The sequence below is a fragment of the Polyodon spathula genome, chromosome 15 (genome assembly GCF_017654505.1).
Source record: "Polyodon spathula isolate WHYD16114869_AA chromosome 15, ASM1765450v1, whole genome shotgun sequence".
Classification (NCBI taxonomy): Eukaryota; Metazoa; Chordata; class Actinopteri; order Acipenseriformes; family Polyodontidae; genus Polyodon; species Polyodon spathula.
This window is the reverse complement of record NC_054548.1, coordinates 11290934-11834596: the sequence shown is the minus strand read 5'-3', so window position 1 is coordinate 11834596 and position 543663 is coordinate 11290934. Positions and strand designations below refer to the sequence as shown.

At 37.3% G+C, this 543663-nt stretch overlaps 9 protein-coding genes and 2 long non-coding RNA genes across 18 annotated transcripts; 5 read left to right on the top strand and 6 right to left on the bottom strand.

Annotated features, from left to right (window-relative positions):
* Positions 1-53856: 53856 nt before the first annotated feature.
* LOC121327771 (insulin receptor substrate 2-like) lies at positions 53857-65538 on the bottom strand. The gene is made up of 2 exons (XM_041271966.1): positions 62159-65538; positions 53857-53937 (listed from the first exon to the last, which is right to left on the bottom strand). The coding sequence occupies exons 1-2, from the start codon at positions 65328-65330 to the stop codon at positions 53933-53935; spliced, it is 3177 nt and encodes a 1058-aa protein (XP_041127900.1). The 5' UTR covers positions 65331-65538; the 3' UTR covers positions 53857-53932.
* A 176-nt stretch (positions 65539-65714) lies between these two features.
* Positions 65715-82810, top strand: LOC121327772. Its single transcript, XR_005951611.1, has 3 exons — positions 65715-65955; positions 69212-69837; positions 78494-82810. It is a non-coding gene; the product is annotated as an uncharacterized LOC121327772 (long non-coding RNA).
* Positions 82811-120721: 37911 nt separating this feature from the next.
* On the bottom strand, positions 120722-200555 carry LOC121328090 (collagen alpha-1(IV) chain-like). The gene is made up of 52 exons (XM_041272574.1): positions 200312-200555; positions 168314-168364; positions 161883-161972; positions 161150-161194; positions 160824-160868; positions 160656-160718; positions 160458-160511; positions 158847-158873; positions 158071-158145; positions 157819-157881; positions 156438-156473; positions 156282-156320; positions 155122-155205; positions 154555-154590; positions 154160-154210; positions 153154-153198; positions 152298-152351; positions 151828-151869; positions 150382-150478; positions 148528-148563; positions 147617-147772; positions 146656-146718; positions 144831-144914; positions 144417-144487; positions 144141-144332; positions 142949-143117; positions 142489-142581; positions 142014-142118; positions 141428-141525; positions 140830-140980; positions 139934-140047; positions 138741-138908; positions 137852-137941; positions 136988-137140; positions 136498-136596; positions 135687-135776; positions 134519-134658; positions 133949-134075; positions 133052-133132; positions 132425-132523; positions 132126-132176; positions 131621-131806; positions 130749-130882; positions 130164-130236; positions 128146-128217; positions 126442-126570; positions 126230-126328; positions 125884-126096; positions 125212-125389; positions 124644-124758; positions 123185-123357; positions 120722-122230 (listed from the first exon to the last, which is right to left on the bottom strand). Exons 1-52 carry the CDS (start codon positions 200384-200386, stop codon positions 122149-122151), a joined length of 4956 nt encoding a protein of 1651 aa, XP_041128508.1. The 5' UTR covers positions 200387-200555; the 3' UTR covers positions 120722-122148.
* A 120-nt stretch (positions 200556-200675) lies between these two features.
* LOC121328089 (collagen alpha-2(IV) chain-like) lies at positions 200676-275856 on the top strand. 2 transcript variants are annotated; one of them, XM_041272572.1, is made up of 48 exons: positions 200676-200882; positions 201180-201292; positions 201386-201440; positions 221464-221544; positions 244741-244875; positions 245186-245230; positions 247211-247327; positions 247641-247709; positions 248343-248378; positions 248468-248521; positions 248890-248925; positions 249313-249354; positions 250308-250379; positions 251326-251361; positions 251867-251929; positions 252038-252082; positions 253279-253332; positions 253917-253986; positions 256302-256412; positions 256851-256994; positions 257448-257522; positions 258369-258520; positions 259029-259101; positions 259271-259377; positions 259928-260111; positions 260759-260824; positions 262453-262524; positions 262812-262919; positions 263227-263448; positions 263614-263775; positions 264074-264244; positions 264703-264846; positions 265663-265788; positions 266165-266346; positions 267528-267591; positions 268314-268388; positions 268917-269024; positions 269333-269440; positions 270673-270744; positions 270924-271049; positions 271357-271473; positions 271882-272043; positions 272329-272427; positions 272735-272881; positions 273141-273257; positions 273491-273682; positions 273891-274177; positions 275192-275856. In XM_041272572.1, the coding sequence occupies exons 2-48, from the start codon at positions 201249-201251 to the stop codon at positions 275444-275446; spliced, it is 5082 nt and encodes a 1693-aa protein (XP_041128506.1). In that variant the 5' UTR covers positions 200676-200882; positions 201180-201248; the 3' UTR covers positions 275447-275856. The 2 variants fall into 2 exon arrangements, with proteins under 2 accessions (XP_041128506.1, XP_041128507.1); XM_041272573.1 differs by lacking the exon at positions 260759-260824.
* Positions 275857-277452: 1596 nt separating this feature from the next.
* Positions 277453-282012, bottom strand: LOC121327626 (ras-related protein Rab-20-like). 2 transcript variants are annotated; one of them, XM_041271739.1, is made up of 3 exons: positions 281671-282012; positions 281254-281354; positions 277453-278417 (listed from the first exon to the last, which is right to left on the bottom strand). In XM_041271739.1, exons 1-3 carry the CDS (start codon positions 281694-281696, stop codon positions 277894-277896), a joined length of 651 nt encoding a protein of 216 aa, XP_041127673.1. In that variant the 5' UTR covers positions 281697-282012; the 3' UTR covers positions 277453-277893. The 2 variants fall into 2 exon arrangements, with proteins under 2 accessions (XP_041127673.1, XP_041127672.1); XM_041271738.1 differs by having other exon boundaries at positions 277456-278417; positions 281254-281995.
* Positions 282013-286494: 4482 nt separating this feature from the next.
* LOC121328157 (ATP-dependent (S)-NAD(P)H-hydrate dehydratase-like) lies at positions 286495-296387 on the top strand. The gene is made up of 11 exons (XM_041272681.1): positions 286495-287314; positions 288193-288570; positions 291558-291708; positions 292307-292352; positions 292464-292552; positions 293412-293520; positions 294207-294257; positions 294360-294464; positions 294886-295006; positions 295359-295479; positions 295915-296387. The coding sequence occupies exons 1-11, from the start codon at positions 286813-286815 to the stop codon at positions 296063-296065; spliced, it is 1824 nt and encodes a 607-aa protein (XP_041128615.1). The 5' UTR covers positions 286495-286812; the 3' UTR covers positions 296066-296387.
* A 75-nt stretch (positions 296388-296462) lies between these two features.
* On the bottom strand, positions 296463-308889 carry cars2 (cysteinyl-tRNA synthetase 2, mitochondrial). 2 transcript variants are annotated; one of them, XM_041272213.1, is made up of 15 exons: positions 307710-308889; positions 307138-307188; positions 306623-306740; positions 306364-306435; positions 306156-306261; positions 304745-304828; positions 304089-304227; positions 303851-303984; positions 302083-302150; positions 300908-300974; positions 300681-300819; positions 300160-300283; positions 299672-299770; positions 298395-298652; positions 296463-297874 (listed from the first exon to the last, which is right to left on the bottom strand). In XM_041272213.1, exons 1-15 carry the CDS (start codon positions 307976-307978, stop codon positions 297803-297805), a joined length of 1800 nt encoding a protein of 599 aa, XP_041128147.1. In that variant the 5' UTR covers positions 307979-308889; the 3' UTR covers positions 296463-297802. The 2 variants fall into 2 exon arrangements, with proteins under 2 accessions (XP_041128147.1, XP_041128148.1); XM_041272214.1 differs by lacking the exons at positions 306623-306740; positions 307710-308889 and having other exon boundaries at positions 307138-307172.
* A 1054-nt stretch (positions 308890-309943) lies between these two features.
* Positions 309944-314411, top strand: LOC121327897 (inhibitor of growth protein 1-like). Its single transcript, XM_041272215.1, has 2 exons — positions 309944-310408; positions 312741-314411. Exons 1-2 carry the CDS (start codon positions 310273-310275, stop codon positions 313445-313447), a joined length of 843 nt encoding a protein of 280 aa, XP_041128149.1. The 5' UTR covers positions 309944-310272; the 3' UTR covers positions 313448-314411.
* Positions 314412-315874: 1463 nt separating this feature from the next.
* Positions 315875-322585, bottom strand: LOC121327608. 2 transcript variants are annotated; one of them, XR_005951583.1, is made up of 4 exons: positions 321966-322585; positions 321134-321158; positions 317226-317313; positions 315875-316566 (listed from the first exon to the last, which is right to left on the bottom strand). It is a non-coding gene; the product is annotated as an uncharacterized LOC121327608 (long non-coding RNA). The 2 variants fall into 2 exon arrangements; XR_005951584.1 differs by lacking the exon at positions 321134-321158.
* Positions 322586-325455: 2870 nt separating this feature from the next.
* LOC121327850 (ankyrin repeat domain-containing protein 10-like) lies at positions 325456-350548 on the bottom strand. Of its 2 annotated transcripts, XM_041272116.1 has the most exons (6): positions 350193-350548; positions 343460-343612; positions 341020-341111; positions 333270-333511; positions 332452-332538; positions 325456-326621 (listed from the first exon to the last, which is right to left on the bottom strand). In XM_041272116.1, the coding sequence occupies exons 1-6, from the start codon at positions 350388-350390 to the stop codon at positions 326176-326178; spliced, it is 1218 nt and encodes a 405-aa protein (XP_041128050.1). In that variant the 5' UTR covers positions 350391-350548; the 3' UTR covers positions 325456-326175. The 2 variants fall into 2 exon arrangements, with proteins under 2 accessions (XP_041128050.1, XP_041128051.1); XM_041272117.1 differs by lacking the exon at positions 332452-332538.
* An 8773-nt stretch (positions 350549-359321) lies between these two features.
* Positions 359322-399624, top strand: LOC121327884 (rho guanine nucleotide exchange factor 7). 3 transcript variants are annotated; one of them, XM_041272189.1, is made up of 22 exons: positions 359322-359708; positions 360783-360866; positions 367054-367138; positions 368113-368243; positions 370964-371165; positions 372923-373011; positions 376335-376429; positions 376798-376893; positions 379675-379797; positions 381981-382119; positions 383101-383160; positions 384601-384747; positions 385581-385667; positions 385785-385863; positions 386219-386358; positions 387002-387226; positions 388223-388316; positions 388850-388939; positions 391493-391669; positions 397167-397266; positions 397775-397829; positions 398255-399624. In XM_041272189.1, exons 1-22 carry the CDS (start codon positions 359544-359546, stop codon positions 398375-398377), a joined length of 2586 nt encoding a protein of 861 aa, XP_041128123.1. In that variant the 5' UTR covers positions 359322-359543; the 3' UTR covers positions 398378-399624. The 3 variants fall into 3 exon arrangements, with proteins under 3 accessions (XP_041128123.1, XP_041128124.1, XP_041128125.1); XM_041272190.1 differs by lacking the exon at positions 391493-391669 and having other exon boundaries at positions 359324-359708; XM_041272191.1 differs by lacking the exons at positions 359322-359708; positions 360783-360866; positions 367054-367138; ... (1 more) ...; positions 370964-371165; positions 372923-373011 and adding an exon at positions 373058-374229.
* Positions 399625-543663: the final 144039 nt, after the last annotated feature.

Genomic DNA, 543663 nt, shown 5'->3' with positions numbered 1-543663 from the left:
TCTGGATGTATTAATCTTTCAGCTCTAAATCCTACTGCTCACAGAAAAGGACCCCAAGAACTAAAGAAAATATAGAATAACAGCATGTGGTCGGATCATTTTTTCCCTCAAATCACAGAGCTCTACAAAGATCCACTTCACTTAAACATTATAGAAAAAATGATATAATCATTGTAATACCAGTTTACCTTTAAGAAACAATTGAGAAACAACATATATCAGAACGGCACAGTTAATGAATGTGATCACAATGCTGGGAGTCAGTATACTTAGAGTAGCTCAGAGCACACTTGGTTGAGAAAAGAATTTCAAAGGACAGTGTCAGAACCATTATTCTAATTGATCTCTAATCACGCTGACTGCTGAAAATATCATAGCAGTCTGTGAACGCTTTCCTGCTCTGTGTGATTTCATCAAGCAGGGGAAAAAAAAAAAAAACCCAGGGTAGCGAACTGATACGGTATCATGATCTCAAATAAACAGTTTGTATTGATTCACACCAATGTGTCAAAAACCGAGTGTCCAGTGCGAGACCACTCTACTGCTAATGCAGTGTTTTGTAGCCTTCTGCTGTTCCCCCTTAATACAAAACTTTGACATTACAATTGTAGTGCCACTTCAATACCACTGGCCATGCTACTGGGTATAGACAGCTAATTTAGTGTACAATGCTATTTACACAATTGTTTAGGCAATTTTCTCATCGTTTTGTGGCAGTTTTTTTTAAATGGCAAAAAAATGACATCATTACAAAATTAGAACCTGCTTTTGCCACTAACAGGGAGAGAGTTGTACTGTAAGTTGTGTTACATGTTTGTAAGACTTAAGGAATTCACCTTCTATTACTGTTTGTTGCCTTACCTTCATAAATGCCACTATGTTCCTGGTATGCAAAGAATTATGAATTTAACGTTTAGAGAGCCCACACTACAATGGAGTGAGTACAAATAGCAACTGTAATGTGCAGCGCTTGACTCACAAGAAGCACGTGATGTGGAACATGCTCTCGCTATTAAAAAAAGACATGATATCCTGAACTCTTACGCACCTATTTTCTTGATACGCAGTGTTGTGTGAGATTTTTATTCTACTGCATAATAATGTATAAACCTTGTTCATTTTTATCAAAGAATGTGTTACAAAATGGTCACTTCCTTTGCCATGACTGAAATCATTGCTGCCGGTACCAAGGGCTTAATGCCATTACTGGATGAAGAACAGCCGGCCTGCTGATAGAAATGGAGGAAGTAGGTAGTAATAACCATCCGTTCATTTTAGCTATGCATTTGAATCATTATAGGCACATGCCACATGTCTGAATAAAGTGAATGAGGAATGGGATTAAGGCTTAACAGATGCATAATATGGAATTTAACCCAGCGTAACACCAAGAGGGAGCGGGATAGGGTAAATGAATTACCGTAGCTCAGCTCTCAATTGGATTCCAGGTCATGATATTAACATGGCTAAAGATAAATTCTTCAAAAGGATTTTCAAATGCAACAGCATGCTTTATGAGAGGGGTGCCCCAAATGCATACCATTCAATCTTCTTTCAAGCCCTCACTTTACTAAATCAAATCAATTACAAGATCTGTCATACAAATAAACAGCACCACACTGGCTGTAAATGCAGATACCATAAAATTTGCATTTCACACATATTTCCCCTACTTTAAACTCCCCATTAAAAACCCATGCATGATATATGAGCTGCAGTATTATCATATTCAACATAAAGTGAATCCTTTTTCAGCAGTTTCTGGACTGGGACTCAACTGACATGGCTTGTCTTTGAAATGTTGAATAGGCAAAATTCATTTCACCCCTCGCCTTAGGAAAGAGAATCATTTAAAATCACCAAATTGACAGTCATTATCCATTCGAGGTTCAAATTACGTTGCTATTTGAGTACCGGTGTATAGTAATAATTTCTCACTCCCTTGAAGAAAAGGGAAAATGTAAGCAGAGGTCAAGAACTAATATTAAAGAAGGTGGTAGTCTCTTTTTTTCAGAAATAGGTCAAAGAAAGCACAAAAACAACTATTTAGAGTAAGAAAAGGGTTTGGGCTATTTGAAACCAACCATATTACAATTTATATGATATGCCTTACAAACAGCCTCCCATGTATAATAATGTTTCCAGATTAAAACAAAACATCTACATAATCTGAATGTAAAGTAGGCTGTTTTCATCAATTGCTGGAGTCTATTAGCGGTGAAATGCTTGTTGAGAACACCTAAGCAGTAAAATGTTCTAAAGCCAATTTTCAGTCACCTTTTTTGGAATTAAGAAAAAAGACAAGCTAACATACGATACTTAAAATCCTACAACGTAACTTGTCAGCTATCTTTGTCTCAATTTAAGAGTACTTGCTCATGCTGAATTCATATTGATTGCTTACTGTATTCCATTGAGACAAAAAACCATAAGTGTGAAATTAGATTGTGTTAAACTGTCCATCTGGTTCTTAGAGAGCTCCTTTTTGACTATATGCAATCTGGTTGATATTTACACCGGCTTTGACATTACCCTGAATTAAAAATGTAAATTAGGCTGCTCATGCGAGGTTGCGTGGGATCCCTTCAGCACAATAAAGCTGATCAGGTCTACAACGCTGCATTTGTACTGTGATGCCGATGGCTACTTTCAGATGAGACAGAATTGTTTGAGAAACATGACCATGATTGGGATGAACTTGAACGATTCATCATCACAATTATCTGCCTACCACTCTGCACCGATTAAGTGAAACATCAATGGCTGGAAGATTAACTTCCTTTGTTACACCTTCCAGCACCTTGCGGACGCCATGTGGTGTCAAGGCTGTGATCAGGGCAAAGGAGTGGCCCAACATGATATAGGTCATAATGCCAGACAGTGTATGTGCTTTTTTTTTTTTTTTGTCTGAATGCTTCAGTAATAGGGACCAACTGAGCTCTCTGAGTGACTGAAGAGGATTCAAAGAAATGGAATTTAATTTTATAATCAGGAAAATATATATATATATATATATATATATATATATATATATATATATATATATATATTTTTTTTTTTTTTTTTTTTTTTTTTTTTTGGGGGGGGGGTCACAAATACGTTTTTGACATCTGAAAAATTTGAAAACTTTGAAAACAATATGGGATGTGTTCTATAGACCCTAATTAGCATAAATCTTAATCTGGCAAATGTCACCTTAGGTGTAGTCCAAGATTAGTACCAATTGGGGTCCATCCGTAAGTATAAGAACACTAGCACTGGGGCAAAATCATTTGCTATTGATTGCAATATCCTTTCAAATAATCTCTTCACTGCCTATGTTTAATCTTTGGCAGACAATTAGTTAGAGGTGTTTTCTGGTGAATTAAAAAAATTGAGTTAATTATATGTGTTATTTTGAAGCAAGAAAATTAAATTATTTAAAACAATAATCGAAAAAAGATTAAGTAGACTGTCACTTGTGAGGTTCATAAACTAGAACTCTGGTGCACGTGGGAAATCATGTTCAATAAAGAACAGGTCTAATCATTCGGCTAATACCACCTTAGGGAAGACATTTAATTATCTAATCTCTAAATTAGATAATTAAATGACTCTATTGTTGCAGAATATAATGTTACAAAACTTATTTTTGAGAGTCTCTTAATAGTTTCAATTTGTGGCTTTGGATTCAATTAAAAATATATATTAACCAGTAAAAGTAACAAAGTCAACAGTTCAGTCTTCCATTCAGGAAGATTACATTCCTAATAACTTGTGTCAAAATCAAATGGGAAATGGCAGACACTAAACTTTAAGCTAATCAGATGTTTTCCTAGCAGCTTGCATTATACCTGTGAAATAATTTGTTACTTGGCTTCAATATTTGCAATTTCATTTGTTTTAGTTTTTTGTTTCGTCCTTTTTCAAAATCAATATTTTTTTTTTTACTTTAATATTATTTAATATTAATTTGAGTATTTCCTGATAGCAAAAAAATCCCATGATGCTAGTCCCACGTGGGCTATAATGATATTATAAAGCTGGTGGGGTCAGCAGAGATGAGAGGGCACTGCAACATGTCATTTCTTTGGAACCAGGAAATACTCAGCAACTGCAATGTACCAGGCTCAGATAATGTCAGGTGTTTTATAAACAATCATCCAATTTAATAATGGAACAACTCAGAAAACAACTCAGAAAGAGGGAATCTTTAGTAAACTTTGTGTCTATAGAAAACAGCACCATTTAATTTTAACTACTTTTGGATTTATAGTACTCTACATTGTATGTTTTAGATTTTTGTTCATGTTTTTTGTCCATTTTCATGTAATATGAAATAAAATCGTATATTTTCTTTTTTTTTAATTTTCTTTTTTAAGGTAGTACAATTACATTCATACAGTACCAGCCTATTTAGTTTCCAGTATATGGATCAAGTGAATTTTAGAGAAAAGGGGTTAATGGCCTCACATAAAACAATCTTTCAGTTTAGACTCCTGACTTTTAAAATCAATTTTTATGACAAGCTTTTGTGTGTGTGTGTGTGTGTGTGTGTGTGTGTGTGTGTATATATATATATATATATATATATATATATATATATATATATATATATATATATATATATATATATATATATCACGTGAATTTTTACAGAACTATTGATCGTGAGGTATATATCTTGACATAATTGTGAAGAATAATGTAGAGCTTTTAAAAAACAATTAATCTTACTCTGGCTGTTATATGTTATGCTTTCATACATTAAAAAAAAGTTAGATAAGCTTTTTTAAAGTTAGTTTAAAAGCTCAGGCTGAGTTGTTATTGCATGTTACAATGACTTCAGATTTAACATTCAAGATTACATATAACTGTGTTCAGTGTACATGTAAAGAATGAAATCAGTTCTGGTGTAATTATGCAGTTATTGCTTCTGGTACATAAATGTGCCACTTTATATGCACGTGTGTAAGTGCCAGTGTAGGATTTATTAACTCATCAATCTCCAAACAAATATCTAAAGGATCATTAAGTTTCTTATGCAATAAAGATTTGTAGTTCACGATCAACATTGTACATCACAGATTGAACTTTAATAAATAATGACAGTCATTATGGTTAACTGAAAAACATGATCCTTCAAGCAGGACATTAAACTAAAACAACACAGAACTGTGCCCTGGTGTTCAAGGGTGTTTCACTATGTGAAAAGACAGAACACCATGGTACATTGTGTGAAAGGCATGGTTAACGTGGCTGCATTTGTTTCTTATAATGACTTTGAAAAGGTCTATCACGATTACTGAAATAAACCAGACATTTCTGGACATTTAAGGTGTAGATTTGTAGGTGTTGCAGAGAAGTTAAATGATGGAGGCATCCTACAGAAAGTATTCATTGTGTAGGGGTCCTCATTCAGGGTCTTGATTCAAGATAAAGCTGACGTTAAGTAGTAAGTGTTACAGTCAAAGTAACCCCAAGCACCTACCAGCAGTATACATATAAATAACTGTGTCCCTCAGCCTGGGTAATGATAGGCATTTTTTGATAGGCATCTGGGCCATTTGAAGGATCCTATATATTTTGTCCTTTTGTCTTTCTTTTTCAGTTTAAATGAATGCTCAACTGGGGTAACTGGCCACGTTATAAAGAAGCCGGTCAACAAGGAGAGTAAAATGCATTTAAAGCTAAGATGATAGCATAGAAGACACCAATAAAATATGCTTATGTACAGCTGTTGCTCTTTCTGTGATCAAAAGGAGGTTCCTGGGTCTTTGTTTCAGTAAGTAAACCCTTGCTGGGAGACACCCCTGCAATCTTTCACAAGCCTAGCCAAGCAAGCATGTTTTGAAAATAACTCTAGACCACTTTACATGAAGCTAATATGATCCAGCATGGTGAATATATAACACATGTTTTTATAGATGTATTTGTTTACCACCATCTTGAACTAGAGTCCCATTTCTGTATGGGAGCTAATTGGAAGCTGAGCATTCTGTAATGTTCTCTGTAACCACAAGGCTTTGCTATAGAGACTATTTATGAACGGAATGACAATACATCTTACAACATATGTCTATATACATATGGTAGCTTGTAAATGAACAGATAATGCTAATGTGGCAAAGAGCATTAGATGATGACCAAGGTCTCTGTCACTCTATAGTGTTTTAGGAATAGTTAAAGTCTCTGCTGGCATAAGTCGCAGCCAGATACTGTACGCTACAGTAGAACCTCAGAGTTACAAATGCTAAACTTACGACCAAATGCCCCACTTTCAGCGGGAAGTATGCAACCACAGCCATGTGAACAATGCAATCAGATAGACACTCTTATAAGCAGCGAACTTGTCATGAAGGAGGCAAAATTAATGTATCAACAAATGTATAAAGGCAGATTTCAAAGCAAAGTGAGGCAGATTTCAAAGAAAGTATAGGCAATTTTATTAGGAACATTTTAGTTTTAAATAAGGCACAGGCTTCAAACCAAAGGAGGCTGAATGACTGAGCAAGCGGCATGCATGCATTTTGTTTAAAATAAAATAATAACAAGCACTATATTAACCCTGGACGTTTACATCTGTATTTTTACTACAGTTATGATTTCAGTGGTAACTTAAATGCAGCCTTTTTCCATTTTAGTAGCATTTTAAAGAACTATAACAATATAAAACATTGAAAACTGATTTTCAGAGTTACAGACATGTCAGACTTAAAACGAGCTCCATTCCCAAGGTGTTCGTAACTCTGTACTTTCTCAACACCATAGAGAGACAAGCAATTTCAGTGGCTAGCAATCTCCCAAAGAAGGATGAAAAGGAGTTGGTTGGAACTGGGTTTGACTCCAGCCTGGACCACCTACAGCATGTGAAAGTAGTTTTGATGTTACCAGCCTACCTCCCAGATTATGAATTTTCTTCCACTTTCCATAAAATGTACCAGAAATACTGTAATAATGAATGGGGGGAGGGGGAATCCTTTGTGTATCACATACTGGCTGATACACTTCAGTAGTTCATTCAGCTGTACTGTTATTTTTGTGTGAATAAATAAGACACTATATACATTTAGGTGCAACTCATTCTACAATTGTATTTGACTTTAATGCCTAACATTTGGTCATAGGTTTTCGGTATGTTGCTTTTCACATTATTGACCTGAATTTATGCTTATTTAAGTGAAGAATACAGTACAGTTGCAAAAAAAAAAAGCAACTCGGCAACTCTATTTGTAATGTACATTTTCAATATGAAAAGACTAAATTATTGATGATAACAATGGTATTATTTCATACATGCTTTATTGTCACAATAGGCCCAGTAATGCAATAACTGTCTTTTGCTTCATTCCGACCAATAATAAACACATTTAGAACTGATGCACACTAGTCTCACGGAATACATTGATTAACACAAAAATAAATGATTAGTATATATATATATATTATATATATATATATATATATATATATATATATATATAATATTTATTCTTGTGTTAATCAATGTATTCCATGAGACTAGTGTGCATTTATATTTCAAGTCTGAAATGTCCGGTTTAAATTGTATTCATTTTTTACTTAATTCTCCCATTTTAAGTGTGCACTGCATTGTGAAATATGCTAAACTATTGTGCAAATTTACCATGGTAAACTTTCATAGGGGTACAGTCAAGGAAATTGATTATCATTTTATTTATATACAATCTATTAATTTTTTTGTTCGTGTTTGAAAATCCAAAATGCCAATTACAGTTTGCAGATCCTTACATAGCCTTACCCATTATTACAAATGAATGCAAACCATGCCGTTAAACCCAACACTGGCTACTGAAATGAATTGGAGGACACATTTAACCTGTCATATCATAATGTGCATTAATAAACATTGAATTCAATGTAGGTAGATGTTAGTCCAAGTGTAGTTTCCAACTTACATGGCAGCTGGTGTGTAATTAGCTGTTTAAAAACAATGATCAAGATTCTAACACACATAAGGTCATTAAACATATCCCTCATGGGTCAACCAGGTACAAAGGAGCAAAACTACCTCCTCAGGGAGCGAGATCTGCTTTTAGTGGTGGTAGAGGGTCGGTGGAGGTTGTTTAGGACTGTAAGACAAAGACAATGCACTGTAGGAGGTAAGGTAAATATAGCACTAAAACAATTATAATAATAACTTTGAAACCTGCTTTCCTTTGTTAAATGTCATTTATTTTCTGTCGCCGAAGTAACATTTCTGCATGTCCTTATTTTCAGCCCTTCAACGAGTTTAATAAACAGTTTCATTTTAAATGAGTGGGTGGTTTATTTCAGTCGAAGGGGCGGTTCTCACTCCAGCAGCGTGTGCACTTGTTTACTACCCCGACTGTCAAACACTCTGCAGTCCCTGCTATGCTTTGCTGGCTGTCTGAGCTTCTCTCATTCATTATTTCCTCTTTTCTTATTCTGTGGCGTTTCTCAGCTTCCCTCTGGGACCATGAAAATCACAGTAATGCCCTGTGTATCTTATCAGAGGAGATGAGACATGTACTCCAGAGGCAATCTACTTCAGTCAACTTGAACAAGAAACAATTTGGGGAAAAAATACAAAAACAGCAGATCGGTTTACAGACCTGCATTTTGCAGCTACCTCAGTTAACAATAATAGCAATACACATGTGGAATATACAGTATAGATAGAATGATTTTGCCTTTGCTATGAAATACTGTATAAATCAATTCTGTACTATATTCGTTACATTTATGTCCTAAGTCCTGCCACCTTCGATAATTAAGCAGCTCATCTATGAAAAAAGGCCTGCTGGCAATGAAAGCATGAATATGTTAAAATCAGCCTTCAATGAAATTGGAAGCAATGTCTGTATGCCGCCATATTTCCGAAAAACAACAAAAACAAAGGTATTGGGACAATAAATACAGGACGTAGATTCAAGTCTTATTTAAAAAGTCTTTATTAAACGTTCCATAGCATCATATATTAAGTATTTTGATATATTTTGTGATTTTTACGATTGCCACCAATGACGTGAAGATTATTGAAGAAATATTGTATAGTTCTCATTTCTTTTTTGTTGAGTTCCAGTTTGGATGAAGTCAAGTTCACACAAAGACAGAAATTTGGAATTCCCTGAATTCCCGTTTGGAAGACTGGGGGTTAAAGCAGGCAGTGTGGAACCAATGTTGCATGTGGAGCGAGGGGAATGTCCGGGCTGAGATGCTAGTCATTACCTGCATAAATCTTTTTAATGCATTATTTAAAAGCTCAGATGTCATCCGGTCGAGAGGTGGACTCTGGAGTATTAGCAGCAATTAGATTTAGGCTACTTACTTTCAAAGTGCTTTATCTTTTTATAACAGTTTCCTCTGTTTACTTTGGATTATATGACTTCCTCCTGTAAGCTTTCATATTAGCAAGTACACTAAGCAAATGTGTGGAGGAGGTTAAAGCTGTTGTTTAATTATTTATTAATTTACAATGTACTGAAAAATATGAATTTTAACTAAAACATACAAGACACAAATGCATGAAAGCAGCTGAGTTATTAATCTATTCATCTTTTTATTATTATTATTATTATTATTATTATTATTATTATTATTATTATTATTATTATTATTATTATTATTAAAAAAAAAAAAAAACAAACCCTGCTCAATTTGAATGACATTTCTTTCCACTACTCCCCCTCCCCCCACTTTCTAAAAAAAACAAACCCTGCTCAATTTGAATGACATTTTTTCCAGTAGTCATCAAAATAATAATTTGAGCCAGACATTCCTTGGTTAAAAATATTGTAGGACAAATTCATTAACTTCAGGTTTTCCATGACCTTTATTCGTTAAAATTAAGAACTATTTTCAGCTCAGCTTTTATTTATGCATACTATTTTTTTTAATACGTTTTCTTGTTTGGAGGTTTTGTTTCAATGCCTTGTTAAATTGATCTCCAGATTTATATACAGCTTCATAATGATGCTGGAACAAAACACAGTTGTCGATTGTTATAATAAATAGTTCCAAAAACCCTAAAAAATCAACATTGGCAATTAATAGACCTATGAGCATAATTATCTGCAGGCACACATTGGTGGGATTTTCCAAGTTAAACTACATCTGAGTTATTATACATATACTTCAGGAGGAGTGGTCTCATTAAACAACTGGGCACAAAGAGACAGGAAACTCTGTGTAAAATCAATAACCATTATAATTTCACCCTAACAGATGGAACAACATGCACTTAAAAGCAGCAGGAAAATCTGACTAGCAATTTCCGTACATGACTGTGACCCATGGATGTCCTTTCACCTCTGTTTGACCATCATAATCCCAACTGAACTGCCATCCTAATTTCCCACAACAGGGTACCCCATATATAAACTCATAATGCAATACCTATTGTAACTGATTTGCACTGGCTTGCCTTATACCAGCTTCAGAAGAGGTTTCCAGTACATAACCAATAGAGCTAACAAACCGTATACTGCGCTTGTGGTTACACTCTGACACACCCCTCGAAATGAAAGAGGTACTTATTTGTTATGCAAATGAGACTCCAGAATGTACGCCATTCTGATTGGCTTAAGTCCACAATAGATTTCCACTGTAGAACTATAGTATGACATTCTCTTCTGTCCTTTTGTTGGACTTACTGTGTAATAACAGGTTCAAGTTTAATAACAGCTTTAGATTAGCTTTCTCAATATGCATTATACATATGTTTAAACATATCTCTCTCAATATGCAGTACAGTAGCTTTGCTACATTACCCCCTTCTTTAAAAGACCAGGACGACGGATGCGGGGTACATAGCCTTCATGCCAGTCTGGACAATTAACTAATTTCTGGGGTATACCCAAAACAAATGAGTCCCCAAGTGTAGCTGACACCGAGAGGGATCAACACTGTCATTAGTATTACCTTGATTACAAGACACATATACAGTCTCACTCTCATTGATTACATTAAGACATTCTCCTACATGTTGTAAAACAAAATTCAGTTACATTTTTTGGCCAACCACTACTCTATAAGGAGCAAACCTAGTTGAAGCATGTATGCTACTTTGGTAGGCCATCATTTTGTTACTTTGATATGGCTCAACAATCGTAGCTAACATTCCAGTGAGGGTTCTATTGAGTCTCCCAACCAGGCCATCTGATTGAGGGTGGTATGGGGTTATCCTAGTTTTAGTAATCTGCAACAGATTGTCAGTATGTAGGTACCTCAAGCCTACAAATAAACTCATTAACAAAAACCTTTGACACAGTAAGCTACCTGCTTCTTGGTTTGGTAAGGGGGACACTTCTGGCCACTGTGTAAAGTGATCAGCAAGTAGAGGTCACAGGTTCCACAATATCCAAAGCTATTCTGTCTCGTGTCCTGTACATCATGATAGGTACTCTAGAAGTTGGACTTGTGTTTTTGTGCAAGACATGTACAGCATTGTTTTACTTACCTTTGCCAACCAGGCCATAAAAGCAAAACTGGGATATACGGCTAGTTGTTTTAAGGGCTCTCTAAACTGTCTCAGCAGTTTCAGAGTGCTTTCCCTCTAAGTATTCCGTAAACCTCAATTGCAGTGAATCCCACATATTTTTATGTTTGTATTTACTTCATCGGGGGTGAATCCTGCCCTGCCAATTTCCAAATTTTAAGCCCCGCTAACAAAAGATCTGTATCTGCATCTTTATGCAACGTACCAGACCATATGATATTCAGACTGGGCTAACGGTTCCTTCCATCTGGCTAAATGATCTTCAAGATGCTTTAAGTTACTTAACCACACTCATGTAACATAATTTGTTTTGAAAAGCTTACAAAAACTCAATGGTTAACACCATATTAACTACATAAATAACATCATCAACAACAACAACAACAATAATAATTATATTATGTAATGTCATTATGATTTGTGTAGGTAACTGATGTGAAACATTCAGTTCTTGTAAGCTTTTCAAAACAAATTATGTTACACAAGTGTAATATTGATAATATTGATCAGCAAGATACAGTTCAGGTGACGCACCAGGAGTTTGAATGTAATGCTTGGCTATAGCCAAGTGCAATCTGAAACATCAATAGGAGTGTATGATAAGTTGGTGGTTTTATTGTGTTCACCATGTGAAGTGTGACACACAGAAAAAACAGAAGGGTAACAATTTTTTTTAAATGAGGGAAAAACATGGGTAAAATAAAGTAATTTTAGTACTGTAAATCCCTTTTCCTCAGCCCCTCTGGGACCATGAAAATCACAATAATGCCTGTATCTTATCAGAGGATAGGCAATCTATTCCAGTCAACTTGAACAGGAAGCAATTTGGGAAAAAATACAAAAACAGCAAATTGGTTTAAAAACCTGCTTTCTGCAGTTACCTCAGTTAATATGAGCAATAGGCATGGCATATACACTATAGGTAGAATGTTTTTGCTCTTGCTGTGATACATTATAAATCAATTCTGCACTATATCGTTTACATATATGTCCCAAGTCCTGCCACCTATAATTATTAAGAAGCTCATCGTGACTGAAAAAGGTCTGCTAGCAATGAAAGCATGTGTGGGATATTGAGGTACCAATTCATGAAATAAACATGAATGTGTTAAAATCAACTTTAAATGAAATTGGAAGCAAGTCTATGATTGGTGAGATACTCTGGGTGTCATTACATGGGCATCAGAATTCTCAACGAAAGAATTATCTTTGAAGCATTTTGCAGAAAACAAATGAAATAGGTACTGGGACAATCAATATAGGACTTACAGTAATGCAAGTATGAACCAAAAACAGCAGGTTTCTTTACAAACCTGCTTTTTGCAGCTGCCTCAGTTAACAATAATAGCACTACACATATGGAATATACAGTAGAGGTAGAATGTTTTTTGCCCTTGCTATGAAATACAATATAAATCAGTTCTCTACTATATTCTTTGCATATATGTCCTAAGTCCTACAATGTATTGTTTTTTGAGTGTTAAAGCCGTTTGAGTAAGACTGATGTTCTGATTCAATATCTCATTCATTCATTATATATAGACAGTCAAAACTGAAAACTTGTGTGTCTTTCAGTGAGACAATTATATTTAAAATTAATTTCTTCCATACTAAGCGAAAATGAAACTGTTTACGATGTGTTGAGCAAGCTGAACACAATCTGAATGTTAAGTGCTGTGTGATCTGGGAATAGATATTGATCATTAGCTACCAGTTTCTGTCTACAATAATAGCAGATCACAAGACTTCTGGTTATTGAAGAATAACAAACCAACATGGGTGTTGGAGGTATTAATCTTCATAACATCATATGCTGGGATACCACACCCTGGGGTAAACAAGATAGCAGTGAACCAGGAAACCAAAGTAAACATGTTGTGTTTGTTTGCTTGTTGTTTTCTTTGATTCTCTTATGTATGCTAATAAACAACAATAATGTCATCAGTGCAGTTTATTGAAACAAGACCCCTTTAGCCTTTTTATCCAGGAATAATATGGAAAAAAAAAAAAAGATTAAAGAAATCAATACTTTAATTTGGTCATCTCTACACTAGAAATGCTTTGTATATGCTTTATGTGTGTAAATGTCTTGATTTAAAGTAATTGTAGCTTGTAGCAATGTACAAATACAATTAACACAGATGCTTTTAATATAAGGAAATACAGTTTTCTGCATTTCGTAATCACCATTAGTTCTCTGTAATTAGTTCTATTAGCACTTGGACTACCTTACCTATGATAACAATAGGTAGTGCAAGTTTAGTGTTTATCAAAAGTGCATTTTTCTGTAATTTTTCTGTACATAAATGTAGTTTGAAATCCTTCAAAAATGACCCAATAAGTTTAATGTAACCATGTACATGTATGTTTCCTTGGCAACTGTGATCAATCAATGTAGCACTTACACTGTTGAAACTATATTTTATCCCACTCATCTAATCAGCTTGGAAGGTTGGACATACATTTGACAACTGTGTATAGTGTGTGTTTCCTCATGCCTTAATAAAACTGTTAAAAATGATTGGTCAACAGCCAGACAGTGCATTGACTTGAACGGAAGTGAGAATCAACTTGTACTGTAATAGATGCCACAACTTTATTATTATTACAAAAAAGTTTTTTTTTTTTTTTTTTTTTTTTTTTTTTTTTACATACCAGTTTTCTGTTTGTATTTATTGATTGGTTGATTTTTGGCTTTACATAACTTTTTTTTAAGAAATTGAAAACAAGCAAATACTTACAATGTTTAAAATAAAATATTTATTTTAATACACACCCAACCAATGGAGGTAGACCTTTCAGTCGTTCAATATGAGTGTCACAAAAACTGCATAAATCATGTTTTGATGTCTTTTCTATTCCCCAAAACCTTGGCAGGTATGAACTCTGGAACCCATTGCTATAGCTTTCTATATAGTATTATTCACATTTCCCCCAGATAACTAGCTAACCTGCCTCAGTATACAGGCAAGAATGACATCTAGGTAACTCAAATCCACAACCTCCTGTTCCAAAGGCACCAGCACTATAAGTTAATGTGAACAGCTGACCTCTTCCCTGGAGGTAGCTGAGTGTAATGAAGGGTAAACAAGTATAATGGCAAAGACACACTAGAGCAGACCAGCTTATCAAATACATTGTTACTGTGGGAGGTTATTTCCTAGAACTATATAAATGGACAGTAGATTGCATTACCACTTTCTAAGAATAACAAACGGTATTTCACTACAGGAATCCATTAGCAAACAACATATTCTGAAAAAAATACAATTAGGCAAAAGTTCATTAAAAAATCATGAACAGACAAACTTTAATTGGTAAAGCACTAAAAGCAGCCATTGAACATGAAGTGAGAGAATAATTATTAATTTGTTGAACACATTTAGTAGGTTAATTTCTCAATTTAATTGAATGTTCTAATTACTAGATGCTTGATAATGGTTGCTCAGTGAGTTGCTCAAAAATTGAAAGCAGCTACAAACTTTTTTTTTAATTAAATGTCTAAAAGCAGAAGTCATCAATTTATTGAGAATAAAGCATGTTAAAAAGTAACTATTGTATGGTTGAAGTAATGAATTGAGTTTCTTTGTGATAACTTGTGGTAAAATGTGCATTCTGATTGGCTGAAAGATCATATTGTGTAATATTTAACAGATAATAGCAGATTTGTTGCAGTACATTAATGATGAATTCAATTAAATACAATTTCAGAACCCAATTTAAAGGAGTGTTAAAGAAAAAAAAAAAATATATATATATATATATATATATATATATATATATATATATATATATATATATATATATATATATAATGTAGGTATATGCCTCAGGATTTACAAACAGGTGATATTAAAGATTTCAACAAATACAATTTATATATGACATTTAAGGTTAGCCAGCCAAGCCTTTTACAAATATTGGCAATGGTGTGTCATAAAAAGGTGCATTGTAAACAAATCTAGCTAATTTATTATATTACACATCAAGTCATTATTTACAGTTTAGTATATGTGTTTATGTTATTAATCTGTACTAAGCATAAGAAATCACTATAAGTTGTGCACTGATAATATAATACATTTATGGGTGATTATAAGGCTTAATAAAAAATACAGCGACATCAGGTTTTACTGATATGAAAATATATGAAACATCCAGTGTTAAATGTCCAGGATTTTGTTGTTGTTCAATTGAATAAAGACCCCTGATTTCTGTGTTTTCACGATTTTTGTCGTCAGTCTAGACTATGACCTACACATGTCCTGTTGTCCAAGGATAAGGTGTCTGTCCATCAATTAGCTGTTTGGCTTGATGAATTGTACCATGCGGAAGAACCCTATGGTGCTAAATCCTGGATGTGATGGATCAGTGTGTGATTCTCATGAGAAGAGGACAGCATCTATAAGACAAATATTCATACAAAGTCATAACAATAATACCACAGTTTCTTGCATGGATGTGCAGTGATTATTCGTGTTATTGCATTCAAGGGTCCCTTATTGTGATACTGCTTTAGCACACTTAATTGTTACTGGAGCCTAAACATAACATGTATCACCTTTATATCATGCATTGTGTCCCTAATTTGACTCCAGTTGGTCAGCACCAGTTATTAATATACACTTGTGTTCAATTTTATAATTTTCTGTAAGAGTATCAACCAACCACATGTCAGTGCAGCATAACACACCACTAGCTATAAAGAAACCATAGAATTTGCTTTCAAAACATGAACAACAAAGGCAAGATATTTTGCCATTTAAATCAACAGCTGGGAAAAAAAAGATTTGCTAAACACAAGAGACCGATAAACCAAATGGTCCATAAAATCTTTTAACTAAGAACTAACAAAATAACTACAGATGTTAAGTCACAAATTGTGCAGTCTGTATTTTTCCAAACTGGTGCTGCTACATCTCACATAACAAAAGTGAAGTAGTTAATGTTAAACCTAGAGAATGATCCTTTGGTATTTACAGTAACACTACATGCTGGAATTTTTAATTCAATCTCATTTCTCTTGTGTTAGTATATTCATGCAGACCCAAAAATATATGATGCTCCTCATTTGCAAGCTGCTCAGGTATTAACAATTATTGTTTCTATTTACACCACTGCAAATGATAGACAGATCAAGATACATGTACAAACTGGTGCCTTTTTTATTATTACGCCACTGGTGCAATGCATTTTTCATGCAAGTAATCTGTATAATTTTCTACTTAGAATCCACAGAACCATGCATATTATTTAGTACTTCATCTTATGATATGAAAATGAATCACACACCTCTCTCCCGTCATCCTTTGATAAACTACATTTTTGAGTCTGGCAATACAGGATACAGAGGAATGTTAAAATACATCACTGCATAGAATTGTGTTACATTGTAATCTTCTCCACTCCTCAAGATCTGGAAGGAAGGTTTCTCTGCATAGCAATACCGTCTGACCATGAAAATGTATTTGGACGTCAAGGTTAGTGAAAAAGAGATATCTTACGAATGTCTATTGATGTACAGCTTTAACATTTAAAAAAAAAAAAAAAACTGTGAAAAGGCTTTTATTTCACAATTACAAAAGAAATACTTCTCTAAAGCCCTCCTCAACAATTGTGTGTTATAAATAAAATGCAGGTTTTCTAAAACACAAATTGGTCTCAAGGCAACTTGCCCTCTTAAACTGGCAGAAGGGCTGTATAAACATCCACTTGTTTTCTAGCTGAACCTATTGCTAACCACTGGTGCTTCTACAGCATCATTTGTCTCTATTAACAGCCGATGGAAGATTTACAGAAAAGCTACCCAGCTAGAAGGCTTTGCAAGGAATTTCTGGAAGGTTTATCTATTCAAATTAAACTGGATCCTTGCAATTAAATCTTGTAGGCTGACCACTGCATCCTCAACTTTTGCTAGCAATCAATATTGTCTATATGATGAGGTCCCTGAGTGACTCATCCAGTTAAAGTGCTGCCATGGGGAGAGAAGGATGAGCCACACAGCTTGGATGGTGCCAGTTCGTGTCCAGGCTATTCAAAGAGGCCAAATCTTGCTGAGAACCCGAGGGAGGGCGTCACATTGGCTCTGACGCTCCCAGGGTGGGGGATGGGAAAACGGCAGGGTCTTATTCTCCTCATTGCAAAACAGTGAACCCTACCAGACACTGAGCATATTCAGAGTGGAACAGAAGCAGGGCTGATCTCTTCTGGGATCGGTAGCCTACTCTGGATTGCACGGCATAAAAGCAATTCTGGCTTTAGGCTTGTGAGATCGGAGGACACTCATACGCCCTAAGAACGTTTGTGCTGTGTGTGGACTTGCTGCGGTGAGGAGAAAAAACATAACTGGACAACTGCATGATGTCGACAGGCATTGTCATCAATCAAGTAAAGTTTGGCTTGGCTATACCAGCATAAGCTCACACTATTGGAATTAGACTCTCATTTCTGTACCTACTGTAACAGCAGGCAGGGTGCTGTTCTGCATGAAATGAATATCTGTCCTTAACTGTATGCTGATTCCAGTCCAAACCCTAACAGAACCCTCTCCTCCATATCAGTCGTGTTCTGAAGTCGTCATTGGCATTCCATCTGATGTCATCCCTTGTCCATCTCAAATGTTCCTGGATGTGTCGGGGTGTCAGAGGTAGCCAGGAGACTGTTCAGACCAGTCACCAATCCCTACATACAACATATGCTGCTTATGAATATGTTTCTGTCCAGTGGAATTAACTCATAGTCTTGTACTGGCATTGTCATAATACAGGGACTAGATTGTCAAAGCTCTTTTCATGTGCATTTTTTCACAAACTAAAAACATCACAATGAAGTTACAAAACCTGAAATAGACAACTCAAACGTTTAATTTGGGGCATATAAACGCTCTCAGGTCGTTTTAAATTTGTTTTAGAATTGTATCTGGCATCCTTTTTAGGAAAAAATGAGGCTGATGGTTTGGAGCAAAATAATTAGCCTAGTTGTGTGGTTCATAAAGCAAACATATTTTAAATGTCTTTCTCAAAGCAATGGCTTCAGTTGGCAAAAGTAATTTCCATCAATGTATTTTCATTTGTGTTTAACATTATGCCTTCACTCACGTGTCTTACAGTCAGGAGGCTGTTCTTATTGGCATTATTTCAAGGACCCAGATGATTGAGGTGTCTATAATAACTGATTTTAGACAGTGCACCAATTTGGATTGCTTAGAGAGTAGTGTTGCTCTGTGACTTATTGCTTGGCTGATTCAGAGGTTGCATTTGTTAATGACAGTGCCCAAGAGGGGTGGATAAACGTTGACAGCTTGGCTCACATCTTTACGGGCAGTGCAACTGTAAAACTGTCCCGGCAGGGAAGTGGATATATGGTGGCTGTTGCCTAATGGTTCTGTCGGATCTAGTTGTCAGTACGGTGAGCTAGATTTATGCTGGCTATAGCTTACGACCTACATCTGACAAGCTGATGTGCGATAGTTGAACAGCTGCTTTAAAACCTTCTGGTTCCCTAAATGGAGCTCCTGATCCCTGTTAAAAGATTGCCTCCGGTGCTATCTGTAGGGGTTTTGTTGAGAAATCATATGTTGCACCACTTACATTCATCTATGTCAGCAAAAAAGACAAAAGCGAGTGATATCTATAAGATATATGTGCAAAATTGTGTAAAATCTATATACTTTGTATTTATATATTTAATTCTATTTTGTGTAAATGTTCCGGGAAAACTAGATGTGGTGCAGTATGAGTTATCATATAACAGTCTTTATATGTATTGTTTTATAAAATGGCTTGACTAAAATAAACACTGTGATTGGCTGGTCAAGAACACATGACTGTGCCTCACAACGCACTTGAGGCGGTACAACAATACAATAATATTAAAATGTATTTAACTAATTTGCTACCAAGCGGATATTATTTGTTGTTTGAAAATTCTTTCCTTGAAGCACTTTAGAGAGGATTTTGTTGTTGTGCGGAGAATGTGACTTGAATTCATTTATTAATCCTAGGAATCTGCAATGTAAATGTATACAGTGCAAGGTCATTTCCTACAGTATTTGATGTCATAGTATTTGGTTAAATATAGAAATATTGTAGTGCCTTTGCTGGCAACGAGTTTGAAGCACAAGTTACTGGTAGTACAATTAAAGGCACACCGGTGAATTCCAGAGTCAACCAAAAGTGAAAACAAATAACACATATTAATGGCTGAGTATCAAATGTAACAACAACAGATGGATACATAAAAAAGATATGTTTATACAGCAATCCCTCGCTATACGAGCTACTAATATACGAGATTTCAATTATACGAGACACAGAAAATAATACTTGTTTTTCAATTAAACAAGCATATTTTTGCTCTTACGAGAAGGGAGCTTGCAAAGTGGCCAATCGTATTGCATCTGTACGTCACAGCATTCGCCACCACCGCCGTCCCAGCATGCGCTGTCAGCCTTCTTTGTCTTTGTACCATTCTCGTGTTGTTTCATGTGTGTAGCGGTTGTTAGTTGCTTCTGCTATCTCTTCTTTAATTATTAAGTGCTTTTTTTTTTTATTTCTGTTTTATATTTAATATTCTCTTTTAATTTTCTTTATCACAACTGTGCGTTATTTATTGTTAGCGTTTTTACAACTTCATTAATATTTACTATAACGTACGTTTTCTAACACTATGATAAGCGCATGAAAGAAAATTGTGTCAGCCCAGGTCTTTATTTGTGGGGGATTCATGCATAACACAAGAGATTGTTTATTTGTCATTTACTTAACAACTTTAGGCTAATTTCTTTAATAACTGATAAAGAATTTCAGTGATTTCATATTAAGATACCGTTCTGTCCTTTATTAAGGGGAATTTTGGATGTTGAAGAGGAAATTTTGGGGGTTCTGGAACCAATCGAAGATTATAACATGGGAACCAATGGGGATTTCATTTCTGTTGTATGAGATTTTGCCTAAGAAGCAGTTTTCAAGGAACGAATTACACTCATATAACAAGGGATTACTGTATTCCTTTTAATTGTAACGCTGAATAAAGCGCAAAATATATGTCTACTTGAGTTGACCAATGTATTGCCTGCCAGGATAAGGCACCCCTGTCTTGTAATAAAGAACTTTACAGTACTGTGAAATCACCCTGGATTTCATTAACCACCTATTTTCGGGGGTAACCATCAGAGGGATTCCACAGTGCTGTAATCATCTCTATTAAAATCCAGCTGCAGAACAAATGTCTTAGTTTACGTAGTAAGTCCTCATAACAATGCTGCACTTGCTGACGGCTAAATAAGATGACAATGCCACCGTCCGCAGTGCCAGAATTGTGCGTGAATGATTTGAGGACCGTCACAGAAACTTCAGGCAGCTTCCATGGCCACTACAATCCCAGGATCTCAATTAAGCATGTCTGGGATAGTGACAGGGTAGTGTTGCAGGCCCAGGTGGTATCAGCAGGAAAGGAGACTCAGAGGATAAGAAGCTGCAGTTTAAGCACGGCTGCGCATTTTTAATAAAGAGAATAAAGTGCAAACAAAAAGGCAAAAAACAAAAAACAATTCAGACTGTCCTCCACCAAACAAAGGGTTTCCTCCCCTTTTTATACCATGTGCATAGAGCCTAATTATCATCAATTATTGTGGCAGAGCAAAGCGCTGCCGTTTTTAAATTGGCAAGGATGGGGTTAATTTCCCTTACCTGCCTGGGTTTATTATGTTCAGGTGGCTGGGGTTGATTAGGTTAATTAATAATCAATCAGCACCCAGCCACCTGACATAAAAGGAGGCCTCTGCTTCTCATTTGGGAGGAGGGAGCTGAGGAAGCAGGTTGGTGTTTGTTGGTTTTGGTTTGGTAAATTTGAATCCAGTGAATGCATTGCTCAGCCTGGAAACCTTTATTTTGTACATTTTGCTTTTTGTCTTTGTTTTTGTGTTTCAATCTCTTCGTTTTGGCCCTTGTGCCTTTTTATTTTATTTTTATCTATTTATAAAAAAAATATATACTTTTATTATAAATAGATAAAAAAAAAACTAAAAAGGCACAAGGGCCAAAACAAAGGGATTGAAACACAAAAACAAAAAGCAAAATGTACAAAATAAAGGTTTCCAGGCTGGGCAATGCCTTCACTGGATTCAAATTTACCAAACCAAAACCAACAAACACCAACCTGCTTCCTCAGTTCCCTCCTCCCAAATGAGAAGCAGAGGTCTCCTTTTATGTCAGGTGGCTGGGCTCTGATTGATCGTTAATTAACCTAATCAACCCCAGCCACCTGAACATAATAAACCCAGGCAGGTAGGGGAAATTAACCCCATCCTTGCTAATTTAAAAAGGGCAGAGCTTTGCTCTGCCACAATTATTCAATTAGCTACAGCCACATTCTCACATGTATTTTGGCAGGGATAGTAAATTAACTAACCCCTTCTTTGCCAACCACCACAAAAACACCACAAAACAATATTATTTACAGGCAGGGCCCTGTCCTGCCACAGAAATGAACAGCTTTTTTTCACCCTAATTTTTTGCCTACCTCTCTGCACCAGTTACGTGAAATATTAATGAGTCAATGGATTAACATCCCTTGAGACACTTTTCAGCACCTAGTGGAGCCTGTGCTAAAGATGTGATCAGGGCAAACAGTGGCCAAACCCAATATTATATAAGCCATAAATGGATATTTAATTTGCACAATCAAAGGCGGAATTTTAGGATTATATAATTAAGTTGTCTTCTATAAATAAGCAGAGGATGATAAACTTCTCAGAACCACAAATTGCAGAACCGGTATGTGTTCTGTGAACAGACTTTATGCAATATCCATGTGTTGCAGTTCTGTCACTTTTAATTTATTCAGAAGACAAAATCATTTTGCAAATAATTTTGGATAATGACTTTCTTGTGAGTGAATTCAATATTTGTTTGCAATATAAAACCAGGATTCACAGCGTCATTTGACCATCATAAGTCTTAATTCAAGAAAACACTAAGAAAGCAGATCAATGCGATACCTTCTTCCTTAGCAAGAGTATGTGTTTGTGTTATTATTGCAGTTCTCTGATAGTGATGTTCAGTTTTCTTTCACTGCAGAAACTGCTACCAAAGCCAATTAGTGGAGTGCTAGGGTATCATGTGGCCACTGCAGTTGTTTTCATTGTTTTTCTCTGTGTCAGTGCCACCGCTATGAGCTCTCAGCAGTGTGATAGTGCATGAATAGGCTGGCCCTTGGGAGCCTTGCTGTCTGGGACAGTACCATTCGTTCTAGACAGGGAGATGAGGTTTTTTTTATCTTCCCTTAGTAAAAGGCGAATTTTCTAAATACACCCCGTAGATCAAAATCACTCTGCAAGAATTTGTATTCAGACTGCAAACACAAAATAACTTGTGGCATCCATCGTCGCAGACAGAGCCAGATGGCTGTTCAATAAAGCCTCTGCTCATCCACTATTTAGTTTTTGCTACAAATTATCATTTAAAATAAAAAATAAAGCCTGATTGTGTTACAAGCAAATACAATGCTTTTTTCTTTCAAAATGGCACTTAAGCTTGTATGTTTTATATATATATATATATATATATATATATATATATATATATATATATATATATATATACATTTGAAATATGTCTACTCGGTGTGTAACAATAAACTTGATTTATTTACCTCTTTAGCCGCAATAGGAAAGAGTATGAGACAAATGGAAATGGTTTGACCTTTCTACCTTCTCTTAATGCTTTATACGTGTAGAAGAACCTGAATTTAGAATCTGAAAGCCCACACCGTTTTTGTATTTAACTGACAGAATGTCTCTGTAAAAAGCAGATGTGATTAAACAAAAATAAAAACTCCTAGATATCAAGATTGATTTAGTTTGTCATTATTTCAATATACTGACAAAATGTATTGATTATGGGAAACAGTTTACCCCTCTGTTGCATGCAGGTGAAGTATACAGAAGCCCCTATAAAGACAAACATACAATACCATGTTGAAAATTAAAATAATGCAAGAACATTATAAACTATAGTGGCTGAGTACAGTGGGAAAAAAATGAATAGAAATGTGTTAAGGCGAGATAAATGATGTGGTGATCTCAAATGAGCATATTTTATTTTCCATGTCCTCAATAAGCCACCGTAATAAACTGATAAAAAATAAATCCACCTTACTTAGGGGTCGGTGACCTTGACTCTTCGAGTCTATTCCAGTGCAGGACTTTGTTTCAACTAGTTCCTCTAAGGGGACATTGCAATGGGATAGAAACAAGGGAGACCGCCTTGGTGAGAATCTGTGTGAACTGTGACCAAAGTGATTTGTTTAAACTAATTTAGTTAATGAATTCAGTCGATGTCAGGCCCTGTTCATGGTCACTAAGTGTGTATTCAGTGTTTTCATTATAGGCTAGAGCAAGCCGTTATTTACGCATCTTACAGAAGAGATTAATTCAATTTTGTTCAGTAACCCTCTCTCAAATTCGGCCTGTGGTCTGTCCACGGTTGGATTCAATGTACTGTGTTCATATTAGGTGAACTCTTTCCCAATAAGATTCATGGGAAGAAGATGCAAGCAGATGCGATCTTAACTGTTACCAGTTATCTGGGGGAGCATAAATCAGGTAAAACAAATATAATCAGACTTAGACTTTCCCCTTAAAAATTACAGTTATACTGCTGATAATAAATTAAACAATTAAGGAACTGGTTGTAACAAATGGAACAGCCTGGAAGAGTCAAGCCCAACAACCTGAGCAATTGAAATGTCGTAGATGTAATGCAGTGTAGTGTTGAGCTTGGTTAAAATGCCAAGCTTATTATTTAGTTTTGGTTAAGTAGGTTGGGTCCTATTGGAGCCTGCTAAGAGCTGCAAGTAAAGTAAAGAACAACAATTATCACGGTACTGGTCATATGTATAAAAGCATTAACCTGAATAAACATAAACAGAGCTACAGAAATGTGTAGTGGTGATAGTGATGTCCAAGTTAAATCAAGAGCAAACAAGCGTTTCTTAGCAACTCCACTTAGAGATTGTGAAATGCCACGTATTTAATACACAGAAGCCACGTAAATTTACACTGAAGGAAGAACTGTAAGTAATTATTTAAACGACATACCTACTGGTGATATGTTAAAGTTGTTGTCAAATAAATTCTTGCTTCATATCAAAGTCATAAATCCAATAGGAAATCATGTCCAAGTTTATACACTGCATTTCTATTATTGACATATTACATATTACAGCAGTGGTACTCCACACTGACAGCTCCTTCAATCCAGTCCAGCCCAGGATCTTGTTCCAGCCATGCCCTTAATTATTAAATTGAACAGTCCAGAGACTGAAAGAGCTGCAAGTGATTTTCACTGTATTAAAGGGAATAATTGCATTTCCAAAGGCCAGTAGATGTAATCCATCTGCATTGGACTAATACTGTCCATTTACATGTCTGTCTACATTTTTTTTTTACTTAAACTGTAGAGGATCAGACTGCCTGTATTAAGGATCATTCAAGTGACACTAAAAACGGGATACAATGTTGAAATAGCATTTACTGTATATAATTTGGGATTCACCTCTACTGAAGATTTCATTCAAACTCAATTTCTATAGTTCAGGATGACATATTTTAGATCTGTAATGCATTATGGCTTGTACTTTATCAAGCTTAAAATTTAATTGATTATTAAGCCACTGTGCCAACACTGAAAAAACTGTAACCTTGCATGAGTATTCAGACATTTCATTGAATTCTTCCAATAGAATTAATTTATTCCCACACTATATTGTTACTATGTTTTATATCATACAACCTACAAAAACGCTTTCTGATTGTATGCTTTATTGAGAAATCTTGTAATGACCTTGAGTCTACAGAAACAAAACCTTTATTTGTGATTGTATGCATGGGTGTGAGAGAAAGGCTTTCTTTTACAATTAAATAATTGGTGACAGGGGGCTCCCAAGTGGTGCATCCGGTAAAGGCGCTCCATGTGGAGTGCAGGATGCGCCGTTTAGCCTGCAGGTCACAGGTTCAAGTCCAGGCTATTTCACTGCCAATGATGAACAGGAACTCCCAGGGGACAACATACAATTGGCTGAGCGCCATCTGGGGGGGGCGGGGTGGCTTAGGTCAGCCTGGGTGTCCTCAGCTCAGCACGCACCAGTGAATGGCTGGGCACCTGCAGGCTTACCTGTAAGCTGCCCAGAGCTGCATTGTCCTCCAACACTGTATCTCTGGGTTGGCCACATGGCAGGCCTGCAGAGTGAAAAGTAGTGGTCAGCTGTCAGCACAAGTTTCAGAGGACAGCATGTGTTCGTCCTCACCACTCCCAAGTCAGCACAATTGGATATTTCAAACTGGGAGAAAAACGGGGTAAAATTAATTGCCAACTACTAAATTTAAACCAAAAAAAAAAACAATAGGTGACATATATGGGCAATGGGGTAAAAAAGAAAACCCTAAAACAAAACTACACTCAAGTACTGCATTAGCTTTTCCTTTCACCGCGGATGTGAAACTTCATCATAGAAATCCATTTAAAATGCTACCCTTCATAATTGCAAGACAGATATCCACCTAATTCTCTGAATGCTTTCAGCAATCCAAGGTCAAAGAAGTATTTAGTACAGAGTCTGTCTTATGAAATCATAAGTGAAGACAGTCATTTACACATGCAGGATAGTTAGGGTATGTCACTTGTACCTATATGATACAGTACATGGTTAGAACAAACATTTGAAACACCTGCCGTACACCTGATTTTAAATTGTTCTATAGTGCTATGTGAACATTGGATATCGAATCCTGTTAGATTTGTAGTCTTGTCCAGTGTGACAGAAACAGACTAGCAAAAGAGAAGTGCAATTTTATAACTTACAGAGCACATGCTATTGAATGACACTAGTGCTGAGAGACAAATTTAAACATGTACATGTCTCTGTTTAGTTTACTGATAATCTTTATGGAAAAGGTATTTACTTTGATAAGGTGTCATTACATGATATTTAATTAGCCATGTGTTTTTCCTAAAGCTACTCTACTAAGCATGTGTACAAATATGTTTTACTCATGTACATTTGTTTGTTACTGTTTAAGGTTTAGTCATGCAATTCCTAATGGTTTTATTTTTTGTATTAATATATATTTGTTACTTGAGATTGACGTAAGCATTGCCATTCTGTTTACTGCAGTTGGTTTGTAGGTTTACATGTTTGGCTTAGCTGCATCTCACAGTAGGTGATTCTTATTTTTTGCCTACTGTATATTGTACAGTTGTTTGGATCTGTGCCAATGTTAATATGATAATGACTCAGACCATATCTTTTTTATAGACCTCAATCAAAAAATGGGGCCCCTTATTGGTTTATCATGTCCATCTGACCTTTCGGATTGTATTTAGCTATAATCCTATAAACTCTTAATGTCATACACATATTTTTTAACTTTCAGGTGCTGTGCAATTATTAAGTGATTATGGGGACCCTGTTCATGTGTGTTTTTTTCAATGCCCTGGTATACAATTAAAAAAAAAATAATATATATATATATATATATATATAGAGAGAGAGAGAGAGAGAGAGAGAGAGAGAGAGAGAGAGAGAGAGAGAGAGAGAGAGAGAGAGAGAATAATAGATGGGCTTCAGTGAGTTACAGGAAAATAATTCCATCTAGGATTTCTTTAAGATTATTCTGTGTATACACTGTCACAGAAACCCGAGATGGAATTGTTTTCCTGTATTTACATATATCAGTTTGTTTTAACATATTCTCAGTTTGTTGATCATTAATGAACATTTCTGTAATGTGGTTGCTGAGTGATTGACCCATTCGACTCCTCGAGACCATCACTTTCAATTCAAACACAAAATGTCTCATTTTCAAAGTTCCGGTATATTTTCCTCTAGAGGAACTTGTTGACGTCACTACTGTGGTATTATGCCTTTTTTTTCGAATGGCTCAGGATGCAAATATAGCCTTCATCCATGTATATATACTATTTACTATTCTATTAAGATTCTATTAAACAGTAAAGTAGATCTAAGCCCTACCTCTTAGACAGCAAGGTTTATTACCCTTGAGTCCTAAAATAAAATACTGTTGAAAATGAATTGTTAATTTATTTCCGATCACCACACAATGTTAACTGTTTTTATAAAAAGAAAAAAAAAAGGAAAAGAAAAGACAGTGTTATAGGATATTATATTACACCTCCAGATTATTTATTAACTATTTCTTTAGACTTGAGGTGCATTCTATACAATCCAACAGGACAACCAACAATAACCAGGACACTAGGTAGCTGTAAAACATTCTAGGGTTGATAGATTTAAAACATAAGCAATAATGTTGCCTGTTACTTTAACTTTATGCTGTAGTTTGAGAACAATACCTGTCAACCTGATTACCATGCTCTTATAAGGAGGATTCTAATGAGGAGTGAGCCTGAGGATATGGAGTGTCTTTGGCATTAAGATAATGTACTCCTATCATCTTCCGGTAAACTTTTGCAATATAATTTTGTAGTTTCTTTGATTACATAATGTAAATACAAGATCTAAATTATGTTCATATAGGTTTGTTTTTTTCCTAAAATTCTAGGTGATGCAAAACTTTTGGCCATAGCTGTATATTTAACTGTTAGTACTGCACTGTATAGCTTTCATGTAAAGCTGCTACTATAAAATGTCAGGCTATATTATACAGTCGCAGTTTGTTGAGAAAGAATGAGAAAGTACAGAAAAAATAAAAAAGAAATGTAAAATGTCTTTTTTTTTTTTTTTTTTTTTTGATGCCAATTTTATTCATGTGATCAGTGGGTATTTTCACGGGCTGTTTTCTGGTGCAAAAGGTAAAAAAAAAAAAAAAAAAAAAAAAAAAGCACAAATATTTACCAGGTGTTTTTTTTTTTCTTCTGGCTTTAACTGAAATCAAGTAATTTTTCCTAGATTTCACCAAAAAATGTACATTTATACATAAATGTTAGCAAAAAATAGTTACAAGTTTTGAAATGTGTACTTTCAGATATAATTTATAAATATTGAAAACGCGTAAAACAAATTCAATATTTAAAATGAACATACCTATTGCTTCAGTCTTTAAATCTTTTTTTTTTTTTTTACATTTGGCGAGTCAACATTCGGTAAATTAAATCTGGGTTTCTAACAAATAAATCTGTGAATTTAAATATTTTTTCACCCAAAAGACAGAGCACAATCAGGTTAAATGACTTGCTCAGGGTCACATGATGAGTGAGGGAGCTAGGATTTGAACAGGGGACCTCTGCCTATAAGGTCCTGTTCTTTAACCACTGGACCACATTGCCTACAAGTAGAAGTTACAAATTGAACAGTTTGAGCAGATAGTTTGAGCCTCTGGTCATAACCAGGATATCTCTCATACAATAAGAGACACCCCTTATGTGAGACATCGTTTATTTCTTAGTGATTTGTTAGATTGCAAGCACTATATTGTACAACTACACAATATGTGACCAGAACAATTTAATCTGCATACAGTTGTCATGGCAACACAAAGCTGTGCTTTTTCTATTTATGGTAGGATGACAGGAAATATGTTTGAATGCATGTTAGAATGTTAATAGAGTAGGGAAAAACAGACAGATAAATACGTGTTTGTACTCAAATAATTAAATACAAATACACCTGCAAGGATCTATGTATATAGCTACCCAGGATATGACTTCACTACACTATATTTATACACTATCCTTAAATGAAAAGTAATCAATAAACATAACATTTTAATAATCAGCTAAATATCATATTTTATATGAACAGTCGATTCCTTAAATAGTGCAATATGCTCTAGACGGGCTCAGTTGCTTCCTTAATAGTGATTGCCTGCAGAAAGTGAGAAAAAGTGGTGAGAAAGACAGACACAGCTCTCAGACAAAAAAAAACATGCATTTCCTTTCCTCTTCTTTTATATTGTTCATTTTCTTTAGCCTTCTCGTTCTATCTGTGGCATTGAGTTGCATTCGGTTCTCTGTATTAACACTGTATTTTGCACCATTGTAAACAAAATGCCACCTTAACTTTCAATACATACTTACTGTACAGCTTCAGACTTCACAGAACTAAAAGTGAAAGCTGGTTACCACAGCAACAATTATACCACCTTCATAAAGCCAGTAATACTGATCAAATACTTTCAGCCTATACCACCACCTAATCAACAAAATCACTATCAAAAAAAAGGAAAGCAACTGTTACTTACCCTAAGGGCAACCTAGCAAGGAGAGAATGGGGAAATGGAAAAGAGTTATGATAGATTTGGGTTAGGGGTCCCCTCTGGGTCGTGGAGAACCTACTGGAGGAGGATGAGGCCAGCACAGATGGGACTCTAAGCTTGGGAAGTGAGCATCCCTTTCCTCCAGACCCGAAACCATACAAAGGTGGAGCAGAATAGTGGAGGGAGGAAGAGAGGTTGGAGGAAGCAAATAATGCCAGACAGAGACTAAGGGCATGACAGGGTATAAATAGAGAGATTAGCTGATATTATTGGATGGACAGAGAGGCTACAACAAAGGGTGTAATATACTAAGCTTTGTAACACAGAGGGGTTATTTATGTTATGTAGCTACAGCAGTTCAGTGTGATAAAGCACAGAACAAAATGTTAGATCAGGTTCTTTTATTCAGATATATATCTAAAATATGGCAAACGGTGTCACCAAGTAAAACACACAGAAGACAATTTGACATCACATTTCAAAGGAATAGCAACACATTGTTCAAAAGGACCACAAATCTTAAATTCACGAGCAAGTGGTCAATTACAGATTTTCCATTAGCAGGTCATCATAATTAAGATTTGTCAAAAAGGTCATTTTAATTACAAACTGCAATATGTAATATTTAAAATGTGCTTAGTGCATCTAGTAAGGGTACTGTTCCTTTTCTTAACCAGGCAATATAGAGGATAATAATAATAATAATAATAATAATAATAGACACCAACACTGACCATTGTAAAGTCAATACACATAACACATTGTTTATTGCAGAAAGGGATTCCATACTCAGCAAGAAAAGCATGCTGCTTTCAGACGAGTAGCACAGTAACAGCTGAGCAACTTATTCCCTTGTCCAATCCACACACCCAGCACTTCACCCACCACTCCCTTGCTCTATAAAGTGTCAATCCCTTTTTTCCTTGCAATGGGGTCCCTCCGTTCTGCAAGCTGAGTGAAGCATGATTGGTGGCAATTATGTTGTTTCTGGGGTCACTAAACTCTATGAACATATATTTATATCCTGTTGTAGTAAAGCAGACCCCCCAGGTCATTACACAGCTTCCCCCTTAAGGTCCCTCATCCCTGAGGAGTTCAACAAAGTCCCAAAAACAACAAGTGGTTCTGACCCAGGGCTCCCTACATCTGCAGACGGCGGTCTGTTGAGTCTAGGCTGAGGGGGACGCCCTGGTAAGGGAGGGCCAGGACTGAAGTAGGGTTGCACAGGGTCGGCAAGGGGGGGCAGGTGCTGCCGGGTCGGGCTGCACAGGGTCCTATCCCCGGTAGCAGGCAACCGATTACAATGAAACACCATCCTTCATCCTCTGGATGGTGACCAATCTCCCCTATATGCTCTAAGATCTGGCAAGGTCCTAGCCAGTGGCTGTCCAGCTAGGGGCAGTGGCCCGTCTTCCATTGGGGGCTGTAAACCCAGACCAGCTCTCTAGCTGTGAAGTGCCTCCCTGTGTCCTGTTATCATAATTCCTTTTCTGCTGGCAGACCGCAGCCTGCAGCTGATTTCTGGCAAAGCTGTGGGCCACTTCCAGGCAGTCCTGCAATAGCCTGGCATATTCTGGCGGAGGGGTCCAGTGGCCCGCTGAACACCATCTCGGCAGGGCTGTGGAATTCCCAGCCCAACATTACGAATGTGGGGGTGCAGGAGGTGGAGTCCTGTTAAGCTGGTTGTCCCAGTCATGTTGGTAAGTGGTGGTGGTGATGGTTGACTGGATGGCGAGCGTGCAGTTAAGCTGCTCAAAGAAGCCATCATTCTGCAGATGAAAGGGGGTTCACCAACATCTGGTTTAGATTTTCCATTAACAGATCATCATAATTAAAATAGAATAGAAGTTCCTCCCATGGTCACTGAGGAGCTCCTGGGGGACCCCAAATCGGCTGAAGAACCCCTCCAGCAGTGCTTCAGCTTCCTGATCGGGCATCACATAGGCTTCAGGCCACTTCGTAAAGTAGTCAAGGGCAACCAGTATGAATTCTTTCCCCTTGTTTAAGTGGGGGAATGGGCCTAAGATGTCAACCCCAACCCTCTCCATGGACCCGCCAACAGGAGACTGCTGGAGGGGGGCATATGACCGATCCGTGGGTTCTTTATGGGCAGTACAGCTGCCGCAATGGTGGCAATGGTCCCCAGTAGAACCCCTGTTGAACCAGGCACAGGGTTTTAGTGACCCAGAAGTGCCCAGTGCTGGGCCTTTAGCATGTCTTCTCACATTATCTAGGAGACCACAGCCTGCCACCTCACCTCCCCTGTAGCTGGCTCCTTCCATTTGGCATTACAGAAGCCCAGCGCGGATGTCCAGTCCAGCCCAATGCAACCATAGGCCCTTTGTCACTGGGGGCTGCGATGCCACTTCTTCCCAGAGGGGCCACCGCTGGTCCACCAGCCACTGTAGAATGGGAAGTTCAGGATCCTGTTCCTGCTGCCCCCTCCATTCGTTAGGTGCTGTTTTGATTTGTGTTTGTTTTTGTTCCTGTTTTGTTAATAAAAGTGTGCACCCACACTAAACTGCAGCTTTCTGCCTCTGAGTCTACTTCCTGCTAATTAATTTACCAGCCTGAGCCACAATGCTACCCTTTCCCAGACACTGTTCTGTGCTTACATGACTTGGAATAGATAATCCAATTGTACACTGTATACATTGATTTAATCTTTCAGAAAACCTAGAGCATTTGCACATATCTACTAGTGAGTAGGATGGGAACAGACAGGTTTCGGGTCAGTCTGCAGTAAAACAGGCATAAATTATCAGGTATTTTAGATTTAGTGAAACTGCACATTCTTATGGTGTATTCAACAGATTACTATCCTCTACATCTCTCTTGTTCTAATTTCCCAGCATGTGCAAACTGTCCACTCCTTGCAACAGCTCATCCTTTTCTTCATATTAGCTACTGTACCTTACATACGGTACTGTACATTCTCAATGCATTTTACTGAGCTAGAATTAAGTTGCTGCTCCAATGGTGTAGGCAATTATTGTGTGAACAGCTATACTTGTGATAAATACAATTACTTTATTTAAATGAATAATATAACTCTGTGCCAACTGATTGGTGACTGTAACAAGATATTCATTTATAATCCTTTTATTGATTTTTTGTTTTGGACAAATAAATACAATATACAACAGGAAAGTATCCCTTGGACTATATATTATTATTCTATTTTATAACCTGCCAAGCAAAACTTATAAAACATAATCATACTTTCCTTTCTCCTCATGTATTGCTGCTTTTTAGATCTTGTTTGGTTAATATATTTATGATAAGAAAATGAAGTTGCTAAACTGTAATATTTACAAAAAGTACTACTGTATTATTAGTCATGTGACCCAGCATTAGCCAATTTCGATGCGAGTGTCAAGCTAGCAAGGGTTTCATAAATACCGGAACATTTTCATCTACGGAGATACATTGAAATGGGAACAAAACTCTTGTTCTTCCAACTCCCATTGTTCTGTTTCTCATCTCTGTGTGTCCATAAATCACTAGAGCCGCTGTGTTTGTTTGTTTTGTTTTGTTTTCTGGCTGGAAATATGGATATAGTTGCTTTAATAATCATGTGTTGGGGAACTGATATCACATTTGCACATGTGCAGTTAGGGTGGCCAGATAGCAAGAGTGAAAAATTGGGACACTTGAGTAAAACATTGGGACACATTGGTGTTGGAAGGAAAGAAGCATTGTTTAAATGAACTACTGCAAGTGACGCAAACTACATATCTTTCTTCTGTAGATAGGCTTTTTTATTCCTTCTCCTTCCTGTGTGCATTGCACTTAGACAAAAACAAAAACGTAGATAAATGTAATTTTAAAAAAAAACTCCAAAGTGGTTAACTTTCTTGTTTACTGTTCAGATGACAAAGCTGTTCTAATCAGCCTATCGGTCTGCATTGATTTTTCTGTGACCTGCTGTACTCAATACACAATCAAAATAAGTTTTCTGCAAAGCATGTTTACATGACATTAATTATATTAGTTTTTGGAATACTACTGGAATATTCTAGGTGGTGTTTTCCGAAAGCTCACTTTCGTAATTGCTTTTCAGAAAACTATATATTCCAAAAAATACCAGCATGTTTATGTAAAATGCACCCCAGGTTAATAAAATCCTAGCAATGCCATTGGATCATGTTATACTAGGGTGAATACAAAGAATACTTAGGCTGACACATTGACAAGGTTAGGCTTGAAGGGTGGTAAGTTATCACTTCATCTGTAAGTCACTGAGGTCTGAAAGTGTTTGTATCTGAAGGAAATGGAAAATCATTTTTTTTCAGCAGCAGCATCAGAAACAACAGTTGTCCACCAAGAAATGTTTAACACCAACACCATCCCTCAGATGGGACATTTGTTTTACATCAGCTTTTTTCCTCCTCTGCCTCCTATACTGAGAGCCCTTACAAATTCCTCTTTGAAAAGAGGGAGTAGGATTTTATTAAGTCCTTCTTATACTATCCTGAAGGTGGGAGACTCAATCAAGCATGATCTGAACTTGAACCTCCTACATAAAGCACATTACCTTCCAAACTTAGGATCACTGAGGCTGCTAGAGAGGTTATTTCCATACATGAGAACTTGTTCCCCATGGCATCAATTGGATAGCTGATAGTAATTGACAGGACAGAGATTCAAGATTTCTGACAGAGCATCTACAATTTTCAGAGTGAGCAACATCAGCCCAGACATTTTGTAACTATGTTCTGACGCTCCATGGTTTTGAAAATGAAGTGCTGAGCATGGATTGGCTATAGAGTCATATACAATATACAACCGCCCATCAGCAACACACATTTTTCCATCAAAATGTCAAGGTTAGGACCAATCTCCAGAACCTGTTATGACTATTTATTTTTAATTGGATACTTATTATCAGCATAACGTAGGTCCTTACAATGATATTGTTCATATCAAACAGTTAATAAAAATATGAAATTATGTCACGCCATGTCTGACATTATAGTTCCAAATAAAGAAGTAAGTTATTCCTTGTTCTCAATCCTTCAAGTTGAAGTTTCCATTGGCTGAGCTCTATTTTCCATAAGGACATGGTGTCCTTCACACATATACTCCCTGCCAAAATTAGACCAGGTAAGAATTGAATTTGGTTCAATTTAATAATTAAGGACGAGGTTGAATCAAGAGTTGCGATTGGAAGGACCAAAATGCCCTGATATTTTTTGTTAATTTGTTTTCAGCGGTTTACACATTTGAATGTTCAGGTTTTAATGTGTTTGTAAAGTCTGGCTATTCGATTGCAGGCCTGTGAGGGATATGGTGTAGACTTCTTTGCTTTTAATTGTCTTTGAATTGTCAATCATCGCATTTTAACATATAGGCGTCTACTTAATTGATCTAAACAGCTGATCTATACTGCCACTGTTAGTATTGAAAATATCTGAAAATAGCAGCATGTGTGTATCTCGGCATTCTGTTTATGAAGGATTCTGTTTAAATGATTTAAATCATTTTTGATCTGCAACTATTTAGCTTATTTCCATATTTCTACATATACTACAACTGAGTGTATTAATAGTTAGATATTTTTCAATTCATATCTTTAAAAAAAAACGTACTCTTTGTGGGGAAAGGTACTAGGGTGCCACTTATTGAGGTCATGTAGTGTAGTACTATTGTACCAATAACCATGCATCATGTACACACCCATGTTTACTTCTGTGCTAGTTTTCCACCATGGGAAGTTTTTTGTTTTGTTTTTTTGATAAGAATGAAGCTTAAGGTATTTCCTGGCTATACAGAAATTATTAACATGATAAACATTTCTATTGCAGGGGTTAGTGCTAGTTATCAAACTAAGGATTATATTCAATGTAACGTATTTATTTTTCAGTCAATAATTTTTTGAACAAAGTCTAAATCAATTGACTTTTGAAAATGTGTGGATATTCCATTCGACACTGGAAATATATTTGTTTAGTTTGCTGCAAACTTGTGGCACATTAGCTGCAAGCTTGCCGCAAACTGTACACTTTTGTAAGGGTTGCTCTACTATTAGGAATTCAGGGGACGCTGATAGTTCAAATTAAAGCTGAACAAACACAAATTGAATTTTTTGTATCAATTAATTCTTGAAACAAAGATGAGTGCTAATTTGGAAGTACAGTCTCCCAGAGAGAGAGGATACAGGATGGTTGGGCAACACAGTAATCAATGTGTGAGAGAAGACAGAAAGGCCTAACTATTTTAGAGTTGCCCATGAAAAACTATAGTGTTTTCTATTAATGCCAAGTGTAACTAAACATTTACTTACAATTTAATGAAGTGATTTATTTTTATTTGACTCATTAACCACAGCCATTTCTCTGGTGAGCTCTGAAATGAAAGCTTGGTGAAGCCACTACTGGGGATTCCATGCAACAAGCTGGCTACCGATTCATTTCTGAAGGTGGTGTTGTTAGTCAGGATATTCTTGTTACGCATTGTCACGAAGATGGCCGAAGTGGATGACGTCAGAACCAGGAAATGATGAACACAACAACAGACAGGACGGATGAAATGAAATGATGAGGACGCTTGCTTGCGCTGGTTTATTGCAAAATAAAAGGGTTGAACAAACAGAAAAAGGACACAGCACTCTACGCCAAAATAAAAGAGACAAACAAAAACGGACTCACTTAACAAAACAGTGCACGGATAGACACACTGACAAACACGGTGAGTTTTGAATACCCAAGTATCATGCTCGTCCCACCAGCAAACAATAGCAATTGTTGTAAACGATTTCTCCTCCTCTCTCTCCCGTTCTCCACTCACTGAACACCCAACCCCAAGTGGGTGAAAACATGTTGCTTTTATGCAGCAGTACCAAGACTTGATTGCTAATCAATCATTCAATTGGAGTCTCGGTACAACTGCACGTGAATTAATAAAGTGCAATTCCCTGTGCTCACATATTATTACATTTTACTTGCACGTGAAGTGCTGTGCAATCCTTGTGCCTAAATTCAAATATACATTTTAAACACTTGTGTTACAGACCCGCTTATATCCCGTGTACAAATGACTATACACCAACATTTAACACACCACACGCAACACATAACAGAAAATACACACAGGGGTGGGCACTTCGTCACACGCATTTATCTTGGCAATCCATACTCACGTAACTAAAACCTAACATTGAGTGCTGGTGACTCACCACACATGTGGAGAATAGTTTGCACTACCTTGAGCCTATTCACTAACTGGTGCTTGAAGATGAGGTTGTTTTAATCAACAGGTTGTACCGCTGTAAGTCGAGCTGTTTTTTCACTGATTATTGAGTTTTTTCTTGTTGTTTTTTTGGAGAGAACCTGCATATCTGCTGGTAAAGCCAGACGGCTTAAAAGAGCCAATATCAATTGCCTTGTGATGATTATTCACAAACTATGAATTGAGAGCACAAGTAAATCCTTCCATGTAACTGGGGAGTATGCCTATAAGATAATATAATCACTGGGAAAGTAAAGCAAGTTTATAACCACACTTGTGACGGTTATCAATAAACCACTTCAGAAAGTAACAATCTCTTTCTTACTCTACCAGTAATGAAACAGTCACATGGAAAACTGCATTTGAATTACTTCGCTGTTAACCTTATAGTACAGTAGATCTGACTTGTTCCTCATTTAAATACAGAATCAGGTCTCCCGCTGCTTCTTATTAAAACCACAAGACACAAAACTGATTCAGCTCCTCCATTATTCCAGCAGTGAACCTGCTTTACATTCATACAATTCAAACAGCAGACAAATGCCATCCCCTCTCCTCGAATCCTAATGCTATTATACCAATATTAAAGCTGCTATAGAAAGAACAAATACATGAAACAGTTGTAAGCCTCTTTCTGAATGTTAAAACTGAAGACCCAACATTAGTGCTTCATAGAAGGAGACGATGCTTTTCATTTGTCTAAATTAGGTTTCAAATATACCACACAGGTAAAAACATTTCTGTCGTATATGGTAAGGGCATGGCTTTTCTAACATCCTTTATTTTACAACTACAAATGTGCAGGCAATTCAGACCAGTATTTCCTTCAAGAGAAACATGAAATTAGCTCTTAAAATTAAAGCACACTTAAAGAATACTATATTTTTTTTTTGCTTATCAATTTTTTCTTTCAATATTTTTTTCTCTCTACACTCTTTTTTAACCTTTAGATACCAGACATTTTTGTATACTCAGGGCCATTTATATATGACCCTCACATATATATTTCTTGAATTTTCTTTCTCATTATTGCTCAAGTTCGTTGTATAGAGTTCCATTTTTCGAATGTTTGATATAGATGTTGCGATTTAAGGGAAATTAGATTCAGTTTGGACTAGTTCTTTTGCCACTTTGCCACTGCTATACTCATGGACAAATTTTTTGCACGGCATTTCATTCTTCCTCAGAATGAATGGAATGACAGCACTTGCTTTATCCTTGCAGTGCAGGGCGGCATGCCCTCCAGCATTTGACAGATGAAAATAGGTGTTCCATTAAGTGAGCGAGCTGCTCATAGTGCGGTAGTGAAATAGGAGAGTCACTTCCAGTTGAAATGTGAACATCAAAATGTACAATTTCCTGCAACCTAGAAAGCACATTTGTATATTTAGATACCACAAAACATCTGTATAGTTGTAATTATGTCACACAAACTCTCACTTCCAAATACTGAAGAGCCTTCCTTGTTTCCTTAACCCTATACTAAGTTGCCCTGTCCTGGCCCATACTTGCTTTTGAAGTTAGCTATACTGTGTGGGCAAGAGGATTATGTTACAATTATTACATTATTATTATTAAAATGATGTGTCCCCCAAGGGATAAGAGAGAAATGTGACAGGTTAAGTCATTAGGAAATCTACACTGCCTGGCGCCAGCAAGGGTTTCAGCCTCACAAAAAACACAATCAAATATTTATTTTCTCCTTAAACTCTTTCAGTGTTTAATCTTCAGCACCCCCCCTTTTTACCTTGGACAAATCTGGCTGTATTCTTCTGAGCAGTACTGGAAGCCTGGTGCTGAGTGGTACTGTTCTGGAATATTATAGTTTTCTGCCACCATAAACCTAATTGCAGGGTTAGAGTATCCTGTGGCAAAGACAACAGTGGAATGCTGGCCCTTTCATACTCTTGCCCAACCAGAAATCAGGCTGCAATTTACTATGTGGTGAACTGCCTGAACGTGTAGTAAAATACAGCATGTTCACTAGTGGTAGTATATGCTAATAAGAGCTTTTAACATGTGGTATTTTTTCCAGCAAAAACTTTGATGAATAGGGCAGTTAACATGCAATAAAAAGGGAACTCTTTAGTGAATAAGGCCCTTAAAATGCTACAGTAGGAGAAAATAATGACCAGCTTGGTTTGTGGTGTGTTAGCTATGAATGTGGATAATGAACAAAGCACAAATTAAGCACAAATATGTGGTTTCAAGAGATATAAATCTTACATTGAGGGTTGCCACCTGTCTCTGTTTTTTACATATTTCTCCCTCACAGCAGCGTTTTCTCCAGAAACACCAGTGTTTTCTCTTTACTATTCCATGAGTCATCATCACAAGTGTTTACCTGCAGTATTCTCACATAATAATATTCTCACCAGCCAATAACCCATTCTCACCAGGTGATAATGGTAACAGAATTGTATACATAGTGCACACCTAATATGGCAATACACTACAACCATGATACATAGACAAGATCCAGTAATATTCCATCAATTCACTTATTTTTTATATTTTTTGTCACAGGATATTCTGGTTCTGTACTGAGTTGGTAATTCATAAGATTTTACTTGGAATCCTTACAGAAGTAAGTGGGGCAGTCAATTCCATTGTCATATAATAAACCACAATGCACAGAGCTCAGGACACATGAATGCTGGGCATGCAAATGCTTACCGTGCGGACACTGGTTGTGCAGACAGCTTGTAGACTGCCTGCTGAGGGCGACATGGCTGTTGCCTTTCCTCTATGGATGGCAGTTCTGCCCTCTTGGGCTTTTGGGACAGTAGCTCCTCCTTCTCTGAACAGTTTTGTTTTGGCTTTGAACAGTGTGACTACATACATGTTAAGAGTAGTTATGTACCACCACCCCCCCTCACCCCCACCACCACCACTGCAGTGAGTCCTCTCCACCCAATCTGCAAGGTAGGGAGTGGCAATTATTCATACAAAATGTAAACAAAACACAAGCAAGCATTACTTTCCTGGTACTCATTTGCATAATGTAGTTTAGTAAAATGAATTTCTCTAGTACTATATAAAGATAGATATAAAGACTTCTCATCATTCTCACCCTGTATTTTCCTACCGCAAATTTGAATTCTAATCAAAATAAGCTATACTGCTTTCATCAATGTTTAACAGGAACTGTACTGGGCTGTGGAGGCTTCCCTCCCAAAGCAATTTGGATTAATTTGTTAGTGAGAACAGGAAGGTAGTTGTTGGAGCAGGATTAGTTTCCTGTAAGCCATAAAGTGGAAGTAGCAAAATAATAAAGCATAAATATATTAGTCTCAGGGTCAGCTAATAGGAAGCATTCAATATCCTACACTGCATAAGGCATCATCCGTTCTATAAACAGAACAGTTTAAAGGGTACATAAGAACCTTTTTTCATTTATCGTGTCACATGTTCCCATGTGTTGCTACAAATTGCTTTATTTTTTTTATTTTAATTTTTTTTACATTTTGACCACTTTCTTAAACTTTTAAATTGCATTTCCTGCCTCAAGATGGCTTCCCATGTACCTGCATGGACCTCTCAGAACTACATTCCCATCATCCTCCTGCTCATATATGTAACTGAGATGGATTTACCAGAGTAAAAAAAGTGCCTCTTAATTTCTGTTCTGAATGCCCCTTTATCTAATCTCTATTTGTGACCACTGGTCCTTGTTTCTTTTTTTTCATGTTGAAAAAGTCCCTTAGGTCGACATTGTCAATACCTTTTAGAATTTTGAATGCTTGAATCAGATCGTCGCGTAGTCTTCTTTGTTCAGGACTGAATAGATTCATTTATTTTAGCCTGTCTTCATATGACATGCCTTTTAAACCTGGAATAATTCTGGTTGCTCTTCTTTGCACTCTTACAAGAGCATCAATATCCTTTTTGTAGCGAGGTGACCAGAACTGGATTGGAATCAGTGATTGGAAATCCTGGCCTGTGATTAGTTAAAACCTCATCACAGGAGGAAAAATAGATTGAACTATTGTCCTAACATCCTTACATCACTGGCCAATAGTCTCAGTCTGTCATGTGATTGGTTCACATCACTGTCAGTCACACCCCTTTTCAAATAAACGCCTTTCTCCCCTGCACTCTAAGTAAGAGGAAATGGCTGAAAATAGATTCTGCGAGTTAACAGAAAATGAATTAAAAAACAATCTATAAAACAAAGATGCTCCAAACACTAAACTGGTGATTCAAATGTCACTGTCATTTTTGACTTTCTGAAATTCAAACAACGTCAACTTGATGAAAACAAATATGATCAGCAGGATATAAACTGGATTATGCAAACCAGACAGAGACAGAGAAAAAACTTTGCTAACTATATGGTATGAACTTCAAAAACATTTTTTGTTATGTATTTATGTTATTTATTTATTTACTTATGCTGTATCAGCTATCTTTAAACAAACTATATAAAGTCATATTTACTATACAACCTTGCCTCACTTATTTTCTTGACTGATTCATATATTAAATGTGTACTGCAGACTCAGCCATAGTGGAAAATTAAATGCCTCCCAAAAAGACTATTGTTTCCTCCTATGATTTTGGGCATTATAGTCACTTGTCGATAACAATAGAGTTCCCTCGGGTCAACCATTTTCTACTATAAACCTCCTATTTTTATTTTTATTTTTTTTGTAAAAATGAGAAGGCTAAAAGGTGATGTTCTCATACAATATTAATTGTTTTTTTAGTTTTTTTTATGGTGGTCTTATGTTTTTAAGGGATAAAAACAGAATATATCTTTTATATTAATGAAAAATCTGAATTTATGATTTATAGGCGATTAAACACTCTTCAGGACAGAAACTTTGGTTTTAATTATAAAGTTCCTTAGTAGTAAGCTACTCTTTCCAACTCAAAAATGGAAAAACTATTTGTATCTTGTAGAGGACAGAATGTTTTTGTTTAGGAATGTGCTCAGGAAAGTCTGATCAAAATCAGGCTGTAAAAAATGCCTTCAAGCAATACCGTCTTTTTTTTTTACATAAGGGAGCTTCAAAAAGGTTGACAATGGTAAAAGTGTATGACAGTGTAGTAAAGCATGGCAAGAACATGGTAAAAGCTCCAAAATGTGTGATAAGCTGTGGCAAAGTGGTTAACAGTTTGCAGGTGATCAATAAACAGGCAGACAATTATAATCCTGGGGCAATGTTGTTTAAAGGTTTGTAATCCAATTGCCTGACAGCGTAACAACAGTAAATAATAAACAATGTTAACAGACAATACAGCAGTGTGTACATCTCTGTTTAAATCCACTGTTGTTTCCCTAATAATAAATAGCCCCGTTCTTATTCACCCACACGTAACACATAACACAAACACAAATACAAGTCCACAGTGAGTGCTCGAGTGCTCGTACTGAATATACAGTCCTTAATGAAATTAAGTGCAGTGATCTTGTCCGGGTTGGTGCTGGCCTTTGGTGACAGCTCCGGACTGTGTTAGCCTTCTACAATAACAAACAGTATTTTCAGACAAGACAAGACAAAACAATCAAAACGTTTACGATATATTTCATAACATTTGTCCTTCCGGGTCGTTCCACTATGGATTCGACTCCTCGATCTGAAAGTCGCATTTCCGTTCCTGAGAGCCCAGCTACCTCACTTCGACTTAGCCGCAAGAGAATGTCTCGGCTGCCTCTTTAACTTGCTGCACCAATAAAAAAAAGGAAATATCAGTCATTGATAATTCCTCGGCTTTTCAATACTCTGTACTCCAGGAACATTTCTTACAGTCTCACAAAACACCAGAGCCACTTATAATACAGGCTGGCAGTCTTACATCAAATATTGCTCCCTGTCACATTCATGCCTTACTTTCAAATCTTCGATCATAGAATTCATTACTTATTGCTTTTTAAAACACAATCTCTGCCTTTCCACAATACGCTGATTACTTGTCAGGACTTCAATTTCACTCTTCTTTGCTCAGAAGCATTATCCCTCCCCATTTCATCTTCCTCGGATACAAATGCTGCTCTGTGGGATTCAACAAACTGCTTCCAAACCATCATTCTCCAAGTTGCCTATCACAAAGGTAATCCATAATTAACACTCTACACTCAGGATGCTTTTCTCCATACAAAGTCTCGGCCTTCTGTGGATTCTTATGATGCGGTGAAATCATATGCCGGAGTCAGTCATTCAACCCATCCTCGGACCTCTGCATAGGAGATCTCCATCGCCAATCCCAGGTCACATATTCTTTACTTCGGCTTCCTCACGACAACTACTCCAGACATTCGTTCAGGATCGGAGCCATAACTTCTGCTGCTTCCAGGAACATTGTTCCACACCTAATCAAAGCTATGGGGAGATGGACTTCCGGTGCATATGAACTCTACATTCGAAAGAATGTCTCAGACTTATTATTTGCACAAAAAAAATGTTATGTGGCTAATTATGGACTATTGGTATCATTATTTTAGAACCAGAGAAAAGATAACCCTCTGCCATGGATTCCCTGCAGGGTGGTGGAGGCTTAGGTGACCTCATTCTTTTGGGGGAAGGTGGCCTGAGTGCTACTTGTCCTGTCAATGACATCTACATCCATCATAAATCCATATCATGCTTGTTAGCATTGGGCAGCATCTTAGCTCCTTGAACCAGGCAGGACCAAAAAAGCACTATTACAAACAAGATATCATTCTATTTTGCATCATATCGGACTGGGCTATTGGTCAAGTGCATAATTAATTTTACATATTATCAATGGACATTACCCACGTTCCTCAAAACAATTGGCAGCGGTCTTATTTATTTTGGGGGAAGGTGGCCCCAAGTGCCACTTGTCCTGCCCGCTGGCTGAGTCATTCTTAATCATTGTATTGCATTCATCTTAGCTTGGCCAACATAGGGGCAGCTATCAAGCTCCAATGGATAAGGCCATGGGACAAATTATAATGTGAATGTATTATGTATCTGTCAGCTGTCATGTTCATGTCAGGCATAACTGTTTGCCAATTGTTCATGTGGGCATCAGGCATATCTTTTGCAATCAATAAATTGTTATTTTCTACTACTAAGTGGACGTCCCCTTTCTTAATTTTAGGTTTCTGAAGCAGCTGTGGTTACAGGTTAATGATCCATGGGCAAAATGTTTACAAATAGACTTATGTTTGGCTGTTTTACAACCTGTGTGATAACGATGTATATTTTTATTTTACCTATTAAACTCAAATAGCTGCTGTTGTAAAATGCTCAGCTCCCATGAGGACCCAAGAGGTCTGTCCTAATGACAGATGGCCTCCCATAATCGTTGTCAGAGTGTTTATAAGGATTTGAATAAAATATTTTCCTTGTTACTTGCCTGAGGCATAAATCAACCAATGTCAAAATTTCTTTCTGGCAGTAAAAAAAAAAATTGTCCTGATTCTGATGAAAAGTGCTGGATGGCAGTTCTCTCTAGACTCCCTACTCCCCACTTGCAGATCCAGCTTTATTGAATTGTGTGCTGTTTTATTATTTACTTTCTTTGTTTTTAATGCCTAGTAAGTTGAGACCACCACACTCATGTCACTCCTGTCAGATTCAAGCCCAGGTATTCAGTGCTCCTCCTCCTTTTTTCTGGTTTCAACATGAGTACTGGTTCTATTGTCATTAACAGATTCACTGGTGTTGAACAGCAGAAAATTTAGTTTTCTCAAAGCCATATTCAAGATTACCTATTATTTAATTTAAAACAAAGTTGATGCTGCAGGCCCCCTTCAGCATAATGATGTCCTGCACATGAAATAAAAAGGAAGTAAGAAATATTTCACTGAACAGCGCATTGTTGGTCACAGAATTATCTGGGAGCATCTACACTTCGCATAGCATCCATTGTACAGAGAACAACACTGTGGGGCTAAACAGAAATTTTGCAACATGATAGTTGAAAAATCCAAAGTTTGGATTAAATTGAAGATCTGGGGTGAAATTGTGATTTAAAGTTAGGATTGGGTTAATGTGCAGATGCCCTTAAAAGTGTGGATGTTCCTGGAGCATTTGTTTCCGGACTAATTGACAACATGCAATGAAAGAGGCGCCCCCTATTTTATGCCAAGCACTCAAAGATGTATGTGGCTGACGAGACTCTGCATCAAATGTAGGAATGCATTGGTATACCATATGTTTAGCACTAGGGAATCTAAAATGTCACAGATGGGTAGCAAGAAGGAAACACTTAATCCAGCACTCATTCACGTAGGTCAAAAGTAAACTGCATAATCTCCCTTTTTTATGTGCTGAAGGCACAGGAGTTGCTATTGTCAACAGTAAATGCATCCAAGTTCAGGGCTAGTTATAGCATATGTTATGTTTACTTCAGACAACCATACATTCATGAGGTAGCATCCCTGTATTGGACTTTCAGCAATATGTCTGTGTTAGTATATGATTTAAACAAAAAAAAAAACATTATATAGTATTTGTATTGTACAAATTACATTTTTTTTTGTGAACAAAAATTATAGATTTTTCTGGAGGATTTAGGGGATGTACTCTTTGAAGAGTATTTTGAAAACCTCTTGTGTGAAAGCCACAATCTTTGTTGCTGTTATTTTGTCAAAGACTTCTCTATCTTCAGTGCATGCCATCTGGTCAGTGCAAATTGGTTAAGAAAAAAGGATGTTGTCCAGACTGTATACTTCTGAATTGTTTTTCTGGACAAAAAAAAAAACATATGTAGAACAGGGCTTTCCGCCTTCGGGTTGCTAATACAATCTTCTGCTAATAAAGAATAACCTTTACTTAGATGGTTAGCATGCTTTTTCTGGTGCCACCAGCAGACCACTGAATTTTAATATGTTCACTGATGCATACTAGTCAAAAAGCATAGACAGCACAGCCCACCAGCCCCTCCCAACCCCCAGTCCCCAGCCCCTCCACCACTGAATTCAAATTCAAGACCCTCCCAGATGGGAAATATTTTTAAGAAAAATAAAAAAACTGAAATATTTTGCTTGCATAAGTATTCAACCCCCACACATTAATATGTGGTAGAGCCACCTTTCACTGCAATAACAGCTTTAAGTCTTTTGGGGTAAGTATGTACCAGCTTTGCACACAGTGTCAGAGTGATTTTGGCCCATTCTTCTTGGTAGATTTGCTCCAGGTTGTTCAGGTTGGTTGGATGACGCTTGTGGACCGCAATTTTCAAATAGTGCCACAGATTCTCAATGGGATTGAGATCAAGACTTTGACTGGGCCACTGTAGGACATTCACCTTTTTTTGTTCTTGAGCCACTCCAATGTTGCTTTGGCCTTGTGCTTGGGATCATTGTCCTGCTGAAAGGTGAATTTCCTCCCAAGCTTCAGTTTTTTAGCAGACTGAAGCAGATTCTCTTGCAGTATTTTCCTATATTTTGCTCCATCCATTCTTCCTTCAATTGTAACAAGATGCCCAGTCCCTGTTGATGAGAAGCATCCCCACAGCATGATGCTGCCACCACCATATTTCACAGTAGGGATGGTGTGTCTTGAGGCATGGGCAGTGTTAGGTTTGCGCTACACATAGCGCTTTGAGTTTTGGCCTTGGTCTCATCTGACCACAAAACCTTTTCCCACATTGCAGCTGGGTCACTCTCATGCTTTCTGGCAAACTCCAGATGTGCTTTCAGATGGTACTTTTTGAGTAACGGCTTCTTTCTTGCCACCCTCCCATACGGGCCAGTGTTATGCAGAGCTCTTGATATGGTTGTCTTGTGCATCATTACTCCACTCCCAGCCACTGAACTCTGTACCTCCTTCAAAGTGATTGTTGGTCTCTCTGTGGCTTCTCTCACAAATCTCCTTCTTGTTTGAGCTCTGTGTTTTGAGGGACGGCCTTTTCTTGGCAGTGCCTGGGTGGTGTGATGCAGCTTCCACTTCCTGATAATTGATCCAACTGTGCTCACTGGGATATCCAAACACTTGGATATTGTTTTGTACCCTTTCCCTAATCTATGCATTTGTATTACTTTATCTCTTCTGTAGAATGGTCTTTGGTCTTCATTTTCCTTCAGATTCACAGCCTTACTAATGATTCTTCAACAGTGGGTTTTTTATCCAGAAATTGTGACAGCAACTTTAATGACAGCAACTTTAATTTAATTGAATACAGTCTGATTACTTTCAGCAATGTTCTGTCAGCATATCACAGTAACAACACAGGACGGTGCTCTCTTCTCAAACAAACAACGCCAAGAAGGAGGCTTTGAATAAACTTTAGACATGTAGACTACTAGATATTTTTAAATAAAAAAAAACTAACAGAAAAACTTTGAATGTTATTTTTTGTTAACATATCAATTTTCTAATACAATTCGACCCTCATAAGATTGCTTTATCATCTAGTAAGGCCCTTCTAGTTATGTTAGTCACCCTCACCTTTGGCTCGTGACATTTAATAGCATGAGGTAGGCCTTACCAGACGGTAAAGCCCTCTTCGGGTTTTATTGTTCATGTAATCATGAAACTACGAGGAAGCGCTGTGTTAGGATATAAAGTAGGCACATTGAAAAGCAGTGTTTTGCATCCTGTGGTGACCTAATATTGTAATTATGTTATTCAAATGTTTCTGAAAAACATACTCCACTTTGTCCACTTGTACTCTTAAAAACAGACAGACCTAATACAAACTATGTTTTGACTTATTATGTTCAGTTGAGCATTTCAGACTCTATGCATGTTGTAAATATGCATCTAGTAAACATAGTAAAAAAGCCACAAATTTAATTATGTTTTGGCCATCTACATTTAGGACCAAACAGTGGGTTCAGTTCTAATGTCAATGTAGAGATGCAGTAAACGTACTTATCTTGATTTGTGTGAGATAGGGGTTGTAATTCTTGTTAGTAGTGAACAGACACACTCTTCCCTGGGTGACAAATGAGATAAACAACTGTGGTAAGAAATAAAATGTACTACTAAATACTACTAAAATTGTTCTTGGCACTGAGTCAGGACTGTTGTGATGGGAAAGTTCATAGGTCAGTATTCCACTCAGAGTTGCCTATTTTAAAGCCTGAGAATGAGAATATGAGTATTTCAAAGGTAAATAAACAGAAAAATAAACTGGAAAAAAGTTACACCATTGCTGATATTAGTTTAAAAAAATAAATAAATAAATAAATTTTAAAAAAATCCATTGGACTGTATGTACTTTCAAGAGGATGTCTATGTATCTCAATACAAAAATAGCTGGTAAATAATTATATTTAAAAAATTCCCACAATATATCTCAACATTACTGTTTCCTGATTTATAAGGGCACACATGTAGTTTTTCACCTATGGGTCTTTTAAAGCAGGGATTATTCTGTAATTAAAACAGGTATTCTCAGGAACTAATGTTTTCTCTATTGACCATTTGGGCCTTCTCCGACCCATCCATGCCAGAGGAAAAATGATGGGACTTTTATCAATGGAACTTCCATTGTCACGTCTCTTCCTGTTCTTGATCCTAAAGCAAAGAAAAACAGTTGGGAGTAAGTAAAGCAATAAGCTCGCCATCTGGCTTTCTGACCCCTCCCATCTCCAGTGACTCACTTTTCAGGTAGCTACAGGGTATTATTTTAAACAGTGTTGACTGTTCCACAGCTAAATAGCTTCTACATGCAAACTAGGGTTTGGCATTGAAAGCAAACACCACACCTGGACAGTTGCAATGGAGGAATCAGCGGAGTCTGGATACAGTATATCTCTCTGTTACCCAATTCCTGTAAACAGCAACCTCACCCTTTAATGTTTTCCAAAGCAGTTTGGTAAAGACAGCAGAAATAAAAAAGAAAAAACATTCAGTATTGGGATCACTTTGATTAATGTACATGATACCTCATACACATTTGAATGTGTTATTTGAATAAGATGACTCACTGAGCCTTAGAGAAAAATTCAAAGTGTTTGCCTTACTGGCGTGACAATGTAATCTCTAAAGACAACCTTTGGTGGTCGCTGGTGGCTATGTAACAGTAGTTATACAACTACAGAAGGTTTTTGCACATTTTATGGGATAGCAGAGAAGAGATGGATTGTATTATGAAAAAAGAACAATGTGTGGGTCTGTGACAGAAAGACAATGATTCTAGGCGTTAAATCTCCCTCCCGACCTGTGAGGACGATAAGTAACGGGAAGAGAGTACCCTGGACTGTTTGGCCTGACACTTTATTCCTAGGGTTAAAAGGAAGTCGGTCATCTAGAAAGGAGGCGGAACTTTGGTGCACTAATTCAATGACCCGGAAAGGAAATGATGTGGCAGCCGCGGATTAGAGGAGTGGCTGCAATCGTTTACCAAAGGGTCATGTGTGACAGTACAAATAGGGGACAAAGCAATGTAATCTGTTCCTTCGTTTTGGTTAAGGCATTGAACCCAGAAGGACCCATATTATTGTATCGCAAGTATTTTGTTTGTTTGTCTAATTGTTATTTGTTGTTGTTAGATGGCTAACACGTTTCCAGAGCTGTCACCAGAGGCCAGCACATACCTGGAACATCACTACACTGGAGCACAACAAATTGTATATTCCCCACGAGCACTACTGCACTCACTGAGGACTGGCGATCGTGTATGTGTATTGTGTATGTGTGTCTTTGTGATTATGGTGTACTTGATTTGGGACTGCCCCGTGCATTGAGTATACAGAGCAGTACATATTGTTGTGTACTGCCTGTATTTCATTTATAATTTCTGTTGGTCAGTTTTGACCCATGGATTACAATTAAAAACCCATCACTTCATCAGAACCGTGTCATTTGTTGTTGTTTGGAGCACTGCATCACCTTTATACCTGTGCACTGCAAACCATTTTGCCACAGGATCACAATGATATTATCATACAATCATATATATCTCGACTTTTGGGGCGCTAATGAACAAGTGCTACAATGAAGCATCATTATTACAAAAGAGGTGATACAGTATATGACAGATTGTTTGCATGTATCTGTGCATGAATATGCAATTTACCAGGACATTTTTCTTTAAATAATGCATTCTATTTCCATTCTAACAACAAAAATACTTAAGTTTCTTAACCTTTATTCGTTTTCTTCCTTTAGATTGTTTAAGTGAAAAAATTTCCAAAGCAGTGGTATCAATAACAGAAAATGCATGTATCCTACCAGCTCCAGGGGCCTCTCAGTTTCATAAAGAATGCATGTTATGCATTTAAGCAGTTTTTAAATACAGTAAATACTGTTTGGCTTTTAACCGGCAATCTGGTTGTTTTTTTTGTATGCATATGAACAAACACAAGGTTAAGTTTTACTGACATAACTTTCCAAAACAGGAAATTTCTTTTCACAGGAAATAAATTGTTCCATTTTGGAATATGAAATGTACTGTAGTGTTTATAATGTACAGCACATAATGAATTTTAAAATGTTTTACTTTTAAATGTATAAGAGGAAAGGTTCTATATTTACATATATATATATATATATATATATTATTATTATATATATATATTATATATAACTTGTAAAAACTGACATTACGGTAGTAAGAGATATAATATCTGGTATGTTATTTTCTTCTCTTCCATCCTTTGAAAATAACATCAGAATATAATCTGAAAGTGTTCGTATAACATCCAAATGCTACTCGGTTCAAATCCCAGCTCAGCCACTGACTCACTGGGTAACCCTGAGCAAGTGACTTAACCTCCTTGTGTCTCGTATCTTGTAAAGCCCTTTGTGATGGTGGTCCGCTATGAAATTTTAAGATTATTACATTTCAAACCTCCACGGATGCTGTATATCTTTATCTTTATAATACAATTATGACCTCTGGAAACAGAGATGTCAAGCTGTATGGCAATCATTCATGTGTACTTACGTTGTATAATAATGTTGCAATCTGAAAGAAGGGGGAACTGCATGGGCATTATCTGAAACATGCAAACTCAAAAGCAAACAACATTAATGGCAGGTGGGTAGCCCATCTACCCACCTAATGCTGTAAATGAAGCAGACAGAATGATTGAGTGCCACACTCTTGCAGTGTACATGTGACCTGCCTCTGGACTGTACACAGCAGGTGGAGTTACACGTGGGCCTCCTGCATTTCAGCAGCAGAAATGTAATCCGTTTTAGGTGTCAGATTCCAGTTAGAGAAATGCAACAAGACGACTGCCTTACACCTCCTGTAGGTTTGCTGCAGCACAATCCTTTTCCTCAGGAAAGATTAGCATACGCTGGGCTAGATGTTTTGTGACAAACCCCATTACCACAGTTCATTTAACAAGTCTGCTTGACCAGAGGCTGATGGGAAATGATGCTCTGTCTCAGTGACTATGCAGCTAGGTCTTTGTTTTAGAAAAAATATCGGAACTTGCATTACAGAAATATGCTGCAAGTCATTATATCTGAAATCAGCCAGTACCAGATACATTTAAAAGAAAACATAAAAAAGAGGTACTTGAGGTTTTAAAGATGACATTGAAAACAAATCAGATTAAAAGATAAACCCATGGGAAGTGAGCAAGTTCTACGTTTCTAGTATTGACAAAATGGAACCGGTTTTCCATTTTTTTATTGAATGAACTTTATATATTATGGTTGTCGGCAAAAGAACAATCCCATTAGCCAATTAGCTATTTTCGCGTAAAGTCTTAAAAAGTTAAAAAAAAAAAAAAAAAGGTTAGTAATCCTAATTGGCTGCAAGGTACAAAATTAAACAATAACTGTTTACAATTAGACTGAACATAATGTCTAATTAATTCATGAATTAGTTAATTAATTAGTGAGTGGGATTAACTGGTTCAGCTGACATCTCTACAGACAAGATTATAATGGCTCAATATGTCATATGATATATTCTGTTCCTATCTCAGAAAAAAATACTACAATATTTACCTATTTAATACTGAGCTATGAATTACTATGAAGTTTCCAAAGCTAAATAGGGTTGACCTGCATGTCACACATCTATTGGGTCTGTATATGACCCAAAAGCTTAACCACAATAAGGTCTGAAAGAAAATCAGGAGGTATAAAAATGACATACAACTTAATGTCTTAAATAAGGTATTTTATTGCATATGGCTATCAATAATCAATACAGACTAAAGCAATATTTTACTACACCAGTTTAATTTATCATATTTTCTGGTAGCATCACAATTAACAATATATGAAGTATATACAATGGAAGACACAGCAAGATAAATTAGGCCTCTTGTCATATTTTTTGATATCAATAAACAATAGCTATACATACTTATAATGAAAACACTGTTTTAATTACTGTTAGGTTCATATAGCAACAAAAATAATATTTTTTTCCCATTTAAAGTTGGCAGAAAAAATGTACAAACTACAAATATTCATTTTTTTAAGGTTTAGCAAACTTTTTTTTTTTTTTTTTTTTTTTTGGTTCCACTCTGTAAACTAAATTTAAAAATGTAAATATTGCATATGCCGTTGGTGAAATGTACCTTAGTAGCAAGATTCTCTAGAATATTGATCAATTTTTAATTACAGTACGACTACAAACGCATTTATTTAGTGGGGAGTTTTTATACAGTGCACTGTACAGTGCCCATTCAAAAAGTTCCATACGTCTCCAGATAACTGAGCTGACAAATTCAGCAGGTACTATGTTTAGTGCTATTGTTAGAGATGTTGTTTTTTTACAAGAACAAATCTATACAATGTTTACTATTTCAATTCCCACCTTTCATTTAGTTTTGATCTGCACATTTACATTATGTACAGTATTAAATTCACTGTAAATAACTACAGACCAAACATCACTCGTCCAGCGCATTCCTGTGTTATTGTTTATGTTGCTGTTCCTTCAGTGGCTTGCACTGAAAAAGAAAACACTACATTCAAATGTGTCTTGTGTTAGAATCTACTTCTTAGAAATGTGAAGATGCAGGCAGCCACGGCCACCATCATTAGTCAAGATATGTCCGGCCCGGGTGCCCTGTATGAATGCAGAAATCAATCAGGGCTTGAGGAACGCACCTACTCAACCCATTTTCACAACCCATGCATACAGCATTTTTGTCATATGAGCGTGTATGGATTACAGTGAAGAAAAAAAACATATTAAGTGTATTAACAGTGCTTTCTGTATGATGGGAAAGAATGTTTAGAGAGTTTATAAATAATTTCATATTTAGCAACACATAGACTACACTTGTTTTAAATGTATGCAGTTATCCTGGTGAAAGCTGATTTTCTTTACTTGAAACACTGCATTAAATAAATAATAATAATAATAATAATAATAATAATAATAATAATAATAAATAATAATAATAATAATAATCTTTAAAACAACAATAATATTAATAATTACAATTACAACATTAAAACAAATTTGAAAACAATCATATTAATAGTTACAATAACAACATTAACAATAATGTTAACAATAATATTAATACAAAAAAAAGGTTGAGCATTCAACAGAAAACTGTTTTGTGATAGTGATACCACCAGGAAATGTTCATCTTAAATGGCAGAGGATTTTTTTTTCTTTCTTTCTTTTTAGATCCAACTGGACCTAAAAGTCAGTAAGGCTTTGGATTTGTCATGTGAGACATTCGGTTTTGAAAATAAATGAAGTCCTCTTATTAGTTTTGCAATATTACCTGGCTTTTATATCTTTGAGGTAGGGCTTCAAGATGTGATGTCTTCTTTTTTTTTTTTTTTTATATTCTTTTCAAGTTTATTTGCTGGCAAATTAAGGTCATCTGCCAAACATTCCAGGTTTTGTCGCAGGAACAGCTAAAAAAACAAATTTCTGGGAAAGCAAGACATTTTACGGTTTACTCTTGAAGGAAAGCAGCAAGTTGATGGTTCCTGATTTGATAAGTGAGGCTGAGAGCTCCTCAAGACTTGTGAATTCACTGCACAAACATACTGTAAGTGCCACCACTATCTTGACATACTGGTGGTGTCTGAAACAGTGACCCTTTAGCAGCTTGTGTTGTACTTCGAGCAGCTTCTTCAGCGTTGAACTGTATGTACAGCGTTCTTGCAGAGAAGAATCTTTTCTTAATCTAGAAAAGAAAAAGACAACAAATGAGTCTTGTGATAATAATTTACAATAAATTGTCATGCTTCCTTATTTAGCCCCAGTATTATTAAATCATTTAAAAACCACAAGAAATTTGTTTTTAATATTGCTCTTTAATGGCTCCATCTAATGATATATATTTCATAGAACTTAAATGTCAGGATTTTTTTTTAGGTTTTGTGTAGCAATTTCTAGTACAGCTTTGCAAACTGTCCTATTGTACATCAACAGAAAAAAAGCAATCTGTATGATTTCTTTAGTTTTGTACTTTATTTATTTCTGGTTTGAATACACTGTTCACGATTTATAGTCTTAATTGTAAAAACATAATTGTAAAAAAAAACCTAATAAAATGTAAAATCTCATATAAAAAAAGATTACCACTGTCCTTAAGCTACTGTAGGACCATATCTAAATAAAATCCATATGTCCTAGGTACTGTAAATGTATTAAACCTAAAATGAGCACAACCTCTTTCTGTTGGAGATTGCTCTCTATTAAAACACAAATGCTTTCAAATTCATAAGCTTGTATGTACAGTTGATAGTTAATGTTCCCTTTATTTTCTTCCCATGTTGCCTAACTCCATCTATTTCTTTTGTGCACAGAGATATGTTGTCAATAAACCATTTTACCAAATATTAGATGTACAAATGTTTCTCAAGCTCAATGCAGTATTGCCCCCACCCCCATACGCAAATGCAGTAAGACATTACAAAAACTATTGCTGTTTAATAAACAAACTGAAATTCCTTTTCTTCAAACTGATTTTACTGATATTTGAAAAATAACAATAATATATAGTTAGAGATGATACCAAAATCAAAATTTAAAAGGAGCTGACAAGAAACTTACAGAATCTACCACCTTGTGGAAGAGAAGAGGAAATCGATGATTAGCACATGCCACCTAGCCAAGCAACCACTCCACATTATACAGAGTTAGTGGTGAGGCAGCCAAAAAGCAAACAGCAGAATACATGCTGCTGGATATTGATCGTCACAGTGCTACTGCCAAAGACTCCCATCTGACGAGCCATCGCTCACCACTGTCACATTCCCATTAACAGTATGGAAAAATAGCTGACTGAATTGTTTGTACACTCTTTATGAACAGACTCGTTCACCTCCATTGTCACACACACTGCTTCATTTGCGGCACTGATAACTCACTCAACTACCAAAACTAGACAAAATAAATAAAGCTTTTACATCAACTAGAACAATCTTGGTCTCAAACGGTTCCTTTTCTGATCAATACAAAGAGGCCAACAACAGTTGATTTACCTTAATTTAAGCTAGTTATATTCATTAGACAGTGAAAATCTGTGCTGTGTTTACAAAGTAGTCTGTAAAAGTAAAACTGTCACTGGCACAGTATTGCATGAAAATAATTTACTCCCATGACATCCCATAAAAGCTTCATTTTTTCATTTTTATTTGTGGTAATTATTTAGTTGTGTCCCCGTTTTACTTGCTCTTACCAGACTTCTATACAATATATTTGAGAATTCACCATTGTGTAATGAATGGGTTTATTTTACAGGAATAAATGCTGTTGTTTATGGCTAAAACAAATGACTATTACCCAAACAAGTTTTAGGCTTAGTAATTTATAACACATAAGTAAGCTGCAATGTACAGTATCACTGATTAATAAGCCATTCTAGTATTTGAACAGCATACTGAGTGTACTATACATTAATACAATTCCTATATCACCATATTATACCACTGTCATTCACCTAGCTAAATTCTCAGTTCCATTCAGATTGAACTGCAAATCCCAATCTCATATCAATAAAGTCACTACTTCTTTTTCCGTCCAGGTCGGGTTAGTAGCGCAAGCAGCGGATGTGCTTTCGGCGATCAGCAGAGTGACTTTTTATATTACCTTTGCTGAACTAGTACAATACACTATAAATGAACAAGACAGCACACACAGTCAAAGCTGGTGGAATTACTTTGCTCTTTGCAGCTGACGCAGATGTGCAGCAGGCAGCATATCCATTTTAGGCAAGTACAAGAGCCAGGTTATTACCATATGCCACTTATGCTGTGTTATCTACAGTATCTGAACAAACAACATAAATCAGACCACGTCAATTTTTTTTTATTATTTTAAATAGACGTTTTAAATTAAATCTGAAGTATTTCAATATAGAAACTGTGCAAAAAGGCTGAAATTCATAGGAGAAAGATCCAGATTGTCTCCATCTAGGAGAAATCACAAGAAAGTATTCTTTTTTTCCTCCTTCAGGTTCAGATGAAAAACGATATTGTACTGGGGGCTTATTAAGTAGTGAGGTATTTGAAAGTAATTGTTAACATCTGCTGGTAGTAGATTTTTATAGTGACCATGTAACATAGCAAGAGAGTACTTTCAGATGCAGACCTAACTGAAATCTTAACAGTTGCTCTCTGTTCCCATAAAGGCATTGACAGATGACCACCGTTACTGTCTCTTGTCCTCTTTACATTCCCAACTCATTACAAAATGGACTGCTTTTTATCATTTTGCCCTTTCATATCCTGCTGTGAAAATACAACCCACCATTGTAACAGTATTCAAGGACAATGAAAGTAGCCCACTTTGGTCATAACGTTGCATTATCCACATTTACACTATGCTGTAAACTATTATTTAACATGCAACAGTACAATGCATTATTTGAGAAGGTTACTAGGAGTAGCTGATTCCAGACATCCAATTTTGTAATAATGTACTGAGCACATTTCTTGCAGGAAAAAAAAAAAGGAGATCTGATAAGATTTAATGAATCAGCCACCTGCAGCCAGGCTTTTCTTCAAAACATCAGCTGGAGCTCCTGTCTATCCACTTCTTAAAAGCAGTGCTTTAAAAGACTAGCCTGTTTGTTGTTTGATATATAAAACATTTTGCATCCTCTTCATTCCAATTATTATTTTTTTTTTTTTTAGAAGCAAACTCTGTGCCATAATAGTTGATATTAATAAATGCAAACTATTTACAGTCTGTCTCCTCGTTGCTTTAGCATATACTTCGGCAAGTCTGCAACATGTCAATGCAAACTAGTGATCTCAATTTGTTCAAGTGCAAAAACTCCATACTGTGAGACTGAATACATCACATAAGCAGCACTGAGAAATACTGTTCTGGCCTGGCACAGACACAATTTAATTGCCCTTTTTGTTCTGCAACATTTTATCATCTACAGTATATTTACTACCAAAAAGAAGAGCAAAAACAATAGCAAGGCTGTTGATGCGGCAGGCTTAGGAAATCCTCACAGCCAAAGGCAATTTGTACTTTTTTATTTTGTCCTAAGAAACACTGCAATCCAAATCAGTACTATAATATCACAGAGGTATAAGCTGGTTCTTTTGACACAACAGTTTAGAGTCACATAAATGCCAAGTTACAGCTCCTTATGTAATGTTTGTGAATGCAAGGTTACTTCTTTAAGCGCTTAGGTGGAGGTCTGTACAGGACAGAGGGCAAGGTAGGGTTTCGCTTACTACTGCAGAGGCAGTTTTCTTTGGATCAAGCCTGCAGCTCCTGATGTTGACTGTCAGCCGATGGGGAGTCTCCACTGTTTTGGCAGAGCGTGCTAGCCCTGTGACCCTTTCCCTATCTAAACAAAACAAACAGCTCAATAATGTCTAATCCCTGTATAAAGTAATCTGTCTTAGCTCTGTACTAAATGTAGGTGACATTTGGGATGTCTTTATCTTTAGCTGGAACATCCTGGCCTACTTTGTTTTCACACTGGTGTCATGGAAACATTGACACTGGAGCTAGCCCTTATAGAGGCCTCCTCAAAAGTACATCCTGAGCTAAAAAAAAAAAAAAAAAAAAATACAGCCTCCTGAAAACCACCAGAGCCACCTTGATTTTCAAATGTACTGCCATCGTAAAAAACGTAACATAAGATAAGGGCCTCTTTGTTCGGACAGAGTGTTTAAATTATCGTCTTCTAGTGCTCCTGTTCCCTGGCTAAGAGCAATTATTTGATCGTTTTTTGTTTTGGTAGTGAGGCAGATGGTCTGCAATCATTAGCCTATTGTCAGTGGCGATCCTGAAGTAGATAACAAGTGAGCACTGCTTAGAATGGCAGGTGCACAACCCTGGGGCTGCCATCTGCTGGGAAGGAACTACTTTCTGTTCTAAAATGCTTAAGATGCTTAAAAAATACATTAATACATCTTAGTTCATTTAAATTCTGCAGCATTAGCTTTAAAAAAAAAAAAAAAAACTTCAAGTACTCCACATGATGTGGGAGGGGTCAAAAAGGTGGTTCAATTGATTGACAGTGCTATCAGGCTGGGGAGGGGGTATTGTGCTAGTTCTATACATTTTTGAATGCTTGAAATTTGTGTGTGCAATGTTATGACTGCCAGTTTTTTTTTTTTTTTTAAACTCAAGTTGAGATGCAAAACTGGATAGATTTCGAATCTGAGAACACAAGTACCACCTAGTTAAAGAAAGGCTCTATTTAATAAATTACAAGTAGCAAACTATTTTCAGTGAGCAAAAACAAATAATTGAGATTCCACATGAAACAGTTATGTGTTAATGATTTGATAGTAAAATGTCTGCAATTACAGTTGCGGCACAAAGCCTAAGAAGTGGAATCTGGCTGAACAGGTAGGTACAGACTATTTACACTTAATAAACTATGTAGTATGTGAGAAACAAAAGCCTGGCATCACACGCCTCTGTTGTTTTCAAGCAAATTATAACTAAACAAATAACAACAACATACAAAAGTACCCTTTATATCTGGGGCTAATCCATTTTACCAACAATATTGTTGACTTGCAGAAAATCTTTTTTTGTGTGTGTGGTTTTGTGAAAATGTGAAATTGAGACAAAGTGTTTTGGTTATTTTGAAAACTACTAAAGTAATCTGAAGCAAAGCTCAACTTGAACACTTCCTCTGCCTTGGGTAACATTCTTGTGCTGATCCTGCCTGAACGGTTTACTTTAGAGACACAATACTCTGTGAAACTCGGCACAGCCACTATCTCATTTGTTCTTTCTTACTGGCATTTGTAAATCTCTTTTCATGATTTGAAAACCAGCTCTTATTTTACACTTATATTTGGAATGCTATGTTCTTTTGTTTAAGTTGAGAAATGTTAATGAGCAATTAAATAACATATTTCTTATTTCTCCATTTTAAACTTTCTCAACTTCAGTTGGCCATTGCTTGTTTGCCCCACTTGTGGCTCTTTAATAAAAGAACAAGGTTGTTATCTTAAACGTGTACTTGTAAAGAGAAAACAAAAAAAAAACAACCACTTCAAAACGTCAAAACCTAAAACATGTTAAAAAGTTAATAAAAAATGTAAAAGGCATCTGCGGTAAACACAACATCAAGTATGCCAAATATTAAAACAGAAGGAAAGGAGCCTTTTATATTAAACTTGCTTTCAGTATTTAAACAAAAAGGAAATATTAATAAATAAATTTTTAAAAAATACCCTAAAGCCAATTAGTATGAAAAACAAGAGAGCAGCTACCTGTCAAAGCAACCTTTGAACAGTCTACAATCCAGTCATGAACTGAGTAAACTGGTAAACAAACAACCCACTAAACAGGTCAGCTGCGTAACAAGTAGTACAGAACATAAAGCTAATCCATTAAGGACATCCAAAGCGTATTGATTTTCTTTCTGTAATTCCTCTTGGTATGCCTTTATTATTATAATGTATTTATTTTTGCCCCTATTAAGTGCATGCGAGTTACATTAAAAAGCTATCCTTACATTCAAGGATACAAATTGTAAGCACAAAAGTGCTGTGCAAGGCCTGCAATAGAGTTTCAGAGCTCACTGTTTAGCATGTTATAGTGCTTTAGGGGGCAATACAGTCTCAGCGGCTTTTGTGTTTTGTACCCGTGACGACTGCTGTTGTTCTGAAAAACAGGGATTCCATTTAAAAAAAAAAAAAAGGAGAAACTGAAAGAAAAACTACACCTTTCGCCCACTGGATATACTCAGCTCGCATTGATCATCCTGGCTAGACTGTGATACTGTGTTAGTCAGTGGATGCTGTATGATTTCGCTACAGTACTATACACATTATTTATTGTGGTGAAACAGCCATGCTTTGAAAAAAGCAGAAGCACTTCCTGCACTCAGATAGGCAGGTGATCCTCATAAGGATAGCTTGGGTTTTCCAAAATCTTTACCTGCACTAACCAGTGTTAGGACAGCAGTGCCAGGATCAGCCTGCTGCCACAGCATCTGCCTTGCCAAAACCAGTACTGAATGTTCAGAGCCAGACTGAACAATACAGCTATTTCAAGTGCGATTTTAAGTTTCTGAAATTTGCAGTACAATTATACCACGATATGCAAGAATATTGGGTATGCACGACCCTCTTTCTATCCCTGAGTTACAGTCCAAATCAAATATTTAACAATGTTGGTTCTTGTTGGACAATGACCTACGGTATTTGTTTATAAAGTGAAGACCAGAGAAAGTCTTGATGCCCACATTCTTGCTGCATATCCCACCAATTGACCAAAAGTCAAAGCAGTTATATGTACCACATTAACACCGCTTTTGGTAATAAGCCCTAGGATCACAAACCACGTGCAATAGCTAACACTGTAATGCAGAGACACATATACAGGAACACGACTGGGTAGGTTTCTTGCATTGCAGTTACCTATTGCACATGTTTTGAGGAGAGTAAAGCTGAGCTCTTATCTTGTCAAAACAGCCAGAGGTTACTGTTCTAATCAAATACAAATGAAAGTGCACCCGCCTACAAAACGCAATCGATTTGAAGTGCGTGTTTATTCCACTACATTCCAATGTCGACTTTAAACAGAAGCTTCCTCCAATTCAATTAATCTGTTTTTCAATTTTCTTTTTAGCTTTCTCGTCATTACTAATTATATAACAACGTACACATTAAGTAGACTGATTTCCTATGCTAAAACTAAGAAATGGTATGCTCATTGACACCCAACCAGTGCGGTTTGTGTGGCTCCTCTGACCTTTCTAGACAATCAACAGCTTTAGCAACAGTCGTTGTCATGCTCACTTGCTGAGCAACAACAACGCACTGAACACACACACACACACACACACACACACATTTTAAAGCATAATAGAAAAAACGTGTTTACGTGACGATAATACAGTCCACAGAAGGGTCAGTTTAGAAATTATTGTTTCTACTTTAGACATTGATTAACTATTATCGGTGTTTAAATATATAATTAGAAATACAGTAATAAAGTAGCGCCGCGCTCTTTCAAACCTTATTTGCAGTTGCTGTTCTACCCCGCTAATTTGCAAAACACTACAAACTCAGTAACATTCTGTAAACAAATTATTTACGAGCACTATACCACAGAACGTATAATTGCTAGCTATACCAAAAGCCTATCGCAACAAAATTTAGCATGCGACCTGTATAATGCAGACGTGCCCTCAACCAGTTATTAAATGTTGTTACAGTACATTAACCGCCGCCCCTCACCCCCTACATGAAAAGGTTATTATTATTATTATTATTATTATTATTATTATTATTATAAGGTTCTAACATCTCCGCGGCATACAGTAAATAGTTAAATATCGCCACTGTAAACGGTAAGAAGCAATATATGTAATTAACAAATTTGTAAGAAAATCTAGTTAGCTAATTAAAGATAAAAAGATTGTAGTTAATCACTTTGGACAGTTACAAGTAATTAGAAAAGTCTTTGTCCTTTTCCCTTAAATAATATTTTTTATTTTATTATTTTAAATAAATAAATAAATACAAATATATTTAAACAATTCACAAGTCACTTGCTACACACACACACACACAAAACAAAATCCCACCACTACAAAATTATTCCCAGTGTCCACTCAATTAATTTTTAAAACAGAAGACCTGCGTTTAGTTTTATTTGTGTGCTTCAGTTGTTTATTAATCTGCATACACCAGCGCTTGGAAACTGGCTTCCCTTTCAAATAAGAAAAATACTAATAAAACCATGGATTTACTGGTTTTGGGAGCAGTAACCCATCCCTCCCTAACTGCACACACACACACTTTAACCTATGTGAATGGGTTCACAAACGTCCGTCTATTTTGCAGTTGCCAAAATGATTTAGAAATACTTTAAAATGGGTTATTGACTTTAAATAATATATAAAAGTATATAATCCACAGTCTGACACAACAATGATATGTAAGAAAAACACGAATACTAACCTTGAATAGCAGCAGTTGTTTCTTTTAAAAAGCCTATACTGGCGTAAAGGCTGGAATCTATTCCATTCGTACCGCCTTTTAAGTAATTGGCTGTCTTAAATCTTACAATGTTTTCGCAGTTTCCCAAGCTGTCATCGATCAGATCTAAGGCAATGTAATTCAGTCCGTTTTGAAAACCTGCAGATGTCTCACGACACATGGGACTACCGCACTCTTCTTCAGACCCCTCACTTTTCCTGAGAGAAACATTTTCTACAGAGGCAGAGCTGTGTCTCTTGGGATCATGTGCAAAGGAAGGAAAGACAGGCGTTACAGTAGTGGTGGAGGAAAACGTTTCAGAACTGTGGCGTCTTCGCCCCTGGGGGTCGGCACGGATCACCTTAGCCCCTCTGTCAGGGTCCAGTGAGGGGCCAGGCAGCATGAAAGCCTCAACTCCTGACATCTGATCTGTCAAGGTTATTCTGTTTACCACATTTGTGGGGCTTGTAGTTTGTGCACTTTCTGTTTTTTGTGAAATAGGCTGTGGAGGTGTATTTGCCATCCCAAATGTCATTTCTGTGTAATCATCTTTTACTGGACTAGAGAGGCACACAGGCACAGTCTGCGCTTTGAGGTACTCATCATCAGGCTGGCTTCTGCAAGCATGTAAGGCAGACATTAAACTCAACGAAACTACAGGGGCATCCCCAGACTTTGGGGACTGTGAACTCAGGTCAATGTTCATGTAATCTGATAAAGGAGATATCCTGTGCCCATTTGTTGAGCCCAATGAAGATGCCAGACTATCTGTAGACAAAGGAGGCGAGTACCTTGTAGTTTCGCTGAAGTCTATTTTTATATACTCCCCTGGACTTTTGGGCTCAGGTGGCAAGGGGTGCTCATTCATACTTGGCAACGTCTTCAAAGTATCCAAAAACAACCTGGTTGGCCTGATGTTTCGCCCCCTATGGACCAAATGTTGTCTTACTGGTGAGGGAGCCAGGTGGTTTGCTACAGCCAAGTTGGTCGATGTGGTACAGTAATTTGACTCCTCAACAATCATTTGATTCTTCAAGTTCATCATTACATACTGTTCGGTGTCTCCATTTTTTTGTACCTGTGACTTGTATGATCGAGGCAATGAATTAAATGTGGAAGAAGGTTTTGGGTGTTCGCTGTTATGGGAGCTCAGAAAGTAATCAGGGGGCGTAAGCGAGACGCAGTGGTCAACAGGGGACATGTTCATGTAGTCGCCGTTTGTAAGCTTACCATCAGAGCTCTCAACCGATAACTTGGAGCTGCACCACATTCTCATATAACCGTTGTCATCAAGAGAGCAGCTGCTGGGAGAATTGGTTGTGTGGCAGTTCCCATTCACTTGGGGGTGACATCTTGGGTTGATGATTTGTTTAGGGGCTGAGATGCTAGTGGGACTCATTGGCATGTAGTCTTCCTTCCTGCTGGAATTAGCTGTCACTCCAGGTGTCATCGGCATGTAGCCATCATCACCCAAGTTGCTGCTTGAGCATTTGTGTGACCCAATTTCAACGTCACCATAATCTTCTGGATATGGATTGTAAGTAACCTTCGGTGATGCTGTACATGAATGGAGGCCAGAGTTGCTGCTGGCGTTTGTCGCTCTCATCAACGTGTACTCATCCAGCGATGCCGAGGAGACAGTGGATGCTGCTCTCTGTTGTGGTGGTGTTGTCAGCGAATAGGTCCTCTTTCTGTATGCTTTATCTAAATCCAGTAACTCTTCTCTTGATGCCGGACTATAACCGGCAGGCCTGCCCATTGTCATGTAGTTATACAAGTCACTGTTCTCACGGTATGGTGGCGTGTCATCAATAGACTCAGGTGTGTTGCTTCTGATGCCCAGATACTGCCTAACATCCCCTGGACTTGAGCCACACTCATCACAGGATATGAAGCCACCGTCACTTGGTGACCCCGAAACAGAGGCACTCCCACTAGACGGCCGTTGAATAGTGTCTAATGCTGAGCCATGCCCACTGCTTGATGACAAGCTCACAGGGCTTGTAGCTGAAGGCGGTGACTGAAAAACCGGCATAGACATCGATTTGCTATGGTGCAATGGATTAGTATTGAAAACTCTTGAGGGTCTAGTGGTGACAGTATTGGAACGACTCAGATGTGTCCTTACCGTGCTTGGACTGATCGGGCTCCCAGTCACGGACACTGGTCTGGACATCGTTCCATCCCCTTCACTTGCTGTCCGGATACGACAAGAGGACAATTTATTGGCAGGTGAAGTAGCTGCCATGCTGTCAGTCCTTGACCGCCGGGTTAGTCCAGTCTGACTGGGTGGCAAGTTATTTAAATGCCGCCTGTTAGGCACTGAAATGGGGTTGGTACCTGAAGACTGGCTTTTACTCCTGGGTCTGAATTCTGATAACTCTTTCATTGCTTTCATCGCTTCCAATATGGTCTCGTGTATATTCTGAGCCACTACTGAGTCATCTGCTTGCATCCAGAGCTCCCCTGGACCTGTAGAAGCAGACCTGCCCACTTCAATGAAGAAAAAATTGTCTGAGTGCCCACATCTTCTAATATTCATAAGCTGTAAACTGACAGAGGGTACCTCAGAGTTCAATTTGACAAAACCAATGGTCCTGCTTGAAAGGCACAGCCTGTAAACGCCGGTTAAATTCTTGCTCTGTCCCAGTCCTTTGGATTTCAGATTAACCTGCCAGACCTCCTTGTAAACTGCGTTAGCTGGAGTAATCAGCCCGTAGTTTGTCTCTTCAATCCCCACCAGGGACGAGGCTGAGGTGGAAGCAGACCCGTCGTACACTTTCCCCTCATTCAGTAAATCAGTTAAAGCTAAATACCAGCTTTCCTGCTCGTGCTCGTTTTCAGCAGCCACAGCAAAGTACTCGTCCTTGGCGTAAAGGGCGATCAGGTGTTTGTGTTTGGCGTCTGCTCTCTTGTTGATATTCAGGCAGGAGTCCAGAGTTATGACCCTTTTAGCAGCAGACTTGTTTTTCCATTTCTTTTCGTTCTCGTAGTACTCCAGTCTCGCAGGCAAGCCTTCGCTCTGTTCTTTCAAAATAAAGAACCTCTTGTGCCCGTGTTTCTGCTTCTTCAGGTATCCACATTTCTTAATAGTATTATTATTAATATTAACATTAGAAAATAGGTGCCCTCCAGTCGTTGGCGGACTCGCCATCCTCTTCTCCTAAACGCTCACTTTTTAACTTTCTGTGTGTTCTTTTTTGTATGTGGAAAAAAAGCTCGCTTTACCTTGTTGTTCTATTTCTTTCCAGTCGCAGGGGTATCCATTCGGTACCCGTAACAGTTTAACAGTAAATAACGCATATCACTGACTGACTGAACTGAAGAGCAAAACAACATGTGACGTTCTACACATCCAGCTTTAGTTTAAAAAAAAAAATACAAGGCGGTGCAACCTTGAGAGGGGCGTACCTGTCCATCCTCCTATCTGGTCAGCTCATTGGTTCAATTAAGTGATTGAAAGTATTGGCAACCCGTTAAACTACACCCCCTTTTATTGGGTATTACCACGCCTCCTTTTACACAGGCAAAGGTGCTGCAGGGCTGACACACTTTGTCATTAATCAGTTTTTTTTGTTGTTTTTTTTTTCCTGTTGTTGCGTATGTCTTTTTATCTCCTGCTTCAAGCAAAAGACCCGTTTCTTAACAAACAATATTTTTGTGGAAACATTTATGCGCATTATAACACTGCTGATAAAAACAAATAATATCTAAATGCACTCCGTTTATTCGTCGATGATGATGTGTGACTGTGTGTGCGCGCATATCAAGAATGAAGTGTAAGTCGTTAGCTTACAATATGTCTTTTAAAAGCAAAGTTGAAAAATATTTGGAAAGTGGAGCTGCACTAGATGGATGTAGCCTACATTAAAACCTGACTGCGCCAGCACTGCATTCCGATTTGCTTTTCCCGTCCTTGGTAAACAACTGTCCTGCAGCGGCACTTTTTATAACCCTTTTAACAGAAACAGTGTCATAGCTATTACTGTGTATGATGTGTCGATGAAGGTTTTTTTTTGTTTGTTTGCTTGTTTGTTTTTAAGAACGGTGTTTAAATATTCGTCTAGATAAATGGCATGAAAGAAGAACACTGCGGTAATGACACAGCTTTGGAGAAAAATAATTGTGTACTTTTGTTTTGCAAGGTTGTTTACTCCAGTTGCAAAGCAAAAAAAAAAAAAAAAAAAAAGGTTTAGGATTTCTATTTACATCGGCAGTAGAGGCGGTAGTCCCATAATCTTCCAACAAACAACATCAACGTGTAATCACCGCTCAGCTCCACACGCATTCAAAACAACAACAATGTTGCTGTATGTGCCTTAAAATAATGTGCTTGTTCGTATTAATCGTTTTTGTAGCCCTTAATGCTTTGCTGGTATTTCACCTGATTTGTGCACATTTATCTACAAAACTTACCGTAACCCACTTCACAGACATATATGCACTTCAATAAATCATTGTATTTCTAGGTGTCAAATACAGAAGAGGATTGAAACAGTATGTAAACATTTAGACCACCTTTGTCAAAAACGAGGTATACTTTCTATTTGTCAAGTATTTGCATGGAGCGGTTAGGCAAACAATTTCCTCTTCAGCGTTTGTAAAAGGTCACTGATGTTTGAATGGCATATTCCGTAGCATTTACTAAGTGTAAAATTGCAAATAGAACAGGTTGTCTGTGTATAGAAAATGGTACATTACATAATGTTGTAGCCCATATGACTGTCTATATTTTTTGCGCGTAGGAAAATGGAACACCGCCTCTAGCGTTTCCGAGACTTTGCATGAAATGCGTAGCTTTAAAATAATGTGTAAAGCATTACTAATAGCAGAACACGAATAGAGATCTGATCAGATATTTATACATCTTCTTTTTTCACATTAATATGAATGTTACCAAATCCGATACTTCGTATTTACTTAACTCGGTTTATACAATGTAACTACAAAGTTCCCTTTTATTTATTTTTTAACATGTAAAACTGGTGGTATACGGTGTATCATTTTTAGTTACATTAACACGAAGTGAATCATTATTATATCACATTGAAATATAACTGTATAAAGAATTGGTTATGTTATTGGTTTTGGAATGACACAAGCAGCAACAACACCCAGCAAAACCTGACTATTCAAATTTAAAAGCTCACTGTTGTGTACACGGATAAGATATGAATGCTGCGTGATAATTCTTGCTTAGTCTTGTTTCATAACATTATATAAGAACCTCACTGCTGCCACCAGCTGGTAGCATTTAATCGTTTTCAGAATGATGCTGCTCTCCAGCTTCTAACCCGATTACTTATCAACGCAAAGCAGCGAGTGGGATGTAACGCAGAGCTTCATCCGGGTGTCCTTAACGTATGACGCACTCCTACACAATAACAAAAGGTAGAGGTTGTTTAATGCAGAGTAATATGTCATTCATGCCTTATACTAGTAAACAACCTGCAGTCAGTTACTGTAGCCAATATAAACGAATCAACCAAGTGTTTTAAATCGTTGAATGCGCACAAACACGTAACCCTTTAATGTAAAACAATCAACGAGTTATCTTTTTAATATGTTTTATATTTGACAAACAATGTGTTTCTGAATTCTGCATTCCTCTTTTTCCATGTGAGCAAACTGAAGGAGACTGAATTGCCAGGAAGGATTTAGGGAACTATTTTGAATTTAAAACCTTTTGGCCTCAAACAAACCCTTTAATCGTTAAACATTGCTGAGCTTATGTTGCGTGTTTACCAAAATGAGCGACTATACTTATTACTGAATGTTAACAGGGTGGATTGTTGAAGTGAATTCTCAACCCAGTAAGATTGTTGCGCAACCTTGTTAAATAACTGGTAAAGTCACAATTGCCTGGGTTAGAGAATACTATGTGTACCTCGGTCATATTTGGCATGTGAAAAATCTGAATTTCTATGAAGCTGCTTACTTTGCTTTAGGAGTGGTGGGTCTCTTACATATGTCACTTTGGGTAACAAGGTTGTGTGAGCTTCTTTCATCTATCTGCAATGTTAATGTTTTAACAAGTTAAGCAACAACAGTATGTCTAAAGAAAAAGGCCAGAGCTTTTACTCCAAAATGCTATTATTATTATTATTATTATTATTATTATTATTATTATTAGAGATAGAAAATACACCCAATAAAATGTCCAAACCAGAAATAAACAACTCTGACTTTTAATTTAAGGTCATGTGAGTAGTGTAAAGATGTTTTATTATTAGTTTAAGAAATGTAAATTGTGTTTTTTTTTTGTTTTTTTTTCCTTTCAGATAAACATTGTGATAATGACAATTTGGAGTAAATAGCTTTGAGTATTCAACCCCCAAATATAGTGATAAACATACACAGATATGAAAGAACCATAACACATTCAGTGACAAATGTTCTCACTAAAAGTCTTTTTCAATGTCTACCTAGAACATACAAATATGGAATATGAGCATGGAATTTAAATGACAGTATAATGGTGTATATACTGCACATAAGCACCACTGTTCTTATTACCCGTGTTTATTAAAATGCAACTGAACTTTAATAAGTGGCTAGTTGCATATCAGTAAAATACTTGTTTATGCCACACAAAATAAAAAGTTTGATCTCTCTTTATTTTTTATCTAAAGTTTTTTTTTTTTTTTTTTTTAAAAAGAAGCCAGATACACTACTGGTATTGTAGAAAGTTACCTGAAAAAAAAAAAAAAAAAAAGGTTTAACAGACTTCCAAAATAGTGTAAATATTTCACAAGGTACCCCTTTAGACTTCTGTACATTCTCTATTTAACTGTATTAAGTAAGGCAGAGCTTTTCTTTTGCCAAACAATATATGTGGCTTATTTTCCATTACATTAATACACAACTAGTAAATAAGATACTGATGGACAGGAAGTTTATACAGTATAATTAAATTATAAAACCTCATAATATCTTTATTATATCGTACTTACTTTTTGTGAAAGTACACAGTTAAATGATTCATATAAATGTGTTTATTAAAAACTTACCAGTTTGTGTACGCTCCAATCACAGGTGCAACAGGGACTGCTTTTGAGATCAAATCTTCAATTAATTCACACTTCATGAGCTCCTTCTGAAACTGTTGGCAAGAATCAAACATCACAGAAGTCCTATCTGTCTCATTAAAAGGGAAGTGTGATCCATCTTTGACATCTGGTATTAAAATGCCCCTATCAGTCCCATGTACATTCATCCCTTTTTTCTTGAAGGTTATATAAATTGTTTTATGTGTACATGGTGTGCAAATTAGTTTAAAAGGGGACTATTTTAGACCTGTCTGGATTCATATCGTACAGTACATCAGTATAGCTTTCTCGATAACATGCACACTAACATAGGGGTTGTTATCCAGATTGTTTCACTCAGTGGCAAAGGAAAACAACACTGTGTTGCTCCCTAAGTTGCAATGAGCTTTATTGCTTCTGGTGCAAATCTGTCCCCAAGCAGAGCAATCGTGCCAAGTGGCAAATCATGGTGCCAAGGGTAATTTTTTTTCTCACCACACAGGCTTCAGCTGCCCTCCAGACATATGGCATGCCTGCCCTAATTTCAGAGAGTCTAGTCAACCCAGACAGAGACTGAAACCTCCCAATCCAAAGGTGTCAAAGTTAGTAGATGATACCCAGTTTCCATGCCAGGTAATGTCAATCAATATCTCTTATCAGCACTAACCTAGATTACTAAATGTAGGACACACTCCTGTTTTTCAGATCAATATATATACAATAATATAATTATGTGTAAACTATGCACAGAGAAAAGCATAAATAGGTTAAATAAACAAAAATAAGCTTGTTTGTTACAACATGACATGACTCAGCATGTCCTGCAGCATATCCAGACCCATAGCGGGCATGCCCTCAGCCTTAATCCTACCTGCAGTTATCTGCAATAAAACAGTGCCTCTTAGCCATCTATGGTGGTTCCAGGACAGATAATGCTGAGAGCCTTGTTTGTGCAGGACTTTCTTGGAGTAAAGTGGTATAGTTGCTTACAAGAGTCATTCAAGACATCCCATGTTGAAAAATTAGCCATAACTGGTCAGTGTCTATCAGTTCACCTGCCAGCTTTTAACTGGGATGGAAGTAAGACTCATATTACATTGCAGTTTCACCCATTCTGGGTTTTTCTATGAGCTCAGTTAACCACAGTGTATAGGCAACAAGCTCAGGTGTGTGTTATTAGACTTAAAGTAAAACCAGGAGTTTAATATTGTTAAATATAGTGTTAATTTACTATAGGGGTGCATACTATAGGTCCTGCAAATTAACTGAACATATTTATAAATGATTAGCTGCTTCTTTGTGTTTTTTTGTTTTTAAGAAGATTTTAGAATGATATTACTGCATGTTTCCCACTCAGCTAAATGACAACATACTATGCACTGGCTTTACGGGTGCAGTCCTGTGTAACGCTGCCTAAAGAACTCCCCTTACTCTACATCAAATAAGAAAATGTGGATGATTTTGCTAGGATGCTATGCACACATTTGACTCATATTGAGATAATGCATGTGCATTTTATTTTTCATTGGTAGCCTGGAGTTGAACAGACATACAGAACAACATAATGCTACAAAACACAATATGTTCATAGAGTAGATTATGGATTATAAAGTATTATACCTTATTTATTTTACCTTTAGCCACATTTATGCTTCTGACAACACATCAGTCTTCTTTTCATTAATATAAAGCTGATGTCCCTAAATACTGTAAGAGCAGCAGTAAGTAAGTGTCTTTGTGGCTCCTGTATAAAAATGTACTTTCTAAGGCAATTCAAATCCCACATAAGCAATTGTTATTCAGATTACAGCATTGTATTGTGTCACTTTGAATACAGGTATTCAAATACAAGCAGAAGTATTTGGTATACACAGATTCCATGGTATGGATATATATATATATATATATATATATATATATATATATATATATATATATATATATATATATATATATTCTTTTTACTGGATTTAAACACAGCTGGCATTATCTTTACTGGGTGCAGGGAATGGTGATGAGTAGATTCTGTGCATATTCCATGAGCCTCTTATCCCCACCTTCACACACCCCTTCGACTCTGTATTATCTATAAATCCACGAAAGCACCGTCTACAAATGTCTGTAATTTAGCCTACCCAAAAGACGCTGTTTGCTGTAAGGCCTTTAGCACCTTCCTCCAGCAGTTGTATTTCCCATGCCTTAACAGCTGAACCCAATGTTCGCCATCCTTGAGCCCAGTGAGAGAACATGATTGGTTTCAAAATCTTTAGAAAGAAGATGGGAAACTAATTATTAGAAAATAGAGTGGAAAAATAACAACACTAGCGCACTGCAACAACAGAGTGAAACCTAAAGACAGCAGTACCCACTTTCTTTAAATGGCTCTTATAGACTCTTCTGCCTTGTCTCAATGTTTTCAGCAATCGCCTAGTGTATGTAGATCAAACACACATTACTGCCATGTGTGTTCCTCCCTAGACTGGTTGAGCATAACAACCAGAAGAACGAAACATTATTATTTTATATGCAAATCTGTTTCTGGTGGGTCCTTATATTTAACTAGTTCGCTTGTTAAGGACCCGATGTATTCATTAAGATAATCTAGTTCTGAAAATTAAAACAATTTAAACGGTCTTTGGTATACCGACAGAGCTCAACACATCTCAATACTCAACACTACCTGTCAACATGTAGTATGCAGCTGGTATGCTAATTAATCATCTTAACATGACTAGTATCTGTTCTCCAGGTTATCCAGTGGTTTCATATTTACCAGTGACTAGACTAGTGAATGCTGATTGGCCCATTTATAAGCAAGTGTGAGACACACATTTTCAAATCTATACTACAGGTCCAGCAAGCAATCTGTTGTCAGTACTGTGGAAATTAAGTTGAAGAATATGTGACAAAGAATACCCACATTAAATGTAATTTCAATTGGTCGGCAGTTCTCAAACCAAATGTAAGTGTAACATACATTAGTTATGTAACCCCTGTGTCTATCAATATTGCTTTGAAGGGGGTACTAAGAAAATGCAGGTGCCAAGTAATATGCTATTGGCTGGTTTCACAGACCCCAGTTACCACAAATCTTGGAGTATTATTGTCGTTAAAGTAGTGCAAGACTAGGGCTCATAAGGCTGGCTTCAATGTCTTCAAATACTCACGGTTTGTGAGTGGCTTATGGGCCTTATGCTTCAGATGCGAATACCACAATATATCAGCAGTGGTGCAGGAATAGTATTATTGACAGAACAGGGCTCTTAAGGCACTTGATACTGATATGTTTAAAATATGCCTCCAGTTATTCCTTACGTGAGCACACTGTTAAAGCTGTTCATGCAGTACTGTATAGTAGAGTTAGTGTACATTGTTTTCCTGGCTGTTTCACAATTGCACCTAGTAAACATTGCTCTATTGAATTAACAAAGAAATGTAGAGGGAGCTATATCTGCCAATGCATCTCATGTTGATCCAATCCACTGTCCCTACCATTTAGCCCTGGGCCTCTGCTAAGTCCTGAGCAGTGTCTGTGCCAAATTGTGGTGGAAACTTCTATAATTGTTCTGTATGCTCAACTATATCTCCCTAGTGGTTTAAATTGAATATGTTTGCTGTTAATCCCATGTTCAAATCAAAGACTGCACAACAGTACTTTCATGCCTTCACCCCCTGGTTCTTTCTGGGCTAATAGGACATGATTGAAACCTGCATTGCTGCTTCATATTTCATGTAAGAGTTGAATGCCAGGATAGGGCATTGTAAAGGCTTAACTTGTTTTTTGATGTGAAAAGAAAAATCAACCAGTTTGAATCCCCCTTCCTTGAGAACATTTTGGACAATGACTAGTCTGATCTAAATGATTAAAACTACATTTTGAATCAATAAAATAAGAAAAAAAACAACAATATTGGTTCATTTAAAATTATATCATTTGCAACTTCAATTAAGAACCAATCAATGAATGGAGTGATATACAATCATGTATCGATAATGACAAACTTCATTTTTTTACATCACCCAAACGGTGATCTTACATATGAATTCTATTTTGCGGGTTGTACAATGATGGCACAACGTAAGTCACTGGGGTGGTCTGCATGTACAGAACACGGGGGGAGCTTTTAGGCCTACCTCTACAAGAGGTTTTAACATCTCTGCCAGGACTGTGCAGTGAAAATATCGAACAAACTCCTTGATTCAGAGGGGTAGGGATATTGATTCATACCACTAGTGCCCCAACATAGTGATCATTTTTATACTGGCCTCAATACAAAAATCCCATCTTGCTCACAGACAACGTGGGAAAACATGCTGATGGCTTTATTGAACCTGCCAAATATATTTTAGTGTATAAACAGTAATAAATTATGATTAGGTACACACATTATGGGATAATAAACAGGTCACATATTAAGTATTATGCAAATCCAAAATGTATGAATTGTTCCTTTAAAAGCCCTGGGATGAGTTGGTATGATAGAGTTTTGTTACCCCATCTCTCATTTTAAATAGTTTTACAATTTTTTGAAAGTAAGGGTATTTATTACAACATATCAAAATATTTGTCATCAGAATGACTTCCTCTTAGTTAATTTTCTTTGTCTGCTGGCTGTTAATCATGGCAAAAGTGTACTTGTCTTATATGTATTGGTCTTCCAGTTGTTTCGCTGACGAAGGCTGCAAAGACAATCATGAGGCAGGCTTCATTAATAATAGAATAACTTCCTTTTTATCAGCAGTCCTGTTTCCAAAGTATATGCAGTGGTGCTCAGCAGTTTACAAGAAAAGCAGAGGCAGAAAACTTCAATAATAATAAAAGAAGCTCTGCTTTTGTCAATTACTGAGCTAATAAGACATTAGAATGCAGTCAAAGCATTATTGGGTAATAACCACCCTTTCACTTAGGGAACTAGGTGGCACAGTGGGCTGTCACTAACCTCATGCTTATCACCTGAGGAATCCTTAGCTCTTTGTAAATAAGTTTGGTAACCTCTTATGACCCCCACAACAGTATACAGTACTGTACTGTACAAAATATAATAGTATTCATAGACATATGGGATTGAAAGAGGATACATACCTAGGTAATTAGCACCATACCTAAAGTTAGAAATCTTGGTGTTATTTTTGACCCTGTTGTCGTTTGAAGGTCATGTTAGACACATCTCTAGGGTGTCATTTTACCACCTACGTAACATTGCCCGATCTAACATTGTCTTTGTCTGATGCTGAAAAACTGATACATGCTTTTATTTCATCAAGATTAGACTACTGTAATGCCTTATTTACTGGAGTATCTTACTAAATAGGCTCCACTATGTCCAGAATGCAGCAGCTCGCGTATTAACAAAAACTATCTCAGCACAGAACTCCAGTCCTGTATAAATTGCGTTGGCTCCCTGTGAAATACAGAGTTCATTTTAAGGGCCTGCTACTTACATATAAGCATTGAATGGGTTAGCTCCAGGTTATCTTAAGGACTTACTGCGTGAGTATACTCTGAAATGCAATTTAAGATCTACTGATGCAGGACTTCTCATCTTACCTAAAACCAGGCTGTGCACTATGGGTGGCAGAGCCTTTTGTTGTGCATCACCACGGCAGTGGAATTCTTTGCCCAAAACGATCAGAGACTCTGTGACAGTGGATATTTTTAAATCTCATTTAAATATATATTTATTTTTTATTATGGCTTTAATGTAGTTGCTTCATTGATGTACTGTGTGATTTTTATGTATTGTCATGTGTTTTTGTGTGTATCCTCGTACAGCACTTTGAGATTCTTGAAAAGCGCTTATACATAAAATATTATTATTATTATTATTATTATTATTATTATTATTATTAGCCCACACCACACAACTACTACAGCACATTTATGCACACTTCATCAGACTTCAGAGAGTCACTAGACTGAAAAGCAGTCTGTGAGAGATCTCAAGGCGCATGAATTTGTCTGCATTACTAAAGAGACAAATGCATTGCTATGTTAAATGAAGTACTGTATGGCTACATTTGAACTTCTAATAATGAGACAAATTATGTTTAAAGGTTTAGCTTAATACATGACCAAATCAGTTCACAGTGGTTCATCTGAACAGGTCAAGTTCTCCGGCAACTGCTCAGTGTTTTAATTATCTATTAGAGCTTAATTAAGTTTGTATAACACTAGTTTAATTAGACTTAATGTTATTGAATAATTCACACCAGACGTCTGATTTTGATGATTTTTGGAGGATCCAGCTGCTTTAACAATTTCAGCAGGAAGAGATGTCTTGTCGCAGACAATACAAGCTGCAATATTGCAATATTTTAACATATTTTCACCTTCATTCAAAAGTGGGCACACTATTGTGGGGATAAACTTTGATTTGTACAATATATTTCACTTAAGGCAAAAACTTGAGAACTTCTTCAACAATATTCTATAGAAGTTTGGTGAATATGAAATATTATAAGCCAATACAATACATTAAGGTTGATTTTTGTTGTTCTTGGCAATTAGACTTGTCATATATCTTGTCAAGTAAGTCTAGATCAACCTTTGTAAATGGCAATGTTCAAGGTCATTTAGGCAAGTTAAGCCTTTCCACTGTCTGTACAGGTACAATTAGATGCCCCTTACCAGTCAGAATGTAGCTACCACTTCTGTTTATAGCTTTTGAGTTGAAGGTTTAATGCACTTTACTCTCACTTCTTGAAGTGATACCTCTCCTGAATCTGCACTAATGACATTGTTAGTGGATGGTGACAGCAGTTTCCTTTGTTCTTTTCATGTGCTTTACAACTAACAGAAGTCATGTTGAAAATAGCTATGTAGACAGATAAGTGGTTGTCTGCTTCATGGCAGTAGAACCTTCAATGCTTTGGAGAAAAAGTAGAGAAACTTGTGTTGGCTATTGGATATACACATGTTATTTTAATTGGGAAGAACTAAACATTTGTTTGGGCACTTTACTCATTACCAGCCCCAGAGAGTGTGCAGACAGGTTAGAAGCAATCGGTTGAGCACTCAAACAAACAAACAAGCAGTTGCTCATTTGACAGAGATCTATACACTATGTGGATACATACAGAAAAAACATTGACAAGCTTTCGATCTTCTCACTGCCAATTACCTTGTTTATACTTCATAGGTTCATAGAACATGGCCCCCCCCCCCCCCCCCCCCCCCCCCCCCCCCCCCCCCCCCCCCCCTCCCCCCTCCCCCCCCACCCCCCCCCCACCCCCCCCCCCCCGTTACTCTGTAGTTTTTCCTATGTAACATCAAAAAAATTACATTCATATCGAGGTATAGCTCCACCCATAAAAGGGTGCCTTCCTATGTGCAAGTTATGCAAAAAATGTAAAAATTGTTCAAATGAAAATATGATGCTATGGAAAATGATAACCATTTAATTTACTTCACTATATAAAAAAAACACACAATTGAAACAAAGACACACAGTTCTATGCAGTGTTATGTAGCCTATTAACCGTTCCACTCACCAAAACATCAGTTTATTGGTAAACGTCATTTTTGTTACATTTACAAATTCAGCGAGACACATGCTCTTGAAAATGTAATGCCTTCTCAAAATAGCAATAACTAAGGCAGGGGTATGTAAAATAACTTCCGATAAAACCTGCTATAGCACGTACCCCATCACGATTTCCTCTCTCCAGGTATCATGATAGGCTACGTCCAATTAGTCTCCGGTTCTTATTATTGTAGTATATTATTTACATTCCCCCTGTATTAAAGTAGTTCATTATAATATATAATATATATATATAGTATATATATATATATAGATATATATATATATATATATATATATATATAGCTTATAAAAAAGACTAAAAAGACTGGGCTGTGCATTTTCTACATACAATATCATCACCAACTCCTAAATACACATATTATGCTCTCTGTGGATGTTTCCACAAACACCAGATAGCTTTCTATTTGCAGTACAGTATCACAGTGGACAACCACTTTTAGATACAAGTAATAGCCCTTTGAATCTATTTTTATTTTTTTATAGAAAAGAATGAAGATCTTATCGGCTTATTTACTTTAATTATAAGTGCAGTCAATATGGTTGTTTCTGCATCATGTATGCCCCACATATAGGGGAATGATTTAAAAAGGCAGGTGAAGCAAATAGTATAAAAGATACTTTTTGAGAAATAAAGAACAGTGGCTATAATCAACATGCTCAGTATTCTAAGCCTCAAAAGTTCAAAAAAATTTGCATTTATATTTTATTCATATTATGTAATGTTCTTGTTTGTATTCTGCACTATCGCAGTCGTAATGTGCTCTATTTCTACAAGTGGTGCAGAGGTGTCAGGTACAAATGTCATGCTTTGAAGATAAAAGCAGATATAATTGGCCTGGCACCAAAAATTTTTATTAAAATATATTAGCATTTATTTGATGTTAAAGCATAAAGCAGATTGAAATAACCCCACAACATGAGCATTTGAAATGATAACTTTGTTTCACAGACTAATGCTAAGATGCTGCTCTGGTGTTCTAAATAAATTTATTTACCAAAGAAGTGGACAATGATGCTAACAGCTGAAGCCTTTCATCAAGTACTTAATTAGGCCTTGTGAGAGGGTGGTGGAATTCACTGAGCACAAACAAAGTTTCAGGTTTTGAACACCCCATAGGTGTGTACTTTATTAAATTCACCACAAGGTGGCACTGCACTGCTACCTCACCCGAATACCAACAATGGTATATAGGGGGCTAATGGAGAATGCACACACACACACACACACATTTACGTCAAAATAATAGTCCAAACAAACAGAGCAAAGCAAAAAGAGAAAATAAAACACAATAATAAAACTACAAACAAAAGTTGGCTGCTACAACAGTGTTCCCCCACTGTCGCTACCCGTATGGCTCGGGTCTTCAGTCTGTGCCTGCTCGCTACTCCTCTACCTAACACTATTTGGGGATGCCTAAAATTTCCCTGCTAACGAATCCTATTTTTCCTCCCGATTGCAGGCTGTATCCTTGAGTAGGTGTAGAATGCTTGGTAGCTCCCGACACTGGCGTTCTGTTGGGTCTCTGTTTATATCTCACCAGCGGTCCCGCTGTCCTTCTCCCAAAAAGGCCGACCTGAGGAGTAGCAGGGCATTATTATATAGGTCAAGCACTGCTCACGACCCGCCTCTCAACCACCCAGAGAGAAAGAGAAAGAGCGAGCCCAGCCTTCCCGTGTGACTGCCATGATTGTCTGAGCATTTCATTCATTTCAGTTTTAACTACCTGTTTTTTTCTTTTCAGGTATACAATATGGTCTCTGGAGAACTGGCGCCCCCGACTCAATTTCAATGTGATGATGGGCTACTCTAGTCTGCCCCAGGATGGGAGAAAACACATCAGGAAATCTCGCCACTAGTGCATGAGCCTGACATTTCTGTGTTGGTGTCAGACTGTCTGCAATCTGGACTGACCCCTTTTTCGTCAACACAGAAAGATCAGGTCCCAGGTCTGTGACGTCCTCTGTTTGAGCCACTAACAAAGCCTCCTGTTGCAACCAGGGCTTCAAGAGGTTCACATGATAAATGTGCTTTTCTCTCCGTCGCTCCGGCTGGCAGATCTCCACTGTCCCAATTTGGCGTGTAATCTCATAAGGTCCTTGCCACTTCGCTAGAAGTTTAGACTCAGAATTAGGTAGTAATAGAAGCACTTTATTCCCCGGCTGAAACGTGCGCAACTGGGCTCCCCTGTTATATTGGGTCTCCTGTCAGCATTGAGCTTGCTGCAAATTATCATGCACCCATTTCCCCACAAACTCAAGAGGTTTGCACAGGTCCAACACATACCAGACAGAATTGGTCGAATTATCCTGCTGCTCCTCCCACATCTCTCTAACCAGATCAAACACTCCCCGGGGTCTCCGTCCATACAGCAGTTCGAATGGCGAAAACCCTGTAGAAGCCTGGGGTACTTCCCTGATAGCAAAGAGAAGGGGAGGAATCAGCTGATCCCAGTAACGCATGTCACTGTCAGTAGATCTGCGCAACAAGTTTTTGAGGGTCTTATTAAAACGCTCCACCAAACCGTCGGTCTGGAGGTGAAAAACCGAGGTTCTAATGGTCTTAATCCCCAAAAGTTTACATGTTCCGTGGACTAGCCGGGACATAAAGTTGGTGCCTTGGTCAATCAGTATTTCTTTGGGGAAAAAGGCTGGGGAATGAGCAACTGGTGACGCACTTCCCTGGTCTGTGGTAATTTATCAACAACGTATAAGAGATCTCGATTGATTTTAAAGTGAGTGTACACGGCGGCACATCTGGGCTCGAACAACCGACCATTGATCACAGCTGCTTTGTCAAAGAGTCTGCCCAGCACATCATAGCGCCCTGGGTCGAGTCAGAAGTCATGGGAACGAGCTAAAAAATCAGCTCCAATGGCTTCCACCTCGGGATCAGGTCAGTTCTGAGCGGAGGCAGCCGAGCCAGATCCCTTCACTGGCTCCGCAGCCTCCCCCCCAGACTCTTCACCAATCACTCCCACCTGAACTTTCCCAGACCCGCTCCATTGCCAGCCTTCATTCTTAGAGGCCCGGTGTTCCCGTTTTAGTTTTCCGGGGTTTAAATCTATGGCAATACCAAGCCGGGTCATGAAAGGGAAAGATCTCTCCAATTACTTCCTCTTTCTTAGCCAATAAGGAGGACGGAGCTGTCACAGCAGCTAGCCAACCCTTAAACTGCTCGCAGTCCCATCCCAGAACTACCGGTACTGGCAACCAAGAACACAAACACACTTGTACTCGCATCTCCTGCTGGCCAATTTTTAAATTCACATCAGCTTTTGGATAAGTGCGCAAATCCCCATGAACACATTTAATATGCACCCGTCCCAATATTGGCTTATGCCCCAGTGAGATTAAGCTCTCCTGTATTAGGGACTGACTACATCCTGAATCCAAGAGAGCCTGGGTTTGTGTACAATCCATGGTAACAGAAATAACAAAACCCATCTGCTGGAGTGACTGAGGTCACACCCCATCCAGAAACCTAGCTACCCCTTCCCCCCAGTCCCTTCGCCCCCCCTGGGGCCAGGAGTGAGGATGATGCAGGAGTCGTGATCTTCCAAAGCGGCTTGGCAGGTGTTGGTTCCACAGCTCAGAACTGTTCCACCAGTAACACCACCTGATCCAAAGAGACTGGGGCATGCCACTGCACATATATGCGCGATTCCGGGGCCAAGCATTCAACGAACCGCTCCACCATGATGGTTTCCACCAACCTTGCTTTGGTGGACTGGTCTGGGACTAACCAGCCCATGGCATAATCTTTCAGCTGATGAGCGATGGTCCGAGGATGTTCGTCTGCCGCTAAGATCTCCTCCCAAAACTTGTGGCAGTAGCCCTCCGGATTCGCCCCCAAGCGGTTAAGAATGGCTGCTTTTAATGCGGAGTAATCGACCATCACCCTGGGATCCAAGGACCTGGCGGCCACCTACGCCTCCCCCGTAGGAGGTAGGAGGTATCCAGCCCACTGAGGTATCCAGCCCACTGAGCCTGGGGCCACCCAGCAGAGGTCGCCATAGTTTCAAAAATCTCCAAATATGCTTCTGGTTGATTCTCTGCTGTCATTTTGGTTGGTCTCTGTAGCCTCGGGTCTGGCCCCGCAGGTCTGCCCTCCCCCCTGCAATGCCACCGTCAGAGTTTGGTGCAGGAGGTCCATCATTGAGGAAAACTGGTCCGCATCCATTGCTTGCACTGCTGTATGTGGGCAGTGCCAGTTAATCCCACCCTTAACATCACGTGTGAGAGGGTGGTGGAATTCATTGAACACAAACAAAGTTTCAAGTTTTGAACACCCAGCAGGGGTGTACTTTATTAAATTTACCACAAAGTGACACTGCACTGCTACCTCACCCAAATACCAACAATGGTAAACGGGGGGCCAATGGAGAATGCACACACACACAGGTGCGTCAAAAAAATAGTAATAAATAATAATTTCACCAGCGGTCCCGCTGTCCTTCTCCCAGAAAAGCCGACCTGAGGAGTAGCAGAGCATTATTATTATAGGTCAAGCAGCGCTCACGACCTGCCTCTCAACCATTCAGAGAGAAAGAGAAAGAGCGAGCCCAGCCTCCCCGTGTGACTGCCATGATGGACAGGCAGGCCCTTCATGGCTCCCGAGCTCCCCCTGCAGGATCATACACGCACCAAAGAGCCAGTACAGGTCCCCCCCGTTACAGGCCTACTTAAAAAAAAATAACCCGTTTTAGAATGATGTAATAGGAGTTGCCAGGCCCTTGCTATGAAAAGGTACATACAACAGGACATATTTGGACAGAGGTGCAAAGGTAAAGGCCAATTTTTTGAATAATGGTATGAGTCAAGTAGCTCTGTTGTTATTTGGTGTAGCTTCCTGCTAGTTTATTTTTATTTTTTTTAATTATTTTAATTCTTATAGGATATTTCCCTTTGGATCAAAGTAGGGCCTATTTTAATGTAATGGCATCAGTGTCTCTGGGATCTGTTTGAATCAGCTTTATTGAAATTGCACAATAGTCTCTGCAGAGCTTAATGCAAGTAAATATGCACACACATTAGAGAGAATGCAGCTTACTAAAAAAAGTATCTAACAAAAGTAACATAACCATACCAGCTGCTGCTGTAATCAGTTCTAATTTATTTAGTCAGGTTGTATATTATTGCTGTGGTTAAAGGAGCTCTACTTCTCTTTAGGAAGAGATTATATGAGGTCAGGGATTCTGTATATTAGGGTTATTTTTCAAGTGATATACACACGTTTATAAAACTGATACTACTTAGATAAATGAACTCTGTGGTAATACAAGCTTCAGAGCATAATTATTAGTAAGAGTATATTTTAGATTTAGCAATTGATTCACGAGCACCAGTGAAATCATCTTGAATCTTCTATGACATGCCTTTTGATTGTCAAAAAAAGGAGGCCCAATTAGTAAATACCCCTTTTGTCAATAAGCCAGAAGCACTGCATATTAAACAATGGAATCTTGTTTATATATTGGCAGTTAAACCAGAATATCTGTGCTATCTAGGAATGCAAACTGCACATCTGAATTAGGGGTACCCTCAGTTTCTTGTGAAACCCTTTGTCAACATGGTGACAGCAGTAATTTGATTGTGTATAACATCAGTAGAATTCCTTTCTTGCCAAGTGCTTATAAGGCATGCAATAGAGTAATCTCTTGCTAGTTTTATACCATTACAATTATTTTATTCATTTCACTCGTTGCTAAAGAAGGCCAACTATGTTTACCCAGCATTATTTAATTATGTGCTACAATGTCTCAGTGGCTGTATTTTCAATATTCATACCCAGTACAGGGGCTGATCTGTCTCTGCAAAGACCATTTTTTTAAAATTTTGTTTATTTCTATGACAAACTTAAAAACATTGTACAGCTATTTTTCCTCATCTAACCTGAACCTGTGTTCTTGATGGCTACTCATGATGGTTAGCTGGAACCTCGCTGCAGCAGGATGATCCTGGTTTTACCCTGAGGGGATTTTTATTCAGGGGGAAGGCAATATTCTTTCCCTACACTACTGTCACTGAAAAATAAATCCATCAATAAATAAACACAATGCCATGAGATTTACAGTCTGTATTGTATTTTTTAAAATCTCATATCTAAGCCTTTTTTATCATTATAAACATATTTGACAAACTTCATGTTTCAATAGTTTCACAATCCATTGTGCATGTCCATTAAATGTCTTGAATGTTGAAAGTGTGGATTGATATTTGTTTTCCGACCAGTTCACATGAACCAATGTGAAAATGGTTTGAATCCACGCCTGCAGCAAGTTCACTTGAAGTATGTTATCAGCGTTTTAAAATTTTTCCCTAGATTTTTTATCAGGCATTGAAACTGCAGTATGTTTTACTATTGCAATATTTGAATTCAATAACTGGTTAAATGAGCTTGTCATTGAATATATACTGTTCAAGAAATATTATTTGTAAATTAGTTTTGCTGAAACTGAATATAGTTATAATGTGCATAGTAATTACTTTAACAGTATATTGAGGTTGGCTAAACATTTGTATTCAATCTGCTAAGAAGATCCACTTAACATGCCCAGACCTAGGGCAGCAATTAGAGGATTACAAAAAGGTTAGACACAATGGTGTGCATACATGATTTAACATGACACTTAATAGTCTTCCTCTGAACAACACAGTCTTTAATTGTCTTTCAACTTTTTTTGGTACTGTTTTGATTTTTTAAATTTTTTATTTAATCATTTCAATAAAACAATTACCTACACACACTCTCACACTCACACATACACACGTCTATGCTACCAAGTGGGGTCGATGATTCTCCACCAGCTAAGTGGGCACCATGACTTCCCAACATTTTCTTTAAAATATATATATATATATATATATATATATATATATATATATATATATATATATTATATATATTATATATATAAATTCGTTGGTACCCAGGGGTCTTAAACCATGTTTACACTACAAAGTGGGGTCCTGCACAGCCTGCAGTAGCACTGTGTCTGAGCCACAGCCACTCTGAGTCCTGCTGTTTAAATCTAAATATCAATATATAAATTTACCTGACATATAATTTTAAAATACATTAATTTACTTATATATCACTATATACAAAAAAAATGTAAATGAAGAAAGAAATTCGTATTTCAGTGTGTGGGCATCATTCTGTACTATGCAAGTGGGGACTTGTGTCTCTCACTACTATCTAAGTGGGGACTATAATGTGCACAAACACACAAAGCCATGTATGAGCATCGTTTCGCACTATCCAAGTGGGGACTCCGAACTATCTCAGTATGATAATAATAATTAATCTACTTATCAATTTTCATTCATATCCGTTATTAACAACTGTAAATTCTAACTCTTTGCTCTAGATTACAGTATGCTTGTAAATGATTGAGATTTAAATGCTTTTAAAAGATCATTTATGAATTTAAAAAAATATAAGTTATATGGAAACACACAGTTTCAATACTGTTTCAGTTAAACTAATTATAACCATAAGATTATTTTAATAAAAGATTTTAATTAACAGCTCATTTTTATCATACTAAATATCTATCTATCTATCTATCTATCTATATATATATATATATATATATATATATATATATATAGAGAGAGAGAGAGAGAGAGAGAGAGAGAGAGCATATATATAGCACTAATTCCTCTAATACAAAATAATTACTAATCTACTTATCAATTTTCCTTCATAACCGTTATTGACCGTTATTGACAAGTTATATATTCAACCCTACTAAGTGATTTTTATTTTAACCAGATCTCATTGTGGTATTTACCTTGCATTCATTCATATCCAAGGACAGAATGGTTCGTTCCAAACTACACCACTTGCAGGAGCGGTTGCAATAGTTAACCAAAGGGTCATGGTTGATGGTATATAAAGGGGAAGTAGCGAGGTGATCTGTTCCTTTGTTATGGTTAACAGTAAACCAGAAGGAGACCCGTGTTGTAATTGTGAGTGGTTTGTTTGTTTGTCGTGTCTAAAAACTGTTTGCTTTTTGTTATTGGATGGCTAACACGATCCGGAGCTGTCACTAAAGGCCAACACTTGTGACATGATTAACAGTATTTGCACCATGAGAACTATAGCACTCACTGTGGACTTGTGATCGTGTTTAAATATCGTGACCAACCCGTGAATTAAATAGAGCAATACGCAACCCATTGTGTATTGTCTATTATCATTATTTTTTTTCTGTTTTGTCATCAGACAAAAATAAACCTCCATTTCACCAGTACTTTCTTGTCTGTCATTTGTCTTGAGCACTGCATCACCCCTACACCTACGTCCTGCCAACCACTTTGCCACAGGGAGCCAATGGAATGTTGCGAAATTCAATTTGCTACGTCCCCCCCTCCCCGCCCCCCGTTGAAAACCTCTTCTCTATATAAATCAGCAGGAAAATGACACATTTAATCAAGGAATGTATTATACTCTGTATATGCTGCCTACTGATCAGCTCACATCATTAAAGGGGACAAAAACATGTAATTTTGTTGGAACTAAATTACATTAACTAATAGTAAGTGTTGGACAATAACCTTTGATCTTTTCTAAAAAGCCATGCATAATACACCAGGACACTGCAGTTGGAAATCAATATGTAATTGCAGATTTAGTGACAATCTGCATATTCAGTGTATCCCCAGAGTCCCGGGCAGGCAGGGTGGAAACGTGTCTCCAAACCTGCATTAAATGAAAGCGCTTTTTAATTGCGACTGATTTTCATGTTCCACAGCTCTTGCCTTCCATGTATTAATTTGTTTAGCAGAAAAGTAAAACACCAGTTAAACAGTTATCCATCCATTCCAGTATGATCTGTGATTATATATATATAAGTTATTAAATACTAGAACTTTCTACACGTGTTAATACTGTATATCCCTGTCTGGAAATGCTATGTGATTTAAATACATCTATTCATTGGAATATGCATATATGTCTGTGTGTGTATGATTGTGCGAGTGCGTGTGTGTGTGTAGGTATAATCCATCCATTCCAGTATGATCTGTGATATATATATATATATATATATATATATATATATATATATATATATATATATATATATATATATATGTGTGTGTGTGTGTGTGTGTGTGTGTGTGTGTGTATATATGTGTCACGGATATATGTAAAACAACAGTGCCTATACATTTTGTTGTGTCACGTAAATTTAATTTCAAAACAGGTGAATAGATTTTGGTATGAGGTGTGACAATTCCCTTTTTTTTAAATAACTCCTTTTATTGAGAAAAAAATTATTTATTAAAAATACAAAACTGAAAGATCATAATTGGATAAGTCTCAACCCCTCTGAGTTAATACTTGGTGGAAGCATCTGTGAGTCTGTTGGGATAGGTCTGCACCAACTTTGCACACCTAGATCTGGCAATATTTGGCCATTCTTCTTTACAAAACTGTTCAATCTCTGTCAAGTTCCTTTCGGAGCATTGATGGACAGCAATCTTCAAGTCATGCCACAAATTTTTGATTGGATTTAGGTCGGGGCTCTGACTGGGCCACTCAAGTACATTTACCTTTTTGTTCCTTAGCCACTCCAGTGTAGCTTTAGCTGTATGTTATTTCAGTTTTTATTTTTAATTAATTTTCTACAAATTTCTAGAATATATCTTTTTTCTCTTAAAGGTTGTGAGGTAGGATGTGTAGATAAATGAAAAAAGCTATTTTAGTTCCAGGCTATAAGGCAACAAAAGGTGAAAAATTTGAAAGGGTGTGTAGACTTTCTATAGGCACTGTATATGAAAGGAAAATAAAACTCATGGGGGTGTGATAAGTGGAAAACAGCCACTTATTTAAAGATCATTGCTAATCATAAGGGACAACTACATGTGTCATTGAGTGCCAAAGACATTTGTTCCTAAAGGAATATTTGAAACAAATTGAGATAATGATTAATAAATACCTCATTAGCATAACATTTTCATCAGTTCTGAACATCAACCTGCTAATCATAAACCTAAAAGATAGCAAAATGCTGTCGACAGCTAGGTGGTGTTGAAAGCTTGGTACAGTCATGTCTTAACGACAGCCTCATTAAGGTGATCACTATTCTCTAAACAAGTAATCTGAACATTTATAAAAGGTCCTCCCCTAAGCTGTTAAAATAAACCAAACAAAATGTTTTATTATTAAACTGCTGTGCGCTGTTATAAAATTTGCTGCCTCGAGATTAACAAGGCCTAATATTTTGAAAAATGCATAGTCATACCGTATGGTCATAGTGCATCTGTGTTAGAACATGACACAGCAGTAGCAGCAGCAGCAGCAACACCTGTTCCAGCAAATACAAGATGACAAGGTCGAGCAGAAAGAAATCGCAGAATAATGTATTATTACATAGTCAGCCAAACAAAGTATATTTTAAACAAACATCTGCTGATTTATTTAAATATCCTGGAGAACGTAGCAGCATTTTTTTTTCTTTTGTTTTGGAGGGGTGGGCAATGTTTATAATTTAGGCTACAATTAGATTTTTCCTTTATTAAACCCATAACATTTTTAATCATAAACTCCCTTGCAATCATACACATGCCTATGATCTGACGCTCCCGTTTAGTTTTACGGGGTTTAAATCTATGGCAAAACCATTCTTGATCGCGAAAGGGAAAAATCTCTCCAATTATTTCCTCTTTCTTAGCCAATAAAGAAGACGGGGCTGTCAGAGCAGCCAACCAATCTTTAAACTGCTCACAGTCCCGTCCCAGAACTACTGGTACCGGCAATCGAGGACATAATCCTACCTGCACCTGCGTCACTTGCTGGCCAATAGTCATACACACATTTATCTTGGGATAGGAGCGGACATCCCCATGAATACATTTAATATGCACCCGTCCCAATATACGTTTATGCCCCGGTGAGATTAGGCTCTCCTGTACTAGAGACTGACCACACCTTGAGTCCAGGAGAGCCTGGGTTTTTGTACCATCCACTGTCACAGGAATAACAAAACCCGTGTGCTGAAGCGACTGAGGTAATTGAACGTGCCTACCTGGTCGGCTGAGGTCACACTCCATCACGGGGCAGTCCCGGGAGAGGTGGCCCACCTCCCTGCACGTCCAACACCTCGGTGGGCTGGTTTCTCTCCCCGAAGTTTTGGAAAGAGGGGAAAACACTGGAGCCATAAAAGGGGCATGCCGATAAGGCGTCCGCGCGAGACCCCGGTCCGACACTGCAGCAGCCCGTGGGTATCCCCACCCTGCCCCAGTACCCGGGCCGGGAGCTCCCGCCGACACCCCCCGACCAAATCCTGGACTACCCCTTCCCCCCAGTCCCTTCGCCCTTTCCGGGGCCAGTTGAGGGGACGATCCAGTAGCCACACTCCTCCTGGGCAGTTTCGCAGGCGTTGGCTCCGCTGCCTGGTACTGCTCGGCAAGTTCGACCGCCCGGTCCAGCGTGTCCGGCCCCTGCCGCTGGACCCACAGCCGAGGTCCCGAGGCTAGACACTCCAGGAAGCGCTCCACCACGATCATTTCCACCACCCTGGCTTTGGTGTTTAGATCGGGATTCAACTAACCCATGGCGTAATCCTTCAGCCGGTGGGCGATGGTTCGTGGGTTCTCCCCTGCCGCAAATTGCTCCTCCCGGAATTTCTTCCGGTAGCCCTCCGGTGTGGCCCCCACACGATTTAGGATGGCTGCCTTCAGCCGGGGGTAATCCAACATGTGCTCCGGGGACAGCGTCCTCGCAGCTGCTTGAGCCTCTCCGGTGAGTTGGGGCAACACATAGCTAGCCCACTGGGCTTGGGGCCACCCGGCCGAGATCGCCATAGCCTCGAACACCTCCAAGTAGGCGTCCGGTCGATCCTCGGCCGTCATTTTGGTGGGTCTCTGGATGGAGTGGTCTGGAGCTGCGGGTCTAGCCGCCCCCTGCACTGCCGCGGTGAGCGTCTGCCGCAGGAGATCCATCATTGCGGCAAACTGAGTCGCATCCATCGCTAGTCTGCTCCTTCTATAGCTGCACTGCTTGGGGCAGTGCCAGTGAATCCCACCCTGACACCACGTGTGGAAGGGGTGTGGGTAATTCACTGACCAGGAGACAGACAGGTGTACTTGGAAACACCACACAGGTGCCCAGTTTTATTTTCTCCGGCAGAGGGCACTGTTGACCGTGGACTGCCTATCAACGATGATAGACAGCACCACGGAAATACCACAGCTGGTACACGAACAGCAAGTGCACTCGCAGGTGCTCAAAGAAATAATAATGAAAACAGAAGGCGAAAAGAACAAGGGAAAATAAAACAGTAATAAAACTACAAATAAAAGGTACTGTACTCGGCAGCGTTATCCCGGTCGCCGCTACCGTCCTATTCTATCGGCTATCTAGTCTGCTCTTTTACAATACGCCGGGGTCTGCCCAAGGATTCCCTGCTCTCTCTCTCTGTCTCGATGTGAATCTTTATTTTTTTTTTTCTCCCGGCTGATTCCCGGTCCTGAATCAACGCTTCCGCACTCTTGGCGCGTCTAAGTGGGCAGACCTGAGGAAACAACAGAGCGTTATTTTATAGGACCAACAATCACCCAAGACCAGCCTCTCAGCCATTCAGAGAGGGGGAAAGTCCACACACCCACTTTCCCACCTCCCCGTGTCACTGCCATGACTCACAGGCGGCTGTTGGGCGACTGCCGCCCTCTTCCTGCAGCCCGTGAACACGCCAGCAGAGTCAGTACAGATCTCTCCCTGTTACAGGGCTCCATGCAACACAACACACAAGGTAACCCATCCTGACCTTGCATATGCTTTTACATAATTTTTGTATGACTTATTTCCATAAAAAGATACTGAAGCTATTTCATGTTAAGAGAGCAGGGTTAAAAATAATCAGACAAAGGGGTCTTTGTATTTTTGTTGATTTTTCCTGTTTTCTCTTAGTGGGAGGGGGTGGTATCGCAAAAATAATAATATCTTTATATTATATTATATAATAGTCTTTGGAAATGTGCTATTAACTGCAGTTCTACTAAGAAATGTCCATGGTTTTAGATAAATGAACCTACCCTTTACATTAAAAGAACGTATCTCATTCAAGCTGTATATTTCTGTCAATGCCACATATTATGTGTTTTAATATTATGTGCAGGAGATTGTAAATGTAATCATTTTATATTTTTATTGCAGTAATAAAATGTCACCAAAGGTGTTGAAAACCGAATATGACTAATTTTGTTTCTAAGATTAAAGAGCTGCTTATTTCGAAATATTTCAAATTAGTTTCTTGTTATATAAAAATGTTTATTACTGCCAACCTATATATATATATATATATATATATATATATAAAGTATAATTCATCTTTAATATTAACTTTTTCTGACTTTCTTGAAAGATAATTTGATATACTGTAGGTAAAGTATAACGTGTGGAGAACAGAATGTACCAGATAAAGACTTGAGGTATCACTAGTAGGTATAAATAAAGTGTATCCATATCACAGGAAAGAAAACAGAATCTACAAAAAAAGTGCATGCTGTGTATGATGATTAGAGTTTGGACAATACAATTTATTTCTCAGAAAGACTTATGTTTCACTAAAGGGGCCCTTTGACAACTAGACCTTTTCCTCCCTGTCACTGGATGTAGCTTGTACTGTAAATAGTGGCCCTGTTGATGTTGAGTACCTTTGTTTTGCAGTATATAGAAACTGCATGGAGTAACTTAAAATAATCAATACATGAGGATTGCTTAATAACTGAACTGTCGACAGAGGCAGTTTTTAAAAGTACATTTTAAAAAATCTATTCTAATTCAATTTGTACTGATGCAATTCTTAAATTGGTGACGGATACAAAATAACTTTTTATTTCCCATAATTTCACAATCAAACAAAAACCCCAGTCAAATGCTTATGAGTGTCAATCATGTGTAAGAATCCCCATATTAACCAGCCCTCTTGAATGCAAGTGTGAGCGTTTGTGTGATGTGTAATTTTATTGGATGCTAAGCTCCAAAAAAATAAGATAGGGGGAGGGTGTGATATATTATAAAGGACATTGTGATGGTGATGACCCTATAATAAAAAGGAATAGAACATTTACCCGCTAGATGTTTTCAAAACAAGCCAAATTTGGCTAGAAAACAGCCAGTCTGGTAGCACTGTCAGCAAGCAAACAAATCTCCAGCACTGCATCAGCAAGAGATCAGGAGACCGCACCATCAACTGGCTGGGAGGCTAATTTGTTCACTCCAACACAGCATGCAAACCATCTTTGGTCCCAATTGTGCTTTCAACCAGGCAGTTGCGGTCCAAATCTGCAATCAGGCACCAGTGATGAAGCGTCGCAGACCACAAGTGATCTTGGACACAGACAGTGACTCTGATTAAATACCAATCTACAGTGCTTGTTACAAGCTCGATATTAAATTATATTGTAAATAAAGCAATGGCATCCTAAGTAGTAATGTTATTATTTCATTAAATATAATACTATTCTGAATTCAACTTGTTATTGTCATTTATGAATTATGAAGAGACAGCAGTAAGCGTGAACCCAAACAGGTATGTTCTATTCTGAATTGATAGATATCTTGAAAAACATTTTTTTTTTTTTTTTTTTATCCATCTAATATAAAAAATTACAGATGGGCTGCAGTGCATTTTGAGAAAATATTTAATCTCTGGGATCTGTGCCCTTCACTCTCACGGTTTATGATGTCACATAACCCCAAGAAGAAATAATTTCTCCTAATGCACTGCAGCCCATATATTATTCAATATAAATACATGGGAACCAAAAAGCATTTTCATTTCAAGAGAGTGGGCTGTAATCATATAACACACTTTGGGTAACCTTATTTCTTTGATATTTTGAGAACTCCAAAAATACTGTAATGGTAATCTAACCCAGCAACAGAGGTCTTCAAATTCAGTAATTGTTGCTTCAGATCTTTATAGTGGTGCATCTAAATTAAAGCATAGACAAAAAATACATTAAAATATATTACTTCCTTTAATATCTGGAGTTATTTAATGTCGTGAATGAACTATAATTCATGGTGCAGTATCCATATTTTCTTTTGTAAAAGGATCTCTAGTAGCCAAGGACTTTTCTGTTGGGGTCTGTGACTCCTTGGAAATCATGTCACTTCAAATGCCAGCTCCTAACTCTTTTTGTAATAATTCCTAAGAGATAATTATGAGGTTCCCTGCACATATGTGACAAAATCACTTCATCCATTTCTGTAAAAACATTTCCCTGCGCATGATTTATGTAACTAATTTCTCAAACAGTGTATTAGCACATTAAAAACGCTTTGCATATTTTTCAGCTTTTTGTTATGGGTGACTTTTGTAGCCCTGGAAATTTGAATATGCATAAGGTATTAGCACAAAAGAATAATGGTGTGTGTTTTTAATGTTACTGTTTAGTGATTTATAAACAGAAAAGGCAAGTCCTGCTTTTTGTTCTTGCAACCCACATTGTCTACATTATCCTTCTTTCTAAAGACTTTTCATGCAGATCTGTACAATTTACATTTACAATATACAATCAAATGTAAGATTGTAAATTCAGAACAATATAAATTGTTTGAGAAGACAAAGACAAGCATAGATGCGTATATTTTTGCTATGTCCAATATACTCATTTCTAAAACCAATCATACATTTTTCATTGTACGCAACACATTTATTTTTAAGCACATATGTACATGATAATACACAATGGGGCGTTCAGTTATTTATGGATGCCTCTGAATGATTAAAATCTAACTAATCATTTGTGTACAGAATATTATACCAACAGAGGGTGAATGGATTTGAGCTCATTTGGCATTTGTAGGGCAGGCAATACATAATATAATGATGCAGTATTCAGGTGGAATATGAATATAGTCCTGTGGCATGAGAACCTTTATGTAGAAATGCATGTTCTAGAGTTTATTCTGCTCCCAATATCATATTAACATTCTACAACATTGTATTGGTGTACAGAATCAAGCCAGTTATCTAGTCTGTTCTTTAGAGTCTTGTCATGTCTACTATTCTATTATCTCGTATATAGTATTTAAATGTAGCACTAATAATTTTGTGTAAGCACTTATTATTCTACAGCACCTGCAATGTGATGTGTTCTTAGGATATACTCTTCAGTCATTAATATATTATGTGTACAAGCTCTGAGAGAGAGGGGATCATCTGACCACCTGCTCTATCTACGTTTTCTAAAATATTTATGCACTACATATGCTTATCTTTGCAGTAGCCTTACATTTGGTGCCAGGAAACCTGAACCACTTCCCATTTCTGCAGTCAAAAATACATTTAGAGCCGATCAATGAGACGTAGAGACACCAGACAACGGACAAGATGAATGGTGTTCAAATCAAGCAGTCCATGCAAACTGCACATCGATGCTATGACCTAAAACCGCAAACTAAAGAAAAGTTATATATAATTTATTTATTGAAATTAATTGCTGTTTTTCCACCTCAGTGCTTACGCACACTGCATACAAGATAAACATCTGCTGCAGGAAGATTATAATGAAGAATTTAAAGGTCACAGTTTTAGCACCAGACAAAGTCAAGCATAATTATAGTTAATGGAAAATAAATTAATTGTTTGATTGAGAGCTTTGACTAAAAAAAAAAAAAAACACAATAATCACTCTGGGGAAGGCTGTGGATATTAGTATTAATGCAGTCCCAAAATAAAAGATCATGGGGTTCATAACAACCATCCAGGATGTTATGAGTCTGTAAAAGTTATAAAAGTATAGTATGTACAGTTACAGTAACTTAGCTTTAACTGCCTTGCAGATTAACATTTAAAGACATGCACTGCCTTTAATGATTTGTGTATTCAGTATTTTTAATGTGCTCCAGGTTCTATTACCGCAGTAGAGATAGCAGACCCAGGAAAATCTCTATAACCCTGATACTAACTCCATTCCCAAGGGATTGCACATGTTGTGCATTTTACATTCATTTGACTTTGTTCCCTGGTTTGTTGGGAATCCAACCCTTAAGCTATTGACCTTAACCTTTTATCTTCACTGTTAAACATATATACAGTATATGTTTATATATAAAACTGAGCTCTCAAAAAAATCTATAGAATTGATTGTCTGGAGCTGTCTTTTGTGTGTCTGTGTCTGAATATCTTAAAATGTATATTGTCTCATTATAAACCAAAAAAAAGGAGAGTATATTTCTACTGAATATGTTCTCCATGTTAGAAATAATATGCAATATGCACTGCCTAAACACTTTTCTCAATAGGATGTTAGCTTCTGTCTAGCAGCTCTGTTGTGGTGTCGTAAGTGATGCATATGTATTCTGACTGTCAGCAATCAGATACAAACCACTACCCAGGGTGAGAGGGCATTAAATTGCTAAGCACCAGCACTTTGGAATTATTACCAAAAATAATGAGATTCTGAAGCAATTGCTATTTCTTCAAACACTTTTTTTTTTAATCACTTGGTTTGTTTCATTGTGTGTGTGTGTTTAGTATGCAATAAGGCCTGACAGGGTGTCCATATATGTCCAATTTTTAGACGCCTCGGGGCGTTGTTTGACACAAGGCAAAGCTGAGTGCCTCCAACCCCTGAGAAGTCTGTATTTTGAACGTATAGTGAAACCCTGAAGGGCCTTATTGCATTTATAATCCAGGTCAAACAATGGATTTAAAAAAAAAAAAACAGAAATCATATTTAGGGCAAAACATGATTAGTTGTTTTATTAAATATCTTTACGCCAATAAATGGACCAAAGAAGTAGTCCCATTTAAATTCATTTACAGAGCTGTACATTTATTTAATTGAAACATGCAAAAGTAAGTAAATCTTTATTTTTAATGTGTGTTGAATTGTACATTGTCATTGAAAAGAGACGGTTCAGACGGCACTGAATTAATTTTTTTTTTCTCTCAGTGAACGATACTGTTGTTTCAGTAGAACAGAGGGGCGGATTTCAATACTTTTTAAAGGTCTGTGTTGTGTCTTTTTGTGTTTTTCTGTAGGATTTATAAACCACTAAAAAGCCCATTATTTGAAGTGACAAAGTGGGGGTGAGTGTGTATATTGACAGATTCCCTAGTTTTGTTTTCATTTAGACAGCAGTTTATTCCAGATCAGAGACAATGTAGCTTGAAATGTTATATTCGTCTCCTTGGGCATTTCTTACGTTTTCATATAAATCCCATAGTATTTTGTTAAGATGTACATTTTCCACAGATGAGATATGTATTTTAATTTGTTTTTGTTTTAGCTAGTCCTGAAAGACAGCAATTCCCCACTTTGTCATTTTGTTCTTAATTTTTGCTATCTTCCAGTTCATCGAATTGTTCTCCATCTAAATCGGCATGTCTACTTACCACTTTTGGGATTTTTTCTTGGTGGTTCAGTATCTTATATCTCCATATTTTCAGGTAGTTGGTCACTCAGTTTATTAGTTGCCGTAGCTCTGTAACTCTAAACAAGATGGATGCCAGTACTGTACATTATGTGAGGTAGGGCAGTGATTTCTAATCTGTGATTAGTCTCGAACTGTCCTTATCCTTCCGCATTCTAGGTACTTTAAAGAACTCAATGTGTTTTAAACTGGGGACTGCCATGTGTTGCAGCCTTTGATCTTCACATTGTCACATCATCCCTACAATCTGGAAGTCATTTCATATACTTATGACATAATTATGACCCAGAAGAGCTGACCAGGAATTCGCTCTTGATTGAGAACATGTTTCTAAAATGTACTCATTTTGATAAATTATACCAACAGTAAACAATCTGCTAAATCTCGTAAATACTGTTTGTTACGTGATGCCACTGCTGGTAACTGGAAACTCCAATGACTGATCTGAAGTGAAAAGGTACAACCTTTATTCAAGCAACACAAAAGGAGACAATTTAAGTATTTTCTGCAGGACTGATTATATAGATACCTCCAATTAAGTATTCATTAAATTATGATACCATGTCTCCCTCAGACTCTAATACAAACAGAATGACTCATATCATGTACACCTATGGCCAAAAGTTTTGCATGACCCTACAAAATTAACAAATTTAGCATAAAGTTGAATGAAACCTGCTAAATAACGTTACATGGTTTTCCATATACTTAACAACAAACTGATAGAAATGGAAAATTGTGACATTTCAAAATCTAACATGAAATACTGTACTACTATTAAGGCTTCCGGTGGACTTTTGCGATATTTGATTACATGATGTGAACTAAAAGATCTAAATATTGTTCATATATGTTTAAATCGTGTCTTACTCTTACTTAAATTCTAGGTGTCAAATGATCTCTTTAATAAGACTCGCATCAGGAGAATCACCAGGATGAAATCCTTTAGTCACGCAGCTGAAATAAGCTCTTTTAACTGCTGTACTGGGAGGATGTTGACACATGTTTCTCATCTATCAGCTTGAAGTTGATGAATTTCCTTTGCATATGATCCATGTCAAAATTGATACAAGTGATGAGCTAAGGACGAAACTGTCCCTGGAGTAAAAGAAGAGGCTAGAGTGCTGAAGAACCACCACATCTGCTGCTGTAGATTGTGTTGAACACAGTATTAAAGCCTCTTGCATTTATGCACTACATAGGTCAGCAATGTTTTTGATTAGAAGCAGAGGAACCTTAAAACCAAACAGCCAAACAGGAACTCATCAATATTTCATACAGTTAGATATTACACAATAATGTAGAAGGGAAACTTTACATATCTACTTTCAGTGCTCTTGGTATATGAATCGTGATGCCTCCCTACATCAGCAAATGTTTGCTTTTCCTTCCCTGTTAATGCACCATTGTTACTAACTATAAATGACTGCAGCATATTAAAAAAAAAACTCAAAACAAGGACTTTTGTTCATCAAAACAATTTATAGTTTGAATGTTTTGTGATTAAAATGAAAACACATGTTACTAAACTAGTTTGAAATAACTGTACCTAAAGGTTCTTATGGGATGTACATTTAAGCATGTAAGGTTACAATATTATTTTAGCACATTTTACACACATGAATTACCATGCTATAACAAAAAATGCACATATTGATATTATGGTAACTAGATGTATATTTGATTTTCAATGTTTTCTCTTTTTTTTAGCATTAGTGTCTGAATGCTTTTCTACATATTTCATCAGCGTATTTTAGTACGCATTTCCTACTTCAAGTGGAACATTGAGGCATATTACTAGTACCGTGTTTTTTTGGGTTTATTTTCACCAATTGGTGTTGTAGATGGGTAGCTAAATAATACAATATAAAGGGCAAATGCACTGCTACAACATATCTGATATATATTTCAAATGAAATATACTGTGATTAGTAACCTTATTTAATAAATCACAAGCCTCATTTCTTGATATTGTACACAGCAATAGTAATAGAATGGCAATGCCGTTTCTTACTTCCTTAAACGTCCATTTCATTGGGATGTTTCCGTTGAGCAGAGCAGACTTCGCATTAACCATTTTCAGTCCAGACTAAAAATTATATTGTTTGGTTAAAAAAAAAAAAAAAAACAACCATTGATCTTTGTGATGCTAGAGGGTAGTAAGGAAATTTTTCTCAGAATAATGATACCATGCCAGTTGCTGTCACTGCATTGCCCACATTGTACTTCCTCACCACAGGAAGCTGTCAGAGCCCATGTTGGGGTCAGCATCGCTGTAAGTCTAGCTGCCATGTTAAGCAGTCTCAATTAATTTCAGGCTGCTTTCATGAAGGGAACTGATCAATATATCTCTTTTCCATTATATTAGACAAGCAGCACAAGTGAAATATATTGCTGTTCCAGGCATTGAAACTGTTCTGCTGTAAGGCCAATAAGGACAATAAGGCCATCATTCAAGTACAAGTCCCCAAGCTAGCTCTGACCAAAGTCAAGCCCGACAGAGCGCCTGGCTTTTCTCACTGCGCACTTTCTTGTTTCATAGGGGCATGATTTGAAAGAAACAATGCTATGGTGGTACAGTATTGCAGATGTTTCAAACTGCTGTATAGCCTAGTCCTTGCAGATTAGATGTAATGGCCTTTGATGGTTGCTCTTTTATAGTCCAAAAAAATGTGGCCGCCATAATTTCCTAACCGAATGAATGACTACAGATTTCTGTCTGTGAGGTATCTCAAGTCGTTGGGAAGGACGTTATCCACTACACAAAGACATGTTTCTCACAGCTGTATATAATTAACCCTTGCCTAGAGGCTTGAAGTAGAAGGGGCCATGTTGAACATTTGATATTTGCTGCAAATTATTTGTTCAAATACTTACTATGGAAATACTTGTATGGAAACCCAAGATCAGCTTCAAAGAAATGCCTTCAGACTTTTTATAGTTCCACAACATAATAGCACAGATGTTTGTAGACATACAAATTCTAAATGTTTACAAATTGAAAGGCGGTATATGTATTTTGAGGTACTGTATTTGTTTAGTAAAATAAATACAAGAGAAATAATTGTATGGAAAACTGGTCACATTTGATAATAGGTGAACACAACTCAATAGTCACTCAATAATTGAAAATGTCAATAAAAGATAAGGAATTGCTTCCACCCCACACTCCAAATAACAACAGACATCTTCTTGTTTGTTTATGATGCACTCAATGAGGAAAATAACAATATTTCTGCTTAACTCCAATGACTTGCTACCTCACTGAGCATGTACCACAAAGATCATACACAACTTCTGTAATACCAATAGAAAATGAGTCCATCAATTTAATTTAAAACTAGTCAAGTACACATTTTAGCTGGTGTCTTGATCAGCATACACATTAGACAAACACCCTTTAGTATTTCGGATGTATTTTCAAGTTACACCAGCTACTGGATATACAGTATGGTAAACTTTCGTTTAATTGTAGGACGTGTGTGTGTGTGTGTGTGGGGGGGGGGGGGGGATTGTGGAGAGTGTAATTATAGCATAATTCTAAATTATGTCAACATTTTCTACAATCCAGTGGGTCACAGAATGGTCACTAAAATATTGCAGCAGAACTGTTCATGTCAGCATAGTGGGCAGGTATAATAATGACATGATTTTCTCTTTTTGAATGGGATTACTGTGCCCAATCAAATATTCTTTGCCCGAATGCAGGTGCCAAGGCAGAAGATGTGGCTGCTAAGCTGTTTTAAGCTGTATCCTCTTTTTACAGATGTGAAAACAGAATGTGCACACAGACTTTTCTGGTCTCAATGTGCAGCTTGCCAACAGCATGCCAATGCTGTAGCTTTCAGAGAATCTAACCTACATTAGCATATATTTGCATTCAAGTACACTCTTCTATTTTATGTTAGATATTTTGTGACACAAAGAGACTAAATTATAATGGAAACAAACCTGCAGCCATTATATAACATTAATCATTACAATATATATTTACATATAAAAATATACCTATTTGGTTTATGTAACCCTAAAACCTTTTTGGGTGGAAAAATAAAGACAAAATACCTAGTATGTGTTTTAATGAAATGAACAACCCACATATGAGGAAGAGGAATGAGTCATATCAAATTTTAACAAACAACACTATTGCAGCACATTTTCAATAAAAGCAATTGTATAATGATCACAGTCTTCTGTTTCTTATTTACATAGCTGAGTACCATTCAGTATTGCTTGATACATATGAATACTTTGGGTGTTTGTGCATATGTTTGTTTCTGAAATATGGATTTAGAATTAGAATAATGTTGCTTTATGCAGTTGTTTTGATATTTTTAATAAAGTATTATATATTTTACTGATAACTATCTGCAGTTGTGTGAAGTTATGTCTTGCCTTGTCTGGCATTCAAGACATTCACAACTGTAACACCCAATGGCAGTACCTATACAAATACTAACTTAAACTAACATTATTTGACAATGTCTTGCTTACTGTCATTTAGTATTACTATGAATTCCAAGACAAGCTGTGCCGGCCCAACAAACATTAATGTGGAAGTGTGAACGTCTTTAAAACTACCGGTGCTTTTAAACCATGAAACGAAGTGGACACTGTGCCAAGCAATATGCATAATGGAATAAGCAGTGTTGCTTTCTTCTTATCCAAAAAGGTCAGGGTGCTGGCTTCAATTACACACTAATGTCAGAACCCTTGTCTTCATATTCAACACAATGTATCAAATGTGATATAAGGTATCCAATTAAAGTATCACTTCACTTGTGCACTAGCAAGCCCACGGTGTTAGTTTACTGGCAGCTAAAGGATTTTGCGTTTGTTTTTTTGTAAAGCAGAGTACAGCATGATCCAATACCAATTATAGTTATGTTTTTATGAATGGCGCACTGTACATGAAACACCCAGGGTGATATCCAAGAAAAAGGCTGAAACACAGAAGTTTCCATTACTGCAAAATTATATGTACTGCATTATGTATAAAATATTTCATTATACTTCAATGGAAAGTAATGATCATCAAGAATAAATACAAATCTTATTTTGAGAATGCACTTTTATTTTGAACAAACATCTGATGAAGTAAAACTATAAAATAAATAACCAGATTACAAAATGAAGCCAAAGCATAATATTACACGTATTTATCATGTAAAAACAAAAATGAGAAAGCCGCAACCTTTACCAGAACTTATCCTAATTGACAATGTAGTTCTAAACAATACTCAAGATGTAAATGTCTTCTCCTGGTAAGAGCCATCAACCAGAATTTGTAATTTCCCCAATATCTTTATAAGAAAAAACAGCATTGAAATGGTTTGAGAAAACCTAAAGAGTTCACCTTGGAATGTTGCTTTGTTCTTGAAGCTATTGACTCTGCTGTTCAGACACAAACACAACTGGTTGTTAGAGACAGAGGCTCAACCTCTTAGCAAACAGCAGTATGTAGGCTTTGACAATGCCACTGGCACATAAAGCCTTTATGTCTACCTGAACTTTTAAAAGTGTGGGAGCCATGGACTCCCTGGCACCCCCTACTCTGGTGCCCCTGTGTAGTTCTGGTCATATAAGTTTAAAATCCTTTTGGGTAAACTTTTAAAATGTAATTATCCAGAAAAAAAGTAAAGATAGTGTATATGCTTTTGTATTGTTTCAAATAACTTATTCTGATTAAAACACATTTTTTGAACAATCAAGGGTATACAAAGGGTATACTTCATTTTCACTCACGGTATCAGACCTGAAATACCAGTCTCTATTTTTCTCCATTGAGGTATTTTTTTTTTGTGTGTCCCTCTAAAACTTTGCATAGTGACCTAGTACAAACACACATAGATTAGTTCATTAAAACATGCTGTGAATAATGACTGTTGACCAAAGCACATTGTAATTGCTTCCTAGTAGTACTTTTTATTTGCCAGTAACACCATCTCACACTGAAGGCTTCCATTATTGGTCCATTATTGCTTATTGCTAACAGCGACCTTGACATTTTTAGCAGAAAGATACTGCTTTCTTTTCTATTTACATTTTTAGCAGTCTACTCAGTTCAAAGCAACACCAGATAGCACGGCCAGGAACTAATCTTTTCTTGGAGAGCAGTGTTTTTGTAAGACTGCTGTTAGTATGTTTTTGCAGTCATATCTCATCAAAATCAAACTGAGTCAAGGAAAGCTAAAGCACACTTACATAAAAAGGACGTCATCGGCTGCTGGTCTTGTGATCCAGTGCAACGTGACTGAGTGGTGATGCACATTTTATCAGAGTGGCACAATGTGTTCCTTAAGTAATTCATGACATGGTGCCAGAATCCCCCGTCATCCTGAAATGTACTTTCCCATTATGCAGTTGTGCTAGCAGGGATGATCACATTACAGCAGACATCCTGAACTATTTCTCTCTACTTCGATGATTTCTTACTGCTATGTGCATTTATTTTACTCAAAATCAAGGGCCAGCATCATAAACATTTAGTCCCATGCAAACAGGTGCGATTATTACAGCACTTGAAAGAAACAGCTATCTATCCCAAATGACCAGGCTCAGGTTATTTTTATTTGTGAGTTATGTAACATTAACATTTTGTTATTTCTTTAATAAAAAATGATGCTCTGTCAGTTTGGCCAAAAATATATTTGACTGCTTCCTTTTTTTCACAGCCTTTTTAGGATCAATAATAATCATAGTTGTTGTAACTTTTTTAGATAAACTTTGTGTATGTTTGAGTGGGGGAGAATAAGGAACATTGAACCCACTAGACAACAGCAAAGACCGCTATTTTATATTCCCAGTCCCTTGGATCTTTTTTTTTATTGTTTTAACATTCTAACAACTTTCTTTTAAAACTGTTTAAACCATATGTTAAATTAAAAATAAGTACTGGAAATAAAAACTGAAACACAAATTTGATGTAGCAAACGTACTGATCTACCACAATAATAAAACAAAAACAACCTTTGTGATATTAAACAGTATGAGAAGATTTTGATTCACATAGAGATGTACATGCTGTGGTTGATATGAACATTTCAATTTACCACACATGCCATTGTAGACACTGACTGCACTCCCTCTAGTGTTGTCACTCATTCAAGAAGCCAAGTTGTTTTCTGTAAAAGAAACCTATGGTTTTGAATTATGTGTGGCTTTTATAATTTTATCTAAAGGAAAAATGTTTACGTTGTTTACCATCATACAATATACCGTTTAAACAGACAATGCATGCTTCATTTGTTAATGCAATTAACTTCTCAAATCAAAACCACTTAATTGTGTAGATGACACAGTTTTATTTATTTATTTTTTTTAATCAGTTTTGGTGTAATCTTATTTCACGCATAACAGATCACAGCAGAATACTGTTTGCTGCAAATGACTGTAACTCCAGCCACCAATATTTGCAGTTTTTTTTGTTTTGTTTTGTTTTGTTTTTTTTTCACAATTGACCAACATACATATTGTGAATTCAGGTTTTCACTACATGGAACTGTTACTGTTAGGAAAAGGTATCTTTATCTTTCCATAATCCCTTTGGCAAAGTAAAAGTGTTAACAGTGCTGTGCGTGGCTATACAGTAAATAGAGAACCTTTTACTGTGAACGAGTTCACAACATAATGTTCAAATCAATTAATTTCAGAGCCAGACAATGGCAGTTAAATACTTTTCATGGGCAATTTTATTATCAAGAACAAAAAACATTTAATACATGCATGTATTTTTGAACTGACCCGGAGCTGGAGAACAATGCAGCTGGCTCTTAACTCCTCTCTACACGTGGTCAGACTCAAATTGACAAACAATAAAGACAAAAATGGAGATGACCACATCATGCACATGTTTTTTAAAGTTCCCCCTTCAGTCAGGTCATACTAACCAGTCCAGCCTCATTCTCACATGAGGGAATCTAGACCCCATGCAGGGATACAAACAAAAATCCCTGCTTTTAAACAAATAAAGTAGCTACATTTTCAGGCCAAGTTAAAACTATAGGAAACTAAGTCAAATAGAAAACCATTTAAGCTAGTGTCTTCTTCACTGAAGAAACTAAAACAAATAGACTAAAGCCTCACAAGCTTTTATAGAAGCAAACATCCAAACAAGCATTCAAGAACAGTATTTGCACTGCACGCACAATGCATTTTACATGTAACAGACCACAACACATTTTTTCAATGTCATTATGTATAGTTACAATGTACTTGATGTGTAAATTGTTTTGCACGATACGACCCTAATCCTAACCTTAACCCTAACCCTAACCCTAACCCTAACCCTAACCCTAAGTCTAAATCTAACTCTAACCCTAACCCTAACCCTAACCCTAACCCTAACCCTAACCCTAATCCTAACCTTAACCCTAACCCTAAGTCTAAATCTAACTCTAACCCTAACCCTAACACTTTTCATATATCGGGCAACAAGATTTAAACATTATGTACATTATAACTAGACATAATACCATTGTAATGATGTGAAAGTACACATAATAAGTAACTATGTAAATACACAGTAATTAAAGAGACTTAATATAAAGTGGCACCCGGACAAGATAAGTAGCTTGAGCCACCTGTGTTAGGCATCCACAAATTCAGTATTCACTGTATTTACCGGACTTAAAATAAATTTGACAGCCCTCTGAGTGAGTTGTAAAGATTTCACAGACGAGAGCTGCAGAATTGCTGATTAAAAAGCCTGTCAGAAATGTAAAAGCTATTTACAAAGAAATAACCTAGCTGTGCTGTGCAAAGTCTTGCACTGACATGTACATAGCAAAGATACACACTTTTCCTCTACAAAGTGGGATTATGATCTGTTTTAGCTGATAGCCTGGAGTTGCTGTTTTTTTTAAATGACATTTAAACAAATTATCACAGTTTGTTAAGAGGGATTCTAATAATATTATATACAGAGTATGTTGTGCTCCCAAAGATTGTTTTATTCATACAATGGTCAAGAAAACATTCACTTACATACTGGGCTGGACAACCTACACTATGGGTTTAATAACTAAAATAAGGAATGGATCAAGAATAGTTCTCTGGGGTACACGTCTTTGGCCAAATAAAAATATTAGAGTGGCATTTTCTACATCTGTTATGTTGCATTTTGACAGTACTGGCTACTGGGTCATAGGCTGTGGCGAGACCCAACTTCATAGCCTTAGTCATAAAACCCCTGTCAGTGGCAAGCTTGGTGTCATTTGTCATTAAGTAACAGTGATAAATTAGAAACTATTTATGAACTCTGAATTCCATGAAATAGGGTGTCCTAACTGTTCAATGAAAATGCACTGCCCAAATCATCCACTACATGTTCGCACATATCTGTGGAGATATGGGACCACACAGCCAACAGCAGTAGAACAAGAAATGTGGGTGGCATTCCTAAAACATCCCTAATTTGCTCAGAGGGTTTGAGATCTGGGGGCTGTGGTAGCCAGGGGGTGTTTGAGGTCCATATCATCTTCACAATTCGGGCTCTGTGTGCAGTGGCATTGTCATCTTGAAATATGCCATCACCATGTGGATAGATGGTGACCATTCCTGAACTCACCTAGTCAGTGATGATGTTGAGATATGCCACAGAATACCATCCTGAGTAATCTGCATTGGAGCTGTCCCATACCAGCAGAACATACCCCAGACCATGACAGCCCCACCAGTGGCCTGAACAGTGAACACTATGCAATAGGGGTTTAGTGCTTCATAGACTCTCCTCCATACCCTGGTTCTTCAAATGCTTCCAGTCTTCAATGGTCCAATGTTTTCATCCATGGCACCACTGAAGGCAGACTTTCTCAGACACAAGTGGTTTTTGGTCAACTTCAAATGCCCATTTCCTGCAGCTCCCAGCACATAGTTACCATGGAAACAGGTATGCCCCTGTCAGTGCTGAGGTGAGTTTTTCCAAATTTGACTGCTATTTCTTTTCATAAGACATGAAATCTGCCACCTGTCCCTTTGGTCCAGTGGCTTCTTTTGACCGGAATGTTTTTTTTTTTTTTTTTTTTTTTTAATCTGTCAACCACTGCCTAAAAACCCTTGAGGCTGAATTGACATTAGCCAATTTTGCTGTTGCTTTCAGTAATGCACCAGAGGCACATGCACCAACAATCATGTCCTTTGTGTGTTCACTTACATCAGCCTTCTGCCCCACAGCACATCACATTGGACTGGATGGGTTGCACAACTGTGAGAAGCTATTCCTCTCTTTGGCATCCTGTAGTAAGTGGCCAACGGATGCCAGGAACATTCTTGCCTCAACTACAGCCTATACACATTAATTACTGTATCTCTTCAAAAAGCCAACAGGTACAAGTGCCAACAGCATCCTATACGTGGACGCCATGCACATCATCCAATACTATATTCTTGTGCCCTTCAGAGTTCCTATATCAACTATCAGTATACAGGTCTTGAACAAGACACAACAAATATTTAACCTGATACAACAAATATTGTATCAAACAAAAAAACTATAACAAAATCAGAACAATTTTTCCACCAAAAAAAAAAAAAGAAAATCAAAACCTGTACGATTCTGTGCCTGAATCTACCAAAACAATGCTCAGTTTCAACGATACGCAAAAAAAAAAAAAAAAAATAATAATAATAATAATAATAATAATAATAATAATAATAATAATAATAAAATGGTTATGTACAGCTATGGTACACACTAACCAATATAAACTCATGAATAAATAAGAATGAAAGATAATGGCTAAATAAATCAGCATCAATATGTCTAACCAATCGCATCTTCGTGACTAATAGCCAACTTGATAGTTTGCATTTGATGCTGAGGAAAGAAATAACCTAGCAGTCAGATAACAAAAGCAGGAAAGCTGCAGCTATAAGAGGGGAATATTTTACAGGTTTCATTAGTTCATTTCAGTGAACACACACCAAGGGAGATGTACATTTTTAACCTGTCCCATATATAGGACACCAGACATTAAAGTTATTTGGGTCAAGATTTGTGGACACAGCCCTCTCTTCAGTTCTTCCACTATGTAAAACTGGAAATGTTTGTTAGCTGTCACATTGTATTGTAAATTGGTAGGTCATTCCATACATTCAATGAATAATTCTACTGACTGAATTTCTTCGTTACCGCAATGTCATTAATGTACTTTTAATAACCGTCAAATATTCTATAGCAAGCACCGTCCCAATCCAAAACACTGCTAGTGTGTTGGAACTGTCTAATGCCCCAGTAAACACTTTTACAATATTCAGAAAATAACACCTAAAATATCCATATGCTACTTAAGAAAGACCTTTTTTTGTTTAATCCAGTTAGTTGATAAATGTAGGACACTGTCATGTGTTTGTTTGCAAAACTATACCTTAGGACAAGCAATATAATGCACCAGTGAGGCTTGTTCAAGCAGGAACATTGGGTAAATGCTACCATTCTTTTTCATTATTTCAGTTCTGGGGGCATATTGGTGTCAAAACACAAAAAGCCTTTAAATGTTCAAGCGTAGCTTGTGGGCTGTGGCAAGTGGATAAGTCGAGCCTCCAATCTATAGCAAGTGGATAAACTGAACTTTGTGGAAATAGAGTAAATGGATCAAATGAGTAAGGTAGTGTTTGTGGCTTTGCTCTCTTTGTATATGGTGTTCCATGGTGTTGTCCTGCCATGCTTGGGTGATGCTTGAATAAATCACAATAAGGTGGAACTGAATGTTAACTTATTTTCTGTCTTATGTAGTATTTGTGTTATTACTTTTTAATAATAATAATAATAATAATAATAATAATAATAATAATAATAATAATAATAATAATAATAATAATAATAATAATAATGATTGACTTGTGATTTAGTCAGATTAGTCTATTGAGCACCGACAGCATATTAGGACAATAGACAAAAAAGCAGTTTACATTCAACTTTGTAAATGACTATTTATAAAAGACTTTTGATTATAAGATACGTTAATACCTAGCCAGAACCCTGTACGCATTATTTCAAAAAAAGTAATTCCAGAATTGTAAGTATAAGTCATCCATAAATATAAAACACTTGATATTGCTAAATTAAGAAATAGTAAAATAAACTAAATTAATTCAAAGCCTTTTTCAATGTGTTCGATGTAAATGTAGGTGTATTGACACCTACAGTATTTGAATTTACTGCAAAGGTGCTTTACCAATTGGTGCCACTTTAACTGAGATGAATACTGGGGTCTTTATTGTAGTTTACTGTTTACTGCGATTTTCTCAAGAAGCTCTTATATGACCCCAATACAGATGGCTCATTATACACAGGCCTCCAGTGCCTTGAAAGAATTTTTTTGGCTATAGCACAGCATTTTTTGAAGCATAGTAAAGTGTGTTGATTAAATGATTATACACTGACTTCGAGATTGTTTAATGATCTGCTGCTATTGTTTTGTTAAATGTATTCTATGGTCAGCATAAATTAGGAACACAAAAATCTATAAAATGAGAATTTTTTTTATAAATTAAATTAAATATTGCCCAAATTTTTTATTACAAAGCTACAATTTGTGTGCACAAAATGTGTTATTTTTGACATGCAGTCATTTTCACATAAAGCAGGATTACCCAGCAAATTATGTATTTGCTTGTTAATTAAAAAAATAAACCACTATATAAGCACAGCAGGGAGTATACATGCTAGCGTGTTCAATAGTATTCTAATAGGTACATTGGGATCTGTAAATCTTTGATAGCTCTATTAAAACTGTGGTAACAGATAAAGTGAGCATGTGTAGTCTCTGTCACTGATCTGAACTGGCACCATTAAGGTTACTATGTATGAATTTTTAATTCCTCCCCATAAATGGCACCATAGATCACAGTATTTATTTATTTTTTATCTGACACATGTGCTTATTCTTTGGTTTCTGCACAGTTAAACTTACCTACGATCGATCACCAATGGGACTTTACATTTGGGACTGATTTTCAAGGTGCCCAGGTCGGCTGTAAATTCTACTTGTTGTTTTATTAATTTAAAACTGAAGAATGTTAGATTTCAACTCTCTGCCACTGATGCTGATTTTTCTGTTTGTTTTTTTATTTAATTTGTTTTTTGCAGAATCTGTCTTGACTTGGTTGATTGTTTTGAAGTTATGGATACAAAACCTGTTTAGCCATCTTTTTTAACTGATTATATAGAACTTTGATAGCTGTACTGTAAAAATATGTGATTATGCATTGCATTTAAGAGCAATAGGTTTTGTCCTTTTAAACCACATCAATAATAATAATGCAAAAATCAGATAAACAATTAGTATTAGTAATAATACAGGTTCACTAGCCCTAAAAGACAACTCAGTACTTTAATAAAAATGGAGAAACGTTTTGACGAGAAGTAAAATGTTCATTCTATATGTAAAAGAATATGGCGTCAACTCAACAGACAGATGCCGATTGCATGAACTGGCAACCTCGCAGAATTAACAATTTGCTTTGTTGGAATTAAATTCAAAATAATGCTTTCAAATTCAGATTCATGAAAGCCAAGTTCATGCACATATGTCTACCAACATACAATAAAACAAAATGTATTTCAGTGCATTTATTGTGCTCCAAATGTGCACAGCCAGGCACATTAGGTTGATTTAATCTTAGTATTTGCCAGCAAGGTAATGATTCCAAAATATAACCATATGAATGCAAGTGGACAGACTGACACACCAGGTTTATTCCTTATCAATGTAATTTATTGCTGATCAAAACAACTTAGTTGTGCTTAGCATTTTATGTGATGTGAAATCAATAGCTGTGGAATATAAAGCAATTTGTTTGAATTTAGAAATGTTAAGTCATTTCAACATGTTCATATCACTTAACCTTTCGTCCTGTCACAGAGACCAAGGCCATAAAATTGCAACATAAATAAATGTTTAGAATGTCACAGGCTTTTGTAAATGTGATGTGCTACCAGCAGTACACGGTATATTAAGACCTTTTTTTTCCATTGAATGCTGTCCAATTTTAGGGACTCACAAACATTTGCAGCATAGTTTCCATTGATTATAATTGTATAGAGCAAGGGCTTCCTACGTTTAACTTAATACAAAACTACAGGCACTATTTCCAAAGCTTTCACTCATGAGTCATTTAAAGGATGCTTATTCGTTATTGTTATTAGTAGTAGTTGTAGTAAGGGCTCTGCAACTTTCTTTGGGATTTTAGGGGGAGGGGATTCAAAAGAAGAAAAAACACCCATTGAAATTACAACAGTTTAGACAGACAATTTAGAAATTTAATTTCAGGACTCTCAAGCATTATTAATTGCTTATTTCTAGTTGTGTAACATTAAAGCGTGTTTTTCTCTTTTTAGAAAAATAAATGGTGCTAATAAAACTAAAGGCCAGATCAAAGTCTGATGTTATATTTCACATCTCCTTAATATGAGAAGGAATGTCAACCAAAAATACAACCTAAACAAATACTAACCCTATGAACTCCGATCACAGTCCTACCTCCTGCATCAACTCCTCCTCTCTCTGCTGTTTGTTCTATGCCTCCACTGTCCACATGAGCCACAGTATTTAATAATTCTGAAACTTGTTATATGTTTGATAGACTCTAACATTATGGCTTTGAAACCACTGTATCAGATCCACAAGTCCCTTACCATGCATTTTAGTCAAGGAGAGCTAAGATTTTAAACTTTATATGCCCTTCGTCAAATTCTGGAGCTTCTTTAACACTGCAGTGTTTGGTGAAATTTCTATTTCCTTTTCCACAAACTGGGTAAAAGGTAATGTACAGCAGAAGCCCGATCATCCGAACAGCTTGGGGACATAAAATACAGTCTAACTTATTAGTCTCACTATAACGAACCCTTCTTACGAAACCCATTTTTTTAACAGTGGCTTCCAAGTTACGCCTCTTTTCAGGCACACTGTTCCAGAGCTCCAGCCTTCAAGGGCAAGCCCTGGGCCAAAGCCTGACAAGCCTGGTGGATCCTGCAGTGCTCTCATCGAGTACGTGAGGCGTCTCAGCAAGTGGTTGTTGCTACTGGCAATCTCCACAGGCATGCACAATAACCCGGATGGTCCCGATTCCCACTGCTCCGCTGGGTGACCTGAGGCACCGCCTACAGTCCAACTCAGCAGCAGGCAACCGGACCCTTCCACGACGAAGAGGGAACACAGAGCGTGGTGCTCCCACTCAGCAGTTCCAGGGCCGTTGCCCTAAGCAGCGGCCTCAGCGTGCTCTGCCCTGGCCTCAGTAGCCCCAGCAGGGGCCCTCCAGGTCAATGAGTTAGTGTACCAAAGCTCTGTCTCTTTTCCTCATGACCGACTTCCTTTTTAACCCTCGGAACGAAGTGTCAGGTCAAGTAGTCACAGTATTTCTGTCACACTCACTCATGTAGGGGAGCCCTACGCTGGTGAAGACAAACCTCCCACCTGCGCAAAGGTAATGATAATCAAGTGGTGATGACAGATGCATCCAACTTGGATGGGGTGTGGTCTGGGCAGGCAGAGGAGTCAACGGGTCCTGGACAGGCCGTTGGACATCCCTGCACATAAATACACTGGAGCTCCAAGCAGTGCACCTTGCACTCCGTTATTTCCTTCCTGTGCTCCAGAACAGACATTTCATTGTGCGCAAAGACAACATGTCAGTAGTGGCGTATGTGAATCACCAGGGTGCGCTTCGGTCCCCAGAGTTACACCGCATAGCCTTTTGGCTGCTGATCTGGGCACAGAAGCATTTATTGTCCCTCCGGGCTGCTAGAGGGATGGCCACATCATCGGCGCTCTTTCAAGGTGCATCATTGACTAACATTGTACTGCGGCTAGCTGGGTTACTCCGCATACATTCACCAGGTTCTACTGAATCAATGTGGTAGATCCCTCTGCTCCTTCATTAAGTACAAGGGTCCATGAGGGTGCACGCGTGCACCACCAGCACTAGCTCACGTTGCCTCGTGATGGCTTTGGTATGCTTTCTCAAAAGTATTGGATGGTGGGCGTCTTCGAATTGAAAGGGAACGTTAGGTTACTTACCGTAACCCTGGTTCCCTGAAAGAGAAGATGACCATCAAACCTTGCGAGGTCGCATCACTCGCATTCGTGGGTTCGATGCAAAAGAGGAAGTGAGCGCCGTGGAGCAACTAATTATTCCCTCAGCAGGCGGGACCGAGGACTTCACTCCATGAAGGGATCTATCGGCAGCTCTGACATAAAAGGCTCAGCGAGTGCCTACCTAAGGCAGGCATATCCCAAAAGTATTGGTTGTTGGTCATCTTCTCTTTCAGGGAACCGGGGTTACGGTAAGTAACCTAACGTTATACCTATCAGTGTGCAGCACCCCAGGTGGCTATTGCTGCGTACAATTTCTCATCATTTAAAAAAAAAAACAAGTCTCAAGGCAAGCTTTTTCTTTAAACCCATCCATTACTAGAATGGTGATAATTATCCCTTGTGTTTTCTAATTAGTCATAATTCAATGAGTTGATTACTTAATTATTCTTTAGATCAGTTTAGCTGGATTGGCTACACGAACATTTTGAGGTTCAGGACTGAATTGCAGGTTAGTCATGTTATTCTCATAAACAATGTCACACTCATTTACATCCTCTCCCAGTAACAACCTGTTGATCTCACAGCTGTTTGTAGCAGGTGTGTTGGTACATCATAAGACTTCCCAGTTGTCCTTGCTCTTTGAAACTTGAACCGGACAAGACAATAATTGAATTGAAATGTTTTTCAGACGTCTCAATATACTAACTAAAAAAGCAGTCCCCTTCGCCCAGCTAAGCAGTAATTCACAAATGAATATTTTTGATTAGGTATTTTCACATTAATAAGCATTTATGACCCCAGTTTGCTGCCTTTTTTGTTGACGGAAAACCAAATTGCTTCTTACTAACAAATAAGCAATTAACGTGGATTTGATCCATCAAGAGCTGTGTGTCTGGTTGAGGTTATGAGAGCAATTATCTAATAAGACCTAGACAAGCAGCAAAGGTTCAGATGGCTTCTTCTCGTAAATTTAATTACTGTATGATCTAATTCTACATTCTACAAATCCTTAAGGACGGTATCCTGTGGATTATAATTCAGTCTGAGTGGTTCTAATTCCTGTTGTTTTCTTTATTGTTTAGTAAGTTTATGCTCAGGTGCTTTCTTTGAAAGATGTAACCTAGGCTGAATCACCCAAAGTGTCTTCATAGAAGTAAATGCTTTTATTAGATGTTACTAATATAAAGACGCTCATCACATATGTTTATGGAAGACAACTACTGTAGAACTGAGAACCTGCTATTTTTGCCCTTTAAGATAAATATTTTGGGAAAAAGACACTTTTTAAAGCTTTTTTTTTTTTTTTAATAAGCCTAACTAGAGCAAAATCACTAAACAAACACCAAACTTAATTAAAAAAAACTAATAAACAAACAAATACAATTTGGTAATAGAGATTATGCAACTTCTTCCTTATTTTTTTTGGACATAACATGTATTTATTACTGCAGGGCACCTGGCTCACTTCAAGCCTGTCTTACATGTTGCACCTCTTTTTATAGGGCTGTTTACAGTACATTCGCAGAGCAGTGGCTCAGTGTTCATTGTTATTGTGTCTGTGTCATGCAGTGTTGGTGGTGATGGTGTTGACAGCCAGTAGAAAAAGATGCCTTACTGACCTGTAGGACTGGAAGCTTTGTAAACTATGTTGGAATGTGCAATGCGTGGTTGAGCAATAGTTCACACACAAACTCACACAATGCTGGATTTAACTGAACTCATTAAAGGATTAATGTAAACAGATTGTAACCTGGAATCTTATACATTGTTACTAGTCTTGTAAACAGTTATCTTCAGAAGAATGGGGCATTACTTATAAGGCATGGGTAGGTCCTGGTGAGACATTGCAGCACAGATATGATAGGACCGGGTCAGATAACTAAATGACTTAATGCAATATTAAAGACTGAAAAAAAGACCTGTGCCTGTATTTTCCAGTGCGGACAAACTGGACAAGCTTACAGAAGTAAGGTTACAGTCAGCACTCCAGATAAGGTTTTGGGTCTGGGAGAAACTTGCCCTCTAATTTTAACACTGAGAGAGTAAAATTCATTTTTAGGGGGTAAATTGCAACCTTACTTGCAACATGAGTAATGTCAATAAATGCTGTACAATCTTTAATGGTAATGAGGTAGGCATTAAAAAAGAGCCTTCCATTTTAACATTTTAACATTGAACTACTGTACAACCACACATGTGTTCTACAAGGTTCTTTATCAGTTCAGCACTTCTTTTTTTTTTTTACTTTTATTTTAACATTAAATTCTTAAACTCAGCGAACATGTTAAAACTTCAGTAGAAATCCATACAGATAAATAAAATAAGGAAATGCATTAATAAGTTATAAAACAGTTTGTTTAATATTATAGGCATCTTTTTTGAGCGGTTGCCTCTGACGATGGTTCCAGTTGGATTTTTAGCTGGACTGGGGTGTTTACGCTTCAACCTGTGTAGCTTCCCACCAGCAAATTTCTTATTCCTTACTGTGATTGGATGCAAAGACAACAGGGCTAGCCAAAGTTTGGATAATATTTGTTGGGTTGTCTTTTCTTGTGTACAGTTTCCTAGTAACTGAAGTCATTGTATTCTGGGAGATGTAGTTGTAAGTGGAAGTTTTAGGCAAGACAGATAAGCTGTGCTAAGCGTAAAAATTGCAGGGACACTGCTTATCTGAGTACAGTATGTAAAACCATTATCTGTATGGGCTTAATTACCTGGAAGCCTGTGATGAGAGTCCTTAAGTTTAATGACAGATTCAGAACAATCATGGTCAAGTGGAGGCCAGGTTTTAACTTGGAATAAAAAGGGAGACAAATGTGAGTTGAAGATACTTGGTTTATTTAACACAAATCTTAAAAGCAGACTGTGTATGTGTACCCAGTTGTACCAAAATATATTTGTGTGCCTTCCTGTGCCTAATAGGCATAATTCACAAGCTTTTAATGTGCCGTGAGACAGCTACAGTAATATGTACTTACCCAGCTTCCGCTTGAGCTGTTTGCCCTCTTCTTAAGCACTGAAGTTGCACACAACCAGTCTCTTATTGTATAAGAACCAGCACCACCACCGAGTATGAGACTTGAACTCTCTCAAGGGCAAGTGCGGTAGAAAGTTTAGTCCTTGAAAAAGGATCAATAAACTGCATCTTAGACACTGCTGACAAAATTATAAGGTTAAGTGTTTGACCCTCTAACAATAGCACCGATTCCCCTGTTAATCCACAATACCCATTTCAAAAGTAAATTGTTTTGAATTAAAGGGATAATTTACTACTCAACAGTGATCTAATTTGACAATTACTTACAAATTAGGACAAAGCAGCAGAATGTTGTTTAAACAATGAACCAACAGCACAATATGAAGTTATTTGACACTCGTTCTAAAAAATATATCATCATCATCATCATCAGTCTTTTTCAATCAACTCCTAATTTAATCTTGCCTTCTTCCTGGAGGTCTTTTTCTTGGTTGCTTTATATCTCTTGGGATCCAGTCTAGTATCTCCATTGTCCAGGGATGGTCTGTTTTTTTTGTTACATGTTCAGCCCACTGCCATTTCAGTTTTCGCTCTTATAATAACTTTGCATACTTTTGTTTGCGCTCTTATCCATCCCTTCCTTTTCTTGTCCCTTTTGATTCGTTTGTAATTTTTGGGCATTTTTGTATTGAGGGTCCAGGTTTCACATCCGTAAGTTTGCACTGGCAGCACACATTGGTCCAAGATTTTCCTCTTGAGGCATAAGGGTAGTTTCCCTTTCTTGTATGAACTTATAAGTATATATTAATTTTAAGTGCCTGCAAGGTTACAGCCAGGGCATATCAAGACATTACAAAAAACTAAAGGAAAGCTGAAATGATTCAATCCGTATTTAATATTTATTATAATGATCTCCTTTGTTCTTTTCAGCATTTATTAGCATACTGCCAATCATTTGCTAAATAGTTTTCGGTTTAACACTTTTCAAAGCATTGGCTAGATAAGGTCTTTATTGCTGCTTGCACTAGTCTTAAGCCTCAATCTTTTTGGCCCAGACCTTCACAATTGGATTGAATTTGGGTGAATTTGGTGGCCAATCATTCATCCATTTGACTTATTTTTCTGAGCGGATTCTGGATAACCTTTGCCCTTTGGCAGGAACCCCATTACTTTACATTACTTTACTGTTTCTCAGTCTTTCAGTAATATTTGTCCTCAGCCAGAAGGGTTGCTATTCAGTCCATGATGTTGTCAATTGGTAGTAATGCGAGCTGGCACAATGCAAGTTTATCAGCATTACCGAGGGTGGCTGCTGTGTGGCTGGATAGACTATACTGTACAGTTAGTCGCCACTGCCAGCAAGCACCTTTGACAAGAACCAGAAAAATTCATGTATACCATGTGAAATCACACAGCATACAAGGAAATGCCCTTCAAATTTCAATAAGTGTACCAGATCAAAATGTAACTACATTAATGGATCTTAATGTGCTTGATCACATCTACAAATTCCACACATACTGTAAAATGTGATGTCATGCAGTTCTGATAGGCTCTACAAATAAGGTACATTTTCAAGGAACCATTGGCAAGCAACACTAGTGTAAGGATTTTTAACTTGGTGTTGTGACTTATTATGCATTAGATGAAACTGTCTGAATATTTTTATTACCAGATTATAACTTTGTGTTATCCAAATCCAATGTAGACAGAGGCAGTGTAACATGTGTTTTACAATAATTCACTAATTTCAAGAAGTACCGAACCTGCTTTCTTAGTGTTGAATCGATTATCTGGGGGAAAATTTAAAAAAACAACATAAATGAACACATTTGCCGACTGTTTACTTGCCCCTCATTGGACAGCACGTTGTTTCTTTATATAGTTTTCTTTAAAGCTGGAGCTTCTCACAGTTAATTGGCTAAAGATGAGTCAGGGATGATTTCACAAGAGCAGCTAATCCTATAATCTCTATCAAAAACATCCTGTTAAAGTTGCCTTTTCTGGGAGTCATCACAACACTGATAAGATTAAATGATTAAACCCAGCCCTTCCTTTTTTGCAGAAGCACAGGCTTCCTACTTGTTTAGAGACCAGGTTCATCCTGGTCCTGTACAACTGAAAAGAGCTTTGGGCACAACACTTCCTAATAAGTTCCAAAACCAGGAACTCTCAGAGACATCGATGATCGTTCTATTAAACTCTATTGGCTTCTGTCAAGCAGCTCTTTTCAGTTTAATGTGTGATTAACATTATTCATATTGGTGTTTCATTAAGTAAATAATAGGGACTGTGTGCTTGTAGCAGAATAATTTAAACAATTAAATAAGGTAACGATGAACCCTTTCTTGACTGTTTAAAAATAAATTGAGATTATTCTTCTTTCAAAACATTCTCTAGAATAATATTGTGTAAAGAGTTTTAGATTACTGATAAAAAGTAAAACAAGGAAATACAGCAGCAAGCTAGAGGTGGAGAAAGAAAGTAAAACTAGATCTTCTTTGAATAGACCAGGCTAGCTGGTTTTATTTGGTGGCTGTTTATAACATAGATTTAGCTTATCTCTAATCAGTTCCTAGTGGCAGGTGTATCACATCATTACAACATAACAGCTACTTTTTCTGGAATTCTCTAACCCCCTTCCATCTTGTGTACTTTCACCAAACAATCCGCCCATGGACAGGGGTTGGATTTTTTGGAGGGCAATAGCAAAGATGCAAGTAAACTGAAACAGATTCAACCCAAGAAAGACCTGAATAAACAGTGGTCTCCGTGCGTTTAGTAAAGCCATTCTGGGTCAAATGACTCATGTCAAATAAAAACATAACACACTGTTCACTTGCTAAGAACCTTCTATGGAAAGTTACATCACAATGTCAGCTTCTGGGCAACCTGTTTGTCTGTTCAATAGTTTTATTCTATGTGTGCTGTCAGAGTGTTCCATATATTTAGAAAACCACTTGTCCAAATGAAACTTTATGAGACCTCCTTTAGCACAAATGATTGAGTAATAATCTCATACCTTATTGCTGGGGACAATGGTCTCTGATTTATAAAGTCTGGGTAGCACTATGTCCATGAAAACTGATGTCTGCCTCTACTTCTACAGATCAGTAGTGTTTGTTCTACACATGCTCCAAAGACATAATCTATCTTACTAGCTACTCTTATCAGTGGGATTCTTCCCTTTTTTATAAATTGAAATACTATTTGATTTAATACTGTTGCCTTTAGCTAGGATTCACGGATTGTGTGTGTGTGTGTGTGTGTGTGTGTGTGTGTGTGTGTGTGTGTGTGTGTGTGTGTGTGTGTGTGTGCTTTGTAGCAGACCTGTGTACCTCATTTGGTGCTTCTGTGAGTGTTGTGAAATATGGTTGAGGTGGCATGTAATGTGAAGGTTGGACATGGAGCATAAAGGTTTACCTGTAGACAGGTAAAAAAAAAAAAAAAAAAAACAATGAAAAAGTAACTACTTAACTATACAGTATGGTTATAATAGCAGGGTGCATACACAATTATTTTATGTTCACTAATAATAAACGCAATATTTTTTCAAACACTAGAACTGTACCCTCTTATTTCCTCTTAAATTTCCTCCATGACGCGAGTCATATGCCTATTGACCTTTTTAGAATGAACAGCTAGGTATTCTATTTATATAACCTTGGGTTATTTATACTTCAGGGCGCCCATTCCCTCTATATACACAGCAGGTGCGTGGTTACGAGTGCACTAAATCCAACAACAGCTGCAGGAAACTGCTTTCCCACTGGAAAAACTGCCAGACACAACTTGACTCCTTTACTTAATTTCCAAATTTCCCCAATAAAAAGGTATAAAAAAAAACCCTGCCTGTTATTCACAAATATTTGTACTTCATGTTGCGTGTCAACCTGCACTCGTAATCTGCCTCCTTTTATAATTAATGGCAGCTTCCCACATATCTTTCTCCTGACTTTTCCCACACATACCTGGGGGTGGTGTGATATGCCTGAGAAATAGTTTGAGTAACTTTAAAAACCTGTTGTACCGGTACTGTACAGTATGTGGGAACAAGCAGGTACAGTCCCACAATAAATAATGTTGACAGTTGTATGGAGATAGTAGTTAATCATAACATTTGTGTTTGGTAATGAAGCTTTACTATATGTTTTAGGAATGACTTAACACACCCCAGTAAATTTTTACCCCAGAATATATTTCTAGAAATACGGTAGCTTTCTGTAAAGTAACATGCTCTACTTTATTTTGATTAAATTAATTTGGTAGGAGCATCATTTTTGACAAATCTAGCATATATCATAGTCTCCTACACCAACATACATAAAGCAATAGCCTCTATAATTATTTGAACCAGGGAGTACTGTAGTCTTAGACCTTTGGTGTCCAATCACGGTCCTGGAGAGCAATTCCACCAAAGGTTTAACAGGTGAGATTAGATAATTAACTGCTTCAGGGTCTGGATGGAAGTTGAATTGATTGAATTAAACAATTTAGAACAAGGTTGGATCAAAGACCAGGAGTGGAAGCGTCAACTTTGGCTACCCCTGCCTTAGACCATTGATACACACTTGAGGTCTATTCTAGTCCAGGGCTTGTTCCAACCATGCCCTCAACTGTTGAACTGATTAGTTCACAGCTTGGTCCAAACAGGTTTTCAATTGTGTAATTGAACCTAGAACATGTGTTTAATTAAGCAATTAAATGTGGTTGGAGCCTGATCCTGGTTTGAGTTGGACTGAAAGAAACCCAGGTGAGTACTACAGACTCAGTCTATATTCTATACTTAAAGCATGCTAAAAATCAAATTTAATAATTTTAACATTTTCTGCAGCTGCTTTACAGTTAATGCACTGGTTCAGAGACATGACAAGGGTCTCAGAAGGACATTCTAATTATAGTAACAAAAGCACAGTTCATTAGCTTTACAGATTAAACATAAAACAAGCACTTCTCTTCAGAACTTCGTTTGGTTATGAGAGTACTTATTACCCAGCCTATAAACCACACACTGCTTTGTGATTTAAAAAGTATTACAAAGATAATGTCAAGCAGGTTCAGGTAGCGCCAGTTTATTATATGCACAGTGTAAGGTAAATGAAAGCTACAAATGAAATGTTTCAAAACTGAAAGTGGCGAATAGCCCCATCTGGCCATCTACAGTTTGAAACCTCCTATAACGATATTTTAAATCAAAACACCTTCTGTACACAGGTCCAGATATGTGTGTATGCAACACATGATGTCAATATTTTCAAAATTGAATGCTTAGAAAATATTGAATGCTGTAAGTGGAAGCACACATTGAGATCCATAACATTGTGGCATGAGCTGTGAGGACATGTTGAAATACAGTACTTAAAATCTCTTCAGTCTAATAAAAAATAACGGAATTTTATCAAATTGTAAGTGGATGAAAAAAATCCAAGTTATTACTTCAAACTTATCACAGAGAACAGGATAACAGGGCATAAAGGGAAGCAAATAGAGTAAAAATGAGTTAAAACAGTTTACTTGGTGAACCAGTAACATCTAAAACACCAGGAACACTTAAAACCAATTACCATTACATTCAACACTTTGGTTTAAGATTCCCTTAGATGAGGCAAATGGTGTTCTAGCATGGGATGAATCTCAATTGGCCAAACATCTTCTTGTTCCCAACATTTATTATATGTACAATAAGTGCTTCTCTGTATTCTGCTGTTTAGTTCGACTGATGTCTAACAACCTTGTAAATTAACCAAATATAACCCCTACACTACTGTGTGTATGTATTGTATGTAATAAGTTACATGTAGCATGTTAATCAAAATTGAGAACTTTCTGCTGCCCCAGCCGTTTCATTATCCTCACCCTTATGCGATAAAATCTGACTAAATCACCCAATTCACTCTTACTTGATCACACATTTTTCAGGTAGTGTAGAGATGCTATAAGTACTGCAGCAGAACTGAAATACTTACAGTACATTTCTGATCGACTCTTCAATACATCCTTTCCAAGGTATTTTGGTTTCGCTGTCAGAGTTATGCTTGCAATTACAATTTTCTATCCATAATTGCACTTAGATATACAAGTACATTTTATTGTAGAAAAAAAATCGGAGTAAAGTCAGAGCAAAATTCCAATTATAACTAAAGAATGCATTACCGCATGGGCAAAGAGAGGGTTATTAATGAGGACACAAGCTTATGACTCTTGTAACGCAAAGCTGAAAAGGCAATACTAAAAGGTATTATGTGCCCTCCAGTGGTTAAATCGCGTTATTAGTGCAGATGTCTCTTCATAGTCTTATATTTATGATACAAAGACCACACACACATAGCCAGTTGGATATGCATGTTGCAAACTCAAAACACATTTCATACCAATTATTTTATTATAACCATTAAAGAATGCATGGGTTGTTGTGCTGAAATACAAGCAGGTGTATAAAACAAGTTTTGTTAGGCTTTAGATCCCCATGTGGAAAATCCTTTCAGTGTGACTCTTTTGGATGTCTGTCAAGATTCACAAAATGTTTCCCAGAGGTTTTAGTGATTTATAGCATTGCTTGGATCCCATTGAAAATATCAGATTTCTTTCATAATCCTAATTTTATAATAGATACTGGGAAACTCATGTAATAGATTACTGTTGTGCTAGCCTATACTGTATACAATTGCTGTGGGAGGATTTTTCAGTTCCGGTATTTAACATTTCATAACATTTTCAATACAGTATATGAAATCATTAAAAACTGTACTTCAAAGTTTCTTATGACAGCCCATGCTGGATTCACTCGGAAGTCAATCCTTCTTCTTATTTTTTTTTATTTTTATTTTTTCTTAAAGCCCATTTTTGACTGATAGTAAATATACACACATTTAAAACTAATTGTAGTTCAGTATTCTAAATGTACTTTGTGTGTGTGTTGGAAGTATAATGCAAAGGCATTGTGGTTACAGTACCTCTTCCAAGTCAATCACTTCAGAAACCCTTTATTTCCTGGAGGATCATTAAGCAACCTTCTTAGAGTCTTTCTTTACTTTGTTTTCGCTTATTAAGGAATCCCATCTTTGCTACTGTAGAAAATGACACAGCCACCAGTTGCCATTATAGAACAAAAACACACGTGTCCCTGGACACCCCAGGATATAAAGGGTTAAATGATAATAATCTAACTGTACCATTTTACATACTAAAAGAAAAAAACAAAACACTAGATAATAATTAGTAATTAATAAAGTAATTCATGTTGTGTGCGAGTGTGTGGCATATGGGATATAGCATATATAAAAACCCTAAACAATATTAAATACAGAAACATCAAATTCAAGAATTGGGGTGCAAAAAGTATATGCTCTTCTGTAACTGAGTAATCATGAGAAGATACAAAATGTCCAAATTGTGTCTCACGAAAAGCTACTTAAAATGGATAAAACCTCAAGGAGTACTTTTTAAAAGTAGCAGGAACTATTGTGAGAAAAATAATATATATCTTCTGCACCATTAGGTGAATAACATGTATTCTAAACAACGTAACCTTGGAAACCATCAGCATATACAGTATTCTATAGTTGAATTATATAACATTTTACTCTATTAGTACTGTATTGTATTTGAAAAACATTTAGTAAAGAAAAAGTTAATGATTGTGTAAATAAAATAATTTAGCTATCATACCTATTTTTATTATACAGATGATCAGATTGCAAAGCATTTACTCAAGGCTTTGATTAACACTTTTTTAACCATATGGGAAATCTAAGATACTGAATGTACTTTCTCAGCTAGCTAAGTACCAGTGAGGCAGAAGGCACGCTCATGGCTTGTTCTCCGCTTATAATGCACTCTGGTACTGCTTCTTGTATAAAATCTGATCTTGTGAGGTACACAGGATAATGTTTTTTGGTTTATGCCTCACTTTTCTAAACGCAATAGCACCATAGTTTATAAAAAGTCCCACAGAAGACTTGGTAGAAAAGAAAATTGAGGGAATTATGTCTTCTTCATACAGACATGACAACGGCTGATGTGGGTCCGTAGATCTCCTGCCTTAAGTGTAGCAGAGACAGGTTTGCTGAAATTAAAAAAGAAAAAAAAATGTAAAATGCTACAACTTTTTAATAAATAATGCAAAATAAACTGTTCCAGAAAGCATTCAACAATTTGACCAAAGACAACATGAAATGTTCCAAGCTTCCACAGCCAGTTTTGTATGTTTTTGACATTTTTATGCTATGCCTTTGTCATTTTTTTTTACCATGGTTAACCATATTTTGACCATGATTTCAGTGTGCTTTACTATAGTTTGCCTCTCTTTTACCGCAGTTTATAAACACAAATGCCTGAAGAAGCATCCGCAGCTGCCTTTGGGTCTGCAGCCTCTTGCATTGCCCTGATTGGTCAGATGGGCAGCCTCTCTTTAAATTCAAAAGATGCAAGAAATACAGCAGGTTTTAATTTTTTTTCCAAACAGCTCAATGGTATACATTGGTAATGCATCTGTTATAACATTTGGGTACAGTAAGAAACCTCAGTTCATTATTAGGAAATGAACTGCTTAAATTATGCATTCTAATATTTGCCTACAGCTTCAACGTTTAGTTTTTTAAAGAACAGCTGTTCATATTAACATTATAAGTAATTTCAATGACCACCACTATAATATGTGACAATACCCAAGTACTGTAATTTAAATTTTAATTGCAAAGATTTGATGTAATTCACTAAAATTCAAATTTTTATCTCACTGTTAAATACAACTTATCACCATATAGAACATAATATTCAGAATCAGAACTGCATGTGTTGCAGGGTTGGAAATAAGAATCATATTGTATTGCCGTTTTAGCATTTACAGGATTTAATTAGACACACCTGAGGTTGTTCCCTATATCTAGCAACTAATTAGGCTCCTAGTATAATGACTCAAACTACTTTGAGTTGCAGTGCAATGCAATTTGAATGGTGTGTTCATCAATCTGTGAAAGCACTCTCATTTCCAAAACAGAGATGAAATATCACGACTCACTTGAACAGTTCACCATTCTCAATAGTAGCTAGCCAAAAACTGTAGGCATTGGCATAGTAGTTGCAGGTTCCACGACCGTGGCACTCAATGAAGGGAGTGCTGCGGAACTCTTCCAGACAAGAGCCAGGAGAGGCCAGGGCCTGGCCAGAGCCCTCTGCGCCTGCACTAGTGTGCTGCAGAGTGAACAGGAAAGAACAGTCTTAAAGTCTTAAAGTCTTAATACACAGTGAAATACGTCTTTAATACATCCTTCATATTCTAAATTTCCTGTAATAAGAAAGTTCCCTTCCTTGAGACTCATTTACAATTGCAAAACTGGAATACCTTAAATGCTCGAAACAGCAGTCTCAACTGTCAGTCCATAGTCCCATTAGTGCCCAGTTTTACTGGCATAAAGTTAATTAGGGCCCACGCTCTCCAAATTGCCCCCCCTCCCATTCATTTTTTCACTATCTTAAAATATTATATTTGTTATTTTTTATTATACACAACTAAACTAATTAAGTACTATTGACGTATATAGTGGTAATTTAGTTAACATCTTGAGATAATTGCTGTATTACATATATCGCTTACAAACATACAGAAGTTCTATGTTATGTTTTATTTTTGCAGTCCCTAAGGATCACATAGCTACTATGAATGTTCCTTGATTGAGTATTAAAGACTTGACAGACTTGACAGTAATTTGACATTGAAGTTGCATACTGTAAATGCAAAAGAGGCTTAAAACAATTAAAAATAATCATTTGTGGACTGTTTTGTAGGTAATTACAGTTTGTGTTTTGTTGCGTTGTGGGTAATTAAATCAAGATGATAGGTGGGGTATAATCATATCTGTATTCAAACTACTGCAATCTGTAGAACTGGGAGCTTTTGTGATAAAAAACAAAGCAACCCTGAGGCATATGTCATTTCAGATCAAATAGCTGGTAAATATGAAGTGAAATGAAAATGTAAAAAAAGATGATATCATTGATATATCCAGAGGATAAAAACAATAGGGCAGTGAAATGGTTAATTTCTACTGTACACCTCCTGTAATGGAACTTTATTGAACTGTATTGAAATTTGCAGTTTTCTTGTATGACATCATGACAGCACCACTGAACTCAGCCGAGAGACTCCCAGAATGCATGTGTTACGAGGATGAAGCATTAGGTCTTTATCATTCGGAAACCAGAAGTTGGATGAGATATTAACAGTTGTAAGTGTGGTGGGTTTGCAAACTCATACAAGCTCCCTCACAGGGATACTTAATTACCAGAGCAATGTGTTTTATAAGGTACAGTGTCCTGTTATGAAATATGATTTTCTTCTGAGAAACTATAACAACGAAGTTGGCGATTATGCGCAATGAATGAAATAGCAAAACCACAGATACAAATGTATAACTGAACATGCACAGCACTGAAACAGTACAGCATGTGCACAACGTGTACATGAATGCAATACACACCATGACGAAAGAATAGCCAATCCACAGGGATTCCCATCCACTGGGACAATGTGGGATCTGGATTGTCTGGCTGTGGACTGCAATTACCATGCCTGGTGCTTCACAAACTGAGCATCTGTAAAAACAAAACCCATGTGCGACTATTGTGTAATAACAAGACTATAATACAGTTACAATAACACAATAACAAGCTTATTTCATAAATAGTTTGTTAAGTGAACACCTTTTAAAACAATCTTAACACTCAGAAAACATGACCTCTGACACATGGTTATAATGCTAGTACAAATACATTATTTATTTTCTAATAAAAATTCAGTATAAAAAAAAAATCTAAAGAATTGCAGAGATGTTAAAATGGAGGAAAGTCCAGAGATTTGGTACCTTAGCACTCTATTAACCCTTGCTGCATATATGAAGCACAAGTAGCACAGGTGAATCTGTCAAAATCGTGTTTTTAAATATAACCAATGGGTAAGGCCTTTGGACATTTCTGTATCTACAATTGCAGATGTCTCTTTTATTAAGTTTTAAGTTGGGCTTTGTGCCTTTCTCACAAACCTCTTACCTGCTAATGAAAGGCCTGATACTTTCACCAGTAATGGGAGCCATATTCATTGGCATTGGTTCAGGGGAAGACAGCCAATAGGAATAGTCATTTCTTGATGCAAAGTTGCAAACATTGTTAATGTTACAGAACAAAAATGGCATGGGACTAAACTTGCGAAGGCAGCTTCCAGCAGTACCTATGATCAGAAATGAGACATACGTATTAAATTCCTAACTAACCAGAGAGGCATAGTGTTGACCTAAGATTGTGAGGAAAGAATATAATGAAAAGCTACAGAATGACTGTCAGCATATGATCATAGTTATACTATATATGTGTGTGTGTGTGTGTGTGTGTGTGTGTGTGTGTGTGTGTGTGTGTGTGTGTGTGTGTGTGTGTGTGAGGGTGAATGCATGCGTGTGTGTTGCAAAAGGTTGTGTATGAACATTTATTTTGACAACTGAAAGGATAACTCAACTGGAATCCATTTCAAGATTTCCCGTCGCTGGTCGTTTTAAATATCAACCTATTTCAAACATTTGCTTCCCTTGATCACTTCTCTGGCAAAGATTTAGCTTATTGAGAACTCTGTAGCCTGTATCCTTATACTTTACAAAAAGCACCAACATAATAATTACAAGTTTCTGACCACAGCGTAACAGCATTGTGTTTTACTTATGAAAAACCAACCTAAGTCTTGGCCATGTGCCCTTTCATTGCCTTGCACATATAAGAGAGAATAGCCATCGTAGATTTTCGTTGTTCCTACTGGACATGAAGGCACCACTACCATCTGGCTGTGTCTTGTAACAAGGAAGCCATGAGCTATGGACGATGGTCCTGGTATCCCTGCTGGTCCTGGCAAGCCATCAGGGCCCGGTGAGCCTGGATATCCTCTTGGGCCTGAAAAAAAATAAATAAATAACAGCAACAATTTATGAGACACAATATGTGTAAAGTAAAAGATCTTTGTGTACAATTAGATGATCTCAGGCTGAAAAGTGTTATTATCTCGTTATTTGTTTACAGAGCATACCTGGTGGGCCAACTGGTCCATGTTCTCCTTTCTGTCCGGGCCTACCATCAAACCCAGGAATTCCATCCTGCCCTGGCAAACCAATAATTCCACTCACACCTGCAACAGGCAGCAGTTTATCATTAGTTTAAGGGTATTATTTATTATTTTATGAAATGTATTCACCATTGGTTTATAATAGCAGTTTCCTGCTAAAGAAACCCAATAGTTACCTTGTTGTCCCTTGGGTCCTGGATATCCTAATAGACCAGGGGGTCCTTGTGGACCTTGAGGACCAGGCAGGCCACGTTCTCCTTTAACTGAAATTGTAGGTCCCGGTGGACCAGGAGGGCCATCAATACCTAAAGAACAGCCATTGGTATTAATTCATATACAGTCACCACCTCTTCGAACGGGCGTGTTTGTGTTAAAGTGATTAACCCGCAGTAATCGATGGACAGTATAAACTCCCACACAATAACCTGACATTCAAAATGTCCCCCAGTCACCAGTACAGTAACCAAAAAAAACAAGAGTGACACTCATTACACTAATAAAAAATTAAAACCTATGAATGTAATAAAAAGTAAGTGCAAAAAAGTAATGCAAGTGCAATACTGTACAGGTAGGCTACATTACTGCAAATTGTTTCCAGCTAAGAATGTGATATGTGTAACTGGACAATCTTTTTTTGCAAGTATGGACGGCAAACCTTGTCAGCATTTCCTAAAAAATCCCATTTTGGCTCTATATCCGGATGCTGCTCATATTAGCAGTGTCACCTGGGGCTGTTTCAGCCAGAGCATCCTGGTCGCCAAGGTGACACAGCTGAGAATTCCCTCTGGTGTTGTCAGAGTTTCAGTTTTGGTTGTATTTTTGTCATCTCTTCCTCAACTACAGAAACCCCAGCTTTTTTAAAGTAAAGATGCGTTGTTTGCTGACTGACAGAGTTCCAAGCATGCATTAGCAAGTGCACAGTATCTAACAGAGACATTTTATTTATATCACTTTTCTCTTTCCAGCCATGCTAGCTGTTACAGTCAGTACTGTATTTTGAAACATTAAACCTGACATTATACACAAAGATTAAATAGCCAAGGTACAGTATAGGGGTAATCACTCAGTAATGAGCTGCAAACAGCTGATTGATGGATTAGTAAGAGCAATTACTATAGAAATAAGCAGTGGGTTTGTTATTTCAATCTATGTGAATGGCGCATAACCAGATCCAAACAGCTGAGTTTGCCCGAAACATAGACGTGCTTAAAACGGTATAAACGATGCCGTTTGGGAATGTCAAACACAAACGCTACTTGTCCAATATAAACGGCTGCCTTAAATAACCCTGTATGGTGTAAGTGGTGGATACTGTAGAGCTACTTGTCATTCAATGGTATTTTATTTTATTTTTTGCGACCCCACCATATGTCTGGAACTGTGTATGCTGTACTGCATCATTGAAATAAAAAGTGCAGTCTGCTCCTGTACTTGTATTCTTTAAATAGTAAAACAGATCACAGAATGGATTTGGAACATACTGCACAGTGACTCTGATAGAGAAGCACACTGGTACCGATATAGAATAATGATACTGAAATGTTCTTACTATTGAGATACCAATGCTGTGAAAATATGAAAATGATATCACTGTGGAGCCATTCTACCAAGCATCCCCTTATGCTACTGTTTTTCCACAGTACAGAACATTGCACTAACATTTTGTGTCACTGAAGACCATGTGGTACATTAAAGAGTTGGACCATTTACAGTCACTCAATGAATGCAAAGCTTTTTAGTCATCAGCACATTCAGATAAATGTAACCATTTTCAGTGTGTAAGCAACAGAAAAGTATATTAGCTGAGTATATATCAAGTTGTAGAAATACTGACATGCTGCATTTCAATAAAATGCATTGCACATCAACTCATCACTTACCCTTAGAACCCGAAAAACCTCGTTCACCAGTTTCTCCTTTGTATCCTAAATGTCCTGTAGCACCTTTCATTCCTAAAGGAAAAGAAACAAGCTATATTTGATTTCAGTCCTGTGTTTTGCAACACTAGGGAATCTAATAACGTATGAGTCAGTTTTTCCCGATCTAAGCTTAATTTAAAATGAAGATGATGTACTTGCTAAATTACAGAACACAAGGTACTGAATTTACCTCATTTATAGTACAGCCATAAATTTGTGTAAAGGCACAGATCAGGGTTGGGGTATAAAAAGATTTAAAAGGCATTGAATATCCCTTGGAGCACAGGGACTGAGCAGCCAGATAAGAAGGGCATTGGTCAGAGAAGCCACCAAGAGGCCAATGACAACTCCGAAAGACCTACAGCGTTCCATGGCTGAGATGGGAGAAACTGCCCATGTGTCATCAATAGCTGAGGTACTCCACAAATCTGGCAAGAAGGAAGACATTTCTGAAAAAAGCTCATGTAAAATAACACTTGGATTTTGAAAAAAGGTATGTGAGAGACTCTGAAAAGATGTGGCAAAAAATTCTGTGGTCCGATGAAACAGAAATTGAACTATTTGGCTTAAATGCAAAGTGTTATGTCTGGTGCAAACCCAGCCCAGGTAACACCATCCCTACTGTGAAGCACGGTGGTGGCAGCATCATGCTATGGGGATGCTTTTCATCGGCAGGGACTGGGAAGCTTGTCAGGGTAGAGGGCAAAATGGATGGAGCTAAATATAGGCAAATCCTTGAGGAAAATCTGCCTCAGTCTGCAAAAGACACGACTGGGACAGAGGTTCATCTTTCAGCAGGACAATGACCCCAAGCAAACAGCCAAAGTGTCACTGGAGTGCTTAAAAACAAGAAAGTGAATGTCCTATAGTGGCCCACTCAAAGCTCGGACTTGAGTCCAATTGAGAATCTGTGGCAAGACTTGAAGATTGCTGTCCACCAACGATCCCCATCCAACTTGACAGAGCTTGAACAATTTTGTAAAGAAGAATGGGCGAATACTGCATGATCCAAATGTGCAAACCTGGTAGAGACTTACCTCAAAAGACTCACAGCTGTAATTGCTGCCAAAGGTGGCTCTACCAAGTATTGACTCGGGGGGTGAATACTTATCTAACCAAGACATTCCAGTTTTTATTTAATATTAACTGTTGTTACATGATAAAAATTCTCTTGTCTCTTCAAAATTTTGAGTAGGTTGTGTAAATCAAAGGAAAAAAAATCCCATTGAAATGCATCAAGCACTGTGTGTGTATATATATATATATATATATATATATATATATACACACACACACACACACACATATATATATATATAAAGCTAATGGTAAAGGTCATTAATTAGAATCTTTACACCATAGAGGAATGGTAACAGCATGCAATTAAGTTCCGAGGTACATCATGCAATTAATGTTTTCTGTGCCAGCTTAGAAGAACTGGGACAGATCCAACATATATACTTTAACTCCAGCAACATTCAAGTTTGATAATTGGCATAAAGCAGGCTTGTTGTAATAATTTATATACCAAAAATAATGTAAGATGTTGTACTCTCTGCAGTACAGGCTGGTGAGGGGGATAATTATATGTGCCAATGAATTTTCGGTACATGTTAATTAAAAAGATTGGTGTGTAATCTGAAAGTATTCCTTGGATTAATATGAATTATGTTTTAATGTTTGCATGTTATTATTATTATTATTATTATTATTATTATTATTATTATTATTATTATTATTGTTGTTATTACTACAATACAGTATAAATAAAAACAAAAGGTAATTTTTTATTTGGATATAATCTAGTGGATATACTGTGATTCCCTCTATAAATTAAATTTCATCGTTCTAGCAATGGAAAATAATGAAAAAAAGATGGTGTGAAGAATCTTAACAAGACTAATATGACAATGACTAACATTACAATGACTAACCTGACAATTATTAACATTACAATGACTAACATTACAATGACTAACCTGGAAACCCTGGCACTCCTTGAGCCCCCATTTCACCCTTTTGTCCATTGAGACCAGGAAGTCCAGCATTTCCCTGTGTAAAATAACATTCATTATATTTGTAACAAATTCACAGCAATTAATTAGAAGCAAAATAAAATTCTGTGAGTAGAAGACATACTCCAAGGGTAGACAACCCTTACATGAATATTGTTGTTGAATAAAAGGACAAGAATAAAGGGTGTTCTGGATAGACATATTCCCTGGGATGTCACAAACCAATGTAATACAATGTAATAAATGTTAGAAATACAAGTCTCTGTACAAGTTGTTGTTTTTTTTTCTTTATTTAATCCTGATTCTCAAAGAAAGATATGTGCACAAAAGCATTTGATTTCTCCTTAAATGTCATAAGAGCATAAAAAAAAAGTGTTGAAAAAGTGTCAATATGAAGTAAAGGTAGCTGGAGACAAAGGGCTGTTTAAACAGCTTGATATAGCTTTACATTGTATTTTAAAAGAATGCAATTCTCATCACAGTCAACGTTCACCACACTATTAAAACAGCATGCAATGTCATCACTGGCATGGGCTGGTGCAGACTTACAGGAATTCCAGGCACGCCTCGCTCTCCCTTGAGTCCCTGAAGTCCAGGCAGCCCGGGTAGGCCATGGGTTCCTTTTTCCCCTTTGCCTCCAATATTTCCTGGAATTCCAGGTGGCCCTTGGGGTCCAGGTGAACCTGCAAAGTAAATGCTTTCATATACTCTATGTCCACTGCATCAGCAGTTTTGAAACTAAAGCAACTATACCAATCCAAAATTATATACATTTTCAATTAGATTTATTTAACTTGAATTTTTAGTAACACTTAACTTTTTCATTGCCTTTGGTGAGATCGTTACAAAATGAAGGTCGTAACATTGCATACTAAACAATAAGTGTGGTCTCCTTAAAAAATATATTGCCCCTTACTGGTTACGAGGGATCTCGTTCGGATTTTGTTGGGAAGTTGTTAGTTAAGTTAAATAGGAGGCGCATTTAAACAATGAGAAAAGGAATGCAATGCTTCATAAGGGGAAGTTTTTTTTAGCTGTGTGGTTTAGAAAATATAACAGAAAGTATACGCTTTCTTAAAATTTTATTTGATTTGACTGTGTTTTTTCTGAAACTGAAGACGAAAACTTCAGTTCTTCTTTTTACCACGGCACAGATGGAGCAGAAGTACTCTATTGCTATATAACTCATCTCTTTTACCTTAATTCATTAAAATACAAAGATAATTAGTCTCTAATCTTTCTGTTGTAAACAGTCAGTGATCACTGGCTTCTTACTAAATAATACAGGTACTACTACTTTACTTTCTAGGGGAATTGAATGATTTCCTGAGTTCTCTACCATACTGTTGTTTGACACAAGTTCTCTGTTGTTGCTTTCCTTGTGTCTGCTTTACTTACTGTTAGTTCATAGACCTGCTTACCTAAAGGCCCAGGCAATCCTGGCGGTCCGCTTTCACCTTTTGGACCTTCCATCGCTTCCCCAGGTGGACCCTGGAAACCAGACGGGCCTTGCTGCCCTGGATAACCTGGCTGCCCTTGATCTCCTTTAACACCTGGGATTCCAGGACTACCTGGGAGACCAGGTAAGCCTGCATCTCCTTTGTTACCTGTAAATTACATCGAGTTACAAGGCACCGCTGAATAAGTTACAGTACCTGCTATCTATTATTCTGCCCTCGCTCTTTCAGTTTGGCTCACAAATCCAATCTTGTGGAACAAAGTTTTGTTTTTTTCTTTGGTTCTGGATTTCAGTTCCAGTGCAATGATTCCTAATAACCTGATCACAGATGGGGAACACAGTGATGAAAGAGCCCCCCCCCCCCAAAGAAAACATGTCCAGGTGCTAATCTGATCAAGGATTCCCTCACAATTTACAATGCTTGAATAGCATTGGAGTTAAATTCCCTTGTCCAAAGAAATTGTCACCTTTCTCTCCAAGAACACCGGGAAGTCCTGGAAAACCTCTACCTGGTGAACCTGCAGAACAGAGAACAGAACTTAGAATGTGCAAAATGGCTGAAACATGGTACAATTAAAAAGGTAACTACAACTTGAACACCAGCAGTGATTGTGACTAATTGTGTGGTTCTATCTGTATGTCAGCCTATCACAGCTATAGATAGGCACTTCTCTAGCAAGGGACAAATTAATGGTGCAAGGCTTTTAACCATATTCTATCATACAAGGTGAAGTGACTGTGATACAAGTCTAATGTAGGTGTTTACCTTGGTCACCCTTCTCTCCAGGCAGGCCAGGAATTCCATCCAGTCCAGGTTCACCTTTAGTTCCTGCAGGGCCGGGAGCCCCTTGAAGGCCTGGCTCGCCTAGAAAAAACAAACAAACAATAAAATATATGTTAAACTTACCATTCAGATTTTAATATTGTGTATTCCTAATTATTGTTTTAGGTAAGTAGTGTGTAGTTCACAGCTTAAAAAGGAAACATTTACCAATATACTGTAACCCTAAAACATCAGGTAAAATAATATTCTTGTCACAAGACCAAAAGTCACGAATAATGCATACACATAATGCATGAAACAATTAATTCCACCATATTCAAATTTCTGGTTTGTTCACCTCAATCTTTCAGGTTTTATTTTTTAGACAATCAGCAATAGCTGACATATCACTCAGTAATATGTTTTTTTATATTTTCTGGTTTCCTGAACCCTTCTTTACGTTTCTGTTTGAAACAATGTGGGGTAGAGAATAGAGTAAAGGGATTTCAATAATGTGGATCTCACGTTCACTATTTCTCTCAATGCTTTGCCCATAGCACAGTGTGTTATAAAAGAGTATATGTCTTCAAAGAATATGAATCACAAAGAGTCTTTTCCATTCTTGTCTACCTGGCCTTCCTTGAAATCCTGGTTGCCCTGGAGTGCCAGGTAATCCATCAATTCCTTTCTGTCCAGGAAATCCTGGACTACCTAAAGAGACCAGACATGTACAATTCAGTATGGAAAAATATTCCATGGCCATTGAAAAGGACCAACAAATTGTTGCCTTAATATTGAGGTGGCACATAATTTATTGTTTACTAAAGACTGAGCCAGTTCAACTTATAGGTTTTGGTGGTTTACAAGTAACACAGATACACCTTTACTGTGCTTTTGCATTCATTTTTTGTATTTGTTTGCTTTCAGTGCTGTTTAGTTTAATTTAACATAGGTTTAATTTGTTTGCGACTACGGGCTATAGCCTTGCGGAGTGGCCTTAATATTGACAGACAATTTATAGTACAGTCAATTAAGGCAAATACAGAAGTATTATTATTTTGTATGTACTATATTTTTTTAATGAGGTTTGTTGATTGATGTTCATTGAAACTATGTAGAATTATGTAAAACTATGCTCCTATGTAAAAAAAAAAAAAAAAAAAAAAAAAACAAGAAAACTCAACCAGTATATATTTTCTATCTGAACAACATGTATCTATTTGTTTTATAGTAGCTAAATATACCTTAGGCATCCAGTTGAGGGAAGGCAGCATTGACTGCAAATTGTAATACTGCAGATGCCTACTGCCGTAGCTGCTTTATGTATAAGCAGGGTATCACAAATGCTAAAGCCAACATCCTGTTTTTATCATGTCATGTGACCACTGCAGTAAGTTTATTGTTGTACCATTATAAAGTTTGGTTCAAGACTAACATAGGCAGTCCCCCTTCAACTTTTTTCCATTGTGAATATGTCATTGAGAAACAGACTCACGTTGTCTACATAGAATGAAAAGAAACACTTACCTGGATACCCTGGTGATCCAACGTCTCCTTTAGGACCTGGTACACCAGGCATTCCCGGCATACCTTCTACTCCCTTCACACCTTTATCACCTGGGATACCAGGGAAACCTGGTGGGCCTGGCTGACCCTGAGAACACACACAAAACATTCAGGAACTATAAACTTTGTACATTGATATGTATGTTTAAAATGCACAAGTAACAGAGAAAAGAGGAGCAGTGCGCAATTAGTTTACAAATAAAACAATTGAAAATCTGCCTGTTATTGTCCATTAATGATTATTTCAAAAAATTCCATTTGGGGGGAAAATCTGTAAGTTTCATGTTCCGAACCCCTGTGAACAGATATGAGTTCCATCTTCAAATCTACACCAAAGCTTTTAGGAGCCATCTAGTGTACAGGTGCGGTAGTCGACCAGTGTTTTCTGGTACTCTCAATGAGGTGTGGTGCAGTAGTCTGGACAACTGGATAAGCGGTTCTGAAGAGACGTGTAAAAGTTAGACATATGTATGAATGTTTCTTTGTTGTCTGGGATTTGCATCCCCAGTACGGGGTTAACAAACTGCTTACCTTTTCACCTTCAGCTCCTGGCTTTCCGATACCTGGTTCTCCAGGATCGCCCCTTAGACCCTTTTCACCAGGCGTTCCAGGGTACCCCTTCAAGCCAGGTGAACCCATCAGACCTTTAGTACCTTTTGCTCCTTGTGAACCTGAATAAGACAAGCATAACTTGCTTATCCATATTTTCAGCGCTTTCTCCTCTATCGATTGCAATATGAAGTTGAATTGATAATATCCACATGTATGTAGAACAGGGATGATTAGCCAAATGGTTATCTAAAATGAGAAAGACTAAATGCAAGTACAAAATACTGTATGAACAGTTATTTTTGCTGTTTAGCTTACACACACTAATTAGTGGCCTTTTTATACTCACTGTCTGTATAGTTTCAAGTTTTGTAAGGATAGTTAGCCATTGCCTTTCAATTTATATTGAAAAATGCAGAACAACTATCTAGCTTGCTTATGGTTCCTAGTAGCATTTCTTGAAAGAAATGTGTAGGAACAGGCATTGTTGCCACTCACTGGCTGAGCCAAATTTCTACACAGCTTAACATATCACTAAATGCTCAGCTAATCAAATAACCATGGGTCAGCATTAACCTTTTCCAACCTCCGTTCTCTGGGTGAGTGAGTGCCACTGTGAACTATAACAGGTCAGGATGGTGAGTATCACAGAACAGAGCAAAATACAAAAAAAGAAACACTGTAAACAGAAACACAAAACCTTGTTTCTTTAATACATTAAGTACTGCCCAGTGGCTGGGAATACAGCAGTTTTAGTTCCGATTACAGAACATACACTGGAGACGGTAACAATGGCCTTTTGCTTTTCCCTTTAGGTGAAACAGCACACAGCTGCTCCACACATGTCCCTTTATTCCTGGGACAGGTCAATAAGATGCAATTGACACTGCATATGATCTTTCCATAGACTGATTCAAGAGCATACCTTTAGACTGCCTGTGACACAGCATTCATTCTTATGGCAGGAAAACACATAGCACACACATGAACCCTTTTATAAACAGTGCATAATGTTTACAGTGAGCCCAGGTACATTAACCTCCTTGTAACAACAGTATAGCATAGATTCTTAAAAACAGAAACACCACAGGGGCTGGAGCAGTTATGCACTAAAAAGATAGACTAAAAACATAAGTGCATGGAATCTTACCAGGTAAGCCCATTTGACCAGTGGATCCTTTCTGTCCCGGTAAACCATCATGACCAGGGAGTCCAGTAGAACCTGGGTCACCTTTAAGTCCTAGTAATTACAAAAAGATTGAAAAACTTACATTTATTGTTTCGTGTGAGCCTTTTGTATATATATTTACATACACACACACACACACATATACATCTATAAAACCTTTAAGTGCGAACAGCCAATCAGCTTTCAGATCTAGCGGGCTTCTATTTTGTATAGATGCCCACTGGAACGTTGAAGTGCTTAACTGTGAATTATATTTTAAAATCAATACGCGCAATACCAGCTTTTTCCCTTAACATTCTAATCTACAAATAAACTGATAACATAAAAACTACTTAAACATTACTTTCTGATACTGGTCTAGAAACAAGGGAAATCATGTCTGTGACAGGACATCGTAATGAAGACTCAATTCGCAGCTACTGGACAGCAAATCAACAGGGAAGACACGATTGGTCCACAATTCTGTCATCAGCTGGATCCAAACAACACCCTCCATCAAAAATAGCCGTCAAACTCCCAACCCTGTTTTAGTTCTTTCAGCACCAGCCTATCCACTCCCTGCCTGCTTGAATGATGCCCCACCTCCAACAAGAAGTTTCAAGTCTGACTCAATACTACATGGACTATTCAACAATTGTGAATGTCCATATATATATATATATATATATATATATATATATATATATATATATATATATATATATATATATATATATATATATATCAAAGAAAAAATAATCTAAAGAAAATACAGCATTTGTTGTTACAGCACCTGGTTGCCCAGGCAATCCTGGCTCTCCATCCTTTCCTGGCATTCCTGGACTACCTGGGATTCCTCGATACCCTTTCACTCCGGCTTCTCCTGGAACACCTGTAATATAAAATCATGCAACGTACTTTTCAGCTTCTTGTATTTTATTCTTTACCATTTTTGATTCTCACCTTTTAAGAACCTAGAAACCAAGTCCAAAGTTTGGGCTTGGGCAATCTGTAAATTGGAGATGTGTTGCAGGAGGTGGGGTTGTTGGCTAAGTAAGGGACAGCCTTTCCCTGGGCTCAAATTCAGTCAATATCTCAGGGTGTTAGATGCACCTTGTCAGTCACAGTTAACATTTTCAGTTTTTAGAAAGATGCTTAGCACTTATCACTGTGGCAAATAATTTGCAAATAAAGCCCTGCATACCATAGTTCAGGTGACATCTGGTACAGTCTAAAAGTATTTTTCACTGCTGACACCAGCAATACTTTATCAACAAATGTACCTGTGAATCCTTTATCTCCCTTCGGTCCTATCATGTGCATTAATTCTTCCTTGCTCATGGTCCCTGGAGGGCCCCGTATCCCTTGGTCCCCTGCTTCTCCTTTAGCTCCTGTTTCACCCTGATATCCAGTCAGGCCAATGTGACCTGGATCACCTGTTACAAAAACATACTTTGTTATTTAAAACTGAGCAACCTCCCTATAATATAAATGATCCATCTTATGAATTACCAAAATCTACACGAGTGCTGTGACAACCACTTTATGCTATTATGCCTAGTCTTGAATGTGCTAGTCGACAACCTGCTTTGAGGTTGTGGGCTTGTGAACTCTCTAATTGTGCTGTCATATGATGTAGGATGATAGTTGCTCCCTTCCAGAAATAAAATGGAGAGAGCATGTGCTGCTTAAGCCAGAACATATTGCAGAACCTTTCAACACTGTTGCTCTCTCAGAGGTCTAAGACCTCCACCACAAATGTCAGATTGCTAGTGCAGCTTAAAAATAACGAATAATATTAACTGCATAAGACACTAGAATTATTTATAGTAGGGTTGTCTTTTTCTAAAGTTCCGTATCTCTGACAGAGTTAAGGAGGCAAGGACAGGCATAAACTTTTGATAAACTTTAAACCGCTACATCTACATTTCAAAGCAAAAAAAGAAAAAGATTCATTTTAACAAAAAAATAACCATAAACCGCAATTTGGCCATAATGGTAGAATTTTAACAAAAGTTTTTTTGGTAACAAGTCTTTCCCTAAACAAATCTATTAATGAATAGATGAATAGATTAAATAAGGCATGGCATTAAAAGTTAAAGCACTGAAACAGCCTCAATGTAGATCAGATAATGACCATAACTTACCTCTTGAGCCAGGCAAACCTGGGTCACCTTGGAAACCAGGGCTCCCAGATATACCAGGTGTGCCCATCACTCCCATCTCTCCTTTAGGACCTGCAAATCAAACAGTCTGCCATTCAGTTATCTGAGGCAACGTGTGTTCATAATATTTGCATGCACTTTGTCCTCTATTTGTAACAAAAGTGCACTAAAACAAAACATACCTACTAGATGAGCTATAACCCAAATCCAAGTAAGTAGTATGCTCTATTGTAGAGCTGAAGCAACATCTATCTTCTACTTAGTTATTATAATAATTATAATACACCATTCTGAAATTCTCAGGAGAATGTAGTACTGTAAAATGACCAACCACAACTACTGTACCTAATAAATATGAAGAAAACATCTAGGTATTAATGGTAATTTAATATACTCTTGTTTTCAGTTGCTGTCATTCTACCAGGTTTCATGGTGTCATCACATGAGTATTGACAGCTATAAACAGCCCTAAACACTAACGCACTCAGCAAACAATGTATGTGGTTTTATATATATATATATATATATATATATATATATATATATATATATATATATATATATATATATATATATATATATATAAATTATCCTTGTATCTTTTGTTTCTTTTCAATTGTATCTGTAATGGCATTCTCTAATAAATCTAATAAAAGATGATAACTGTACTGAAAGTATTGTGGGTGGAATGAAATCTGAGGTTTGAACTCAGTGCTCTATAACTTGAGAGGACCTGTGTGGTTTTTTACAAGATGGGTGACAAAGCCCCTGTATAAATACAGCTATGCATTATGCTGAAATATTTATTTGCATCCCTACTCTTGAGCTCCAACTGTTAGTATGTCCACACAGTATGCAAAGCTTCCCTCACCTGGAGGCCCTGAAAGTCCTTCTCTCCCTGCTGGGCCAGGTTGTCCTGGAGACCCAACTATTCCTGGAATGCCAGTGGAACCCTGAATGCCTTTTTCTCCTTGGGGCCCTGGCATGTCCAGTCCAGGGATGCCTGGGTAGCCTTTTTCACCCTTTAACCCCTGTGATCCTGTTAAAAAAAAATATATATTATATATATATATATATATATATATATATATATATATATATATATATATATATATATATATATATATATATATGAATTTGTTTGAATACCAAATCCATCTCAAAAGATTCGTCCGAAAACTGAACCAAATAACGAATCTACAAAAACTGCCAAGAAAACTGAAGGAAACTGTTGAATGAAAAACAGACTGGCAGCTACTAACAAGAGACGCGCACATTCTATAGTTTTGAGCCTTTTAGTTAATAGCATTTTTATTACCAAATGGAAATATATCCCTGAACAAGATTTCAGTTTGAAACTTACACAATTTACCGCTAGCATCCTCCCCCCACAACAGAAACGTCAAACTACAGAACCGTTTACTTTATCTTTACAAGAAAGGACAGCTGTATCTTTGCCATAACCCACTATTTGATTTAATGACGTTTCAACCTGTGTCACCTTATCTGAGAGTAGGGTTGCCAACAGGCTCCAGAATCTCGGGACACTAAGGCAGGTCAGGTTTTGTAACTCACCTTTCTAAACTGCAATGTATTCAGTAACTAGTATATATATATATATATATATATATATATATATATATATATATTATATATATCTATTATATATATATTTTGATACATAAAAAAGCAAACTTTCACTAAATTTAAATGCAACTTTCCTAAATAATTCGAATTAGAAACAAAAGTTGTTTTTGCGTGGTCCAAACAACAGTAATATCTGGTGCATTAGCTTTGTTACTGTGTTATAAGTACTCATAGTAGTTTGTTTGATTTGCTTTCTACATGAAAACAGTAAAACACTGTACTTTTAAAAATGTGCATGTATATTTGTGTACTTTGTTTCCTGGATCCATCATGTAAAACACAACTTAATCTGAATTTTCTGGTGTGTACGTGCGTGCGTGCATGCGTGCTTGTGCGTGTGGTGCATGAGTGCTTGCACGTGTACATTTAAAAAAAATATAGAATGTAGCCAAGGGAAGGTAAACACATTTGACCTACCTAGAGGGCCGAGTGGACCTGGTGGACCCTGGGGCCCAGGTGGGCCAGGATCACCAGCACCTGGTTCACCAGGGGGGCCTCTGACACCTTGTAAACCTGGAGGCCCCTGGTTACCTGAAATAAACATTTAGAGGGATCATAAGACTTAAAAATTGATTTCAGTAAGTATACTGTCTTCTCTGAAAGTCAGGTCGAAAGTCACGAATATTGTGGAGGCGTTGCTTGTTCCTGACATTTGTTCACTCCTTTGCGGAGGAGCATGCATGTTAACCTGGAGCCTCTTCCACACGAACTCCACCAGCAAAAGAGTGCCGTGTACGGAGATGATCACAGCAGTAAGAATCACAGTAGGAAATGAGCATAATATATTTTAATTACGGTTTATATGTTTTAGAGTGCAAAGTACAGAAGCAAGTGTAATTGTTATTTCCATTGTGTATAGCATTATCACAAAGGAATAATAATGTATCATTTCTAAAGTATAATTTAAGCTGGCAAGACAGACACGTGGTAAAGTTAAAACTGCTTCATCTACATTCCAATGTGAAAACTAAAACTACATTTATTTTAAGAAAAAGAACCACACACCACATAGAACTTCAACAAAAGGTTTTTTGGGCCCATGTTATTCCCTAACAAGCCTATCAATGAAAATGCTTCTATTATTTCTGAATCTATTATATGGGCCTTATTACTACATACAATATCCACTGTTGTTTGTTAAATAGATTAAACAAGGCATGGCATTGAAAGTGCAATTAAATACTGTAGCCTGAATACCAGATCTTACTGTAGCAGCTGTTTCCAACTGATCCTGCAGACTGAAACCCTACTGTGCGGTCAAGCAGACAGGTCTGCAGTATCAGTATGAAAAGGTTCAGCATGTATATCTTTACCTTTTAACCCTGGAGGCCCAGGCGGGCCAGTGTGACCTTCAGCTCCAGGAATGCCAGGAAGCCCTGGGTTTCCTTTCCCTCCTGGGAATCCGTCAACACCTTGAGGGCCTGGATATCCTTTGGGCCCGGGAAGACCAATCCCAGGGTCACCCTAAACAGAACAACCTCCGGCTTCAATTTAACTGAAAATCAGGAACTAAACTCAACAGGAAACTAAAGCAGATGGGAAATATGTTCTTTGCCTGGTGAAGGACCGATTTTTTTAACTGTTCGGGAGGATCCCTGCTACTGGGTCCTCTGAGCATACTGTAGGTAGGAAGACAAATGCTTGTGCATGCGTGTTCTGTAGATAGATGACAGAGGGCATTACACAATAGCACAATGGAATTTTTAATCCTTGTTCAGATACACACAGGCACGTGTGGCTATTCAAGTTCAACATACATATGCGGTACTTCAACATATTAATGTAGCCACACCTGTTTCCACGTTTTTGTAACCAAGTTTTGGCAGAATTGGATAAGCTGTTCTCTGGATGAATGTAAAACTCTAAACGTCATGCCTTTAAGAGGTACATCTTTGTATCTGAAGAGTTTACCTTCTGCCCAGGTGGGCCAGGGCGTCCTGATTCACCTTCTTTCCCGTCGAGGCCGGGGGAGCCAGGCTGCCCCACTGGCCCTGGCAACCCCGGGTGTCCTAAAGATAGAAAAGTACCTACATTAGGGGTGTGCAGCTACTCAAAAGTATTTAATCAAGTGCTTGCTGTGTATTGTTTTCTCCATGCAAGTCTACACATCCCCTTTTACTTTCTAAATGCACACCCTGAGAGTGAGTCAAGTAACTTGAAATAAAAACATATTTGTTTGATTCTAGTCCTGTAAAATGTTCATGCATTTAACCTCTTTCAAAATAGGAGTTAATTATAAAGACTTGAGTAAACGCTGTGAAAATATGGCCCCTCATTTATTGCTGCGTAAGAAATAGAATTTTCACAGAATCACACTCTAGAGAGGCCAAAAGCAGGTTAAATGGTTCAATAAATAGTAAATAAATAGTAGGGTTATCCCTTATAAATCTCCTAGACTTTGTGAACTACACCACTGAAAACCGATAAATGAGATGCACATTTACCTTAGTGAAACAGATCAATAAGTAGCATGAATTGAATTATTTGTCATGCCTACCTTTGGTTCCAGGTGGCCCTGGAAAGCCCACTCCTGGCTGACCCTGGTCACCTTTTGCTCCTTGAAAACCAGGGACGCCAGGGATTCCCTGAGGGCCCATATCACCTGAAAGACAGACAATCTGCATTTTGAACACATTCTGAAAAATCATTAATTACTGACAAAATGTATTTCAGCTACAAAAGGGATTTAGCCGAATGAAAGTCTATCAAACTGATATTTGTCAATCAACAATATTTAGGCAGCAAAATGTTCTAAACTTTTTGTAAACCTTGGCCGTGCAAATCACACACTTTGTTTTCAAAATATCTCAAAAAGTCTCAAATCCCTGCAGCAGTGAGTTTTAGAATTGACTTGAACGGTATTCCCCATCTTCCCAGCTATCTTTGAGATCTCAACATGCTGATCTATTAGACACATTGAAAAGGTGGACCTAGTTTTCTACTCAGTTCAATATTAGGACCTCAGCACTCACCCTGGGAGCCTGGCTGCCCTGGTATTCCAGGGATTCCAGGTGGGCCTTGTGGTCCAATTTCAATCATGCTTTTGCCAGGTTCACCCTTAATTCCTGGGAAAACAAGGCTGTCAGCGATTAATCCAACACTAAAGGATATAAACCATTTATTGTTGCATATTAATACCACTTCTTTCACATATACTCTAATGTTCCTGCCCCTCTGATGTAGAATCAAAATCACATAGCAGCCAAACTTTATTTCAGTTACGGCAACATTGTTTTTCTGCACTAAAATAGCAAAGGCATGGCAGCTACGGTAGACAGTCATCATTGTCTTTAGTCATTAGTAAAGCATTTTTAATTGTGTCTTTTCAGATATTTTTTGTTAAAGCATGACAGCTACAACTACTTACAAACTTCAGCAGGAATCGTTTCAAACACCTTTACAAATCTACATTAACATTATTTCTAAACTTACCGGGAGAGCCAGGCAACCCCGAATGCCCCGGGACTCCCTGGTTTCCTTTCTCTCCAGGTAAACCAGGAGCACCAAACCCTGGGGGACCTGGGGGACCCCTTTCTCCTTGAGTTCCAGGGAAACCAGGGTCTCCAGCTGGACCACGATCCCCTTTGAAACCAATGGTGGCCTGAGTGGAAAAAACAGTAGTGTACTGAACAGACTCAAATGTACTGTTAGATGTTTGCTTTGCAAAACATTAGCCGGTATTTCGATCCCCTACTGTTTAGATTAATTGAATACACCCCACAGGTAGGGTTGCCAACTGGCCTCATAATTCCAATTTGAAATCAAGTGAGTGTAAATTGCATGAGTGGCTTCAATAAATGTGTTTAATTGTGGTGGCAATTCTATCGGGAGAGCATCATAACATGTTTTAAAATCGTATTACTTTACATTTTATATGGTAAACAATATCCATCAAAATAGTGTCATTCTGTTGTTATAGAGAATTTTGCAGCCACTCTTGCTTGTTTAACCTGCTTCACATAGTCCCGCACCAATCAGACAAATAAAGCAAAAATCAGCAAGCTGTATCGGTCTGCTTGATAGAAACGATCCTCACAGGAAGATAGCTCAGTTTCATTTGGCTGTGTCAAACTAAGATGCTGTTAAACTGAAGGTTTTTTTTTTTAAGATATGCAACGAGGCTGCAAAGTTTTTGCCACTCTAAACTCATGTTGAAAAATAAAACCTGTTTTATTTAGATGTTTTCTGTCAATACTTAAATGAATGCCTAAATAAGTCAATGATGACTTACTAAAGGGTTAGAGGAAGGCAATTATATGTGTTTTATTAGCTGAAAGATCCTCTGCAATCTATTTACTGTAAAGGTCCAGTTTATTTTTATGCTGTTTTTATGCTACATTAGGCTTGTGCTATAGACTGGACACATATCTGTACTACAGCTAACAAAATAGCCTGGGTATGTCTTCCACCACAATTATAAATTCTAAGTACTGATATTTGACAAATTATACTGTTCTGACAGAGTAACAAAACACAGGACAACATTAATACAACATGTTAGCAGCATGCAAAACATCATAACGGAAATCAGTAAGTTAAGTATACATTTCTAAATCTTTGTTATTGTACTGTATTTATCCAGTGCATACACTAGTGCATTAAAATAAGACAGGGTTGTTCTTACTGGCTCGCCTTTTGGGCCTGGGACCCCGGGAAGACCATCCCTTCCTGGTGCCCCATCAAAACCTGGAGTCCCAGTAGGACCAGGGATCCCCGCCTGACCCTTGTCTCCTTTTAGATTTGGTCCAAAGATAACATCTCCTGGCTCCCCTTTTGCACCAGGGGAGCCATATAAGCCAGGAGTACCAGGAACACCCTAGGTAAAAAGCAGCCACTGTTGTAAAGAAAGCAATCAGTACTTTCGATTTGATTAAGCATTGCTTGGAGTGAATTTACTCACAGGTGCACCTTCAAGACCAGGACTTCCTTGATAACCCTTTTCACCCTTAGTACCAGTTACCCCTGGATAACCTGTGAAATACAAAGGTTAAATAGAAACAGACAAACTACAATGCAAAACACCTTATCCAGATTTGTTCAGCTGTTTGTGTATTACCTGTGTTAGTTTTAATAATATGACTTTAGCTATATGGCACTCATTAATTAGTGTAGAGTTTTGCATGTAGAGCCTTAGACTTATTTTACAAGGTTATTGGTGAACCCTACATTTTAAAGGAATTATTTACTGTTATTTTATTTTTATGCGTGTTTATCTGATAGAGTTTCAAATGATAGGTATAAACTGTAAAATTACAGAAAGTTCCAGAACTTAAAAAGTATCAACAGGATGCTGTGGAAAATACTCTGCCCTCACCTTGCTGCCCTGCTGGTCCTTGTGGGCCAGGAAGTCCAGGAGGACCAAACGACTCGCAGTGGAAACATGTATCTCCTCTGTCACCTGTGTAAGTGAGAAGGTGCGTGACATAATAAGATCGGTTGCAAGTTGAAATGTACATTAAGCCGTGTCAAAAAAAAATTAATAAAAAAAGGTAGACAACATCAATGTGTTATTTTATGGTGAAATATGAATGTGTGTTTCAGTTTAAAATAAAACAACAACGTCATTTTAAAAAGTGTAAAATTATAGATTCTAATGTAAAACTACATTAAATCAAGTTTTGAAAAGTGTGTTGTCTTGTTGGCTCTTTTCCTACAAGATTGACCTTAAAAGCTAGCATCCCTGGTAGTACATTTTCATTTCAAGTTGACACCTTTAAGGAGTCAAAAGATTTAAAAACTCATACAAACTCTCTGTATAGGGATGCTTAATAAAACTAGAATTGTCTAAGCGCGGAATTGCAATGAGGAATAAAATGCTTTTTGACACAAATAATTGCACTGGCTTATTTAATTGCTTTATTTATACCTTGGAGTTCTCCTATTTAGTTAAAGAGTAAGTAGAGGAGTTCCGAAAATATAGCGTTACACGTCTCTGTGTGCCGTTCCAACTGTAGGACATACCTGTAATTTTTCTTGTCATTGTTGACATCCTGTTTACACTTATAACTTTAAAGTCTGTTTCAAAGGTCTTTTCAAAATGTCTGCAATACATTGATACCGTAAGGATTATTGCCCACATTGTCAAACATGTAACATAGCAATAACGATCCATGACGTGGTACGGAACAGAAAAGCCAGAGCACTTGTTGTTATGTTTTCATTTGCTTAATCACTCTTCCTGCAGTGATTTAGAGGACAGATCTCAAACCCCAATGCACTAGATCTGCCATTTTGAAAAGGGCTTTGAAACAGACTTTAAAGTAAGTGTAAAAAGTTGTCAGGATGTTAACAATGAAAAGAAAAATTACAGGTACATTATTTAAACAGTTGTAGCAACACGTGGGGATGTGTAACACTATTTTTTTCAGAACCCCACTACTCACTCTTTAAGGGTTAATGGAATTGCTGTGGCATGTTACAAGGTGATAATGGAAACCCCAAAGGTTGGGGGCATTATTAATATTATTATTTGAACAAAGGAGTTGCATTATTACAAAGTCACATGAACAGCAATGGCAATAGTCATTGAAACTCTTACACTATAATTTTTTTAAGTCGTTTATTTATCTACCTCTGTTTATCTGAAAAAATCATGTTAGTCCTCAGAGTTCTCTGTTTGAAAGCAGGGCTCGAGCATCCCTGTGAAGCATTTCATCAGTAAGCATGGCTGTAGAACAGGTGTTAATTAGTGTCATCAAGTTATAACAGAATGGCTGATCTCCACAGAAAAATATGTTAGATACCTGTCCAGTTGTTGTGCAATATAAGTTAATATGTTGTGTGTAGTGTTTCTCTTATTGTATAATGGATGCTGCTGCTAAAACTGTGCTAAATGATGTCTCTTATACTAACAGACACCCTATGCACGATGTATTAACTTATCATAGATTACAAAAGCTGAAAGTGTACACATGATAAGACACACTGGTATTTTGACAGCCCCTTCTGGTGATTGATTGATTTCCCATACTGTAATTTAGAATCGGCATTCCTTTAGTGATGCCTTTTGAAACCACTAAGTGTAGCCTAAGCTTATGCTAAGGGTAAAGATGAAAGAATGCTCTGAATTGCTACAGTATGATGGGTTAAAATCAGTAACCTGCCCTATGGTGTACACAACTCTTTAAATAATAACTTGCCTTTTTGACCCATTTCTCCTGGAAATCCAGGTGGACCAGGGAGGCATTCTGGATCCTTACATCCTTCATTTAGATAAGAGTAAAACAATAAGAAAGTTGTTGTTAAGCAATGGGGTTGGAAGCATTCCATACTGGAATTCAATACATTTCACAGAGTTCTCCTTCTAGATTAGCAACTTCTGTCACACCTCTTCACACGTCTGCCCTAATAAATGTGGGGCTCAGTCAAACATACATTGTTTTATTTCAAACTCCTATAAGCCTTTGAATAGAAACTGAAAGTGAGTTCCAAAGCAAAGTTCCAAAGCGCACTAAAGGCTTGTAAAAGAGTTCTTGGAATTACCAAGAAACCATTACAGTAAGATTTCAGAGCACAGGTTGGTTTGTAAGGAATAAGAAACACACGGAAATAGCCTTATAAGTGAGGAGCAATGTTTTTAAAATATTATGATGCTTTACTGGGAGAAACTGTAGTAACTGTAATGCTGTGACTCCAGTTCATAAAGGATTATATTCCAGTTCACAGTCACTCTTTAACGCTGTTTATTACAGCTATGGCTACATCTAGGAGGTGACTCTATAGATACATGTTCGAGAATAAGACCAGCACTCACTTCACATCTTTTTTTAAAATTACTTAATTACTTTATTTCTTCATTTTACATTCTTGCATGTCTACTGTTTTTTTTTTTTAATTTAAATGAAGAAATAAATAAAAGTAATCCTTTTTTGGGGGGTTTTTGTGCCTCTTGTAATATTTCTCTTTGACCAAGATGTATGTGTGATAGTATACAGGTTTGATTCAGCAGCAGTGAGGTGGGCATCTCTTTATGTGGTCTGTGCATCAGTCTACTACAGTAACCTCTACATTTATGACAGGTGGAACACAAGACTAAAGTTTACTTACTAATCATACCCATGTTTAATAAAGGACTAGCCTGTCTTCACTATCCTAGCTTACCGAAGGATCCAGGTGGGCCTGGTGGTCCAGGTGGTCCTTGTGCTCCATCTTGCCCCTTTTCTCCAGACCAAGACAACCCAGGATTTCCTTGGTCTCCCTTCTGACCAGACTCCCCTGGGAACCCAGCTGGACCAGGGGGTCCCGGGAGACTTAGACCTGAATGACATAACATTATTATCACAGGATTACAGTGGTCACTGCCACTTTGAATATATGTTTAAATGCAGACCATATCAATTTGTTGGCCAAATACATTTCTGAATCACTACATAAATAACTATTTAACATCACACCACGCGCCACAAATACTATGCAGGGATTACCTAAATGAACAGTAAATTAACAATTTGACAGCATACATTAATGTGGCTAATACTGTCAAGAAAACAATATTTCTACTGCTCTTTGTAACATACTAGCCACAAGAAAGGTCTAACATATACACAAGTTAGTGCATCTGCAATGCACAAAGAGTTTGATAGACGTGAATGTGCTGTGCATAGATTTATTATATAATAGACGTCATCTTGTGCAGGGCAAAGCTGAGTAGTTCTGGCTTCACTATGTCAAGATCTGTCTAATTTCCTAAGATTTTTTTCAAGTCTTTTTTTTCCTGATTTAGCTTAAATCTTTTTTATAAATTAGATTTATAAATTGGAAATATATATATATATATAATATTTATAAATCTAGATACAAGATCTAACATTTAGCCAAATATATTAACTGAATCGTAAAATCTCTCGTAAATCTCTTAACAAGATTTAACAGTTAGCTAAATATTTTACTAAATTTTAAATCTCTTATCGAGATTTAACATGTCAACAACGTGTGTCTATCATTCCTAAGCACCGCATGACCAGTGCACCTGTGCACTTCAAAACACTTTGCCACGAATGTATATAAATTACCTGGGGGGCCAGGGGGTCCTTGTACACCGGGAAAACCTGGAAAAAAATTTATTAATATTTTTTATAAGACTCACTTAGGTAAAAAATGGGAGATCCTTTTCAGTTGATCTAAATGACGGTACCATTAAGGTTGGTTTCTAATTAACACCCAATTCACATGTTCTAAACACCTAGAGCCTTTCATTTAACAGCTTTGTCGACATAAATGTGTTACAGTGCTAACCAGTGACAGTGTTAAGCCACCCAGTGGTGTTATTAACATCACAGGGGGGTTATCAACAGCTCAGTTTGCTAGTCAAACAATCTAACCGTGAGGCTAATCTGTGAACTTTGTTGAATAGTGATGAGGTGGTCTAAACACACTGGCTCCATTCTAACATTCAGTAAAGTTAAATAATAACAGCTACAATATATAATATTATTATTATTATATAGAGTGGAAAGGAGTTATATCAGTGTTAATAATTCCATGTTTACTCCACTTTTAAAAAGATCAATTGAATGGGGAACAGTACTTTTAACAAAAAAATCTAATTATGTAACAAGCCATCTATCCACCATTGCAAATCCTCAGTCATTTCAGATACACTCTTTGTTTTGCATACTATAGCTAAAGTGACACATCTCAATAACCCTGCTATGACTGACCATGTTCACAGCTAATACCCCTTTAAAACTCCTGTCTGTTTCTTAACAACCTTTAGAAAAATGCATGCATTCTGGGTATTTATGATTACATTTTAAGCATGATATCACTATCCTTACAGAGATAAAATAACAACAAAAAAAACCCCACAACAACCAAGATAAGTATGCTGCTTTTTTTGTTACATGATGCGATAAGCAGTTCTCTAATTTTTGTAATTTATAAAAATAAACTAAAAAAAATCTGTAAAGGGCATGTCAGCCCTTTTCATACACACCAAAAGAGGTTTATTTTGTGTTTAGTACAGTATGCAGCTCAGAAAGGTCTTGTCATTATAACATTGCAACATATGGTAGGTTTTGCTCCTGTTTGCTCCTTTTTGCGGTTCAGAAGTCATGGACTATGAAAGTAAATATATATTGGTTTTGTGTCTTGAAACTCCATGACAGGCTAAAGGTGACTCAACACTGGAAGTGAGCAACGAGAGCGAATAATTTAGAAGTGACTGGAACCTAGGGGTGTGTCTACACCGACTTGCAAGAATAAAAATGTGTTCTATGTAAATAGTTGCTTGTTTACTGTTTTGTGGGCACCAGGGGTGTCCTGTGTTGTATTACTGCATGCGTGATTGTGCGTTTTACCTCTTCCCCCTGTCAGTGGGACCTCTCTCTCCCCTGGGAGTGTGGCAACTTTGCTCTCTCTTTGGTGTGTGTTGGCTTTGCTTGCTGGTTCTGTAGTCTATGTTCTGCGTGAGTGGTGTTGAGAATGGGCAGCCTCTGTCTTGCGTGGGATTGGGTCGGAGAACAGCAGGAGGGATGAGGACTGGGTCACGTGACAGTTAATGCTAAAATATTAGCTTTTGATGTAGATACAAAATTAGTCTATGTTCTGCGTGAGTGGTGTTGAGAATGGGCAGCCTCTGTCTTGCGTAGGATTGGGTCGGAGAACAGCAGGAGGGATAAGGACTGGGTCACATGACAGTTTCTGCTAAAATATTAGCTTTTGATGTAGATACAAAATTTGCTCGCAACTCACAAATTGCTTGCTTCCAGTGTAGATCCATCTTAAGAGTCATAGAATGTGTGGGATATGCTGTTATTGTTCTGGGTGCCTCAAATATAAAAGCAACTTAAAACTGTTAATCAAATGCAATTGCTTCAACAATTTGTCACTTGAATATAATACAGTTGTAATAAACTGCAACATACCTTGCTTCCCTTTTCCCCCCTCTAGCCCTGGGAAGCCCCGTGGTCCAGATTCACCCTTTTTTCCATAAACAACAACTTCACCAGTGTTTGTAACCACCTGGATAAAATGATACACACATATTCAATCCAAGGTGGCTTCTCAAGTAAATTCAGTGCTGTATTACTGTATTTCACAAAGTTGATAGATTTGTTTTGTTACTGCTCAGCGGGTCATCAATCCAGGTACATGATACTGTATATCTTTACATGAAACAAAAACACAGTACTCAACCCAGTGTCTGCTGCATATTGGCTAATCCACAAATCAGATACATGTAATATTGTATTTCAGCTAATCACCATTCCAAGAAACGTCCCCCGATTAAAAAACAAAAACTCAAGTACAGTATAGTAAAGCTAGGGATAGAGCAGTAAGGTATACACAGTAATCTCATATAGTAACAAATTCCCATGCACAGGTTAATAAAAATCCTACTATACAAGTTGTTTCCAAAGTATAGTCTTTAATTGTTTAGCCAAACAGATGTTTGTGCCATGGCCATATCTTCAATATAGAGAACAACATATCTTTGCAAATGCACATGTAAAGTGTAAACAATGCATGATTCCTCTTGGTCGAGAATCCCTTCCCCATAAAAAAAAAAAATTAAAAAAAAACATGCCATTATAAAATAATCTGAACTTCTTTCATCTGTTGCACATATGAACTATTCCAATTTACAACAGCCTGCTAAGTAGAGTCTCCTTGCTGTAAGAAATCAGTAGGTAACAGTAGGTAGGAAATTCTACATAATATAGTGATAAGAATTTTAAAACCATAAAGGCTGGTTCATGCTTCAGCCTCATTTACCACTCAAGTCGCTTATGGCGATTTATAGTCTCTAGTCCATCCAAGGCTGACTGGTCACCAGAGTACTTTTTCTGTTCCAGGTTACGTCTTACAACTGTCTCCAGAAGGCTACAAGACTGAAGCATAAACCAGCCTTTATACTGTACTACACAGTACTATATAAGCTTAAATACCCCCCTTGATGCTACAGCTTGTATTTTTGTAGATGTAGAATAATGAAGTTGCAGTGCCTGGTTGAAGATAGAAGTTTACTGATCTTCTATCAGTGTGGTTTTAGACAGGCGACTGGTATGGAACTTTAGTTACACAAATACCGTGCTGTAAACTGAACCAAGGTACATTTGTCGAATTCAATTGCGATGAGGGTTTCATCCAGGGCTATGCATATAGTGTAACTGCATGGCTATAATCCCATTTAGCTGTATAACTGCATGGTTGAGTTAAGGTGTATATTGTTTGGGCTGCGTAAAGAATAAGTGTTCTCATTGGCAGAAATAACCTTGATTGTTGTATAATATAAGTAATAACCAGCAGATATACAGTATGTAGATACGGTATCATTGTACTGGAATAAAGCTATTTTGAGATGTACTTACAGTTCCCGGAGGACCTTGAAGCCCAGTTTCACCTTTCTCCCCCTATGGTCAAAGAAGCAGAAATTAGTGTGAATGAATAGCAATAGCGATTCTGTCAATCATAAGGAATCAGTGTTCCAGCAAACAAGCTTATGGATTAATCACCATTGCTAATGCTTCATGAACATGGTGTCTGATACATATAAGCATGAAACACACAGATTCCAATTCATAATAAATCCGAGCATTTTACTAAAAAATATACACAATATGAAAGGATCGCATTAAAACATATTATACATTTGAGGTAAATACGTCGTATTTAGCAATGCTGATAAAAAAGTAAGCAGTCTGCCATTTTAAAGACAACATTTTGAAAATACACTGTATGCATGAAGAGAACAGATTTTACCATGGATTACCTTAAGAAGATATGTCTTACCTGCAAAAAACACTTTAATCCCAAACTGTAAAAGCATCTGTATGCTTACCTTTTCACCGTCCTGTCCTCTTAAGCCTGGGATACCTGGAGTACCTGGGGTACCCTGTTAAACAAAGAACTGATCTTTTACCACAACTACTACTGGTTTGAGTGAAATAAATTAAAACCAGTGCTGGACTCACAACACTGTCACTACCGTCAATCCCACAGCCTGATTAAGACTGTCCTTCTCATCCAAGCCACTTGAACTACAGTGCAATACCTGTGCTCAATATTGCAGGTTGGAGTACAGCATTGATCCATCCTCCATATAGGATAATAGAAGGATTGGGAAACTGTTAAACCTAAGGGAATGTTCATAAACATTCTTCAAGGACAAAAACAGGGTACTAATGTATTGTATATGAGTCAGCATGCACAACATATGTCATTTAAAAAGATAAAAAGCACAGAAACATGCACCCTTGTGTTTTAGCTGTTAAATTGTGTAGATGCTGGACTGCAACTAAACTGGCCTTGACACCCCAGAACCTTCAATTCTGCTAGAATGGCTAGAATGGCTTATAAATATCAATATATTTTATACTGTGGGCTTCTGTGTTTAGTGTTTATTTCTTAAATATTATGAAGGCTTTTTCCACAGTTCTTTTGGAAACAGAAACATTTTTTTTTTTGAGTTTTGATGTGTTGAGGCTGAAATCTTCTCTGTTGTTTGTGGAACACCTGTTTCATTTGTTTTTGAATTTTCTTTTTGAATTTTCTTTTTGAATTTTCTTTGAGGTGTTTTATATGTGCTGTTAAACCCTAAAACCAGAAATCCTAAACCCTACTTCTTCCTCCCATAAAACTGGAAGTTTGATTACAAAGGGTCAGATACATCAACTAAAGCAGAAACATTTACATACCGCGCTTCCTGGTACTCCATGTTCTCCATCTTTCCCTGGTTTACCCTGAAAATTGCAAAAACATAGATTAATATTCAAGCAAACCCCTCCCTTTTTTTATTTACAAAGAAAACAAATCAATTTACTCTTGTAGATAACTAAATACCACAACTCTTTTTGTTGGGGGGCTTCTTCAATCAAACTTGTTATTCCCAAGATGTTATTTTATTTTATTTTAATATGCGCTAATGACAATTTGGAGTAAATAACATTGATAATTTCGCCTGTTGTGCATTGGATTATGAAAGTTCTGGTTAGGCCTAGGATAGGATGCCTAGCATGTTTGTGTAGCTAATCACAATACAAGGAGCTTCTTCTCAGGCACGTGTGACCACCTTCTGTCAATCATATTAGTAATCCTGTCATTTTAATTTCTTTAACAGTATTTGTGTGTGTGTGTGGGGGGGGGGGGGGGGGGGGGGGGGGGTGCAGCCGCCTTCCATGTGAGTCAGATTTTTGCTGCTGACAAGGGCTTAAAGGCCTGCTCATAATGTGTTTTTTTCTTGCTTGATAAGACGATTTGAGACGTATAGTTTGTGATGGCACTGTGACAATATTGTGTCTTCCTCTGCTGGATTTGAGCCATTAGATTTGTCTATTTTGAGCAAACTATGCTTGGTTTGGTATAAAATGTTAGTCAACATGTTGTGGATATGGGACATAGTGATCCTATTCCCAAAACGTTCATGACAGTTTTAGGAATGTTTTATTAAGTACTGTTTTTTATTCTGTTTTGGTAACTTTATTGGACTGGTTGTCCTTTCTGAAAAAAAAGTGTGATTGACGAATTATGAAGATTTCTGAGAACCAATCCGAATGTATCAGCAGAGGATCACTTTGAACTTTAGATGGAACAGGGGTAAAACATGGAAACATCAAACTACTTAATGGCTTAAAGATCTCCCTGATTTATGTGGAGTCAGTCACTTTTAATAACGAAATCTGCCAGATAAGCTGAGTCACTCACTCTAGGGCCAGGTTTTCCAGGTTCACCTTTCACGCCTCCAAGGCAAATACCCTACGGAAAAAAAGGGATCAGTTATATACTGCAGTACACATATATGATCTGAAAGAATCAATTATATATCATACTACAGTATATGAAACACATTACAGACAGTATATTAGGAACCTCTTACTAAATATTATTTAAATAAATAATGTTTGGTATTCATGAAACTTTTGTAGTTAGCAGTCTAAAAAATGTTCATGAATATAAAAATGTATTTAAATCATCAAAACATTTTTAAATGAGTATTGCTGAATATAATGTATTCAGTTATGAAATAAGCAATATACGTCAAACCACAAAGTAAATTTTTTTACATGTATTTTAATGCTCAATTTGACAAATAAACTTACTGGTTCACCTTTGGGACCGACCCCACCCCGGTCACCCTGAAAAAAAAGCATGACATTCATTTGCCGCTACGAATGTAATTTGTGACAAATGGACATGTGCATTAATAGACCCCCATAATATATTTAAAAATGTCTGCTTTACAGGAAATCCATACCACATTTCATCATATTTAAACAAGTGGTAAATATATCTGCAGCCTGCATATACAGTACACCCCAAAATTGTACCCCAAGATTAACATCCAAAGGTATGTTCATCCAATTCCACTTTACCTCCCGTCAGTGATATATGCTTCCCCAGTGGCCAATAATAAATAATTTATTGAACCAAACAAAATCCAGAGGAACAATAACAATCCGTGGTGAGCCTCTCCCTCTCAGTCGCCCTTTCTCCATGAATTTATGTCTCAGTTTCAGCTTTCCCTCTACCTGAGCCTGGCCCTTACCCACATACTGAAACAAATCCAAGTGCAACAACTAAATGAACCGTTGCATTAAGTTTATCAGGGTGCATACAAACTCCAAATGGGGTTACCAAATTAGTAGCTTGTCACACAACGTCATTACCTTATTCCCTGGTATAACTGTTACTTGTGTAGGCCCGGAAACCTCTGGGGGTATGCCAGGAGAGCCTCTTGGGCCTGGTTCGCCCTGTGAAACAGATTTATTATTATATATATATATATATATATATATATATATATATATATATATATATTATATATATATATATTATAGTAGGGCTCAGGTAATTTTGTAATCCGTGTTATAAAATTGTTCAAAAATTTTATTGCCTGTAAGTTTGTACCAAATAATTTATACTTAGACATTCAAACATGGTCTATTATATATAATTAGGGCTTCTGTTTTTCTGTTTTTATTCATTTCATTTTTGGTGCTTATTTTTTGCTATTTGCAAGATTTTTGGAGCTTTCGTTTTTTATATGCGTATAAAAATATTGTTTTTGATTGCTTTTCAAAATGGTTGGTTTTTTTTTTTTCTACCACAACAAGCAATTATGTTTAAAATCCTCCCTATAACTGTAATACAGCTCCATTCCTAATTGTAATCTCGTTTTAAATCTTGCAAGTGGAGTTTCCAATAGAAATGTATGAATAGAAATGTATGAATTTGCTGCCACTCAGTAGTTGCGGTATATATGATAGATACAAGTCAGGAAGAAGGGACAGTGCCCCACTGGGAAAGGCAGTTTGTTTTTGGTTTTTTGTACTATGTTTATTGGCTATACACCATTTTATTTAAAACCGAAAATCAGAAGCTCTATATATAATATATACCGTACATATTGTAAATATAACAACATTTCCTTTTTTGCTGTGGACAGGAAGTAGTTTCTGAGCGGACAGGCAGCTTTCATAAACATGAGATCAAAGGACACTTCAGGAATCAGGAATGTTCTTCTGTCAAAGTATGTCTCTTTCTTGTTCTTAAAGGGGTTACCAAAAAAGGCTGTAAGTGTTTGCAACAAGTGCTGGGCCAATTCTTGCAGAACACATTCTAAGATGCTCTTCCCAGCTCCTGCAGCTGATTCGCTGATACTCTGGAACACTATAGATTTAGAATGCATATTATGGGTCAGAAAGTATTGGATTTTACACAGGAAACCAGGTGCCACTATAAATATACATTTCAATCCTGTCTTCTATGATTTTAAGGTGGGTTTATATATTGTACATTATTTTTCTTTTCTGAACCTTATACTTACTTTGTCTCCCTTTTGACCTTGGAAGGTCAATCTGTCACCCTAAAAAAAATAACAATGATAAATCATTATATGAATAAGAATATGTTCTAATAAATCTCAATACCATCATGCAAGCTCATAGGGTATGTGTGTAGTGATTGGAACCTCAAACCTTACCTTCTCACCTTTGGGGCCAGGAGGACCTGGATTGCCCTGCAGAAAAAAAACAACATAATTATCATTATTTTTATTGATGGAGCACCCATTCTAATTTGCCAAAATCGTCAGCTGAAGAACTTCCTCGCACTCAACACACTGTGGGTACGTTTTTAAATGCAGTGTCAGGCACGGAATTCAAAACGGTATTGATATTTTCTCCACCTAACTTTCAGCTGAGACGGCTTCATGTGTATTGTTTGCTACTTCATTTATCTGACAACACCCACTGAAATAATTATATGAGTTTCATCTCACTTGTGTTGTGTTTGTTCTGCCATGACTTGTGGAGCTAAACAGAAAATATATCTCTTTCCAACCCAAAATCTTACACAACAATATACTGTATGTGAAGACTGGAAAATACATTTGCAGCATAAGGGGAGATCATGGCAAATATTGCTCAAGAAGAAGGTAAGAATGCTAAAAGTGATGTAGATAACTTTTCAATTATATCTTCATGTGAATACAATACTAATGCTTAAGGCAAGGAACAACGTCAATATCAGTTGCCACTTTTGAGGTGCCAACCAACATTTTGGACTTAAAAAAAAGCAAAAACATGATTGCCATTTGTAGGCACATATTTTGTAGAATCCAAACTGTAATGAATCTTGTTTATGTGCAATAGTATTGCACAAAAAGCATTTTGCCCATTTTGCCTAATACTATATTATTTGAACAGTTATTGTGGATGAACATTTTTGTGCTTCATTAAAACATCGTGCAAATGTGATCATTTTCATATTATTGCAGTGTAATATTGGCATCCATGTTGCATTTTTAAGTAGGCTTAGCTAACACATGAATGTTTTTTTCTAATACGTTTGGTGGATTGGGAACTTCGTTAAATTATCTATTTTAGGGGGTTATGCTCTGGCTTTCCATCACTGGAGGTCAGGGTTGGAATCTGGCTGGAATCTGGTATAGACGTTCTATGTCATTATCCGCTAGTGCTTCAGCTTTATTTGAATGATTGCCTTTACCTTGTTTTAATTTCCCGTTCCTCTTCAGTTTTTCTGAGATACGAATGTACCAGCTTTACATTTTTTTTGTTTTTAATGTATTCTCATTTTGTTGATCATTAATGAACATTTCTGTACTGTGGGTGTTGTTGAGCGATTGAAAACAAGACATTTTCTGTTTGAATTAAAAGTGATGGTCTCGAGGAGTCGAGTTCCAGTATATTTTTCTCTAGAGGAATTATCACTTTTTGACATCACTACTGTGGTATTATGCCTGTTTTTTTTTTTTTTTTTGTTGTTTTTTTTTTTCGAATGGTTCAGGATGCAAATATAGCCTTCATCCATGTATTATCTTCAATGAGATGTCATTTACTTACCACAGGTCCTTGCAGTCCAGGTGGGCCAATTGGACCCACAAGTCCTGGTGCTCCAAATGCACCCTGTTAACAAAATTAATTAATTAATTGAATAAAAAAGAGTATTTAATTCCAATGGAATGTATTTATGTATTTGCATTTCTACGCCCTAGAAACAAAAAATAAATTAGATTCAAAATCTAAAAAGTATAGAGCATATCGTATTCAAAAAATAACAGCAATGATATTGAAAAAAAATAGAATATTACCCACCTGATTACCAGGGTATCCTGGATTTCCTTTTTCACCTTTGAGTTGAAAAATCCCATTTATTTCACCGGGCTCCCCCTGTCGGAGATTATAAGAGATTCACAATGTCCCCTGGCACAGAAATCTTACAGAACAGGCAACAGATCCGTTATTATCCTATCATTCTATAATTACTGTGTGCTACAGCAAATCTGACACAATTTCAGCATGGAAACATCACGCCGTGACCCCTGGTTTAATCAGCTTGAAGACTAATATGTTATTGGACTGCATATTACTGGCTGGCTGTACTCCAGCTCAAGGGAGGTCTCTCGAATTGATCACTTTCTATTGAAAAGCCCTTGAAATAAGCTTTACAATTACACAAATATGTCAATGTCAAGGTCATCCCCCGCATGGCGCCAAATGAGATGCAAGATCTTAAAATCATAATGTTATACCAAATTCAGCCACATTCTCAAGTTACCAAATTCATACATGTTGAGCTACACAAATCTTTATTTTCATACACAACACCTACTAGAACTTTTGTTCTCCATACCTGTGGTTTATGTGTCTTCAACCACAAATGAAGGCAACATCACGCATTGCACAGTTTCAGGAAGAGCACTGCCTTTCACTGAGTACTGTGTTTTACACTTTTGTCCTTGTTCTGAGCTGAAACACATTTCAATGCAATCTCAATTTTGCATTGAACTGTTCTGCATTAATGCCGAAATCCTTTTAAAAATAATTAAATAAACCTTCCCACCAACAGTGATCGAGGTAATGGTTTTTACCTTCTGTCCTTCTAGCCCAGGAGTACCCTAGAAGAAAGTTAAAAGCATATTAATAATATCCTTTGTTTCATGCAAGTTTTATGCAGTCTCAACAGTATTATTCCTCACTAAAAATCTGCCTTTGACTCAGTACTTGATTCCATGTACAGGTGTACATACCTACAGGTGCCACCACTATATGCTGGTTACTATATAATTGCAGCTCTGTGCATTTACTGATGAAACAATGTTTTTTAAATACATCTTAGCTAGATAGAATAGTATTTTTTTTTTTATTGACAATATATAGACCCTTAGAGCAATTGGTATATTGTTGTACCTCGATGCAAATCCTTTTGCCAAACAAAAAACGAAATATTGGACCGGCAAAAGAAATCGTGCAAATATGGAGTAAATTTTGTTAATAGAACACAACATACTGTAAACTGATTTCACTATTAATGCCTGAAGGCATGAAACAAACAAACAGTCTCCTATCAGGTATTAGAAACACTCAGGGGTAGATGTACTTAGATGGGCCAGTCGCAGCGCAAACATACCACAATCTGCATTTCCATTGCGACTGTTCACAAAGTATATATTTTGTACTAAGAGAAATACGTTAATCAAAAGAGCAGCAATACACTAATTTAAATATTTGTTGCATCACCTTAGCGAGATCTCTAGCATTGCGAGAGTCATGCGACATTGTTTTGAATAAATATCGGGAGTTGCCTGAAGGATAACATTTATACGCACAAGGGTGGAAGAATCAAAATTACATTGTTTTTGTTTTTTTTAAATGTAAATATCATCTGTACAATGCATTCTGTTCAGTCTTCATTTGACCTATTTTAATACTGTTATACTATATATATATCAAAATTAAGGCAGTTTAATCCCATCAGATTCTATAGCAGGGTCCCCATCTTCACCACCAAATAAAAAATGGGTTTCTATCAAAAAGCTTTTCATAATCATACAGTAGCCTCTCGCTAAACCAGACATGCTTGGAGGTGTCGGGTTTAAAAATAACACAATAAAATCGCACACACATACATTTATAGTGCTCAATGTATTTTAAATGTAAATCATTGTGCTGAAATAGCACTAATGTGTTTTGGGGAGGCTACACATTACATTATGTAAAAACATAAATATGTACAGTAGGCCTATACAGTACAGTAGTAAAATCAAATGAATACCTAGCACACTTTCTTTTTACTTTACCCTGTAGGCTACCGGTAACACAAAATAAATCATGCTGCTTCATTGTACAGATGCATTCCACCCCATTTTTCCAGGAACGGCCCATAATTACATATTCATCTGAGGCTGAATCGCAAAGAAAAACTGCTGCCGCAAAGCATTCCCTAAAAAGAAGCTAACAGCATTGTGCTTGTTGAGTACATTTCACCCTAGACTTCCAACTGGTTTGCGGCTGGTTTGCGATAGCCACAACACTTTAGTACAGCTACCCCTTTGTTCTGTCTGTTGCTAAAGAACACCAACATATCAATGTGGCCAAGATTTTCATTTTAATAGAAAACTATATGTATAAATAGTCCACACAAAAGATCAACAGTAATGCACTTGCGGTATTTAATAAATGAAACTGAAAGGACTACATACTGGACTGCCTGAGAATCCTGGCATTCCAGGTTTGCCATCGAAGCCCCTGTCACCCTTCAAAATGAAAACAATTCCAATGAATAAGATATTCTGAGCAGCACAATAAAAAAGGAACAAAGAGTGGAAAAACATTTTACTGAGGCATATTTTCAACTCAAACTAAAACCAGGTCTGGGATAGCACAACGGGAGAAGTTACCTTTGTACCGTTGCATCCTGGGATTCCCGGTGAACCCGGAGGACCATCTTGACCAGGGATACCCTGTCAGGCAAAAGAAAACAAATGATAGAATATCATAATATAATATATATGTATTTCCCTTACAAATACTGTATGCTTTTAACAATGATGTATATTCTGATTTACTGGTAGGCCTGGGGTTCCAGGAAATCCAGGTATTCCTGCAGGGCCCTGTAATAAAGAAATAAAAAAAAATGTATGTGAACTCAGTGGGGTAAAATAAGTTACTCTGCTAAGGTGCTGATATATCAGATTTGCATTACAAAGTATAGCACAGATAAGAAATAAACATGGTACTGTACAATAATAACACATAGACAATATTAAACAAGTGAAGGTAGGCATCTGTCCGGTCTTTCAAATCACCACTATAAATCAACCAATTATTGAATCAATTAATCACAACAATCTATTTTTGATAAAATCCCGACAGCCGTGACATGCTCACTTACTCTGATTCCTTTCAGCCCAGAGAGTCCCGGGACTCCAACATCACCCTGTTGGTACAAAAGGATTTGAATTCCATGCATTCTATTCAGGAAAAATACGCCATTCAGTTTTAGATAGAAATTAGGTTTAATTCCTAAAGAAGGTGTTTCTACAGAGCTCCGTTGAACTAACAGTGGAATGCCTGCACAAGCCTTAATCTATTGAAGTACCTGAAGTAAATCTATGAGAGAGAGAGATCTGCTTCCAATAGGAACATATTATGGTGGGGGTTTTACAATATAACTCAGGGTCTAGCCAAGTGGGTTACAATTCTTATTATTTTTTACACCAACCTTTTTCTCAAGTTTCACTTTCAGTTTAATCAAGAATGACTGTTTGGTCATTGAGACCAGGCACTTTGGTTGACTATTTATCAAATAGTCTGAGCAATAGGTAGCAAGTGGCACCAAATCTGTAACACTTTTATATTTTTATTGCCCAATTGTAGAAACCAATACACACACTAGTAATCCATTGCAGTCCAATGGTATTATATGCAGGTACCAATGTGCTATTATATCAGCACCACTGGGTCATATTTGTATCATACCAGGTAGTTGTATCATACCATGGTTAGTAACTATGTTAGTTACCATCATAGTTCTATAAGCAGTTTCTATAAGGCTAGCAGTGCTCCACTACTTTATCAAGTAGAAGTTCTCTGAATGGGTGTCAAAATAAAAACGCGTCTCTTACGCTGGGGCCCATTGGTCCATGTGGCCCCTCAGGGCCTTGCATTCCAGGGAATCCCATTGGACCTTGTAACCCTGGAAAGCCAGTCTCACCCTGGAAGAGATAAATGCATCACAGCAACATTTTAAAACACAGAGCAGTCAATAACCATAGAGAGTGTTCACTTGCATGATGGCCCCAAGGAGAGCTATGTATTGTACTTATCCAGCCATAACTTCAACAGCACTCACAAACTGTGACATAAGCGTGATGAAGACATTGGCCAGAAACATTACCTGCTCATTGTTTATTCCCTTATTTAACCACAATCAAACGCAGGAGACTGTTTTCTGGTTATGGTTAGGTTATTGTTGTTTTATTAATACATGTAAAGCAGAACTTTTAAAAAGTAATTTGGTTCTCAGGCACCATTTTGGATTGCTTTGGTTGAGTGGCCTTTTTGTTGTCTGGCAAGTGATCCAAAAAGGCTTGCATTGACGGAGATTAGAACAAAAAAAACATGTAGAAACACTATTAGGAATACAAGGAGTAGCCATGTAACATAAAACAAAGAGAAATAGAGTTGTTTTAATGAATTATCCTAAAGGCTGCTAAACAGATATGATACTGTACCTACAAGACCAAGTTAAAGGCCTTTGCATATAAATGTATCATTGCAGATTGTTCCAACTTGGTTGGAGTCAGGACTTCCAGGTTACTACATATTTAAAGATTTTCTTTCATGAGTTTCACTGGGCTTTATGCTCTACTTCTATGAGAACGTTTTAGCTCCCCCTTGTGGCATTTAGACTGAAAAAACGGTACACTGTCAGGTAGGCATAGCAACCGTTTCTCTCTGATTTTAAGCTTAGGATCAAGTGAAAAGTTTGGAGCAAAGCTGGGATTTCAGGATAAGAGAATTTTGGTCTAGACAAATCAGTGTGTTGCAAATGTGCTGCACTTAAACTTATATAGTCTTTAACCAGCAGGTGGAGATAAAAGCATATTTCAATCTGACTGATTACTGCAATATTAACTTGCCCTCGTGGCACAGAGTACATCTTGCCTTCCAATAACTGGCAACATAGAAAACATTTTTGAGGTAAATCATGTCGGGGGGGGGGGGAATGGGTCGCAGCATCAAGTGAAACAGATGTGGAAAAATCTGTACGATTGATAAAGGCAGTGGTTAAAACTACATAGCAGTAAAACAATTAATGTCCTGAACAACACCCCTGGCTAAAAGTAAACAGGTGTCTACTATCTGGAACAGGTGTCTACTATACAGTATCTTTCTTAGTTTCTACAGCATCTATGTTAACAAAACTGTCAGGAGCTGAACTGTTGAACTGTTCAGTGTAAATTATGTTTTTTTTTTTTTTTTGGCGCCATCTGGTGCTTTTTGAGAGATTTGCAACATTCCAAAATGCAAAAAAAAAATAAATAAAAAAATGAATCCAATAAAGATTAATGGAGAAGTAAAATCTGTATTTATTAAAACAATTACAAAGCATATTGTTAAGGAAAATTACACTTTTCACTATTTTGGGTTAAAGTGTAATTCACAATCTATTTGACAATTGGATTAAAAACAGGTTTTGGGTTTTTACTGTCATTATAATTGACTGCTGGTTTCTCAATGTAACCACAATGAAAATCACAAAGCTAGTGCTTGATTAAAGAAGTACGTTTAATAGCACTGCAAAACCTGAAACACAAAGCTGCTTTTGAAAAGGGCCAGGTTATTGGAGATTTAGGATATTACATTATTCAAAGATCAACTGGAATGAAAAACATTGGGGAAAAGTAGTTTATACACAAGACTATACATGACAGCTGTGAACGACCGGCCAATTTAGCAATTTAGGGAGATTCTGGAAGAGTTAAATGAGACAAACTAGCTACTTTAAATACAACCACACAGCATTCTGATCTCCGACTCACATGGTTAATACATAATAGTGCTGCTCCTCTGAAACAGAATTGTCCTGCTTGAGAAATGCCTCCTCCCATCATAGCAAGACTCTGTCTGGCTCCACCACGGGAGACACAGCAGGTACTGATTCATTTCTACTGATCACCTGAGTCTTTCTCTTTAACAACACATTTGACATCGAAAAGTTAAGGCAAAATAGTGGGGGCTTTTATTTCATATTTTCTCAACTGGAATTTTAGCTAAGCATTTTTTTTTTTAATCTACATAATAATTCAGACAACTCAAATTCAGGGAAGTGATTTCTGTAGTTTATTTGGGTTCATTAGCGTTGTATAATCTAGTGCTTTTTTGAAAGAGTTGCAGTTGGAAATACTGTTCTTAACTGCTGGGTTCAGCTGCTCAGGCACACAGATATCCTTCAAACCACCCTTACATTTTCAACTTCAATCTTCAAATGCATCCAATAAAGAATAACGTAAAAACTAAAAGAAAACGTCATACTGAAAGATTAAAAAACATTTAAGAAGCATATCTTTAAGGAAAATAACCTTTTTTTTCAATATTGTGGGTTCAAGTTTCATTCACAATCTGTCTAGCAATCGTAACCCTTTTTTAAATACAGGGGTTGGGTTAAATACCCAGATTTGATCCAGATTTGAGTGAAAGTCACACAGGACTCTTTTCAGTTTCTGCATTTTTTAAATGGTTTTACTTGGTAAGGATGCAGGATAAAGTGTCAAGTTGTTGTGGAATTCTGTTCCCACCAATACAAAACTCAAGAAAACACTTCCAGAAGCTAAAACAAAGTCACATTACAGTAGCAGTGGGGATCTGCTGTAATTCTACCTGGGAACTAGGCCTGGCTACATGATCAATATCCTTTACTGTTTCACTGGATGCATTTGTTTTGTGTCCGACTGCCTCGTTATGACTATCAGATTATTTATTATTTCAATACCAGGTCCAACATTTATTTTCTAAGCAACGTTTTTTAATAGAGGTCTAAAATGTCAAACCCATGAAATCCAGAAATAAGCAGCAGTGCATGTGGGTCTTCTGATATATTAAATACATTCCAATACATTTGAAAAGGGCGCCCTCAACTTCAAAATGTTGTAATCTCGTGCTGTGTTTTTAAGCTATTTTAAGGAATGTAAATGATATTGCATAGCAGTTTGAGTCAGCCCATGCTTTACTATAGGATTAGTAACACATTGGAAAAACTGCAGGATCCATAACCTTACAGTATGTGTAATTAAGAGCCTAGTCAATTGTGGAATGGTTCAGCCTGCCACAAGATCGCAGTCTTCTTTTCATCCCTATTATACATATTTTGGAAGAATTCAATTTCTCCAGAATTATTTTCATTCAATTCCGTACTGTACATACCAGTGCTACTGAGGCTGTCTGCTGAGAATGTAAACTGGATCTCAGTAATATGTCAGACTTTTTCATTCCAGAGGGAGGGAATACCCAGGAATAACACGTGGAGGAGAATCTGAGGCTAAGATTACAGAGTTTTAGATGACTTTTAGAAGCTTCACGGTTTGATGGATTTTTAAACTGCAGAGCAGAACAGAAATGCCTAAAAAAGGCATGTTGAAACGGGATTCTAATGTGATTCTAGTTCTCTGACTGCGAGAAATGTAAGCAGAGTGGATTCTGCCCTCTATGGTAATACAGGAGGCTCATTCTCACTGAATCCCCTACCCAGAGCGACAATTCCTTTTTTAAATCTTCAATTATACAGTAATTGCTTCGGAAAATTGAATACAATTCAATACAAAGTACTGTAAGAGCTTCTGATCTCTTCCGTCTTTGAATTTCCTCTGTCATGTTCAAGTTTTATCAGTGAAGTTTCACTTAACTGAAACACTTTGATGTTTCAGAAAGCATGGAGACAGTGTTTCATTGTAGAGGTTCATATTAAACCCTGACACTTACTCGGAATGTTTACTTCTCTGACCATACATGGTGTGTTAATCAGAGCCAATGGCACGCATCCCATTAGTCATTCTGCAAGCTTCTCTGTTCAAGAACCAGATGCTGGGTGTTCTTTGTGCCAGCTGCCTTCCACTGCCATGCTGAATCAAGAGACTCAACAATGCAGAGGAATACCTAAAAAAGAACTCATGAGGATAATTCTTGTCTATCACGTTCACCTTCTTAGAATTTTGTCCCCCTGTAAAATCACTATTTATGTTAGTCATGATTTTTTGACATTATGGATGAACATCACAGGTCGCAGTACCTCTCCAAACAATACATGGTTTCAAATACGTTTATATTTCTAGTGTAGTTTAAAAGCAGTTCCTAAATTACAGTACCAGTAAACGTGTAAATGTATATTTTGTACATTTTATTTTTGTTCATGTATAGTTAATACCTATTAAATAAGTAGGTAAGTTAATGTATCAATAAACACATACTGCACCTTTGAGTGTCAGTAGGATTAAGATGACTAGTTCTTAAGTAAGCATCTATACTACTTCAAAGAAAGCTTTCTAAATACCAGTGCCGACTATTGTGGAACACTTTAGTGGGAACTACACTTTAAGTGTTTCTAAATACTGACGTAAGTATGATTTGGCAGGAGAGGGGAGTCTGCCACATGCTTTGTTTCTGTAATTTTTTTATTAAACTAGTCCGCAAAAACTTGCTGCATTAAAAACAGTGCTGCCATCCTGGAAGTGTCCAGGTGGATCGCCCCCGGTCAGGATCATGTGCAAGTCGTGTTTTGCTGTTCACAGCTGTCTCTGCCCTTCAGAGGAATGATGTAACAGTTGGACCCAAAACCTTTCCTTGCTCTGCTGCCAGTCTTTGAAACTGCCATTTCATGGAAAATCTGACCAAACCGCATTCCATTGTAACTGGCAAGTAGGTACACCCTGTATTATTCCAAGGTGTCATGTCACTAAATGTGAGGGGCAATCAATTTATACACCCAGTTATATATGGCAGGTGTTTCCATGTGTATGTATGTATGCTTCTAGTTGTTAACAACACAAGTATCTAGAAGGTAAAAATGCTTGTCATTTATATATTATTTTTCCACATTATGTAATACTGTTACATATAATTTGCTAGTTTTATCTCACTTGAAATAGAACAATGAATTACATTGGATGTATGTTTTAGCTAAGTCATATATTGTAATATATTTCTGATTGGACTAAACGTGTTTGTCTGCCATTAGCTCAAATTACTAAAAAGAGAAATGCAATGATGCAAAGTTCATACTGACTTTTGAATACATTTAATGCACTGTGATGCAGCAGATTATTTTATAGAATGTTCAGGCCCCAACAGAAAACTGAAGGTTTTATTAGAATTCTGTCACTACCATGTAGTCATTACCCTGAGGTATTAATAGCATTGTAGAATGAATTCTATCATTACCTTGTGACTCATACCCTGAGGTATCAACGGCATTGTAGAAACTATTCTGTAACCTATACATTTATGTGTATTAGTATGCCTCGCTGTTTGTAATTTTTATGTCAACGGCATAAACAAAAGTTTGGTTTACTTTATATCACATTTGGTATTTATAAATGGCTATGCATTATAATTAGGGCGTCTGATTTTCAGGTAATTTTTTTTGTTTCAAAATTCAGGTGCATGATTTTTTTAAAAATCAGGTAGAATTATTTAATGAAAAAAATGGGTGAAATAAACAAATGGTTTAGCACAAAGTGTTGATGACAAAGTTGACAGCAGACACTGTCTAGATCAGGCCTTCCCTCCAAACTGTACAGCCGGGCAAAGAGAAAACTGGTTAGGGATGCCACTGTGAGGCATCCCTCACCAGAAAAATTAACAAAAGTAGCCTGTATGGCAGAGTGGCAAGAAGGAAGCCATTACTAAAAATAAGCCATCTCAAAGTCCCCATAGAGTTTGCAACAAAGCACCTGAGTGATCCTGCAAAAATGTGGCAAAAAGGTGTTGTGGTCAGACGAGAACAAATTGGAACTTTTTGGGCTAAATGCCAAGCGTTACGTTTGGCGCAGACCCAACACAGTACATCTCCCAGTCAACACCAACCCTAAAGTCAAGCATGGTGGTGGCAGCATCATGCTGTGGGGATGCTTCTGCTCAGCAGGTACTGGAAAGCTTGTTAGGATTGATGGAAAAATGGAAGGAGCAAAGTACAGGCAAATACTAGAGGAAAACTTGTTTCAGTCTGCTAAAGACTTAAAACTGGGACGAAAATTCACTTTTCAGCAGGACAATGCTCCAAAGCTACACTGGAGTGGCTTAAGAATAAGAAAGTGAATGCCCTTGAGTGGCCCAGTCAAAGTTCTGACTTGAATCCTATTGAAAATCTGTGGAAAGACTTGAAAACTGCTGTTTGTAAATACAATACATGAATAGGGTCAAATGAATAGGGTTGATGAATAGGGTCAAATCGGGTAATACCCAAAAATCTGACGCCATAATTATAAGCCACATTAGGTTATAATGTATAGGTGACAGAATGACTTCTACAATAATTTATTATAATACATGGTATGCTTACCTTTTGTCCTTTCACTCCACTGCAGTCACATTTTCCACAGTCACTGCACCCCTGAAAAAAACAATAAACAAAATATCACTGAAATAGTTCACATTCCCCTTAGAGAATGGGTGTGATCTACTAAGAATAAGAGCACAATTCCCAAATCCAGGTGGTGAGTGTCTCTTTCAATATGTAGGATAAATAAAAAGGTTTGTGAGGGGTGCAACACCATTTATATTAGCAGTGCTGAACAACCTCTGAAGACAACAGAATTCCACTCAAAAGGCTACAGAGAGCTTCACAATACCCATGTGTCCAATGTCAAATGTGAGAACTAAGGGCTTTCGTCTAGTGTCTCTTAAATACAAGCAAGTTCCTAACAGGAGCAAACAATAAAGCATGTGTTTCTTTTAAGAACATAAGAACATAAGAAAGTTTACAAACGAGAGGAGGCCATTTGGCCCATCTTGCTCGTTTGGTTGTCAGTAGCTTATTGATCCCAGAATCTCATCAAGCAGCTTCTTGAAGGATCCCAGAGTGTCAGCTTCAATAACATTACTGGGGAGTTGATTCCAGACCCTCACGATTCTCTGTGTAAAAAAGTGCCTCCTATTTTCTGTTCTGAATGCCCCTTTGTCTAATCTTCATTTGTGACCCCTGGTCCTTGTTTCTTTTTTCAGGCTGAAAAAGTCCCTTGGGTCGACACTGTCAATACCTTTTAGAATTTTGAATGCTTGAATTAGGTTGCCACGTAGTCTTCTTTGTTCAAGACTGAACAGATTCAATTCTTTTAGCCTGTCTGCATATGACATGCCTTTTAAGCCCGGAATAATTCTGGTCGCTCTTCTTTGCACTCTTTCTAGAGCAGCAATATATTTTTTATAGCGAGGTGACCAGAACTGAAAACAATATTCAAGATGAGGTCTTACTAGTGCATTGTACAGTTTTAACATTACTTCCCTTGATTTAAATTCAACACTTTTCACAATGTATCCGAGCATCTTGTTGGCCTTTTTTATAGCTTCCCCACATTGTCTAGATGAAGACATTTCTGAGTCAACAAAAACTCCTAGGTCTTTTTCATAGATTCCTTCTCCAATTTCAGTATCTCCCATATGATATTTATAATGTACATTTATATTTCCTGCGTACAGTACCTTACACTTTTCTCTATTAAATGTCATTTGCCATGTGTCTGCCCAGTTCTGAATCTTGTCTAGATCATTTTGAATGACCTTTGCTGCTGCAACAGTGTTTGCCACTCCTCCTACTTTTGTGTCGTCTGCAAATTTAACAAGTTTGCTTACTATACCAGAATCTAAATCATTAATGTAGATTAGGAATAGCAGAGGACCTAATACTGATCCCTGTGGTACACCACTGGTTACCACACTCCATTCTGAGGTTTTTCCTCTAATCAGTACTTTCTGTTTTCTACATGTTAACCACTCCCTAATCCATGTACATGTGTTTCCTTGAATCCCTACTGCATTCAGTTTGAGAATTAATCTTTTGTGTGGGACTTTGTCAAAAGCTTTCTGGAAATCTAAATAAACCATGTCATATGCTTTGCAATTATCCATTATCGATGTTGCATCCTCAAAAAAATCAAGCAAGTTAGTTACACACGATCTCCCTTTCCTAAAACCATGTTGACTGTCTCCCAGGACCCTGTTACCATATAGGTAATTTTCCATTTTGGATCTTATTATAGTTTCCATAAGTTTGCATATAATAGAAGTCAGGCTTACTGGTCTGTAGTTACCTGGTTCAGTTTTGTTTCCCTTTTTGTGGATCGGTATTACGTTTGCAATTTTCCAGTCTGTCGGTACCACCCCTGTGTCAAGAGACTGCTGCATGATCTTGGTTAGCGGTTTGTAAATAACTTCTTTCATTTCTTTGAGTACTATTGGGAGGATCTCATCCGGCCCAGGGGATTTGTTTATTTTAAGAGCTCCTAGTCCCTTTAACACTTCTGCCTCGGTTATGCTAAAGTTATTTAAAACTGGATAGGAACTGGATGACACGTGGGGCATGTTGTCCGTATCTTCCTTTGTAAAAACTTGTGAAAAGCAATCATTTAATATATTTGCTATTTTTTTTCTTCATCTACAATTTTGCCATTTTTATCTTTTAGACATTTAACCTCCTCTTTGAACGTTCTCTTGCTGTTGTAATATTGGAAAAACATTTTGGAATTGGTTTTAGCCCCCTTAGCAATGTTCATTTCTATTTCTCTCTTGGCCTTTCTAACTTCCTTTTTGACTTGCGTTTGCAGTTCCATGTACTCTTTCTGTGTACTTTCTTTTTGGTCCCTTTTTAATGCTCTGTAAAGTGCCTTTTTTCGCCGAATATTTTTTTTAATTGATCTATTAAACCATTTTGGCAATTTAGTTTTATGTTTAGATTTGTCTACTTTAGGGATGTAATTGTTTTGCGCCTCTAGTACTACATTTCTGAAGAACAACCATCCTTTTTCTGTGGATGTTTTCTCTATTTTACTCCAATCTACTTCTGTTAGTCTCTGTTTCATACCTTCATAGTTTGCTTTTCTATAATTGTAAACCTTAGCTTTAGTCATTACTTCTGGGGTTTTAAAAAACACTTCAAATGAGACCATGTTGTGGTCTGAGTTTGCTAGTGGTTCTCTGACCTCTGTTTTAGTTATTCTCTCTTCATTGTTTGAAAAGACTAAATCAAGGCATGCCTCCCCTCTAGTCGGTGCCTTGACAAATTGTGTTAGGAAGCAGTCATTTGTCATTTCCACCATTTCAATTTCATCCGTCGTGCTACCCACCGTGTTTTCGTATAAAATTCCCATTTTATATTTATTTATTTTCAAAGCTGACCAATCAAGTAAAACACCATTGTACCAATGAAGCAAAATAAGTGAGTCCTATATGCCACTAGGTGGCAGAAATTAACTTCAGCCTACAGGATTCAGATTTTCAAACTATGTTTAAAACTAAAAGAAAACAAGGTCTCACAATCTACAGGATAGGAATGTAGCCCCCCCTCCCCCCTCCCCATCATCATTAGCGAATGTGATGCAAGTGAAACCTAGGAGATAACTCAGTGGGAATACCCTTGCACATTGCCATTCTCTTGCTAGTTAGTTTGAGTGCTTTAGAAAAAAAATCTTTTCAGGTGCATCAGGCATAAAATGAGCTATGAGCTATGAGGAAAGGATAAAATAATGAAATCTCTTCAACCTGGAAAAAAGAAGGGACTTGATTGAAGTCTATAAAATCCTTAGTGGTCTAGATAAAATTACCCAAGACACTACTTCACATATAGCACAGAGAGTAGAACAAGAGGGCTTTAATGGAAGCTGAGTAAAAGTAATGGAAGGGTTTTACACAGAGTTATAAATGCATGGAACAGCCTACCAGGTGACAGTAGTAGGATCTAAAACATTGGGAGCATTTAAAAACCCACTAGATTTTGACCTATAAAATTAGATCCATCTATTATAATCATTTCTTATAATCATTTCCTTTCTCATGTATGGTGTTTAACACGTTTAACAGTGCATTGTGCTTTGGATGACTGTTAAAGTCGTTCACAGTCTGGGAAACGTGCTCCAGTCGAGGCAAACAGCTGTTTCCTTACGTTGGGAACCAAGTCAGTGAAGGATTTTGGCACATCAATTGAAACACAACACGCTACAAAATCTTTTGGAACCCTCTGTATTCTTACCATGTTGCTCTAATTGAAACGGTATGTCATTTTGAAAAGAATATTCTCACAGTGTTGGTTTCTGCTACCCTATATACTGAAACAACAATAATTCACCACTGTGGGAAACACATTTACAGTACGAAGAGTTGAAGGGCAGCAGTTATTAGACCCAATTAGTTCAAATGGAAGAGCAATCAAAAGCATATAGTTTTCTATACATTTATATAAATTGTGGCATTAAACTCTAAATTGCTAAAAAAAAAAAAAAAAAAAAAAAGCACTGATTCCCAGTAAGAAAGCAACCCAGGTTGTAATAAAATAAACAGTTAAACTGTGAAGAAAAGATATTGAACATAACGAAAGGATTCAGTATAAGCGTCTGAAGTGTGTACAAATTTAAACTTGACACCTCAAGTGTAGAATGACATATAGTCTGACAGCTAAATTGTCCACAGGGCAAAATTAACAAACAGTGATAGAGACAGACAAAACAGTGAGCAGAAACCAAGGTGTCTCCATAAACCACTGCTTTAAGAGTAACTTACTGTAACTGTCACTTACAGTCACTTATCTATCTAATATTGTTCATTTATAGTCTTTTATGGTAAAATAAGTGATGCGTTCTTATCAATTGACAGATTAGGCTACTGGTTCCAACATATAAGAGAATCACTTGTCCAATTGCCACAAAACATGCTAAGAACCTTCTTTATCACACAATTGAGTGCGCCATAATGTTGGGGTACATCGAGTCTGTCCACTGATAATCTATTTGTAAATCATACTTATATTTTAAGTATCGCTTGTCCCATTGTGACAGAAATAACTATGAACATTCTTTTAAGTGTTATTAAGTGTATGATAATCTGGTGGTCTATGGCGGTTGTCTCCCTGTCCAACTGCCTGTTTGCATGTCACTTCATTGTCTTAATATATCTAAAGAACATCTTGTCTAATGAGTGTTAGAGTGTAGGGGTAAATGGAGTCTCTGTCTGTCTGTCTGTCTGTCCGTCACCATCTCATAATTTTTACATAAATCTAAAGAAACGCTTATATCATCCAGTTATAATGAAACCAGAGGATATTTTTAGGACAAGTTATTAAGAGTATCAGAATCTGTCTGTCTATCTCGCTGTACGTATGTCACAATAATGTTTTACGTAAAACTATAGAAGTACTGTATTTATTCAACTAGGACTTTATCACAAGCTATCCCCATAATCTGGGAATCTATTTGCGGTCCATAGGGCTGTATGTCAAACAGGGCTGTATGTCAAACTTGCATTGTACGTGTGCATAAAGCTGATGTACGGCATGGTGATAAACTTACTGATGGCAATAATAATTAAATTTATAGCATGGTGACATGCTTCTTATGCATTACCAGCCATTGACTCAAATTGCAGTGCAGCTGATCATTCAAAAGCATTTCCCTTTTCTCTTTCTTGTGAATTACCAGGAAGCCCTGGCCAGGCAACACACTGTTCTATATCTGACGTGTTTTCAGCCATTTCACACCTTAAGATTTCTCTCCAAGTAGGACTGGGGGAATGAAGGCCTCACACATCAGTTCCATTCTCTTTCTTTTGAGTGCTGAGAGTCCATAACATCCACAGACTGGTGAGGCCTAAACCAAAGTACCCAACCTACCCTACCCTTCAGCTATGAGGCATAGACCTGAGCAGATCTACTGAAGGATAACTTCCTACAGATTGTTACTTCCTGTATAGGGCAAGATACATTTGCAACTTCCCATCTCCTCAATAGATCCCCATCCTTGCAGCTAGTACATGGATTCATTTTCTAAAACAAAAATGGTGGGCCTCTGTTGTTTTTCCAGTGACCAGACAATAGTTGCTCTGCCTCTAGCAAGCAGGTTTTAAGCAATAGATTCATATAATCAATTGAATACATTCATTCTCATTCACTCTAGTTGTTGGGTTTGTCTGGAACTGCTGCACTTTGAAGATTCTCCCAAGCTAAGAGGGAGCAATGTCTCTCTTAATGTCTTTATGATCCCAGCCCAGATGTTTGCTATCTGTCTAGAACCCGTCAATGTTGAAAGGAATCTTAACGTGGCTATGAGGTGCTAATGGTGTATTAGATGTGTGACAGAAGGGTCAGGGCAATGGTGCCATCAGTTATGTGCATTAAGCCATTTTTCTCTGCTGTCTAACACTAGTGCATCTGAAGCATGTAGTCATTATTAGAAATTATTTCACAGTTATAGTTTCAAAATTAAGATGTGTTTACAGATAATGACAGCAGATAAACAATACTGGTGTTCTTTAACTTTTAAGCAGTTTGACTGAAAAAAAGAACTTAAGATGGATGACTCCTGGCCATCTAACCAAGAGTAAACTGTAAAAAAAAAAAAAAAAAAAAAAAAAAAAGTATAAAGATTCTAATATTGCATCTGTTTTTATGCTTAACTTTTCTTTTATTATTAGATCATTTATTCTATACTAACTCTTCAACTCAGGGGTGTTTTACTTTATTTTATATTTGGCATATGATACTACAGTTTTGCAATTGTTACAGGTTGATACCCTCCAAGGGCTTCAAGGAAATTTTCACAAAACATTTATTTGGAACATATAGCAGGCAGTGTGGTCCAGTGGCTAAAGTCCCGGGCTTGTAACCACAAGGTCACCACTTCAAATCCCACCTCTAACTCTCTGTGTGACCCTGAACAAGTCACTTGTGCTCCATCCTGCAGATGAGATGTTAAATCAATATCCTATTGTAAGTGACTCTGCATATAATGTAAAGTTCACAGCCTCCATTTGTGATGGTGGTCCACTATAAAAGGCACTATATAAAGTTATTATTATCATATTACTTTAGGAATAGAGCACCTAGAATTCATAAAATAATAACATGTGTACAAAAACACAGCTTAATGAATCTGCATTACTGTCCAATTAGGTCATCAACTATGCATTCCTTAGCACAATTGTACAAACATTCCCACTGCGAATAATAATAAAGCCTAAGAAATGGATGGGAGCAATACTTCTTGTCCAATTTCACACAACTGTTAGCAGTGGGTTTTGGGCGATGTCATGAACCAAAGTTGTAAAACCAAGGGCTCCAATTAGAAGAATTCTGAGAATCCATCACATTATTGTAACAGTATGCTGTACATCTAGCAAAAACAACCTTCCAAATTCACAGGAATCACATTTTAATTCAAGGTGTTCTGATCGCCATTTTAAATGACTGAGTAATTGGTCAGGTCAATTACTAATAGATCGATCAGTCGGTTTACAGCAGAACCAGCTCATGGGGAAATGCGAGAGTAAGATAAAAATAAACACCAAAATAGTGTCAAAATTAGATAGGGAATCTGGTTGATTAAAAACTGCTACTGACAAAATGGCTCATTACAATTTGACCCCTGTAATTCCAAGCTAATGTATTAGGATAACAGTCTGGACACTGCATCGAAGACATTGTTAATGCTTACTGTGTTAAATATTCCTGATTTTACTCATTCTGGCACAGAACCACCACAGCTGCTGGAAAGCATGAACCTTGTGTAATAAGGCTAATAAGAAGAGGTAAAATGAATGCTGGTTCAGTGAGTTCTGCAGTATTAAAGTTTTGAGGGTTAATAAAGAAAGAGAACAGTGTGTCCTGTGTTCCTGCCTTGGCAATGTTGAATTAACCACCAGCTGACAGTTTGCTGAAAGTCTCCAGATCTTAAGCTCATCACATGGCAGACAGATTGCAATAAACAGATCTACTTTAAGGCTGTCCAGTTAAATCTAACAGACAAACACACAATGTCATGAAAAATAAATGCAAACAAGAAAGAGCATGCTGTGCAGCTCTGAAAAAGTAGCATTCTCTTATGGGCCAGGCATCAACCCATGTTTAACAAAGACATTATTTTCAGTGTAGATGAAACAAGCAGTCTGTACAGAATAAAACTTTTTAACAGTTAATAAGTTGGTAAACAACATGCATATATACCGTGCCTTGCAAAAGTATTGAGACCCTTCCTATGGTGTCCTATATTGTGAAATTACAAAATGATGCATACACATTTTTTTAAACTTAATATTTTATTTAAAAAATGTTCAAACTGAAGACTTCTAAGGGTAAGATAAGTTACAGTAAATGTCAGCAAAAACTAAAGAGAAAAAACTGAAATATGTTCATTGCATAAGTATTCAGACCCATCAACTCAATATTTGGTGGAAGCACCTTTGGCAGAAGTTACAGCCGCAAGTCTTTTTGGGTAAGTGTGACGGAAAGATGAGTTCTGGTGATAAATCTTCCTCCCAACCTGTGAGGGCGCTAAAGAACGGGAGGAGAAGCATCTGGAAGGGCTGGCCTGACAGTTCGTTTCCGGGTCAGGGAAGTGGGTCAGCCTGGATGGAAGCGCGACTCTGTTGTAAGACCGTATTGATTTGAGAGATAAACGAGAGGCAGCTGCAAGTAATAAGGCAGCTGCAACCGTTTATCTCGATATCATGCGGGATTACATATAGGGGCCAGGGTAACGCTGGTCTTCTCCTTCGTTTTGGGTAAATGTGCGGAGAGAGAAGGAGCGAGAGAGGAGCTCTCGTTGTTGCAGAGAATTACGTGTTGTGTATTGTTGTGTTGTTTTGTAATTGTCTGCGTTTTGCACCACCAGACAGTTAACTCACCTATCCGGAGCTGTCGACCAGGGTCAGCACAATCCGGATCACCACTGCACGGAACCGTCACGAAATACAGTGTCTTCACCCACCACAAGCACGTCTGCACTCACCCAGGACTGGTGACCGTGTGTTCGTTTTGTTCGGGACTGTGTCTGTGTTATTGCTATCCCCGTGCTTTACACATTGTTGTGTATAGCCGGGGATTTATTATTTAACGGTCACCAGACCTGGATTATAAATAAAAGCACCTTTTCACTGGAAACTGTTGTCTGCCTGTCACTCCTGCATCGCATCACCGTTTTACCTGTTCCCCTCCACTAGCCACTTTGCCACACGTGGTGTCAGAACACGGGACTATGGACCGCAACGCGCTGGCGGAGTTGCTGCAGGCACTGGAGACCAGACGGGATGCAGAGGAGAGACGGAGGGAGGAGCGCTATACGGCGCTCATTGAACGGGTAGGGCTGATCGTTGCTGCAGGAGCGACCCCTACCGGAACATCATTGATGTCGGCCCCGAAGGCACGGGCCATGAAAATGACGGCGGAGGATGATCCGGAGGCATTTTTGGTGGCGTTCGAGCGGCTGGCAACCGCGGCGGGATGGCCTCGGGAGTTCTGGGCAAGCCAGCTAGGACCTTGCCTGATCGGGGAAGCGCAGGCAGCTTACCAAGCCCTGAGCGACCAGTACGCCACTGACTATGACCTAGTCAAGCAGGCTATCCTCCGTCGTCTCAACATCACCGCGGAGACCCACCGGACGCGGTTCCGCGAGTACCGGAGAGCCCCGGAGACACGCCCCAGGGTGGTGGCACAGCGGTTGTGCGACCACATGGTCCATTGGCTGACCCCAGAGAAGAAGACCGCTCAACAAATGGGGGAAGCCATTGTGGTGGAACAATTCTGCCATGTGGTCGGCGCCGAAACTCAGGCGTGGGTACGGCGCCACAACCCTGACACCCTGGAGGAGGCGGTCAAATTGGCCGAAGATTTTGAGGACTCTTTGACGTCAGCCCGGGTCGGGATCCTGTCAGCCCCTGCCCTGCTCAGGAACCAACCTCTCCCTCCCTCTCCTCCAACACCACCACCATCACCCTCGGTCCCGGCACCCAGACCTCCCAGACCGCCGACCCCGTTGGGCCCCCTTGCCTCCCCCCCATGGAGACCGAGGATGGCCCCCAGCTGGGGTAGAGGTGTTGCCCCTGCCCCGTTGCCCTACCAGCAGCGGGACAGATATTTAACCTATGCCCCCTCTGTCCCTCCACTCTGTTTTAGGTGTAACCAGCCAGGACATAGGGCCAGGTCATGCCCCGCTGCTATGGAGTGTGACGTGGCTGCATGCAACTGGACACCTGGAACGGGTAAGCAGGGGGAAAACGGTTGGGAGGGGCCCTGTCTGATTGACGTGGTTTTAGGGAATGTGAAAACCCACGCGTTAGTGGACACAGGGTGTGAGCAAACCTTGATCAGGACAGCTCTCTTGGGCGGTGTGTCGTGGCGGCCACAAGGTCAGGTGGCCATCTCCTGTATCCATGGAGACACGGCGGCATACCCCACCCTAAAAGTATATTTATCGGTAGGACCGATAAAACGTCACCTTGTAGTCGGGGTGGCGGAAAGGTTGCCGCACCCAGTTATTCTGGGCCGAGACTGGCCAAAATTCAAAGAATTGGTGCAAATAATGGCAGTCTCAGCCACACACGTAAACGTGGCAGAAAAAGGGAAAAAGGAACGGATTGGTGATGTGTTTCCTTTTCATCCTGAAATGTTTTCCCCTCTGTTCCGTCCTAGAAAAACAAATAAGGAGAGACGGACCGCGAAATGGGAGGGAGCGTCTTTGAGACAAGGCTGGGGTCTGGTGGGAGAGTGCTGTAATGGTAACAAACGCCAGTCGAAGGGAGTGGGAACGCAGTGTGACCGAGAGAGCGAGGTTACTGGGCCGACTAGGGCAGAGGTTATTCCAGCCCCTCTCAATATACCGGACCCGTGGTACTCAAGCGCGGACCTAGTGTGGGGCCAAAAGAACGACCCGTCACTGGTGCACGCTTGGGGGCAGGTCCGGTCCATTGAAGGTAAGGATGTTGATGGCGCTGGGCCGCTAGTATATCCACATTTCAGTATAAAGGGGCAATTACTATATAGGGTAAACCTAGCCGCGGGCACAGGACAGCCTGTAACACAATTATTGGTTCCCCCGTCTTGTCGGACCGAGGTCATGAGGCTGGCGCATGATATCCCTTTTGCGGGGCACCTCGGAGCCGAGAAGACGAGGGAGCGAATATTGGCTCGATTCTATTGGCTCGGTCTTCATACTGATGTGTCGAAATATGTAGCCACATGCCCAGACTGCCAGCGAGTAGCGCCAGGTCGAGTGCGCCCCGCTCCTTTGGTCCCACTGCCGATTATTTCCACTCCGTTCGAGCGCATTGCAATGGACATAATGGGCCCGTTGCTACCTTCTGACTCTGGGTATACGCATATATTAGTAGTGGTGGATTATGCAACGCGATACCCAGAGGCAGTTCCATTGAGGTCCACTAGTGCAGCTGCAATAGCCACCGAGTTAGCGCAGATTATGGCTAGAGTAGGGATCCCCAAGGAGATTTTGACGGATCACGGAACCAATTTTTTGTCCAATACGTTACAGCAGGTGTACAAAATATTAAAAATACGTCCCATCAGGACGTCCGTTTATCATCCACAATCGGACGGTTTGGTTGAACGTTTTAATCAGACCTTAAAGTCGATGCTGAGGCGATTTGTAACACAGGAGCAGAAACATTGGGCATCGCTTCTTCCCTACCTCCTTTTTGCGGTGAGAGAAGTGCCGCAGAGTTCAACGGGGTTCTCCCCCTTTGAGCTCCTGTACGGCCGGCAGCCTCGCGGCATTCTCGACCTGCTGAGGGAGGGGTGGGAGGAGCACAAAGGCTCGTCTAAAAATGTAGTGAAGTATGTGCTCCTACTACGAGATCGCCTGGATTTGGTCGGTCGTTTGGCCCAAGACAACCTCAGATCGGCTCAGCACCGACAACAGCAGCATTACAACAAAAATGCACGGATTCGAACCTTTCGACCAGGGGACAAGGTAATGCTGCTACTTCCCTCATCTGAATCGAAACTGTGTGCTAAATGGCAGGGGCCGTATGAGGTGATTCGGGCTATAGGGAAAGTAAATTATGAAATTAGACAGCCCGATCGCCGAAATGAACGTGAAATTTATCATGTCAATTTATTAAAGCCCTGGCAGGCAAGGGAGGTCTTATTTATAGCCCCAGGCAATATGGAGGATGATTTAGGTCCCTGTCCAGAGACCCCGAGCACAAGAGCGATTTCTATGGGGGAACAATTGGTTCCGGATCAGCAAAGAGAGCTGCGTAAGCTTATTGAGGAGTTCAGCGATGTTTTTTCTGACGTGCCCGGCAGGACAAACTTAGTTGAATATGACATTATCTCTCCACCAGGTGTCACAGTGCGAGAGAGACCGTACCGGATCCCGGAAAGTCGACGAAGTGGCGTTCGCAAAGAGGTATGGGATATGCTCGAGCTTGGGGTGATTGAGCCTTCCAGGAGCGAGTGGTGCAGTCCGATCGTCATAGTGGCTAAGAAAGACGGCACCAACCGCTTCTGTGTGGATTTCAGAAAGGTGAACGCTATTGCTAAGTTCGATGCATATCCCATGCCTCGGGTCGACGAACTTTTAGACAGACTGGGAAAAGCGAGGTTTATTTCCACTCTGGACCTGACGAAGGGATACTGGCAAATCCCTTTAACCCGCAGCTCCAGAGAGAAAACCGCATTTTCAACACCAGAAGGGCTGTTCCACTTTAAAACCATGCCGTTTGGGCTACATGGTGCGCCCGCTGCCTTTCAGAGACTGATGGACCAGGTTTTACGCCCACATCATGAATATGCAGCAGCGTATATTGATGATGTGGTGATATACAGCTCCACCTGGCGAGAGCATTTGGCTAGGGTTGCAGCCGTTCTTCAGTCTCTAAGGGCAGCCCGGCTGACAGCTAACTTGAGGAAATGTGCGTTTGCCAAAACAGAGACTCAATATTTGGGATTTTTAATGGGGAATGGAAGGGTGAGACCTGTAGTCACCAAAATCCAGGCTTTGGTTGATGCAGCGATCCCCAAAACCAAGACTCAGGTGAGGTCACTACTGGGCTTAGCCGGTTATTACCGCCGCTTCATCCCCGAGTACGCCACAGTGGTTAACCCGTTAGTCGACCTCACCAAAAAGAGTGCTCCAAATTTAATTAAATGGTCAGCTGAGTGTCAGGGAGCGTTTGATACTATTAAGCGTACACTTTGCCAGGCCCCCACTCTTATTACTCCAGATTTCACCAAGAGATTCATCCTCCACACCGACGCATCGAATGTAGGTTTGGGTGCAGTCTTGTCCCAAAAAGTAGCTGGAGTAGAGCACCCGATATTATACCTCAGTAAAAAAATGTTACCTCGGGAACGCAACTACTCCGTAGTCGAAAAAGAGTGTTTGGCCATTAAATGGGCTACTCACTCTTTACGATACTACCTGCTGGGACACTCATTCGATCTGGTCACAGACCACGCCCCACTCAAGTGGTTAAGCACAATGAAGGACAGCAATGCCCGGATAACTCGGTGGTATCTGGCATTGCAGCCCTTCATGTACCACATGGTACACCGTGCGGGGAAAGACCACCAAAATGCGGATTATTTTTCCCGGGAGGGGGGAGTAATGGGGAAGGTAGATTTAGCCGAGTGTTCCTTCGGCTCCACTCTGAGCGGTGGGATATGTGACGGAAAGATGAGTTCTGGTGATAAATCTTCCTCCCAACCTGTGAGGGCGCTAAAGAACGGGAGGAGAAGTATCTGGAAGGGCTGGCCTGACAGTTCGTTTCCGGGTCAGGGAAGTGGGTCAGCCTGGATGGAAGCGCGACTCTGTTGTAAGACCGTATTGATTTGAGAGATAAACGAGAGGCAGCTGCAAGTAATAAGGCAGCTGCAACCGTTTACCTCGATATCATGCGGGATTACATATAGGGGCCAGGGTAACGCTGGTCTTCTCCTTCGTTTTGGGTAAATGTGCGGAGAGAGAAGGAGCGAGAGAGGAGCTCTCGTTGTTGCAGAGAATTACGTGTTGTGTTTTGTTGTGTTGTTTTGTAATTGTCTGCGTTTTGCACCACCAGACAGTTAACTCACCTATCCGGAGCTGTCGACCAGGGTCAGCACAATCCGGATCACCACTGCACGGAACCGTCACGAAATACAGTGTCTTCACCCACCACAAGCACGTCTGCACTCACCCAGGACTGGTGACCGTGTGTTCGTTTTGTTCGGGACTGTGTCTGTGTTATTGCTATCCCCGTGCTTTACACATTGTTGTGTATAGCCGGGGATTTATTATTTAACGGTCACCAGACCTGGATTATAAATAAAAGCACCTTTTCACTGGAGACTGTTGTCTGCCTGTCACTCCTGCATCGCATCACCGTTTTACCTGTTCCCCTCCACTAGCCACTTTGCCACAGTAAGTCTCTACCAACTTTGCACACCGGCTTGGTGCAATTTGTGCCCATTCTTCTTGGCAGATTTGCTCAAGCTCTTTCAAGTTGCTTGGGGATCGCTTATGGACAGCAGTTTTCAAGTCTTTCCACAGATTCTCAATAGGATTCAAGGCAGGACTTTGACTGGGCCACTTATTAATTATCTATTTACTTCTTTCTTTTTGTTTTTGCTTTGAATGTGTGGAGCAGGTGGTGTATATAACACATATTAATTCATTATTCAAAGTGTCATGACTGCAAGCTTTAAATCAACAAAATGTGAAAACTGTGAGAGGGCCTGAATACTTTTGCAAGGCACTGTATATAATTCAAATGAAACCTGCTGACTAACGTTATGTTAACATATTGAACTGCGTACCACTTTGTTTTTTTTCACATAATGAAAAACTGACAAAAATTGAAAAATGAGACATTTCAAAATCTAACATAATGCTGTACTACTAGTATAGCTTATCATTTCGTAGTTTCTTTGATTACATGATGTTACATAAAACAACTGAATTATGTTCATATAGCTTTTGTTTTGTTTTGGTTTGGTTTTTTTTAATGACGTCTCAATCCTAAAATTCTAGGAGATGCAAAACTTTTGGCCATAGCTATATACATACAATACATAGTGTCATTTTGGGCCACACACGACCTTGCCACTTATTTCATGTGATAATATTGTTTGGTTCACAAAATATCCATTAGTACATTACTACACACATTATATTATCCATTGAAAAAGAGTTTTAATTAGAGTCCAAAATGTTATCACAAAAACCACTAATATAATTCTGTGATAGCAGTTATAACTGCACCGTTCATTATTCTGCTCTGCTTATGAAATGATTATGTGCACAAGTCCCAGTGTTTGTCTGATCTTTGTTTTGTACTTTGTTCACTGTGCAAGTCAAGGAGTCATTATGGGGTGATCCAAACTTCTACACTCCCATTCTGCATTGGTCTTGATAATTGCTACAGATTTAAAGGTTTAAAATGACTTTGTTGTAGACATTCACTCCAGTACTAGTCATTAAAGTAAACCTCCAGAAGCATAGACACTTTTGATTCAGTACCTATTAAAGTAAAATAGGTACTGTGTAGAATCCTATTGGCAAGCAGTGAGCTTTTCAAAAATGATTGCTAATGAATAAGAACAGTAATTTCAGAATGTAATCTTTTTTTTGTTTGTTTGTTTGTTTTACTGTCCCTGTGAGTGGTGTTGATTACAAGTACTCAAACACTGATTTTTATTTTTTTGCTAAGTCTGTGTTGAGGTGCTGTCACCTGATTTCAGTAGCAGCTCTTCGGTTCTAGTTGCCTGTCATACTGTAGACATTAACATGAACTTGATCAGCTGAAATGTCAAATTGTCTAGAGATCAGGCAGATGCTGCAGGATGATGCACGCTACACATGAACATCATCTCACAATCAGATTGTGGAATTATTCGTCAGACTGAAATAATATTTTCTAGAGTCCAGAAAACAAATTAAGTATAAAATGTTCGTGCTTCCACAGCATTTGGTACTGGACGAATCGACTGCCTGCTTTTTAAAAGTACCCTTAATAAACTTGCCTGGCTAAATTAAGCCATATAACCTAAATTTTTTTGCCTTCATCTGCTCAGCCAAGTCAGTTCTGTACTTGTGATGGATTGAGGCTCATCTAAACACTGGCCTAGTTTATTAGTGAGGGACTTCACACAGCGCACATGTGCAAATGGGAGAAGCCCAGATGTTTGTGTCACAGGGTTATTACATGATTAAAACAATAAAAAAACAGACTTACTGTGACAAAGTGCCCACCCCTGTGTATATTATCTGTTATGTTGCGTGTGGTTTGTTAAATGTTGGTGTATATCATTGGTACACGGGATATAAACGGGTCTGTGTTTCATGTGTGTTTAGAAATGTATAATTGTATTTAGGCACAGGATTGTACATCACTTCACGTGCATTTAAAGTAGTTAATATGTGAGCAAGTGGTTGCACATAATTAATTCACGTGCTGGGATTCAAGTGAATAATTAATTAGTAATTGAATCCCAGCACAACAGTATATATAGATGCACGTTTTATTCACTCGGGGTTGGGTGTTCGGTGAGTGGAGAACGGGATAGGAGAAGGAGGTAGTAATTGTGATAAGAATAGTAGTTAAATATCTGCTCACCGTGTTTGTCTGTATAGTCTGTTTTGTTTGTCTTTTTGTTTTGGCGACGAGTGCTATGTCCTGTGTTTTTGTTTGTTCCAACTGTTTATTTTCTGTGGTCTGTTCATTCATTAAATGCTGAGCGAGACCATTCGCTCAGCTCCACCAAACTCCACCTCTCGCTGTTTATTTTCCTGTTTCTGGTCTGACACCACCCACTCTGGCCGTCTTTGTGACACTTACTTACAAAACCAAACACCTGTGACTAGCCATAAAGAAGAAACACTAGATTACTTATTTCAGTAGAAAGGTGGGTTTCTTTGGGAAAAAACAAGCACCCCCTGTGGCATAGTATAAAGTGAAAAGCATTGTGGCAGAGCAAAGCTCTGCCCTTTTTAAATTGGCAGGGATGGGGTTAATTTCCCCTACCTGCCTGGGTTTATTATGTTCAGATGGCTGGGGTTGATTAGTTGATTAGGTTAATTAACGATCAATCAGCGCCCAGCCACCTGACATAAAAGGAGGCCTCTGCTTCTCATTTGGGAGGAGGGAGCTGAGGAAGCAGGTTGGTGGTTTTATGTGGTTGAAATTTTGTTAAATCCAGTGAAGGCATTGCCCAGCCTGGAAACCTTATTTTTGTAAGTTTTGTTTTGTTATCTTCCTATTTGTGTTTAAAGATCTTTATTTTGCCCTTGTGCACTTTATTTTTGTGTTTATTTATAATAAAATTAGGATATTTTGAACTGCAGACTGTCTCTGGGCCTCTATCCACTCACCAGCCTGCCACAAGCACATTTATAGAATTGTTTATCATTGAAACGGCCAGGGGGTAACCTTTCAACTGGATAACACCTGTGAAGGACCTCGACTGATATCAAATATGATGTGTCATCTCTACCATGGTGAAACCTAAAAATTCACATAATCTCAAACTGGCAGCTATATAAGATCAGAAGTCAATGTCAAGGTTACTGACACAACAGTTAGCTTGTAGCATTTATATGTCCATGCAAATATGAAAAGCTCAGATAGTGTGAGGTTGTGACAGTGCTGCAGTACAAATTACAGCCACTGCTACTGTTTTATATTTGCTACCCACAATCTTTCCATTTAAAATGTGTCATCTCATTTTCAGGAAAGTACACACACACACAAACACACTAGTCCTTAACAGCTATTGAGACATCTCAAAGCTTGTTAGGAGTGTTGTGCATCATTCACACAGGTGATATTAATCAATAAACCTATCTCAAACAGAGTACAGTCCAGTTGCAGGTGGTACTGGTATAATATACTGCACACATCCCTAGAATGTAAATGCATGTAAATATAACGCTACAATGTTTATCATTCAATTATTATAACAGCAGTCACATTGAGAGACAAGAAGAGAAAAACATGCTACACATTAACTTTCATAGTTTCCACATGTACTGCGCAGATAAAGAGAAACAATCCTCTGCACATGTTTTAATTAGCTTGCGATAAAACGTCAGGCAATTATATGTTTCTTGCCCACCTAAGAAGTAAAAATTAACCAGGGCTGTTGCTGTTTAGCAAACCATTGTAAGTTTAAAAAACAGCCGTTCCTAATGAAATCAGGTGACAGCCATTAAAAGCACAGTCACTGCAGTTTCAAGGTTGTTGGTCAGACCCTCTTCATTAAAGAAGGGATTTGAGGTCTCTGGAGTCACTTTGCAGCCCAGTTTTTTGTGTTTCAGTTTGTCTCCTGAACTGAAACATGTACAAACAGTCTCCTGAACTGAAATGTGTAATCCATTAAACTTGAACTCCTGGCCGGAACTCAACTGCAATGCCAATACATCATTCTTGCTAAGGACCGAGAGTAATGCTTTGCCAATTAGAACATTCTCCTGGAAACAGGAGATCGCCATGCAGCAAATCAATTTGTTAGGCTATGGTGTTATTATAATAAATCCAGGTTGGGATCAAGCCATTTCTATGGACGTGTTTACCTTTGTTGATCAGCTTTAAGGAATGAAGAGTTGTAATGTCTTGCACATTACATTGCATAATGTGTTTAGGGACGAATTGGTGATGTGTGGGTTTTCTTATGGAAAAAAAGTACAAAACTCCATGTCATGCTGTCTGATCCATTTGTGCAGACCATACTTATGGGGCTTCTTTAAATGAATTAACTTAAACCATTGGTTTATGTGGTGTGGTAGAGTGTGGGGAAAAGTTATAGAGGGGTGATATGTTGGTCCTCAAATAGGGCGCAGTTTATATCCTCTGTAACAGAGCAAAAAACAAATGTAGTCCTTGAAGGCATGGGGAGGACTACATGACCCAGAAACCCTGGAAGGTTTTGAATATGGCCGATCAAGAATAAACCCTGATGAAAAATGTTATGTTGGCAAAAGAGTGTAACTAACAGAAACTTGGGGCCAGTTTCACAAAGCTGTCCTTGGTGCTGTAACAGTCTGCTAAATACAGTTTAGCATTATAATTATGTATACTAGCAGATATGATTTCTACAGAACTGTGTTCTTGGAATCCTGTATTGTGAAACAGGTACTGTAAGAGGAAAGAAGATTCTAAAAGTTAGTTGCTTTAGGAATCATCAGACAGTCTACAGAAAATCAAATAAACTGACCAAGAATTCTAATCTGGGAGCCAAAAAATAGCAGCTGGAGTCACGTGGCATGCAATAAATTACTTTGTTTCAAATTATTGTGTGCAAAGTTCTGTAGGATGCAAGTTATTGTTGTAACCCATTGTGGCAATGTTGCCCCGCCTCTGGGTGTATTTCTGTGTTGTATGTTGCATGTAGTGTTTTACTGTTGGTGTATAGTCATTGGTACACAGGGTGTAACATGGGGTATGCGCACAAGTGTTTAAAATGTATATTTGTATTTAGGCACTTGGATTGCATGGCACTTCACGTGCAGGTAAAATGTAATACTATGTGAGCACGGGGAATTGCACTTTATTAATTCACATACAGTTGTACCGAGACTCCAACTGAATGATCGATTAGCAATCGAGTCTCGGTACAGCTGCATAAAGCAGCATGTTTTCACTCACTCGGAGTTGTGTGTTCGTAGAGTGGAGAATGGGTTTGGAGAGGAAAAAGTAAAAAAAAGTAATAGCAGCTCACCGTGTTTGTCTGTGTAGTTCGTTTTTGTTTGTCTCTTTGTCTTGGCTGCCAGTGCCGTGTCCTGTGTTTTGTTTGTCTTTGCAACCTTTTATTTTCTGCTCTGTTTAATCATTAAATGATGAGCGAAAACAATCGCTCAGCATCACCAAACACCACCTCTCTGTTATTTATTTGTTAGTTCCTGGTTCTGGTCTGACGTCACCCACTACAGCCGTCTTTGTTACACCCATCCATATGAAAAACATTACTATACAGTACCACACTAGGCATGCATTCCTATTAACTGTGGTTAGCCATAAGCCATTAATGTGGCTCTCCTGCAACATCAGAGGTTATTACAGCAACCCTGTGGTCTCCCCAGGGTCATCATGATGAATACAGACAAGCACTGGTCCTGCCACTCAGAGTTCTAACACAGCATTCATTACAGAACATCTGTGGTCTAGGGATGTTAGCATTAGAGTGAGGAAACATCCTTGCAATTATTGAATATTATTGTTTTGTTGTGGTCAGCATTGGGATGTTGCATATTCAAGAACCCCCCATCTTGTTCTACTATAATTTTATCTGCATGATTAAAAATCATTAAAAACACACAACTGCTCAGACTTTTTTTTTTAAATTCTTCTGGAAGTGCAGAGTCTTTAAATCTTTCCTTAATGTGTTTAAAAAACAGAAAATGAGAAGTGGTTATTTTTCAATCCTCTTAAATTGAATGAGTTACTGTCAAGTTTAATCTGAGCCCTGAAACTCTGACCACTTAATGCTGATGGCTTTTTTTAACAACTTTCCAGCTGTTCCAGACTTTGTATAAGAAAGGTGGAGGAAATTTTTTGTATAAGAAATTCTACCCCATTTAGAAACTTAAAAGCGTAATATTATTTTGGCCTTTGTCCTATTTGAGATGCATTACTGTACCGACGTTCCAACCCACAAACAAATCCAAACCTTCCCTTGATGAATTAGGTGATACACTGTAGACTAATTTAATCACAGACACATAGCTGTCAACTCTCCCGTATTTCATGGAAGACTCTTGTAATTTGACCCCTTCTCCAGGACAGCTCCTGTATTTCTCCAGAATTCAAACAACTTATATTTGCTGCAAAATGTCAAAACCTCAGCCCAATTTGTAGAGGGTGTCGGATTTTAGGACCCAGGGGGATGCCAGGCACGAGTGAAAGTACAAGTTAAAGTCATTGCTCATTGGTTCTTCCTTTTTGCGCATTGTTTTCGAGTCACACTCTCACAGCAATAATGGCATCTCGAAGCACTAAAAAAGCAAAATACTCATGAAGGTACCTACCAACTAGAAGCGAAACGTTTTCCTTTCTTGTCCCAAGTTCGATCGGGATAGGACACACATTCTGCAAGGTGTGCAGAATTGATTTCAGTGTAGAGCATGGTGGCCAGGACGATGTACTCCAACATGAGAAATCATAGAAGGAACAAAAAGGCAGAAATAAATTGCACCATCACAACTTGTATTGCCAATGGGAGAATGGAGGTGGAGGAGGTAACATATGCTGAGATAAAAATTGCAATGTTAGTCTCCAAACAAAACGTCCCTTTTGCTTTCTGCAAGGAATTTAATAAATGAGTGGGAGACTCCGCTATTGACAGGAAATTTTCCGCTGAGCAGACCAAAACCACACAGGTAGTGAAGGAAAGCAAATGTTTACTGTTTCTACTGACATTTAAAATATGGTCTGAATAAATTTATATGGGGTACTTTGTCCCAGCAAGATCCATCATGGACGTCCTTGTGACACAGGTACAAGGACATCCAAGGGCAAAGAGAATCAGCTGACAGATGCCAACATCAACATCGGTTCGAAGTCGCGGGCATATTTACTGGAAAATAGGGATGATATCCCTATTGCAACAGTCACTAGAATCTTTGAGTAAGTTTCAGTTATTCATTTATAAAATCATAGTTGATGAGATAACTGATTCACACAGATGCGGGTCTGACCTATAGTGGAATTAAGTCAGGACACTAGGGTTAATCCCTCTACACTTAACTTTACTTTAGAGATGCCAAAGGATGAGGCTCAAAGTTGATAGAACTAGTGGTTAAGTTCTAGAATATGTGTGTAAAAAATCTAGGGAATTTCATTCACTGTGATGTGTAAATGATTAATAGTGATGTTGTAACCCTGGTAATTTGCATTGAGCGTGTATGTTAGTGTTTGTACAACAATGCAAGTCTCCTTGGATAAAGGCATATTTTGAATAATATGATATTAAAAAATTTCAAGTTGGTTATGTGAGATACTTAACTATGTTAGTCTAGAAAGCAGTTATATGTTTTGATATTTGTATTTGCAGTGTGGAGGCTAGGAGAGAGATTTCCACAATTGAAACTGGATTTAGACAGACTGAAGGAAGAAATGGTCGAATTCCAGTTGTAAGGAAGAATGTAAAGTTCAGGCACTTGGATTCTTTAATGAATGCACTGCTCTGCATCCCTCAAAGCAATGCGACTTCAGAGAGAACATTTAGCCTGCTGAGGAAGACTGTTACTGAGAATAGGATGAGCATGGACAACTCCACTCTATGTGTTCATGTTTCCAGCAAGATAAACTACACTGAACCAGCTCACAAACACTGCCCATCCAGGAAAGGGTTGGCTGCTGCAAAACGTGCCATCTACACATACAATCAGAGCCACAAGGACAAAGGGAATATTGTTTGAAAGCAATTTGTTGGGGGAAACGTTGAACTTTTGCTTTTCTTTCCCCACTTACTTCTTGCTACCCCCCCACCCCTCCTTTAAGAGTCTCCCTTTTTTTCATCTCTCAGTGTTGACAGCTATGTAGACATGTTCTTCAAACTCACACTAATTGGGATGGCAGTTAATTGACTGGTCTGAAATTATGTTCATTAGTCTGAAACTTACAAATTGTCTTACAAAACAGTGAAAGATAGTGTTTCAATCTTGTACAGTCATTATTTCTAGAACTGGGAAGAGAACTATTAAAGAGTAAGCAGCTTCAATTACATTTATATAGTTAATATCCCCTTATCTTTTTTATTCAGGCTGCAATCATACTTTCATATGAGACAAGAAGCTTCCTCTCTCAAGCCACTATGTGACACTGTGAGCCAAACAGACCTGCTTCTGCTTCACCCTACAACCAGCAGAAGTTTAAATGGCAAAATCAAGATATGCAGGAAACAAAGTAGAAATTAAAAGGGGGCCCTGTCCATATTCATTTCTTGTTTTAGAAATAGTTGCATTTGGGATTCAAAACTGAGATTTTTGTGAAGCATCTCTGCAACAAGTCAGCTACACTAGGTAGTTTTTTTGAGAACAAAAAGTGTTGGATGTCACATCACATCGAATGGTGAAACATGGAGTAATGTGGAAATGTGAAAAACATCTGTATCGTATGTCCAGAGAAAAAATGTGGCCCTGAAAAAAATAATGTTCAGTGGGCACCACCTATAATGGAACCTTATTTAGAGAATCATAGAATACAACTGTGTACCAACTATAAAGGGTTCCTTTTATAGTAGACAAAATTGGTAATGGAACCTAAGTAAGAAAATCAAAGAAGACAGTAGCTCAAAGTGTACTGTCTATGCAGATGTAAGTTCAAAGGTCACGGGACTGTAATATGGCTGCCATATTAGGCCACACATCAATTCCATAGTTATCAACAGGTTAAGAGTACAGGATTTATATAACTCTGAAAATATGAAGTCACTACTTCAAATTGTTTCTGAAATATGAGGCTTTGATACTGCAGCGAGGCAGCTTTGCAAAAGAAATTTCCCACAAAGTGGTTTGTTTTTCTTATATGACATCCACGAACTTGACCTAGGGAATCACATAATAAATACGTGTACCGTATGAAGCCAATATTTTAGATGAGTTAAGTATTTATCATCTGTAAACCACAAAGTTAAATGACCCTAATATGGCGGCCATCTTAGGTCACAGGTCAACCAGTGCCTTTGGTTTTTGCCAGAGGAGTTTCCATAAAACTAAAAATCAGAAGTGGCCTGCTTGATCTAGGAGATATTAGCAATAGAAGGTGCAGTGGCACAAACTTATTACATGCCCCTTTTCATCTACTGATAATGGCAGCTGTGGAGGATATCAATGCTATTATTAACTGCACAAATGAGTATGTTTTATCACTAGAGAAGAATGTGAAGCAAACCTTGTGTTCTGTCTCGAAAGTAAATTCTCCAGTTCAAGGTTTTACACGAGATATGTCCAGGTTTTAGTGTGCTTATGTTTACTATTACAACGTATTGCTATACATGACATTTTTTAAGGGGTTATGGGTTATGAGTGTCATTAAAAGTATACATTACTTAAGGTTATTAAAATAGTACAAAATTCTAGATAACAGGATGTGGAATCCCAATGAAAGTGAATATCATTTAATATTCCTTAATGCAAAATTTTACATTTTAACACCATTTTGTCTGGTTACTACAGGATCTTGGAGGTTTATAAGAGTGTCACATAACACATTTAAATATACAGTAACATACCAGCTATACAGTATGTTTTTATTGAGTGTTCTTCATCCAATAGGATTACTATTATTTTGGATTCTTACCATTATACTGTGGTTTCATTTGTCGTTGTTCCCTACTCCCACCATACTATTCTTTATGTTGATAAGGTTGTAATATTAAGTTTACCGAAGTAGAATATGAACACCGCAAAACAATACAAAATGCAGGCTTTCAGTGCAGTGACAGAATATCTTTACCGTTAATAATCCATATCCATGCTCTCTCACTAACCTCTTACAGTACTACAAGATCCTTATTTAATTTTAAGATTTATTTGTAATTCAAATAAATATCCAAGCAGATTACTCCATTAATCAATAACAATACTGTATATAACCAGCATGGGTGAATACCTAATTGAGCGACCTCTAGCACAATACAGTAGGTAAAAAAATCAATTCTTCTTTTAACAAAGCAGCAGAAAATGCCTAGGACTGAGCTCAGAGTATAAGAACACATGGCATTGCGTGAGTTTTCAAATGTATTTGAATGGGCTATTGTCCAAATCAGGGCCCAGAGGAATCAGAGGGTTTGGAATGTTTCCTTTTCCCCTCAATACAAATAAATCTGCATGATAGGCTTTTTTTCTGAAACCAGTTCCCACATTTTAAGAAACATCTAAGAGTATGCATTGCTAGTAAAATCCTTCAGTACAGCACCTTTCAGTACCTAGTAGCATTGCATCATATACAGTATAAAGACTTGTTGACAACAACCAAATCATCACTCGCCAAAGCCTACAAAGATCTGTACACATGAAAGACAGTAAGGGTTAGTTATGGATGGTACAGGAGTTTAAAAAGGGAACAACATGCTATGTGAGATGGAGGATTCCTAATACAGGGGGGACACCCTCAGCAAAGTAGTTGATTTAAAATACAAAAGTTATTCTTATGACTTGGTATCCCCAGTATGTTCCTAATGGATATTATGTGACACTGTTGAGAACAAAGGGCTGAATTTAAAGAAACACATCCCTGTCTGTCAGTTTGGGAAAGCGGAATCTCTAAAAATTAAAAAAGAAATACTGTAAGAAAGGGATTCTTGGGAACATTTCATCCTTGACCATGTTTCTTGAACAAAGGGCATTACGTGGAAAACAGAACAGCCTGCATTGTTATCACTGTAAGAAACTCAGTTTCATTAACTGTAAACCTCACATTTTTGGCACAAGGCCAAGCACTGTAGATTTGGAAGTCAGTACTTTCCTTTGCTTTTATGAGAAGAAAGATAAGATAAAGTTTGGTGTGTAGCAAATCCTTTAAAAGTCATTACCTGCAATATATATTTATATTCGTACTGCTTTCTTTTTCAGGACTAAACCACTGGTATCACAACAAAGGGAAATTAAAAGAAACTTGCGGAAATCCATGTCTGCCCAGCCAGTCTCACCTAACCACAATGTATTTGTTCTGTGGTTAAAGTGATGAATTAGTAGCCCATGGAGAGTGCTTTGTACATTCTGACAGCTCACTCAGGCTCACGGCTCAGCAGTTGCTCATGGTCACTAAGTTCTTCTTGCGCACCTACATTGTGAAAGCTGGTTAGAACCTCAGTTCAAGTGGGCACATTGAAATGTGGTAAAATTTTTACCACAGAACTCTTCTTCTGGTTTTGTGTACAGATAATCGGGGAGCAATCATTTCAACATTTGGTTTTGTGCAGAGCTCCTCACTGTGTTAAACCAAAACATTTATTAACTTAAATTTCACCAAATGCAAATGATTATATTGATGATCTGCCAATCTGAGTTCTTTCAAGACTGCACTCTGAATATCAAACTCTTAATTATTATGTTCTTATGTACAATGTAAATCGTGAATATTGGGTAATGGCAGTGCCCCCAGCTACTCCATCACAACCCTATTCACAGATGTGACTGGTCTACAGTTTCATCGTGAACTATTTTAACTATCTGAGCAAAGTAACGTCACCAGGGCCCCCCACTCTCGTGTTCCGTTATTTAAAATGTGATATAAAACAATTGTGTAATAATATTAACAGGACATATTTACTGGGTCTTGCTGACTAGACAGGATGCAAGGTTTTTCTTATTGATACTTAGTCAGCTCTCGCTTGTATGAACCAATTGGGACCAGTTCCTGTTCACATTGATTTGTTTGTGGTACCAATTGTAATGTGTAATCACACTAAAAATGCCTCGTCTCATCATGGTTTTGTTTTTACACATGTACTGCACTAAAAAAAAAAACACCAATTTGAATAAAACATACAGACAGCTGTAGATGTTTTACGTACTCACCACATACAGTAATTATTAGGTTGGTTTCTACAGCTGCTATCAGCCTGCATTTCATTATGATAGAATGGTTCAGGTTATAGTTCAGCTCAAACTGCAAAGTTTTGGAATAGTGACTGTTTTCCTATATATTATGTTTTTCAGTGTACAGCTATGGCCAAAAGTGTTGCATTATGAATTTTAGTATTGAGACATAACTATATGAACATCATTTAGATCTTTTACTTAACATCATGTAATCGAAGAAACTGCAAAATGATTTCGAAAAAGTCTACCGGAAGCCATAATAGTAGTACAGTATTTCATGTTGGATTTCAAATTGTCATATTTTTACATTTTTGTCAGTTTTTGGTTAAGTATATGGAAAACTACAAAGCGGTATGTAATTTAATGTTAGCCTAACATTATTCAGCAGGTTTAATTTTACTTTATGAAGCAAAATTTGTTCATTCTATAGGGTGAAAACTTTTGGCCATAGCTGTAGGATAGACCCTTGAGAATAAACACCTTTTAACAAGGATGTCTGTTAACGGGAGAGAATGAATCTGCACTGCAAATCTACCTCCCAACCTGGAAGGACGTAAGTAAGGTTGGTGGTACGCCTTCACAGGGATGGGCAGGCTCGATAGTAGGGTGGAACCGAAAGTTGTCTGTCTTGGTGAAAGGGCGTAGTTGTAAGACTGTAAACAACTCTATTGTGATCAGCTGAGGTGTGCGCAGTGATTGGATAAAGCATGGCGCCGTGCTGATCACAGGGAGGAGTTTGGCAGTACAAAGGGGACGCAGCTACATGAGTACCACAACCTACCTGTTCCAGGACTGAGAGCACCTGCACGGTCACACCACCACCATCTACCTGCTCCAGGACTGAGAGCACCTGCACTGTCACACCACCACCATCTACCTGCTCCAGGACTGAGAGCACCTGCACTGTCACACCACCACCATCTACCTGCTCCAGGACTGAGAGCACCTGCACTGTCACACCACCACCACCTACCTGCTCCAGGACTGAGAGTACCTGCACAGTCACACCACCACCATCTACCTGCTCCAGGACTGAGAGCACCTGCACTGTCACACCACCACCACCTACCTGCTCCAGGACTGAGAGCACCTGCACAGTCACACCACCACCACCTACCTGCTCCAGGACTGAGAGTACCTGCACAGTCACACCACCACCACCTACCTGCTCCAGGACTGAGAGTACCTGCACAGTCACACCACCACCACCTACCTGCTCCAGGACTGAGAGCACCTGCACTGTCACACCACCACCACCTACCTGCTCCAGGACTGAGAGCACCTGCACTGTCACACCACCACCACCTACCTGCTCCAGGACTGAGAGCACCTGCACTGTCACACCACCACCACCTACCTGCTCCAGGACTGAGAGCACCTGCACTGTCACACCACCACCACCTACCTGCTCCAGGACTGAGAGCACCTGCACTGTCACACCACCACCACCTACCTGCTCCAGGACTGAGAGAACCTGCACTGTCACACCACCACCACCTACCTGCTCCAGGACTGAGAGCACCTGCACTGTCACACCACCACCACCTACCTGCTCCAGGACTGAGAGCACACTTGCGCACCTGGGGTTGTGTATTATTCTTTATTATTTTATTGTTTGGCGAACCAACCATTTAAAAATAAACCGGACTTCACTGTAAATACACCTGCTTTGTGGACATTCATTAATTTCCAACCACTCATCTCGTGACAGTGTCCCAGCAGACTGCAGGCATGTTACATATTTCACCCTGCCATTCATACAAAAATACAAAAAAAAAATCACTAGAATGGATCTGACTAAATTAAAAAAAATTACAGGATTTTTTTGAAATGTTGTACTAAATTCCTGAAAACTGTTTACTCTGTATCTCCATTGTAGGTACAAGTTATAAAGCTTGACAAGTGACATCTCCTTCCCGCACTCAAGCTGTGTATCTTTGAGAGCTATTTGCATTATAATGCAATAGGTGGTATAAAAAAATTACATTATATATTGTGGTTTCTTGTTAACTTCCATACTGCCACCACCCCCCCCAACCCCCCTCTTGCTCTTTCAAAGAGACTCAAGGACATAATGAATATGAAAGCACGGCATCCTTGGTTGATCTAAAAAACTCTCAGTGCTCTCAACAGTTCTTAAACAAAAACAACCCAACAGGATTGTTGTACAATTATCTTAACAGAAGCCAAAGCATTATTTTCAATCAAGTTTGCCTTCGCTTCTACAGATACTGGCCACCCTCTAGTATAGCTATGCTGCCCTGCTCTAAACAAAGTGCATGTATTCATTTTTGAATAGGACTATTGGTCTACCTAATCCCTGCCTGTAACTGTAACTACAATATAACCCGATAACCTCAGCTATAGAAGAGGCAAGGAGTGGCCACAAAAGCAGACCACTCTAAAAACATCTGCAAACTTTTACTCCGTGACATTTCTAGTGCATTTGTTCTATCTATTTTGGCCATGCGTAAGTGTTATAAGTAGGACTGTTAATGGAAATGGAGGTAGACCAGCTCTGAATTTGGAGCGCACCGCAAATGAAAAACTGGACAGATCATACTTTCAGAATCTGAGCTAAAATTCGGAAATGTTGAATTATGACAGAAATACAAATTGATTTATAATGTAATCATGCCAAATGAGAAACACGAATACCAATCTGTTAGGATTTCATAACTAAGTGGTCCTGTCTTACCTATGACCTTTTTTATTTGGAGGATGAAAAAGTAAATGAGAAATAGCTAGTAAATGATTATCTTAAACTAGCTAGTATATGATTTCTACTTAGTTAGTATATCTCTCATGCACCCAGTATATCACTGTTCTCTCCCACTATATATGGAGGGACTGAATTAAAGCATTTTTTTTACGGTCAAACACAATTGCTGCTGATAACATGGTTATCAATAGTAATAATTATAATTCAGAAAAAGATATAACACCATAGAAAACCAGGGCTGACATATTCATAATGCATTAGCATGTTTGTAGATACACAGGACTTTATTGTATTTGCTGGCTTGCTAATATTTTAATAATACAGCACATTCTGCCACACACCACCAATACCTTTTGGAATCAGAATTAAAAAGCTGATGAAAATGTTTCTCGTTATATCAAACTGTGCTTAGTTCTTGTTATGAGACTGTGTTTTCATAAACAGAGCAGCTGATTTACACAATAAAGCAAGAAAAAGGCAGGTCTGTCATAAGTTTTGGGTTAAATAAGGACAGTTATAAAATATAAGTCTGCAAGTGTACTTAAAATCTGGGTATGGTGCATCAGGCAGCAGGTATTTTGTTTTGAACATCTTTGCCTCTGAAAGCCTGGCTTTTAAAACAGCTTGGTGATCTCAAGCTAGCCATAAACGTTTCATCACATCACAGAAACACCAACTGGTCACAGGACTAGCAGAGCATGGTGACTTGCTAGCACTGTCATGAGGACAGGGTATAATGAGCCGTAAATGGTGTCTAATGCTCACATGTTGTTAAGACTGTACTTTGTTTTTTGATAGCTGTCATATTCTGTTCCTTTATACAGACCATCACAAAATCAAACTTTGATGCCCCACCTGATAAGCCACAGGATTATTTACACTACAAAATATCCTCCTGGATTGCATCAACCAATATCCGCATAACAGTCATGACTTCAAGTTTGGCAAATGTAGCTTTATGAAGAACAGGGATATTAATTTTGATATATTTAAATAACAGCAACTAACAATCTGTAACCTGCTATTTGTTTTGATGTTGTTGTGCCATTTGCAGTTGTAAATTGCAGATCCATGCTCTAAAAATAGAACATTAGTTAAAATGTATATGAAAATAAAAGGTACAAGTTTCAATTACGAAAAAAAGGCTGGAATACTTGATTCACAAATCTGTAATCATGAATTGTTTAAAGTCTATTTGCTTCTAATGGGTTAAATAAATTTGGCATTGTAAAAAAAAAAAAAAAAAAAAAAAAACGGTTTTAGACTGTTGGTGGCTTTTTAAAAGTGCAATGAATAAAATTCCAAAACAGATGTTTTTTATATATATAAAAATATGATGAGATTTCGCACATTAGAATTTGTAAATGTACTTTACCATTGATTCGCTGTGTCTTTTCAACTTTTGACAATATTTTATGCCTTGTACAACATCTGGTGCCTTCTGTGGATTTTTTATTGGGGTTGTGCCACGGGCAGTGTTATCAATATGGCATAAAGGGGGTTCCAGTAGGAATAAGATAATACACTGCTGGAGTAACAACCTCTTGACTCCTTTTCCTGAAAATACATAGCATGTCATCCCCTGCCACGCCTGTAACTTCTAAATTAGAGCTCTCAGTTACATTAAAAGGCAGAGCACCATGATCTACATCCACTGTATGCAGTACAAATGTGAGCCTGACATACCAGCAGACAGGCAGACAGCTGCCTTCACATACCCCCAGACTATGATACTCTCAATGACTTGTGAGAACATTTCTAGAAACAGAAAGACCCAAACTATCTGCAGCTCACCAGAGGGGGCTGGGAAAATGCTGATGATGCTAAAAAGAGGTAGGGATTTAGTCTATGACTTCTTTAAACTGACCACGCCCTACAGCTAACCAATACAATTTCCACTGAAAGCCAAAGTCCTAGTAGGACAATGTGACCAGCGTATCTAACTACAGTCCAGTCTATGTCAGCTACTAACAAACCTCACATGTAAAAAATGCTTCTATCAGTTCTGCAAACTACACTGCATGATACAATCATTATCAATTGCTTGTTCTTTTCTGTGTGATCAAGAGAGAAAACATGTTGTTTTTTTCTTTCTTTCTTTTTGGACATTGCTAAGTGTTGTAGATACAGGACTACATGTATTCTGGTTAGTAAGAAGACATCTACTAAGATTCCCTTGGTAGAGGTGGGCATTTGGTGTTTCTAGACAGGAGCATAGCTTGTCTTAAGTATAAAATGAAGCCTGCTCTTACCACTGTATAAGAAATAATGATTATTGGAACAAGCATGATGTTCATACTGTAAAGCATATTGGATATGTTATGTATAGTGGTTAGATGGACAATAGCTGAGTATGTGTGGTTATTTGAACCCCGCCTCTTTTCAGTAAATAGTTTTGCCAGTGGGAGGCTTTCATCATGACCCGAGCCTATCTGAGCTCTGCTGAGTGGAGGCAGCGAGGAACAGGAGACTGCTGATCCTTCTAAGAGTCACTTTTTATATCCTACCACCACAAATCATCTCACACAAAGTAATGAACGAAGAAAGTTCAATAGAGACATTGTACTTGTGGGTAATATATTCTTCTTCAGTTTACAGTGGTTGAATAATAAAGCTCAGCATCTGAGAACCACATTCAAAATACATTATTTTTGGATCTGTCCAACTGCTTTTAATTTACAAGAAGAAAAAAAAAAACGTGTAGATTTATGGAAAAAATGCATCCCTTGCAAAAGTACATATTAATACATGTTTTCCTCTTCTAAATTAATATATACCTTGTACTGTATTTAAAATATCCATGAACACAACGTGTATTTTTACATAGCAGTAGGCTACAAGATGCGTGTGACAATGGAGTGCGTAAAACAAAGTTAGACAGGAAGCACCCAAACCATGGACATCTTCAACCATAAACTGCACAATAAACAAAACATGCTGTGCCACACCGCTAATCACTTTGAACCAAGCCTGGTCACAACGAACTGCGTTACCTACCCCAATACGTCTGGCTGACAGTATCAATGATAATACATAATGTGTCGACGGGTTGGAGTGCTGCTAGTACTGTAATATCCCCACACTCCTGAGTGGCTAATTTTAGTTTTTCTCAAATCCGTTATTATCATTTTATGAAATATGTTATTGTAGGCTACGGAATACCCATTTCAAAAGTGTCTAACATGGTCAGCATATACTTACAACACGTTATGTATTGCAGGCGGTATATTACTATGCTACTGTATTTTTAATACATACCAACGCAACTGTCAATTCTAAATTGAGTGAGCTGAACTTGCTTTCATTTATAATGAAGGGTACTTACCGCAGCTTCTGTTTTATGTATGCCACTTGCGACGACCGCTATAACTAGCAGCCAAGCACAATTTAGAAACAGCATTGCCAAATTAAACCTCCCACAAAAATAAAATAAATGAGCACATTTGTAGAATGCCCCAAATGGACAAAGGAAAATGTCTTGAAGTGTCCCCCTTCTTGCAACTTCTTATTTTCAGAGACCATTAACAGTTGAACTTTGCCTTCAATAGCGTTGTGAGCTACACTAGGACTAAACAATCTGGAATGGACTAACTTTTCCACAGTAAGGTTTTCACTCCACCCCTCTCAGCATCACCATCCATCCAAACGGTGAACTTCGAACACCCTTCTAAAACAAACCTACTTTTCATGTTTGAAAGCAGTAAGCGTCTTCTTACTCTGGAAAGGTTTTACAGTTAAGCCTTTTAACGATAAATATTGCGGTTTTCAGGTCGTTGTGGAGCAGCTATTGTAAAAGACTTTCGCTTCGGCGTTTCGGAAACGAGGTACACATTCCTACCTTTGCTCTGGATCCAGCGCAGCAAAATCATCTCTGCAAAAGAAAGTCACGCGTGCATGTAAGTCGATTTCGTGCACTTGTTATCGGTTATTATAGTATGTTTATATCCAAAAGGTGCTTTACTGTATTTTAGCTGATGCGTCGTTTACTTTCAGGACATTATAAGATACAGTGAAGTTTGTACAACTTGGTGTTTTTGCGCATGATTGTTATTGTAAAGTGATTTAATTAGGATTTTAAAGACTATTTTCTTTAACTTTGTAACAACAGCTTTTGGAGATAAGTGGTTGGTTATAAAATGTAAAATAAAATTAACTAAATTCTCTTGATATTAATTATTGTCTTCTACGTTCAGATATATCTCCTGGTCATGAAGTAGCAACTGGTCCACATACGGGAAGTGAGGACAGAAGGGGCTAGCGCGATGCAAGTATTACAAATGATACGACCACGAATAATAACTTTAAGGTTAGTTACCGTATGTCTTTTTTTTTTTAAACAAACGATTTCTGTTTAGTAGGTTGCTGTACAGTGTGTGACCGTGCATCTCTTTTTTGCCAGGTGTTTGCTGTTGTCGCTAACACTGCCGCTTCTTTTGACTGGTCAAGTCCAAGCTGTAAGTAATGTTTACTATAGTCTTAACAATGGTGAGTCAGTGCATAGATATGTAAAATAAACCCTTTAAGCACAGGTGTCGTCTATTTCAGCGAAAGTGTTTTGGTGGCTGGTACTGTAATCTAAAAATGTGCTGAGTAGTACAACACTGCAAGGACTGTACCATTGAAATTGTGCTGCAGCGAATATCAGGATACAACCACAAGAGGCAGAGATCAGATATCAGGTTTCTGGCGCTATTCAATAAACTTAATGTTACTGGGTGCTGAGTAGTGAGGAAACGTTTGAGGAAATAGAAGACCAACACTAAACACAAACATTGAGCAGTTTTTATTTTTATTTAATTAACACTTCATTGGTGTGCCAAAGAAATACAACTAGCATTGCTCCCCAACTGCTTTGTGCAGTAGATTTCCCAAAAATGCATTTTCTATGAAAAAAGTTAAATGAATTGAGCGCTTACTGTCAATGGATACTATTAGCCTATTTTTTTTAATGTTTTTATACTGTTAACAAGACTTGAGCTATTTATTTTAGGTATATGTCTAACTGCGGTTTTTAAAGAACAACTTAGTATTGGCCTGAAATATCAGTTATCTTAACTAGTGCATTTATCTTGTAGTTTAGAATCACATTATTTCATGCTGTATTAATCGTGTCCTGGTAACATTAGCAGAGATCTCAGAATCATGTCTACCCTCTAATTACATCTAGCACACCGGTGTGTAAGCATTGCGTGCTCCCCTGCAACACTGACACACACCTCAGAAAGAAAAACATAGTACAAAATCTAGTATATGTTAGATCTACTAATGTAGGGGCAGAGTGTTGCAGGGGGCAGGGTTAGTGGTTACACTGGTGTGTACATTGTAGTTAAAGATTTTGCCAGCCACCAGTGTATTAAGATTTGAGTACAGAACCAGTTCCTAGTAGAGAGATGTAAATTGATTTTGGTTATCTTAGTGCTCAGTGGAGAGAGGGTATTTACATTATAAAGCCACCACAAAAGTCTGCACAGCTGACAATATGTACATTTGCAGATGTTTTTTTTATTTTTTTTTTTAAAAGTGCAATGCCTGGACATAGAGACTAATCCATCTCCTCCTACCAGGGCAGGGGCCCAGGCTCAGGTTGTCGGCTCTATGGATAAATATATAGGTATGTTATCTCAGTGCTGCCAATCCAGCACCATTCCCATAATTTAGTGGGATTGTAAGAACTGAAAATAAAACTACTGCTTATCAATCAGCACAGTTTTTTGCCCATGGTTAGACATTCCGTCACAGTCAAAGGGAAGCAAAAAGAAAAGGCACAAATGATGACAAACTGGTTATCATGAGCAAACACTTATCATGAGTTCTTCAATAGTATATCAGGGTCTCGTTGCTAGAGTAATAGTGTGATCTAGCTGTAGAACTCTGCAGGAGGAAGCACGCATGCGCTGCCCTGTCCTTGAAGTGAATGCTTCCTCCCTTCCAATTCCACACTAATGGGAAGGGCCCATTGAGTTTCCGAATAATAACAGCAGGGTAATGGAACAGCTGCATCATGATAACATTTTCAGTGGTTGATTATAATTTGTTTTTGAATTCATAAACATTTGATTCTCTATGTCTGCTTTTCACTAACACTCATTTCCAAGCAGGGGTTAATCTGTAAACAAAAAGGTAGCAGATCTTATAATTAAGAAAAAATGATGGCATTTTTGATTTACAGACCTAATGCACTGACCATGATTTACAGTAGCTCCCTGTCACAAAGACGGCTGCAGTGAGTGATGTCAGACCAGAAACAGGAACCAACACAGAACGCAGGTTTTGAAATGGTGAAGGTGCTGATGCGCAGTTTAATAATCAAACAGACAGAAAATAAAAAGGTTGTAACAAAAACACTGACACCAAAACAGGACATGGCACTTGAGCCAAAATAAATATACAAACAAAACGAATAGGCACTAACAAACAGGGTGGACGAACGCTGAACACAAAACAGGTACGGTGCTGGTGCTTCCAGCACTCGTTATATTTACTTTTCTTTCTTTCTTTGTTTTTAATTCTCTCCTCTCCACACCCATTCTCCACTCACGAACACACAACCCTGAGTGAGTGAAAACATGCTGCTTTTTATGCAGCTGTACCGAGACTCAATTAATTAATTAACTGAATTAATGAAGTGCAATTTCCCGTGCTCACATATTACTACATTTTACCTGCACGTGAAGTGCTGTGCAATCCTCGTGCCTAAATACAAATATACATTTTAAACACTTGTGCGCATACCCCATGTTACACCCCGTGTACTAATGACTATACACCAACATTAACACACTGCACGCAACATACAGCACAGAAATACACACAGGGGCGGGGCAATATTGCCACACTCCCATATATGCTTCATGTTCTCATCTGCTTGTGGGTTTCATGCCTTGTTGTTAGCGTTGGCAGCTGCATGCTGACAATTGCCTAGCCATTGTTTTAACATAATCTTCAGGTTTTTGGAAAATGTGAACAGCAGCAACCACAATGTTGTTAAGAACACTAGTTATTTTGCCATTTTGTCATTTGGCGGAGAACATTTTTCAAATGTTCTGATCTGTAGATGTCAGATCCTAAAATATTTTTAGGATTTGTTTTTTTTTTGTACATGTTATGTGTATAGAGTTCTTTTTTTGCACACAAAAAAAAAGTTTGGTTTTTCATACGGTTTAACAAACTGTTACATTTTTGCTTTGTCAGACAAAAAGGAACCAGATCTGGGATTTGGTGCGATCCAGCACAAATTAACCCCTGTTTCAAGTCATTCTACTGTATTAATGGATTAACTGCACATCCTGAAAAGGAAGCAAGCCTGTTCATATTCTGTACAAGTCCATGTCCTGAAGATAACTCAAATGATGCTCATCCAAAAATACTGTGAGAATTAGGATTACAAATCCTGTTCAGGTTCCCTCTCTGTACACAAGTTATTAGGACCTCATCTGACCCCACCTAATCTAATAGTCCTACAGTGTGTGCTGCAGTGACAGTGAGCAGTAGGATCTTAGTACCTGCAAGACAAAACCACATGCTGTGAATAAAGAGTGTTTAATTATATTTACAGGGTTAGAAACCTCTACTAGTCCTGCACCCAGTCCTGGGTTTAAGAACCCACCTTGTTCTGACTTGTGGAAGTTTCTACCCCTGTAAATATTGTTAAAAATTGAAACCAACACGTGTCAAGGGTTTGAACATTGAGGCCTCTGCTAAATCTGCTCTCAACAGATTGCACTTGAATAAGTCTTACTTGTTATGTACTTGTTCATGCAGCTAACTCAGCTAATGTTGCCCAAACTCCTGGCTACTGAATTATTTAAATACTATACTTAATGGATGTTAATTTGGAAACCCAGGACAGGGTGCAAGGCTAGTATCAGTTTCTAACTCTATTTACCACCAGTGGAGGGTCACAGTACAGAAAACAAACGGAAGTAGAATGCATGCCATGCTACTTATGTTTCTGTATATGTTATTGTAAGCATATGTGTGAGAGCATTTGAGACTCAAATGAGGCAATGCCCACTTACAGTGTCCAACTGTATAGCCAACTCAGTCCTCCCTTTGTCTCCTGGATTCATCATAAGAGTTGATCTATAAGACATATGGAAAAATGAATAGATGCTTCTCTTAAAAACCAGGTTGTTGCATCACAGTGGAATTCTTGTTTTAAACTCGTTTAGAGACACTGTTCGAATGGAGCTGGTCTTAGCGAGGGTTAACAAGGCTCGTCCTTTCACTGTGGCTGCTTGGGCTGAGGCAACTGCTCTGCTTGGAGAGCTTATACTTCACTTACGAGTTACAGTGGAAGAGGCCTTTGAACATTTGTGTTATCTACAGTATGTGCTTGTTGTTGTCTTGTAAATAGTGTATGTCATTTATTACAGCTTTAAAAGGGAAGTGATTGGACTAGATTTCACATGCTGGAATGAATAGATAGACCTGTTGTGCCTTTAAAAACCAAAAGCAAAAAAATAAAAATGGTTGTTCACTTCCTAGACCTAATTAACCCTTTACACTAGCAGATTTGTATGGGGGGCCTATAATGTGCTGTAGAAGAGACAGAGTGCGAGTTCACAGTAGGGTCAACCCTAAATCTTAATCTACAATGGGGTGTCTCTCTGCTCAAAGGACATGTTTTTTTGACAGACAAGCACTGGTTGAGGTTTGATGAGCTCTTGGGCCCCTCAACATTACATGCAATAAAATATCCTCTACTAAAAAAGTAAATCAAAGCTTATATGATTGAATAATAAAGCTATATATTTTCCCATTGTTGCATCGTGTATTACAATGGCTATGTTTCAAACATCTGTCAAACAAACTTTCATGTGTAATTCCCTGAACAATGAACACTGCTGCAGTTTACTCATCCTCTTCTGTGACACAGAGCAGAAAATGGGAGATATTTTGAAATTGTTAGAGACCCCTAACCAGTGCCCCCGGAGATAATTTTCTTTTAAACAAAATGTGGTTTTGTACCCAAGGCTTTATGGCTTTTTTTAAATTGAAAAATGTGTGCGTACATGATTAAAATCACTCAATAATTAGGGAAAGATGAACTGGGTAGGGAATTGCAGTTGCAGTCACATTAGTTTTTACAGTTTTTGCAAAAGGGTCTAGATAACTGAAAAGTGGTAGCACAGAATACTAGTATAGAAATGAAGGATTGGTATCACTTGTTTAAAAATACTGTGTGTTAGATATACTGACAATATTACTTCTGCTTCAGAAGAGAAATGTTGTTGTATCAAGAACATATTGAGGGCGGTACCGCATACACCACAGTTCAAAGATCTAGTATCAGCTGATTTCTCTGCAATCGGGCATCACTGACAAATGGCCAGTTAACAAGATATTGAAAGTAAGCTCAACGTGTTTAAAATAACAAACTGGTTACATTTATTTATTTAGTAGTCATTTATCTGTTTGTTGAATTTCAATGTTGTCTTCTTGTTTAATCATTCCTTTAGGAGTAGCTTGGCAGTAGCACTTCTGTGTCATTATAGGTAGCTGTGTTTCCCTTTGGTTTTCCCATTAGCTGTTGCATTTGGTTATTGTCAGACTGTCAAAAAGCCATTGTTTAATATTACTGTATGTTTTCTTTTATATGTGAGCCTGGCCCTGAACAAGATTCTTGGTGTATAAATGCATCAAGCATTTCTCTCTTTTGTCTAATGTCTGTATCTTTATTTTTGCTAGGACAGTGTGAGAACGTCAACATGCTTAAAAATGCAGGTTGAATTGTGATGTTTTAAATATGGGTTTCAAGAATTCATCCATTTCATTCCTGTGCGTCTGGATCCCTACTTTAGAAAATAATCTTGACTTCAATGGGTGTGTTTCTCTTTGCTTCCTTTTATAGTCTCAACACAAGAGCACATAGTGTAGTATGTGTGGGTGATGGAGCTTTCAGTTTATCTTGAAGCGGGGTAGTAAGCTTTGGCAGAGACTGCTAGTGCGTAGTGTCTAGAAACTTAGAAAATCTTTCTCAGAGGTGTTTATTCAAGTTTGTAATCCATTCAGCAAATTTTAACTTTTTTCTTTCTTTTTTTTGCTAAAAAAAATAACACAAATATATACACTTAATGTAATTTTATTGCCCAACTTTCAGGGATGTTATCAAAATAATTTACTTTCCCATTAATTGTTCATAGGTACTGTACTTTTGACACTTTTGCTTTTAACATTCATTGGATCACACACCTCAGTTAAGGTTATATTCTGAGCTACTACAGTATGTGCCTTTCGCGGTACACATGATTGTGAGACTTTTTATCCCCCATTGGGGATGATTATCCCCACGGTGGAAAAAGGTGAGGTGGGTGGCGCTAAAAAGTGGAGGTATGTTGAACTTGCTAAGGACCTGCTAGATCTATACCAAGAGACTGAGTGATTCTATAGCACAGAATGTGCATGTAGCAAGAGAACCGCTTGTCCAGTTGTGATGGAACTTTTTAAGGACATTCTTTAGCACAAATGATTGATTGCATCAAACCTGAGGTATATGGAACCACCCTGTTTCTTTGCCTTTATGTCAGACTTGCATTATTAAATGTACACACAGTGTATATTTGTAGGTTTTAGCGGTTATCTTTTACATATTACTGATTTCTCATTCATCAGCGACCGGCCATGACTGTACATTAGGCATTGACAGCCATGGTGGATGAAGATTGTCACTTACATGGTTATGTTTTTCTTTTAAATTCTTGTTTTTATTTATTCCACGATACTCATAATAAAAATTGTTTGGTTTGTTCAGAGAAATGGAAATGCTCCCAGGTGGCGTAGCAATGTTCAAAACCAGGTCTTCCATTTATAGCTGAACTCAGACAGAACTGAAACACCTTCGTCTTGAGCAAAAAAGAAAACTATGACCAATGTCTAAATCTAGAAATGTGCTAGTTCTGGAATCACTACTCTTTGATGCTGATATTCATTTTGCCTACAACAGCAATTAGATTTACTGAACGTGATTATGTTGTAATTGATGGTCAATAGGGATTCTGTTTCACACTTAAAAGGGGGTATGCCTAATAGCCTTATGCAGAGGGGTTGGCCTTATTTCTGTCATGAACACTTTGTACATTGTAATTCACTTAATGGAAAGGCTGTTTTCTGAAGAAAGACAAGGGGCCTTCATTGAAAGAGGAAAGACGACTGCTCCAGCTCATTTGCAGACAGAACCTTCATTGATTTGGTGAAGTGGACATGGAAGTTAATTTTGTTCAGAATCCGTCTGCCTTTTGTGCTGCTGTTGCTTGGCATGCAATAAAATATCATACCAGCACAAACCAGCTTTAGGATACAAACTAGACTTCAAATTATAACCGCATCAGGATCATCAACCTCAGATTCCAGTGTCATGTCCATAGATTTACGAACATGCTTATGATAAACAATATTAGGTCTTACCATACAAATTGTAGGATATTTGTGCACCTTTGTAGGGAAAGTACATGCTGGTCCAAGGTTTATTTTATTCTCATAAATCTTGCCAACGCTGTTTGTGTTCTTTCTATGATAATAGTGTAATCTGCAACATAGTACTTAAGTCTCAAGCATTTCTCAAGCCATGCATGTTTATCAAGCAAGCATTTTTAGAGGTTTGATTCCATAGTTTATGTCTTGATTTATATTTTTTAATGATATTAAATCATTTTATCTATAGCACATAGTTACAGCTGATTGACTTTGTTCATATGTATTTAGTAGATCAAAGTGTAGCTTTGTAATTTGTTCAGCTAATATTTTATTGCTAATTTCTGTTGATTCGATAAGAGGAAAATCTTAATTTTCTCTTTTGCTCCACTCTTGATTTCCCTCAAGTATTTTGCTCTCTCTGTTTCGCTGTTAACATCCAAAGACCTTCAGCCATGTCCATTCCCTTTCTTTTTAACAGACTAGCCATTACCTTAATGTTGACGTAAAAAAAAGGCTAATTTAAAACATACTATATAATAGTATTAGAGTGATAATGGTATTGCTGTAGTGTGTCTTTAGCATGGCCCTCTCTGCACAGGGGTGTTTGCAAATTGTGAAGCATCTACATTATAGAGAAGGAATTGTTCCATTTAAACTCCATAGAGTATGGGATATATTATCTTTATTATCACAAACTGTATAAAATGCCATTTAATGTTCCCATGTCCTTCATTCCAAGAAAACGAGTAGTCTAGTGTACAAGATAGTACACACTGTACATTTTGCTAACCCAGGGGTATTAGTACAGTACAGCAGGTGTGTAAATCAACTCCAAAAAACAGCAAAATGTTAATTCTAGATTATTCACTATTTCAACACTGCAGACCTTTCTGGTACAGAGGCGAAAAAAGAAAAAATGGTGTCCCTGAACAGATTTTGTTTTTTGTGTTATTTTGATAGTTTGAAGCCTAAACTATAACTTGGTAACAGCTATTTATGTTAAACAGCTTTAAAATCTTTATTTTTCATAACTTGTACACATTTCAGTCGAGGGCTTTTCGTGTGAGAACTCTTAATTATGCATAATTTAAAGTGAAGCAGGCGGTCAGTCAAAGCTCAAGTTTTAAAAAAACCCTACATGCCTGCATGCTTTGACTTACATATATATTGCACATTTAGAGCAGTTTTAGAGTTTAGTTGCTGCTGTATTTGGATTGCACTTTTTTTTTTTTTTTACCAGAATGTAAAATTAGGCAAGGCCTGATAGCAGAAGCTGTACAAAAAGTGGTACTATTCTATGAATTTACTAAATTCTGAATAATATCTGAATCAGATTCCCTTTTTAACCCATGTTGTTTTTACTGATCAGAATTTAAAACATTATGTAACACTTGAGGCAACAGGAACCCTTCAGTATAATACACTGATGATTTTACATGGCTTTATGTTTATGTGTTTGTTTGTGTGCGATTTTGTAGTTTCCCATGCTCCATCATAGTTCACTTAAGATGCTTAACCATAGTTTGCTGTGGTTCTTTCTCACCACTATGAATATCATCCAGGTACTTGATTTTCCAGAGGTTTATTTCATTGATCTTAACACTGGCGGTTGCAAATACCACTATGAGATATTGAAAACCGAACATTATGAAAATCAACCATGTCCATCTGTGCAAGTACATCTCTATAGTCCATTTTCATCACTACATCCTCATCACCTAATGAAAATCCCACTCTTGATCTGTAAGGATACAGTAGGAAGGGAATCAGTAGTAGTGGTACTGTACATGCATCTGGGGGGTCAGTCTCTTTTTAAATAAACTTTTTTGGAAACTGAATAGATGAAGTGGATGTTAATTTTCTTCAGTCCTATGGAACAACTGAGCTACACTTTTTGGTAAAACGCTACATGGTGTCTCTAATTACTGTATATTTATATAGTAGTTACTTAGTAAATACATGTGTACAATTTTGTTATGCATAGTTACAGTGTACTTAATGTGTAAATATTTTTTGCATAATATAACCCTAACCCTTAAAACCCTAACCCTTTTCTGATACAACTGTGTTCTTACTTATATCGTGCTAAATGTTCTACACATTAAGTACATTGTAACTATGCATTATAACATTGTAAGTACACACACATGTATAAGTGTGCATGTATTTACTAAGTAACTACTATGCAAGGTAATAAGAGACACTTATTGTAAAGCATGACCCACTTTTTATAACAGCTATCCAACTAGACATGGTGTTATGTTCTTTTTTTGTCTTCTACTTTGGAATATCCTTCAGCCACCTTAAATGTTTAATATCCTGTTATTTACAGTATTGCTGTTTCTGCTTTTACCAGGCCTACTAACAACAGATTTGTTTTTTTAAAACCCGCAGGGTTTACTTCTGAAAAGACTCCTAATAAAAGCTGACTTTCTGAAGTGAGATGGTTTTAGAAATTGTCATTAGGCGCATACAACAGAATCACAGTTTCAGATGTGACAGAAAATACAGGTTTACACCGCTAGTTCTAATCTCTGAAACCACCTCACCTCAGTCTTTCTAGAAGCAGACAGTATGAGTCATTTTTGCTCTAATAGTTTGTAAGAATAGTACATCATATAAACAGGTAATACATTTAATATCGTGAAAATGTAGATGATAGAAAGTATTTATTTCTTACTGCTGAACATGTTCTGTGCCACTGCTGCAGGTGTGATCAGACACTGTTAGAGGACCAGTGAGCTTTTCACTCAAAAACCCTACATGCCTGCATACTTTGACTTACTACTAGGTAAAGGGGGTATCATGGGTCTATGACAATTCATCACCAACAATTCATCACGAGCAGTTCATCACCAGCTACAATTCATCACCAGCAGTTCATCACCAGGTACAATTCATCACCAGTGACAATTCATCACGGAGTGTGCATTATCTTATCACAGCTGCTTAAAACGCTACTGGTGAAAATGACCCGTGCGGCGCTTATAGGTAGTTCGAAATTTCGGCGCTTCTAGTTTTAAAATAAAGGTTTGAAAAGTAAACTTGTTATTTTTGTTTTGTTTTTTTACTTGTTTGTTTGTTACTTAGGTGGTCACGAACTAGTAAAAGTTAGTACATTATGGGTTTTATTTATGTAATTTGTAAGTGAATACATACTGCATCTGTTATTTATGATTTATTATAGCTCTGTTTGTTTTTAGCACAGCTTTTATGTTATATTGTGGCCTTAATCGGTGAGTTATTGTCCGTGATGAATTGTCGCTGGTGATGAATTGTTGGTGATGAAAAGTTTGTGATGAAAAGTGTGTGACAAATTGACAGGATACTGGGTATCATTCCTGTTTCCTGATCAATCTTTATCACCAGACAGCTTACAAGGGCATGCAGGTAAAAGCCATAAGGATTCTTAAGTTGTCTGGGGCATATCCAGGCTGCTGTTTCATGAGTTTCTTTTTTTTCTGAAAAATACCAGGCTTTCTTCAATTTGTTTAGATTTAATGTAGTGCAGAACTAAGCGATAGCCACAAGACAGTCAAACACTAATATTATTTAGATAAATTGCAAGTACTTAAAGTTTAAACAAATTTCTGTTAACTTTTACATTGTTTTGAAATATTTTCCATCCCATGCATGACATGAAGAACTACAGTGATTGTAAATTATACTCTGTAATAGTGGGAACGGAACAGTTTGCAGCCTTATTTACTGCCTATGGTGACTGAAATAAGAAGCTACAGGTACATGATATCAACCAGTACAATAAATTATGCAGTAATTAAATTAAGTATAAAAATTGTTTATTAACAATTTTATAGTCTATAACTATAGACTATATAATCCTAAAATCCTCTGTTGCAAGAACTGAGTGTTTTTCTTTGTTTTGACAAGTGCTGGCAAATTAAATCTTGCAAAATTAACTAGCAAAGTCTACCGGCACTCTTTTAATTCTTAAATAAATTTAAATAAAGCTCTACCTTTCCTGCCCTGCTTGTCAGAATATCTTTATTATTTTAGTTTATTTAAAAGAGAAATAATTCAAAGCACAGTATATATAATTTGTGCATTCAGATGTCTGTTGAGTTTTCTGGATGTCAGTAAGCATTAAAACGTACACTGTCTGACGGATGAAGGTTTTGTTAATGGTGGTGAGGATGTGATAGTATTGGTATGTAGTCTGGACCACATTCTGTCATTGTTTAGTTGTGTTTTGCATGGAAAGAAACATCTACAAAATTAGAGTGCTGGGAAAGTGCATGGATCTAATTTTGTTGCACATTTTACTCTCTCGGGGTTGTGTGTTCAGGGCGAAGGAATGGGAGAGAGTGTAAACATAATAAGGTAAATAAAATCAATTGCTACGTTGTGCTGGAGGACCAGCACAGTACTTGTTTGTTTAGTGTTCGTCCCTGTATGTTAATGTCTGTTAATTTTGGTTATCTGTCTGTTTATTTTGGCGTCAAGTACCGTGTGCTGTTTTTTGTTTAAACCTTTTATTTGTTTCATTCAATAAACTCAGTGAGCGCAGCCATTGCGTCTCAGTTTCATCCGCCAGTACTGCCTGTCTGTGTACTCCTTTCTGGCCTGACATCACCCCTACACCCAGCCTGTTCACAGTAACGTAGGTATCTGACATATTTTGGAACAGTTTACCAGTAGTAAACAGCTTTTTATCACGTTCAGCTTTGCACCATTATTGATCTGCAAAGACTGCGTAAAGCATTTGGAGTGGCTGCGGATGCAGTGAGATTGAATACTCCTCAACACAATATTGCTTCTTTTTTTGGTGCATTACATGTTTTGAACATGGCCTGGAGTTAATGCCAGCACTGGGAAGTCATATCCTTTTGAAAACAACTCCCCTGTTGTGATGTGAGGAGCACAATGTTCATTCAGAATTGGCTGAGATCATTTATTTATGAAGACTTGTTGTCTTCCAATAGAAACAGACAGTAAAAGAAAGAAATAAGACGTCTCTGTGGAGCACACTTGGTGCACCAAAAACAACGTGACTCCTGTATATTGCCAAAGATTTTGGAATTGTTTTGTGGGAGGAGATCAGTGAATCTGGAAAAATCAGACTTCATGTTATCACTGTCAGTTTGATAGGACCATCTAATATGGCCAAAGTGTTTACAACATCTACATTTTGGATAATCTTTTGATAATGTTGTCCTATAAGGGGGAACTATAAAGTGTTCTAGACAGCAGGCTGGGAGAACCACAGCAGACGATAGACCACAAATGTTCGTCCCATTGCTTTCTTGCTGATTGTGCCAAGTGGGGCTTCAGTTTACGGTTCTTTGTGGTAACTTTATACTCTTGCTTTACATTTCAAATGTAGTCTTCAAAGCTCTTGTGAATAAGTTGTTCCTTGTCCAGAGGCCTAACTTTAATTGTCAGTAAGTCAGCATGAAGGAGGCTTTTATGAGATTTAATGTATGTTCTTGATATGCTCGTATTTTGTGAATTCCTGTCATACTGTTTGTAGTTTTCTACTTCTGTGTTTGTAAAGGATGTTTGCTATTTTTTCTTTTCAAATATTCATGCAAATGTATTTTCCTGTTGTATTTACAAAGTATGTATAATACACTGATTTTACTGAAATGTACAAGATGAGTGTGTTTGGTTTGAGCACAAACTGCTAGACACTGTGCACTCTCTTGTCATTAGCAGCAGGGAACCTACAGTTAAGGACAAAGGGTTGGGTTCTCATGGTTTTTTTTTGTTTATTTGTTTTTTTTGTGTTGCTGTATTAATTAAAAATAACAGTATTGTCAGTGATTAACTGCAACTACTGACATTTAATAAGAATTCATCAAGTCCAGCCAGACAGTCTGAGGCAGCTGTGGTCTGCTACGATTCTTATTATCTTCTAGAGAGGAATCGTAAATCTTCACTCCCTGACAAGTCACCCAAAATAAAACAAATCTGCTACAATAAATTAGTTTAAAGGGGGGAATCTTGCCTGAATTATTTTCTTCTGGTTGAATATGCACTTTCTTGAATCTCCTACTGGCATAATGATGTTGTTGCACGATCAAGAGCCCGTGCAAGTTTGAGCAATGCAAGATAGATGTCTACACTGACTCATTCTGCAGTATTCCTGGTCTTTACTGCTCCGAAACCCTGGCCTGGTACAGTAGCCCTCATTACAGGGTTTGCTACCCTTTTTATGCAGGGTTTCATTACATTCAATGGGAGCCAGGTGTACCTCCTCCTGGCTCACTCCCATGGCATTCTGGGGGATGTAGTCCTTTAACCCCTCCTTGAATACATTTCACATTTACAGTATAGCCACAATGATTGATTCAACAGTTTGTATTTCCTCACCGGTGTGCTGTAACTTGTTAGACATAATTATAATGAAGAAACTTTATCCTGTTGGAAAAGGCACATTGTGCAGCTGGGTTCATGTATAAAGCTCAGGACATCTATGGAATTATGAACTAGACATGGTTAACCACTGTATTTTGTTAAGAAATAGACAAAAACAAAATAAGTCTTTAGACTTGCTTAAAAGCCGACAAGGCGGCAGATTCATGGCTTTTTTATTACCCTCTGCATCTGATCTGATCTGATCTTAGCTGTTTAAATACTGGGCCAAAGTTAGTTTATTTAAAGACATCAGAGAGATTGTGGTTTTTTGACTAGCAACAATTGTTCTCAAAAAGGAGTACAGTGCTTTCATATCTTTTTATTTCAGATGTTACACATTTTTGACAAAATACCCAGATTGAAAATAAATATATTCTTGGCCTTTATACAGTATCTAAATTAAAAAGAAAGCATGTTGAAGCTGTTTGATATATTATGGCTTGTCAGTAGATTAAGAAGTGTAACATTTTCAAAAATAGTATAACCTATAGATGTAAATATTTAAAATTTCAGCAGCTATATCGGTGAAAGCCAGAACGAGCCCGACCCGGAATGGCATTATAATGAATTATATCACAAAACAGCAGAGAAAGTTACATAAACTTGAGAAGGCTATTTTTTAATTGCTTGTCATCCCTAAAATATTCTTCTCAAGTCTGTGTCACTTTCTCTGCTTTTTTTTTTTTTAATACCAGTAGTATTTTATTAATTAAGATGTTGTTCTGGGTCGTTTCATCTCGTTTCGGTTTTTACACCTTCCCAACACGTTAAATATGGAATTGAATAGACTTTATGACAGTTTAATATTGCTTTAAATCTTTAAAAGATAAACAGGCAAGAATAAAAAAAAGTGTAGGTATCCATCTTAGTACGATCACCGAGCATATAAAAAACAACACATTCCCTGCCAGTGTACAGTAGTTAAAATAATGATTCAATAAAACTGCCTGTGTATAATTTTTTATTTTTTTTTAGTAATGACAGAAGGGGGAATGTCCTGACAAAAATGTCAATGTCGGAGGATGGGAAGGGGTCACAAAATGTATTTTATCTATGCAGTTCCCTTTCAATTAGAAGATGACCGCCATAGCCTCGGTGCTTGGACACCCACGGCACCTTGAGGACTGTACACCTAAGCAATTTGATGCTTCAAGGTCTTTCTTTCTAGCCTTCCACTCCAGTACCCTCGAGACCCTCGGGCCCTTGGTGCTCCATAGCCTTTGTATCTTGGTGTTTCGACACCCTCTGTGCCTCGAGGACTCATCGCCTCAGCGCTTCAACGTCTGCGATGTTTCACCAGCACACTCAATCCCCTGTGTTCTTTTTTCAGTGCCTCAGTGTTATGCAGACATGATGTTCCGGTGCCTTGGCTCCGTCGATGCTCAACTACACACCTCGACTGAAATGTATAATTTCCACCTGTGCGTGTCCTGCAGGTAGAAAATGCCTCCACAGGACAAACACACCCTGTGTGCGAGGTGCCTGAACAGGACTGTCTGTCCAGCCTAGGGCTCTCAGAAGCAGTAGTGAGTACACTGCAGAACTCTAGGGCTTCTTCCACAAGAATGTTGTACACCCATGAGTGGAAATATTTTAAAAACTGGTGCTTGGCCAGAGGCCATGGTCCTGTGTGTTGCTCTATAGGAGTTATTTTAGTTAGTTTCTGCAAGATCTGCTATAGGTGGGTAAATCCCCTTCTACATTGAAAGAGTACCTAGCAGCCATATCTGCTTGCCATGTTCCCATCGACTCAGTATCCCAGGGCGCTCATATTCTGCTGACCCATTTTCTAAAGGGTGCTCGGCAGTTACAACCTCCTATAAAATACGTCCTCCCAAATGGAGTCTAGACGTGGTACGGGGGGCTCTCACGAAGGCCTCGTTTGAGCCCAGAGATACTACAGAGCTGAAATATCTCTATAAAGACAGCCTTTCTGTTAGCTATCACCTCCGCTAAGCAAGTTAGTGAACTACAGGCACTGTCCGTGCACAGTTCCTGTATGCGCATTTGGGACGATGGAAACTATATCATTGCTCACGAACCCTGCTTTCCTCCCTAAGGTGATTACAGTGTTTCACTTGAATCAGTCAGTGGAATTAGAGGCTTTCCATCCCAGTCCCTTCGTGGAGAGTTGAATAGGAGATTAAATTCCCTCTGCCCAGTTTGTAAGATGATATGTGAATAGAACGAGATCGCGGCATCAGTCTGACTAGCTCTTCGTTTGTCATGGTGAACAGATCCGAGGTCAAGCCCTCTCTAAGCAGCGACTAAGCCATTGGATTGTGAACACGGTTTCAGATGTGTATACTAATGCCGGCCTACCCACGCCTGGGAGGGTGGTCGCGCACTCAAAGGTGTGGTTACGTCATGGGCCCTCTTCAGATGTGCATCGTTGACAGATATATGTACTGCGGCTAGCTGGACTACCTCACTTACATTTACCAGGTTCTACAGACTTAATGTCGTAGATTCCTCTATGCCTTTAATAAGCAGTAGGGCCCTTGAGGTTGCACGCTCACACCACCAACACTAGATGGCGGTAACAAGATGTCTCTCAGATGCTATCCACTCATTCTCCCTCATGACGGCTCTAGTGTACTTTTCCAAAAGTGTTCAATTTGGCGATCATCTTGAAATTGAAAGGGAATGATAGGTTACGAATGTAACCCCGGTTCCCTGAAAAAGAAGATGACCGCCTGAGGTCGCATCACTCGCATTCGCGGGTCAATGCAAAAGAGACTTACATCTTCACGTAATGACTATTACTGTAAAACAAGAAAATTTTGCTAGCATGAAATGTTTGCTAATTTTGCGTTTATTAAAATTCAGAAAAATTTATGTGCAGTGAAATGTATTTTTCTTACATGTGCCGTACATTTAAAGAAAAAGAAGCGCAAACATTTATTGCAGCAAAAATGGACCGAAAAGGCTATTAGCTAAATTAAGTAGCCTCAGGCATATCTCAAAAGTATTCAATTTGGCTCTCATCTTCTCTTTCAGGGAACCGGGGTTACATCTGTAACCTTATCGTTCCCTTTGTTAAAAGTTTACAATTCAAACACTTTAGCATATGAATAATGTTTACAAAAAAATGGCATTTAGAGCAGATAGTGACTTTTTACTTGATTACTTTCACATTGTATTGTCTACACAAACTGCAACCAAGTGTGAGAAATGTATGCCGCTCAGATATATTATAAATCGCAAATTAACTCACCACTGAGCGCATGTACATAAGCCTGCTTGTAATAATGTACACCCTTGGAAACTTCGTTTTATTCTTAGATTTAATTTTAATGTAAGTTCCCACTGTTGAAAATGTTAATTCTGGCACAAAAGACAGATCACAATCACTGTAACTGACATTAGTCGTCATGATTGTTTTGAATTGAACCCTACCCTCGTTCTGGAATGGCTCATGAATATTCATGAGACGAAATTAAGAGTGGCCTATAGTTAACCATAGTTTTGACAATGGTTTACCATACATCCTTAGGACTTATTATGTTTTTCTGTGCTTTGAAAAGTTTCCACAATGCTAGTATGTTATCTTTTACTATACTTGTATACTATAGCACATTTATAGAAGTCAGATATTGAAAAGCTCGCATTTCTGTTAAGCTTTGCCCTGCAATGACAATCTTATAGGCTGCTGGCTTCGACCCCAAAACGTGATTTTATGAAACTACGCAAAATCACCTGCAGTTACTGCGATATTGCCAGCATCCATCAGGGAAAACAAACGTTGCACCATACAGATTATGTCCCTCTCCTTTAGTTCCCTGTTACTTTAATCTTACTATATCACAGAAAACATGCAGTTGTTTCATTATACTACAAAAAACAGTGCAATGGTTCAATTTGTTTATTATACATGACACTTTCCAGAACGTTCATTATGTTGCGTTATGAAGAAACGTATTCAGAATTCACAGCTCTTTAGTTTGACAACTGTCCTGTGGCTATACTATAGTTTTGGACAGTAGTTAAAAGAAAAAAAGCCATACATTCTTTCTAGTGAATTGGCTTTTGTTGAATGGAGGTGTAGAAGTATGAAATGTAAAGGGTCTTTTGAGTAAAGAGAAAGGAAATCAATGTGGTCTTTGTGTTTTTAAGAAGCATATATTGTATCTAAGCAATCATATAAATTCCTCTGCTTCTTTGTTTGCCACTTTAAATTAATATAAAATATAACATTGTTTATATCATAGGCTAACGAAATACTGTCTTACTGTGGAACACAGTAGAATGGATCCTGTTGTGGTGGCATTATGCTGAACAGTATGTAAATATGAGTGCTGCATACATAACATAGTGTACAGCTATGAACAAAGGTTTTGCATCACCCTGTATATATAATTAACAGATTTTGTTTCATAAAGTCAAATGAACTCTTCTGAATAATGTTATGTTAACATATTGAATTATGTACCTCTTTGTAGTTTTCCATGTACGTAATGAAAAACTGACAAAAATTTAAACACGTGACATTTCAAAATCGAACATGAAATACTTCCGGTAGACTTTTGCAATGTCATTTTGTAGTTTCTTTGATTACATGATGTTAAAAAAAAAAGATCTAAATTGTGTTCACATCGTTTTTGTGTGTGTGTGTGTATGTGTGTGTGTGTGTATTTGTTTGTTTTTTAAATTCTGTCTCAATCCTAAAATTCCAGGTGATGCATAACTTTTGGCCATAGCTGTAGAATTAATTCTGTTGTGGTGACATAATGCTGAAAAGCATATAAATAAGTGTGCAGCATACATTACATAACACAGGGTATACAAATAACATAGTATGTTACTATAGAAAAGTCTGCCATTTTAAAGGTGAAGTCTCCATACAAGTTTAGAGAATGTACAGTATAACCTTCCATGGAGAAAAAAAAGGCTGATTTGTCGGTATTCACTACATCGTTGACATTACAACAGAAACACCATAATTCTTTTTTGTTTCCCTGTACTAAAGGGAAGATTTTTTCATGTTCTTTAACTCCATTCATTCACAGAGAGTTAATTTTTCCTTTTTGTTTTTGTTTTAAGTGCTAGTAATGTTTCTTACCTCATTAATTTCCTACTCACAAAACCTTAATGCAATTATTAATGACACCTTATTGAGATAAACTGAAGGCCCGTCTGTGTTTACAGTACTTTTTTGAAAGAGCAATATAAGCAGGTGTCTAATGTATAAAACATATATGAATTTGAAATGCCTTTTTCCTTTCTAGTCTTGTCATAGGGGTAATTCTGAGAATGTCATTGTGAGGCGTGTGAGTAAAAATGGATTTTCCAGACAGTGATTTACGTGTAAAAATTAAAATTTTATTTAATATTACACAGAAAAAAAAAGAAAAATAATAAAGAAGGATGTGAGGGAGGGAGTGCTGGAGTAATCAAAAATAAAGGAACGGAAGCCTCTTAGTCCTCTTCATGCTCTGCTTAAATCCAAAAATAAAACAAAAAGGAATAAAAACAGAAAAGAGCCAAGTTAGTAAGGCCTCCGTTCGTGACACAGTCCAAAACTCCCACGTACTTCCCTCCAGCCTTTTTTTTCCCCTGCCTCTATTCCTTAGGACCAACCCTGAACACAGTAGCACGTTCCCTTTAGTATGCAAACCCCGCCCCGGTAGTCAGTGGATCACCAATCCCAAACTGACAGGTATCCTTAATTTCACTTGACTCCAGTGGCTGGAATTTACATACTCGTACTTCCGTCCTTAACCAAGGTGCCGCCCCTCAAAAAGATGACTTTTGTCGTGGTCACAAGACCTTGGTAAGGGAAGTCCCGAGTTGGTTTGATGCCTTCTACTGTTGGGAGGCTGAATTGCAGACCGAAACCCCTTTGACTCATCACAGTCATCTTAGTGAGGTTATGCTTGTAAAACATTTGAAATAAAGACATAAATAAATGTTCGTACTAGCATTTAACTACACACGAACACAAGAAGATTAATCCCTCAGCTTTTCTTAGGCCTTTGCAAGGTATTTTTGCATTAAAGATGCAGTATAAGCAAATCCACGTTCAGACATGCGACAACTAACACTGCAGAGTTAAATCTCATTGTAGTAACACTAATTCAATATTCTCTGGGAAGATTTTAATGCCGTCTTTAAATTGGTGGTACGAGCTATTTGAATTGGAAGAAGTGGCTGTCAGAAAATAAGACACCAATTAACCCAGCTCTGTGAATCTGGCCCAGTGTAGCCTCATTGGTTTCTTAACTGTTTCTTTATGTTAGCAAAAGTGGAAAAACATTGAAAATGTAGTTAATCAGAAACTTGCTACTTCAGTGGGGGCAACTGGGCACATCTTAAATTTGCAACAACTTGTACTTGTTGTGTGTATGGACTTAATTTAAATGGTTAATATAGTTAATAAACTTAAGAGAGTGTGACATAAAGGAGGATAGGCCACAATGGTCTATGAAGTCATCAGGATTAGGTATTATTTTCTGGGGGCTATATTTTTCGTTTAAGACCATTAAAATGTTCAAGCTTCACAGATGTTTGTTTGCTTTCTTTTAATGTAATTGTTATCTTTGCTGTGTGATTCATTTGTTTTCAAACTAAAATTTAGGAAATTGATTTATGGAAGGTACAAATAAACTAGCACAATATTGTAATGCAGGTATTCTATGTTCAGCGTGATATTGAAGTTTTCACTTTCCTGCTGTCCTTTCACAGGGTGGGAAGTCCTACACGGGGCCATGTGGAGGCAGAGACTGCAGCAGCGGATGCAAATGTTTTCCAGAAAAGGGTGCTCGGGTAAGTCCTCTTACTCATTGTTCAAGAGGTGTGTTATCAGGCAGAACATGCAAAAGCTGCCTAAGTACAGATTGAATGCTACTACTACGACTAGAGCAATACTATTACCACTAGAACCACTACGACTGACACATCTACTCTTATTACTCATCATTACACAATGAGGCTGTAATTCCTGAATATATTTGTTTTTTCTCCTCATGAATCAATATTGATTTGACATCTAGACATCATTTTGATCTGCTGATTCCTTTTGGTTTATACAGCTGTTCTGCTGACGTGTGTATTGTGATAGTATGTGCATAGAATTCAAGTTCAAGAAGTACAGTAGGTAAAAGCTCCACATGCACTTTAAATACAGTACAGGTCATGCACTGGTCATGCACATGCACTTTAAATACAGTACAGGTCATGCACTGGTCATGCACATGCACTTTAAATACAGTACAGGTCGTGCACTGGTCATGCACATGCACTTTAAATACAGTACAGGTCGTGCACTGGTCATGCACATGCACTTTAAATACAGTACAGGTCGTGCACTGGTCATGCACATGCACTTTAAATACAGTACAGGTCGTGCACTGGTCATGCACATGCACTTTAAATACAGTACAGGTCGTGCACTGGTCATGCACATGCACTTTAAGTACAGTACAGGTCATGCAGTGTATCTGCCTGATCTGCCTTTCAACAACTTTGTCCCGGAATTCTTTTGAAAACACCCTGGTGCTCATGGTTGAGTCTTTGCTTTGAAATGCACTACCCATCAGAGGGAACTTACAGGAACTGCTGAATTTATTCTCAAATCATGTGAGTCACTACAATTTAACACAGCTGGAGGCCACTTAACTTGGTGTGTGATTTTGAAGGTGATTGGTTATACCTGAGCTAATTTAGGATTGATATTACATGGGGGTGGGCACTTATCCAACCAAGCTATTTCAGCTTTTATTTTTAATTTTCTACAAATTTCTACAATATTTGTTTCACTTGGAAGTTGTGGGGTAGGATGTGTAAACAAATGAAAAAAAAAATATTTTAATGCATTTTAATTCCGGGCTATAAGGCACAAAAGGTGAACATTTTGGAAAGAGGAATCTGGTTCCACCATTACCTCCACTTGGCATTCTGGATGAAACAGAAGGATGTGGTGTTCCTTTTTGAATGAAAGAGAAGGATGTGGTGTTCATTTATGGTGGATTATTTGTTAATCGCATCAGTCCCAGAAGTGAGGTCACATGCATGGGAAACTGGCCTTGGTATGACTCTGCTGTGTCATAGGTGAGTTCTGACACTGGGGCTTTATTAGACGCCACTTAGCAGTACAACTACCTTTGAAAATGCTCAAGCAAAAAAGTTATAGGGCAAATGCACTTCACAATCTGAAATGATGTTTGTTTTCATATATACCGAGTATAGTGGGGGTATAAAACCTGGCAAATAGGTCTAGCTTGTTATCACCCAGGTGTGGTCAATGTTGTAGCATCCGAGTTAGATTTCCAGGCAAGCTTGATGTCCAACAGACACTTTTACATGTGTTCCCTTTCAGTATTGAATCCAAATTGAATAGATTCCAAGAACACAGATTCAGAATTGAGCTTATGGATTCTGAATACTTGATTTACATGTCAGGAATTTTGAAATTGTTAGTGTTGACCTGCATGTAAAAGTATGATTACTTACATACAGAAACAAAAACTTGCCCTGTCTGAAGCACATTACTATGATAATATACATTTCTTTGGCATGACTTGAAATCATTCTGGAATGAGAAATTACACAATTTAAGTATTGTTATAAAATAATGGCATATATGGGATGCCAAACAGGCAATATATCAACTTTGAGATATATACATCAATGTGTGATATATATGGGTTGATATTTATATATATATATATTATATATATATATATATATATATATATATATATATAGAGAGAGAGAGAGAGAGAGAGAGAGAGAGAGAGAGAGAGAGAGAGAGAGAGAGAGAGAGAGAGGTGATAGAGATGCTGATATATATATATATATATATATATATATATATATATATATATATATATATATATATATATATATATGACTGGGTAAGGTGTGTAAAATTGACGTGTGACACGTTTGGGAGTGGTAATTGAAACCAGACGTTTAAGCAAATCAGGGGGACCCTCCTGCCCCAGGGACTACTAGATTGACGAGGACGGGGTGTCTGCATGAAGATGTGAAAAAGCAGGAGTCTATAAATGCCAATAAGAATCCTATTAACAACTGACAGATAAGACAAGGTATCAACAACCTTAAATTGAATACAGGTATGTGTGTATTACAGACATGCAAATGCAGAATAAAAAGGGCACTTTCATATTCTTTGGGCTTGTTTTTTCATTTAATCAAATGTGGCCCCTCTGTTTTACAGGAGGATTCCAAATGTATCAGAAGACATTCTCAGAATACTTAAGAATGTCAGAATATCTTGATCTTATACATACCCTTGTTCAAAACTTCACAGGATTGTGTGTCTTACCAAAGATATTGGACTTTCATTTTCATTGAAGACAACTGGATAAACCATATAACAATTGTGGTCTTTTTTTTCTCTTTTAGAGTATTAGCTTGTCTGTTAGAGTGAAAGGCCAGCAGTTAAATTTAATGTCATCTCTTTCCAATTCTCAGCTACTATATTGAGAAAACTATGGCAATATAATTATTTAAAAAAAAAAAATGTTGCCAGGAGTCAATAGTCAGGAATGCCAATTTGATTTCCTGCCGTTGGATGTTGTTTCAAACTGTTATCGATGCAGTGTGGTCCATTGGTTAAAGTCCAGGGCTTGTAACCAGAAGGTCACTAGTTTAAATCCCACCTCTAACACTGACTGACTCACTGTGTGACCCTGAGCAAGTCACTTAACCTCCTTGTGCTCCATCCTGCAGATGAGAGGTTAAATCAATGTCCTATTGTAAGTGACATTTTGCAGCCTACCTCTGTAAAGCGCTTTGGTGGTGGTCCACTGTGAAAGGTGCTATATAAAGATATTATTATAATGTCACTGTGCAAAAAATAGGGTGGTAGGGTTGTGGTTTCGTAACTTTATTGGGTGTGTTTCTTCTTTCTGAAAAAAATTGTGCTAATGATGAACTGTAGTAACTTTGAGAATTTAGCCCATTTTAATATGTTGCTTTTCATCCAAAACAGCACTTAGAAATATAGAACTGACATCTTTTACATCTCTGAAATACATCTTTTCATATTTAGCTCTAATTTTACTTGTCATTTATGATATTTATCAAACTGTAGATCAACCTTTCACCCAGCTGCCCACTGTGTGCACAGAAGCTGGGAAACGAGGGGTTCCAGCAGTAGGATTACAGGCAAATAAAGTTTTATCAAAACAATACATTTTAATAGGAAGCTGTCTTGCATCACTACAGTACAGCACAGAAAGGGGAGTCAGCACTACTTTGATACAGTATGAAATGAATTCATGCTAACTATGTATGTATGTGATGTTGAAAGGTTAGGTGTCAGAGTACTCAGTGTCACTGGCACAATGCAGAATACCAAACATCCAGAATAAATGGTTTTGCCAGATGGGTATTTTTATATCAGAACCTCACAGTACACATAGCAACAACAACACCAAGTTATTTAGTTGAGATGAGTGCCACAAACCTAAAACACACACATTGATATGGATCTTTTAGATGTTCCACAGTTTTTTAAAGAAACTAATTATTTTGTAAAGCCTGAAAGCCTTTCATTGATAAACATTTTTAATAGGCTCATTAAAACCAGAGTAAGGTATAACAAATTGCCTTTGGCTTGCAGAATTTGTATGTTTCCTTTAAAAAAAAAAAGCTTAGTCCTACTGTATATTTACAGTGTTAACCAATCGTTCTAAGTAGCTAAACATTTGATATATTTATTAATTCATGTTATTGCATGGGTTTAGTTAATGTTGCATGGCTCTCTTCTAAATTAGACTTACTGAACTGACTCTTTGAAATAATTTTAAAAGCAGTAATTTCATCGCAAATTCTATAGTGACACTATTTTTATGGTATGGGAGAACAATCGTCCCTGTGGATTTTACTAAGAATAATCTCCATCCATCTGTCCACCTGTAGTTGTCTGAGTCAATATCTGAGATACTGCAAAAAAAGACAGATTTAAACAAATAGTAAAACAAGAGAGCATTGTACTTAAAGATAGATTATCACTGATCCATCTAAGTGACGATATGCTATATGGAACTGCACAAAAATGAAAAAGTAGAGTAAAAAGCAGCTATAACGCATGATGTACTCTATGTAAGAAGACAAGCAGTAAAAAGAGAATTTCTTGAAAAATTTTATGGAATAGGAGATAATATGATGAATTAATGTTCCTATTCACAAATTTTTACCTTGTTACTTAAATAAAAATTGTGTTTTAAAGGCTGTTTTGACAAATGAATTACAGTTTGGCATACAATAACCAATTCCAACAATGTGACGACAATCTAACTTTATTTTATTCATGAAAAAGGTCAAATTACCAAGGAAGTGCAAGACCATCTGAAAGCAAGGCTTGCAAACAGTGATCTCTTTAACCTAGTGTAATACCAGATGTTATGTAACATGAAAATGCACGTTTGCTAAAAACGTGTGTTTCTGTCAAAACTGCCCATTTGAGATATACAGTATATATTGAACAGATTTTTATCGGAGGGAACCTGTATTGAAATATGTTATTAGTTACAATCACTTAAACATGCAGTAGCCAAACAGCATTACTTTATCTCCATTTCAACAACTTCCTGTTTCAGCCTGACAGTAAGTCATACAGTTTGTGGTAGCCTGAGTAACATCCCTGGCTGACTACGTCTTTCTAGTCTCTTCCTTTCTTTAGTGCTTTTCTACAGTATTGTTGTGTGATACTGTGATAGAAATACAATGATTCTTGGTTATAAATCTCCCTCCTGACCTGTGAGGGCACTAAGCAGCGAGAACAGAGTTCTGTGGACGGGCTGGTCTGACAATTCTTTCCCTGCTTTTGTGGCCTGGAAATACAATTCAGCTCCTAACTACTGATTTGTTTAATATGGCTAAGAAAGCTTTTTTTGTTGTTGTTGTTGTTGTTGTTGTTGTTGTTGTTGTTGTTGTTGTTGTTGTTGTTGTTGTTTTTGTTCGAATCCTAATTTAAATACAGGAATATTGAGTTAGCAGAGCTGCTATCACTAGTTAATAATAATAACTAAAGCATCAGTGACGATTCTTATTATTATATTTTGGGTCTTGGCACTGTGTAAGAAATTCCGAGATTGTCTGTTTAAGATTTGGTTACAGAAGAATTCTGGAGTAAAATTAAATTAAGCGCTTACATTTTGCAAAATGATACTTTATGTGTTTCAATTCTTGTGCTAATTTATGGTATGTGTACATGTCATAAGACTAGCAAATAAACTGATTTAGGATTTGTAATTTTTGCAACAATATTCCCAAGTTTATTTCCCTTCTACAGCAACATTTATTTTGCGTTGTCTCCAGTGTATCCTGTACAGATATTAGAAGCACATAACAACCTTTGGCTTGCTATACTTTGTGTTTTGTTCAGAAAGGAAAAGCCTGTCGGAAACCATAAGTAAGTTGTCTGAACTGTCCACTTGTATCCCATATTAATCATTTGGACTTTTTGCACTAGAGCTGGGATTACCTTTATACACATTGATTTATTATTTTTTGTCTGTATGGTGTCATCAATAAATTATTTTCGAATTAGTTTCTTTTTTCGTAATACAGTACATTTAAATGTCAAGGAGGATTTGTTTTGTTTGTCTTTTCAAGATAGAACGCTTAGTCACACTGAACAGATTTTCGAAAGGCTGAAAGCTAATGGTAGTATTCAGGTACAAGGACCACACTGCAGATGACTGACCGTCTTGAAGGAGACTGCAGAGACCTGCTAATGCTTATCATAACAGTAGAAGAGTGTTGGGAAACAGTGACGTCAGTTTAAAACTCCTTTGAAATATGTGTGCAACTAAAACTATGATAAATGGCAGAAGAATTTCCAACTACAAGTGTCCAACAGCTTTTCCCTGCTATAGCCCCACTATTCAGAACCTCTGTAGGACAGAAATGAAAAGCTCTTATACACGCAACTGTACCCTTACAAACCCCAGCAGAGAAAGTACTTGATGTTGAAGTTCTCGATAACCTTAAATATGAACAAACTTGCTCTTGCTCTGACTAAGTACTATATATAGTGGTCAAGCGTGTTTGATACGTTGATGCAGGAAACTGCAGATCATCATTATGCCTGCCATTAAAGCTACTTACTTACAAGCTGGATGACTTGAGATAACGTGTGTGCATTCATGGCTTTTATTATTATTATTAAAAAAAATAAATAAATAAAAATAGATCAAGGTGATTTTGTGACCAGTATTCTCTCCTATCCTTTGCAAATTTATTTTATTTATTTATATGTTTTTAACATCTACATTTTCATATATAGATTTTCTACTTTTGTCTTTTTTCTTACCTGTAGACCTGCTGTAACTAGCACCATTCACCCCTCTGGAAGGCTAGCTTGCACACTTTCCTTGTCCATGCCACCCAGTGATATTAGTATATGTTTCTTTTAGTATTTCTAGAAGATAATAAAGCCCACTGAGACCAGGGTGTCATTTCCAGTGGTGTTCTAGACAAAATAAAATTCTTTGAAGAAAAAGATTTTAGTTTGAGTCACAGATGTGAGTAGACATCAACCCTACCTACATTAAGTGGTGGAGTGTTCTAAAGTTTTTGAATCATGTGGCAGAAAGCTTTTTGACCAAAGTGGGTTTGAAATGGTAGCTCCCATTTTTGTTTTGTTGTTTTTTCTTCCCCCCTGCTGAAGCATGTGTGCCTACTTGAGATTACAAGTTTCAATTCCCTGGCAAAATACCAGTGTTTGTCTCTCTCTCTCTCTCTCTCTCTCTCTCTCTCTCTCTCTCTCTCTCTCTCTCTCTCTCTCTCTCTGTCTAAGTGCTGCAATATTTTGACGTGTTGGTACATTTGGAATACAACTTTGTGTTGGAGTGTTTCATGGAGAGAGACGAGTTACTTGTCCAGGGCTGATGTGTGGCCATTGTGGAGCTAAAAAGCTAAATTCTGCTTCTGTTCAGTCTGTTGTCTGTAACTGAAATCAGCTCTTAGAACAGTTTGCATGATTGAATATTAGGAGAAGAACCACTTTGGTTACAATGCGCAACATCCTGGCTGCAATCTTACAGTTTTTTGGCAACACAGAAGGCCCATGTGTTTTTAATCAAATGTACTGTTTTAAACAAGACTAATCACAGCTGGATAAGACAGGAAGTATATAGGCTCCAAGTTTATGATACTCCTTACTGTGAGCAATTAACTTTTTACAAGGGGACATAAGTCAGCTGATTGGCATGAACTAATAGTACCTACCTGTATGGTAGATTCCAAAGGTGAAACTCCATTTCTTTGAGTATAGAAATGTCTGAGCTGGTCTGAACATAATACAACCCCACCCCCCCCCCCCCCCCCCCCCCCCCACCCCCACCCCACAGTGTATAAAAATAATTAAGGTATAGTGGAGACAGATCATTTAAAGATGAAGTTGCTACTTATTTTTTGTATCCCGAATCTGAATAAACAAAGTATTGACAGAACAATAAAAAGGAAACCACTAATAATGTCAATAAAGCTAATACGAGGTCATGTATCATATACTGTGATTATTGTATTTCCTGCTTGTATTTAATTTTTTAGCCATGTAAAGCGTTTTGAGGCATTGCTTTTGTGAAAGGTGCTATATTAAATAAATGTTGTTTGATTGATTGATTGATTGATTTCTATCATTTAAAATATCGTATCAAAATAGCATGTAAAGCATAGGTTACTCATTGTGTTTGAGTGATCTCAGAATGAATAGATTTGTCAGTAGTTAAATAATGTGGCTGTACAGGAAGCTACCAAGAAGTTCTTGTCTGATTATTTAAGTGTAGCTAACTACAACTGTGAGATCCTGCGTAAAATACTGTAAATTAAAGCAAACTGAGATTCAAATATGTGCACTATATTCAATACAGCATGCAACCAATAAAGATGTTTCTGTATAGTTCTTCAGTTCAGTAAGCTGCATGGCAGTTTCAGTTTTTCACAGCTGCAGTGAACACCACAGTGGGTGTATCATGAGAGAAGGAAGATTTGGCTGCTGACATCAAGTCTTGTAAGAAAATATGTAACCTTTAACTCATGCAGGGGAAAAAAATCTAGTTTTGCAGTCTCTAGAGATGGGAATACATTAAAGTTGATGGGATTTTACTTGTTACTATTCAAGAACGCAAATGCAGGTTTTCCTCTTTAAGTTATTATGACTTCCACACTACAATGTGTTTTATTAGCCTAACAGTAACCGTGGAAAAACTGCTTGCATGATTTTCAGAGAAGCATCAGTCATGCCACTCTGGATCTACAGCTGCAAACCCTACTAAATCCATCCATCTCTCATGTTTAAAAGCCTGTCTACACATACTGGAACGAATAGTGTCATACTGTGTGTTAATTGATTACAGTTTTTAATCAAATTTGTAATTAGACCTTACCTATCATATTTTCTACTGTAATAATCATATCAATCTAAATATCCTACAGCCAACCCTAACCTTTGCTCCATCTATAAGGCTAACCCTTGCTTCAACCCTACTGTAGCTCCAACCCTAATTCTTAACCTAACCCTAACCCTAGCTTTAACTTTAATGTTAGCTACATCCCTAACACTAGCCCTAACCATAGCTTCAACTATCCCTGGATGCATTTGCAATGCAGTGTTCCATGCAGGCCCTTGTGGCAGAGTGTCCCGCCCCCTTTATGTTTATTAGTGTTTTCTGTTATATGTAGTGTGTTTAATGTTGGTGTTTATGTATAAAATATACAGAATATAAATATGGGTTGCGAGCACAAGTGTTTAAAATGTATATTTTGTATTTAGTCACGAGGATTGCACAGCACTTCACGTGCAAGTAAGATAATATGTTAGCACGGGGAATTGCACTTTTATTAATTCACGTGCAGCTGTACCGAGACTCCAATTGAATGATGGATTAGCAATAGGGTCTCGGTACAGCTGCATAAAAGCTGCATGTTTTCACTCACTCGGGGTTGTGTGTTCATGAGTGGAGAACAGTTTTTTGGGGTTTGAGAACAATTGCTACAACGTGCTGGAAGTGCCAGCCCGGTACTTGTTTGTCTGTTCGTCCACTGTCTTGTTTAGTGTTGTCCATTTTGTTGTCCTGTTTTGTGTGTTTTGTTTAAATCTTTTGTTTATTATTATTTACCATAAAACCCTGGACGCCGTAGCATCAGAGATTCACCGCCCTACCTTTGTTGTTCTTCGTCCTTCTTCTGGTCTGACATCACCCCTACAAAGCCATCCTGTTCACAGCCCTCAACCAAGATCAGCAACACTCAGTTCGACAAGATTCAAACCACTGTTGCATCAGCCTACATTCCAATTACTGGTGCTTTTATTAGGAAAGCCTTTGGGACCTTGTATTGTCTTAATTTCTCATAAAGTAAATAATATCCAAATGTTACAAAATGTGAAATAGCTTTATTACAGATATAGAGAATATGGCCTTTTTATTAATGTTTTTAAAAAGGTAATTTTAAACCATCTATAAAAGATCCATTCCTTACCAAACAGTTAAAATGTGCATACAGTATATTATATGCCAAAAGCCTGAACTCATAGAAAATAAGGTTCCACCCTTAATGGTTCACACAGCTGGAAACCTTTAGGTCATGGCTATGCATATGTTTAGATATAGAGCTCTCTCTAGGTTTTGACCTTCATTTCGAGTCAATTAGATAATTAGCAGGTGCAATGTTTAAACAATCTCAGGAAAACAAGTCACACTTAATGTAAAACCGCTCACGGTTTAGACATCAATTTGACAAGCCTGTAGAAGATAGCCAATGCCAATAAGCTTTAGACCCATGCTGCTGTGATGTATATGCACAGCGTGAGTGTGCTTTTCACTGAATATGTACACAAGCACTAACATGGGTTTGAGTGACCTGTTGTTACAGCTTAATGGATTTGTAATTACCTTGCGGCTGGTTTTAGTTTAGCTGAAGGATGATTGTAGGTTATTGGAGGTGGAAAAATCTACTCAAACCCCAAACGTTGCAACTGAGCAACAGGACTTCAAAGACTGATTTTAAATTAAAAAGTTTAATGACATATTGCTGCTTGTCAATGGAGCGTCACTAAATGTTTTGCATGACTTGTGGGGTTTCTGCAAATTACTATTTCTGATTTTTTTTTTTTTTTTTGTCAATAGTTTACTATTGTTTATTGTTTACAACCCTTTTTAGTGTCTCACACACACAAAAGAGGTTCACAGAGAGGAAATGTATCTATTTGTAAAAAAATGCTGTTTGGGAAACACATTTGTTGGGAAAACTGAGATTTTTGTATGAAATACATTTTGACAAATTAACATTTTGTTCAAATAAAATGCCGTTGTTTTTGGTGCCCTCTAGTTCAAAGTCAGCCAACTATTACAATGACCTTTACTAAAGCAAAAAAATTAAAACATTCAGATTTTTACTTAAAACAATTGGCTGGATTTTAAACTGTGAAGAGATATTTATTTCCAAGTTCCTTCTGAGCCAAACATGTCTTTGGACAAACATTGAGTCGAAGATTGGTGGGAATCCTGAAGCTTGGCTGCTTGTAGCTACCAAGGGATGTTGACATTTACCAGTCAAGGAAGACATTCAGAAAACAGGCCCAAGAAAAACAAATGCTGAATAACTGCTTAACTCATTAGTTCCTTGAATCTTATCTAAGGCATGACAGTTAGTGAATGAAAAAAAAATGATTAGCTGTCTTTAGGAAATACAAAAGACTAGACAATGATATCTTGCTTTATGAGGATATTACATCCAAATTATTAAGAATTGTTCTGCTGTGAAATCCTAAAGCATGTATTGTTCATTTGGGCAGAAAAATATTAGCACACAACGATTTTCACAAGGAGATAACATGGAAGAAAGGACAAAATGCCTGGGACAAGCCTAAAATTTAAATGTGCCAAAAGACTGCCTTTTGTATTAATATACTGTACTATACTTGCTGTTTGACATTTACTATGGTACATTTGCATGATCATTTTGTAGTTTACCATGCTTTTACTGTGCATTTGCCATGCTTTGTCATGCTATTTGTTATGCTTTTACCATAAAGGTTACATTTTTCAAAATATTCAAAATAATTTCTGTGAAACACAACATCTGGCCATGTTCATATGGGAAGTGTGTAAAATGAAAATAAACTAGAAATATTCTCACTGCTGATGCTGAGGTTGCTATATTAACTCAAAGTAATTCAATCATGATTTTGTGATCAAGATTCCAGTTTTCTGAGGGAAACTTTTGTTGAGACATCCTAGAAAGCCTCAAAAGATGTGTACATTCTTAGGCTGTCGTCAGTTATTAATACATTGTCCCAAGCGTGTCACCCAAACTCTCAGGGTTACTTAGCATTTCTTCGATTTTCTCTCTCATGACACAAAAATCTTTTACTGAAGGGTCGTGGAAATAAATACTTCCCCTTCCAGATTTACAAGATCTAAAATGTCTGCGTTTTATCTTTTTGTTTGGTTATTTATTTTTATGGTTAAGGGTCAAAACAGGATATCTTCTCATAGTACTGTATGTAGACCATCTCTGATTCATGTCACAATATTCTCATATGGACAGATGCAAAAGACAATGGGCTATGTAAGTTTTTATGTGGTGTCATATAAAGTGTGTACCGCCCACAGCCTCTGTGGAAAATCAATACCAGTAGCTATATCGTAGATATATTTCAAAAGTATGGGTCGGGATTATAAGGGTTGTGTTATTTGTACTGTGTCATGATACACATGAATTGTTGATTATTAAAATTGTGAATATTTATTTACCTCCGTGTACACTCCTCATCCTGAAAAGTGTTTTGGACAAACCCTGCTGATTTGTGGGGCTTGGAGGAGGGCCATGTATTGCCCATTTTTCCCTGACTCAGAAGTCTTGCTTACTGAATGTCTAAATGACTAGATAATATATACAACTGCCTCATATGAACTGTGTTCCCAGAAACACGGCCATCTCTTACAAGTATCGAGCATTTACTTATTTAATCCCAATCAAACCCCTTGTTCACTAAATGTCTTGATATCCCTGAAAAGATCATCATTCTTCATATATAATCTTATCCCGAGTATGGGTTTCAGCAATAGTGACGGCCAAAACTGAAACAAATGCCCTACCACCACCAGCATAAACCGGCAGAATGTTTTTGGTAGTCATTTTATCTCAATGTATGTCAACTACAGGCAAACTATATGAACACAGTCTAAAGTGCCTACCTACCAATGCCCTGGGATATATTTAAAATCCCAATGCCTGTCTGTGAAACTCCTGAGTAGTTTATTTAGGCAATTAATCTGAGAAATGCAGACTGGAAGCAATACAGCAACAGCTGGGATTAGTTTACATGAAGTCCCAGGGTAGTTCACATGAAGTCCCAGGGTAGTTCTGAAAACCATAGCATTTTTGTTTGTTTTTTTGCTGTAACTGGTATATTTGCAATATCGTTTTTTTTTTGTTTTGTTTTGGTTTTTTTACAGTAACCAGTAGCTGTTTGACTGCAATAATTGGAGCAATATGTGAATATACAACAATCTGTGCCAGGGTCATCTTATGTTCACTAAGAAAACAGAATATGACGTTTATTGCGTATCTGGACCTGCTCTGCATGTCAGCTCAGTTTCAAAGCTGGGTTAACATTGTGTTGATTAACAGTAATGGGAATACAGAGTCACCATTTCAAGAAACTACCCTCCAGCAGTAGGAAGTGTCTGACATTAAACAAAAAATTGACCTCATCTTACACACATGCTTTCAACACTTGGCAGAGAAAGCTGAGTAAGTGCAGTTTCAGCCACACATCCATGTGCTTCAGTGATGCCGTGAGTAAGAGAAGCAGACTGCTCTCTACAGTTAACTGACTGAATGCATTTCTTCAGACACTCAATGATAAATTCTGAGGTAGTGAAGCCGTTTAGCCAGGTTTGTCTACTTCACTTCTTGTAGTTCTACTTCAGTGCTTCTTAGTGTTTTACATCTACAATTGGAGCACAAGATACAGGCTAATTTTCAAACGTAATATTTCTTAACTGCTTTTAAAACCTTGGGCCTCAATTACGAAAGGACTCTAAACTTTGTGGTGCGTGATAACTGATATTTCTAATTAATTCGAGAGGAGGGTCAGACACCAATCTCTGTGCCACCCAAATTGAATCATTCAATTTACACATTAGCTAATTAAGATTGCTAGCACAATAAACACCCTCTTCACTTTCCTCTCAGTTGCATTTCAACTTCATCGTAACCCACCACCTCCCCATCTCCACCTTTCTTAAAAACAATTTCTATATTTTGTCAATGGGGCTCTCCGCGTCGTCCATTCGGCCAGGCAGCGAGCCCTCAAACCAAGTTAGGTTTGATTCCAAATGAAAGCGTATGTACAACATAATTCTCTGTAAAATTGCATATTGTGCATTCTCCACAATAAATAGTTGTACTAAAACATTTTGTGATTGGTTTTTGTCCCGAACTACTGAATTGCAATTAGTGTGCTGTTCATGATTTCCGTATTTACTACTGCAATTTTATTAATTACCGCTTGCTATACTTGGCATATTATGGCGTGCACTAAATTTATAGAATGAATATTTAAGAATGAATGAATATGTGATTTTTATTGTAATTCATGCTGCGTTCACATGGTATTTACTAAAGGACGTTCATTTTAGTGCACGCATTAAAGTGATCATTTATTAGTGCGTATGGAAAGCAGGCTTTAACCACTGGTAGATGCACTGTCTAAACCTCTTTTTCAATTCAATTTACAGAAACAAGACATTATACACTACACAGATAACAAAATTATCAAAAAAACTAAAATTTAAAATGTGTAAAGGAAAATCTCTGATCTGAGTTTAGCCCATTCTGTATATATGCCAAATGGTAGCTGATCAACTGGGAACTTGTTCAAAAATGACTGAGTCAGAAGTGCCTGGCCCATAAACTTTTTATTCGCTCACAGCTTGCAAAATGGCCTGAGGTTTCCCCTCCGTTGTGGAGCTGATATTGCCATTGCTGTTACTTTGCTGGGCCTAGCTCAAGATAAATAAGGCTCATAACAAGGTAAAGCACAGAAAGACTGTGAGAAGGTGCTTTATGGTTAGTAAAATGTGGGTTTGGTATTCCCTGCTAGTTTATAGTTGTGGTTTCACATTGTCTATTTTATAACAAGGAATGTACATCTTGGTGGCTTCTATCCAATCTAGAGTCTAAAAGGCAGGCGGTTTTAATAAATAAGAGCATGTATAGGAGAATGAGCAACTAAAGAAAAACAATTCACTGTACTTTCCCAAAGCTGGTCTTATTTTTAACCATCAGATTGATAACCTGCTATAGCATAAGACGCTGTTGTTTATGGAAATATGGCATGAAAAGAAGCAGTCATTTATGGGAATTTGGTTCAGACAAAAAAGGCATGTAAGTAACAAAGACAAAGACAATTATTCTCAGCACATTTCTCTGAAGTTTATAAAAATGAATCATTGCCGTGCTGTACACTTACTGTAATTGAATGAATAGACTACTGTTTTACCCTAACATGTCTTATATCGGAGTTTGAATGCAATGCTTATGGGGAGCACTTGGCAGTGCTTTATGCAGACAGTGTAATATGTTCATCTCTTCTCTAAATAGGGACTTCAAATGGAACAGTTGTGCAGTTGGGAAGCTGGCACAGTTAATTATGTTGTGATAGAACACTGAAGTACAGCTATGGCCAAAAGTTTTGTATCTGATTGAATTACATACCGCTTGAATTACATTTGTATTTTTCCATACACTTAACGAAAAAATTGACAAAACTAACATTTTGAAATCTGCATCAAGCTGCCTAATTCTGGCACCTGAATTTGTTATTATTTATTGCCTGTTTTTTATTGAAAGCCAGTGTACGAATGTGTTGCAGTCTATTGGAAAGGAAGTGCTCTCAAGCTGCCAGGATACATTTTTACTTTGGAACAAAATATTTTGTTACAACGTACACACATTTTTTTCTGTGTCTGAATTGTATGTCTTTCCACTGTGTTTTTAGGCTCCTCTATGCAGTTAGTCTGAGAGGGGGTGCCAGGGGTGAAATTCTGCCGGTACTCACCGGTACTCTGTACCGGGGCTTGTTTTGATGCAGGTACTAGATACGGGACTTATTTAATTTGCTTTTCACCAGCACAGATGCATTACAAATGAAAGTGCACAGTTGGTGTAGGTCTTGATGATTGACATTCATTTAAACAAATGAGAGCATTGCTTCAGTCAACGATGTCAGAACAGAGTGAAAGTGACAGTGGCAGTGAAACTACAGTACTAACAGACCACTGAGATGACTGACAGCGACCCCTAGCCATTCAGAGCGGAACAGAGACGAGACAGAACAGTAAGTAAAAAAACTACACAAACTAGAGATGATTTGTAAATTATTATTTTTGGTAAAAAAAAAAAAAAAAAGTGGTTTTACCAATGTTTGTCCTATATAAATTTACTTGCGTCAAACTCATATTTTTGGGGAATTCGATGTTTAATGATCTTTACCAATTAACATTAAAAAGTAGCAAGCCTAACTATTTGTTATATTGTACAATATACAGACATGGCAATCGTATAGAAGGAGAAGCAATATAAGGTGTTTTGTTTGCTTTTATAACAATGGATTTTTCTATTTATTGGGGTTATTTTTGGCATTAGTAAAGATAGTGAACTCAGTACTTTATGATTGCGGCCCGGGTGCTGTTTCTTCTTCTTGAGACCAGTCAAATAATATACAAAAAATTAGTTTTTTGAAAGAGAAAAAGATACAAAGGAGCATCCCTTATTGAATGTTGCTTCTTTAAAGATAGACAAGTCATTAAATAAAGGTACATTTCATAGTGAACAGCACATTTGATTGTGAAGCAAGCCTCAATGAGGTCACAGCCATTTGGAAACATTATAGTAATTTGGCAAAGAGAAACTATTATAGCTAAATTCAAGGTCTAAAGAAATAATTTAACATGTGAAATAGTTAGCAGCCAATACCAATGTGCATGGTTAATTATTCAGTATTTTTATACTACTCCAAAAAGTATAGGGACGCGTGAATAAAGGCAGAATAACCTTCCCCTTCTCATACCCCTGCTTACTAAATATCTTGGTATTCCTGAATAGAGGCTTCTTCGAATCTGTGTTTTTTTGCAATGGTTATCCTCGCTATGAACATTACATACAGCTCTGGCCAAAAGTTTTGCATGACCCTATAGAATAATTTTGCTTCATATTGAATTACATACTACTTTGTAGTATACCATACTCAGTGAAAAACTGACACAACACTAGCCCAAAACCTATTGTAAAATCGGGTACAGTACATTAGACCTTTTTAATTGTTCTCAGCTCTTAAACAGCTGGAGATTTCAAGTTAATTATAAACTGTAATCTGCAACTTTTGTAGGAGCTGAGAAAAATATAAAAGGTCTGATTAAGAAAATTATTATTCAGTTAAGTAATTGAGAGCTCAGTTGGAATGTAAATCAAAAGACACTGGGGATCAGGTTTGGCAAGTATGTAAGTATTAACAAACTGTTCTCCAGCTAAAGTAACTTGTTTCTAATCAGAAAACTGATAGCTACAGGTACTGTTCTGTGCTCCAGTGTTCTAGCCTCTGTGGGCTGTTTCTGTTTAACTGAAACAAACAAAAAGAAAGTCTTTTTTTTTCCAGTGCTGCTTGATTAAAATTCCACAACTTGTTAAGAGTGCATCTCTTCGGCACGACCAATGGTTCTATACCAGTGTGATGCAGGAGGTGAGCAGCAGTAAAGCACAGGCGTTGAGACACGGCGCTTTCAAAACTGACCTCTATTGTTATATTCACCAGGTAAAGGGTGACCGTAAAAAAAAACAAAACAGGATGTTTCATTTAAACAAAATGCAAGTCAGCCTACATTCGCACAGTTGTGTAAGTGTTGATTTCAGTCAAGTGAAGGTTATTTTATCTTTCTACAGTTCAATTTCAGGCAAATACTTTGTATTGACAACCCACTGGTTGAACTAGATGTTTAGAGTTACCAGATCAGGTACTTGTCTTTGTGAGTGTTTTACATATATTAAATGCTCTAGTTAAACCGGTGGTAAGTCTATTAAATTACTAGAAAGCTAAGGATTTAATAAAAGAAAAAGAAAAAGGGGGGTTAGAAAGCCCTTTGGCAAGAACAGCAATGTCAGTTTTCAACAGAGATTAAAGTAATCATGTGCATTTTTTTCCCACAAGGTAGACCAGGCATGGTTACTTAAAACAGAACAGATGTTACCACTGGGATCTCCAGCTCTGACACGCTGCATTCATAAATTTTTAAGACAGATGTTTCACTGCTTGAGAAATACTCCTACACATTGCTCATAATTGCCCAGTTTTTTTTTTTTTGTTTTGTTTTGTTTCTCAAAGCCCATTGTTGTTATGTTATGAAATTTTTTGGAAGCTTTCTCGATCCAGCTAGCATATTTACACAGTTCAGCTTTAAAATACCACATAACTAGGCCAGCCAATTAGTTGCTTGAATGTAGAACATGCATTCTTGTTTCCAAATAGGCTTGTTCGCCAGACTCTGGGTGGGGAAGTGAAATGTAGCTGAGGGAATTCAGCCAGCTCCAGGGGTTTACTATCCCTACTCTTTGAGCAGGGCCCTTGTATCTTTAACATCTACAGATACAGCACATTGGCAGGACCACACCCTTCACATCCTCGGGCTTGCATGCTGGGTGTAACGGGGCTAATTCTGGGATGTGTTTGGCTATGACTCGCACCCCAGCTCCATGTCTAATTGCTCCCGGATTATACCTAATGTCTGGGGCAGCTTTAGGAAGGTCAGAGTTAAAACACATCCAGAAACCTTTTTCTTTATAGCTCCCTAATAGTGGAGAAAACCCTTTCGAAACTGAAGCTGTGTTCACACACAGAACATTTTAGAGGGCATTGGTTCAGTCAAAAGGCTTGCACTGATTGATTCGTTTCAATTTTTCTCTTGTAGCAGTGCAATGATTACTGTTCGCAATTGCAGCGCCATTCATGAAAAAAGCAGATGAGCAAATGAAAATAAAACTTGTTATCAACAGTTAAATTTGATAAAAGAAATTGCTACGGGACTCCTTTTGTCAGTGACTTACATAAATTATTTTTAAAACGTGTTGTTATTATTATTGGAAAACCCTTGAATAAGCTTTAACCCTTTTCACTTGTATAATATTATATTATGTCCACCAGTCTTTTTATTATCCTTGACACCTGCCTGGATAGGATGCTTCTACAGAAACTCACCATCCAATACATTTGATAGTGCAGTGCTGTATTGCGCATCAAATCGATAGGTGTGTTAAAGTGCCTCTAAAGGGCTTTCCAATGATATCACAAATGCCCGGATCAGTTGTTCCTAGTTCTGTTTATTTTTTCATAAATTGTTGTTTTTGTTTGGAAACAATAAAAAAACAAAAATCTGTGTCGTGGTCCCTGATGCCATAACTTTGTTATTGTTTGTCTGTTTCATAGCAAATTTGGCACTTATGCTCAGAAGCAATACAAGTTTCATTTTACAGTGTAATTTGGTCCTTGAGGTCTTTTTTTCTCAGTAAGTAACAAAATAAGTGAGATTTTATTGTTATGTGTTTTTGTTTGGGGGATAGTTTTTATATCAATAGCTGTTCAGTGAAGAAACTTTGCTAGCATACATATAGGCAAAACAAGGCAAAATTAGGCTTGAGTTTAAAAGGTTAAAATGATACCTACATTATTTGTCAAGGTTATCTAACACACACACACACACACACACACAAACGAGCCATCAAGGCCATCAAATGGGCAATTTTAGTATCATCAGACAAGTACTGTACTGTACCCTAGAATAATTTAATGTGTGGAGAACCACAAATGGAGGAACATGCATGTTTTTTAAGTTTAAAATGCCTTGTATCCTTCCTAACTTTTATCTTGCAACTACACACGGGACACTTTTGTTATGCATTCGGAACTGTGGAAACGCATGTTTGTTTTACGAAATAGGAAAAAAAAACTTCCATAATATTTTAATTAACCTCAGATTCTCCCTGGAGTGCAGGTTGGATTTCAGCCTAACTTTTGCTGGGTCTTAGAAGGAAACCAGCCATAACAGGTCTGTTGAGTGCAATAAAACTTATATGGCTGTTGGTTCATAGGATGTTATAACTAGGGCTTCTGTTTTTATGTTTTTATTAATTTCATTTTTCAGTGCTTATTTTTAGTTATTTTCAAGGTTTTTTTTAGCTTTTGCTTTTTATATACTGTATGAAATTATTGTTTTCTGTTTTTTCTGTCAAAATACGTATAGTAGTAACTCGACAGTACTTGCACACTTAAGTTGGACCTTCTCCCATTTACTTTCCTTAGCCTTGACGCTACCCATTCACAATATTACAACATACTACTTATGGCACAGTTTAGAACTAATAGTAACAGGAAACAATAGCTTCTGCTTCTGTTTTATGGCCCCAGTCTGAATCCTACACTCTTACAAAATGGGTTATTCTAAATACAGTAGCACGTTTGGGCTTTGTCTGGAACCTGGATTTTGTTTGTGTCTTATTTATTTTTCTTATATAAAAAGTGTGCTACATATCATTAGTGTACAATAAGTAGATGGTCATATTTAGAAGGCCTAATAAGGTTCTAATGGTTCTGTATTGTCTGAACCATCTATGTTTAAGAAAAATAATTTTTATTTTTATAATATATCACTATTTATAATTAGACCTTGACACTTTTAATTTCAGATTCATTGTGTTATTTTGATATTTAACATTTTCAAAGGAAAAAAAATGGCTTCATTCTTGCAAAAGATGGCACAGTGCCATAAAGAAGGTTTAACAAGGCCAAACGGCCAGGCAATTCAGTTGTTTGAAATCAGTGGTCTACATCTTTAGCCCTTGAGGTCAGTTCCAAACCAAGTTGTTATTCCAAGCACGTGCTAATTTAGTCAAGTGACTAATTTATGACTTGATTGTAACTGTAAACCTAGCAGTTCAATCAAATTTATTTTGTATAGCGCCTTTCATTAGCAGCTCAATTCCCATTAAAGACAAAATCACATCCAAGAATAAGTATCTTCAAATGACATTTTCCTAATTTTGTTTAATCTCCCCTTTGTTATGATGTTTACAATCGTTCTGGTTCATATTCAATGCATTTTCTTTTCTGAATCAATCTTTGTCAGAGTGCCTGCTATAGACCTGTGTAACAAAGGCTTAAGGTGACCCTATGGCTCTGAGTCAACTAGTGATCAGTTATTTGGATCAAGTTTCTGATTTCATTGCTTGTAATACACACCTGAGGACCATGTGCTGGAGTTTACGAATATGACATTTGTAACATATCCCTGGGACAGGTAGCTAGAGCTGAAGAGCTGCCCCTGAACTCAGGTAAAAGAGCCTGAACACAATCACATCAAAAAAAAAAAAAAAAAACAATATCTGAGTAGGTGCAATACGAGTCATTCTGAATGACTGCAAACATCACAAAAAAGGGACAGTAAGACATGCTGAGAATGTATTTTGAAGCTACGTTCTCCTTAAAGAGAATCACATGCCCTGTTAGAGATAGGTGGTTTTCATAACTTTGGTTTACAAAGGGCCCTTCATGACCTAAACAGCAGTGTTATTAATTGGAAAGACCTCACTGCAGGACATATTTTCTCCGGGTACCCAAACCATTGTACAATATAGTAATACCCTTAAAAAAGAAATCTCCCAGCAAAAAGAAAGCACAGTTCCAGGTTTTCATTAATTGATGCTCAATAATGAAGGACATGCTACTGTATGTGCTGCAAGACACTCGCACTCCCTCTTCCTTTGAGTCATTAGTTTGCGTCATAAAAACACAACAAATAATTTGCTACATCAACAAGAAGTAACACACAGAGTAATGATGCATGCCAATATGTATACACAAAAATAAGAATGAGGAAGAAAGAAAGAAAAAAAAAAGAAAGAAAGTGGATTGTTCCTCCAGTTGTATTGTAGTCTCTGATTACAGGTGGTGTCCAGGGAACATTAACCATTTCAGTGCCAAATTCTCATAACCATTGGATATATCAATGTTACAGTCATTTTCACATTTTCATTTTACTTCATGTTTACAAACCATTTGATCTGATATGACATACCTATTCGATTATGTGAGAGAAAGAAAGAAAGAAAAAGAAAAGGGATCTGATCATAACGTACTGTACTTCAATCACTGCACCTGCTGCTGCATACTGTACATGGCACCTCTGTGTTAACTAGATGCTGTGTTACAGTGGGATTTCCTTTTTCTTGATGAGATTATGAATGGCAGCTTTTCAAGAAGCACCTGTTTCTACTGATTCTAGCAACTGCAGCAGTGACTGGCTTGGGTAATGGGGGCTATTCAAGTGGAATTGTTTGGCATACAAACGCAGGTATAAAAATTAAAAACAGAAAAGAATGATAACAGTGCTGAATTAACTGGATTTTTCACGTACCCATTTAAATACAGTAGATGATTTGTAATTGTAACATAGTCTTAGAGGAAAGTTTGTTAACTGCTAGCTGTTTTCTTGTTTTCCAGACCTTATATTGTGTTTATTACCTCTCTAGTAATATTTTATCTTCAAGCATCTGGAATCATTTGCTATAGTTTCGCTCATTAAAGTGTATAGTTTCAGAACAACTGGTACTCATGTATGTACTAGAAGTCTATGAAGTGCTTAATATAAAATATATATATATATAATATATATATAATAATATATATATATAATATATATATATATATATATATATATATATATATATATCTATTATATTGTTTTGACAAACATAGTAGGTCTTTTGTATTCAGTAAAACACAATACATGTCTTTTAAGTACATAGAATTTATACAAAGGTACATACTTTGCCAATTGGAAAGGGGCTAATAAAACTTAACAATGTTACTGGGCTGTTAACAATCAGATTAGGTAGCCTAGGTCTGGGTTAAATCACATTTTTGATGGTGCTGTAGCCATTTTAAAGTATAGCCATTACAGAGCCACACATTTTGGTTTAGGCTCTAGCTGTTTTGGTATATAGTCATCATTGGACAGTACTGATCAATTTTAATTGGAATTCTGCCCACTCACATGGGGTCTTTATAGTTGGTGCACTGCTGTATTCTATGATTCTCTTCAAAGTTCCATTAAAGTTCTGTGTCCACGGAACATTCACATTAAGCTGCTTTGTGCAGTAGTTGTTTATGGGCACAGTGGAAATCTTACAATTAGTAAATGGCAGCAGAAATATGGCACCATCTAGTGGTGGTAATCGATGGCTTGACTATAAACCTGCACAGCAAAGACCCGGAAAACACACTGGAAGAGTCCGTGGAAGGTGGATGAACAGAGTTCAGAGACATGCTGGAAATGCAGGACCAATTCATCCCAAAGTCTAACAAGTCCAAACTAAACAGTCACCAACATGGTTCAATCGATCCATCAAGCAAAGAGACGCGAGGAAATATAAAGACGTATGTGCAAGTGGATACATAACTGGGTGAAACGTAGGAAACAGAGAGTACTTGTAAGAGGGGAAACCTATAGCTGGACTTATGTACCCAGTAGGGTTCCTCAGGGCTCCCTGCTTGGACCCTGTTGTTTCTTATCTACATAAATGAATAATTAGCAAGCTTGTCAAATTTACAGATGACACAAACCTTGAGGGAATGGCCGACATGCTTTGAGCCACCCAGGAAATCCAAAAATAATAAAACTGGGCAGAAAAGTGGCAAATGAAATAACGTGTCAACAAATGTATATGCCATGTGGAATCCAAATACCAAATGAGGGGGTGTAACTGTAACAGGCACATGAAGAGAAAGACCTTGGTGTTGTAAAGCTATGATGACGTTGTATAATGCACTGGTGAGACTGCACTTCTGTGTCCAATTTTGACCACAGTACCAAAGGGATATCGTGGCCCTAGAGTTTTCTTAAAATGAATGTTTGTTTTTTTTTACAGGGTATGCCAGGTTTACTTGGCCCTCAGGGACCTAGTGGACCTCACGGATTCCCAGGACCACCGGGATTAGCTGGACAAAAAGGAGAAAAGGGTGGCAAAGGAAGACCGGGGATCCACGGGCCCAAAGGAGCTATGGTATAAGATTTATATTAGTTTGACAGAATGGTGAGACGCATTAACACTTTAAGCACTGTGTAACTTTGCAAAAAGACAATCCAATTACAATTAATTAAATTGTTAATGACCTATAAGGAAATGTACAGCAATTATATACATATATTATTGGGAACAGACCCAAGAACATGACCAGTTAACTGGTCTGTTGTATTGCGTGGAGCTCTTTTTTTTGGTGAACTGCACTAGTCAGACTTTTGAGTGGAATTACTTCTGCTGATCTCTTGACAGGTCTACATGTAGCTTGACTGCTGTTTTCTCTATTTTAAAGGGAGTAACGGGAGTGCCTGGGTTTCCGGGAGCAGACGGCATTCCTGTAAGTATTCTCTCCATTTGGTCAATTGGCTTTCTGAAGTTATTATACAGCTTGCAAAACTTCTGGTAGGTAATTAAATATTGATTTCAGTAACAATAGCCACTAAATGGTCTGACTTCACTTGGTCTTCCTGCAATATGATGGTAGACAAGCCCGGTCTCATTCTTATGTCCAGGCTGTAGAGAAGCGACCAAGCCGGCATATAGAAAATATATTGATGGTCAATCCCTGAGCAGCCATGATAAATCACCAGGGGATTATTTCTCTTTTTAACCATTCAGAATCTCAAAACATACTGTAAATATCCACCAAAAACAGTTTGATTTTAAAACAAAACTATGATATAAAGTAAAGGCAGTAGAATAATTTGAACAGTGTAAGTCTTGCTATTTTTGTTACCATAGTGTGGTTCAGAGGGTAGGAGCAAGGGCTCCTACCATTTCCAGTCTTCAACTCAACAGCTTTCCATTAAACCCCTAGTCAGACACTATCACTTGCACTTTTTGCATCACCACCTCTGCAAGTGCCTCTCCCTCTGGTAGGCAGGTGATGCTCAGAGGCTTGGCAGCTCACCTCCTTCAGCACAGCTCTCAGCAAGACAGAGAGGAGCTCCCATACGAATGTCCTAATGTTCTGTTACACTTTATTGCCCATCTGTAGGGTTGTTTAAAATTCAATTGCAGCTGATAATTAAAATATCTGGTTTACATTTACATTTAATGGACCTAATATCAATGTGGCAACAGATCTTAATAGGAGGTCAAGTTTAACGTTACTGCATACTCCTACACATTGGTACAATTGGAAACAATTACCCTAATGACAATCAGACTGGTCGTCTTCTAGCTCTTCAATTAATCCTGGCAAGTCTAGTGGGTTTCTAACATAACTTATTGTAACTATGATAGTAGGTACTGTACTGTATCTTTATATTATCAATTATGTTCTTATGGTAAATTTAAGAATTTAACCCCTCATGTTCTGGGTTTCTTAACATAAAAAAAAAAAGTTTAATATTGTAGCCATCTCTCTCAATCAGGCTGCTATCTCTGTCTTAGGGATGCCATCCTTGCAATTTTGTTTTTACTGACCTAGACTTACATTATCATTTTTTTTTTTTTATTATTGACATCATTTAAAAATATATATGAAACAATAAAATACATTATATAATAGGCTATTGTTGTGTACTTACATTTCTTTAGGTCGTATTTACTTCTTATGGCCAGACATGGACACATTTACAGACTGGATCATTTGCTTCGTTGGTTTGAAGCTGGTGCTGTTTTTAACAGCAGTCTTGATAGTCAGAATTCCATCCTGAATGTCGGTAGACAGTTGATTTCTTGTCTGTTCTTACAAGGTGCATCTTACTGATTCTGCACTACTGTGTGGCAAACCCAACACATTTATGGCAAAGTGTAAGAAAACGTGTGGGAAAAGCGTTTCGATGTCTCTACTTGGTTGAAGAATGTGTACTAATTTCAGCACAATATTGTTAATTGGCATTCTTCTTTTGATACTTTGCCGTCACATAATGTGCACGTACATGTCATTAGAGCTGACTGGAAAAGCTGCAAAGCAAAATTAGTGATACCATCCTTTATTTCGATCCAAAATCAAAGATTTGTTTTGTTATTTGTGGGTTTACGGACTGTTAAAATGTGACTATTTTTTTTTTTTTTTTACTGACTGCACGGAGTCCTTGTCTTGTCTCCAAAATGACAGAAGAAACAAACCAAAACAGTGATTTACATTAAAAAAGAGAATTTGGTCAGCTTAATGACATTCAGATATCACAGAACAAAATGAGCCTGGTATACAACACTTCAATGCACTGTTTAAACAAGTTCTGGTGATTGTCCACGTGTAAAATACTGAACACCACCTGAACAAATGCATCTGTATAACTGGAGTCCTCAAGAGCTGTACGTTAAACAGAGTTGTGTAATGTCATCTGTTAACACTGTGTTGGACCAGGGTCATCCAGGTCAGCCAGGACCAAGAGGGAAACCTGGCGCTGATGGCTGCAACGGGACAGCTGGAGACCCCGGACAATTTGGACTGCCAGGATTTATGGGTGTTCCCGGTTTGCCGGTAGGTACAAGAAAGAAGGCTTTAAAAACAGAAGTTAGATTGTTTCATATAGTGATAGATGACTCCTTTTGAATATTATCGTCTAACTTAATAAAATGCTAAAAACTGAGTGTCGTTGGCTGACTTTATGTTACAGATGGAGTCCTTTGTGTTCTTTGCTGTCTCTGTTCTGATTAGTTTACTGCCAGCCCTTTGACAGTGTCTGTCTTAATGCACATCTAAATGTATAAAAATGAAATATTCCATGTAGGAGGTCTTAGAGTGTAGTAAGTACTGTGCTTCATAGTTCCCTTTTTTTTTTTTTTAAATGCAGGGTATCCCAGGTTCAAAAGGACAGAAAGGAGAGCCTTTGCCAGTGACAGTAATCATGAATCGATTACGGGTAAGGGTATTGGAGCTGCTTTCACAACACACCCATGTAAGGACTCTGAATAATATGCTGCTGACCCCTGGAAACAATGTCAACCAGTCTAGCCATATTAACCCACTGAGCTGATTGAAGTAGAGGCATCCCATTAGAGGGTATTTAGGGAAAGTGCAAGACTGTAACTGGTTTCACGGTGCTATGATTGCCACCTGTAAGTAAAAAATAAATAAATAACAGACTCAAAAGGGAGGTTGTTACAGATTTAGTGTTTCTTCTGTAAGTGTATAGTATTACAATCCATGACCAATTGAGTCTAGGAATATAGTATTTTGCATGTCAGTAAATCTATTGTGGTTTTGCTGGTTATCTACATTGCTGTGGATGGAGCTGGTTATATACTTGTGCATTGTTCTGTCACATGCTACATAAAGATTAAAGATGTTTTGGTGTCCCTGGAAGACACACTGAAAATCAGTAATGTCTAACTGGTCAAAAATGGCGCTTATAGACAAATAAAAGTAGGGACGCTTTGATGTAAATTATATGTCATTGTAGTTCCTAAACCTAGCTTATGTATACTACTGTATCTTTAATAAAAACCTGCCAGTGAATGAAAATGACCCGTTATGTGCTTTTCATATTCTTCAGGGGGATCCTGGTGACCAAGGTTTTCCTGGAATTCCAGTAAGTGTTTTTATTTTGTATTTGTTGTAATATTCTAGCAGTCTTCCAGTTAGAATGGCTTCAGTTACATTGGGTCCTTGTATCTACAGGGCTCGCAGGGGTTTCCAGGCACCGCAGGACCTCGAGGCAACCTGGGGCCACAGGTGAGTCCATTTTGAAGGCAGGTTTTATGTACGTACGCTATATTTTTAATTTGGGTGCCTGTGGAAAGAGATGGATTCACAGCATGAGAGACTGAAGTCCCGTCTCATTCACAGACCAGGGACAGTGGAACATGAGCTTCATCACATTGTCTCACAAGCACACCATTATTAAATGTTGCTCGTTGCCATGTTCTGTATTTTTGTAGAATTCTCCCAAATGAGATGACAGGCACTTTACGTTGTTTCTACTTCAGTAAATACTATAAAAAAATAAATAAATTAACAAAAAGGTCTTTGTAAAAATAACAATATTTTTCCCAACCTTAAAATGTCAAATCCAGCTCATACCTTTTTTTTATACCTCTTAGGGACTGAAGGGACAACGTGGACCACCAGGACCAAAGGTTTGACACCACCTCCGAAACCAGTTTACCTCCACCAGGCCTCGTCTAAATGCGACCCTGGCTGAGTCATTAAAAATGAGTCTGCAGGTTTAACGGAATCACGCAAACACTACGACACGCATGCCATGTGCAATTTGTAGGATAATTATTCATACTGAATTTTTATTTTCGGAAAACATGGTGCTGTTCGCATTGAACTGCATACTGTCAGCAACTTGATATTCGCTATCTCTGGACTAAACACTTGACTTACTTTATTTGGTAGTTTTGGAAATGTTAGTTTTGAAAATCGGACAGATTATCTAATAGTTTAGTCTATGCTAATATTGTTGAGTAAATATACTCTGTAGTTGTGTCTGGTTTAAAGTAAATTCGTCTTTTTTTCAGGGTTCCCAGGGAGTATCGCCTAAGGGAATAAAAGGAGAACCAGTGAGTACATGTCCAGTAAAAGCAATTTCCAACCACTGATCCATAAAGATCCATCCATTCGCTTGCATGTGAAATGTAATCCACATTGAAACATCTCTTCCTGGTTCGAATCATTTAAGCAATGCAGTAGAAGCCACCGAATTGCTCACCTCATAGTTGCTCATTCAGATTTTCTTAGTTGACGCTGGAAAGCAGGAAACTGATTTTGTTTATGTCACTAACATACTTCTTGAAGTAGAATACGGAAGCACTGAGGAATATATCACTGCATGTATGAATACAGTAAGGATTATGATCTGCTTTGCTATTTTTTAATATGTCAACACATTGTCATTCAGTATGTATCTTATGAATTACTTATCGATAGAGTCCAAGTACACATATCATTTATTTAGTGAAAGGCACACTTTTAGTGTGTATCTGGCAGAGTGGTTGGAGCTCAAGCAGTTTCAATGAATACACACAGAGTGTATCACCTCTGTCCTCTTTGCAAACATGAACATGTGGAGTAACTGTGCGGTAGTGTTTCCGTATGTAGAGGCATTCCCACTTGCGTCCAGCAGGTGTCCCCATTGGTCCTTATTTTACTGAAACACAAGTCTTATGTAAGAAGGAATTAAGTTTGTATGAATGAAACTTAACTGTTAAATAACCCAAAAACAGTCAAAAATGAATTTAAATTGTATTAATCAAAAGTAAACATTCTTGAAATTACACAATTTACAATTTATATCTATATTATATTTATAGATATAGATATATATATCTATATATATATCTAACTACTCTATATATATATATATATATATATATATCTATATATATATATATATTATATATCTATATCTATAATATATATATCCTGTATATAGGCTTGTCTTATATTAGATTGGTAGAGACTAATTATTCCCTGTGATGATTTACTTACACATATATCCATGTGTGTACCTTAGGGTGAGGTTGGGTTGCCAGGGCAACCAGGTACGCCTAGTCTGTCATATGGGAAGGAATTATATGGACCCCCGGTAAGCTACACATTGTGTTCTTTCTATATTCTTTAAACAATGTATATACTGTAGAGGCTAATGTTAGTGCGGCACTTTTTATTGTATAAAGATCCCTCTAGACAGTTACTCTGTTGATTTTTTGTGTTTGTTTTTATCAATTCTGTATAATATGTTTCCACCTTATTGGACCGCACATTTCATTCAGCAACAGGAAACTTTAATCTACAGTGTAACATGAATAAACCTTGCCTGTAGTGGGTGTGGTCCTATCTGTGAAGTCTCTGGCTAGATCAATCTGGCACCTGACCAGTAGGGATTGCTAAAGCCTGATGACGTGAACTATTCGTTGACGGTTTTCGCAGTAACACCACATGAGTGCAAAGACCAATTCAACTCTCCCTTTGGACCCAACCTGTAGGCCCCAATCAATACCGTCAATGTATGTGTGTGTGTATATATTAATATATATATATATATATATATATATATGGTATATATATATATATATATATATATTATTATATATATATATATATATATATATATATATATATGTATAATATTTTGGGGGACAATAAAGAACAATTGTCCAACACAGTCGTTCTTTATTGGTGATAAATTGATAATAAGTTGCATATATTTAAAGGGGAGACAATTGTCAGTTCAGTGATACAAAGATATGGTCTGACTGGGAAAACTGGATGATAAAAGCCCCACACCCACTGCTTTCATAAAAAAGGATAGCATTTTGATGTATCTTTGCACTTGAATTGCATTGCACAATAGCTATTTGGGGATTCCAAGGTATTTAATAAGTTAGGCTTCTGAGTGGGATAAAAAGGGAAACAAATGCCCCACGTCCAATCCTCCTGTTTCAATGCTGGTGACACCATAATGTCGATCATAATACATTGTTTCTTATTGACACTTCGTTCACTCCTTTATTGATATACAATTTTCACAGGGAGAAAAGGGAGAAAGAGGTCCAAAAGGAGAGGCAGTAAGTTTGCATTTTTGCACTGTTTCTTAAAATAACTGAGTTCATGCTAAAGAGTCCAGCTAATTAAACAAGCATGTCAGTGATCAGTCGTAACAACCTAAAACTCAGCCTTTTCTGGGTTCCTCAAAAGCCATGGTTTTCCATGGTTTCCCAGCCCTTGTTTGATAGAGTAGCAGATTAACAATGTAGATATGTGGGATTGGGTGTATTCGGGAGCATAATGTGTTCAAACCACAAGCTGGGAATCTAAAGCAAAGATTGCAGCACAGGGTAAACTATTAATACGACTACCTATCTTCATATAAAATAAATGTATGCATTTTAAAATTATGTAGTTGTACTATTCTTGTTGGCACAGCTCTCTCTGTAGCACATGCAGAAGTAGCTGTAAGCAGCTGCCTCAATGTGATTCAGGCTGTTTTTAGAGGGTTGAGAGCATGTTGGAGTGCGATCGCACAGTTTGTAAGAAACTGATTAAACGTGGATTATTTCTATAATGTTTTAGGGCACGTCGAGTTTTTCATCTGAAAAAGGAGAGGACGGAGTGATGGGATTCCCTGGGCAGAGGGTAAGTTGCTTTTTTGGAAGGGGTGGAGGGGTGCCCATGGGGTTTGCAATATTGTTTGAATGTTTTAGATTCTCTCATAAAACTGGTATTAAAATGGTTATTTCCTAGGGCTTGTCGGGTTTGGATGGACAACCAGGAACCCCAGGGGTACAGGTGAGAATCCAGTCAACTGTTCTTTTTATTAAGCATCCCACGAGTGGTGATGTTGTATTATATAATAAATCTGCCACCACTGCTATCTTAGCACCTGAGACCTCACTATAAAACCTTATAAAATAAAGCTCATATATAGCTGACGCCTCCATGGTGTCAAAGCTTTGTATCTCTGAATCCATTTGAAGTCGTGACTTCCTATTTGCAGTTTTTTATCTGACTGCATAGTGTTAATGATCACGTTCACTACTGAAGAGAGCTCTATTAAAGCCACAGGGGTGATTATTTGAAGAAGTTCCCAGATGTTATGGCTCAAACAGAGAATTAGATACAAAGTTAATCTAAACAATACAGTAGTTAAAGGGCACCTAAGGACCTTTTTATTTTATTGTGTGTACATGTTCCCATGTGTTGCTACAACTGTTTATGTAACGTGTGTATTGTTTAAATTTTTTTTGTACATTTTGACCATTTTTTTAAGCTTTTAAATTACATTCCCTGCCTCAAGATGGCTTCCCATGTACCCGCAAGGACCTCTCAGGACTACATTTCCCATCATCCTCCTGCTCACATATGTAACTGAGATGGGTTTACCCGTGAGCAGGAGGATGATGGGAAATGTACTTCTGAGAGGTCCATGCAGGTACATGTGAAGCCATCTTGAGGCAGGGAATGCAATTTAAAAGTTTTAAAAAGTTGTCAAAATGTAAAAAAAAAAAAAAAAAAAAATTAAAACAATACACACCTTACGTAAATGGTTGTAGCAACACATGGGAACATGCAACACAATAAAATAAAAAGGTCCTTATGTAACCTTTAAGAGCAATTTAATGGATATTGTAAAATGAGCTAGTCAGTTTTCAGAAAAAATTATGGGGATGTTGTTATAGAGGGGATCCAGCGTTTTCTGCAGTGGAAAGTGGAAGAGGTGAATCACTCGAGTGTCTCTCCCTGGTGGTGTCAACCCGTAACTCTGTACAACTGTCAAATCAGCAATGTGCTTCAATCATATCTTTTTTTTTTTTTTAAATAAATTGTAAAACTATGAATTGAGACGGCTCTTCTCATTTACATGCCATTATCTGCTAAGACGTAATACCCAATCTTTTTTTTTTTTTTTTTCTCGTGACATGTGTGAGTTTCTTTTGCTATCATTTGTGTGTGTAGTAATGATGTTTCACTTCTGTTCATGACAGGGAATTCCAGGCATCCTTGGTGTCCCAGGAAGAGACGGAGACACAGGGATGAAGGTCAGGGTTTTACCATCTCTAAAACACTCTCAATAATCATCCCTCAAGTTGTTGTTTTTTTTTTCACAGAAAATATAATCAATTAAAAATTATGCTATGTGTAATATTATGTTAAATAAGTATTATTATTATTTGGGTTCATATAAACAACAACTCCTGTAGATCTGTCTTCCTTGACATCACACTCTCCCACAATTATCTCCTGGGTGGCCAAAGAATCTTTACAAAAATCTGGGGTAAATTGAGACACCCTGCCCTCTACACACAGTACTCTGCACTATGCATTACGTTGTCAATTGATTAACATACTGCCTTATAGAACTTGTTTTTAGTATACTGTCAATGTGGATCTCTTTGTACTTATTAAATACACTGTATGACAAATCTGTAAACCTACAAATGTTCTTTATGCTGTATGTATTGTGTTTCTTTGTATGTTAGTACGTTTCAAAACCTTAAACTTTATCAAAAAAAGATTCACGTCACATGACTGTGTAGTTAAAAAAGACACACTTGTTCAGGTTAGTTAACAGCACAAACATTTGATATGTGTAATGTTTATAAGTTTATAATGCTGTTTCCAGGGTTCGAGGGGTGACACAGGCCCCCCAGGACCAACAAAATACATTGAAATGAAACCTTTACAGTTGAAAGGTATGTGGATTCTTTTCTCTCACAGGACAAATTATTGTGTTCTGTTTTTAATTTTTTATCTCAAAATTAAATTACAAACTCACAGGGACCTAGGTTTGTTATTTGGTTGGTTACAGGACACGGAAATGGGTAACAAAGGAAAATGAGTTATCATTGAGCGGGTTATTGAGTTTTTCCACCATGTCTTTTTTATCATTTTCCAGTAGGTAGTTTTTGATGGTGTCAGGAGGAGGTTGTTGTGGGTGAGGAATGAATATCCAAACAGCTCAATTCAATAATCAAAATGTCTATGTTTATTTAGTAAAATAACAAAGCTGCCCCTCTACCAGCTTGGTATCAGAGAGTAAACCACAGTGGGTTTTCAGTCCCAAACAATAAATACAGTCCACCCAAAAGTCCACATTGGTGCGCGGATGGTGTGAGTTTGTTCTGTGATGTGATGTGCAGAGTGAGTAGTGCTCTGGGGTTTCCATGCTGGCTCCGTGGCTGCAGCTCCCGCTTGGCTAGTACTCTGCGAACACAAAACAAAACAAACAACTCCGGCTGGTTATTCACGTTTCAGTGTAAGGGGAAATAGCCTGGTGCCATGGTTTATATCCAATCGCTGCCTGCCTGCCCTCTAGCTGATCACAATGTGAATTCTTCAGTACACATGCAGCTATGCGCTTCCTCCAAAATGGCCAGCTTCCTGTTTCCACCTACCATCCAGTCAGCCCATCTATGGGAAAGCATACCACCAAACCTACACAGCGCCCTTTTTGGTTGTGAGGGAGATTTACAGCTTGAATTCCTTCTCTCTTTGTCACATATGGTAACATAGTAGCAAAAATTTGGTGAATCTGGAATTGTGGGACATTTAGTTTTTCTCAGATGTCTCCTCAATTTACTGTTGATGCCGCCTAGCTGAAGCAATACACTGTTCGTGCCAAAATTAAAGAACATAATAAATGCATAAAAAGACTACAGATGATTGTGCGTCTGTGACTCAGAGTTTGTAATGATCTGAATAATGCTTGCATTATCCGGGGCCTTTTTAACTGAGAGGCAAACAAATTAGAAAGCAAATGTTGCTTATCTTTGTTCCCACAACAGAGTTGACTGTATTGATCCTTAGTGACTGTTTAGGATATATTTATGTTATTCTTTATTATTAGCCACCACTGGGCAAGCCTGTCCCCGTTGTCTCATACTTACCAGAACTTCTGATTCATGTCATCAGAATCTGGGAGTAAATGGAGGCTGCCTGACAACCTGAATCTCATTTTTTACATATATCGAAAGAACAACTTAAATAATTATGATTACATTTGAATATTATTTAGCTCAAATTGTTAAGAGTCCAAAACTTTGTGTGGAAATTGAGGCACCCTGCCCTCCACACAGAGTACTACTATCCAATAACTTGCTGTGGCAAAGTGGTTTGCAGTGAACAGATGTAGAGGTGATGTGATTACGAAACAGAAGACAGACAACAAAGTTGACGATCTAAAGAGAAGTTTATTTTTGTAATCCTGGTTTGGTGACCGCAAAGAATAATCCCAGGCAATACACAGCAGTGTGTATTGCACTGTTCCAAACAATGGGTCACAGTCCCGAAACACACACACAAAGACACACACACTATCACAAGTGCACAGTGAGTGTTAACGTGCAAGTGGTGAAATACAATTTATTAGTGTACAGTGGTGAAGTGTTGTCCGGGTTGGTACTGGCCTGAAACGACAGCTCCCTCTACATGTTAGCCATCTAATAAGAACAAACGAGTACAATTAGACAGGACAAAACAAACAAACACTAAACACTCATGGTTATTTTATTACTCTCCTTCACTGGTTCAATTTCAGTGATAACAAAGGAACAGATCGTTTAGCCACATCCCCTTGGTTAGCGAGTGCAACCATTTCTCCTCCAGTCCACGGTTGCCACATCGCTTCCCTTCTAGGGCAGTGATTTGGTGTACCGTAGCTCCACCCCCTTTCTAGACGGCCAACTTCCACCTTTCCCTGGAATGAATTGTCAGACCATCCAGTCCGGGACACACGTTCCCTTTACACAGCGCTCTCACAGGTCGGGAGGGAGATTTATAACTAAGATTGATTCTTTCTCTGTCCCTCTTGTCCATTGATTAAAATACTGTTTTATAGAACATTTTAATTATGAACTACACTGCATGACAAATCTGCAAATCTACAAATGTTAAGTATGCTGTGTGGTGCTGCTTTAAATGTCCTACACTTCCATTCATTATTGTAATGCATTGTGTTTGGTCTTCCACATGGCAGACACTAAATGGTAACACTGTTTTCCTGATAAAGGTTTCCAAGGTGAACCAGGAACTGAAGGGGAAAAGGGTCAGCAAGGCATGAGAGGTGAACCAGGTCTGCCGGGGTATTCAGGGTTACCTGGACAACAAGCTTTCACACCAGGCAAGACCCATTAATGCTCTGTTTTTTTTCCGGTACAGGTCAAATGATCTTACAGTAATTTAAACCCATGCTATAGATCTAATCAGGTGCTGTTATTTACAAAATGAATATTAAGTTAAGTAGTCTTAGAGGCACCCGTGTTTGAGGGTATGCTTAAAGACCTCACAAAAAACAGAAAATGTATCATATTGGGCTGAACACAATTTCACATTGCTCTTCTCTTAACCCTAACCCTTGTCTAGTTTTATATCTCATACGGGCCATATATAATCATTTTAAATATGCATTGCCTTTCCATGTAGAGTAATCACTAGAGGTCGGCAAGGGTAGAAAATCTGAAACCTGATGGTTTGTGTACTTGCCTTTCCATTCAATTCAGTGGGCTGAGATGTCAGTTCATTACAAGGTCTCAGCTAAATGTTTACTTCCCGTTTCCAGGGAGACATGGTCCAGCAGGCCCAATAGGCCCAAAAGGGGCCAAAGGCATCAGGGGTGAACCAGGACTTCCTGCAGCCCAGCCCGGACCGAAGGGTGAAGAAGGACGCCCTGGCTTACCTGGCCCACCAGGACTCAAAGGAACAAGTAAGTCAGGAAGACTTTAATTTAGTTGTGTTTTATATCTCTTGGAATTCTCCTACATGTTTTGATGTTCTACAGTGATGTTATTTCCCATGTATATTATCACAAACACACTCAGCAAATCAAATCAGATCAGAATATTACTGTGGTAATATTCTGTCTTCATCTAGTGTATTGTGTTTTGGAAATCAGGTTACAAATTGGCTTGCTTCAATGTGAAAAAATTCTAAAAAAATTAGAATCAGATATTTCATATGCTACCAAACTCAATGTTTATTTAGATTTTGTCTGTTTTTTATTTATTTATTTTTAGATTTCAAGATGTTACTTAAAAAGCAATATTCAATAAAATATGCTCAAGGCATTTTAATAAACCATATTCTGTGTAGGTATCTGAAGCATTACTTTATACTGCAGTTTGACTTGCTCTGAAGATTTGCTCTCTCTCTTCCTCAGGTTTTCCTGGAGGGCCACCTGTAAGACCAGCTGATCGGGGAGTGCCGGGTCCCCCAGGGGTAAAGGGATTCAAAGGTTAGTCTATCAGTCTATAAGTCTGTGACCTAAGGAAATCCCTATCCTTCAAAAAGTAGTGTTGGTCGTGCTGTCTCTTACAAGATGCCAAGCCTAACGCTTTTGTTGAAATATTTTTCATGAGTCAAATTTGTTTATATATATATATATATATATATATATATATATATATATATATATATATATATATATATATATATATATATATATTGACGTCTTAAAGAGAACGTGTTCAGCTAAATTGATTATACATGGAATTGTGATGCTTGTGTAGCAGGCAGTGTTATGTGATACACTGCCGTTACGGATTCTGTCTCCTGTAAGTGAAGAGGAGATGAGGTTAAAAGCTCTATAGTCACAGATATAAACAAGTCTGGCACCTTTGCATAGTGGTTAAGATGCTTGTGTTTGGTGTGTGGGGTAGCCGGTTCGTACCCAACCATGCCCCTGTTACACCCTGATCTCTTTGATAACCCTAAGCCGATAACAAGGTTAAAATGGTGAATAGCGTAAAGGGCAGTGTTGTGTGAAATGAGATGAAAAGAGGTTAAAACCTCTAAAATCACAAATGCATTGTGGTTAAGACGGTCTTTTGCGGTGTGCGGGGTCGCTATTTCGTGTCCAGCCGTTGTCCTGTTACCATTGGGTGGAATATTGGTTATCACAAATGCTTGAGAGTGTCTGAATCTGGGAATCTCTAAGGAGAAGCATAGTCTTTCTGTCTTTATATACACACTTATGTCACACTTACCCTGGATGCAGGTCATGGTTACCCTTTCCATGTATTTGTTTGGTATTTTGGTGATGCACACTGCCCATTATTGTATCCCTTTCTTATTTTTGTAGGAGAAGCAGGGGAATGTTTATGTGAAACTTCAGGAGCCCCAGCAGGCCCCCCTGGTCCTGCTGGCGTTATAGGACCAAAAGGAAGACACGGGGAACAAGGACAACGTGGAGACTCGGGCGATCCAGGTCAAACCGGGCCAAGGGGACTGCCGGTAAGACGCATTTGCATCACACTTTTGTGCAAAGAATTCTGAATTGACAGGTTGGAGGTGTAAGGTGCTTGATTGTGTTGTGTGAAATGACATCTCAAACAGACTCGAATGAAGACTGAAGCATTACATGGGTGACAACTACTCGCTTTGTGAGGTGGAGGGTACTTATGGGGTAACTTATACACTAAGACACATTGTGAACATTACTTTTTAACATATTAAGAAGCATGTATGGATCGTGAAAGCATTGTCGTAATGAACTGGAAATACAGTAGTTTTGTCCTGAGCCAAGAGGACAGGCAGGGTTCATTTTAATAATTTAAACTGTTGCAGGTTTAATGCAGCCAACCTAAAACCCAGTATAGCGGAACTCTGACGGAGAGTGCCGCCTGCAGTGGGAAGTGTGGTGTTCTTAAAAGCAAGCACATTTCTAGAAAATCTGTGTAACAATGGCTGACCACAGGCCCCTAATTATTAATGAGGAATTAATGTATGTTCTTCATTACAGGGATTTCCAGGAAATGATGGACCTATAGGTAATCAAGGACAGAAAGGTGAACCTTCTACAGCAACTGAAAAAGGTATGCAGTGTTTTAAACTCTTTGATTCTTCAGATTGTATATGTCTTGCATTCTTTGTGTGATTGAGTAGTGCTGTAGAACAGGGGGATAGCAGGTCAGTGTTTTTTTGATTGGACCCGCCTCTGAGTAAGTTTTACTATTGGATAATAACTCTGTTGTTGCTGTTTAGGAGCTAAAGGAGAGCCGGGTGATTCTGGTTTGCCTGGCCCACCTGGTCAGAGAGGCCGCCAAGGCAGAGATGGTCGCTATGGCATTCCAGGTTTAAAAGGCCTCCCTGTAAGTGTTTGCTTAAGAATATTTAATTAGGGGTGTGCTGATACCTGTACCCGTTCCTTTAAGAAGTGTTTATTGGCATGTATTAAATAAATCTATTCATTAAAGAGTAAGTAGCATGGTTCCAAAAAAATATAGCGTTACACATCCCCAGGTTTTGCTAGAACTGTTTAAATAACTTAGCTGGAATTTTTCTTGTCTTTGTTAACATTCTGACAACTTTTTACACTGATAACTTAACTGTAAAAATGATTGCCGACATCGGCAATAACGATCCATGATGTGGTACGGAATAGAAAAGCCGGAGCACTTGTTGTTATGATTTAGAGGACAGATCTCAAATCCCAGGGCAGTAGAGCAGCCATTTTGAAAATAGCTTTGAAACAGATTTTAAGGTTATAAGTGTAGAAATCTGTCAGGATGTTAACAATGAAAAATAATATGACAGGTACGTTATTTAACGTTATAGCAACATGTGGGGACGTATAACGCTATATTTTTCAGAACCCTGTTACTTACTCCTTAAGATGGTATGGCCTACTGTTTGTTGCAGGGTGACGGGGTAAAAGGCCATCAAGGAGACAAAGGATTTATGGGCCCACCAGGTGTAAGAGGACTGAGGGGTGAAGTGGGTCAGCCCGGGCTTGGCTTTCAGTCTCAGAAAGGTATTCCCGGGCTGCAAGGTGATCCTGGCATAGATGGTGTTCCCGGGCCTGCAGGTTTACCAGGGCTTCCAGGTAAGTCAAGCCTCTTCAACAGGGACAGTTAAGTTAAGCAATAGCTTGTTCTCGTGTGTGGTGATCGAGGAGATAAAACATTCCAGATTCTAATAATGCTGATATTCTGCTCAGTCCCTGTATGAATATTTGTTTTATTTTCGGTGGATTTAAGCTGAGGCACCACACATTTCAGATCCCAGCACTAAAAATGCTTGATTTTTAAATGAAAACCCAAACATCTCTGTAAATGAGTACAGCGTGTATTTAATACTCTATATTTATAAATGTATGTAGATATGTAAGTATGTTTACATTTATTTTATAAATAATTATTGAGATAAAATCAAATGAGACACATCATCTAACTTTGTGTTAAAATTCCCAATTCAGTGATTTTGATTGAAACATTTATTTGACACTACAACAGAGAAAATAGTGCTGGTCAAAATACAAAAAAAAAAAAAAAGGTGTTATGCTATCTTAATTAGATGTTTTACAGACAGCGATGGGAGCGTTTGCAACCTGGCATACTGCATGCTTTCTCTTCTTCTAGAGATGAATGCTTCTTGAATACTTGTAGAACATGTCGAGTCATACTTGTGCTTCTGCTTCTCCTCTAACTGCCGTGCTTGCTTTGCTTGGCTCTCTCCTTTGCCGAATGGAAGGTGACTGTGTCTGTTGCGGTGCTAAGGACGGTGCTGGGAGAGAGAACAATGACACAGCCACAGCAGGTAGTTGGAATGGAACGGTTTGATAAGTGACATCAACGGCACTGTTTGAAACCTCTTTTCTAGCAGACTGTAAAAAGCTTTTTTTATTTTTTTTCTCTACCTGTTCATTTCTATAGTTCTTTGCATTAAGATTGATAGTGAATATTTTATGATTTTGTTTTCCTTTTGCTACAGTTCAGTCTTGAGTTATTTACACTAATAATGGGGACCATACCATTCAAACTGTACTGTATCGTTTTAATGCAGAATAACAGGATTAGGTTATGACTCATGACTCTGGTACTGACTGCTTCACTTACTTCTGTAGGGATTCCACATTGTTTTATCCTATTTAGGACAGCATCAATATCTCTTCCGATAAATCCAATGTCATAAATTTACTTTTTAAACCAGCTCAGCCTCCAGCCAAAAACATTGTCTTTCATTGTCAACTCGGGCAATATATTGTGTTGATATAATTGTTTACTTCACTGGACTTCAGAGTTTTACTTCCAGCTCAGTCAGGTTCTACCTTTGACAGGCTCCAGCACCAACGCATATCACATGCTTTGTCAACCAAACGGACTTGTCTAATAATTATTCTAACTTCAGGGGCCATTCTCGAGTCAGATTCTAATTAGACTGCATCAGGTGGTGTGGTTTATCAGAAGTGTGGACGCTGTAATACCGAACTACATTTTTTGTGTATCTTCCAATATCCCAAAATGCTTTGTGATATGTTTGGTGAAATACTCAGAACAGACGCTTGAAGGGCTTGCTGTCAGTGTACACTCTGCTCTAGGTATTAATTTTTATGCTTAAAAAAAAAATCTGTCAGGACATCATTGTTAACCTAGTGGGGAAAATAACAAAAGCACAACGTTAAATTAGTCGACTGCAAAAAATTAAATATGAGTTAAAAGTGGGATCGTGGATAAACAATTCACGTAATTTATCAGCAATGTTTGAAATAAAATTAAGGGGACCAGAATTAGTCTCAGGCAAGATATGGAGGTAAAAACAAAGTTTTTTTTTTTTTTTTTTTTTTTAAAAAACAGCTTTTTGTGAGTTTAATTATGAAACAGAATCAGCTCAATCTTTTTAAAAGGACCTCACCTGATTAAAAGTAAAACCTGAAAATGTCAAGACCTACATGTGTGTTTGCATTTACTTTTTCCAGAACACTTGTTTTATTTCTTTTTAGCAATATGGACCTCTATTGATATATAACACATTCTTTTAAAATAAAATGCAGTGCATGGTGGGATACTATCGTATTCATTTCCACTGTTCATTGCGCTGCTAGGAACTGTAACTGAACTACTTTAATAGGGTGTGTACGGATTAAGCCCGACTAAACATGAAACGGTACTTCAGTGCAGACTGTTTGAGCTGGATTCATTAGAATGGTTTCGAGTACGGTTCTCGAGATCGGTTATGTAGTGTGGATAGAGCCCATATGTTAGTAAACGCCAGCACCATCTACTGCACAGCTGTGTATTGCCAGCAAAACATAAAGAGACTTAATCTCTAGATGGCACTAGCTATTAAATAAATGACATTTGAAGGTACAGTACTTGCAGTAAGAAACAGAGCCGATTTCTGAAATTAACAACAGCTCAATCTCAGTGGTGTGAATTTGTTTGCAGGAGAACCCTGTGACCTCACAGCACCTGGTCCCCCAGGCCCTTCAGGACCACCAGGACAATCAGGCTTCCCAGGTAAGGTCTGAGTAGCATTTATACACGTTTTTACTACATGCCATACATACACATAATGTTATACTGTACTCAAAGACCACCTTCCTATAGTGACTACACAGAATAATGTTCTTACAAATATGAACCTTTGAGTCCCCGTAAATTATATACCATTCAAATATACCATTTGCTGCAAGAAGTATGACAAAGAAGTAATGGCAGTGTAAATGAATTGCTGTAACCTTTTTGTATTTGTTTTACTGTAATAGTGTTATTATATGTCTAAAACATGTCCCTTTCCACCTCAGGTTGGAAAGGTATAGCAGGGTTACCAGGTCTGCCTGGCCAGAGAGGATTCGACGGACTCAAAGGCCATTCTGGTGACCCAGGTGTAGGAGGCTTGCCAGGACCACCAGGTACTGTGAAGGGAAAACTCAGAGCATGGTTCAAGCATTAGTAACCTTGTAGTTAGCAATCGTCACAAAAATAAAGCTATGGGAATAGATATAACTTTTGACTTTTGAGGTTTGAGAAGAGATTTGGATACATGAAGTGGGTACATGTGAAACCATCTAGAGGAAAGGGAGTGCAATTTAAAAGTTTAAAAAAGTGGTCAAAATGTAGATTCCCCAAAGCAGAAGTAGTACTATAAATGGCAAAGGAAGATAATTAAGCCATAGTATTCAAATTGTGTTTGTGGTTTTCTTATTTCTTAACATGCAGGCTTTATCGGACCTCGTGGAGATTCAGGCCTGCCGGGCCGTCCTGGACAGAGGGGTTCCGCAGGGAGGTCGGGTTACCCAGGCATGCCGGGAGAGCCAGGGGAGAAGGGGGCCCATGGGGAGGTCCTGGGAGGCGCACTCGGAGCCCCAGGGGAAAAAGGTCCTCAAGGACAGATCGGACAGAAGGGCCTGTCGGGAGATCCAGGGCTGCCAGGATTCAAAGGTAAACTGCTAGGTTAAAGAAGCTTTTGAGGAAACAGTCCAATTAACTGTAAATAAAAAGAGCTCATACTAAGTGGAGCCAGTGGTATACCATTATCAAGACTATATTGTGTTAGAAAAAACAACGTTTAATGACTGTGATGTTGGTGTGTCTGTTTCCTTACAGGAATGGAGGGCATGCCTGGTATCCGAGGCTATAAAGGTGAGCAGGGTACTTTTGGCCTGCAGGGAGAGTCAGGCCAACCAGGGCCGGCAGGGCTAAAAGGATTCCCCGGACAGCAAGGATATCCAGGCCCTCCAGGAGCATTCGGCTACTCTGGGCCACCAGGTAAGTCAGCATTTAAAGCTGTTTAATAAGCGGTCTCTAAAGTACTCTCCCCTTCTTATAGTTTTATCTGCAGCTCACAGCAATTTATTCTTACTGAAACTCAATTCACTACTGTGACCAATTGTATCGGTAAAAGGCAGACAAATTACAATGTACAATTGGTTTTAATAGTGACTAAAAATACAGAGCAAACACTAAAACCTTTTCCTGATTCAAACATGCAAAATTGAGTAAAATAGGATTTTTCAGTCTATGCACTAATTCTGAGTGCCCACTTTTGTTTTGGTCAATCTTGCAGGCCTGATTGGTGAGAGAGGGGAAGCAGGAGATGAAGGCCCGCCAGGTCCTGCCGGAATGAAAGGTGTCCCTGGATCCCCAGGGAGTCCCGGGTCACCAGGGCAACAAGGCCATATTGGCAACCCTGGTGCTTCAGGTGTGGATGGATTTCCAGGCCTTCCTGGGCAAAAAGGTAAACAGGAAGTGATTTAATCCTAACAACTGAGCAAATAAACCAGTTTGGTATTGCATTGATCTATTTTATGTCACAGGAGGGCTCAAGCTTAGGCAGTTGATAAACACAGGTAATCAAATGAGGTTGGACTGTCCAGGAGTTTGTTTAGAACTGGTTAAATCTAAGGTATAGCAAATAAATGTAAAAGTCTTTAAATGCAGCTTTACTAGCCCTAACCCTAACTTTTTTACTTATTGTAGTAATAAAAATGTTGATTAGTAAATACTGATTTTTCAAACAAATGTAATGTTTTGGATACTTTATTTAAAAAAAAAAAACAAAGCATATCAGGTATTGCTCCATCATGTGCGCTAATAACTTTAGTGAGGTTTGAGTACTCTGCAATTAGTCTGAATGAAGTGGCTTTGAATTGCATATCAAACTATTACATGATGAGATCATGTTCCTCTGTTCAGGGGTCAAGGGATCAAAGGGAATGCCAGGCTTCAACGGAATGCAGGGCCAGAAAGGAGTAATGGGGTTGGAAGGGCAAAAGGGGGAGCCTGGATTTCCTGGGGAGATTGGAAAAAAAGGTGAAGTTGGAAAGCCAGGTGAAAAGGGTAAGTGTTAAAATAAAACCATACCATTACATTATTTACAAAAACAAAGAGTATATCTGAAACAAAACCCACACCATAAAAAATACCTTATTACCTTTTTTTTTAACATATATGAAATCATTATCATGGCTAAGATTTCTGTTTTTGTCTCCAGTTTAAACTCATTCTCATAACAGCATTTTTTCAAGTTCTGTATGTGTTTTATTTCTTTATAGATTTTTTATTTTATTTTTCTAGACTTTACTTTCACCTTGAATCGGATGAAGTCCATTTACCTTATCATTTACTCCCTGTGTGACAGATGTTAGGACCTCATCTGGAACTTTAAATTCCCTTCACTGTGCATAAAACTTTAGGGGACATCAGATAGGATCCTATACCCTTATTTTGTGTCTTGGCCCAATTTCAGTAACAGGGCAAGGTACTAATGCAAAGGTGGTTATGGCCTGATTATAGGCCATACAATTACAGTATAATTTGCCTAGTTATGTAATTTGCTTGGCAGGTTTCATGTTCCATTATTGGCAGGTGTTGGCCAGTCTCCATACACCCTAATATTTACTATTAGAAAAATAATGAATGCAATCAATAATAATTGTTAAAAATATATACTTATTTTTCTTTTTCAATGTCAAAAGAAACTCAATTACAGGACCGACAGTGATATTAAATGGGATGTCAGTTGTTCCTGATTTTATACTTTTCATGGATTGGTCAAAGGCTTTATCTAAAATATAATTTAGACGTCACACCTACACATGTTACCTTCATGTTTAAATACAGTATGTATTTAAATGACACTTCCTGTCATTGAAGGTGATCGCGGTAAAGCTGGACCCCCTGGTGAAAAGCCACACATCCTACTGAGCACAATAATTGAAATGAAGGGTGAAAAGGGTGATGTTGGTAATCCAGGGAGTGAAGGATTTACTGGACCAAGAGGTGAGTGCCATTACAGAATGAAGGCTCTGAACTTTACTACTCTTGTTTTCGTCACAACTGCACCAGTCTTTTAATCTACTTAAAAAATTGGTGTCATGCCATCGGAAGCACACCGTCATGAAATGACTTGTGCATTTACCTGACAGTTATATAAAAAAATTACATTTTGTCATGCAAATAAATTACAACTGCTTCAAGGACTAGAAACATGTAATCAAGTGTTGTCCTTGTGTTTTGTTCCAATTGTGTAGAAATAGTAATGCTGATGAAATGTTAAATTAACCAGTGTTTCAACTGTTACCTGCAAGCGTGTACAGTAGCATTATAAGGTCTGGTTTCTGAAGTTTTGTGTTGGTGGCTTGTGTTTGTATCAAAGGCCTTAAAGGGATGCCGGGGGTACCAGGCCAGCACGGTCAGCACGGCTTGCCTGGGAACCCCAGTGATGTGAAGGGTGTTAAAGGCACCACAGGCACTCAAGGGTTTCCTGGGTACAGAGGAACCCCTGGCTCCCCCGGGCCTGAAGGAATCAGTGGCTTTCCAGGAATGCCAGGAGACAGGGTAAGTAAAGAACACATTTTATTAAATGTAGTAAAAACGGGCTTTAAAACATATTTGAATTGTTGATAATTGGGCTCACTGCCCCTATTCCATTCTGCCTGAATGTGGCAAATTGTTGAACTATACATCATACATAAATCATAAAACATTCTAAAAAGCAATTATTCACAATTGCTTTCATGTACATAACAGCGTATTATAATGTTTTCTACATTAACTTGATAGCTTGTTCTTGTGATAATATACAGAAATTACACTATCTTTTCAGTAGGCACTGGTGTAGCTGCAGGAATTAAGTAAGTAAATGAGTGTTTGCTGAGTTTCGCATTCAAAAGAACAATGATGATGAATGAATATGAATTTACCACCTTTTTTTTTTTTTCAATTTACCCTGGTTTTCTCCCCAATTTAGTGTGCCCAATTATTATATGTATCCTTGGCTCACTGCTTGCAACCTCTGAAATGTGCTCCTGCCAATCTGTCATTTTTTGCACTGTGGATCCACAGTGAGGCCACCAGACCTATAGTGCTGGAGAACAATGCAGATCTGGAGGCTCCACTGCAGAACCACAGGTGCCCTATCAGCCACAGGGGTCACTGATGTGTGGTGAGCTGTGGATTCCCCTGCTGACCTAAGCCCTCTCTACCTGGGCAGCACTTGGCCAATTGTGTGCCACCCCCTAGGAGCTCCTGGTCTGCTGTGTCATAGCCTGGACTGGAACCTGTGATCCCCAGGCTATAGGGCACATCCATGTGGACTGCCTTTGCTGGATGTGCCACTCGGGAGCCCCCCTTGAATTTACCTTCTAAAACATAATGCTTGACAAAGCCCCAAAAAGGCATAGAGCAAAGAAAAAGCACCTTAAAAGGGAACATAAGGACCTTTGTATTTTATTGTGTTACATGTTCCCATGTGTTGCTACAACTGTTTATGTAAGGTGTGTGTATTGTTTTAATTACATTTTGTTTTTTTTTACATTTTGACCACTTTTTTAAACTTTTAAATTGCATTCACTGACTCAAGATGGCTGCACATGTACCTGCATGGACCTCTCAGAACTACATATCCCATCATCCTCCTGCTCACATATGTAACTGAGATGGATTTACCGGAGCAGCAGGGGGATCATTTAAATTATCAATAGCTAACATTGTTCTTTTTTTTTCAATACCTTTTCAAGGGTGAAAAAGGTGTAACAGGGGACCACGGTTTTCCAGGTGACCCTGGGCTGAAGGGAAGCAAAGGTAGGCTTCAAGTACTTCACTGTGATTCAGACATTTTCATGCGGGTTTCACAAAAAAAATAAAAAAGCATAGGTGAAACTTGCATGCTAGTGGAAAATCTATGTCTTAACTTGCTTTAAAATTGTACACATGTTCACACTAATGATTTAAATCTTAAATGTACAAAAAACTAAAAAGTCCCAATAAAGCCATAAAGCATACATAAACAGGTTTGGGATGCAGGTGTGGTGTACTTAACACATTTTAAAGACCACAAATAAAACAAAATTAACAATTGCTTTCAGTGTGTGTAAAGGGTGTTTGTGTACTTGGTTTGATTTCTTCTAGTTTTACATTGGAATTCTGACTGATTGTCCTTGGCTTAAAAACACCCCCCAAAAGAATCATAAAACAGATTGAATTTTTCTTCACAGGTTCATTATCTTAACACACGAGTCTGGCCGCCACACAACTGTTTAAAGATGTTTCAGTTTCTTATAGTGCTCATTTGCTTCACCAACTGATTTTTTTTACCTGTGAAACTTAACATTGTTGCTGGATGTTGCTAACAGTTCTCTATTGTGTCTAAAGTTTTGTTAATTAACATAAAGAACACTGATTAATGCCGGTTTACAACAGAAACTGAAACTAGGTCCCAGTGTTTCATAGTTAAGCTGTCTATACAGGGATATGTATCTTTCGTAATTAATGATAGCATTATACATAAATCTATTCCTTTACAGGTGACATTGGCCCAAGGATTGACTTACCTGGCGTTACGGGTCACACAGGAGAAGTAGGTGATCCAGGGCTGGCAGGTAAGCAACATTACAAACTCCTAAAGTGAAGATATTGAAGAGCCAACAGTGCAGGATATCACTTGATTGTTTTATACCAGTTTTACTATTAGCATGTAAAGTACATATGTATGTCACACTTAGAGTTCTGCATATAGCTAGATAACCGCTCATGCGATTGTGATCTGGGGGTATATCCATATGAAGGCTGTTTGTCTGTCCGGCCGACTGTTTGTCACACATTTCTTCATATATGTAGAGTTCAGTTTGACGGAATGTGATGAAGCTTGCTTAAAAAAAAAAAAGCATTCTTTGGATCAAGATGTTTTTCATGTTACTGATAGCTGTCATTTTTAATATACATTCATACCCATCCATGTACTGAACAGGTCTAGCTCCTGAGAGCTGAGAATATTAGGCTTCACAGAAAATGCATGGTTGACTAATTAAGACATTAAGTGACAAGGTCACAGAAAAAGCTGGAGAGATCTAAGCAAGCTATTGTCCCATTTACTTGGTGCTGAAATATTGAAAGCCTTATTTTTGCAGGAGGGCCAGGTTTTACAGGGCAGCCAGGAGACCATGGAAATCCAGGCTTTTCAGGAATTGATGGCATGAAAGGTGAAAAGGGTCTTCCTGGATATGAAGGACAAACAGGTATGAAATAGACATGTATGGGATTTCCATTAGCATGGAGCCAATAGGCTTTTCTGCAGTGCAGGGTTTCACTTGATTTTTTCATACTAATTTTACTATTCGCATAATTATTCATTCATTCATTAACATGCAGGGGGAGTATTTAATCCAATTTAATATGTTCCTTTTGATTATTTTAGACCTGTTTTTTTGTAATCCCAAGAATAGAACAACTGAAGTAGCCCAAGACCTTAAGCTGTAGTACTAATGTAATTCCCAGCTGTGCCAGTGCAGATGCTTTTAATGCAATTTGACTGTATTGATTTCAGGCTCCGTAGGTATGACAGGTTCTCCAGGAAATCAAGGCGCCAAGGGTGCGTCCGGTATACCAGGCCAGCCAGGAACCACAGGGAATTACGGACTGTCAGGCGATCGAGGTATGAGCGTACTGCAGATTGTACAAATATATATTATGGTTGGGTTTAAGGTCTAACTCTTGATGTCCTGCTTGAGAAAAAACAGTATATTATGTATCAGCTCGCTTCCTAAAACACAAATGTGCTCATTGTAATAAATGGACGGGATGCGATAAGTGAATGTGTCGTACGACACACCGCACAACAACAAAAAAAATAGAACATGCATTGTTGATACGAACCGTTCACACTGCCTGCGAGGCAATGGACGACACTGAAGCGATGCAGGAAATAAAATAGGATTAGTGCCTATTTTTGCGATTTTGTCTCACGGCAGCTAGGGAACTGGCCAATGAGGAACAGCCTCGCACACAATAAACAATGGCGGAAGAAAAAGTAATTCTTGCAGTGTCCAAATACCCAGAGCTGTACAATAAAGGACACAAAAATGATAAAGACACAGCGATGAGGGAGAACCTCTGACCATCCTTTTCCAGGGAACTGAATATAGCTTGTGTATTTACCTTTCCTGAAATAAGTGATTCTTAAAAGCTATTATGTATTTTACATGTGTACTAGCTGTATAACAGGATTTTTCAGAGGAGAGTCACCTATCACATCGCGCGTGCCCATCGCCACGGATATGAAAGGTGTCGCAGTGAAAGTACCATTTTATCGCAAGACAAATCGCATCATGTCTGGTGTTTAGAGACCTTAATTCGACAGTGTTTGCACACTTAAGTTGTACCTTCATTCATTTGCTATCTTCCACAAAAAAATCCCTATGGCTACGGGCACATTCTTGGGGTTTTGTGTGTCAGGCATTTCCTGCCACTCAGTAGTTGGGGCGGGTTTAAAGTATCCAGAACGAATCAATGATAGATACAAGTCAGGAAGGAGGGACATTGCCCAACTACACTGGGAAAGGTAGTTTCTTTTTTATTTTATTTTATTTTTTAAATTGGAAAGGGGTGAAGTCAATGTGAATTGAGTAACCATTTCCAGTGTTTTTCAGCTATACGCCCATTTCATTTTTGTTTTGTATCGGGGGTGTTTTATCGATTGTGCAGAAGCCCCAATTATATGCCTAAAGTTACAACATAAATACGAACTTACATTTACAAGCAGATGTTTTTCACTCCGTCTCTTAGATGCACACTACACATTGCACTTGCTGAATCCCACAGCTATAGTACCACTACAGTGTGTGTGTCCCAACAAGAACTTACATTATAACATGCTGCTTTCTATAGGTTTCCCAGGTATTAAAGGTATAAGAGGTCTTGATGGTCTGGCTGGACAGAAAGGATTACCGGGGTCAACAGGTATGTTTCTGTTCTACTCATCTGAACACTGTTTTACATAATTATTGTAAGTGCCATTCTGTGGAAGCTTTATGTTTTCTGCTATCTGCCATGGTTTCGTTTACAGTGCTTTCTGACTGTGTTTGCACACAGCTCTGCCCATGTTATTTGCTAACAGCACGTCTGTCTTTCCGCCCCAGGTGCTGATGGTCGGGGTTCTCAAGGCATACCTGGTGCCTCAGGGGAGAAGGGGGAGCCCGGAATTCCCAGTGTCGAGCCGGGGGTGCCTGGAGTTCCAGGTCTAAGGGGGACAAGAGGCGACCCAGGTTAGTAAGCATCCCATCTATGAGAACTAGCAAAGGTCTGGGGTTCTCTTGCAGAAGTTCTGTCCTCTGATTGACTGCACTAATGAAGGCTATTTGAAGAAACTTTGTTAGTAGTTATTATAGTCTTGGCTTGGGATTTAAGACAATTTTGGGAGGCGCTTTCCCAGTTCTGATTGAACTATGAATTAGCATTTGTTAGAGGTAGCGTTGTACATGTTGTGGATGTAAGGTAGCAGTTTTTCATGGGTGGTATTTATACACATGTTCTCTGTGTATCAGGTTTTTGTTCCTGCTTTGCTATTACCAGGTAATGAAGGACCGATGGGATCCTCAGGACTTCAAGGCCCACCTGGACTGCCAGGTGCCTCCGTCAGAGCAGGGTTGAAGGGGGACATGGGCACTCGAGGACCACAGGGGCGTCAAGGTACTGCTACTGTAATTCAAAGCCTCCTAATAAGAGGTTGCAGTTTAACATATTTAGTTAAATAAAGTGCACATATTTAATATATAGCTGTGTGTCGAAGAATAATAGATATTGCTGATATGTGGAGCTGTAAATGAAATAATTAGCGTGACTACTGATTCTCTACTCAGTCAAGCGCATTCAAATTTCATTTGAAGGGGTACTTTAACAACCCTCGTCCATAACTAATTCAAAGTCCAATGTGCAGTTATTCCTGACCACTGCGAACATTCAAAACAGCTGCTGCTTACCAGGACATAGTCCCTGTGAGAGACAAGAATGCCAACAGGAACGTGTCTTCAGAGTTAAATATAGATTTTTTAAAACCAGTGCACACTTCAGTAGAGACTAACCTCCTTTCTTGTGCAGGTTACCCCGGGGCTCAAGGTGTTCCAGGCAGGCCAGCTCTGCACGGTGCAGAAGGAGAACCAGGGGACCCAGGACCTTTTGGATTGGACGGGCCCACGGGCATGAAGGGAGAGCCAGGGTATTCAGGAGCAGTTGGAATCAATGGGGTCTCTGGGATAAAAGGTATCAAAAAATCCTCTTGTAATCTTACAGTCAGTACCAATGCCTACTTAAGAGCATGCAGTGCTAAAACTGTTATTGTTATTATTTTAACACTGAAGGCAAGATTCCATCCAGAGAAGTGTTTTTATGTGTGTATCTCTGAAAATATTTGATAATGTTCAGTCTGAAAATGTCTATCATCACTGTGCTGAGGTTCTGAAGTACAGTAATCAGGTTTTGAATGTGTGCTTATAGAGGTAAATATGACACAGAGTCACTGAAGTATATTTACCTGTTGTAAAAAAGGTCAGAAAGGTGAACAAGGCATGATGGGATTCCCTGGCAGAGATGGGTTACTTGGAGACAGGGGGCCAGTTGGACCAAAGGGCGATACAGGACTCACTGGTAAAGTCCCATTAACTTTTCTGAATCCTAAAGCGTTGAGTGTGTACACTGCGGCCTAAACATTGATATTGCAACGCAACAAATAACTGTATGTGACAGAAGCTAATGCTACAGTGACAATCAGTTAATGCATCATATGAATAATAACAAGGTATGGAAAGTTTAATAAGGTTCACCATCGCTCATCATAAAATATGGCTACTGTAAAACAAATATTTAAAAAAGAGAAGGGGGCAAGTTGCCCTTTGTATTCCATGAAAGCCCCTGATACGAACATACACTAACCTGTCCTCTTTGCGCACTGCAGGTTTGGCAGGTCCCCCAGGGTCTCCGGGGCCAGCCCCCTTACCCCCGCGGGTTACAGGAGAGCGGGGGGCTCCTGGACCGCATGGAATACAGGGGCCTGCTGGCATTCAGGGGGAGTCAGGGCCACAGGGCCCCCCAGGAGATTCAGGTAGGGTTGGACCTACACAATTGTAGTGCGTTTTAACTAGATAAAATTACAGGGTTAAGTGTCACAAAGTAGCAGGACCATTGTGAAATTTATATCTGAAATTTCTGGATATCGATGTATAAACACAGGAAGCAAAAGATTTGCAACAAAAGCAGTATGTATTGCAGAAAAGAAAGCAATGTTTTACAGGGAAAATGTTTTCTGTTTATACCATACATTGTACAAGAGTGAAATGCAAATGTTCTTACACACTTCCTAGGTCTCATGGGCCCCAGTGGGAAACCAGGTTTTCCAGGAGTGGGCGGCAGGCCAGGTAACCCAGGTTACCGTGGTGAAGTTGGATCCATTGGCCCACAAGGCCTTCAAGGACTGGAAGGTATTTCTCCTATCCCAGCTACCAATTTAGTAAACAAGACAAAAAAACTCAATGTACAGGGTAAATTTGAGATAAATTACAAACAGCAGCAAAAGCAGAACGATGTATTCATCATGACTATTCATACCAGCCTGGCGGGATTACAAAAGGTTCGGGCTGGTCAGGTTTCACATGACCTGTTTGGGGTTTGGGGAAAGGGCTCTAAATAGAAATGTGTCTTTTCATTTTTGAAGGGTCATCAGGTCGGGCAGGTAGCCCTGGTTTGCCAGGCATGCCAGGCCGCAGTGTTAGCCTCGGGTACCTTCTAGTGAAGCACAGCCAATCGGACCAGACACCAATGTGCCCAGTGGGAATGAGCAAACTCTGGGACGGATACAGCTTGCTTTATTTCGAAGGCCAAGAAAAATCTCACAATCAGGACCTAGGTATGATTTATAATTTATGAGTGTTTTTTTTTTTTTTTTTAAATCCAAAAATGACCTGTAACATGTTCATCATCCTCTGTTATGTAGAATGCCAGCACCTGCCAGTGTCATGGCATTGCCAAATGTCATTGTAGGTCAGTTTCCAAAAAACAAGCTGGTTAAATAACTTATGAGAAATGCTACAGGAGCTGTGTGCATTGTTTTCTAGGAATGGCGGGATCATGTCTACCGAAGTTTAACACAATGCCGTTCCTGTACTGCAACCCTGGGGACGTCTGTTACTACGCCAGCAGAAATGACAAATCCTACTGGCTGTCAACCACTGCTCCCCTGCCCATGATGCCAGTGGAAGAGGATGAAATAAAGTCGTACATCAGCCGCTGCTCGGTCTGTGAGGCCCCGTCCCTTGCTATTGCTGTGCACAGCCAAGATATCACAATACCACAGTGCCCTGCAGGCTGGCGCAGTTTATGGATTGGTTATTCCTTCCTAATGGTACGGATTGAACTGTTCTTATTATAGAATTCAGAAAATTCAACTCTATACCTGATACCTAAACCTGGTGATCAAGTGTTTTGCACAAAATGAGAAATGCCCAAACCAAAATAACTGCATCAGACCATACAAAGATATTCCAGTCTAGACACAATAGGCCACAAAAGTTTTCCTGTTGCATAATAAATCATTGGCAGGGGTTGCAATGCAGGAGTTGGAACTGCCCCAAAATATATTTATGCTGGACCACTTCTTTGCGCATCTTTTTGTTTTTGGTCTGTCACTGTGGCATCGAAAGATCCATTGTTTTTTGTACAAAAATCCACCACCAGATGGTGCTGCAGGATTATCTGTACTGTACTTATCTGAAATCAGTTTTCAATTTAGTGCCACTGAACTACACTTTTAAACTACAGTATACAAGGATTTTACACATACATGCTTTTAACATAGTTTCTATTTGTAATAACATGCAAGTAAAAAAAGCAGCATATAAACACTTAATCAGAAAAGAGCTCCTAGAACAGGATTTCCCAATCCTGGTACTGGGGAACCCTGTGTCTTCTGGTTTTCATTCCAGCTGAGCTCTCAATTATTTAACTAGACCCTTAATTGAACTATTAATGTGTTTACTTAGACCTTTTTAATTGTTCTCAGCTCCTAAAAAGTTGATAATTTCAAGTTACTTATAAAATTGTATAGTTAACTTGCAAGCTCCAACTGTTAAAAGCTGAAAACAATTTAAAAAGGACTAATTAAGCTAATGAATAGTTCAATTAAGGGTTCAGTTAAGTAATTGAGAGCTTATTTGGAATTAAAACCAGCAGACACAGGGGTCCCTCAGGACCAGGATTGAAGTACAATAGAAAACTCTTTTCCAAGGCAGTTAATTGTTTAATGTGCATTGGTTCAGAAGAAGTGATTAAGAATTACAGTCCTAGCTGCAGCTTTCTTGTCAGACTGAGCAGGCATGTGAGTGAATAGCATTAACCGCATGTGTGTTCTTGTCCTTAGCATACGGCAGCAGGAGACGAAGGGGGCGGCCAGTCCCTGGTGTCACCTGGGAGCTGCCTGGAAGATTTCCGGGCCACTCCCTTCATTGAGTGCAACGGAGCGAAGGGGACCTGCCATTACTTTGCAAACAAGCACAGCTTTTGGTTAACCTCAATAGACAGTTCATTCCAAAGTGCGATTGTGTCAGAAACACTGAAAGCAGGGCAGCTCCTGTCTCGAATCAGCCGGTGCCAGGTTTGCATGAAGAACCTATAACGTCCTCTATTGAAAAAAAAAATCTGGAGTAAAGCAAACTCTATGTATTTTAATTGGTGCTTTTTTAACTTATTACCTCAGTGAAGCTTTTAATATGCATCGACAGAAACAAAAGGCATCCAGAAAAAAAGCGAAGTATTCCCACCATGCCTTTATGCATTGCTTAGTAATGCTCATATATAGATGCAAACAGTTTTTCATGATAATAAACATCACTAACAATATTCATAAATGTATAGTTTTTGAAAGTTATATAGCAAAATGATTTCTTCCAACACCTTTTGTTACTTTGCTTTTGTTTTTTAATTTAGATCTCTTAATTTAGGGATTACCAGCATGATTTCATGTTATAGTACTGTTTTTTCAAATAAAATGCAAATGTAAAGACAAGAAAGCAACCACTTGTTCTTTTCTTAAGGACAAGCCACATAAAAGCACAGATTAATTCATTGTATCCTTTTTCCTTACCCTTAAACTTTTTTTTATATACAATGTGATGACTGCAGGATTTAGCACTGAGAAAACAAAAGGCACTTACTTTAGATCAAAGCTTTCTATCTTTCAACAGGGACTAAAATCCCAATATTACCAGACCATTGTTCATCATAAAGTACCAGAAGCTGTTCAAAAACATATGCTAAGAAAAAAACATTTCTGTTGGAGAAATATGCACTGAAAATCCTTTAGTAAGTCATTTTTGGTACTGAAGTATGTAATATCATCATAAAATCAATAAACTCCAAAAAATATATTTGTTGTATTTGAAGGTAAAAATCATAATATTGTGTGTACATAATATTAATTTTTGTGTTATATATAAGTACCACTAGCCATTATGAACTGTACGAACTAGACTAATCATTTCATGGTTTCACACCCACTTTCCAAATGTCAGAGATGATTCAGAACACAGGTGTCAAATGAGAGGAGGCCATTCGGCCCATCAATTTTTGGTTGGGATACATTAAGCGTCAACTAATTTAAGCTCCTAAATCAATGTCTCACAGAAATAACACGGCTTGTTAACCCAAATTCAAGATGCTCTATTTACACATTACCTGTTGAAATATAATTATGTGTGTGTGTGTTTTCCATTTGAGTTTCAGTTAAAAAGTTGTTTAATATTTGTTAAATAGGATTAAAGACCAACAACAATACATAGCAATTTAATGAGTATAAAACTTGATTTAATCCTTCAAAACAGTAGAAATACTGTTTCCTTAGTAGTGTCTTTGACTCTTGGTTTGAACCAAAATCTAATTCGTCCTTGCCTCTGCTCTTCCTAAAAACACTAAACAATGCAGCATCACATTCCTAAAGGCCCAAGCTGAGCAAACAGAACCATGGGCCACATCTCTATAAAAACAATAAGATTTGAAATATGAGTGGTCATGTTTTCGTCACTTTATTAAACAAACCATTATTTCTCATTAGAATTTTAAGCCCCAGATGTTCTCTTCAAACATCATGCCACAACTCACAAAAAAAAAAAAAAAAAATTGAAATAAATACCTTCAGAAGATAAACTCATTATACAGCATGACCCATTACAGTGTTTCACTGTGAAAATGATGCATGTTACCTTAATGATGGAACTGTTGCTTAAAGACAGTGTCCTTATTAAGTTGTTTGTGCAACTCACTTGTAGAGGATGGTCCCCTATATGACATCGTAGTAGTCCTAGAAATCTGTTGCCTCTACTGGCAACAAACAACTACCAAACAACTACCATCAATGTGTTACTGCTCTACTGTGTCTGTTTGTAGTAAATATTGAACTTGTTACTTGTGAAAACTACCTGGGTATTCAAATACTCATTCATGTAATCACTGGATTGCTAAATTCAGAAAATGAAACATGGATTGATTATTAAGTATCTTTTTTTTTTTTTTTTTTTTTTTTTTTTAAATGGTAGGTCCTGTAGAATGTGCACTATAAATACATATTTTTCAACAAACAAAATACACAATTAATAGACATACAAAATAGATTCACAGTAAAAAAAATAAAAAAGATTTAAAAAAAAACTCACTATCTGAAATATCCAACCATACAATAGTAACAAGTTGAAAACACAAACACTGTTTAAATAAACACTAGTTTATTTATAAAATCAAATAATGTACAATAATAAATGCACTATGGTTCCTAAAAACAGGACGACTTTATTAACCTTCCTTGTTAATACAGCCTTGCCTGCGAATTAAATGAAAGTGTTGTAATCATACCTTGTGTGCGAGTACTACATAAATCAAAGTTGTGAATTACATTAAAAGGGCTCAATCATTAATACAGACTTATTTAACAGTAATAAAAGCAACAGAATATGCAAATGAATAAGAAATAAATATGACATTTTAATTCACTTGTACGTTTCGTATTTGTTCAGTAAAAAGTTTGTGTCATACCTCTAGTGTTAAACACCATATAAGTGATTTCATGTTTAATTAAACACAGCAGCCAGGCCTAGTCCTTTTTCCATCCTTATATTCGGTCAAATCTAGAGTCTGAGAGAAGCCTTCATTTCTGTTCTTTAAAATCATTGGCACCACCTCGTCAAATAAGTTTTCAAACAGTGTGTCGACATTGTACCCTGTTTTGGCGCTGGTCTCAAAGCACATCTTTTCTGCAGGGAGGCTGTCCTTTTCCTCTAGCATTTTATACTTCAGAATCCTCTTATACACTGCGACAGCATCCTCCATGTGCACTTGCTTCTGCAGTCTGGGGCTGCCCATAGTCTGAACAAGGCTCTCATTTCCTTCTGCCTCTTTAAACAAAGCACAGTCATCCGTCAGGTCTGCTTTATTTCCCACGATGGCAAAAATACAGTCCGGCTTTGCGGTGTCAGTCACTGACAAAAACCTGTCTTCCAGTTCTGCTAAGCTCTGCCAGTTTGTGACGTCATAAGTGAAAATCACAGCGTCGGCTCCGCGGCAGTACATGGAGCCCAGGCCATGGAACTGCTCTCGTCCTGGCAAAGACAAGGGGAATCTATTACTAGCTGAGCTGCACAATAACAGACACTATCATTCTGTACAGTAATGAAGCACTCCAAGTCTGATTCAATTTAGCTGACATGGTTTAGTCCCTTATAATACTTCTTCCCGTTGCAATAAGCAGCAGAGTGACACTAACACTAATGTGTGTGTGTGTGTGTGTGTGTGTGTGTGTGTGTGTGTGTGTGTGTGTGTGTATATATATATATATATATATATATATATATATATAGTTGACTTGATTGTCTTTTGTAAGTCATTAATTAATAAATACCCTTAAAAAGTATCCAATTTTCTACAACCTGCAATAAATTAAACCAAGCAATTATATTCAAGAAGTTTCCCCGAGTGTTAAAGGAATAAACTAGTGAAATTAAATCAAATTTGAAGTATTACATTTTTTAAATGATGCATCTCTGGAATGCATCTGGAACAGTCTGAATTCTAAAAAAGTGATATTTCAACCCTGGGTTGAGATCACATGGAATGGCCTTCACATGTCTGACAGTAGATTGTTTTTAATAATCCCAATGACGCATTATTTTAGAATGACGCGCACTAGGGTAACAGATGACTACAGTATATGGTTGTTTACAGAGCTCTGTTTGAACAGCCTTCCTGTTTCACATACAGTCATGTGATTGTGATCATGCACTATATAGTACTGAGAACAACACCAAGCTGATCTTACCAAAGCAGTAATCCCACTGAAAACAGTTTACTCAGAGAATTCAACAGAATTGGCATTTCTTATGGAAGCTGTGAAAAATATTTAATCTTATTACAGAATGAACAATTCAATTCAGGTTTTTTTTTTTGGGGGGGGGGGGGGGGGGGTTGGATTTTTTTTTTTATTTATTTATTTTTTGGGGTTTTTTGGTCAAGGTATTTACCAAAACAGTTTATCTTTAATGTTATAATGCTACTAATACAAATGTAATCAATGAAATACAAATGAAAATGAACGCTGTTTGTTAATAATTACAAAACAACCTTTTTTTTTTTTTAATCATTTTATTATTTTTTTTCATTTTTAATGTCTGGTCTCAATGATTCAGTAAGCACTAACATTGGTAGTATCATGTAGATCAAAATGAGTGCTAGTCGAGGGCTGTGACAGCAAACATATAATCTAAATTGTTGTTATTTGCTATTTTGAAGAAGAGTTAGAGATACCAGGGCCACAATGGGTTAATTCCACCCTGCTGGGGGACACTTGTAGAGGTTAGGTTCTTCAACACTGACAGAATACCCATAAAATGTTTAACAACCAGTCATTATTAATGGGCATCACATTATTGCAAAACAAAAACCACTAGGAAGCAAAGTAAAATTGCAACTACATAGCTCTTGCCAATAATGCTACTGACAGTATAGCCTATGCCAGTCTCGTAAAACAAAACTTAGTCATGAGATGACCTAACAAAACTTTAACAGGTTATGTAATCTTTCTGGTGATTCATTTCCAGCTGACCTCTACACAGTGCTGGTAACACAACTATCAGCAAAAAAAAAAAAAAAAAAAAAAAATTAAACTGGGACGTAACAGGAAAGATTGAACTTCCAGAAGTAAAAACATTGTCTCTTTGTCTAACTATAGGTATAGTTGATTACCTTCAGTCATCTAGTTACAACTAATGCAGTTTCATTTGGGTAATAAATGCTCAACACTCATTGACAATTATCTATTTAGGGATATTCTGTAGGTCACACTAGCATAGTACATTCCAAGACAATACATCTGATAGATTAAATAATAGTTCAGATGGTTGATGTAATTAGCCATCTGTTGCATACAGAAGCACAACTATTTGAAACTATCTGAGTTAACCAATCAAGTATAATGAAATTTCTAAAGTGTCTATATGTTAGCATAAACCCAAGAGGAGTGTTCTCAATGAGAAATGGAAAAATCGAAAGTTTCAGCTTAGCTTGCGCAATGTATGCCTATTGCAAGATACACACACACTGCTCGCAACTGGTTGCAGGGACGTCCACATATAAACGACTCGGTTGCATGCGTTGCATAAAGGAATATTCCCTATAAAGTGTCCTGAGGGCATCAGAGGTGTCTAGGTTATTTGCCATTTACTCTCACCTTTCACTTCCAGAGCTCGGCAACTCTAGGGAATCAAGCCACCCTGTCCCTAACCCAACCCCAACCCTAACCTTAAGCAACCCCTGCCCTAAAACCTAACCATTAATAATCATCTGATGCCCTCAGGACACTTTCTAGGGGATATTTCTGTGTGCTGTGTACTTGCAACTGATCGCTCAGGTGTGGACCCAGCCTCAACAATGTGCGTTCCTTTTGCATCTTGCTATTACTGTAGTTATTACCTATAGTATAAAAGGTTGTTTGTTTTCTGCATGGGTGGTCACAATGTCCATAAAACACAATGTCTAACCAACCTGGTCAAAGTACAAATGACATACTTACGGGTTAAAAAGTTTAAAGAATTCAGCAAAACATGCAACTCGCTGAGGGGCGTTCTGTCACTACCACACACAGTACACAAACCACCAACTCAATCCGTTACAACACAAAAGAGCATTGTTCCTCTAGGGACCAAGAATGTAGTATCCCACGCAAGAAATACTAGTTACAATAGTTGTTTGGTTTTGTTGATTTTTATTGTTTGTTTGTTTTTTACGATACAAGTTTTTAATGTTGGTGTTCACAACAATGTTTATATTCCAAATGTTGTTTCTTTTTATATACCAATAACACGGCTAAAGAAAATAACTTATATGATTATGTGGTGTGGAGATGAATTGCAAACGTATAATCAATAATGAAACGTTACATACCTGCGGTATCCCATATTGAAATGTTATACGGTCCCCACTGTTTCAAGAAGAAAGCGCCCCCGATTGTGCTAATTGTATCTGTAAACTTCCTTTCGGTGTACCTGTGCAACAAAGACGTTTTCCCCACGTTTATGTCCCCCAGTAGAACCAATTTTACGTCAGGCTTCATCTTCACATACAGTGGCAGCTGGTTTTCAAGGAGCACTACTCAATCACTCACTCATTCAAAATTCAGTCTTCGAAAAGCGCCTGCTATCCCTGTAATTTCTTAAACAAATAAGCGAGGTCGCCTGGCTTACCTATTTTGGTATGTATATTTTTACAACTAGTCTCAAGCCAAGCGTATGTTAAATTCGATTATTTTACCTAGAATAACTTAATTAAAATCAGACCAAGTGGCAGAAAGTAATGTTGTACCGGCTCTGCTCTTCGACTCCAGTCATAAATCAACTTCATAGAAAAGATGACGAAACAGGAAGCTGCAACACCATTTTTTTATCTGAACTTTTTGCGGTGAGTTAGAAGAACCCTAACTGTCTCTTGTGATTTGCAAGCAGATATAACGGGTTTTTGTTAAATTGGGTAATTTGACCTAAGGTTAAAAGAAAATGTATTTGCGTCAGAACTAGAGTGGTTCGAACCAAGTTAGATGCAGCCTACCTTGTTTTGTAGTGTGGCCTTTATCCAACAGCGTAATAGCCAGGTTTCAGTTCGTACACAATTAGTAATAAATCTTGACGAAGTGTTGTGAATATGAATATTTTCGAAAATAAACGACAATAAAGCGGCATCATCTGAAATGTTAAAAATACGATTAAACTTTCGATTACTGTTCTTTTTGGGGGAGGGAAGGGGCAGGGAATTCTCCTTCAGAGGGACTTTCAAAGTGCAGTACTGTACAGTTCGGGCTTATGGCTTAACTATACATCCAGTATAACAACTATACTTAAACACTTTTTAATATTTTTTGACATTTACGTTTTCACGTACAACTCATATTCCATTTTCCCATTGTGACAAATGATGTGACATGGCTGTTTTAAAGGTGGTTAATTAATAGATTATATAGTAAAACATTCTCAAACTACATACAATGTATAACAACTGTACTTTACTAATAAATAAGAACAGTCATAATATGAGCAATGCTCGAGTTTAGTCTGCCCCCTTCCCAGTTTATCAGATGTCTTGTATCAGTAAGTGCCTGTCTAGTTTTAATATTGCCGCAGTTTGGGTAAGTATGAGTACTTGTGTTATTTCAACATTAACATTGAGTGTGCTACTGCACTAATGGATTCTTTTGACTTCACTCAAATTGTGCCCTCTCCTACACATGTCCAAGGTGGTATTTTGGATTTGGTCTTCTGTGGTGGTCCAGAGACGTCTACTCTTACTGTGACTAACCTGGCAATCAATGATAACTGTGAGATTGTTTAACCTTCCTGGTCCTCTCCCTCCACGGACTGTTTGTACTGTCAACTGCCACCCCGAGAGGTTATTAATTCCTATTTCAAAGTGCAACTGACTGTCCAGCCTGCTGTTTAAAATTGATTATTTAGGTTTTTTTTTGTTTTAAAAAATAATAATAAAAATTGATTTTTTTCAACTCAAATGAAGAAGTATTTATTTTAATGGACTGGTGAAGCTACTCTGGTAAGTTAATATTTTGTATTTTATTGCCTTTGAAGACACACCACATAAAATATGTGGCAATACCATGCATACCAAATGCTTTGGGTCATTGCCATGCTGAAAGGTGAACTTCCTTCCCAGTTTCAGCTTTCTTGCAGACAGCAGCAGGTTTTCCTCAGGGACTTCTCTGTACTTTGCTCCATTCATTTTCCTTTCTATCCTGACAAGTGCCCCAGTCCCTGCCGATGAGAAACATCCCAATAACATGATGTTGCTACCACCATGCTTCACAGTAGGGATGGTGTTCTTTGGGTGATGCGCTGTGTTTGGTTTGTGCCAAACATAATACTTTGCATTTAAGCCAAAAAGTTCCACTTTAGTTTCGTCAGACCACAAAACTTTTTGCCACATGGCTACAGAATCTCCTGAGTTTTTTTGCATACTTCAAAATGGGATTCAAGGTGGACTTTCTTGAGTAATGGCTTCCTTCTTGCCACTCTACCATACAGGCCACATTAGTGGAGTGATTGGGACATTGTTGTCACATGCACACTTTGACCAGTCTTGGCCATAAAAGCCTGTAGCTCTTGCAAAGTTGCCACTGGCCTCTTGGTAGCCTCTCTGATCAGTCTCCTTCTTGCTTGGTCATCCAGTTTGGAGGGACAGCCTGATCTAGGCAGGGTCATGGTGGTGCCATACACTTTCCACTTGCTCCAAGGGATTTTCAAGGTCTATGATATTTTTTTATACCCATCCCGAGCTGTGTCTTTCAACAACTTTGTCCTGGAGTTCTTTTGAAAGCGCCTTGGTGCTCATGGTTGAGTCTTTGCTTTCACATGCACTAGCCAGCAGAGGGAACCTACAGGAACTGCTGAATTTATCCTGAAATCATGTGAATGACTACAATTTAACACAGGTGGAGGCCCCTTAACTTGGTGTATGATTTTGAAGGCGACTGGTTACACCTGAGCTAATTTAGGATTGTTATTACAAGGGGGGGGTGGACACTTATCCAACCAAGCTATTTCAGTTTTTATTTAATTTTCCACAAATTTCTATAATTTTTTTTTCACTTGGAAGTTGTGAGGTAGGATGTGTAGGTAAATGAAAAAAAAATGCATTTTAATTCCAGCTATAAGGCAACAAAAGGTGAAATTTAACATAATATATATATATATATATATATATATATATATATATATATATATATATATATATATATATATGAGCCAGCTCACAAGTTCACTACCAGGAGGCGTTCATGGCAGGCTTGGTACGAGCCCAGAGGTGTTGCCAGTAACGATCAGATAGACCTGTGGGTAGAATCTGTCACCACCACCTTGCCTGCATCCATGCCATATAATAACTTAATCTCAGTCAGCAACTGCATAATAAAAACAGGATACCGAATATGTAAAGTCTTTAAAAACAAAGCCTCCAAGGCTGATCAAGGTTATATATTATTATTGCAGGTATTTATTGCAGACACCTTTATCCAAGGCGACAAAGTTTACCTAGCAATAACATAAATCTACTAGAAAAACAACATTACAATCAACAAATTCAGTCAGACAGTGAACCTACATATACATTTTAAAAGGACTGTGTGTATTGCACTGATTATCACAGACATATAAGTCAAAGGAACGAATGTATATATAATTAAGATACAATGCCTTCTTGCTGATGACACAAAGGAGAAGATGAATGTGCATACGCAAGATTGTACAGCATGAGCAGAACTGTTGAAGAGGCTTTTATTGGCGGCATCATGTCCAATTATTATTATTATTATTATTATTATTATTATTATTATTATTATTATTATTATTATTAATGTGGCACCTTTATGGGCTGGTTTCACAGACCCCGGTTAGCACTACTCCTAGTCTAGTTTACATAATTAAACATTAGGTAGTCCAATATTAGTGCTAATCCAGGTCTGTGAAACCACTGATATATGTAGTTTTTAAATAAATTATTATTATTGTTAGCAAAAATAATTTAAAAACAGACTTTCTAAACAAGTAGAATTAAAAAATAAATGACACAGAAAAGTATTACACCTTATTAGAATAGAAAGGTGAGGCATGGAAATTGTTTCAGCACAACCCCAGTTGTGTGTTTTTCCTGTAACTTTGTGCCTTGACCATTTTGTCCTTTTTGTCAAGATTTGGTCTCAACGTCCTACACACGGTTGATAACACACACAGGTGTTTGATGATCCTCTCATCCTCTTCAAATTCCACCATGGCCACGTCTTGAGACATCTAGACAATAATAAAAACAAAGCTGGACATCAGTTTCACATAATGCAGTATGATACAGAAAATTTGTTTTGACCATTTAAAAAAATATATAGAAATACACATAGAAAATGAAAGAAAGCCCTACCACTACATAAGGGAAGACTTCCACTAACTTGTTTTTCTCATCATAAAAATGTTATCAAATTAGTTGTAGATTAGAATGTTAAGGGGAAAAGCCTCTAACAACAAGTTTCGAGTCTGACTGAATACTACACGGATTATTCAACAATTTATGTCCAGATAAATTATACATATAAATTAATAAGACCCCACTGAATAAATATGTTATCCAAATAATAATAATTTTAATAATAATATTTTTTCTACGTGTATGTCGTGTTTATATTCTAATTCTATTAGGGACTATTTTCCTCAGCAGAAGGTTACATGGCAAAATATCACAAGTTCAAGATAAATATAGGTTTTAAAGTTGTTGTTTAATAAATATATAATTTTCTAATAGCGATAGAGCCCTTTCTATCCAGGCTCTACTGTGTGATAGATGACCTTGACTTTCGTTAGCGCACTCGCCTTCGGCTCGGGACGCATAACTCCAGTCGCGGTCATCTACCACACGGTACAGCCCGCATCGACGGGCTCTATCGCTAATCACCTGTGCCAACTAATCCAGAGTAACCGACTGAGCTGGTGACGTGCAACAATGTTGGTATGAGAGAGAGAACAGATTATTATTATTATTATTATTATTATTATTATTATTATTATTATTATTATTATTATTATTATATCGTGCATTATATTTTTCCCTTTATACATAAAACAAATGTTACAAAGTTGTGAAAAGTAGTCGAACTGTATTTGAAAGTGTATCCATTAACATATTCATATTTATAAATATTTACAGTTGCAGGCTAGCTGCTTTTTACATTTTAATGTAACAAGCTAGTTCCTAATTAGTCAGTTAAAGATAACTAAACCTTCCTCCCAATAAGCGTTCAGCTCGCACAGGTCAACCACAGCCTTGCATCAGCTATGTTGATTCACAAAACTATTGTTAAATTTCCTGAACTATACTTCTCCTGATCATTTAAATGTAGCATAATTTAGTTTTCCCCATCATTTATAAACTGGAACATGCATTTTTTTTTTTTTTAATGGATTTACATTTGCAAATAATGCATACAATAAATAACACTGATGTTAATATGTTCGGCCTGATAGTGTTGCATTGTTAATAAGTAACAGACGGGGCAGAGAAACACCACGATATCTAAGACCCAGCAAACATCTTTTCTAGTAACTCGTGATGATGTAGTGCACAGAATGATATGTATGACGTTGCACCAGACAACGTACGCTGAAGGTGTAAGCTGCTTTGCGCAATGGTGGGGAATCGCTCATTGTGATTAACGTGATATGAAGCACTTAACCGCATGCATTGGTGATATCGGCATGCGTTTTACTGATAGCATGGAACCGGAGGACGCGAAGCACGTTCTGGTTTAACCAGATTCGAATATCGAGGCCTGGGCTGTGTATTAGCACAGTGATTTGCAAGTCCTAGTGTTGTGCTCTCTGTAACTTTCTGCCTCCCCCTGTCAGTGTGCAGCTGTTTGCGTTTCTTTTTGGCTTTTACATTTCGGGTGCTTGAACTATTATGCTAGCAAACACTAGAGGCTTCCTGTGGTCAGACGTGGAGACCAGAGCTTTGCTGGACATCTGGGGCGAGCAGGATGTGCAGACGGCGTTGGACGGAAACTTTCGGAACAGTCATGTTTACCGAGACGTAGCGTGTAGGCTTGGGGAGATGGGGTTCGATAGGACGCCCGAGCAGTGCAGAATACGAGTAAAGGGATTAAAAAGGCAGTACTACCAGGCGAAAGAAGGGATTCAAAAGAATGGACACTATCGGAAGATCTGCAAGTTTTACGACGAAATGGAGGGAATACTAAGCAACAGACCTCATATCGATCCCCAGGACATGATCGACAGTGTTGCGGTGGGGGATGATGCATTGGATGGCACAGAAGAGGAGGCAGAAGGAATCGATCACTCGCACGAAGCCTTTATGGAGAGCACTGGTGAGTGCTCCTATGCTGAACACACCGTGAAGTTGGAAAGCCCGCCCTTCCCTATCCCACTGCCGTCATCAAGCAACGGTAAGAACAATGCAAAAGTAATTCGGGGATGAAAACAAGACACGGACTGCATAGCAGTTTTGCCCATTCCAGCTTTTAGTACGAACCAGATTAGCTACAGTGTGTAGTTAAGAAGCCCAGGTGTATGTTGTTACCACGGTACAACCAGGAATGGATCAAACTGCTATGCAATAGGAGTCTTATTTTCACCCCTAATTGTTTCTGTTTTGACAGGTCGTTATTCAGCTATATCAAGTATAGCTATATCAAGTCTACTAACATGTTGAAAGTTTGTCTGGGAAGATGTGAAGACTAGTGTTTATTTTTATTTTTTTATAGTCAACATACTCGCTATATTTGTGTTAACTGTATTTTAGATATATGTAATTTAGTCCATCCCAAATATATGAAAAAAATACAAATAAAAATGGCTGTTTAAACACTTAGGCCACATTTTTAAAAAGTTGTACAACTTAAAAATGATAGTATAAAGTTAAGATATTAAGTTACTATCCCCAGAGATGGAAATAAGCATATCATAGCAGTTTGACCCATTCCTTGTTTTACTATGAGTTTAATAAGACACACCAGAGCTTGTTACCTGTACACTGGGGTAATCTGGCACACCATAAAACCTGGAATGGGTGAAACTGCTACGCAATAGGAGTCTTTATTTCCGTCCCTGCTGTCCTGCTAGCACATGCTAGGCAAAGCATCGAGAACTAATCTGAATGGTTAACTTATGACACATCATTTCTCCTTCGCTAAACTTGGAATTGGTTACATAGCAAGCTCACACCTTTGAAGCAAGAATATATGAAAAGCAAGTTGAAAAATGATCCTATTTTAGAAAACAGTTGTGATGAAGAGTTATGAGAGTCTGTGTCTTGTTTTTGCAGGTGCAGGACAGAGGCAAAGCAACACTCAAACCAAAACACCTCCCGTGGCACGGCCAAAAAGGTCCAAAAAGCGCTACGCAAATCTGTCTCTGGACAAGCTCATGGAAAAATTTCTGGAGCAGAGCATGGAGGCGGAAGAGAACTTTTACAAATATGAGGATCAGAGGCTCAAAGTGGAAGACAAACGGCGTGAAGCAGAACATTCACGCGAGCTCCAGATGCTGCAGGTGCTGGGACAGATGTTTGCTGGGATCGCTAGCCCGGCCCAGCCGCACACACAGACTGGATCTTCTGACCCTCTGCTGGGTCAGCACAATCCCTACCATGCTGACCACATTAACCATCACAATGTGGCATCAGCTCCATCTCAGCCAATAGGTACTTCAGCTTTATCTTACTTAATCACAATGGAGCGTCCCTAGCAGGAAGAGAATAGCTATCATCCTAAGTTTTAAAACTTAAGTTTAACTTGAAGTCTGGTGGTCCCTCTCCTTTGACCAGTAACCTATAAGTATAACTCAGTTGCCTACCTTTCTATGAGTTCATCAGCATTTGCAACACACAGCTCCTCCAGTGGCCAACAATAATCCCGTTCCCAAGCAGGTTTGAGTTTTCATGTAATATGCATAATCATTTCATATAGCATACATTTCAGATTTTCTCTAATTGGCCTTCTTAACCCTTTAGGGTCCAAACCATTTTCACCTGTTTTTTACTGTTCTAGTTGCCTGTCATATGACTTATTTTCATGCACCGCTCATCCCAGGTTGAAATTTCTGCTGCCCCTGATACTGCGTTTCTATTTTAATTTAGCCAACGTGCATTGGCTGCCAATCTGAGCTGCCCCCAATTTCTTTTTTTGGACCCTTTCTTAAAGTGAGATGGGTGGAAGTATGTCACAACACTGACTAATCAAGTGACGAGTGGGCATCACCATATAATCCATTCTGGGCTTGCTTGTGGTTTTTTTTTGTGGTATATTCTCATGCGTTTTATTTAGTAGCCATACTAATGGGGGATTTCAACTTCCCACATATAGCATGGGAAAACCTAGTGGGGAGCATGACAGACGAAATTGAAATGGTGGAAATGACAAATGACTGCTTCCTAACACAATTTGTCAAGGCACCAACTAGAGGGGAGGCACGCCTTGATTTTGTCTTTTCAAATAACGAATACAGAATAACTAAAACAAAGGTCAGAGAACCGTTGGCAAACTCAGACCACAACATGGTCTCATTTGAAGTGCTTTTTAAAACCCCAAAAGTAATGACTAAAGCTAAGGTTTACAATTTTAGAAAGACAAACTGAAAGTATGAAACAGACTAACAGAAGTAGATTGGAGTAAAATCAAGAAAACATCCACAGAAAAAGGATGGATGTTTTTTTGTTTTTTTAAATGTAGTACAAAACAAAAACAATTGCATTGCAAAAGTAGACAAATCTAAATCTAAAACAAAATTGCCAAAATGGTTTAATAGATCAATCAAAAATATATTCAGCGAAAATAATGTACTTTACAAGGCGTTTAAAAGAGACCAGAAACAAAGTACACAGAAAGAGTACTTGGAACAGCAAACACAAGTCAAAAAGGAATTTGGAAAAGCCGAGAGAGATAGAAATAAGCATTGCTAAGGGAGCTAAAACCAATTCCAAAAAGTTTTTTCCAGTATTATAACAGCAAGAGAACATTCAAAGAGGAGGTTAAATGTTTAAGCGATACAAATGGCAATACATAGTCAGAGAAAATAAATAGCAAATATATTAAGTTATTACTTTTCACACGTTTTTACAAAGGAGTATACAACATGGCCCACATGTCGACCTGTTCCTATCCAGTTTTAAATAACTTTAGCATAACAGAGGCAGAAGTGTTAAAGGGACTAGGAGCTCTTAAAATAAACAAATGAATGATGAAATCCTTCCGATAGTACTCAAAGAAAACTATAGTAAGATCCAAAATGGAAAAGATTCAATGTCAAATGCAAAGTCCTGCATAAAAGAGTGGTTAACATGTAGAAAACAAAAAGTACTGATTAGAGGAGAAACCTCAAAATGGAGCGAGGTAACCAGTGGAGTACAAATCAGTATTAGGTCCTCTGCTATTCCTAATCTACACAGTTCTGGTATATTCAAGGAAACTTGTTAAATTTGCAGACACATGGATTAGGAGGAGTGGTTAACACTGTCATCCAAAATGAAACTGGGCAGAATGAGTTTATGTTGACTCAGAAATGTCTTCATCTAGTGGGGAAAAAGGATAAGGAGATGCACAGATATATAGTGACTGATAATGTTAAAACTTTACAATGCAGTAAGACCTCATCTTGAATATTGTGTTCAGTTCTGGTCACCTCGCTACAAAAAGGATATTGCTGCTCTAAAAGAGTGCAAAGGAGCAACCAGAATTATTCCAGGTCCCCAGTAATGCGATCTGATTCAAGCATTCAAAATTGAAGCTGACACCCTGGGACGAAATTTACTTCGGAAGACGGGACTCGACCTGAAAAAAAGAAACAGCGATCCAAGTCAAGCATTCCAAATTCTAAAAGGTCAAGAAGCTGCTTGATGAGCTTCTGGGATCAATAAGCTACTAACAACCAAACAAGTAAGATGGGCCGAATGGCCTCCTCTCGTTTGTAAACTTTCTTATGTTCTTAAGTAACAGAAAGCAACATAATAGCGTCAATCCTTTCGGTTTTGTGAACAAAGGAATGTGACCTAACCGCAAGGCTTGCTGGGAAAGAACCATCAACATCAGGGAGTCATAAGGGACAGAAAATGGAACTTCAAGCCACTTGCTGTTTAATTTACATAATTTTCACTGAGGCAGTTACAGATGCTTGTATCGATGTCATCCAGTGCGTAGAACACAATTCTGACACTTCTTTTATGTTTTATGGTGATGTAATGTTGAGTACAATGACATCCCTTATAATAATGAGAATCCCGACACACACCTTGTTAACTTATATGAAGCGATGTGAAAGGCTTTCACATACTTTAATTGAAGTTGAATTACCAAGGGGGAGATTCGGTAAACAATTCTAGCATTGGCAGAAAGCAGTGAGAAGCCGGAGTTTGAAAAGAACAATGGGTTGGTTGGAAAACGAGATGTGAAAAATGTGAACCAGAAAATGAAAAAACTTTTCCGTATTTTACTTTGTAGGTTTGTCAGTAAGAAATTGCTTTTTAACATTTTACTTTATGAATATATGTATATCAGGGTTTAATTTTACAATATATCAAATGATGTGGAATTAAAATCTGTGTAGCTGTTCTGGAGGACCTAGAGGATTCCCAGGTTTGTATTTGGAAGTAGCTGTATATTTACCTGAGATTATCTAAGGGTGTTTCTCTTGCAGAAATCGAGAGGGCCTTCTCACTGAGCAATCTACAAGCAGTAAGGAATATGGAAAATATTCTTCCACTTGTGAGAAACATTATTCCTCCCTTGACTTCAAAAAAACATAAAGGTCAAGATGGGAGGGTTGGCATCTTAGGGGGATGTCAAGAGTAAGTTCAACATATTCTATTTATATAACGCGTTCATTTAGAATGTGTGTTACATACGGTTTTAATCCTTCAGTAAATGTCTGAATATGTTTAACGGATTAAACTACTGTATCAGTTTGGTTCATCTGTTAAACACATGAACAAGTGAGACATTTTTCTAAATGTTAATAATACATATACGTCAAGGAACTTCAGTATTATAAACAAGTGTTACCATATACACTGCCTAAAGAGGAGATTCCAGGTGTGTGTGGCATTATTTAAAGCTATTTCAGTCATATAGTAATACATTTATTATACAGTATCAAAAGATTACTAAGCAAAATACTGTTTCTGTTTCACCCTGTGTACCATGCTACCCGTAGTTAGTACTATATGATAAACTAATATCAATACTTTCATTTTAATAGAAACACATTTTTATGTGGATTTTCTTAGGCCAGCCAAAAACGTATTTATCAGCAGAATGTAGTTTTTACAAGTTGCAAACTAGTAACTAACAAATTAGGCAATGTATACATGATTTCTGTATTTTAGAAGGGGAAACGTAAAAAAAAGAAAAAAGATTTGCAAAGCTAACTTCTTCCTTTCTTCCCAGATACACAGGAGCTCCATACTTTGCAGCTATATCTGCTCTTAAAGTGGTATGTAGAATCATTTGTTCTACAGTCCCATGTTTTTATCTGATATTTCCTTGTGTTGTGGTGAAGATTGAAAGTGCTCCTCCCCCCCCCCCCCCCCCCCCCCCCCCACAGGGTGCAGATTTGTCGCACGTATTTTGCACGAAAGATGCTGCTGCTGTAATAAAATCTTACAGCCCAGAACTGATTGTACATCCGGTCCTGTAAGTATCGCCTTAAAATTCTTTCTAATAGTGTATTTGTTGTGGCATGCTCTATGTACTATAAACATATATAACATGTGTCTTGTTATGTTTTAAATAAAGTTTGAGTTGAGATAATCGGTGATAGATGAAATGGTAGCAGTATTAGTGCAGAGATGATAGACAAAGAGAAGGAGATGCGATACCTTTTATTTGACTAATTAAACAATAATTAATCTCAAGCTTTCAAGACCTTCTTCAGGTGAGAATAGTCCGAGAAGAGACCTTTGAGGTTTAGAAAGCTTGTGATTAATTATTGTTTAGTTAGTCCAATAAAAGGTACCGCATCTCCTTCTCTTTGTCTGTCTAGTTAAGATAATGAAATGTTTGCTTCTCCTCAAAGCAGGTCTGCCTCTTTTTCTCAAGACCTTTCTGATTTGACTGTTTACAGCACTGCCTGACACACACGCTTCTCGTGTGCTTCTTGCAGCATGCTCTTTTTACTGTACTCTTCTGTCCAACATTTGTAAGAAACTGGTTTTGTTTTGAGGTTTTCCAATCTGTAACTCACTTTTGCAGAGTGGATAGAGTTGCACTTCACACTTGCACTTAAAATCACCTCACAAAAAAAGGGATGGGGGTCAATAAAGGACATTCGTTATAAGCCTGGTAAATAATGATCAAATGAAACCAAGGAAATGGCACAGAGGACGCTTAATAGGATATTAAACCGGAAAAATAAATTAACTTGCTAAAATGCAGATGGTATAAATGATTCCTTTTAAACTTTCGCTAAAAATATTACTGTCCCTTAGAAAATAAACTTAGTTTTGTTATCTTTCTGTATGTGCCATTTTATCTGTGAAATATTTTCTTGCAGTGACAGCCCTAATGCAGTTGAGGAAGTTGAAAAGTGGTTGTCCAGGCTTCATACTGTAGTTGTGGGACCAGGGTTAGGCAGAGATGATCGCCTGCTCGGAAATGCTAAGGTATGTGAATGTTTTAATTGAGTAATTCAGTTAAAACATCCCATTCAGGTGTGTATGAAACAAAAAGTTCTGTGTCAGTCTTCAGTTTTACTTAATTTACTGAGCATATCAAGCAATGATTGTCATTTAATTAAAAGAAAAGCTAGCATGTGTCTGAAATGTGCAGTTTTGAAAGAAACACGTGTTGTAGCATTTATAAAACATGATGTCTTGTACTGTACTGGGGTAATTGTAGTGCAACTTGGTTGGTCATGTTCTTTGTCAAGTTACTGAGGGTGTCAATCTGGGGACAGTGGCAGTTGCCTGTTGTTCTGGCCTCATTTTATACCTAATAGACAAAGAAAGAAAAATCGTACTCCATGTTAATTTAATAAAATGGGACTTGATCTCTAATCGGGGGTTTACTGCATTAGTGGCCTGAATCTCAGGTTTATAGTGCTAGTGTTTTTAGTAGGTATGAAACTGGGCTACAGCCTTTGAGTTCTCTGACTATTTCTTTCAGAAAACAAGTGATCAGTTGTTCTGGTGTTCATCAAAGACATTGATCCATTCAGAAAATAAACGAGTAGGGTTTGGCCCCATAATCCCCAGTACAGAAATGCCGCTATTAAAGTGATCTGGCATTTGGTTAGATTGAGTTCTGTTTTATTTTCAATTGCGTCACTTTGTCTCATTGTTTATTGCAGGCTATTATAGAGAAATCCAAGACTCTGGGTATTCCTGTTGTTGTTGATGCAGTAAGTACTCATTGAGTTTATTTTACAATAGCATGGTTTTGATTGTTTTTTTTTCTTCTCAGTTACTAAATATGTGTGTCCTTTTTTACATTTTTTGGACAGGATGGATTATGGCTCATTGCTCGGCAGCCATCTATCATTCAAGGTTACCAGCGCGCCATTCTGACTCCTAATTACATGGAATTCAGTCGGCTGTATGAAGCAGTGGTAAGCACACTTTCATAGCAACGGGTGTCTTAAGGAGATTAATGCGCGAATTAAAGGATGACATTTTACTGTTGATATCCACTACTGGATGTGATATACATGCACTGTAATCCCCCCCCCCCCAATGGACGTTTTCCCGGTAAAGAAATAAAGCTGCAGTTTAATCTTGCATGCAAATGGATATTGGATAAAAATGTTAATTGAAACTGTATCTACTCTTTTTTTATTCCCCAATTTTCAAGATGTAGTGTCTTGATAGATTGATACTGTACTGTAGTGTCCTGCTCCAAACTGAATGGAAGAATGGATTGACAAAAAAACTTTTAGTTGAACTGTTTTGTTATAATTATAAATTAGTCTGATTTATGGTTAATGCAGTACTTTTAATACCCTGTACTAAAAAGATCTATCTTGTATACAGTGCAGGGATGCTGTAGACAGCAGTGATAATCAGAGAAATGTTGTGAGGCTTAGCCAAGCTATGGGAAATGTGACTATTGTCCAGAAAGGTGAAAAAGACATTATTTCTGATGGAGATAAGGGTAAGTAACATTGCAGTTAAATAAATACTGAAAAGTTTTCCTATATGTAACCATAATACAGAATCTATTAAGCAAATGAAAGCTTGTGATTCGTTCAGAGAATGCACTGTGTTCAGCATAATGAAGTACAAGAAGCTGCTTGTTTTAAATACTTCTGTAATATGCTCAGGACTCCAAAATAACAAAGTGCCACACTCGCAGTAGACAGCTCTGTATTTTATTTTGAACTCAACTGTTACTGAGTATGATAAAAAGTATTTGCATTACAGCTTCAAAAGTGAACTAAGTGGAAAGCATTTTGATAGTGTCTAAGCTGTCTGTGCACCAGATTGAATCTCTTCTCTTTATGTAGTAATTGTGTGTAGTCATGAAGGTAGCAGCTGTCGATGTGGAGGACAGGGAGATCTACTTTCTGGCTCTCTTGGACTGCTGGCACACTGGGCCTTTAAATCTAGACCAGAAAAAACAAACTGGTAAGAAGTTTGGCCTACTAACTTTCATCCTACGATACCTGGTATTGTGGAGTGGTTTAGTGAACAATAGTATTGTGATTAGTGTCTGTTTGCAGTATTTCAAAACTTAGCATATATAAAATGTACACGAGTCTCGTAAACATACATATAATAAAGCAACACACAAAGTTGGAGTAAACTGACCCTAATTTTGTTTTAGTGAACACGATTACCATAACTTACCAGTTGCAATATGAATTCAGAGTGCAGAATCAGTGGCAACTGTATTAAGTATAATTTAATGTGTGCAGTTTTGTGTATCGCTGCCGTCAAACACATGGGTAGCCCTTCGACAATTCAAGATCTAATTTCCAAGGAACCGTACTTTAAAAAAAAAAAAAAAAAAAAAAAAAAAAATACAAGTATATAGTTCATTGTTTCCTGTTTGTTTGCCAGGCTCAACCCTTCCCTTGTGGCTGCATTGGGAGCCTGCACCCTTACCAGACAGTGCAACCACCAGGCCTTCCACAAACACGGGCGCTCTACGACAACAACAGACATGATTGCAGAAGTCGGCACAGCCTTTAAAAAACTTTTTGAAAAATAATTTAGGACATAGCTCAGAGGAGCGAAAGTAGAAACGTTAATATCCTGTCCCTCGTAGTAAGCTATTTCAGGTGCCACGCTTTGAAAGGGCAGCAGAATCTTAATTAGCTGTTTTGAAATTGCGCACGCTTAAGATCATTTAGCTTTAGATTTTCAAAACACTTAACGGTAACTTCATTACAGGAGAACTGCAAAGGTTTTGTTAAGTTTCATCTGAAGTTTGTACAAAATTCAGTTCTATAAAATGTCTGAAATTTGGTCAAGTTCTACTTTTAATAAACCTGTGTGTGTGTGTGTGTGTGTGTGTGTGTGTGTGTGTGTGTGTGTGTGTGTGTGTGTGTGTATATATATATATATATATATATATATATATATATATATATATATATATATATATATATATATATATATATATATATATATATATATAGTCTGAGCTCAGTGCATTCTTTGTCAGATATATTTAATCTACACTTCAATGTTCTTTTTTTAACGAGGGGGCTTGGTTCACTGCTCATGCCTAAAACGGGACAGTCACACGCATGTAAATAACTGCAATGAAATACATTTTCTTCATTTTCGTTTTTGTAATAATGGTATGTGCTGAGTTTTTTAAACTCTCTGGGATCCCAGGTTCTTGAGAGTGCACTGCATGTTGTATTTGCAGGTTTCTATGCCTGTCTGTATCTATATTATGATAAGAAAATAGTTTTTCAATGCAAACCAACCAGTAAAGTATTCCTCATTTTGTTAGTTAACCTTAAGAAGTCGATTTTTTCTAATCATGCATTTCTCAACATATAGCTGAACAATTAAAATGTTAAATATTACTGTTTTAACATTATTAAGACAGCTTTTTCAGCTGTGAAAGTGTACCAAATATTAAGCCAACAAGTGCTCTGCCTCAATGAAGAAGAAACTTAAAAAGCAACATAACCTCAGTATGGCAGCCATTTTGGGTTAGAGACCTAATACCATGGTCAGCAACACATAGAAGATGAAGGGTTCATAGCCCTGCAAATATTAAATCATGTTCAACTGATTTCTGAGATATGAGGCTTTGACACTTGGACAAAAGGTTTGAGACAATCAAATGTGATCCAGGGGATCAAAGAATACATATGAAGCGTCAGCTCTTTATTATACAGAAACCAAATAGTCACGACTCTGATATGGTTATTAAAACAACACAGTATTGTATGTAATGCGTATCTTCCCGTGGCTTTATTGTGAATAAATGCATACATGTGTTCTGCTACGTTAACTAGCTTGTCATCTTCGACCTGAAACAATGATTTACTTTTCTATCCTTGCAAAACACACAAAGTACAATCCCCAAATGAGTTGTTTATTCCTTAATTTCACATCATAGACAATTCCAAAAGCTGCTGCATGGCTGTTACATGGCTAGCTGTTGACTGACAACCTGGTATTCTTTCCTTTGCAAAAATATTTAAAATTAAAATAAAAATACATCTTGAAATTAATATCGGTAAGCACTGACAAATTACTGCCTGTCTTGCCTCGGAAAGTGCTGTGTTTAATTATTTTAACATTTATAGGTGTAGTAATTACAACATTACCAATACATTTTATATTTGACGCTTTTAATGTTACAATGCTGATGACAATCACATAAATATTGAAGACTTATCCTGTCAAATACAAACCCAGGTTTCACAGTCCCAAGTTTTTAATGTGCAGAGCATTGCATCTGTAATGGGGCTTATGTATAGAACTAGTTTGCCTCTTCCTTTTGCAGCTCTGTCCTCTTCTCTGTTATTTCCCATGTTGAGGTGTTACCTCTGTCCTGTAAAAATAGAACAGAGAGACCTAGAACTTATCCAGCTTTTCAGCATAGCGTGTGTGGAGTTCTCTGTAAGGAAATTCAGCTTATACTTCAAGCAAAAATGCATTCTTCTAATACGTTACATTATTCTTACAACTGTTTTTTTTCAGCCACAACAAATCAAACCCACATCCCAAGCTGCACGCTGCTAACTGAAAATTGCAGCTTAAGCACACACCAATGAATACTCAAAACCTGCAAATGTGGGCTCGTCCTTTTATCAAGGTCTTTCCATCAATTTAAACCTTTTTTTTTTTTTTTTTTTTTTTTTTTTTTTTTTATGAAAGGAAAATCCGATAGTTACTGTTACAACCAGCACCTACTGAAGACATTCTGAGTTGCTTGTAATTACAGTAATGTTTTAGCTTTTTAAATGTCTATTTCAGAAATATATCTATTTATATTTTTTGTTGTTAAAGTCCTAAACCCCTCCCCCTCCCATCCCATCCACCCTGTTATGAAATAAGGCCTTGATGCTCACCTTAATGTTAATTCCAAGGGGTGCGAGGTCTCTCCGAAGGACATCACAGGCCTTCAGAAGAGGTTCCCGCTCTTGTATCAGCTGCTTCCTGTGCTCCTTTAGCTGAGACTTCCTCTCCTCAGACAGCTCACTGCAGTCAGATAAAACCGGAGCGAGTTCATCGGTAGCCAGGGCATAACTGCGGACCCTGCTTCGAAAACTCACCAATTGTTCAACAACACTAGGAAGAGTGCCAGGGGAACTTTCTCCTGTTACACACTAGTAAACAAAAACAAAAAACAGAAGGGGCAAAGACGGTTTAACTTTCACATGATAACTGACTTGAACTTATTTATGGGAAACCCCTACACAAACAGTCGGGGTCAATTCCAGTTTTTCAATTACGAATCAACTCATTATTCCAATTCCTTTGAAGGAACTGGAATCGGAATTTATATTTTAGAGACATAATAATTGTTGCGATTGTTCGACAGCTTTCATTTGAAGCCAGTTGAGTTGACTAGCAGTGACTTAAACTGAAGTAATGTGTTGGCACTGTGAGCTCATTTTAACAGAATACTGTGAATTGCAATTTTGATCAATGATGCGTTGGAATTAATTAAAAAGGAATGGGAATTGGGATTGATTTTAAAAAGGAATTGGAATTGAAAAACATGAATTTACCCGACCCTATACACAAACAAGGAAACACATACACCCAATGCAGAAAATGGAAGATAACACTACAATAGCATTGAGTGGCACCAGTGTTGAAATACCTGATAGACATAGCCTGTTTGCAATGTAGGAGTTGCCACATTTCATAGTAACATCGGCTCAAGGAAGGCTAAATATTTCTCAAAGCAGAATAAACTGGGACATTTTGGGAAGCATTTTCTTGCTTCCAAAAACACAGAAACATCCACAGCATACTCAAGGTATTTAATTTTGAACTGCAAATTAAACAATAAGAAAAGACAAAGGCCTTGACAATTTTAGCCCTAGTTGTACTAACTTGTTTCTGAAGTGTAACTTTCGAATTGAAAAATGACTGCTTTTATGGACGCTATTTCTTAACATACTGCATGCATACTGTACCAGTCAGGGCTAGCAACTTCCTTCCAGGACAGCTTTTTGGCAGTAATGAGCCAGGCCTGAAAGGCCTACATGCCCTTTAGATCAGATAAACTGACCCCAACATTTCTTGATAATGTAGAAATGTCTTAAAAGACATACTTAGTGGCTTTGTTTGATGCTGTTTTGTATTAGTAAACATACTGTGTTTTTTTGGTACTGACCGTATTCTCCTTTACAGCAACACCCACTGTGTCCAAGAATCCCTCTATGTAAGAAAGAATGGCTCCAAACACAGCTGGGCTTCTGGAGGATTGTCCCCCCTGTTTGAAAAACACATAGGAAAAACAAATCTACCTCATCTGTCAATTTAAAAACAACAAACCATTCACATTATGAAAACATATCTTTCTTCATATTCTGAAAATGAGTAGGCTCAATCATTTCATATTTCACTACCTGTTATTCTGCTAGCACAGTATTCTGCTAGATTTCAAAACTACATGGACATGCAGAAAAGACAGAAAACCTTACGCTCATTGTTGTGTTACATCAGCTGGTTGTGGCCAATGCTCATATTTTTATCTGCTTACCTCAATAAAGCTAGTTTTCTTTGATACCACCATATGCCTATCAGAATAAAGAATAATTTTGATATTTAATGCAAGTGGACAGCTGCCATTTCTGAGCATTAATTATCCCGAAAGGTTACCTTAGTAACCGACTGAAGCTGCCGGTTGCCATGGTGAATCAGGCCCATAATTGCATCAACAGCCCTTGGAGTGTCAAAGTCATCTGTCAGCGCTGTCTGAACATCCACTTTTGCAGCCGCTAACCTTGGGAATAAAAATCACAATTTCATAAAAATCCTTACAATAATATATAATACCTTACTGGAATTTAATATATCCAGTTTACTCTTTGATATACGGCCATAAGCAAAAGCAATAAGGCTGGCATTGTCTCCATCGTTCAGTAGCTTGGTAACATCTGCTTGGGTTCAGAGGGTGAAAAGAGGCATTTGGCTTAACAGGGAAAGGAGGCCCATTGATACTAAATCATCCTTATCAGTAAGTGAAGCGACACTCAAATTGGGTAGAAAAACATGGTTAATTTTTTTTTTTTTTTTTTTTTTACTTCAACCAACCAAACACCGCTGAGCAATTGAGTGAGCAAAAATAAACAATTCTGTATGTTTCATTGTCAGATTCAGGCTATTTTACATCTCCTTACCTTTTCCACAAAAAGCCTTCATCAACACTCTGGCACAATAATTTTCCTGTCATATAAGCACCCGCATCATTGAAAAACGACGAGATGGAACTTAAAACGCTTTTAGCTTCATTCATACTGGCATCACTGTAGTCAATTGCTGGAATACAAAAATAAGGCTTGACAAAAAAGCAGATCATCATATTTGATGCTGTGATCATATTGCATAATCAAAGATATAATCATACCTGATCTGTACTTGGTAAGAAGGCAAAACATTCTGAATTCATTTGCTGAAAACGTCTGTAAAAAGTCCTGGGAAAAATAAAAATAAGATGCTGAACAAGAATTCAAGGTAATGTATAAATTAATCTCTAAACACACAAAAAAAGAATGCAGCATATAGCAACCACTGGGAAGAGGCTGATATGGCTGACACTAAGGGCATTTACAGCAACAACAATAGTCTGCAGATGTCACTTCTAAAGGTTTCTTTAATTGCATGCAGTATTTAAAGACACTAGGGGGCCTCCTTTACCCTGGAATATTCAAAATGATAACATTGAAGAGAAAAGATGATCTATTACTTCCAGGGGTTTTAAAAATTGACAGAGTATTAGGACATTATTTTTGTGGAAAATTTTGCTGAAATAGTAAAAGTTGGCGTTATGAAATCAGGTCAGTCACCATACAGATTTACTGTATCTGGGTTGGCTCTTAAAATGAAATGGTTAAAATCATGTTGGTATCTTTTTTCTTTTCAATTTACTGTGCCCAATTACCCCCATTTCCTCACAAATTTGGAATGTCCAATCAATTTGTTCCCCTCATCGTAGCAATTCCCCACACAGCTCAGGAGACCTGAAGGTTCAATGGCCATCCCCCAATCCCACGACCGAGCCAGCTTCCTCTATTACACCCAGGAACTCGAGTTTGGATTTCAGCGAGCTACCGACCTCTGGGGGGCAAAGGCCAGCCCTGCAGGTGTCCGCTATTGAGCCTCACCAGCAGGGTTCGCTGTAGCGTGATGAGGCGAAATGGTCACTGCCGATTTTGTCTCCCTAACCCATAGGAGGGCCAGAGCAAAATGCAACGCTCCCTTCGGAATCCCCAGCGAATATTGGTGACTTTGCACAGCCAACCTGCGCTGTACGAGTCACCCTGCACACCATATGGCTGTGCTTTTACCAAGTGAGACATTCGGGAATCCCATGATTATATGATTTCATAAAATAAAATCCAAAATTCTTAAATTTAACATCACAGTAACCTTTTTCACAGTACCAACGTTATAAACAAAAATCAGGGTTCTAGATTGGCGTAGTAACACAGGAACAACAACCCATTATATTTGACTAAGCAAATATCTACATCAAAAAAGAGCATGGCATTCTTATGCCATGCAACAAAAATATAGAGTTACCTTTATTGTGATGAAGTTTTTTAAAGATTTGGACATCTTCTCTTCACTTCCTTTAAGATGCAAATGTCCTAGAAATAAAGAATATGCTAAATTGTTCAACATTCATTATGAATTACACTTACAGCATTTATGAAAATATAATCATAAATGAATACATTAGTTACATTATTTTACAACTTTTAACAAATACTAGGTTGGGGGGGGGTGATGGTATGGGTTGTCACTGGTCTTTAGCAATCCCTTTTCAATGTTGGGCTAAACACAAGAAACTCTTATCAGGTGTCATGCTACATTGCACCAAACAGCAAATATTTAAAAAATAGTCTTAATACCTCTCACTATAATCAATGTAAAGTCACTGAAGTGTTTCTCAGTAGCATTAAAGGATATTATAACAGGGATGGAAATTAAGTCTCCAATTGTATAACAGTTTGATTCATTCCTGGTTTTACTACGAGTTTAATTAGACCCACCTGAACTTGCTACCTGTACCCTGTGGCTAATCAAGCATGTATTGAAACCTGGAATGGGTGAAACTGCTATGCAATATGAGTCTTATTTCCATCCCTGTTATAATTATAACAACAATTACATAGTCATTTTGAATAAGGGCAATTCAAATATAATTCTGAAGGTCATAAATAAGATTCTTGGTCATGACTGTAAACGGACTTGTCCATGTGCCAAAGACAGTGCCAACTGTTTTTATAAATCACAGCAGGCTGAAACAGAAAGACTGCAAGCGATACATGGTCTTACTTTATATAATTATGCATATACTGTATACAATATGCGGTACACCACAAAACAAAACTGGAAGAATAAGAGCAACGCTTTCCTTCCCTCAGCAATACGAAACACGAATCTGACCTTGTCTAGTAAGCCTTTCCTGAAAAGGGCTCAGAAGCAATGGGTAAGTCAAGTGCTCCAAAGTCTTTGCCATTTAAAAATGTGTAAAACTAGAATTGTTTTAATTATCACCACAACAGTATTTATTCTTGTACAAAGACTATGCAATATTGTAGGTTTGGGTTGACTTGCCAGACATCCAGAGTACAGACTTCACTAAACACCTAGGCCTGTCCTATTTGTGGATCTATCTTTTCCTGTGCCCAATTTCTGTATATTAGAACAAAAATAGCCCAACAGCTGACATCAAAAGTAAAAAAAAAAAGCTAAAACATAAATATATTTGAGTGGCCGACAGTAAAAAGCAAGTAAAATAAAATGCAAGCACCAGTGCTTTGGGAAAGGATTCACTATGTATCAGCACTTAGAGTAATTCTTCATTCTGCCTGTTAATATAAACTATTTTAAAGGACCTGGAAGAATTTTAGTATGCCATCATTTATAACTTCCTCAAATAAATATCAAGGTACAACAGATACAGTAAAAGCAATACAGAACACATTAAGATGTCTACACATGGATGGAACAGTACTGTAGGTCCAATATTAGATCTCTCTGAACACTTACAATTTAAACTTCCAGAGATTCACTGTTATGCTCCCTCAAAGTTAATATTTCCCCCCACTGTTATTAAATTAAATCTTCTTCATATGATAACAACAGCAATGCTATGCACAAGTATAGCGCAAATATGTGTTGGTGTGGAAGATGCTAGACCATAAGAAAATGTAATATTTAAAACACTAACTTTTTTTTATGCATGTTTTAGTTAATCCATTCATTTCTAATGATTTCCATATATAAACCTAACTGAGCCCAAAAGCAGTTATGAGAAAATTACAATGTTATTACAATGTACCTGAGTGCAGAAAGTAGTTTCCCCATTGAGCACACTGATGATAAGCTTCACATTGTGCAATCTCATTTTCATGATGTGGAAAGGCAAGGTCTATCCCGCCAGAATGAATATCCAATTGACTTCCAAAAACAGTACTGTGGATCAAAAATGAAACAAGCTAGGATGTGCTGGAGGATGTACTTATTAGAATAAACGCATGTGAATAAAGTCATTTGTATGACCTAAAAACAGAGCTGACCTTGCTATTGTCGAACATTCAATGTGCCAGCCAGGTCTTCCTTTTCCCCATGGAGACTCCCAGAATGGTTCCTGCGGCTTAGATGCCTTCCAAAGGGCAAAATCCCTGGCATTTCGCTTATCAGTGTCACCTGTGTCACCTGAACAAAACATCTGCTTCAACCAGGCAACAGAAATGACATACAGGTTCCAAGCAAATGTTTATTGTAAGGCTAGTGCAATTCTTTATAAAAATATTATGAGCTCTTCAATCAAAATGATGGACTTGGCATTCCACACACTAAGCAGGTTTGAATTAATGGCATCAATCAGTTTAATGCAGGTTAAAAAAAAAAAAAAAAAAAAAACATTTGAAAGAGAGTCTCTATTGAACATCTTAAAACTACACAGCTATTTAAACACATTTTGGAAACAAGTCAGTATCTCTTAACATGAACGATTAACCAGTGTGGGAATGGTACAGTTGATATTTTCACAAGCAAACTTTACCACGCCACTATAATGCACATATTGGCCTTGAACATAGTGTAGGTTGCTAGCCAAGACCTGATCGAGCCAAGCTTTCATCCACGGCTTAGACCACTCCTTTTCAGCAAACAGATACATCTCCAGTTTTTTTGCAAGGTGTACGTACACTATCATAAAACACCAACTTACCTAGCTCCCCTCCCGAGTCAACAAACCCGCCCATTAGCTTTCCATATCGACTTCCAATTGACTTGATGTCAAAATAGACACTGCCTATTGTAAAAGAAATGTTACATTTATGTACATTTACTTCCAGATTATGACAGTAATGTTTCCTAAAAATGGTTTGTGGACCAACGTCAACACAATTCACTATAGAAAAGATGTATATTATATTGAGTGGTTAAAAAGTCACTGGACAAAGGGAGTTGGTTTTGTTTCATTTAACATGTTTTGCAGGGCAAGGAGCTTTGTATCATTTTCTTTCTCAATCATCACATCCCGGTGACTTTTTCAGAAGTTTAAAGCTCTCCTGTGGCCTAAATTGAGCTCCCCGAATCTTCTCAAAGCTCCAAGTACATCAGGTACACCAGAGTGTAACAAACAGCCTGTCCCCCTGCAACACCCGACCTCCAGTGAATGAAAGATATATTTATTGGCCGATGCTTACTAGGGGGCTCCAGATACTGTTAAAATGAAACAAGTCTGTTAAACGTTTGTAAATTTCGCAACAAGAAAGGCAGTCTTTCCTTCATTTGCCCTAATGTATTCAACTGCGTACAAATCAATGGCAATAAACTTCCGTACGAATGACATAAATATCGATTGGAAGCAAATTTTTCTTTCACTTGGAATGCTGACATTTCATAGTGCCGTACTGCTGTGAACTAACACAAAGTGTTTAATCAGAAGTTAAATCCCAGGACTGCATTCCCACAATCCACTGCAGAGACGTTACACACATTGTGAAATGGACACATTTTTATGGAAACAAGCAAAGTGGAAATCAGGAGGTGAAATCTAAACAATTGTATATCAAACAAATAAAATAAAGGTAAGACAAATAATCACACATAAAATATTGGTTTAAGTTGGTTCGATCATGAAAGGGGCTGTAGCAAATCGCACTGTCAGATTGTTCTTACTCAACAAGTGTATACAAGGGCATACAAGGGACAGCTTTGTTTTGTGTGAAATTAACACATTTGTATTCCATTTAAATGAATGCCTTAAAACATGTTACAGGGAACTACTCAGAAAGCCAGGGTATCTGCACACCCTAAAGGGCTACACTGGTGTAGCATATGTACATGGAGGTTAGACATGCTTCCGAGAGCTCTTTTGAGGCCATAGAGGTGCTTTAGACTTTGTAGTTCACCAGGATGTGATGACAGAAACAATACATGATAGTTGGGCTGTTATGCATTACGTCACTGAACAAATTTCAAATAGCATCTGCGACTTCTGTGTTTATCAATTAATAAATGTGTTTGTCCTGCTTGAATAACTGAGTTCTGAATCCCCATAAAACACACAAATCAGATATTTGCATCTGTCCGTGTAAGTCATTTTGAATTGTAATGTAAACAGAAATACACACCTTTGGGTGTTGCATAAGCATGCTGCTTGTTTATTATGCCTTCTATAAAAGCAATGATTTGTGGAATGTTCTCAGTAACTCTCATATAAACTGTAGGAGGAAGTACCTGAAACGAAGACAAAGTAATCAGTGGTTTAACTACAGGATATCCACATATTGCAGAAAACACAAAACTTGACCCATTTCCATTTCTATAATGAAGTTTTACCTTAAGCGCTGCCATGTCGCTCTTAAACTCCTCTTCATAAAGTCGAGCAAGAACTGTTGAAGACATGTTTAACTGTAAAAAGAAAAAGAGTATGTTTAAAACCATCACATGATATCTCTAGCACAACCTGAACACGTTTTTAGGAACCAGCATAGTATATTGTACTTTGATGTGTATGGGATGCATTTTGGTGCATGTCGTATTTTGTTTGCAAGCATACATATTTTTTCTTAACAGTCGTTAACAAATGAGTATTTACCTCAGAGGCTCTTTTAATGATCTTGTCATCAATGTCAGTAATGACCATCACGTGGATAACATTGATTCCAAATACTCTGGTAAGAATCCTTTGCACAATATCAAATCTAACATAGGAACTGAAGACAGAAAAAAAAAACAAGACAACCTTAACTATCGACATACTCTGCCACTAACTATGAACTCCTAAGCCCCCAGGTGCCAATAATTATTATTATTGTTTCATCATTAAAACCTTACATTGAAACTTTAACCTTACTAGATAAAAGTGTCAGATGACCAAAAATAGATTGCTTTTGTTAATATCACTGCGAGAATGTATTTGATTTTTTGCTTTTTTAGTTCGTACAGATACAGCCACCATAAAACATTTCTGCCAGGTTTCTTCATTGGTCTTAGCACTTTGTATTGTTGGCTTAATTTGGTGTAGACTACTTGGTAGCAATGTAAAAAATAAATAAATAAATGAAAAGGAGGAAAGACAATGTCATTAGTTCAATAGTAGTAAATGCTTACCAAGCGTGGCCAAGGTGGGCATGATCATATACTGTAGGGCCACAACTATACCTTCAAATGAAACAAACAAACGTTCAGTGTACTTTTTAAAGGAACACATCTGCTTGCATTGAGATCTTAAGTTGAATTTATGAATGACATATTTAGTGATGGCAGATTGAACTCTGTTTACCATTGCATTTCTCTTGTGTAATTTCTATACTGTGAATATTATTTTTTTAGGGGCTGGGAACTAACCTTTTTTCACTGCCCCTTTGGTCCTAGGCCGTACAATTCAGTACAGATATAGATACATTCACATCACAGTATTCTTAATGTAAACTAGATGTACCCATCACCATAAAGCTATTTATTTATTTTTTATTCTAAAATGACATTAATAAAAGGAAATATTAGTGGTTTTAAAGGGCAGAAAAACACAACATAAGTTATAAATTTAGGCTATATTCATTTTTTCTTAAGGTTGTTCAGGTAGACAAACTAAATCATAAGCTAGCTAACCTACCAACACTGTATATGGAAAATCTGCAGCAGTAACAATATATTCTTCTTTTAAAAAAGAAAAGCAGTACCAGGTCGCAATTCCTTCTTTTGCCAGTATTAGAGGTTCTTTTCCTTTCGTGAGGCTGTTGTATGTCTTTAAGCCGGTGTCAAATCCCATTGGTTTTTGCCATTTCTTCTCGGATCCTGTACACAACGTGACGGATCTGAAATGCTTCACTTTATTAAAACAGTCAACATTTATTTCCTGAAACGTCCTTGCTTTGAAATATGATAAGTCAAACAGTCGTGTTTTGCTTGTCAGTCTCCAGAAAGGCAGCAAGTGATTGACTATGGACATTCTGATTTTAAAAAAAAAACCGTAATCTCCTTCGTTCACAATAACTTTCTGACTATGGGCTGGTCAAAAAAAACAAAAAACAAAAAGCAGTTACAATTAAATCGCAATGCTTATACAAATATAGGACATTAATGTAGAGCCACAAACACGCAGCTAATTCTCTCTCATCTCATACCATAGCAGCGTTTGCATTTCACTGAAGTGGATCGAATTTAGTCTAATAAACAACAGTGAACAGAGAGCCTTAGCGTAGACCGCATATGGACCAGAAACAGTTAAACATAAACTGAACTCAAAGCGTGCTGTCTCCACATTCTGATCTTGTCCCGCAAGTTCCGGCAGCACTTCTTTCAGTACAATGGGGCGGGGTTAAATCCGTCACACATTTAGGAGGGTATGTGAAGCGACAATCGGTTTCTGGCTGTGGTCTGACTGCACAGAACAGTCGTAAACCATACAAGCAGAGAACCAGGAAGAGGAGGGGCTAGTCCATCAACAAAGCTGGTTACAAAGATGGACCCCTGATTCTGCAAAACAGAATGCCAAGGCAATAAAATAAAAGCACCTTAATGAACATTCGGGCAACGCAACGTCATCGACCGGCTTTGTTTCTTTCTTTGTTTTTAGTAAATACATTAGTATAAATCTCGTTATATATATATGTTCAACATAGCATGTGCTTCAGGAATCACGGTGATGATGTTTCACAAAAAAAAAAAAGAATTGGGAATCTTGTCCGACGTAATTTGTAGGTGTTACATAAGTATACAAACGACACAGTGGTCTATTAGAGTTAGAATGGATTATGTAAAATATATAAAATCAGAACGGTCACACCACAGTCATTGTAGTCGTCATTAATAAATACAGAAAAATTAATTGTTGTATTGATAGCCTTCGCACTATACGAAGTTTATTAAAATAAAACCCATTGACCAACTAAAAAAAGTAGGACAGTTTACAGCTCCTCCCATTAGTACCCGGTATGCTCTCTCCCAAGTTTTTCAAACAACAAACTCAGCAACAGCGACCACCGCTAGCTGATTACGTAACTGCTCATGCGTCACACGCTCAATGGACGCTGAGGCTGCACTGGGTTATAACTAGCAACGTAGGTAAACGTCTTTATTCCGACTTCTGCTAACTTCCTGATTCTAGTTTACTATTCGATTTCAGTTAATTGGACTGATAATAATTCACTTTACATCTGATGTTTACGTAACTTAAAATTTGGCCCAGTATAAACATTCCTCACTTCTCTAATGTTCAGCGGTTAAGCTCCCCATGTTGCTACGATACGACGCATGCCCATTAGCCGCCCCGTTCCCTTCCACTCTGATTGGTTAGAAAACGTTAGAAATGTCAAATTTAGAATGGTAACTGTTGTTTTGATTGGCTTTATTATTGTAATTCCTGGTATGGTGCTTTTACATTTGGCTGTTTAATGAAGTACGCATAGGTGTTGTAACAGATTACTCATTTTTGATTAAAGACTGTGAAAACACTTAATTCAAGCAAAAAATAAATGCCATAGTGCTGCTCAGCCCAGATATTCGCCCCCATTCCACGTAATCTAACATTCAACATTGACAACGATAAAGGGTAAATGCGCGCCTTGGTGATTATTTTTTTTAGTAGTGAACGTTTCATGAATGCTACAAGTGAACACTAACCGTACACCCACCGTACACCCATGCTGAAGTAACCTGTACACAAGACTGCACTTGAAATCAAAAAGCAGAAAACCGCATTACTCTCAATAATGTTCAATGCAAGGTGGATTGCTCCTGGACCCATTTTTAGAGCGATTTAAGAAAACATATGTTGGCATAATCCACGACCGAGCTGCCTGGTATTCAATACTATGCTACCAGGGTGAGAGAGACTCTCTTCATGAATATTCATGGGATGTAGAAGCAGCGCGTGCGCACCGAGCCATCGAGTGTTTCCCAAGTGTTTGAAACTGGTATTTGGTTTTCCACGTTGGACCAAGTGTAGCAGCAATACACACTGATCGTTGTGTTTCTTACCAGAGAAGAGAGGGCGATTGAACAACAAAAAAAAAAGGAGTAATACTGTTTTATGCTTTTCAAAAGACATCTACGTTTCTTTATTTTTCTGCGTTCAAGCGAGAGGAGTCTAGCGTAACCGACTCCAGACTGTCTCTGACAGCCATTCAATCTGCTGCCGAATTGAGGAGAGGGAGATATTTCGGTCTCATTTTTCTATATCTGATTACCAAATGTAGTTTTAATAGCGACTTTTTGTATCCCTTTGTGTTTTGTGAAAAAAAAATGCTGAGCCCTACGAATGGGGATCCGCTCCACGTTTATAACTATATGGAGGACTATTTGGACTCTATCGAGTCATTGCCTTTAGACATGCAGAGAAACGTCTCTTTAATGAGGGAAACTGACGCTAAATATCAAGGTAAGATATTAGTTTGATCTGGTTTTACATGATGTTTTCTTGTGCTATGGCAACCTTCTGATCTTCTCTAGCGTCAGGACCACCGGGCGGAACAAAAGATGATCACCTTAAACAATCTGTTTCTCTCAAATAAAAGAGAACTCATTCTTAGATAGACCCCGGGAATGTAAACTTTATTTGACAAAAAAATCTGATGCAGTTGTATTGTAAGGCCTTAACAACAAAGTGGAGATTAGACTGAAGCACAACAACATTTAGGAATGTACGATATTCATGATGGCTGTGTTGACTGTGTAGTATTGTACATGGTGTTTGTGGTGGTGGGCAGGGTTTTTCTCTCTTTAAAAAAAGGATTAGTTAGCAATTTCAAAACGGTTCGCATGTCTGCAGATTTCGACGTTTGTTTACCGTCATTATAGTACCCTAACTAGCCGGTATTCAAGATTAAACGTGTTATATAACGTTCACGCTTTAGTTTCAAGCAGCTGGGTCGTTATTTTTAAAGTTTAAAGGGAATGCATTCTACACACATTTGGTGATTTGTGTTAAACAGTAAACAGTAACTAGAAAAATGACGTTTTAAAAAAATACCGTCTGAAGGGAAACAGTCAAAGGATCGTTTGAGCTTGTCGCGGCAGTGACACGCCATGCGAGATTGTGCTGTTTTAAACTAGACGAAAATAAAGCTGTTTTTGTACTGTGTGGGGGCTGTAAAAAAATAACAAAACATAAAATCCAGGAAGGTCTTGTTCTGGGTTCTTATGCTTATAAATTCAATGTATGTTCGTGTACAGACAAGTTGTGTTTGTTTATCTCGTTACCGATTAGTTTAGTATTCACCCCTTTGTGATATTTAAAATACGTTTAAATGATTGAGCTGTCGAACGTTTACTTGTTAACTTAATGTTTATATATTTACGGGGTAATTTAGTAAAATGTAACAGCATTACATTTCTCTAAGTACAAACCCTTTTAGTTTTTTGAATGCGCCCACCGCGCTTGACTACAACTGCGTCTTCGTCCATTTAATATACACCGAACGTATTTGCATATCCCTTTTAGCCACGCCCTTGTACAATACTGATTGGTCTGAAACAGTAACCGGGTCCGGTTTTTGTTGTTTTCCTGTGTCCGATTGGTTAAGGTTATTTATTAGTTTCAGTTTAATTCCTGCCTACAAACACGTCAGTTTAGGGAGGAGCATCGAGGACTTTGCTCTGCTAGTCCCTGGTTGGTAGTTTATTGTATTAGGAGGCGGTGTTTGATTGTTACTCGATTGTTGATTGGATAGTGTGAGTGCCAATCACTCGCGTATACAAAAGCCTTTTAGGTCCAAGAACAATGCTTAATATTCCGGGCGGGCAGTGGTGTAAACCATTCAAGAGAAAGAAGCTTTTTGAAATCGAGAGAAGGTTATTGTTCTTATTATGCATTAGTTATAATATAAGTGGTATATTTGTCTGGTAGTAATTGCGCACAAAATATTGCCCATAGGTATTTTTCTTTTCACAATTAAACTCGAAAGCTTTTTTTTTTTTTTTTTTTTTGTGCCGTTCATATTTTAGTGCATGCACGTCAAGGAATCCAGAGCATTACGTCAATTTACAATAATCGCAAGATTTTAGTTTTTAATATTGCCTTATTTATTTAGCAAAATGGAGTGGTGTGCACTGTTCTGGAACTGTGTGTGTTCTGTAATAAAAATAAATAAATGGAACACCATTCCCAGAAAGTGTTGGCTTCTATTGCCACCAATTCTCTTAACGCAACAGACGGAAGAGGTGGTATATGATATTGTTAGCGCGGATAATTGACCTGCGGCGCCTAACAATATTATGGCATTAGGATAAATAAGACACAAGGATTAGCGTGTCTGACAATCACAAGCACCTCTAATTTTATTGTTTTGCTTCACTCTCTTGCACACCATTGGATGCATATTTACCCGTGCTGTTTGTGACTTTGCCTCCATTGTTATGGATAACCGTGTGAGTTTGTAGTTAGCTTGGGGATCTTCACAAAGAATGTAATTTACACGATTTCATTAAATAATAAAACATCTGAAGGACATTGATTAGCGCAAATAATTGAGTGTCAGATTCTTTTGAGTATAAGAATGTAGGGAATGTTTCACTTCCCAATAAAGCTGTACATTTTATTGATAAACGTTTAAACTTTATTTTTATTTTGGTTTACCATTTAAACGTTTCAGCTTTTTTGTATGTAGGTCATGGTGATAGACTTGTACCTGATGGCTCTAATTCAATTCATACTGCCATATGCTAGGGAATATGTATGTGACTGACTGGCACACTTGTTTTCCTTCCTGCAGAGATTTTAAAGGAGCTAGATGAGAATTATGAGAAGCACAAGAAAGAGACAGACCCGGTGCAGAAGAAGAGACTGCTGCAAAGCATCCAGAGAGCGCTGATCCGCAGCCAGGAGCTGGGGGATGAGAAGATCCAGATAGTGAGTCAGATGGTGGAGCAGGTGGAGAACCGAACTCGGCAGGTGGACAGTCACGTGGAGCTCTTTGAGACTTGCCAGGAGCCCAGCGAAAGCACAGTCACCCCAGGAAAAACTAGCCAAGAGAAATCCAGAAACGAGACTGTGAGCATGAACGAGAAGCCCAGCAGTAAGAGATCCAGACGGCAGAGGAACAATGAAAATCGGGAGAACGCATCCAACAATCACGAACATGGGGAAGAGATCACAATGGGAACGCCCAAGGAGAAGAAAGCAAAAACGTCCAAGAAGAAGAAGCGATCAAAGGCCAAGGCGGAGAGAGAGGCTTCCCCCGCAGACCTACCCATTGACCCCAACGAGCCAACCTACTGCCTGTGTAACCAGGTCTCTTATGGGGAAATGATCGGCTGTGATAACGACGAATGTCCGATTGAGTGGTTCCACTTCTCTTGTGTGGCACTTAACCATAAACCCAAAGGTAAATGGTACTGCCCCAAATGCAGAGGGGAGAATGAGAAAACAATGGACAAATCTCTTGAGAAATCAAAAAAAGAAAGGGCTTCCAACAGGTAGTTTCACCCCAATCCAAGGTAGTCTTTACATAGTATAAAGGAAACATATTTATGATGAGGGTCATCATTCATTGAAGTGCAAGGATTGTTAAAATTGAAACTCTAAGAATGGTCCAGATATTCAGAGGCATATTTGAAAGTGCTGAATGGGTCTAGCGCTACCAGCCTCCTTTTAAAGATTGGTCAGATCACAATGAGTTGTGGGCATTACTCAGTTGACCTAAACAGCAGCTGTATTGATTGTACCAAATAGCTAAAGAACTAACTTTAAAGGATTCTGCACAACCTGGAATATTTGAATGTGGAAAATAATTAAACACAGCTGCTGTTTAGATCACTTGGTCAATCTGCAATGTTCATTTACATCACTTAAACTAGCGATGGGAGGCACCATAACATTTTTCTCAGTAGTTTTCAGATTTACAAATCAATAATGCCACTATTATTGAACTTACAATCATTTCCTTTCCTACTTGCAAAAAAGTATATCTCTGGGTTTGTGTTTTTTTTTTTTTTTAAAAAAACAAAATTGTTTAAACTGTTGCTATATTTAATGTGCCAGTATTTTAATGCAGCACATTCAGCTAGTGGTGTCATTATATATATATATATATATATATATATATATATATATATATATATATATATATATATATATATATATATATATATATATATATATATATATATAGTCTTTCAAAAAGACTACCACTCTTAAGTATTTATACAATTACCTAGTAATGGGTATCAGTACTGCTTTTAATTGAGTAAATGAACATATCAGTACTATCTTATCCTCCTTAACCGTTGGGCCACATCAAAAAAGTTATAAAAATGATTTGCTTTTAAGGAAATAACCCCACCATGGCACAAACATTAATGCAGCAATCGTTTATTTGAGGTCAAAAGTCTTGTTAAATACAGCATTTTTGTACTTACCTTGCACACTAAAGGTTTTTTTTTTTTTTTTTTTTTTTTTAATGTAAATATATGAAAGCCAACTGGTCATTTCAAAAATAAAAATAGTACCTAAGAATACAAATGTTTTCTGGTATATGTTGTTTTTAAATAAATAAATAAATAAATAAATAATGTGAAATTGCACTTCCTGTATTATAAACCTAATTGGCAACATTGTAATTGTGTAACTGTACAGGTGTGATACCAACAATATTAAATAGAACAAAAGAACAACTACATATTTGAATTTGTCAAAGTGCTTGATTACACTAATGGGTATTGGAAATGTTCAAGTCTCCTTTTGCAATCGCATTTTTCAGAAATACTGTACCTTATGAATCCATTAAGCGTTCATGTCTGATGCAGGAGCCGTTTCCTACAAGACAGTGACGTGGCAACACAATGAACGGCATGGTTAATTATCTACAAGTAATGGCTGCTGCAGAGTTGAGGTCACTTGTGCTGTCCCAACACCCAGACAAGTTTATGGTTATTCAAGCTGCTGTTGACCAGTCAAAACCCATCTTTACAATCTGCATCATTATGCTTGATTGCATGATGCGTTTGTTTAGTGATTTACTTGCTGAATTTAGGGTTACCTATTAGGGGGTGCTTGTTTGAATCTCTATTGATTCCTTGTCCACTGCCACTCAAATATAACATTTCTTGTAAGCTCGGGACTGTTTCACAAACTTTAAACTATGCAGGTGTATGATAATATGCCTTTAATCTCCTATTTAAAATGGTTGCCTGGCAGCCATCTTGTAGGTTTTGTTTCTGGTAGTGTCTTCAAAATGGCTGAGTGAAATTTCCCAGACACATAGTACTGCAGATTTTATTTATTATGACAGTCATGTTGCCCCTTTTTATGTACTTGTTTGGAGTACTGGCCTGTACAGTTTCGATGCACAGGTGCCACTGGGTTGGGAATAGCACCCGTTAGCCTAGTTTTTTTTTTTCTTTGTGAAATTCATGTTGCCTATTACTTGATCGTCACATTTGTTGGGCATTATTTTAAAATCATGCAGTGGTACCAGTTGTCCTACATATTTTTGTCGTGTAGAGTTGGTGCTGTTTATTATATTAACCTTTACATACAAAACACTAGGTTTCAGGACCTGCAAGGCCTCTTCTTTTGTTGTAAGTGCTAGTTGTTACTAAGGTAACATTGTCAGTAATAATAGTTCTATTTGACTTTTGTAGTAAGTTTCAGGTTGTTTTATGAAAATGTACTTGCAGCAATGTTATTAGTGGTAACAGACAAAGACACAGTAGTATAGATAGCCCAAAACTGCATTTTCATTCAAGACAATGGTTTAATACATGGTATTACCCCTCCGACTCCCCACCCGTGGGAATGCAAATAGCATCATCTTTGGGAAAGTCTAGTCAGAAGTAGTCTTTAATGAATATAGAAATAATAATAATAAAAAAAAAAAAAAAAAAAACACTTGTTTATTAAGGGTATTTTGTTGTTTTTTTTTTTTTGTTTTTTTTTTTTATAAGCGCGCTGAAAAAAATCACCAGTGCAAAATCTATACAACTTCAAACGTATAAACAGCAAGTACATAAAGTGTTCATACAAATATTATAGCCCACAACACAGCTGGACTCATTTTTATCATTGGCTTGTGCTTTACAGTAGAAATGACACACAGAGAGATACAGGACAGCATACAAACAGAATGCATTAAGAACACAGGCGGCATGCTGGAAGTGTGCTATACCAGTCTTACATTTACACAGTAAATAAAAATTCTCCTCAAACAAAGTTTCACACAGACAGACTTGGATGTACAAACCTGTACAGATTTAATGGGCACTCCCTCTAAGAAAATCAAGTACAGCTACAACGAAAGTTCTGCAGGCAAATTATAACTAATCAACTGGGTGGCACAACTTTCCTAATGTGTGCATGCTCACATGAGTGATCTTTTGAGTGTGTGATGCAGCTTGTGTCCATATAGAGAAGCACAATTCTGAGGGGCAAGGTGCTCAGAACTAGTTTAGTGTTCTTGAAAAATGACTTGGTCAGTTGTCTCTCCAGCTTTGCTCCACTATTGCTGAAACCCACTTTTCGTATTCTCTTTTGTTGTCCTGGTAAAGCTGAGCAGCTTGGCTGTTTGCTGGACTGTTTGGATTGGGTTCATCCAGTAAGGGCTGCAAAGACAATTATATATATATATATATATATATATATATATATATATATATATATATACAGATAGATAGTATCTTCTACCCAGGAAACTTACAAAGTAATAGGACCTCAATAAGTCGGACACATTACGGTCAGAGGTCAAAGTCACCAATACATTTTGCATGAACTGGAGAATCGCAGAATACAGTTAAGTACAGAGTGTAAAGCCAATATCTCAAAGTATTATAAGAGACCAATATGGCAGCCATTCAAGGTCACAGCAAAAGGTACCAATAGATTTTACCCCAAAAAATTCCACAACAATGAAAATATGAGGATGAAATTTGAAATGGTTTATGAGACATTAGAAGTTGAAATAGCAGAAGATTGTACATATGCTTCCTTCAGGGGATACTTTTCATGAAGTGATTATCACTGGTAGGATTTTTCCCTCACATTAACAGACATACATTATGGTCAACAGTTGTCTGGTGTTGTTTTTCCAGCAATTTATTTTCAACTAAACAAATATTGAACAAGACTAAAAAGCATTACAATGAAACATCTAATAAATAAACATCTATATTTGATATCTAAAGTTCTAAACAAATACTGTTGTTTAAATTGATTGTCTGATGGGTTGTAATTAACCATTATCAAATATTAGCACAGTACCAACCTGTGCGGAGGTCAGAATAGAAGATATGTCAAGGTTGGGCTCCAGCGATTCTGCAGAATATCAAGGCATATGCTACCATCTGCATACGCTGTAAACACAAAATATTTTATAGATCTGTAAACAACTGTTTTACACATACAGTACATGTAACAAATGTGCTATATTCAGCATACACAACTGGAGGGTTTTGTTTTGTGAATGCCAAACGTTCATGTTATGTGTTATGTGGGTTGAAGAACATACTTCTTTCTGCACTAAAATGGACAGCGATTTCAGATTTGTATATTAAAATCTGTTGACAAATTAGAGAGGGCAATAGACACCACTGGTTCAAATGGGTCTAAGGTTGAAGTACCTACATACATGTTTAAAGAGACGACATTTATGTCATCTAAAAGCTAAGTTGTTTAAAACTGAAAGTGGTTTAATCTGGAACTTCGGCGCTCAGATAAGACTGAAATCAATGAATTGTTTTGATGAAAGACCATTTAACTTATCAATAACAAATAATGTAATGCTTTTTGCCAGCATTTAAATGAATAGTAAGGATTGCTCACCAAAACAAACCAAACTACAGCAATAACTTTCAAAATTTAAATATAAAATTACAGAAATCAAACATTTTACAGTTTCATATTTAAAATGTTATATTTCTAAAGTTACTGCTTTATGTTCTACAGTAAGGAAGTAATAGCATACTATTTGGGTGAAACATTTTTTAAACAGCTCTAACTGTTGGGGGTTTGTTTGGGTATTCTTCAGTAAACTCTACTGTTAGTTTAAAAGTTCCTGTTGGAATGAGAGACAACATTATACAATATATTAACAAACAGACAAAAACATGAAACCTACAATACTTTAAAAATGTGCTTACAAGGGCAGTAATTCAATTCATTGGTATTTTATTAGAAATGACAGACTTTACACATTAAAAGTATGATGCTGACAAACAATATGGTTTGCTGATCAATAGAAATACAAATTTTAAACTTTTCCAGGATCTGCATAAGAAAGTACCAGTGAGTAACCTCCCATAAAAATGTAGGACACTCAATCCTCAACATTTAAAATGTTAATTATGACCATTGCATTAAATTTGGCTTAAAGATAGGCCTAAATAGCCAAATAAATTAATTGAAACAAATTTTTACATCCTAAATCAAGATATATGTATGTCGTAGATAAAAAGCATTAGGCTGACTTTTATGGAACCTACTTTATAAATTAATATCTGACTTGTAATTTGTTACAGTTCAAACCTCCCACTCTGCTATAGAGCATGAATATTATCCCGTCGAACATATGTGAACAGGGATGACGTCAGACCAGAAACACACTCAACAAGGACTGGCGGGTGAAAACTGAGCCGTGGCACTCAGTACATTTATTAATAAATAAACAAACAAGGCACAAAACAAAAAGGCGTGTTGGCCAAACAAATAAACAAATAATAAACAGCAACAAAACAAGTATTGTGCTGGTGTATAAACCAGCACGCTGGCAATTGTTATGTTCCTTTTACTTTAAACTCACGTCTCTCCTCTGACACTCTACCTTGAGCGCAGACAGCTGCAGGCTTTTATATTCTGGCCAAGGGGTTAACAAGCTATTAATTAATTACCTTATTACCCCTCGGACACAGTCTGCACAATATTAACACGGATGCGTGACTGTCAGCTAGTTATATAATCAGTAGCTGATCAGTCACGCATCCTCACAAGGTTTTTAAAAATCAAGTACAAAAACACGGCTTTTCGCCATCACATTTATACATATAAATATAATCGTATATCCTGATTAGGGCTCATGGCCTTTCTTTTCATCAGTATGCTGATGACAGACAGCTACATTTGTAAATATGTAATGAACAGGATTTTAATACTTTGTCTGCCTGCCTACATGACATTACTGGCTGGATGTCTGCAAACTGGCTTAAACTCAACCCAGACAAAACCGAGTTCTTACTAGTTGGATCAGAATCTAAACTAAAATCCGAGACTCATGGCATCTACCATTAATGGAACCCATCCTCTATTTGTAAACACAGTTAGGAGTCTAGGCATAGTGCTGGATAATTCTCTGTCATTTTATTCCGCAGATGAGGCATGTAGTGAAAACCTGCTTTTTTCATCTGCGGATAATAAAAAACATCAAACCATTTTTGTCTGTCAGAGATTGTGCTACTATCCTGAATGCTCTGGTGACAGCTCGCCTTGACTATGGCAATGCTCAGTATGTGGGATTGCCGTGGTCTAGGACTAGGCAGCTCCAGAGCATCCAGAATGCCTCAAAAGCTCTCTACCAACAACGGCCAAAATACTTGGCTGAAAAACTGCAGATTTACAACCCAAATAGGAATCTGAAGTCTTCAAATACTATGATCTTGCGCCAGCCACGTTTTAAATTAAAATAGTTTGGTGCTCGAGCATTCTCAGTCATTGGTCCAAGGATCTGGAATGCTCTTCCAGCTGAACTCTGCCTCACCTCATGAGATTATTCAATTCAGAAAAAAACTAAAAACATTTTTTGTTTAATAAATTGCGTTAAATCTGGAAGTCTATTAAGTTCTATTTCGATATCGTTATGTTTGTTGTGTGTAGGTTTTGTGCTTGTTTTATTTAATATTTGCTTTTATATATGTTGCATAGATTCTAGACCGGCTGATATGTAAGACTGTGTTTAGGACATTGTACAGCGCTCTGAAATCACTTTGTGATCTGATTTGCTTTAGAAATTATATCAATAAAATAAAAATAAAATAATATAAAACAATAATAAACAATGGGGCAGGACATTCCGCCACACATATTACAATACAATGTATTTAAATTAATTGATGTAATAATTTTTTTTATTTATAACTTTATCCCTCCATAAAGAAATCCTCATTTACAAGAGGGCCCTGGGGTGCTGCAGTATATATTCTGGTGGATAAAATCAACCACTTTAGTCTATAATTACAGAAATGCAAAATACATCTGGAAAGAAAATTTTGTAAAATTAATCCAGGATGAGGCCTGCACATTATACAACAGTAAGTTTAAGTAAGACAATGTACAATAAGGAGGAAAACCAAAACAAAGTTCAACTCAACATTGGAATGTCATCATGAACAAATTATTCATTCATCTGGAAAGAAAATTTTGTAAAATTAATCCAGGATGAGGCCTGCACATTATACAACAGTAAGTTTAAGTAAGACAATGTACAATAAGGAGGAAAACCAAAACAAAGTTCAACTCAACATTGGAATGTCATCATGAACAAATTATTCATTCATGTGAGATAGTCCATTTACCCAAAAGTGGGCGCAACACACACACACACACACACACTTTTTTCACATTTTGTTGTGTCAGTGCCTCAGAGTTTCATGCATTTAAGAGGATTTTTTTCCACTTATCCACAAACCATACTCAATACTGTTAAGGGGAAAAAAGCTTTTATTGAGAAAAAATTATATATTAAAAATACAAAACTGAAAGATCATAACTGGATAAGTCTCAACCCCCCTGAGTTAATACTTGGTGGAAGCACCTTAGGCAGCATTTAGGGCTGTGAGTCTGTTGGGATAGGTCTGCACCAGCTTTTCACACCTAGATTTGGCAATATTTGGCCATTCTTCTTTACAAAACTGTTCAAGCTCTGTCAAGTTCCTTGGGAAGTGTTGATGGACAGCAATCTTCAAATCATGCCACAAGTTTTCGACTGGATTTAGGTCGGGGCTCTGACTGGGCCACTCATGGACATTTACCCTTTTGTTCCTTAGCCACTGAATTATTATATTACATATGAAACACATTTTTATACATTTGGCAAGTACTCATGAGTCTAATGCACCACAAAACATATTCTACCTAGTTAGCAGAGCACAAAATCTAAAGCACATATCCAATAAAGATGCCTACCGTCTTCATACGTGTCCCTTCAGGCCTGAAGTAAAAAATAAAATAATAAAAAAAGGATTCAATTTCAAATCGATTAAAATACTTAAAACAAATACCATTTTAAATACTGTGTCCACAATATACAGTATTTAAAACGGTATTTATCTGAATTGATTATATTTTTTTCTTTTTACCAGAAAGGTATCGTTGTTTTTCAATGCCCTCTAACTCACAGCTGGCGTTGAAGTTGCAATGAACAATGACGAAAAGTTAATGAACATAAACATGAATAGTTCAATGAAAATTGGAACGTGGCCTTAAGACCTATATGTCATGAGATTAGTTAACACTGTATATCAAACTGACACGTTTACAGTATTTATTTATTGCACGCACATAGCGTTTTTTATACAAACGTATAGCAAAGCACTGTCTAGTACATAGCAGGAAAAAAATGAACAAACCACGATACATTTGTATAAAATATCCCACACGTACAACTGCCACAATCAGACCATTTAAATAAATAACAAACAACAGTATACACATAATCATAATACAAAAGCAGCAATTTTAAAGTTACTTTAAAAACCCATTAAGATAAGAAAGCCATTTTATAAAAGTGCGTTTTCAGTCTTGACTTGAAAATTGTAACGGTCCCAGCTTCCCCGACAAACGAAGGCAGAGCATTCCATAAATTAACTCTACAAGAAAATAACATTGTTCTCATCAAGATACATGCAAAACTATGACCACACTATAACTACCACACTGTAATTGGGACTATAGTTTAAATCGTTGCTTCAGAAAGCATAGAAAGAAATATTACTATATATATAAAAATAGAACTCACCAGTGCGTCTTTATTTACCCAAATATGACGTCATTCCACAGCAGGGTGTTGTTTTCTGAGGGTGCTCCACTCACACCAACAGGAGGGCCTTCTAACCTTAAATAAAGATGCAACAACACTTATTGATCATGTCCGATCTTGCACGAAATATATGAATTCATGGTCTCTGTTATTTACAAAATGTTTCCATTGTTTCTCCCTGAGTGAATTATACATCAGAAACTGGTTGAAAGCGCAGTTTGCATCTCATTCCTGCCTTGCCACTGGGTCACTCGTTTTAGTAAAACCGAAAAATAGATACGTTTCTGCTTTGCTTGTAGCTGGCTGGCTGGCTGGTGGGGGGGTCAATAAATCACGATTAAACTGAAAAAGCTTGTGTTTTTATTGTTTTATTTTATTTTTCTACACTAGCACCTATTTACCTGAGGGACTTGATTTGTACATAAATACATACATAAATAAATAAATAAGGCACTGCATCTAAAAAAAAAATCTTGAGTGTACTATTAAATAAAAAATAAATGTACAATACTTTATAAACACATAACAGTAAGCTATATACGCTACTGTGTATTGTATACGTACTAATTATAACCGATAAGGCGTCGGTAGAACTAACGATTTACCATGACGTTGACATTGCTAGATGGTGGCCATGTTTGTCAGTGTCAGTGTCATAAAAAGACAGCTGCTGTCAAAAACAGCCAAGCCACCCCCCACCTTTATCAAAGGACAACCCGAGTACACGACCCTTGCTAGAGTTTCTTTACCGTTTAAAATATCATACTAGAGTTGACATCAATTCTAACCCCTAATTTATTAAACAATAACAGCTACACCCATCCCCTCCCACTCTCCCTCCGTCCGCCATACGGAAATAATTCATGCAAATTTGTGAGAACGGCAAAAATTGAAAATCACAACTCCGTCACTGTAAAGCAAAACGGGGGCGCCGAGCTTAATGGGAAAACGTAACTTCCGAAAAATACATTTTGAATTACATGTACTCAAGCATTAACGTTTCAAATAAAATATGCTATTTGTGACGTCCCGCAAGTCAAAAAGGCAATTTCACTAAACACACTGAACCCCCCCTATTTTGGGCAAGTCAGTCAGTCACCGCAGAGGCGGGCGGTGCAAGTTAGTCACGTGGTTTGAGAGAGGGTAGGTGGGGGGGGGGGGTCCCTCCTCAATGTTCATGGTTTTGTGACGTTATGTTATAAATACGAGGTGGTAAGTACTACATGACAGCGATGGTGTTTTTTAGTGATCAGGCGGGACTCCTGCCAAATATTGATTTAAGAGGGTTTATTGCTGATGTTCTTGAACAGAAAAACTAAAAAGTAGAAATAAACTAAAAAAAGAAAAGTTTTTGGGGAGTACCTACCGTTTACTTCAAGAACTAAAACTGGACAGTGCAAGATTATTCCAGTGTTTCAGAATGAATGAACGGTGATCAGTTCGAGAAGATGCTTGATATGGTGGGACCAAATTTGCATTAAAATCATCTATAAGATACCACAAAATTATACGTGATTACGTGTTTCGGTGATTATAAAATGCATTCTATGGTAAAATGTTGCCTGTTGGTACAGATTTGGAAGCCCGGGATTCTTTTGGTACTTTTGTAAATGTACACCAGTTTAACTGCCCTCCCCAAGATGGCCGCACATGTCAGACTGTATGCATAATGTATGCGCCATCTTGTTGAGGTCACGTTTGTCAGCCATCTTAACGCCTCCGTCTTTCGAGAGGCTATTTTTTCCACCATACATCGCCCTCACCCTGTTACACGCACAGACCTTGGTGTCCTTGGTGATTTATAAGCATACAATTTTAAACTCGTTCAGTTTCCTGAAGTACTGTCCCACCTCCACAGCCGCTGTTAAATAAACATTAAAGGTCACAAAGGTGAATCTGTAAAACTGTTTCTATCAATTGAAGGAACTGCTGGGCCTCTTAGTGAAACGTCAGGAGATAGGGCTAGGCATGGGTATCATGAGGATGATCTAGAACAGATAGGTATAATTCTTTTTGGGGGATCAACATACGACTACCTTACCATACTATACAGGGATAGAACATCCTCAGGTGCCATAAACAATCCTGTTTTTTGTTTGTTAAGTATAAATATTGTATTACATTGAAATCTGCAGGACTTAAATAGCCTGAGTTAAGTTCAAGAACATGCACTGAAGATGCCATCATTTTCTGCAGTGCATGTACAGGACATCCATTCTAGAGAAGGTACTGCTAAACAGCTGTAGGGGACAAGAATGCTACCAGTTGAAGCTGCTTTCTCATCATCCTTTACCCTTATTCATTCCATTCTTTTTTGGTATTGTTTGTATTTCATTGTGAAGTCATCAGCTTGGGCTCCAAAAGTTGCCATGTAAGAATGCATCCACTGTATTGCCGGTCTGCTCTATACAGTATGTCCCAATTACAAGATAAACACTTGTTTTTGTGTTTTCAGAACTCAGTGATAAGCATCCATGACAAGGACAGTGTTGAAACTGGTCTGTGGATGTCAGTGGGTGTTTTATCCTGTATTGCTGCCTTTAAAGGGGGTTGGTTGTGTATGGTGATGTAAAAAGGACACACCTGCAGATTCTGAAGAACATTGTTGAAAAGGCTGAACCATCACTGCCCTTGCCACTTCTAAAATAGTTATCATAACATTCAGACATACTGTATAGGTTTAAAGAGAATATGTTTAGGGCCCGATTGGAGCAAAAAAAACTTACACTGAACAGGGATGGAAATATGACTCCCATTGCATAGCAGTTTGAGCCACTCCTGGTTTTACTATGAGTTTAAGAAGACATGCTGTGGCTAATCAAAGTCGCAATAAAACCTGCAAGACGGAAACCGCTATGCAATAGGGGTCTGATTTCCATCCCTGCAATAGAATAGTTGCCAATCTGACGAAAAAGATGGGGGTCGATAAGGCCTGCATTTGCATAGTACTATATATAATTGGTTTATACATACTTTGCTTAACTTTGAAGGAGGCCAGTGTTGTTAGTTTCTTAGAACCATTGCCAAAAAAGCAGCTTTAGAATACGTTGTATACTAGCATTTTACATGGAGAAGTATTCTGGTCCCTAGCACTATTAGCTGAATGTCTATCTGTTCAGTTTCTAGCAATAATAGCTTAACATAAGTATTACCAGGAAGGTCCATCCAAAGTAGTTCAGAGTTTTGGACTCAATCTGAGTCTTTTGTTATCAAACTTACTTGATATTTAATTGACCACAGTTAAATTTGAATTGAGAATAGTAATCATGTATTGCAGTAAAGCTACTACAACATTAAAACCAAAAAAATATATATGTTGATCTGTGATCCTGCTGCAAAAGATGAGTGAATTATGGTATCTAAAAAGTTTAATGTCTTTAGTAAAGCAAAGTAACTTGTCATGAAAACCTATTTAGACAATAGCTGTATTGTAAAAATAACTGTAAACCTCACAAAACAAGTACATCTGAATACTGTTTTTATTTGTAAGCAATGAAAGCAGTTACACAAACTACAAAAATTAAAATAATAACAGATCAAACCCAGGCTGTGTAAGTGCTACAGCCTACTCTGGCAGCTTGAATACCTTTTCAGTTTAACAACCATCATAGCATGCACAAATTCAAGAAACCCTGTAATCACATACTGTAGTCATTCTGGTCAGTATTGACAAACTTTGACTAAATTTGTTAGCAAACTCTCAAGCTTTCATATGCTAGAAAATGTTCAAATATAGCTTTTAGTTTAGAATAAAAAAGATAACTTACATTGACCCATATAATGGATTTTAACTTTTCATATCTACCATTTTAAACTAAGTAATTACATTTACAACTGCTTGTTTTTAATGCAATGTAAAAAAAAAACACACACACACACACAAACAAACAATGCAAAACGTTGAAATTGGCAGGTTTCCCTTTTTAATAATTAACTGAAGGAAAATTAAGGAACTTTTACTGCCAGTATCTTGCCTTTTATCTAAAAAAAAAAAACTACTTCTCAAAGTAAACAAAGAACTAATGCAAAAAACCCCTTCCCTTATGAAGCATGGTTCACTTTTTTTTGTTACTTTTTCCATAAACATAAGGAACCAGCCACTGAAAGCATTGCCCATCTAAAGTGTAACTGTTAAATTAGAGGATCACACAGTAATCTGTGCAAGATCTTGACTTAGGAAACCTTGCTTTTAGGAACCGTGAAAGAGGTGCATGGCGCTGTAGACAGCATTGTTATACCGCTGTTCTACTTTAACTGAACTGGAGTGTTCAGCCATGCTGCTGGCTTCTGGAATGCTCTCTGCAGTATCTCCAAACCCATGATAATGTCCATACTGCAGTGTGTCTCCTGGATCTCCACATTCATAAGGGTTGGCTGGTGCCCAGGAAGGCCTGTGCAACACATGGCTACTGGGGCTTCCACCAAGGTGCAGCGCTCCACACATATCAGGGGCTTGAGAGCCATTTTCTGCTCCCAAGTCAGGGTTTAGGAACTTGATGGATAAGCCATTCTCAGCTGGCTCAGCTTCCATTCCATTGAGCTGTGGTTGAGGGACGTGTCCATTTGTCGCAAATCCATTTCCCATCACCTGTCCTGGCAAGCCATTGTGGCTCACATCTGCTGCTAAAGGTGCACCTGCCATTTAAAATAAGAGGTTTATAAATGACATTCACAAACACCCACCTGATAGCTGTTTTTACTGGAGCCATGATGAAAATAGCTGCAAATGGTTAAATACCACAAGTACAACACATATTCTGGAGTTAAAAAAGAAAAAAGTGAACACTAAAGACATATACATCTTCAGGTCTTCCTAACATCTTCATAGACTTAAGGAGGTGTGAATAATAGACATGTGCATCAACCAATTCATGAAAAGTCCAGGTTATTTTATTTTTCCCCTCCCAGTAACAGTTCAAAATATAGGTAATGATCAGCAGCTTTTGAAAAATGTCAGTTAACTCCTCCTTTGTTTATATTAGGATCACATTCCTTCCTGTTCATTTACTTGTATATTAATTGATGCATTTCTGCAGTCAGAATTTAAAATATGCTCAAGAATTGCTAAAGAATTCTCCAAACTTGAAGATTTATACTATATTATTATATATATAATATATATATATAATATATATATATTATATATATATATATATATAACGTGAGAGTCTCTACAGTCACGTACATCTTTTGTGCACATTAATAAGAAAATCTTAGTAATCTAACGTAGAATCAATATCTTTGCAATCCAGAAGTAAAATGTACGTTATGTGCTGTGGATTTCTAAAGCCTTAACCCACAAATTCTACATCTTCCTGACCTGAAAGAATATTATTTTAGAATTAAGGTCCCAACAGTAGGGTTGTCATTCAAAAAATTAAAACTTTTTTTTTCATTACATCACATAATAACTGTCAGTATCTCTCAGTTTAAAGTGTGTACTGAACAACTTCATTGTAAGAGTAACTACAAAATTCCATAAAAGCCAATCATTTGATTAAACTGATGTCTGTACATTCCAAACTGAGCCATTCAATAGCAACCTAACCTCGAATTTCAATTACATTTCATTATGGGCTTTGGCCTGTTTTCAAAAACCTTTGGCAAAGTATAAGCATCTCTTCTCACTTTTATATATCTAGAAACATTTATAGTCCAGACTATGGAAAAGTCTTTTGAAAAGCTGCAGGGAAAACTGGACTTAAAATGAGCAGAGAACAGGAACTATTGCATTGCACCATGTGGCTGAAAAGATGCTTGTTCTCAATTTCTGAATTGCCTGGCAAAGTCTGGAATATAAAATAGTACAGTATAGAAAGGCGTTTCCAACAAATCACGCACCAATCTTAATTTCGGATGGGGAAAAACACAACGTTTGACAAGTTGTAATTCTTATTATGTTTTATATGTAGAGGACCAACATTTATTTTACATACCCTCTACAAAATGATCTAAACTTAATATTCATAGCATTGAAAAAAATGTTTAGATACTTTAATAGGCAATACTGTGCAATATCCTGATACAAAACCTGTGGTAGTCCAGTAAAATCTTTTTTTTTTTTTCTTTTTTTTGTACACATTAACAGCACATATGCAGTTGAACTGTTTAGCAAGCCTAGTTCCTGATGCTAACTAAAGAACAGCAAACCATTTTGAAAACAATGTTGCATGTAAGCCGTCTATATTTATATGGTAAAATTAATATCAACAGCCAGTGTAAAACAGTGATCGACCTGTACATCAAAATGCTAACTGCAGACCACGGAACAAACACTAGATGGTGCAACACAACCGTTAACGCATTTGAAAAGGAAAGGATAGTGAGATCATCATCAGAATTACGATATCAGAATTGTAACTAAAATGGGAAATTAATGTACATAACAAAGACAAACCACCCGTGTTTAGGCATTACTGTGGTTGAATTATTATTATTATTATAAAAAAAAAAAAAAAAAAAAAAAAATCATCAAGCAAATCTGCGGATTTGTATATTAAACAATTTCACGTGCCTGGTCACGGTTTAAGATTCGAATTTTAAATAGATATTAATATAATATATTGTAATATTTTAATATTTGTGCTAGATAAACATGTATTTAATGTAGTAAACATGCTTTTTTTAAAAGAACCTCTTCAAACAACTCTTAACAAAAAATGGTTACCTTTTAATTGTAGCATATTATCCCTTGTCCGGTGTGAAAAGAAAAAAAAATGAACATAGATTAAATTTTAAAAAGAAATGTTGAGATTATCCTTTCCACTAATGTCTATTTAAACACAGCTGTGGCTTTGGTATTGGTGTTCATTAAGAGTTCTGCCATCCCTGAGCACATCATTGTTGAGATTAACGTTCTGCATCTACACTGTTGATAAACGCCGCACAGGGCAACGACTGCAAGAGCTGCAAATCATGGTTTTGTGCGCTTCTCCAAAACTAAACCGTCCCCTCTAGGTTTTGTATTATCGGGGGTACGCAGAGGTATGTTTTCTGCTCAAAAGACTTTGATTAATTTGAAGTTTGTTTCTCCTTTAAAGCTCCTCTCCCGGCTTTCGTGAAATTGTTTGGAATAGTGCTCTGCTACTTGCTTATAAATTGGCCACTTCTTTTCTGTAGATCGGTGTTAGTATTCACCTTTACCTGACTTTTGTAACCGCTTTAACTTGTACCACTCACTATGCTATTTAATGCTATTTGCTAATAATTTATAGCATAAAAAGGTCCAAATAATTTGAATAGTATGCATGCACGCACACACACACACACCTGCTCCCTTGAAGATCCTAGTTTATGAAGCACCACAAATTCTACACTGTAGAAATTAAATACATTTTGTTAAGAAAAACATCTGAATTAAAACAACAAATAACAAAAACACATTTCCTAGGTTGGGTGACCCCTCTAGAGAAGATCAAAACACTGAGTGGTACTGTATTATTGTACCAAAGTACTCAACCAGTGTGAGAATACGCAGCCACACTTTCTGTTATTGACAACAGCACGTCTGGTTTAGATCCCACGTTGAATCGTTTAGTAGACTATTATAAAGCAGAGTATCCTTCCACTAGCCCAGCCCAAATCACTTTTAGTTTCTTATTAAAAAATTAACGTGTAGCTCAAACTATTTTCAGAATGAGATAAGCTTGTTTGGGCAATCATGGCAAATATCTATCTTAAAATGAGCCCAGTGTTTAAATGTATCTAGTAAAACAGCGTTGGCCATTGAAAACTATGCATAGTGGATCCCAAAAGGTTTACAAACCATTGCATGGATTTCAAATCAAGATACAAATTAAATAAAAAGTAAACTACTTCCCCAAAAATCAATTGTATTAACCTGGCGGTGTTTAAAGTGTGGTATAGAGTTCAGTGACCAGAACTCAACAGCATTCCAAATGTGGTCAAACTCAAGCACTATACTACTGAACTGTGCAATTAATCTCCACTTCTCTAGGCATGCATTCCCCATTATTGTCAGACATTATGTTAGTACAACTAATTTACTCCATCCTTTTCACTCCCATTTATTGTGTAATGTAGTTTCCATACAATATTTGCATTCTTTTACTTAAATGTAACTTGTTCTCCCCAGATACAGGTCTGGTCCATATCGTTTTGTATTATAAATGCTTCATATGAATAGATTTAGTATCTCTGGGAATGGTTATCGTTCAATACAAATTTAACACAGTACTTCAATGAATGGCTAAAAGCAGGTAAGAAGTACAAACCCAGTCTGGTACTTAATGAGTTCTACATTTATTAAAAAATATCTAAGAACAGAAGCACGCATTCCACATATATATTGGCTTCTTAGTGCAGGCATTTCGTACAATTTATTCTGTAAAACTACTGCTGTATGCATGCAAAGCAAGAGAAGTTAAGGCATAAATTCCTGCTTTAATACACAAAGAAGTAATTTCCTTTCAGTATATACAGCTATGCCCAAATGTTTTGCATCACCGTATAGAATTAACTCATTTTGCTTCATAAAGTCGAATGAAACCTACTGAATAATGTTATGTTAACATATGAATTGCATACCAAATAATAGCTTACCAAATACTTAACAAAAAACTGACAAAAACAAAAAAAAGGTGATAACATGAAACACTGTACTACTATTATGGCATCCGGCAGACTCTTGCAATGTCATTTTGTAATTTCTTTGATTACATGATGTTAAATGAAATATCTAAATTATGTTCACACACACACACACACATATATATATATATATATATATATATATATATATATATATATATATATATATATATATATATATATATATATATATATATATATAATGTCTCAATCCTAGAATTTGAGGTGATGTAAAACTTTTGGCCACTGCTGTTGTCATTCACTACTGAACTCACCTGACAAATGGACACAATTGTCTCAACAATAATCTAAATGGAACTCCTGTCCTCATGTCTCACTACCAATTTATGACTCCAGTAAGATCAGGATCGATGTCTTTGAAACAGGACGGGCAATGCCTGGTACATCACTTGATTGTGCATCACCATGTCCATTACAAAGTTATGATTCTAGCACTAACAAACCACCATACAATACAGGCTCAATAGGGATAGGTTACTTAATATTTGTTAAATAAGTGACTCAGTACAATTCAATTACATATGTTATTAAGTTACTGCATGTGACTTGATAAAATGTTTTATTAGGCATTCCTAACAATTTTTATTCTTTCAATCACTTGACAAAAGCTTATTTTTCCTTATGAACACAACACCCAGAAATATACAAGCATTATATGCAATACAGTTGTGTGCAACAATAATGTATATATTTTTAAAAAATGATATATAAAACATGTACATCTTATCAACAATGTTAAAAGGTATGACTGACCTAATTTTATAAAAAGGCACAAATCCAATTGAAAAAATCCTAATCTGTAGCAGGTGGACCCATTTGCAGTTCCACCATAACAATTTGGAGTGCAAGAAACCAAAAGCAATCAAATTAGCACCATTCTAAAACTCGCGTTAAATTTAGCTACAAATTGCACTTACACTAAATGTATTTCTTACATTCACAAACTGGTATGTATTGGCAGGACTAACATAAGAGATTGGCAAAATATTTACAATTACAGACTCCCTTAGAAATAATCATATATCCAGGCAAACAGAGATGCAAGACCTCGCTTTCAGAGTGGTCCAGTTTCACCAAGTTGGGTGGAACAAACATAGAGCACATGTAACTGGCTCAAGACCCCAGTAAATGGCAAAATTAGGATTTTTAGCTACAATCTCTGGCTACCTGTCCCCAACTATAATCACCAGCCTATGCTGAATCCCCTTGCATCATGAATAGGGAGAGGAAACTGTTACTGAACTGTTGATCCCTGTAGAAAGGAAGGAAGTGAAACACATTAGAAGGTACACTTGCAGTGTATAAGATCCTTTAGAAAAGGAGAGGGGGGGGGGGGGGGGGGGGGGGGGCGTCCTTGTTAGAAACAGAAGAAACATAAAAAAATAATTTCCTTCAGAAGGCAATAAAAAATTACTCAAAGTCGTCCTTAATATAGCAACCATGCAGGGAACTGGGCCAGGAACTAGCTTGGCAAACAGTGATAGTACACAGTACATCAACAGTGGACAGTGAATGGAGAGCAACATATTATGAACATGAAGGCCCAAATTATTCATGCGAACCGAATGCGACTCGCCCAGCTGCCTTTGAAAACAAAGCAGTGGGACAGCATTCAGATATAATTGTATCTACAAGGTAACATTTAAGCTACATTTTTATGAATTTTGTAGTTAGAAATACGCATATTTATTTGTGCACCGGCAAGGGATCTGCATTGCAGGGGCCGTGAAAATTTCAATTTCTTTTGGTCCTGGAGAACCATTCCCCACAGCTGTGTGGTCTTCTCTAATTTCAGTGCTGCTGCTGCTGCCAAACGGAAAGTGTCTCTTCCCACCTGAAATGACTGGAGGCTCGGATTCGGTTTGCATGATTTCCAGCTCTTCCTCTGCACCTCTATACATCTTCATGGGTAAGTCCAGACCTGCGTACACAAACAAACATCGCAATGGCCATATAAAAGCTTCCTTGCTTTTCTTTTTTGGCACACTTTCTCACTCTCCTCAATGTAGTTACTGAAAGCCATTTAACAAAACTGATAAAAACGTGGAACAGGCAACAGGGCTTAAAAGTAATGCTCCCCATAATTAAGTTGCAGCAAGCCGCTGACATTGTTAGCAAATCATTCAAAACTACTGCTCAACACCATTTACTAGGGCCCCCAGAACATGATACATTTGGAAGTGCTTGGCCCACGTTTCAAAACACAGAGGATGTTTGCCTTAACTATGCAACACTCCCAGAAACATGCATCTCTACAGAAACCCTGATCATTAGATTAACTGGACCATTACCAAATCATTTCTTGTCAAATAACTTAGCGGCCTCCACATTTTTTATCAGCAATTCCACAAATAATTTAACAGTTTTTAAAAACTTCTTGTCATCACAATCACAGCCCTCTCCCCGAGCTGGACAATTTACAAACTTAAAATGACACGATTACATTGGGGTCAGGTGAAGTGGTAAAGCTTTTTACTCAAATGTAAACCAACTTACTGTACTTTCCGCAAAATGTGAATAACTGGTAAAGACCGTGCATTACAGTACAGCGAGGTGGTTTGTTTCATTAATTTTTGAAAAAAAAGTCATTTATATAAATGGTGAAAACTTTGATAAAGTCACTACCATTGTCTTCACTATCCAGACACATACCTTCAGTTCTAGCTTTCTTCACTAGCTCAGACTCCAGGTATTCAAGCGATCGCTTTCTGGGTCCACCATTGAAGTGAACCCTCGAGACAGTGCTCTGGTGAACTCCACTCAACGGCCCATTGGTATAGAAACCATTCAGCTGATTGAGCTGATTCTGCACGTTTGACAGTAGTTGTGCACATTCCTGGAAACCCTGGGCATGTGCAAGATCTGCTGCAGTCAGGCCACTAGCATTCCTCAAGCTGCATAATAAAAAAGACTGAATTACCCTCAGTTTTCTGGTGCCGTTTACATTCAATATAAAAGATCAATCTTTCTTCCTACCACTGAAATGAACTCTGAAGGTGATATGATAATTTTTTTTTTAAATAAATTACTATTTTAAATGTATTCTTTACAGAATCAACTCATCACTTAAAAAAGATCTTGCATTGCAATGGGAATGACAATTGCACTGGCATTCAGTCACCAAATATGCAATGACAATTATCAATAAAAGTGCCTGAAACCTGTGTCCAAGATCCCATCATTTTTCTCTCCCCTTTGGTAAACAGTATAACAAATATCCACAGTCAATCAAGGCTGACAAAGGTATAAGGAAATCCATGTTTTTCAAAAGCACCACAGCACCACATCTTCTTGTGAGTTATTCATAGCACTGTAGTTTTTTCTTCATGAGATCTTCCAGTCTTTGAGATGTGTGATCCAGACACCACCAATAATGGAAATGCATTGAAGATCAGTTGCTCCAATATTACCAACAACAAAAATTATGAAATTGAATACAGGACTGCACATCTGAAGATGGTCTGTATCCTAGCCTGTCATTTTGTGAAGACTTCAGTAGGAGCATGCAACCACTCCCAAAGAAATGGGCCTCGCATCAAGCAGGATGGACCCAGTCAACTGGAACATGAACCTCTAAAGTTATGAAAAATGCAAACTATGTGTTACATTAGAAAAGGTATTTACATGCATGGAGATAAATGTATACAAGTTGGGCAGTTTGGGTTGGAATCACGTTCAATGGGAGTACTGAACTTTGCATCTTTCATGGATGGGAATCTCGCAGCACATTTTGCTTAAAACCCATGTTTTGATCCAAGAATGTCTAATATCTGCAGAATCAGCTGAAGAGTCAATCTTGAAGACCACCCATCTTCCGAAAGGGGGAAATAGGCTCAAATCAAAGAGTAGTAAACATTCCTCAATTGCAGTTGTAGCATCCCCTAGATTTTGAGCAGTATCTAAAAACTTTAAAAAGGTTGATTAGTTACCAATCCAAAGACTAATGTGCTTTTAAGTGAGTAAACCAAAGCATGGTCAAATAATGTAAGGATATCCACTTATAGATAGAGCAACATAAATAAATGTCAAACAAATTGCAAGTTCAGTGGTCTGAAACGTAATGTTAAATCAATGTGCATCAACGACGGCCATGCTTCTTCTGAGAAGTTTCTTTCATCTTTGGCTGGATTCCATTGCCTTCTTCTCAGGGATCCATTTGGATACATCTCTTCAAAAAGCTTTATTTATTGTTAATGCCTTTAATAGAGAAGACTGTCTCTCACTTTAAACATGGGAAAATGGACCTGGTACTTGGTTTCTTTGTTGCAGAATTTCTAGTTTTTTTTCTAGTTGATATAACTTTTAGTACTTTTTGTCAATGTAGTTGGGTAAGCACTCCAGAAACAGTGCCAATTAACTTTACAAAAAGCTAATCTTTAAACCAGAAAAGACCATTTCTCTCATTTACACAGACATTACAAGTACTTTTTCACTTTTGGAAATGTAGCCCCCTTTGGACAAACAGGTTTCAGAACCATATAGAATGTAACACACCATACTTTGAACTAATCACTTCCCATTGCAGTAGCAAGAGTGCGTGAAGGTGAATTTATTGATAAGCAAACCACTTTCTCAGAATAGAAACTGTTCTTTACAATGTCATCCACTACATTGTGCTAAAACAACATTTATTTTATTTAGGCTTTTAGTAAAAAAAACTAAGTCAGCAACCAACACAACCAATATATTTTAATGCATTATCTTATAACTCCAATAAATACTAGGATAAGAGCTACAAGAGGGAGGGTGGACATTAACCACACTCAGATACACAGGTAGACTCCTCAGATCATTATCTTGGGCTCAGGGTTGCATAACTGAATAAGGAAATACAGGAAAATAGAAAGATAATGCTGACTGGTATTTGTTAAAACATTTTAAAAAATTCTCAAAATGTACTCTGTACTACTGAATATATACCTGATTAACAGCCAGTTTTTATTTAATTTGTTGAACTTGACCAGGTTAAAGATGAATAAAAAATAAATGATTTTACTTGTATTATTATGCATTGCTTACTACATGTGTAGCACTTCTCTAGATCACATTATGTGAATTTTGCACAGTAAATGTATTTTTTAAAACGGTTATTCAGTTTACTGCAGTTCAGGGAATTTTGTTTTTCACCAGTAACATTTGGATTGTAACGGGCAACGGACGGACAACATAATGATGACTATATGGACACCGAGTGGCCATAGAATTATATACATATACAGTATAAAACAAATCATGTAGCTATTCCTAATCAAAGAAGGCAGTTTGCTTATTCATAAATTGACGATTATTATACAAAAGGTCCTCATTACAATGAAAAACAACAATTTATGGTAAAAACATATATATGAAAATCAGTCAATAATACTTATTTTCATAAGCAGGTAATATTAATAACAAATCACTCAAAAATTAAATGTTTCCAATTCAGGCATATACATATGAACATTAAAAAGAAACCAGCAATACAATATGAACAAACATAATAAATATACTCTACACTGGGGTGGGGAAGTGCCAGTCCCAAGTACACTTAGCATGATTCTGTTTAAATCTGCAGGTTATATAATAAAGATGTGCAATATAAATACAAATACTGATGAAGGGCAGGGCTTCTTGTTCAAAACCCAATGCACAATTGTAGCATCTGAAATGCATTAGGAAAAAAAAACATCATGCCAGCAACTACTGTGTCATTTGGCTAACAGGACAAAGGACTGTTCAGAAGTTAGTGTGGTTGACCGAGTCTCTTGCCAATTCATTAACATTTATTTAAAAATAGGATCCTTGTACTTATGTCTACTGAGAAATGTCAATTGATTTTCAAGAGTAGTCACTACCTTAAGGCAGTCCAAAATTAGCGCTAAATCAGTGTCTTTAATTAAGCCGACAATTTCTCAAATTCTCAATTTGATGAGGACCGCTTTAATGCCCAAATGAATGACTGGGAAATTAGAAACATTTAATTGTTGGACCATACAATTAGGAATAGATTTATTTTTATTTTTTTTAAATGCACTGACTTTCCTACCCAGCTAACATATCACCTTCAGAAATATGTTGTCTGTTAAAGCCATGCTTAGATAGTTCTGATCGATACTGTTACTATTTCTGTTAAAAAAATCTGATCTCAAAATTGCTATTGTTAGTTTACAAAATATATTGTACATTAGGGTAAGCAAAGCATGCAGATCTAAAACAAAAAGACTCTATAACTGTATTCCTAGTTTAGCATTAAAACCAATCACCGCAACAAATACCTCAACAGTATGCCTTGTGTGCAGAAAGGAAGCGATACTGAACACTCAATGCCACAACTGTAACGTTTTCGGAGAAGCACCTGTGGCAGTTTCAGCAGTTTCTATTTGGAATGCTCCCCCTTTCTAGGATTACTTGAAAAAATCAAGTCAATTCGAATTAAGTAGCTGTAAAACATTGACACGTGTAGTTTTTACAGTTTAGAACTTTCTGCAGTGTTTACGTCACTTTCATATGGGAAAATGGTGACTTAAAAACAACTAAAGCAAGGGTTAATACTGCAGTAACATTCATATAAAATACATTTGCTATATGCAGTGTTATAAATAGACAATCAAGCACCACTTTATGTTAATATTCTACAATAAATCTAGTCCAGTCACTCACTACTGACCAGAAACCTTATAAATATAATAACAAAAAAAAACCCCTTATAGCAGAAAGGATACACAGTGTTTTAAGAAAGGGTTGATGATATATAAAGAGAAAACAATCCATTATAACCAATTACTTTAATTGCTATCACAGTACTACAGGACACATCTTTGAACCTTGAATGTCAAATTGGGGGTACGGGGTGGGAGGGGGGGAAACCCCAATAGGGCGAGTTCAAAGCTTTGTTTGGATACATCTCAGAACATATGCATTTTGGCCAAATAAAGCTTTGCTGACACATTAATACTGACGTCGGCCAAAGCAGGCAGGCAGCCTACTGTGCAGTCGTCCGAGAGCACAAATATTATATAATGAACCACAGAACTGCCAAAAAATTCTTGACAAAAGGTGGTGAATCAGCAACATTTTCCAGGGCCGGACAGTTGATTAAGGGCTAACTGCATGAGTAAGCGCAATTTTCAGAAGCGCTTTCGGCAGTTCAAAGGTGCTGGAATAAGCATCAAGGACAAGCAACGTTCAGAATGAGTTGCAAGAGCAGAACACAATATTAAAGTTGCTGGGATGGGATCAGATTGGTTCGATGAGGCAAATCATGGATGAATCTGGCACTGGCAAGATATTCACATCCACCTTGAGGAATTGTGCACAAAGAGTTCAAATGAAGATTTAAAATCAGAGGGTCAGCAGCACAATATCAAGATAGATGTCTGAATTTCAAATCAGAAGGTCAGCAGCACAATATCAAGATATATGTCTGAATTTCAAATCAGCGGGTCAGCAGCACAACATCAAGATAGATGTCTGAATTTCAAATCAGCGGGTCAGCAGCACAACATCAAGCTAGATGTCTGAATTTCAAATCAGCGGGTCAGCAGCACAACATCAAGATAGATGTCTGAATTTCAAATCAGCGGGTCAACAGCACAATATCAAGATAGATGTCTGAATTTTCACATTTTGAATGAAAAGGATGGAATGTTGTCATCAAGGCATGTTTCAAATGTTTCCCGTGTGCAGAGCAATCTATCGTCTTCTGAGGCATCTCAATCAACATCAACTGATGCGATATGTGTTTTCAGTGTTCCCAGGCTCGCACACAACGACCCCCCCCCCCCACCAATAAACATATCCATCTCGTAGACACCAAAGCGAGAAAGTAATGAACTTCCAGAAACGTTGATGGGATTGAAGAAGTGAAGTTTGCACAATTTGTACATGGAACATACTGGTAACACTGTTTAGCTGATTACGATTATTGTCCCAGCAAAGTTTCAATTTGCAATATAATGCATACATTCTGAGAATACTTAGATTACCCCATGTATAAATGTAAAGCGATGATTCAGTGCAGTAAAGTAGTAAAAGTTTCTATATCTTTCTCTTTTTATCCTTTAACTCTTACCATGCAAGAGATATGACTGGTTGCCCAAAAGATAAGCTGTATATTTGTGCTGTAGCCAAAATACAAAAATTGAGAGAAAATACATCCTTGACATTGTATTTAACCTTTTAAGGTTATATTTGTCAATCCAAATAAATTATGAAAATTTGCCCTTTAGTCAAAAGGTTTGTCAAAAGGTTTATTTTTTTAATTATATATTACGTTTCCTACCATTTTTTTTTTTAAATAGTTATGGATGAATCACCTTTGAACTCTTTGTTTGCCACTATGTGCGTCCTTGTTAAGCCAATAATATTTTACAGGAACTAGCGCAATGCTCAGGTATAGCAATGCCCCATTCTATAAAATGCTAGTTGGGACAATACACCTTAAAAAGATGGCATGACAACACTGACAAATATAATTAAAATAAATAAATACTACATCTTATTTGTGTTTAAGCCACTGAACAAAAGAGACTGCCAAGCTGAATAGTGTTTTATTGTTAGATATTCAATGTTTGAATAACCTTGAATTTTGTAAGTTGTATAAATAAACGTACCATTTAAGGTTTGCCACTTGGTTGATCAAGTGTTGCAAAATATTAACCAGTCAAGGTAGTGAACGGAATGACCACTTATCAATGAGGAGGCTCATTAGCACACATGGGCATCCATAAGGGTAAGCGCCCACAAACCTGTTCTAAACCAGCATTCATTAGCTGAAAGAAAAAGATAACAACCTCTTTGTGGTGTTTGTTTCAAGTAATATAAAAACAGGTTCAGACACGATTACATCTCTGCCGATTTAGGATTACATTCATCTGCTTAAGTTGTGCAGCAAGCTCTGAAACTTCATTATAAAAAGATCTGGTCTGTTGATGCTGTTTCGTCAAGGCTAGTTGTCTATTTTAGCTGAACATCCATCATGAACAACTACTGTAACCTTCAGCTTCAGTACGAATAATTTTTCAGAAAAATCCCTTTGAAGTACTTTGGCATACAGCACAACTGACTGAAGATCAGTAGCAGAGCAACTAATTCCAGCACAATTCTTTCTACGTTAAGAGTTAAACGAAAGTGTTCATTTGATATATGCTACATTGTTATGTATAGCTACTTTCAAAATAAAGGGTCAAAAGAAAAAAAATGTTAAAGGCTTATAAGCAGTCATGTTAAAGTTTTCCTCATTCATACAGAATATCCCACATTCTGCATGAAGGATAAAGACTGGTAACATGTTTGCCCTTGTGGATACAGGGCTGGTAAACATGGGTTTACCTAGAATCTTGGTTTCAAGGGATTTAATGATGTGGTTTTCAACAATAAAGTTTGGGCTTTTTAGTGAACAACTATTTACCAGTTCATGAATTTTCAGTTAAATGGCCTTTGTCATTTAGGTTAGGAAGAAGACTAAAGCTGTAAAAAGAAACATGTGTAGGTCATATAAAATACTTTGGCATGCTGTACTTTACTTGCAGTATTACTGTCCAAAAGAGGTATAACTGACATGAAAATGTGATCTTCAGTTTAAACAAAATGCACATTTCATCATTTGACTTCCTTCTATATTAAATAAATCTTACACGGGATATGGAGGATCTGTTATGAGTTCTATTAAACAAACCTTTACTATAGGTTAAGAAAGGCGTTTTTAGTAACACAAGTTGAGTAAAGTAGTATGCCATTTACTGGCTCAGATATAAACCTGAATTATAATTAGATGCTTATTCTATATTCATGTTTGAAATGTCAAACCAATTACATGTTTAATTGTAATACTGAGGAACCTTTAGGAGTATATATTTTTAACAGGTGGTTTTACAAACAAAACCTTGAAATAGTGTGCTCTCTTATAATTGCTTTATTAACCCTCAGATGAAAAAGGATCTCATCCGTTTGTTTTGTTCAAGGGTTTCTGTTATTTGTGTACTTACATATTTAATTATATATGTTAAGTTGTGAATTATGGATCACATTTTTCAAACATGAAAATCGAACAAAAAAAAAGTTAAAAGGCTACATTGTGTTTATTGATTGTGTATTTTCTGGGCAAAAGTCTGTATGCCTTCAGCTATTTTGTACAAAGGAAGAAATGTGCATTTTCCTGAGTAATAGCTTAACTTAAAAAAAACATAACATCTATACAAAAAAAATTTCTTAGAACTACACAGGTTCATGCAAGTATAAAATATATATATATATATATATTTTTTGTTTAAAGTATATACATAAAAAAAATTAAGTACCAATGTACTTTATATTAACTTGTACATGTACTCTAGAATAATAATAATAATGTTTATTTTAAGAATTATTTACAATAATAAAAAAAGTAATGGGGATCTATAGCTTATGTACATGAACTTACTGTGCTTTTGCTCCTTGCAATAAAAGAGCATTGACACAGTCCACGCTCCCAGACCGAGCTGCCTTATGGATTGGAGTTTCACCCACGTAATCCTGCAAAGAAAGGAAAAAAAAAAAAAAAAAAAAAAAAAGGCAGCCAGTCACTCCTCAGTGGATGTTTTGTTGATTAACTCTGTTCTACATATAACTGCCCTAGACTGGAATGATTCCTGGATGCGACCTTCTGGGTCAGAGTTTTAATATGTAAGACTCCTAACCAATCACAGCTTACTTTGGGGGATTCTGTACAGTACAGTGTCACCCAAACTTGGTACATAAATGGGTCATTCTACAAATGCGGTGGCTTTTGGATCTGAAAATTTCTTGGAAATGAAACTCACCATTCATTAAGAAAAAGTTGTGCAATGCATTTGTGAACATTTTATCTTTCTTATACAACAAATTTTAGAGCTTAACGAATTTCAGTTATTTTAATATATTTAATCAAATAGTGGTTAAGCTGCTCTTTTGTCAGTGGTGTTACTCATACCTAAAATGCAAATATTGGTTAACCACAATCTTATTTGTTAATTGTTTTTTGCTCAACATGGTTAGGAAAGGAATATCTTCTAACAATGTTAACAAAGTTAAATAAGTGCATTTGATATTTTTGCGGAAATTACATTTTCCCAGCAATAAAAGGTGGTAACGCCACTGATGCTTTTAAAGTGTGACACACAAAATAAGCATACAGTTCATCAAAATTTATGGGAAAGTGCAAGGATGTGCTCAGTCACCATGTGCTCACCATGCAAGCCCCGCCTCCAATGATCTTTTGCAACAGTGAGGACTTCTTGAGGCCTTTTTATTTCATTGTAATGGAGAATTTTTATTTTGGTATACCAATGGCATTAAATTGAGTGACATTTTAAATAAACATATTTAAATAATTACTTAAGACTACTACTTCTCCACATATCTAGACATGTTTACAACAAAGCTTTAAAAACTATCAACATATATTGTTTTACACTAGAAGAAATGTCATAACACTTCTGCTCATATTATGAGTGATGGCCAATTTTCATGCTCTCACTGACTTTAAAATGCTAACTTTTGCAGCTAAAAGAGTAGAAAATAATGTGAATATTCATAAAAACCTTAATTAAACTAAGTATTTTGGTATTATTTGATTATTTGCCATTTTTATCTGAATTTAATTACTATAAAAAGGTGAGTGACAGCATTTGCCACCGCATTTGTAGAATGACCCAGATGGACAGATGTAGATGGATTAGCAGATATGCTTTTTACAAATTCAGTATTGGACACTGCAGTGAACAGTAGATGGCATGAGGGATGTTTTGTGGATTTAACTGAAAAGTACCATCATTGCTTGTAGTATCAACACAGTTGAGATGGTTGCATCACACCATCATCAGTGACCATCTGTGGCAGAGCAGAGCTCTGCCCTTTATAGATTGGTAGGGATGGGGTTAAATTCCCCTACCTGCCTGGGTTTATTGTGTTCAGGTGGCTGGATTGATTGGAGTAATTTACGATCAATCAGCACCCAGCCACCTGACATAAAAGGAGGCCTCAGTTTCCCATTTGAGCAAGCTGAGGAAGCAAGCCAACGGTTGTGCTTGCTGTTTTTTTTGGTTTGCGGTTTTGGTTTTTTGAATTTTTTTATCCAGTGAAGGCACTGCCCAGCCTGGAAACCTTTATTTTTTGTAAGTTTTGCTTTGTGTTTTGTTATTTGTGTATAAATACCTTTGTTTTGGCCCTTGTACCCTTTATTTTGTGTTTATTTGTGAATAAAAGTATTATTTTTTTGAACTGCAGTCTGTCTCTGGCCCTCTATCCACTCGTCAGCCTGTCACACTATCATACCTTAAATAAAATTATGGGTGTTCAATACAGCAAGCTGGATTAAATGAAAAACACCAGCTTCCCTAATGGTAAACTTGAGACCACATGCGATACCCAACACTGAATGAAAAAATATTTTGTATTAGAAAACATCTAGCAGAAAACCAAGTAACAAGGGAGAAAATACTGATCCAGGTACTGAGAATGTGTTGCAATAAGCAGGAGTTACATTATTAACAGGGGCAGAGCAGCAAGAGATCATTGGTGTTGCATATGACCCCCATGAGTTAATGCCAAATAGACAGAAAAAGTAAAGTAAAACTAAGAAACAAATCCCAAAACAACCAGCGGTTATAGCTACAAATGGTCAATCACGCTGCCTTCATCACTGCGATTTCAAATGTGATGCAGATATCTTTTCATACACTAAAGGTTTGGGGTAGCCACTCTGACATCTTGTAGCGTGGATATCAGCTTGTATCGTACAGCACTGTGTATGATAGTACCTCTAAATAAAAACTCTCCACTAATTAATTGTGCCGGAAACCAACTCTTAAATGTGCTGCATGTCCCTTCAAATCGGCACTTACCTGACGGTTAATGTCAGCTCCGCCTTGTAGCAGCCACATTAGGCAGTTTGGATGGCCACCGAAAGCAGCGATATGGGCAGGTGTTTGGGCAAACCGGGTTGTTGTGGCATTTATTCCAGTCCCCACCTGCACCAAGCGGATCACGCACTCCAGCTTTAAAATAAAGAGCATGGTTTAATACAAAACAAGGTTAACAGGTCTGCACTCAGCTACAGGGGAGTATCAGGGAATATATCATTTCTGGACATTATTAGAAGAGAAAAACAATGCGTTCTTGTGCAATATAAGCTTAACGTAGTTCACTGTTTGCATTCAGAAAAAGTAGTCATTTTAAAAGTGCAATTTATCAGTAGATAAGATGTTCAGTAAATAGTCTTCGATACAATGAGACAGTGCGACTTCTGGGTTGAAACTCTAAAATGTAGTATACAACGCTGTATTGCGAGTCTTTCATATATTAATTAACCAGTACTGTTTATTACCAGAGCGACCGCAGGGCTTTGCCAAGTGCAATTCAAAAAGCTAATTGGAAGAACAATTATGAGGGAATCAAACATCAGGCAACAACCTTTAAAACATGAGACAATGCAGAAGAGCAAAGCATTTTAACAATTGAGTCCTGACACTCATGTGCCCCAATACCAGGACACAGAGCCCTGGAATGACAACAGGCAGACAGCAGCGAACAAGATTTTAACAAGAGCGTTAAAAGCAATAAAGGGTGAAAAGTTACATTTTGATAAACATATTTTCTTGCTCTTCCTGTTAGCTGTACCCCCCCCCCCCCCCCTGAAAATGGTACGTCTCTTAAACTGACATCTCTATGTATCAGACTCAATGGGAAGCTCAAAGTTGTGTTGTTGAGTCTATCCTAACATACACAAGTTCTAAAGTCTAGGGTTTTCCAGCAGCATGATACTGGTGACTTTACATTTTCATGGTATAGAATATCAGCTATGCAGAAGCTCTTTGTAAAGCCTATAATATCACAAACCAATATGGCTACTCGATCATGATTACTCTACTTCTTGATAGTTTCCTTGCATACCACCCCTCCCCACAACATCTTATAAGAATGAACTATTTGCTTCAGCTGTAGACAAGTATATGAAATGCCTCCTCCAGCACAGCACCAGCCAGTATGAAATCATACTTTCCATCAAAGTAACACAAGTGATCCAACCCATACAACATGGCACATAAACGGGAGGACTGGCACTCAAATTAACCACACAACATTCCTCTTCGCTTATTCCTGGCTGCAACGTCCGTTATCCAGTAATCTGCTCAACAAGAAATAATTAACTCATGCCACTCTCTAGCCAACCTTGTACAACTGGGGTTCTGCACTTACAATTCACCGCAAAGCTGGTTTCAATAGTGTTCTGTAATTTACTTGTGATTCACATCTAAACATAAACCCACACACTGTAGTAATATCAATCAGCATAACAGTAACAGATTTGTGTAGATGCCAAAAACAAAGGCAGGAAGATGACTTTTGGCAAATGCTATAACCAAAACAATATAAACCCATGAATACTATTGAAACAAACCTAAAATGTGAACTTCATTATAAGACGGATCTTTATTTCCGTTGAAATTGCTCAGGTTTCTAATGGTTTTGTTAAAGTAGTGGATCAATCATATTTGCCCTAGTGCTCCCCTTTTGCAGTGAACAGCGTTCCCTCGAAGGCTAAAATGCGTACATTTTTCATAGTAACTGGCAACAACCTTCGCACTCAGTTTACTAACTTTCACAAGTTACTATCACAAATATCAACCTCAAATCGAGATTCCAGCCTCTCGAGGTAAACCTATTATTTTTAGACCATTCTTACAAAGCACTAACATAAGCAGATTCGTGTGTCTTGCAGCTGATTCTCCGATTTCCCTCTTTAAAAATGCACGTCACATCAGTGCAGAGCTCGCACGGGCACCAGCGAATCTACAAGGTGGGCAAAGCAGCCATCTCTGGCGATTCTGCCTATAGAGTGCTGCTCATGAATTAACAGTTTTTAACTTGTATAATTGAATACTAAAAGCAGTGAAATACAATCTTCCTGCATTATTTAGAAGTATAAATACACCAGTAAACATAAACAGAAATCACAATACTCACACTGACGGTTTTTGTTTTATTTCCCTTTTAAAAAAAAGGCCATTTCAGAAATCATCTCAAGCGTTTTGTAACTGGTAAAAATGTAATCAGCACATTAGATGAACATACACATTTAAGTGTACAGTAATTGAAGACATACCATGTCCAATTTTTTTGCAAGTTTATTCATCATGTGACCTCACTCCATGTCTCTGCTGAAACTCAACATGGCGGCTTCACCAACGAAGAAAAATAGCAGTGTTTCAGTAAGACAGTTAAAAGAAATCGGATTATCTACATAAGGATGGTGCAATAGTATTCTTAAAAGTTTTGCTGTAATTCGCGTGATCATGTAAACATGTAGAGAATAAGAAAGCAAGTAAGATGGCAACAATGGCAAAGCACTGCATTCTATGCTGAGAAACTAGATAGTGTGCTCAAGGCGGAGCTTTCCTGAAGTAAACTAAATTAACTGTGTATTTCATTATTGTTTAGTTTATTTCAATCCATGCCACCTGCCTTTAATGATGCTATAATTTGCCATTTTAAACCATGGCTGTTTCTTAGCTCAAAACTATTTTTCTAGCTATACAATCCTTAAAGGAATTGGATCACTTTACTGTGTAAAGGATGTAGTCACTACACTTTACACACCGTTGGTTTCATAAAGACATTCTGTCTGGAGACACGCCTCTTTAAATCTTGCAAATAACACTGAAGAGTTAGGAAAGAAATAATTGAGAGGATTAATTATGTGTTTATATTAAAAAGGGCGCTATTTAAATTACAATCAGGTAATACATAGCAGTGAACCTGCTTTAGAGCAACGAGTCAGTCAACACGCCTTTATCCTGGTTATGTCAGTAAAATGCTAAACTTAATGTGTGGAGTACTGTACATAGGATTACTCTCACATGTCTTTGCTGGACTGTTGCTAAACTGTTTCATATTTTTTATTTGCACTGTAAGCTAAACACGTCCTTTCAAAACACATTTTTGTAAACTGAACTACCGTGTTAGTTGAAGACTGTAAATATGATTAGTAGCCTTAAAGATGGTTACAGTTGAAGGACGTACAGATGCCATTATTTCATGCAGTAGTATATAGCAATTTTATGCAGGCCACCAGTTAAGCATGCAGTCTATCTATGATAACAACCGACAGGGCTGCATAGGATCAGAGGAGGATTCAAAATCAGAAGTAGAGCCACAATAAATGTCTTGTTTAAATTTAATGTAAATTGTACAATTGTTGAGATACTTGTTGGAATATTGTTTCAAAATTTTATAATGCAACCAAAATATATTAAAAGGGTTAATGCATGGCCGAAGTTTTCTCACTGATAATTTACCCTCTCAGTCAAAACAGAAAGTTTCTCAGTATCTAAATAGCTTAGAGGGAAGGCTAGTAGTGAATATAAGGTTTGTTCAGGTTAATCTTAATGTGTAGCACATGAGAAACAGGCAGTGTAACATGTACAGTATTTGCTGAAATAGATTATCAGTAAACAAAAATTACAAAAGAGCAGCAAAAGGATAAACAGGGTGATCCACCATATTACATAATACAATTTAAAAAATGATTTGTTAAGATAAATAAATGGGGTACATATTTACTTAGAAATACGTAATTTATAATTTTTTAAGACACCCCTAAAATGTTAGCTGGGTATTTGATTGCTCCTCCAGCTGTGACTATCAAGGAGTTTATTCAGCACATAAACACATTCTACTTATGACTCAAGCAGAAGAAATGCTTTTTTGTTTGTCTTGTTTTCAAATTAAACAAAGTTGCCTAGAAATCTGGCAGCACCTGCAGAACAGCTGCTGCACGCATACTGAAACTTCATGCTCTAATTAATGAATGCAGCTACCTCCAAAAAATAATAAATCTATTCAATTTTATTTATATCTATCTATCTATCTATCTATCTATCTATCTATCTATATATATATATATATATATATATATATACATATATACATATACATATATACATATATACATATAATATATATATATATATATATACACACACACACACACACACACACACACACACAGTGCCTATAGAAAGTCTATACCCCCTTTCAAAATTCACCTTTTGTTGGCTTATAGACTGGAATTAAATGAAAAAAAGCAATTTTTAATGTATTTTATCTACAAATCCTACCCCACAACTTCCAAGTGAAAAACATATTCTAGAAATTTGTAGAAAATTAATTAAAAATAAAAACTGAAATAGCTTTGTTGGATAAGTGTCCACCCCCATTGTAATAGCAATCCTAAAATAGCTCAGGTGTAACCAATCGCCTTCAAAATCACAAACCAAGTTAAGTGGCCTTCACTTGTGTTAAATTGTAGTGATAACTGCTAAATTTCAGCAGTTCCTGTAGGTTCCCTCTGCTGGTTAGTGCATTTCAAAGCAGAGACTCAAACATGAGCACCAATGCGCTTTCAAAAGAACTCTGGGATAAAGTTGCTGAAAGGCACAGATCAGGGGATGGGCATAAAAAAATTATCAAAGGCCTTGAATATCCCTTGCAGCAAGGTCAAGACGATTATTAAGAAGTGGAAGGTGTATGGCACCACCAAGACCCTGCCTAGATCAGGCCATCCCTCCAATCTGCATGACCGAGCAAGAAAGAGACTGATCAGAGAGGCTACCAAGAGGACAATGGCAACTTTGCAAGAGCTACAGGCTTTTATAGCCAAGACTGGTCAAAGTGTGCATGTCACAGTAATATCCCAAGCACTCCATAAATGTGGCCTGTATGGTAGGGTGGCAAGAAGGAAGTCATTATTCAAGAAAGCCCACCTTGAATCCTGTTTGAAGTATGCAAAAGAAAACACTCAGGAGATTCTATAGCCATGTGGCAAAAAGGTTTGTGGGCTGACAAAACTAAAATGGAACTTTCTGGCCTAAATGCAAAGCGTTGTTTGGCGCAAACAACACAGCGCATCACCCAAAGCACACCATCCCTACTGTGAAGCATGGTGGTGGCAGCATCATGTTATGGGGATGTTTCTCATCAGCAGGTACTGGTGTACTTGTCAGGACAGAAGGGAAAATGAATGGAGCAAAGTACACAGAAGTCCATGAGGAAAACCTGCTACCCTCTGCAAGAAATCTGAAACTGGGATGGAAGTTCACTTTTCAGCATGACAATGACCCAAAGCACACAGCCAAAGCTACACTGGAGTGGCCAAGGCACAAAAAGGTAAATGTCCTTGAGTGGCCCAGTCTGAGCCCCAACCTAAATCCAATCGAATATTTGTGGCATGACTTGAAGATTGCTGTCCATCAACACTTCCCAAGGAACCTGACAGAGCTTGAACAGTTTTGTAAAGAAGAATGGTCAAATATTGCCAAATCTAGGTGTGCAAAGTTGGTAGAGACCTATCCCAACAGACTCACAGCTGTATATATATACATATATATATGTGTGTGTGTGTGTGTATATATATATATATATATATATATATATATATATATATATATATATATATATGTATATATGTTTTTTTTATAAAGCTCAAGTACAGTATGGTTTGCATTATTGTGGCAGGTCATTTGCAAAAGACCAAATTATCATGACAATCTTATTTTATAAACATTTCTAATGTAGTTTACTCTGGGATTCGTTTTATTAGTAACTTTAACGCAGACATACTGTTTTTTCGCGTTTCGGGTCAACCCTGTAACATTAACTTGTGCAGAACGAATTTAACTGTGAAATCAATATCATATCACTGCGCGAGTTCAGTGGCTGGTACAGCCGACCCGCCTCATCCCCTTTGCTCCTGTTTACGATTTGAGTTGGCGCCTTTCTCCGCATTGGTTGATCTGAGTAACCAATACAAGCTGAGCCACGCCAGAAAGCTTGGCTCTGCCTGACTCCAATTCTTTTTATACTGTGCATTCGGAAACCTACATTGTTGTAGAACGTTTTCTAAATGTATTTTGAAACCACTACTACCAAAAAATAAATAAATAAAAAATAAATTAACACTAGCTTCAGGATCACTGTGACCAATACGTTCACATTCAGCTTAAGAATGCTTTATTTGTTTTCAGAAATATTAGGGGGCATTTCAACACCTACATTTAGATAGACGACATTCTTTAAACATCAGCAAAGCTGGATATTTTGAAAAGTCTATGTATCTTTTAAACGCGTAAGAACTGTTCATGATGAGCTTTTCTGCTACCGTTATTTGTAAAGCTACCGCTCTGTTATTATAAGACGGTAACACACGTGTGAGTGTACACTTTATATACATACTCTGACGGTAGCAAATGTAAAACTGCTTAGTTACCGTTAACGATAATATTAATAAACATAATAATATAAATAATAATAATAATAATAATAATAATAATAATAATAATAATAATAATAATAATTTGCGTGTTTTTTTTTGGTTTGTTTGTTTTTTACTATTATGAATAATGTAACTTACACCTGTTTTTACCTGTAGAATAAAACAATCAATCAATCTAAAGATTCTGATTCTATAATGGCGGCTTATACTTCACATTAAAAGGTTACTTTAGCCGGCTATCTAAAGACACTCACTTTCTAATACGTACTTGGTAGTTTATTTAATTAGTAATGGTTAACGTGTACCTTTCCGAAATGCGCTGCCCAATGTATTGGCGTCCAGCCGTAGAAGGAATCTTCGGTAGCGAGGTCTGTTTTGTTGGCGGAGTCCTGGAGGAGCGAGCAGAGAGCGCCGACGTCCCCGTCCCTACAGGCTCTGTGCAGCGGGTAACGCACATTCAACACCTCCTCGCTCGAAAACCCGGATTCATACCCCGCAGACATTTTGTTCCAAGATAACTACAAGTCAATAAGGTTAAATTGGAGTAATCGCGGGGAAAAAAATGTGTTGTTGTTTAGTTTAGGCTGTCCCAGATGCTTTATTTGAAGCGCACGCCACGCTGCGGACAGTCAAGCAAACACAAAGAACAACCCCCACCACCCTCTCCCCCGCACACTCTCAGAAGTGAAACAGTACACAAAATCCGTAATGGAGTACCGTACGGGACCGAGTAGTGCCTCACAGACTAACAAAAGCAAGCGCTAGGAAATCACGAAATGGATTTTAAATATGACGCGATGTTCTAATTCAGTTAGACAAGTGGCACAGTGCGAATGAAAAACGAATAATCAATACTCTACCTGGTGTTCTGTTTGTTTTAGCCTATAGTATAGACCCTATTTAATTCCTAATTATAAAGCTCAGTGAAATGTATTTCAATATTGTGTAATAACGAATTACATGAATGTTATCCAAAAAAAAAAAAAAAATGTTTTGAAATGTAAATATCGGTATACAAAGAAATAAAAATAATAATGGTGTCAATTAAAAACAAAAACAAACAAAAAAAAAGTTGAGTATGAGTACATTGGTATTTTATATTGCTCATTCATTGTCTTTATACAGTTAAAATAACATTGGAATAAGTAGTTCATTATGTCTGAATGTGACGGGTGCAATGAAGCAGTGTACTTGAAAACAAAGAGATATCCTCAACAAAAAACAACTTCAGACAGAAACATGAGTGGAAAACCAAAAAGCAGTCTGCTTCAAGGTTTTAGTTCAACTTTACTAGCATAACTCTATAATATGTTACCATACCTACGGTTGGCATTATCAAATACAGGAAGGTGTAGCTCTGTTCTCCTCTGTTCTGTTCAATGTGGGATGCGTACTGTACAGCAGGCCAGGAAGGGTTCTAAGCAGAACAAGTTTACATAGTCTGGCTATGTATCTGATACTGGCCTGCCTTGTACAGTGCAGACACAGATTTTTCCATTACACAGCTGGAGGTAGTCCAAAAACACATAGGCGTTCTGCCCTCAAAGGCAGATATAAATAATATGCTTTTCAATTTTTTTGGTAAAGTAGATATTTAAAACTGTACACAGTTATCGGTGAATCATAACTGTAACAGTGTCTTGTTTTTCATTTAGACAGATGAAAATAAAAATGAAGTTGTCCAAATGAGCTACATACATTTGCAACTTCATCTTTTTGTACGTTTTCTATCTTTGTTTTAGGGTCTAATAAACACATAAATGTTTAGTATAGGACAATACTTTTGTCTCAGTTCACTCATCTGTACATATGAATCACAACAGGATCACTGATATTTTTTAACTGCTCAGTTTAGATTTCTGACATTTTAACTACATTAATGTTGCAGATAAATTCCAAAGTTTTTTTTTTTTTATACAGACTCATGCTTTCATCTAATTACACCTTGTTATAAACCATTTGCTTTATTTTGTTTGCGTATGGATAACCCTTTACAGACAGCTGTTATCTCAAAAGCCCCTCCTAACCAAGTGACGTGATTGGCGTCTAATGGTTTGTTTTACAGTAATTATCACTTGTAAAAGTCAAGAGATTTTTTTCTTTGTTTGTTTGTTTAAAATAGAGTAGAACCAAGCTTAAAGTGGATTTAAGCCCTGGCCACAGCTGCATTGATTCCTGAAAACTGCATCAGCTCTTAATATGATGCATAGAAATAATAATTATCATGTGGTTTAGTTAGGGTTACTGTGCAAATTATCACACACTTAAAAAGCCCTTTCTATATTTATACAACTGCAATTTCTTCCAAGAGATTGCACTGTGAAGTCGATGCATAGCAAGCTACTGTATAAATTCGGCCCCTTTCATGAATGGCTTACCATCCTCAACTAATTGTTTTTTGGTGGAAAGCCATCAATACAAACTTTTAAAAATGTGAATTTTTGCAAGTTTCAGATCTGTTTTTACCATATGGGGCATGAGTTACACAGCCTTCTTTTGTATGCATGCAGTTTATGTACCATTGACCACAAATGGAAGAAAGACCTCCCCAGAATTTGGTACACATGGGCTGACCCACATGAGCTATGCAGTATTGCAGTTACTATGTTTTTGTGCTGGTTACAGTGTACTATGCTTCTACAATAGTCTACCATGGTTTGTCAAGTTTTTTATTATACTTTGTTTTGCCTGCCTGCTTTGTCCTGCTTGCTTGTGTTCTACTGTACTTTCACAGTGCTATATTACACTCTGCTATATTTTTACCATAATCATTCTTGGTCCTTTATTAAATATGTTATTCTTCCAGTACTACAAGTTTAAATGAAGCAGATGCAATCTTATATTTGCCAACAACTGCTAAATTTGATTCACCAGTTAAGTTACAGAAACCATCTGTGCACTGTTGGACTGAATACCCTTTATCTAGGAAGACAATTTGACTGCAATCAATCTTTCTCCAAGTCTGCCCTATAACAAGGCAACATTAAAAACTGGATTTAAAAGCAAAGCTCACAGAAACAATGTCTAACGACTGACAAACAGTTTAACATTCTCATCTCAAATATCTCAACATTGGGACCATAAAACAAAACTCTAACATGTTTAAACTCTGTTCACAAAAGTTATAACTCTGTTGATAAATAAATGTTTTGTTAAGGGCATTTTTTAATCCCTTTTAAAGCTTTTAAAGGCTCTTTCTAAACACTTAAAAAACAGCCCTTATAAAACATTTCATAAAATGTTCTTAAAGGTCTGTGAATAGGACCTCTCATTTTACATTACTAAATACTGCATTTGTTTTGTCAGCATGCATAACAACAGGATGTGAATATAATGTAATCAAAACAGAAAATCTTCACTAGCAAAGAACAATACAGTCCAGATCCAGGAAATGCTTCATGCTCATGAGTATGTATAGTCCAGCCTCAGTGTTGCCACTGAACGAAATAAAATCCAGACAGATGTGACTTTTTCCAAGAAACAATGTCAGATGTGTTTTCTGTTATAGAAAATTAAACATGCCTTTAGTTTTAGATATTTTGAAAACTTCCTTTGGCAACATTCCAGTCTCTTGTTGCTGGAGGTTGGCACATTGCAGTATACATATCTAGTTTCCTAAAAGAAAACTGGGGATGTGTTGTGAACAAGAGAAGTTCCCAACTGGATTCAAATATTTTGAGATTCAATGAACATTTACCTAAGATTGTGCTAACCCTCCCTGCTAAATATAGCCAGCATTGTAATAAAAAACCACAAGCATGTTAAGCAAGGAACAATGTTTCTCTTTTGAGGGTATCTAATAAGTGTGGAAACCAACAGATACCCATGTATGTACTAGCTGTGAGATCACTGGTAAAAAAAAGAAAATCCAACAATTCCATTAATGTTCCACACTGTGGATATCTATCACTATGTAGGTCTCACTAGTATGGTTTTTTAGTAAACATATAATTTCATTTAAAAATTTAATATCTGGTACTACATTAGATTTTAAAAATATTTGTTTGCAGGTCTTGCTTACAGATTGTCTTGCACTTTCATGGAGATTTCACCTATAGAATGAAATTTTCCCTACATCAGGGCCAGCTGCTTTCCCTAATTACTGACATTATTTTCAGCCAGTTAGATGCTTGACCCAAAGACATTGCCGAGGTGAAATGACCATTTGAAGCTTGAGTGTAACAGATTTCCTGAAAGACAAGGCAAGCAAAGTGAGAACTTTCTTTTGCCAAGTCTAGTACCAGATGTCATTGTTTAAAATGTTTGCAATATTATGTTTCATTACAAACTGCACATTGGAGACCTGTACAATGAATAGAAATGCACGACAGAATGTATTTTGTTTGCTATAACCACTTCAGGCTACAAAATTTGATAATTAAATTATTACTTGTGCTTTCCTGTAAAACTGATATTTAAAAAGAAAAACAATTGTTCTTCCATGCCTATCACTGTTTATTTCTTATGAATTTCCCTATTGTACGTATAAGGAGTTGAAAATAACTGTTGATTTATGCTATTTTCCTTGATTGCTTAAATCCAACACTTTTTATTTTATTAATCTGTAATTGTCGTTGTTTGAAAAGTGAGCAGTGGAATATACGCTGTTCTGTTTTCTGTTATTGTCTTTGAGGCATAACTATTTAAGGGGTAAAAGTTATTTAAATAATTCCATACATTTTTCCTGTTGTGCACACCCATGCTCTCTGTAGGTATAACATGTTATAGCAACTCTGTATTTTACTGTAAGTTTAAAAAATGATATCTAGAACCATACTAGGTTAACAAAAACATGTCAGCTTGTGTGCATTATTACATGTAGTCATCTATATATTTAATCCAGTTTGGATTAGTTCCACTCTTTGGCTGAGTGTTCCATGATGGTTACCTGTGTTTATAACAATGACCTACTTTGAATGACAATGTGTGAAGGACAGGTTGAAGGAAAGTTCCATTATAGTATACTGTGCCTCACTTTGGTGGCTGCAGAAAACCACTGATCAGTCATAAGGCAGGTGTTTTCTATTTCCGGCAGCTAGCTCAATTTTATCTACTCTTACGTGCAGTCACAGATAACTGGATTTGTGTATCTGAACCTTTGCTATTGTTTTCTATTTGTTTTGTCTTCTCTAGGCTGCTGCACTGGTGATGCGGTAATTCATGTGGTTGCTGTTTTCTGGTGTTGATAAAGCAAAGTTTTAGCTCCTGCCCAAATTTAAATCCATTGATCTTGTGATTTATGAGAAAGGTTTTACACACATTATGGGCTGCACCCTGTCTAATGTTTAGTTTGAAAAATAATTTAAGAAGTTGTCCTTGTACAAGGAATCCAAGGTGTAGCTCCACAATCCTGAATCAGGTGTCTTAGCAAGCTTTATATAGCTTTTATTGTGGGCCAACCAGTGTGTTGCTCATAAGTTTAGCAAAACAGAATGTGTCTATATAATGCCAACGGCATTCATTGTGCCTTCTTTGAGTCAGTCCATCCTGATTGTTTAACAACCCAAACCAATCAATTTGACACCATGTTGGCCCTGAATGAAACGAGTTACACATCCAGATAGACAGTGTCCCGTGGATTAGTGACCTGGCAGTACCAGGACCAACACCATCAAGAACCAAAAACATCTGTCTCGGTCCAACCATATCTCAAGTACTTTAGCATCAATGCAGATTTGTTCTTATCTCTCAATCAATCAATCAATCAATCAATCAATCTTTATTTTATATAGCACCTTTTATAGTAGACTACCATCACAAATCACTTTACAAGATGCAGTAACAACAAGAAAATCCAAAATACTTTAAATACAGAGAAATGCATAATACATGATATACAGTAAAAATAAAAAAGCATAATACATGAAATACAGTGGAAAGTGCATAATACATGATAGTAGCAGAATACATTAAATAGTAGCAGCAACACAACAGCTAATAGTAGATATCAGGCTTAAAGAGCATGGAAAGCAAGAGAGAACAGGTGAGTCTTGAGAGTTGATTTAAAGCGAGCAACGGTGGGAGCATCATGCATCAAAGCTGGGAGAGAGTTCCACAGAGTCGGAGCCATGAAGCTAAACGAGCGTTCTTCAAGTGTGGTGCACTTTTGCTTGGGGATAACAAGCAAATGAGGACCTCAGACTGTGGGCAGGGATATAGCGGGTCAGCAGGTTGAGTAGGTACTCGGAACCTCACACATTAACCCAGGCTTGTTCTGGTATACAGTGGCTTGTGAAAGTATTGACCCCCCCCCCTTGACATTTTTCCTATTTTGTTGCCTTACAACCTGGAATTAAAATTGATTTTTTGGGGGTTTGTATCATTGGATTTACACAACATGCCTACCACTTTGAAGATGCAAAATATTTTTTATTGTGAAACAAACAAGAAATAAGACAAAAAAACTGAAAACTTGAGCGTGCATAACTATTCACCCCCCCCAAAGTCAATACTTTGTAGAGCCAGCTTTTGCAGCAATTACAGCTGCAAATCTCTTGGGGTATGTATCTATAAGCTTGGCACATCTAGCCACTGGGATTTTTGCCCATTCTTCAAGGCAAAACTGCTCCAGCTCCTTCAAGTTGGATGGGTTCCGCTGGTGTACAGCAATCTTTAAGTCATACCACAGATTCTCAATTGGATTGAGGTCTGTGCTTTGACTAAGCCATTCCAAGACATTTAAATGTTTCCCCTTAAACCACTCGAGTGTTGCTTTAGCAGTATGCTTAGGGTCATTGTCCTGCTGGAAGGTGAACCTCCGTCCCAGTCTCAAATCTGTGGAAGACTGAAACAGGTTTCCCTCAAGAATTTCCCTGTATTTAGCGCCATCCATCATTCCTTCAATTCTGACCAGTTTCCCAGTCCCTGCCAATGAAAAACATCCCCACAGCATGATGCTGCCACCACCATGCCTCACTGTGGGGATGGTGTTCTCTGGGTGATGAGAGGTGTTGGGTTTGCGCCAGACATAGCGTTTTCCTTGATGGCCAAAAAGCTCAATTTTAGTCTCATCTGACCAGAGTACCTTCTTCCTTATGTTTGGAGAGTCTCCCACATGCCTTTTGGCGAACACCAAACGTGTTTGCTTATTTTTTTCTTTAAGCAATGGCTTTTTTCTGGCCACTCTTCCGTAAAGCCCAGCTCTGTGGAGTGTATGGCTTAAAGTGGTCCTATGGATACATACTCCAATCTCCGCTGTGGAGCTTTGTAGCTCCTTCAGGGTTATCTTTGGTCTCTTTGTTGCCTCTCTGATTAATGCCCTCCTTGCCTGGTCCGTGAGTTTTGGTGGGCGGGCCTCTCTTGCCAGGTTAGTTGTGGTGCCATATTCTTTCCATTTTTTAATAATGGCTTTAATGGTGCTCTGTGGGATGTTCAAAGTTTCGGATATTTTTTTATAACCCAACCCTGACCTGTACTTCTCCACAACTTTATTCCTGACCTGTTTAGAGAGCTCCTTGGTCTTCATGGTGCCACTTGCTTGGTGGTGCCCCTTGCTTAGTGATGTTGCAGACTCTGGGGCCTTTCAGAACAGGTGTATATATACTGAGATCATGTGACAGATCATGTGACACTTCGATTGCACACAGGTGGACTTTATTTAACTAATTATGTGACTTCTGAAGGTAATTGGTTGCACCAGATCTTATTTAGAGGCTTAATAGCAAAGGGGGTGAATACATATGCACGCACCACTTTTCCGTTATTTATTTTTTAGAATTTTTTTAAACAAGTTATTTTTTTCATTTCACTTCACCAATTTGGACTATTTTGTGTATGTCCATTACATGAAATCCAAATAAAAATCCATTTTAATTCCAGGTTGTATGGCAATAAAATAGGAAAAATGCCAAGGGGGTCAATACTTTTGCAAGCCACTGTAGTTCTTTAGTCCATCAGCCTGGTTCTTTCAAGTCAAGGTGGCTAACCTATCAGGCCATGTGTGTTTTGAACCGAAACCTATCTGACTTTGTTGTTGTTTTTGCACAATATACTGTGTGATTGATATTTGCAATACTGGAATGAGTTTACCTCAATGGGAATCAAAATGAACCTGGGAGTGAAACAGGATTTAATGTTTTTTTTTTTTTTTTTTAAATATAGCACGACTCTCGCATCTTGCAAGGTTGCCATCTAGTGGAAAGAAAATGCAGTCATTTATCCTTTGAATGTTTAATAATAGGTTTGATAGTGGAATACTCTTGTGAGAAATACCATACCAACTACATTATTACAGCATATTCTTTATACAAGCATCCAGGACTGCTTTACAAACTAGAAATAGCTCTACAATTAAATGAAATGAAAGCCTGTTGTCAAAAACAACCTGCCGCTAAGAAGCTTCATTCCTCTTTTAAACTAGCTAGTCGTTGAAAGACAAACAGCCAGACACCCTTCTGCTACTATCTGCAACAGTATTTAAGAGCAACTTGGTAGCAGTATGATATATCACAATTATCTTTAGTCTTCCTGTTGTTTAGATTCTGTTGGTATATCGTTTCCTCGTTCTGTTATCACATCCTGGTGTTTTTTCTTTTTTTTTTTTTTTTTTTTGTAATATTAAATCTCAGAAGTGCAGCTACTACAGCAGGAGGTAACCATTAACCTGCTCCCGTTGCAACACTCCTTAGTGGATGTAGAACAGAACAAATATGGCATTGGGGCCAGAGTGTTAAAAGCGGGCAGCTACATGTTTTATACAGATAATTGCTTGTGCAGTTGTTTCCAAAAAATGCTAAGGAGCTTCCCGAATACAAAACATTGGGTGTATATTGATCTCGGGATGTAAGGAGGCTTTTTTGTCTGATGGACAGCTTGCCTCTCCAGAACAAGTTATTAAGAGTAGCAGAACCCGGGGGTACATTTACAAGAGTATTTATAACCGCAGCCAGGAATGAATGTTACTGACATGGTTAATTGCCATTGCGATTTCCGAATACAATGTGGCTAGCTTTGTTGTGTTTTGCAGTGCCTTTACCTATAGTTCACCGGATGTTTTCATTTGCTTTTAAAAGTACATATATTTATGCTTTTTTTTTAAGGTACAAAAATGAAATAATAATTCAGCACTTACTTTCCAGTATTTTCCTCAATTTCACACACACACACACACACACACACACACACACACACACACACACACACACACACACACACACACACACACATATATATATATATATATATATATTCACAGATCATAATAAATACGTTAACATCGGTAGCTCAGTACCGGTGTTTTGCACTCCCTGACGAGATACATTTCAATGTTAAGCCCTGAATGCAAAACCATGCAAAAAAGATTACAGTAAAATGCAAATATATCTGGGGGGTTGTAAGTGGCTATCCCTGGGCGATATCAGTGATGTCATCTGCCAGAAGATCGCGGCTGCGTGCATTGCAGGTTGTGTGTTGTACAGGAAGGCATTTGACAGCTTGCCAAAACACAGTGGTGAGCGAAGAACTGGACCTACAGGATTTTCAAACGCAAATCGTCATCATCTGCATCTACATGAAGAAGGAGGGATCAATTGCAGTCTCTGCCCCAAATCTCAGACCAATGTAGATAGCAAATGTTTTTCTTTTTTTTTTAAAAAAACACATTTATTGTTCCCCCCCCCCTTTTTTCCTGGTTGGAATTACGGCGTGCAAAAACAGCTATGAATTCCGCAGAACAGACCGTTACATGGCTCATCACTCTGGGAGTGCTAGAATCACCGAAAAAAAACATCTCGGACCCCGAAGGCTTTTTGCAATCGTCTCTTAAAGATGGGGTGGTCCTTTGCAGATTGTTGGACCGATTACGCCCTGGCTGTATCGAAAAAGTAAGGACATGATTTATCTTTATTTCCCCCAACCCTGTTGAGTTTTTAGTACAGCCCTGTCGACCTTACAGAGATATCTATCAATTTGCAACCCATATCACAATTATTGTTTTGAGGTTATGTGTCTGAGGTTCATTGTCCTAGACCCCTGCGATACAGCACAGATGTCAAAAACTGCGTGGAGACTTTATCCTAATGCAACCTGTATGTGTTATGATGCTTTAATAATAATAATAATAATAATAATAATAATAATAATAATAATAATAATAATAATGAAAATATGTAATTTTTGTTTGTTAATATAAATATAGTGTTACCGTGTATGAATAAAAGCTTTTGTCGCTGATCAAAACTAGTATTATTTGTATGTAAACAAACATGACTATAAACAAGGACTGTTTTATGAAAAAAAGTGCCAAGACGCTAAACAGCCAAAGACTGCAGTCGCTTTTGTGGCAAACACCGACAAATGTGTGTATATATAATATATATATATCCTATATCTATATATATAGATATATATATATATATATATATATATATATATATAAGTGATTCTAATTTTGCGTCGTAATATAACAATGTTACAAATTTCACAACTAGAATTATTCTTGTAGTTTAATGAAAACAAAAATGCTTAAGATTCACTTAATTTACAGAAAAAAAAAAAAAAAAAATCAGGTTTCCAGAGCTAAACACTTGTCCCGAGAATAACTATTTACTGCAGTTAGCACGGGCGTGTTGTAATACTGTTGAATGTTTTACACTTAGGTCAGGCTATGGGAAGCAGTAAAACATTTTTCTTTTTGAAGCTGCTGTACTTGATCTAGCAGAGAAATTAACTGGCATTCCCCATTGTGTGCTTCCTTCATGCTGTCTGCTCCCTTGTGCTTTCACCAGTGTTATTGTGGAATCATATCAGTGTAACGTCATTTCCTTTTTTCAGTTCCCACTTCCACTTCTTCAAGGAGAGCTATGTTACCTGAAATACAATCAATCAAACAATAAATAAATGTCGCTTAACCGAGCTATGAGATTCGCATATTTTAAGTGCACGTATTTCCTTTGTAGGTTTACCAGGAGCCCAGGAACGAGAGCGAGTGCCTCAGCAATATCAGGGAGTTTCTGAAAGGTTGTGGCTCTTTCAGAGTAGAGGTAGGGTTATGTTTTACCGTCTTTTTCACACTGTGCATTTGTTTGTTGATGTTTCACGGCTGTGAACTTCACAGGTGTTTATGCGCAACACAAATACATAACAAAAGAGATTGGGGTCCCTGTAGGTTATCGCATTGCCGAGAAGGATACAAAGTTGTTGCAAAAGCAATGCCGGCGACTGTTGTTTTTGCTGTGCAGCTGCAGGCCTCTTTGTGTAGGCAGTAAGCAGGGTGTTTTGTTGTCGATAACTTGGATCACAACAGTAATCTCTAACCTTTTGTATTAATAAATACGCTTTTTATTATCGTTAGTACAGTTGTATAATATATGCTGCATTAAAGTTGCCAGAGAGGCACGAATGTTTTGATGTGTAATTTAGCATTTTTACCCAGAATCTTATATTTTAATATTTTTTTCTTTTTTTACGTAGTCATACTATTACATAGTCTTCTGTTTTGAAATCACTTAAGTGTTTTTACTGTAGGACTTTACATTTATTTCCATGATGCATTTTGTAAAGCTATATATTTTGTTGTACATAAAATTCAGACAGAAGAGGAGGCGCAGGTAGCTTTTTTTTTTTCCTTTGGGCTACACTCTTTTTAGAATTTAAAATGCAGCAAAACTGGTTATTGTTAGGCTGCGTTGCTGGCGGGAGGACTGGGGCTGAATGTACCAGTTTAAAGAGAAAAATCATTTCACATGCTTCCTGTAACGTTTCAGGTATATTAGAAAAATATTTAGCCTGATGGTGCATTCAAGCAATGCACAATCTATTCAGTTATAACCCATGCACATTGTTTACTCATTGTAGAAATAAGCAGATGGCAAAAGCACATCACAGTAACCCTTAAAGATGGCAACTCTACTGTCAGACAAACAGAGACTCTCCCTTTTTTAAGAAATTTGGTTGGGACAGAAATGTGTATGCTTAAAGGAATACATTCTATAACTAGATCTTCCAAGGTGAAGGATTGTGCTCTGAAGCATATGCTTCCCCACAATCAGTCTTGAGGAGTCTTTTCATCACCACTTCTTGCTAGAATAGTTAGCATGGAACATATGTCCAACAAGCACAGGTAATGGGATATTAAAAGGGTAATAAATAGAAACTTACTTTTCCTAGGCCTTTGTCTTGGAATACCATGTGACAAACAAAATTGAGATTTTTCAACAGGCACTCTGATTATAGGGGAATGTAACGCTGTGTTTTCTTTGACTTTAATGAAAGGTGATTGCTGTAATTAGTTACGACTACTTCTATTTATAAAGGACCAGACCGACACGCATAATATGTAACAGCGGCCCAGGGTATCTATGTGAGGAAGAATCAGTTTTAATCAGTTTTAGCCTGGCTTAATAGAATTAAGCAGTGTGCACAAGAGACTGGCAACACAGCTGAGCAGTAGATGGTGCTGGTCTAGCCTGTGTGTGTGTATGGCAGGCAATGATAGCAGGTTCTAAAATCAGGTGAAAACAGATTGTGTGTGTGTGTGTGTGTGTATATATAGAGAGAGAGTGTAAAAGGGAGATTTGTTAAGTGTGTGGGTCGTCTCGATTAATAATGAGGCAGACACAGAGCATTGGGTGTTGACACACCACACAGTAGCACAGATTTAATAACAACATAGGCTGACGCTAGGGTACCAGCAATGGTAATCCTAGCGCTGGATTTAATAAAGAAAACAAAACAAAGCTAAAAAGAAAAGTTTGCCACACAAGGCGACCGCTAGTCTCACTAAACGAGACGTCCCGCTCCAGGAACCTACTACACTATGATAACCTTCTCTACACTTGGTTGGGATCAACATCCCCTAAACTAACCTAATGGTGTGGCTTCCGAAGACCTGGACTCCCAGCGACTGTGGGTTGTGTGACGGTCCTGGCTGAGCAGCCTTCACAGGCACCCTCTTGCAATTGAAGGGTTCTATGGATGTTATCCTGCAGAGCGGATCCTCTCCTCCTGGATGTAAACAAAGCAAGGTTTCCCTCAGCACCCGTCTGTGTAGCAATGGCCTTGCAGTAGCACTGACGATTTTTGAGCGCCATGCAACTTTCCTGGGCACACCACCCAGCCCTCCCTATCAGCTCAGCGCCGGGCGAGCCCACTGCTCAACTGGTCGCTTAGCAACCCGTCTCCTGTTGTGCGTCCCACCTACTTTCCTAAAGGCACACATACACTTCAAGAACCAGCGATAGGGTTCTCCCTGTTACAAAGAGTAATTGCAATTTTTTTGCAACTGACCTCCCAGTAAAGACTATAAAATAAAGGTAAGAGGACAGTAAAGATGAGAATTTATTTTGAAGCTACTATTGAAGGGTTCTCTATTCACCCCATTTGCTGTTTTTAGGTTCCTCATTCAAAAAAGTGGAAATTTATGTGCTGAGCCATCAAGTTTCCACCTTGATTTGGCACCCGTCTTCACCAAACTTGTCATACACACCCATTGACCTGAGGGCCCTCTGTATGTGCATGTTGTGTTTTACATTTTTTTTAACCAGACCGTATTTAGGGTAGTTGATGGAAGCCGTTCTAAAAAGCAGCAAGTAGAGTACTCTGCGTTTATTACAGTGAGTCTTAGAAAAAAACTTTTGATTTTATCGAAACAAGAGCATTGATTTGTTTATTGCAGTTTACTCTTTTTTTTTTCTTTGTTTTTTTAAAGTGATTTTCTTGGTGTAAGTGATGTAATGTGTTTTGGGTAGATTGTTTTTGCTGAGTATCCATGTATGACTGTTTTGCCTTTTAAAGCCAAACTTATGGAAAATTGACTTGTACCTGTAGTACATTGCATTAAATATTCTATTTAAAAAAAATAACATATGATACTATCAAGTTTTAGGAGATTGTGTCTTCGCAGTTGTACGATTTGCAGTCTGTCACACAACGCCAGCTGTGGAAAAAGCAGACAAGGTCTAGAGTCAATTTAATACTATTTGGATCTCAATTAATTCAGAGAAATTCTCAAGCTCAAATACATTTCAGTAGTTTCAGAATCTCAGAATAGCTCCAGAAACCGTGAAGAGAAGTGAGTGGTAGCCTTTCACTCCTTCGTAAAATCACCCTTCTGGATTGTGTTGGCTTCTCTTTTATTAGAGGTTGTTTTGAAATGGTCTTAGTTGGGATGACAAGAAGCGTTGCTGTAAGAGGTCGACCAGAAGCATCAATATTTAAATACCAAACCAGTGCATTGTAAACCAGGGCATTGTACTGAATGGGTGCACAAGTCCCGCTTTGTGCTTCCAGCTACTGACAAGTGTGATTATTCAGAACAGTGCACATCCTGGAATGACTTTTCTCAATTATAACATGGATGTGTACTGAGCATGGCTTCCATAAATATAAAACACACCATAGTAGAATGTCAGGTGATAATGCTAAAAGAAACCTAGTGACATTCTTTGACAAACAGTAGACTAAGTCTGTCTCATTGTATTCAGTGGTGAAATGAGTTGTGTCACATTCTTAAGCCATTTCAAATAAAAGTCCTAGTCACAGACTTTGGTGTTTTGGGTTCACTTGACATGCAATGCCTCAGATTCCCTTTTTGCTAAACGTTTTTTTTTTTTTTTTCAAATAAAATGGCTGATCAAGAAGGTAGTATTTGAAGTCTGGAAGAAGTTAAGGAATGAACTTCGAGGAGGTGAATTCAGAAATAAAAGGACAGTGCGTGATGCTGTAATTTATGGGTGAATCGCTGACGTGATGAATGAGCGTGCATACAACCGTTGCCGTGAAAACGATCGAGTTACTGACAGGTTTGAAAGTTGTGTGAAAGGGTTATGACGGTATTATACTGGCATAGATTGCGCAATTCCGCGATGTGTGAATGGGTATTTTAAAGAATTTTTTAAACCTCTCTGAGATGGCTCAGTGACGGCATTTGTGTGTGAAAGGTTTATTAGATGCCATCAATTAAATTTTTTTATTTGTTTTTTAACAATGACTTGTGCATCATAAAAAATGCCTACCATCTAAATATTGTTTTTATAATCAGACCTCTAGATTGTGGAGCAGGGAATACATTAAAAAAAATAAAAAATAAATAACAAATAAAAATGAATAATACTCTTCCTGGCTCAGTTGAGTTTCATTAAATGTGGAAAATGATTTAAGCATAACAGTCAATGATGGCTTTGTAGGTCTATATGGAGGCAGTGTTGTTACAACCTTGTGAACTTTAAGGACTTTCAGTAGGAGACAATTGGCACTTTCCTAGGAACCAACTGAAGCCGTTAAAACATAACTGTCTGGCTAATATTGTAACGCGTACTGTACATTTTCAAACATGCCATATTTTAATGTTTTTGCATAAAATATATATTTAATTGTAAAATGCTACTGAAAGGGTATATTTTTTTAACCACAAAAGATGAGCTGTTGAAAACAAAACAAAATGTCTAAAGAGGCTGTCATATGTTTACCACTTGCCTTAGGGTCAGCTTTCAAGGGATATACAAGAAACTAAATATGTGTGACCTGAAATTTCCTGAACATCTGAGATGAAATGGGTCCATTTGCTGACTTGACATACAAAATATAACTGTTACAGAATTCTAAAGCTTAACAAATATTACTGATGCTGTTGCCACTCCCTGTGGTGCATACTGTACTTGTAATGACCTGTTGGAGCCTGGTTCTGCAATTGAGTTACTGTATAACACACCTTAAAGATTAAACCTGTTCAGTGGGAAACCATATCCTGAGAGGCTCCAAATTATTTCAGTTGGAATTCTACATTTTAGTTAAACATTTATTTATTTAAAACCATGTACTGCGTTAACAGCAAACACTGTCCAGGAAATCAATTTTACCTTCTCTGTGAAAAAACAAAAACACATGACTTCCAAAACTGCTGATAGCAAAAGCTCTATCTCTGTCCACTTTAAATAAGAACAGAATGCTGACTGCCTCCTAGAAATAAATGGATCTTTGACTGTGGCTCCAAATTTTAGAAAGAAATCAACTTAAGCGTGTATTATATAATCGGCAGCACCGTCAGAAAGATTACAGAGTGAAGAAGATTCATTTTATATGTTGGCAAACAATATACACAAAATCACACACAACAAATATGGATGTCATTCTGATTCACAGATGATCTGTGCTACTGTTTACATGACTTTTTTAAAATAATAATTAATATATTGGGAATGTTGGATTCAGGTTTCATAGCATTCTGTCTTTCCAGCCAGAACGGTTTAATAAGTAAATTCAGTTTCTAGCTTCAGGATTAGTGGGTGGTTCTTGGAAAGTAGAAAACAAAGCTATTTCCCCATTTGTTGGGATCTGTAACATTGTCCCACATACCTGTAGCCCTCCAGACACTGGCCACATTTCACAAAATGGTCTAAAGTGTTCGCTTCGTGAAGTGGGAAAATGCTTGAATGGGAAAATGAGACTGACTTGAAAAACAGCCTTAAAATGTTTTCATTGTTTCCTACCCTCGAGATGCTGTAATACTCTGACTGTGTGCTTAAAGATTTCAAATGTGGTTTGAATGCAGTTATTATTTCAAATGGTAACCGTGACTAGGAGGCTAAAAAAAGAAAGCGTGCAGGCTAATTCGATTTGAGTTATTCAACATAGCTTTGTAACTGTTATTTTCAGAAGCATTTTTTACAGGCTGGAAGATGTTCTGAAATCTCTGTAGTATTTACAGAGTGTTTTATTTAACTCCAATAACAACAGAGTGATAGTAAATGTTCTTCCTTCAGTTATAGTAATGTATGAGTTTAGTTCTCAAACATCCACAAATAACTCGTCAAATAAAACTGTCTCTGTATTGAAGCATTCCTTTACTTTGAGCCTTTGATATTGGACTCCTCATGTAATCCCATATAGACCAGAGAAGAATAACAGGAAATGTAAAGGCTTTGGCGTCCTGTTATTTTAGGATTTGGGATTTTAATTTGATTGTACAGTTTGGTCATTGCAAAGTGTTGGTATACATTAACAAACCTGTGTTGGAATGGAAAATCTGAATTTTAGGAAAACGGTAGACATTGCATTGGAGATAATCCAAGCCTTAAAAAAAAAAAAAAAAAAAAAAAAAACATACAATTCTCTGCAGGACAGAATTAATAAATGCAATCAACATGTTTCCTATAGTAAATTGACATATTTGATTATTGTGTGTGTTTGTGTGCTACTTAATAAAAGCATTCTGTTTTTCTGCCTCTGTAGACGTTTGATGCAAATGACCTGTATCAGGGCCAGAGCTTCAGCAAGGTCTTGAATTCCCTGGTGGCTCTAAATAAAGTAACAGCAGGTAAGGAGATTCTGTTTTTGCATTTGGGTTACTGGGAGTGATCTCCCTGTTACAGGCTGAGTGGACATACAGACGGTTTTCTTGCCTCCTAGTTGTTCATTATAATTAGATGTGTTGTACATTTACTAAAAGAGAAACCTGATCAACAATCTGAACAAATGGCTTCCTTTCTGCTATTGGCCAATTAAAACAGACATGCAAATAACCCCCCCCCCCCCCCCCCAATGATATAGGTGTATTTTTGGAAATTAATGCAGTAGTCAGTTACTTAAATTTGCTTTGGTGCTGGGAAAAGCTCCTAAAAGAGGCATGTAAAACAAAGGATAAATGAGTTTTTGTGCATTGTGAAATAATGTTTCCTTTGCTAATATCACCGATGTGTTCATGGTACATGCTGTTGCTATTATACAACCTCAAGCATACAACCCTGTTGCAATTAAGCGCAAGTTATTTTGAGCTCTGTGTTTCTCTTGCCTGCAGTTACAACTGACCTTTGGGGGAGAAGAGGGGGTGAGGGCTGATTTGAAGGATATTGTAGTTAAATGTAATAACAAACTGCCTGTCAACAAAGGCTTCTTGGGTTTCGTGTCACCCCAGCCACTACAATGACACTAATTCTTAATTTAGTCGGGTCTGATGGACTAAATTTAAAGTTCATCAAAACAGACTGGATTAATATTGAAAGTCATTAAAGTGGTAGAAATTTTAAAAAGAAACTCTGGCAAATATTTGACAAGACGTCTTCATAATAAAGGTGGTAACTATGACCTATATACTCTGTACATAATGACAAATGTCCATGCGTATTTCAGGAAAACTGGACAAATGTTTCCTAGATATGAGTTAAAGCTTTGTGAATATGGCCATGACAGTTGTAATATGTTGTTTATTTGCTTGATGGGGAATATGTGTTGTATGTACAGTACCTGACATACCTTGTTACAGGAAAGTTACTTGTGATCTTCCTTTTCCAGATATTGGTGTTGGCAGTGATTCTGTATGTGCTCGCCACTCCTCCCATCGAATCAAGTCCTTCGATTCCCTTGGATCCCAGCCTTCCCTTAGCAGAACGTCAAAGCTGTTTCAGAGCCAGTATCGAAGTTTGGTAAGTTTGGACACATTTCAGCTGGTTGTTGGTTCTCGGGGGGGGGGGGGGGGGGGGAGGGAGAGAGATATATTTTCTAAGTATTTGATACATTTACTGTGAGAAACTTCAATAAAGTTATCTTGATCCCACAGCAGTTTGGTCAAGTCTACGTAGTTCTACTGTGTTTTTTGGAAAGCAACTTCCCCTCCTTGTTCCTCAGTTCCACCTGACTGTAGACTTAGGTATTCCACTGCAATCCAACACCGAGTGAGATGTACAAGTCATTTCTAACACATAAGATAACCTAGGTCAACTTAAAGTAGTGACGCATTTTTGAATGAATCCATTTTTGGGTAATCCAAAATCTTGACACTTAATTTTGACAGAAAGCCATCCTGTTGGAAGATTTACTGTATATTGCTTTTGGGGATTAACACAATTGCCTGTCATGCATCTGCTGGTGCAGCTCTGTGAAGTTTGTTTTAAAGGGTCGTGTACAAGGAGGTAAACCATTCCGAATTGTAATAAACTACAAGGCCTGTCAGGTTCTTTACCTCTGATTTCACTGCACTTAAAAACAAATCTATTCTACACCTTTACTTCATAGAAAAATACCTTAAAGCTCGTTCTCTTTCTCTTTTCTTGGATACCCAAATACATCTAGACTAGGGATGAGCATTTCGGTATATTTTAGTGATCATATACACATAATTTACTAAATGATTACACTATTATACTTTACATCAGCATGCCACTGGCAAAAAATAATAATAATAAAAAAAAATTGTGGTACTAGTTGAGAGTGCTTCAATAAATAGTTAATTTTATTAACAGTATAATAGAAACACAATCTGCATAAAGCCCAAACAGCAATTAAAGGAAACGTAGTACCGTACAGTTTGCAGTGAATGAAAAGATAATGTCTTGATTAGACAACTGTAAAATGTATATACATGTTTACATTAAGTACCGTAATACTAAGTATGTTACATACTGTACCTCCCAGTCCTTGTATACTTTGTTCTACATGGAGCCTTATAAATACTGTAGCACAGATTAGGCGTTAAATCATTGAATGTCATGAACTAAAAGTTCATGACATTCAATGTAATGGACCTACAAACATGTTTTATTTTATATTTAACCCCGCCCTTCAACAGCGCTGATAGTCAGTGTGGGAAGGGAGGTGGATACATGCCTGTAGGTGGTTTAACATTGTCCCTATGCTGTTCATGTAGCTCAGTCTTTTATTGCAAAGCGATAATATTACTGTTTCGTAGCTACTTTGGTAGAATATCCCCATGCAAAACACCTCCTTTTTTTTTTTTTTTTTTTTTTTTAATTTTATTTTTGCAACTCAAGGCTGCTACCCACCAGACACTATGTGACAAGCGGAAACTGCAACGATGCGACAAAATGTATAGAACCTAAACTTTAACACCACAGGCGTCAATCAACGCGGGAGCAAATTGACCAATCACAGAACAGCTTCAATGCACGTGGTCCAGCAGGGTGATGCAGTATTCAGAATGACCGAGGAAACAATAATACTTGTTGTGGGAAAAATTCCCAGAGCTTTATTACAAAAGTCATCGCAGTTATAAAGATACAGATTTGAAAGACAATATATAGGAGTCCATTTTGAAGGAACTGGATAAGCCTGGTGTGTTGAAATACCGTCAAAGAAGACACTCGTAAGTTCCACATCATGTTGTCGAATATGTACCAATCTTGGTCATAGTTTTGTCAATAGCAATTTCACTATGTAACACAATTTTTGTTCCTGGGTAGTAAGTGTAAATACAGTATAATCGTAAATCTCGAAAAACTACTCGCTTCTAAATCTTTTGTAGTCATTTTTGTATTAATTTAGTATAAATAAATGTTAATTTGGATTCATATGTTGTTTTTTTCTGACTTTATGTGAACGAAAAGACACACATTTGCCTCTTTTCCCATTGGAAATAGTGATATTTTGAAATATCACTGTCCTGGTCACAAAAGCAAAGTTTGTGGGGAATAATAGCCATTTTCTATACTTTTGAAGCATAAGCAATTAGGAAATAACACTTACTACCCAGGAACAAAAATAAATAAATAAAAAAATTGTTACACTGTGTTTTTAATAGTTGTATAGATCCGTATCACCTCTGTCGTTTCTGGTCTCTTGTCAACTAATGAAAAATTGCGTCGCGTCTGGTATATGCCAGCCATCAGATTGGAATTGTTTGAAATGTTAAGTGGCTGCAGTCTTGTTCATGATCTGTTTGGTATTGTCTGGCTTATTAATATTAACCACAGCGGTTTAACTATAAACAGTTAAACCATGACCGCAAAGAATACTGCAGTGTATGATGGCTCCTTTTTTTAATTCAATAATTAATTATGTGCAATGGTGCATTTCAACCACCTCCATTACCCATAGCTACAGTATTGATATCACCCACACTTTTAACAACACTAAGTTGTTTTTTTTTTTGTTGTTGTTTTTTTAAATTTTCTAAACGATTTGCACATTTTCAAATCAATTAGTCGAATAAATGTTTGCATATGCCCATCCCTAATCTAGACATTCTTGCTTTTTTACTTTTTTTTTTTTCAGCTTAAACTAGTTTAATTTCATACACTTACGGAAATCAAAATCCGTAGTGTATCATGACACATCCTATGGCAATGGAGCGATCTGATTGGTTGGAAAGGTTGTGAAGGTGTATAACATTCTTTATTCTTCCTTTCAGGACATGACTGATAACAGCAACCATCAGCTGGTGGTGAAAGCACGTTTTAATTTCCAGCAGACCAACGAGGATGAGCTCTCCTTTGCCAAGGGGGAAATAATCCACGTCTTGCGGGTAGAGGAGGGGGGCTGGTGGGAGGGAACGCTAAACGGCAAATCCGGGTGGTTCCCCAGCAACTATGTCAGAGAAGTCAAAGGAAGTGGTGGGTTACATGGCCTCTCGTTATCATAACTGAACAATAACTTTCATGAATTACAGAGCAGATACTGCATCAGTGTGAAGGAAATGGACATCCAAAATATCCTAGGGATGTTGAAAAAGATGATGTGCAACGAAATGTAACATACATGAACTGCCTGGAGCTGTGTAGCATTGCCTGTCATCTGTTGCATGAAGAGCCCCCACCGTTTACCCTTGCTCTGAATGGATCATGCGAAGCGAATTAGTCAGTTGTAGTTTTCATGGAAGTGAGAAGGGATAATATAGTATTTTAAAACAAATAAATCCTAAGTAATCTGACCTTTATGACTTCACTGAGTTTTATTAATGTAACTTTTTGTATGACAATATTTTATGGTTCTGTGATTTGTATATAAGAAACGTTAATAGGTTTAGCACTAGTTTACATTAAATACCAAGCATTTTATGTTTATATTAAACCAAAAAGGAAAACTGGAGGAGTAGGGTCTGGCTATATCCACTAGATATAGATTTTATACTTGATAAAAATGGTAGTGGGGAGAGGGGACAACACTTCCTTTCGGTTATATATCCTGGTACAGTGTGACCTTTTGTCCCTGGATTCCCTTTTTTTCTTTTCTATTCTAGCTTGGAAGTGGTCAAAAGTCTAACATAATAGCTGTGCGTGGACTGACTTATGGTGGTCTGTGATCTAATAAGTATCAATATCACAAACTAGCCATCACAGGAGGCACGAATTGTTCTGTTGGACAGACAGTGGGTTCTATTTTGATGCAAGGCAGTTTTTTTTTACATTTTTTTTTATTTTTATTGGGATATATAATTTAATTTATCCTTTGTGCAACTAAGTTATTTATAGCGTTACAATAAAAGGTAATATATCATGTTTGCACTGGCATCGAATAGGTCTCAATAATATGATATGTGGTAAATGCAGTCTTCTGTTTAGCAAGCAGTTCCACAAAGCTAGGTTGGGAGCTGTAAGTACTGTACGGAAGGTGCAAGTCTGTATTACAAAGCCCATTGACTGAGAGGCAGGATGAAACGACCACTGGCTAAGAAACACAGAAAGTCTTTAATTCTTGAGATATAACATCCTTTTCCAAATAGGGTTTGAGATTTTTCCATTGTAATGTGACTCTAAAACAATTTCAGGGATAGGGCAGATAAAAAAAAAAATAAATAAATGTTCAGTTCTTCAGCCAAAGACAAACAATGGGCCAAAGCATTTTAAGATAAGGAGTTCTGCTTTTAATCAAGTGGTTCTAATGTTCTACATGAATACCAAATACTTTCATGGAAGTTACTACATTATATTAGACAGAGAATTACCAGATATTGACTTAGGTCAATTTCTGACTAAATCAATGTAAAGAGTGTGTGTCTAGCGTGTGACTTCCTTCATGTAGAGGGTGCTATTGCTTTCATGTGTCAATATAACCATTAGTGATGGATTGAACCAGATGCAGAACCATGAACTAGGGTCCAGTGTAAAGGTACTAAGAATTTCAGTATCTTTTAAAAATACTTAATTTGTAAAAGAACTAGCAGAATTTCGATCAAAGTGATACAGCAACAGCTAGCTGCTCCAGACTGTGTTTCAAATGTTTAACATTTGCAGACCCCGGATTTTATATAAAATTGATATTCTGCACACAGTTTCTGAATGCAATTGCTATTGTGTAATCATCTTAGTTACAGCAGAAATAAGTAGGCTCCTTTTTAACAAAAAATTCACTCACTTTTTTTCTCTTTTAGAGAAGCCAGTTTCTCCAAAATCCGCAACCCTCAAAAGCCCACCTAAAGGCTTTGACACATCTGCAGTTAGCAAAACATATTACAATGTGGTAAGTACATTGTTTAATAATGTATGCTGTGTGGCTGATAAGCCTGTTGGCTGCTGGTTAATTGCATGCTTTTCCAGTTGACTGATTTGTATTTTAATTAAAACATGTAAATAACGAAGCCTATGTGGTCCATTTTTTATTAAATTTTTTTGGCACGAATGTCATGCGTTCTGTAGCAAGGGCTTGCTGTACTGGGGTAGTGGAGCGGTCCTGTAGAGTACCGAGTGGGTGCAGCTGATGTTGAAGATCATGTCCAGTATTGCTCATGCTGCTGGTGGATAAAACTGTTTACTGGATTATTTAGAAGTGGTGCTAAATGTGTTTTACAGCTCACTGAAATCCACAACCTGGCTATCCTATCGGGACAAAAAAAAAAAATTAAAAACAAAGGAAAAAATAAAACATACTAACTGCAAATTCCATTTTGAAAACACATCTACTCTTTGAATTAAGTTCTTTGTTTTCTGTGACCCGCTGATCAATATCCCTATAGTTACAGCAGTTACTCCAGATCTTCATTTATAGAGTGCGAGTTGGGTCACTTCCTGCTCCAGTTATCCATTGCTAGCTGTTGTATTTGTAATATTGACAATGAATTGCTTAAATCTACAACCACCTTTTGTGACCGTTTTCTCCAAAATTGATGACATTAGCAGGTGCTCACTCCTGCTATAGCTTGGCACTTGGGACCCCTAGCCCTCCATCCTAGCTTCAAGGCACCATTCAGAAGAGGAAACTTGCTTGATTCTGGGCAGCTTTCTGATGAAGATTATAGAAAAAGGGGGGAAAGATTACAAAAAAAAAAAGAAAGAAAGAACATTTTGCTGGCTGTGCACCTATCCTTTATTCTGCAGTGTGCACAGTTACAAGGGTATGGCTCAATGTAGATAATTTTCTATCCGTTTTGTGGGTGACAGTTATGCCTCAGGCAGTTGGCTAGCTATGTTTGTGTGACTGTATTGTCAAAAACAGTTGAGACTTTCCACGCCTTCTAAGTTCAGTGAGCTTCACATTACTGTTGAGCAGGGATGGTATCAGACATTCATTAGTTACACGATGGAGCACAAGGACTGTTCAGTAGAAAGGGCCGTGTACATGCATTTGTTAAAGGGCCTTGCTTCATTGTGTGCCGCGAGGAAAGATATTGTGCAACGTTACTGACACTTCATGGGACCCTGCAGCAGTCGGGATGTAGAGAGGAGACTGAAGGGAAGAAGGGTGATTATTGAAGTGTCCTTGCGGAACTGCTGTTAATCCTGGTTAAGGAGGTTTGGACTAGAAGCTGATTAGAAATTAAACCTGCTGACAATAAAGTAACTGTATGTGTGTTAGAAGGTCCCCCCTTGAGCTAGCAATTAGTCTTTAATGGGGGGAAAAAAAGCACAGTGTATTTTATCACTTGGTTTCTTGTTAAAATATAACATTTCGGAGATTTCCTTTTTGTTTGTTTTGTATATACAGAAAGTGAACTAACCAAAAGGTCGTTTTTATTAATTTTAAAGCAGTCGTTGCTTCAATGACTAATGAAAATTGCCCAGCAATTCCAGCTGACAGTCAACCCTTCTCTTTCGTACTAACATGAAAAACAGGAATATTTCCGCCTGAGGCAGTTGAATGGTTTGGAATGCGAGTCGGATGAAGCCTGAAAGTTATTGGCTGCAAATGTTCCTGTCTCTGCTGCTGTAGCTCGATTAGGGACAAAGGCATTTGTTGGTCTTGGCTCCTTCTATTTCCAGTAGTAAATATTACCTCAATTAACACATTTAGTTTTTATACCTTAATGGAGCTGTGTTGGATATGAGCCAATATTTCCTTAAAGCTGAACTGTCGACTACTGTATTACAGTGTGAAGGAGAGGCAGTGTAACATTTATGTTTTTTATGATCTTGACTTTTTAAAATAAAACCTGGTAGTTCTGAACCTCATATCGCATGCCTTAGGCACTCCACTGTTCTCTTTCCTCCCCCTCAGTTCACTCTAAATAACTATCTGGCACTGTCTATCCACCTGTCTCTTGCCGCCTTAGTACTTTTAATGCTTTGTTTATACAATGATGGGAGAGCTGCTTTCAGATTTATTTTAAAGAAAACATTGAGAATAGTAGAATAGAGAGGATGGTGTTTACTCTTAGGGTCTAATTTCAGCTCCCCCAACAGAGGAGGAACAGAATAAAATCGTCTGAACATTATTATTTTTTTTTTTTTTAAATGAATAGGACCATTCAGGAAGTAACGTGCAGAGGCACAGGGGGGGGGAAAGAAACCCTGAATTCAGAGTTCATGTGAATGGCTCAGTGTCTGATTTTCACCAGCTCCTTTCTTCAGGGGAATTGGTGGAAACGGAGCGATGAACTGCGCTACAGGAAGTGTTTGTACTTAGCTGTTTAGCAATGACTGAATTTTATTGAAAATGTATCTGTGGATCACAAAGGGTGCTCCAGACAGGGGCAAAAACTTAACAAGATCGCTCTCACAAAGAGGGTACAGTTCTGGGTTGGCTTTGAAACAGACACTGAGTTCTGTTCAGTTGATCTAAACAGAGATGGATCTAGATACACTGTCTAGATTAAAGTGTTCCATGGTTCAGAAAATCAAAATCAACCATGCATGGGTGTCTCTCTTAGAGTATTTCTACTGTTAAAATATGATTTTGAAAAGACACGGGTATCCCCCCCACCCCCACCCCCCCGTAATAAACATGCATTTAACTTAGTCATGTGTCTTTGAAACCTATATGTAACATTCCATAAATTAAGTTTTGTTGTTGTATGGTTTTAATTATATAATATGATGTAGATTATTTACCAACCTATGAATCAATTAACACTGTCTTTGATAAAGATGTTTACAGAGATGGATTCAGTTATCATTTAAAGATAAATGTAGCGGGTCTCCTAAGTGGTGCATCCGGTAAAGGCGCTCCACATGGAGTGCAGGATGCGCCCTATAGCCTGGACGTCACCGGTTCAAGTCCAGGCTATTCCATTGCCGACCATGGACTGGAGTTTCCAGGGGGCAGCGCACAATTGGCCGAGCCCCGCCGGTGTCCTCGGCTCACCACACACCAGCGACCCATGTAGGGCTTGTCTGTAAGCTGTCTGGAGTTGCATTGTCCTCTGACACTCTAGCTCCAGGGCGCTGCATGGCGAGTCTGCAGTGTGAAAAGAAGCGTTGGGCTGTCGCCACTCCCGATTCAACTCAGGGGTGGTAGCGGTGAGCCGAGCTTAAATAATAATTTGATATTCTAAATTGGGACAAAATAGTAAAAAATAATAATTGATGACTACTAAAAAAAAAAATTAAATGTATTTGTTTTGTTATCAGGTGTTACAGAATATTTTAGAAACAGAGAGTGAATATGCCAAGGAACTTCAGAATCTTCTATCAAATTACCTGCGTTCATTGCAAGCCACAGATAAGTAAGCGAGGCCTTCAGTTTTGGTTACTTCTAATGTTATTTTGGGGGTTGAAATTTTTTTTTTTTTATTGTAATTTAGAGTTTTGCAAAAGATCTGCATGTCAAATGTAGATGTTAGTCTTTATAAAGTAGAGCTATTTATTGCATGTTCAATAACGTCTTTTCTATATAGGCACCAATATTGTACACATATTCACTGTAAACTAAACAGAATCTTACATCCCTTAATACTTTGGGGTGACCCAATATGAATGGTAAAGAATAAAAAAGAAACATTCTGCACTTCAGTTCTGCTCTACCAATATTTATCTAAACAGTTTTATTTATTGCTCATCTCTTCACTCTATGCACTTTGTTTGGTAAATGTAGGATAAGTTCTTCTGATATCACTCATATTCTGGGAAACCTGGAAGAAATCAGCACTTTTCAGCAGATGCTTGTCCAGTCCTTAGAGGAATGCACAAAGTAAGTACTCTGGCAACGATTTTCCTGATAACTTCATTACCATGGGCATGTTTGTTTGCGGGAACTCGAAAATGTTTGGTGTTTAAAATATCTGCAATGAATTATGTAATTGTCCCTACATTCTGATCCTATACACTGAATGTCAGTCGTCTTTTTCTGTGTTTCTTGCACATACAAAAAGAAAGTTGATGTTCCTGTTTTGCAGGCTACAGATCATGTTGATGCCTTAGCTGACACAACTGAGTTTGCAGTCTTGTAATTATGGGCTGTGAGTGAATGATAGAGTAATGGAAAACAACATTTAAATCTGTGTTTTTTCCTGTAGAGGTTTGTATTGAACTATACTTCAACTCATGCCAACTCATTTCCTTGTGTATGGGGTTACATGCAGAAAAAAGAACAGATATAACTATGTAATCATATTGCCCTGTTCAAAATGTGTTGATCAGTTGTGTTTTCTTGTATCTTGAATTATTTGTATGCACATTTGTGATCACTGGACCATCATGGGTAAAGTATATTGGAATACAGATTTTCAGCTAAATAATGCCTCAAAAGTATAGAAAATGGCTATTATTCCCCACAAACTTTGCTTTTGTGACCAGGACAGTGATATTTTGAAATTTACCTATTTCCAATGAGAAAACGGTCTTTTCGTTCACATAAAGTCAGACAAGAACAACATATGAATCCAAATTAACATGTATTTATACTAAAGTAATACAAAAATGACTACAAAATATTTAGAAGTGAGTAGTTTTTCGGGATTTATGATTATACTGTAAATCACTTTCATGAATCAGCCCCCAAATGTCTCCCATCATGTTCTCGTTATACTGTCCTTGGTAGTGGCGTTCAAAGTCCAGTATATCCTGGTGGAAGCGCTCGCCTTGCTCCTCCGAGTACGCTCCCATGTTCTCCTTGAATTTATCAAGATGAGCATCAAGGATATGGACTTTGAGGGACATCCTACAGCCCATTGTGCCGTAGTTCTTCACCAGAGTCTCAACCAGCTCCACATAGTTTTCGGCCTTGTGATTGCCCAGGAAGCCCCGAACCGCTGCGACAAAGCTGTTCCAAGCCGCTTTCTCCTTACTAGTGAGCTTCTTGGGGAATTCATTGCACTCCAGGATCTTTTTTATCTGTGGTCCGACGAAGACACCGGCTTTGACCTTTGCCTCAGACAGCTTAGGGAAGAAGTCTTGAAGGTACTTGAAGGCTGCCGACTCCTTATCTAGAGCTCTGACAAATTGTTTCATAAGGCCCAATTTGATGTGCAGGTGGCATCAGCACCTTCCGGGGGTCCACCAGTGGCTCCCACTTGACGTTGTTCCTCCCCACAGAGAACTCTGTCCGCTGTGTTCAGTCCCGCCTGTGGTAGTGCGCCTTGGTGTCCCTGCTGTCCCAAATGCAAAGATAGCAGGGAAACTTGGTAAAACCGCCTTGGAGACCCATCAGGAATGCCACCATTGCAGCCTCTTGATGCCATCTCAGAAAAATGCAGATATGTATCCACTAAGGCAGCTGGAACTAAACTGAACTGGTGGGCTTAAGGCCCCTGTATTTATACTACTATTTATATTACTGGAAAGTTCTAGAAAGTTCTAGAAGTTACTCCAAGTTTACTCAGCACTGAATCTATCTGGAATGTTCTGGAAAATAGGTCAATTTCAAAATATCACTGTCCTGTTCACAAAAGTTTGTGGGGAATAATAGCCATTTTCTATACTTTTGAGGCATAAGCAATCAAGAAATAACACTTACTACCCAGGAACCAAAAAAAAAAAGAATTGTTACACGGTGTTATTGCACTGCTTTGCAGAGTTATTTATCTTGACAAGTGCAGTGCCATCTTGTGGTAGACTTTAAATATGTCAAGATCTTTTCACACAACGCAGATTATTTCAGTTGCTAGTAAAATATTTTTAGGCCTTTTTTTGAGTTGGAGATTACATTTCAGAACTGATTGAAAAATAAAGTAATTCTATGAATGAAACAAAAAAAAAAAACTAGTATAAACTAAACTATTAACATTAATTTAGCATTAAAAACTAGGGTAGTTTTCATTTTCCTGGGTGTCATATTCCACAGGTATACACTTCCTTGCCATCACATGTTGTTATTGTATTCGCTGATTTCTCATTCTTTATGATCATAGGGGTGTTTTACACATTTTTTTCAAATGTATGATTTGTAACAGAAATGTTACAGCATATGTAGATGTATGCTGATTGTATTTGCAAAAATGAGATGTTGGTTTGGAGTCCTTAATAGTATTCATTCATATTTTACCATATGTAATAATATGCATTTATCTGATGTCGTTTAAAATGGGTTTCATTTGTATGCTTGCAGCTTATGGTTTTTTGTACTAGTTAAAGGGAAGTATATCTGTGGCCAGTACATGTCTAGTATATAAGTTCAGTAGCTGTTACTGAATGTTGTGGCATGCAGGAATCGGTTATGTCATATCTTGTTGTTTATTCATATGAACTTGTATTCTATACATTTTCCTTGAAAATGTAGCAAGCAAGTATAACAATATTGATACAGTGATGTTACCCTTCTAGAGACATTTTTAAAAGATGGCTGTTTGCCTAAATGTGAATCAGATTGTGCCGGGGTACCATGACTCAAACATTAGACCTAACAATGTGGACATTTAGTTTTGTAGATTATGTTGGTTTTAGTACTTTGCATAGTTGACAGTACTTACTTTGCAGAGGTTGCACGCACAATCCAAGTCTGTTTTTGTTAATTTTTTCATCTGTGCGTATCCAGGTTGCCTGATGCTCAGCAGAGGGTCGGGGGATTCTTTCTGAACCTGATGCCTCAGATAAAATGCCTCTACATTGCCTACTGTGCTAATCACCCTTCAGCAGTAAATGTCCTTACAGAACACAGGTATGTCATTCAGCGCTTCTGGCTCATATGTTGTTAACTGTAAAAGGCATCTCATATGGAATTAAATGGACACCTATACACTGACTGGATGCACAACTTGCATACACATGTGAATCTGGAAATCACAATGGTGTCCTGAGACACTGCTGAGTGGCATTTCTTTACTACTGGTCATGGTATAAGCACATAAAATGGTATAGGAGGGGTAATTCAGCTTTTATGGTCGTGTTGTTTCAAGAAACTGGCCTCAGCGTCATAATGTCTGTTCTCTTTTGAAACAACAGGATTAATCTGTTGCACCAGTGTAGAAGGTAGTGGAACATAGTTCATCACAATGTATATGAAAACCAGGCAAAACATATACAGTTACTGACATGTAATAAACCTCACTTGGGCTATGTAATCCCCACATCCATTCTAGGTATGGGTTGGAACACCATTGTGATTTTAGGCTATCTTGCAGATAGAAGCAAGACAAATTGGTTGATGTATTTTGTGGTTTGTGATTCAAGTTCCGGTCTCATCGTGCACTGTGTATTTTACACAAGGAGTGATACTGCTAGTCAGCACCTGGGCACATATGAGCGTTATGCAATACGCGACTGACAACACATGTGGCCAAAAGTATTGCATCACCTGGAATGTTAGGATGGAGACATAATTTATATATATATATATATATATATATATATATATATATATATATATATATATATATATATATATATATATATATATATATATATATATATATATATATATATAATGTGTGTATACACTTTAATTTATGATTTGATTGGCTCATGTAATGTGAAATGTGCATATCCCGATTTACCCATAATTCTCTAGTTACTGCTTTCTCCTACCTTAACTCGAAAGCTCCTTGTATTTAGATATACATAATATACTCTCTGTATTGCAGACAGAAATCAGCACTTTAAATAGGTCAACTCGCCTAGTAGCTTACTAGTATGTTTTTAATGGCACACAATAAGATAACGTGCGAGGCAGCTTGCTCGTTATTAACACCAATATACCTTCAGCTGATTCTTTCAAAATAGGGATTTCTGATGCAGGACCATTGAATGAAGGATCGCTTATCTCTTCTACTGATTTTGTATTGTATTTGTTAATACCTATCCTATCATATTTTAAAAGAAGAAACAACAAGCTTTCAGATCAAGTATTCTATTTCTATGAGTTGTCCTTTGAACCAATTTAGCCAGATTAGCTTTTCTATCTATCTGTCGTAATTTATTATTATTTTTTTTTTTTACATTTAAAAAAAAATCTGATTTGCTGTATTAAAAACAACCCTATATTCACTACAAAAGTGTTCGTCTACCTTCGGTAGTTTAATTGTTACAGGGTAGCTAAATGATTGTTCTGTTCTCAGTAAATTCCCTCTACAGCAGTAGCTGACTGCACATTATTGTTTAAGTACAGTGTAAATGCTGTATTTATGGAGAGCCATGTTCTTAAGTGGTGTCAGCTGCAGCCTGGTATTAATGTTATTTTTGCTTTGTTTGTCCTTGACGTGCACCGGTTTCAAAAGTATACCTCACAAAAGGATAATTCAGCCCCTCCTTTTTGTACTGTTGTAAATGTAGAGTTTAGTGCCAGCTCACAGTTTAGAAAGGATAGGCCTTGAAGTCGCTCTTTTTTTTAACCCCTTTCTAGGGCCAAATATTGAGTAAAATATAGATTCTTGCTAGGCCACTATCCAACCATACTTCCTTTAGCTGGAGGTGCTTTAACTTCCTTTTTAAGGTTTGAAGTGGGTTTGAGGGTCTCTCTGTGAGTTTAGGTCCAAGGGTTAATTACCTGTAAACATTTTTAGGAGTCGGGGATCTTCAAAATTGTTTTCCCATTTGAGGGCCTATGTAAATTCTCCCTCGTTTTATACTGGGCCTCTTATTTGTAAAGACGATTTACTTCACCCCACACGATCTTTACGAAACTGGGACCCAGTTTGTGTTTCCCAGTATTGGTAGCTCATCTTATTAGGCAATTGGAAGTCTAACCAAACATATCACATCGTTTCCATTATATCTATTTCAGCATTAAACTGGTGAAGTGCAACCACTATGTGCTTCATGCAGTTGTAATAATAGTAGTATAGTTAGCATGTTGTGTTATCCTTTGTTCTCATTAGAACAATGATTCTGTTTTGATTCAATCAGTGAAGAGCTTGGTGAGTTCATGGAAATGAAAGGAGCCAGCAGTCCAGGGATCCTTATGCTAACCACAGGCCTCAGCAAACCCTTCATGAGACTGGACAAGTACCCAACCCTGCTTAAAGAGCTTGAGCGACACATGGAGGTATGAATCTTTATTCCACCCTTTAACAACGTCATACTTGGAGTGATACAATTGGTAAAAGTATAAAAACCTAGTCATTTATTTATTTAACAACGTTATGTGTTCAGTGCATTTTGCCAATGTAATATATTTTGCATCTATTACTATCTGTAGCCATATATTCAGTTTGTTTTACCCAGACAATAGAGTACTTATGGAGTCACTGTAGTGCCATTTTCAGACGTCAGCCTTGCACCATAAATAATTTGCCGTGGTTCATAATAGACAAGTTTTACTTTTTCTTAATTGTTCTTAAATATTTAACAGACTTCAGGTATTATGGGGAATATGTGTATTACGTTATAAAATATGCTGATTCATGCACAATGTAATGAATCCTTTTCAAGGCAAGCCTGGAGCACCTGCCTATCAGTTAGTGAAAGCTTGCAGTGCTGAATTGTATTTTTAAGGCTTGCCCTTTACAGTGTGATCCTTTACAGTTGACAAGACAAATTGCTGTCAGCATCCATGAGAAAGATGACTCGAGCCAGAGAACTTGAGAGCTAGAAACTGTCTGCCTTTTATATAATGAGGTGGATGATCTGGTGTCGCTGACCTCTCTGCTGGCAAAACCTGAGCCTTTTCCCTCTGTCATATCTGGTGCTGATTTGAAAACCCTCTGTAACAGATTACCTGAATCGGCAATAAAGCTGTCGGCAGTGGGATGATTATAATCTCTGACTGAGACTTACTGCCAAATCATTATGGTTCAAAACAGGGTGTTTTTAAAGGTGTGTGTTTTTTTATTTAGAGTGTTGATATTTCCTTTTACCCAAAGTCCCAAAAGAATATGCACAGTCATAAAGAGATTTGTATTTATTTATTTATTACGTATGACTTTACCCAACTGTGATACTGTAAGAACGTTTCTGGATTATGCAAAATTCACATTCAAATAAACTGTAACACTGGTAACACTATCTGCATTCTTCCCTTTTATAGGACTATCACCCTGATCGACCAGACATTCAGAAATCCATGACAACCTTTAAAAATCTTTCTGTAAGTCCATGTCCTGTTCTGTAGAAGCCTGAGCAATTTACAAGGCGCTCTCTCTATTGCAGAGACCATAAGATTGCAAAAGACAACACAAAATAGTAATGTATATGTGTGCTTGCTCAGCCCACAAGTAAAATTCAAATCTATTTCAAACACAGAAGTTTTGAATGTGTTTAGCAGGTGCAAAGGCATTTAGCCGCACATCGTCCGTGGAATTCGTCAGCTACCTCTGTAACTGGGTATCTTTTTTGTCAGTGCTTCAGTACATTGTATGCCTGATCAGTGCTGTTCCTAATGCAAAGCATGGAGGTAAAACAAAAACAATAGGGTTATTATATTAAAGATCACAAAACAGTGAGAATGAGATGTGTTTCTAGTTTTTGTTTGGAAATGTCATGATTAATTAATAATGAGCAAATTATTCAGTTGTTAGTGTTGTGGTTGGAATTAATTCTGTTCCTTTTTTCCTTCTCTTATTTGCTTTATTTCTAGTATCTGTATTTTTTAAATTTTTCTTATTTGTTATGTTGACTTTGTGAAGCCGGTGGGTTCTCCCTGCAAATTCACGACAACAGCTACAGTAAGAAAATAATTGACACATTCAATACCAGACTGCCGCAGTTGAAGTCAGAGCATGAACTAACTGGGTCATCCTGAAATGCACTCTGATATGGTGTTTAAGATCATCTGTGTGAATTAGCCTTTAGAATGGGCCACTCTGTACCTTCACTATATAAGTAGGCATTCTAGGGCTGGTTTGTAGCTCTTTATGCTAACTGGGTTTTTGCACAAAGCTTCTCTTGTGTTTTATTTAACTGCATCCAATAGGTTTTGGCAGAGATGAATTGTTTTTAGGTATTGTAGTTTAGAGAGGTCTGCCATGCACTGGATTTCCTTGATGAGCTCTTTCTTCATCCCACATGTGCTGTGTTTAGTAGCGACAGATTTGAATATGTTGGAGGCACTTTGGTTTTTTTTCACTCTCTGTGACCTGTGGTGGTGATAGACCTTGAGTCTTGTTTTACCTTGTTTAGTCATGCCAAATGTCATTACTCAGTTGTTTTTTTTTCATTGGCAGGTGATAAAATGTTCATTTTGATTACATTTTTTTAAACCTAGGTTGGCAACATTTAAAGCTGTTATTTCACAGTCCATCTCTGGTTTTATCCCCCATAAAGTTTGTAGATGACAAGTCAAGGCATTTCACTAAATATATTGGGGATATCTATCTATATCTCTATCTTTCTTTCTCTCCGTCCATCATGTCATTTAATATCAGTTAGAGTTCAACATAAACATGGTGTGAAAAGAACATGGACATTAGCAATGTCCAAATTAAACGAATGGTATCCACATTCAAACAGCCATTATGTGTTGATCAATGGTTTGTAATAGTCCTGGTTTAAATTAAATATATCTGAATGAAATGATTCATTTTGGCAGGCGCAGTGTCAAGAGGTACGGAAGAGGAAGGAGCTGGAGCTGCAGATCCTGGCTGAGGCAATTCGCTGCTGGGAGGGAGAAGGCATCAAGACACTGGGCACTGTCCTCTACATGTCACAAGTCATGATACAGTGTGCAGGGAGTGAGGTGAAACACTGGGGACAATGTGTTGTATGTCTGGAGAAATGACAAGATAATTATATACAGTACTGATAACTGACTATTTTGATGATGCAAATCTGAATTATAACTTGTGCAAATTTAGAAAAGTAATAAAAGCCATTATATTGCTCAGAACGCAGACAGAGACAGCATAGTAGCAGGGGGGTGTGGCCCCAGTGTGCGTGCCTTTATTTTACAGCTAGACAGTACAATATGTAACATGTTAAAGTAGAAAAAATATTATCATTTATTACATTCCACATAAGTCGCAACAAAAAATATATAATGTATACAATCTATATAAAAATCACAGCACAACATTTCCAGCAAGTTGGGCACTGTTTAAGCGAGGCATTTCAGAATGACGTGCTTACCTTTTTTCTATCCCATAAGATTCTGACTCCCTCTAAAGCAGTACAATGCTTTTTTGTCCCAGATGGCATTCCATAGAGATCACTATGCAAGCACGTGCATAATCTGGTTTGTTTACTTTTTGCTGTCCACAAATTTTACATAGAGGCTCAAGAGCTGCTGGGTGTATTGTGTTTTTTTATGTATTTGTATTAATCCTCACATCACACTGAGCTCTTTTTCATTTTTAAAACTGTTGCGCAACTTCTGGTGCGGCGGTAAATAACTGGTATAAAGGTATTTTTGCCATTTCTAGCGAATACAAACATCTGATTTGTCCCAGTACTAGTTATAACAATGATACAATTATTCTCTCCTGCATTGTCACACACTGAAGCGAGTCATTTACACATTTCCAGAATTGTAATTTTCTGTTAACAAACCTTTGTGTCTCAATATCTTTTCAGGAAAAGAATGAGAGGTACCTGCTCCTGTTCCCCCATGTATTGCTGATGTTGTCAGCCAGTCCCAGGATGAGTGGCTTCATTTACCAGGCAAGACATTTCTGTTGGTTCATTTCTGAGACGTCAGGGGCCAAGACTCTGAAAGCCTGAGTAAGATGTGAAATGTTTCATCACTATGGTTTAAATAGGCCTGGCGTTTCTTTCTAGGGTAAACTGCCATTAACAGGAATGACAATCTTGAAACTAGAAGACAGTGAAACCAACAAGAATGCTTTTGAAATTTCAGGTAAGGTTAGAGTTTGGAACTCTTCATATATACAATACATTTTATTGGGGGGTGGGGGGGCTGTGTTTTTTTTTTTTTTTTTTTTTTTTGATGAAGTAAAACAAACTATAAAAGTCAACTGTTTTTAAAGTATGTTTAATGGCATGTATGAAACAATCAAGCCAAATATGTCATATGTTGCTTATTATATCTTTAAACTGTATTGTGTATTTCAAAAAAATATATTTAAATTGTTGTACGATATAACAGTGCACTATTAAATTATAGCAATAATTTGTCTAATACAAATTTTTTTTGATAAATACATGTGTGTTAATATATTACCTTTTAATACACATACCTATGTTTGCTATAGGAAATATGATAGAACGGATAGTAGTGACCTGCAACAATCAGGAGGATCTGCATGACTGGGTAGATCATCTCCACAGACAGGCTAAATTCGCTAGTATAGGAACCCCTACTATAAAGCCACTGTCTGTACCGTGTCACACAGTAAGTACTGCATTAGAGAAATTACTGGCTTTAAAATATATATATAAAAACAGTAATTAAATGTAGTATTTATTTATATATTTTTCATTTTCTTAACGGCAGCAGCATATCCTAATACTGCCTGTCTTAACTGCTGTAATAATCCAGCTGGTGTTTTCTCCCCTGGAGTGATTTATTGAACACATTATTAATATGACGACATGCAATAAAAACAAAAGGAAACCAAATGGCTTTTGAAGGTAGTCTTTAGGAATGTGCTTTGTGTCTGAAATCAAATGATTTCAGAGAAAAAAAAAACAAAAACAAACTATCATTAAATTGGTGGGTATGATTTTTAAACCCCTAATGTATGGACAATAATGCAAAATGATCTGTAATTTGAAAAATTTAAATAAGAGTGTAATTTGTTTATTGTGGTGACAGTAATGGCCAGGATAAGACTTTGTGAACTGGACAAAAAGTAGCTGTGTGTGAAAGGTTACTATTTTAAAATAATAATAATAATAAAATACCTTGATATATAATATACTGGGTTAAAGACAACCAATACATTTTCTGCTGTTTAAATCTGCTGTTTTCCTACTGGCTGTTTTTAGTTTTCAAAGCATCTTAACATTCCCTTTTTTTCCTGTTTCTATTCCAGCTCCCTTCACATCCGGTAACACCATCCAGCAGGCATTCAGAGAACAGGCCAGCGACGGGGACTCCTGCCTACCACACCCTCCCCCACCCCTCCTCTCACGGGACCCCTCACAGCACAATGATGTGGGGCCCCCTAGAGCCCCCCAAGACACAGAAACCGTGGAGCCTGAGCTGCTTGCGACCTGCACCCCCTTTGCGACCGTCCGCGGCCCTCTGCTATAAGGAGGTAAAACACCCAAGTTCACTAATCGTATGCTGCAGGACCCATGAATGGCAGGGAAGGTAATAGTATTAACTTTCACTGAACTATACATGAACAATGTCTGCATGTATATGAACCTAAACAATATATTGGTACCTTAAGCATTAATAAAGCACCATGCATTATTCGTCTATGAATGATTATATTTTCGAGATACATAATTTCTTCTTGCCAATTTGGATTTTGGAAAAAAATTAGGCAGGGTGTAAGGGCTAGAGTAATAGTTTAAACTGATTGTACGAATGATTGTGTTTCCATGTTTCCACTCTCTTGCATCCTTTGTTTTTTTTGGGGGAGGTTTAACCTCTATCCTTCCTACACTTGTTTTCTTCCTCTCGGCTTAACCTTCTGCCAAAAACATGAACATAATTATGACTGTCAGCTGATTCCACTTGGGTGCTAGTTACCATGGTAATGAAACAAGTAGAATAATACAATACTTTAAGTGCACACATTATGCATGGAATGTATGGGTTGTAGGTAGATGCAGAAGTACAACGTACTTATTTGCAGTAGAGAATTTAGCACATATCTAAAGCTGAAGTTTTTTGGCAATAATATGTATCCTATTCCAAAAAGGTGAAGTGTAATATATTGTTGAATTGTAAGTGTACAGCTTCATTATTCTGTGATTTATTATTGAACCATGAATTTGTATACTGATTATTTTGGGTATGATCTGTTGCTTTTCTGTTAGATGCACCAAAGGTTAGAGTAGTGGGCTGTTGTGCTCAGTAGTACTGGTGGATAGCACTGAGTCGTTTTAAGCTGAAAGTCTATATTAATTGAACATTTTGTACATCTACAATTTTACTTGTTAATTTTTCGGGGTTCAGCATTAAAACATATGTAAGTGCACAGATCTTTCCCTGTTCTGAGGATGGATTTTATCCAAGAAAAAACTGAGCCCAATAAAGCACAGTTTCAAAATGTGATTTTTTTTGTCTTCTTTTTTTAAAGGATCTTAGTAAAAGTCCTAAAACTATGAAGAAACTGCTTCCTAAACGCAAACCTGAACGTAAACCATCCGATGAAGAGTTCGCAGTGAGAAAGAGTGAGTTGCAGTACTGTACAGCTGCTACATATTGGGTAACCTCAGACCTTACTGAATAAATGCCTTTGGATCTGGGGTATGTTCAGAAGCTTTATTTAAAGAAAAAATAACCCTTTTCAGTTCAAAGACTAGGGCCTAGATTGATGTTGGGAAGTCCCAGGCAGTATTTATTTATTTTTGATATTAGCGACTGTTTGGCTTGGTGCTACCAGGTGCACCAGAGCTTTCCTCCACAGCTCTGTGAACCCTGACCTGGCCCAACTGCCAATTGACCTGGATTATGTGGTGACTGTGCGATGCCGGCTCATTTACAATCAACAGACTGGTTTAACAGGGAGCAAACCCAGCCAGCCATAACATTTCAGAATGCAGCAATTTAGTTAAAATATTTATGTTCCTAAAATTTGCTGTTTTCAAAGTGGGTTTGGAATTGTATTCTTGTGTTTGCTCAACACTTGATCAAAAAATATTTAATATTTAATCCTGTAAGTAATAGGAGCTTAGTTTTTAGAGCTGTTTGTTTTCTCTTTCAGGTACAGCTGCCCTAGAAGAAGATGCTCAGATTCTTAAAGTAATAGAAGCTTACTGTACTAGTGCCAAAACACGTCAGACGCTAAATTCAAGTAAGTCATTAAAACCGTCTTTTTCCACAGAGTGTTTAAAATGGCCCTCGTGACGTTACTTGCAGTGAACAAAGAGATACGTGTGTTGTTGCCAAGGAAACTTTACCGTTCTTCCCAACACACATTCTTATTTGTTGTAATAATGTCTGTTTCTGTGAACAACTATAAACCATGAGATATACCAGGATTAAGATTATTTAATACAAAAATAATTTATAGAAAACACACTCTGATTTAATAAAATAAATGTGTTAGTTTCATACACTTTGAACAAACAGCATGCTCAAAGATGTTTTCAGTAGTTTGGTTCCAGCAAAACTGTGTTTTACTTCAGAGGGGCAGGCATGTAAGCTGTCCAGTAAGAACTGACTTTTCTCATTTTAAACCACTTCATAGTCCTGTTAAAATGTTTACTACACTTGACTGCCCAAGATGAATCCCTTACAGGGTCAAAAAGGGATGAAAAATATCAGCAGGCAGGTACTATGCTTTGTGAAATAGTTTTACTTAAGCCAAAATCCTAGCAGTGATATTGGATTTATTTCTGTACATTCCTAACAAGAAGGAAATTGACAGGGATGTAAGTGAACATTTTTGTGTTTTTACCTTTGATTCCCAGCGACTTTCCTCAGCAATAGAAATTGTATTGAAATGAACAAATGCATTTTTGTTCACATTGCAAAAAAAATCCATGAAATATATATAGCTACATATTCCTTCAAATTTAAGACGCAGCCCAATTTTACCACCCTCAATTTGAGAAAAAAATAAAGCATCAAATAAATATGCATTTACAAAGATACAACCTCAATTATGCTTAAAAACAGTGTTGTTGTAGATTAACCACAGAGCTTGTTTATTGTGCTGCGCACTGTATAATACTTAAGATGGCGTCTCTGTTATACACATTGACAGGGCCTTTTTAAAACGCAGGGTGTGGGCATAGTTGCCTGTCATCTGTTGGATAACACAGGGGAGATTGCTGAATTTAAAACAAGAACCAAGAACAAACTCAAAATGTATCTGTCTGGAGTCTGAACAATTAAAAGAAAGATGAGGAGCACATTAATGTAAACAAAATGACCTGCATATAAGTGTTGCTGTCAGTTGTTTTGTTTCAAGTAGCAGCTGCTGCAAATTAATGTTTTGTTTGGTTTAGTTAAGAACCCTGTTGAGCTAGCTTGTTTGTGTCAGGTGATTTTTGAGAATTATCGTTTGGATATTATTGATATTTGACGTAAATGAAAATTTAAAGAAACAAGGTGCTATGATGACCTATGTTTAACTAACTATCATCAAAGGGAGTTATCATATAGGGTTTCTCATCACCACCTGCTTTCACGAAACTGCATTAGATACATTTTGCTTTTTTTGTGTTTCTGTGTGTGTGTGCACGGTGCTGGTGTGGTCATTGTTCAGTGTTCGGATGAGGATACTGTTCTGTAGGAACCACTGACCGTCGCAACACTCACTGTCATCCCAGTAGCCCAGCAACCACAAGGGCATTGAAATACTGTGTTATTTCTTGGCATATCGAAAAATATTGGTCTGATCAGCATTTCCGATCTGTTCAAGTTGGTACTGTTTGTTAGAAATGCTGAAATTCTAAATGGTTCTCTTGGAATTCCTCAGGAAGCTTAGTTCCTCTTATCAGCAGTAAAAGTCATGTTGCTGCTTGTGTATTCGGGCAGATGCATGTGTTGTCTTTTTTTCTCTGCAGTCAGTCGCATTGCTGTTTGTGTACTTGGATAGTCATGTCTTTTGTTGGCGATTTTATGCATGCATCACTATACTATACTTGAATTTAAGATGCAGGGTATGTTTGAGAAACAAAATTGTTAAAAAAAAATAAAAATATTAAAGAAAAGCTTGTCTTAAATTTGAAGGAATGCGGTATCAGCTTTATATCAATATTTGGGGAATTTAGACGATACAGTGTTGCTCAAACACGTAGCTATAAAAAAGGTTTAAAAAAAACTATAAGCATTTAATTCTTAGCAATCCACCATCTGATTTTTTTTTTTTTATCTGAGCTTTTTAATAATTTGGGAATCAAAGGCTTACATCACCCTGTTTAGTCCTTTTTGTTAATTACCACGATTTTCTATATGGTCAGTATAAAGCCACTATTGGTAGTTTCTGAAAATACGCTTTCTCTGTGTCTCCTGAAATTATACTTACACCTCATTTTTGTATATCTCCATACTAACCCTTTGACATTAACATTTGCCACTTTGAGTTACTGCATGATAGCTTGACTGTCCACGAGTGGATTACTTAAAATACACTTTTCTGTTAAAAAAAAATTAGCAAAAAGGAAAAAGGTCTTGTCAGTCTATGATCCACCTTGAGGGTATTAGAACGTAGAGATCTGCCTTAACATTTGACTTTTTTTTTAACATTGTTTTCTCTCTTCCTTCTCTTCCCTTCACCTTTTGCGTTTTTGTTCTTTTTTTGTTTTGGGTTTGTTGCTTTCACTCTCCCATTCTCCCTTCATGATGTTCTTCTCTGCCCTCCCATCTGTATTATTTCATGTCACCCACACACCCTTAGCATGGCAAGGCACTGACCTGATGCATAATCACGTCTTGGCTGATGACGACCAATCAAGCCTAGAATCGTTGGGTCGTCGCAGTAGTCTTTCCCGCTTGGAACCTTCCGACCTCTCTGAAGACTCTGATTATGACAGTATATGGACAACCCATAGTTACAGAATGGGGTCTACATCTCGTAAGAGCTGTTGCTCATATATCTCTCATCAGAACTAAGGCACTCCTAAACTTTTCTTAACAACTGTTTGTTGCATTGATTGTTTACTGTTTCTGTGCTGTTTTTGCTGCAGTTTGGTGTTTATCTTCTCTACTGTGGTTTTCCAAAGTAAATTGGGAGGAGGAGGGTAAAGGGGGGTATATGTGTGTGTATGTGTGTGTGTATATATATATATATATATATATATATATATATATATATATGTATATATATATATATATATATATATATATATATATATATATATATATATATATATATATATATATACATACATATATACATTTTGCATTATGTTAAGTGACATGTACAGATGGTTCTTGCTTTGATTCCTTGAATGATGAATTTGTAGATTTCTAGTTTTGTGAGTCGAGTGTTCCTTATTTACCACTATGTACATTCATAGTGTTTGCTGTGATGTATTTATTTCCAGGATCCCCACTGGAAGGAACGGAGCTGGATAAAATGATCAGATATTGTACTTGCAACTGCAGTATTGATATATTTTGGTTGGTGTGTGTATGTATGTATGTATATATATACACACACACACACACACACAATGTATACCATTTCCAATTCTTTCCGAACAGAAGTGGGCATCATATCAACGAGCTGTTTTAGTAAATGACCATCAGATATGTTTGCATTATAGAACATAGTTAAGAAGATTTCACCTGTAAATACCTAGAGTTTCTGTTCTTAAGTATGGCTGTACAGTGGCTTGCGAAAGTATTGACCCCCCTTGGCATTTTTCCTATTTTTATCTTACAACCTGGAATTAAAATAGATTTTTATTTGGATTTCATGTAATGGACATACACAAAATAGTCCAAATTGGTGAAGTGAAATGAAAAAAATAACTTGTTTAAAAAAAATTCTAAAAAATAAATAACGGAAAAGTGGTGCGTGCATATGTATTCACCCCCTTTGCTATTAAGCCTCTAAATAAGATCTGGTGCAACCAATTACCTTCAGAAGTCACATAATTAGTTAAATAAAGTCCACCTGTGTGCAATCTAAGTGTCACATGATCTGTCACATGATCTCAGTATATATACACCTGTTCTGAAAGGCCCCAGAGTCTGCAACATCACTAAGCAAGGGGCACCACCAAGCAAGTGGCACCATGAAGACCAAGGAGCTCTCTAAACAGGTCAGGAATAAAGTTGTGGAGAAGTACAGGTCAGGGTTGGGTTATAAAAAAATATCCGAAACTTTGAACATCCCACGGAGCACCATTAAAGCCATTATTAAAAAATGGAAAGAATATGGCACCACAACAAACCTGGCAAGAGAGGCCCGCCCACCAAAACTCACGGACCAGGCAAGGAGGGCATTAATCAGAGAGGCAACAAAGAGACCAAAGATAACCCTGAAGGAGCTACAAAGCTCCACAGCGGAGATTGGAGTATGTATCCATAGGACCACTTTAAGCCATACACTCCACAGAGCTGGGCTTTACGGAAGAGTGGCCAGAAAAAAGCCATTGCTTAAAGAAAAAAATAAGCAAACATGTTTGGTGTTCGCCAAAAGGCATGTGGGAGACTCCCCAAACATAAGGAAGAAGGTACTCTGGTCAGATGAGACTAAAATTGAGCTTTTTGGCCATCAAGGAAAACGCTATGTCTGGTGCAAACCCAACACCTCTCATCACCCAGAGAACACCATCCCCACAGTGAGGCATGGTGGTGGCAGCATCATGCTGTGGGGATGTTTTTCATCGGCAGGGACTGGGAAACTGGTCAGAATTGAAGGAATGATGGATGGCGCTAAATACAGGGAAATTCTTGAGGGAAACCTGTTTCAGTCTTCCAGAGATTTGAGACTGGGACGGAGGTTCACCTTCCAGCAGGACGATGACCCTAAGCATACTGCTAAAGCAACACTCGAGTGGTTTAAGGGGAAACATTTAAATGTCTTGGAATGGCCTAGTCAAAGCACAGACCTCAATCCAATTGAGAATCTGTGGTATGACTTAAAGATTGCTGTACACCAGCGGAACCTATCCAACTTGAAGGAGCTGGAGCAGTTTTGCCTTGAAGAATGGGCAAAAATCCCAGTGACTAGATGTGTCAAGCTTATAGATACATACCCCAAGAGACTTGCAGCTGTAATTGCTGCAAAAGGTGGCTCTACAAAGTATTGACTTTGGGGGGGTGAATACTTATGCATGCTCAAGTTTTCAGTTTTTTTGTCTTATTTCTTGTTTGTTTCACAATAAAAAATATTTTGCATCTTCAAAGTGGTAGGCATGTTGTGTAAATCCAATGATACAAACCCCCAAAAAATCAATTTTAATTCCAGGTTGTAAGGCAACAAAATAGAAAAAATGCCAAAGGGGATCAATACTTTCGCAAGCCACTGTAAATACAAGCACCAGAACAGTATAATACAATATGAGAGAAATTTTGTAGAACCTACTGTTTTTCCAAATGATCTCAAGTGAGCAGTGTTGACTGGTGGACTTCAAAAGAATAACAAAAGTGTTGTGTTGCATAACCTGTTCATGCAACTGTCTCTCTGTTTTAGCATTGTCTGGCGCTTTGTTTTTAATTGCAGCTTTCTTGCACAGCTTGGTAAGTTTTGTTCATGGTTATTTTAAGTGAGGCGTTGGTTTTCCCAGTGGAGTTACTTAAGTCTGGAAACATCAAAGTGTAAATGTTGTGTACTGTGAAATTTACCTATGCCTTATACTTTAGGCTTGATGAGATTAGTTTTACTGTTTTGTGTCTATTAGGGTTATTTATTTAATTACTTATACAAAACATAATGAGTAAACAAACCCATTGTGCTCCTGCTTGTGTTGACTGAGACGCAATGCAGCAGTAGTCATCGTTCTCGCTGGAAAAGATGCTTGTAAAATAGTATTGAATTCTACGGATAATTCTGGTATTTTTCTATTTATTTTAATTTATTTGACTTCTGCTTTTTTATTTATGTATGTATTTATTTATTTATTTATTTGTGTGTTTTTACGATCTGGTCACTTTGAGGTTATCTGGCCCGACACTTGAAAACCTGCTCTATTGCTGATCTTGGTGTATTTCTATTGTGTTCATTGAAGTCAGTCAGGTGGTCAGTGAATCACCATTGATGGTTAACACCAGTTTGATTAATACAGTGGCAGGGTACCCAATTACACCCCATTTTCTCCCAATCATTTTTTCCTTCACCACAGCTCAGGAGAACTGAAAGCTTAGTGGGCGTCCTCTCCCCTGACCGAGCCAGCTTCCTCTTTTACACCCAATGTGTCTAATCAGCAGTGCAAGATTTAACACTAATATTACCTGCATGTTAGAGCAAGTTTAAACAGCCTTTTTTAAATTGGTTTAATTGGAATGTATTTGGAAACAATGACTAATTGCTTATGAATTGGGGTACTTTAGAACTGAATATCTGTATTGTAGTATAGTATTGTAAGAGTAGTAGGAACTGCCACTGTTTTACTGTATGTGAGGTAAACAAAAAAAATCCGACCTACTATTTATTTAGTTTACTTTTTTACTTTTTGTTTTGTAAACTTGCAAATAATTACCTATATTAAATAATAAGGTACTGCTGGGTGATGTATTGAACGTGGTGTGCATATGGGCAGCTATGAATGCTTATGCAAAATAAATGCACATGGCCAGGATATTATTAACTTAAAATAAAAAATAAATAACATGTACTTTAATGTGCAGAAAAAAGAAAAAAAAAACTAGGCCAAATTGAAACGAATTTGGAAATTAGTAAGTTGTTGTAATCATTTTGGCCATATTTATATATAATGTCTTGCATAATGGATCATTTTGCCAAATGTGGTGTGGTGTATTGCAGTTGAGAACAAAATAGTCTTAATATTGTGACATTTTCTCTGTGAATATATATATATATATATATATATATATATATATATATATATATATATATATATATATATATATATAAATAAAGCAAAGCAAATCTTTATATATAAATATAAACTTAACTTTTTTTTTTTTTGTTTTTTTTTTTTTTTTTTTTTTTTTTTGGCTAAAGAGCCAACTTAAATAGGTAATTGCCTTTAAAAAAAATCTTAACTGTATGTATATTTGAATGTTGCATATTTATTGTACAGTGTGTATTATCAGTGTTTTGCAGATGGCAGTGAAGTGTTTTGATTTAAGTCATCTACATTGTAATATACCATTTGAAATAAATTTTGCATTTGTTAGATTTGTTTTTTTTATTATTATTTCTATGGTTGATAAAGATGTATAATTACAATAATATATACTATAGAACACTAATGTTAAAATTATTATATACAGGGCAGTTCTAAACTGATTTATTTCAAAGGGTCACTGGTTAAGATTAACAATACATTGCTGTTTAGTTAACTGAATCACAGAGACCATGGATTTGTTAATTGTTAAATAATTGCGTTTCTTAGACGGAAGGAATGACGAAATAACATGCATCTTCTATTAAGGAGCCAGCACGAATGATTCTGGAATCCTCCGACACACGTTTGTTTTATTCTTTTGAGATTTTGGCTGAAAGGTGCTTAAAATGTAATTTTGTTACCAAATCTTGAATATAATTTTTTTAAATCACATACTCCTTGTACTACTACTCTAATATATATATATATATATATATATATATATATATATATACTCATTTTTAATGGGATGACATGATGATTTCCATCTACATAAGTGTTCTACATCACATGTAATAAAATTGTGTGGATTTAAATTGGTTAAAGGTCCGCACAAATATCCTAAGAATGATTTGAAGTGGTTGGTATACTATGATGGTACATAGCCCAAACCCAGCTTGGTTCAGGTCCAGCCCTGATCAGTAGTAGTTTAAAAATAAAACAAAAACATTGCAATTTGTTTTTGTGGCTCTTGGCACAGTACCTAGTAGACGAGTCACAACATGGAAATCTATCTTGAACCTTTTGTTGGCTGTCGGATTGATGTGGTCTGACAGCTGCTCCCATTATTTGCGATTGCTCCATTCTGGGCAGGGGAGAGTCACGATGCTGGAGAAGCATGAGAAGTGACTAGCTGTGCTGAACTTGTTCTGTGTTTTTGGAGAAGATTCCGGTAACTTTTGACTCTACTTTCATCCCAAGAGATGGGGATCCATCCTATCAAAATACTGCAACTACCTAGCCCCATGGACATAAATTGTTCATACAAAGAAATTATGAAAAATATGATAGCTGTGAACATTGATTAAACTGTATGTTACTGTATATTAAAAAAAAAAGTTAAATTCAATATAGCCCTACTGTAATTTTGCTTTTTGTATTTTCGTGGGAAAACTGGAAGATCAATGCATGTTAAGAATGAAAATCAAAAATGCTTGTGAACTAGTAAGAGTGCTTAGAGTGTAACTGTGGTGTATTTTGCTGAAAGAAGCACAAGGTTACTTGAAACGCCACACTGAAACTGAGCTGTTGACTCTTGTTTTATAACAGGTTATAGGAAAGAATCGGGCCCTCACATGCTGTTTCCCGAAGAGGAGAAGATTATTGTTGAAGAAACCAAAAGCAATGGTCAGACTGTAACAGAAGAGAAGTAAGAGCGGATTATTTATATCCTTATACAAGCTTTATTGGGAGATTTGCAGAAAACGGATAACAAAAAAAGGGATCTGTGTCCAGTTTCTTATTTGAACTTAAATGTTTTGCTTAGTCTGTATGATTAATCTTTTTAAATTAAGAAAAAAAAAAAAACATAACCAGGTAGTTTCCTGCCATGTTCATGTTGGAGAAAAGAGCTGCAAAACACCTGGATCTGTTGAAAAACAAAGAATCAAAATGATATCATGGTCTACTGCAAAGACCTTTTAATTGTGGAAGGGTCAGGCTTGGAACATGCTTCACTGTACCTTTTCTACTGTTTAGTGTTTCAAGAAAATTGCAATGCATATTACAAAATAGAATAAAACAAAATAAATATATTATGTGGTCCAACTCATGACAATGTATTAAAGAAAAAGAAACCACTGTAGGCATTCGGTTCTACCATTTATTGGTACCTGTGTGTATCAATATTAATTGGATCTAAACATTTATTTTTAAAGGAGCCTCGTGGACACAGTTTATGCATTGAAGGATGAAGTACAAGAATTAAAACAGGTAGGTACAGTAGAAAAACACTGTAAGATAGCCTCATTGCTGCACATTTATTGGTGTACAAGTGAGGGTCATTTTAGTGTCTACTGCTGTTTTTTACCCTGAAAGGCAGGCAGATTTGTATGGCATGAGTAGAGCCTGGTAGGTACAATATCTTGTTCTGGGGTGCCCAATAGTAATAGACTTTTGGGAATGCTGTTCAAAATCAATGTGAGCATGCATGTTTGTTTCTATAAATCTCTCCCCTCTCAAATTGGTTGATGTCAAAATTGGCACCTGGACTTTTTGTGACACGTGACCTTTTCAACAAGAAGCATGGGTTCTGCACCTAGAAAGTTTTTGTAATCCAAAACGTTTCATTTAACCTTTTTAAACATTTCTGAATTTAAAAGTTTTTAAATGTGACAACATGTTCTTGTTTAATGCAGGATAACAAGAAGATGAAAAGGTCACTGGAAGAGGAACAAAGAGCCCGTAAAGAACTGGAGAAACTTGTTAAGAAAGTATTAAAGAGCATGAATGATCCATCCTGGGATGAAACCAATTTGTAACTCATTTACCTGGGTGTGTAATAAACAAAACACACACACACACACACACACACACACAAAAACAGCATTGATCGTTCAGCAGGACACGTAACAGATTTAAGACGCTCACAATATTGGAATTAACGGAACTTACCCAAATCTTCAGGGATCAAGCCAGCCATTTGTCTTAAGATTGTGATTGATGTGACAATAAGTGAGAATAATACCAAACTTGAAAGTGGTGTTAACAATTCTCTGTAAAACTTGGTGCTGAGAGGCTGCTTGACGCATTATGGAATCCCCCTGTGATCACAACACTGGCCTTACATGAGCTTGAGGGAAGAAGCATCTAAAAGTTCCTTATCAGTCAACTGTTCAGGGTCCTGTTGCAGATCTGGTGCTGTCAGCCAATCCTGTGAGCAATCTGACATCTGGCATACCAGCAGAAATGACAAGCGTTGGTCTTAAATGTGGCTCTTAACTTGCCCCAGAGGGGACCAAAAACGTAGGGTTTGGAAAGTGAAGATAGAAATCCAATTTTGAAGAACATGCTTCGGAGGGGGCAATGCTTGGTGGAGATGCTGCCTTTGCTATGCCCAAACTGAGAGCACTTCATTCTCCACTGGCCAGGACTGTTGTCCTATGCCTTTAGGAGCACACACTGTAACACAGATTAAAAGAATGGCAAACAGCAGTACAACTCACTGAGAATACTGGACAATTTTCAGGTAAATTGAATAGCGATTGTCTTTCGGGACCTTTTGTAGATTTTGTTTTGAAATTACCTCATTTTGGCGCATGTGTAGTGTTTATTTTGTGGGGGGGGGGGTCTTTTATATTGTTTAATACAAGGTTCTGAAATCTCTTTTTTTGTAAATAACACTGTTCTTTGTGACTTCAGTAATGTATTTCTTAAGGCTCTTCATGTATCCTGTCGTCTTAACGGTCACAGTTTTTATAAGTAGCAGAAAGCTGTTCTCTTGTCAGTTACAGAACGGGAATAAAAGATTACTGTATGAATTGTAGAAGTATATCTGGAAAATCATTGTGCTGACAACACTTTTTATTTTCTAAGTTATGTATTTAAATTAACTTACCGTAATTAAACATTGTAGTAGAAATTCTGAACAAAGAATGTGTTTTTGGATTCCATGTGTGATTGTTACCAGAAACCTTATTTGTCTCTGTTCCTTTACTTGTGACCACTGTATTTATTTTTATGCCTCACTAACATGTAACGTGTTTGTTAATTAAATTTGTAAATAGTTGCCTTTTTGTTGGATTGCTTTTTTGGTTGATAATCCACCACCAGAAAAAGCTTTCTGCCAATACAAAAAAAAGGAGATGTGTGGTGGGGGAATCAAGTGTACCAGTAGTCCTGAGTGGGACGCAACAGCAAGAAGAAATGCACAAGGATGTATAGTGAATCAGAAGGGAGAGTTAAAAGGAAAGAGTAAGATCATGAAACAGAAGGTAGGCTAAAAAGAAAAGAACAAGATAGTATAACAAGAAGAAAATGAGTGACTTGGTGGAAAGAATGAGTAATTAAAGGTGAAAAAAGAACAAGATCGCAACAATGAGAAAATAAACCGCCTACGTTGTAGTAACTGTATTTCTGCTTCACAGACAAGGAAAGCAGGGAGAAACATGATTCTGATTAGTTCTGTCACTGAACATCTACACTCGCTGGCTATATTGTCATAACCTGGCTTTAGAAGATTACAGTTAAATAAGATTAGATTTAGTGATTCTTGGCATACAATGTACTGTATGTGTATAAGGAGAAAATAACGTGAACTGGAGCACACCAGGATGTCATGTTATAAAACTGAGAATAAAAGTAAAGACCAACTGCATTATTGCCATAGCAGTCAATGATACTCTGTGTTAGCCTCGTTCACAGTATACACTTCTGATACTAAGCTCTCATTATGAGGTTACAACCAGCGGTGCAAAGCTGTTTTCACTTGATTGTGTTCTATCTGGGGAAGACTTTTGTTCAAGCTGGTTCACTGACAGAGTCCCTGAAAGCCACACAGCACTCCATCAGCACAGTGCAGCTCTGGGGCACCTGTTCCAACCCAGTTAAATAAGGTGACCAGGCCAAAAGATGGCATTTAAATCATGTGAATTCTAGCAAACATTATTAGCCCCCACCCACTATAAACAGCACCAGAAATATGTTTTGTTTTTTTTGGCAAGTAGCTAAAGAGGAAAGTGTTCTATTAAAAGGATAAGAAAAATCTGACATTTAATTTAATCTCTTGAATCTGCTTTCAAAAGACGTAAAAACAGTCTTAAAATATTAGCTATTGTAACATACATTCAACACAGCAAATTGATATTAATGGCATAATGGAGTGGCAGCACAACCTAATTCATGTTGATGGGTGGAAGGTGCAGGGCTTTGTGCTGATGACACTGTGACATCGGCAGCCTGGGAGGAGATGAGTGAAAGACTGAGTGGATTTTCATTTAATTGGAAAGCCAGCAGAGATCTAAAGCAGTTAAGGTAGAAGATGTGCCTCCACCCCCCTCCCTGCACAACAGCATTGGGTGAAGGTTGTATATAAGGTGGCCTTATTAAAGTGACAAGGCAATTTAATTCCTTTGTGCGCAATGATTCTACTTCATTGATTTACAATGGAAAGGATATAATTTTGCTGGTGTTGGCAAAAAGCTAAAATGTCAGCCTTTTCAAATTGCCATACTTGCCTTGTTCCGGATGAATAATGAATAAGTCACCTTTTGTCTACAGTTAAATATTCCTGCATAAATACAAAGGAACATAAAAAACATAAAAGAGTGCCTGATTTATACTTAAAATATAGATCAAAACCTTTGATAAATGGTGGGTAGGAGCCTCACAGAGACCTGGAGTTGAAGAAAGCTGTGACGTTGAAAGGTATATACAATTCAGTAGTTTAAGGGGAGCACAATACAAATCTGTAGGATTTCAAATGCACATTACTCTCACTGGGTAAAGTTTGAAATGAAGCAGAAATTAGAACACAGCAAACCAGGACAACTAGTTGAAACAGCTTTCACAAATACTTAACTGCTTTCTAATGACAGTGACTATATATTTAACCAAATTATTTTATTTTTATTTGCATAGCACTTTTCTTATTGTATTAAAGGATCTCAAAGGGCAAAATGTTGCTTTCAAGAGTTCAAACCAGTGGCTTGTGTCTAAAAACACCATCCCTTGAAGCTAATGTGCTCACCAGAAAATGTTTAATCCACTACACTCTTCATGTAATTACCTTTATTTGTACAGAGAAAGGGAAGGAGCAACCAGGTGTCCCCACCTGCATGCATGTTTGTTATATATTTATATGTAAATTATGCATGTAAAATGCTACTAAATGTGAACAATGTTTGCAGGCTGTTATCACATTATTTTAGGTGAGACAGGACACGTCAGAGGGGACTGGGTGGTACAAGTTTGGTAGTAGCATGTAACACATAGATTGAGTTATAATGTGTTTTCATTAACAACAAAATCTGTAGGAAAAAATGTGCCATGCTAGCGTTCAAAAAGGTCAAACAAGCTACTTTGGTTAGGATCAAACGACACTGAAAGCAAACTGAGCAACTGTTTCACAAATAAGTTTGGAAAGTGGTCTTAAAATTAAAGTTGTAGTTGAAAATCCTCGGATACAGATTTATATGCAAAGAAAGTTTACTTTGTTACAAAAAATAATGGGGAACGAATATTCTCTGACACTTGCATGAAACGTGTAAAAGAGCTGGGTGTCTGTCCAGTGTTCCAGTGTTCCAGGTTGTTAGTCTGACAATATAAACGTAATGGTCATTTGAGGAGTATCTCCTGGAAAAAAAGAAATAATCTAGGATTGTTGTAATCTTGTGTGCTATCTAAACGTAAAGAATTATTTCTATCAATGTATACTTATATTGTACAATACTAGTCAATACATTATATTATGTAACTCTCTTTCAATGATTGCGTCTTAGTCAGTATGTGATTCTCATGATTTCTGCAACCAGGTAATCAAGTACACACTGCATACAAAAGACAACAACAACCTGTTGATTCTCCACAGCTTGGGTGCTGTTCCTATGTAAACACACTTTCATAAAGTATGGCTCTTTCACAAGCAAAAATCCGAGAGTCAGTGCATTCAAGATAAGACCTGTAAACTAACCGATTAGACTGAAGACCTTTAACTTGAACCTAATGCATGTGCTAAATACAGCGGACAGGTTTTGAAATATATACCGATCATTTTTTATTGAGACACACATTCAATGCCGCAAATTAATATTAATGACAGAACGGGTCGCTCGTCAGTCTGGCACACCTTGTTTAACTGTAACTCAACCAGCACTCTTTATGGTATTTTAAGGAGGATTATTTTCTTACAGTTTGATTCTCTAAACTGACAAATCTGTTGGAGAAGGTACACAAGAGTCGTATTTGTTTCTATCCCTCCAAATCTGGTAAATGTAGAAGATTGCATTCTATTGTCTATTTCACAGTTTACCTACAGACAACTAACAAATACATGTGTAAATCATAATAATGGGAAAAAAATGGCTTTTGGATTTTTGCATTAAAACAAAAGATTAATTAATAATAGGAATCTGTGCTGTATTGCATTGTAAAAAATAAATAAATAAAAATAAAAATTTATGCTGGAATATAATGCAGGGGGAATGTTTGTAAAATCATTTTGTGGGTCCCCTGCAGTTTAAAAAACATGGGGCGGGGTGGGAGCAGTTGTCATTGATGCTGCTTGAAAGTTCAAGGTTACTCACAACAGAAGACTCCACAGCAGACATGGCAGAGTTTGTTTCTGGCAATAAAGATTTGTCTGCTGAAGCAAGGCTTGTTGTTGATGGAGGTTTGCATCTAATTGAGAGCTGTGCAATAGCACTTGGAGCTCACTGAACAATCACAGAAAGCTGCCTGAAAACGAAGCAGCATTTATTACTGTTCCTATGACGTTTAATGTTGGAGGACGGTGCTTTAAATGGCACCTTTACTGTGTATAGTAACGGTAATAGGAGACGTGGTGGTCCAGTTGTCAAAGAAAATGGCTTAATACCAAGAGGTTCCTGCTTCAGATCCCAGCCACTGGACTCACTGTGTGCGACCCTGAGCAAGTCAGTGCACCGTTGTGAGACGTAACAACAAGGTCATATTGTAAGTGAATCTGCAGCAGCAATTGTTGAGATCCATAGTTCACCCCCTAGTCGTAAGCTGCTTTGGATAAAAGCACTTGCTAAATGACTAATTAATAATGTAATAGTTAGCATTGCCGTGACCTGAATCATGTACAGTATGTTCTCAAACTATATAATTAGCAGGGCATATGCAAATAGTAAAATCAGAATAAACTAGGGAAACACAGTCCATTTTGCTTGGTTGAAATGTTGCTTTTTTAGATGTATGCCTTACTTTCTGCACCTGTAGTTCCTAGATCCCTGGTGTAAAACATGTTGGATAATGACAGAAAGAGGGATGGATGATATAAGATGTGCAAGAGATCTAGGAAGTCAAGCATAACTATCTTAAAACAGGCATGCAAATTGAGAGCAATCTTTGACCTAGTATGGTGTCAGATATATATTTTTTAATGAAAATACATGTTTGCTGTAACATGTGCTTCTTTTAAAGGTGAGGCCTACAGCTATGGACAGGTAGAGTTTTAGGATTGAGAAAAACTATATGAACATAATTTAGATCCTTTTTTATTTAACATCACGTAATCAATGAAACTACAAAATGATACCGTTAAGTATATGGAAAACTGCAAAGCGGTATGGAATTCAATATGTTTACATAACATTATTCAGCAGGTGTCATTTGACTTTATGAAACAAAATAAGTTAATTCTGTAGGGTGATGCAAAAAACTTTGGCCATGGCTGTAGATTGTGAATGGAAGTGACAACAGGTGGAATGATTTATTTAGCTATTTTATTAAACCTTTATAGTTATGCATATTTACTTGTTTCCCCAAGTGTTTCATCAATAGTGCCATCCTCGTACCCATCTCTGGCTGGTTTCCCTTCCTCTGTCGTATTGCTCAGTGTTTTTGACTGTTCCTGAAAGATAGCCCTCTGGCAACTGATTCCTATTCCAATGCCAAAGATCTGCTCCCCACTGCTATCACGAATAACTTTGGTTTCAGGTCCTCCCTCATAATAAAAGCCTACGAGTGGCACGTGTGTATGTTGTAACATTATTGACAAAACCCGCAAATCACTGGTACCTGGAATAAAAATACAAGCTCTGTGTTTTGATTTCCTCGTCATCCTGAATTGCTTATAAAATCTACTGCAGAGACCTCTTTTTAACTGTTGGGCAAATTTAAACTCTCTCTGTAGTGTAGTGTTCATTGCTCATGGTTAAATATGTATTGTATAAAGAGAATACTGAATTTGCAGAATGCACAAAATGAACTGTTTGAATTATCAGGATCATTTTTGTGTATATTGCAAATTCTACTCTTTTTATTCATGGTCTCTATATAGCATTAACTGAATAACTGGCATTTTATTATAAGAATTATTTTTTAATGTGCTGTTGTTTTCATCACTATAATTTATTTAGTTCTAGTTTGGGGATTTGCACACATTCTCTTATTTTTATGCAAATATGATTTTTTGAACTCATTAGACAGGCAGAGCTTTTGTTTTGTTTTGTTTTTTCTTAATTATTTTCTTTGCTAGCCTGTTTGTGATGCAATGGAGCCCGCCAAAGCAGACAAAGCACTTGCTGAATTGTATGTTTGAATGCTGTTCTTTAGAATGTTTTTATTTTTTGGAAAGCATCTGGTTTTTAGTGACATTTTGTCTATGCAGTCATTTCTCGATCAGTCCTGGCAAATTGTGGTGCAGTAAACTCATCAAGGTGTCTTTCTTTCCTGAACCTTGAATCAATCAGTTGTAACCCCCCTGTTCTATTCAGTGGTTAGTGATAATTTAGATTTGACATGTATTGTTAGACCTTAGCTTGGTTCCTCTCTGTAGCCTGTCATTAATTTCAGTCTCTGCTATTCGAAAGTAGAGTGAAGGATGGATATGGGCTCATTGCCTCTTTATTGCACAAAATAGCGGCGCAATAATTTTTTGTCAATGTTTTACTCTAAAAGCTTTCCACGTCAGCTTTGAAAAGAAAGCAATAAAGCCCATTCAATGGCATGAATAAAAAAATCCTTTGGGGGTTTGGCCACAGGCCTTCTTTTCTTTAGCTGGTAATCAAATTGGAACTGAAATGAAATGGTTTTCTTATGAAAATAGCCTTTGTTGCAGGGAAGGCTGGTAATTCATAAACAATAACCTGCTCCTTTGTGTGGATAATAATATATTCATGTTCTCTGAGTAGGGTAAAAGCCAGAGCTGAAGCATTATGGTACAGTATATAAAAGACAGCAGGAGCTGCCTTGAACAGTCTCTCTCGATCTGCTGCCAGCTTTGTGTAGCTTGCTTCGGGCTGCTTTTGCTCCTGCCTCCTCCTTCTCCCCTCTCTCTCGACAAACTTTTGCTTTGTTTTAACACTCAGCAAGGAGGATGCTGGCTGATCCATGGTCCTTCCCACCTTGTACTTATTGTGGGAGACCTTCAAGCTTGCCTTGGTTGCCTGGGAAGGATGCTTACTATCAGCTGGAAAGGGAAGCATCACTATTACAGGATATACATCATTCACAGAAACAGCCTCCCCAGGGTGAGTGGCACAGGTCTATGCCCACCGGGGATGCTTCCACTGGGGCAGGTAGAAGTCTTTCCCACCACGGAGACACCGAGAGGAAACGCAATTGAGCTCTCTGTCTCCAAGCTTTTTTTTTTTTTCAGCAATTTTGTTTTTTTATTTCTTTTGACAAGATGGCTTCTGTTATATAAAACAGGTGTTTAAGAAAAAAAAAAGAAGAGCTTTCACTGTGAACTGCAAACCAGAGCCTTCACTGTGACTTCAGACCTGTATCTATTCTGAACTGCAGGTGGACTTCTGAACAAAAAAATAGTAAGACTTATCTTTGCTACAATTGTTGTTTGTTGTGGTGTATGAACTTGCCTATTTATGCTCCTCCATGCCCAGGTAAAAGATACTTTTTAAAGGTATAAATTGCAGTGCTGTATGGAGTTTGCTTCTTGGCTTCTGTTTGTGTTTACAAATATTTTGTGGTAGTTGAGGGCAAACTATTGGGAGATACTAGTTTCTAGATATGGGACAGCTGAACTGAGTCATTAAAAAAAAGGTTTGTGAGTGGATATATTTGCTTTGAGTAAGATATTTTTTAATATAGTCTACTTTCTGCTGAGGAGTTTAATGGTTAAGATTTTTATTCTGATTCGCTGATGCTTAGAAGACATCAATGTCTTTTTATAAATGCAATAGTGATAACTGTGCTGCTCAAGGGAAAGCAAGAAGAGGGCTGAGTGCTAAATTGCTGTAAACCTTTACTTAACTGTAACTGGTAAATATTAAAAACAAGAGAGCGACTCTGTATTACTTTCTTTAGGTTTACTTCTAAAATGGTGCAATCCTTCCCACAGTTAAAGGGAAAGTGGAGCAATGCTTTGCACCTGTTTGAAGATCAGAACTGACTAATTCCTTATTTAGACTTCACTTTGAGCATTTTCTGGTCCAGGAAAAAGCTGCTCAACACTAAAATGGTTGGTATACAGTGAAGGCTGTTCATGCTGTTTTTGGAGCACGCTGCTTAAATGTTTATATCTTATTTGTTGAAGTTCAGGCTTACATTTTCAGAAGTAATCCAACCAGTACTGGTGCTGTGCAGTATCTTCTCAATGCAAGCTGCTTGTTGTTTTTTTTAGTTGTGCTTTATGTTCATTAGAAGTCAATCCCAAACTACAGTACTGGTAAACATGTTTTCCCAGGGCTGGGTCTGTCAGGTAATTGAAGTTATCATACTTTAATATTACCATAAAGGTACACTTCAATTTCATTTCAGACAAATGTGTTTTTAAATTATTTGTGACTTCTTGTTGCAACACTAAAAATGACAATCACAATACAGATCATGTTTGCTGTACTTTTCTATATGAATTTCTACTCTCATGGTGCTGTAATTAGGGCCAATCAGCCTCATAATAGAGTCTAATCAAGGCCAATTTTAAATGCAAGAATGATTTTTGTTCTATAGTCCAAACTTTCCATTTACTCTACCAAACATTTTAGTTTTGATTTTAATGTTACAAGTACACCTTTAGCATGCTATTACATGTCATCCTGTGCAAATGAAGAGATGCTGCTGTACCCACTTAGCATAGCATGATAGGTTTGTTTCACACAACTAAGCTTTGGTATTCATATGGTGTGTGAAATGATGTTTTAATGTGACAATGGAGGTCATTGGTTGTGATAATAATCATATAGGGGATACATTTTAATTATCTGGAATCTTTACCAAAAAAATTCTTAAAAAAGGCAAAGCAGCAGTAAAACCAGCTTTAATGTTCATGTAACAGGACTTTGTTATGGACACACTGTGATCTTCTCTCATCTCCTCTCTTACACTGATGAAGGCACTAGACGAAATGTTTGTCTGCTTGATTTATTGATTACCAGATTTTCCTTGTATTTTGATAGATTGTTCTGAAGTTACAGATTAATCAATCTTACTATAACTTTTAGTTCTTGCCTTGTTTTCCAATGCTTTTGTACTGCAGCTCTTAGTTACACTTACAGGAGATGTTTTGGGTGTGTGAGTAAACAAGATATTGTAGCTGTCCATTTGCATAATTAAGTCATGTGAGACATTTGAAAATCTCAGGACATTTGCTGTACAAGAGCATCATGCAACTGTACCATGTCAAGTACTTTTGGTATTAGGGAATTGCCCACCCCATTGTTGCAAGCACATTATGATTTCATATGCATCTCCATGTGTTAAGTATTGTCACACTATAAGCTTTAGCCCCCCAAATCTCTAATCATTTTCTCCTAGTCATATAGCAAAGACCAATTAACCATTACTGTTTTATGATATTTGCACAATCAATGATTAATTCTATTTCACTATAGCTGTAAGTTATTAGCTTTCAGCTAAATGAAATTTTTATTTCTTTGATTTCAGCTTCATGGTTTGTCCGAGAGACTATTCAAACAACTAGTGCTAAGCCTATACTATAAGTTTATTTGCATGTTGAGTTATAGAAAAGTAGAGTACACTTTTTATATAACATTACTGGATTGCACATAATTAGCAGATGTATTTTTCATAATGCTTCACTGTTCTCTGTCTCTGCCGGGGTACTTAGTGCTATTCTTCAAAGTTGAAAAATGCAGGACAGACAGGATGTTACTGTTTGAGGTTCCATTGTCAGGCTGTGCAATTGAATGTGAAGGGCTTGTTGTCCTCCTGAAATTGCTCCTTTAAAAGCCGTTGTCATTGAGATGACATCTGTGAGTCTCACTGTATAGTCTAGTTTAATCTTGATTACAGCACTCATGGAGAAAGATGCAACTCGCATGAATAAAAGAAAGACGGAGGAACAAAATAATACAAAAACGGTCTTGGTGCATGCTTTATTCTTCTGCTAGGACAATATGCAAGAGCATAAATTGAAAGTGATAATGAATTTGAGGCATTCACAGCGTTCTTTTTATTCTCACAGGATGGGATCAGGATGTTCGAAGGTGTACAGCAGAGGCAATGGGAGGGAAAGCAGAGTGGAGGGAAGGAAAGAGGGAGTAGAAGAGAGAGAGGGAGTGCTATTGATTATCTGCTCCTCAGCCACAGTATCTACGATGCATTTGCTTTACATTGCTTCTATAACATTATAACAAGGGATGGACTGATTGGTATTGACTAAAACCTGTGATATGTAGCACATACTGTGAGGGGAGTTCCTCACATAACTGATTCATTTGTTATGTAAAAGTAATCCCAGACATGCATTCTGTTGTACAGTATATAAAAGCCGTATCTCCTTGCTGCAAGTCAGGTTCAGTCACTAATGGGAAGGCGGCACATCTGAAAGACAGAGTAAACAATGGTTTGCTTTAACGTCCATGTGTCAACCTGTTGTTTTCTCTCAAAGAACAGCTTCTAAATCCCTCAGTTTCAATATTACATTGAATTAGGGCTGTCCTGACTGCCTGATGTGGTCCTACACTTATTGGCAGTGCAATGGCAGGTGTTTCTAAATGAAATAAATTGCAAATGAACACATAGTTAGATGAACACTTAACATTAACAACCAAAGAAAATCCAGGCTTGTAGAAAAGCCAAAAATTTTAACTGTTATTTTCATCTATGTTTACATTAATTAGCAATTTAGCAGACACTTTTATACAAAGCGACTTAACATTCTCAACTGTTTTTTTTTTAAATCTATGTTATTATTAATTAATCATTTAGCAGACACATTTATTCAAAGCAACTTAACATTCTCAAGTGTTTTTTTAATCTATGTTATTATTAATTAGTCATTTAACAGATGCTTTTATTCAAAGTGACTTAACATTCTAAACTGTTTTTTTTTCAATCTATGTTATTAATAAGTAGTCATTTAGCAGACTTACAGAGGCTATGGTATGAACTCTGCATCAACAATTGCTGCTACAGTCACTTAAAATAAGACCTCAGTTTTACGTCTCATCCAAAGGATGGAGCACAAGGGGGTGAAGGGACTTGCTCAGAGTCACGCACACTGAGTCTGTGGTTGAGCTGGGTTTGAATTGGGAACATCCTGGTAATAAGCCCCTTTCTCTAACCACTAGACTACCATGCCTCTGTGGCTGAACTCACTCTGTTCCATGGGTGTAACTCTTGCAAATTGTATAATATTATAATAATAATAATAATAATAATAATAATAATAATAATAATAATAATATATAATAATAATTGAACATAACAGAGGTGAAAGAAAGTTGTTATAAGGGTTGGGAGAGAATCACCCCATTTATTAGTTATAGTTCTCACAATTCAGTTTAAAATGTAATTCCCCACTTGAACTTTTAACAAAATTCAATTTGAAACAAGTGCTCTGAATTATTCAAGGGTTTGTGATACTGTGAATCCATTCAAATAAGTACTCCAGTGTACCTTTGCAGTCGTGTTTTAACTGACACATATTCTGCAGTTACAACAACCACCCAGATTGCCATCAGTGGCATTTAGACCTTCAAAGGCATCTGTGATTATGCGGAGGAAGATGTGCCAGTCACAATGCTCCCATTACCAAATGTCAAGTTCTTCATAATTACACTTCAGTGTTTATTGTTTCCAAAAAGATCATTCCAAATGCCTGCTTTGTGGCACCTGGAGCAAAAATGGGCTAGCCTGCACATCTGTAGTGTGCTGAAATGTAAAGATGTAACACCTTAAACAATGACATGCATCTGTAACGCTGACTGTTTTATCTACTGACAGCCTTCTGTAAATGTGCCTGTTTGCAACACTCTTATTTTTTTTTCGGTCATTCTGCATTGTTTTGTCATTTTTGTGCACTTTATTCGCTCTTCGTCAGCTCGACATGATGGGCAGACGCGCCCCATTTACTGTTTCCACACGCACCTCATTATGCTCCCTTAATCATGTGGTCAACAGTGTTTCTTAACTGCCCTCCGGAACTTCGTTCCCGCTACCAGGGCTTCAGAACAGAGCTGTCCCCTTGATTCCCTGCTCACAATGTCACTAATGCCCCACATGACAACTAAACGGAGCAGAAACCCCACGAAACCAAACTGACCTGTTTCCTCCTGTTGCCTGAAGGGCTTGGGGTCTTTGCTCCGGCGCGGAATTGCTTGCCCGGTCCATGCATTGGCACTACTATTCTTTTTCTTCCTGTCTTTTAACCCTCTTTCTCAGGCTCGTCCTCTGCGCTTCCTTGCTCCTTCACCGCCGAAGGGCTGTTGCGTTGCATATTTCGCAACTACCCTCCACTGGCCACTCACCCCCCCCGTGCCATCCGCTCAGTTAGAATCATGGGCCGGCCCCCTGCCCTGGTAGTGGTGGAACCCAGCTCTCCCCAGCTGTGCACCCCAGACTTGCCTGTGTGCCTGTCCTCTTTAGCTGGCCGTGTTGGTGCTGCGGCCGGCACCCACCATCCCCACAGCTAACACCATGCCTGCCTTTTGATGTCATCATCCTCTCCTCATAATACAATCCTCATCTCATCTACTCATCCTACTCATACCCCACAACCCAGTTTCCTCTGTGCGCGCTTTCTGCACAACGTCTGTATCGCCTTCTGCATTCTGTTCGTCCTTTCACTGATGCATAGCCTTGGTGCTTCCCCCTGTGTGTTAGCTTTCAATCACTAAACCACGCGTGTTGTAGTGTCGGCTTGTACCAGCTGCTCGCAAACTCACCCTCCGCCGGCGAGTAGAAACTGTTCTCTCCTCTGTTTCCACTGTAACATTCTGCCACTTCATCCCGTTTCCCGTGGGCCTTGCCCACAAGTTGTTATAAGGGTTGGGAGAGAATCACCCCATTTATTAGTTATAGTTCTCACAATTCAGTTTAAAATGTAATTCCCCACTTGAACTTTTAACAAAATTCAATTTGAAACAAGTGCTCTGAATTATTCAAGGGTTTGTGATACTGTGAATCCATTCAAATAAGTACTCCAGTGTACCTTTGCAGTCGTGTTTTAACTGACACATATTCTGCAGTTACAACAACCACCCAGATTGCCATCAGTGGCATTTAGACCTTCAAAGGCATCTGTGATTATGCGGAGGAAGATGTGCCAGTCACAATGCTCCCATTACCAAATGTCAAGTTCTTCATAATTACACTTCAGTGTTTATTGTTTCCAAAAAGATCATTCCAAATGCCTGCTTTGTGGCACCTGGAGCAAAAATGGGCTAGCCTGCACATCTGTAGTGTGCTGAAATGTAAAGATGTAACACCTTAAACAATGACATGCATCTGTAACGCTGACTGTTTTATCTACTGACAGCCTTCTGTAAATGTGCCTGTTTGCAACACATTTTCACAGGCAGTCTGCTACAGTTACACAGCTGCATTTTCCCCTAATTTTATAATTGTTTTTAAAACAGTGCAACTTTAAAAAAAAAAACTTTTTTGGAAAATATCAGCTTGACTTCCCCTTACTGGAACAGGACTTGACAATTTATTCTTCTCTCAGATATCAATCCTTTGCAGGAAAGAACTACCTGTTGCTTCTCACCCATTAAGCCTTAGTTGTCTTTAGGGAGGCTAACCATCCACACAGCTGTCCTTGCTGGCACAAGATATACAATATGTTATATTTTTTCAATTGAAACATATTTAAGAAATGAGGCCTAAAACACCCATTCCATTACAGATGCCAGCCCTCACTTATTTTGTGTCATTTGTATTATTATTTTTTTTTAGGTCATTTATCTGATTGTTTTGTCATTTTTGTGCATCTTTATTTCAGCTCTTAGTCAGCCTCCCAGAAATGATTGGGCAGAAAGAGCCACATTACTGTTTCCACACGAAACTCATATGCTCATTAATAATGCTTGTCAGTGTTTCCTTAACTGACCTCAGGACCTTAGTACAGATACCAGGAGCTTCAGAAATCCAGAGTGTAACCTTGCATTACCTGCTACTGTAATTGCCACGATGGAGGCCCATGACTGTTTAATTCATTGTTTGAATGCAAGGAGATTGGGTCATTTGATAAGGAGAGGATTGATTGAAAGGTCAATGAATTGGCAATACTATTTATTTTTCTTAATGTATTTTAAAATATTTATACAGGATAGTCCTATGAGATTCCATTGCTCATTCACAGCAGAAGGATGTTGCGTTGAATCATTTAGAAAACTAAATAAACTTGACACTAAAACACAACAGTGACATAAGCTATGTTAGAATAAATTGTGCAGTGAACAATGACATTGTAGTGGTGAAACCATGACTCTAAACCAGATGTGAAAACCAGACTTGACATGTGTGCATGATTCATAGTTTAGATGGAAGCTGTTGGGTGCTGCTGCAGGCACCAAAATAAACTACAGCTAATCAACATGCCTGCATTTCTGATTTAATAATAATAATAATAATAATAATAATAATAATAATAATAATAATAATAAACAACAAACAGTTTCCTATGTGAGAGAATTTCTGCAAATGTCTGTATAGAATTATGAATTCTGTAGTCATTTCAATGATCGCAGAATTGGTGATTAAACCTGTTTGTTTATGATTAAAACAGAGTGTAGTGTCGGATGTAAAGATGTACGCAAACTAAAATAAAGAAGGCGAGTAGAAAATGTTCTTATTACATACTGTTTCATACATGCTAACATTCTGACAATTACATACAGTTCAATATTGAACACTTGAGTTTATATGTTTGATGTTTAGAAATAAAGGTTAAATTAACGTTTGGGGAGGGGGGCCCACAATAAGGTCCTGCACCGGGGCCCATCTTCCTCTTCCTCCACACGACTGTAAGTATCATACTATTAGTATATATAATATATTATTATATACACAAAAACGTTTTCTATAATGATATAACGTTCCATATATAAAGGTATATTTCGACAATAACCAACTTGACTTGTGAAAAATTACTCTTCAAATTGAAAGTCGTTTTGACGTTTCTTTTACAGTTTGACTTTAAATGACGACGATGCATAAGTCGGGGAAATTCAGCATTATCTATATATATATAGTGGTTTGCAAAAGTATGTTGAATTACATATTGTTGCAATGTATGCACGTTTTTCCAAAAAACTTTTTTTATTCAAAGCTGTAGTGGTTGAACTGAACACTGTTATATGAGAAGAGGTTAAATGTCAGCAAAACTTGCAAAGAAAATGTACAAAATGAAATTTACTGGCTGCATAAGTATTCAGCCCCTTAAGTCAGTACTTGGTAGAAGCACATTCTTTTTGGATAGTTCTCTACTAGCTATGCACAGTAGGATGGTAAAATTTTTGCCCATTGTTCATGGTAAAATTTCTCCAGTTCTGATAAGTTTGTTGGGGATCGTCGATGGACTGCAATCTTCAAGTCTCGCCATAAATTTTCAATTAGATTTAGTCAAGAGAGGGATAATCAGCGCCTTTGAAATTTTCTTGTACCCTTCTCCTGCTCTGTGCCTCTCTATCACTTTATCCCTGACTTGTTTCAAAAGCTCCTTGGTCTTCCTGGTTGCTTTGTTGGATCACTATGTGAGTTGCAGCTTTCTACAAGTTAAACCACTTTGAGTACACACAGGCTGAAACCATTTCACTAATTTTGGGACCTTTCAAACAAATCATTTGCACCTGAGCTGATTTAGGGCTGCAGTAGTAAAGGGGTTAAATACTTAGGGGTTAAATTCAGGGGCAGAGCATAAACACATATCCCATTGGTCCTTGGCTGCACACTTTGGACCCATGGGAGCACAAAAGCAGGCTAGAATTACACACACACACACACACATACACACACAGATAAACACAGCAGCGGCGGGAAATAAAGAGCGGGAATACAGGGAGGGAAACACAAATGCACAGATCGCTACAACAATGTGTCTTTTGAGTAAGCTACGTATAGAGTCGGATTTGCTGCTGAGTTTTCAGTGGTTTAACAGTGACAGTATGGATGTGTGTGTATATCTCGACTTAAGCAATAATGACAGACAGGCAGGGCATTTCTTGTCCTTTATGCCCCGGCTGGGAGAGTTGAAAGCCCGAGGCCTAAGCGAGGGACTTCCAGCTGGGGCATTAACGGCCAGCAAATATCATGCCTGGAGGTCATTATTGCTATTATAAACCATCTTCATGGTTCTAACAGCAATAACATTAAGATTTATAACCTTTTATTAATTTTTTCTGTATTCCTGCGGTGCCCATCCCGTGCTGCTGCAGCGGTTCTTCGACGGTATAATTCCGCTGTGAACAGAGAAGGGAACTATTTTTTCTTGACAAACAAACCAAACATTATATATATATATATATATATATATATATATATATATATATATATATATATATATATATATATATATATATATAAATACAGTTTCGTTTTGATTTATTAAAGACAGGGAAAACACTTAATACTGTTGTGTTTCGTCTGCCTTTTCGAAAAGAAAAGTTACAGTTTTATATTGGTAAATATATCAAACTGATTCAATGACTAACAGTATTATTAAACACATGAATTTATTCTTAAAAGAAAGGAATTAAGTTTGTTTATTTCAGAATTGCAGGTTTCCTGTGAAAGTGCAATTTTGTTATATGGCGGATATGTTCGTGGCTGAGATTTCTGAGGGTGGAGCAAAGCACTGGGGTTCGGTTTTTGAATGTGCTTTTGCAGGTTTGTAGTTTTTTCGCAGGTTAGCTGCTGATTTCCAGCAATTGACGGCTGGTGGACATCAATAATTGCAGGAGTTAAGACACTGGAAAGATGTGAAGACCATTCTCGTTTGTTGGATAAAGATAAAGATAAAAGAGCCAGTAATTTTTTTTAGAGGTGACTTATTTTTGTAACATTATTTCATGTGTTTGTTGTGGTTCTAACAGTTGACAGTTATAGTAAATGTTCTAAGGTCATTTCACACCGAGCGCGTCTCGTTAAGGTGTCAAAGTTCGGCGTAAATTATTAGTATTATTTTTTTTCGAATACAATAATCCTATGGAGGCATTCACACTGGCCGCGTTGCGTAAAACAGCCAGCGTCAAAAATAGACCTTGTCCTCCACGTCCGCACGACAACATCGACAGGTATCCCCTACTGTATTTCATTAACACAAACAGAGATTGGCCTAATGAAAAAGAATAGTTTAAAGCAGTAGATATTGCCGAAATGAAAAGTTTCCTTAAAGATAATAGAAACAAATAGAGCTACAGTAAAGAAAACAAGAAAACTTTCAAGGATTGTTAACACAAAATAAGACCCGTTGTGTTAAAATAAACCTCCATCTGAATTAAATGAATACATGTATAAATACAATGTATATGATCTTTATGTTTATGTACACTTTACATTATTTACAGACAGTAAATACATTAATGTCTAGTCATCAAAATGCATACTACTTATTTGGGGAGAACGGCGTGATTATAAAGCCCTGTGTTTCAAACACAAACTATCTTTAAATTGAATAGTTGTATAAAGTTTTATTTTTTATGATTAAGAACTTCAACTGTAGCCTACATATTAAAAATACTATACTGTTGATTGTTTTATGTTTGTTGCTTGTGGGCCGGCAGTAAGAAATATAAAACCATGGAAATACAGGCTACAAATGAGGTTCGCTTTCAATTGAATGACAACCATTACCGAATGGGAAAAAGCCCTCTCTGACCGCCAATCACTGAGCGGGCTCGCGGCGTCGTCCTCTATGCCGACTTAATCGGCCACAGTGACCACAAAAAAAAAAAAAAAAACGACGCTTGCTACGCTTGCCCTCGACGACCACGCCGACTGAATTGGCTGCATACCCCGGCATCGATCGCGGTTTTCCCGTCAAACTTGAGGCAGAGAAAAACAGCGCATACCTGGTCCCGACTGACTCGGCACTGGTGTAACCATCTTCGGCACCACCTACAGCCCGGCACCAACAGTGCTCTCCTCGACGCCGATCCTGGCACCGATTAACTCGGCACCGGTTGACTAGTTTCTGAGCCGTCTACAGGCTGGCACTGACTGTGCTACTCATCGGCACCGACCTCGGCCCCGATTGACTCAGCACTGACCTCTCGGCACCGACCGCGCTCTTCTCGACGCCAATCCCGGCACTGACTGATTCGCGCTACACATCGGCACTGACCTCGGCACTGATTGACTCGGCACCGATCGTGTTAAGAGCCGTTTATAGCCCGGCACCAACCACGCTACTATCAGCATCGAGCGCAGCAGCTTCGCCTACGACGCCATGTCAGTACAATCAACTGGGTTCCACCAGTGCGACCAATGCGTGGCAAAGCTACCGAGGCGGTACCGCTCAAGGGGACGCTCATCAGAGGACAGGTGGTCACTGTGCAGGCACCTCACGCCTTCCCCACGCAGGCACAGACAATCCCTGTCAGAGTCGCCTCGGAGGAGCCCAAGCTCGGCTGAACGGCGCTTTGTGGAGTTAACGGAGACTGTAAGGGCTCAGCAGACCATGCTAGGGACCCTACTAAAATCTCAGGGCAGCTTGCCCCATACCACCGGGCAGCCCCAATCACCCCAGTCCCAATCTCCATCTCCGGTACACAGACCACTGAGCCCAGACAAGCTGTCGTTCACAGAATCCAGGTTGGACGTGTCCGAACCCGCCACATCAGTTACACAGGCCACAGTGGGAGGCTCTATACCACCTCTTCCGCATGTATCACAGGGGAAGGAGTTCCGGGCCTTGGTGCAGCATGCAGCTGCTGCCGCGGACATTCCCTGGCCAGCAGAGCAGGAGGGAAAGGGGAACAGAAGGGGCATCCACATCATGCCGTCCCCTTGTGCCAGGACTTTCTGGAGCTGGTGCGCTCATCCTGGAGCAACCCAGCATCCGCTCCCTCAGCCTCTAGGACAGCAGAGGCCCTACTCCACACTGCAGGAGCCCAAGAAGCAGGTCTAGGAATGTTCCCCACCATCAGGGACACAGTCACAGTACTGGTGCAGGGGTCCTCCTTTACCGAAGACCCTACCTGCCCTTCCAAGCCGTACAGAACAACAGACACCATGATGAAAAAGGCATACGTGTCCACGGCACTATCAGCTAGAGCGGCTAATGCAATGGCTATACTAGTCCTGTACCAGACACAGCTGGTTAAGAGGCTGCAGGAGCGAGCAACGGAGGCAGACACAGGGGAGTTACTGGTGGTAACAACGGCGATGATCGACCTAATGGGGGAGTTAGGTCAGGCATCAGACAGGTCTCTAGCAGCGCTGGTAGCCACGCGCAGACATCTCTGACTAACACAGGCCAAGGTTGTGAGGCTGAGAAGGCAGCACTACTAGATGCCCCTATTACACTTGGGCAGACATTCGGAACGACCATTGATGTGAGCCTTGAAAGGTCCCACAAGGCCACGGAGGTCACTTCCAAGTTCTCGCGCCTTCCTGCCTACCGCCAGCGCCCAAGGTGGCATGCACAGCCTACGGGGGCAACAGGGCCTGAACACCGCCCACCACCCCAAAACAGACAAGCAGGCAGAGGCAGAGCCGGTCCCTTGCCGCCGGCCACAGGTAAACGGTTCTCCAGCTGGAGACCGAGGCCGGGGCATAAGAAACACATGGATATGCTCTACAATTTCGCATAGGTCTGCCACCCTTCAAGGGTGTACTCCGCACCACCGTTGAACCAGCGAAAGCAATACTCTTTCAACAGGAGGTCACCAATCTCAACAGAAGAACTCTTTGCGCTTGGTAGATCCAAGCAATGCCCTCATCGGCTTTTACTCCAGGTACTTCCTCGTGCCAAAAAGGGACAGCAGTTTCAGACCTATTCTGGACATCAGGGTCCTCAATTTGTTCCTCAAACAAAGGAAGGTCAGCATGCTGACAGCACAGCATATCCTCCAGTCCGTCCAACTGGGTGACTGGTTCACATTGATCGACCTGCAAGATGCCTACTTTCACGTCCTGATCTGTCCCGCGCACAGAAAATATCTGCGCTTTACCTTTCAAGGCAACGCGTACGAATTCTGCGTGCTGCCATTTGGCCTCTCGCTGGCACCCTGCACATTTTCAAAGTGCATGGATGCAGCACTGACTCCACTCCACGCTGCGGGGTATTCAGATCCTAAACTATCTGCATGATTGGTTAATTTGCGCGCATTCAAAAGCACGAGCAGAGGCGCACACAAAACAGGTCATAGATCATGTGACGAAGTTAAGGCTCTCAACAGAAGAGCAACTTCGTATCGTCTCAGTCCACAGTGTTCCTGGGGATCGAACTGAACTCTTTCGAGCATGCTTGCCTCATTGTCGGAAGACAGGATTCTGTCGTTGGAGGGCACACTTTCCCTATTCAGAGAGGACGCTCTCCTACAGTTCAGAGTATATCAAAGGTTGTTGGGGCTGATGGCAGCCACCTCAAGAATCTTTCCACTATGGCTACTTAGAATGCGCCCGCTTCAAGCCTGGTTAAATACACTCAAGGTGCACCTGGTCCGAGATCGATACCGGCTGGTGCAAGTGTCAGACAATGCCAGAAGACACTGGAGTGGTGGCTCCATCCTGGCAATCTGCACCTCGGATCTCCCCTCGGATCCCCTCACAGAAAGGAAGTGATCACGACAGACGCCTCCAGCCTGGGCTGGGGAGCAGTCTGGAATGGGAGAGGAATAAGAGGTCAGTGGAAATGCCCAAGAGCTGCAAGCAGTGAACCTGGCGTTGACTCATTTTCGCCAGCAGTTAGTGCACAAACGTGCTAGTCCAGATGGACAATACTACAGTGGTAGCCTACATAAACAACCAAGACGGCCTGCGATCGCCGGGCCTTCACCACGCAGTGCACAGACTCCTGTCCTGGATGCACAGCAACTTGTGTTCCATCAGGGCGGTTCACCTCTCCGGTGTTGACAAGGCAGCAGACCTCCTGTCCAGAAGAGCTCCAGACAGCTAGGAATGGAGGCTGCAACCTCAAGTGATGAAACAGATTTGGGAGAGGTTTCGACCTGCACCAGTCGACCTCTTTGCCACAGCCGAGTCCACTCACTGCCCCCTATGGTTCTCCATGGAGAGAGACGGGGGCCTCCTGGGATTAGACGCACTAACTCACCCCTGGCCACAGTGGCTCTTGTACGCGTTCCCTCCGCTACCATTATAACCCCTGACACTAGAGAGGATCAGGGTGGACAGAGCACAGGATTTGCTTGTTGCACCCAGATTGCCGAGACGCCCCTGATTTGCTCTCCTCTCCAACATGTTGTCGGATCAGCCATGGCAGCTCCCGCCGCGCAAGGAACTCCTAAGACGAGCTTTGGTACAGCTTTCCCATTCGGTAATGGTTGTCATTCAAGTGAAAGGGAACGTTAGGTTATTACCATAACCCTGGTTCCCTGAAAGAGAATGACAACCATTACCCTTTGAGGTCGTGTCCCCAGCTGACCTCTGTTTTCGAAAGAAAATGGCGATGTGCTACTGTGAGGACGTCTCCTCTTGTACAGTAGGTGGGAGGGACTTCCCCCTCACAGCAGGGCCCTGATAGGGCAGCTTTTTTTATATATGCTCAGTGATTGACAGGTCAGAAAAGGCGCTTTCCTATTTGGTAATGTTTGTCATTCTCTTTCAGGGAACCAGCGTTATTGTAATAACAACGTTTTTGAAGCAACATCTGGAAATGAAAAGAGTCAGCAGTGGAGTTATTATTATTATTATTATTATTATTATTATTATTATTATTATAATAATAATAATAATAATAATAATAATAATAATAATAATAATAATATAATAAGCCAGTATTTTTTTTTCTTATTATTTCCGCTGTGTTCTTATATTTATTTGTTTTAACTATGGCTGTTTAGGTTTTTATTTTAAGGGACAGTGCTCCATCATACAAATGAACAAGTTGTAATTAATAAGTATATTATTTAATAAAAAATATATCTCGTCTTCTAGTGCATCACAGCTTTGCCGTTTCTTGCGTTCTAATTATATGAATGCCTTTGGCGTGAAAGCAACTTGACTGCGTCAAAACACGCTAGAAGCTGACGCTTTGAGCTCAGTGTGAAAACACCTTGACTGTATTTTATCGGTGATAGTTGTATGGACATTCTGAAGGCATTTCTTGGCCATTAATGCCGTCTACAGCAACCAATCAGAAGACAGCATTTCCGTTATCTTCGTCTGACAAGTTTATAATAACAATATCATTTGTTGCATTTGTTGTTTCAAAATCTAAATATTTAACATCTGCTTTAGAATCAGTGTTAAGGTTTTGCTAGATGAATATGATATATGGATTTCTATTTGCAAACCACCAGCGCTGATTTGTCACCAGACAGTTTAAATGATCTTTCTGACGACACCGTGCCTGCAACTGCATGTAGATCTGGAACTTTGTTAATGGCTTGACCTTTACCAATGTTTAGTTGTATTAAAATGAGTGTTCTTTTTTGCTTTAGCCAATGATAGAACGAGGAGTGGAAGCACAGAGGCTCAACAGTGACTAAAGATTAGGCGATATTGCCATCTAGCGGACAGGGGCCATATTTGAAACATCGAAAACTGGTGAAGTAGAAAATTAGAAACATACACCGTTTATTCACCTACCAGAAGTATATAATGTAAGAATAATGTTGCTGAAAAAAAAAAAAGTTCCTGTTCAGAGATATTCCATCTCTCTCAAGCAAAAAAGTGTGTTCGTGTGTCTGATAGTTTAGAGAAACATGCAGCCAAAATGAGACAGAAAAGTTATTCTTGTTCTTATCCTGCTTGTTAAATAAAATTAAAAATAATAATACAAAATAAATAAAACATTAATAAAATATTAAGGAGGGTTTTAATGAAAGGCTGCACATGAGAAGTAGTGCACATCTCAAGGTGCTAGGTTACCTTTAAGGGTCAGTATACAAGACAAAACACAGGGAGTTGAACTAACTGTATGCCTGCCTCAGATTTTGATGGAACAAGACATGTTGAGGCCTATCTTTAAAAACAAAACAAAACAAACAAACAAAAAAAAAAACATGTTATATCCTGTTTTGAGTAAGTATATTCAAATTACATTTACATATGATTGATAAGTCTGTGTTTAAGGTCAACATTTGCTCTTCAGTTCTAAGTGGCAGATATACATGCAGTATATGTAACATACATATATGCCAATTGTAGCTGTACATACACACTTAGGTAAGGCTAAATCAGTCTTTAAACAAGCAAATGCCAACACCATCTAATAAACATCCATGTATAGCCAGCAATACAAAGCTGATTTTCACTAGATGATGCTTGCGCTTACTAATAGATACACTATGGTTGATCTAGCTTATCTGGTTGACATGTATAGCTTTGGCTGGCGGCTAGAACTGAAAAAATGCTTCTGAACTCATGGCAGTGTTTCATAAACATAGATCTATCACAAGACAAAAACATGTTATTTGGGTAATTGCAAAAAACAGGATTAAACATAATAAGGCAAGGGGGCAGTAAAAAAAAAGAACCATGAAATGCCATTTGAAGCTGCATACTCTCAATATTATTTAAATAAAGATGTGATGTTCAAAGTCTCCAAACGTTGGGTATGATGACCTCATAGTTTCAGCACCACATGGTATGCATGATCTCACATTACTCTTTTGCCAGGGCTTGTCCCATTTGAATTTAAATTAACAGCAAGAATGCTAACGAAAAATAAAACGAGTGCTTGATTACTGTGGGTTGAACTTTTTCCATTTCAGTTGTACAGCTGTTATATCTTAAATGTCCAGAAGGTGGTGCTGGTGTGCACATTTTTCACTATTGTATTTGGTACCATAGATACAGTATGCATTCATACGAGATAATGATGCTTCATAATAATAACAATACAAAAAAAGATCAACTAGAATTAATAATGATGAAATGTGACAGATTTTATACAACCTGCAGTAAACGCACAACAGACTGTTTAATCTATAGATAACATACATAATGCCAGATTTAAAATGGAACATGCCACAGAACATAATCTGAAATCACTACACTTTCAAAACAATAGATATTGAACTTTTATTTATGCAAAATATCTAAATTAAACTACACATTGTGCAGCTAACAATAATACTTTATGTGGTTTACAACATATACCGTTGTTATTGAGGAGGTCTAATTAACAAAGATATTATGAGCTAATATATTTTAAACCCTGCATTGTTTCATTTTTTAACACACCCTTGCCCACGTCTGCTATATAATTAAATTCAATAAAACATAGAATAAGCATAAGAAGCAATGTTGATTTATCAAACTCGAAGTTTGCCCTGGTGTGCCGTGCAGTGGCCTGAAACCTAGTCTCCTGAAACTAAGTTACAAGCCACAAAGTGGCTTTGTGTTCCCTCAGCTTAATAAAAAAAAAACCCACAAAAAACACGAGTGAGCTAATCCTTTTAAAATCTTAAAAGAAGATGACATTTGAGCTGTGTAATCTTAGGTATTATTAACCACCCCCCCACCCCTAGATTTCACCTTCAGATACCCCACCTGCGAAGTGTGTATCTGCCCCAGACTAATGTAAAAGGATTAGGACGTTATTGTGTTTAAACAAATTATATGGATGGAGTTACAACTAATACAGTGTGTAGCTTTTGCTGGATTTCCTAGCCCATTACATAGGCCACTGTTTAACCACAGCTATTAGGGTACTTAAATAGATTTTCCTCCCTGGTTAGATGACATTAAACATGTTTTGAATTGGTGTTTCAATGGAAGCTCGACGAGCAGACTGATTCTGTACTTCCATCAATCAACCCATATGTCACATTTTTCCATATATCTGGAGAACTGTTCATCCAATTATCATGGAACTTGGTATACACATTATTAAGTAGAAGTTATTGAGAGTATGAGATTCTGGCAATATGTGGAGTTTCTGTCTGTTCATCTATCAATCTGCATGTCACACTTACGTTTTTTCATATACATCTTGTGAAGAAGATAAGCATAACAATCTGCCATTCATGTTCATTGGGATTCCAAATGATGTTATTCCTGCAGTAAAACAATATAGTACAGTTTGGATGAACAAACCTCATAAAGAGTCCATTGACAGCATACTGTAGCAACAGTACACAGCAGCCGGTCACCAAGCCAAATAAATGATTCAGTTGGTGTCTAACTTTGTCCATACCTTAAATACAGATACACCTTTCAGGAATACTACTTTAAAATAAATGTATACTAGCTTGCACATTGATTCAATTGCTCTGAATTACAAAGGCTCAACCTAAAACTGAACTGCAAATATGCAAGTCTTATAAAACTACAGAGCACCAAACAACTTTAATTTTAGTGATCTAAACAGCACTCCTCATTCAGTGTATTTTATTGCAGCTAGTATGATAATAATTAGGCCAAAATCGGGAGGTATTAAAAGCTGACTCTGTTTAGATTACTAAAATAGACCCCACATTCTGCATTCCTCAGATAAAACACAATGCATCTCTAGAAGGCTTTGTTACATGCTGATATGTGTTAAATATCACATCATAGTATGACCTATCGGGTAATACCTTACTGATTCTACTAACTTCACCTATATCTTGTCATTATAGGCCTTTTACATTAGAATTCTGAAACTTTGGAATAATAATACAAGGCAATACCTCTAAAAGTTCACAAATGTCCTAAACTTCAAAACCCAAATGTCTTACATTATTGAATAATATCTAATTAACTAGATAGGGATGTAATAGTTTACTGTATGTACCTTCAACAACAACTACTGAAACTGTGATCTCTGATATCCTACAGCTAAGAGCATTTTGTCAGTCTGCTAACAACAGTATACTATACAGCTTAAAGTCTTGTACTTGGTATAATTCATGTAATGTAGAGTTCACAGAACTTTTTAACTAACATCTCAGCCCCTAAGGAGGATATAGAATGCTTCTAGGGATAAACACATTGATTTACCCTTTAGTGGTTTACTGTGACTTTGAATAATGCAGGCAGTGGATTAGTTCGGACAATGTTACAGCAGTCCACTTGTTCCATGCATCCATCATCATTAACTATCGTGCTGATTATGTGGTGAAGCATCACCTTCCATAGCTAGTTTGTTTGTGACGCTCCACTTCTCAAACAGCATAAAATCACATCATTCAAGCTGTCAATATCTACCCCAGGGTGATCACATTGTGGGCTGGTTGTTGTTAAGAAAACGCAGCATACAGCATATAAAGTGTACTATCATTATAATTCCAATATACTATTAGCATGTATGATGTCTGTGTGGGATTTGTGACTGTCATCACCACTGTAGCTTGAAATATCTGGGTGGTAAATTATGATTTATTTGGAGAGCAGTTTTTGAGATTAATGACTTACTCCTGATGTAGATGTTTCCTCCTATGGGATATGTATTTATTTACACATTATTCAGTGTATCATTTATCCATAGAATGAAGGTCAATATAAACTCTGGTAGTTTCATTCTTTCACTTCAATAAATTCAGATTTTACCATCAAACCACAACAGTCACCATTACTTTTAATTAACCATTGGTTTTCCAGCTATGCAATTATTTAATTTAATATTGATGTTTTTAATCTTTGAGTATATATCAAAAATAGAAACTCATATATATAGTAATATATTATATATATATATATATATATATATATAATATATATAATATATATATATATATATATGTACTATACTGGTTTTATGGGAGAAGAATATCAAAATGATGTTCTCTAAAAATCCACTAGGTGGCACTTGGTTTTTAGTTTAGTCCACGTGATTGTGCAACAATTTTGTATTAAAACGCCTACAAAATATTCGGATGGTTTAAAGCAATGTCCAATTTTCATTACATAAAGAGGACACCCTGTGGAAAAGATCTAGGAACTATATATATATATCTATCATATATATATATATATATATATATATATATATATATATATATATTTGTTTTATTTTAACAAAATAATTTGTTTTCTTATTTTTTTAAATTTGCACATTTCAAGAGTGTTTACTCACGTACATAAGGAATTTGTTACTGGGGACGCCTAAATACTGTAAACACGGATTTGTTAGATAATTCTATTCTGTGTTGCCGTGGAAACAGAACGCTATATTAAATATATACCTTCATTCTATGGATAAATGATACGCTGAATAATGTGTAAATAAATACATATCCCATAGGAGGAAACATCTACATCAGGAGTAAGTCATTAATCTCAAAAACTGCTCTCCAAATAAATCATAATTTACCACCCAGATATTTCAAGCTACAGTGGTGATGACAGTCACAAATCCCACACAGACATCATACATGCTAATAGTATATTGGAATTATAATGATAGTTCACTTTATATGCTGTATGCTGCATAAAATAAAGTGTTTTATTTCTATGTTAATTATAAACCGCTGAAATAATTTATATTTTAAAATGATAAACTTTGAGTAATATAGCTAATATTTAACTTATTTCTTTTGATAGAACAAAATGACAGTTTTATAAAAATAAATAAATATTGCTTGAATTAATAATGATGACATGTCACAGGCTTTATACAAACTGCCAAAAACGCATAACAAACTGTTTAATGTATGGATAACATACATGATGCCAGATTTAAAATGGAACCTGCCACAGAACATAATCTGAAATCACTACACTTTTAAAACAATACACATTGAACTTTTATATATGCAAAATATCTGTTAAACTTTCATTTCACATAGTGTAGCTAACAAAATGATTTATTTATTTAATACAGTAGTGATACTTCAAAGAACATTAACGCTATTGCATATTTTAAATATTAATATAATCGGTATATCATATTATTAGAGACAGATAGATGTAGCTGTTGTTACAGGTATTCTGCTACTGCTATTGTCTTTTGCACAGCGATGACCTTTGTGGCACCATACTGGTTGGTAGACAGCTGCAGCTGCTATGGGGTACATGTGTGTCTAAATAAATGACGTATAATGAAGTTGTGCATACACTGGGCTGGTAAGTAAAGGGAGATGAGTGATAGAAGAACATTTATTCAGAAAGTGGTCTGCGTGAAATAAGGTTCATTGTGAGAGCAAAATGTGTACAGTGCAGCTGAGTAAATAGAGTAGATTGTAGCAATTGTGGGATGCTGGCATGAGCGTGGTAATAAGGAACAGAGTAAATATGGTGGCAGCAGTGGGAGAAATCTGATCAGATTGTCCCTTAATTTACTTGTTGAACATTAAACGTAGAAAACAGTTTGTGTGTGTTTGCACACACGTATGTGTGTATGTGTGTGTGTGTGTGTAAATTTCATTTGCTGTAGTCTATCATTTTCATGCACCACGTATGGCGGTCTGGGGGACAGAGAAGTGTTTCTGAATAGCCTATACCTGATATTCTTATTAAAATAAATTAATGCATGTATCACAGTGCATTTTGAATATTTACAAAATAAGCTTTTAAAATGTAATCACAGGCATTCTCGTCTGCTTTGCTGGTCTAATAGCACTTGCTGTGGGACCAGGAGATGAAGGGTTGCACTGTTGCAGCTGTGTGCATTAGAGAGCTAATAAAAGGTGAAAAACAGTGTGCTTTCAAAACAGAAAACAAGGTCAGGTAACAGGGCAGTCAGTCACGAAGGAGAGCTGTTCCCTCGCTGCCCTTGCAATTCACCCAGCTGGATTAGTTCTGCATTGGTACCCTCTACATGTTCTCTTGTCTTTGGCCTTTTTGAACTGCCAAATTAGGTGCAAAGGTGCCAAGTTTTGTGAGTTGGACTATAATTCAGGAAATAACTGGGGCAGCAAAACAAACTGCCTTTATTTCACAAAATAAATAGCTTTAATGGTACAGCGACCTGGGTCAAGTTGCTGTCATTAATTATTTATGATAATTATATGATTATTTATTTAAAGCGCTGAAATTAAAAATGATAAGGGTGCTTGTGTAAAACAGTGCAGTAAAAGTTTTCCCTCCTGTTGGTTTTGTTTTATTTTCATGGTGGGCGCCCTCCTCAGGGTACAGCAGATGTTTCGTCTGTGCCGTGGCGTTTCTCGAAATAAAAGATATTTGCCTTTCAGTGCAGCATGTTGGCTTAGTCAGTGTTTGCAGTTATTGAATGTGTTGTTGTTCTAGAATGACAGGACCGGTTTTACGCTGTTTGTACAGGGTTCGTTTCTTTCACCTGTGCTGTCTGTGTCACCTTAGATGGGTAAAAGTATTAGGATACTCTAATGATGCAGGAGGCCATGGACAACAAGCTCAAACTGGTAGGAAACCATCCTGCTGACTGAGGTAGTTTGTCCCCTTCCCTCTCCATACAGCATATGCAAAATGCAATCTGTTGTTACTTGGGGTCACAACAGGTATATTCAATATATAGTTTATATATTTACAATACAGCCTATACTAGGGCAAAAACAATATCTGTTAGGAGAAAAATGGGGTTTAACTGCACCGAAGGGGGCTCTTTGCAAAGAAAGTTAAGATCATTTTATAAATACAGGTAAAACATTGAGCAAGGAGTCATTTTTTTGCACACATTTTTATTTTACTAAACACATTTTTTCAAATTAAAACTGAAAAAGTGAGCCATTAGTTTAGGTAAACTGTATTATTTCTTAATCTAAAGTGTGTTCAGCTCTACAGCATAGAGCTCTATAGATACAAATTACATGGAAGTGTGGTTGTATTTGGTTTGGGGTTGGTGAAGAAAAATTCAAACTAAACAAAAACCCTGAGGAAATTGACATTTTTATCCTGAATCGCATCTAATGGAGTTATCATTCTTACTGACCCAATCCTTTGAATGTACATTTGACCCTGGGTTTGTTTTAATGTTAACAGGCTGGGATGTGGGTGACTGCTAATATTCTTGAATCCTGTTGGTATTGTAGCTCCATACTGTAGATCCTCTAATATTGAGATTTGCTGTTGTTAAAGTAAAACACAATATCACAGTCAGGTAAAGATCCCATACTGTGTGTAGCATGATGAATAGATTAGCCTCAATTAGAGTATTGTGAAGGTAATTAAGAGGATTTCGTAAACAGCGAGCATGAGTAATTCCTTTATTATACTTCAAATGTTTGCTTCTTATTTAGCTGTTTGGTGGTTTTGCGAGTAATAGTGCTCTTGTTGTTTGTGTTTTGGAACTGGCAGTTGGTAATGATATTTGAAACTGTTTATTAATTCTTTTTGACGCTGAGAATTCTGTGTGTGTCTTATGAAGAGACAACGCATAAGGATACTGGCATTGTGGCATGAACGTGAAAGGAATACAGGGATATATTTCACTGCCGTTTACAGGGTAACAAGTCTTAATCTGAAGTTATTAAAACAAATTATATTAATCTATTCTGAAATTACATCACATAAATAGCAAACCCCCCCCCCCAATTCTGTACATTATATTTTTAAAAATATTTTATTGTACTTGTTTCGGTTTTACTGATGAAATGATTTAAAACTCATAAGGCATTCTTTTTCTCACAAGTCCTATGTGTGTTGCCCAAATCATTGCTATGTTCTGACTGAATACAATTGAAGTTAAGTTGAACATTGATCCTGCCAGAGTATTCACCAGGTATTGTAACAGTGGTTTTAGGACCAATAAAAGCAATCTTTCACAGGGTTGTGCTTTTTTTTGTATCATTACAACATATACAGTAAATCTGTTTGGCTTTCCTTTTCAGATAAACATTGAATGTATCTTTAAAATAGCACAGTCTGGTACTACAAGGGCTAAATAGATTAAAACAAACAGTAATACCTTAACAGGATGTGCTGGATGTATGGAACACAACCCTGTCATCTAAAAGTGGTATTAAAATATATATTTTATGTAAACAGGCTAGCTCTGGATCAGCTTCCACTCAGGCTCTTTACTCCACAGCAGCAACAGTACCGAGCACACTGGCTGCTTTCCTTAAATACCCTGCACCTGGCTGTAATTTACAATGACAGCCAGGTGCAGGGGATAATTAACAATAAATCAATTAACACAAATAATACAATTAAACAAACAAACTAAACAAAAGCAATTAAATCAAACAAAATGTGCTGTTGTTGATTTATATTTTCTGTATGTTTTCTTATTAGATATTCTGAGACTTCTGAAACAGGAGTGTGAAATGCACACAGTTGGATGCATCCATAATTGCTTTCTTCCACCCAGCTGTCCTGTATAGAATTGCAAGCTATCAGACTTGGAGTTGGTTTTGAGGAATAGCACTGTAGATTTTCAAATTGTGCATAAATGTATATTATGGAAACAGATTTCCGAAAACACTGTTGAATTCACTCTGTCCAATGGCTCTTCAGCCATGACAGTATATTAAGCCATTTTTGCTGGTTAACCCTTCTCTTTGCGCCAAGGGGGCCAGAGTTATTCATTTATAATTGACAGCTATTCACAGCTGCATGTGTGGAAGTAGCTGTTTGACTTGTGAAGCCCAGCATGGCAAATAGCGCAATTATTTTAGTGCAATTATCCCTGTGGATTGCCACCTAGCTTTCAGCGTTCTGTGGGCTGTTCACACAGTCACTTGATAGGTAAGACTGCCATTAGTTGAGTTCTTTTTTTAGGATTTTGATGGGGGGAGCAAGGAGGGGCACAGACCACACAGACAGAAGTCTAAGTGGTGTCCCTCAGAACACACTGTGCATCCCTAATGCTTTCACTTGTCTTGCTTGTGATTGCTTGACAATGCATAACAATTACATTAGTGATCAAATGGATATCTGAAATATATATAGTACGTAGTAAAACACAAGAAAAAAATCTTATTAACGCTTTATTTGAAGCATCACTTATTAGGCATGCATTACTAATGTATTTTAAATTCATGGATTGCTGCTGTATAGGACTTTATTAGGTACTTATTACGCTTATCCCAAAATATGCCTTATTAACAGGTAATTGATCATTAATAGAGGATTTTACATCCCCTATACTGAAGTGAAGACTATTCTGAAGTCCACATTTAATGACTTCAAAAAAAAAAAACTGAGTAAAAACTTAGTGTCATGCATGAGATATAAGGTCATACAACAACACTTCATAAAACTTGTAAGTAAAATCATTTAAATAATTTAATTTATTAACGTTTGTGTATATCGAATTGGAGAGACGTTTTTGATTCAACAAACAATTCAGGCCTGGATTGCTTTCGTAACGGTGTCTCTAAATTAAAAAAAAACCCTCTTAAAAACGACATTTCCTGGAACGACTACCAGAGAATTCCCACATCAAGTACTGATAAGTATCTCTTAAGGTGATTGTAGCTAACTAAATAATTCCAGAATATGTTTCTATATTGCACTTCCTGAATTACCTTGGCCAATTGTGCACTGCCCTCTTGGAACTTCCATCCATGGTCAGCAATGAAATAGCCTGGACTTGAGCCAGCGACCTCCAGGCTATAGGACGCATCCTGCACTCCATTACTGGATGCGCCACTCGGGAGCCTTCTCATTCCATTTTTTTTTAAAAAAAAAAAAAAAAAAAAAAAAAAAATATATATATATATATATATATATATATATATATATATATATATATATATATATATATATATATATATATATATATACAGTACTGTGCAAAAGTTTTAGGCAGGTGTGAAAAAATGCTGTAAAGTAAGAATGCTTTCAAAAATAGACATGTTAATAGATTATATTTATCAATTAACTAAATGCAAAGTGAGTGAACAGAAGAAAAATCTAAATCAAATCCATATTTGGTGTGACCACCCTTTGCCTTCAAAACAGCATCAATTCTTCTAGGTACACTTGCACAAAGTCAGGGATTTTGTAGGCATATAGTCAGGTGTATGATTAAACAATTATACCAAACAGGTGCTAATGATCATCAATTCAATATGTAGGTTGAAACACAATCATTAACTGAAACAGAAACAGCTGTGTAGGAGGAATAAAACTGGGTGAGGAACAGCCAAACTCAGCTAACAAGGTGAGGTTGCTGAAGACAGTTTACTGTCAAAAGTCATACACCATGGCAAGACTGAGCACAGCAACAAGACACAAGGTAGTTATACTGCATCAGCAAGGTCTCTCCCAGGCAGAAATTTCAAGGCAGACAGGGGTTTCCAGATGTGCTGTCCAAGCTCTTTTGAAGAAGCACAAAGAAACTGGCAACGTTGAGGACCGTAGACGCAGTGGTCGGCCAAGGAAACTTACTGCAGCAGATGAAAGACACATAGTGCTTACTTCCCTTCGCAATCGGAAGATGTCCAGCAATGCCATCAGCTCAGAATTGGCAGAAAACAGTGGGACCCTGGTACACCTATCTACTGTCCGGAGAAGTCTGGTCAGAAGTGGCCTTCATGGAAGACTTGCGGCCAAAAAGCCATACCTCCGACGTGGAAACAAGGCCAAGCGACTCAACTATGCACGAAAACACAGGAACTGGGGTGCAGAAAAATGGCAACAGGTGCTCTGGACTGATGAGTCAAAATGTGAAATATTTGGCTGTAGCAGAAGGCAATTTGTTCACCGAAGGGCTGGAGAGCGGTACACGAATGAGTGTCTGCAGGCAACAGTGAAGCATGGTGGAGGTTCCTTGCAAGTTTGGGGCTACATTTCTGCAAATGGAGTTGGGGATTTGGTCAGAAATAATGGTCTCCTCAATGCTGAGAAGTACAGGCAGATACTTATCCATCATGCAATACCATCAGGGAGGCATCTGATTGGCCCCAAATTTATTCTGCAGCATGACAATGACCCCAAACATACAGCGAAAGGCATTAAGAACTATCTTCAGCGTAAAGAAGAACAAGGAGTCCTGGAAGTGATGGTATGGCCCCCCACAGAGCCCTGATCTCAACATCATCGAGTCTGTCTGGGATTACATGAAGAGAGAGAAGCAACTGAGGCTGCCTAAATCCACAGAAGAACTGTGGTTAGTTCTCCAGTGGTTAGTTAGTTAGTTAGTTAGTGGTTAGTTGTGGTAAGATGTTTGGGCCAACCTACCTGCCGAGTTCCTTCAAAAACTGTGTGCAAGTGTACCTAGAAGAATTGATGCTGTTTTGAAGGCAAAGGGTGGTCACACCAAATATTGATTTGATGTAGGTTTTTCTTCTGTTCACTCACTTTGCATTTTGTTAATTGATAAATATAATCTATTAACATGTCTATTTTTGAAAGCATTCTTACTTTACAGCATTTTTTCACACCTGCCTAAAACTTTTGCACAGTACTGTGTGTGTGTGTATATATATATATATATATATATATATATATATATATATATATATATATATATATATATGATATATTGATCTAGGATCTGAACGAAGCACTGCTTGGGGTTTGATGAAAATTAGCAGTGCCTTGGTTCCCTGGGATTGCTTTAAAATACAGCAGTTCTTTCCCTTGTCCATCAAAATGGTTGGCAGTGTTCACTCTCAAGGAAAATAACTTTTGAAATAACTAAAGGCTCGATTTGTTAAACTTGTACAGATCAGGAACAAAGAAAAAAAAAGTGGGGAAAAAATTAATCTGACAACAAAATAAGCAATATAAATATTGTAAAACTTTTGTTAGATTGGGCACTACATTTTAGTTAGACTAAAATGTAGTACAATATAAATGTATATAACGCTCCACTTGGTGGTCTAATGCAGGGTCCATACACCCTAGTGGGTCTTTCTGCAGTATTTGATGTGTTCAATGGTCTATGGGGCTAAAAGCTTTTCCCACCCCTAATACAGATACAGAAATACTGCAACTGCACAGTGATCCCTCTGTGTGAAAGAGCTCCCAACAAACACAATCCCAAAACTGCCTGTCTCGTTCCACGTGAATATTTGGAGGAAGAGGAGGCAGGTGGATTTAATTCAAATTATTAAGCATGGACCCACATTTCGAGACAACCTGTATGATCCAAGTTAAACAAAACCAGGGCATTATGAGTGGTGAGCTGGGATACATTTTACATATCTATTCAATTGCCAGATAACCTATTGGTGAACAAACGCTGTAGAACTTGATAGGTTAATGGAAAGGAATCTGTCGGACACTTTTGTAATTGGACATCATAAATCTAAAGGGACAATGACAGTTAGACAAAAGCTAAGATTCTTCTGTATCAGTACATCCCAAGTTAGGACTATATATTTACCTAAATGTGAATGGAGATTGAAAGGGACAATTTATATATTACACTTCGAGATCTATCGCTGCTGCCCTATACATTGATTTCCTCCCCATGGCCTATTCTTGACGAGGAAATAGACAAACACAGCAGTGATAATGTGGGGTTTCGTTATCAGATCATAAGCAGCTCCAGATTCCGTCAGTAACTATTAACCTTGCATTTTATCTGACTTTAGTGATTAGTACAAAGAACATAAAACTGTATTGATGGGCAGAACAGGGTTAGAATGGGGAGCTGAATTATTAGAGGTTAGTTTAGGATTTGCTGACTCTGTGATACAAATGATAGTATTATGCTGCTGCTTTTGGAATTGCTAATTTGTCATTTCTTTCTTGGTGTAGTCAATGAGGTGACACTAATGAATGTAGTGCATAATTGTAGAATAGTCTTATCTTTTTTTTTTTTTTTAAGCAACAGTGCCCTGGCTAACTATATTCAAAGGAGAAAAAAACAGGTATAACAGGTATAATTAATTTGGTATAACGCTGTAAAGTCTCAACACAGTGTTGATGAAATCATTACGGTATATTATTCCAGTAACACAGCTACCATTTCTGAGAATCTGCACCCAGCTTTTAAAGACAAAAAAACATATTGCTTGTCTTTTAGACTTAAAAATCTATTACACAGCAGATTGACTGTGCTCCGCATGATAATTTGCGCTAAAATAAGGTTTGTTTTTCATTATTTTAATGCTGGTGGACTTAAGGGTTCTATAGCTAGGGTCCAGACAGAATTGAATTAACAGGAATTCCTGCATGCAGTTATTTGAGGATTGAGAATCTCGATGGTTCTAGTAGGCTAATCTGGGAAGTGCACCTACAATACTGTAAAATACACATTAAATATGCTTTTAAGCAAAATTATGATAATTCTGCTAAACATTTCAGCCATCAGCTGATGATAGACAATACATTGATAAGAGTCACTCAATGAGGGAGTCAGCTCTTCTGTGTAACAGCTGCAATTATCAAACTCTACATAAACTACTATTGATTCTGTTCGCATTGGGTGATAACAGGGCATTTTCCACTTATTACAAGTGCTGTTCGCTTGAAACACTTATCAATAGAGAGGAGTAGAAGGACTTGCTCAAATACTGTTGGAACCAAGCAAATATTGGTTCCCAATTGATTTTCATGTTATTAAGACACATACAAAAGCAGTATTATTATGAAGCAGGAATATTTTCTACACCATTTCTGGATACAATATTTACATTGTAACTGTTTTTAAATGTCTATCAAAGGTTATTGAGGATTTTTGTTTATGAATTACATTTTACAGTTTGTGTATCTTAACATATTAATTGGAATGTATTTAATAATTAATACATTTAACATTGACTTGTAGTCATAACGTGTACAAACTCATACAGCAGCTTTCGTTTGGCCAAGATAGGCTTCATATTTGCACAAACCAGCAAGTGTGTTATTATGTTTTAGAAGCCTTGTAATTCTTTGGGCTTCATCCAATGCACCATTAAATAAATCCCAGGGCAACATGCTGTTTGGGGGCAATATCATCTGTTAGACTGTCTAAACTACAAGAACAGTCTTTTACACGTGCAAATGTAGTCAGTTATACAGTAGTTGAAAAATGTGTTATGTTTTATACAAAATTAATTCCTTATAAAAGCATTTTTTAATTGGCACAATATGGACATCGCTCTTGACACAGGGGTCTGTTCAGTTGATCTAAACAATGACACTGAGTTACACAAATGAAAACAGTTAAGAAACGCAAACTCCCAACATTGCATATGATTCTCTTGAGTGTATTTCTGTCCACAAAAATATTTAACTCACCTGAGAGGGTATATTTTAAAGGCATTTAAATCTGCCGCTGTTCCGATGAATTGAGCTTTAAATATTCTTGATCTTGTTATGTTATCAATAATCAAAACCCATTAAAAGGATCATGTTTAATCTTTATTTATTCCTGATTGTTAATAGCCAACTAATAGATTTGTTTCAAATTTTTTGATGCTCATCCATGATTTTATTTTGATGAATTTCAGATCAGGTTTTAATAAACCTAACTATTATTTTGCTTTCCTGTGAGGGGAGTTTATATGAATTTACACATTTCCTGCCACCAGTTCTGCAACTGCTAATATCTCAATTTTAGCTTAACTTCATATTTTCAGTATTATGGAAATATCTTAGGCACGATGCAATCACACCTTTCACTTTGCCCTCAGACCTAAGATAGCTGCCATAATGGGGTCATGTGACTTTTTGCTTTTTGGATGATAAAAATCACACACTTAGAGATATTGGTTTCATACTCAGTACATACCTGTATTCTACAATTTTCTATGTCAAGTTCAATCGTAGGTATCGTACATGAAAATTGTAACTTTTAATGTCACTTATTTAAAAGCTGCCATTCCCACAGTGTCAAAGCCTTACTGTATATCTCAGAAAACAGTTGAGTTGGTGACTTCATACTGTATTTGGGTGGTCTTTATACACCCTCCATGATAAATGGTTTGATGACCATACCATTGACCTCTGACTTAAAATGGCTGCCATATTGTGATCATGTGACTTTTTAAATTCCTGCTGTAAAGAGGTGTGCTTGAGTTATTTTCTTAATGTTTAGTACACAGTTGTATTTATTTTTATGTTCTTTGTTATGTTCCATTGCCAGTTTTTCAAGTAACAATTAACCCATTCAGTTCCACATAAATATGAAAGAGTAAGCTATACATAGCTATAAAGACATTAATAAATTAGGGTTAATAAAGTGTTTATTAATAGACCTTATAAAGCATTAATAATTACATTTATAATGTGCTTGAATAATCTCAGTTCCGTATGCTGATTTGTCCGTAATAACCTAATTTAGAAATGACTTTATAGATATTTATACCTTGCTCTTTCATATTTGTGTAGCATCTATTAATTATTAGTAAATGATTAATAAAGTATTTATTAGTGGACCTTATGAAGCATTAATAATGATGCTAGTAAGGTGCTTTACTATTTATAGCCTATTTGTTCATAGTTCATATACAATTCATATTCGTCATCTGTAAAGGATTAATAAAGTGTTTATTACTGGACCTTATTGTAAAGAGCTACCAATAATTTTACCACAGGAATAAAGCAAGTGACAATTAGCCAGTGAAGAACATTATTACAAGATTAAATATATATTTTTTGTTTTCCTGAGGTATTTTTTTCGACATACTATTGTCTTTAAAAAAAAAAAGTAGCCCCTTATTTTTCATTAATTAAGAAATTGACATTTCAAACATTGTTGTTTCAATTTGCATATGGACTGTAATTGTTTAGATTGAACTGCAGAGATAAGCCCTGGTGGGGTCAGAGGTAACTATTCAGGTTGGAGGGGTCCTCTCTGTGTGAGCTGGATTTAGTGCCTCAATTGCAATGCCTTGTGTTGCAAATAGGTGGCACTTTTGACATGTATTGAAACTGGGAATATTCAAAGAATAGCAGTATTCAGCATCTTGTTTTATATTGCTACAGATTCTTGGCTTGTTTGTAAAAGGCCTTTTGTGCGTTTCTTTTGTGTAATCATGTGAACTAGCCACCAACAATTAAGCCACTTATTGCTTTTGCATTTTTCTAAGAAGATAGATATGGAGGTGCAAGCAAAAACAGGAGTAGTTTATTTTAAAAGCAAACTGTATTTTACTTGTTTAAGGGTAGATTCATTAAACATGGACCAATTAAGTGATACTTCATTTTAAGCAACTAAAGAACAATAACATCTGAAATATATTACAGAACGGGTGCTTCTTTAGAAACAACAAGTATCCTTGAGTTAAAAAACAGAAAAAAATAGATTAATGTACCTTTCTTGAAATAATGCTACATCCAGTTTTTTACAAAAATACATAAGGCTAATAAAATTCTGGAACAAATGTATTCATGTCATTACCTGACAATCGACGCTATATCAATGCATGGTTAATAATAATAACAAATAAAAAACAGTATACCTTTTTAAAATGCACTTTTTAATCAGCATGCACTAACAATTAACAAGGAGGCAAACAACCAGTCTAGCATAAAAAAGCAAATATTTTGGTTTCTACCAAGCTAAAACAATTTTCTTTTTTTTCTTTCTTTTTTTTTTTTAATCTTGCAAAGTGAGCGCAAAAAAACCAGGCTGTTGTCTACCAAGTATTGCTTATCATATTAATTAAAATCTGGTGACACAATCACACTGGCAGCTGTGTGGGAAAGCGGGGGAAATTAAGAAGCGTTTGATTTGTTGTGTTGCTAATGTGACACTTATTATACAGGTCACCGTAAAACAATGCCACAGCCAAAATATGCTAATGCTGGCGCACAGTCTCGGCAGTTGTACAAACATTGCCGTTTAGCAAAATATCACACGGTCTTCACAAATAATGAACTATTATTATTAAAGACAAAAATGTAGCCGTTGAAACTTCTTATTTTATGACTACAAGGTAGCAACTGCAGCAGCTGTCGAATATGGGTGTCATTCAGCCCTAACTTAGCCGTTACAGGTAGCAGGAAAACGTTTGTATTATTTATGTGTGTGAAAAAAAACAAAAATCTGTAGTGACATGTAAATTGAAGCCAGTACAAGAGGAAAAATAGTGGGCACGTACAGAATTAAAAATAAAAATGACAGCATTATTTAAGACAAAGATGAACACGTTAAACATTATGAAAAGATACATTTCCACATTTTCTTAAGATAGACGTGATTAATTATGGTCTTGTGGTGCACTCATTATTTACTGCATCTTCATTGTTAGGATATCTAATTTATTTGATTAATGATGTTTTATTTTGGTAGCATGTATGAAAAAAAGTCAAAGTTGAAAGACATGTGTTAGTTGAATGAATGGCGGTTTAGTGTGTTTTAGCTTTTAGTTTTTGGAGTAGGGAACAGCTTTTGAATAGGTGATTTATTTTTCTATTATACAGGGTGTACACATGCTCGGTAGTTAAATGTGTTGACCTGTTACTTACATTGATTGCCTCACGCTTAATATACTTGTTATCTTTTAAAGTTGTATTATAAATGTGAATTTGCAGTTTTCCACCATGATTTCTTTTCTCTGTGATAGAAAAAAAAAAGATTTTCCTCTGCTGTTTTGATCATTTTACTGAAATGGGGTGGAAGAAGTCAACCATTTGTTTGACAGTCTTTGACAGCAAATTATGTAGATTTTGCTTGAAAAGACACTCTTTTCACTCTTGTCATTTGGAAGTGAATTCTGAGTGAGCAGTCTGGATCGAAGGTCAAAGGAGAGGGTATAAATGGGGCTGGTATTTCACCTTGTAGTGGGAGAGGACCGACAAAGAGCAAAATAATCAAATGTTGGTGGCAGCACAGAGGTGACACAAAAGGTGATTCAATTCCACAGTTTTTACAGCCCGAGATTGTATACGAGTCCTTTTGAACCTATTCCACGCACAGGTAAAAATAAATAAATACATAATAATAGTAATAATAAGAAGAATGACAGACTACACTGGACGATGGGAAATGCAAATGTGCTACTTAACTTTAATAAAGTAGAATTTGGGGCTGTCTTAAATAATTGGATTTTATGGAAAAAAAAAAAAAAAACTAACTGTTTGAAAGTTGATATGTATAGTTTTTTTGTGTAATGTAATATTACCTATTGAAGTAAATAAATACCCTGTGCAAAATTTAGGTATTTGGAGTGCAATGTATATTTTTTTGATATATTGGGCCATATTTTAAAAGTCTGTTTATTGTTTATACAATGTTGCTTTGTGCTTAATTGCATCAAATATTGTAAACATGACGTATAATGCCCATGATAATAAACCTGGCACCTTGCAGACCTGCAGAAACAGTATTGAAGTGTAACATAGATGTTGCCATAGCCTATAATTACTGCCCCTTGAGGTGGCATTAAATGTGTGGCACAGCAAGCAGGGTGGTTTTTTTGCAATTCTCTTAATTTACCAACAGCTGCCTGTAAATGTAATTTGAGTCTAAAAAAGGGACATTTTAATTAGTTGAAATACCCTAGAGGAAGCTATAATTATGAGTCGTGATGATCTCCATAAAACAAAAAAAAAAGAAAAAAACAAACAAAAAAAACAACCTCCCTCATTTCTGCTGTGCAATCAGACTAAAAAAGATTTTCTACTGACCCATTGAACAAAACAGCCTGAGCAGCCGTGCTATCTGACCCAGGGAAGAGTCATATGGAATTCTGTCCATTAGCACCCTGGCTCACTACATGTCTGCATCATACAAGATTAACACTTGTGGTTTCACCTTCTGTTTCAACACCCTGGGCTCAGATTTAAGACACTGGTTGTTTGTCTTGCATATGCATTACACATGGTACTGTACTTAAACAACTCCTATATTATGGAGAGAATAACATGCATATACAGTGCACTCATTACATAGCACTCACTTGTGTACACTGTCTTCTATATGTAACATATACTTATTCAGTTTCCAGCATTAATTTTCCATAATCTCATGTCCTTGTTCTTTCTTTGTGGCTCATTGGCATCACACAGACAGGCAATAATAATAATAGTAATAATAATAATAATAATAATAATAATAATAATAATAATAATAATAATAATAATATAATAATAAAAAAATGATATAAATAAAATTATGTTAATCAGGTGACCAGAATTGTAAATGAATTTTAAAACTCCCTTAACATTTTGTAAAATGTTAAAGTGTACTGTTTTGAGTGCTGCAGGTATTTCAAAAAGAAATACGACAACCAAAAACATCATTATTGTCAGGATTTGTGTAGTAATATAACAGTCCTATCTTGTACAGTGAGATCTGTATATATATATATATATTATATATATATATATATATATATATATATATATATATATGGACCTACTTTCCTTTTCCTACACAAAAATGTGGAGACATATCACGGTGATTAAATATTTCTCCAGAAAAAATAAAATAATAAAACACCCTCCTGATGTTCCAGTGGAAGTCTGAAAAAGAGTACGGGGGGCAGCCCACATATTAGTTGTGTATGTCTGGCATGTACTGTGTGTACTGTAAATGTGCTCACACCCAGTGTATACAAACACCACTCCTCTTTACACATCAGCCCATCATTTGACATGTTCTCAGAAGGGCCTTTGCAATCTAGAGGCACTTTTGAAGTTCCTGAGTGGTTGCAAGTTTGCAGATGCAACCAGCTCCCTTCCTATCCTCACTGGAAAGCAAGCATTCTGAACTGCACTCTCCCAGGGAGCTGACATCACAAACAGTAAAAATGATAAACGGCTTTGGCCTCGGTAATTTTCATTAAACACGAAGTGTCACATTTAACCTGCATTATGGGAATCAATTACCCGCATATCAACAGCCAAGCAGAGTAGAAACGGGATGCCTGGAGCGACGGCCTGATGCTCCATCTGGGAATAAGGGTTTTCAATTAGAAGGTAAATAACTGGAGAGGGGATCAAATCCTACAGTGACTCCCTGAGGGGCCTAGCAGAAGTAAAGACTTCATATCCAAGTAATAGTAACATAGCACTCCCAGCCATCTGGTGCTAGAGCTGTGTTTACTTTCTGAAATCTCAATGTTTACCGAATGCTGATCAGCCCCCGGGAATGGGGTGGCTGACTGCCAGGGCGTTGGGGGAAATTCATTTTAAAGGTGTGTTTCATCAGGCTAATTAATTTACAAGCACCTGTTTCATCACTGGGAGCTTCTGGCAGGGCGGGTGAGCAGCCATGGCGATGAAGTCTTTTTATCCAAACTAAATAGATTTCAATTGATTTTAATTTGCTGATGGCACAGCTGTAGGTTTCATGTGAGCACAGCCTGCAGGATTGTTTACAAGGCAGTCGAATGGTTTGCTATCAGTGGCTACAAAATGATATGTAATTTCCGATTTTGCCATTCCTGTACAAATACCAGCCTCCTAATTACAACAACATGCTTAAAAGAAAATGTCACTGAAAGGGCTCAAACATGAATGAATTCACTCCTGTGTGATGAACTCATCTGCCAGTGGTATCAATTGTGTTTATTCTGCCACTTTAATGTTTTTTAAAAGACGTTCACCAGGAAAGTGAAGTCTGGCATTTCCATTGTACCACCATGTTTCTATGTAGTGGCTTTGTGATCCTACTGTACTACAATAAGGCTGTTTTAAGTTAAAAACTGGTACCGCTAAGCAAAGTTTGACTCATTAGAAGAAAGGCAAAGTTTCCTTTCATATAAACTATAACCATCCGTTAACATCGGGGTTGTCCTGGAAACTTACTTTCATCTAATTAAAAGGACAAATCCTAGGTTATGCACGACATGCATCGTGATGCAGAGCTCATCCACATACCCACAAAGATGAGTGAGTTCAGAAACTTGAGCACTTGAGCTTGTACTGTACCGCCTGCACCTCTTTCTTGTCTTCCTTTTTGAAATACAGTATAAGTGATATACAGTAACTCCCTTTGGCTTTATGTGGGTGCAATGTATTTAAAAATCCTAGATGCAAGGTTATTAATCCCATACCTTATTATTGGGAAATCCATTTTGTCTTTAGTCTTCATTGTTATTCTTTGAGGTGCTGGGTTTTTGGGATGAGGAGCTGCAATCCATTCATAGCGAGACTACTGCATTCTTTTAGACAAGGAAGACTTATTCTGCTTCCTGGCATCTATTTCACTAGGCACTGGTTTAATTCTGAGATACACACACTCAGGAGTGCTACTTGGTTCTGGCTTCCTTGCTGGTTGTCAGTGTAGGTCCAGAGAGGCCCTTTGGGTTAACAAAATTTAATGTGATGGTGCCACTTTTTGGATGAGTGGCACTGACTTAGAAAACCTTCAAGGAGCTGTCTCTGGGCTCTTTGGCCTTAACTAAACAGTAATTTCCCTGTTAAATTAAGAAAAAGAAAGAGAAACAAACAACAAAATATTTTTGAATTCTTAGCAACTTGGTCCTGGGGCACTCTTAAATATCAGAGCTCAAATGATACTGTCCATTCTACTCTGTGATTTTTGGAACGTCTGAAGCAAAGAGTGTCATGGGTCCTAATGTGTTGCCAAGGAGAGTAAATATTGCTTTTGTGTTTCAATTTCTGGACTGAAACAAGGAAGCAGAGTGGTGGCGCTTCTGTTGATTCCAAAGAGTCCCTTATAAAAGCATAGTGAAAGCATGGGAAAGCAGAGGTAAGAATTGTAAAGAATAGTGAGGTATTGTAAAGCATATTAAAAAACATGGCAAACCAGGATAAACTATGGTAAATAATAGTATAACCATGAGAAAAGCATGGTAGAACTGCAAAAATACTGTGCAAAAATAGAGTGGTAAACTTTTATAAGAGGCTCCCCTCTGTAGAGCTCTTATCACCTCTTTATTAATACATTCTCTCAGGAAGTGTCAGAACCAGCTGTAATTGATGCACATTCGTAGATGCAAGGTGATGCTTGTGTGATGCTAGCACAGCTGCTTTCAAAATTATCTAGATGATTGCAATGGAACTTGAATACACCTTAATATCGTCAGTTTTTACTCCATACTGTCTATCAAAATATCTATATTTTTTTTTTAGCTCCAACCCTTTCAAGGTCTACTTCAGAGTGGTCCAGCTTCCCTCAAATATATTGAGGCATCCTGCCTTACGCACTTTCTATATGTTCAGTGAACTGAAGGAATAGTTTAGAATTTGAAATCCTCCTGGTTCAGCCTGTACTTATTGTTGCTGTTCACAAGTTGTCAAGCATACCGTAAATAAGGATCTTCACGGTATGCCCTACAAGAAAATATTATGACGGCCCTTCTTGAATAGGTTTTGCTGAAACCCAATATGGAAGAACAGATCTGCGTGAGCATATGCCCTTCATTTAAAGCTGTGTATTTTTTGTCAGTGTTACGAATATGTCCAAACCCCTTAAAACTATTCTTAATCCATCCTTTGCTGTAACTAGCAGCCCACATCTCAAAAAGCTCAGCAGTACTAAAATAAGAAGGATCATGATTGTTATCAATATGGTTTAGGGGTAAGGGGATCAAGCGTGATCCAGAGGGATTTTAAGAAGTAAAAGTCTGATGGGTTAGTCTCCAGCCATTCCATCAGATGTCTGTCACAAACAACAGATGGATTTCCCTGGTTATCTCAGACCCTTGTGATGTACTAGACTATAAGGCTGTATATAAAATATCTATCTTAACATTCATTTCCATGTGTTCACAAACAGCCAAGCAATAATTAAATCATCAGATACATACAAAAAAAGGCCAAGTTTGAAAAGTTTTTCTTTTGTAATGGTGTCATTTCTCAATTATTTTATAACCAACAATGTTTAATCCTAACAGGCCCCTTAAAGAGTAAGTAGTAGGGTTTACACGTCCCCACATGTTGCTACAACTGTTTAAATAATGTGTCTGCCATTTTTCTTTTCATTGTTAATCTCTTTTCAAAATGCCCGCTCTAGTGCATTGGGGTTTGAGATCTGTCTTCTAAATCACTGCAGGAAGAGCGATTAAAAAAACAACAACAACAACATAACAAGTACTCTGGCTTTTTTGTTCCGTACCACATCACAGATTGTTATTGATGTGTTACCTATGTGGGCATTAATCCTTACACTATCAGTGCACTGGAGCGGCCATTTTGAAAAGAGCTTTGAAACAGACTTTAAAGTTGTAAGTGTAAAAGGTCTTCAGGAGGTTAACAATGAAAATAAATTACAGGTATGCTATTTAGACAGTTGTATCAACACGTGGGGACGTGTAACGCTAAAAAGGATACTTTTTAAAATTTTATTTAGCACTATTTTGTGTTTAATAGTTATATTAGCTTGTAGTTTGTTATCGGCTGTTTCATTCGTTCTTCTTTCAGTGGTTATACATACCTCAGAGCTCCATGGTCGCTGCAGCAAATATAAAAAATAAATCCACAATGTCTTTAGGTAAACTGTACATGTGCTACAAGGCTGAATTAGAAAGACCACCTGTAGAATGATTAATAGAAAGAAAACTTTCTGATTTCATGGTCACTGAAGATACAGTACTTTTGTCTGAGGGCAGACAGAACATACCATGCCTGTTACCGCCAATGCATTTTCAAAGACAAATTATTGTTAATAACAGGAATTATAAACCAAAATATAAATAGACCATGTTGGCTGTGTTTTGCTTTGCCTTAATAGTTGGTTCAAAATGAATTACTTACTTGAGAGATGCAAACAGCACGCTTTATCATTGATGGGTAAAATGTAGTTGTCCTATTTGTATCCAAGTTAAATAGTCTCTTTCAGAAACAGGATTATTGTTTGGTGCCCCTGGTGTTTAATGAAATTTGCCAAACCTAGGTCTGCGACTGCAGACATATCACAGTAACAGGACTGGAATTCCAATGTGCTTTAGTATTACAAAAACACCACAGTTTCCTGGTGACTAACCAGAATTGCTCTTTGATTGCATAACACCTGATCAATGAAGACTCCACGAGCAGACAGGTTTCTAATCCCACAGGAATGCTGCTGTTAAGTCTGTTACCAGTAGGTACTGTATCGATGTAACACCAACATTGTGAACTATGCATTTTCTCCAATTTTGTTTTTAAATAAAACTTGTTACAAGCATTTCCTAGCACAAATTGTTCAGATTATTAATCTAGATCAGAAAAGCCTTATTTCGATTGCGTTCTGGCCTCTGATTGATTGGGCTAATGATGCCTAGGCTATACCTCCAGAATTACTTGCTAAAGTTATTATTATTATTTACTTCTTCTACAGGGCGACTTACAGTTGCAAAATATAAAAATGCAAAATATCACATTACAGATGAGCGCAGTTACAAAATACAATAAAATCAGTAGTAAGAGCAAATTCAAATGAGATAAAATAAAAAGTACAGTAAATAATTACTTTTGAGAGTGATTACGACTAAGAGCTGTTAAACTAAAAAATATTTGATTATAAGAGTAAATTTCATTAAGAGCAAGTAGTAAGTGCAATAAATGGATAAGAACGATTTCAAATAAGAGCAAATTACAAAAAACGTGAATACGGTTCCCTTTAAGAGTAACATCAAGCACACAATACAGAAAATATAGTTATGATTCGGAGCAGTAGTAGAATATAGCAAAGTGTGGCGCAGTTAAGTACAAGTACAAGATGATCTTGCACAAGTAAAAAGAAAAACATTTCACAATACCTTTTTAGAAAATGTGGCCATTTGTATCAAAATAAAAAAGTGCAGTACACTAATTTTACACTACAGAGTGTAAAGATGCATGGATTGCAGTTATTATTGCTGTATGGTACAATAGTATATTGTAGTTCTGTTTTTGTACGTGTAAGGGGTCTATTCTGAATTAACCTATTGCTATTAATGGGTAATAATTTTGTTTAAACATATGATAACAATTCCCTACACATGAAGAGATAAATAAATATATATATATATATATATATATATATATATATATATATATATATATATATATATATATATACACACACACACACACACACACACACACATATATATATATATATATATATATATATATATATATATATATATATAATAAAACAAATGTAAATGTAAAAAGAAGTTGCAGTTTGGCACATTATCTCCAGGTAAAGATTTGCATTATAAAATATTGTCAACTGCTGATCTTGAAAGGAACAGTGTTACAGATAAAATGACCCAGTGGGGGGGAACTGCAGTATGTTTGCTTACGACACGAATAAAACTTGAAAGAAAATAAAGCAATACACCACACAGCTGGGGTGGTAGCTGTATGATTGAAATCACTAGTGAAATGTACTGCACCTATTGTGTTGACACACTGTTAGCATCATAATTACAGTATATAGACAGAATGCAGTGTAGAAAACAACACTGCATAACTTGTCCATTGGGATTAGGTACCTCTTTGTGTTCAATTCTGGACAGATTCTAGAAAACAAAATACACATGCTGGCCTCCAACAAGTATTGGGTTAATACGGGGACACCCTGTTGGAGGGTACAAGTCATGTACAGGACGTTTTGTGTGTATAAAGCGATAAATCTTCTGAGCAGGTACAATCAGATTTGAGGATTGTATACTAACGAGGGAGGCGACTCTCTCCATGTGCAATATGCTGTATGCACCCTGTTGGTATAGCTATACATGGACATGTATTCACAATTGAAGTGAATGGCAGACAAATTCTACTTTTCACACAATACAGAAAAGTGACCTCTGCCAGAGCTGTTTAGATGAATATTTCACATTTCCTCCCTGAGAATCAAATGCCTTTTATATGACCTGGTCAGAATGGGTTATTTTAAATTTCATAAACTTGTGACCTGAGACGGTTGCATGTCATCGTGCTATTATTTATGAGTATTACCTCTGCTGCATGGCATTGGTTTAAATAGTACGCTTTATGAATTAGTCAGGATGTAATTGTTCTAAACAACAAACACTCCATTTATCCCGCTTTTTCAGTTTTGTGTGGCATCATGAAGCCATCTGTTCCTGATGTGAGGTCACAGTGACTCTGTGTCACCCATGTCATTTACAGCTGTCTTTCCAAACGATTGCTCTTTAGACACATCTAGTGTGCGGTGGCAATCACAAGCTGACACATATTATTTATTGCAGATTGATTTTTCTCACTAATTGAGGTTGAAAAGCTTCTATGTGCATGTCTGCTGTGGTTTTGCCTTGCATTGGTGTTGGCCAGACTGCTTGTGACTTGGGCAGCCTGCTAGGACTGCTAATTAGGGTTTTGAAACATTTAAAAAAACATTTTCTTACCGCTTAGCTTATTAGCACAAGCAATATTACCAGCATTCAGCAGGTTGACAGTATCTCTGCATTTGAAACATTCGCATATAGTATCTTAAATTAACATAATGCTTTAAAAAGGGGACCAGAAATGTTATTAAAGCTAGTAAGAGGTAAGAACATTTAGATTTTTAAATAAATGGTTAGCTCTACTTTAAATGGAGACGACTGTCAGTTTATTACAGTTATACTGTATCTGTAGCTGTTTCTTCCTATGTATTAAATGACAAAGCAGAGCTGATGGGAACAGGCTGCTGTAGAAGATAGGATGCATTTTAGGTCTGAGTGAGAGGCTCTCATTTTGTCTTCATCAGAAACACCCCTGAATGACCCCCATTTTATAGGCTTGGTGGAGGATTCATTTGACCAGTTTCCCCTTTTCCAGCTACAACATGTGGAGAAGAATGTATATATTTCCAGAGCAATCAAGTTTGAATGCCTAGTTTAACATTCATTCCAAATTACTTTGAGTATATTGACAAATCATGTATTACCAAGTTTGTAAAATGGATAGGAAGAAACATACAATGTGCATGCACGTTGTCTTAAATTAACCATATGTAACTTTCTATTTTCAATATGTGCATAGAGTATTCTGTGCATATAAAAAGGGCAATATATAGTATGGGGGAAAAAAGGTATGCTTAAATCTAAATTAAAATGCAGAATTCGTAGAATTACTTTCCTTAGATCCATGTCTGTTTAGCAATGTGGTGTAATTTAGAACAGTGAGATTCGCACAGTCATTCTGCTATTGGATTTGAATGCATGCAAGGCAGATTACAGAATGAGACCAGGTTTAGAAAAACACCCAATATCTTTGAATATGAAACAGTTTTCAAAGCTAGAACTCTTAATACTTGTGTAAATGTTTATTTTTAATGTTTTAACACTGGGACGGAAATATCAAGGTTCTTTATTATTATTATTATTATTATTATTATTATTATTATTATTAATAATAATAATAATAATAATAATAATAATAATAATAATAATAATAATAATAAATATTTTTTTTATTTATTAAACGTGTTTTCACTGAAAGTACAGTATGTCTTTGAAAATAAATTAAATATTTAGTTAACTAGTACATTCATATTGTACATTTAAATGATTGATTGAGTCTGAAACTGACTGTCAATACTTATACTAATCTGATGGACTTGCACCTGACCCATGGAGTACAGAGCCTTTATTTCATTGGCATATGGATTAAGTCTGTCTGTGTTGTAGAATATTTTATAATATACTGTAGTCAAAACAGTCAATTTGGCTCATTTTGATGGTGTTTTTTTGTTATTGTCTCATTCCTTTTTTCTCTTTTTCATGACATGACAAAAAGAGAAAAAAATGTAATTCATTCTAACGTTGAAACGTGTAAAATATGTGTACATTTACATAAGTGTCTTACATAAGGAAACTCTCAGGGTTGTGCTGTTTTATTTTCGGTATGGAAGTGAATAAATCCTTGTGTAAAACAATAAGTGATATCATAAACACTGTAGAGGTGAAACTATAAATATCACTTAAGTAATACATCCTTCCATCTGTGTCCAGTCTTGTTATCAGTCAAACCAGATCAGAAATAAAAACTCCACAGGAGTGCAAATGGTAATACAGCTTATGAACGATTGCCAAATGGCTTTTAAAATCCTGATATCTATAGACATTGTTTTAGTTCTGTTTGGCATCAGATACCGTCCTTAATCTGCAGTCAAGAACATCTGTAAATAACCATCTTCATTTAAAATTAAAGTCTCTTATACAGTAGGCCTTCTCTGCAACCTGACATAGTTAACACCTACCTATACTGTAACTTCCATTTTCTGATTTTAGGCCCTTTTTCTGAGACTTCAGACACACTCATACGGTTATTTTTGGAAGATGGTAGGCGGTTTTCCATTGAAGAGTGTGGGTGAACCATTTATTTAACATGAAAATACTACATTTTATAATTTACTTTCTGCTTTCTTTACTTAGCAGATTTTGATGTTGACACAGTCTAATCATGTAAATTTGCAAACAAGACAGTTACACAATTATTTTCAAAACTTGGTAGGGGTTACTTTACCGAAATTATGTCAAGTAAATATACGCCACTTCAATAGATGGTGTATAAAGAAATTACACAACCCACATAAAGCTGTGGAAAGAATAGCATCACTGGCAAGGCGTGCTATTGTCAGGAAGCAGACCCAGAGACAGAAGCTGCAGTTTAAAACGCTAACACTAAACGCTACTGGTGGCGGCACTGTTCACTCTGGCAGTGGCAAAGCTGGCAGCGGCAAAGCTGGCAGCGGCAATGCTGACAGCAGCGCGAGGCACTCCACCAGAGGCAATACTCGTAGCGAAATGATGGCAGTGGCCATTCCGGACATACAGATGGCAATGGCATGGTGCACTCCAGCAGTGACCATGCTGGCCCCTCCTCTTCATCTTGAAGGGGGCAGCACATCATGTAACGCCTGAGCTCTCCACAGACGAGGCACCATCCTACACTCCTTGGTAGTAGAAGAGGGCATTCAATCCAGAGATGCCCACCTCCAGCTTACTGGTTTTCAGTGCTGAGCACCCCGGCTGTGGTGACAGTGGCTCCTCCCTCTTTGGCTCTGGAGCTGGCACCGCCTCTGGGAGGTGCAGAAAACTCCCCACAAGCCTCTTCGTCTTTTAGATGCAACTGTCTCTTATCTGTGTTTTTTTTTTCTTCATTTTCTCCTTTCTTTTCTTTCTTGTTTTAAACCGCAGTCCTGCTCTGAGTCTCTAGGGCGCTTTCACGCTTCTGACACCAAGTTTGAAAAGGATAGTGTCACTGGCAAGGAGTGCTATTGTCAGGAAGCAGACCCAGAGACAGAAGCTGCAGTTTAAAACGTGAATGCACTTTTTTAATAAGAAATAACCAAAAACAATAAACAAAAACACTGGAATAAGATAAACAGGCACAGTGGACAAAACAAACATTGGTTTGGTTTATATGCACTTGAAAATCGACTCTACAATACTGACTGTGTAACGTTGTCACGCGACTATATCGTGAAACGGCAAAAGGACGTCCTTTTGGCAGTGCAACTTTAAGGGCAGGGTTAATCGATTTCTCATGATAAAAATAGCTGTAGAAACCCATGTAAAGTGGAGGAGGAATCGTGCTTGTGGCGCACGAGATTTCAGAAGTCAAAATCACGTTCTTCTGAATTAATCTCATGTAATCTCCTGCAGAAAGGACCTCTAACTATTTCAACACTAGAACTGCTGCGATTATACGCATACCAACGGGATGCCATGTGTAAAAACGTGTCTTTACACGTGTGTCTTTTTTTACCAGATTTATAAATGTTGTGACAATGAATACATATTTTTTTTTAAATATGTACATTCAGATATAATTTATAAAATAAATCTTAAAATTTCTATTTCTTGAAAATAACATGTAAAAAGCTTATTTATTTTAAAAAACAAGAAAGAAATCTAAGTAACACCTGTTTTATGTGCTTCTGCAACTCTTGCTTTGAAAAACAGTGAATATGCTGTGTGAATACACACACACACACACACAGCATATGGACTATAGTAGTATATACCAATCGATAATTACAGCAGATCGGCGTACAAGGTATTTTTTTTAAGTGTGTGCCGTGTATGTAAGGTACTGTACTTAATATTGTAACGACCCGGCGAGCTGTCAAGAGGATTGTTTATGAGAAGAGTAGAGGAAACGCCTGAGACAGACAATACCCAAAACAAATTAAGAGAAATTCTAATTAAAGGGTTTTATTATTTTAGCATGGACTGTGGCTGACAGCGGTTGTGTTAATTGTAAAAAAGTACTGTCAATTTCGGAAAACAAAGACCCTGTTTGCGTCTGCTTTATTTTAACACAACGCTATGGTATTGTAGCGTTCTCGGTTAACACAAGCAGGCACATTACACAGGGCGGAGCAATCCACATACAGGCGGAGGGCGGGTGCGAACTCGGGACCTCTTTCACAAAAGCATAGCATTGATACTGTTACCAGTAGCCAGTACGCTAAAGTATAAAGAAAGTGCGCTATAGCTGTGGATATTTGTTTGAGTTTATGTACTTATTTATTTCAAATAAATGTAGCACATATGTGTGTTTTTTAAACAGGACACCTCATTTTTTTGGCCCAAAATGGATTTTGATACAAAAACAGCAGGCACACATGGCACAGATGGCAAGTTGGCATGGGGTTTGGTGCAGTATTTCAAAGTAGATATCCATTGGAAGCCCTGTACGTGATCCACATGTACTCTTCCCTGTCTAACAATTTTTTTAAGAAATGCAACCTATTTTAGCCAACTGAGTTTAGTGCTTTTCCCATTTAAGTACACTGTTGTGGAAAAATCTTAGACGTGTTGCATTTTTCTACTCTGATGCATTCATCATTATGGACATCAACAATTTACTCAAAGCCTCTGCTAGTGTGTTCTACTATTACAACAACCTTGACTTGCATAAAGAAGAAAAAAAACACTGAGTGAAATAGCTTGCATCACTTGATTTTCAAGGTGTGGTATCCGAAGCATAATCTACAAGTACAGAAAAACATCATCTGTAATTGACAAACCCAGGACTGGAAGACCCAAAAAGTTGTCCAACAAGGCAGAAGGCAACAGTCCAAAGCACCTTTGACCATTGTTCCATAGTCCAATTTCTGTGTTCTTGTGCTTATTTTATCCTTTTAGTCTTGTTCCCCTTTCTTAACAGAGGTATTCTCACTGCAACACATCCTTTAAGTCCTGATTTCAAGAGTGATCTTCGTACTGTTGATTTGATGGACAACGACACCTGTGCCTTCTGCCAGTTCTGTGGTCAATTCAACAATTGTCTTCTTTCTATTCCTTAAGGATATTATCTTCAAGTATCACTCATCCTTGTTAGACAGCTTTTTGGGTCTTCCAGTCCTGGGTTTGTCAATTACAGATGATGTTTCTCTTTACCTGTTGATTATGTTTCAGATACGACACCTTGAAAATCAAGTGATGCAAGCTATTTCACTCAATGTTTTTCCTTCTTTATGCAAGTCAAGGTTGTTATAATAGTATACACACTAGTGGAGGCTTTGAGTAAATTGTTGATGCACGTAATGCACCAGAGTAGAAAAATGCAACACATCTAAGACTTTTGCATAGCAGTGTACTTAAATGGGAAAAGCACTCTGTGAGAATCAACTTTGCAATAAGTGGCCTAAAGCAAATTAACCCCTGAAATACCCCAGTTACATGTTCAATTTGTGTTACATTTGCGAGATGCGAATAAGAAGCTGGCGAACAAAAAGCCAACTTCAGCATCATTTGGCGGAACACCTTAGGGTAGTGGCTAAGCATAATAGAAATACATTTCAGTGCAAGGTATAGATAGCAGTTCATTACATATTGTGGAATAAAGATGGAGACTGCTTTTTGACAACAAGAAAGCCTTAAATGTTTTTATTTTAGATGATGACAACTTTGGTAATTAACATTTTCGAAAGAAACCATATTGAGAGCTCCACTGGGCTACTGAGCCTCATTTTAAAACACTGTTTTGATTGTTTAGAACTTTAGATAATAACAGTCAGGTAAAATTAAAGTAGTTCAATCAAATTAGATACATACTGTATAAAGAAACCATAATAATAACTCATTAAAAAAAAATCACAATTTAGATTAGAACGTTTGTTTTCTTTCGGTACTTCGTTCAAAGTTAGGAATGAACTATCAGACAATTGAAATTCATTCCAACTGTAAAAAACTCCATCAGACCGAAGACCTAAGAAGCCATCTCTTTTTTTCTGTATTGTTTTGTGCTTGTTTGGTATTTTACAATTCACAATTTGATTATATCGCTTTACTCAGTTTGATTATATCGCTTTACTCAATTTGATTATATCGCTTTACTCAATTTGATTGTATCACTTTACTTTAATTATATCCCTTTACTCAAATTAATTATATAGCTTTACTCAACGACCGAAGAAACTGTTTCTTCTTTTCTGTTTCGTTCTTTGCTTGTTTGATGTTTTCCATAATGTGCTCAAAGATTGAAATAACCTTTCATTTTGTACTTTGATAAATTTTAAATTTTGGTTGTTTTTTGTTGGTGATTGACCGAATCCTGACTCCGAGTGTAACGTATCATCTGTTTTCATCTGATGAAGGGCTTTTGTTTTAGTGATAATTCGGCAGCTCAGAGTAGCTATTTATCAGAACCACTAAGGGCTATGTAATTGAACAGATTGCATCTGATTTTAATGATATGTTTCCTTTGGGACTCCATTGAGAAGGAGATAGATGACTCAATTGGGTTTTCCCGGTTAAGGTTTTGAATAAATTTGAGTAATTATGAAAGATAAAAAATAGACCAGTCCTTAATCCTTATCTCCTGTCCTGGTTATCCCTGGCCAGACATCAGCTAAGAAATCAGGAATGGAAACCCCATCTTATAGATATTGTGAAGCACAATTAGATGCTTCATAATAGTCATTTTTTTCATACTATTTAGGAAGGGCAAACGGCACATATGGAGATTGCTGTTTGAGTATTTACACTTTATTGAAAAAGCAATAGGTGAGTGAAATACACGAGAGAAGCTAGCTATGAATTACCGTTACACTTTAGAGTTTCACATAGTAGTGCAGGGAGTAGGATTAAACCTAGTGGATCAACATTTAATAACGTGCATTGTTGGGGTTTTGTAAAATGAAGACGTTTGTTAAATAATAAAAAGGATTAGAAGCTTAAATCATTATTATGTTAATATATATCTGCAAGTATACAGATAAATGGTAACTTACCTTATCATATTAAACACCTTTAAATCCAAGTTATTTGCCGGGATCACACAGGGATTGGTTTATTTTAGCGGATTTAGACTTGAAAAATGTGAAAAATAATGATATCATTATTTGTAAGAATGGATGGATTTTTGCTTTCCTAGAGTTACAGTAAATGTGATTTTTTTCCATCCAAGTAGAATCATAATGGTCTGGGCAAAATGTGCAGCAGTTACAATTTGGACAACCGGATAAGATAACTGCCCTTTCAGCTTCATTGAATTTCCACCAGAGCTTCACAGTTCTAGCCTACAAATGTTGTATTCTTTCAAGTATTAAAGTTGTACCCACAGCTGGTAACCCTTTGTGTTCCTGGATGCCACTGAAGTAATAGCTGGTGCTATAAGACACCACCCTGTAGTTGTGATCTCACATTTCCCTTCATGCATCACTGGAATCTGATTACATTTTCTTTAACTTGTAACGACGTTGGTTCCTTTTTCAGACAGGTATGTGGGAACACATTGTATATTTGTGTATAAAAAAGCAGGTTACTTTCTAATCCATAACAGGCTAATCCATAACATGGAAATCAGAAAGTGATTTGACAGTGAAAGTCAAACCTTACATGTGCGATTTATATAATTTTGCTAGAAAATGGCATCAGTAGATCTTAAAAGAATATTTCGAGCTGCCGTGTGACCAACTATTTGTAATTGTAATTAGTTACAATTTTGTTCAAGTAACTTGTAACTGTGACAGATTACTTTTTAAAAGTAACTTCCCCAATACTGAATACAAATGTATCTATATTGCTGTTGCTTATTATTATCAACATCTTATCGTAATGCTGAATGGGTAAATGGGTAACATTTCTGTTGCCACAGTTCAGAAAGGAAATCATCAGAGCAATTATTTGAGAACTGGAAGACTTTCAAAAGTATTCAAAGATGATGTGGATGCCTGTCCTCAACTGAACATAAATGAGAGAAATGACATGAAAGCAAGGATAAAACAGCTACCATGCACAGTGAAAAAATATCTTACCCTCAATTTGCTGGTACAGTACATTGTTATTATCTTTTGCAAGAAATATATAGGCCTATATTATTTTTTTTTTTAGTCATATCAGTTTTCATGTAGGACCTGGGTTAACATCAACAGGGCAAAACCCTGCGTCGATAGCAGTATTCCCCTAGCTGACAAGTGGATGAGTAAACAATTCCTGCACCCTGTCTATTACTGGCTCAAAGTCGTTTTTTGTTTACTGGAGTCCTTTTTCTTCCCATAGATACAGAGAGATAACTTCCAACTTTGTTTTGACACTTTTGATTAAGGACTATTGAAGGAACACCTGTACAGTTTTTAACAATGACTTGGTCCTTAGAAAGATTGATTTTCTACATTAAAAAGGAGGCTTTGTCTAAAACAAGCTTTTGTTATGTTAATGAGGCATGGAAGATTTCCAATTCAATTTCACCTGAGCGGTGGTCAGCTACTGTTTCTTTTGTGTGTTGTCCCCTGGGCCCCTCCTTGTCTTTTTAAACTGCAATTTAGCTGGAGCGGCAGGCAGAGTAAATTGACAGCCGCTGGTACACTTCTGGTGATATTACAGCCATCGTCTTGTATTCAATCACAGGGGAAGATAGTTGCTCAGTCTATATAAGAAATAACCGATTCCAAGTCTATAGTCATAGCAAAAACATGAAAGAAACGGCAATGATATAAAAATGCTAATCCTGTTAAATAACTCTTTTAAACAGTACGTCTTTTCAGTTCTGTCAGTGTAAAACAGAATGTGAGCTGCTGTGTAGATTCCTTGAGGGCAAATGGCACAATAGCAATTAAATAGCAATCGCATAAAGTGGGCATATCCACTGCTGCATTAGAGTCAAACAAGCCCCTATACCTGACAATCTACGGTAATGAGTTTTGAAAGTGAGGATTTTTTGGAATTAAGTTAGACAGGCTCAGCTAACTGCATTTATCATTTTCTGTGCAAACTTTTCTGTGCATCTCCTGCAAGCCTAAGAGATTGTATTTTAATGAGAAATATTTCATCTGGTAATTTGTAGATTTGTACCAGAATAATAATTTAACATGTGTGCCAGACTGGTATATGTTACTGTATGTGAAACCACATTTGTAATACTTATTTATAGGGGTAACTTATCTATGGGAGAGGCATGGAGTCACACACATATACCTTCCTAAGTAGTTACTTTAATACTACTATGTTTGAGTAATGTTACACTACAAAATTGAGCACTGAAATTAAATCTGTCTTCTTGTTCATAGTATTGGAGCCAACTGGACAGATGAAAGTTTTGAAGTGAACATTTATGCAACAGAATAAATAAACATGTCTGCTTAGTTATATCTATGTATCAGTTTAATAAATAAATAGGATCAATATTGGGTGCATTCTGTAGCTCTGATTTATTTTTTGTAATTTATTTAAAAAATAATAGCAATTGACAAATCCATTTTTTGTTATATAACAGTCTACTAAAACTTTTTAAATTTGTATTTTTATTTTAAGTAAATACACTTACATTATTAGAAAACATATGCTTTTACCCTGTCGTAGGTTGCACATATCCATCATACGCATACAAGTAGCTTTTTTTTTTCTTTTTCCTGCAGCACGGTACCCATTATTTAATATGTGTAATAAAACTGTCAGAGTATTGGACGTAAGCCGTCATCTTGAAGTCTAGAAATGGGATGTGATTAGTGTTTAACATTAGCAGAGACACAAAAGGACGAACAGTCCTCTTAAAAGAAGATACAAGATACAAGACTTGACAAGGTTGGTGTAATAGCAATTTTTGTATGGATGTATACCACCGACCCTTGACAAGAGCACTTGCTATAATTATAGCATTTTAGATGGTGTAGGTAGGCTTGTCAGTGATTGAATGTCCATGTTTGCACTTTAGATTTAGATATAAACCAAAAAGTGACAAAAAAAACGTACTGTTACGCAAGCATGTACTGTTAGACATTTAAAACAAGCTATGGATTTTTATTTGTAACTTTGTTTAGCCTTTAATAGTAGTACCATAGAAAAAGAAAAAAAAAAACATTTATGGTAACTTGATGTGATTACGTGAGAAGAGCCTTTTCTCTACATGCTGGTAATAGTTGCATTATAGCAAAGAGAAGATTATTTGGGGTCTGATTTACACCATAATTAAAGATATCTATGGCAGCACTTTGAGGCCATGGAAGAAAAACAATCTTGGTTATATTTAACTGCTGGGATACCTTATCTTGTGATCCGGAGATAACGGAATGGTGATATCGAGATCCTGAGATAAATGATCTTGTGATCAGGAGATAACGGAATGGTGAAATCGAGATCCTGAGATAAATGGTCTTGTGATCAGGAGATAGCGGAATGGTGAAATCGAGATCCTGAGATAAATGATCTTGTGATCAGGAGATAACGGAATGGTGAAATCGAGATCCTGAGATAAATGATCTTGTGATCAGGAGATAACGGAATAGTGAAATCGAGATCCTGAGATAAATGATCTTGTGATCAGGAGAAAACGGAATGGTGAAATCGAGATCCTGAGATAAATGATCTTGTGATCAGGAGAAAACGGAATGGTGAAATCGAGATCCTGAGATAAATGATCTTGTGATCAGGAGATAACGGAATGGTGACATCGAGATCCTGAGATAAATGATCTTGTGATCAGGAGATAACGGAATGGTGATATCGACATCCTGAGATGAATGATCTCAACATCCTGCACTTTACTTGGGGATCTTTATGTACTTCCACTTCTCCAAATATAGAAAAAATTGACACATTTGTACCTAAAATAAAGAAACAAGGACACTGAATGTACCATATGTAAAGCTTGGTAGGACCAATAGCATTCCAGGAATGTAACAAAAGGCTTTCTTTTTGCAAACATTATTAAGAACAGCTCAATGGGGACTCCAGCGTGGGTGTTTCTGTGCTGTGTGGTTGACAGTATCAGTGGAAGCAGTTTGGGTTATGGAAGTCTGCAGATAGTCATTTAAAGTAGTCTTACTCTTGTCAGAGCAATGGCAAAAGCAGTATATTCATATAATTATACTGGATTATGGTTTTGGTTTAACACTTGTGTTGACAGAGATGTGCAACTGGAATAAGCAAAACAAATCATTTGTATGTAATACAAAATAGATAACTAAACACATACATTGGTTATATTGACTGAAACATGCCTGTCATCATGTGACACTCCCATAACAGTATAAAATATGTATAAAGTACAAAGCAAATCGCTAAAGCAAAATCTGCAACAAAATAACATGTTATTATTTGTAATAATGGTGCTTTCCGGTCATGAAGAAACATTCAGTTTAAAATGAATTAAAGAATAAAGAGCAGTTGACATGTTTCCTGATTAGAATTAAAGGTTAATTTATAAACAGAAAGGTACCGGATCTTATAATTAAGGAAGAGGGATAGCATTTTGGTTTATATAACTAATGTACTGACCTTGATTTATAGTAGCTCTGTGGCAGTGTGCCCCTCCATGTGTGTATTATGTGTTATATTTTTTTGTGTGTGTGTATATATATATATATATATATATATATATATATATATATATATATATATATATATTGGTGCACGGGATATAATGTGGGATATTCAACATGAGTGTTGTTAAAATATATAGTTGTATTTAGGCACGGGGATTGCACAATCACTTCATGTGCTGATAAAATATGTATTAATATGTGAGCAAGGATCACCGCTGGAGGGAATGCTCCGAGGTTCCACCAAGCTGGTGCGGGCGATGTGAGGAAGGGGGGGCATGACTGGTCAGGTTGCCCCTATGCCAAACCTGCAACGCCTAGGGCTGCCAAGCCTGTACTGACTAGGGCTGCCGAGCCACCATCGCCTGGGGATGCTAGTTTGCCATTGCCTGGAAATGCCTGCATGTCACCTCCCGGGTATGCGTCCAAGTTACCGCCCAGGGATACCTGCATGACACCGCCTGGGGATGCCTTCATGTCACTGCCCCGGGAAGCTTCCATGACACTGCCCAGAGATGCCTCCACAACACCACCTGGGGATGCCTCCACAACACCACCTGGGGATGCATCCATGACACTGCTCGGGGATGCCTCCACAACACCACCCGAGGATGCTTCCATGACACTGCCTGGGGATGCTTCCACAACACTGTCCAGGGATGCTTGCATGACACCGCCTGGGGATGCCTGCAAGTCACCGCCAGAGGATGCCCATGCGCTACTGCCGGAAGAGATGTGTTCTCGAGGTTGTTTGCTGCTGACCTCCTGGGATTTTCTGGGGTTGGAGGAGTCATCCTTAGAGCTAACAACATTGTAGCTGACAGTACTGCCACTGGTAGCATTACCGCTGCCAGGATCACCTCACCTGGAGGAGCCAGCTTTAGAGCTGCCATCACATCTGCTGACAGCCTTGCCATTGGCAGCATTTCCGCTGCCAGTGGTGCAACAGGAGGAGCCAGCCTTGGTGCTGTCAGCAAGTCGACTGACTACTTTGCCATTAGCAGCCTTTCTGCTGCTGCCACCCTGATATCAGCCTTTCCACTACAAGTGGGTCATGGGAGGAAGCAGCTTTTCCACTGCCAGGACTGCCCTGGCTGAAGGAGTCAGTCTGAGAGCTGTCAGTGGACCTGCTGACAGCTCTCAGACTGACTCCTTCAGCCAGGGCAGTTGCCCTTGCCCTTGGCAGTATTTCCGCTTCCAGGGGTGCTAATGGAGGAATCAGCCTTTTTGCTGCCAGGACTACCCTGACTGGAGAAGCCAGACTGGGAGCCATTAATGGCTCCACTGGCAGTATTTCCGCTCTCAGCTGGGAAGCCACGAGGAGCAGAAGAGTGGCAGGAGTATGCCACCCTGTTGTCAGCATTGATGCTGACAGCCTTATAACCTATGGGCCCCTTGAAGCATCCGGTTCTGGCCAAGGACTTTGTGCTGGACTTTGGGGCTTTTAAGGGGGAGGTATGTGGAGTGTTCCCCGCACATGTGTGTAGTCTGTGTGTTATCTGTTGTGTGTGATTGTAATGTTGGTGTGTATATATATATATATATATATATATATATATATATATATATATATATATATATATATATATATATATATATTGGTGCATGGGATATAATGTGGGATATTTAGCATGAGTGTTGTTAAAATACATAGTTTTATTTAGTCGTGGGGATTGCACAATCACATCACGTGCAGATAAAATGTGTTTTAATATGTGAGCACAGGGAATGAACAAATTAGTTTACATGTTGAGATTCAAGTGAATATTTAATTAGTAATTGAATCCCAGCACAGCTGTATAAATAGTTGTACATTTCACTCATTTGGGGTTGTGTGTTCAGGAGTGGAGAACGGGAGAGAGAAGGAAAAAATAATTAAAAACTAAAAACAAAACATTCTACTCATGCTAGAGGACTCACACGATATTTGTTTTGGGGTTCATCCACTGTTTGTTAGTCTGTCTATTTATTTTGTCTTATTGTTGGTGTTGGTAGCTGCATGCCCACCTTTTCCTAGCCATGTTTTAACATAATCTTCAGGTCTGAACAATGCTAGTGGTGGGCTGACTAATCTGATGAACAGAAAGCGTCGACACTGTTGTTGTTTAAAATGCTTAAAATGAAATTAATTTTCTGACTTAGTATCCTAAAATATATTGTTACAGTACACTTTTGTCATTCAATTCATGGAACAGGAAAGCATTTTATTTAATTGTACATATTATGTACATAAAGTTGATTTTTTTCATAGGTTTTGTCATTTTCAAACTGTAATTCTCATCTGTCAAGCAAAAAGGTTCCGGATCTGATTACAATGCTATGTAGCATGGCCTACTGTAGTTAGTGTTAACATTTGCAGTCTTGATTAGAGTTGTTAAAAACACACTAAAAAAAGCAACCTTTTGCAGCCATTGTGTTTTTCTTAGTATGTCATTTTATAATTAGCTGTTTACACATGTAAGACATGGAATATCAGTCACCATCTCAGATTTTGATTGTAGCAGACTTCAACACTGCAGTAGTCCTGTTGTAAAAGAGATATTTACTGTATGTAAAAAGTCAGTTAGAAATTATTTTATGTGTGATTGACATTGTATAATTTATTGATATAGTTTGACAATTTACTTGCAGTGATTTGTTATAACCAATAATGTTGTTTCATTGATGGCAGGAACGTTTTTTAATGTTCTTTTAGGTTATGCTTTGGACTGCATTGCTTGATAAGTCTGCTTGGAATTTATGTTTCAAGTCAATTCCAAGCATCTACCAAGCATCTACCACAGATATTTTCCGCTCTAATGGGAACCGATCAGATGAGACGACCCATGAGGTATAACTCATTTTAAAGGCTTGGTTTCACTCCTTTAAAGGCTGGGAGTGTTTTGATATGTAGGTCATTACATATGGTTTTAGATCATTAAAGTAAACCCAGCAGTACTCTTCAAGGTGGCCAGGCTAACACTGTTGAGCCTAATTGATCTTTATTTTTGTGATACTTTAATGAACTAATCAACTAATTTTATGAGGAGTCAAAATGTTCCCTATTTTTAAAACCATTAAAGCAAATGCTGTTTCAGTGCAACGTTTTTGTTTTGTTTTCAATGTTTTTGTTTTGTTTTCAATTTAAGACCTGCTGTGCACTATGTCAAGTACCACTGTCTTTTCAGCATTCCCAATCACTATGGAAACAAAAATATTTCATCACCTACATAGGCAGCATAAATCCTATTAATTCACTATCTGAACAGTTTATATGCTGAGGAAGGGAATAGTTGAGATTAGCTGTTGCTGTTAAGGCTAAAACAGTTGTCAAGACAACTGACAATGGGCCCAAAGATGTTCTAAACAGCAGAATTTAATTGAATCCTAAAACTATGTAAGGTCATTACTATTTAGCAAAAGGTGAAGCTGGTTCATAATAATCTGAAACCAACTGAATACAATATTTTATTGACTTTGGGTAACACTTTACATTAAGTGTCTTGAATTACTGGGTATTTACATAGTAGTTAATTAGTAAAAATACATGTGTACTTACAATGTTATTAATGTATAAATCTTTTTGCACGCTATAACTCTAACCCTAAACCTTACGTGATACAAATATGTACTTACTTATGTCGTGCAGGAAGATTTATACATGAAATACCGTATTCCTTTGAATTTAAGACTCTGTTTTTTAACCATTTTTTGCTTCTCAAAAATAGCCTGCATCTTAAATGAAAGTGCAATAGTGATGCTTGTATTAAAATTGCCAACAAAAGACGTGCCTACCCGGGTACACAAACAGCAACGTGACTGACTGCCGAGAAGAGATGAACAAAGACGTCTCTGCCTGAATACACAAGCAGCAACGTGACACACTGCCGAGAAAAGATGAACCAAAACGTTATTGACCGATCTTGAATCATCCATAACATACAGACATTTTCTAACAAACTGTACCAGCTTGGACAGATCGGAAATGCTGACCAAACTCCAGTATTTTTCGACATGCCAAGCAATACCACAGTTCACAAAATGGGAGAATAACAGGTATGAGTAATCACCTCTGGAAACGAGAAGCAGTACATAAGTGTAGTGCTCTGTGTGATAACAGACGGCCGCAAACTGCCTCCATATGCGTAATTGAGGTAGTATCTTTATAAATGCATCTTTGTTTGATGTTTTATTCTTTCCTCAAATTGAGGGTTGGGAATTTGGGCTGCATCTTAAATTCAAGGGCATCTAAAAATTTGAAGGAATACGGTACATTTAACAATGCATAATAACATTGTAATTATGTGCAAGTACAGTATTTACTATATAACTACCAGGGCTGTAACTAGGGCAAGGCAACCGGAGTGAATACTGTATTGGTGTAAAACAAAAAAAAATAACAAAAATAAATAAATACCAGTAAAAAACAGATAAATGATTTTAATAGACACAGAAACAAAGAAAACAGAGACAAACTAATAATAATAATAATAATAATAATAATAATAATAATAATAATATAATAATAATAATAATAATAATAATAATAACAACAAAAATATAATACACCCCACAACAAAACATGTTATGGAAAGTTCTACTTAATGTCTTTCTGTTGATATATTGGGTTTTAGTTTCTGATATAAGGTTATCAAAACTACAAGCGCTAGAACAGAACGTTGTCGTATTTATTCCTAATTATGTCATTCAGCATTGGCAAAAGGGTTCAATACCACTGCAGCAAAGCAGTCCGACAGTTCGAGCGAGTGCTGTTGCGTCAATATTTTATTTTTTATATTTTTTTTAACATTTTTTATTAACAATACACATTTACAAAAGAAAAAAATAGGCAGATATCAACATACAATACTTATTATAAATCATTATACTGTATCAATTCATATACATTACATATCCTAACTCATATAACGCCAAAAAAAAAAACGGTAGGGGCCACAAATATTCTTGCTCGCCCTGGGCGGTAAAAACATCTGGTTATGGCTCTGGTAACTATTATGTAAATCTGCAGTAATTAGAGACCTTTAATGTAAAGTGTTACCCGACTTTGTTCTTCTTGTTATAGATATTTAAAAAAATCAGTTATCTTAACTAATATATTATTCTTGCGATTTCAATTCAATTTCTATTTTAGTCATCACACCCCAGTGATTTCTTAAATCTCAGAAATTTAAAGCACCCCTATAGATTCAACAGAGCTCTTAGAAACATGTCTGATTTTGAGTACATCTGTAACACCAAGCTGTAATCATTATCCTGCCCCTAGTGTTGCATGGGGGACAGGTTAGAATGAAAGCATTGTGACCTTCAGGAATTTGATTTTTGTTGAGGAAAGACATTTACATATTTAGAAATATTCTAAATAAACATGTATTCAAATTACTGTCTACCAATTAATTCAGTAACATCCTTGAAGGAAGTCTTGACAAATCACAGGACAGTATACTCTGATTAGTACTAATATTGGACTACTGTACCTAAAATAACATAAGGTAGTCCAAGATGGAAAATGTAAGTGTATTTATTTATTTCTCTGTTTTTTTTTTTTTTTTAAATTTGCTTTTGCTTCAGCATTTAGGAAGATTGCACACTCAAACCAGCTTGTAGCGCACAATGGTTCTCAAGTGGGGGTGGAGGTCATGAAATAACCCAATCACAAGCATGCCTGCTCGGTCAAATGGAGAAACCGCAAGCAAGCCCATGCAATCAGATGGCCCAATCAAAACATTCTGCTCAATCAAACGGCTCAATAGCAATTTGTGTCCTTCGGGAGAATTGACGAACTGTGTAATGACAGGCCGACTTACCCTGTACGTTAATCCCAACAGGTAGACTTCTGAAGGAAGAGTGTGACAGTCATGGGTCTAGTGAGGTGCTCTGTTAATCCGTTTTGAGTGGCCATCAATACAGACCTTATTTTAAAGATCCATTGGTGTAAACTGTTTCTCACATGTCGATTAAACTCCTATTAGAGGTTTATTTTCAAGTCCCTTACTCCCCAGTGGATGCTTGTAAATGTTATTCACTTATAAAAGCATGTTTCAAGCATATATATTCCTTTACGGGTATAAAGGGGAGGGGGTCCCATCTAGGAAATGTTTGAAAATGAATTTCTCAAATTAGTGCTGGGGGTGACTATGTGTCTCTCCTTTTACTAGTAAATAGATTAGTAATTAGTAAAACTATAACACACATGTAACTTTATGTTAGTGTCTATTTTCTATGACAGCCTGTTGATTGGGGTTAGGAAGTGGAATTTGATTACTTCAATCAGAACAACAATATAAAAAAGTGCATGTTACAATTACAAGCCATCACTGGCAACAGCCACAACACAGATAAGATAAAAATGTAAGCTTTGAAAATATAATATGATAGCAGTATTAAACACTTGCATTCCTGAATTAGAGCATCTCTACCTGAATTTCTGAGAGCATTGGAACCCTCGCTCTCCATATTGAAGACGTCACTCTGGTGATGCGAGGCATCGTTTCTCCTCCCAGCTTCAGTGAACACCAGTACAACCACTAACTTGGGAAAAATGTTCTAAATAAATCTAGCTGTTTAAGAATGAGTTTCAGCAGTGACCACTTACCTCCAGCTGAGTTCTGATCACCGTTGCTGATGTGTTGCTGAGGAACAGTGCACTCATGCACTACCCTCAAGCTGTTTCACGTTGCTTTAACATTTAATTTAGCATTTTATGACATAATAGTTTAGTACAGTTTATTAACTAAACTATACTTTCTTATTGGATCCACATTTTTCATCCAACAGTGCCTGACAGACACACAGCTGACAATACAGTCACTGATTCAAGAATCTTGTTCTCTGTGCCTTCTCAACAGGAGCAAAGGTAAATATTTTTATGCATAAACCCGCAGGTTTCCGAAGAGTATATGTCTTTCAAAGCTGACACCTGTATCATTCTCTTGTCCACTGTAACCATGCAATAATCTTGGGGTATAACAGTAAATATAATCAGCTGTAAGGAAAAAAAAAAAATGTGTTGAGTATTCGCCCTGGACTAATCCACAATTAATCTGCTGTTGACAAGATGTAAAGATGGGTCTCTTCAAGCACTGTTTTTTACTTGGCATTCCCTTATAAAAGTTTCCCATAATATTTTTGCATGGTAATTTTGTAGTTTTCCCATGATTTTCCCATTTTATACTATGCATTTACTTACCATGTTTATTGATATGTTTTACCATACCACGCAGGCCTTTGCAATGCTTACCTATGTTTTACCATGCTCTCACTAGGCTATGCTTTTACTATGGTAAACATTTAAGAGGGGTTTTGCCTCTGTTTCTTTGTCTTTAATACAGTACATTCAAGCAATCTCTAAGTAAGCTCTCAAAGTTTTTCCTAGCTGGATCCTTTTTGAAGTGACTTGGGTCTGATGTAACCACCCTGGACTTGAATCCACTACTTATATTGTGCTGTAATACTTCTAGATGTGTATTTTGACAGTGTGATGTGGACTAACATTAATAATGAATTAATTAGACAGATTGTAGTGTTCTTAATCTGACAATTTCAGAATGTCTACTTTCTATAAAAGCCCTGCTGCAATGTAGCCACTACATTTAGTAATTCAGCTTGTGATGTGGTCATTCTGTGACGCCCCCGTGGCGGGTCCTGACCTCCACTTTGTGAACCTCTGACTGCCTATAAAAATAATTCATACCCACCTACTCTTTGTCCTTTTTTTTGTCTTTATACTGGGAGCTTTTGCACAAATTATGAAAGGAAGTTCTTGGAAAACAGAATGATTCACCCTAATGAGCATTTCTCTGATTAATAATGTATATAAATAAGACATAACGACGGCATCCAAAAGCAAACATTCATTAGTCTATAAGGGCACACTGACATTACTGATTAGATTCCCTTTTCAAACAAAGAATAGGGTGCTTTACAAAATTAAACAAAGAATTATACAAGCTGACTACTTCAGTTATAGAAACTGCTTACAAATGAGTGGTATTGATCCTGATATAGTCTGCTACATATCAAACCAGTGCAATTACAAAAGGTAAAATGTAATTCTATCATCTTTTTATTTGCTTAATAGTGTTATTGAGTTATTTGTATGTGTCCTGGTACTGTATGTAAGTAGATCACACACAATTAGCCAGTTAACCTTGAAATAGAAATTGAAATAATTCAGTTAAGGCTTCATTTGCACAAAGCAAGCTCCCCAGTTCTAAGGATAAAATGAGAATTATGCATGCGACTGCAGTTTAGCATTTCTGCATGATCGATGTTAATGCAGCTATTTTGGATATAATGTTGAATGTATGTGTCTGATGGCTGCCAGTGAGGAGACGAATGCCTTGGAGAATAGAAGTGACTTACAGTGTCTCTGTAGGCTCCCCACCCCCCAACAGAGACGGTTCCAATCTCCAGCTTGTCATTCTTGATCCTCTAACAGTTGGGACTGCAAAACTAGATTAATTAAGAGCACTCATGTAAATTGGGATGTAGGCTAAGACTGATTAATATAAGATTTTTTTTTTTTTGCTCTCATTTTTTTTGGAATACTAAACTGCTTTCTTCTGAGATGAATTACTCATGACCGTTTACTGTGGTGCAGGTGAGCAAGAAACACATATAGGTTATTATTAACTCACTGCAGCAATGAAAAAAAAAAACAACCAAACCCAGTATTCAGAAGCACAAACAACAAACTACCTTCCAATCATGGAATGTCATACTGCTGACGTCACTGTGAGTTACCCATAATTCCAGCTGACTGGAAACCATGTCAGTAAAGCCAGACATTGAGAAATACACACACACACGTTTCTTATTAAGCTATATCACAGTGATTAGAGGGCATTACTATCTGGTAGTTGAGCACGTCAGGTCAGCTACCAATGGCAATGCACGATAATCAGGGTTTTGTTGCAAGTAGAAACTGGTAAACAGTGTCTTTATTGTTTTTGATACATTTTGAAATGTTTTGCTTTTTCTGACAGCTATCTGAAAGTTCTACTGTCAGATACCATGTGGGTGTGTCCTGCAGAGAAGCTTCCTGATTGGTAGCTGAAAGTGGTGATGTTTCTAATGTTCTTTAGTAGTATTAATATTTATTTCATGATTGAGTGTTTTAATCTTTTTGTTCTTCCTCCATTAAGGGTCATTGAAAAAAAAAGTACTGGAATGGAATTATCAGTAGGTGCCATAACTTCTTTTTGATTTGATAGTACATACTGTAGAAGTTTTGTTTTAAGTAAGGTACCAGGTACAAGTATACAGCCCTTTGTATCTATCGTGCTGTCTCTATTGCTTTTTAGTGTATACAGCCAATCGGATATGCATTACATTATGGATTTTCGGTATAAAATAACTGCCGGTTAAGTAAGTCATTTTAACAAAATGGTTCTTCACAAAAAATAACTCAAGAAAATCAAAAATCATACAACGTTAATTGTTATAACTGGCTTCTAAAGTAGTCATTCCCTCTGGTTTGCTGTATTGTGTCCTGAAATGGCTTTGCTGCCTGGTAATTAGATGGGCAAGTTGATTCCTGGGAGTCGGTCTTTACCAATTAAGTCCTTGTAATCCTCAGATTTTCTTACATTGGGACAACAGCTTGTTGGCATGTAATTAGATCAGGATGTCACTCTGTCAATATCAGTGTAAACATCACTGAGTAAGTAGCTGATCCTTATAAAGATCAGTAACCGAATCTCCTTTCATAAGCCAAGGAGCTTTGCTTATCCTTAGGCTTATCATCCTCACTTGACTTACTGATAGTTGCACAAGGAAGGCATCTGGTATGCAGCAGTGCTTTGGAATATACCATATACAAACACTGCTTCTTTTAAATGCAATATAGAACTGTATAGTGTGGACTCGTCTGTATTTAGGGTTCTGAGTTTTATTACAGTAGTGGCCTATATGGATCAGCTGGAGGTGCACGGTATCACAGCTCACACATTCTCGGATGAAAATGGCAATAGAAGTAACAGATTTGAAGATTTGATACCGTTTATTAGCAGAGGTGTAACAATATACTGATGTCACGATATGATACATATCGCGATATGTTGGTCAAGATATATATATATATATATATATATATATATATATATATATATATATATATATATATATATATATGATACATGTGATGGTCCAGATTGGCTACTTGTATGACAAATAATAAGATGAAATGTTCACTGTTAAAAATGTAAAGTAAACGAGACAGGAAGGGTATGTATTCATACAATCTATAAAACCATCTTATTCTTCATTCAGGAACAATTCCAATGAGCTCTTTTGTGCACAAACCACACATACTTTTATTACGATGTGATATATTATGTAAGGAAAGTGTCATGATTCATTGATACACAGTGAGTCGTGACACCCCTATTTCTTAGACAGACGTCTCTTCTTAGAATTAGAATTACCTCTCGCTTGGTGGTTATTGTGTTGCTTCTTAATCGATAGTGGATGCTCCTGGCAGAACTGTAAGATACGCAGTCTTTCGCTCCTGTGCATTGATGTTTACAGAAAATACCCTCCCTTGCCTTGCAAGCAAAGATTGCATTGTTCAGTTTAGCTCATGATTACTTTAATGTTGTCTGATTAGAAATGAATTAAAATAATGAAGTTAATCTTTGGAGGAATAAAAACATCACAGCGGAAATGCTGGAGTGCTTCTATTGATAGTCACAAGGAGAATTTATTTCAACAGACAGGAGAATCCACATGACGCCTCTTTAGGTAATCAGCTTGGTGCATTTTTATGCATCCTAATGAAATCAATAATAGATTTCAAACGTTTCTGTTAGTAATGTCTTTACATCTACAGGCCACGAGTTTGCTACTTGATGGAAATGCTTAAGAACAGTCTATCAAAAATGTTATAAACCTGTAGTTTAATGTCAAATTTGTAAAGACCATAAAAATGCACGTATATTTCCTTACCCAATAAATTCTGTATATTTGAATTTGAATACTGCAGGTTCTGAGTAATGTGAACTGTTGAATTAATTTAACTAAAGATAGGATTAGGTTTGCATTTTAAAAGAAAGAAAAAGAAAGGAGGGAATTCGACCTCCAAATTGAACTTCAAAGCTATCTATTAATGAAACGTGTGACCTCCTTTAGTCATAATTGTACTCACTTCTTGCTTATACTGAAACACAAATGCAAGAGGCTGTGTGGTCCAGTGGTTAAAGAAATGGGCTTGTAATTAGGAGTGGTCCCGGTTCAAATCACAGCTCAGTCACTGACTCATTGTGTGACCCAGAGCAAGTCACTTAACCTTCTTGTGCTCCATCTTTCAGGTGAGATGTTCTTTTAAGTGACTCTGCAACTGATGCATTGTTCACAACCCCGAGTCTCGTATCTTGTAAATCACTTTGTAATGGTGATCCACTATAGAAGGCGCTATATAAAAATAAAGATTATTATAAAGTTAGACATTGTGTGTAAACACTTTTCTAATCATTGCAACACCTGTTCCAAATGTCACATACAATATTAGAAGTCTGAATGGTTAGAAGTGATCTGACATTGAATATCCTTGTAGTTTATTATGTTAATAATTACTCAGAAAAAAAACATAATAGCTGACTTAATGTAATTATTATCTAACCGCCTTGTATCATGGCTACATAAAGCCTAGAACATTAATTTCAGCAACTTTTATTTATTCATTTTTTTCTGCTATTATATGCTTTTTAGCCATTTTCCCCAGCTCCAGCATTTGAGTTGAGAAACTGTTCCGCACAGCACTAGAAACATTACAGCACATTAAAAACAAAGTGATTTGTCATGCATTATAAACTTCAGCGACCGTTACTATTATTATGTGCAATATAGTCGTTCTTTTTGCACTGGCCATGAATTACTTGTTGAAATGCTTGTTTATTATGCAACCGATACCAAACCTTGAAAATCGAGTGATGCAAACTATTCTACTCAGTGTTTTTCCTTCTTTATGCAAGTCACGGTTGTTATAATAGTAGAAAATACTAGTGGAGGCTTTGAGTAAATTGTTGATGCTCATAATGCATCATGGTAGAAAAATGCAACATGTCTAGACTTTTGCACAGCATATATTTATACTATAAATAGGATAGCTACTTTTTGATATTAATCAGTAAAGCTCGTTAAACGTTGAATTCCCCAAAAATATAAGTTTGACTGAAATGTATATAGGAGAAATGTCAGTAAAACCACTCCCTATTTCTTTTATTTTCTTACCAAAAATAATCATTTAGAAATCCTCTCTAGTTTGTGTAGTTTTTATATTTACTGTTTCTGTCCCGTCTCTGTTTCGCTCTGAATGGCTAGGGGTCGCTGTCAGTCATCTCAGTGGTCTGTTAGTACTGTAGTTTCACTGTCACTTTCACCTTGTTCAGGCATCATTGACTGAAGCAGCATTAGAATGCTCTCATTCATTTTAATGACTGTCAATCATCAAGACCTGTACCTACTGTGTACTTTCATTTGCCAGCTACAGCGCCTGTCATTCAAAGCGCCTACTTTGAAAGTAGTGGGTTAAGGTGTAAGCTTTTGCTATAGGTATACGGTGACAGTTACTAGTTTGTTTTGAAAATGGTGTGCAAGAGGAAAACACTTAATGAATATTATGCTCAATACCCTAACTGATAGTTAAAGTCTCCGTGGCAGGACGAAATGGGCCTGTCTGCCTTGCCTTCCAGTGACTGACACCAGCTGTGCTGAAGCAGGAGAGGGGTGATCTCAGACTCTGAATAATAAGTGCAAGTTAGTTCTGTTCAACTATCTAATGTTTTGTTCTGTGCATTTTACTTGTAAATTTATGCTATAAAAGTCTGTGTATGCTGCATTTTCTACGGTTTATTTGAGAACATTTTTTAATTTGTGTAAGATCTTTATCTTTAGAAGGCATAGCTCTGCTGTAACCAGACGTTGTTTCAGTTAGGATGTTGGTAAAATGTTGAATATAATCAAGATCTTTCGCTAAATGAGACGATTCTCAATGGCATAAAAAGTCTATGTTTTTTTTTTTTAAAGCATAAAGGTCGATTCTCTGCTTGAATTAAAAAACACACATTGAAAAAACGGTCAATTCTTTTTAAAATAAACGTCGATATTAATCATCGATTTGGCAAAAAAATAAAAATCAAATAGTAGCAAGCCTAACTATAAACCATACTGCACAACCTGTACAGTATATAGCATTCATTTTACTCTAAAAATACTGTAACACAAACCTGCCAATCTTTTTCACTTGTAATATATGTGGTAGTCCAGTACTGCAATGACATTTTAATGTTTCATATTTGTGTTCATGGAGATGTCCTCTTCTGACGGATAATGCCTGGTTTACTGTACTTCTAGTTGTATTGACTGCTTCTGCTGTGTGTGAAACTTTAAAAAAACAAAAAACAGTAGTATAGAAACCCAAGGTTATGTAAAAGCTTTCTCCTCTGTTTAACATAAAGCAATTTGCTGCATTGTTTTATTGGCAAAGGTGTGTATTAAACTACATCCAAATCATAACTCTGAGCTTATAAAAAATGAATTTCCCTGACTGTATTTAATACTGTAGCAATTATTTACATGCCGTTAAAATATACATTTACACTGAAGTTGTGTTTGACAGAATGTACCTCGTCAATGGGTTCAACTTACATACTTATCTTCCTTATATAAATGAGAGGAAATTAATAAATGGATGTTACAATCAGGGGGATTCTAAGTATCCATTTGTCTAATGTGTACAGTATGCTCCCTAACTGCATGACAGCACTTTCTGCTTTTAACAGTTGAAAGAGTTTTTTTTATTTTATTTTTTATTCAAGATTACACAGCCATCATGCCTTTTGCTTTGGAAGAGTACTTAGTGATTAATATAAAAAGAAAATATGCACACATATAATAACACTGTATACTGCATTGGAGACAGCTCTATGATACTTCAGTCATGACTTTCAGCTTAACACACATATTTATTTATTCTACAAAAATGACTACAAAAGATTTAGAAGTGAGTAGTTTTTCGAGATTTACAATTATACTGTATTTATAGTATAATCGTAAATCTCGAAAAACTACTCACTTCTAAATCTTTTGTAGTCATTTTTGTATTACTTTAGTATAAATACATGTTAATTTGAATTCATATGCTGTTTTTTTCTCACTTTATGTGAACAAAAAGACACACATTTGCCTGTTTTCTCATTGGAAATAGTGATATTTTGAAATATCACTGTCCTGGTCACAAAAGCAAAGTTTGTGGGGAATAATAGCCATTTTCTATACTTTTGAGGCATAAGCAATTAGTAAATAACACTTACTACCCAGGAACAAAAATTGTGTTACATAGTGTAATCTGAAGAGATTTGGAAATTCATTAAAAAAAAAAAAGTCATATTGTCTTTTGAACAGTTCAGCGTTTTGATTATCAGTGTTGATTTCAACCACTGATTCCCATCCCTAATGGGTGTTCGGATTCTGAAAAGAATGGTATGCTGTATATGCAAGAGATGGGAATAAGAGTCCCATTGCAGAGCTGATTGGTCTATTCCAGTTTTATTACCTAATTGGTGACAACTTACCTAACATAGACTAACCATAAGCGTAGCCTAACTGTAAAGACTGAGATGGCTCAAACCACTATACAACAGATGTCTTATTTCCATCCCAGATAACCTCTTCTTTAAAGTTTGAAAGGTAGAGGCTCACGTCCCAAGTCATCATGTTTTTTGATAATTCAAATAATTGCAGTTCTTAATACCATCGCCTTAATATCAGTAAACTTTTTTTTATTGTATTTAGGGGCATATGTTAGAAACGCTATCTTTAGTCTTTTTTTAATGCCTATATTCCTTAATAACCTTGAACTGAAAAACAATATGATTCAAGGTTACTAAAGTGCTATCAATATATTTGTTTAGTTTTTTCATATTAAAATTGATTATTGCCTCCTTTCAGAAAGTGGGATTTGATAAAAGTCTGGAGGTTTTGATATTCATGAACCTCCGTTCATTGAAAACTTGTTACTGTGTAGATGTGTTACTGTTAGAATTGTTATTTCATTTTAATATAATGTGTAAGAGGGTGGAGGCTGGGTGCAAACCAGCAACCCCGTGCACTGCAAACGAGCGTCTAAACCACAATGCAAAAGAGCCAGGCTCGTCTGCATTCATGGTTTTAGAGCTTTTAACCTCATCTCATGTCACCAGCAGGGTACTGGACAGAATTTGTAATGGCAGTCTATCACACAACACTGCCTGTTACATATGCTTTTGGAATGTAATAGTGCACAGACACCTTGAGCCATATTTTAAAGCAAGTACAAAGGCATAGTTTCTTCAGCACATTAACTTTCTTACAGACAGGAGCGGTTTAAAGATTGTTGTCAGTAGTTTTTTGCTAGTTTCATGTTGGCATTTATTTGTACTTCTCTCTGAAAATGTGCGCCTGCTTCAAAATAGTAAAATAAAGTATGTATCCTGTGACCTGTTCAAAGCTATAGAGATATCAATGGTCCCTCCTGCATTCAAGTCTCTTCTACCTAATATAGAATTCATTTTCATGTACTCCAAAACGAAGTTCAATGAGCAGCATGTTTCTCATTTCAGAAAACGTTTATAGTTGTTTTTGACTCACAAATGTGAATTACCGGTACTCATATTGAAGTACCTTTACACAAATCCTTTACAAAATCTTTCAAATTCAAATTCTTTTTATAATGTTTTTTTTTTTTTAAATGAAGAATTAAGATGATTGTTTATTTATTTATTTATTTATTTATTTACTCCTTTTTTTTTTTTTTAAAGTAGCACAGTATACCTCTATTTTAAAGGTACATCTTTAATGCAGGATTAATCTCTTAACACCACGAACCAATATATGTGACAAAGTCTAAACTGTATTAGGTAGTTGACATATTGGTTTCTGAAACATTACTGATTGTCCACTCCAGTCAGGGAAGCAGAGTTTCCATAGAGATGAGGAGCAAAAGTGCTCCATGCAGCCTAATTGGTATGCATCTCCAGATCAGGTTCATTGTGCTCCTACTAATGACAGGGTTGTCTCAGTAATAAGGATGGTGTACTGGAGAAATGTACTGCCTTGGTATCTTTTTTGCTGGCAGGCAGGCAGATACTTAGACTGTAGCTACTAAGCAGAGTGACTGGCAGGCTGAAGGATCTGCCTAGCAGCATATGGGTAAAGACTGGCTTTCGGTGCCACATGCATATGGCTGCCATTAAACCTCAGCTTTGCGCTTTGTGAATAACTTGGGCTTGTGCCAAAAAACCCACCTGCTGCAAAGATACTTGCAAAGCACAACTTGAAATGACTGAAAAGCTACTAGAGCAAACTGTAATAATAATGTGCTGCTCCCCAGATGGCATGTAATTGCCAGCTGAGCTATAAAAGTCCTCTAGAAATAAAAACACAGAGCCAAAAATTAGAGAAAAAACAGTAATACAAGTGGGAGAGTTGTTCGTTTTTTTGGGAACATTGCTTTCTGTAAAGAAAAAAGTTCTGTCATTTTTTTATTAGCCAGAGTGCAATAGTAATTGGATTCTTAATCTGATGTGTAATTAGATGTACAATGTGTTAGAGTGTAGCGTAGCTGAATGAACTCAGCAGGGCTCTCATATAGTCTGGCTACTCCAGGCATTTTCTGGTGGTGAGAGGCCCGACAGAGCTATCTTTGTTCTGTTCCCTTTCTGTGGTTGGCCAATGGCAAGAGAAAGAACCGTTTGTTTCACTGTAGTTACTGAAGTAAACAGGCTTTAAAAGCCTTTTTCATTTTGAATAATGCATTTTCTTTTCTAGCATCCTTCCTGACGCAGGAACCAAAGCTCTTTTTATTTCCTCCCCAACAAAAGGTAAAGGTTTGAGGCCCTTTTTTTCAAAGGTGCTGTTTATTCACGGGGGGTAAAAAAATAAAATAATAATCCTTATTAAATAACGAATCATTCATAACAAACCGTTGATATGGAGCTGATATCACGTGCAAGTTTAAGTTCTGTATGCTAATCTCTGCCTTATTATTCCGCTGATAAGACACTACTTTTGTTTTACTAACAAGACGAGTCATGAAAGAACCAATGTAATCCCTTCCGTTAATTTAAGCAGGTAGCTTTAGTTCATTCATCAATGATACAATTCCTTTGTATTTAGAGGAAGTAGCCAACTGCTTGAAATTTACATGTGCGGTATTTTTTGTCATATCAGGACTGCATTTCCCACATATTTCAAGTATATATACTATGCTTACAGTGCCCTGCCTCAAGGTACCTGTACAGTCGCCTAGTATAAGATGTTTATTAGTGACCCTAACTAGGAACAGACAGAAGATAGAAGTTCCCTTAAATGTTGGACCCAGTTGGTGATTTTACTAATTCTTTGGCACAAACCACCTTAGGGTCTACATTCTGAAGCTTTTGTAATTTTTGTTGAAGTGCAGTAATTGACTATAATTAATAAAGCTCTGAAGCAAAAAAAAAAAAAGCAAATCACGTTTTTTGAGTTTTCTTAAACAGTAAAGCTTAACTGAACAAAAGACAGTATTCATTTTTAAGTAAAAATGCAAACACAAACCTGATGTATACAGATAAGTGAGTTAATGTACACAAAATCCAGTTACAAAGTTTTAAAAATGAACTGATATTATTTGTCATTTCTCTTTTTCAAAATGGCCACTCTAGTGCACTGATAGTGTAAGGATTAATCCTCACATTGTCAAACAGGTAACACAGCAATAACGATCCATGACGTGGTACGGAACAGAAAAGCCAGAGCACTTATGTGTTTTTGGGGTTTTTTTATCGCTCTTTCTGCAGTGATTTAGAGGACAGTCGCAAACCTAGTGCACAAGAGCGGACATTTTGAAAAGAGATTTGAAATAGACTTTATAGGTTGTCAGGATGTTAACAATAAAAAAAAAAAATTACAAGTAATTATTTAAACAGTTGTAGCAACAGGTGGGACGTGTAACGCTATATTTCTCAGAACCCCGCTACTTACTCTTTAAGAGATATATTCCTTTTAGAAAGTGTAACCCAGTATTTGAATGCACTTAAAATTAACATATTTTTCCAATTTTTCTCAAGGAATAAATAAGTACATTCCCAACAATCTGAATTTTCAAATTAAACAAATACCTAAAAAAAGAACTGTAACATACTTGTATCTGTGTCTTGTAATTAGGCCCGCCCTACATTCTCTGTTATGCAAACTTTGAAGCTACTGTAGTATATGGGCAGGTAGCAATCTTTAAGCTGGCATCAACACGGCATGGTCCCAGTCGATTACGGGTATAGGATTTGATGCCATTCACGTGCCTAAAGCCCTGTTCATAATTGCAAGTGTCCGGACTTGGCGTTAACAAGAGAATGGCAAGCCTGGCTAACTCCTAGTGTTTCTCGTCGTTTTTAAAGAGATGGCACCAAAATGCTGAATTGTCATTACTGCATCTGTCATACTTAAACAGTGTCTTCACTGCATCCTCTTTGCAAAACACAAAGTATTGTGATCCAGTTCAGAAACACAAATACGCTAGAAAATCTTTTCCCAATTTTGGATAGCTCAGTTATATCAGGTTTGGGATTTAACGGATCCAGAAAAAAAAAAAAACAACATTTGTTTAACCAGCTCTTCCTCTGGGAATCTTTTAACTATCTGTGTAATCTTTTTCCATGCCCGATGAATGTGACCTTTATATCCCCCTTGTTTTTGTAGGTCACTAGGTGGGTGTATTCTTCATCATTTAACTCACAAATCTGAGCAAACGCTTTCTTTCTTGGCGGACCACGAAAATGAGACAGTGTAGCTTTAATTGTATCCTCTACAAAATCAAGGATTCCCTTTTCTGCATTTCTTGCCATTAAAACCTGCCAATGTCATACAGTGTTGAATAAACAGTTCCCCAAACTGACCTTTTAGCTTTGCAGAAACGTTACCTTCTCCCTGCTGATTGCAGCCAATCATTACAGCTGCACATTCTGAAGTAAAGCCAGCTAACTTTTCTACTTGGTAGTGATCATGGTCAAAACAAGCAATGATTGCTTTTGATATATTTCCAGCAGAGCATCTCTCGGTTATTTCAAGTAGGCTCAAAAACTTTGTTGTTAGTTTTTGCTGTTTAGTGTCAACAAATCTGTGATACAGCAGTAACTGGCTTTCATCACACATTACATGTACAAGTGTTTCACTTGAGTGATCACATTTTTTTTCAGTATTTTTTTTGCAACTACACATTTTAAGTACAAAAATAAATGACCATTGCAAGCCCTATTACAGTATTTGCTGTGCATTCTTCTTGGTGGAAAACCTAAGATCTCGGGCACTTCAGTAAGATATGGTAACATATATAAAGGTACTACTGGTCCCGTGGCCTTTTGGTGACATTTCCAGCGACTGTGCAAGGACATGGCCTTTTCTTTCTGTTTCTATTTTTTCCAGTTAATCAGGTGGCTTGAAAAGAAGCTAGATAAGGGTATTGTTTGCACTGACAATGCCCTGATGATATGGCCTGAGACGATCACATGAAAATGCTCCCTTTTCAAACTGATGGAGTCACTGGAGAGAACTCATTACTTTAGTGCATCTAGGTTAATTAGTAGACCAAACTGAAAATGACATCTGTATTTCTCACAGAACAGAAACATTGAAAACCATTTGGAAAAATAATGGGCTTATAGATTTTATCTAATCACAATAACCCAACTGTCTGGCATAATGGGATTTTTAAAACCCATATAGACATACACACATACACAAACATGCATACACACATACAAACATATATACATACAGCACTTTCTTGCATGCATCTGCTGTCTATGTACCGATACATATAATGTGTTTGTGTGTGGCAAAAAATCTAGGACAGTCCAATTTAAAATCTAACAGGGTTTAAGTCATTATTTCTTTGTATTTGATCACATGCATTCATAACGGATTTTATAAATAAAAGAAACAGTAGCTGCAAATATCATACGTTTATACCAAAAGATCCTGGAATTTTCCTTTTTTTCGAATGGCATGTCATCTGATTTTGAATTATTTATCATGATAAAAGGTGACTGATTTATAGCAGCACAAAAGGTTTCCAGTTTGGTCTTGGTGATCTTTGAAATGAGTGCAAGATCACAGAAAACCTCGGGAGGATTCCCTTATCTGACTGTTCTTCCTTTTCCTGCTGATCAGAATCTTAAACTAGCTGTAGCTGAAAATGTAATAAAGAATGTATATGGTATGTTCCATCTTTATGGGTAGAACTTTTGAACACTTTTCAATAAAACTGTTTGATTGTATGAATTAAGAATGAGCAAATTCATGCAATACTCAAAAACCATGTTCAACAGGTGGAGCTGTCTGCTGCATACAATAATATGCAGTGTGGGTGAGTTCTGTGATAGAAAAAAAAAAATACAGTTTTAATGGACTAAATATTATATACACTGTGCTTTTTCAAGGTTGCTGAACAACGTGACTGTTAACCTTTATATTGTACCTTTGACTTTGCCATGGTGAGCAACAGTGGCAACCAGTAATGGTTGCCTAGCATCATAAAGGGGTAAATAAATGTATATTTGACGGTATAAACTCATCAAAGTTAGCAGTTGCACCGAACTGACATTTGTAATTGTCACAAAACAGAAGCATTGAAAAGCATATGGAAACAGCATGGGCTTATGGATTTTATCTAATCACAGAAACACAACTTTCTCACATAATGGAGCTTTTTAAACCCATAAATACATACACACACACACACACACATACACACAGCTGCAACTCCTTCCAGAACTAAATGCTTCTTTACAGGATATGTACAGGATATCTTTAAAACAATACCTACAGTCACAGAAAATTCAGTAATCTGGGAAAAGCGATCGAAACCTTTAAAAACCTAATAGTCCGAATCTGGAACAAACAGATGGTGTTCACTTCTAATTGGATCAATAGACGGTGGGCATTTAATGATGACAAGCCCCAAATGTGTCCTTTTTTATGAAAAAAAAAAAATCCCACAACATTAAACTTTCAGTTAATTAACCTAGATCTACTTGTTTCTACTAATTATTTTTATCATTTCTAAACATCTTTGTCACCATCTGGCGAGGGAACTACTACAATTGTGTTCACAAATTTTTATTAGAAACTTTTCCCAGCTTTGGACGGCAAAAATATTTTAGCATCCTGTTTGTCTTTTTTACAGCAAGTACATTGTAAGGAGTCGGTAAATCCATTTTAAATTCCCATCTGTGTTGCATGTTTCTAAAGCCTTATCTGCTGTCTTACGAACAAAGGTTTATGTACTTTTAAAATGTAAAATTGTTGGGCCATATGAATAATTACTGCTCCTTGCAAAAACCGCTGTATCAACAGACAATGCAATCTCAATTAACGAATTGAATAGCAATGTAAACAATAGCGATCTAGGTAGACTTCGAACTCCATAATCAACATCTGAAGGACCTAATAAATGCCCTTCAAAACACACGACCTGCCAACGGGTTGTTAAGTAGTCTCTACACCAGGCTAAAGCAGCATTTCTAACACCAATACGATCCTGTTTGTGCAATGATTATGTGAATCCACCGTATAGAAAGCCTTTTTAAACCCAGAAGTACTGCACTGCTTAAACTCTTTTGCATATTAGGAAGAATATAATCAGCAGCGTCAATCTAAGCCTTAATCGTAGAGTGTTCAGAATGTAATCCAGGTTAGAAAGCACTTAAAATTGTACTGTTAGAAATATAATCATACAGTTGTTGATGTATCAATTTATTGTACAGAAAATAACTTGCAATTGGATGGAGCCATATTAGTGTAATATAGTATCCAGTAACCCTAACCCCCTAACATGAACCCTGACACCTCTAACCCTAACACTAACACTAACCCTAACCCCCTAACATGAACCCTGACCTCTCTAACCCCAACCCCTAACACTAACCCTAACCCCCTAACTCCTATCCTTTTCCGATACCATTGTGTACTGACATCTATCCTGTAACTACACATTAAGTACATTGTAACTAAGCATAACACCTTAATTATGCTGAAATACACATATACATATTTATTAAGTAACAACTACGTAAATATACAATTTTAGAGACACAATGTAAAGTGTTACTGAAATCACTTTACGTGAAAGAAAAGATGCAAAAGTAGAGAATTTGACTTCTACTGGCTCACATAAAAACAAATCGGAAAGGCTCTCTAATTGTGGCTGTTGTTTACACATCAAAATAACGTAGGGTAATATTGGCTCTTTTAACATTAATACACTGGAAAAAGGCAACGTTAGCATCTTGATATGATTGTATTCACTGAAAAAATAATTGGCTCAGATTTTATTAGACACATTTGTTTTTTATTTTTTAAATTGTGCTGTAGTCTACAGAAATTGTTTGAGGGGCCGGATGTATAATTGTCTGGTTTGTAGAAGGTGTAGGTTTCATTATTAGGTTGTCATGGTAGTTTAAGGCTATCCACTGTTCAATCATTTATTTACTGTTACCTGGTGTAGTGCCATGTCACTTCCTTCTTTAGGTTTGTCCTCGGAGCACTAGTTGTTTTTTAGTTTGTGTTTATTTCTAAGAGACATGAAAGAAACTCCTTTTATATATCTCCTTCATTCTTATTGGTAAATTGAATTGGTTTTGTATTGCAAATTGCTTTTTTAAAGGCATTTCCTTCATTGACTGCATTTTGAAAATTATTTTTTTCTTTGGACACGTTATACAGGAGTGGAAATAAATGTACTATACTAGAATTGTTTAATAGCTTGAGAAACACTGTTATTTTCAAATCTGATCAGTGTTGTTGATGATACCCAAATCCTATTTTTTAACCGATGATGTTACTATAATACTTCTGATGGTATGTATGCAATATTACATAAGAGAAGGTTGGTAATTACTAATTATATAGTTGTGTGGTTACTAAGTAATTACGTCTGTAGAGGATATCTTTTTACTAATACAATTAAAAACAAATGGTTTTGTATTAAACAAGAACTGTATGCCAATAACACGCCCCACGACGACTGGAAATTCAATAGAGTTATCAGTATGGCGAATGAGATATATCAGAATGTACAGAATACTGTAGTATAGAATAAGAAATGCCAATGATTAGTTGGTGGTTATTCTGAAAATGTTTTACAGCTTCTCTGGTGACTAGCTGAGCACAATTTATTTTGAAAACATACTTCAATGTAACCCAGAAACCAATGTTATAACTTACTGTTCTGTTATCCAAGTTTAGATATTTATAATTCACTTACAGTCATCACGAACCTGCATCTCTGCACTGCTGTAGCTGTGAATTGTTGTGATTTTTACATCTACATAGCAGTCACTTTGAGAAGCTAATAACTTCCTAATGGTTTGACAACAGCTTTTCGCCGTTTTGAATATTAGCTTTTAGGGATTAGTGGCTTCAGAGAATACAAGTCTGTTTGAATCTGACAACATCTTGCCTCTTCAATGGTATGAGAAATATCTTTAAAGTGTAGAAAATTGCAAGTCGATCTTTTTTTTTTTTTTTTTAAACATCTAACAGGCAAAATATATGATCTACCCTGCATATGGACATGTGACCTAATTGGGCTGCCATATTGTGGTCATTTGACTTTTTGGTTTCCAGGTGAAGGCCCCATTATTGGTACACAGTTGTATTGTATGATTGACTAGGTCAGCTTTATTTGTGAGTATCATACGAGAAACATGAACCCTCTTTTGGCAGTATCTTAACAAAGATGCTGCCGCTGTGGATTTTACTTCAATAGTTTAAAGGACCATATAAATACAGATCACTTGCTTTTTCACATGCATTTCACATGTTTGCAAACCATTGGATCCTTAACTATTTGCATATTCCGACTGCCGCGCAGTAGGTATCCAGGTATCCTTCACATATGTTCCAGTGCGATGATGCTTCTGCTCATACTGCACACTATTGTCGTTTCATCGTTCCAAGAAAAAAAATACACATTGCTGAAAATTACAAAAATTCAATCTGTACAATATGCATTGGTAAATATATTTCTACCCTTGTTTGGCAAAGCTGGGTATTTATATCCTTTTCCAGGATAATATTCCCAATAGAAATGAATGGAATCAATGTGTTTCATTTGTATGTTGCTTCATAAAAGAACCCCTCCACATGATCTAGAATTGTGTCTTGAAATAATTGGGATATTAACCAGTGCCAATAACAGATGTATTTAAAATACATGAACTATACCCTGTTGCCTTAAATGTTAATAATATTATAGAACTCTCCTGCTTTTAAAGGCTCCATCACAGGCTGTATTATACATGTTGAAACATACCTGGTGTGTGAAAGTTCTCTAAATGTATCAGCAGTACACATAATGACTCACTTAAACCACCATGGTCAGACTTATTTTAGATCATTTCGATTTAAATGGTACTCTTTGCAATTGCCATTATATGTGATAAGCATACAATTCAAATTATTATTGGTTTTATATTATACCTTCCATCACTTAAAATGACTGGGCAGAGAATGTGGAACCATTTTATGTCATTAAAACCCTTATGTTTGGTCAGAAACACTTTGGGAGTGTAAATTACATCTAACTGAGCTGCATTTTTAAATACTTCAGGGACAGCATGGGGCTTGCAGTGCATTTATTAGCTCTTACCTACTAAACTTATTTTTAAGTAACAGTGGCGCAATGTTTCTGTCAATTCCATCAGAGGATTCCTTTTAAATAAGGAAGGGTTACCTTGTGCACACCATGTAGGCTTGACTGTCAAAAGCATTATTGGGGAATGGTTTTACGAGAAAGAAACATTTATTTAATAGTGATTTATATAAAAAAAAGATATTTTTCTTGCAGCAAGTATTTTTTATTACATGCATAGCGTTCTTGAACTTTGAGAAAATTTAGCACTTTGCTTAAAGTCAGTCATCTCAACATTTTTGTGCTTAAGTAATATACCAGAATGATAGGAGTTTTCTAGAATAACATACTGTACAGGTTTTAGCTTGGCTGTATCCCATCTTGTCACTTCCTAAACAGAATCCAGAGTTCATTGGAATTAGAATATTAATATACTTATCAGCCAGCTCTCATTTCTTGTTGCTTTATCAGATTAAGCAGGGATAACTATTGTGCTGGTACATACTGTACAAATCCCATTCTGTGATGGTCTGTGAGAGTTCTCCATTATTAGTTAAAAAGGATTCACTGATTTCAGTCAAAGATTGTGTGTTTTGGTTTTGGTAAAAAAGAAAATTATTCATTTTCTGTCACGACTTGTACAGCTGTTTGAGATGTACACACACACACACACGCATGCATGCACACGCACATAGACACGCACGCACGTACACACATGCACTCACAGACGCACGCATGCAGAAACATCTTTATGATAAATTCCATGATAAAAAGAATTGGATTCACTTGAAAATTCATCTTAGACCTAAAAAATAAATAAATATATATATCAATTAACATTATAATGAGGTGGGTATCTGTGTATCTTACAGATGTATTTTCCTTTTTTTTTTTTTAAATCGCTGGCTATTATGTTGTTGGGAACTATTACCTCAAAGGCCTACAGTCTGCTAATGTTCTAGTTATTGGAGGTAACAATATAAACAGTAGCTGTGTTTGCTTGTGTTATGTTTTCTTTTTTTTAAATATTGTTGTTATTTCTCTTTCAAATAATAAATAATTATAACTTCAACTTAAACCGATGCTCTGCTACCCAACATATTATTGTGTACAATCTCTTTTGTATTATTTAATGATATTCATTATAATATAAACACAACACAGTATAATTGGTCTATTTTGCCATTTTCTCTGTACAAACCAAACCTGTAGTTATTCCCAGGGACAATAGTATTTTAAAATTATGTAAAAATACCTGATATTACAGCTAAACATGTTTCAATCTAAACACATTATTTATTGACTGGAAATAAAATCTGAAAATATTTTCTATTAATTCTTCTGGATTTTATAGTATGTTACCTGTCCCGGAAGATACTTCCGAGCGGGCAAAATCCTGTGAAATGACCTCAAGGATAAAACTGCACTTTATTTTAAATCACTTAAATAATAACTGATACCCTTTTTTTAATACCGATGTTGTAACTTTAAAATGCAGGGTAAACTCAGCAATCTTTTTTTTCTTTTTTTTTTTGGTTAATGAACATAATTGGTCATTAAAAAAAAATGAAATACATAAAATTAACGTAAAAGAACAAGGAGATATAAAAGCAGGCAGGAAGGGCTCAGTGAAGTGGAGTTGTTTGGGAATGAAGACAAAATGATTAGCCATGAGAAGCACTTACAGTGCATGCTGGCAATGTAGGTAATTTTATTGCAGGGTTTGTAGATCCAGGAATTACTGAGCTGCTGTCTTTGTGCTCTCTGTAATTTTGCTATATCTTACTCGTGACTCAAGTGAAATGGGAGCTACCAGAGACTGTGCTTAATCTAGGAGTGAAGTGCAGCTGTTTTTTTTTGTTCAAGAGGTAGTGGGGGAGGAAAGCATATTAATAATGTGCCTGTATACCCTCATTCAATTACAATGATTAATAATGAACCTGCAAAGGTCCCAGCAAACCATTCCAGACACCATTCAAAACTCCTTTTTAGTGCATTACTAATGTTCTAATATTTATATGGTAAAAAGGCATTACATTATCAATCTACTTTGCTGTATATGCAAATGGGTTTACTCAGACTTGATGTGGATTTTAATTTGGCCAGTGTAAAGAAACAAATTACGTTCTGTAACAGCTTCAAAATTTTTCAGGTATTTTTTTTTTCTATTAAATGTAATATATGAAATGTAATTTATTCTTTTAGAAATGTCTTTTTCCACACACACATGAATCTTGCTGCACTGTAGAGTAGGTAATATTTAACGCAAGCACTACCTAAGATGCATACACTTTATTGCATTGTACTGTATTTAGTAAACCATCTAAATGTAATAGAAACTTTTGGTTATCTGCTATTATATCTCAAAAATAAACCAATGGCGTTTTTCTCCACATAGAATGAAATCAATATATAGTTGCTAATTAAGACAATTTTATTAAATAGCATATAGCTTATTTACAAAACATGCACGTTTGTTTTAGACTGTGTACTTGGTCTCCTAAAAACTGAACAGAGCAGTGTATAAGACTGGTTAGCTAGAGACAAATAGTAGTGTAAGTCTGTATTGATTATAGCACAACTGTTAAGGTCTGTTCAAGGTTTAAAAAGGCTGCAACAAATAGCTTTTCTATTTACCATGGAGACTGGGGTCTGTTTTTTTCGTTACTCTGGTAACCAAAGCCTTTCTCTATTGCTTTAGCTATTAAACTCCCTGGTAGAGACAAAAGAAAGGGCTGCGCTGGTAATTTCTTATCTAAAAAATCCCATTATTATGCCCTAGGTTTAACTGTAGCCCACACAAAAGTGAAGGAAAACCATTTACATCCGACAGCTCTGCAGGGTTCCACGTGGAACGAGTTTGCCGGTCTCAGTCCAGCTTCTACAGCACTGAAGCATAAATGAAGGCTTCTCGTTTTCTAAGACAGGAATGCATATTTATTGCAGTAAATGTATGAAATATATCAAAGCACAAGCATATTGACTTATTTACTGATTAGGTTTTGGTTTAAAAGATCCATTGTAAGTAATTAATAATGTCTATAAATGTATTGGTTATTAATAAAAAAAAATAAACAATCACAAAAGTTTTAAAAAGCATTCTAATTACTTTATACCCTGACGTAAAGCTTACACTAGTAGTAGTGTCTTTTAAATCACCTGTTAACTAATTGTTATCCTTTTATAACAATTATCAGCTATACAGTAGGCTACATGGATCCACAAAATAAATTGTGATAATTTACTGCTGGTTGAACTAAGTGTTAAATGACATCCGAAACCATGCACAGTCGAAATACGCACAATACATGCATTCCATAGATTCAAATGTTAATGATTGAAACCAGTGCATGACATTTACTTAAAAACAGCTGATTTTTGGTGTTTGGGTGTGGGATACTTGATGCCCATTTTACTCTGCTCAGACCTTTTTCAAGTGAAAAATCTTGTTCTTTATACAAAGGTAAATATATGCCAAAGAGTAACCCTTGTCAGTCGCTATAATAAACAACTGGGGAGGGGGCAATTATGCCAATTAACCCTTCTCAGATTCTGTGTTTACAAATGTATAAAACAGATACATAGGTAGGAAACATAACATGGTACATGTAGGTATGAAGGGATATAATCTGTTTACTTCTGATGCAGAATAACTGCGTTGGATATTAACTTTTCCTATTCGAAATGGGTTTCTGTAATGGTGACTTCCAAGACTGATACAACATTCAATTTAGTCAGATACAGAAAATGTTATTGATTAAAACTATATATATATATATATATATATATATATATATATATATATATATATATATATATATATATATATATATATATATATATATATATATATAAAGCCATAATAATTTTTTATATAATATGTAAAATGCGTCATTTTTTATGTGCATCCCTGGGTATAAAACAATGAATATTCGGCTTGCTATGGAAATATGCAAATAAAATGCAAGAATATGCACATGGTTCATTTAAATACATTGCCACCACACTACTAGGGACAGTATATGTTGCTTCATGGTTTTCGGGTAATGTTTTTTTTTTTTTTTTTTTTTAATATGGAAAATTGAACAATAACATTAATTTGACGAAATCCCACCCAAGATTAAATCTCTTTTTCCAAGACGACGTGGTCATGAAAAGTGGCACGATCAGGACAAACCATAAAACCACTTCATTACAATACATTGCAAGTACAGACACCAACAGACAAAAACAAACAAACAACTGCAGCCAGAAACATCAACTAAAGCTAAAACATGGAGTCTATATGGGGTCTATATGGAGATCTAAACTGATTTTACAATCGTTGAAGTAACTGACGTACTTAATAACATTATAAAATATTAAAAATATTAATATTAAGTTTAAACAGTCTACATTTGCCTTAATTTATATCAGTAAAATGGAGCAATTTGTCTCTGTTAAATTGTCGATTTATTGCCTAAACTCCTTCAGAAATGTGGAAACACTGAGTTTCATGTCCTTCTGGATATTATTCTAGGACCGTGGTGCAAAAAAAAAAGAGGATTAGCGCAAGATCATAGTATGTGCTACTAGAAGTAATTGGAAATGTGTTAAGATAGAGTAGTATTTTTTCCAGAATAGTGCAGAATAATCACAGATATACCATAGCACCAGCCTTTGTAAGTAATAAAGACGTCAAACCACAATGATTTACAGAGTAGCCTGTTAGTTAAAAAGTCTTGGAGCAGAATGATACCGTGGATTCAGATTTTTTCAGGACTGAAAATCCATACAAGTCCCCATAATCAAGCACATTCAAGAGCTGACAAACACAAAAACTTTCAGAGATGGTTAATAAAAACCCTGCACATAATGTTAACACTTGTTTTTCTGTAAAGAAAATGGAGTTCAGCCTCTTATTTGTATTTATTCCAGTATTTCCTGTGTGAGTTGAAGCTCAACAAAATGCAATTATGAAAAACTAATACACAGAAAAGATTTAAAAAAAAGGAAGTAACTTTGGGATGAGCAGAAAGACACTGTATAACAAAACCACAAATCTGAACAAAACAGTCACGCAAATCCACGATTTTGACATCATGCCCAGAATTATTTTTTTTTTCTCACCAATGGTTCCACAATTGCTAGAAATTTTTTAAAGTAAATGGCACTGCATCGTTACATTTTTTTTTGTTCTTGAGTGCATGCAGATTAGAGTACATTTATTTTACACAAATCAGCTTTTGAACCAAATTGAGATGTATGGAATTTGCCATTGAAATGAGTGATTTGATGTGAATGAAAGAGGCAGTGTGTTGTAAATCAGTACTGACAGCCAAATGGGAAAATTTACAGAGCACTGTAATCACTCCCAACATCCATGGAGTTATTGATCCAGAACCTCTATAATCCCCTTCACATAACACAAGCAATTTCATGTAATACCTATAATAACAGTGCATTCAAACTCAAGTAGCCATCAGAAGCTTTGTATCTAATGGTGAAGCAAAACACTACAAAGCACATCAGCAGCCGCACAAATATGCCATTAGATTTTTTCTTTCTTTTTAAAGGTAACAATCTATGATGAGACCCAGTTCAAAAGATAAACAGCCATCAGATGTCAAAGAAAATTAGATATTAATGACCAGGACTACTACATAGCTGGTAGTCCTAGTAGTATTAGGCCCAGGGTTCAACTTCTGTAAAACAATTGTGAAGGTTATTATAACATCACAGCAATATGAAATGTCTAGATATCATGTATGACTAGCATGTCAAACCAGAGAAATAGTAACGCCCAACTAAAACAACTTGCACTGTACAATCTTGTACATAACAAGATAGGAAAAAGTTGCAGAAGCAGGGTGTAAATAAGAAAAATGAATTTCTAATATTAAATAATTTTTAATATTACTGGGATAATAGAAAGACTATCACTAAACAGTAGTAATGCCTTCAGGGAGATTAATATATGTATTGTGAAAAATCAATACATTTTATGATTTTTAAACAACTGCAGAGAAACAACTTGGTTTCAAATAGCAGTTCATTTATTTTTGTGATTTGAATGGTTTTACTCCATTCTCCCCTCTTTGTACTAATATTTGTTTTATTTTTCATTGTTCAGGCCTGTGAGTGTTTGCATATTACACAGCTAATGTTTTGATATGGAGTCCAGTGAGAGTAAACCAACCAGCTGTTTTGTAGACCTGTTCTTCCTCCACACATTGCACTGCTAGGTGATAATTACACTGGAGTAGATGGCACAGGTCTTTTACTTGTGATGTTCTTCCAGTTTTACATGACCCCCTCGTGGATCATTGCACAGCCTTATCAAAGCTTTGCAAGCTCCTCATTAATATATAGCACAGGCTGCACTGTTCTATACGTCATTGTCTTCTTTTGGAGGAGGGCTAATCAGTCAACTATTATCAGTCAGTAACCAGAAGGCAGGCAATCAGACCTGACAGCAGAGAATCATGGGAGAGCAGGGGAGGTTAAATGAGGCTGACAGTTGTGATAATGATGATTCCACTATAAATTAAGATGTGATGATAAAAGAGGGGGGAAAAAACACAGCCTGAGGCAATATTTGGTTTAACGTATCATCTTCTCTTTCTGTACCTGTTAAATGGCCATAACATTTCACACAAGGAATGAGAATGGACTTTTGGCTGCCCTGATAACACAGGACAGCATCAGATTGAGAAGTCAAAAAGTTCTGATAACTGTGTCAGACTGCCAACATTTTGTGTGTGTGTGTGTGTGGGCTAGGGGGCGGGAGGTGTGCGCTATGAGATAGTGTGCATGTTTTAATCAGTTAGACTTTATCATAGAGTAGAGGCATAACACTGGTCTAATTTGACCAGTGCCAATATCTTTTCTAGATAGGGAAGGAGGAAATGGTTAATACAACACTGTAATTGTAAAATACAGCATAGTATTTTTTCCCCCTCATTGATTCATTTTCCAGTGCATGGCCTACACTCTTTTGTATATAAAACTAGCACATTCCAGTTCTCTTATAGTACATGTGCACATCTAAAACCTGATCTTGAGAATAATGTTGTATGACATGCTTTATGATGTTACAATCTCTTCTACCTTTTAAGAAGGACCCTGTGACGGATGGTCGAATGGTGAGGCCAGAAGCAAGAACAAAAACAAACCAGGTACCTGCCGATACGGTGCAATGGTGCTTGCGCCGTTTTATCGTAATACAAAAATAAATAAAATAATTGAACAAAACACTGCTCACAGAGCACAAAAATAAAAGGTTTAAGCAAAAATAAATCACACCACGATCAGGCTGGGCAATAGCCTTCACTAATCTACTATGTTTCTTTTTTCAAATTCTTTTCTCTCTCCTCTCAGTCTCCTCTGTTCCTCCTCTGAACTCCCACAAGGAGTGTAGAGAGCTGCAGGCTTTTATACAGGTGACCATCTCCCGATTAGAAACAATTACACAACTAATTAACTCAGGAGATGGCCACCTTCTGCACAAGGTTTTTATAAGTGGATGGGGCTTCCCATCCACGCTGCAACACACTACAAAAACAAAACAAAACATTAGGCTACACCGTCATACTCAAATACATAAATACAATAAATAAATATAATACACAAATACAAAATAATAGGGGCGGAGGGGGAGACCCCGTTCTAAAAATAAATAAACCCTTAAATGCAATTCAAGCAGACAGCATTTTAATAATAATAATAATAATAATAATAATAATAATAATAATAATAATAATAATAATAATAATAATAAAAATCAATTAGCAGTGAGACTGGGGTCATTTCAATCTCCTTGAGGCACCTGGTGAAATGAAAAGAATGCTTGATATGAATTAATATAGGTTATTCAGCATTGCATGCCTATTGCAACTTCCATATTCTATTATCTGTTTTATTCCATTGAGTTCCATTGAAATAATACATAGGTTTGTATGAAATATAAAAAAGTGATATTCCAAATGCTGTCTTTGAAAAACCAACTAGCTACAAGGAACCCAAATTTTAAAAAAGTCCTGTCCTGTCACAGATAGTTTTGTAGGTATTGTAACAAAATATTAAAATATTAAAATAATCTTCAACATTTCTTATTATATGCAGTTATGCATAAAATACAAAAAGTGAGGTGGTGTCTTTGCAAATGCTTTTTGTTAGTATGACTAAAGCAACACATGAAAAACATCGGTCCAGCATTTAAAATGGGTTCAGATAAAAGGAGTGCACTTTTGTCTTCAGTCATTGGCAAGTTTTTTCCTTGCTTCACTTTACATTGCTAGTGCTTGTCTGCGTTTGTGAGCTCCAATAACATGTACCTTAGAAAAGAGGCTAGAGGCAGTGCTGAAGATTTTTTTTAGTTGATGTAATTTTTAATATCTGAACTTATTTTTTTGTTTATTCGTTATTTAGCACTCCCCACATTACTGTTAACTGTCACTGTATTTGAATTTGAGAGTTCCATTCAGCCAAGTAAGTGCATTCAATCACAAAACAAGGAACTACCAAGTACATATGTTAGGCCATTAAGTGCTAATTTACAGACAGCATTAGAGCTTTAAGTCACTGTAATAATACAAGCAGACTGGATACAAAGATGGCACTGATGGCAATAGAAATAAGTAATCAATATTTTTCTGTTTTATAAAACAAAACAGAAAACCAAATAAAAAAATCTTACCAAAGGAACAAGACTTAAGTTTTTGCTTGTTTGGTTGGCGCTTTTGAGAGCCAGAATTCCAGAGGCTGCAATCTGCACCGTGGCTAGGTTTGATCAGTAAAAGTGACTTCATAGACTTTGCTCTAAAAATGTTCCCCAGGAAAGGATCAATAAGAACATGTGTATTAGATGGAAAGAAAAATCACAACCGAGTATTGAATTTTTTGTGCAGCAGATATAAACTAAATGGTCATTTTAACACAGAATGAATTCATTCAGACAAAACAAGCCCATTTATGCCCAATTAGTGCGTTTCTCAATTTTCTCAGGAGTGGTCACTTATACATTGATTGATACTTTATTCAGACATGAACAGGAACCTGGGGCAAATAATGCACTGCACAGAAAAGATTTTTCTATTGCAGACCGTGAATGACTTTGGATTTTAAAAGTTGTTTTTTTTTAATATATTTTCAGGTGATGTGTGAATTTATACTAATAATAAATAAAGCTTTTGTTTCTGAAATTGTATTTAATGGGACAGCGACTAATACCACTCGCTAGACATCCTAGTGGAGCAGTGCCCAAGAGTACAGCACACTGGTTTGTGTCAGAGACACTAGAGACTAGGTAGGTAGGGAGCTCCCAATAAAAACATTGGCAAGTGCAGCAAAACCAACAAGCTCTAAGGAAGCTTAGTAGGTAAATACAAAACACAAACTGATTGACACAGCTAACATAAACTATGTTAGTGTGGTTACATTCAGTTCTTAAGACACGTTAAGCTGAAAGTTGAAACGTAGATATTCCATGACAAACCTGTACATTTGTTACAACTATTTTGTTCAAAGGGAAATACTGAGCCGCAAGTGATCAGTTTTTGTCTTGAAGAATTGCAGATGTGTTCATTGTGTCCTGGAGAGGCTATGTGTACTTTTCGATAATTTACAAGACTGAAAATACAAAATATGATCTTATTTATCATTTTAAATTTCACTTTTAAAAAATGAATAAACATCCAAAACTGACTCCCATAATTGTCTTCACTGTCAAGTCTTGCTGAGCTGCCATGGGTGAATGCACTGCACTGAAGACGGTAGGTGCCCATGTGATGACTCCAGCAGTGCTCCACCCAGCCTATTCCAGACGGTTGTCATGCTGAGGAGCTAGGGAAGCCACACTGGTTGATCCCTAGTTCTAGCAGTGTGTATTGATGCGCAGGGTAGGCCGCAAATAGGCTGATCCTTGGAGCCAGCAGTACACTTCAGCTATCAACATTGGGCCAATAGGAAATCCGTATTACCTGCCAGAGGAAAAGTGCTGAAGGCTCATATATTACAATGAAGATATGTCTTGGTTGGTGCCCACAACTACTATCTCATCATATCTAGACGAAAGCCGAGTCCAATATTAGCATGAAGTAAATAGCAACTACTCTCATGTAATAAAAATAATGTTACAGGATTTTTTTAAAAGCTGCTTTTAGGCTAGTGGAGCCATAATTAAAATGTAATCTGAGGGTTAATTGTTGTCAATATGGTGTAATACTTGATTTCTTTGCTGCAGACTCCCTCTTTCTATCAATGAATGTCTTGAATTAGGTCTAGTGAGACGGATGAAGCTGGATAGGCTACCTATATTTCCCCTTGCCAGTTACTTTGTGCTTGCTTGTGACCTGCAGTGAAGCACGCAGTTAGGGACATTTCCATTTCCAGTTCTCTGGCCGACTCTCTTCTTTTAGAGGCCACGAGATAAAGTGACACAATGTCAATGCTGTCACAATCCAGATCCAGAATCCCCTCAACATTACTTAATCTCCCTGTGTTGTCTTCCGCACCATCACTCCTTCAGTGCTAGATACCACATCCTGATACCACAACTTTCATCAACTTCAATAATACATAACATCTAATCCAAATATAAAGAAATGCACCCCTTTGGAACATACCTTCTAGCTCTGTCTCTTTCTCCTTTTAGAAAACTGCACCTCCACAAGTTGAAAAGTATACAAATGTTGTTAAATGTCTGATTATGACATGCCGTGGTGAAGCTGTTTTATTAGAGTCTGTTATACAGAGAATAAACAGTGGTGGTGATAAGAACACTAAACTACAAGTGGTCCCTTTTATCTTTAGATGAATTAGGTTTATTTTTTTCGACAGAATTTGATTAGGTTAAATATTAGGCATAAAGGAATGCAGCAAATTCTTGAAGGGGAACAAGTTTCATAAGGGATGTATTTGTGCTGTCTCAGTAGACACACTTTTGTTTACAACTGATTTCTCCCCCTCCATTTTTCATCGGCTATTTATATGCTATTTTTCAGCACTACCCAAGCATGCATTTGGTTTGACATAATCACAGGCATACAGGTGGCTCCCTTGGGATTGAACAAGAGGTTTTGCTCCCTCTGGCTGATTATCACTGAAAGAAAATGAGAAATAGTGAAATTCAATGCAAACTAATGTGTTCTATACAATTACTGGATTAATAATTTTATTCTATTACTGTGCAGGGAGAGAGGACATCAGGCTAAAGATCTGCAATTCTAGTATATTTCTAAATGTCTAGTTAAGAGTGTGAGCAAGGGTCAGGAAACTTAATTATACCATAACTAGATAGAAATTGCCAAGTGATAAAAAGAAACATCCTGCCAGAATCAGCAGGGAATTACAGCTTTAATAATATTGCAGAATGCCCATTTTCTATACAATAATTGGAAGGCCCTGGAATCATTTTAAATAGCCCTTCAATATGAAAAGAAAATCCTATATTTTAGGAAAGCAAACGTGAAATGACACTTCATATTACTTTTTATCTTTCCAGTAAAATAAATATATAATGACATTATCAAGCAAAAGTAATTTAGAAGCTGAAATATTACAGTGAAATTTTCATGTACATATCCACAGCTAAGAAATACCACTTACCTTTTAAAGGTTAGGCAATCTTTTTTTTATTTTGTATATATTAGCATAAGCAATTCTTCAAAACTGCCACTGTATTTTATTAACTGATGCAATCTGTTTCCTGATGAAACTGTTTCAATTAAAAATAGCATGTTTATTCATAGTGCATATTTGTTTTCCAATTTTTAACAATTAGTGGATCTACATAAAATACATGACAAAAATATAAATGTCCCTTCATGTTTATGTGATTTAACTAATTTATTCATTTATTTTAAGTTCATCCTCTTTCACATTCCAGTATGCCAACTTTTCTGTACTACAGAATTATAATTTTAATTGACACAGTTAATCTTATTTTCTAACATGTTACTTTATTCTAACTGCATAGCAAACAAGCCAGCATCTACAATAATATTCAGTTACATTATGTCAATAACCTTGATCTGCGATGATCCTGAACAACCACTGTGTTACAGGTGATAATTGACTTTGTTCTGACACTATGCCTGTGTATACAGTAGTACTAGGAGTGGACACAGTAAACCTCTGGCAGGCTAGAAATACCAACATGCATTTTAACATTGTGCATCAGCAGTGGCTGTACAGTAGAACCTCACAGTTACTGTGGTGCAGAAGCCTCCCAGCACAGATGGTAATGCAGGGACACAGAGAGCTGCATGGCTAAATTACGCTAATGTGCTTTTTAATAAACAAATAAAACACAGAAACAAACACTAACAAAACACATTAACAAAATAACAGGTGAAAGGGCCAAAACAATAGGTCTGCAAAAACACTCATGCACATAAATACACAGACGGGACGGAACAGCACGCAACACGAAAACCTCCACCTCTCGCCAGCATCAACTCTAACACTAACCAATCTAACACCCGTGACCATCCTATATTTATACACCTATGGCTGTAGCCTTAATTTTTTATTTAATCACTTATTCCTTTCATGGCTTCAGTCACATTCCCACATGCTTTTGCAGGGAGGATTTTAACTCCCTCCCTGCCACCCAATATTCCCCCAAACAAACACCCGTGCCTTGGCAGGACCTTTGCCCTGCCACAGTGCCACACACCTCTGCAGCACATTTAACCACCATCGGCCACCTACCCCTGAAAACACAAACCCCTACCCTCATGTCCGTCTTTCACCATGTGGACCCTTGTGGGCAGGTTGGTGATCGGGGCTGTGGTGGAGATCTCCTCACCTCCTTCCTATGCTGGGGTATAGCAAAAATGTACCACTGACAGCAAAAATGCTGCTAGGGGCAACGCTGGCAGCGGCAATGCTAACAGCATGGGGGACTCTGGATGGGGTGGCACTGGCAACGACAATGCTGATAGCAGCGCGGGGCAATCCGGCAATGGCAGCACTGCTGGGCACTTTGGATGGGGTGGTGCTGGTAGTGGCAATGCTGACCTCAGCACTGGGTCCTCCAACAGTGGCGCCGATGCTGGCAACTCCGGCAGCGGAAATGCTGGCAGTGATGCTGGGCCCTCCTCTTCATCCTGAAGGGGGCAGCACATCGTATCGTGCCCGAGTTCTCCACAGGCAATGCACCATTCCCAGCCATCCAGGTAGCTGAGGAGGGTGTTTAACTCACATCCCGTCCCATCTCGTCCCCTCGTAGTAGGCAGATATGCCCGCCTCCAGCTTTGGAGTTGGCGGCGTTGAGCACCACGATGGCTCCTTCCTCTTTGGCTCTGGAGCTGGCACCGGCTTCTTTGCTCGTCTTCAGGGACAGCTTCTCCTCTTCTTCCTCTTTGGGGCAGGTGGCAACTCCACTTCACTGTGAAAGAGGCAGCACCTGGTGTAGTGCCCAGGCTCGACACAGACGAGGCACGATGGAAGCAAGTCCTACATGCGGCTCTTTCGGGCAGGTGGCTGGGGTTGGACCTCTCAAAGGGGCCACTCCTCCGCCATGCTCACCTCACCCTGACCCCAGGCCTCCCACCAGAGGGAGTCTCTCCATTGGCACCCCTCCTAGACATGCTTGAAGTCCCAACATTCCTCATATCTAGGAGCCCCTTCTGCCTCCAATCGGCGCTGCTGCTCCTCCATACTTTTGTCCCATTCCATCTTTTCTTTCTGTTTATTTTTTTATTTTTATTTGTTTTTCTCTTCCTTATACTGCAGTTCCTGATTTGAGTCTAGGGGGCGCTATCCTACGCTGACACCATATGTGGCGCGGTAGCCTCCCTGAATATCTATGCCTCCTTCAGTACAAGATAGACCAGAATAAGTAAAAAATCAAGCTCTGCTTTATAAAAATAAAACATGAGACACAAATTCAAACTGAAGCTTATTTTGATGGTATACAGATACTTTTATATGTTATGTGTATTATTATTATTATTATTATTATTATTATTATGGAGGACCTTTGAAAATGTACGGCTATTTAAAGTTGTTAAGTATTACTGGTTACATTTTTGTAGCATGGGAATATAATTGTAGGATGTTATTTAAAATCAAAACAGTCCTTATGCTAACCAGAACTTTTAGCAGTGGTGTAATGTGTTATACAGTCATTTAGTGTTTCAGATGTCTTTTCAGACATACATTTGAGACAAAAAGTGACATTTTAATGCAAGCCCAAGAGAGCTTGACAGTTGATTTTGTATTCATGTGATGCAGATTAATCAAACTGGCTGTGTTACCCAGGGCTAGCTGCCATTCTCTCTGAAAATCTGCATATTACTGCTCTGCCCTGCGTTTAATTTCCTACAGGAGCTGATAATAATCACCTTGTTTAAACAGAAGGGACTTATTGTTAGTACAGAAGTGATATTTCATATATGGGGTTGGCATGGAAATGCTGATGAATGTAATGGATCAGGAACACCACATCCTGTTTCATTTTGAAGAAGTGTTGGCCACTCTTCTGGGTGGATCTTGAACAATCATTAGTCTTCAGGAATAAAACCCACTGCAGTGCATTACATGTAGAAGAAAGGGCTCCAGACTGTGCAGTTTGTGGTCAAGTGGAGGTAGGTTATAATAACTTTACAGACTGCATATCCAGTTTTTTTTATAGGTAATGGACCTACAGATTGCAAATCTAAGTAGGGTATTTATAATGGTCATCATCCAGAAATATGGGATACATAAAGGAATTTCTTAATGTACTGATAATTGCACCTCTGTGATTTTGCTTTGTGGCTAGCAGAGTGGTTTAAATCAACCAATGAATGTAACATAACATGGAAATAATTGTATACTATTTTGTGCTTTTTTTGCATTTACAGTAGAGTCAATTATCTGAACTAATTAGGACCGATACTAGTTTGCATAATCATGTGTATGCAAGGCCGTAGCCAGCTTGGTTAAAATCATACTGGTAATTATTTATTTAGGCCTTTTACACGTTGCTTTGCCACAAATAAAAATGCATTTCATCCCTCGTTGTGTGTGCACATTAATTTCCAAGTCCTGCTGATATTTCTGGACTCTTCAAAGTCTTTACTGTCACTGCAGACTACAGCGACACCGACTCTATTTGTATTAAAAAGTACAAGTGCCTCTGTGATTTTTCATGGCTGGCTATGTCCCTGGTATGGATAATCAACAGGTATTAATAGCAATTACTGTACCCTTAATAATCTGTAGAATAAAGTTATCCTACACAAGTACTTAGTACGCAAGTGCCTACTGATTATATGTAGCTAGTAACTTATTCTGTCACATTAAGCATACAAAATGAAAAAGCTTTACAAATCATTAAATTAATGCAATTTAGTAAAACTTTATCACCTACACTTAAGGTAATGAAACACTGTAATTAAACGTACCATATACCAAACTTTGAAAATCATGAAAGAATACAATTCTTTGACACATTACAGAATTTTAGGAATCATTAAACTTAAACAAATTCAGTAAAATATTTCTATACTTTTATACTTGTTGTTAAGGAATTATAATAATGTGCAATTAAAATGAATGAAATAAAAGTTCTTAGCTGCTCAATAACATGGACAGGAGCTCCAGCCCTTGCTGACGAAATAGAAGAAAAATCAAGAACAAGGTCACTGTTTACTTTCAATTCGAAGATGACCACCAAAACATTACTTATGGTATATGCCTTCCTATTGGTAGGTATTCACTGAGCTCTTCATATCAGAGCTGCCGATAGGCCCTTTCTTGGGGTGACGTCCTCGAGTCTGCCTACTGAGGGATTAAATAGTCAGGCCATGGAAGCCATTTTCTGTCTTTGCTTCTCAAGACTGTAAGGTAAGACCTCTATGTTGAAACTGAGCGTATTTCAAAAAGAGCAGTTCCCCTGCATTCGTGCTGAAAGCTGGCTTGCCGCTTTCATGGAATCAGCGGCTCTAAATCATAGCCTCTTTTTTCCGCCTTTCTTCAGCAGCCTGCCTCACTTGCATTGCAGGCTGCCTTTGTCTGTCGTATGTGAGTGACTGACTGTGCAGTATTGATTTAAAGGAGTATATGTGTGTGTCTTTTCTGAATTCACTCTTGGGGAGAATGCAATTCCTCCACCGGGGCTAGGCCTTGCTGTATCACCGCTGTTGAGTGATCTTGCCGCTTGCCATGCGTGCAGTAGTGTGAAACATAAATAAATAAATAATTGTATTGTTGTTGTTGCGTGACCTGATCACACAACCAAGCTTCCCTGTGCTGTGCTGTGGGTTAGCTGCAGTGCAGTTTTAAAAAACAACAACAACAGCCAGTCAGCCGTGTATTTCCACTTTGGCCCACGGGGACGAGGCCTTTTGCGACATCTACGTGGCTTTTCAGTCCCAGGAGCTTCTCAAAAGGTTGGCTAGGGCTATGGGGAATGGACGCTCTGTTCCCTACGCCGAACTGTCAGTGGCCCTTGGGGCCTCAGTCCCCTCACTCCTCCGATTGTCCCAGAGCCCCTCACAGTATATTTCCTGCGCACAGGCTCAGGTGTTGACCCCTCGTAGCCACCCCCAGTACCAGCCCCTGTCTCCCCCAGGGGTTCAGGGTGAGCGGGAAACACCATCTTTGATGGCAGAGGAGGACGCTATATCCTCAGGTGGTGGAGCACATTTGGGAATGATTCGAGAAGGAGCAGGTTGGTCTTTGATATTGTACTGGAGGCTCTCACGAAGGCCCCTTTTGGGCCCATACACTCCATAGAATTGAAGTATCTGTCTATGAAGGCAGCCTTCTTCTTAGCTATCACATCTACAAAGCAGTTCAGTGAGCTACAGGCACTGTCAGTGCACAGCTCCTGTATACGTATTTGGGACGATAGCAGCAGGGTGTCACTGCATACTAACCCTGCTTTCCTCCCCAAGGTGATTACAGCCTTCCACATGAACCAGTCTGTGGAATTGGAGTCTTTCCATCCACCTCTGTTTTCTTCAGAGGAGGATAGGAGATTGAACTTCCTCTTCCCTGTGCAGGCATTGAGATGTTATGTTGATAGGACAAGAGCTTTATAAATAACATTACAAAGGCTATTTGTAACATTGTAATTACTCCCCACACATAAGGGAATTATATATATCAATTTTGCTGGATATTGGCGGGAACTGGAACATGCTGTCATACACGTCGATCCATAGCATCCCAAACATGCTCAATGGGTGACATGCCTGGTGAGTATGCTTACATGGAAGAACTGGGACATTTTCACCTTCCAGGAATTGTGTACAGATCCTTGTGACATGGGGCCATGCATTATCATGCTGAAAATTATCAAGCTGATGGTGGCGGATGAATGGCACGACAATGGGCCTCAGGATCTCGTCACGGTATCTCTGTGCATTCAAAGTGCCATCGATAAAATGCAATTGTGTTCGTTGTCCGTAGCTTATGCCTGCCCATACCATAACCCCACCACCACCATGGGGCACTCTGTTCACAACGTTGACATCAGCAAACCGCTCGCCCACACAACGCCATTCACGCTGCCACCATCTGGCATCTGCCTGGTACAGTTGAAACTGGGATTCATCCGTGAAGAGCACACTTCTCCAGCGTGGCAGTGGCCATCGAAGGTGTGCATTTGCCCACTGAAGTCGGTTACGACGCCGAACTGCAGTCAGGTCAAGACCCTGGTGAGGACGACGAGCACGCAGATGAGCTTCCCTGAGATGGTTTCTGACAGTTTGTGCAGAAATTCTTCGGATGTGCAAACCCACAGTTTCATTAGCTGTCCAGGTGGCGTGTCTCAAATCTCGCAGGTGAAGAAGCCGGATGTGGAGGTCCTAGGCTGGTGTGGTTACACGTGGTCTGCGGTTGTGAGGCCGTTTGGATGTACTGCCAAATTCTCTAAAACGACGTTGGAGGCAGCTTATGATAAAGAAATGAACATTCAATTCTCTGGCAACAGCTCTGGTGGACATTCCTGCAGTCAGCATGCCAATTGCATGCTCCCTCAAAACTTGAGACATCTGTTGTGTGACAAAACTACACATTTTAGAGTGGCCTTTTATTGTCCCCAGCACAAGGTGCACCTGTGCAATGATCATGCTGTTTAATCAGCTTCTTGATATACCACACCTGTCTCTTGGATGGATTATCTTGGCAAAGGAGAAATGCTCACTAACAGGGATGTAAACAATCTTGTGCACAACATTTGAGAGAAAGAAGCTATTTGTGTGTATGGAAAATTTCTGGGATCTTTTATTTCAGCTCATGAAACATGGGACCAACACTTTATATGTTGTGTTTATATTTTTGTTCAGTGTAGTATCTGTGGTGTTTTATTTGAAATGAGTAAATGCATAGAGAATATAAGCAGGCACTTTTTTCCCAAATGTTGTACTTTGTTGTAACATAAGTGTATTTCATTTCTACCTTTAAGCTGCCTTTCAAAGCTCTGTTTTATCTTCAAACACTGAATACAATTAGTCATGCACAAGATCTTTCCCCGAAAGACATACTCAGTTTAGTTAAAGATGAAAGACATTTATAGTCATTTGTTTTCTAGAATGTTCTGAAATGGCCTTGGGAGGTGGTTGCTTCTTTTCCCCCCAGAATGAGTGTTTTTAACTTACAATTCAAAATATTTACCACCGAATATTTATTGAGGCTTAAGCCAGTGCTTACTTCATTTAATTCTTCCCAGGTTCACGTTTTCAGAAATAGTCATATTCTTTTTTCGCACTTCCAGATGTGGGAGAACATACCCCTTCTGAGAGCAAACTTGCAATGAGCCCTCAACTGAGCAAATCGTTCCATTTTTTTTTTATTACCGAGAGAACTGGGTACTAATGTGTATGATGTTCTTTATGGTTTGAGTTCTTAACTTAGAGGTTTAGTCAGCTAAATAAGAACATAAGAACACAAGAAAATTAACGAATGAGAGGGGGCTATTTGGCCCGTCTAAGCCCATCCAGCTTCTTGTAGCTGATTTGCCTACTTGGGTCTTAAAGTATCTGAGTGATTCTGCATCAACAATATGACTCGGTAGCCCATTCCATACCTTCATGGTTCACCATGCACCAGTTACCCCTGTGGCTTATATGAGCCTGTGCACTGCATGGCTAAGTTGTGTATGTACCTGTATTGAATCACTGCTAAATGGCCAATGTAAACCTACAAAAGAAATGATAGACTAAGGAATAAAAGCAAGAATGACTGCCAACCAGGAGGAAATCATTTGCAACCCAAGAATAAAATGAAAATTACAAACTATAGAAATCTGAGTGAGGGTGGATCTGTTTCGGGGGGGGGGGGGGGGGGGGGGGGGGGGGGGGGGGTGGGGGGGGGGGGGGGGGGGGGGGGGGGGGGGGGGGGAGGGGTGGGGTGGTTGATGGCAGTTGTCAAATATGAACTTCTAGTGCAGTTATTACCAGCCACATTAGTGATATAGGAAGATTTAGTTATTATTGACTGGGTGAGATCCAGCATCCTTAATGCAAACTGCCAGGAGGGATAATTACAGCACATTAGCACCTGCATCTTGAGACAAGATTGACAGCTCCAACCCAACATCTGTTTTGTATAATACTGCATACTTTTCAAATTTCAGCTAGTAAAGTCGCTAGATATTCTTTGATGATAACTGCACTTTAACATTATTCATAAATAACAGTGGAAAAATACTTACCATTCATTGTGCTTGTGTCTTTGCTGGCGACCATTGTAAACCAGGGCACGTGCACACACAGAGGGGCCTTATGCTCATGGATTTATGAAGTGACGAGATTACTACGAAATAGTGTACATTATCGCTTAAATTGTGAGTGAACAAATGTATAGAATAGAACGATTTTATAAAAGAACATTATATACAAATGGTTATACCACAATGAATTCAAACAGTCAAGAGGAGGCTTGGTTTTGATAGACAGACAGACAGACAGACAATGAGACAGATACAATTAAGGATCCTAAAGGTTCTATGCACGTACAACAGTCTATTTTTTCTTTACTTGTAATATCGTTACCACAATTGAAACTTTTTGGTTGTTGTAGAGGACAGTGACATTTTGAATACTAATAAAACATTGTCAGAATGTTGTTTTGTACTGTGGCAGTGATCAGTGTATAAATGGAGACTGGCTACTTTGGCCACCAACTCTCCATAGGCTGTGTTGTAATTCTTGTCACAGATATGTAGATGTGAAACTGCTGTTGTACGAAAAAAGTATCTGTTATATTGTTGTGCAATACTTATTATGCACTCTATAAGTAAAAATACATTACTAAGTTATGATAGAAAAAATTGTTACACTAAAATATAAAAAATTGTTACACTAGTTAATTTCTGTTCAGTGTTATTATGTAAAATGGTAATCTACGCCTGTTAACAGAATAATATCATGTTTACAGATGTATATTGTATACTGTACTGTATGTAACCACTTTAAAAAGATTCCTAAACTAAATGTTATATAATTATTTGAAAAAAAAAAAAAAAAGCTATGATTAAAATGTTGCACATGTAGTACATTTGAAAAGAATATAATGTGTTTCTTTCAAAACTTCACATGTGAGACAGTGAATGGGAAGCGCGTGACTGGAAAGATTCACTGCCTGCAACCTGTAAGAAATGATTTCTGTTTTCTATTTTTTGCCGTACATGGCTGAACTGCCTGGTGCTGGGCAGTACATCTGTAGAATCTGTCTGCCAGTGTGTTGTCAGCTGCTTTAAAAAAAAAAAAAAAAAATTGATTGTGGGTGCTGCATTATAAATGCTGCGTTTAAAGTACTATTATGGGGGGCCTAACCTTTGCAGGATTTGATCATCAGGCTCTATTCTAACCCGGTTACCATGGAAACATAATACAATTAAACATTGCATGTGGTACAACTATGATTCATCTGGAGAAATGAGTCTCAATGAAAATGAGATGTAATTATTCATTCTCCATATCATACAGCTTAATTCTGTGTTCAAGACATAGACTTTTAGCCATATGGTTCCTACTGTCAACAGCGTTTATTTGTATTACCATTGCCGGATAATATAGAAATATACTGCTTTATAAAATGGCAAGAATAGAGGGAGTAATCTCATTGGCTCAGGTGTTCTAACCTGTGCAGATATGTCGCCACACCTTTTAGAACCATTCTGCCTGATTCTCTCGACAAGCAATTCCCTTCGGAAGGGGTGTCCATGCTGAACAACGCCCCTAAGTGTGTGGATATTGGACTGTATTTAAACACCCTGTCGTGGGTTATTGCTTTCATATATTATTCCTTTGAAGTTAACTAAATCTATGGTGCACTTGATACATGTGCTCATAAAATGGCTTGGAAAGTAAGTCAAGGGATCCAACCAGTGCAGATTGGTTAGTCTTAGCCATTTCTATAACAATTCAGTACCCCTGATCTTTACCAGAGTATTTACAAGCAACCTTTTACAAGTCTTTGGAGGAAAAAAAGTGAATCTCTTTAATTTCCACTTGAATAAGCCATATGTAATAACAGGCTGCTGCATGTAAATGCACCTCTTGAGCTCAGAAGAACTGTTCTTTTAGCTTTTAAAGCCTGTATCTGTCACTAATACGAAAATCCAATGGTTTTAAAAAATATAGCTAACTCAATGGGACTTGTATTTAAACATGGGCTGTGATTATTCATTCTTTGCTCTGTGTCACCATGACTCACACTGTGAGGAATGCATATCAATTTAGCAATATTTGATTTGCGATCAATTTGTGATAAGTAATATCCAGTATTACATAAGTGATTTTAAAAGCCAAAAACAAGTGCAGAGCCATTAAGCTTTCAAGTACCTTTAAAAGTAGTGCAACAGTGGTGAATACCTGTATTACATCAGCAGGCTGCCTATGGACAGTGCAATGCACATGGCTAAAGCAGTGTATGATGCAACACATGAAAAAGCTCCCCACTGCACTTATTAGTGGTGATTATTAATGATCAAATCCTGGTTTTAAACTGTAGCTCCATTTGTTCCTGCTGAGCTCTGCATAAAGAAGCATTTCTTTAATACTGTTTTAATATGGTTTGTTCTGATGAGTTACCCACATAGTGATAGAGAAGGCATGACGCTCAAACAAGAAATCAATTAAACAATAAAGAAAATTTCAATGAAACGCTTCATCTGACCTTTCCACTTCTTGTGTATTTCACTTATTTGTAACCAGCCAGAACAGTGCTAAAAAAGTAAAGGAATTAAGAACGAAAATTAACTATACCTTATGGCAACCAAGAATACTACAGGATCCAAAAGCTGCTGAGCATTATTGCCCTAGAGTTTGCTATCCAACTGAAATGACATAGCTAACACGGTCTGAAAAGAATATGACAATGCTGGCTGGCCTAGTAAACTGTACCTCCACTGATTTGCATCAGGACCACTTCTAAATAATAACTTCTAGGAATAAATCAAGGAAAGGAATTCATTTTATCCTTATTCTTATCCTTATTCTTGCATATTAGATATAAAGGAGGTATTCCGTGTCTGCATGTGAATCTTAAAATATAATTAAAATATGCATGGCAAAAAAGATAACATTTCATTAGGGTATCTGTGTGACAAGAGCAGAGAAATTCGTTAAAATAAAAGCTCTAATTGTTCTGCTCATTCCTCTGCTAATTTCTATGCACAGCTCACCTACACTTGAAGGCATAATAGCAGAAACGTCACTTCTTTTAAATTATTTATATATATACTATGAATATTATATACCATATATATGCTGTTATAAGTATGGCTGTAATAAATCACACAAAAAATCCCCACAATCTCCATCCATTATACTGTGCCCCTCCAAGTGGCTTTTGTAGCTAAATATATACAGCCAGCTATTCCTTAAAGGAAAAGTTTACATTATCAAAGGAACCATTGGGATCTTTGAGATCAAGCAGAAATGGTTACATTTCCAACATAGCCTGCTATACATGATTGAGGGATGGGGGTTATTTTATTAGTAACGGTTTTCAGGTTTTACTGTTTCACTGCATTTACATTCTTTTTTTCCTATTCTTTTCAGATAAGTGTTTTTATTTTTCTTCCCTTTTTCTGTTTCAGAAAGGTTTTCATTTGAAAAAAAAAGAAGTGTCTATCTAGTTCCAATATATCAGACTGCAATAATTAACTTCTTGCAGGAAAGCCAGTTTAATATCTTATAAAACTATGGACACATTGTCAAATTCCCTCTTTAATTAGTGAAATCTCCTTTTTCAAAACTGATTATTGACCCAAAGCTGTTCTGCTTGCCTTATCTGTGATAATTAACAGAAAAAAATGCATACTCTTTGATTTTGGGGCCTTTTTTTAGTGCTAATTACCTTCTACATGATAGACAAGTCAGGTTTCATACAACATTGTATACCACCTCTGCTTTGACATACTTCACTGATAAATTGTGTGAGCTAAGTGTTTCCCGGGATATAGGTTTCTGGTTTGAATCTTATTTATGTTTCATATAACAAAATTAGATAAATGGTTGTAGTAGATGTGCAGCTTTTCCTGTTTTTTCATTGTGTAGTTTTTCATAACCTTTTTTTTTTTTTTGTTAAGTAATTTTTTCTCAGTATTCAGAGATTTAAATACTGGATTTTATTTAAAAAATTAACAGCTATTCCATTTTGAACTGGTCAGCACACATCCAATCTCCTAAAAGCAAAAAATGGAACATAAACGTAATTGATTCAGGGCTACCAAATATGTTTCGTGAATGAGGTTAATTGAGGTTAAATGAGCAATTAATACTTCACTCCCAGTCATAAAAAAAACAGATACATTTTGTGGTACACTTGTGAGACAGCGTGTTCATTTAAACTCATTTTTGTATTTTATTCTATTCATAATATCAATATATTAATGAATCAAGACCTTTCCCCAAAGAAACCACAAACAGTTTTATTTTTTATTTTTTGTATTGTGAAAGTTTAACTTTTGTGATATAAAAAAAACTGACCTTTCGTTTCTTTTACTGCAGTCTACACATTTAGTTTTATGTTTTTCTTTGTCTTCTCAATATCACATGTGTTTCCAGATACTGGTAATTCAGGTTTTCTGTATTATTTTGCCCATAAATTACCCATAAAGTAGCTGTCTAATTGCAGCTGTCCAGTCAAGTTTTCATTGACAGCTCTTTTTACTGGTCAACTTCAATTTATTTTTCTCACTTAACTGGCCAGGCCACAACAACAGATATAGATGTAACTATTTAATGAGGAAATAAAAGATTAGAAACCTAATAACTGGAAATTAACCACATGTGCAAATATTTCAAGATAAAAACTCATTAAAAAACAGTATTTTAAAAGTGGTTCTTTGTAAACCAGTGGATAACAACACACTAAGGGGTCTATTAATAAAGGGTTAATGTCTGTGAAAATGAGAAAACAGGACGACGTGATCAGATTTCGTCCATAGCCGCCTATTTAGAGGCAGTTGCTATTCATAAGATGCACATAGCACCAGGTGCATACATTACCTCAGTGTGCAAGGTCCTTGGTGCGCACGGTGCTTGGCGCATAGTACCTCAGTGCACTCTGTACCTAGTGCTGGGTGCGCATAGTGCCCCGGTAAGTACAGTACTCAGTGCATTCGGTGTACGCGGTGCTCGGTGCACTCGTGCGTACAGAGCTGGGTGCACATGCTACTCGGTGCAATGTGGTATAATTAATGCGCATAATGCTTGGTGTACTCAGTGCATTACAACTTGGAGCACACCTCTTGGCTATCACCTCCGCAAAGCGGGTCAGTGAGCTGCAGGCACTGTCGGTGTACAGCTCCTGAATGCCTATTTGGAATGATGGCAGCAGGGTGTCACTGCATACAAACCCCGCTTTCCTCCCCAAGGTGATCACAGCCTTTCACATGAATCAGTCTGTGGAAATGGAGTCTTTCCATGCACCTGCGTTTGCTTTGGAGGAGGATAGGAATTGAATTTTCTCTGCCCAGTACGGGCATTGAGCTGCTACGTGGAGTGGACAAGAGGTCTGCAAGATATTGACCAGCTCTTCATACTTGACATACTTCATTGATAAATAAAGTGAAGTATGTCAAGTATGAAGAGCTGGCCCTCTCAAAGCAGCCCCTGCTCTCAAAGCAGCCACTATCGCATTGGACTGCAGACACAGTCTCTGCGGCGTATGACAGTGCTGGCTTACCCCCTACCTGGTAGAGTAGCTGTGCACTATACTAGAGGTTTGCTTACATCTTGGGCTCTCTTCAGATGGGCCTCACTGTCCAATATATGTATGGCGGCTAGCTGAGCTATGCATTCAATAGGCACGAGGATCCTTGTGGTTGTACGCTCGTACCATTAACCTTGGGTTAAGCGATTCTGACATGTCCTTGGTATTCTGCTGTTCCTTCTCCCTCGCGACGGCTCTGGTATACATTTCCCATCCATAATGTTTTCGTGGTCGTCTTTGAATTGAAAGGGAACATTAGGTTACTTACCATAACCCTGGTTCCCTGAGAGAGAAGACAACCACCAACTGTGAGTTCGCATCAGTCGCCCTCACGGGTTCGATACAAAAAGAGAAATGTCTTCAGTGGAATGATGGTTTTAATCCCTTGGTAGGCGTGTTCACAATAAACAGTTTGGACAAATACTGTCTGTGTAAACCTGTTTATTTTCATGGAGCATTACAATTAAGCGATGGAGCCCTTTGATGCGGGTTCTACCATGTGGTAGATGACTGCGACTGGAGTTATGCATCCCGAGCCAAAGGCGAGGGCGCTAACGAAAGTCAAGATAAATTAACTGTAGGTATTGTTGAATAGTCTGTGTAGTATAGAGTCGGACTCAAAACTTGTTGTTGGAGGCGGGGCATAATTAAAGCAGGCAGGGAGTGGATTTGCTGGTGCGGAAAGAACCGAAACAGGGTTGGCAGTTTGACTGGCTGGTTTCAAGGGAGGGTGTTGTTTGGATCCAGCTGATGACAGAATTGTGGACCAATCGTGTGTTTCCTGTTGATTTGCTGTCTAATAGCTGCGAATTGAGCCTTCATTACGATGTCGTGTCACAGACACAATTTCGCTTGTCTCTAGACCAGCATCAGAAAGTAATGTTTTATGTGATCAGATTAGTTGTAGATTAGAATGTTAAGGGGAAAAGCCTGTATGTACGCGGGGATTGATTTAAAATTGAATTCACAGTTAAGCATTTCGTAGCTGACTGCTGTGCTGCAGGCATATATTACAGCTGGGCTCTCGCATTACAAGCAATAGAAATCTGGAAGGCTGCATTGAAAATTCAGAGGGTTCTCGTCTGACAATATCAGATGTTCAAAATGTTTATGCTGCAATCCAAATGCGCCATTTTACCATTGTTTCCACAGCTCACAACTGCAGGTGCTCATTTGAAAAAAAAGAGCATATTTAATGAGAGGAGCAGAATTCATGCAAGATAAATACAAATGTAATGTGTTCTTCTTTAAGTGTTGAGAGCTAAGTGGGGGATGTGTAATTTCCACTTCCTGTATGAAAACTGGAGTGGTCTGGTGCAGTCTGGAGTCATCTTAGTATAGAAATGCCTGATTTTGTGAAACTTATGCTTTACATATAGTTTACGTTTATATGACTGACAGGCATGTGAAGAGAATTTTGGGGCTGCCTTACATCATGTTGGCTGGGGGCCCCCAGCACCTTCCATCCCCCCTGTTGCATTTATGGATTTAAACAGAAAAAAAATTAAAATATTTTTTATTAATCAGTTTTAACCTAACATAAAGATATAACAAAATTAGCTCGCTTAGTTTTGTTAAACTGTTTGAGGGCACACATTGTCACAAGCATGAAGAAAACAACAGGTATTTATTTTATAGGCATATCCAAAAGTTAGGACACACCCACAACCGTTTATTGCCCTGTAACATCTGTAAGTCACCTTGGATAAAGACATCTGCCAAATAAATAAACAAATAATAATAATAATAATAATAATAATAATAAATAATAATAATAATAATAATAATAATAATAATAATAGACCATTTCAAAGCCTTTTAATGCACAAAAATTACCTTATTATTTAACCAGAATTCCACCTTGGATTTACTGTGCACGCTGAACTAACTTTGGGTTTCAATAGTTTAAAATAATTTCAATTATTATTTAAAAATGACATCACAATTCAAATAAAAAAGTGAACATGGGCTGCATTGTTTTGTTAAAATAGCTCACTTGGTTGTACAATACTGGCCTCTAAAAACACCCTCTCTCGCTGTAAACTGCCTGTCGAAAGTGTTAAAGTTAATGAAGTGCTAAAATGCTATAATATTTTTGCTAATATTTATTTGGAGGTTACAAAGACACAATAGCAAAATTGTTACTTTTCTATCCTGTATTTGTGTAATATTAAGGGTAATAAGATTATTTTTTTTTTTTTTTTTATATATAAACAAGTCCAATATGAAATGTTAACCTGTTTGACATCGCTTATACTTATTACTTAATTAAGTGTTATAATTTATAGATTTAAGGTATATCGCTTTACTTAATGTGCGGTTGTTTAATCTGAATTATGCTTTACAACATTTCAAAAAAGAAACCACTATGATACTTTCAGAATTGCTGAGATCGGTGCCCCGGTACAGTTGTCCATATTTCAAATGTAATCATTGGGTAGGCATAAATAGACCAAATTTATCATCACAAAATAAAACATTGTGCCAAATATACGGCTATACTTTTGGCTTTGACGTCTCGGTGAAATGTTTGTAAGGTTCTCCCATTATATACACTGTTGATGCAAATTGCAAGACTTCAGAGATATCCCTAATGACTGTAATGCACAAAAATGATTTGAGACCTTTAAACTTCAACACAAGTCATTTATATTCATTATGCAATACTGTTATTGTCAGTCTAAATTGGATAACTAAACCTATTCACAATTTTATAGTTACCGTTAGAAAAAAAAAAAATTGCAGATAGCTCATCTGTCACTCTGACCTTTAAAAACCACACATTTCCCTGGGAAGTAGCCCCGATGCCAGGTCTTTAACAAAGGCAAGTTGCTGAGATCCACTGGCCCCTACCCTGGCTGTTCAGTTTGCTCACATTTATCATGTTCTGTTTCACAGTTGTCATCCAGTCGGTGTGAGACATAAGCACCAGTGTAACCTCTGACCTAAGAATGTTATGTCTAATAGACATTATAGCTCTTGAGTCCTTTATGCAGTTTCTAAACCGGTCAACGATAACATCTGTCCTTTTATAGTTTTACAAAAAAAACTACCATTTGACCTTTGACATTAGTTGTCCTTTTTAATTTGTCCATGAAAGTCTATTTGATGTCAACAGTTCATACTTCTATCATCAGTCATCATTACACATAACCCCTTGATACCTGTTGTTTTGCTTGACTGGAAACAATTCATTTGGACATTGGGTCAAGCTTTTGCTTGAATGTAAAGCTGTCCACCCTTTTTTTCTACAAAGAAAGGCAATCTGTTTCTTTCTAATTTATATTATAAAGAAACCGCTGGAGTTAAACGAATCCTTATACATGCACCATTATTTTTTTATTGTCTTTTACAGTTTTTTGCCAGGCCTCAAGCAACTAAATAATATTTTCTCCTGAAAATTGGTCAGGCAAACTTGAAATTCAAGTGGCATAAAATATTGCACAGTGAAACCTGAATTAGCAGGTCACCAACAGGCCTGCATATTTGTGGTTCATCAGTCAAGGTGTTCAGTTCTGAGGTTTGATGGCTGGTAAGAGCAGGTGAGTATAGGATGTTACATGGGTGTGTTTTCAATCACATTGATTATTCTCAGAGGATTAACGTGTTATTTCATTTAATTTGGCCATATATTTTATTATGGTCTTCTAATGAAGACTCCGCTGGGCAAGAGGCTCATGGAGTGGTCAGGGAGTTCAACACTGGGAATCACAAGTGCACATATGCACATATTATATTCATGTATAAGCTCTCTGATTCAGTCCTAGCCCATGTGAAAAAAGTCAGTGTAAGTATTCAACGTTATGTCAAAAATGTTATCAACTGTTTTCTTAGGATTCTCGGCCCATGTTGACATTCCTACACTAAAGCCACATTTTAATTTGTTTTTAAAATGTAAAACCTATCAGCTTAAGTAATTGCAAAGCTTTTGTGATGTACAATGTCCCCAGAACCTCAATGCAAATAATAACCTTGTAATTAATGTAGGTTTTATTTGTGAGAAGAAATGTACTGCCACCTTTCTTTTTAAAAATTGGATCGTGTCTGTGATAGAATGTCTGTTGGATGATTGTTTTCTGTGCAAAACACGACACTTATTGCAAAATGATGCAATGGAATTTCTGTGATTCCAGCACTTGAATTGGCTCAGAGGGCTTTAGTGATTTAACTCATTGAAATCCTGCATAATACCAGGAAGATAACAACAGACTGCTTTCAAGGTCAGGTTTCCACAGAACCACGTTGTCTTATTTCTCTTTACCTAGAATCACTGTTTCCAACTGATTAATTTTTTTCTGAGAAAAATAAAAAATAATTTAAAAGAGGCCCAGTCTAGTTATTATATCCCTTAACAAATCCCACAGATACTTCCCATGGACGCTACTAGATAAGGACAGCATGCTGTATACATTTATCAGGCTGTCTTTTGGTCCAGGTTTGTCAGAAATCTAGGAGAACATCCTTTAATTCTTTCAGATTCCAAAGCTCTTTTGTTCTGCATTTGGTATGCCATTCGGTATAATGGCAAGATGGGTAAGGGTAAGTGCTGATGGATACAGTTCCATCTCAGAGACGAGCCCACTGCCTTTGTTTCATCTTACTGTGCTTGAACATAGCTGACATCTTTCAGGGGGATGAAAGCACCATTTGTCACACCAAAGTGGCAGATGCATGAAAAGCATGAAAGGAAATATGCTGGCTGATATGATCCTCGTTGGACATGTAAGATATGTATGCACCTCCACTGAAAGTGCTCTGGCAATAATTGAAGAATGTTCACCTGGACATGAGCCTTGGCTAACATGTGATACAGATTATAACTGACAGCAAGTCCAGGAGTCTTCTGTGAGATCAGGAAACGAACCAACAAGAACATGTTTTCCAGATGATCGCAATCAAGTCCTTTCAAGTGGCTGCTGTGAATGTGAAAGTACTGTGCTCCTGAGGCATTTGCAATGCTCCCATTGCAATCCAACAGTGACTTAGAGTGCATTATAAAGCTATATTACAGATTTGATTAGGCCTCCCAGGGCCATATTCATAAAGCATTAGTGTGACTGTAAAGGCATTACTGTCCAATGCAATTAACTTCGATTATGGACCCTTGTCCCCTGGAATCTGATTGCGGTATAACAGTTGCAACGATGAATAGATCTAGGTGTTTGCATAGCTGATTGTTTTTCAATGTTACATGATTGATCACCAGCCAGTGCTGATTACACTTAGTATCTCATGTTTTTCAGTCCTTTGTTCAACGGGATATGTTCTGTTGTGCCCTCCAGCTTGACTGCTCTACAGTTAGACAATGCTATACATTTATTTTGTATGATCAATTATGTACTGTGCATTTCATCAAATACAAACCAGTACCAGGCATATAGCAAACAAAACAATTTAAAACAAATAAAATTAAAAATACAAAGAAGGCTGTGCAGCTAAAGCCATTAAATAATTAGCAATAATCTGGTCCAACTGACACCCAAAGGGGCTGGCTGTGGTGAGCCTTCTTGCTTATTGTTGTGGATGGATTAGTTAGACCATTAAATTAGTGTGCCTTTATGTCAGGCTTGGGGAACAGAGTAATACAGCACACATACACACACAGTGGTTTGCAGAAGTATTCACCCCCCCTGCAAAGTTTTTACATTTTGTTGGCACCTGAACGTACGCCACAATGCTTTCAAATTGGACTTTACATGTAGAATTTACACAAACTACTCCACATTGAAATAGTTACAAAAATAATATAGAATATAAATAAGTAAGATTTACAGAGAAAAACAGATTAATCACAGTTGCAAAGTATTCAACCCCTTTGCTACTATAGCCCTAAATCAGCTGCATCAGGTGCAAATTATTTGTTTGAAAGGTCACACAATTAGTGAAATGGTTTCAGTCTTTGTGTACTCAAAGTGGTTTAACTTGTAAATAATTTCCCTCAGGTATATAAAGACTTTCAAGCTGCAACACACATAGTGATCCAACAAAGCAACCATGAAGACCAAGGAGCTTTTGAAACAAGTCAGGGATAAAGTGATAGGGGGGCACAGAGCAGGAGAAAGGTACAAGAAACTTTCAAACGAGCTGATTATTCCTCTCAGCACAGTGAAGTCCCATCATTAAGAAGTGGAAGATGCACATACCACCCAGACACTACCCAGATCAGGTCACCATCCCAAACTGAGCAGGCAGGCAAGCAGAAAACTGGTTCAGGATGTCACTCTGAAGCCAACAATGACCTTGAGAAATCTTCAAAGTTCTGTGTCTGAGATGGGACTCAGTGTTCACACATCAACAATAAGCCGGTCCCTACACAAAGCTGGCCTGTATGGACGGGTGCAAGAAAGAAGCCATTACTCAAAAAGCGTCATCTTAAAACATGTACGGAGTTTGCGAAAAAGAATGTAGATGATACTGCAGACATGTGGAAAAAAAGTTTTGTGGTTAGACGACACAAAAATTAAACTTTTCGGCCGTTACATCTGGCGCAAGCCCAATACTGCACATCACCCAGTCAGCACCATCCCAACTGTGAAGCATGGTGGTGGCAGCATCATGTTATGGGGATGCTTCTCTTCAGCTGGGACTTGGAAGCTTGTCAGGGTACAGGGGAGAATGGATAGTGCAAAGTACAGGCGAATCCTTGAGGAAAACCTGTTTGAGTCAGCCAAGACTCTGAAACTGGGGAGGAAATTCACATTTTAGCAGGACAATGATGCAAAACACAAAGCCAAAGCCACACTGGAGTGGATGAACAAGAAGAAAATTAATGTTCTTGAGTGGCGCAGTCAAAGTCCTGGCTTGAATCAAAACGAACATTTATGGTGAGACTTAAAGATTGCAGCCCATCAACGATCCCCAACAAACTTATCAGAACTGGAACAATTTTCTTGTGAAGAATGGAAGAATGGAAGCAAAAAAAAATGTTTTTATAAACGTAGTAGTCAGCAATTATTTTTTATTATTTTCTACCTATTTAGAATACCCAATAATTTTTAGGCTTAGCTCACCGCTACCAGCCCTGCGCTGATTCGGGAGGGTAAAGGCGAACGCACACTCTTCTGAAGCATGTGCCGTCAGCCTACCGCTTCTTTTCACACTGCAGACTCACCATGCAACCACCTCAGAGGTGCCGCATCTAAGGACAATGCAGCTCTGGGCAGCTTACGGTCTGACTACAGGAGTTGTTGGTGCGCGGTGAGCTGAGAATACCCTGGCCGACCTAAGCCCCCCACCGGGTGGCTCTTGGCCTATTGTGCGCCGCCCCCTGTAAGCTCCCATCCATGGAGTTATATAGAACCGGTGATTTCCGGGCTATAGGATGCATCCTGTATCCCACGTGAAGTGTCTTTATAGGATGCGCCACTTGGGAGCCCCCACTGTAACAGAATCTTAAGTGGGTTTGCATCACTTTGTTTTTTACAGCCCTCATCCGCTATTTCACGTAGTTATTGGAAACACTTGCACAGTACAAATAAAAATAATATTTATAAGTCAAGTTAAAGAGCAACATGTAAATGCTTTTAAAATATACACCCATGTCAAGTAGTTGAAAACGATATCTTCATCAGTGTGTGTGAACAGTGGAGATGAAGAAAATGCTACTCCTCCGTGTCCAGACATTTAAGGGCCTGGGTTTTGGGGCCAGCCACACTTCTCACTGTAGTGTAGATCCGAAGCAAATCTGTTTCCTAAGCCAAACATTGATGTTCACACACAGTTTTGTTGTATGCCATTAACAAAGTGCTATCACATGCTTAAAACGATCTGTGGTCCTGACATTTCATTTATGTTCTGAGATCAAAAAATGCCTTTTTTCATCTATCTCATTTCTACTGAAACCTGACACTCAAACTGTCAGTGAGAGCAGTGCTCAGTAAACCATGTCAGCTCTTGTCAGCCCCGGGTGTAACAGCGTGCTCTTCTCAAATTGTTGCTAATCTGCTACAGATCTTTATCTGTAACCTTCATTTTGTTGTTTACTCATATTCAGTTAAATCAGTTTTCCCTTTTGGAAGTGTCACTTTTCAACAACAATATCGAAAACTCTCTCTCTCTCTCTCTCTCTCTCTCTCTCTCTCTCTCTCTCTCTCTCTCTCTCTCTATATATATATATATATATATATATATATATATATATATATATATGTGTGTGTGTGTGTGTGTGTCTGTGTGTGTGTCTGTGTGTGTGTGCCGTAGAGAAGACAGTCTCAAAAGTTGAAAGCTAACCAGCATGATCAAAATGGAATCCTACAGTACCAAAGCTACACCATGTGACACGGAGACAGATCAATATATGTAACAGACTCATTAATGTGATGACGCCTATCACCTATTGTGCAAGGAACACGATCAGTGGACAGTGTCAATTCGAATCCTGAAACACAAATCTCATAGATGCATCTGGTGAGCTTGAGAATAGGGTGCCTGGTGACTGGTGGTTCTGTCATGGTTTCATCTTTAGAAAGGATACCATATTTCATAAATCAAAATCAAAAAAAGTCCAATCAACCTAGGACTTCTCAATAATAGTGCATGGTACAAAGGCACCTGAACACAGAGTTGTTGACCTCACTGCGAACTACTTTTAAAGAAAATTCATAAAACAGGACCTCTCAAATTTGCCAAGAGATACAAACACAAATATGAAGCATTCTTCAACAAAATTATAATGAGACTAAAGTTAAACATTTCCCCAAAAATGGACCCCAGTATTCACTGAGCACCTACAGTTAAACATGGAGCTGGTTTGATCATGGTATGGGTGTGTTTTAGCAATTCAGTGACTGGATACATGCATGTGATTGAAGAGCGAATGAATGCAGCCATATATTGAAACATTATTAGTTTTAATAAAAAGTTGTTAAAGTTTACTAAATGCTTGCTCTTAATCTGTTATCTTGAATTATGGTATAATAAGTGTAGGGTGCCAATGTCGTTGTCTTCAGCAAAAAAAAATAATCTTAGTTAATCTTGGTTTTAATTGCATATTTAATTGTTACAATTACCTCATCCATCTCATTCAAGTTTATTATTATTATTATTATTATTATTATTATTATTATTATTATTATTATTATTATTATTATTACCTATAAGGCCTTACATATTCTTGGACCTTCTTATCTTCAAGATCTGCTGACCCTGGTCGTTCCCTGAGATCAGAAAATGCTAATCTTCTGACAGTCCCTAAAACTAGTTTGAACTCTGCAGGAGCCAAGGCATTTAGTTATAATGCTTCTTGTCTTTGGAACTTGCTCCTGATTCTTATCAGGAATGCTAGCACAATTCAATCTTTTAAATCCTGTTTGAAAACATTTGTTTGGGTCTGTTTATTTGCAGATGGATTATATATTAAGCTGTTTAACAGTAGATTTATAGAATCACTTAAATTTAGTAAATAATATAGCAAACTAGGTTACTCTATGGTTTCATTCACAAGTTGTCAAAATAAAAAAAAAATAGATGCAGAATTTATTGCAGTTAGAAAATTGTGCATACAAAAACAAAGCTAGTCTCATTATTGGTTTACTGTAGTGTATGAAAAAGTCATGTGCATAGGGACAGATTTTTTTCATAAAGACTATAAGAAGCCAGTTGACACCTTTTAGTAGCTGATCTCAATGTCCCTGACCCTGGGTGAAAAACAAAAAAATGTGTTGGGATGCATTGTTTTACTTAGATCTCTTAGAACAGTCCTGTTCCACCTGCATTATACCAGTCTGGTCTCCACTTCATGGATTGTTGTACAACATATTTCCATCCACATGTGTAAGACTTTAGAAATTTATACTGTGTGGTAGATTCAGGTAAAAAAAAAAAAAAAAAAGAAGGAAATTCAGTAACAAAAACTTTGCTAAAATAACGTTAAGGTTGCATGCAACCTGTCTATATATGTGTGTGAGTGTGTATGGTCTTCCACCATTATGCAGTGAGAGACCTTGGAAAAATATTATTTTAAAAAAATGCCAATGTGAATTTCACAATTTCATTGTGTTACTGATTCAAATCAAGGTCATTACGGTTTTATTCAGAGCCCAGGTCGTTCTTTCTTTTTAAACCTGTGTAAGAGTCACCTCTGTAGCTCTGCATCAAAATAGTTCACCTGTTAGCTGCTGTTATCCTACAACAATGGGCTTTTTTCTGGGTTTTTTTTTCTGTACTTTTATAGCAACTTTCCTGTTTGGATAATGTATTACTACATTAGTGCAGGTGCTTTATTGCATTAACAGCATGCATATAATTTGTTGTAACTACTGATACATGTGTAACAGGATGGTGAATCGGCATCCCCACACATTGCAAGTGAGTGTCTTAACCACTATGCAAAAGAGCCAGCTTTGTCTGCATTCATGGTTCTAGAATTTTTAACCTATTCTCAGGTCGGAATTCGTTACAGCAGTGCGTGACACAACACTGACTCTAACACATGTATTATATCGTGGAATCAAGAGTGTAGCTACAATGTAGGTACTGTAACTTTATTTTAAATGTATCTCAATCCTTTTTCTAAACGTTTACCATTTTTTCAACATTACAAGCGCAGGTTCCTCCAGAGAATGCGAGTTAGCTTCAAATACAACTGTATTCGTGTGTGCTAGTTATCCTGTAGATCTCATTTCTTCCACTTCAATGAACAAGACAAAACTGTGAAAGTGTGGTCAAATGGTCAGGTGACAGGGTGGCGTTGTGAGCCCAGATGGTATCAGCAGGCAAGGAGACTCAGTGGGAAGGAAGCTGTAGTTTAAGTGTGGCTGCATGTTTTAATAAACACAAAAATAAAAGCTTAAACAAAAACATGTCTTGCACACCGTAAACAAGAACAAAATAACCAGCTCAAGGGCCAAAACAAAACTGTTCTGGCTGGCAGAGCTGTCCCGCCAACTTTATCCAGCAATACAGAGACAGACAGACAGACAGACTGACTGACTGACTGACTGACAACCACCAAACAAAGGCTTTTCTCCCTTTTTTTATACCATGTGGCTGGAGCCTAATTATCATCAATTACTCAATTAACTCCAGTCACATTCTCACATGTATTTGGCAGAGATAGGAAATTAACACCATCCCTGCCAACTGCCACCAAAACATCATAAAACAATATTACAGACAGGGCCCTGCCCTGCCCCAGGCCCACATTGACATGTCTGATATGTTGCCGTGGTGAACACAGGTGTAAAGTACCCAAACAAAGTAAACAAATAGTATTGATTATTAATGATAAGTGTGATAAAGGTTTCTTTGGATGTCATAGTTACAATATGAAAGGTTGGTGGTTTATCTTGAATGGTTATAGTGTATCTTTTCTCTTTTGCAATGTGATAATGGTTTCTTTGGATCTCATACATGAAATGACGTGGTTCAACGTGAACAACTACACTGTAGCTTTCAGCCTTTGCAATGTAAATGATTCACACTGAAATGGATAGAGACATCAGTTATACTTGAATCTCAACAGCACAATCACATTTATATGGGATTCTCTTGATAATAACAATGACAGCACAGATGTTACAGTAACATTTATTAGCCCTCAGTCTTTGTTCAAATTTAATAACCATAATCAAAGGTTACGATGCACTTTTTGTGTTAGAAAATAGGGCATTACAAAGTAACCCGGGGGCGGGATATAACAGCTTCATAAGATTGAAATGATGGCTGGAGTGGGTCAGCGTCTTTGTCAATTGAACGCAGCAGCAACCTGAGGCAAAGAGCACAGAGCGACAGCTAAATTTTACAGAAGCTGTCAGATAATAGCAGATCACAGGGAAAGAGAGACAATAGTATACATTCAGGATTAAAGACACACATTTCAAACAACACATGGGTTGTACATACAACTGAGTGATTATAAGTTCTTGAGCTACATACATTAGCTATCAGCTGAACTAGTAAAACATTCAAAAGCTGTCTTGCACTTCAGGAGGTCCCAAACGTGAAGTCTCCACCAGCTTCAGCAGCTTCTTGTGCACAAATGGTGGGATAATAAAATGTTGCCTGCTTCTGCTTGCGAGCTTGCAGAAGCGTGCCAGTGATTCATCCTTACTAAGCCAGCAAACATTATTGTGGAGAAGATCTTCATGCTTTGCAGAGGACTCAGTGACCAGTTTACAAAATAGCCTATGCTGCAGACTGGAGAAAGTTCTGATAAAATTGGTTATTTTCATAACATTCTTCATCACATCTCAGATCGTTCACCAATAAATGGAGCACGTCATCATCCAATGTCTGTATATGGCACAATGTAGTGGTATTTGACAGGGGAACTTGCTTGACAGCATTCATGGTGGCTGCTTTCGTCTTCTCATCAACTACCGCTTCTTTGGAACAGCCGGTAAACACCCCTTGAAGGTTTTGGAATCTTGCTGTGATGCTTCTGAGAATATTACTTCCATAATTGTAAGTTATAATCAGGGAGTCGGCCTTGGATCCCATTGCATTGGAGTTCAAAGGATAATATTCCTTGATGACAGAAACACACTCATTGCATAACTGGCATATTGGCTTTGCTTTGGCTACATTCGGTAAAATGAACAAATACTCAATACTGAATCCATTCTTCTTTAAAAACTCTGTTTTCAGTGTCTATTTTACATTTTGTTCCCATGAGAGTAGAAAGAGCCATTATGATGTAGCTTATTTCAGCAAACTCACTGCAGAGAAGCAAACCGTGCATAGAAGAGTGCCACTATTTGTGTATTACAATTTGTATATAACAATTGATCAATTTATGGTAGTTTACTAGATAAGAATTCACATTTTAGGGTTTGCAACTGATAGATAAATGCTACATATTGAATTGGATAATCATCCTGAAAGATATTATTTGATCATATCAAGCATCTATTAGCCAAGTGATTATAAATAATTCACATATAAAAGGAATATACCTTTTCCCCATTTCTAAATATGCTATATATTTTCCTGTTTTCAGGCCTCATTTTAACCAGTGTTGCAACTGCAATGTGAAGGTCGGGATTTGTAAAATTGGTTGCTTTTTTGCAAAATAGAATCCGCCCCTAATCAATTCGTTATCAGCAAGTGCATAAAAGCTCTGTGCGTTATTCTTTCATGTCACTTCTTTTTGTTTTGTCTGCTCAGTCAAGCACTGGGAGGCTGAAATGGGAGCTGACCGCTTAGACCCTGGAGGAAGGGCTGCCCTCAGCCGTGGATTCCCTGAGATTTCCCCTAAAAAAAAAAAAAGAGTAATTACCTGAGTGCTGAGGGATTTGTATTTGGTTCTGCGGGGTGAGTGGTTGGGTTGGAGAGGCTGGGCTCTCTCCTCCGGCGCAGTCATGCTCTGGGGGACGGGCCGTGTCTCAGATGCTGATTTTCACTAAATTCCACTACATTGTATATCTAGGGTTTATGTCACTACCGTGTCCTTGCCAATTACCATTAAAGAAAATACCCATTATAGCTTATAATGTAATTATTAAACATAATAAACACAATACCTCAATAAGAACTAGCGATTCTGGTTTAATTATCCCTAGATTCATGATGAAAAGAGATTAACAATTAATATGATGTATTTTTAAGTATTTCAAATCAATCATAAATGTGTATTTGTTATAAGACAAAAATAAACCTAACAATCCAAATTATTATTACATTTATTCATATTCTCAAAGGAAGAAGAATAAAGGTTAGGCTTCATAGTTAAAAACATATGTATAAAGAAGAAACAAAACAAAACATTCAAGGAAAAGTAATGCACTGTTAAATGTTCATTATAATTCCTTGATGTGCTCTCTGGTCATAGAGTTCTGCATTAGTGAAGCAGTCTTAATAGTTCATCATGCATTGTTTGGTTGAGTCACACATTACATGCACCAGCTTTCACGTGGCTAAGTACACATGTACAATGTCCAGCATCTAGTTGAATAGATGCACATTATGTATTGTGACGATATCAAAAGCATACTTCAGTTCAGTTACTTGTAAACACACAATATAAGTTTGATACTTATTCAATTGGTGTGATGTTTAAACAAAGTCTTCTTAACATGGTCATCCCCTCTGTAGAAGTTTGTTGGGGAGCAGTGCGGTGCATTATCTTTGTGAAGGCTGTAGGCAAACGCTTTCGTCGTTTCGGAAGGAGCCTATTTTCTCCGGGACAGCTTTGCACTTTACATCATTGCATCTTTGTTGAAGAACTTCGGAGTTTTATGAGTTGAGAGCGATGAGATTGAAGAAAGAGCGACTCCAACGAGAATCCAGAGAGAAAAGAGTCCAGCTGAGTGAAAATCCTTGTTTTGAGTTTAAATAACAGAATGTTCCTTTGTACTGTAAACAAGTCTTTGTCGGTCCTTCCATTGGTTCACAGTATTTAATAGACAGTTGCATATCACACATAAAGGCTGTGTTAGAAATGGAATGTAGCTGCCTGTTTTGTTTTCAAAGGATTTTACATTTATCATTTAAACCTCCTATTCAATATAAATTTAGTTACATTCATTGGAGAAGCATACAAATTTCAGTTTCATTCTCTATACAAAATTACGATTACAAACATATAAAACACATCATAATACAATTAAATTATGATGATGATGATGATGATGATGATGATGATGATGATGATGATGATGATGATTATTATTATTATTATTATTATTATTATTATTATTAAATATAACAATAATATTTAAAAATAGTTATTAGTTTATAATATTCATTTAAAACACAATAAACACTTCAGATTTATTGGGAAATTTACTTAAAATAACTATTAAACTTGTGTCTACGAGTTATGTAATTAAAATGATTCTTAAAGCATTTTAACTAATGTTTAACACAATAATGGAACAACTGCATCTTCACTATAGCTTACTTGGTAAGTATTATGACACCTTAGGAGATTAGACAATCAGATAGCATTTTGGAAGCCGAGCTTCAAAGAGGTAACACAGTTTGTGGCCTGTGCCTTATCTAATCAGCTTTGAAGTAGCAACCCATTTCCCACAGCATGACACACAGACAAAGACTCTGAATTAAATATCTGGAAAATGCTTGTATTAAAATTAATTTAACCATGAATTTCCTTGACAGGCTCATAGCCACTTCCTATCTGCGGCACTGGGATACATGTAACTGTTCATGTTTTTCCAGCCGGCCTCACGCAGGTAGCTGTCTGGTACCCACGGATGAGGCCTCTGTCCAAATTTATCTTTTACTCAGGCCTGAGTGCCCACTACAGTCATCAGGCCCTGAGCGGCCCATCACAGTTCATAAATCATCTGCAATTGCATCATCATCATTCATTCATTGCCATTCATGCATAGTGGATTCTCCATGCTGAAATGACAATTCTGCCACAACTGGCAGTAAAGAGCTGTTGCTGCTGAGCTCACATGTTTATCCCAAGAACAAACCCCTTTGAAAGGTAGCATTAAAGTCAGGGAAACCTAAACTTCAAACAAAACGCCCACTCCCTGAGGGTCCAAGGCAAACTAATACATTCATTCAAAACAGTTCCTTTAATTTCATTTCTACATATTTATAAAGTCTGTTTTTACTACCTTTGCTTTTTCTTTTTAAATCCAAATTAAAGGTATGGGAATGAGCCAGGCCTTTTATCTTACCTTAATAAATATCAAGTAATGCACAAATGAGGGCACAGGAGCCCGGATCTGTAGTTGGTAGCCTCCTCATTCACTCTAACACCTGGTAAAATTATTCATTAATTCAACAAGCACATTTTGAAAGCAGTAGTTCAAAGGCCCTGTGAATTGTAGAACAAGGTGTTCAAAACTAAAGTGCACTTCAGTTCTGGCTGCGGCAGAGAGAGACACTTCCTGCAAGATGAAGAGCCTGGGAAAGCAATACACGAGCTATGATTTCTTTACTTTTTGCATTCATTTTCAAATGTTAATGCCAGTAGTAGTAGAATAATCCCCAAGCATTACTGGGGGTTCATTGAGTTTTCTTCTGCTATGCTTTTTTTCACAGGCACATTAGAAACCTTTAAGATTCAGTTATGGTGATGCCCCACTTTGAAGAAAATGTGTGCTGTAACTATGGATAATAAAGGCCGATTAGGTTGGAATTCATCATGTATTTTGGAAAATGTGCTGTGGAAAGATGCAGGAAGACAAATGCTCCGAGAAATAAACTTCAGGAAATGTATCTAAGACATGGATGTCTATTTTTATGATCTAAATAGCACCAGCTCGAATAAAGCCACCCTAAAATATTATACCTCTTACCATATTTTTTATTGTATTAGTATCACCTCTGGACAGAAAACACCAACAGGATTATGCTCACCACTGTTTAATGAAAATAGTGTCTATACTGTGGATGCTTAGTTTTACAGTATCTACGGTACAGTACAGTATCTATTCTGCCCTTTCTGAAGAAAATAAGCTCTAGTTTTGAACATGCTATTCTTCAATTTCATGTGAAGTCATTGACCTTGACATTGTATGGAGTTTGTCAGGTAGAAATCTGGCAGTACCAAAAAGATTTATTAACAAAGCCTGTTCTTCCACTTTTTATGTTTGTATGCACATTTGGCACTATCACTAAATGAAAGTGTTAGTTACATTTGAGCTCCATTTCATGGTGAAATCTTACAGTGTCCATTAAAGAGCCTTCATATGTTCTTTCACTTCGGTAACCTAGATAGCTTTGTGTGCCTACATGTGCTCTTTACTTTGCCCACACTCTGACCTGGATTTGATCCCCAGATCTATTGACTCCAGTGTATGTATTCCTGTTCTTAGCCTTGTGCTCTGATCACTGTCTCCCTTTGCAGACAAAATGAGCACAAACCAAAAAGGTTTCACAGGGTCAGTATCTCCAGCGACTGTACCAGCCCTGACACACCAAGCATTTTCCCTTTTGGCACATGTTTTTTCTACTTCAAAGTGGGTACATTCTACTTCAGAGATGGAATGCATTGTCTTTAAATATGGGCTTATTAAGGACAGTGCTGAAATGCTTGTCGTGCTTTATGTCACGTGAATTATTTAGAAATGAATTCACTAGTACTGGAAGTCCATCAAGTTTTACAATACTTTTCAGAATAAAACATGCATCTTGTGGGTCAGAAGCCTGTAGCCCCAAAAATGTTTTTTAAAAAACTCAAAACATTTGCAAACAAGTGTGTTTTATATACAGAAAATGATGGTCTACTAAATGCCTGTTTTATTAATGAGATTGAACTTTTGTTAAAGTGGTAAAAAATGTTCATTACATAAAAAGGTTTAAGGCTCTCCAAACTCTTGCCTGGCATTGCCTTGACCTTGTAGCTCTGTAGCTCTGCGCATGGCCCGAACTAGTGCAGCTGTGATCTCGGACTGATGAGATAAAACCCTTGTTTTCACATACGTTGTTTCTGCTTACCATAAACCACAATCAGTCCAGCTAAAACTGGTACCAAACCATAAACTTCTGCTAAAAGTGACGTGCTATACTTTTGGCACCACATCACAGAATGCCTACAATACACCTCCTATGAAGTGGGACCAACTCTGTTCATTGGTGGAAATAACGAATTTCCACTCCCTCTTGGTGGAGTTTCACTCCCAGTGGGCAGGCGTTTGCTGGGTATATTAATGCTTGTGACAGGTATTTCTGTTGCTCGGGTTCCACCTGCCGAGACATGTAGGGTTACATGTAGCTCCATTGCTCATACTCCACCCCGTGAGACCTATGAGTTTACTTGCAGCCCCATTGCTGCTGTTGTTGTATTGTAAGTGATTTACTGTCATCAAATAAGTCTATATATATATATATAATTTATTTGTTTTTATTCTAAAGCTAGCTACTAATTAATTCTCACATATTGTATAGCCTTTAAATTAGTCTTTAATGGGCTCAATAACCTCTGGATGTATGCATTAATTCTTAATCCTGTTCAAAGTGAACAGCAGTTTATCATCTGTAGTGTTGGATGAATGATGCGTGAAATTTGTTCTACCTGCTACAACTGATCTTACCCAATCTTCTTCTGTACAATGTAAACAAACGCCTGCGCGGATTACCACAGGTCAGATATCAAATTAAAACAATTATCTGGGTTAATGAACCATTGCACACAGATCTTAGGACTTAATGAGGTTAGACTTGCTTTCAAGTTCCTAATCTAGTCATGAGTATCAGCTGCCGTAGCACGCTGTGTTTACAGTTACTGTGAAATGAGTTACATTTTTTATATTGTAACTGTGTAATAAATGAATAATAAGGAGACAGATAGAAATCCTTGACCCTAATCAGAGACATCAACAAGTGAGTGGCAGGTGATTTCTTAAGCTATTTATAAAGATGTCACTGACGTATATATATATATATATATATATATTATATATATATATATATATTATATAATATATATATATATATATATATATATATATATATATATATATATTCCGACGAGTACATGTCACGGGTCTCGAGCTGACAAATGGCCACTGCAAAGTTAGACCTTCCTTATTATGATGGAAGAGGTTAAATACATTCATCGGCCAAATTCCAGTCCAACTACTTTGATTTAGTAACTTATGAAATTAAATATAGGCTTTATAAATATCACTTCAGTATGACATTAATAAATTATAATGCAATAAATATCATTTCAAATTGACATGTTTATGTCATACTGCATAAATACACAACATATAGTGCTTTTAATAACAAAACAGTAAGCTTAGCTAGAATTCGACACTGCAGCTACGTAAAATGTATTTACACACAACAAGCTGATTGATGCGTTGTGTGCATTAGTTATTTCAGTGTAATCATGTATTTTTACTTGACTTATGCAGCAGTATACAGCTATTGCTAAAAGTTTTGCATTACCTAGAATTTAGGAGACGTAATTATTATTTGTTAACTTTATGAACATCATTTAGATCTTTTATGTAACATCATGTAATCAGAGAAACTACAAAATTATATCACAAAAGTCTACCGGAAGCCATAATAGTAGTCAATATTTCATATTAGATTTCCTAATGTCAAATTTTAATTTCTGTCAGTTTTCAATTAAGTATATGGAACATTACAAAGCTGTATATAATTCAACATGTTAACATAACATTATACAACAGGTTTCATTCGAATTTATGGATTAAAATTAATTAATTCTATAGGGTGACACAAAACTTTTTACACCGCTGTGCTCCATCTTCACTTCAGTATTAACTACTGTCATCAGCCAACTTCTGCAATCAATTTGGAATGATTACAAATATTGTAATGAACATGTACAACAGAGTTTCCTAATTAAAGCATAAACATGTTAATTGTGAAATGTGTTTAAGTGTTTTTCGGGTTTGTGGCAGGATGACTGGGTGGATAGAAACAGTAACTACAGGTTTCAAGTGCTGTCGTGCATGTTTACTAAATAAAAATAAAAACACAAAACAAATAGGCACAGGACCAAAAAAGGTTTACACAAAAATACAAATCAAACATAAAGAGTCAGGCTGGGCAATACCTTCAGTGACTTAAGAATAAACTCAACAAACTCACGTGGTCTCCCTTCTCCCAGGCAGTTCCTCCCAATGGAGCTGTGTAGCTCCCTTATATACCATGTGGTCAGGGTTGATTGACAATTAATCATTCAAGCAAAGCCTCGCCACATTCTCACATATATCTTGCTGGGATAGGAATTAACCCTGTCTCTGCCAACCAATAACAAACAATACATTATTTACATGTGCAGGGCTCTTCCCTGCCCCAGGGTTATACAGTGTTGTAGCAGGGTGGTAGAAAAGCCCTGCTGTTTAATCATATTGTTTGCTTATTTTTAGAATGAGGTCTCCCCCTCCGCCCCTGTGTTATTTTGTATTTGTTTATTGTATTGTGTTTTATTTTATTTCTAGATGATGGCGAACCACCGTGTGTTTTGTTTGTTTATTATTTATTGTCTGATAGCGTAGCTGTGTTTTAGTTTTGTTATTGTTTTGCAGCGTGGATGGGAAGCCCCATTCACACTATAAAACCCCTGCAGAAGATGGCCATCTCCCAATTTAAGTGATTAATTTGTTGCTAATCAGGAGATGGCCACCTGCATGAAGTGGGTGTTCGGAAGTGGAGAACGGGAGAGTGAGAGGAGAGGTTTATTTAAAAAAGAAACCAGAAAACTATAGGAACAGTGAAGGCAATGGCCCAGCCTGACCTATAGGGTAGTTTGTGTTCGTGATTTATTTTTGTTGTAAATCTTTTATTTTTGCTCTGTTTTTTGTTTTCTGTTTAAACATTGTATTTATTTTTGTTCTTTAATAAAATAGCATGCGCTATTGCACTGACCCAGTCTGTTGTTGTTCCTCCTTCTGGTCTGGCGTCACGGCAAAACCATTTCCTGCCACAAGTATATATATATATATATATATATATATATATATATATATATATATATATATATATATATATATATATATATACACACACACACACACACACACACACACCGTATTCCTTCAAATTTAAGACGCAACCTAAATTTCTAAATTTCCCACCTTCAATTTCAGGACAAAAATAAAACATCAAAGATGCATTTACAAAGATACTACCTCAAATACGCAAATAAGAACATGACATATGGAAGCAGTTTGCAGCTGTCTCCTTTTAGTGATTACTCACACCTGTTTTTCTCCCTTTTTGTGAACTGTATTGCTTGGCATGTCAAAAAATAAGGGGTCTGATGAGCATTTTCAATCTGCCCAAGCTGGTACTGTTTTTTAGAATGGAGCCCAATAATGAAACGTTGAAATTGTAAAAGCTTCTATTTTAATTCCTCATGAACCTAATGACGCTTCTTTGAAAATGGCTGTCTGTATGTCATGGATGATTCGAGATCGGGCAGTAATGTTTTTGGTCTTCTTTTCCCGGGCAGTCAGTCACTTTGCTGTTCATGTACTCAGGCAGTCACTTCTTTTGTTGCTGAATTTAATACATGCATCACTATACTATACCGAATTTCAGATGCGGGTCATTTTTGAGAAGAAAATAAAAGGAATAAAACTGATAACACTTTACATTATAACATATATTCTTTATAACATAGTTATTAAGTACCTATTACATATTTATAAAACATTAATAAACAGCACCTTAATATAAAGTGTTACCATAAAACCTGGGTCAATGATTTTACAATAGCCAATTAGTGCCTACTCTCAAATGGACACTCTTATCCAAATAACTGCTCAGGTTAAGACAATATTGAGTAAATAAGCACCAAGGTGCTATTTTGAGCAAATACGGTATTTTCAATTTTTGTATTCTAGCAACGAACATGCTCTTTCATTAAACTCATACAATACAGCATACTTTGTATTGTATACATTTAAGCCTTAGTTGCAGCAGTTTATTTCAAAATCACAGTATTGATTTTTTTAATGAACAAGTGAAAAAAGAAAATAATTTATTATGGATTTTGGGCTAATTCTTTTGAGAAGAATAAATGCCCTGAACACTACAATAAAGAACTGTTTGCTTTCAATCTTCATTTCTACCCTTTTATTCTCGGTTCTTAAATGTTATGTTGAAAAATATAACAAAGGATACTTTGATTGATCAATCTGAGTTCAAAAACATGATATAAAATATAAAAATGTATAACGCCAGTCAGCTTTCCTATGGCAAGCTCAATTCCAAGATCTGACGATCAATGCCTTCTGTACAGAAACCTCAAAACACAAGATGCCAGGAAAATCAGGTATGATAAAAAAGAACACAATTCGTATGTGCCTATTTGGATATTTAAAAAAAAATATCGTATGTTAAGTTCACACACAGAGAACTGAAATATGATTTATTTTGAACCTGTACCAATTGAAATTGAATTTGATGCGTATTTAGCAATCTTTATCAATACAGTAAATAAGGTTCCTTAAAAACATATCAACACAAACAGATATATAACTTGCATAATCTTTTAGAAAGACTCTTTCAACGATTGATAGATTTTTTTAAATAATATTTTACAGTATGTAAAAAGAAAGAATCGAATCTAACCCAATTTACCAATGTCAACAGTTTGTGCAACACTAGTGCTTTTGTCATTTTGGTTCATTCTAAAATTCTTCTTGCACCAAATACACCCACAGGTAAAATTTGCTCAAAATCTTTTGTAACGTATTTCTGGAATCCATATCCAGGGTCCATATCTTTGAGAGACTGGCAGAACTGGCGCATGTACATTCTGTCCCTATATCCCTTGACACTGGCTTTTGATGGCACACGGCACCCTTGTGCTAATGGAAACCAGAAGAATTGGTGTGGGTAAATGAGAAATTAGATGGGTATTTAACTGCTGTGTTTACTGGGTTTTTACATATCTTGAGAGTGCATGTTTGTCTCCATGGAGACAAAGTCTCCAATATTAGGGTGGTGAAGTCAAGCTTCACAAAAGAACTGGCCCTGGACGCTTGGTTTAGCTCCAAATGATGCTATAGCACAAGGTCATGAAAGTCTACAAAGCGGATGGAGCCTTGCTTTTTCCTGTTATTTAAAGAGCCTATTTACGCTATCCTTATTGATAGAAGGAACAGTGCATTCATACAAGTTTCCGATTTGGTCCAACAAGAGTTTCTGTTTAATTCTAAGGTTCTTTATTAGCTGGCGCTACTATTAAACCCTGGGTGGGTTTTCTTTATTTTTGATTGGTCTGTCACACTTAATAATAAGTCATGTCCTTCACTTGGAATTTAGAAGTTTACTTGAATCCCACGGGCTTCTATTATTTTCTTCTATAAGTCATAAAGTGGTGAGCCCCAGTGCATTAGTAGCTTAAGCACATCAGCATCAGTGCCTTGGCATACTTCTTTGATGGACTTTGATGACAAGCTGTGCATTCATTTTACATAACATGCCATGGCAACTGGTCCTTGTATTTGTATGTATATGAATAATGGGAATAACAGCATGTGCATTGTGCCATTATTCCATGTTAATACCAGTTTTTTAACCTTACAGATAATTTAGCAAAAGTGTGTTTACTTTTCCAAAGCATTGTCCCAAAAGTGAAATGAATATAGATAATGCTGGTTGTATCAGTCAGTTCCATGAACTGGTTTGTTGCTTAGAATTGTTTTTTTCATTGGGCTGCCTACTGCTGAGTGTTAAAAGTGCAGGCTTTCTTGCATCGAGAGCTTTCTATAATGGTTGTGATTATATGCTCTGTGCCTCTTCACCCGGTAAAGCTTTTAAACACAACAGCAAATTTAGCAGACAAAGATGCTAAGAGCAGTTTAATGGCAAACATCTCTAGGGCTAGCTCATTGTCTAAAGCTACATAAGGAACAAAACCTAGTCTGAACAATTCTGTGGCTACAGACCTACACCAGTCCAGGAATATGTGTGTCTTGTTATTTCATAATACCTGCACTGCATTATGCTAAAACATGCTTCAAAAAATGGTTCACATGTTTCAATATGTACCGGCATTCTTCCAGCGAAGCTTGTTAAAGCACTTTCTTTTAAAAAAATTGTCTAACATGTACATGTTTAAAAAATATTACAACAATGTATAAAAAAAAAAAAAAATGTTACCATAGATTTAATGTTCATAAGTACAAATGAAAGCAAATTTACACATTTAAGACCATCCATATAAAAGTATCTTATATCGAAGGAATACGGTATTCTACCACATGTTTCTGACCCCAAAGTCAGTGCGGATTACAACACTAAGCAGGTTGAAGAGATCATAGCACAATGGTTAAGCAATCAAACTGTCTGCTTTGGGGACTCCTAGTACTAGATATGTGAGTTTAAATGGAAAACATGTTGAGAATTGTAAATGTTTTCTAAATGAGCTAACACATATGATAGCATTTATTTGTTTACTCTCCATAACACACTGCAGCTTTGCCTTTTGGGAAATTAAATATTAGTGCTTTGTGTTGTTGATAGCATTTTATTGTCAAGACAGTAATGAGTTCCATTATGATATGGATTGGACCGCTTGACCAATAACTAATCTTTAATGAATATATAAACCTGCAATCTGTAAATGACTGTTGAATAACAGCAAATGCCTAGTGGTTGACTTAATATAATACCTCATGATTAGTGATTCACAGTAGGATCATCAGTCTTTACTTTATTGGGTTGTAATACACATTTGGCATAGTAGTGGCAAAGTTGTATGAAGGATTATATATCTTACTAATACTTTGGGGTAGTATACATCGCAGTCCGGTTCAAAATGCTGATATGATAGAAGTGGTCGTTGTTATTTTTTATGTCAGCATTGTAATTCTAACCCTGTATTGTGAACGTCACTCATGACACAGCACAGAATGGAAGCCCAAAGTTTCTGCAAGAACCTTCTCAGGAGCAGCCAGACATGAGACACACGAGGCACACGGCAGGAAGAGAGCAAGAGAGGAACGCTGTTGCCATTGGCAACCAATCAAACTTAATACACTCGAACCAAGACGACAGCAGTTTAGATCTAAACCCTAACTCCAAAGTCTGAAAATCCCTGCTTGCCAATGTGGTCCACTGATTCCTTGCATTTTAGTGTAGTCTTTCTCTATTGGCTTTAGTGACACCGTTGCTGCACAGTATGTTCCAATGGGAATCCTGTATTAAACGCAGGTCACATGTTTCCTGGGTGCCCACATGTTCCTTTTAACTAGTGACTATATGTATCTTCCCTAGGAAGCCAATGGCAGCCTAGCTTTTATTTTAAGCAACAGGAACTAAAGTCAGCTATTTTTATGATATACAGCAATTATATATATATATATATATATATATATATATATATATATATATATATATATATATATATATATATATATATATATATACAGTGCCTTGTAAAAGTATTCAGACCCCTGACTAATTCTCTCATATTACTGAATTACAAATGGTACACTGAAATTTCGTTCTGTTCGATATTTTATTTTAAAACACTTAAACACAAAATCAATTATTCTAAGGTGACATTGGTTTTATGTTGGGAAATATTTTTAAGAAAAATAAAAAAACTGAAATATCTTGCATGCATAAGTATTCAACCCCCACACATTAATATTTGGTAGAGCCACCTTTTGCTGCAATAACAGCTTTAAGTCTTTTGGGGTAAGTGTCGGAGTGATTTTGGCCCATTCTTCTTGGCAGATTTGCTCCAGGTTGTTCAGGTTAGTTGGACGACGCTTGTGGACCGCAATTTTCAAATAGTGCCACAGATTCTCAATGGGATTGAGATCAGAACTTTGACAAGGCTACTGTAGGACATTCACCTTTTTGTTCTTGAGCCACTCCAATGTCACTTTGGCCTTGTGCTTGGGATCATTGTCCTGCTGAAAGGTAAATTTCCTCCCAAGCTTCCATTTTTTAGCGGACTGAAGCAGATTCTCTTGCAGTATTTTCCTGTATTTTGCTCCATCCATTATTCCTTCAATTGTAACAAGATGTCCAGTCCCTGCTGATGAGAAGCATCCCCACAGCATGATGCTGCCACCACCATACTTTACTGTAGGGTGGTGTGTCTTGAGGTATGGGCAGTGTTAAGTTTGCGCCACACATAGAGCTTTGAGTTTTGGCCAAAAAGCTCTATGTAGGGTGGTGTGTCTTGAGGCATGGGCAGTGTTAAGTTTGCGCCACACATAGAGCTTTGAGTTTTGGCCAAAAAACTCTATCTTGGTCTCATCTGACGACAAAACCTTTTTCCCACGTTCAGATGGTACTTTCTGAGTAACAGCTTCTTTCTTGCCACCCTCCCATGCAGGCCAGTGTTATGCAGAGCTCTTGATATGGTTGACTGATGCACCATTACGCCACTCCCAGCCACTGAACTCTGTAGCACCTTCAAAGTGATTGTTGGCCTCTCTGTGGCTTCTCTCACAAGTCTCCTTCTTGTTTTAGCGCTGAGTTTTGAGGGACTGCCTTTTCTTGGCATTCCTTTCCCTAATCTATGCATTTGTATTACTTTATCTCTAACTTCTGCAGAATGCTCTTTGGTCTTCATTTTCCTTCAGATTCACAGCCTTACCAATGATCCTTCAACAGTGGGGTTTTTATCCAGAAAATGTGACAGAAACTTTAATGGTTCACAGGTGGAGGCCAGTGGTAAGGTAATTGTGTCCTAGTTAGGACAATTTCTTTCATCGGTGCAAACTGGGAGCTTCCACAGCACAGGGGTTGAATACTTATGCAAGCAAGATATTTCAATTTTTCTTAAAAATACTTCCCAACATAAAACCAATGTCACCAACAATAGTTGATTGTGAGTTTCAGTGTTTAAAAATAAAATATCAAACAGAACGAAATTTCAGTGTACCATTTGTAATTCAGTAATATGAGAGAATTGGTCAGGGATCTGAATACTTTTGCAAGGCACTGTGTGTATATATATATATATATATATATATATATATATATATATATATATATATATATATATATGTATATATATATATATATCTATATATATATATTATTATTATTATTATTATTATTATTATTATTATTATTATTATTATTTTATTATTTATTTATTTATTTATTTATTTATTATTTATTTATTTGGCAGATGCCTTTATCCAAGGTGACTTATAGATGTTACAGGGCAGTACAAGGTTATGGGTGCGTCCTAACTTTTGGACATACCTATAAAATAAATAGACATACCTATTGTTTTCTTCATGCTTGTGACAATGTGTGCCCTCAAACAGTTTAACAAAACCAAGCAAGCTAATTTTGTTTTCCCTTAGAAAAACAAAGAAAAGTCAATAAATGCCCTTCTTACGAAGTGTAAATGCTTTACTGATATCATTTTTATTTATTTTTTTATAGGTGTAGCCCATGCATTTTCTAAACTGCCAGCATGCCTCATTAACAATATCTTTAATGACAGGTATTTGTGTAAACATGTTAATTTGCCTGAAGTACACCGGATGGAAACAAGACCAGTCAGAGGAGAGATTTTCCCATGAACATTCAATGGTGTTACGTGTTCCGTTCCCAGAGCTCTTTGAGGACAGCACTGGAAATGCATTCATTCAAATGAGCTGAAATCAATCATATAATGAGCAATACTAAATGATCCTCATCTTCGAAGGGACTGAATAAATCATTGTATCTGTGACAGGGTATGTGCGCCACAGATTGACCAGAGAAGCTGTGTGGCAAAACTTTGATAGCTGTGGCTGTGATAGTGGCAATTTAGCAATGAATGTATCTTTGTGCTTTGGCCAATTCACCAACTGACACCTGTTGAAACTAAAACTGTGCAGAAAAAAATCTAAATCTAATAGCGGGGATGAAACAAAAGCTGCAGCTGTCAAAGCAGAATATAACCTCATCCTGACTGATGAACCCCCTGCTTAAAGAAAGCTTACCTGGAAGCAATAGGAAACCGATAAGCCCCTTTCTCCTCTGTCACATACCTAGACTAAACTCAGGTCAATTGGGTTCTTTACATGTGGCTGTAGAAGGTGATGGTTGCAAGGAAAAGTCTCCCCCTGGAATTGAATAGGTTCCCTGGCAGTATTAAAAATGTATGTCTGCTTTATTCATTATTAATTTTTTTAATTTTTTTTTTTTTATAAACCTTCTTATTAATAAGCTGTTGCCAGAACAAGATACAGGTACTTCCATTACTGATATAAGAGGCCTGCCATGTTTATTTCTGTTATCAGGTTTTGATGTAAACACACAATAGCTTGAGAAATCAGTTTTCACTCTATGAGAGGAAGGGGATAATAGGCAGTCTAAATTTACACACAAACAAAATTTTCATTTTTCAAGCTTTTTTTCCAGCTCTTTGCTGGAAAGCCACAAACTGTAAAATGGTGAGCAAACCATTCTTTACTGTTGTTGAAACGTCCAGCCAGAGAAACACTAAATGCTACACATTTCTTCACTTAAGCCTGACTGTTAATGCAGCAACACTGGGTACCAGCGTTCCCATTCGTAGGCTTTTTTGTGTGGATCAGTAGTAACATGCTTTGATACTACAGCACTATTTTTAAGGAGTTCACGTTGCAGTAAATCCTGAAAAGAATATACTTGGCTTTTAACATTTGCTTCCATGACAGTAATATCAAGTGTGGCAACTCTCGCTTGTTCAGGGAAGATTCAATCTGTACTGGGCTGCATTATAATCTGCATTTTTACTGTATTTCTAAATTGACAATGAAACTTTTAAAGAATCGGTGACATACATATGCACTCAGTTACACTGCATAGGCTTTATATACATCGAAAGAATATGACTGTATCAGCCACGGGAAGCCAACTCCTGTCATTATTAGTGTAAAACTGCTTTTATTTTTATTTAATCACTTGGTAAAAAGGCCCATTATGGGGTAAATGTAACAAAAATACTGTTGCTACTATAGAAACCAAAAAAGCTACTTCAAGAAGCATTGTGTGTACCTGGGGCTGCCCTTATAAAAGTGTAGCATAGTAAAAGCATAACAAAGTGTAATAAGGCATAGAGGAAGCATGCTGAAGCACAGCGAAGCATTGTAAAAACAACGATGGATGGTGAAGCATACTGTGGTAATCTTTTATAAGGGTATGCTGTATTTTTCAGTTTCATACCCTGAATGATAAAAGCTCTCCGTGTCATCAATAGTGGTCATTTTAGACAGTGCATGCAAAAACAACTATAGACTCAAGCTGCTGCACATTCTACGTGATGGCAGTCAATAAATCTTGTTGCTCAATCTGTTGGTGCTTGACAAGTGTCTTTGCTCTGCAGTAAAGTTTATTTTTCCACAACAGCAGCAGCACAAAGTGACCACTGTGCATGCAGAGCTTATTAGGACATGTATTATGTTAGTAGGTATTAGCTATGTATACTGGTAATGATCCACTAAGGTTAAAAGCATGGTATGACTAAAGGACAAACAAAATGTCAAACAGGAGTACTTCCAGTAAGCCTGTTCATTGTTAGTATTGTATTGTGTTACGGAACCTTATAAATGGGCATTGATCCAGTGTTAACCCCTAGATGCAAAGCCTCCGATAGTGTAGCATAGGGTTGACTCCAAACTCCATGATGCGAATCAAATGGCAAGTTATTCTGATGCGTGTGAACAAGGTTCAGTAATCAATAGGACAACCATTCTGCTACTAAAAAGGAGGACACTGGCAGGAAGTGTTTCTTAGATGTGACGCCTAATATTATGTGTATGCATGAAAACGGATTCCAAAACCTTAATTTCCATACTGGAATAACAGAGAACACATTAATGTATTATGGAGGAAACCTACATTGACCAAAAATGAGCACTCAACAGATACAGCCCTCCTCAGGGGACAGGCAGAGGCAACACAAACTAAAACTTCACACAGAGGAGTTAGAGGAGTTAGTAGTGGAGGAGGTTGTTTTAAATTGTAATAGCTTGTTTGGTCAAGCCACTTCCAAAACTCCTGCTTCTAGAAAAAGCAGGCAATATGGGCAGCCATGCAATACAAGGGCAATGCATTGAGTCACAGCCAAACAGCCATAGACATGTTTAAAAAATTGACTTGGCTGAAAAGAAAAACCAATGAGAAGATTGCTCAGAACCGATCTGCAGCAACACGCACAGGAGAAGGACCATCCAGCCAGGTGGAATTGACCAGCCTGGAAAAGAACATTGAGAACATCTTCTCCCCAGAATAACTAGAAGGTGTGCAGGGCATCATTGACACCACAAGACTTGAAGGTGGTGCTCAACCAGGTAAGTTACAAATGACACAAACCACCTCATTGGCTTAAAAAGTGTATTTCATAATTATGCAACATACAATAGAATGCAATTGTTTTTTATATAGCACCTTTCACAACAGAGTTATCACAAAGCATTGTACAATCAAGAATAAGCTTAAACGAAAAGGAAAGTTTTTAACCTACTTTTAAAGATCATATCTTTTGGTAAAACTGTAATCTGATTTAAGAATTAAAAGTATGTTATTTAACCACTCTATTATTTGCATCAATGTAATAGACTATAAAATAAAATCTAAGAAATCATAACATTATAATATTCACACTTAATATAACCTGTTACACCACCCACTTGATATATTGCGGTCCAATATAGGGCATATATAAACTGCCTACCAGCCCATATATATATATGTTAATATATATATATATATAAATATATATATATATATATATATATATATATATATATATATATATATATATATAGCGAGCGACCCATAAAAAAAAAAAAAACAAATAGGCTAAGAAATGCTGTACAACCACACACTGGGGGCGTCAGGGTCCAATATAAATCCTCTATGCAGCCTGCTTTTTCTAATGTTTCGTATAAAAAGCAGCACACCGTTTTAATTTGTATTGCTGAGGGTAATTGCTTCTCATCAACTTCAGTCTCCAATTAATTTCATGAGTCTTCCTCTCCTTTCTCAAATGCACAAACCTGCTGCATTGAAAGAATTCATTCCCAATATAGGAGGCTTGTTGCTAGGGAGCTGACGTCAAGTAAATATTTGATTTGCTTTGTGTTATTGTGCAATGTGTGTGTATATAACAATATGATATTAATGCTTTGTTTTTAATCATTTAATATATTTTTGTTTCTGATGTGAAGTACAAAATAAAATGAACAGTAATTCTAAGTGAAATTGCCTATGTATTTTGTAGCTAAGGCATACACAGATAGACTGTAAAAATGGGAAGCCAACTCCAGGACTGCGATATATCCGAATTCGCAGTATAGCAAGGGGCGATATAACAAGGGGTGGGTGTATTTACAGGTAATATTCACTGCTGTATATGAAAACTTTAATGCAAGTAAATGCTGAATTTCATGAAACAAACAGACTTGTTCAGCGTGCTTGAAGTGGAACAGGAACAGGTTTTAGCCATTTTGCTAAATAATTTTGTTTGTTTTTCAAACACAAAATTTCAAATTGTAAAGACGAAATCTTCTGTTTCATATTCATAGTTCATTTTCTATAATGCATTGGATCCTATCCATGCAAGTAATGCCTCTATGATGCCAGATAGATTTCGGCCCAGAAGAATAGGTTTAACTTTAAATAGTGCGCCTATCTATAATTAAAGCCTGGCTTCCAAACAAACTAATTATCGCTCACTTTAAGGTGCACACTACGATTATCAGCCTTTAGTAAATACGGTGTGAATGAAGCTCATCTTATTATTCAGAGCGGGGTGCCTCATTTAAAAACATTATCATGCATTACCAGACAAATCACATATGAATGTGCTGCACACTAACTGCAATTATGGTGCACCATAATGTTTAGTGCCCTTTCGTAAATGAGGCCTAATGTGTGTAACAAGCTTACTGTTTACTGTTTGTTTGGTAGGTTGAACCATTGTTGCTTTTGTTTTTCATACTTGGCACATAGAGTGCCCTTGCCTGGGGTCTCTACTTCGAGAAATGTCCCACATGTGCTGTTGCCCCAATTCCAGAGGGACCAGGGCCCACCTGGGATTTGATTTAATTCAGCAGACTCATAAAATCAAGGTGTTTAATCCAAAATGCAATTTGAAAGTTACAAACCTTACATTAGTACCGAGCAACGCAGGCGGTCCACTCCAGTTCTAAAAGTGTGCTAGCAGTATTGTACCAGAGCTTTTACCTTTTTTTGTTGTTGTTTTGTTCATTACAACTTAATAAAACTAAACCATCACCATAATATTAAAAAAAAGAAAGTTTGTTTTAAGCAAAAAGATGACAGTACTTTTTCTTTTAAAAAGGTTAAACATGTCTTTTTTTCTCCTATACAGTACTTGTCAGTCAGCTTACCAGGCACACTACAGTAGCTGGTAGCATAGCCCGAATAACCTCCGTCCCTCCTTCACTGTTACCATCCCATTGTGTTTGTCTAGCTGATCTATGCCCTTTTGTTGCTCTTTCAAAGCATGACCCGACAGTCATTATTTTCTCTTTTATCTTCTTCTTTCTTCCTTTGATTAGACTAGTCAGGTTTGACATTAGGTTTCCTAGAGATCCTATCCATTACGCTGTCAGCAGGACTGCAGCCATTACTCGAGGTGGAGTGCCAACAGAAGGTGAGACACAAAATCAGCAGCAATCTAAAGCTAATTACCCTGCCTTGAAGTTAATTAAATACGTGTTAGGAGCAGCAGGGAAGAAACCTAATTAAACTTGTCTAATACTTGTACTCTGACACACAGAATTTCTATTAGGTCTAAAGAAATGTGTAAAGGGTAATAAATAGGTGTCACGTTATAGTGGTGGGTCTAACCAGGCATTTTCAATTTAATGGCACGTTTTGTTTTCTTTGTGTTACAGTGCAATTTTAGAGATAACTCTAAAGGGGGGGTGGGGGGAGAATATGTAAGCATACGTATTTTTGTAAGAAATACTTCATTTAAGAATTATATAGATTATTGATTACTTACTCATCTAAAAACAGCTTCATTTTTTTTTTTTTTTTCCTAAAGCATGGCCTCTTACAATAAGAGAGTACTTCAATATGGGACAAGAAAGCAGCACTGCATTAGTTGTAATATTTACTATAATACACTAATTTAACAAGCATACTGTTCTAAAATAACATTTAACAAAATAAAAGGTTCTTTCATTGTAATGGTTGCTGTACTTATACAAAAAAGTACCTTACATTATTTTTGTACATCAATGTGTTTATTCATTTTTAAATGGAAATGTCAAGATAAAAAGACACACTGGACTCTTGGATGTAAATAGGTTAATAGATTTTAAGAGCTGTAGTCTAAAAACAAAAATCCATTATGACTTTTTGGTTGTTTAGTTTGATCTTCTATTGTGCTTTGCAAAGCTATTACCTAGGATTTTAAATGGATTAGCAGACAGGTGTCTGTGCAAACATACCCTGATTTTTTTGTTGATTCCTTCAGATGTTTTCAGAAAACTAATATAACTCCTTGAACTGCTTTTAGTCTTTTAGAAATTAAGCTGTTGAAGTCCCATACAGTGTGGTTACATGCACACCAGAATTCAGTTTTCTGAATAGACTTCCAAGTCTTGTAAAAACTGTTTTTCCAAGTCATGAGCGTTCGATATAGAGCCATATGGCTTGGTCTGTCTTTCAGAGCTTTATATTTGTAATCACAAATTAAGGGTTTCAAGTAAGAAGCACTGAATTTGGAACCCCTAATTAGGCTCAGATGGTTATATTTTGTACCCATTATTTAGAACCCTCTTTTGCTCATTGAAAATGATTCAGTACCATCAGCTTCCAGTCCTAGAGGGCTTCTATCAGAAAAGCAATCCACTCCGCCAACTCTCCCAGTCGGTCATTAATGGCCAGGAAATGTCCTGGGCCTCACTCAATGGCTGTAGAGGTGACATCAGACCTGGAAGAACACACAGTACTGCAATTGAAATGATAAATGCGCTGCTTGTGCGTTTATTAAATGAACAAAATAAAAGTTTAAACAAAACACGAAACACTTGCACAAAACAAGCGGCACGATGGCCAAACAAGCAGACAAATAAACACTTGATGAAACACACGAACAGATACAGAAGTACTGCGCTGTTTCCACTCTCAACACGCATAGTAATTGTTATGATTTTCTAATTTATTTCTCTTCTCTCTCTCCCATTTTCCACCACTAACACACCAACCCTGTGTGCGTGAAACATTCATTCTTTTATACAACTCTAACAGGACTCGATAGCTAATCAATCATTCACTGGAATCTCGGCACAGACTACATGTGGACTAATTGTGCTGTTCCCCTGCCCCTATACAAATAAAAAGATTGTGCAATCCCCGTGCCTAAATACGATTATACATTTTGCATTACCTGTGCTACATAACCCACACTCCATGCACCACTACAATAATAACATAACAATAATAACAGACAACATAAAACACAAATTACAAAACACAAAATACACACAGGGGAGGGGCACAAGAACCTATACACAATAAGGGTCTAGAGAAAGCCCCAAAGTGCCATATTATAAGTCAGTATGTGCGTGTCTCTTATTGTTATAAGATGTCATCTTGAGCAGTTTGTGACATCTTAAACACTTTAAACCAACTTTTTAAAAATGAAGTGTGCACTAGAATTGTGTAGTATGTTAGGATAAGACATACTGAAACTGTGACTACGATGTTCTAAATATGGTTTCTGAGAGTGAGCCACTGTCATAAATCTAAAATTCGGATTCAGTTCATCAAAACAGCACTCACTTGCACGTACTGCAACTGCAAAATATTTACTCACATGTTGTTACAACGCTTTTAAGCTTAGTTTCTGTCATTTGTCATTTGTCACTGCAACTGCAAAATATTTACTCACATGTTGTTACAACGCTTTTAAGCTTAGTTTCTGTCATTTGTGTTGCTTCAAAGTTTAAAAGGGACCTGGTTTCCAAGGAATGTGGAAGGAACATAAAGAACATCCTCCTCCAGTGTGGGCTTTTTCATAAATTAACAATTTAAATTTAATTTAGTTTTTTTTCCGAAACAAGTAACGTTGTATTTATTGCTGTATATAAGGCTGTATTTTTGTATCCTTGCCAACTTGCTCTTTGTGACTTAAAACTGTTGAATATTTCAATGTTTGGCAGACCTTAACATACAACGTGCATAATGAAACTGTGTGAGCAACACCATTATAAACAACACGTGGTAAAAAAAAGCCATTTTACATTTCATTTTACAATATTCATCAAATTGCTCTTTTAAAAGGTACATAAGGAACTTTGTGTTATTGTGTCATGTGTTGCTATAACTGTTTACGTAAGGTGTGTGTCTTGTTT

What these genes read in the sequence shown, in the direction of transcription:
- LOC121327771 (XM_041271966.1), bottom strand. Translation starts at nt 65,330, where the DNA reads ATGGCGAGTCCGCCAACGACTGGAGGGCACCTATTTTCTAATGTTAAT.
- LOC121328157 (XM_041272681.1), top strand. Translation starts at nt 286,813, where the DNA reads ATGCTAGCAAACACTAGAGGCTTCCTGTGGTCAGACGTGGAGACCAGA. An exon ending in ACTGCCGTCATCAAGCAACG is followed by an intron (nt 287,315 to 288,192) that starts GTAAGAACAATG and finishes TTGTTTTTGCAG; the next exon opens with GTGCAGGACAGAGGCAAAGC. An exon ending in AGCTCCATCTCAGCCAATAG is followed by an intron (nt 288,571 to 291,557) that starts GTACTTCAGCTT and finishes TTTCTCTTGCAG; the next exon opens with AAATCGAGAGGGCCTTCTCA.
- LOC121328089 (XM_041272572.1), top strand. Translation starts at nt 201,249, where the DNA reads ATGCAAGTATTACAAATGATACGACCACGAATAATAACTTTAAG. An exon ending in TAATCATGAATCGATTACGG is followed by an intron (nt 247,710 to 248,342) that starts GTAAGGGTATTG and finishes CATATTCTTCAG; the next exon opens with GGGGATCCTGGTGACCAAGG. An exon ending in TGGAAAGCCAGGTGAAAAGG is followed by an intron (nt 264,847 to 265,662) that starts GTAAGTGTTAAA and finishes CTGTCATTGAAG; the next exon opens with GTGATCGCGGTAAAGCTGGA.
- LOC121327884 (XM_041272189.1), top strand. Translation starts at nt 359,544, where the DNA reads ATGAATTCCGCAGAACAGACCGTTACATGGCTCATCACTCTGGGAGTG. An exon ending in TCCTTAGAGGAATGCACAAA is followed by an intron (nt 376,894 to 379,674) that starts GTAAGTACTCTG and finishes GTGCGTATCCAG; the next exon opens with GTTGCCTGATGCTCAGCAGA. An exon ending in AAGTACAAGAATTAAAACAG is followed by an intron (nt 397,830 to 398,254) that starts GTAGGTACAGTA and finishes TGTTTAATGCAG; the next exon opens with GATAACAAGAAGATGAAAAG.
- LOC121328090 (XM_041272574.1), bottom strand. Translation starts at nt 200,386, where the DNA reads ATGCTGTTTCTAAATTGTGCTTGGCTGCTAGTTATAGCGGTCGTCGCA. An exon ending in TGGGCCTCCAGGGTTAAAAG is followed by an intron (nt 140,048 to 140,829) that starts GTAAAGATATAC and finishes TGTTTATTTCAG; the next exon opens with GTAACCAGGGGCCTCCAGGT. An exon ending in GAGAATGGTGAACTGTTCAA is followed by an intron (nt 122,231 to 123,184) that starts GTGAGTCGTGAT and finishes TTTTAATTTCAG; the next exon opens with CAAACCTGTCTCTGCTACAC.
- LOC121327850 (XM_041272116.1), bottom strand. Translation starts at nt 350,390, where the DNA reads ATGTCTGCGGGGTATGAATCCGGGTTTTCGAGCGAGGAGGTGTTGAAT. An exon ending in GAAGAAAGCTAGAACTGAAG is followed by an intron (nt 332,539 to 333,269) that starts GTATGTGTCTGG and finishes TTGTGTACGCAG; the next exon opens with GTCTGGACTTACCCATGAAG. An exon ending in CGAGCCTCCAGTCATTTCAG is followed by an intron (nt 326,622 to 332,451) that starts GTGGGAAGAGAC and finishes TTTAAATGGCAG; the next exon opens with GTGCACCTTTAGCAGCAGAT.
- LOC121327626 (XM_041271738.1), bottom strand. Translation starts at nt 281,422, where the DNA reads ATGAAGCCTGACGTAAAATTGGTTCTACTGGGGGACATAAACGTGGGG. An exon ending in TTCAATATGGGATACCGCAG is followed by an intron (nt 278,418 to 281,253) that starts GTATGTAACGTT and finishes TGTCTTTGCCAG; the next exon opens with GACGAGAGCAGTTCCATGGC.
- LOC121327897 (XM_041272215.1), top strand. Translation starts at nt 310,273, where the DNA reads ATGCTGAGCCCTACGAATGGGGATCCGCTCCACGTTTATAACTATATG. An exon ending in AACTGACGCTAAATATCAAG is followed by an intron (nt 310,409 to 312,740) that starts GTAAGATATTAG and finishes TCCTTCCTGCAG; the next exon opens with AGATTTTAAAGGAGCTAGAT.
- cars2 (XM_041272213.1), bottom strand. Translation starts at nt 307,978, where the DNA reads ATGTCCATAGTCAATCACTTGCTGCCTTTCTGGAGACTGACAAGCAAA. An exon ending in AAAGAAGGAATTGCGACCTG is followed by an intron (nt 307,189 to 307,709) that starts GTACTGCTTTTC and finishes TTTCATTTGAAG; the next exon opens with GTATAGTTGTGGCCCTACAG. An exon ending in CCCTTGGAATTAACATTAAG is followed by an intron (nt 297,875 to 298,394) that starts GTGAGCATCAAG and finishes CTATTTTTACAG; the next exon opens with GACAGAGGTAACACCTCAAC.